The sequence below is a fragment of the Ambystoma mexicanum genome, chromosome 5q (assembly GCF_040938575.1).
Source record: "Ambystoma mexicanum isolate Mex_15411 chromosome 5q, UKY_AmexF1_1, whole genome shotgun sequence".
NCBI lineage: Eukaryota > Metazoa > Chordata > Amphibia > Caudata > Ambystomatidae > Ambystoma > Ambystoma mexicanum.
Window position 1 is genome coordinate 730,383,598 of NC_090933.1, and position 576,716 is coordinate 730,960,313.

General features: G+C 45.8%; 2 protein-coding genes across 3 annotated transcripts; one reads left to right on the forward strand and one right to left on the reverse strand.

Annotated features, from left to right (window-relative positions):
* Window positions 1-16,751: 16,751 nt before the first annotated feature.
* LOC138498309 (uncharacterized) lies at window positions 16,752-17,171 on the reverse strand. The gene has a single exon (XM_069622123.1). The coding sequence runs from the start codon at window positions 17,169-17,171 to the stop codon at window positions 16,752-16,754; it is 420 nt and encodes a 139-aa protein (XP_069478224.1).
* Window positions 17,172-44,008: 26,837 nt separating this feature from the next.
* Window positions 44,009-371,466, forward strand: LY96 (lymphocyte antigen 96). 2 transcript variants are annotated; one of them, XM_069621218.1, is made up of 5 exons: window positions 44,014-44,166; window positions 82,361-82,450; window positions 183,801-183,929; window positions 332,115-332,167; window positions 367,733-371,466. In XM_069621218.1, the coding sequence occupies exons 1-5, from the start codon at window positions 44,049-44,051 to the stop codon at window positions 367,826-367,828; spliced, it is 486 nt and encodes a 161-aa protein (XP_069477319.1). In that variant the 5' UTR covers window positions 44,014-44,048; the 3' UTR covers window positions 367,829-371,466. The 2 variants fall into 2 exon arrangements, with proteins under 2 accessions (XP_069477320.1, XP_069477319.1); XM_069621219.1 differs by lacking the exons at window positions 332,115-332,167; window positions 367,733-371,466 and adding an exon at window positions 199,485-199,596 and having other exon boundaries at window positions 44,009-44,166.
* The last annotated feature ends 205,250 nt before the right edge of the window (window positions 371,467-576,716 follow it).

The following is a 576,716-nucleotide window of genomic DNA, read 5'->3' on the forward strand; positions in this document are numbered from 1 at the left end:
ACCTTTGCCTTTTTCCATATGACCCTTACAAGGTCTGGTTAATGAAGATTCTGCAAGAACATTCTTGCACTTTGTTTTGCTGCTTTTGCTTTTTAGCCATTTTATTACTTCTTCTTAGACTTAACTAGCACCTGGTCATTCTATGTTGGATATGGAAGCAGTCGCTGAGAGGGCACCAGGTGCAGGGACGTCATTTAGGGGTCGCCAGAGGTCGCAAGAGCGACCGCTGCCGATTGGCCAGCGACCTCTGTCAATCTCTTGCGACCTCTGGCCATCAACCAATCAGAGGAGGAGGGGGCGTGGCCACAGCGTGCTGTGACGCTTGTGGTCCTCCATTTTGATTTCCACCATTTTGTAATGTAATGCGCACGTGTAAACGCATGCTGCTGCTGATCAGTTCCTGCTGCTCAGCTCTATCCAGTGACCAGTGACCACTGAAGAAGGCCAGGCTAGGCCAGCTGCAGTGTCGCAACTTGGTGAGTACTAACTGGCCATGGGTCGAGGGCAGCGGGTGTCGTCTGTGTGTGTGTGGGGGCGGGCCGCCGGTGCGCACTTCTGCCACCGTGACCATCGGCGCGGGTAGTGGTGGTTGTTTCGTTTCGATTGAAAGCCTGCCTGGCTCTGGCAGCCTGCCGCGCAGCCCGGGAGCCGGACCCCAGTACCCGGCGGCGACGCCGCAGGCGAGGGCACACGGCCACCGGCACGGCAGAGAAATGTCTCTGCCGTGCCGGCCCGGTGGCCATGTTGTGTGCCCCCGCTGGGCTGCGCAGCAGGAGGCAGCCAGGCTTTCAAATAAAAACAAAACGGCACAGCTCTATTGTCCGAAGTAGACTCGTTTCCTGGTGCGCGCGCTGGGAGCGGAACACTGCGCAGTTCGCGGCGGCCGGCGACCCTCCTGTCCGGTTGTGGAGCATGACCACATCGGTTCGCCCGGTTTTTAAGGACACAAGACACCCCGCTTGGGTAGAGGAGACAAAGGAAACTTCAGTGTTTTCTGCTAAGATAATTCCTCCGGGTTTCCTGACACCTTCTCAAAAGCCAAGAAGCCATAGGGAGGCAAATCTCCAGAACTGAAACTAAAGCGGAATCGTGGGTTGGGGGGCGGGCGGTGATCACATCCCTCTTCCACTTTCCCACAAGGGTGGGAAGCTAGGGGGAAGCTGGCTTTTGTGGTGCTATGACCTTTGAGAGGTGTTGCTGCCGAGGCTCGACGCTTCCTGCCTCTTTCTCATGTCTTCTTACACGGGCCTCTTCCTCCTGCACTTTACTGCTCATTCTAAGCACGGCTGGTACTTAAGATACACAGCGTGTGTATCCTCTCGGCCGGGTTTAGGGCCCGATATTAGGAAAATGAGCCTTGCCACACAAAGCGACCCTGCTAAGAGATGCTGGTTGCATTTTCTGCTCATTATAAAATGTTGCCGGCAGGTCGGGCTAAGATAAAAACAGGCCTGGGTACCAGATCAGAGGAGTGCCCTTAATCACAACCACTTCCGGGTACACTGAGTAATTCCACTGGCCCACATTGGCTAACAAAACCAGGCACACAGGCCTGCCCGGCCCCGGGCCACTCTTCCGGCATTGCCCTGTGACCCTTTTCACCAGTCCCAACCTAACTCTGGGGTATTGCCCTGGCTGTCGACCAGCCTCACCCTAACGCCGGGGATGTACCCTGTAGGCCAGCCTAAGCTTCATTTTGGGGTTCTGCCCAGCAGGCCAGTCCCAGCCTAATTCTTGGGTATCTGTTACTGTTACACTTTGGCCATTAGCAGCACGGGCAAAACTCGCACAGCTGCAAAAAAAAAGAGCGCGCAGGATCTGGTGACATGTGAGTTATAAGTGGGTGGCAGCGGCCCAACAAGAAATACACATTCCAATATAACTGCAATGCGTACCTTCATGCGCTCCGAATACGGGAATATGCGCTGTGCCTTCTTCTCAACACCTGATATGTCACTTTTCTCTTCCATTAAGTTTATAAAATGTCTGCGACAGAAGGGTTCAGGGGGTCCCCCTGTTCCGACAGAGCCCTCTACAAGGGAAAAGCGCAGTGGAGGCTCGAGAATGGATCTCTTGTGGAATTTGAAGTGGCACTAGAGCACAGAGGCAACCCCTGCATTGAGCAAGGCCTTCTGTGTAGGGGAGTGTGCGGGGCTGGAAATGGGGACACACGTTCTCTGGGAACCCACCAGTGTTCGGAAGAATGGTGTGAGCAGTAAGCACGTGGCAAGGGGAGTCAAGGGATTGTAGTAATAGGCAGTCCGGAAACGAGGCCCTTTGCTTCCCCATGAAGCGGGATGGGCGTTCACTTTGGGGGACAGCGCCCACCCTTCCTCCTCCGGGCCTCAGTTCGGGGAGGGCAATGTATGTGCAGATAGTGGTAAGCTTCAAGCTGGTGGTTATGAGAGAAGGCTCACAGGTGCTCCATGGAAAGGTCTTCTGGTTACACAGTAATAGCCTTCTCTGACTGCAGGGGATTGTGTGGAGAATTGGCTCAGGATAAGGATTTGCCCGTGGTTAAGCTATCTGGCAGTCCAGCAGATCGGAGGTGAGTTCCTCTTAGCAGATGACTGTCATCGGGGACTCCATGCAGGCCAATGTCCCGGGCTTTCATTTCTATAGGCGTCTTCTGGGAGTTGTAGTCGGGACAGCTGAATGCTTTGCAGTAACAACTAATGTTAAAGCAAACCCCCTGGGTTTAGTCGTCTCCTGATCTGATCAAAGTGCACTGGCCATCCCTTCTGCAAAACTACAATGTTCTTCTCTAACAGCTCTGCACCATTACATGGGTTATTTATGACGTTTTTTCAGGGGTTAGGTGGGTTTACTCTTGAAGTAAATACTGACTTACCTATGAGTAGGTCCAGGGGTGAGCTGGGAAACAAAAGAGGCCTTGGAAATAATTTTCAACATGGCCGCATGTTACACATTTTGAGCAAGCCCAACCCCTTTCCTATAAGGAAAGGTGGAAATAAAATAGGTAACCACACAAAAGAGGCCCAGGATGTAGAGGCCTACCGGGAAATCTCCAGAGTTCCCTGTAGGCTGGTCCAACCCTGAGTAAATTACTTGGGATTATGTTTTGGGGCCAGTTACTGACAACTGCAGAGTTGTGCATGTGTCATTGGAGTGTATGGATAAAATATGCAATCCCACAAAAGGGTAAATTCATTTGGGTTTACAAAATGTCAAAGTTGTCTTAGAATCTTTTGTGCACACAGCTAAGTTATGCCTGAATGTTTTAGTTTTAAAAGGTGGGTGTGAGGTGTGAAATTGATTGAACATGTGTCTAACAATGTGGGATGTGTGGTGTCCGAAGGCATATGTGGCATATTTTTGACTAAGAGAAACATGGTGTAATTTACTCCAGAGCATGTTAGACTACCCATCATGTTTTTGACAGAATTAATAGTTCTGTGTGATCTGGTCGAATTTATTTAATCAAGGGAGAATTGGTCGAATTACTTTTTTCTTTCAGAACATTTCACCACAAATGTATGCGCGGAGACCCCCGCAGCCTTCCCCCAAACACCCCTGCCTTTATTATTACCCTAAACCCCGTCCCCATAAACCTTTCGGTAATATGTGTCAGGAAAACTTCTACCAATTCTCCCTCGGCTGAACACCACAGGGCACTTGTACGCGAGGCTTTGATAGGTAATACAAGAAATGTGAACGTTTTAGGTGGGCCGGTGGAAACCCCTATTACAATGTTTTGGGCAAACCCCTGTTTGATGCCAGTACTGGGGCGGCCATCGGTCTGGTACATGTTCTGCGCTGTCCTGTCTTGCCAGTGTTTTTTGGTCTTGATTGTCACTGTCTTTTCTCTGCTCGGGCCTCTGCACAGAGTGGCATGGACCGGCAACAGGCACGTCCATGAGCTGGATTAATGGCATTCGCTGCAGTCGCGCAAAACAAAACCATCTCTGCCCTAAATAGAGAGGCAGCCCCTAGTTCTCCAAAAGGGTTGCCATTAAACCAGAGTTTGCTTTTCCCATGATGTAGTGACAGTGTAGCTGAGTGGCACCATGACACCTCTAATATAATATGTACCTTCAAGAATTGGGGCGGAGAACGGGGAATGTTGAAGTACATGGCAGCAGCGTGATGAAGTTAAAAGAAATGGCTCGCTGTGACGTTGTATGAGCATGCAAGTCCCCGGATGTCTAGAGATGGATGGATTAGGAGCCGAGTTAAGCGGAGCGTGAACATGACATTTTGGACAATTACAAGTACTTTTACTTTTGCCACTGCATTGCATGGGCAGAGAAGGCGGCATACAGCCGTTTTGCTTACTTTAGTTCTCAGAATTTCGAGTGGGAGTTGGGAGATCTACGATCTGGCTGGCTATGGACTGCATTTTAGTCCGTAGTGCATTTAAACAACAAATGCTTTATGTTTACTATGCTCTCTTACGCCATGCAACTGATTTTGTGAGCTGTGTGTGTGTGAATAGGGTTTGTGGTGCTGATAATGTGGGGTAAAATACTGAGTCTGGGGGGATCTGTTGATTTCTACAGCATGCACTCTGCACCATTCCATCAACATAGTGAAATATGTGAGTTCTAATAAAGGTTAATGCTGTTTGTGACAAACGCTGTGGCAAACCTACTACCTATAATCCCAAGTGCAGTGCATGCAGGGCGATGTGGACTGCCATCATACAGAGCTTTAAGAGCTGGAGTGACAAACCGTTATCTATTCCTGCAGGCAGCACCACATAACAGTGGAAAGTCATTCCAGCTATCTGAAACTGCACAGCCTCGCAGAACAAGCAGCTGTAAAGGCTGCAAGAGCTGTTGTGTGGCTCCCTGCCTTTCCAGCCTTGTGGCTCGTGCAGTTGCCAGGCGTTAATGGACCACAATCTCCTGGTAGCCCCGGCAGGAGCTGCACAGACCCTTGTTCTCTGCAGTGCTACATCGCGACTAACCGCTGCGTCACTTCACCTAGCCCACATCCTCTGTCTGTGCCTGGTTCTGAGACACGCTGCTGGGGGAGGAGGTCATACAATGCCGAGAGTAGCAATCCTGCCCTGGCCCCTACCCCAGAGTAGCAGGGTCCTCATCACCCCCATTGACAGAGTCATACATCTGACCTGGTTACATACCTCCAAGCTTTCCTTTTGGCCCTCTTCTTCCTTATCTGATTTCCCCTTCTAGGGGTATTGTGAAGAACAAATCCGGTGCCGGCGAGGATCAGGGCAGATGAGAGCTCCTGCAATGGTGGGGATCAGGTGAGCGGGGGACTGGCGAGGATGTAGGCGAGGTGAGAGGGGTGCGGGATCAGGTGAGAGGGGGGCTGGTGAGGACAGGGATCAGGGCAGCTGAGGGATGCCTGCGATGGTGGGGATCAGGTGAGAGGGTTGGGGGATCAGGTGAGAGGGGGGGCTGGCGAGGGTGGGGATCAGGTGAGAGGGGGGCCGGCGAGGATGTGGGTCAGGAAAGGTGCGGGCGAGGGTCGGGATCAGGTGAGACGGGTAGTGCCGATGGTTGGGATCTAATGATTTTTAGAAATGGAGGCACAGATGCAAAGCAAGTCTGTCCCTCAATTTCTAAAAATCTTTTTGGCGCCCCTCTTGCATTGCATCTGTTAAACAAGGTGGCAGGGAGAGGGCAAATGAGACTGTTTGATAGGATATGATAGGTTATTTATAACAAGCTTAATACCCAGAGGTTTCTAAGCGCAGACCCGGGGATCAAACCCGTGTTGCTCCGTGTCGTTTTGCTTCCAAGGCGAGCACGTTGCTGCTGAGCTATCCTCCCGAGACTGCATGTCTCTGAGTGTGTACGTGGTGAGGGTGAATGCTATGCTATGGGTGGGGAACGGAGGCGTTGAGGGAGGCAACTCCCTGAATTCTAAAGAAGGTAACAGGGTGGGAGTGTGGGGTGAGGTGGAATCACCTTCTTGGGGGGGGTTTAGCAGGGTGCGGGGGCAGTAGAATGTGATAATTCAGCCTTTTGAAGACCACACAAATCAGCTAAAATAAATCGGTCTTTTTGTATATGTTCTTCAAAATGCAGAATTATAACATAGAACCCAGTATGTACCTTGCCATACTGTTGACCTTGTTCAGTGTATTAGCATGCAATGGGATAGTACTGGCAGGGCCTAATGGTGCAGAGCTAATGGGCTTCTCTTTTTTTAAAGAGACAGTAACAACACTTCTCAGCAGGGCTGTGTAATCTATTTTCTACTAGAGCTGCCATATTTGAAATGGGGGCAATGCTGGTACTGCTCAGTTAACTCACTAAACAGGGCTTCTATAATTTTAATACTATGCTTTTGTTGAGGCAATGCTAGTTCATCTTAGTGGGGCTGCTATACTTTTGATGGAACTACATCAGCACTTCTCAGTTGAGCTGCTACACTCTTATTAACCAGGCCCCAGCACTTCTCAGCAGATTTATTTATTTTTATTTTAATTGGTTATTTATAATGCGCGTAATAATACCCAGAGGTTTCTAAGCGCGGACCGAGGGATCGAACCTGTGTTGCGTGGACTGAGGGATCGAACCTGTGTTGCTCCATGTCGTCTTGCTTCCAAGGCGTGCATGTTGCCCCTGAGCTATCCTCCCGAGACTCTGAAGATCTGAAGTACATTTAATGATACAGAACTATTGAGCAAGTCTAACATCATCATCAGAATACCTCAACACTGTTGTGGTTATACAAGAGCTAATAGATTTAAAGGGACTTTTGATTTTATGTGGGGTAGGCCCCAGCTGTATAACAATGAAAGACCAAGCAACAGCTTAAAGCACCACCAGGCGGGGCCTCTCTCCAGACTGCCCCAACAAGTAGCAGATGTTTTATGTGTGTGTGTGTGTGTGTCCTTTATTGTGTGGGGGAGGGGCTTGGCTTCTGTTCAGGTGGAAAACTACCCACTGGTCTGTACTGCAGGGCAGCAAATAATACAGTGATTGTCACTGAATAATACACGTCCCGATATTTGCACTTTCCCCCTCTACTGTCTCTGTGGGGTCACCACACTGCACCATTACAACATCCATTTTGTCCCCGCTTCACGAGACAAATCTGGACCCGGACCTGTGTGTGTTGTCAGGATAGAGAAAATGTGAATCCGGGCTTTGTGGGACGAAGGGAGTCTTTTATAATCAACTATCTTATTACATTTTATCTTAGATAGATCATGTGGGGGAGGGATTGAAGGCATTTTTACTTCCTGCTGTGAGATAAGTCATCGCCGGTTCCATGTGCCCCCGATCCCAGCCAGAGTGTCCATGTGCCCCTTGCCCCTCACCACTGTGTTCATGTGCCCTCCTGAGCCCAGTTTACAGCAACAGCTTATGCAAATTAAACTGCTTAAATTAACCACAGGCAGATGAAATCCAGGTCATTTGTGGCCTGCAGCCTATACATTTTGCAATGCATCTAACTAGGATTTTACATTGTGACATGACATTATGTAAACTGCTCCTTGCCCGAGCCACACACACAGCCTGCGCCTGCTGCGGCCTACAGAGCTAGTTCCTAGAGATCCTAGGGCAATGGCGCATAACATGCGTCTGTCCGAGTCACAGAAGGTTAATGATGAATCGTTGCTGGGCCGGAGACAGTCTCTAGGTCTGTCATGTGCAAAGCCTCTGTGGTCCAGTTTGTCTTTGCATGATGCGTACACCCCAGAACTCTAAAATTCGATTAAAAATTAATATGGTCTGGATCTTCGTGTGGGAGTTCCTTCCTTTCTGTGTTCTCAACGCCAGCAAACAGTACCACCATTGAGCAGCTGACATCCAGCCTTATCTGTGACCGCTGTGAGAGGTAAATGAACGTGAAGAAACATATTGAAAATGTACAGCATATGTTAATGATCTGATCTGTTAGTCCATATCTATTTATGCATTGCAGCTTTGTCCTAGTTGTTTCAACACTAAAGATGGCTGTTTCTCTTCCATTTAATCAGAGAACACCACAAAATTAACTTCAAACTGTATGACACTGAACGCATGCTTCACTTCAGTTTTGTGGGACCCACAAGTTTCCTTTTTTCTTAGGGGCAGAGTTTGAACAGGTTGCAACTGTTAATCTCTCAAATGTAAAGTATTACCCTGACAGATAAATACTTGAAATCACTGCTTAGGTATGTACTCAGTGCTCCAGATAAGATTTTGAAGTGGGACTATTGTATTCCCTATTTTGTAAACTTGGAAGTAAAATGATTTTTAGGGAGTAAACATGTAAATCTAGTTCCCCACGGCAGTATTTTGTAAGCAAGTAAAAACGCTTTAACTGAAAAACAGAAAGGTTTTTCTAATAATTATGTTGCACCTAGTTACTCTATACACATTAGAAGATCATGTGCATGTCTACCGATCGAGCAGTAATAATAGTACTTTCTTCCTTTGGAACTACGTGCGCTACCTCTCCAAACATCCATGGACCTGTGTGCGTGAAAGCAGGGCTCAGGGTCCAGGGTCCACAGTGTTTGTTTCCTATTTTTTGTTGGGAGTATTTGTAATCTGTTTTTCATTTTGGGGAGTACTCGCTTATTTTCAGGGAGTACAGTGATAAACTTGTAAGCCAAAGCAATACATTTCAGATTTGTCTCCTCTTTGGTATTCAGCAGAAGTGGTCCTCCAAAGAAGTGTAAAGCACGAAAGAAGTCGGGAGGACAGTGAGGAATCCATCATTTGCTTGAATAATAGCTTCTGATTTAGCAGTACTAAAAGAACGAACATGTCTACACCTACAGGAAAACCCAAGGATCCAAAACAGAGGTCAATCATTGATATGTTTTCTCCAAAAGCAAGATGAGCTGGCCCTACTCCAGGCTCTGATTCAAGCAAGTGCAAGAGATCTGATGATACCTCAAGTGGCAGCTTCAGATGTTGTCCAACCATCGGCCAGCACATCAACTCTTGCTGGCAGCGAAGCTGCTTCTTCAGGTGCAGACCGTGCATCTACATGTGCTGACATTGGTTCACTATCTTCACATGCTGACTCTTTGTCTACAGATCCACCTTCCTTGGCTGACATAGCATCTCCTTCATTTGTAGTGGCCACTGAAGGCTCTTGTTCACATGCAGACATTGCTGTGATGGATTCACGTGATGCTGATGATCTAAGCAAAACTTCAACTTTCCTGGATAGCGCTGAGTGCTCTTTCAACCCTGATGTTGAGGATTGTTCTTCCCGTATTGGCATGTTTGATGATCCCCCCACTGGTGCTTGCTCTGCCGACATTTCGCTCCTCAGGGAGAGCACAAGCAGATCTTGGTTGCAGAGCGATAACAGCATGCAGATGTGTCTAGCTGAGCAGGGCATTCCAAGAAGCTCTCCAGCTCCCAATTTAGATGACAGTGTGGTGACTGATCTGTCACCAAATCCATGCACTGACCCTGTACAGCCAAAACTTCCTACATACCCTGTAACTGGTTCCCGTACGTTTAACGGAGACTACATAACATATCCTTGGGTGGAGTATTCCGTTCTGAAAGATAAAGTATACTGCTTTGCATTCAGACATTTTGGTTCTAATTCTGGAGGAGGGGGGCATGCACGTGGCAATGTTCCATTTGTTGACATTGGCTTCGCTAAATGGGAAAAGACAAGTCATTCTTTAAAGATGCACTCAGATTCTGATAAGCATAAGTCTTTGGTTGTAGCTTAGGCAGACTTTAAGCGTGTACAACAGACTACAGGCCCTCACCATTCAATTGTTTCAATGCTAGAAAAGGTTGAGGACCAAGAGATTGAAGAGAATTGTCAACATGTGCTGCAGTTACTAAAGGTTGTATGTATTTTGTGTCGTCAAGGACTTGCTTTCCGAGCCACAGATGAATCGCAATAAGGGAAACTTCATAGCAATATTGCGTTTGCTGTCTGATAATAATGAACATCTTAAAGTAAAAATGGCTAGAAGATATGGGCACTACACACCTCCTGAGTATCAAAATGACATGATCTCAGTTGTGGCAAATCTTATACGTCAGAATATCGTTAGGAAAGTGACAAAGCACTTTGCAGTGTTGGTTGATGAAACCAAAGACATTTCGCATAAAGAACAGATGAGCTTTGTGATCCGGTTTGTAGATCAAGATGGGAACATTCAGGAAAAAGCCATGGGATGTTGCCACATGGAGAAGTCGGATGCCTCCAGTTTAGCTGCAGCCATTGACAAATCTGTGTGGCACAATGCTATGATGGGGCATCAGTTATGAGTGGCTGTTTCAATGGAGTGCAAGCAAAAATAAAAGATATTGCTCCACAGGCAGCTTACATTCACTGTCATGCACATCGTCTAAACCTTGCGTTAGTGCAAACTATCACTAACATACAAACAGTGAAGGATTTTTTCTCAACTTTGCAGGCTGTGTATGTGTTCCTTTCACAAAGTTCTCCTCGGCAGGAACTCTTTGTAAAAGCTCAAACAGAAAGCGGTCTGGCAGTACAAGAATTAGAAAGACTTTGTGGCACTAGATGGTTTTATTGGTACGCGTATGTTAAAAAAATACAGTCTCGATTTGAAACCATTATAGTTGTTCTCAGTGTAATAGAATCATCGCAACAACGTGACAAGCAGGCTTGTTCAGAAGCCAGAGGACTTCTCCCAAATATGCAGTGCTTTGGTTTTTGCTAACTTTGTCAAGTATGGAAGCAATTCTGAAAAAGATTTGTGTGTTATCTGATGAACTTCAGAGAAAGAATCTTGATTTGCCAGATGCCAGTCACCTAATTCAAGTGACAAGAACTGCCCTCGTCAACCTTCAACAAGAATGCCATTGGGTGAAATTCATAAATGACGCAACGGAATTGGCAGAAAAATGTGGTATTGAAACAGTTGAAGACCACGACCGCAGAGCTTTACCAGTAAGGCAGCACCAACTGAGCAGCAAGCTCAAAGAATACCTTGTTGGTACTACTGTAGGGAAGAGGCCTGGACATTATGAGCACCCTGAGGATCGAATGCCACAGACTGAACGGATAAAGCAAGAGGTGTTTTTCTCCACCTTGGATAGGTTTGTAAGAGAGTTGGATGCTCGTTTTATAGATAACATGGGGCTTCTCAAGGCTGCCGGCATGTTCAATCCAAGGGCTAAACATTTCTTGGAGGACTCATCTGCAGATTTTCTTGCTCGGCACTACCTAGGGCCCAAAGGAGATTATGCTGCATTACATTCAGGCCTTGACACTGCAAGGGGCTATTTATCTGACAAGACTTTAGCAGGTATTCACTCTGTCAGGTACTATCTCAATGAATCTCCAAGAGGATTTTCTGGTGTCCTAAACCTGTTGGATCTGGTTCTTGCATTGCCGATTACAACTGCAACAAATGAGAGGTTCTTCTCCCGTTTGAAAAGAGTTAAAAACTATTTGCGAAATAGATGTGGAGACAACAGACTTAGTGATTTGTTGGTAATGGCATGTGAACCTATGGAGGTTGACGAGGTAAATTTGAGTGATGCCATTGACCAATTTGCCGACATGCGACACAGGAGGTATCCTCTGAAAAGATGAACCATTAAATTCTTTGACACGGTTAGATTATAGCTCAATTTTCCAGTTAGGTCTTTCTTTTCAAGTCACGCAGACCTAATCAGCACCACATACAGTCTTCAAAACTATCTGCTACTCTCCTATACTACCAGCCTCTTCTCCTCATGAAGTCAGCCATGATACATCGCTCATGCACTACAACCAGTTTGTCTTATCTTCAAAACACTGCATGGTATGCTGTCGTTTTGTCAACATCCTATTTTTTACCAGTGAGCTAAGCAACAATGGATCATTACGTCAGAAACATCATGTGTGTCTTTAAAATGGCAGCATCTGCCACACTGCCGGCATCCTACAGATTTTCAGTCTAAGCAACAGCAAGACATTCAATTAGCATTTTCCTGTGAAGCCAGACAGGCACTACTAGTAGCACAGCCACAAACATCTGTCAACCGCCAGTCTCTTAGAATTTGAGTAGCCTCCATCAGTATCTTCTTGACAAGTCAGCCAGAAGCTGAAGCACAGCTGGAGTTTTGTGTCATGAAAACATTTGCTATCCGATTCCCGCCTGGCTCTTCTTCATTTCCAGTCATTGAAGCAATGATGAGCCATCTAAGCAGCAACTTCCTTTAAGCCAGTCACCAGCTGCCCCACAACTACAGTTCTGTCTTCACAATGCCAGCACCGTATCCTGGATTTGTAGTTAACCAAGCAATGATGAGACACACCCAGTCAGTGTCCTCTGTTAAAACCAGCCCGGCACCATCGGCATCACAGCCAGTATTCTGTGACCTCAAAACAGCACCTGCCATACATGTAGCCTCTTCTCTGCCAAATACCTGCAGCTCCACTACCAGAGTTCTGTCTTCTTGATCTGTTGCCATTGAACACTCACAGACCTCTCCTCTGGTTTCCGGTCACCTAAGCAACAACCTGCCTTCGAGTCAGAATCTTCACCTCACATGCCATTGAAACAGCAGTACCGGCATGTCTGTCAAGCCACTGTTTTGCTCAATCTGGTAAGAAACTACATTTTAAGTCTTATGATCAGAGTGAAAGAAGAGCAACTGTTGGGCATTATCCCAAAATCTATATAATAGTACTAATTGTTGGGATGTGTACCATTGTGGAGAGGTGCAGGGTGTGGAGGACAATGAACATGTAGGAACAGAAACCTAGGCATATAAAGAGTGTTGGTGAGTGTGGGAGTAATACAAAATGCAGCCATGATTTTTCCCCACATAAAATATGGGGACAGGACTGATGAGGCTTTTTGTACTGAAGTTTGTATCACTCAGTAATGCACTGTATGCCATGAACACCTTTTGAACTAATCTTTTGGCAGCCAAAATAACACAAGAAGAAGAATCATTAAAAACTGAGGATGCCATACATGTTTTCTGTTGAAATATTCTCCCTCTCCCCTTTTATCCTGGCTTTCCCCTATCCCCGTGCCCGCCTATTCGTCCCTGTCCCCCCAGAATGTGATTTCGCTCTGTAGTCCTGTTGAAATAACAGGACAGATCCACATAAAGAGGGGATTGGGGTTCATACACTTCACGTGGCAACATGGACCTTGACACTGCTACATATGATGATCCATTCTTGTATGAAATGTCACAATACACTGATATCGTAACCATTTTTTTTCTTAGTGCACTGAGGGATAATGCTTTATGAGGCCACTTCCTGTGATGTCATGGTGGGGGCGTGGTCAAATGACATCACTTCCTGTAGTGGTGTGGTCAAATGACATCACTTCCGGTGGGGTGTGGTCTAATGGCATCACTTCATGTGGGGGTGTGGTCAAATGACATCACTTCCTGTGATATCACTCTTGGGGGTGTGGCACTGTGATGTCACTTCCACTACCCCTGGCATTTTGGTGAAATGACGTCCCTGACCAGGTGCCATTGAATTTGGGCCAGCATCAGCGGGAGGCGGTGACTGTTTCTTCGTGTTGCTTAGGTCTCTCAAAGGGGCTAGCAGGCCCAGTGTTTGCACACCGAATCAGGTCCTCAATCGTGTCTCATTTCTCATTGATGTCACTAAATTGCATGGTGTGCGCAGCTAATTCAAGTATAATGTTGTTGTATAGATCAACAAACAAGCTGAGCACCATATTAAGGGCAGCTATCGATGGCGATGTTAGCTCAACCTCATTTTCCAGTGCCCTTAAGGTTTGATGGAGGCCCTGCTTTGTGGCAGGCGAGTCCGATAAATCAGCAAAGTTATAGATGTTTGGTGATCTGCCATGAAAGAAGGTAGATCGTAATTCGTCCAAATGCAGAGTTTTCGTCCAAGGGAATCTCGTTAGGAGGTGAGCCATCTTTCGAGCTACTGATGGAAAGAGACTCCGGCTGGGTATCTGGAGCTACCATTGCTAAAATACTTTTGTCACTGATATAGTTATTTTCTTCTTGTTGAGCCCGAACATCCTGTATAGCCCCCAGTGCTCGTGCCTCCACTCTACGCTTCGAGGATGGGCGGGATTCAGTACTAGTGGAAGCTGCCGGGTAGAAGTAATTTATTTTCTTTTGTGATAAACTATGATGAAATCACAAAACAAGCATATGAGTAGGAGAGCAAGAAAGAGTAAGCAAGGTAAGGGGCTCGAAACAGAAGCCACGAGGGCGTGCGGGAGAACTGAGAGGGAAAAGCAGCAGGGACAGGGCTGCATGTCTAACAAGGGGGCAAACCGAAGGTAAGGCGGGCTTAATGGAAGGGAGTGTTTGAGCAAGGGTATACTCGATTGGTAGGTGGGCTAGTGGGCGAGGGCAACAGGAAGTCTTCGGCATATGTGGGATTGCAGAATAAAGGTGCAAGGGAAGGGAACGGGGGAATGGGCAGAAGGGCAAGTAGAGTTGGGTGGGGTAGTAAGGCTGGCATGGAGGTAAGGGTTGGGTTGATGGCTGCCACGGCAGGGGAGGCACAATGGGTGATACTGGGGTGAGGGATTTGTATGGGGTATATTCTGGTGAACAACCTTGGCATCAGCCACAGGATTCTTGGGGGGGTGCAGCTTACTTACGAATGAGTTGGTTAGAATGAGGGGAACAATAAGACTGGGATGAAGTAATTTGGGGGAAGAGAGAGAGGAATGAAAGAAATGAATGAAAGAAAAGAAAAAAGAAAAATGAAAAAGAAAATGGCCATAGGTAGTGAGGGATGGTTAGACAGACTTGGAGGTTGTAGCAATCGGAACCTAAGGATCCAGTGAGTGAAGCGAGGAATGAGTAAGCCACACCGAGCACAGAATCCTGAGGCGTGGCAGGGAAACCGAACACCTTTTTACTCATGGCTTAATAAAGCACGCTGCGGCATATTCAACTTTCACACCTTTTCCACCTTTCCACATCCACCCTTTGACCCTACTTCTTTTCCCACTCCTGTTCTTACTATTGCTTGTACCTCCAACTACCCCTCTATCTCTGTTAGCATCTCCTCACTCCTTCATCTCACCCCACTTCCCTGCTTCCTACTATTCCTCTAGTTACAATCTCTGTTTCATTCTATGACAAACGCTACTCCTAATCTCCCACTCACTGTTGCTCTTCCCACTCTCCCTCTACTACTGTTCCTATTCAGCTGCTACCACAACCCCTTTACTACTTTTACTTCTTCAAGACACTCGGGGATATGGTTCCCTGGTCCCCCTTTTTCTATTCAAACAACCCAGGGATATGGTGCCCTGCTCACCACTATACTATCGACTACCACCCTACCACTTATTTCCCTCACTCTTTACCCCACGACCTACATACTTATTTCCAACTATTGCCACCACCACCCTGCTACCACTACACCGCTCTGCCACTGCTCATACTCTACCTCTAATACTCACAGTCTCCCCTCTCTCACACAAACACTACACAGACCCCCTCTTTAACAATGGCCTTCACTGGTCTCTCGGACATCCTCCATCGCCTCCTGTCCTCACCCAACTAACTCACACACACCTCCTTAAATACCCCACCCCCTCCCAGGATTGGATTCTCACCCTGTCCAATAACATATCCCCCCCCCTTGACAGGACCATAACGATGTCACTGTCACATACCTCCACCTTTGCTTTGTGGTTGGTTTCTGGGATCTCTTGCCCCTGCTTTTGATCTACCTTGCTGGATTTGGGATCTTTGAATAGGGTCTTAGGGCTGACATTTGGGGGTTGTACTTTTTTTTTTTGGACCACTGGTTTCCCTAGTGCAATTTGCTTTTTCTGGGTTTCCCAGTGGCACAAATTAAAGAAGATAGTCTTTTCCAAGGATGACTTCTTCCGGTAGGTGGGGTATAACCCACGTGATTACACGAAAACGATGTCCCAGAACCTTGATGTCTACCTTTGCCTGGCACTATGAGTGGGTAGCCGCAGATGTACTTGTATCCCAAGGCGGGTAGTATTGAGCAGGTCTTATTAGTTTGGATCGATGGGTGATATCTTACTGCCTGGGCTTAGCACAGCGTTGGTGGGGATTCCTTGGGATACCACTTCCAGCACGTTTTTCTGGTCTACCTTTCTTCTGGTTGGATCTAAACATTGGAGGGATTCCAGAGCCTCTTTGTCTGTTGTCAATTGGACTGCCGGTGCCAGAGTCCCAAGGAAGCCTCGTAGTGGGCAATTGGACCATCCTGCTGTTAGATGGGTGGTTGGACCTGGTATTTCCTCTTGTAACTCTGCCTTTGTGTCTCATCCTAGTACAGGGTTTGTAACTGTCTCCTGCTCTCCAGGATCCCCAAATCCTGACCAGTCCAGTTCTTTTTCTTCGTACTCCATTCCCTCATTGTTGACAGTCTGGGGTTCATCCACCCCCTCTTCTTCCGATTCTGATGTTGAGGTGTCCTCGTATTCTGAATATGTTATCGCAGGATCTGGTTCAAGAGATGGTGACTTGATCAGTTTGGTTTCACACCAGTTCTGGTCATCACTTTCTTTGGTTTGTTGATGAGGTCTCAGTGCATTCTGTACCTTAAAACTGGATTGAGCGATCAGGACTGGATCCCCAGCTTCAGTAATCGCACCATGTTCTATCGTATTTTGGGGGATTCGCTCCTCCTTGGCAACTGGGCCGAAACCTCTATGATGGTCTGAATCGTTAACCTCCACTGACTGTCTGGGCTTTTGTGACCAATAATTACCATTCAGAATAAGGGCAGAAGGTTCCACGGTCTGGGCCAAAACCTCACTTGTTTTTAGAACTGGTCTCTGCAGGTCTCGTTGTGGGTCCACTCTTCTCAGCAATTCCGAGAACATTGATCTTCTTTGGGCTTGGTACAACTTTAGGCATGATAAGAGTTCACATTGGGTTCCTGAAAACTTGAACGTCTTCAACCTTCAGGAACATGGCTCTTTCAAATGCTCGCTGGGCGATGGCTTGTCCTGCTCGGACGCAACAGGTGTAATCTCCCAAGTTGAAGAGAGTGACTTTGATTTCACTGATGTAAGTTTTCTCTATGATTCCGGTCCCCACATCTAAGGAATGCTTGTGTGCCAAACCAGATCTCGAATTAATCTTTCCGTAGATTCCTTCATGGAATTCTATCTTTAGGCCAGTCCTTACAAGCACCTTTCTCCCCGGAAAGACCACATCTTCATCTCTGTATAGGTCATATCCAATAGCTGACCTTGCTGTTCTGGTGGGTAGCCCTGTTGCCCAGGTAAGGCAAGTTACTTTCAGCATCTTCATGGCAGTGGATGGCCTGATGGGGATGCGCATAGGCGATCTCTGTTTCGGGATCTGGTCTTTCCCAGAGCTCACACCACATGTGACAGGGTGGCCCGCCACAAAGAACCACTCTGGTAGTAAGTCCAAGGGTGTTTATTAAAATACAAAGGGTAAGAATGTCTTCTGTTTTCAAGGTTCTTTAGGGCCCACCTCCCTATCCCAGGCCTCCCTAATGGTGATGTTTTTAGCTGTTGAACATTGACATTTGTAATCTTTTCTGACTGGGACTATGGATGTTTTCCCTAAGGCGATGGCTACCTGCTTCCTTAGGGATCTACTAGGCTTTTCCTAACCTAGCCCGCTTGGGAATCTGAGGGAGTTATGAATGGTGCCTTCTTTTGGCCACTGTCATGCTTACTCCTTTAACACCCTCGCGTACCAGACCCTTCGCTATACTGATCTCTCAGGCTGCTCTGCTTTCACAACGTCAATATCCTTCCAATCTCTCAATCCAAAAAGGAAAGTACTAGAAAACAAGTCTTCTCTGCCTATGACCCAGTAATATGGAACCTCCTCCCTGTCATACTCGCCCCCACAATCCTACAACTCAAGACCCACCTCTTCAAGGAATCTAAGGAATCTCTGCACTTCAACACCTAGGCCATTGCATCGGCCCTCGCAACACCTGACTCGCTAGATGCCGCCCACCCCTCTTCTCCCTGCCACCCGGTACAGCTGTACCCCTCCTCTGTGCCCCTCTGTATCCTACCACCTGCTGTATATCTGTTCTGTTATTAACTTTGAAAAGCGCTCAGTTATGCATCTGTACTATTGTATACCTCTATAAAGCACTCTGTTATGTATCTGTATTGTTGTATACCTCTGTTAAGTGCTCTGTTGCTTCTCGATGCTAGGTCCGTGCTCAATAAATACAATAATGATAATAATAATAACTCTACCTTTCCACTTCCATCCTTTGTTCTTACTTCTTTTCCAACTCCTGTTCTTACTATCGTGTTTACTCCAACTACCCCTCTATCTCCATTATCGTCTCATCCCTCCTTCCTCTCACTCCACTTCCTCGCTTCCTATTCCTCTAGTTATAATCTCTGTTTCACTCTAGGGAGGCTTGTCCCAGTATGGGCGCCAGCTGACATGGTCAGCAGGAGCCTTGCTTCATTGATGGGCATTGTTGTGGTTGCTCTGGCACCCCTTGCTTTTCTGCAATCCTTTCCATGTCCTCCTGTATTAGGTGGCCCGTCACAACCCGCACTTCAGAATGGTTAGGCATCTTCAAACCCCGGAAACCAGTAGATCTACTACAGAAAAGTGAAAGACATATTTATCACACATGGGAAAATTCAGGATGTTTACAGGTCCCTCTATACCAACCTTCCATTCGCCAGTGAACACAAATGTTTTTCCTCCAAAGAAGTGGGACATCCAACCCAACACTATCCTTGGAATTTCTTATCTCCTGCCAATTCACTGCAAACAAATCAATCCACAGGGATAGAGAAAGCTCACCTCTATTTTATATGCACAAAATGCATCCCCCGTTTTTAAGAAAGAACTCTAGAAATAAAAACCCCGGAACTGTGTTTGAGAGCTGGTGCGTTCTTGAAGCCATCTGTGACACTAGGCAGTGAGAGAGCAACAAGGTTCATGCCAAGCAATCAGTAAGTGAAAATATTCAGCTCCTAAAAAAGTTAGAAGATGGGAGAGATTAACTGGCGAGGGCCAGACACCAATGCTGTGTGAATGGGTATGCATGAAGCTGTTGTGGTCTGGGACTACTCTGGCATCCAGCCTCCCCATGGATCCACCATGGAATTGGGTATCAAAAGGAAGGGGGAGCCAGGGAAGCCCCATGACTGAGCAGATTTTTTCTGCCCCTTCTGCATCTTGTGATGAATCATGCAGAGTCCTCACAAAGACCCTACCTAAAGTCTCGTCCCAGGTGGCCAGGGAAAGGCAGACGCTTTACGATCCTGACTTGGGGGTGGTGTTTTGCGGGAGGATCACCTGGGAGAAGAAAGAGCCCTGGGGAGAAAGAGGACTCAGTTGGGGGAGACGTGGTATTTGTCTTCCTCTAGGGAAGACATCTGCTCAACACCAAAGTATGTAATGGCTTGTTTTCATAACAATCTTTTTGTTCCCAAAGTTGAACATCTTAATATGGGTAAAAACAATCATGAACCTTTAGGCATTGAGAGAAAGGAAATCCCTTCTAAAACCATGAAAGCTTACAGAGTGAGAAGCTCCCCTAACTCCCAAAGGTACTGTGAAAAAAAGTCTGTGAAGAATACCAATTCAAACTATAAAGATTATTTTATTTTTTTATAAACATTTTATATTGTATTTCAAGTAATAACAAACCATCAATGCAAACAATTCCCCCCAAAAAAAACACCACCTCCCACCCACCCACTCTCACCCCTGAGGAAATTCAGGAACCACTCAGTTCTGCTTCAGGAACACTCAAGTGTTGAATATGTCTGATATTTTAATGTTATGCGGACACCACTGCTCCATATAGTCCGACTTCAGATATTCCAGAACTGCCCCCCATTCTTCCGTGAATGAGGTCTTCTGGTCCTGTAGGCGATGTGTAATCTTTTCCATCGCCACCAGCGACCACACCTTCTGCAACCAGGTGAAAACTAGCGGAGGATTTCGTCTTTTCCAGCTTTGGGCGATCGTAGCCCAGGCCGCTATAATTAAGCCCATGAGGCTCCTCTGCTGCATTTGGTGTAGGCTCTTGAGCTGTGGGTCCTTGAGTCCGCAGAGCCATACCCGCGCCATCAATTGGCCTGCCTCAGGGAACATTTTTGTTACTTCTGATTGCACTTCCTTCCAAAAGCCCTTGACCCCTCAGCAGTCCCACCAAATATGTCTCCAGGTGCCGGATTCTGGGCATCCCCTCCAACAGCGATCTGATGTTTCCGGAAACATGGATTTAAGCCTCTCAGGTGTATAATGCCATTGTATGACGACTTTGAGCCACATTTCCCTAATTTGACTTGCTCGGGTAAGTCTTGGAATACCCGCCCACAAGTCCGCTGATTGTTGTCTAGATATCTGTTCCCCCAGCGTGCATTTCCATCTCCTCATGTATGTCCATTTGATTTCCTCTTCTTGTGTATTTATAAAGTAATAAAGCGTTGACACCAACTTCTTCTCTCCCGAGTTGGTGATTAAGAATCTTTCAAAGGTGGTCAGGTCCCTTGAGGCGCCCTGTAAGACTTCTGGTCTGCTGAGCCAGTGTTTGATTTGCTCATATCTGTATCTGTCTGCCTCCGCCAGACCCCATAGTTTTTTACATTCCGCGAATGTTCTTAGTTTCTTGTCTTGGGTCATTTCTCCTATCTTCCTGCAGCCCGCAGCCTCCCAAGTAGCAAATGCCCCTGCTTCAAGTCCCGGGGGAAACTGCGGGTTCCGGCATATCGGTGTGAACGGGGCCAGGGGGGTTGTCATAATCCCCCTCTTAGTTTGTGCATCCCAGGCAAGTGGTTTTCATAACCTCACTAATGCATAGATTTGGGTGTCGATGCTGTTTACTCTTCCACAGTAGATCCTCTAATGGGGTCCTGGCAACCGCCCTGTCCTGCGCCACCCAAACTGATCGTTGGTCATCCCCCAACCATTCCCTTAAGACCCATAGTTGTGTTGCCTGAAAGTATTTCCTGAAATGTGGGAGTGACATTCCACCCACCCTGGTAGGGGCCATAAGAACGGCTCCTGCTGCCCTAGGAGGCTTCCCACTCCATATATAGGTTGAGATGGCCTTTGATAACGCTTTAAAAAAGGAGTTTGGGACTGATATAGGCAGGGCATGGAAAAAATATAGCAACTGAGGAAGTATATTCATTTTGATCGCTTGGATTCTGCCGCGAGACCCGTAATGGGTACTATCTATCTAGGTCCTTCTTGACTCTGGCCAACAGCTGTGGGTAGTTGCTCTTGCATATATTGTTTACTTTGTGTGTGAGTATCACCCCTAGGTACTTAATACCCTCCTCTGCCATTTTAAGACCCAGCGAGCCCGCCTCCTCTTTCAGCGACCCCTTTTCCCCGGCTAAAACCAGAATCTCTGATTTGTTCCTGTTTATTTTGAGGCCAGATATCTCGCCGAATGCCTCTAACTCCTTCAGAGCTTGCGGCAGAGAGTTCCCAGGGTCCTCTAAGGCCAATAACATATCATCTGCATAAGCTATGACTTTATGTTGTCTGCCCGCCATCTCTATCCCCTTGACCCATACTGACTCCCTGATTTTGACTAGTACGGGCTCCAAGAATATAGCATATAGGAGTGGGGAAAGAGGGCATCCCTGTTTGGTTCCTCATGAAATCTCTAGCCTCTCTGTGACTTCCCCATTTATTGCTATTCTAATGGAAGGGGTATTGTAGTTGGCCTTAACCATGTTAATAAACTGTTCTCCAAACCCCATGTGCTTAAGTATTTTGAAGAGGAAGGGCCACTCTACGCGGTCAAAGGCCTTTTCGGCGTCCACCGTAAGGAGTATTGCAGGTGTATGGGTAATGCCAATTTTTTCAACCAGGTGGACTATTCTCCTTAGATTGTCGTGCGTTTGTCTACCCGGAATGAAACCCGATTGGTCTATGTTTATAAGGGTCGGGAGAAGAGTTGATAATCTGGAGGCCAACACTCTGGTATAGATTTTTGTGTCTAAATTTATCAAGGCAATAGGGCGATATGAGCCTGGAAGGGTGGGGTCCTTGCCCGGTTTATGGAAAACTAGTACTTTCGCTTCATTCATGGAAGGGGTTATATTTCCTCTATCTTTGAACGTGTTCATCAGTCTTGTTAAAACTGGAGTGAGGATATCTACATATTTTTTGTAAAAGGGGGCCGTAAACCCGTCGGGACCTGGGGCCTTCGCGTTTGGGAGGGCTGCTATTGCTTTCCAGACTTCTTCTTCAGTGATCCGGGATTCCAGCTTTGCTTTATTAACCTCCGATATTGTTGGAATGGGAAGAGACCGGAGGTACCCACTTTGCTTTTCTTCATCCGGGTGTTCTGATGCATAGAGCTCCTGATAGAAGGCCTGAAAGGTCTTCCCGATGTCCTTATTGTGGGTTTGTGACCTGCCCTGGGCATCTGTGATAGACAAGATCGTCAACGCTTTCTTTTTTTCTCAGAGCTGTCTTGCCAAATGTTTGTCTGCCTTATTGGCTTTGATGTAGTATCTTTGTTTGCATACAGGAGGGATTTCATTGCCTTTTTGTTATGGAGCATGTCCAGTTGTCCTTGTACATGCTTCAGAGCCATCTTGAGGCTTCTAGTGGGATGAGCCACCAGTTCGCCCTGAATGTCAGTTATTTTCTTCTCGAGAGTCCTCTCACAGTCTTGCATCTGCCTGTCCCGGGCGACTTTTAGGGCGATCATATGCCCCCTTATCACTGTCTTAAAGGATTCCCACACTATCTCAAGAGGGACCTCTCCGGTATCATTCAATTCGAAGTATTATTTGATTTTGTCCCCAATTGTTTCACCCACCACCTGGTCCATAAGGTTATCGAGTGGTAACCTCCACCTCCATAGTCCTCTGCCCCCTGTGGGGGTCTCAATGTCCAACCATAGATGAGCATGATCTGATAAGGCTATGAAGCCCACTTCTATTCCTTGTATCTTCCCAACTAGTCCCACCGACACCCAAAGGTATTCAATTCGAGACATGGAGTTATGCACGTGCGAAAAGTGCGTAAAGCCACTTGCTCGACCCCTCATCTCCCGCCATGCGTCGCACAGTGCTAGCTGCTCCATCTTATGCTTAAGTTGTTTGGACGGAGCCCCCTGTCCTTGGTTCCCTCCCCCACTCCTATCCAACCCCGGCTGCCAGGCCATGTTGAAATCTCCTCCCAGAATCACCTCCCCCTTGGCAAATCTCTCCAGTCTCTCCAGCACATTCCGGAGGAATCCGTCTTGCCCTGAGTTAGGTGCGTATATCGACACCAGGGTAAGTTGGAGGCCCTCCATTGTAACATTTGCGAGAGCAAATCTCCCTTCACCATCCACCTGCGTCTCCAAATTGACTGCCCCCAATTACCCTGTGGCAGCAATCATCACTCCCGCCCGTTTATCCCCAGCATTTGCTTGCGCCCAAACCGTATACCCTCTAAGATTCACCTTCTTTCTGTCTTGGGCTTTTATATGCGTCTCCTGAAGAAGCAGGATGTCCGCCCTCTCCCTTTTGAGCAAAGCCTCCATTTTCCTCCTCTTTACCTGCGAATTCAACCCCCTCACGTTCATTGAGGAAATTCTGAGCTTCCCCATCGCATCTAACCGAGCTTGACTGCTATCTGTCCTGCTTGTGGTGGTCTCTCCTCCCCTCCGGGGTGTCTCCCTCCACAACCCCGCACCTTCCCCCCAACAATCCCCAACTACTAACGTAACCCAAACATTGTTCCCGAGGAGGGCCTAGGCACCTATGGTTGCTAGGGCGTTTCGCCTATCGCTCCTTGCCCTTTCGTATCTCGAGATTAACTTTGCAGGGATTCCTAAACTCCACTTCATCCTATCACCTGGATGATACTATCCCTTCCTTAATCCCTGCCGGGCCGCCACATGTCTGTCAAGCCAAGTATTCCCGTCTATTCACGTCTCCCCACCGCTCTTATCTGAGGTCAATTGGTCGTATCCAGCCCAGGATTCCCTTCTACTTCCCTTCCGGTGGCCCTACGTTGCCCCTCCCATTCTGCCTCTTTTTTTTCCGCACTATTTCCCATCCTCTCGGCCTTTTAACTGGGTCTCCCCTGATCCTGCTAGCCCTCGGATCTGCCTCTTCCAATTGCAGGTCCATTATTTGTAATCCTTCCTCACTGGTGGTCACTCTGTGCTGTTTTCCTTCCCACTCGAACAACAGCCCGAAAGGAAATTCCATTTGTATTTTAACTCTTTTTCCACCAGCACCCTCACCAGTGGGGCCATTTGTCTCCTCTTTAAGAGTGTCGCTGGAGCCAAACCCTGATATAGCTGTATTTCTGCCCCATTCATCCTTATATGGTCCAGTTGCCGCGCTCTTCTGAGGATTTGCTCCTTCTGTGGATATGGCGCTAGGGCCGCCAGTACATCCCTTGGTCTTTCCCCCGGGGCACCTGTTCTTCTCGGGCCCACCCTGTGCACCCTGTCGATCCCAATGCATTCCGTTCCTTGTGCTTCTATAATGTCTCTAAAAACTTCTTGGACTGCTCTCTTGAGATCTTTATCTAAGACTGACTCAGGCATACCCTTGATACGGATATTCGATCTACGAGACCGATTTTCCAAGTCTTCACACTGAATTTCTAGATTATAGGTCAGCCTGATCAGGTGCTCTTGTGTTTCACTGTTTTGTCTCGCCTCATCTTCCACATTTTCTCCAGAGTGTCCGTTCTCTCCTCTAGCTTGGCCACCTCTGTTTTCACTTCCTGGACTGCCTGCTTGAGTTCGTTCTTCATTGCTACAAATTGATCTTGGACTGTGGACATGAACTTATCTTGTAATTCCACAAGCCAGGCGTGCATGTCGTCCTTTGTTGGGGGAAGGGCGCCCTGGTTCGTGGGGGTGGTTTCTGCTGAGGAATCTCCCATCCCCCTGCCCTTTGCCGATGCCGTGGTATCTGACGACCACATTTGAAGTAGATTTGTGTCCTGTTTGGAGGAATGCTGGCCCGGTTGAGATGCTCCGCCCTTCCCCTTTGCTTGTGACATCTCCCCCCAATACTATACATCCAACGCCATCTCTAGATGTTTCCAGGGGACCTAAAAGAGAGCGGTCCCGTCGGCGCCCCCAACCATGGGGCTGTAGTGGTCCTTCGCCCCCCTCCCCGAGGCGCGGCCTCTGCAGTACTGTATTGGTTGATTGTTCTGTTAACTTTCTATTAGTGGGGCGTATCCATTAGTATGAAGCTGTTCTTGTACGCCCATCCAATACACTGCGCTCCCTTTCCTTGTTTGAATGTAGTATGCAATAGGGGGAGGGGCGGATGTAGTGGGGTCTCCACACCCCTGTCCGCTGCTTATTGCCTGCTATGCAGGCTCCCCACCAGGCCCCTGCGTTGTAGTGGCAGGACAGGGGGCACCCCCGCCAGCTCGCCCACCTTTAACTGTTGCTCCTTCTGTCCAATGTGGGGTCCCCCCCAGGCCCCCTCATTGTGGGGGCAGGACGGGGGGCACCTCTACCGGCGCGCTCACCTGTAGTTGTTGCACCTTCTGTCCTTCGTGCCGGCGATGCCCCCCAGCCTCCCGTTCGATGATGGTGCCTCCTCCTCCGGCCTGTCCTCCGTCGTGTCCTCCAGCACCCGCACTCGTACGCCCGAATAACCCTTCCACTGGTGCCTGCACTGGTGTGCCTGGGGGAGCAGTCTCTCAGGCCCTTCCCGCCCCCCAGCCACGTCTCCCACACCTGCGTCAGTGTCTGTAGCGCACTGTAAGAGCCCCTTAGGGCCCGCTCTCCGAAACTGATGGCTTGTAGGCTGTAGTCCTGCCCAGATCGCCGGCCTGCACTCCCAGATGCTTGTTGGGCCTCCCTCGATGGGGGGGGGGCCCGTGGTTCACACCGGCTGCGGCCGCCCTGGGGGTCCTGCGGGAGAGATCCTGATGCGCTCCTGTGGCCGGCGCCGCTTTGATGGGCCGGGTGTGAAAGTAGATGAGTGAGCGGCTCCTATACTCCCGGGGCCCGTGCGCCGGGCCCGCCAATGACCGGTCAACGTTCACCTCTCCCGCCGGTGGGAGTCCGGAGGGCGAGCGCACTCTCTCCAGTCACGCGGTTCCAGATATTGACTTTCTGGGGCACGAGACTCAGCCCCCCAGCGTCAGTCCAGCTATCCCTTCTCCCACGGGTGGAAGTGCGAGGGGCGAGCGCTCTCTCCCGCCCCCCGGCGCGCTTTGAAAACCATCCCAAAACACCCGCAGGGCCTCCCGGATCACCCACGATGGGGGAGGGGGATCCGTAATCTGCGACGGCCGTGTCCGCCCAGGGGTTCTGCTGGGGAATTTTCGTTACGCTCCTGCACTCGGTGCTGCCCGGGAGTGGTGGGTGAGTTAGCAATTCCTTTATTCTCGGGATTAGCTCGATGAAGTTCTTCAGTTGTGGCGGCCCGGCGGGAGCGCGGTTCAGACGCGACTTCCACTGCCGGCGGCCATCTTGGGAGTAACTATAAAGATTTTTAGTCCTCTATACAATTCAGTCCTGTGATTGATCCTTATGATACTCCTTTAAAGAATATTATTGGGAACATAAATCAGTACGAGACCAAAAATGAAGTTAGAAAAACTTATTTTTGCATTAGGGACTTCAAGTCCAATAATCCCCGGAGTACTGGGACGAAGAAGAGGGCTAAAGAGGAACACAACTGCAAAGTGCAGCTTGTTAATAGGAATGACCCACACCCGGCGGAGACTGGGAGGCTTGAAAGGCCCTCTCAGGTGCAGGCCATTAGTGAGCAGGGGGAGCAGAGAAAATAAAAGGAGCAGTTCGCGCAGCAGAAGCAGAAACTGAAGGAGATAGAAGACGCTGGGACCACTGTCGAGAAGAGCACAGTAGCCGGTCCTGAGAGGGTCTTTGCCTCCAGACGCCTTAATTCCAGAGGTTGCGCGAAGCATGAGAGAAGGAAGCTTGCCTTCTGAAGACCTATTTTGCAGAGGCTGCACAGTGAGAAGCGAAAGCGAAAGCTTTCTTCCCCTCATGGCTCTCTTCAGTGGCAAGCGAGCACCAGAGAGCCTCCGTAGCAAAGAGAGCTCTGTGTACAAGTGGCGCGGGAGGAGGCAGAAGGTTGCCAGTTCACAAAAAACTGCTGAAGCAAAGTACATGTGAGCAGTGAGGGAATCGGACGTGCACACCTTACCTGGTGTGTTCACCAACTAATAATGACACTGGAGCGCTCTGTGACCGCTTGCATGCTCGATAGAAGTGTATTCACCTTAGAAAATGATTGCATATGTTTGAAATTGTCACTGAATGCTATTTTGAATACCAAACTATCACAAACCAGCGAAAACATTATTACACCATATTCCAAATGACTGTGGGCCTCATTACGACCCTGGCGGAGTGGGTTTACGCCAGCGTTATTCGCGGCGGACCCGTCCGCCCTACTACGAGATTCCGTAGCGCCATGGAGCGTTTTCCGCCTGGTTTTTCCGGGCGGAGAAATCCATGGCGCTACGGGACCTTGTCGTTAATTACGCCACCGTATTTTGAGGTGGCGTAATTAACGCCTTCCCCACTCCCATTATACCCTATGGGGCAAAAATGGGAATGGGGAAGGGTAAAATGGGGGATGGGGATTTACCACCCCGCCAAGGTCGGAATGGGGCGGAAAATCCGCCAACCCCCATGGCGCTATCGGCAGCTTTCCGCCGTGCTCCAAGGTGCATTTTGCACCGCGATTTCCGCCAGGGTCGTAATGAGGGCCTGTGTCTTTAAGCATGCAAGTTTATTTAGAACCCAGAACCAAGATGGGGCAATATTCCTAGAACCTAATGCCGACAACCGTTACCAGAGCCAAACGAAAGTAAAAGCAAGGTAATTAAAAACCCACAGATATTGCCAAAGTCAGTAGGGGACAAATGAAAGTTCAAAAGGTTGTAAGGATCATTACCCATATTTGAAGAAGTACATCACAAAAGCTGATATAAACCCACATTGCCAAACTCAGGGAAGAAGCAGAATAAAACCATATCCATGTCAGTGTTTGGTTAACAAAGCAGTGGGGAAACAAGAGTGGCAAGAAGGCTGCCCTTCTTGAAAAGGTTGTTCAGAAGGAGAGGAGCATAACTTGCAGAGGTTTTGGAAAGTGCAAAAAAATACTGAAGAGCACCAATGTGAATCTTGCCTTCCCTGAAGAATTGCTTAAAGCCTGATGTTGTAAAGTAAGCTGATCTTTAACCACAGAGGCACTTGTTGTTTGTAAATTACTGTTCAAGCAGTGGAGTATACCCGAACAACGAACTTTAAAATAGTAGACCTGGCATGGGTGTAAAACAGGTGTGATTGAAGTAGCAGACCTGGCCTGGGAGTAAACAAGGTAGAAGTTGAAGTGCTGTGAAGTGGTGCTAACCAATTATCCTGACAAACGTTCATTGCTGAAGCAAGAACTGTATAAAACAGCTGCAGAAATGTTGTATATCTTCAGAAATACGAGGTTGTTGGCAAAAGCATTCTGGCAAACACAATTTATGTTAATACTGATGAACTAAGGACATATACTTTGGTTATGTGAAGATTACTTTGAATCTCACTATTGCAAGAGGAAGACACATAACCTTTGTTGAACCACTGAAGTGTTGGAACTTTTTGTTGTCAAGTTGGATTCCCAAAGAACTGTGTTAGAACTTTGTTACAAATCAGGATTTCCTTATTTCTTTTTGGAACTTTGGAACATAATCCTGCTTGAGTCTGGGGAAGGGGAATTCACCCAGATTATAAGGAGAGCCTGCTGTCATATTATGAATTTAACTGATATAATTGTGTGGCCTTTGAACTGCCATGCATTACTTTGTTGAGTGACTGTATGTATAAGTGTGAGGGACAGAGATCCTTTGTTAGAGTGTTTCCTTTAGTTTATTTAATGCTGGGAATTCCTATTCAGGGTAGGGCTAGTGAGGCGTTTATCCAACCTTTTGAGTTAATAAAATGGCATCTTTTAAAAAACCTTCTCAAAGTTGTCCAACTCACATTTCTGACCCCTAACAATCTGCAGAAACCTTCATGTGTGAATGTTTCTTTTCTCCTCCAGGCCACTTAGAGTTTTTCCACAATGTTTTCTTCCAATTCTCCCCACAAAGGGCACAGGAATAGGGTGATGCCACCTAGGGTTACCTGTTCACTAAATATAACAGCAAACTATCTAGGTACTAGCAAGAATGGCATGCCTTGTCACAAGAGAATCAGCGTAACCAATTCCCTCTGGAGGGTACCTTTGATAAGTACAGACTATTACATTCAAAACAGACTCTTGAAACTAAAAAGGTACTTATTCTGAGTCGAATGAAGAGGCATCAAGGAGACAAAACACCTCAAAATCCATGGGATTGAAAGATTCAAATAAGAAAGTAGACCTGCACTGTTGTACCTTACATTATTAAAAGATAAGTGGATGAGGAGACAGCAGATGATATCTTTGATTGCTTAACCAATGTCTGATCTCATTTTCAACAATCTGATCAGTCTACTTGTACTAGCTACCCAACAGCCAGCCACTTCACAACAATTGAGCGAAGCTGTCCAGACTTCCCACTGGCAGGTCAAGCTAATGGCTGACATTCAACAGCCTGCTGCCCAGTACTTATATATGTCCATGTTAACACCCCCAAAATACCCAGTATTATGCTAACTAATACCCTTCAACAGGTCTGCCTGCCTATTCTGTTAATGAAGGTCCTGAGGAGTTGTCTGCCCCCTAAGCTTTTCTGGATTTCCACCACTTATCTTTTTGCCATACCCGTTACCCAGGGAGGTATTCATTACACAAGGGACACACCGATATTTCATGCTTCCCTAAGACACCTACCGGAACTCGAAGATACAGACAATTTGCTCACCCTGCTTGCCTCAGAGCCCCCGGGGATCTCAGAAACCTGATAAAACACTTTTCAAACATCAGGGAGGACTGGCAAAAGTATGCAGAAGAAGTAGAGGCTTATTCAGTGATACAATCTCTTGTGGGTTGATATGCATCTTCTTATGCGCATAATCATGCATGTGTAGGTCTGACAGTGGCCCACTTAACAAGGCGGTTGGGCAGTGACTGACCATGGGATAGGCATAGACTTGATACAGGCAAGAGAACGACTGTTAAAAGTCTTCCCCAAAGTATGCCCCTGAAAACTGATTGGGGCAGGTTTCCCAATTGCAAACTTAATAAGGGAGAATCTCCAATGGATTTTCCGGTCCTGGCATATTGAAATCAACAGACACTGCACAGGAAGCTGTGCATGCATTTCTGATGGGATTACAGCCAAAACTGCAACAGCAGCTCAACTAAATTGTAATGGATGGAAAACAACGCCTGTATCAGAATTGGTTACAGTGTCAAAAACTGACTTGCATTCCAAGAACAAAAGTCATAAACACTGAGAACAAGCTTATGGCCTTACATTTGCAAAATATCAAAAGGCCGATGTCTCAGACAGGAGGGAGACGGTTTCACAGGGGGAGCAGGAGGGACAGGGACGAGGAGCGGGTACAGCAATTAACTGAATTCCCAGTGTGTGGGAGTCCCACAGCCTGTGATTATTGCAAGCAGGAGGATAACTGGAAAAAAGAATGCCCTAATTTGCCCCGATGAAATATTCAGCCCCTGCTGCCAGATATGCCCCGCTCCCTAATGCAGGTGTGCCAGCCTTTATTCTGAAGAATGTTGCGCTGAGCACCCCACACAAAGATGAATATTAGGGCAGCCTGAGACAAAATTGCTTCATTAATCCCTGGATGCCTGTAGACCAGAAAGACTTTATTTTCTCTGTGTTGTGGGACAATCCATTTCATGTTTCACTGATCAAAGGCTAGCAAGTCAGCGATACGACTGGAGTGTTTCCAATCTGTACCTCTCTTTTCTACCACCATTAATGTGGCAGGCATCCCTAACAAAGCTGTGCTTCATCCTGTTACTGAGCCTCCCTCCATTACACTGGGTCTAATTAATAATAGTGATAGCAAATAATTAAGGACAAACATAAATATGTATCAAGCCTTTTTTGTCCATAAACCTATTAGGCTGAGACCTTCTATGTAAGCTAAACGGTGCAATATATTGTACATTGTACAGAGAATGTTTAGATATTCCTGATAGCAATTCTGAAGCTGTATTGGCTGCATTGCAGGAGGTTCTGTCTCTGGCCTCAGATCCAAAAGTTGCTCACTTGTCCCCTGAGCTCACTGGATTGCTGTCTCAGCTTCCTGAATGTCCATGGTTCTCACATAATAATGAAGTAGGGTATATTCGTAATGCTGAATCTGTCCAAATCATAGTTGACCAGTATAAATGAATATCAGGAATTCTGCATTATCAGTTACACCTTAAAGCAGCAGAAGAGATTGCCCCATCATTAAATCACTCTTGATGTAAGAAATTATAGTCCCAACAAATAGTCCATGTAATACTCACATTCTCCCTGTGGAAAAGGCCAGAAACGACTCATACTTATTTGTGCAGGGTCTCCATGCTGCCAGTGTTGTTATGTTGCCTTCTTTCCCAGCTGCCCCAAACCTAGCTAACATATTGTATAGCATCCTATCATCAGCTACTAATTTCCCAATTGTACATCTCTGTTGTGCCTTCTTTGCTATCCCACTATAATCAGACATACCATATCTCTTTGCCTTTTCATGCCATGGGGTCCAGTGCACATAGACCGTACTTCCATGGGGGTGCACATAGCCCCCCACTCTATTTTCCCAACTGTTGAAGAAGAATTTAGATGATATAAAACTAATGGGAAAGTCTGTTTTGGTTCAGTATGTGTATGGCCTTCTCATAGCATTACTGTCCCATGTGTGAGATTCCTGAAGGTGTCTCCCTGACTACTCCCCGGTGATCTGTCAATCAGGTAGCCAGGACACGTCCATCGATATTGGATCCAGTTCCTGGGGATGGACCAGTGTGGGAGGATCACCTGGATGGGGGTCCTCGGGGAGTGGAGGTGGGACACCAATGGGTGAGACGCAGTATCCCCCTTATAATAATAACTTTTCCCCATCCTACCAGATAGGATACTCAGATTACCCCCCCACCCTTCCGACACAAACACTTTCTTACACCACGAAAGACAACAGACTAATACGAGAGCCATTTACCTGACATGTCCCAACACAAGGGTCAGGCAAAGTCAGGCAATTGACTAGAACCACACACACCTGATAGCCCTTTCCCTTCCCCACAAGGATAACAGGTGGAGCATGGGAGCACACTATGAGCAAGGCAACCCGCACAATGAGACAGCTATCCCAGGGAGGCAATCCAAGAGGAGGAAATAAGCGGTGAGAACCGAAGGGGTGGCAAGGAGAGAAGCGGCCTTCCCCTTTTTGACCCAGACCTGCGAAGCCTCCATGAAAGGAATCCTAAGACTGCGAACAATAGCCAGCGTTTGTTGCGGCAGATGTAAACGGTACATGGAGCCCTCCTACACTGATAATCAGGGCAGGGAGATACGCTTCACTCCAGAGACAAGAAAAGCCAAGTGGTTCATCACAGCCTGTGAGTAGAAGGGAGAACAGATAAGAAACTGGACTGTGTTGAACGAAAGTTGTGAATGGCAAATTAAGGGGCGAGCCAGCTGCAGAGGGGTCCGGCACCACATGGGTGCTCACTCAATAGACTCTGGTTGATTCCTCATTGTTGAAACTACCAATACCAGAAGGTCCTACGAGACCCGCAAGGAAAAGGTCAAAGTGGTCATACAGGGGTCTAGCAAAACTCCCTGTACAGTCGAAAGTCTTTGACCGGCACGTAATTGGGAAGCTAAGGGAGACACATTCTGCATTGTGAGAAAGGAGAAGGAACTGTATGTTTGACAAGGGTGAACTCGACAGAGGGATGCCGACAAAAAGGGTGAAGCATGATGCCCCAATGAACATTGTGTTGACAAGAGTGAACCCGACGCAGGGATGGCCACAGTGGATTGTTTACAAAGACATTAAGACTTGTGAATGCAAAAGGAGAAATTGAATAAAGGCTGTAGTGAACCCGACGGATGGAGCATGGGCGTAATTTTAGGGGGGGACAGGGTTGTTGTGTTTGTCCCCCCCAACTTTCATGGCACACCAGTTTGTCCCCATTCATTTGGCTGGGGCACCTTTTCTTCAAATGTCATGTCCCCCCCAACTTTTTCTGCAAAGTTACTCCACTGGGATAGAGGCTAACATTCGAGAATGGTCTGAGCACGGAAGAGTGGGATCCAAGGGTGAAAAGCCATCACCCAACGATTTGTGAACGAAGCAGGGGAAATCTTATGAATAAAAGCCGTAGTAAAACTGACAGAGGGAGGCTGCTATTTGAGAGGAATCTGAGCCCGGAAGAGCGAGATCCAGGGGTGAAAAGCCATCACCCCCCGTACATACAGAAAGGAACTTTTTGTTTTCTTATTTTGAACCCATCAGATTCTCTTAGGCAAGAGACCTTTTTGTAGAAAAGGGAGTAACCACTGAAGACTGATACCTGAGAACGGAACTGTAGTCCATTGCTGGGAAAGCTTGAGAGTGTGCTACGCTGCCTTGTCCCATGCTCAAAACGTGGGGAAGGGAAACCCATGGCTATAACATCCTGACTTATCATTTGTGAACACTTCTTTCTTTCTTGTGAACACTATCCCACACTCTTTTTGTATTTAGTTGTAAGGATTGGCAATAGTTTTTTTTTAGTATAGGCCCTTTGATTTGACAAGATTTGACAAGATTTGACTGTCTAGCTACGCCTTATCTGCACTTGCACTTGACCTACCCTGCAGATTCGAAATGTCCACTATGCCTGTAACCTGTAACGTTAACTTATCTGTAACCTGTAAACGTTAACTAAGCTGTAAACCTCCTTGTTCTCTTGCGCCCTGCTACCCCAGGGTCTGGTGCGCACAATAAATAAATAAACAAACAAACAAACAAACAAACATCACTAGGACTGCGTTATTATTATTTGATGGTCGTAGCTTGCTCCTATCTTAGATTTAGGTTTAGATTAGGCGTTTTTCTGACCTACCTATACAGTTTAATAAACACCCTTGAACTGTGATCACTTCTGTCTGTCTTTACTGTTGCCACCATGAGTTCCTTACACATGACACTAGTACTCTTAATCACTCTACCTCAAAAGGGTCACAAGGTATCTAAAAAGAAGTTACAGTATTGAAGGGTAAGGGTGCATTATTTAGGACTTTATATTCTGGCAGGACACCAATTGTTAACTAGCACATGCACAGGTGCTATTCTCTGTTACCCAGACCCACAAAATGAACACAAAAGCACACGTTCCTATGGATGGCAGAATACTGTCGGAAATGGATTCTAGTTTATGCAGAAGTGGTCTATCTATTACAAAAATAAATGAGGCTAAACAACCCAGAACACTTACCATGGCCCAAAGAGGCTGGATAGGCTTTCACCGAAGTTAAACAAGCACTTTCAGACACACCAGCGTTGGGACTACAAACTGCAAAACAAAAGAAATGTACCCTGTATTGCCATGAAAGAAATGGGTCTGGATTAGCGGTCCAAACACAGAAAAATGGAGACACCATTCACTATTAGGAAAGCACTTAACCCAGTGGCTGTCGGATTTCATCCTTGTCTCAAATCTGTTGCTGCAGCCACATTGGAGGAGTAACAGTGCAAATGCATTGTCTTAGGTTCTCTGCTTAAGGTTTCAGTCTCCAATGACATCACTGCACTGTTAATTATAACTAAAACACAACATCTGTCATGCTCCCATTTGACTGAATATGAGATGTTGCCCCGGAACCTTCTGATATTATGCTAATATGTTGCCCTGCTTTAAATCCAGCCTCACAGTTACCTAGCCAACTTGATGATGAGCACCACAATTGTGCAGACATTACTGACAGCCTCTTACCAGCCCTCAAAAGATGTACCTTTACAAAATCCTAATTTAATCTATTTTGTGGATGGTTCCTATTTTCATGACAGAAAAAGGAAATTGGTTGCAAGATAGGCAGTTTGTTGCCACCAAATATTTGTAGACATTACCAAATTACCAAATGTGATTTGCACCGAGGTTGTAGAACTAATAACCCAGTCTAGCATATGTTTTTGGCCAACTGTTGAAGCATAGAGGCTGCTTTACATCATAAGGTTCGCCAATAAAACAATGCAAGTGTGCCTACACTCTTAGATGCTATAATGTTGCCCAAACATTTAGCGACTGTAAAATGTACTGCCCATCAACCTCTTCATGACAACAACTCTACCTCCAACTCCCTCAGGGTCAGTCGTTTTTCAAAGAAACGAGCTGGGGGTAGATCTCTGTCTTCGGCTGGGGCCTCCCTCTGGAACAGCCTCCCTGCCACTCTAAAACTTGAGGAGAACCATCTCTGGTTCCGGAAGCACCTCAAGACCTTCCTCTTTTCTTCTGCCTTCGCTCCCCCTCTCCCCTGTTGATCTGTTCTCTCTTGGAACCGTGCACCTGGCCACCCTCTGTCCTTCGGGCCCAGGTACCTGCTCACCCTGCCACCCTCCCGCACTGCCTCCGGGCCACCCCTTGCACTGGGGTCTGTATCTGTACCCATACAGCCCCCCTTTTTCTTCCTGCACTTATCAGACCTACCCTGTCTGCTGCCTTAAACCTAGCACTTGCAAATTGTTGCCTGCATTACCACTGTTTGTTGCCTTTATTATTTATTTATTGTTATTTATCTGTTTCTACTCTGCTTCACACTTTCCACTTCTCCCCCCTTCCATGCACTTCCCCCCCCTCTCCCATGCACTTGTGCGTTTTCAATGTCACTGGGCCTAGTAAGATCGCTATTTTGTTCTCTCCTGTTCCCCTCCCTTGCCTTGTTGCGCTCTGAAACACTTGTGTACGAGCGTGATAGAAATAAAATATCAAACAATCAATCAACATCTTGAGAGAAAATGTTTCAGCAGATGCTGTTGCTTAATACGCAGCCGCTTCGGGCTCCCAGGCTAAGTAGAGTTAAAAGTAAAGAAATGGACACAAATCCCTCTATTGTTCTAGTTGCTGGAGCCGTCAATTATACAAAGTGTAGCCCCTGAATAAGAAAAAGGGACCTGGTCTGGGGTGTGCTGTTGTCTGTACTATGATAACCTTTGGCAACCTGAACATTGTCACCTATTCTCACTAAAGGTACCGTTATTAAGGATTTCAATCAGGCACACACCCAGGTCTCACCTAGCATGTAATGTGCAATGAAATACTTATTTTATTTGTGTCTATAAGTTCAATATTCTGAATGATATACAACTCATATCACACCCTTCTCAAGATACCCCCCAGGTCACAGTGGATCAGCAACCAGGCTAGTTTGCAAAGGTAATTATTTATTTATTTATTTATTTAATATTCAAATCACACATACATTTTAATATATATATATATATATATATATATATATATATATATATATATATATATATGTAAACACATGGAGGATGGAAAAAACCTGCACTCCATGCACGAGGTCTTTGAGTCCCAGAAAAAAATGAAAACTCGAATCCAAGTAGGAAAAAACGAGTTTAATGGAAGGTAAAAAAATGTTTAAATACACGGCAAAAACACACAGCAGACAAAACAGGACGCCTAGGCAGTGTCCTTAACGACGCGTTTCGCGCTTCCCTGAGCGCTTGTTCACGTTAGGAGGACGTGTGGAAAATGAAAGAAGATATTTACAAGTTAGTCCTTTTTCCATGTTGCCAACAGGCTTAAGCTCATAACCTTGCACGCCACCATGGCGGCCATTTTAGAGTGTGGTCAAAAAGCTGCATGAGTCATAGAGAAAGCATGTTAGACCCAGCAGAAAAATGCAAAGCACATTGAAAACCAACATTTAAATATTCGAAATATAAATTGAATACATGTAGAAGGCAGGCAAAATAATGGATGGCAATAACATTTGCTGTACAGAAATAAATACACATAAGCAAGAGATGTAAATTCATACAAAGTCCACAGCTAGTCCGCAGCTGTGGCATAAAATGCAAGTAAGTACCTATAAAAGCTTAAAAGCTAGTCGTGCGAATAGCTAACAATTATAAATACAAGACTGTATATGTATAAAGTGCAAGTGCAAGTCTTGGCTAGCCATGGCAGTATATAATATACGACACATAATAAGAACACAGCTCGGACAGACCTGTATGCAGCCTTCAAGATAAAAACATATAGTAAACTGCAGTATAAAGTGCAAGTGCATGAAACTGTAAACATACGACTCAAACCAAGTGGCCTAGTCAATATGGTTCACGTAAGTGTATCATAGAGCATTAAAAAATTGATCTGTGAATACAGCCTCAGTAATAAGACTTGTAATAAGCTACAATGTAGAGAACACGTGTAATGGATCGTGAACCTGTCACTCAAGCAACATGGCCTAATTGGAAAGGTTGTGTAGTCATAAAGTGCAAGTGCATTATACATAAAGAGTTTACTGCTGGATAAAAGTGCAAAGGCATAAGGTCATGGACTAATCACTCTAGCAGCATAAACAAATTGAAAAAGGTCAGGTGATCATAAAGTGCAAATATATGGCACAATATAGGAGCTTAATATGGAAAAGGTACAGGCAATTGTACAATGGAGGAGCAATATCAACCACTAGACTTTCAAGGTACAGATACAATCATGTACTCGTAAACTTCAAACTTTAGACCCCCTAAACACAAAAGAGAGACTGGGACAAAACAGCCAAAGTTCACCAACTGAATAAAGAAAGTTGGAAGACATAAACAAAACAAAATAAGTGAGCAATTCCAGGCCAGATCAATAAATTTTTTTACAAATAAGTAAAAATGAAAAGGAAAACAAGAAACAGTATACAGATGATGGAAGGCCAAGATCAAATAACATGTAACAGGAGAGAAGCAAGAAGTATAAGGAGGTGCATAAAGAAACTAAATAATCAAAATGATTAAGTTCCCACAAAAGTATATAGCTCCTCGTCCACATTGTGCCCATTAGGGTATTTAGAGTCAAAGTCTAGGATAAACCTGGTTTCAAGCTGTCTCAGTTTTAAAGTGCGATCACCTCCCCTTGGGTCAATCGGTACATGAGCGACAGCAAAGAATGTGAGTAGAAGGACATCACTGTCATGTTCCTGTCTAAAATGTTTGGCCATGGGATACGTGGGGTCAAAGTTCTTAATAGCTCTGAGATGCTGTAAAATGCGGAGCTTAAGAACGCATGTCGTTGATCCCACGTACCATTTCCGGCAAGGACAGGCTAAAACATAAACAACAAACGGGGTCTCACAATTAATAAAATGTTTCAGTTTAAATTCCATACCCGTGACAGGATGTTCAAAAGATTTACAAATAATTGCATGAGGGCAGGCTTTGCATTTTTGGCACTTAGTAAAACCCCTAGATAAGGCAGGTAACCAACTGGTCCTGATGGAATTTTTCGGGACGGGGGCAAAAAACTGGAAACCAGTCTATCCTTTAAAGAGGGTGCCTGTTTGTAAGTTAACGTAGGGCATTTGGGAAGTAATGGACCAAGATCTTTATCTAGCCTAAGGATATGCCAGTGTTTTGCAACAATCTTACGGACATCACATGAGGCTTTATTAAATGTGATGATAAGGCGAAGTTCATCCTGATCCTTATTTTTACTCCTGCTGGCGGAACCATGTAGTAACATTTCTCTAGAGAGTGACCGTGCTTTTAGAAAGGCCATCTCAATGATCTTTTTTTGGTATCCCTGAAGCAAAAAATCGGCTGCAGCCACCCTGCAACAGTGATCAAATTCCTCAATATCTGTACAGTTGCGCCGAAAGCAAATAAATTCGCCATAGGGGATGCTGTTTTTACAAGAGAGCGGATGACAACTCGTTGCATGGAGTGGCAGTCCAGTGTTGGTTGGTTTTTTGTGACGGGAGGTATGGATGCCTAAATTGTCCAATCTTACATTAACATCCAAATACACAATATGGGTAAAACTGTGACATTCAGTGAATCTCAAATTCACAACATTGGTGTTAATACTGTTCACAAAACATGCCCACTCGTTCTCATTGCCCTTCCAAATGATAAAAATATCATCGATATACCGCCACCAACCAATAACTTGTGTAGGAAAACTAGCTAAGAGTAGCTCGGACAAGAAGGTAGCCTCCCACCACCCCATAGTCAGGTTAGCATATGATGGCGCAAAGGTACTGCCCATGGCAGTGCCCCTAACTTGGTGATAAAAAGAACCCTCAAAAAGAAATACATTGTTCGTTAAGCAAAACAAAAGCATATCCAAAATCATACCATTGTGCCCCAAGTAATTCAAAGAGCGAGTGTCCAAAAAGTATTTGCAGGCTGCCAATCCAATCGTGTGATCTATAGATGTATAAAGGGAGACAACATCCAAGGTTGCCAACATTAAACCCTCCTCCCAAGGTATATCAGCGCTATGACTCAGAAAGTCCTTGGTATCACGTAGATACGAAGGCAGGACTGACACCAACGGGAACAAGGTCTCATCAATAAATTGGGCCATATTTTCAAGGAGGGAACCACATAAGGTAACAATCGGCCTGCCAGGTGGATGGATCAAGGACTTATGAGTTTTTGGCAAAAAGTATATAGTCGGAATGGTATGACTCGTAGGCACAAGAAACTTGGCAAGCTCATCTTCAATAAGGCCGTTCTCGGCCCATTTAGTACATAAGGTAGTGAGCCCCAACTCTATTTCAACAAAAGGATTCTTAGGGAGCCTGGAATAACAGCATCGATCTTGTAGCTGACGATTAGCCTCAGCCACATAACATTCCCTGTCCTGAATAACTATATTGGAGCCCTTGTCGCAGGTTTTATCACAATATTAGACAGATTCTGCAATTCATTAAGAGCCAATTGTTGTGGGACAGTAAGATTCTGTTTTTTGTTGCAGGGTTTTTTACGAAGTTTACGAAAATCATTTACACACAAATCATGAAACGCCTCAATGCAACCACCTACTGAGAATTGTGGGTTAAACTTAGACTTATTTTTCAATTTGGTACGTACATCCCAGTTGGGATCGATATCAAAGTCAACTGGATCAAAAGTGGAGGGGTCAAACAATGCATTTTCGAGACAGGCCAAGTCCGTCAAAGTAGGAATATCAGAGATATGAAGGTCGGTGCGGCCAAGACGTGGTACAGATGGTTTGATTTGCGGAGGGTTGATAGAGAAGAATTTTTTTAGTCTGACTTTACGTAAGAATTTGTCAAAGTCCAAACGCGATTGAACATAGTCAAACTGAGTAGCAGGACAGAAATTCAAGCCCAAAGAAAGTAATGAAACTTGTGAGCCCGTGAGGGTGTGTGAAGGCATGTTTATAATACGATGAAGATTCATATTGTCTGTAGTTGCTATTTCGCCCCAGAGCGCATCAGCCTGCCCTGTTGTTGTACATCTGAGCCGTTTCCCACGACAGCCTTGACGGGTTTTTTTCCTTTTGACAATTTCTGATCGGTTCCTCTCCCTCTTCCTCTTCCCCTGTTCTTTCCTCGGCCTCTGCCCCTCTGTTGATTTTTGCCGTCTTGACATAAAAGTCTCATTTCGTCTAAAAAATTTAGTTTAACAGGTATTTCATCATTTTCTGATACAGAGACATCAGATTCTGAAGAGACAGTGTCTGTCTCCCCCAATTGTTTAGAAGATGATTGAATGGTGGAACTTTTACGTAGAGAGTCAAATCGCTTGGCAAAGGTAAAAATGCGACCTGATTCATAGTCAATTTTATCTCTGATAAACTTCCTGTGTTTGCGTTGCTTGATCTCCTCTTCATACGTAATAAGATCTTCCTCAATTTTACTACGTAATTTTTTGCCCTCTTCAGTACTGTGAATATCACATAAGTCAGATTCCAATTTATCGAGATGTAAAAGTACAGCCTTACGATCCGAATTGGCATATTTTACTAGAATTTTCAAAAACTGCGCAGAACAGTAACTGCTGGCACCACCCCATTCTTCCAGCATATTGGGATCCTGGTCCTCAAAGGACGGTGTGATCATAATTTGCAGTCCCCGGGGTACACGACCCACATCAAGATAGTTCTGTAGGGAGTGCTCCTCCCACCACTTCGATATCTCCCTTTTACGGGATTTTTCTATCTCACGAAGTAATGCAATTTCAGCAGAAGTACTGATGGTAATTTTTTTGGCCCCAGTGGTAGATGCCACTGAAGGTAAATCCTGCTTCTCGTTGAATAAATCCCTGGCCTGGAGAAGCCGGGCTGCCACCCTGGCATCCTGCATGCCTGCGTGCGTGATTGCCGGAAAACAAAGTTAGCCCGAAAAAACAAAAAATGTTCACGGCTAATGCCTTCCAAAAACATGTACTATATACTAGAGAGATGTACACAGGGAACGACCTCAGCAAAGCAAAAAACGTCCACAGTAAGTGTAATGTGGAACAGTATGCAGGAAAAATGAAAAAACCGGCGTGGAGTGAGTGTTAAAAGCACTAGACCCACATGTAAGCCATAGGAAGATAGAAAAAAACCAAAATAGACACCTACCTGCGAGCCATTGTTCGTGCGTCCTCCGGCACACAATACATCAGCTGGCAACCGAGGGCTATCAGTTTTAACTCCCTAGAGGGTGCCACACTCAAACTCCAGTAGCAGACAGTCAGCCGACGGCTGCAACGTTAGAGCCCACAGATGCGAGCGTGGAGAAATCGCGCATAATCCAAAACAGAGTAGTTCCTGGTGCTGGTTTGAAACATGGAACGCTCCATGTAAAAATAATGTAAACACATGGAGGATGGAAAAAACCTGCACTCCATGCACGAGGTCTTTGAGTCCCAGAAAAAAATGAAAACTCGAATCCAAGTAGGAAAAAACGAGTTTAATGGAAGGTAAAAAAATGTTTAAATATACGGCAAGACCAATGTTGCCGTGGAATCGGACAGAGGACTCTCCATCTTCTAATGTCCAGAGGAAAAATGATTGAGAAAGTGCTGTCAGCAGGAGGCACTTCACTTTGGTTGGGCTGAACCCAGGTAGAAGACTGTACCAGAGATCCAGAGGGGATAGAGTGGTTCTGAGTCCTACAGGCATGAGGGAAAGTCAGAAGAGCATCCCAGAGTCAGAATCACCCAAGGGGTAAAGGAAACTGAATCAACGCTACAGCCAGTTAATCTATGAGTAAAACCTTTTTGAAGAGTGCCCCCTGAGAATGAAATCACTCTTGTGGACTGACAATTGGGAAACATTTAGGACCTTGCAATGCTGTTATTTTAGGAAGGCTCTATGAGAATAAACTAGTTTCACAAGACCACACTCTTTGTGTAAGTGGTGAAGAAGTAATTTGAGCCTGTTTTGCATTATCAACACTTGACCCCATTGTTTCCCAGTTCTTGCTGTACAATAAGGTGCAAATATTTGTGAATGTGTGACTTTCAGGATTTAAGAAAATACTGTTTTCTAAGCCTCATTTGACAAGTACACAAATCGCATGCTAAACCATCATAACAATATTCTATAAAAACATTCTTATTGAAAAATAATGTTATCCAAAATTAGCATGATTGTAGCCTTATATTCTCCACCATAAACGAAAGTTTACCAATATGTGTACCTAAACGAACTTAATCTGTGTTTTACTACTGCATTTCAAAGATTTAAATATGCCCAACCAAAGAAACTGTGTGATAAAGTCACCTGCTAATAGACATTTTGGCACATAATTGCAGATAGTAATTTACGATGTGAAACACATTTGAAATTCTAGAAAAAAGCAAATCATTTTTTGTCAGCTAAGCAGATCTGAAAATAAGCTCATCAGAGGCCCAATACATTTTGTTGGTAATATTGTGTCTAGTGTCCCCTAATGCCACACATTAAAAGAAAAGCAGACAATAGCCCAACAAAGGCTCCGAGAATGTAAACAGGGAAACATTTTTATTGAAGCCAGCACAGCAGTATACAAAGAGTTAAGAAGATCTAGCCAGGAACACAGAAACGACTGGTGACAAAGCGGGAATGCGAGCGTCGACACTTTGGCTCCATTGTCTCCATACGTCTGTTTAACCAACTCTTCTGACCATAGCATTATGCCCTTCCTTGGGGGTGTCAGATACATTCCAAAGATGGACACTGCTGCCTAACATTGTAGCATAGTAGGTGTTCTCACCAAAGTATAGGCACTCAAGTAAGCGAGAGGAGAAGGTAAGTCAGCACTGCCAGGATTTAGTACTGTGATTTGGCATATGAAGACAGACAGCAAGTGCTAAAAACACTGAGCTATCTTCTTATGCCTCTCAAACTTAGCAAGGTGACTTTCAAGTTCAGTTATTGCAGGTGATTAATATATTACTAAAAGAAAGGTGTACACGCTACATACTTGCCAACATTCTGTGACCAAAAAGATGTAGAATTTTTCAAGTTTGAAAAATAATAATTCCCATAACAATGACGTCACAGGAAAATACAAAACATACAAACAGCACAACATGGAAAGATGTTGAAATGTTAAAAATGTATAATTCTGAATGCTAACATCAAATTGTCAGCAGATGCTGTGCGTTGGTGTTACACTCTGCCACTTGCTTTCACTGCTGGTTCACCTAAGGTTTGTACCGGCAAGAGTGCAGAACAGAGTCACGCAGCTGTCAGGCCAGTAGATTGGTCTGAGTGTAATCAAAGTAATCACAGACCAGTCCACTGCATAGACAGACTAATTAATGTGTTGCATGCTCTGTCCTGGAGCCTGCCTTAGAATCACATAAATTGCATGCCACTGTAAAAAGCAGTAGGATCTGTCACTGAAATCTGTAGGCGGTAGGACTGCTCAAAAAGCAGTAGCCTACTGCCTAAATCTGTAGGGATGGCAAGTATGACGCTATACAAGTTGTGTTATAGTGCCACCTCCTCCCTCCCCCCCAGACTGCATCTTATACCGTAAGTAAAGACAGAATGCATTATTGAATTAATTGGTCACATTGTGACTTAGTTGCCAACAGCAGCCAGACTGCATGAACGGGACCGAAGCAGTCCGGAGCGCATTATACAATATAGTGACGTGTTATTTATCTTTTATAAAAAATAAAAAATAAATCGTGCACGGACTTCTCTTCGTAGCAGGCAGCCACGTAGGGATCCCTCCCATGGTGGGTTCCTTGGCACGTGCCGCTTTTGTCCACCCAGTAATACGTCCCAACCCGTAAGAGTTCATGCGTCTTTATTAAAAAAAAGAAGCGTGGTGCCTCACGCAATCGTAACACGATGTAACCTGCTTCCTGTTTCTGTTTCACAAGTCACCAGAATGGCACTTATGGGCCGTTGCCTCTTCTTCAGTCTCTACATGTTTGCTCTCTCTGCCGTGCCACAGAAACACTTCCTGTGCAGAACTGCAACCATAGACATGTGGTACGTTTTCTGCGGTAAGTACAACCCAAAATCGGAATCGGTTTCTAGGCAATAATTTTGTAGTAGTGGGATCAAAATATACACAGAGCAGAGAGGCAGAGCCGGATGTGTTAACGCTCGTTCTTTCCTGGCTGTTGTATTTACACTCGCCATGATACTCGTTTCTGATATATGCACGTTGAGGCCATCCTTAGCATGTATAGAACAGTTTTGACCATGCCTTGCCATACTGGTTAGACCTATGTTGGTTAATAATAAATCACATAACGTAGTAATACTATGCAATAAGTGGCCTAACCCCCTGATCAATATAGGGCCAGCCACAGCTTGCATTTATTGTGTTTGTTCATGTTTTACTATGGGAGCCGGGGGCTTTCGTAATGAGGCCGCTTGTCTCTTCGCAAAGGACTCCATCAGCCCCACAGCACAGGCGAGAAAGGAAGTGGCCTCTCAAATTATGGGTTTAGGGGCCATGCAAAAACATATGCCAGCAGTGAATCCCCCCTCTTCTGGTTTGTCCAGCTTAGGCCTGTTCCAAGGCTTTGACACGCAGCCAACTGTATCATCTTTACAAGACGGTACTCCTGGGGTGGCATAAACTGGAAAAAAGCCAAACTGGATCATATCCACTTTTTCCCTCAAATTCTAGTAACATATCAGAGCTGAGATCTGACGAAATGCATGAGGTTTTCTTAGAGCAAAACTCCCCTTACAAACGTCTTCTAAAATAGATGTTTAGATCAGATAAAGAAGTGGTTTTGAACAGACAGAATGGGCCTCATTATAAGCTTGCCGGTACCGTAGTTACCGGACCGGCAGACTATGAGGTCTGCCCGCGGGTGCCTGTCAGCCCAGCAGGTCCGACCTGCCGCGTGGAATGGCACCCGCAAGCAGACCTACCCGTTATTGACGGTGCCGGCGCTACACAGAGCAGAGAGGCAGAGCCGGATGTGTTAACGCTCGTTCTTTCCTGGCTGTTGTATTTACACTCGCCATGATACTCGTTTCTGATATATGCACGTTGAGGCCATCCTTAGCATGTATAGAACAGTTTTGACCATGCCTTGCCATTCTGGTTAGACCTATGTTGGTTAATAATAAATCACACAACGTAGTAATACTATGCAATAGGTGGCCTATCCCCCTGATCAATATGGGGCCAGCCACAGCTTGCATTTATTGTGTTTGTTCATGTTTTACTATGGGAGCCGGGGGCTTTGGCGGCCTACCCATGGGCTTCCGGGCAGGCCGCACTGAGCGGCTGGGTCACCAGGCAGACACCCGCTCTGCGGGCATTCAGAGGGTGCACTGTAGGGGGAACCCTGTGGCCTCCGGATCACCGGAGCCACATACCATGGCTGGGGGCACCCAGCACACAGCAACCTCAGCAGTGGGGGCACCCAGGCCCAGGCTGAAACCCTGGCCATGACCACATAGCAGTACAAGTCCATTGTGATGATGTTGCCCAGCAGGGGCGCCGTCTGGATAGCAGGCCACGTGGACAGGGCCTCAGCAGGCTGCGCGGCACTAGCATGGTGCCAATAAACAAAAGACGCAGGAGTCAGCTCTTGATCGACTGACAAGCCGGAACTGGCTCGTCACTTTTATTAGATTGGTCACATGGTTACCACCATGTGACCAAGGCACAAGTCCTGGGAGCTACCATGCTCCCAGGAGAGGTGTCATGCAACACTCCTCCTTTTCCATAAAAACCAAACAACACTTAAACATGACATCACACCACAATACAAATACCAATACTAGAAATATATGTGCAACTACTTTTCACACACTTTAGGAGCCCAGGTTACCCCACCCCCTCAACCTTGGTCCCCACGGGGTTGACAGTCAGGGTTGGTGCGGTACTTGTGACACGTTGGAACCTCCACCTGCAAGCACACCCTTTATTAACCTGGGTGAATGGAACTTACACCTCTGACAAAATACCATCATACGCGCCTGGCACCCCTCATCACAAAACCCCCAAGTGCAGCAGCACAGCTTCACACAACATTTTGGCAGGGCCATTTTTAACATGTCCGAGATCTGCGGCGTCTTCGCCTTCTTGGGTGTGACAACTGAGTCCCCTTCAAGCACCTGCAGGTCCGCAGGAGCCCAGTCCGACTTCCATTGGCGTCAGTTCAGTGTTCAAGGGCCAGCAAAGCCGCACCATGGGGGCACCAGGGGCCACATCGACCTAGTCTTCAGTGCCAAGGACGAGTATGCTCGTCCTTTTTGCATAGACTTGCATAATAGCCTGGCACTTAAGGGGTCTGGTGGGAGCAAACTGTGGCAGGGTGCTGGTTTGCCAGGTTGACGGGCCAGCTCAAAGTTCAGGGCCCGCAAAGCCGCACCTGGGGGTGCCAGGGGCCACCTCAGCCTAGTTTCTAGATGGTGGGGCAGAACCGTGGCCACACCGTGGCAGGATGCTGGTTTTGGATGACAGGCCATTGACGTCACTCCCCTCTTCCCCGCCGGGACTGATGCAGAACACCACCAATGACGTAGGGTGCACAAGCACTCGTGAAAGCTGCAACCCTCCTCCACTCCTTCTTTTGTCTTTAAATGCAGATATCATCACCATTGGGACCGGGATGTTATGAGGCCATGTGCAGAAGAAGCCCGGGAAGTTGGGAGGGCCAACTGCATTTATTTTTCCTTCCCCCGTTTCACTGGGGTGACTGATGAGCCTTCACGGCATGTTATGTGCTCGTGATTGGTGGGCCTTCAGGGCAGATGACATATGCAGACCAGGATATGGGCAAATGGGGGATGCCGGCCCGCTCCTGTTCCTTCCTTTCCCCTACAACAGGGAACATAGTGTGTGCAGACACAGCAATTCAGTGACTCCCACCGGTTCGGTGCACTCCTTTTATTTCTTGTTATGGCCGCTAGGCAGGCTGCCGCACCCACACACGGCCTCAACGTACGGCTTGTGCACTTTGTTTTGTCTCTTCATGGGGCCACTGGGCGGGCCGTCGCACGCCTCAACGTGTGGCTTCCTTTGTCCCTCTTTCACCGCTGCAGGCCCTGGTGTTCTCAGACAATGCTCCATTCTTTTGCGGCCACCGCTGCCTTTGTCCTGATGTGCTGGGACTCTGGGCGCTGTGGCCCCCTTTTCCGCGAGGCTTCCTTTGTCGCTCACATAGCGGGGAGCGGGCTCGCGAGGATACCGCTGCTCCTCCTTGCCTCCTCCTCCTTCCGGGACAGCAGGGAGCCGCCAGCCAACCTCAGCGCTCCGCACATCCACTGCCATGGGCTGGGACACACCAGGCCCAGCCCAATCTCTTTGTGCGGCAGACGCTGCTTCTTCCTCCTCACATGGGAACCAAGAAGCCCGCACTGTACTCAGCACGGGGTCCTGGATCACATCCTTGTCACCAATGTGGCTGTCTACCCATGGGCTTCCGGGCAGGCCACACCGATCACCTGGGCTGCTAGACAGACACCCGCTTTGCAGGCATGCAGAGGGCAGACTGTAGGGGGCACCCTATGACACCCGGATCACCGCGGCCACATACCGTAGATGGCGGACCGCTGGGGGCACCCTGAGGCATCTGGATCACCGGACCACACACCTTGGCTGGGGGCACCCAGCACACAACGCCTCGGCGTTGGGGACAACCAGGCCGAGTCTGCAACCCTGGCCATGATCACATGGCAGTACAAGTCCATTGGGATGGTGTTGCCTAGCAGGGGCATCGTCTGGATGCAAGGCCACGCGGACACGGCCTCAGCAGGCTGTGCGGCAGCAGCATGGTGCCAATAAACAAAAGACACAGAAGTCAGCTCTTGATCGACCGATGAGCCGGAACTGGCTCGTCCCTTTTACTGGATCGATCACATGGTTACCACCATGTGACCAAGGCACACGTCCTGGGAGAAACCATGCTCCCAGGAGGGGTGACATGCAACAGGGGTCAGGTGCCAGAGGGTTAATTATTTTGACATCCTCCGACCTGGAATGTGAAATCACGATAGTTCCATTCATGCCTCTCAAACTTAGAAATATGACTTTTAAGTTCAGATATATATTGCCAAAAGAAAGGTGTAAACGCTACACAAGTTGTGTTATAGTGAACCCCCCAAACTGTATCTTATACAGTAAGTAAACACAGAACGCATTATTTAATTAATTGGTCACATTGTGACTTTGTTGCCAACAACAGCCAGACATCATGATCGGGGCTGAAGCAGTGCAGCGCATTATAAAATATAGTGACGTGTTATCTTTTCTAAAAAAGAAAAAAGAAATCGTGCAGACTTCTTCCTGGCAGGCAGCCACAGAGGTGTCCCTCCCACGGTGGGTTAGCCCCCGCTTTTCATGTCCACCCACTAATACGTCCGAACCCGTAAGAGTTCATACGTCTTTATAAAAAATGTTGGCTGAAGTGCCCTACTCATGTCAGAGGAGCAATAGGGTGCCCAGGGAATTGCATACAATGGAACGGTTCATGTTTGGGCGGCAGAAGTAAGAACCAGTGACAGGAAGGTAAGTGACAGATTCTATAGTTGTAACTTACAGGTCTCTCTGAGGAGAGTAGCTGACTAGAGCCAGTGAAGAGAAGTTGGGTTGTGGTAAGTGTCCACAGAATGTGCCACACGACTAGGGTGCTTTCTCGTGAAACGCTCCTGTCCCTCCACCACCAGGCGGGAAAGGTGTCTCTCAACATATAATATAGACATGGGCTGAATTGTATATCTTGCAGCCACTGAAGTATACTTCTCAGGAGGAAGAACATTTGGGAGTTAGCTGAAGTATAGCCCCTGCTTAGTAGTCTGGCACCAGTGAGCTGGAAGTGGGGACTCGACCAACTAACTGGAGACATGGCTGTGCAATAGTAAGGCAGAGAAAACACTGCCATATGGTGAAACACGCTCTCCCACTTTGAGTTCAGTCCCATTTCAAAATGATAACTGCGTCACAAAGTGCTGGCTGCATAGGCCAACTTGCCTGATTATACGTGCATTCACATTGTGGACTGGAACGTTTTAAAATGCCATGGGCAGCAGTAGGTACAAGCAGATCTTTCAATCGGTGCAGTTTTGAATCCTAAAGTGTACGATGACTCAAACAATTTATATGAGGAATAAAAAGAGAAGAACTTTATTATAATATGCTTTCTTGTGTTTCTCGTACTTTGTAGCACTTTTGGCAGTGCTTTAAATGGGCCGGAGCCGAGCCCCGACAGTATCCAGAAAAGGCTCCCGAGCTGGGGCCCTGCCGGGGCCCTCCCCCTACTTGCCCCAGCCATGCTGACACCTGAGGCAGTTTGTGTAGCGGCTGCATGGTTACAGGAGCTGCCTGCAGGTGTCAGCACTTCGGATTAGAAGAAGAGAAAAGGCATGGCTTTATTTGGTTTAAAATATATACAAACCTTTAGCCATATTTTAATCACATACAAAAACATTAGTCCCTGTAATCGTAGCCCAACTCGGCTAAATGTCTTGCTTCACTGTTCTGGCTCTATTAAAATTTCATTTAGTTTTTAAAAAATTATTACTAAAAGCTTCACCAAGGCCAAAGATAGTGAAATGCGGTTTCCTCTGTGAAGTCATCCATAAGGTTCCTTCTCTTGTCGTCGATTGCACTACATTTTAGCACAAGGTGCTTTAGAGAATCCACCATGCCTTGGTCCTTACACAATCTACAATGGTTCGGTAATTGATTGTTCTTTCTCTTGTTAAGTAATTCGCCTGTTGGAAGAAAGTTGAGTCTGAATCTCATCATGTAGTCTCTAAAGAACCAATTTGGGAATTGCACAAGGTATCTCAGTAGAGTGTTAAGCTTTCGGGCTTCAAAAAACGGTTTCCCGTAGCCCCTCAGGGATGGTCTCTCTTCTTGCGTCACAATCCAGTCTTGGATGGGGGACGCTGTTGCGCACAGAGAAAATGGCCGCTTAAGCCCGAAGCCCCCGCGTCACCTTTACATCCTGCGCTTATAGATCCGCACACAGGCTGGCTGGCTTGCTGTAATTTGATGTGCCGGTTGCAGTCGGGCTCATATTCGGATGGTGGAAATTTGAGTCCCCCACGTTGCTGCATTGCTGCGTTCTGCCCTTGAGAAGTTCCGCCGACACGGGCGGCGCTCCCGGGCCGACTCGCGGCTCCGGAGGAACTTACCCGACTGGCGTGGATGATGGTCGCTGAAGGCCGCTATTGGGCGGAGCTATCTCCTTGGCGCCCGACTCTGATATCCTGCGGAGAAGACGTCGCGGGTGACTCGTCGCTGCTCTGGATGGTCTGACCGTGCCCCGGTCCCTTCCTCGACCCGTCGCTACTGGGCTGTCCTCCCTCCCTCACTCTGGTGGTACGCGACTCCTGCCGGTGCTGGATCCGGACAACGCCGGACCCGACGAAACAAGTAAGCTGCTGCCGGGAGTGGGAGGAGAGGACACGGTGCCCTGGCGAGGCCGCGAGGGTTGCTCCCTCGTGGTTCTGAGTTCCTTCAGCAAACGTGTGCCCCTACTGCGCCGCTTGCTTCCCTTGAGCCCCTCTGCTTGGCCTGTTGGCAGGGGGCTGGCTATACCACACACATGGACCGATGAGCCCATGCTCTCACCTATTGAGTCGGTGTGCTTCGATTGATGTACGTTTGCCGTGACGCTGAATGCCGATAACCCTACGAGCAGCCGTTGTCAACTGGGCTGAACAACTGGGACTACTCCTGGATCCTCTCACTCATTTGGTGAGGCGGCATCCGGTGCTGGGTTGCAGAGTACCACTCGAGACCTCCTGATCTGGGGCTGCGGACCCCCTGATTTCTACCTGTCACTCTAGACCCGCAGTCGCTTTATATATTGGTCTGCAGTGCACCCTACGTGTTGCCGGTGTCAGATCCTGGCTGGCTGGGATGATTACTCACCCCCTCACTACAATTGCCACGTGGCCATTCTGATTCTGCCCTGACGGCTGGGGAAGACCCCTGGGAGCCACTGTACTGGTGGTTCTGCTGGACACCATATACGTGGGAGGACACAATCCATCCTGATCTTGCAATCCTGCGGTGGCGTACCGCCACACTTAGCTGAGGTTCCCTGTGCCTGCTCCCTGAAGTGGGGGCCTCGACCCTACGGAGTTCCTTCAACGGATCCAATATACGCACAGACTCGACATAAACATGGGCGAGCCGGGCAAGTCAAGTAGAGCCTCTAAGACCCCTGGTGGCCAGAAGAAGGGCCCTATGGACACATTCACCAATACTGCTAGCCACGCTGTGACAATTGGCACGCAGCTGGATGAGGGAGAACAGGGCGAACGGGATGTGTTGGACAGGGAGGATAAGCTGGCCACGCTAGTTCAGAACGGATTCCTGGCTGTGAATACAAAGCTGGATGAGATCGTTACTACCATAGGCTCCTTGAAGGTCAGAATCGATAAGGAGAGTGCGCGTGTCACCGAGGCTGAAGGCAGGATAAGTGCTAACGAAGATACTATTGGGCACCACAGTCGACACAATCCTCCGTTTAGCCAGAGAGACCGGCACATTGCACTATGAAGGCAACCGTATACATATCTATCCCGACTTCTCCGCCTCTGTCCAGGCTAGCAGACGCTCTTATGAACCGGTCAAGAAGCTCCTCAGAGAACGGCAGATCACATACGCCTTGATGTTTCCGGCCAAAATGAGAATTCAGCATGCTGGAAGATCGCACTTTTTTGAGAACCCCTCTGAAGCCCTATCATATATAGAGTCCTCCATACCCCTCCCTCCAAGAGGGGAGCGACCTGCCCAGAACAATAGACCTCGGCCGGCGGACTAAGTTTACATACTTTAGTATTTTGACATCCGGTGGTTGCTGGCCCTATCTTACGGGTCCCTTTGATCTGATATTACAGGCAGCCATCTTCTTTGAGTGGTGGCGCTGGAAGCCGGGGGTGGCGGTCATGTGAGGCAACATGGCTACCCCGGGAATATTCCACAAGTTTGGGGTCGGACACTCTCGAGTTGGGGGAGACGGTGAGGGTGGTGGGCGGGATTGGGGGTGGAAAATGGGGGATTGTTTTTTTCAAACCCCATGGTTTGTAATGGTAAGGTTCCCCCACTGCATGGGTCTCTGTTCTGAGAATGTTCAGGTGGGAAATGGTTATAAGTTACTGTTGAAACAAGTAGTCTGGAATGCTCTGACACGGACCATAACGGCTGATACTGCGTCTGAGAGGTTGCGTTACTATCCGTACATGTTTTTTTGTAAAGCTTTGCTCACGCTCTGAAGGTTAAACTTGCCTCTTGGAATGTAAGGGGACTGAATAATCGTTTGAAGGCCAAGAAGGTGGGAAATTACATTGTCAGGCACGGTGCCCAAATTGTTATGCTACAGGAAACTCATACTGTTGGCACCGATAACGAGTTCATGTTGCCTGGTTGGGGCTAGTCCAGGTTCTGTACCAACTACTCGTCCCAGTCCAGGGGTGTCGCTACGCTCATACACCCGAATCTTGGGCTCCAGCTTGATGGCCATAAACTAGACCCTCAGGGTAGATATGTCCTTGTTTGGGGCTCGATTGCAGGTCAGCGGATATTGCTGGTCAACACTTATGGTCCGAACATTGATGATCCTGCCTTTTATACAGATGCATACCAATTGATCGCTGCTATCGATATCCCTACTATAGTCTGGGGAGGAGATTTCAATATGGCTATGGACCAGGTACTTGATAGATCCAGCATGATTATTAGAGCACCGAGTAGAGCTGTTCTCAATATGCGAAGTGTCCTTTCCCAGCTCTCCCTTGAAGATGCCTGGTGAGTTCTCCACCCGACTGCGAGGGGTTACACGTACTATTCATCGGTGCATGATTCCGAGTCCAGAATCGATTACTGGTTTGTCTCCCCCTCTTTGATTGCTGGAACAAAGTCTTGTGAAATACTGTCCCGCACACTGTCTGACCATGTCCCTATAACACTTGAGGTCACACTTCACAATTGCCCTAGACCCCCTAGGAGATGGAGGATGCCCGAGGGTTTGCTGAGGGACCCCGGGGTGTTGGAGGGGTTGCACGCTGAAATCTCGGAGCTCCTTGAAATTAACATCGACTCAGTTGATAGGTGCTCCACGGTGTGGGAATCCTTCAAGGTCTAGATTAGAGGCACACTACTGTCCAAATCTGTGGGTCTGCTTAAAGGAGTCAGGGCTGAACTGACCCGGACTGAAGGTGAACTGAAATTACTGGAGGACACTTATGCACACACCCATGATAAGGCCATACTAGCGGACATACAACATCTCCAGGAATTTGGCAAACTAGCCTCTAGGGAAGTACAGTACATGGCGGCCCTGATCCGAGCCCGTAGGTATGGCGAGGGCAACAAGGTGGGTAGGACACTATCTAAATTACTCAAACAGAACAGACACCCTAATCGAATGACCAGCATACATACACCTAACGACGCGGTGCTACTAAATTAGAACGAGATAAATGCTGAGTTTGCTGGGTTTTACGAACAACTGTATAGAAATAGAGACACTAAATCGCCTACTGAGATAAGGGCATATCTTGAAGCACTGACGAATCCGAAACTCCATGAGGAGACCCGTCTTGCACTGGACCAACCTCTCACTACAGATGAGATTGCTGAGGCGATTAAAGATTTATCGTCCAATAAAGCTCCTGGGTTAGACGGCCTGGGTGCAGAGTTCTCCAAGGAGTACAGTGCTGAGCTTGTTCCATTGTTATTGCGGGTGTGGGAGGAATCCCTTCAATGTAACATATTGCCTCCATCCATGAGAGAGGCGTTAATAACTGTTCTCCCTAAACCTCGCCGTCCGCCTCAGGACATGTCGTCCTATAGGCCGCTATCTCTCATTAATACAGATGCCAAAATATTCGCCAAGGTAATGGCCAACAGGCTTTTACCGGCGATCCCTGCACTTGTTCACCCTGACCAGAATGGGTTTATCCCCGCTAGATCTACGGCACTTAACCTGCGTAGGCTCTTTGGCATAATGGCCCAAATTGACCCGGGCAGGAATGCTGTGGTCGTATCATTAGATGCTGAGAAGGCCTTCGACTCTGTGTCCTGGACCTACTTACTAGCAGTACTGGAGTCATTTGGGATAGGCCCTAATTTTATTAGGTACGTGAAATTGCTCTGTACGAAACCCGGTGCCAGGGTTCTGACTAATCAGTCGATCTCGGATATGTTCCAATTGAGGAGAGGCACTAGGCAGGGCTGCCCATTTTCGCCTATACTGTTTGCCCTAACAATAGAACCAATGGCAATAGCGGTTAGGTTTTAAGGTGTGTTTTATCAAAATCTTTGGTATGTCTTGCGCAGGCCAATCTTAATATGGGTATGAGAAGGTTGCGTGAAGTTACAAATCATAAAGATACAATGTAATCTTCTGAATTAACAATGCCAAATTTTAAGTTGCAAAAGAAACGGCTGATGATTTATCTGTCTGTCATCTGAAATTTTAATGAATAACTTATGAAATTTCGAAAGTTTTGTAAAAGTTTGCTTTTTGTAAAACTATAAACAAAACGTTAATAAAAAAAATAAAAATAAAAAAAAAATAGCGGTTAGGCTCCGGCATTCCAACAGGGGCATTAACCTGAAAGGGGCCACCCAGCTAATATCCCTCTACGCGGATGACACGCTCTTATATATCCGTGAACCGGAAAACAACCTAGCGCCCATATTGGCGGAGATTCAAGAATTTACTGCACACTCTGGCTACTCCATAAACAAGGATAAGTCAGAGGTTTTCCCTCTCACACTGGCAACAGGCTGCCCTGGCTCTTTGGGCGGGCTGAAGTGGTCCAATGAGTCCATCAGATATCTGGGAATAATTGTTTCGCACGGGAAAAATAGGTTATACACTGACGATCACGATGTCACATTACAGTCCTTGAAGACTAAACTGCTATTATGGGACCGCCTTCCGATATCACTCCATGGCAGGATAGCAGTTCTTAAAATGATAGTTCTACCTAAATTATTGTTCCTGTTTGTGAACATACCGATTTGGCCGGGAACACTCTTTCTCACTAAACTTAGGTCAATGGCTACAGCCTTCCTATGGCATGGGCAGACTCTTAGAATAGGGTGGGGTAAGATAATTGAACCATACTCCTCGGGTGGCCTAGCGGCACCCGACTTTGAACTGTATTATTATGTGTCCCAGGCCCAATTCTCTAAATATTGGTATTCCGGGGTTGGGGCCCCCCCGCATGTGGATATAGAAGAGCTCACCACCTCCCCCACGAACATACAGTCTGTAATTTTTGATACTCATTATGGGGATACATGCGATTTCAACCCAGTAAGTTGCACGATTGGTGCCTGGAGGGCAATATTTAAAAAACTGGGATTGTCGACCTTGTATAATCCGGAAGTCTCCCTCTGGAACTACCCTGGTATCCCTCCGACACAAGATGTCTGCCTACGTTCCGCCTGGGACCCCAATGACGAGATGCGCCTGGGAGATATGTTTATCGAGGGAAAGTTTGCTACCCTTCAACAGATAACTGGGGCGCTTGGCAGGGGCCCACTCAGGGTTCTGCAATACTATCGTATGAGATCGGCCTTCCAGAAACATTGGGCGTCTTTCCCTGATGAACCCCCCACACACCCCTGCGTGCAGATGATCACGGCCGTGGACCGCTTGAGGGTCTCCAGCCTATATGCCTTAGTACAAGCGCACACACCCACTTCTAATTTGAACAGGGATAAATGGGAAAAAGATCTCCAGTTCCCTATAGACGATAAGACTTGGGACAGGTACTGTTCTCTTACCAAGAAGGTTTCCCTGAATGCTGGACTACGTGTGATCCAGTTTAAAATTCTTAACAGATTGCACTATACCCCGGCCAAGATAGCCAAGATGGTCCAGGTCAATGCCCTAAATGCAAAGCGGATTATGCTGGCTCGCTTCACATGTATTGGAGCTGCCCGTTGGTGGCTGGGTTCTGGAGGGGGGTGGCGGACATACTTGAGGAAATCACGCAAATCCCCCCGGTATTGACTCCACAGAAATATTTATTCGGAGATATAGGAAAGTGCCCCGAAAAGATCAGAAGACTGTTCAATGTTACATGTGCAGTGGCCAAAAAATGTATTCTGCAACAATGGAAAAATCCGGCGCCACCCACTGTTAAGCAGTTCCTCCCGGAGCTGGTTTATGTAAACGAGGCTGAAGAACAGTTTGTCCTCACCCGCCCTTCGGTATGCAGACCTAAGGATATTTGGGGATCCCTCAGAATGTTTCTTTGTGACATGATCTCTGATGATGACGGCGATGTGTAGACGCGCCACCTCGGGAAGATGCATGATATATGTACTGTTTTCTTTTTTTTTCTTTTTTTTCTTTCTCTTACCTTGCAATGTTGACTCCAATTTACACAATGAAGCTGTAACTGTGTTTTGTGTTTTCTGGACCACTAATAAAAAAGAGTTTAAAAAAAAAAAACAATCCAGTCTTGGATATATAATTATTTTTTTATTTTGTCCGGGTTGTTTAGTAGGGTGGAGTCATCTTCTCCTAGCTGTTCCAAAATCTCCTGGCATACATTTTTCCATTCTGTTAATGTCGCCACACTATTTGCTATTATAGCCCTTTTCAGCATGGCAAAACCTCCTTTATCCAGTGCTCCTGATGTTTTTCGATACAGGGCTAGCGATTTCCAAACTACAACCATTTTAATTGCAGTCAGGCCCAGCTCCATTCTCAGGGCTTGTATTGGGGTGCTCTTTGGAATTCTTAGCACCCTCATCCAGAATAAACCTTCGATTGCATTGCAGTTTTCGGCACGAAATGAGAAGACACACCCGGTAGGTCAGAATTGGTATAGCTTCCGATCTGTAGAATGAAATAAGAGATCTTAAGGAGTATCCACAGTATTTCCTCATGAGCTCTCTACCTTGATTTGCAAGGTTTTGTGCCTTGGATTTTAGGTGTATTAATCTTGGCGTGTCAACTCTGCTCGTATTAAGGCATACTCCCAAGTAGATGAACGATGATGCTTGTGGAATCTTCTGTCCATTCAGTTTCCAACAATTTGGTCTTTTCTTTTTGCCACCTGCTTGTTCACCAAGGGTCATAATCCTGGATTTCAGTGGGTTGACTTTTAAGCCGTTCTCATCTACATACCATTGCAGAGCCTCTATTTGCCACTGCAGGCTTACTGGGGTTTGGTCCAGCAAACCAACGTCATCCGCATAAATAACACGGCTTATTTCTATTCCACCAATATTTGGTGGAAAACACCCGACGTTACTGAATACATCTGCCACGGTGAAGTGAATAAGTTAAAAAGGACTGGCACTAAGGGGCAGCCTTGTTTCAGCCCCTTGTTGGTCCTTATTTTTTTCGAAAGAAGGCCAGATCTGTCGAGTCTTATCTTAATGGCGCTGTCAGAATAAAGCTCCTGCATAATTTCTCGAGTGAATTTAGGGCATCCCCATTTCTGCATTTTTGACCACAGTCTGGCCCTGTTCACTGTGTTGAAAGCTTCACTCAGATCAATAAACGCCATGTACACTTTCTTCCCTTTTGATCTCTCTACATGAGCCTTGATGATGTTAATGATGAAGATGTTTAAGGTGTTTCCAACACCCTTAATGAAGCCACTTTGCCATTCGTCACAATGGTTGGTCTCAATACTCCATTTGCCCAATGTTTTCAAGGTGAAGAAAGCAAATACCTTCCCCACTACATCCAGCAGTGCAATGGGGTGGTAGTTGCTAGGATTAGTTCTCACCCCCTTTTTAAAAAAAATTGGGATGATAGTCGCGGTCTTCCAAGAGTCCAGCACTTTCTGTTTATTATGTGGTTGAATAGTATTTTTAGAATTTTTGCCCATTCAGTGGGATTCTCTTTTAACACGATGTTCGACAGCCCATCCGGGCCAGGGGCCCTTGATTTATTAAGTATATTTATTACTTCTTCAATTGCTTCAGTTGTTATATTTAATTGGCTCCATGTATCTTCGCTCTGGCTCTCTTCACGGGGTTCATACATTTCTGGGTCAAAAAATTTGGAGAAATGCGTGGTCCAACTAGCGGCCGAGATAGAGATTGTCGCTAGAGCTTCTTGCAGAGTCTTGGTGTAAGATGGTTTTTTTCCAGAACTTTCGCCAATTTCTATATTTCTGTTTTATTTTACTTATTTTTATGGCTTTTTGCATTGCCGACCCCTTCTTTGATAATCGAATTTGTGATTGCATAGACCACTTCTGATTCCTTTTCGCCTGATCGTAAGTGTGAACATGGGTAAAGCCTGGCTTTTTCATTCCATTGTTTTTTGTCTCGAATGTTGTTAGCAGTTCCGACAGTACTACTACACCATGAGACACGTGTCGATTGCTGTGGCTATTCTACTCATCAGCACGGGTAGTGGTGTCTGTCTAATTCTCAACTTATTGCGTCCCGACGTCACTTCTAGGTCCATTGAATATTTTATCATAATTCGTGGAGGATTGCAATTCCACTTCATACTTAGCAAGTTATGGTCGCTCTGTGATTTATTTTTGACAGACATAGTTGTTTGGTCGTTCAGGATGTTCTGTCACACGCTTATATAATCTATGGTGGCGTTACCTTTTTTACCTCTCCAAGTAGAATTATCTTTGGTCAAATCTTCGTTGTTACTAATCAAGATGTAGATATTTCTTAGCATTTCTCCACTGTGAACCTTGAGTTTTTAGGACAGTTGTTCTGATGGGATCTTCGTCTGTCCCATAACCGTCCTTATTTTCGCAGTGGGCATTCAGGTCTCCACACAAGATTAGGTGGTGATCATCCCACTTCATTCTCTGTTCATCCACCCAAACCTTGACCCGCTCTGGTAAGTTGTTCATTGACTTGACTGCTGAATTCCAATAAAGGTTTGCAATAGCAATCATTTTTAAGACTTTATTGGGCTCCATTAGCTTACCTACCACTGTTTGCATAAAGTGGGTTGGATTGCCATCTTCTGAAATTTCGAATTCCATACTGTTTTTAATTGTGGTTAATAGTCCCACCACCGGTCTTCCTTTTATACCTTTAAAGGCTGGGTTTAGGAGGACATGATAGCCTTCCATAATAGGCGGACTCATCAGCCAGGTCTCCTGGAGACAGATGATATTGTGCTTCCTAAATGAGTAGCCGTCATGTAGCAGAAGGTGAGACAACCCCTGTGTATTCTAGGAAGCTAATAGTAACGGGGCGTTCTCTCTCTTTACATCAGTCTAAGGCTGGTCGAGTTTTGTTGCTAATAATCCGACCAGCCATTTCCAGTGGTCATCTGATATGTCACCACTTGTGTTTACAGTGCTCGCCTTAGTTGTTAGAGTCACTTTGCCGTGTTGTGGGCCATCTTTCTTTGTTCCTAGATGAGTCTGGTCAGAATTCATGACCTTTCTTCTGCTTGGGTCGATATGTAATCCTGTCAGGGATTTAACCCCTTCCCTTGCACTTGTCTTTTGTCAAACTCCTGATGTCAAATCCCATTGGTCTCAGATGTCTAGCTTCATCCAGTATCAGATGTGTAAAATCAGTCGGCTTGACAGATGTAAGATCACCATGTCCGTTCTTTCATCATCCGAAAATTCTACAATGGCTAGGTAATCTGTTGTCAGTAGTCTGAGGGCCGGTATGTGGTGGAATAATCTAATTACATTCACCCTGTTGATAATCAGACCATCTTCCGAATCGACTACTCTCTCCAGCATAAGAAGCAGGGTCTGATTGTGTTGTTCCCCCGTTCCACTGTTGTGCCTCCGATCGTAATTTCCTCTCCCTGTGCTTTTGTCTTGGTTCTTATTGGGCTTTGCCTGGTCTTTACATTTGATGATCCTTAGTTGAGATATTATATATTCGTCATTCGTCATTATATATTCGTCATTCGTCATTCCTTCTTTCTGTGGTTTCTCTACTCATTTTCTTGCAATTAGCCAACACTTGATTGGTCGGTCGGTTAGAGGATAGCCCATCATCCCGTTCCTTCATCTTTGCAGATTTCACTCTATCCTCTTTTTTTAGGGGTTTTTAGGGGTTCCTTATTGCAGTTACTTGAGTGATTGTCTCTGTTGTAATTAACTGGCAGTTTGGTCGAGACCAACATGGGTTCCTGGACTACTTTTAGTGTTGGCAGATCTTCTAGTTGGCTGTGCACGGCCTCTCTCTCCTCTTCCGCTTGGGAGAATTTGGGGGAGTCAATTATTGATGTTCCCTCAGATCTCCTGTCAGTGGCTGCACTGTCTTTTTGTCTTTTCTTTAGTATTCTTGGGCCGACAGGCTTTTTTGACCACTTCACGGTCTCTACTTCATGATGATCCTCCTCGAATTCTGATGTTAGCGGGTCACACGTTGCCTCAACATCACTATCGTTGTTGTCCTCGTTGTCCCCGGACTCTGTGATTGTGTAGGTGGAATACGTTGACAAGTTCATTAGATCCGCCGTTTGTATATCATCATTTCCCCTGTCTTGTGTTTTGAGACCTTATCGGGGTGGTGGTCCAACCTTATCTTGATCCGAATCCACGGTTTTTACTTCCGTGGTTTTTATCTTTATCTGAAGTGGCATATGGCAATTTACCTTCGTTACAGTTATGTTCCTAATAAAGTTCTTAATGCTATTCAATTTTTGATTTGTCGATCTTGGTTGGTTTTGAGTTTTTTTAGTTAAGTTTGTGGGTCACTTGCTTGTTGTCTTTTTTAGCTATTTTCCCCACCCTTCCTATGATCAGGTGAGTCAGTTACCCTATGAGTCTGCATTTTATTTTCTAGAAATATCTTGCAAATAGTTTTTACTGGTTATTTTTGTATTACAGGCACTCAGGGTTCCTGAAGACCCAGATCTACCTGTAGCTCACCCTCGGATCTCCTTGTGGTGATGACTTTCATTTGAACTTGTGTATCCTTATTAACACATAAAGCTGTTCTACCTTTTTCCCTATCGTTGGGGGGGAGTTGGGACTTGATTACTTCGCAACTGTGTCTGGGCCCGAGGCATCCCTCCTCCCCGGTACTTTTTGTTTCCTCTAAAGTCTCACTAATAATAGCTAATTCTTGAAAGTTTGTTTGTAAAGCCACTGACTTTGTAGATCTAGAGGAGTTCGAGTTGGCTTGTTTTAATTCACTCACGTCAAATGTTCTCGGAATTCTGCACGCCTCTTTTTATTTTATCACTGGGTCTAAAATCGAATGGAGCAGATTAGCTACTTTAGACATGTTAGTATCGAGGTCATTTTGAATACCTGTCACAAAGCCTTCCAGCAAGATGGATTTAGTATGGAGCATAGCCAAGACCGTAGTCTGATCTTAACTGATCACTCATTTGTTCAATCAATTTCATGAAAGGGTTCATTATCGTCGGCAAGGTAGAGACTATTGGAAATTCAGCGGCTTTACTGAATTCACCCAGCGGATTATTATTCCAATTATCAGATGCGTAGCCAGACGTCTGGGTGGCTTTAGAGGTGATTGCTTTGTTAATATGTTGTTGTTGGAGTCTTATATCCCTGGCGATTTTTAATATATCATTCCCCCAGTTTCAGGGTCTGATAGCTGTTTGATAGAGTCGGAAATACCCAGCACTCTTTGATCCGGCTGGCTCGTCATAGGTGGCTGAAATCCTAATTCCGCCTTTAGGTGTTTTGATTCTGATAATTTAATACTGGAGTCTTTGTTCATGCTCCAGTCCCCGGTCTTGCTTCCCTGCTTAGCATCTTGTTCTAATTCAATAGTTGTCGAAGTTTCCAGCAGCAGGTGGTCTGGAATCTCACTATCAAAGACTTCGTCTGGATCTCCTAACTTTCGGGGTTTAGCTAGATTAATAGAATTCTTCCTTTTTTCATGGATAAACATCTGGTAGGAAAATGGGTTCCCCGTGTTATGGTCCAGTGGTGTTAAACCCATGGGCGGGCTTCCATATATTAGTGTTTGATGAAAGAGTCTTCATGTTAGTGCTACTTCCATAATTGTTGCATCATGTTTGGTATGTGCGTGACCGAGCAACTGTGCCTAGGGGCGTGAATATAGCTGGATTGGTAGGTGAATCAGTTACACAAGTCCAACTGGATTTTCTTCCGAACTGCCACTGTTTCTGAGGCACTATCTGGGATTTCGTTTGTAGAACCCTTGCCTCACTTATAGTCTCCATTTCTGGTGTGTGTATCATTTCAGTCGTCACACTTCTGTGTGTTATTGCGCACTCTACTGTGCTTTCCTCCAAAACCGATTTGGCCTCTAACATACAATGTCCTCTTTGGTTAGACCTAACCTCTGATGCTTTGATGTCCTCAAAACTCCACAGTTCCGTACTGATAGGGGCAGTCTCTCCTCCCATCACCAATGCCTCCCTCTCATTTGTGCCGTTGATGACATTGGGTGTCTCCGGGGCAGACTTGTGCCTTCCCATTTACAGAGTATTTATGGGAGATTCTGTACACAATGCCACAGCCACCTCCACCGGTGGCAGTGGCTGGTGTTTGGATGGTGGCCATGGCTAGTTCTCATCAGAGAACTGACGAGGGTGCTTCAGGTCTATGTTAGGTCTAGCAGGAGGGGCTGCAGTAATCCTAGTGATTTCGAAGTCTGTTCCAATTTCGACTTCAGTCGCTACTCCGCTATCCTGTTCATGTTCATAATCAACCTTCAGCTTTTCTCCGTCCAACGTATCACGCGCCCTGCTCACCTTAGAGCTCCGCTCTTGGACATCTCGGGCCTCATATGTGGTGGCTTCTTGTTCGCCAACCACTGTTTCCTAGGTTGTGGGGTCGATAGCCACCATCCTGTTCTTTCTGGCCCTGCTAGATATTAGATGCTAGATACTAGATGGCAGACCTATCGCGTCTGCAGCCACAGCTACAGGCCCGCCTGCGCCGCCTCCACCAGCACACACCATAAGCCACTAGCCAGGTAGTGTTAACTCATCAATTCACCGGCTTAACCAAGTGAGAGCCCGGAAAAGAAACAATACACAGCACTGTTTAGCGCTATAACACTGTGAAGTATGATAAAAGCAATAGCGACAGCAGTAATGGCAGTTTGCCAGGCCGGGCCGTGCCTCTCCGAAAACTCACCAATCTGGTTCTGAGTCTGGTCTCAATCTGCGAACAATTCTTTTGCCACTGACACCATGGTAGCCAAAAACGGCCCTTCAACCTCCTCTGCTCCTCTGCTCACTCTCAATAGGTTGCGAACAGACGCAAATGCTTTCCGAGGAAAGGACCTTCAATGACGGGCAAGAGTGTCAAGCCGCACCTCCAGGCACAGAAAGAGGAACGAGAGAGGCCGCTTCCAACACTTTTCTTTTTTTCTAAACCGAAGTGCGGACACCTGCAAGCAGCAGGTGCAACCGTACAGTGCGGGCTGCCGTAGGGCTCTGTACTCTGAACAGGAGGAGGGGGACTGCCTGCCCTCCTTTTGTTTCTGAGTAAATAGCCATCACCCGGCCTTCTCACACTGGCTGATGGCGATTTACTCGGAAACAAAAGGAAAGCTGGGCAGTCCAGCCCTCCTCTTGTTTTAGAGTACAGAGCCATCAGCAGCAGGCAGCACTTTCATTCAAGGAGCCCTTGGTTAAAATGTTGCACCACAGGGCTCCTTGAATGAAAAGGCTGCCTGCTGGGGCACACTGGTGTCACACCTTTGGTGCGCCCAGCCCCTTCTTTTGTTTAAAAGGAGGGGCTGGGTGTATCAAAGGTAATAATGCCAGTGTGCCCGAGCTCGGATTCTTTTAGCAGCCTCCACCCCTTAGATGGGGGAGGGGGGCTCGTACACGTTCTTAGGCCACACACGAGAGCCCCCCCCCTCAATTTCTAATCCCACTTAAAGCACTGACGTTTGGACACTGGTATTGCTGGAGTTCATGTCTCCTACATCAATATAATGCTGAGTATGTGGCAATCTGTTCACTTGCACAGGTGCAGGCGTGGCCCAAGCCCCACTGGGCCATGGGAATTATGTTTCCCTTTTATATCCGGACATGTGAATGGTCTCTTCTGTCCTAGTTTTAGGCACTTTTGGAACCTGTTAATCAATCCATTCTAACACGTGTTTTTGTGTATTTTCTATATTTAAAAACATGTTTTGTTAACCGAGAAACTAAAAATGCATTTCGGTATAAAAACGAAATTCACCCCCAGAAAAGGAGGAGGAGGGGGAGTGTGAGAGTGCTGGGTTTAGTATAGAAGGGAGGAGATGTGAAGGGGAAGTCCATAGGGGGCTGTCTTGGGGAACATCCCCTTGTGCCCATTAAAGCAAGGAGTCGTTTCGAACCAAATTCGTTATGTTTTGGGATTTGTGCATTTTGTACTAATCACACAAATCCCTCAAAGAAACAATGTGTTATTTCCGTATGCATTTCTGCTGGAAGCTATGCCGCTAATAATTCCGTTCGTATGGCTACACTTGCCAAGATTCTCAGATATAGGATGTGGCAGCGACCAATCATGCTCAGTGCTGGAGGCGGGCTTTCCTGTTTGTAAGCTGGTAACACAGGTACTTCCATCAGGCTAGTAATGGTCTGGTTAATTACATGTAATGCAACAAAGTTTCCAAAAATGTGTTGCATTATGTATATTAGGTCCATGTGCCAGGACCAATCTTTTCTCCCCGGTACCTTGAGTTCCATCTAATCATTGTTCTTGACGTTAAGACTAAATTGATCGACCTACTTTTACATTGGAAGTGCAGTGCGTTAGTATCGTACTTACTGCTAATGTTCATTATTCCTATCCCTAACCTTTCTATCTCAGTACTTGCTGTCAAGGCAGTCCACCTTGAAGCCAGAAATCCACTCCAAAATGCTTTTTTCAACCCACCACCCAATCTGGGGTTTAAACCCCCTACCTTTCCCAGAATCTTCATGCGACTACCAAAGGATCTGGGAAGAGCTGCTCCCGAGGGTGGGTGAGGATGGTGTAAGTACTATGAGACGGAAGAGCAGGGCTACGAGTAATGACGATTATCGGTAAGTAGTCTGCTTCAACCACGCATTCTTCTGCCACATCAAAGGCCTTACTTGTGAAGTATACCAAAGATAGCAGATGGGTAACTATGGAAGAATGATGACACATCACCCACTGTGAAACCCTGTGACGCATTTATTCCAATCAGAATGGAAGTAATAGTAGCCTGAAGAACAGCCCAACCGAAACAGTGATAGGACGGCTCTGGGAGGTGGAGCTGACAATGATGCACCAAAGTACTGGGGGTTAGCCCATGTAGCTGCTCTGCAAATCTCTTAAAGGGACAAACAGCTTGCCTCTGCCCAAGAGGCCATCATACCACCTTTCGATCCAGCCCACAGACCTCGTGAGTGGGGAACACTGAAATAGTGTATGCAAGAGAGATGGTGTTATTCAGCCGCCAACCAATGAGTACCAGAGACCCCTTTCCACCTTTTCCTGAAGCTCCAAAAGATACAAAAGGCTATTAGCCACCAGGTGTGGAAACATCCTGCAAATGAGAGGAGTGTGATTGTTACATGGGGAAGCAAAAAGGTTCATCCTGTACAGACCAATAGCAATACTCAACAACTTGAATGCCATTGAGTGTAGATTCATCTCTTGGCAGTTGAAACACACCTACCAAATGCATCTGCTTAAGTGAGTCCTTTCTGATGGTACCTAGAAACCAAATATCTGCAATTGAACCAGCCCACAGAGAGTATTGCCAGCATAGTTTGCCTACAACTGCACCATTGTCTGTAACAGAAGCCTAGTCAGGCCCTCTGCTGCTTTGCCGGGGATCTAGTTTCCTGGTGATGCTTGTGGGAGGAAGCAGACTTTTTAATGTATCCTACCCCTGGAGGATGAAAACCATGGCTTGTTCCTGAAAGCGGAAGCTCTATACTTGGCTGGTTAGAAATCAGCTCTCTTTTTTATTTATTTTTTAATTTGATTGTTTGCTTGTTAGGCGCTTATACAATAAGAAAATACTGTTTCAAAGCACCCGCAGGTCAGTGGAGGGAACAGCAGGAGTGGGAACTACATTAAAAACACAATATTTAAGAGCAGTGGGGGAAAAGGAAGAGGACAAACCTTCTATGCCTTGTGAGTATTCCTTTCGTGCAAGTGTAGTAAGGAAGAGGGCAGAGGGGTTAAGGGCTGCGGAGTCCGAGCTCATGGGTGAGCGACAGATAAAGCGCTAGGAATGTTGAGTGCTACACGGCCTGGAACCTCGAGAGGTGTAAGTGCGAGCCTCCAGGGTGGAGGGTGTAAGTGCAAGTGTAGTGGATAGACAGGAGCTGGGCCAAATGGGTGTGGGAGGTGAGGGCCCCGAGGATGCATAAGGGCCCAGGACACCAATTGCAGCAACTTTGGGATTAGTAGAGGAGAAAAAAAGGGAAGGACGAGGTGAAGAGGAATGTCTTAAGGAGCTTCCGGAATTTAAGAAGATCCTGCTCAAGGCACAGAGGGAGGAGGAGGCTGTTCCATAGGAGGGAGCAAGCTGAGGAAAGCGAACAACCACCAACCCTCTGTTTAGCAAAATGCTTTATACACAGAGAGTTGGTGCCAGAGGAACGTAATGGTCTAGAGGGAGTGTATGTTCTAAGATAAAGTTGAAGATAGCGTGGTCCCTGGGCCCAGACTGCCCTGTGGATGATGCAGAGGGATTTGAATTTAATCCGTGCAGCAACCAGGAGCCAGTGAAGACATATTAGTGCATGAGAGATGCAGTGCCTGGGCTTGAGGCCAAGGATAAATCTTGCTGCCCTATTCTGGATTAGCTGGAGTGGTCGTAGAGTGGAAGATGGTAGATTCAGGAGGATGCTATTACAATAGTCAAGCCTAGAGAGAACCAGGGCTTGGGTCACACTGAGCCTCTGGGGGAAAGTGTGAAAAGGGAGAATTCCTTTGAGAAGGAAGAGCTGAAAGTGGGACTTCTTGGCAATGTCCTGAGTGTGAGGGAGAAAGGAGAGAGGGAAGTCGAAGATGACTCCAAGGTTTCTGGCTTCAGAAGAGGACGTAGGGGGAGAGCCCAAAGAGGAAGGCCAGAGGGAGGGGAAGAAGGTGGGAGCAGGGGTCCCGATGGGATGGATCTCAGTTTTACAGGCTTTGAGGCAAAGATCATTGACGGTGCACCAGGACTGGATGGCAGATAGGAAGTCAGGGATGATGGAGGGTGTAAGAGGGTCGGCAGAAGTTTGAAAAAGAACTGTGTGTCATCTGAGTAACACTGGAAGTTGGAAGAGGAGGAAGAGATCAGGTGTGCAAGCAGAGAAAGGTATATGGTAAAGAGCTAGGGGGAGAGGATAGAACCCTGGGGGACACCACAGGTGGAGAGGGAAGTAGGAAAGGAGAAGGTGCCCAGGATGACTTGGGAAGAGCGGTCAGTAATGAAGGATGTCAGCCAGTCCCAGACTAATTCAGAGATACCAAGGGTATTGTGGAGCCTTTGAATGAGGATGGAATGAGAGATCGAGAAGAATAAGGACAGCTGGGGAATTGGAGTCCCGAGATGTGAGCAGTTCTTTACAGATGTTCAGAAGAGCAGTTTCCGTGCTTCTGGATGCTCAGATTCCAGACTGATGGTTGTGGAGACCACCAACAAGTTCAGTGTGTGAGTTGAGTTGGGGCAAAACCAACTTCTCCAGCACTTTCCCCAGGAAGGGGGTGATGGAAATAGTGGCAGTAGTTGGCAGGGCAGGTAGGATCTGATGAAGGTTTTTTTCAGGAGTGGGCGCACACAGGAGTGCTTAAAGGAGGAGGGGAAGATTGTGACAAAAGAGTGATTGCAGAAATCAGAAAGAGCAGGGGCAAGAGAGCCAATGTTATCCTTGATTTTCCTGGATGAGCAGGAGAAACCTGCTTAGAAGAGGCCTTCATGAAGCGGACAACTCTGATAACTTCTTCAGGTGTGACGGGGTGAAGGAGGAGAAGGAGGAAGGAGGAGGGATGGGGTGGAGGTGAGGGGGTGTGGGGTGTGTTATGAGGGTGAGTATCAAGGGAGATCAGGGTGTCCTGTGTTTTGGAAGGAAAGTGTGAGGCCAGTGCATTGCAGAGGTCCTGGGAGAGAGAAGGGGAGGAGGACACTGAGGAGGGGTTGGCTAGTTCCATGCAGATCTTGAAAAGTTCAGCCGTGTTATCGGATGCACCGTAAACCAGTGCCTGTATGTGGTCTCTTTTCTTGTCACATATGGAGAGTCCGTATTGCCTTTGGAGCAGGCGGCAGGCCAGTTTGTCAGAGGATGAGCCTGAGGTTTTGAGCTTCCGTTCTGCTGCCCTGCACTTAGTTTTCAGGGCCGCGAGTTCGGTGTCGTACCAGGTAGAGGCAGGTTTCAAGCGGATCCTCGTGACTGGGGAAAGAATGTCAAGAATGTTGGTGATGGAAAGGTAGAGGTTGCTGAGGGCAGAGTCCGAGGTAGAGTCAGAGGTGTGGGGTGTAATGGGGGATGAAGGTGGACACTAAGGCACTTGTTTCATCAGGCGGATGTTAACGAACGAGGTTGGTGGGACTTTCGGGGGGCAGTCATGGGGCCAAAGGGACTCAGGTGGGAGGCCTAAATCCTCTCCAACAATAGATGTTTGTCCTTAAAAGGAAAGTTGAGCACCCACATAATTCCTTTTCGTTGTGACATCCACTGTATTACTGGTCTGGTCCCTTACAACCACTTCCTCTGGGGTGATCAATGGGTGGTGTCCCAGGCTTGAAACCAGGTATTCTGCTGCGAATGGAGTGGGGAAGTGTGATTTTCTCACCCGTTCGAGTGAAGATCTTTGAAATAAATCTAGAAAGTGAGATCTTGTTGGGATCCATTGTTTCTCTCAAAATCTTTTAGCGCATGCCAGAATCAGTGGAAACATGTTCTTAAAAGCTTCTGTGAAATGGCTGATGGTGGGCTCTTTAGAAAGGCTGGGAACATCCAGATGCATGTATCCCATGTACTGGGAGACATGCACTAGGATCTTGGGGATGTAGAAGAGTAGGAAATGTGATAGATTACCTTTAGCGTGTCACCTTCTCCTCTTGTGTTGTTTAGCTCCTGATTCCTCCATCAATGTCCCCCATAAAGATGCTTCGTATTGTCACAAAACAGGGAAAACTGTTCTTCCCCTTCTTTCTCTGCCTGTCAAAAAAGGAGGAACGGGAGAGGCATCCGAAGAGGACGTTTCCACCACATGACTTCTCTTCTCAGCACGCTTGTTCTTCTAAATCACCAGTAACTGCTTGAAACTCGCAATAGCAACAAGATATCTTATTTGCACCCACATAGTCTAAACATAGACTGCACATAATCCCCAATAAATGGAATACACCCACATATCAAATTCCCAATCTGTGCACAATCTTGTCAATATTATGTTGGCACTCAATTCTCCTGTCCTACCAGAACAGGCAGAGGGGGGCATTTCACTTGAAACCACATGCCACCCAGCTGTATTTACAGTGGCACCCCATACCCACAAGGCTGTGCATGAAGGGAGGTGAGATGCTTCAGCCACAGTCCAAGACCTGCAGGGAATGAGGGAAGCCAGTCAACTATAATATCTTTGTGACCCTCCAGCACGTCAGTGGTGTACAGCTGGAAGTATAGTGGCAGCCTTACAGGTCTCCAGGATTTACTGTCCATATGAACATAAAAGAAACCAGGAGGATTCTGGGCATGGTAGGGGTTTCTTCATAGGGGGGTCATATGAGGGGGGGCAGGGAAAAGTATATTAGAACTTAGTAATACTAAACCGAGACTGAACCCATTTTCAATCACAGAAGGCATATTTATTCATCAATACAGAAACATAATCAGCATATAAATACACAGGGCCTCATTACGACCCTGGCGCTAAGGGATTACCAGTACCGGTAAGGGTACCCTTACCGGTAATCCGTTAGCGCCTGATTACGAGGTCCCTTTGCGGGTTGGAGACTTTAACCCTGCTTTTTGCAGGCGTTAAAAACCAACCCGCAAAGGGACCTTGGTGCTAATTACGGTGCCGCAATTTGCGGCACCGTACTTAGCGCCTTCCCCATTCCCATTGAGCCCTATGGGGCAAAAATGGGAATGGGGAAGGGCCATGGTGGCATGGGGAATTACCGCCCCGCCAACCTCGGAATGGGGCGGTAATTCCCCATTCCGCCATGGCGGAGTCGATAAGTTACCGGCATGGACCATGGTGCTTCTAGCACCATGGTCCAACGCCAGGGTCGTAATGAGGCCCACAGAGTGCTCGGGTGCACCTGGTAGCATTGAAGGCAGCCTTTGGACATTGCGAGTATGTGTTTCTCCTTGGACTGCTTCAGGTGCAAAACTCATTACTTTACACTCTGCAGCAGCACAGAGCTTGTTGCAGAGTGCTCAGGGTGCAGTTTACAGCAGTGGAGGCAGCAATTGGATATTGGGAGTGCGTGTTTCTCAATGGACCGCCTCAGGTGCAACACCTGTTTCTTTAAAAACTCTGCGGCAGCGCGAAGCGCAAATCAGAGTGCAGAGAGTGCAGTGAGCAGCAGTTAGCAGTGGAAGCAGTGCTGAGAGGTAAACAGACAGGATTAAAAGCAGTGGAGGTTAAAGAACCACCCACTAATTAAAACTTCTCCTTAACCCATGTTGCACACTATTGTGATTAAATGTACAACCTGCAAAGCATGAATGCCGAGGGTGGGGCTCTACGTTCCCCAGAAGTCCATTAACCCCGGGAATCACACATTCTGCTTACACAGCCTGTTACCCCCTGCTCCTCAACTAGATAGATGCCTTGACTCTAATCCCAACTTGTCACTCTTGAGCAAGACACCCAGTTCTCCTGTTTGCCTCTGTAACGTTGTCTAACCATCCGAATCACAGGGAATGACTATGTTAATGCTTCTGTAATCATCAGTAAAACCGTCCTTTGGACCAGCAATTACAAGACCAGCCTACCTTAGCAACACTCCACACTCCACAATCGCTAAACCACTTGGAGCAGGAGCACTGGCTTGAGCAGGTACTTAATTTGTCCAGCAAGCACTGTAACCAACTGGACCTTCCCTTTCTGTACCCTGTTAGGGTGAATAGGAAGCTAATGCACAAATAAGTGATCTGAATGCCCAACTGCCCTCCATTCACATCATGTGTTAGAAATATTTCATAATCCAATGGTAAGATCTTGTGGTTGTTTGATAATTGTTTTTTATACAGCGGAGTGTACACTTTGTAAAGGCATCTAGGCACAGTAAAAACCCCTCAAACTAGATACATTTTCAAAGAAAGTGTTTTGCTATTACAATTACAGTCTGGTTAGAGATATGGCAGATGTGAGTGGGTAGATCCTGCCACATGTTTGGTGCTTGTACTGAAAACGAGAGGGCACTCCATTTTATGTATCTGGCATTTGGTACAGTCAGCAAACCTTCTGCTGCTGAATAAAGTGCTCTAGTTGGGTAAAATAAGTGCCTCATATGTTCATGTTTGTGTCCAGAGGAGCAATTGTCTTATTCTGTTCCTATTAATAGTTAACATGCGGATCATTGACCAGCGTACCTGGCGGCTAAGCTGCATACATCTAGTGGCACATGCTCCTACCGCAGCAAAACCGAACAACCGGCTTGAATCACAACTTGTCCACAGAGAGAGGACCTGAAAACAATCTTCTCTTGTCAAGCACCCACCCTCTGGAACTCGATTCCAGTATCGGCTCGGAATGCCTGCGTGTGGGGTTTTACGCGGGTCCCCGAACCGCGTAATAAGTCACACGGGAGCCGGGGATTCGTGCGACTGCTTTATTCCCCATACACACAAGAACTGCCTTTTCCTGTCCCGCCCCCTCCCTAGCCCAACGTCACTTCCCTCCCCGGGAACTGAGACCGCAACGGCGGTCTGCCCACACAACGATGTGGGCGGGCTGCATAGCCCTGATTAACAATCCGACATCTCCCCCCTTTTTAAACAACCGCATGTCTCTTTGTACCTTACTCCATTTCTTCTATGAGTCTGTGGGGCTTGAAGCGACTTCTCTGAGGGCGACCTCTGCTGCCCGGTGTGTGCTCATCCTGACCCTGGGGTGGTGACCTGTCCTCACCTTCTGAGGACTCGCTCTCCTCCACGTAATACCTGTCAAGGGCGATGTCATCTTCGCTGTCAGCTTCTAGATCTGAGGTATTATCTGTGTAGCACCTCTTGGGTTTGAAATACGATATGTTTCTTGTAACGGAGGACTGGTCAGTCCTCTGGGCCGTGATCATTGTACCTTTCTTTTGCGTGACCGTCAGCGGCTCCGGTGCGAACGTGGCGTCCTCCTTGCGCTGTTTCGGTTGCCGTAGCCACACTTGGTCTCCCAGTTCCACGTTCGACTCCTGTGCTTTTCTTTTGTGATCCGCCGTGTCCTTCATTTTGGCTTTGGCGGTGTCATCCTTGTTTCTGGCCTCTGTTTCCAGGGGCGTGGCTTCGGCTGCGCGGGCATCTTCTGGCAGTCGTGTCTGTACTGGCCTGCGGAACATCAGGTCAGCGGGGCAGACGCCCGTTGTGCTGTGGGGAGTGTGGCGATAGTCCCTGAGAAACTGATACAGTGCTTGTTCAAAAGGTTTGTGGAGGATGGTCGCTATTTGCAGAGTTCTCTTGATGTTGGCCATGAACCTCTCAACCATTCCATTGGCCTGAGGCCATCGCGGGGTTATCTTCCTATGGTGGAAGCCCATATACTTCGCGAAGTTTTCGAAGTCTGTGCTCATGAATGGCGCTCCGTTATCAGATTTGATGATCCTGGGTATTCCATATGTGGACAGCATGCGGTCTAGTGCCGGAATGACGCTTGTTGCTGCTGTGCTATCTACGATCTGTGCGTCCGGGAATCGTGAGTGTTCATCTATTAGCACTAGCACATAAGTGCCATTTCTTAGGGGTCCAAAGAAGTCCACCGCCAGTTCTTCCCATACCTTTTTCGGTAGTGGCGACATGTGGAGTGGGTTTGGGTGCGGAGGTGGTGCTACCTGTGCGCACGTTGTGCATTGACCTATGATTTCCTCAACCATCGAGTCCAGTTTGGGGAACCACACTTTTTCCCTCAGTAGTCTCTTGGTGGCCACCACTCCCCGGTGGCTTTCGTGTGCTACTTGGATCGTTCTGGTGCGCAGCGATTTCGGGAGGAGCACCTTGCACCCTTTGAGTATTACTTGATCGTCGACGATGGAAAGTTCGTCCCGAACATGGTCTATTAGTTTGACGTCTGCTCGGACCTCTTCCGACTCGTGCTGCGCCTGTTGACGCATGTGCGCCCTTCTGTCTGCTTGTATGCAGTGTCGCGCGATGCGTAGAGCCGGATCTTGTTCCGAGTGTGCAATGATGTCTGCCCAACTGACTGGTAGTGGTTGTAGGTGATGCACTACGTAATTGAGATATTCGTCAGCGATGGATGGGTGTGGTGTGGCCGGGCCGGTCGGGTGACGTGATAGATAGTCCGCGGGATTGTCTTCTTTTCCCGGCCGGTGCTTGATAACGAATTTGTAATCCTGCAGTCTTAGGCCCCATCTGGCTATTCTGGGCGGCATCCGTGATTTGGGGTCTCCATATATTGTGATCAGTGCCTGGTGGTCGGTGACGATGGTGAACTCCTTGCCATACACGAACAGATGAAAATACTTGCATGCCCATACCACTGCTAGGCTCTCCTTTTCCGCTTGGGAGTAGGCTTGTTCTGTCGGGGTTAAGCTCCTGCTGGCGTATGCGACCACGAATATGTTTGTCGGTTCCAGCGGGTCAACTTGCGTTAGTATGGCGCCCAGACCCACGGGGCTGGCGTCCACTATCACTTCGGTGTGCCTTTTGGCGTCGTAGTACGCCATGTCCTCTGCTTTGGAGATGGCATCACGGATCGCCTCGAATGCCTTTTGACAGTCCGTGGACCAAGTGTATGGTTGATCCTTGCGCGTTAGGAGGCGCAGCGGGTTACTGATGGTTGCGTAGTCCTTTAGGTATCTGGAGCAGTAGCTGGCCAGTCCTAAGAAAGAGCGAAGTTCCGTCGTGTTCGTTGGGGGTGTAGCTGAGTTGAGTGCCACCACTTTTAGGCGCTCCTTCGTGGTTTTTCTTCTCTCCTGGGTCCCGGCTGGTCTTCCTCACCTCTGCCTGCTGGTGGGCTGTGTCGCGAGCTTCTCCTTCTCTCTAGATGTCTCGTTTTGCTGGGTCCCTGCCCCGGTGTATTTTTGCATACGGCTCTGTAGTGGTCCATTCCGCCACATGCGGCGCACTTTTGTCCAAGTGCCGGGCAGTCTCCCGCGTGCGGATACTCGAATCCGCATCTGTAGCACGTGGCGTCCGTTCCTTTCCCACTCTGTGAGGGGGCCGTGTATAGTTTATTGATGGTCTCAGCGGTCGGTGGCGGGTGTTGGATGGTGACTTTGCCTAGACTGTCGAGCTGCGACTCCACTGCTGCTTCCATCCTGGCAAGTGCAAGGATTTCCTCCAGGGACCTTTGTTTCTGGAGAAGCTGTTTCCTGAATGGCTGTGAGATGCAGCCTGCTATAACTTGAGATCTTAACGCCTCGTCATTAGAGTACTTATGGAACTCACAGTACTTTAGCTTGATGCGTAGGCGCATCACGAAATTGTCGAGGGATTCCCTTTTCTCCTGTCGCGTGGTGTGAAAGACGTGGCGCTCGTAGTCAACGTTTGTATGGGGCGTGAAGTATTCTGATAGCTTTCCATGTAGTTCCGCATAGGTGACGGTGTCTACGTTCATCAGTTCGCCTGCGATGTCCCTGACAGCGGGGCCTACTGTCATGAAGAGGGTGCTTTTCAGCATTGCGTTGTCTATCAGCCCTATTGCCCCCGTGTAGAATTTGAAATCCCTGAGCCATATGACCCATCTGGGTCCTAGGTTAGAAGTGTCTCTCACATCAAATGGGCCCGGTAGTGGTAGGTTATGGGCAGCCGTACCTGAAGTCGGTGCCTGTTGATTTCCATCGTTCGCTGCTCCCGAACCATCTGACGAGGAGGCTACGGGGCTTGCTGGGCCTGACATGGTCGCTGTGACGGTAGCGGCGTGTGGCAATGTGCCGCCTCTTTTCTGGCTCTAGCTTGCCCTTGTGACCCTCACGGGCTGGTGCGTGCCGGCGGTGCCGTGTGGCGATGCGCAGCCTCTTTGCCGGCTCTGGCGTGGCTGGAGCGTGTGCTGGCCTTGAGGATATTATGTTGTATTACTTTTATTTATTATTATTTTTTTTTCTTGGGGCCCACCTCAGGGCCTCCCGCCGATCGCGTGTTGAAGTGGGGGAGGGGGGGCGGGACCCTGGCAACTTGCCTCCGGGCCTGCGCATGCTTTTGCAGGCGCCTCCACACCCGCTCCCTCGCGCCTCCTAATGCTGCGGCCGCCCGTGACTGCGGCCTCTCAGCTGGTAATGGGAGGTGCGCCGACGCGCCACGCCGCTCGACTGCGGACCTCCGCGGTACTCCTGTGGCGTTGCGCCGATGCGCCTCACCCGCTCTCCTGCGGGTCTCCGAAGCACGAGTGGGTATGCGTACCCCTCGTCGCCAGTTGTGGGGTTTTACGCGGGTCCCCGAACCGCGTAATAAGTCACACGGGAGCCGGGGATTCGTGCGACTGCTTTATTCCCCATACACACAAGAACTGCCTTTTCCTGTCCCGCCCCCTCCCTAGCCCAACGTCACTTCCCTCCCCGGGAACTGAGACCGCAACGGCGGTCTGCCCACACAACGATGTGGGCGGGCTGCATAGCCCTGATTAACAATCCGACACTGCGCAATTCTCTGATTTTGCAAATCTCTCAAAACATGGCTTTTTGAATCACACCTGACATAGACTAATCCCAATGGACGCACACCGACGCACAGACTTCAACTCAAAGTACTGTGATACTGATAAAAGATGCCAGCCCAAACACTGACTACTCATACTCTGTTCAGCGCTTCGCTACTCTCAAGCTAAGTCTGCACTTTAATCTAAATAAATAAATAAATAAATAGGTGGCATGCACAGGAAACTTCCCCTCTTCAAATTATTTGCTTGTACAGGCAAGATTTGTGTTTGCTGAAATCACGTATATTTATAAAAATAAACATGCTCCATTGTCATTGCCAGTGTCACTGTGGACGGGGGTTGCCACATCAAGGATAAAGCAAACATAAAGTGTTATTATGTGGCTTGACTGGCTTACTTTGGTGTCGGTCTGCTTGTACTTTCTTACTGTGGTAAGGCATTTTTTACTGGGCATTAAGGGTAAAGGAAATATGATAACTGTTAATTGTCCAGGCTGCCCTTCATTGGTGATATCAGTCTGGTTATTTGTTCCTATTGTTGAATGGCATTGTTCACTATGTATCAAGAGCAAAGCAAACACAAGTTACTTTGTGGCTTGACCTACATTGGAGGTGCCAATCTGCATATACTTTTTCAGTGTGGCATGGCATTTTTATACTGGGCATCAATGGTAAAAGCAGCATAAATGTGAATATGTGGCTAGACTGGCCTATATTAGTACAGTCAGGGCCTCATCACGACTTGGGCGGTAACGGTAACGCTATTAGCGCGGGCGGTATTAGCCCTACCGCTGAACTCCCCGGCGCTAATAGCGCCGGATCACGAGTTCGGCGGTAATGTAAGTCCCCATTCCCCACTGAGCCCATTCGGGAATGCCCCATTCCCCATTGGGCTCAATGGGGAATCTTCGCGCTAATACTGCCGGCGGTAATAGCGCACAATTTCGGCGGATTTCCCCCTAGCTCAGAGCTGGGGCGAAATCCGCCAAAGCCCTAATTCGGCAGACCCTTAAATCCGGCGGTAATAGCGGTACTGCCGGATTTAAGGGTTACCGCCCAAGTCGTGATGAGGCCCTGAGGATATGCTTTATTTTTGTGTCATGTCATGTTTTACTGCCTGCAAATTCTTATATGGTAATACAAGCATATTTGTATTTTTATTTTGTATTTCTATTGCATTTCTATAGCTCTTGACACCTAAGCGCTGTACAAAAAAAACAATGGTGCAATCACATAAGCAAATCAAAACAAAAGGGAAACAACAGATTACTAAATCGAAAGATAGGTTTTAAGTTGAGTCTTGAAAAGTGAAAAACATGATATAGAACGCAAAGAAAGAGGAAGAGAATTCCAATTCTTAGTGGACAAAAGGGCAAAGGAACGGAACTAAGAAGAGCCCCAAGAAGCCAGAGGGACAGCAAGAAGAAAGAGGGATTCAGTAAGAAGAGGACGACCAGGAATGTAAAAGGAAATTAAGGAAGACAGATATGGAGGCGCAAGACCAAAAAGACACTTGAAAACAATACAAAGGAAATTAAAACGTAGACCAAGAATCCCCAACCTTTTATGGGCAATGAGCAACATTTGATTATGAAATGGTGAGCCCCAGCCGAACCAACGGAACATATTATCATTGGCAACATGATATGCAACCCAAATTATAATGGTACCAAATTGAATTTTACAAATAGAACATGTTAACATGTTAATACTGAAAATACTGTTGCTTAGCAGAGAGCAAAAGAGAATCATCAGTAGAATGAAGTGCAGATAAAGAAAATGAATCAGATACTGAGCCAGAATTACACCAATGCTGTTCAACCTGACGAAGGGAACAAGAAGCAGTTGGAAGAGAAGGTGACATCCAAGGCTGAGAAGGCCTGAGAGATGGAGTAAATGCAACCAAAGAGTAGAGAAGAGCTAAGGAGGCAGATCAATTGTCAGACAGAAGAGAAGAGGCAGAGTCAGCAGAAAGAGAAGAAAAGTTTGAACTAGAAGGAAGAGTTAAAGTAATAGCAGAAGTGAAAGAGCCAAGATCAAAGTATCTAAGATCACGATGACAGAAAGTAGTAGAAGATGGGGACAAGGGAAGAGGAGACGGGAGAGACAATGAAAAGGAAAGAAGAAAATTATCTGATGAATAAATAGGAAGAGCAGTGACTGAGGTAGAAGCAGGAATAGAGGAAAACATAAGATCAAGAGAGACTCTGAAATGTGAGAGGGAGGTGTAGTAATTTGTGATAGAGAATAAGAGTGAAGAAAATAAAAAAGCAGAACAGAGGCATGACTAGACGAGAGATGGAGATTCAAATATCCCAAAAGAAAGAAGGGAGCAGAAGAGCAGAGAGAACACTATCAAGATTATCACAGAATGAAGAAATAAGACCAGGTGGGCGATAAATATCAAAATGAAGAGAAGGACTAGAAAAATAGCAATAGTGATTTTCAAATGAAAACATAAGAAGAACATCCATCTGTGAACGGTATGAAATAGGAGGAATAGATGATAAAATACCACTACCACCACCGTGCCCAGAAGGGTGTGGGGTGTGGGAGAAAAACGACTGGTAAGAAGAAAGCAAAGCAGGTGTTACAATATTGAAGGAAGTCAGCCAAGTTTCAGTGAGACAGAGAAAATGAAGAAGACAAGAAAAAAGATCACAAACAGAATGAGCTTCCATAAATCAATATTAAACGTACGAGAGAGATCAGTCAGAGAGGGATAAATAACATTAGCAGGATTACGAGACGTTGAATTGTTGGTAAGGGTGCAGGAGGAAAAAGATGGCATAGTGAAACAAGAAACAAAAGAAAAATGGGAGAAAATGCAAAAGGAGGAGTTTGGTTACGCTAGTAATAGTATGATGGCAAGGTTTCCAGTCAGCAGCACTGGAAGTGTGCATGCAGAGATGTAAGTCCAGGTGGTCAGGCAATGCAGGCTGGCAGTAAGAGTAAGGAAGTAGAATAGAGGATAACAAAACGAGCAGGAAATGCTGAGCAACAGAAAGCTGCTACGAGCTCTGGACAAGCGGCTGATAGCACAGACTAGGCCAGAACTTCACCTGCGGCTTTTCCCCAGGCTCGATGTTTTAGCTTCCGGGGATGGTGGGGGGGTCAGTGGAGGGGGGAGTGTGGGGGCAACGGGGGGGGATCAACAGCAACGGGGCAGATTGTCCAGGAAGTCCACAGAAGCTGGGCCACATGGTGAAATTATTGGCAGCACAGTTCTTCGCGCTGCTTGAGGGAGACAGACAGCACTCCGAAGTAGGAGGCAGGAACCACTGCACGCAGTTCCCAGGTCAAACCACAGTCTGCGGGTGACAGTGCAGACTTGGCCAGGACTTGATGTAGCATGCATGGACATGTATGGTTACTGCCAGCATGACAATTGTTTTTATACTGGCATATATTGTGGGCAAAGGCATACTGCATTGGAAAATGCTCCTGTACACTGTTGGTGACTTGCATCTATTGATTCTTTAATGTGCTACCATACAGAACCAATTGCAAATTGTGTGGCATTTTACCCAATTTTACACTGGAAGGTGTACTGTAAAATGCACAATTTTATCCCTTTTATTTTAAACTTTTTGTGGAGGGGAAAGCCTCCCACCCCCATCTTGCTTGTTTGGTTTGGGCTCCCTCGCCCGGTTGCTCATACATTTGAGGCAAACATGTACACCCCTCCAATTTAAAATTCACCAGCTGACATAACACATTGCAGTGCATTTGATACTTTGCCCATCTGACATTTGAATAATGTTCAAATAATCAAGATGCTTACCAAATTGTCCATGATTGAAGAAACTGCATCTGCAACTGAACCTTTTGTTAACAATCTCTAATTAAAATGCCAATACATTCTGCCAAATATCAAAGATAGAACTAACAAGCCACTCTGTACAATGGTCTTTGAATTCTCCACTATGTGACCAATATAACTCGCCCAATGTGCTTACAAATACATAATTTGCGACTGTTTCCCAAAGATTCCTTGGACAATAATGCCTCACTTAAGTGCACTTTCAATCCTATGGACCTGATTTACAAAACCGTTTTACAGTGCTGCTATCCCATTGGAAAACACTTTGTAAATCAGGCCGTATATGTTTTGATGGGTGTTAATGGACTTGTGTGATATTCAAACTCCCCGTTTACCATTTACATCAACTTCATCTCATATGTATTCAAAACGATTACAAATTTGCTTTGCCTAGATTTTCACCTTAATTTACTCTTCATTTACTGCTTATTAACATGTTCTATTTGTAAAATTCAATTTTCTACCATTATAATTTGGGTTGCATATCATTTTGCCACCACCTGAAAGACAATATGTTCCTTTGAGGTTCAGCTGTTGCTCTTCATTTCATTCGATAAGCATATATTGCTCATTGCCCACAAAAGGTTGGGGATCCCTGTGCTAGTGCATCGGCAAAAATAGCTACTAAATGCCGGAATAAATCCCGAATTTCTTTAGTAGCAAAAACTAAAGTGGCACAGATCATGTATTGACTTCTGGGGGAACTGGTCCATCCGAATTTGCCAGTGCATACTACCCGAACTATAGCCACAAATGGAAGTGTGACTATCAGTGAATCAACAGAGGGGCAAGACGATACTGAGGCAGAGGAGGGACATATTGAACCAAAGACCTTGAAACATGCCGTATGCCTAGGATTCCTTTACCTTTCACCTAGAATCTTTGCACATCAATCCTCAGTCTCCTCGATTGACTTGTCCTTCTTGCCCTCCCCTTCATTTGTCGCTCAACCTGCGAGAGCAGTGGTGGGGACCATGGAGAAATTACCAATCTCAATCCTGCTTCCTTACCCGTATTAAATATGATGTTAACCTCAATGATTGATATGTATGACAACAGAAGGACAGACGTAAAACAACATACAGTGTTTCTTAATGCTATCAATCAGAGTCTTGATTCTTGGGTCCCCCAACCTGACTCTGGACCGTTGGTGGCAACTTAATCGTACTCTCCAAATATATATATATTTTTTATTTGTATTTGTTAAGGTGCATTTAGGAGGCACTTGGCGTCCTTTCGCACAAATCGTAGAAAATAGTACAAAATCATAAAAGACAACAAAAAATAAATCACAGTAAAATCACACAATACATTGTAATATACAATACTTACAGTTAAATCACATAACTAAACACCATTTAATTGTTAGTAACAATCATCAGAGGCACTAGTCTATTTGGAGAAGAATGAGTGCACAGAATCTACTTTGAGCCAACCATGGAATGCTGTGGCTGTGATAACATATGATTCTGCCGAAAACAGGGCACTCCAGAACTGTTCAGAGCTATAGTAACCAAATCTAGTACATACATCCCCTTAGATAGAGGTCATGGAGGGAAGAGCAATCAGTCAGCACATGCCCAGCTGTTTCCACTTGTGCGCTCCTCTCTTCTAATTCCTCGCCAGGACTCAGTATTTGCTAATACAGGAAGGTGGTCAAAACGTAGACAAAGGATAAAATGTATGAGTGCCGGGAAGTGAAACATAATTAAATATTTTCTCTGGGAATCCCCAAACAGCCCCTGATGTGTATACACTGCATGTTTACACTTCTCGGCCAGTCTATTCAAGGAAGCACAGTGATCAAGGATACACGTTTTGCCATTCATGCTACTAAAAAAATAAGGGTATATCTGAGATCCAAGTACAGGGTAAATTAATATCTTATTTGTCTTACCACCAAATGCTCCAGATCCCTGAACCAAGAACTGTTAAATAAACCATCACTATGTGCTTGGGTATTATAAAAGAAGGAGTCAATAGAGCTCCAATTAAATTTTATGTTGGCCCAGAATTTACAGGCAGCAATTTTCCAGAGTCGCTTTGCTCTGTTGATATGGTTTGTTTGAAGTCAAGTTGCTGCTCTCTGTGTGTGGTGCAGGTGGTGAGAGATGATAATGTTGGCCGCTAGAGGGGGGTAGAAGTGAATGGTCTAGCGAGATTGAGACTATTGGCTAAAGACTACAATTCTGTTGGAGGTAGAATGTTTAGCTGTCATATCTGATGAGGAAGGGTTCATGCCATTCTAATTTCAATTAAGGGGCACATGCTGACCCACTAAAATGATTCTGAGCTCTGTGTTCCTTGAATAATGCGCAAGTAATACAATTGTCTAACAAAAATCCAATTGAAGACATCTTTCAGGGAGTGCAGAAAGGCATTTTCCTGCAAATGCATCTATTGTGGAGTTCATTCAATTTCCCATTAAAATATTACCTAACATAATTATTACCAGGTACTTTTCCCATATGACTAACTTTAAATATGAGCTACACTTGCTGTTCAGTTTAAAAAAAAAATAAGATTAGATGTTCTACAGTTAATAAACAATCATTTATAGTCAAACCCTAGTGGCACACGTGCAACAAGAATCCTTAAAAGTTAATACATACGATGCATGTTACTAAGAAGGAAATGTAAAAAGCATTGCCTTAGCCAATGAAAAGGTTCATGCATCATTTCAGAGCGAAGGCTAATATAGTTAGGCACTTACATGGTACTTGCTCGAGAGGTTAATCAATATTAAACGTAATATTTGTCCTTTAGGCAATACAAGGTACGCACCAAGGATTACTATGAAGTCATGTGACGCCAATACAAAATTTGGATTGAATGGCATCATTTCATGGATTCCAAGTAAGTGTATTTCCTTTAAATTATTTGAAAAGATGTTTGACCATGCTCCACTTCTATTAACAGGGTCTCTTGGCGCTATGTAGTAAGAAAAAGAGGCAGGTTGGGTTTGGTTAGTTGGGACAATGGCAAAAAGCAAGATAGCTTTCCTGTTGTGTTGATGCGGGCAGATGAAAAGTACCAGGGTTTGGTTTGCAGGTGTGTTTTTAGGAGGATTGTGTCACTAGCACTTGAGGTATCTATATTCAGGGAGGAGCCTTGTGTGCCCACGCTGTGAGCATGAATTGGCTAGGACTGCGCCCTACAGGCTGGTGGTAGAGATGTAGAGTTCTAGGTTGGAGGTGGGGTGTTCATTTGCAGAGTGTGGCTCTGTTGGTATACGTAGATGAGGTGGAAAGTAGAATTTGAGCATGGCTAGTAAGGGACAGGCACGTCATTTCACCAAAATGCCAGGGTTAGCGGAAGTGGCATCACATAGCCCTTGACCTCTGATGACATCTCAGGAAGTTATGCCATTTGTCCCCACCCACAAGTGACATCACAGGAAGTGATGGCACACAAGCATTCACCCCTTGACAAAACAGGAGGTAGCATCACATAGCATTGTTCCTCAGTACACTAAGAAAAATATGGTTACGATATCACTGTAATATGATATAGGGGTCATATAAGAATGGATCACCATATGTAGCGTTAATATCAGTGTGTATAGGTCCATATTACCAAACGACTGTGAATGTAAGCAGACGTCCAACACAGCAACTTGGATTATTGCACATTATTCAGACTAAACTGTTAACAGATAGAGCATCTCGAAGAGGCATAACCCCAGAATGCGTACATCCAGTGCCTGCCAAGTGCCTGGCCACAGACTGGAAACAGCAACTGACCAACACAAGTCCAGCCCAAAAAACTATGGTCTAGAGGGTTGCCCAGAGCTGTGCCAGTAGTTATGAATGTTTTGAAACCTTCAATCCATCATCTTTCTGCTTTCCTTATTTGGTAAGAAACCCGCAGTTATTTTTGGTACATGGGAGATAGAGGCAGCAGCTCCATGACATCACCCATAGAAAAGGCCGTTTTATTTCTTTCTTTGGTCCTTTATTTGTTGCTTAATGGCTGCCTCCTCCAGCTTCTACGCACTGGAACAGGAACTGAACCTATCTTGCACTGCATCCTCTTGTTCCCAAAGCAAGTGTGTTGCCCCTGAGCTATGCTTTCAAATATATATTTTTTTCTTTGAGGAAGCAACAGATGGTTTACTTCAAAGGCAAAGGGCAACGTCATATAAATTAATTAGCTCACCTTGCGTCTATCTACAGTGTGTCTGTGATGCAGGTCTGGCAGATCTGGGTCAGGTCACACAGTGCACAGGCACGATTGGTGGCAGAAGCCACTGGAGCACGCCACACTCATCACAGGCCTAGTGTCTCGCTGGATGTGAAAAGCAGACAACGAGAAACACTGTTGAGATTTGCGTTCATTCTGTGTTGTCACTGAGTACTGCATGCTGCTCTTACCCATTCACAGCTAGCTAGACATAGCCCCCACAACTTCCCTGTTGCTACAGTACTTGGTATTAGCTGAACAGACAGACCCTCCTCTGAACCCAACCATTCAAGCATTCTTCACTGATGAACTGCCAACCTGTTAGCGATGGCCATTTCATGGTTTGTCCTGCATCCCTGTTATTTCTCCAGCTAACAAGATCTAGATTCCAGTTGAAGAAAGCTGTGGCACATTTAGCTGCATTTACAACTGCCTTTTTATGGTGCAACGCAGATATCTGCTTTTAGCACTGCCTCGTTGTCCAGTGGCCTGTGGGCCGCAAGGACAGGTCTGGTGGTAGCAGAGAGGGAGCCAGGGGTAGCAGCTGCTACCCCTGGAAACCCCCAAATGACATCCGTGGTAAGGGGGCTGGGATAGTAGGCATTTGATATATCTTATCCTCCGTAACTGTGCAGAGGTCCTGCCAGTGGTGCACCTTGGTGAAAGGTGACTGTGGGAGGAATCTTGGAGCATGTCATCGTGGGAATGATTTCCATGGCAGCAGAGAGCGTGCAACATGTCTCTTCTTTTCTTGTTCAAAACAGTTGTTTTGATATTGTGGTAAATAACATATCTATTACTCAGTTTGTCTTGTATTTTTCACCTCAGCAAACACCAAGAAGATGGCTACCATCACTGGTCCCTGCGCCTTTGGAAATTACCTTTGTATAATTTAGGGTGCATATTTCAATTACTGTGGTAGGTCAGAATCGCAAGACGGACAAGGATGATTCTCTCAAGTTTTTATTACTCTCTTAAAAAAAAGACCTACTCTGTCCCTAAGCTGGTGTTAATAATCCATTCTCTGTACAAAAGAAAGTCAAAAGAAGTGCTTGTCAGGATGTCAAGGTGTCTAAACAGAAATGTGATCCTCTATCCCAAATCCTATTCTAACCTTCTTTGATCCCTATTTCTTAAGAAAACATAAACTAACCAAGATATATAGGCTGAGAGACCCCCTGTGGCCCAGCCTATCCCACTAGGCTGTACTTCAGGTAAGTTTGCAAATGTTTTGTGTATCTTGGGGAGAAAATACATCGTCAGCATTGTGGCTTCTGATATATTGAGAAATAGTTTGTCTTCAACAGTCAAAACACCCTTCCTATGCCAATTGGTTATTAATACCAACATCTCATTTATTACTAAATTTGTAGGATTAGTTATTATCTTCTTATAACATCCTGGTGTCTCAAGATGCTTGTTGGCCATCAGTATGTAATCCTCCCTGCTGAGGACGACTGTATTGCCCGCCTAGTCCGCTTCCTTTATAACTATTGGATGGAATTCAGATAATGTCTCTAAAGCTTTGATTTCTTCAGTGCTAAGGTTCCTTCTAGAGTTAGTAGCTCTTTTACCTTTACTGTCAATGTTATGGTGTATTTCTCTTGTAACTGCTTTGTGAAAGATTTCAGTCACACTCTCGGTTGATAGTGTTATTGTTTTGGTGACGGCTGTGACATCAGAGGCACGTTGCATGTGACGTTGCTGCCATCACTTAAGCAACATCCAAGAAGGCGGCCGGCCGCGTAATATATATGGTTTGCTGTTAACGGGAATCCTTACTGGACATCCCACGAAGGAACAAATAAACAGTGGAATTACCCATAATCTAACAAGTGAGAGTTAGGAGATACACATTAGAACCAGTCAGATTGAGGTGAAGGGCTAATCAACTGATGATTATGCACATGTTTGTTACAGATAGAAACAGAAGCAGACAAACTATTGTTTTGCCAACACTAAAACTAGAAGGGAATCTAAATACATGAAAGACGTGGAAGCAGCCCATTCTCAAGGGGTGAGAGTCTTTCATATTTAACACAAGCGAGATGGCGCCATTCTCAACTATATATCAACAGCATTCTAATTAATGGTGTTTGGTCCCCATTTGGCCAGTAGTCTGTGGAATTCTCATTTGTAGCCCGAATTCCTTGGCCCAGGTGCAGCAGTCTGCACATCTGTAAAGAGCATAGATGTGAGACTTCTCCCCAGTGGGTCGTGAGAAGCTCAGATCTCAGCAGTGTGTAATGCAGGGCTTAGGAAACTTAAAATCCCAAGGAAGATACTGCCTCTTCTGCCCTTGGATAGCTGTACCATGCTGGTTACATCAATGATAATGGGGTCACTTGACTACTGCAACGGGATCTACTTGGGGCACCCCAAGTAGCAGATACAGCATATGTAGGTACTCCAGAACGCACCAGCAAGTTTGGTGCTAAATGTGCCGCGTCTGACTCCATCTGTTGCTCTCCTGCAGTGCTGCATCGGCTCACAGATAATGTTTAAGATACTTTGTGTCACTCACCCAACTCTGTATAATGTGGGCCCAGAGTATTTGAAAGATAAGATAGAGCGCTATCACCCAAGTAGGTAACTGGGCTCCTCTGCTCATGTTCTTCTTAAATGCCTAGATGTCAGCGTGTGCATTTAAGTGGCTGTTCCTTTTCGGTCATGGTCCCTACACTGTGGAATCTTCTCCCTCTGGCTCTAAGAGTTATAGAGGAGTACCTTCCCTTCCGAAGGGCACTTAAGTCATTTTTGTTTTAATCATTCAGCGTGCATTTTAGTTGATGAGTTTTTTTCTCCGTACTGCCAATAGCAATGCCTAGATGCTTTCAGGCCGTAGTTGCGCTTTATACATTTTTAATACATTTAAATAAATACATGGCATGCCTACAATGTCATGTGAATGGGTGAGCAGGTAATGTTGGTTTGAGTGCATTACTGAGTGCTATATGTTTGCCAGTAGCAGGGAAAGCTGGCAGGCAATGTATGGTCTTGTGAATGTTCCAAAAATATGCACTTATGAACATACCACATTACTACCCTCTAGGCAGTTAAAGAAATTAACCTAGAAGTGCAGTCATTGGAGGAGCGCAAATACACACTAGAAGATCCTATTCCATTTACGCAAGTGGGGAAAAGGTGGTCTGAGATTTAGATTGTGTTTGCCTATGGTAGATGGAGCAGCATTCACTTTTTGCTCCTTTTCAGGGAGAGTGTGTGGAATTCATAAGGATAGTGGTGCAAAATTTCAGCATTAAAAAGCTATTGTCTCTTGGACATGCGCTTGCCTTATTTCAAATAATGAACAGAGAAATTCTTTTTAGCCAAATAAAAGTAATTTAGTTGATAATCAAGTACATATAATTAAGATTATTATGTTTAACCAATCCAGTACAATTTCCAATTTGTGTGTTAGTATAAATGGTGACTAAATCATAAACGCATGCTGTCAAATGACAGGTACGTCTATGTTGTACCAACTGTATGTCCATATGTTTCACCCCTGTCAAGGCTTAAACGGATAGTACACTCTAAAATGTTATTGTCCCAAAAGATGGTTAATAATCATAATGTGAAACATATTTTTAAAGAAAGTTCCCATGTAAGGTCTTGAGCAAATGAGGCTCAAAGTATTTACATGGGAGCATCCATTTTGTGATTCCAAGCAGCCTCCTCTGTGCATGTTAAGCTCTGCTCTGGTGGCACTAATCAAGCAGCAAAACCCCACTATTGGGAGCTTTTGCTTACTGCAGCCAGAGCAGTAAGGACTGGGGGAGCCTGGGAGACTCAAAGCGAAAGCGGCTGCACACAGTTGTATTTATAATTGCTGTGGTTTTCTCTTTACGTTTCCTGGGCTCCTCAGCCCCGGAGGAGCCCGATAGAGGAGCCCGGTAAACATAGAAAGAAAACCACAGCAATCATAAATATAACTCAGTTGTATTTATAATTGCTGTGATCTAAGATAAAAAAATAATACGCACTTACCTGCATACAGCCTTCCCGCCTGCATTCTCTGCTCTCTGGCAATAATGAAGGAAAAGCCACCTGCTGGTAGCTTTTGTTTATTACAGCTGGCTGGCTTTTGCTTCATTAGTGCCGCAAGGGTAGAGTTTAACGCAAGCACAGGAGGCTCATCCATTTCACAAAATGGATGCCTCCTAGTGCTTGAAATTTTTGAGTTTGAGCCTCATTTGCTCAAAACTTTACATAGGAACTTTGTTTAAAATTACATTTTATATATATTTTTGTTTATGGGCCACCTTTTTAGCCAATAATATTTTAGAGTGAACTATTTCTTTAAGAATACCATAGTCTACCAAATCGAAGGCGGCAGATAAGTCCATTAGATTAGCTGTAGTATGTGGGACTGGAGATCTAAAAGTGTGGTTTCTGTACTGAAATTAGGTCTAAAGCCTGATTGCTTGGGGTGTCAAATGTTTTTGGTTTCGATGTATGTTTGATATTGTTTGTATGCTGCTTTATCAAGGATTTTTAGGAGGAAATTACAATTTGTAATGGGTCTGAGATTTTTGAGATCCTTGGGATCTAGGTTCATTGTTTTTTAATGGGGTTGATTTCAACGGTCTTGATGCCAATAGGCATTTTTCCATCCTGGAATAATGCATTAGTGGACCTGGTTAGAAAGGGTGCAACTAGTTCTCTGTGGGAGAGAATTATTTTGGAGGGAACATTGTTTTCAGAACAGGCTATGGCGTTCATAGTTCGGAGGATATTAATCATATCGCTAGTTTCAAGCTTGGTGAACGTGAAGGTTTGGATTGCCTCGTCAGTTGTTTGATATTTTTTTGGGTCTGGGCTGGTGTCTTTTGACTTATTATCTGACATTATCGCCTGAATTTTGGATCTAGCCTTGATGATTTTCTCATTTAAGGCAGCTTGGTCTATAATATATCTTCAATGGTTGGTGAACAAGGTATTTGAAGAGCGTTGGGTTTTTCTAGTTATTTGACGATCTCGAAGAGCTTTCTAGAGCTGTTCGGTGCTTTTTCTAGTTCCACCTTAAAGACATTTCTTTTGACGTGTATTACCTTAGTCTTATATTTGTTATCAGCTCGTTTGCAGGCATCTTTCTTGAGCACAGTTTGGTTTTTGATCCAATGAGATTCAAGTCTGCGTTTTTCCTTTTTTTCTATTTTAATTCCTCATTAAACCACTTCTGATGTGATGGGGTTTCTCGTACCCTTCTACTTTCCACGAGCCACCCGGTTCATCAGCATTGAGAAGTGTTCTTGGTATTTTATGAAGAGGACGTCTGCTGAATCATCGTATGTGGTGTCTTTCATGATGGTATTTAAGCAGGTTGGGAGCTCTGGGTGGTCTAATTTCTTATAATTTCTGCAATTGATGGATTTGGCAGGGTTCTTCAATTTTTTAGGTACATAAGGCAGCTGTAAGGTCCATTCTATAGATTGGTGGTCAGAACAAATACAGGATGGTAAGTTTGTTGATACAAATCCAGTGAAGGATGTGTTTTTTTATCATTGGTGGGGTTGTTGTTTTTGGCTGCATATTGAATATTATTAAGGTCCTTTTTGAGTTGGATGGCCCTTTATCAGTCTTGTTGCCTTTCCACCTGTTAAAGTCCTCTAGGAGGAGTGTGGCCCTGTAAGTACCTTTCAGTGTGCTCAAGATGTTATTGAAGTTGGGCATGGGATTGGGTGGTCTGTAGATGAGGACAATGTTAATGCTGCTGTTGGGGTTTGGTTTCCATTTGGCTAGGAGTAGCTTGCATTCGTGGCAGTCAATTGGGGCAGAGAAAAGGCGGAATTCAGTTCTAGCAATTATGCCCCTCCCCCAGCCCTGTGTCTCGATTCTTGCAAAGTACAGAGTATCCAGGTGGAACAGCAGCGCTAATGGCAGGTCCACTAGCATTAAGTAGCCAGGTTTCAGTCAAGCATAGTATGTCAAGCTTTTTCTCTATCATCATATCATAGATATTGATTGCGTGGTTGTAAAGAGACCTTGGGCCTGATTCATAGAAGTGTTTTATAATGGCGCAATCCCATAGGAAAATGCTCCGTGAATCAGGCCCTGTGAGTTTAGGAGGTCCATTTTTAACACTTCCCGTGCGTCATTGTTTGAGCTGATGGATGCTCGTTATTCTTTTGAGTATCGGGTCGGGGCCTTGAATTTGGAGTGTTTTCTGTTTGGAATGTCCTTTGAGCGCCCGAAAAGTGGTGTGGTTCTATTATGGGCTCTTCAATTGTAGTTGGGTGGGTGGTTTGGGTGTGCATGAACAGTGGCTATACCTGAAAAGTGCATTGAGAAAAGGAGAGATTTACCTGCATTACGAAAGGGACAGGTTGCCGAAACGCCGCTGATGGCGAGGACCGGCGAAGACCGGCTTGGCCCAGAAGCACCGGCGTTGATGCACCTGACATTTCTATCAGAGTTTTTATTCTTTGAGTTTAGGACCTGTAGAATTTTCTGGCAAACCATACTTTTAGTCGAGTGGCGCCACCAGCGCACCGACCCCTTGCATTTATTCGTAATTGTTTTGATAGCTATCAACACGGATTTCCCGCCTCATCTCCCTCTTCCTGTCTCTTATGGTTTTGTTATACAATAGGTGCCTACCCGAACCATATACTAGGCTTGCAGTTTTATGTACAGCTACATTATAAGAGAGTTGATGTAACCAGTCCTCAATCTCATTTATATTCATCTGCTCAATCTCAATGTACAGGCCAGTTCCAGCCTCTTTGATATGACAGGTCCCCACATTTTTCGCCGTCCAATTAATTTGGATACTGCCATGGTTCATTTCTAAGGATCCAAGCTTGTGCTGGGATTGGGCCTCATTCCGAGTACGGCGCTAACCAATGGCGCTATTAACGCCTTGGTTGACGCCGTACCCGGACCAGCAGCGCCTTGGTGGTTGGCGGAATTACCGCCCCATTCCAAGGTTGGCGGGGCGGTAATTCCCCAATCCCCATTTACCCTTCCCCATTCCCATTCTTGCCCCATAGGGCATAATGGGAGTGGGGAAGGCGTCAATTACGCCACCGTAAATTACGGTGGCGTAATTTACATCAAGGTCCCTTAGCGCCATGGTATTTAACGCCTGCTAAAAGCAGGTGTTAAAAGCACCATGGCGCTAAGGGAACTCGGAGTATGGCGGTAAGGGATTACCGCCACCGCTCTCGTTAGCGGTGGCCGCTATCCCTTACCGCCATACTCGGAATGAGGCCCATTGTGTTTTACCAAGTGATTCAATAAAAATGGAAACAGTAGCATAGTCACTTAAATCATTTAACTTTACATTCATACATTGGATGCATTGCATTAAAGGGGTATTTGCAAAGAAATAATCCAATGTGGCTCTCTTATTCTTTGAATGCCAGGTATTGTTTCCCGGAGAATCACCTAAGGTACGGCCATTAAGCATGTTTAGACCCCAATCCTCAAGAAATCCAGTCCATCTACGACCCAGCATCACCTCCCAACAAAATGCAATCACCATTATCCCCTCTAATCCATCCAGTTAACAGCAATGTTAGGCCATCAAAATTACCTCTGTACTTGCACACCTTGGGGGGGGTCATAAATGCAGATGATCAATACTCGATTATTTGTTCCAACTGACCAACCGACAAGCTCACCTGCAGGATGCGGTCTTCACAACCTGTGATTATCTTTCTAAGTACAAAGGGAGGATGTTTTATTTCTTTGATCAGACCACCATTCTGAATTAAAGGCTGGGGAATTGTTATTAATCTCCCTGATTACAGGCAGGAGGAACTGGGCCAAGGAAATACCATGCACCAAAAAAGCGGAAGGTCCAACCATAGGTTTTACTGCGTTTATTGAAAATTCAACAACAGGGATTGAGATATGAACAATGCAACATTCTCCATACACTCGCTTATCGGCCTTGAGCCTGTCGTCCATTTTTTAATGTATGAAGTCACAAAATGAAGTTACATCCTCAAAAACCTAACGTGGATCGGAATTGGTTAATAAGGTAAACTATATACACATTATATAGGGGGTTAGTGTGATAATTGGATACAACATATCTGGTGGCTTCTCCTGCGACCACCTTTAAATGTTGCAAATACAAACTTTACAGGTTAGTGTGCAGTGTCTGGACAGTGAAACAAAGTGTGAACTTAGCGTGGAAGGTGGATAGGGATTGGGCAAGGAGGGTCTTCTCAGCATTGGAATTTTTGAAAGTTACCAGGCCAAGTGCAACTATTCAAGGTGGTGAGAATGGCCCCGAAGGTGCTGCATGTTCTCAAAAGTTACCATCTTCAATCTCCTAGGCCGTGAGACAGAACATTTGGCTTTGAGCCTGGTATTGCTTTGTATCATTCTGCCTTCGGTTGGATGGACACTGCCACCTCAGTCTGGCTCAAATTAATATGTTTTGTCTTGCAGGTTCTGATCACATGTGTAGGCACCACAAAATGGATTTAACTTGCTTGCAATTATGAGGATTTCCAGCTTGTATTCCCTGCAGGTGATTCAATGAAGGCACAACCGCAGTGGAGCCACACAATTCATATCAAAATTGAAATGTATTGGGCGTGGCTTGGCGCCATGGTGAACGGTTTGGTCCGGTGAGAGCTCCCGGCCGCGACTTTGTGTTTACCGAAAATGCCCCAGTAAAATCAAGGTTCCAGCGAGCAAAATCAGCGTTCTGAAAAGCCGGGAGGCTGCTGTAGCTTATGCCTCAACCTCGATGCCCTAGTCTAGAGGGGGACCGAGTTCTGTCCGAGCCTCCCGGCGAGAAGACTCGGCGGTAGCGTGATCCTAAAATGGCGGACCGCTGAGCCGCGCAGTCCGACCTCCCCTTCGCCGATCAATCTGGGCGGGAGTTGCAGGAGTGCTCCCGGGTGCTGGCAACGAGTGATCCTGCCGGGCTGACAAGAAGCGGAGCAAGCCATCAACCCCCCGTGAGAGAGGCGCGAACCAGCGGGCGGCAGCCGTAGTACCTGACGACGAGGGCAGTGGGCCCTATCTCTGACGGGACCCATCAAACTGTCCCACGCCGGCAGTGGAGCAGCGGAATACCGGGTCCGAGGACGGCCAGCAACAGCGGGGGGAGCCCTGCCATAGAGAAGGGCAGCGCGGGGCTCCTCCACCCCCCTCCGAGTCCATCAGCTCTCCGCTGCCCGTGCCTTGGGGGGGCGGCCCCCTAGCGGCCTCCCGCGAGTGACCTGGGGCCGCCGGCGTCTCCTCTGGGGCCGGGGACGTGGCGAGCAGCCGCCCCTTCGCAGCTTGTCATCGACTGGGTCAGGAGTGTGGGAAGAAGGGGACATTCAGCGGTGCGAAGCCTAGTGATCGCTCTGGAGGAAGGTAGGGCGGCATCTGCCGCAGCTCATGAGATCTTCCACGGGCCCACGCGTCTGCTCCCTGGTTCCAGCTCTCAGGGGAGGGCACGGGGCGTCTGAGCGGCTGAGGATCGCCCCGGGAGTGGGGCCTATACCTGAGCTTGAAAATGAGGCTGTGGCCCTCCTCCCTTAACTCGCACCGCAGCTCTGGGGAGCCCAGCACATCTTCTCCTGGGAGCCCAGCAACCCCGTTCAGTCGCTGGAGAAGTGGGGCAGGCCGGGTGCAACTGGCGGCCCAGTCGCTCACCACCTGAGCTCTAAGAAAGTAATAGTGCAAGGCAGCCAATCATGCTAAGCACCCCACGGCAGAGCCACGAGGCAGGACAGACCAGCCCGGGGGTCTAAGTCAAGGGGGTCCCCGGTGAACTAAAACAGCCCACGCCGGGAGAGGGGTAGCCCAGTTCCCTGTTAAAAGTACAGGGAACAATGTCCAGGAATCCGAAAACGCCTAAACAAACCGACATAGCGACCCTGCTGTCTGCCACCATGGGGGAGAAGACGAAGAAAGGGGAGCATCATGACACTGTAGGAGCAGCCCTTGACCCCAATACTGAGATGCCAACCCAAGCTGTCACTAAAGCAGACCTCGAGGAGCTCCCTCCTGCCATAACTAAGGAATACCAAAAAGGTACAGAAGAATTAAAAGGCAAAATCTCGTCCCTAGATAGGAGAGTAGGGGAAGTCGAAACCAGGACAGAATAAATAGAAACAACCCCGTTTGAGCAAAACTTCGAGATTGGAGAGGGGGCGCACTGACTCGCCGCACTAGAGGCCAGATGCGAAGCCCTTGAAAACAAGCAAGGAGAAGCGGAAAATAGGTCTAGGCACAACAATATCCGACTGAGAGGAATCCTGAGTTCCGTCCCTGAGGAAGAACTCAACAACTATGTCAACGACTTATTCCGCTTCATCCTAATGCTCCCAGACAGAGCCCCCCTGGAATTGGACAGGGTTCATAGGGTTAGAGCCAAACAAAATGCAACCTCCCCGCCAGATGTCCTAGCAAGAGTTCACTTTTACAAAGTTAAGGAAGAAATCATGCGTGAAGCTACAAGCTCAGCCCAAATTGGCTTCAGAGATGTCGAAATATCCCTGTACCAAGACCTAGCAGCGGCCTCATTCGCCAAAAGAAAAGTCCTTAAACCACTTACCGAATGGCTACGGGAGAGAAAAACGACCTATCGATGGGGGTTCCCCACAGCTCTAATTTTCAACTGGGAGGGTAAGCCATGACTAATCCCCTCCCCCAGGGAAGCGGAGCAATTCATGAATCCAGATGTCGGGGCGATGGCCCCCGAGGGGGCCACGAAGCCCTGGGGAGACCCCACAGAAACCCCTCCAGGTCCTGGACCAAGGCGGCGGGCTGCCGCAGACCCCGAGGTCCGCCGAGCAAAACCAAAAGGGATAACAACCTTTGAGTAAGAAGCTCCCACCAGCCGCAGCCTTAAGGGGGGGGGGGGCTCTGTGCCCCTTCCCGGACTGATCACCGACCTGGCGGGAAGGGAAACTGAAATGGCTTAGGCTTATTCCATTAAATGGACTAGCTATCCCCCAGGTCCCTCAAGCCTTGTCGCCTAGGCTACCCATCTGCCTACCTAGTCCGGGATGAGACACTTGAACAAGGCCGGAAACGGATCTTAACCCCTCCAATGAACAAACGTCGAACATCTTCAACCTGTACTTTACTGGTCAGAAGAGGCACAGTTTGCCTCCATCAGAGCTGTTACACCGGTCCGGTCGATTGCCCCGTTGGTCGAAGGCTGGTCCGGAAACCTTGTTATTGTTGGGGGGGTGGAGGGAGGAGAGACTTCAGCAAATCCCTGGCCATGGTGGAATTCCTCCGGAAACCGAGACAATAGACATCTGGAGACTACACAACCAGGGAGAAAGGGACTATACCTTCTTCTCGCATGTCCACAGCGGATATTCGCGGATTGACCTCTCGTTAGCCACAAACACCATGGCCCCCTATGTGGAGGAAATCCAAATTGGGCATATAGCGATCTCAGACCACGCGCCAGTCACAATGACGCTGCTTCTACACGGAGCCCCAGAACCTATCCAACGGCAATGGAAAATGCAAGACTACATCCTGGCCGATGTAGCGGCCCGCTCCGACCTCGCTGAGGCAATCCAAAACGACTTCACTGAGAACACAACCCCAGACTCCTCAATGGCAACAGTGTGGGACGCCATGAAACCCGTGATCCGAGGGGTGGCCATGGATACTACAGCTAGACTCAGGCGTCAAAATCTGCTGATGCAACGAAAGCTGGAGGAACGACTAGTAGAACTGGAAAACAAGCTTAAACAACGCTACACGAAAACAACAAACCGAGAACTAAAAAGAGCAAAAAAGAGAGCTGGAGATGCACCTAGCAGATTGGGCCGCCAGAACATTAACCTATATTAAACAGTTTTACTACCTTAATAGCAACAAAGCGAACCGGCTCCTAGCACACAAATTGAAAAAGCTTCAAACCAGGAACCACATCCAAGCCCTGCTTGATAAAAATGGCTCCCTGCACCACCTGGACCCAGAAAAGCTTTAGCTAATGGTTCAGCATCACAAGGAAATCATGGCAGGACCTCCAACTCCAGGCCCGGCCATCGCTCAATTCTTGGCCCCAATCTCAAAGACACAGTCATCCCCCCTAATGTCTGACCTGGAAGGCTCAATCTCAGCGGAGGAAGTCAGTGAAACAATCTGCCATCTGGAAAATACTACGCCCGGGCCGGACGGTCTGACCTCAAAATTCTACAAGAAGTTTGCTCACCTGTTAGCACCCCATCTGGCAAACCTATACAACTCATTCCTTTCCACTGGCTCCACTACGGCGTCCATGAACGAATCTATAACGGTCCTGGAAAAGACCGAACGCAATGCGCATCGTATAGGCCCATAACTCTTCTAAATAAAGATGCAAAGATATTCGCCAAAATATTGGCAAACAGGCTTGCTCTGCTCCTCCCAGAGATCATCCACCCGGACCAAGCAGGCTTCATCCGGGGGCGGGGCACCCAGGACAATATCCGCAGAACCATCAACATTATAGACTCAGCAAATAGGATGGGCTCAAAGCTGACAGTCCTCTCCCTGGATGCGCAGAAGGCATTTGACATGCTTGACTGGGGCTATGTGAAGGAAACCCTATGACATTTTGGCTTTGGCCCAAATTTTGTAAAGTGGGTCCTAGCCATCTACCAAAGCCCCTACACGAGACTGTGCCTAAACGGGGCCAAATCCGGCAAAATCAACATAACCAGAGGCACGAGACAGGGATGTCCACTCTCCCCTCTTATCTTTGCCCTATCAATGGAGCCATTCACGGACAGGATCTGCCTGAACCCATCGATACATGGGCACACAATCAAAAGGGAATCCTATAAAATAGCCCTATGCGCAGACGATGTGCTGCTCACGCTCACTCAGATGACAGAATCCATAAGAGCCTCATGGCAAACCCTCGAGGAATTCCGAGCAGCTTCAGGGTTCACGGTAAATATCTCCAAATCCGTGGCAATGGGCATCAACATCCCAAGGAAGCTCAAGACCACACTGGAAGCTGAGCTTCAGATCCCTTGGGCAAAAAGTAGCATCAGCTACCTAGGAGTCCAGCTACCCAACAAAACAGAGAAGCTGTATAAGACAAACTTCCCGGCACTTTTCAGAGAATTGAAAAAAGACATTGGACGCTGGAGAAAACAGGAAATCTCATGGTTTGGCCGGATCACGGCGATAAAAATGAATCTAACCCCATGGCTGCTGTACTTTGCACAGGCCCTCCCAGTGGAGATCCGGGAAAAGGCCCTACGAAAGCTGCAAGGGGAAATACTGAACCTCGTCTGGGAAGGAAAGAAGTCACGGATCCCGAAATGCATCATGCTCCGGAGCGCTGCACTGGGTGGCCTAGGGGTCCCAGACGTAACGAGGTTCTGTCTGGCAGCTCAGCTAGCCCCAGCATTCGCCTGGAAGCTTCGAGTCAACCGCCCCCGGTGGCTGCAATTGGAAGAAGATTGGAGCAAGACCCCGATCGAATGGCTGCCCCACTGCAAAGAACCCAAGGGGACCCAAGACTGGGGCCCTCTACCATCAACAAGGAGTACAGTGGCTAGCTGGAAAAAGGCAGCCCACCTATGGAAATGTAGTAGTACAACAGGACCCCTTACACCAATCTGGGACAACCCAGACTTCTACCCGGGAATCGCACCAAATCAGTTTGCGGAGTGGAGAGCCGGGGGTTTAGAGACTATGGCAAACTTTTTTGAGAATGGCCGCCCACTAAACTTCGAGGAATGCAAAATAAAATTTAAGATCCCAGAAACTGAAAGGTTTCGCTGCACGCAACTGCGGCATTGGATGTCGAACGAGCAGGTCAGGAATTACGGCAGCAGAGAGCTAACGGCATTAGAGCATACCCTGTCAGCAAGCACCCCGAGAGTGAAAATCTCCATGCTGTACAAAATGCTGGACAGAACAGACCCCACTAAAAAAGAGCCATATATGCTAAAATGGGAAAACGATATCGGAAGACCAATTGAACCTGAGGAATGGCAACACATCTGGTCCCGCGCACAAAAAAGCTCAAAATGCGTGACAAACAAAGAAAGTGCTTTTAAAGTTTGCTACAGAAGGTACCGTACCCCCGAAAATCTAAACAAATGCAACTCAGCCATTCCCGCTCAGTGCTGGAGGGGATGTCCAGACCGAGGAACCCTGCTCCACCTTTTTTGGACTTGTCCGAAAGCCATCCAATTCTGGAAGAAGATCCTGGAACAGATCAAAGGAATTACTGGGCTCACCATACCCTGGGACCCAGGAATCGTGCTGCTGGGGGCGACAGGAGATGGCCAATTCCCCTTAACAGGCTGTCTGGCGGACCTCTGCTCCCATCTCCTCACAGCCGCCAAAATCGCCATTGCTAGACTTTGGAAAAATCCAGAGGGCCCGTCTACGCAAATGTGGTGGTCCAAATGCTGGGACATTGTTACAGCTGAGAAAGTTACTGCTATCAGACTAGGCAATAGGCACAAATTTGAACGTACCTGGGCCCCCTTCCTGGACTTCGCGCAGCAATTTCCTGGTTTGGCAAGACAGCCCCCGACACTGCGCTGGATGGAAACCCAGGACTGAAAAGAGCGAGACAGAATACAGGGTTGAGGTGCGGAAAGGCTCCTGCATACCTCTGAGTCGCTAAAAGCTAAACAGACTAGAGACACTAACCTAGCAGGGCCTCCACCGAAGGAACCCATCCTAAGCCCAGCTACAGAGTAATACCGAGACTTTGATGTTACGCCAACGTTGAAATAAGCAGTCTTCTGTCCATAATATACACATTGCTCCTTCTCCCCTTCCCTTTTCCCCCTCCCCTAGTTGTTATTAGGGACTTTATTTTTGATGAAATGTCATGATTCACGATGATCCTGTTATGCTCAGTGCTGTTTTTTTTTCTTTCTTTCTCTTAAATGCTATAACAAGTGTGAAATGTATGTAACATTTGAAGATTTGCATGGCTTGTTATGCCAAAAACAATAAAAACAATGTTGGAAAAGAAAATTTGAAATGTATTCTAAAGAAAAACAGCTGGCATGTGTTGTGACCTCACAGTGTTCCTCTAGGCTGTAACAGAGTTGGTATTACAAGATGCAACATATTGGTACAAAAACACCACAATTCATAACATACAATTGCATCATTCAGAATCAGAAAGGGCACAGACACCAGGTGCAAGTGGTTTAGAAAATTCAAAGACAAAAGAGAAAAATGATATTGATATTACAGAACATTCAGGCCAATTGCAAGGCAAATAAAAATCAATTGCAAAAAATTTCCAACAACCGTCCATAAGTGTCAAAAACCAAGAGAAAAAGAAAAAGAAGGGGGTGAAATTGGCTGAATGCCAATACATCAAATCAGGAGCCAAGATAGAAAGAAAACAGACAACGGAAAAGACAAAAATAAATTGAATTAATTAGGGTACTTCATCGAGAATAAGATAAAATCATTTGCCAGTAGTCCACAATTATTTCACAAATTTTAGGTGACATCTGAGCGATGTGTATGTAATTTGGGATGCTCATTCATGTATGTCAGTGAGTGCCCCCATATCCTCCATGCCATGATAATCAAAGGAATATTTTCCTTACTAAAGTAATAAATTACCCTGAATTAATAGTGGTGAGCAGTACAATTGTAAAGTGCATCGCGAATTGACGTATGTTAGGCAGAATTGCATGCAGTACCCTCTGGGACCACCACATACAATTAGGACTACATGTGTAAGCAAAACCAACCTTTGGTATAAGTCTGTACTACACTGTTTTTGTTAGCGAGCAGTGGAGGCAGGCTTATCTCAAGTGGGAATGTGAGCAGTAAAAGATGTTACACGTAGGTCTTACAATTACAGTGGTTCAAGAAGACACTCTCACGGTTTCTTGGTAAAACACTTATTAATTTATTACACAGTCATCCAGAAAACATTCACTAGAAGTAGGCAACTTAATATCATACACAAACACACTTCAGTACCAAATCAATACGTTTCTGAGTAAATTAGGCTCCCCTGAAATAGGAGCAAAATGGCATTTCAGTCACTTAAAATAGGAGTATAAAGGCACAAGTTAATAAAATAGATCACAAATACTTTATTAGGCAGTGCAAATAGTTCACTAGAGGACTCGATTCAGTTCAATAGGCCTAGGCCAAAGTCAATGGGCTAGTGTCTTGGATAGGAAAAAGCAGTTCTTGTAGTAAACGGTAAAGTCTTTGCCAAAGTTCTCAGAAGTAGTTTGTACAAAAAAGAATCATATGTTGGGTCACAAGCTGATTAGCCCTGCAAGTTGGGAAAGTTTCACGAACTTCCACCGCAAGAGGTAAGTTATCTCAGTCGGTTTGGCACAGTACCTTAATATGAAGAAAAGATGCAGCTGAAGACGTTGGTTCCTGGCAGTACCAGCAGATCTCACTGTTCCTGAGCCTCAGTCGTGGGGACAAGAGGGAAGACATTGGGGGACTCCTGCACTACACGGGGACTGGCCAAACAAGCTGGTAAAATGGAAGATCTTCGTTTTGAGTAGCTGTAGTCAAGCACACAGGCTGGTGTCCTTCCCCATGGTAAAACCTAACCAGCTTTGAGAATGGTATCCAGGTGGCTTAGGAGTTGATTGGTCCCACCAACTCAAAGGAAGAAGTTGTCCTTGAAGTGGCTTCTCTGTCGAGATGAGCCTGGCAATTCGGACCTGCAGCAGGGCTTCACTGGGCAAACCAACGGTCCAGGAGTTGCAGCAGCTGTCCTCTTCCAGCTCTTCTTCGGTTCTTTCCTTCCAGTCGTCGACTCTGCCTTCCAAGCCAAGAAACTCGCCACAGTTTTCTCCCTTTCATTCCAGCCTAGCTGTCACTCACCCAGCAGGGTGGCTGTCATTGCCGGACAGTCAGCCAGCCAATCACACCAGAGTGCATTTGGGTCTCCTAGGAGACTAAGCACATGGAGTGTCGGGCACCTCCCTCACTTCCTGCCCACCCCAGACACTCAGGCGCCAGAGGCAGTCTTCAGTCCAGAAGTCTGCCAAAGGCATAAGAACAAAGGGACCAAACCTGGTTTGTGCCACAGAGACAAACTCTAGCAGGACCTTTCCAAAAACAAATGGAAAAAAAAGAATACAGGCACTGGTTTAAACAAAGGTGCTTAAGGCGCCATCTTGAAAAACATGACTCCCTTGATTTTTAGCTACCGGTGTTCGCGGTCAGGAAAAATCATGGTAGTTTGTTGTAAAACCACTGCCACCAGCCATTTCGATAGGATAGGGTAGCATTTGACTGCTACATGAGTTTCTAGACACAGGGGATACTAGGTAACCCCTCCAGCACTCTATAAGAAGATAGTGTGTGCTGGGTCTAGGAATTTAAAAAGACTGGTAAAGTCAATTTAACTTTACTTTCTCTGGGAAACAGTAGTTTATCCCAGAGAAGGTATTTAAACCTTGGGAAGCCTGAAAAGGTTTCCCTGTGCCGCTGCACTGAGGGTGCGGTGTGACACAAATGAAAAGATGATGCCTATGGGGTTGTCTAAAACTCCATAACCAAAGAAAACACAAGAGTAAAACAAACAGAATTAAAAGTTTCAAAGACCACAGTTTAGCAAAAGAGCTGGAGGGCTCAAAGGTGAGAGGAATTGGCACATTTATGAGAATTCTTCCTAACAATGCATACCTTGATTAGAACCTCATGACTATGTGTGCATAAATAATTAACCACAGTGATCTTGCGCCCAATGATAAAGCAAATGCATACCTGAAACGATTTATATTGGTGTCACTCAAGTGTTGGGTGAGAAACAATTTGCTGGAACAAAGAATAGAGAACTAAGTACATTCTTGTGGTGCATACGCCCGTTCCCTAAAAATTAGTTGCAGTACAGTGAGCCACAACTAATTTTTGAAAGTGCATCCCCTAGGCGAATGCCATGGATGATAATTTTGCTCTGAGAACGATGTCCTAAGCTGGAAGTGAATAACTACACAAAGCTAGTCGCCATCTTGGTAAGATGTCAATTGCTTATAACGTTAGGCCTGAAAGAACCCCATGTTCACTAAACCAATTGGTCCAATCACACATAGGATTTGAATGACATAATCAATTGTACTAACACTCATATTTGTTTGGGTTTTGTTTAAAACTTATATTTAGCTGGATCAACTTAATTGAATCTGCTGGTCCCCGCTCCCTCCTCTCTTAATTCTGGACCATATGCCAAAGACCACGCTAGTAAGCTTCAGTAACAAATGTGATATTTTAATCAGGCAACACATGCATAAGTGTGCTTATTCACTCGGCAGCATGTCCCGGAAGAAAGAAAGGTTTGTGTTGTGCGCATGATGCCTGATGTGTCCCCACAGAGCGTCATGCTAATGAGTATGAGTTCACATTGAATATAAACATTTTATTGGGGTTGCTGGCACAAGTTCGCCTCACAATCTAAGTAAAGTGGACAAAGTTTTTACTTACACTTGCCATTAAATTGAGTTTACTAGGCTCAAATATCAAAAGTGCGGAAACCTGTACATCCTATTGGTCAGAGGTATAGAATATAAAAGACTGTTAAATATAACAAATGTATACATGTTAAGTAGTTCTGATAAGGAACACCTGACATGGCTCAGATGTTTCCTGCAGGATACATAGATCTACAGTCGATCTGACCCTGTGTACAGAACATTCATGTCACTCAAAAGTAATAAGAGACTCGGGTAATGCTCTCCAAAGTATTTAACTTGATGCAGTGAAAAACCAAAGCAGGCCCATAGTTAACAATCTCATTTTGTCAAAGATACAGGCACCACTTCAGTTCCGTGGCTACATGATCTGTTGTAACACACATCCCATAATATTGCAGCTTGACAGATAGGCCAGAATATAATAACCAATGTGTGTGCTATAATGCTAAGCCAAAAATTTGGAAAAGATGGCAAGAATATAACTCACAAATTAGATACAAGATTCAGTTACAACTTTACAGAAAGACAGCAAACCCATTGTCCTGTATTTGCAAATCAGTCGTGATTCCAACTGCCTCAATTTTAGTTCTTGAGTGCCTCCTCTTGCTGGAAGGGTCACTTGCATGAGACCAACAAAATGGAGCTTCTTGGTGTTACTAGTTGATGATACTTCGGCCAGTGGGTAGCAAGTGGATACTTGGCATCCTGGCCGGATATAGTACTCAGGTGGTTTCAGATCCTTACTTTGAGTACACACAATATTGCTGCCAATATAATAGGAACCACAAACACATATAATGCAATAAATTACATATTTAGTATTGCAGTGGATACACCTCTCAATCTTGTGTGTACCAAGTTTACCAAATTTGATATTTTCCATTTCCAAAGCAAATGTACACATGGAACAATAATCACATTTATGAAAACTATCTTTTTGTCTTTTGGTCAGCCTATCCTGCCCTTAGGTGTTTCTGACATATTTATGACTGTATTGTAGCGGGTAATGAATCTAAGTGGGTTGGAACCTAATGCCTGGTCTTTTTTTTTTAATATGTTTTTTTTATTGTATTTTCCGATTTAACATCATAAAACATACATTCTTCTTATAAACATACAACCTGTATGACCAGTGGAACAGTCCCTGGTCAGGTAAAAAGAAAACTAGAAAGAAAGGAAGAGAGAGAAGAAAGGAAAGAAAAGGAGAGAGAAAAAGAGAAAAAAAGAGAAAAGGGTCTTGCAGTGTCCGTTGTTTTTCACGCTACATGCCAGATTAGAGTACTTTTGCACATTGCACATTGTGCCCCACCATCCATTGCTCAGGTTGATGCAGTCACTGGGCTTCCTCCCACTTGTTCCATATCTTATCTGCTTTCCTCGGGCATCCCCTGGCTGCATATACTCTCCTTTCCATCGCAATGCATATGTTGATGTCTGTCACCCATTGTTCGTACTGCGGTGTAGTTTCCGAACCCCATAGTTGTGCAATGTTCCTTTTAATAATTGCTGAGGCCGTCGATAAAAGCAACTTCTCATATTTAGATGCCTCTCCCTCCTCCTCTATCCCGAGCAGGAGTAGCTTTGGGTCTCTGTGTATCGTTCTCCCCAGTACCCGTGAGAGTTCATCGCAACATTTTTGCCAGTATTGTCGTATATGGTTGCAGTCCCATAGTATGTGAAAGAAGGATCCCTCCTCCCTCTTGCATCGGAGACAGTGTGGGTCGGATGTTTTCCCCCAGCGATATAATGCCACCCTGAGGTAGTAAATCCGGTGCAGAATTTTTAGTTGGACAAGTCTAAGTCTGGCCGAAATGGCCACCTCCCGAGGGTACATGAGGGCCCCCACCCAGTCCTCTGGCTGTATGAGTCCTAAGTCTCCCTCCCATTTGCCCCTTAGGCTGGTTAGTTCAGTAGTGGCAAAGGAAGTGATGACATTATACATGGTGGACGTTACTCTGGCCTCTATGCTTGCCTCCACTATGTTTCTTTCGAGGGGAGTGCTTTCGGCCATGTCTTCAAGTGCCGGGAGGTGGGCTTGTAGGGCATGTTGCCTCTGCGCATATTGGAACCGTTCAGTGCCTGGGAGGTGAAATCTGGACTCTAGGGCTTCAAAGGACACCATTTTGCCCCCTTCTACGATATCGCCCACCGTACTGATATCACGTTGTGACCATGTACGCCATCTCGGCAGTTTGTTTACCTCGGGTAGATTCCTGTTGTTCCACAGAGGCTGTAGTGGAGTGATCTTCCCCTCCCATCCCAGGAACTTGTGTGCGTCTGTCCATACTCGGGCAATGTGTGATAACATAGATTGTGGGGCTGAGTTACGAATCGCTTTGTAGAGGAGTTCAGTTTGAGGTCTAGCGCGTTCTCTGGTACTCCCCAGTCTATTGTGTGGCAACGTGGTGTCCCCGTGCAGCAAGTCATTGACCACTGCCATTTGACTAGCCCAGTAGTAGGACTGTAGGCAGGGGAGCCCTATCCCACCTTCCCAAATGGAGCTTTGCAGAGTACCCAGCGCAATACATGGATGCCCATTATTCCAGAGGAGCTTCCTCAGTGTGTTGTCTCTTTTTAAATTCTTTCGCCGGGATGTGTAGTGGGGCATTTTGTAGAATGTATAGGAAGCGCGGAAGAGCCATCATTTTGAACAATGCTGCCCTTCCCAGTAGGGTCAATGGGAGGGAGACCCAGTGTCTAGCATCTTCTATGAATCTGGTTGCTATCGGGTGGAGATTGTTGGCCACGTACCTGCTCAGGTTGTTAGTGATTTCAATGCCAAGTTATTTAAACTGCTCGGAGCTGAGGTTTGAGCAGTCTGCGGCAGTTTTTCTACCATCTCGTTTGTGGGAGGACCCACTTATACTCAGCAGACACCGCAGAGCGGTGAGTGGAGCTTTGAGCTGAGGTTTGAGCAGTCTGCGGCAGTCTTTCTACCATCTCGTTTGTGGGAGGACCCACTTATACTCAGCAGACACCGCGGATCGGTGAGCGGAGCTTTGAGCTGAGGTTTGAGCAGTCTGCGGCAGTCTTTCTACCATCTCATTTGTGGGAGGACCCACTTATACTCAGCAGACACCGCGGAGCGGTGAGCAGAGCTTTGAGCAGTCTGCGGCAGTCTTTCTACCATCTCATTTGTGGGAGGACCCACTTATACTCAGCAGACACCGTGGAGCGGTGAGCGGAGCTTTGAGCTGAGGTTTGAGCAGTCTGCGGCAGTCTTTCTACCATCTCGTTTGTGGGAGGACCCACTTATACTCAGCAGACACCGCAGAGCGGTGAGCGGAGCTTTGAGCTGAGGTTTGAGCAGTCTGCGGCAGTCTTTCTACCATCTCGTTTGTGGGAGGACCCACTTATACTGAGCAGACACCGCGGAGCTGTGAGCGGAGCTTTGAGCTGAGGTTTGAGCAGTCTGCGGCTGCTCCCGGATGAAGCCCGCCATCGAAGCCTCGATTGGGGTGCCTACCCTTCCCCAAACACCATCGGAATCACCATCACCATCGGAATCGCTGTCACCGTCGGAATCAGCCTTGGAAGTGCGAAGGCTTAGAAGTAACTACAAGTCTCCAGAAGTTCATCTACAGAAGCCTCCAACCAAAAAAGTAAAGGAGACAAAGACTAGTGTAAACGCACCCTTTACCGCAACCAATTCTGCAAGCAAATCGTCAAAAACGCGGTTTGATTTTGAAAACCCGTTTGACATCTCTCGGAGCTCACCTTTTCTGTCCCTGACAAATCTACATGCGGAGCATGCGGAGACTAGGATCTCCTCAAACCACTTTAATTTCCAAGCTACCAACAAATCTGCATTCGCACCGCCATCGCTAACCAAGGACCGGACTATGCCTCCCAACTTGCCCGTCTCACCTGTGCCGCGGATTGATGAGCTGGAGGAATGCCTCTCCCCCACGGGTGCTTCTGCGCCTTGTTCGCCGGGACGGCATACTGCGGCGGCGATCCTCTCCACCTCCCCCTGCTCTGCGATTTCCATACAGCCTCACTGCCGTACCCCCGGGTCGGCGAGAGGAGCAGCGGCCGTGACTGTCGGAGGACGGCCGGCACCTGCCCCTGTGCTGTCCGAGCCAGCTGAGGCCCGAGGAGACACTCCTTTGGCAGGTGGATTCTCGCAGGTCGGCGGACTGGTTCCGACCCATGAACTAGCTGAGGGCTGTGGTGGGCGGGCTTCGCAGGGGAAGGAGGATCTCCCCCCCCTGACGGGACCGAACCCAACCCCTCACACCAGCTACAAGTAGCAGAGGACAAGAAAGCAAGCTCTCCGGATCACCGCAAAGGCGAGTCTGCCGTGAATGCAACAAACGTGACCCCAGCGATCACGTTGGTACTGGCACAAATCCACGCAGCAATGAGCCCTACCACGAACTCACCACAACAGAACAACGATGGTCGGCAGACCGCAAACAAAATAACGCACTCCAACCTACCAATAGGGAAGTCTCAAATCTTTGAGCTAGACCGCGCTGGAAACACTGAAACTAACGTTCCAAGTCTGCAATCCCCCATAGATCATTCCTCTGTTACCACAAACAATCCTTTTGCACCCTCTTCTAAACAATATGCGGGAAAAGACCTATTTGACTCTACAGTATCAGAGCTCTATATATTACAGAATACCCAAACACAGAAAAACCAAAAGTCAAAAAAACCGACTCCTCTTGATAAAGCCCTTAAACCTTTGCGCCAAAAATTGTTGAAGGAATCTAGGTCTTGTTTACAAAACTCTCAAACGTCAAAATACAAAAAAAAAAAGTGCAACAAAAAAACTCCTCCTGTATCCGCTTCTATCAGTCGCTCTTAAAGACTTTTAAAAAAAACAATGTAAAAGAAAGCTGGACCAGGACCAAGAACTATCGGACGCGGAAATTCTGGAGGCTATCCAAGACCTACCCCCAGTGCCCAAAGTAAGGAAAGTGACTGAAAACGCAAAAAAGATCCCCCGCCTACCAATTTATGGCAAATCTATACCGGAAAGAAGCGCTAACCCCAATAGCGCCTCACCCCCTACGGACGACCAAAATCCGCCCACGGCAAACCTGCCTGGTGAGACTATGGAAAATCAGTCCCCAGTTAAAATCACTGCACCAGGGCTGTCTAAAACAAACTCAAAACAAACAGAAACGCAAATACAAGATGAGATCATTAATAAACCCATTTCACCCACAGAACAAGAAATAAACGGCCGCGCACAACCACGAGCCACTGAGAGCACACCAAAAGAAAACTCACCTACCAAAACAAAGTCGGCACTGCCATCACTCTCTAGACAGTATAGCGTTCCTGGCCACCCATCGAAGAGTCAACTGGAATCTGCCCAACCTTCACTCCAACCAAAAAACTTGAACAGATCGATCTAGACAGACGAAAGTTCTGTATTTACAGCACCACCATCGCCATGTACAACAAGAGATCGATCACCACCTAAAAATAGGAGGTTAAGTGAAATATCTACACCAAGCACCAAGGAATCATTTTAAAAAAAACCCGACCTAACAACTATTATGTCGGCTATAACAATAGCATTAGCACCCTTTGGGAAACTCTATGAGAACATCAGTGACTCCTTAAAAAATCACATCACAATTACAGCAATGATGCATACCAAGCTGATTTTCGTCAAAGGCTTCATTACAGCCCTGGAACAAAGGAACAAGACAGACAGAGACACTTGGGACCAGAAATTTGCTTCACTCGACGAACAACTAAACTCCTTAAAATCTATTACTCCAGCCAAACCAACTATGGCTGACAAAGAAACCCAGTCAATGCCACCATCTCCACCTATAGAATTGGCTCCAGTGTTCTTAAAAACAACTGAAAAACATTCTCGCTCGCCGACCAAAACACCTAAACTTATGCCACCAAGTAACATTTCTCCAAAATCGGTGGCCGCCACGAGAAACCATCCTGTGCTGAAACTCGCTATAGGCGCCCAAGAAGATTCTTCCAACTCGGAAACAGTGTCAGCGCTCGATCTAGTGCTGGCTTCAAGGAAAACTACTAAAAAAAGAAAACAACAAAAAACGACGGATGAAAACCAAGATTTTAGATACCAGAGCGAAAATAACGACAACGCAGAGCCACACGATACCCCCTCTCCCAGGACCAGGGAGGACTTCCTGATTCAAAGCTCCATGATTGATCTAACACAGCACTGGGACATAATCGAAAGCTCAGAACCACAAGTTGAAAATACTACCAATTCCAAAATTGAAGCACCAAAGGTCCCTCCCAGTTCTAAGAACGTTAAAACCAAGGAAATATCCTTAAATCATAAAACTGAGAACAAGGATAGAATGACGACATCGCAGCTCTCGGGAACTATTCAACCACATCTGAAAGAGATACCAGGTCGCCTGGCAACTTCTCCCGAGCAGATCGACTCTAGGCAACGAAAATCGCCGCCAGCAAACCAGAAAGAGACTCTCTTAAGACCAAAAGTTCCTACAACAAGAGCTACCCGCCTATTCAAAATAGAACAAAAAATCACGGAGGAATATTACATGATTCTAAATAGAAGAACAGTGCTTAAGATTTTAAAACAAGTACCCACGCTACAGGTCTTAAATTCAAATGACTTCACCTTAATCGAGCCGTATCACAGGTCCAAGCAAGCAAAAGCGTATCTTCATATCAGGAGCTCGGCACCTCGTGAAATTCCTCAAGGCATCTACAAAGAGTTAGAACAGTTGGGCTTTATACTCAACGAGATCCCAATTCAGAACACAACTAGCAACCACGAAGAAAACCGTAAGACCTCAGACATCAAAAAATATAGATTCAAATCACGAACGGAGGACTTATATGGATCTTCGAGAAGGAGGAAAACTTCATCTCAGTCGAGAGAAAGCATCCAAAATTACACCAGATCAGCCTGGGAACGAACAAACACACCAGATAAATCGAAATACGGTCCTTCCAGAAATGGGAGAACCCTAACAAGAAGAGAGCATAGAAACCACAACGACAAAGGGAGACACCAAACTCCCCGACACCCTTCGAGAGTTCGATATCAAGATCATCGATCCTCCCCGGAACACGCTGTTGAAAGCAGAAAAAAACATTAGACCTGCCCACTACTACCTCAGACGTCGTGCCAAAAAAGGGCAGCTGGTCATGGATACGGGATGCCCTAACACTGGGTATCAAAAGATAGCAGCAAACAGGGGGTGCCAGTCCACCGACCCCCCCGACGCGTCCAAAACGAGAAGCACAGGAAAAATTGCTTCTCTCCATTGCCTCATGGAACACCAGAGGCCATATGCACCTAACTGAACTTGACAGCTACAACCTGGGAGTACACGACATCCTCTGCCTACAGGAAACCTGGCTGTTGGACAAACCGGCACTGGATGGTTACAGCATAGAGATCTCTCCGGCCTACAAAGGCCCACTGGGTCGCCCGTCATCTGGCCTATTAACAGCTACCCGCATAGGCTCAGGCATACATATCATCAAGAAAATAGAAGCAACCTATGGATTCTTGGCTGTCCTTGCCACATGGACAGACGAAATCGCAGTGGAAAGAAAACCTTCTCGAGAGCCCCTGGCTATCATCAATGCCTATTGGAACCCTAAAAAAAAAACACCAGAAAATTTCTGCGGTGAAGCCGCCAATATCATTGACGAAATCAGAATTAAACATCAAACCCCAAACATTTTTATATGTGGGGACTTAAATGCAAACTGTGTAGCCCAAACCGCGTCAAAGACAAAAGCTTCTCCCTACACTCTGGCGGAGTCAAGGGGAAAACTATGGCTAGCATTAATGACCTCCAGGAACTTCCACAACGCAGCCAACGTTATGAGCGACCAAATGCTGATACCTACGTGGGAACATGATAGTTCATCAGCTTCCCTCGATTACATCTTTGCCTCTGAAAAGGTCTACCAGCGCATAACCTCCTTCGAAATAATCAGAACAAAGGCTAGCGACCACAACTTACTGAACCTTAAATGTAACACCAGTGTGCGTGACCATCTATTTTACAAACCATCGATCAGGACAAATTCCCAGGCTACCCATTTGTGTATGTCCTCCAAAGACATCAAAACTCTGACTGATAACTACAAAAGCTTAACTTCTCATATTGAAGTGAAAGACGCATTATTCAGAGACAGCTACATTCCTCTGCTCCTTCCTTTTAAAAAAGCACAGAAGCTCACCAATGATCTAAGGTCTAACCATAACCATGTGTATAATGCTACCCTGGTAACCAAACGCAGACCCTTAAGGAAATTAAAGAAAAAAGCAGCTGCGTTGAACACAGCAACCTTGTGGGAATCTTACCATACTGAGAGGAGAAAATACCAACAATGGCTGAGAAAGGTAAGATGTGAACTCTACCAATCAGATGCAGAGAGTATGCTCAAGGCTTTAGCCACCAAAAAATCTCAGGACTTCTGGTCTATGGTCAACCAAACAAACTGTCATCCTAAAACCCAAATGATTAACTCTGTCACCGAAGAAAACTGGGTCAAACACTTCTCAGAACTCTTTGACTCACCTCTAACGTCTATCGACCCTCCAATGAGACCGCTAGAGGGAAAATGGGTGGACCTCTCAGACGAAGACGAGATAAAAAAAGTCATCAAAAGGCTGAAACTATCAAGAGCCCCTGGACCGGACGGGTTAGCAAACTCTGTTCTAAAAGAATATCCTGACGACTGGTCAGCGGTATTGAGTCTGATCTTTAAAGACTGCAAAAACCGAAGGACACTACCTGACTCCTGGACTCAGGCAGTTATCGTCCCCATTTTCAAGAAGGGCGTCAGAGAGGACCCTTCCAACTATCGACCTATAGCCCTGCTGGACGTCATAGGTAAGGTCTTCGCCACAATCCTCCTGAGCTACTTTCAGAAATGGGCACGGCTTTCTCCCTCTACTGACCCACTACAAACTGGATTCCAGAAAAACGCTAGCACTGCAGCCAATATAATGATCCTGAGTATCATTAAAGACAAAGTCTTGTCGGGCGCACCAAGAGTTTTCCTCGCATTCGTCAACCTATCTCAGGCGTTCGACAGAGTTGATAGGCCTAAACTATGGAATAAACTAAAGACATGGAACTGCCCTGATGAAATCCTGGCTCCCATAATCGCCCTCCACTCGAACACCAGCGTGTCTGTCCGTCTGAACAACCAAGGTCTACTATCGGATCATATACCTTCCAATCGTGGAGTGAAACAGGGCTGCCCGCTGGCGCCGGCTCTTTTCATATCGTTCCTAGGTGACTGTAAAGATTCTCAAAATACGATCAGGTAATTTCCTCCCAAAGTCGGCAACGTAAGGGTCAATCGACTTCTATATGCCGACGACCTGATAATACTTGACCACGCACAGGTCGGACTCCAGCGCCAACTGGACAACCTCGCACAGTATACCAAGGACAACAATTTGGAGATAAACGAATCAAAAACTAAAATCTTGATCATGCAGAAAAAGAGAAATAGGAAGAAAGAAAGCCTGCAGTGGTTCCTCTTCAAGTCAAAAATTGAAGTCGTCTCAGCGTTTAAATACCTTGGGGTCGGAATTGACAGCTCTAAGAACGCATCTAGTATGCAACAATCTTTATGGACAAAGACTAAACACCTAACAGCCCAGCTCCGAGCAGTTGATAGGAAATATGGCAAATTTAGCCTGTTACCTGCAATCCAGTTCTACAAGGCAAAAGTAATTCCGTCCCTGGTATACGGCATGGATGCAACACCTTCAATCCCATCCACTCTCTGGCCTAAATTGGAAGGCTTTATCTGGCGAACAGTACTTGGTCTTCCAAAATCCACATCGTCTGCTGCAATAAGGCGAGAACTTGGCCTGCTCGCCTTGACTGCAATAGTGGCCCAAAGCACAATGCAACTATTTAGAAAGATTCGACACCCGGAGAGCCTCCAAATATACCGCATGATTAACTAAGAAATTACTAAAGGAAACAACCAGATGCTAAAACACTGGGTTGAAATTCAACAACAAACATTGCAGGAGATTGCGTGTTCAGAAGAAGATCTACTCCAAAATCCTTTAAGAATCAAATCGAAAATGGAATGGCTAGATTGGATAAACACAAACGAAAAAGCAGTATCAAACAAACTGCTAAGCCATCAGCCACCTGCTCCTAACAAGCTTAGAGAGCCAATGGAGTACTGCACAAAGTATCCTAGTAAATTGTTAATGAAAACTCTACTAAAAGCTCGTCTCAATCTACTACCCACCCAGGAAATTTTAGCTATCAGAGCAGCATCTAAGGACAAAACTTGTCGACTCTGCAAAAATTCAGAAACAATATACAAGACACCTACTGATGGCCTGCCCGGCGATTGCACAAGAAAGGGATGCCTTCTTTGGCCCTCTGCGCATAAACTCTTTCGTAGACGATGAAGATACGTGGTGGAACCGTCTAATCACAGGAGCTCGTACTAGATGGTTAATTCCGATGGCTAAACTTCTAATCATCGCCATGGAAAAGACCAACCCTCATTGATGCCAACGCAAATTTGTATCCATTAGCTAGACAGCGACTCAGATCTCCCTGCATAGTCTAGACGATCAAAGAGTCCATCTACTTCGTAATGACGAAAAAACTGTTTTGTAAAAATCTAAAAAGATTATACACAAATAAAATAAAAAATAAAAAAAATAAAAAATAAACTGCTCGGTTTCTAAGCGGAAGGGACAGTTGGCTGGTGGTATAAAAGTTGTAGTGCCTATTGGGAACAGTATTGATTTGGGCCAGTTTACTCTTAGCCCGCTGAAAGTACTGTAGCTGTCCAGTATGGCTACAATCGTGGGGCAGGCGTGGTGTGGGTCTTTTAATTAAAGAAGCAGGTCATCCGCGTACAGGGAGACCCTATCCTCATGCCCGTCTTCCCACTGGATACCACACCAGGCCGGTGACGCTCTCAGTGCCTCAGCTAGCGGTTCCACAGCCAGGGCAAATATCATGGCGGATAATGGGCATCCCTGTCTAGTTCCCTTCCCAAGCTCAAAGGTGTGCGATGGCCACCCATTCACTCTCATTTGTGCCTCAGGGGATTCATATAGGAGTTGCACCCAGCTCAAAAACTGGGGACCAAACCTCATCCAGCCCATTATTTCCCAGATTGCCTCCCAGTACACCGAGTTGAAAGCCTTCTCGAAGTCAATCGCTAGTACAGCCAGGGGGCCTCGGGCGGAGTGTGCATTCTCTATTACGGTGTGTAGCCTATGAATGTTCATGCGGGTCGACCGTTTCGGCATAAATCCGCACTGGTCGGGATGAATTAGTGTTTTGATGACCTTTTGTAAGCGGTTGGCCAGTACTTTTGCTAGTATTTTGGTCTCACTATTGATAAGTGAGATTGGTCGATATGAGCTACAGAGGTCTGGCGGTTTGTCTGCTTTAGGAATCACTATTAACGTGGCTTTCCGGAGGTCCGCCGGTAGGCGTCCTCTCTCCTTGCACTGTAGGAACATTCGCAGTAGGTGGGGGGCAATTTCATTTGTACCGAGCCACGTCTCAATCGGAAAGCCATTTGGCCATGGTGTCTTTCCCGTCTGGAGTTCCGACATGGCCGCTATCAGTTCCTCCTCTGTGATATCTTTCTCAATTAGAGCCTGCTGTTCAGCGCTTAGAGTGGGGAGGGCTATGTCATCTAGTACCGATCTATCGATAGCCGATGTGGGCGGCCTGTAAAGCTCCGTATAGTAGGCTGCGAAGCCCTCAGCTATGTCGCGGTCGGTCAGTAAGGGTTCAGCTCCTTCTGATCTTAACGCCCTGACCTGGCCGCTGCCTGTTTCACGTTTCTCTAGCCATGCCAGCATTTTGTCGGCTTTATCACCGGTCTCATATATTCTAGCTCTCGTCGTCATATGTGCCTGCCTAGCGTTGTCTAACGCAACATTCTGTAAACGTTTTTGGGCAAGTGTTAGTGCTCGATTTGTTTCTGGTTGGTCTAGTGCTAGGGGGTTGAGTTCAGCCTGGGTCACTTGTGCTTCGGCTTCTACCAGTTTCAGTTGGTGTTTCTTTCGGTGTGCAGCGGACCATTCTAAGATATCGCCGCTCAGCACCGGTTTAAGTGCCTCCCACAGGGTCTGCGGATCATCTACTGATCCTGTGTTTAACTCAAAGTAAGTTTTTGTCATTTGTTGTATGTGCTCCAGAAAATCTGGGAGGCCTAAGTAATAGTTATTTAAGCGCCAGGAGGGGGGCGGACCTCGTCTAGCCATGTTAAGCTCGATTAGCAGGGGGGAGTGATCTGATATGCCGCGCGGCAGTAGAGTTGCTTTTGTGGCCCTGTGAGCCGTCGGCCCGGGCAGAAAGAAGTGGTCTACTTGCGATAAGGAGGCGGGTACCCCCGAGTGGAAAGAGTATTCCCTTGTGTCTGGGTGTAGGTCGTGCCACACGTCCTGCAGTCTCATAGCTGTGGTGAACGCTGCTAATTTGGTGCAAACAGTGGGGTTTCTTCCTCTCAAGTGTGAGCGGTCCATTCCCACCTCCATGACTTTGTTGATGTCACCCCCAATTATCAATAGGTCTGAGTTATCTCCCAAGATCAGAGGTGTAATGTCCTGTAGCAGGGTGGTGAGCAGTGTCGGTGGCGAGTAGACCCCGGGTAGGGCTATCGTCTGGTTCCATAGTGTTCCAGTAATAAGTGTGTATCTGCCGCCAGTGTCTTGGGTCACCCGTGTCATGGTCAGGGGTAATCGTTTGTGTATTAATATAAGCACCCCACGGGAGCCCGTGGTGAACCCAGCATGTATTGCAATTCTGTAGTTGGTTTGAATAGGGTACATGTGGTGCCTGCTAAATGGGTTTCAGTTAGGAAGGCTATGTCTGGTGTGTGGCGATTTAGGAGTTGTGTGATAAGTCGTCTCTTGATTCCACCTCCCATCCCATTAACATTCCAGGTTAGGAGTCGTAGGGTCCTGTTATCAGTGTTAGTGGAGGCCATTTGGTAAAGAGTGCGGGTTGATCACTGGCTGATAGCACCGTGTGCACATGCTGTTTGCTGATAGTGTTGTGGCATAGCGTTCTAGGTTTGAACTTTGGACCCTTTTCTGAACAAAACCGTTATTAAACAAACTTCCCATCCGCCACCCTATACTCCTTCTAACTCGAAGCATTTGTCGCCCGAACATTCAACGAAACAAACCTCAGCTAACCGTGGCTGAGTGCGCCCGCTAACAAATGAACAAGTAAGAGGTTGTGTCTCTATGTGTAGGCTCCGGTCGTGTCCCGGTGCGGTGTCACACCAGGGGAAGGGGGGGGCTTCCATCTGGGCTGGCCGCTTAGCTGTGTGCCTCTTCGCGGCTAGTCTGTATACATATTCAGTATAGGGTTGTTATAAAGTACCCTAAACCCCGCACGGTCGGGTCTTGAGTGTTTCTGTTCGCATCTTTTCCGGGAGTCGGTGCTGTTATCCCTGCAGTTGTGGTGCGATTCCCGGTGCAGGCGGTTGTTGATCTGGCGGTTCAGGACCCGGCCGGGCACGGGGTGTTCTGTTTCTGCTTCTGTTGCCCCTCGTTGCTGTCCAGTCTCCCTCGATGTGTTGTTCCGCCCATCTCCTCGCCTCTCCGGGGTCGGTGAAGTGGACTGTTGTGCCTCGATGGTAGATTTTAAGTTGGGCAGGGAACATCAGGCCATATTTCACTTTGAGGGATTGTAGTTGTTTTTTCAAATGTTTTGGAGGATTTGCCACTCGTAGCAGGCTGTTTATTCAGGCTGTTTGCTGCGGCCGTCGGAGCGCCAGGAACTCACGTCCTCATCGTCCTGTTGCTGGCCACGCCCCCTAATGCCTGGTCTTTTGGTGTTGGAACCAACAGAGTGGCTCTCTACATTTTGCTTACTTGTCTCTCTGCTTGATTAAGGAGGGGTGATGGGTAGCCTCTAGCCAAAAATCTAGATTGTATATTCTGCAAGATAATCTCGAATTTTGACTACAATTTATTTTCGCCCTTATGAATTCACCTTTCAGAATAATGGAAAAGACACTTTTCCTGTGACAACTCATTGCGTGGAGAACTGAGTTCACCGCTGTAGCTTTGCTAAAGGTGCTTGTTATGTACCCCGTAGGGGAAATGTGTATTTTCAAATCTAGAAAGTCAATACTTTACCTGCTATGCACACAGGTAAATGACAGCCCCTATTTTTGGCGTTCAGGTATGCAACAAAATCTGTCAGACCACATTTCTTTACCTTTGCAAATCAGTATGACATTGTCAATGTAACATTGCCACAAGTGTATATGTGTCAAAATAGGATGATTTACAAGTGCATATGATTGTTCAAATTGATGTATGGATATGGATATGTTAGCAAGAATAGGTGTACAGCTTAATCCCATCGCAATACCAACCTGCTGCTTGTAAATCCTGCCGTTGAACAAAAACATTGTTGTCAAGTGCGAAATCTAATCGTTTTTGAATCATCTCAATGTGATTGTGAAAAGAAGCTGACTTTTCTCTAAATATGAAACTGACGCTTGCAATGGCTAATTCATGCTGGATGGACGTATATGCAGACTTCACATCCAAGATAACTAACATATGCCCTGTTCCAATTTCTAACTCATTTAGTATCTGCAGTACATCCATAGTATGTCCATAGTATGTCTCAAATAAGTCGGCGTAAGCTCAATTGCCCCAAACCTTTTTCCCTGCAGGTGTCCTATCACTTCTGCTAACTTGAAACTTTATTTCTCTCTGTGTCCTTGGCAAGGCTGTGCACGGTGGCTGCACTGGAAGCCCGGTCTCATGAGCGTGAATTTTCGGCGGATTTCCCAACAGCTCAGAGCTGGGGCGAAATCCGCCGAAGTCCTGATTTGGCAGACCCTTAAATCCGGCGGTAATAGCGCTACCGCCGGATTTAAGGGTTACCGCCAAAGTCGTGATGAGGCCCATGCACTAGACCCATGCCAACGGATGACAACAAATTTAAATTCACGTTCTGTAAAATGGTGCATATCACCACAAACCCACTTTAGTTTGGCATACTGCTGCCACCCAGAGTCCAGCCATACACAGTCAAACTTTTTTTGACATTTAATGCAAACAAAGTAAAGTTTATTTAAATGTTTCCAACATCCCCTGCAAATGGTACCGGCCCTTCAAAATCTACTCGACTATGCAAGTGGGCAAAAATACTTTGCGAGCCCTGGATGAGTGTCTGTAAAAAGGTTAGCTGCATGAATGGACACAAATAAATAGATATGATAAAAGGCTCTGAAAACAGTTTGGCCAGCTCTCTCTACTGCAGGTGCAAATATATAATGCAATCATAATCATAGAGCAAAGTGAGTGCTGGAGGCCAACTACAGTGTATATAACAAAGGTCGTACCTCAAATTTTTGTTTTTACGAGGGGAAAAGTGGTGTATAAGGTACTTCTGATATGAAGAAAAAATGTGAACCACTCACTATCTCCTGCTCCTTAGTTTCCTTACAACATGTATTTGTCGGTATGCCACGTAGCTCTTTGTTGGTTACACATTAGTTTGAAACCCTTTAGACCAACTCATATAAAACATATTTTTATTCACAAAATAATCACTTCAATTTTTTGTCATTACATCATTTTCTTAACACATACTTAAAAAACATCTACATAACACATCAGCCGCTATGTACATAAATTAATTCACATTGGGTTAGTAGAGGCTTGACAAACCATATTATCAGTGCTCCTCCTAATACAAAAATGTTTTGTACAATTTTAAGAGCTTTCTCGATCAGAGCAGTGTCTTACCCTCAGTATCTCATAAAGAAAATAAGATAAATGAGTCTAATACTACCTATTTTGGAAAAAACTCTGATTTCTAGTATGGTCTAGTTGTTCCTTTTCTCTAGAAACACTCGGCACTGTCTCCGACAGGTGCTTTCTTGATTGTCACCTTTTTAAATGCATAGATAAACTAAGATGTCAACGCACTGCGTTTCGGCCTCTAAGGTGAGATAGTCCACATTCAAGGGGTGGTCTTCTCAAAAATAATTTACACTGGGCCTTCGTCAGGACAAAAGGAACTGATTGATGTAGAGAAAATCTTCTAACCCCTTATTTAACAGTCTAAATGGATGGACCACACCGGGCAGGTGATCGAAATTAGACAGCGTCCAAAGATTGGCCTACAATAATTGAGGCCCGCCTTTCTACATTGCAGTTACGCACCGTTCGTGATAATGGCTCCTTGTAGCAGGTAATTCTAAATGCCTTTGGAACAGGAATGTCTTCATGTATCCGTAGGAGGTCGGGGCTAATTAGCTACATGCCAACTACAGTGTACAGTTTTGCAGTGGGTCTATAGATGTACAGACTGATTGAAATATTGATCGCAACTTTAAGTAAATATCAAGTTAGCTTTGCGCATTCATTATGTAAAAGACTAAGCAGTGTGGATGGCATAGCAGGCAGAGAACTGGGCAAACTAGGCAGAATATTGTAGTTTGCAGCCATTTCACTTTCAGGGTAGCGGGTATGAAGCAATATGGTAAGATAGAATGTCAAGGAGTATGGGATGAGCTCATGGGATGAGCACCAGTTGCAAGTGGTATGTAACCAGCAGGCCACAGAACTAGGTTTGCCCTCAACGCATTTGGCTGTGTGGTCATGTACATTTTCAAAAGTATCAACTCGTCATATGATATGATAGTATATTTATATAGCGCCTTTACACAATGTGTTTCAAAGCGCTTGCATATGATGCATCTTCGCCACCAAAATGAAATCTAGTTGGCATTGATATTTAGATACACTTAACTGTAAAGCATGGAGACTATGCAGTGTTTTACAGTAGCAATCCTGTAATTATGCATTATGTAACCAATTACATTTTTAGAAAAGGAAATGAAAGCCTTTAAAAAAAAATAACTAACGCATACTGCTCTTTGGGAGACAGGATTCAGTTATCTTAATAACAGTATTATCCCAATTATTTCTGGTTTGCAATTATTTGAAAAAGAAAATGTGCGTAGCACTCCCACACAGGTCTTTTGGCACATGAGTGAAGGGGATGATTACTGCTGCACCCTCTCTCCGTTAGCCCCTTTTAAGTTGCAGTCAGAGAATCGAGGGTGGAGAGAACTCTGAAGGCAAGAGAGGAATCCTGGGTGAGCTATGCTTTCATTGAACAGGATACCTTAAATAGCTAGCTTTTCTACACAAGTGCCAATTTAATTAGCTAACCTACAGAATTGCATAACAAATTGCTCTGCGACACTGCTTATTTTATGCCGTGCATCATCAGCTTTCTTTGAGGTTACAGCCAGTTAACTTGCTCCATTGATTGCAGCTGTATCTCTTCAACACCATCATCAGGATAGGGTCTGAACGGTTGACTGAGTGTGTAGCGTTTCTCACACCTGCGATACATCGATGATGAGAAGGAAGGGTGCAGGAACGATGTACATCTCTCATTTCTCTGCCGCCGGGATAAGAGTGGGATAGGTGCAACAAGGGCCACGTTTAGGTCTCCCTCTTCAATATGGTCTCCCCATTACCTCATTTTTGGCCATAGTTGACTAATATGATAGCCGTTGATATAAAACCTAGCCATCATCCATGTTTCTTCTAACATAAAGACATGATTTAATGTCAACAGTTTCAGTGACTCCCAGGAGCCTAGGAGATGGTTGAACCCATGTGTGCTCCACAAAGTCACCCAAAATACTCAATTATACCCAGCCGAAATGCTGGGTGTTGCTGCAACTAACCATCTTAGAATCCTCTGAACGTCTTCCATTTTGGCTCCCCCCCACAACCTGCACTGTTTTCTGAACAAATGATAGGCCGAAAACCAAACAAAGTTCCCACAATAGGAGAACTCCCGTCCCCTGCACACAATCTGTAGCTAAAATAGCCAAATAATTAGCTGAATAGTAATAGCTTCACTAGATCTTGGATTATGTTAAATACATAAACAATTCAGCATAATTTCACACTGAGATTATATGTAACCCCTTTGATTTATTGTGATGTTTCACTGCTCCAAGTTAGACTTGAGATTTGCAATGTCAATTATGTGTCTTTATTGTCAAATTTCCCAACGCGTTTCTTTCAAGCAAAATAGCTCTTCATAAAGAGATCAAAATTGCTTCCGAAACATTGCTTCATTTATCTATAACATAGCACATAATGAGACTCATTCAGTAACAATCCATTTACCATGTCAAGAACAAATAATATACTTGCTAATACCAAATACAGAGGTCTGATTAATTACCTCCATGTCATCTCGGCAATCTGAACCTTATGAGTGCCTGCGCAATATCATACTTCTATCCACAGTATACCGGTAGATATAAAATGTGACAGTCACCTTCTTTTCATAACATGCACATAATGACACAAATGCTGTCAGCCCAGTTAAATGCTAACCTTTCTATGCAATCTGCTTTATAATTCTTTCCACAGTAATACGTCAATACAGCCTCACATATGCTCGAGGGCATCAATATCCAGCTTTCTGGATGAAAACATGAGAGCAACTGTAAGCGGATGTTACGCTCACCTGGTCTCTGCAGAGGCGTTGGGGCACAGTCGCAGCCCTCCCTGGAGTTAGATCACCCTCTTCTGGTTTCGTCCCTTGCGAATTAACTGTGGGAAGTGACAATCGGTGGCACTGCTCCTGGTAAGTGTGAACGAGGAGCTCTCCGTCCTGCTACTTCAGGCAGGGGTGCTTGTTGATGGAATCAAGTTCCTTCACTGATTCCTGGGTATAGCCCAGTCCTGCTGCGACTAAACTACTCTTTCTGCTTTCTCTCAATGTCTCTGCCTTTTCCCTCTTTCTGCTTTCTTTCAATGTCTCTTGTCCTTACTCTTCTTTCTGCTTTCTCTCAATGTCTTGAGGTTATTACTCTCAATGTTGTTGTTTTTCAATGGATAACGTTCCTCTCTGTTTCCTCCCGAATAGATAGAAATGCCGCGATGCCCAGATGATTCTGTCTGCATTGCGAGATGCTTGCAGGTGAGCCGCGGTGCCTGGAAGAAGATGGTTGCACCCCAAGATGTTTGCAGGTAAGCTGCGGTGCCAGGAAGAAGATGCCTGTGCTCCGAGATGTTTGCAGGTAAGCCACGGTGCCAGGAAGTAGATGTCTGCACTCCGAGATGCTTGCAGGTAAGCCGTGGTGCACGGAAGAGGAGTACAGGTGAGAGCAGGATCCTCTGGATGGTAAGTATGTATTTAGATGGCAGGATCTCTCCAGGTGAGTTGAGTCCCAGGCGACGGTGAGCGTTACGCTGCACGGAGGTGCAGAATAACACAAAGTGTGTGCCTTGGGGTCGGGATGGCTTTTATAGCTGAGCTCTTAAGGCCACGCCCCCTTAGCTTAGTCCTGTTTGCCACACCCTGCCACTACTAGATGTTGCATGTGCAGAATCAGATGGAGGCCACACCCGGACTAATTACACACAAGTGAGAAGTTCTTGAGGGTATTCCTGCCCATAATAAAAGAGTTCTGTTGCATTCCAAGCACTTCTGCCCATAATGAAAATGTCTTGTTTAAGTTCTTCCATGAGCCTGGCACCAAAGGCGCCAGGACTGTGTCCAACCAGGCCTCCCATGTATAAATGTCCCAAAAGGACGTGTGTGACCCATAAAGATCCCTGCTCCATCCACTTGATGGTGACACTCCTGTGATCCTGGGCAAGTGGCCATGACAGCACTCCCCGTCAAGGCCCCTCTCAAGGGTGATCCTCCTCCTGGCCCTGGTTTGGTGGGGTTATTACGATGGAATTGTCTAACCAATCGAGGGGCATGAACATATTCGCTGGGTTCCCAGGTTCGGTTTTGAGGTCCGTATCCTTTCCAGTCTATTAGGTAGTACAGTTTGGACCGAACCACCTTGGAATCCAAAATAGATTTAACTTCATATTCGGGTTCCCCATTTAGTAATTTGGGTTCTGGTGGAGAATCAATCCGTGTATCTGTTTTCATGGGCTTGAGGAGAGAGACATGAAATACCAGGTGAATTTTCATGTGCGATGGTAACTCCAACTTCATGGCGGCAGGGTTGATTATTGCCTTGATAGTATAGAGGCCCAGATATCTGGGGCGATCGGCCCGTGGTCCTTTTAAAGGTATGTGTCCAGGCGCTAACCAGACATTGGGCCTCATCACGACCTCAGCGGTAACGCCGGCGGTATTAGCGCGGGGGCTATTAGCGCGACCGCCATAGCCCCCGGCGCTAATAGCGCGGGATCACGAGTTGGGCGGACTTGGAAGTCCCCATTCCCCATTGAGCCCATTCGGGAATGCCCCATTCCCCATTGCGCTCAATGGGGAAATTTCGCGCTCATACCGCCGGCGGATTTCCCGCCAGCGGTATGAGCGCGAATTCTCGGCGGAATTCACACCAGCTAAGAGCTGGGTTGAAATCCGCCGAGGCCCTGATTCGGCGGACCCTTAAATCCGGCGGTAATAGCGCTACCGCCGGATTTAAGGGTTACCGCCAAGGTCGTGATGAGGCCCTTTATCTTTAATCTTGTAATCGGGAGCTTCTTTTCGGTGCCGGTCAGCAAACAGTTTTTGTCTTTCTTTGGCGTTGTTCAAGTGCTCTGTTGCTTCCTCAAGAACTTGAGTGATGGATTTATGCAAGGTCTTTTTTTTATTGCTGGTATTTCCAAAGTGTCGGATGGGTCAAACACTGATGTCCGTGGGTGTCTTCCATGTAGAGTGTAGAATGGAGTTTGTCCAGTGCTTGTATGAACCGAGTTGTTATATGCATACTCGGCTACCCAAAGTATGTTTTTCCATGAGTGTTGAAGCATACATCTTAAATACTGTTCTAGCGTCTGATTGGTTCGCTTGGTTTGCCCATCGGTTTGAGGGTGGTGGCTAGTGGACAACCAGAGGTCAATGTTGGCAGTTGCACAACACCGTCTCCAAAAGGCAGAAACAAATTGAGTTCCACGATCTAATATCAAGATTGATGGAAATCCATGTAACTGGACAATTTGTTCCAAGAACACAGTGGCAAGAGTCGATGCATTTGGAAGTCCTTTCAGAGGGATAAAATGGGTCACTTTGGAAAATAAATCCACAATGACTAAGATGGTGTTGTAACCATTGCATGGAGGAAGATCCGTGATAAAGTCCATCGATAGTGTATGCCAAGGTGCTGGTGGAACCATTAAAGAACGTATTAATCCAGCAGGGTTTTGCTTCTGAGATTTGTGCTGCGCACATACGCCACAGGTTGTAACAAATCAGCAATGTCTTTCCTCCAAGTGGGCCACCAATAGTTTTTTACTTTAGCCTGTGTCTTGGCTATTCCAGGATGTCCTTCCATTAATGAGTCATGGTAGTTCATGATGGTCTGAGTCTGCAGTTTCTTGTCCTGGATACATAACCGTCCTTGGAAATATGGTAGTTTGTTTTCAATGGTGTACCGGTCTCCCTTTAAAAGCCATTTGTGTTGTTCGACCGGATTCATTTGAGACTGTAAACTGGTTTTTAAGTCATCTAAACATGTGGTAGCAGCAATCGTGGTTTGAATTTGTTCTCCCGGAATGATGGCCACGGGATCGGATGCTGTAAAGGCTTCTGTTTCCTCACTCATGCGTGATAATGCATCTGCCTTTCCGTTCCGCACTCCAGGTCTATAGGTAATAATAAAGTAAAGTCATATTCTGCGAAAAAGAGCGGCCAATGAAGTTGGCGTGAGGGTTGCGCTTTGGCGGTCTTTATACACTGTAAGTTACGATGATCCATGATGATGGTGACCGTGTGTTGCACCCCAAGAAGATAGTGTCTCCATGCCTTGAACGCAGACTTGATTGCCAGTAGTTCCTTATCCGTGATTGTGTAATTCAGTTCGGGGACCGAGATTTTGCGGGACCAGAATGCGACGGGATGTAACTATCCAGTTTCTGGGTCTTGTTGGGATAACACCGCTCCCATGGCTATGTTTGTAGCGTCTGTTTCCACTATGTATGGCAGATCTGGATGGGGATGTCGAAGACCCGGTGCTGTAGTAAAGGCTAGTTTCAGTTTCCGGAAGGCTTCTTCAGCTTCCGTGGACCAATGACATTTTTTGTCCTTCCTCAGCAAAAAAGTGATTGGGTGAACAATTGGCAAGAACTCAGGAATGAATCGACAGTAGAAATTTGCTAAAACAGAGAAGGTTGGTGAGGTTCCACTGGAGGATCGTGTGAACTTTCCGTGTGTCCATATGTACTCCCTGCGGTGTGAGCATGAAACCGAGAAATTCGACTTCGGTCATATGGAAGAAACATTTTTCCAGCTTGGCATATAATTGGTGTTGTCGAAGTTTTTCCAAAACTGCTTGGACGTGACCGACATGTTCTTCCTTGGAATTAGAGTAGATGAGAATGTCATCTATGTAGACAATTGCACAAATGTCCAACAACTCACTGAGTACGTCATTCATAAAGAATTGAAACGCCGCAGGGGCGTTACATAACCCGAAAGGCATGATTTGATATTCGAAAAGGCCATACTTTGTGCGAAAGGCCGTCTTCCATTCGTCTCCTTTCTTTATTCTCACAAGGTGGTAGGCCCCTCGCAAATCCAACTTGGTGTAAATCTGAGAATGTTTCACTTGCTCCAGGAGCTCAGGTAAAAGTGGCAAAGGGTATCGGTTTTTCACGGTAATCTGGTTGATTGCTCTGTAATCAATACAGGTCCAGATACTGATCCAGTTAAGTTTTAAGGTGTTGGTTTTCTTGCTTCGTTAGGGTGTAGATCCGGCTGCTTGGAATTTGGGCTCCGGGCACAAGGTCTATTTGCCAGTTGTAGGGTCTATACGTTGGCTTGTTCTTTTTGGAAGACATCCTTGTAACAGTGATATTCAGGTGGTAAGGTGCCAGTGAGACCCAGCACAATCCTTATCTTGGGTTTTTGGTTGATGATGTCTTTGTTGTAACAGGTGTCGGTGCAGTCTTGAGGAAAAGTCAGAACTCGTTTTCGCTAGTCGATTTTAGGATTATGGGTCTCTAGCCAGGGCATTCCCAATATCATCTGGAACTGAGGAGCACCGATGAGATCAAAGGTGATGTCTTTTTGATGCCCATCCTGCAACAGAAGCTTGACTTTCTCGGTACATTGTGTCACCGGGCCGGATGATAACTGAGATCCATTCACTGCAGTGACATTTTCCGATTTCTGTTTTTGTTGAAGAGGAAGGCCTATTCTTGTTGCAGCTCTTGGCCAATGTAGTTTCCTACTGCCCCACTGTCAATGTATGCCTCGAAGGCATGTATCTTTGATGGTTGCTTATGATTTACCAAAAGTACCGGAAAGACTAGATGTGAGGTCTGTACGCATTCCTTTTTCTCGCTCAACAAGTGGACTCCTATGCTCGCCGGGCATTGGAGTTTCCCGAGTCCGGTGCTTCTTCTTCTTCTTCTTCGTTGTTTTTATCTGTTGCCCCAACCATTTTTTTGGGAGGTTTCACTGGGAAATCACAGAGGAAATGTCCTGCTTTCATGCTTTCCCACAATATAGACAGAGTTGTTGCCTTCTTTTTTCTCTTTCTGCCTTGGTCAGGGGACTCCATCACCCACCTATTTGCATTGGTTCCAAGTGTTCATGTGGCTTGTTGTGGGTCTCACGGGGTCACACAAAACCTGTCCTACCTTCTGTTCTGGCTTGATCCATTTTCCTATTTTGCAACCTATGGTCGAGTTGTACGGTGAGGTCTATGTAGTCGGCACAACCGTCAGGTGGGTTCACAACTTGAGCCAACACATCCTTAAGTTCCCCACGTAACCCTCGGTAGAAGACTGTAGTCCTTTTCTCTACTGGGGTGGTGTACTGCAGGAGGATCACATGGGAGGAGATAGGGCCCAAGGTCATGAGGAGATCCTGTGGGCTGAGACAATGTTTTTCCTTGGAAAGGAAGTACCTCTCTGGGTTGCCAAACCAGGTAATGGCATATTGCCATAATAATGTCCCTGATTCATATATAAGGCCTGTGACCCGGGGTACAAGTTCTTCTAAATCAGAGCAAACATTAAGAACAGAAGAATCATTCAAAGTATCCAAATTAAACAACCTTCTTACTCCCAAGGGTCCAATGTAAAAGAATCTGTAAATGTCTTAAATAAATCATCTTCCTCAGTAACAACTAATTCTAACAGCCCATCTTTTAATGAGTTTAAGGGAAATAAATCTACCCTTCAAATAAATTCAAATGTTAGAAAAAAAACTTTGCAGAAGGGCACTTCAAGTTCCAGAATCCCATCAGTACTGGGATGAGGAAGAAGGCTATAGAGGCATGCAGTTGCATTAGCTATGCACTTAAACCTAACAGCCCACACCTGAAGGAATCTGGAAGGCCCCCTCAGGTGCAGGCAATTGGAAGGAGAGGAGGGAGCTGGAACTTTGACTGGAATGCAAACCGTGGCAGTAGTAGTAGAAGGATGAAGGCACGATGCTGGCAAATCCAGCAGAAGTGGGAGAACAAGAGAGAGAAGCTGGAATGTGGAAACAGCAGATTTCGCCTGCGTGTTCTGAGACGGTCTTGTTCCCTCTACCTCTGAAGTGCAGAGGCTCTGCAGCAGAAGGCATGCAGGAGAGCTGTCTTTCCCTATGTGAGCATTAGTGCCATGGTTTCTGCATTCGGAATGTGCTGGAGACTGAGGCGAGGAGCAGTTACCAAACTGTGGGTCTCTGGAGTGAGAGGGGCTCCTGAAACATGTGGGCAGACCGGAGACACCTTCACAGAGAAAGGATGTGGATACTTAAGCCGCCAGAAACAGTAGAAGTCGCGGTAGAGGTTGTGGAAGCAGTGTGACCCACAGAGCAAGTGTTGAAGAAGCTGGTGAGTGAAGCTCGGTGTTCTAATACCTTGCGCGAGCATTGCTGGCAACAGTGCCTAGTTCCCTGTTCACTCGCATGTGAGTTAAAGCGGATGTAATTTGACTCTGAATAATGGGAAATGTAGCACTCACGTGTAAATGATAAGTCTTTTTACTTGCATACAAAGAGAAATACTGCTTACATCCATTGTTCACTATTTTAAGACTGTTACTATTCGAAGGAGTGGTCGGGTGTCACCAATTAAGGAGTGTGAATGTTGCAAAGGATATTACCAAATACCTAATCTTACTAAAAACATTGTTGAAGCATTTAACTTGTGAATATAACATCAAGGAGTGGTCGCCTGTGTATAACTGTGATTCCCAAAGGAGGACTGATTTTTACATGGAATTCAATTCAATACGAACTGTAAGATCTTTAACCTTTGAAAACAACATCAAGAAGTGGCTGCGTGTGCCTAATTTTGATTTTTGAAGACAAACTATATTCAATTCTCTATTTTAACAAGGCATACCTTTCATAAATACAAAGTTAAAGTGTATATATTCCTGAAGCAGAGAACAAGCATTGCCCAAGCCAAGAGTCTCCCCATATTAACAACAATACCATCCTTTCTCGAAATTGAAAGCAATCTGTGTTGTGAAGTTACTAACAGTTAATTGGCCTATGATACAAGTGTGCAATTATTACCTGAAGCTAAGAGAGTGGCACCAAGGCTTCCGAGTAATTACTTGGGCTCATAGCTGGCAGAAATGTATAAGTAAAGCTGGGGAAGGGAAACTGGCTGCTTGTAAAGACTATTTTGAAGTAGACACAACCTGTAGTGCCAAGGACTGTGCAAGACAGAGAGAAGAAGTGAGTCTTACAGGCAAACTCAGGTTATTATTGTTGCAGACAGACAAGAGAGAGAAAGAGGCTGCCCCTTTTGAAGAGAGATATTCCGAGGAAGAGTGGCTTGCCTACCAGATGGTGTTGGAGTGCTTTAAAGTATATCTTGTTGAATCCTGTCTAAAAGTTCAAATCACTGAAGCTGTGGCAGTGGTCCAAAGTGCTTAAGCTGTGGTGGTATATCTAAATGTCAGTAGATGCAATATTGCAGTAGTCTAAACCAGGTGGTTTACTGTACGACAAGAGGTAACTGTTCACATGGTAAAAGAAGTAGACATGAAGTTGTTTAAGTGGAAGCAGCAGCACTGAGAAGTCATCCTGACAAATATACCATTGTGAATGCTAAAACTTGGAACTTAAGAAATCCTAACTGTTGATCGAGAACTGTATATTACTGACTGTGTGCTATTGCATTTTCTTCTGAATTGTGACAAATCTTCTTAAAGAGGGACAAAGCATTGTGGCCATGATTACCATTGGTGCTACTGCATTTTGCTCTGAACTGTGGCAAATCTTCTTAAAGAGGTGACAAAGAATTGTTGGTAGGATTACCACTGGTGCTATTTTGGCTAGAAGTGGAAAGTGGATATTTCACCCTGGAGAAGAGATTTGTTGTCATTGGAACTTTGTTTACTGAACTTTTACTTTTACTTTGAAACATCAAGAACTGATTCAAGACATTTATTTCTTTGGTTGAACATTTGCAGAAGTGACTTTGAATCCTGGGAAAGGGAGATTACCCAGGACATTAGAAGGTCATTAAGGAAATGTGAATGTTATTCGCGTCATGTTGTTTTGGCATATATTTTCTTTGTGTGTTTGTTGCTTAGTTTGAGGGCCAGTTATCCTGTGTTAGAGTGTGTTCTATTAGCTTTGGTTAGACAGGGAATTTCTCAGCAGAGTAGGGACAGTGAGGCATTTTTTAATATTATTTTAAGAATGAAATTACATATGTTGATAAATTATCAAACTGTTGTTCGCCTCACATTACTGCCCCCTCACAGAGGGATGAGTCGTCATTCTGGGAGGCTACAGAATCCAACTGTGGAAAGAGGTTTGGGAATCTCTGATAGTAGCACCCATTATTTCGTGGTCAATTTCAGCTGATAGTACAATTTCAGTTGGTCGCTGAGGTTATTTAGCCTCTGCCACTGCAATGCTCCACTGGAGCGAGTAACAAAGTTCCAAGAGCAAATTATTATCATTATTGCCCAAATTGAAGCTCTCCTCCAACCCCATACTATTATTGGGGGGATGAGTGGGATTAGATATTACAACTGCCGCGTTCACAGTATTATTCACCTCAATAGAGAATTCAGGCAACACAGTCTGAAAAAATGAAGTTCTTTTTCCCTTAGAGGTCATATCTAGAGGTTGCATAATTTAACTTTGAGAGATACGTGTCGTTGGCTCCCCCTGGTACACAGAAGTCAAATGTGGCTTGTTTAAAGTTGCATAATAGCATTTTCCTCTTCAAAGGTTGTAATTATTTGTTTTACTTGTAGGTTTAGATTTAGGCGGCATACTAACACTGCCCAATGCAATGAAGCCTCTTCTTATAATACCTGTTCACCAGGCCTCAGACATGTAAGTCTTATATTAACAAATAAACAGAAAAGCCAATGGACATACAACTAACTTGTTAGAGCTCCCCCTGCGGCAGCGAGACAGCACACTCTCAGCACTGCTTCAATGCAAGTGTGCCAATGCGTGCGAGATGCTCTTGACATGAGATTTCCGAGTTGGCAGGCAGGTCTAATGGCAACCAACCAATGGAATGAACGAAAGTCGATCGTGATGCTTGTATTCCAGGAACTTGTAGATTTTAACCAATAGAATGAATAAGGTTTGTAGCGTGCCACCAGCAAAGCACGGAAGACTGGTGAAGACTGATAATTCAATGTAGCACACAAATACACAGAGAAAGTGTCCTATAGCGAGACAGCACTCTCTCAGCACTCCATCAATGCGGGCGTTCCAATGTGCACAAGACCCGGTGAAATGAGATTTCCAGCTTGGGAGGCGGGTCTGATGGCAACCAACCAATGGAATGAATGAAAGTCATTCCTGATGCTTGTCATTCGGGAACTTGTAGATTTGAACCAATAGAATGAATAAGGTTCGTAGCATGCCGTCAGCAAAGCACGGAAGACTAGTGAGGACTGGCAATTCAATGTAGCACACTAACACAAGGAGAGAATGTCCTGCAGCAAGACAGCAGTCTCTCAGCATGCCTTCAATGCGCGCACGCCAATGCACACAAGACCCAGGTTAAATGTGATTTCCAGCTCAGTTTCCTTAATGGCAGCATTTGCCGATGTAGAACTCTGAGACAATGTCAAATTGGAATATGTAGGGTTACTAATTCCATTTAAATGTAACAGTAGATGCCCTTTTACCCAGAATAGAAAACACGATCATGCCTACAACCTACAAATCGTCCAAATGAAAAAAACATTAGGAACAATATTAAGGAAGTGAGAATCCTGATGCCAAATCAACGAGCAACCGTGATTAAAGGACTCAAATCACAATATAGGAATTGGGTTAGAAATCAACAAGCCCAGATTGCTCAAAATGATACGGAGAAGATGCGGAATGCATTAAACCAACATAATACCAGAGAACTATGGAATTTAATTAATGATAATGAAGACCAAACAATACGATTTATTTCTGATGTGTGAGAAGATGCATGGGTGGTGCATTTTTCAAACTTATATAGCCGCCCACACGGGGCAAGCGAAGACGAGACTATATATCCCAAAAAACATCTGGGGACATAACCTGGGACTGGAACGAAATCCAAAATCATATCGAACATCTAAATAGTTCAAGGGACCCAGGCCCAGATGGCCTTAGTAATGCATACCAAAAGTAAATTAGGCAAAAAGTGGATCAGGACATTAAGCAAAAAATGTGTAACCAATGGTATCCACTATGCTAGAACAAATTTATAATGAATTTAAACTTTAGTAACGCAACCATTAAAAAACACACAACGCAATGGGCTGACATCTATTTGCGACTATTTAACATCATTAAAAACTGCGCTGTGATTCCGAAGACATGGAAGACAGCTACAATTATACCGTCCGATAGCATTGCTAGATCGCTTGGGTAAAATCTTTGCTGCATTCCTTCAAAATAAGCTTACCATCTGGGCCTCCACTAACGGCCACTTTGACACAAGACAGACTGGATTTACAAAGAATGTTGGAACAAACGTAAATCTACTATTGCTAAATTGCTTCAAACAGGAAGCTATAAAAAAAATATCTACCTATGCGATTTTCGTTGATCTCCAGCTTGCATTTGATAGAGTAAATCGACAGAAACTTTGGGAAAAACGAACAAACTGGAACTGCCCACTAAAAATCATAGAACCGATCAAAGCCTTATATACATAATTTTCAATCCAGATCCGCTTATCATTAGATGGAACGATGTCAGCAGTAATACCAACAAAGAATGGCTTGAAACAGGGCTGCCCTTTGGCGGCTACACTATTCATTCTGTATATCTCAGATCTGAAAGAAACTCAAGTAGCAAGCGTAGGAGATGTGCCAACTCGGAATTCCACCATAATTCCATACATACGTTTCGCGGATGACATTGTCCTACTCGATAAAACCCAAATGGGTCTGCAAAAGAGGTTGACAGCCCTAGTGCAATATACGTAATCAAACAACTTAAAAATCAACATAAAAAAACACAGGTGATGGCACTGACAGCCCGATCTAACCCAAAGAAGAAATCATTGAACATATTCATAAAAGGTGAAAAACTGATTCCAGTAGGAACAGTAAAGTACTTTGGTGTCTGGGTGACCCAATCCACAATAGATGCGGGATGGGTGGACCATTTAAAAATGATTTCAATCTCTTTAACAATAAAAGGTCTAGCCATTCATAAAAAGTACAGAAAATTCTCTCTAAGGCCGGTAATTCTTTCTATCGACAAAAAGTAATAGCCTTTTTGACATTGGAGAGCGAAGCTGCATTAAATATTCCTCGTCAAACTTGGACTAGACTAGACTAGAAGCTATATTTTGGAGGAAGATTTTGTCACTACCGGCTTCGTACCCTATGCCAAGAATTAGATATGAGCTTGCTCTTCAATCTCTGGACTCAATAGTTATTTGGAAACACCTAGATCTCTTCAGGAAAACACTGATAGACGACAATATTCCTCCAATTGACATCTTGAGAGACAAATCAGATCTGATAAATACGACAGTAATCAATACGTGGAAAATGTATTGCAGTCAATTAGTGATGAATATCGAAATAACCAGAGAGATGTTAAAGAACCGCCCTCAGAAAGTAAAACTGAAAATCCAATGCAGATATTGGAGTATGACTCAACAAGAAAAGCACAATACAAACTGTGCTGTGATTCCGAAGACATGGAAGACAGCTACAATTATACCGTCCAATAGCATTGCTAGATCCCTTGGGTAAAATCTTTGCTGCATTCCTTCAAAATAAGCTTACCATCTGGGCCTCCACTAACGGCCACCTTGACACAAGACAGAGTGGATTTACAAAGAATGTTGGAACAATCGTAAATCCACTATTGCTAAATTGCTTCAAACAGGAAGCTATAAAAAAAATATCTACCTATGCGATTTTCGTTGATCTCCAGCTTGCATTTGATAGAGTAAATCGACAGAAACTTTGGGAAAAACGAACAAACTGGAACTGCCCACTAAAAATCATAGAACCGATCAAAGCCTTATATACATAATTTTCAATCCAGATCCGCTTATCATTAGATGGAACGATGTCAGCAGTAATACCAACAAAGAATGGCTTGAAACAGGGCTGCCCTTTGGCGGCTACACTATTCATTCTGTATATCTCAGATCTGAAAGAAACTCAAGTAGCAAGCGTAGGAGATGTGCCAACTCGGAATTCCACCATAATTCCATACATACGTTTCGCGGATGACATTGTCCTACTCGATAAAACCCAAATGGGTCTGCAAAAGAGGTTGACAGCCCTAGTGCAATATACGTAATCAAACAACTTAAAAATCAACATAAAAAAACACAGGTGATGGCACTGACAGCCCGATCTAACCCAAAGAAGAAATCATTGAACATATTCATAAAAGGTGAAAAACTGATTCCAGTAGGAACAGTAAAGTACTTTGGTGTCTGGGTGACCCAATCCACAATAGATGCGGGATGGGTGGACCATTTAAAAATGATTTCAATCTCTTTAGCAAGAAAAGGTCTAGCCATTCATAAAAAGTACAGAAAATTCTCTCTAAGGTCGGTAATTCTTTCTATCGACAAAAAGTAATAGCCTTTTTGACATTGGAGAGCGAAGCTGCATTAAATATTCCTCGTCAAACTTGGACTAGACTAGAAGCTATATTTTGGAGGAAGATTTTGTCACTACCGGCTTCGTACCCTATGCCAAGAATTAGATATGAGCTTGCTCTTCAATCTCTGGACTCAATAGTTATTTGGAAACACCTAGATCTCTTCAGGAAAACACTGATAGACGACAATATTCCTCCAATTGACATCTTGAGAGACAAATCAGATCCGATAAATACGACAGTAATCAATACGTGGAAAATGTATTGCAGTCAATTAGTGATGAATATCGAAATAACCAGAGAGATGTTAAAGAACCGCCCTCAGAAAGTAAAACTGAAAATCCAATGCAGATATTGGAGTATGACTCAACAAGAAAAGCACAATACAAAATGGCCATACATTCAAGAGTGGAATCAAGAGGTCTCAACCAAATGCCACGATACTTGAATCTATTCCCAGATAAACACATGAGAGATACATTCTTAAAATTAAGACTGAACATTTTGCCGACGCGCGAATATCTCGTATACACTCATCAACTCCCAGTTGAAGATCGATTCTGCAGGTTCTGTAACTGTCGTAAACAGACGGAATCCTTGTTCCATCTTATCATGGAATGTTCCTCAGTAAAAGAGAAACGAGAAAGATACGTGAATATGCTACCTTGAGAGGCAATAGAAATGGACTGCAATGATCGGTGGGCACATATAATCCTTGGAAATGATAAACTTCTCACCTTTAGAGTAATTCAATTTTGGGACTCAATAATGTCGTCCAATTAATCCATAAAAGGATAACAGACTCTGGAATAACTGTAATGAACGGGACAGATCGAGTAGACGAAGACGGCATTTTAATATTTTGATAATTTACCGTGTTTCTTCTATGTAAATTATTGAATATATTCTCTTCTGTTTACTAAGAATTCTCTGAAAATTAATGTAAAGTTTGTGATGAAACTAAAACATTTTAATAATAATATAAAAAAGATACAGATTGAAGAACTTCCAGGTTTCCACTTGCTATGCTTGAGAGGGGGACCCAGTCCTCTTATTTCTTGGAATTCTGGGGCATGTAGGTTTCCTTAATTTAAAAAAGGAAAGAAAAAACTGCAAGTCCCAGAATTCAAATGGAAAGTAATGAGACTGGATGTCCTTCTCAAGCATGGCATGGGGAAACTTGAGAGCCTCTGGGAGTGGCATGTTCTTCTTAAGAAACTTTAATCAATTGGGTGAAAAACATATTTACGCTTTGTACTGAAATGGCTCTGTACTTCTGCTGTGTGTGTCATATACCTTGTTATAGCTTGAGGTAAATGCAATAAAGTGTGCTTTGGGTGCTCTTTGCAGAAGAGTGAGATAATGTGTCATTTAGTTGGCGATGCTGGTCAGGGTTGGATGCTTTGCAGTTGGTGCAGAAAAGTAATGGCCTGTTAGGTAAGACTTTCATGGCAATGATAAATCTTTCTGACCTGTTTTAACCCCAGAACAATTTGCTTTACTGGGGGAATAGTTTCCTTATATCTCAGTGAGTGGGAACCTTTTTCCACACTCTTAATAATTTACTATTTTTATGGGTATCAATTTTAAGAATCTGCATAGTGTCTTTTTAATTGTATCCTCTTTGACAAATCTTGACACAAACTGGGTATAAAGGATCTTTGGATCCCTTTTACATTGTATTGGGTGAAACCAGCACCCCGCACCTTATGTGGAGTGCTGGGGAGATACAACGTATCCCCTTTCTCCTTTTAACTGTAACATTTATGTTGCAAGTACAACCGTACATTTAATGGCTGGTGGCAGTGAATCCTTTTGTTAATTGGGTGCACCTTTACCTCAAGCTGTTTCCACAGACCCGGTAAAGGCACCCATGGGTGCACATTTTACAGAAATGGCCCCGGTCTTCTTTTTTTGCTTTTTTACTGTTTCATGTCCTTTCTTGTTCCTTCCCCTGACCTACAGGGTGGACAAATCGTCTGCGCCAATTTTGTCTTCCCGCCCGAGCACCAGGGTGTCTGTAAAGGCAGGAAACGAGGGAGGAGTCCAAAACTCTGCAGCCCTTTGTCTTCCAGCCTGACTGTGAGAATCCAGTTCAAACTGGAAGGCTGGCTGTACTGAAAGGACTGCCAAACCCCCAGGTTTGAATGTTGCATGGCTGTTTGATTGGCTGGGTTCCTGCATATAAGTCCAATCCTGGAATCTGAAGAGGTAGTCGACCACTGGAACTGAAATCAAAGTGGATGAAGAAAACACATCTCAGAGGATTTCCAGCAACCTGAGAGCCTGCTGTGTAACCGCAGCCCGCTGATACCCTTCCTTTCAATCGACCTGGGGATCCTGAAATGGATGACTCTGATCCAGAGCCTAGTGAGGCCCACTAGACTCTAGAAGACCTGCATTCTGAGCCAACCCATGTCATGCTGCGACCTTGCGTGCCTGCAAAACCCCAATACCCTGGACCTCAAGCCATTGTGCGGTGCAGAGGCTTCCAAATTCAAAATTTTGCTGAAACTTTGGGGGCATTCTGCTGGACCTCCAGAGACATGAATCAAGTCTGAAAAGTACCCTCAACAGAGTGCTGGACCTTGCAAATGATGAGAATCCGACCAGAGATATTCAGTCTTCTTCTGGCTCCCGAAAAAGGGCTCCAAAAACACAGAATCACATCCAGCTGTGAAGAAACTCTTGCTGTAGGCTTCTGCATCGATCCTTGTGGAAAAACCCATCCAGGGTCCTGTCTTCTGTCTTCATGATAAGGAACTCAGGATCTGCAGCCAAAAACCCAGACGCTGAATTCCTCTTGCTGTGAACTTTTCTTCTGTGCTGAGGTACTGTGCTGACTTTGATATTACTTACCTTAAGTATCTTGTGATTCCTGTGTAGCTTTGGGGTGTTTTCTGTGATTGGGAGTCCTCTCGCCCAGTTCACCCAGGCCCCTGTTGGAATTCTCCTAAGGTGTCTTCTCTGAAGTCCCTGGACCCTCAACTAACTTTTAAAGTAGAATTCATACTTGTTGGACCAACCCTCCTCAGAAACTCTGACTTTGCCTGCAAGTGAGCCCTATCTCCCCCTGCCTACAGCTGGCTCCTAGACCACTAGGGTCCCTCTTCTGCCTCTGAGAGAACACGTGTCAAAAAATTGGGAAGGGCTGGATACTTTAAGGGGTCTGCCTTGAAAATTAAAACAAGGGCTGAAAAGTTTACTTACTTGTAAAAGAGTTAGTTGTTAACTGTAACTCTGGGAGTGAACAGTTACAAAAGTTCTTTCTTACCTTGAAAGTGTTCTGTTACTTGTAAAAGTATATGTAAAGTTATTACTTACCTTAGATATGTTTTGCCATTGTGAAAAGTATATATAAGTTTTACAAGCCTGGAATAGCTGTGTGCCATTCTGAATACGTGTACTCAATGTCTTAGTTTCCTTAGAAACTGTCTCACCATTCTAAAAGAAAGCAGATAGTAGGTTAATGTACTCACCTGTGAACTGGGTCGTCCTCTTCCTAAAGGTAATGCTGTTGGTTCCGCTGTACTACTCCTGTTAGGATATACAGGTATGCGTGTCCCCAATTGGGTCTTGCTTCCTCTGACTTTCTGTTAGCCTGTCCAGAATAAGTCTGCCTTAGGTTATACTTACCTCTAAGTTGCTGGTAGCTCCTTTTGAAAAGTGTATAGATTTTACTTACCCTGTGTTAGCTGTGTGCCATCCCAAAAGAAGTTAATGACGTACTGCTTGCCTTAATCTTTGTTGAAGTGATCTAAAAAACTAACTGTAATAGTATATAACACCATTAGGTTTTACCTGCCTAGAATAGCTCTGTGCCATTCTTGAAAAGTGTTCATGATATAGCTAACCTTGGTCTGCCTTGAGCCATCCAAAAATAGTATAGTAAGTTCTTACTGATCTTAGACTGTGTTTCACTGAGCTGAAAAGTATGTGTAATTGTAAATCAACAGACAAGGTATTGGTTCAACCACTGCGCATAAACCATTGATCAATCCTCTCCTTAATATACAATGTTATCAATAGGTATCAGTTTTCTTTCAAATTTTTCGCAAATGAGAGTTTTCAACTAATTCTTCACGTTCAAATTTAATTTCAATTGGTGATTAATAGGCTCCTGCCAACACGTGTTTCAACCTTACAGAACATGTCTTCTTCAGGGCCAATGTATCACCTTACTCCTGTTTAAATGTTCTAACTAAATGATTGAACGATGTCCAGCAGCTTACATATAACCTTGCTGGCTGGACTAAGAGATCTAATCCCCTTTGTTTACTCAGAAAAACAATTATTTCTCTGTGGATTGGAATTGCACTTCTTAACCTTTACAATGCTTCCAATAGCGTGTTCATGCTGCCTGCAGTGGTCTGTATTTTACACCCCATGGTCCAACTCCCCTAGAATAATTGTGCTATCCTAAATCAGAGTTATAGGTTTTTACTGTTCCTGGAATAAGTGTTCCACTATTCTGAAAAATATATTGTCCAGTTGACTTACTGTGTGATTTCTTGCCGAGCATCACAGTACAACTGTTAGGGTCTGCTACCCTTGTATTGCTGTAAGTAATTGAACAGTTACTAATGGTTTTGACTTCCTTAGAACTCCTGTTAGGTGTTCCAAATAAGGTTATATGCTTTGATTTATGTACCTGCAAGCATAATGGTGTGTTTTATATGTTTATATGATCTGTGATAGTACTTATTTCCCCTAGGATTTATCCTGGGCTACTTGTATTTAAATAAACCATTTATTTTTACACTACATACTGTTTCAGTGTTTCTTTGGACCACGTGTGTATTACAATTTCTTTGTACTGATTCTACAGCCCTCTCTCCCTTCTAAGATAATCCTGGCTGTCATGTCTATGGTACTGTATACTCAGGTGGTACAGCCTTATACTAAGAGTGGAGTTTTGTACTGCCTCAGTTGAATGGTTTTACTAAGCCCTTAGTTGGACTTCAGAAAAACTGTCCTAACAGGGTCCGGTCCAGTGATCTAAATACATGGGTACAGTGTCCTGACAAGGGATGTTAGTCTCCAGAACAGCCGGTGGCACTATACCACTGCTCATCACAGTATTCACTTGTCTCGGTTGTCGCATTTGCCGGATATGGGAACAAGTAATTGTTTCCACTGTTAGATACATTGTGCATTCAATAGTTGCAAACACCTAGTCATTTTGCATATGACATTTTTTTCAATTCTGCCATTTGAAAACATAAATGAAGTATAGTTTATATTGTTTGAATGCAGTCTGCCAAACAGGGTGCAACATGTTTTAGCTACGCACTTTTGGTAGTTATTTTTGTGTGTTTATAAGCCCTTTTCGTGTCATTTTAGCAGAACCAAACCACATACGCAAAGTTTAATGCCATGCTCTTGTGATTAACAATCGTGGATAATAATCCAATAATTTCATATTAAATGTATGTGCATCTCTTGTGGTACTTTTTTGCAAAGCAGTCCCTGGCTTTAGGATTGCAAACGGCGTGAAACCTAGATGTTTTCTAATAAAAGACAACGTGTACTTTGCATTATTGTCCAATAATGGCATCTCAGGATGAGGGCCACTAATACAAACAGTACATCCTTTGCCCTCTTGGTTCTTCATGTCACGCAAACCGCTCAATGGCATTATAGTAACATAACTGCACAGTTACTTGTCGCTCAATGGCATTATAGTAACATAACTGCACAGTTACGTGTTGTATGTATATGCAAATATGTTGTTACATACTTGTAAACAATCAAACACTGTTGAAGAGGAAACAGCTAATGTGCACTCCACCGGAGGCACCACCCCTCTTGCTCCTTGCTCCCAACCTCCCCCCCACAACCCCACTAACCCTTCACATCTCAGCTACGTATGTGAATCCTGGCCAATATAAAAAAATCCTCTGGGCCCGACCCATGTATTAGGCGCGCCAGGGGAGTTGCTAGGTCTGGAAAAGACCCGGGTCTACACTGATGTCGGAACTGATGGGACTGGGTGCTAGCTAGTCTTTTGGCTGTAGCTCCTGAGATTCTATCCGGGGCTACAACCAAAAGATCAGGGGCTATAGCCCCCTTAGCCCCCCCCCCCCCCCCCCCCTAGCAACGCCCCTGAGGCGCGCCCTTGCTTCCTAGCCTGGGTTAAGCTTTACAAATACAAGGCATGCTTACAGCGATAGTGCTGATGTGGCCTCACTTATGTGCATTGACTGCCATCTTCTGGATGATAAAAAAATAACTCAGTTCACTTCAAAAGCGCTAAAAAGAAACAACTGATCAGATCTTTTGCAAAACATGTCTCAAGAATAATACCACGCTTGCAGGAAGCCTGATGAACACTGTTTTCTCTAATGACTGGCAGTATTAAACAGAAAGTGAGCACTTTAATACACATCTCGCTGCCCCTGAACATCAAAAGCCATTTCTCAGTCGTAAACTGAACACGAAACATCCAACTTCTTGAGGACAGCCTCAGAGTTACACCTATTTTTGCATTGAAATTCTCAGACTCGTGGAAGAGACATGTTGAAAGTAGGTCCTAAGTAGGTCCATGTGACGTCTTTATGTTTTTTGTAATGGCCATCATAACACCCAAGGCTACTTCAGAGTGCAAAAGAACAGGGTATATAGGAAATTAAGAAATTATTTGCTGTGGTAGGTGCGCATATAGGATCTTATTTTGCTCCTTAATGTAATTTGACGGGCAGAGATGCGCCAACGGTTTGTCATTTGCTTTACAGGGTGCAAATGTGCAGGGCAAAAGACAGCATGCATGCGTGTATGCTACCTTTTCCCCCGGGACTTTTGCACTCCACAGTGCAAGTGAGTAAACGCAGCGTTTACTTTAAATTGTGGGAGCCGCTTACCCTGCTTTCATGGTAGGCGGCGCTCACAATTGCAATTAAATGCTGTCTGACATGCTCACATGTCGGACAACGTTAAATTTCAATTTTGAGGACAACGTTTAATTTCAATTGTGAAGACTGCTTAACATGTGAGCATGTCAGACAGCATTACATTTCAATTGAAAACGCTGACTTCCATGCGTCTGCGTTTTTACAACGGATCCCTATAGGGTTCACCTGCTTTTTGCTGGGGCATTAAGCGGACAGACCCCAAAGGGATCTGCATAATTTCTGCGGCATGCTAGAGATTTTGTAGGGTGGAGAGGAAGGGAGGCAGCAGAAAGGAAAGGGGCATTCTACCCCTCTTCCCCACCATACAAATGCTTGAAAATGGGGTGTGATGTGAATGAAAGGTGTCAACGCTGTTGTGTTCCGCCTTGCGCCCCGTTACGCGGTGACGCAAGGCGTCTAATAAAAGCCCCGCCCCTGCGGAAGGGAGGCAGTTCCGGGGAGAGACCTCACGATGCGCGTCTGTGTTTCATTTCTGCTCCATCTTGGAGCTTCGTCGCAGAGGCCTACTCACACGGCCTCGCCTGCCCTGTCCCAGGCCGCCGCAGCGCTGGGACAGGATTCTACACTGGCGACGAGGACGCGAGAACCACAGCACGCGCACCCAGAGCCATTGGCGGAGTTGCCGTTCACAGCAAGAAAAACTATTTTTGGAAACCCGGTGGGGGGGCACACAAACCCCCACCCACCCAAAAAAAAAAAATATTTTTTTTTTTTCTCTGTCATCTTTATCAATCACAAGTCGGATCTGAAGTACAGAAAGTGCCCTTCCATAAACTGGGCCACAAGGACCATTCAAGTGTCCCCGGATAGCGTGGGGATCTGAGACACGCGGCGCAACGCTGGGAAGGCCCCAGCACGGAACACAACAGCAACGGGACTCAACAACCCTGCAATTCGACACCTGACAGGGGTGGCACATCCACGCACGCCCCACGAGGGAACGCACAAACAAGGGAGAGCGCGGACCTCGGCAGGAACCCACCCAGGTGAGCCAGAAGACCCCGCTAGTAGCTAAAATTGAGGCTCTGTCATGGCCACCGGCACATCTACCCCCAGGCCCGGCACGCCATCCAGACTCACTGCAAACCTATCGGTGTCCACACCGCAAGCCCGCCCACAAGGTGGCTCATCAACATTGATACATCCTTTTGACCCCTACACTGACCCGTCGTCGGTTGGCCACAGATGGCAACTATGGATCCAAAAGTTTGAAATGGCAATGGAATGCAAGGACATAACCACGGCCAGAAAAATGAGATCACACCTGCTGTTGAACGTGGGGTAGATGTTAACCATTGATGATGGCCAGGACATTTACCAGCAAGCAAAATATGCCCTAACGGCCCATTTTCTCCCACAACTGAACCCTGATTATGAGACATTCATATTCTGCACTACCATACAAGCGGAAGAGGAGACCTTAGATGCCTACCACACCCGTCTCCAAAAACTGGCAATATCCTGTGAATTCACTAACACTGAGAAAGAAATCCGGAGGCAGCTCATCAATGGCATCCAATCGGAAAAACTGAGAAGGATGATACTGAGTGAAAAAAGCATCTCACTAACAAGAATTCTTGAATTGGGTCACCAGAGGGAACTAGCACACACCAGGGCAGCCTACATGGGCACCACACTCCAAAAACTACAGCCAGCACTTACGGCAGCCACAGTAGCCCAGATCACCAATCGACAATAAACCAGGGAAGAAACTGGTGGAAGCAATACGCAGGCCAGATGGCAGCCCTGAGTCCCGGGGCCCACGGAGTGCGGATGGTGCGGAGGACCGAGACATGGACGGCGGGACTGCCCGGCGCAGGGGACCACATGGGGCGCATGTGGCAGGAAGGACCATTATGCCAAAGTGTGCCGGTCGTCTGGAGCCCAACAACATGCCCCGCAAGCAGCCCAAGAAACGGGTGGGGGCAAGAAGAAAAAACAGGCTAGTGCCCGACGAGTGGAGACTACAAATTCCTCGATGGAGGAGGAAGGTGATGACACAACCGGGGCCCAATTTGAGCCTTTAAATGACCGACAGAGGAAAGGAAGGAAAGTCTACCTTGTACCAGCCCTCAATCACAAGCAAGCCACACCAAGGAAAAGACTCAGGAGACGCAAATGCCAGGTCATGATCCAAAATCAGCAAGTTTTGATGACCATAGACACTGGGGCGTCCGTGAACATCATGCCCATGACCACCTTCCAGACACTACAGCCACAACCGAATCTGAAGGAAACGGACACACTGTTGTTCGCATACGGGTGCAAGAAACCATTACCCGTGGTTGGCAGGTTCCGCACCACCCTGAGGCACGGCGAATCTACATGGTAAACGCAGGGATCGAATGCCTCCTGAGTGGAGATGCTGCAGAAGATTTGGGGCTGGTGAGTTTCATCTGCGAAGTGAAGGACTCACAAGAAATCGAGAGGGTACTAGGAAATTACCCCAACCTGCTAAAAGGGATAGGATGCCTCAAGGGGAAGTCGATCAAACTCCACATTGACGAGTCGGTCCAACCAAGAGCTGTACGACACAGGAGAACCCTGTTCAACATGCACAAACCTGTAGAAAAAGAGCTCAGAGCATTGGAAAAGGCTGGCATTATAGAAGAGGTAACTGGACCCACGCCCTGGGTCTCCCTGATGGTGGTCACTAAAAAGCCAAAGCAACCTGGCAAAGTTCGAATCTGCATAGACATGCGCTTGCCAAACGCCACCATCAAGCGGGAGCGCCACATCACTCCAACACTGGACGAAATTGTGGCTGACCTCACAGGGTCCACGATATTTTCGAAAGTAGACCTGAAAGCTGGCTATCATCAGTTGAAGTTACACAGGGACTCCCGATATATTACCACCTTTTCTACACACATCGGTCTACGAAGGTACAAGCGTTTAAGTTTTGGGATCTCCTCAGCTGCCGAGGTGTTTCAACAGACAATACAAGAAGTCATTCGAGGCATACCAGGCGTCCTAAATGTCAGCGATGACATCCTGATCCATGCAAATAACAAGAAGGAACACATGAAAAGGCTCCAGATGCTCCTTAAAAGGCTAGAAGGGGCAGGACTAACAATCCATAAAGAAAAGTGTGAATTCCTGAAAACCGAGATATCTTTTTTTGGCTACACCTTCAGCAGTACAGGTATCTCGCCGGAACCCCATAAAGTTGCTGACATCCAGGCCGCCAGTCCTCCCACCACGCCAACCGAAGTGCGCAGTTTTTTGGGAATGGCAATGTACTGTGGGAGATTCATCCCCAATTTGGCCACACTGTCGGAAACCCTGCGGGAGCTTACGAAGACCAGCACAAAGTGGGAGTGGGGAAAGTTGTGCCAGGATGAATTTGAAAGCATAAAAGCGTTGCTATCAGCGGACACCACAATGGCGTACTACGACACCACGCTCCCAACTGAACTATATGTGGACGCCAGCCCCATGGGCCTAGGGGCAATCCTCATGCAGGTCACAAAAGCGGGTGAGCAGAGGCTGATCGCATACGCCTCCACGGCACTCACGCAAACAGAGCAAGGTTATTCCCACATTGAGAAGGAGGCAATAGCCGTACTATGGGGATGTAGCCATTTCCATCTTTATCTGTATGGCAGAAAGTTTACAACATATACAGATCATAAACCTTTGCTGCCAATATTCATGGGCGCATCCGCCCACCCACCAGCGAGGATTGCCAAGTGGTTACTACACCTCCAACAATACAATTTCGAACTGGCATACCAACCGGGAAGTGGAAACCCAGCAGACTTTCTGTTAAGTCAACCCGGAGAGGCAACGCAACAAGAAACTCAGATAGCGGAGGAGACAGAGGAGCACATCTGCCAGGTAGTACGAACCATGAGACCCAGGGCCGTCAGCCTGGAAGACATTGTGGATGAAACGCACAAAGACTTGTGCTGCAACCTGATCAAGGACACCATTATATCAGGAGAATGGAAATCATTCCTGAAGAACACCCACACCAGGACGGCAGAGGCAAAGGATTTCCTGACAGGAATGTTCACCATACGACAAGACCTCTCCATAACGGAACAGGGGCTCTTGCTCAGAGGAAATCGAATTATCATCCCACCAAGTCTCCAGGACCGGATAGTGACACTAGCACATGAAGGCCACCAAGGAATGGTGCGGTCCAAAGCTCGAGTCAGGCATTGAGTGTGGTTCCTGCAAATTGATGACAAAGTTGAAAGACTGATAAACACCTGCCTACCGTGCCAAATAACTGGAGCTCCACCAGACCCCGAACCGACACAATCGGCCGTACGTGGACTCAGCAGGTGGGACGTAATAAGCGTGGATTTTTGCACACTACAAGAAGGCCTCTACCACCTAGTTGCCATAGATGACCACTCACGCTACCCAGAGGTAGAGATTGTGAACTCCACGGCAGCGGAGGCAGTCATTCCCGCGATTGAAAAGATGTTTGCGACGCATGGGCTGCCCACAAGAATCAAGAGAGACAATGGCCTACCTTTCCAAGGGGAGGAGTTCAAGCAGTACCTGAAAGAACTCAACATACGCGACCACCACATCATGCCAAGGTGGCCCCAGGGTAATGGGGATGTGGAACGTTTCATGAGGACACTCAATAAGGTCCTATGGCTATCAAGGGCAAATGCCAGTCTGTGGCAAGTCGATCTCTATCGGTTCCTGAGAAACTACAGAGTCACCCGGCACAGCACGACTGGAGTCCCGCCGGCAGACCTGATGTTTGGTACTATTATAAAATCATCCATACCACATAACCCCAGCAGGAGCCCTGACAGGATTGGCCACGAGCGAACAGAGGAGAGAAGAACGGGAGCCAACGCACTAATGAGTGCCAAGAGAAGGGCGAAACAATCCGACCACCGTGTGGGTGACCAGGTAGTCATGCTACGAAATCCGTCGAGATCCAAGTTAGACTCTCGCTATGAAGCAGTCCAATGGACTGTCAGCAAGCGACACGGCACCATGATAACAGTGCAAAGAGGACACCGACAAGTGGCTCGGAATGTGTCGTGGTTCAAGGCCGTGCCGAAGAATTTGTGGACCGATGGGGACTGTCATCAGGAAGAAGACGACCGCCCGCCGAGTGATGTCGAAGCCGAACACATGCACGACAGAGTCGAAGCAGATGACCGAACCCTGGAGCTGTGGAGTGAACCCGAAATGGGTGAGCCAGACACTGAAGGTGAGACCCCCACAGAGACATTGGGGCCAGGTCCAGGGGTGGGGGATACGGGTTGAGAAATGCCACCCATCCGCCAGCCCGGCTCAAAGACTATGTGTGGCAGGTAGTCCCACAATGACTCTAAAGAAAATGGACACCCTGTTGGGTAGTTTAAGATTTGTAGTGAATGCCACATGTTCTGTTTTGGTTTTAAAGCTATGATAAAGAAGGAATGTTGTGTTCCGCCTTGTGTCCCGCTACGCGGTGACGCAAGGCGTCTAATAAAAGCCCCGCCCCCGCGGAAGGGAGGCAGTTCCGGGGCAGAGACCTCACGACGCGCATCTGTGTTTCATTTCGCTCCATCTCGGAGCTTTGTCACAGAGGCCTACTCACACGGCCTCGCCCACCCTGTCCCAGGCCGCCGCAGCGCTGGGACAGGATTCTACAAACGCCTTACTCAACGCTTTTATGCCTTTCATTCACATTACACCCCATGCAAAATGAGCACAGTAGTGTTTAATGGCCATAACTCGAATAAGGGCACCTGGCACGTCCCTGATCTATCCAGGTATTCTCTTTATTTGCTGTCAGAAGCAGCTGCGTGTGCGGACAGAGGCCCGAGCAAGTGAGGCTTGACGGTGAGGTGACAACGCTACATCCTTTCCTCTGACTTTCCAAACGAGGTGCAGCAACAGCAGAGTTGAGGAGTTGAGGAGTAGCAATGAATTGTTTGTGAAAAGCCTTGACAGACACTCAGCAGGCGGCTGGCATGGCAGACACGCAGCAGGGTGTCTCGGGGAAGTGAAAATGACCTGATGGTCTAACGGCCTCAACACTAAGGTACTGTGACCCTTGTCTTTGCCCCCGATTGAGGGCAAGCATTGTGCAGTGAGTGCACTCTGTACTCTGCTACCCTGCTGACTGCATTCTGCAGAGCAGCCAGCCAGGGGGTTTGGACGCTTGCAAGTGGCATTTTCCTTAGGATCTGGTGCTCCGCTTAAGGATCCTGGCCGAAATTGGGGTTAATCCTTAGTGTTATGGCACATACCTAATGAGTAGCATTCCTCCACATGACCCTGGCCTTAAATCCCCCATATATGTCCTCCTCATTTTCAGTTTTTTCCGCCTATAGTCTATGAACGCTACTGCTCCCGTATAAACAAGAGTGGAGTACTGATTTTATTCTATCGATAGCGGACTTTTGATGTCTGTTTTTACCAGCTGCGACGCTGAAGCACTGTGCCTCTAGCAGCACGCCAAGAGAAATGCGCTGCCGTCCCCCTAGACATACAAGCAAAAAAATACTAGACATTTCTGCCAGAGAACTGTTAATTTGGGGGGTCTTGCCAAGGGAACCGTGGCACATTAGAAAATGACTGATTTTTACCCTACCACTAAAGACTTGAATCACGGGAACCTTGCTGAACCGATTGATATTGATTTTAACAAAGACCTCACAGACAAGCTCTCACTATCTCTCACTATCTCTCGCGCTTGGGGTCTAAAACTATTGCATCAATAATTAAGGCTCTTACTAATACCACTCCTACAATTTCATATGTTGCTACCTGTGGCGACACAGGTAACTGTTGCTGTCTCTCTCACCTACTATCACTTGTACCCTCCTGTTGATTGGCTTACAACAAGAGGGACCTCGTTCTACAGAGGAAGTTAATTGAATTGAGTTCCATGAGAGGAGCAAGGCTAGTTCTACTCCTGTTGGTTTAGCTACTGGAATTGAGTTCAACGGGAGGAGCGAGGCTAGTTCTACTCCTGTTGGTTTAGCTACTGGAATTGAGTTCAACGCGAGGAGCGAGGCTAGTTCTACTCCTGTTGGTGTAGCCCCTGCCACTGCCCTGTTAGAAATACCACCGCTGTCATTGCAGTCTCAGTTTGATTACACCTCAGAGGCAGCTGAGATGACTAATTTGACCATAATACCTTTACTCATTAGGCGGACTCCTGCTATGATCTACCAACATCCTGTTTCACTGTTTGGTTCCAATGGCTTATTATCACTGTCCCCAGATCATTCTTTGGCGGTGTTCGGGCCAGGCTAATGACAGCAGTTCCTCTGCAGTTATGTTTAACATTCTCTGGACACTGTTAATGCAACTATCGATACAATGCGAGGCAATTATGGGCAAATTGGACCTACAAGGAAATCAACTCATAAAATCGATGGCCTCAGTTGATGCTGTCCATAGCTAGTTTAGTATGCAGATGACATCTTTGGCTGAAGTACGTTCCCTTATTTCCTCTTCTTCCTCAACTACTCGCCTATCTCATCAGTCATCTCTGAACACGGTCCTGCCCTGTTTATCGCTGGAAGGTAGCCTGGAGACTCCGGCCGAGGCCTCTGTGGGCCGCCCAACGTAGTTGGTGGGTGAAGTCGCTATCGAAAGCCCATAATTCAGGCCTCGATGTATGAGCCCCAGGCCACTAAAAGGAACAGAACGAGGTAGGTGCCTGAGGTTGTAAAGGACACTGTGGGTGATGCGCCTGTTACATTATATCCCATTTTGCAACCATGCCTCACCAATGATCCTACGCAAAATGTAATGTGTGGGCCCTTACCATCGTCTAATTGTGCGGTATACACTAGAGGGATTGAGAGTATTTGGACTTTGGGCTGGCTTGTGATGTCCCCTGTACTAACCCCCCCTTGGGCCTATCACCAAGAAGTACGGTTACCAGTTCAAGAAATAATCAGTTCACTCAGAAGTCTAGAACAGCATTGTCGGACCCGAATGGTAAAAAGGTCAATTTTATTCCAACCCATTTGGCAAGGCATACCTCTGGATCATCCATTGGGGAAACTGAAGAAGACATCGACATGGAATTTCTATTCGTAATCAATTGGACACTGTAATGACTATTGTGTACGCCTCTGCCCAGACTTCTGGGGACTTGAACCTGGTGGCATTGGGCCAGCTGCCATTATTTCCCAGCCTGTGGCCACTCCTCCAATGACCGTGAGATGTGGCCCCCAGGATCAAGTGCATTTGGAGCAGAGTACTGTACCATCAGTGGCTTCTTCTAAGCATAAAGTGAATACTAAGGCCCTTCAGATGCATAGCCTTTTTTTGTGATGGAAGTGGATTAATTCTAAATCGTGCCTGTCTTTTGGATTTATTCCATAGCATTATCCCACTACGCTATATTTAAAGAAGCAACATAAAAACTGTTGACATTCGTGAGAATGCATATAATGCTACATCAAACTCTCTGAACCTTCTAATGGGTAAAGTCACTTTGCCGGCTGTTTATTGTGAAGGAGGCGGTAATGAGATAATCATCGCCAGTGTATATGACCCACTCTATAGGCTCCCCCACGGTTTAGTACTCTTGGAAATAGAGGCTCTGATTGACAATCAAATAGGATCCCTTCCGTGTAGTTTCTGTGGAGATTTTAACTCCAAGATTCCAAGGAAACTTAATAACCTGGATCGGGATGTTACCTCGTCCTTTACTATGGTGCATGGGGACTTGCCCTCATGTTCCTGTAATAGGGGATTTGAGTGGGCGAGTCCCCTTTATACCTCTGTAATATCCTGGATAATGCCCCTTCTTTGGTTACTGATGTGGGCATAAGGCATAGACTAGAAAGTGATCATCTACCTCTTGTCTTGACATTGAATGTTCTAGTGCCACATTTCCCCCTAATTCCTAACAGGGAATTGAGAATTAGTCCTGATTTTAACCAAATTCCTTGGAATGACCGGCGGTTGGCAGAGGTCAGGACTAGCATGCAAGTTGCTCTGGTCTCTTATATCAAATGCAGTGAGGAAAGGGTTTCTGAAATTTCCCCCATTACATCGTTTGAGGCCATTTAGGACTTTGGGGATTCCATCGCTGCAATCATTTCTAGGACTTTTATTAAGAGAAATACCAGCGCCAGACCGTGACTAGTATGATTACCCATATAGAATTGTATGATGGGTTACTTGTTAACCGGAGGAGGGAATTGCTCATTATTATGCATGAGTTATCTAGATTGGTTCTGGACTAAGCCAAACTTGTTACATGGGTTAACCTAGTAAAAAGTAAATATCGTAGAATTCACATTAGTGAATGACGCAGAGAATTCGGTAGAGCCGTTGAGAGTAATTCCCTGGCAATCTGTGATATTGTAGACATCCCGGAACCTGTATGGGCGAATGCATCTCCAAAACCCTGGGGCATGGGGATTTAATTACATCAACGCCAAATCTTTCTGGGGACAATGGATCTACTCCAAGGGTCCTTCTGACATCTAAAAATTGATTGGGGGCAGTAAATCATCGAGAGCCCCGGGCTCTGATGGCTTCTGTAGTTCTTTGGTCAAATCAAATGCCACTCATTGGGCTATCACACTCCATTGGCTCTTCCATTGGATTAGAGAATATCAGATTGTTCCTCCATCGTGGCATGATAGCATCATAGTCCCTATCTGGAAAAAGGGTAATCACGCAGAGCCCGGTAACTACCGTCTGTTAGCGTTGTTAGAAGCCCCCTCAAAGATCTTTACCGCCTGTTGTTAAACGAACTATGGAACTGGATGGAAGGCCCTAAACATATACCGCTATATCAGACAAGTTTCCAGAAGGGACTCAACACGACCACTAATTGTTTTGCCCTGTTGACGGCTATCCAGCAAGCCTGGAGTGTTCGTCGGAGGCCAGCCTTTGTGGTATTTATTGACTAAAGTGTGTCCTTCGACTCCGTCAACAGGGGCAATCTTTGGAACTCTCTGATAGGAATATTCAAGCTGGCTTACTCTCTATGATTATGGCACTTTATGAGGGCACTAGAGTTAAGAATCGGCTTGACCAATCAGGTACGACATCTACTTGGATCCCCACTTACCAGGGACTGAAGCAGGGTTGTATTCTTGCTCCCCTCCTGTTTAATTTGTATTTGGCAGACATGGGAGTGGCACTGAGTAACCCAACTTCGATTGCCCCGAAACAGGGACATTCTCCACTGCAGTGTATGGGGTATTCAGACGAGATTGCATTGCTGGACCTCACCCAGGCTGGGCTTCAGGTGTCCCTAAATCAGCTTAAAAAATTATCTGACCTCAACTCGCTGGTTATTAACATGAATAAAACTAGGGTTATGGTTTTCACCCCCCCCCCCCATCGCACAACAAAACTCTTTAATTGGATCCTGGATGGGATTGCCTTAGAGGTAGTCAGAGAATATAAATACCTTGGTATTGTACTTGACCGCAGATTATCTGGCTCTCGACATCTGGAACACCTTACGCTGAAATGGTCTCAAGTTCTGGGAAGTCTGAATAAAATGGCACACAGAGGTGGGAGTTACTCTTTGGGGATACTGATAAAACTTTACTCCATGAAGCTCCTACCGATTCTCATGTATGGTGCAGAATTCTGGGCTTTCTGTAATATCATGGAGTTATCGAAACTGGAGTCTTCATTCATAAGAAGCTGTTACGACATCCGGTACGCACTCCTGTGGAAATGATTTACATTGAGTTTAGTATGGTCTCATGAGTGGTGAGACTACAGCTTTCCTGTCTTAACACTTATTGGAAATTGACCAATGCACCAATGGCAGCTTAAACTATCTCATTTTTTAGGCTGCTCAGACCAAGGTCCCTTTCATGCAAGATAGTATCTTGGCTAATATCACCTCTGCCTCAGACCGATGGTATGCTGGGACCCTGGGCCGTTCTTTGAATTTCCAATTCCAGTGACACAATGCTGTTAGGAGAACCAATGTTCTTCTAGCTTATAATGACCTGCATATCACGGCACTCACTACTAAGAGAAATAGTGCCTTATTCCTCGATTACATTCTGACTCGGGAGCGAGCCCCGCACTATAGTCAACAGTTTGCGGATAACCAAATGAATGCGGTCAAGACATTTGAAATCACTGATGCTTGGACTAATACGCCATATGCCCATCATCTATGCCGCGTGTGTGGAGATTGTCATCTTGAATCCGTTAAACATCTATGAACGAGTTGTGAAGCATTAGCTGCTTTGAGGTTGACTGCGGTCAAGGCTGCTGGAATTGATCCGGTCATTCAGGATGATGTGATGTGGTGTTTGATCATGAATGGTAGCAATGAACCGTGCATAATTGTTTGCACAATTATGTGGAAAAAGATAGTATTGATTTTGGAGGGCCTTAATATTTACTGAGGATTCAGGGGCAGTGGGAAGCGGGAGTGGTGGACGAAGGGTGGGGAAATGAGGGTTTTGTGGGGAGGTTGTTTTCTTTTATCTTGGATAATGTTGTGTTGTGTTGAAAAGTCATCATTTTTGTACAACTGATTAACACGTTAATGCATAAAAACCAAAGGTATAGATAATGAACAAATGATCGATCTATCTAGGTAGACACTGCTCCTTTTATTTATTTTTTTTTTTTGCTTCTGCGTCAGCTAGCGCAGACACGTCTCGCCTCCCGCTTCCCCTCCCCCACTGCCCATGCTTCCTTGTCCCCCATCTGCCCTCCCTCCCTCCCACTCCACGCTCCCTTGGAGGACGGGCCCGCTCCGACAGAGGGTCTACACCCTTCTGGCTCGCTTGGGGCCATTCTGGCATTTCCCTGACTGAAGGAAGTATCTTGCCTTGTGCGGCAACTGGGACCACCTCTTTGCTTAACTTTGTCTGCATTCTTGCGCCGCAGCACTTGCTCAGGCTCCATGCTCCTTATTCATTTTTCTTTCCTTCTGCACTACCCAGCACTGACCCGCCTGGTCTCCCGAACCCCCTCCCCCACTGTCCATGATTCCTTGTCGCCCAACTCTCCTCTCTCCCACCCTGTGCACCATTGGAGGACTGGGCCCTTATCCTATAGGCTTTCAGGAAGCCCCTTGCCTGGTAGTCCCCTTAGCCAAGGACCTGAGACTAAAGACAACTCCAGTGGTGTCTGCTGATTTCTGCATGGGAGCCATCTACCTGCTGCAACCTTCCAAGAAAGTTGAATCTGGGTGTTTTTCATTGTGCTGCGTTTAGAAACTGTGCCCTTTCCCCCCCCATTTAGGAAAGTTGAATCTGGGTGTTTGCATTCATCTCTGCCACTTTTCTGGGTCCCTTTAGGCTCCTTCCTACCCTAGATCCCCCCCACAAGGCTTGCTGTGTATTGCTTGTTTTCCCTCTGTGTCTCCCTTTGTTGTGATCCCGCCCCCCTTTACACATCCCGAGTGTATGCCACAGGACTGTGCGTCTCCCGCTCTTCCCTCAGACCCATCTCCTCCCTCCTACCTCCTTTGCACCCTCTGTCGTGCTCGCTGTTTCTCCCATCTTCTCCAACTGGCACTCTATCTCCTATCCTATCCCTCTCACCATGTCTGATAGGAAGAAGTTTAAAAGGGACATCCTGGTCTCCAGGCCTCCCTATCGCTGATACCTACACCAGCGCTTCCTCCAGACAGACCCTTACTGACATCCTCTTTGTTGTTCCCTCTCCAGGCCTATGGACCCCACATGTGGTCTCTCTTCTCACCCCTTTTTCCGCCTCCCATAAATTATGGCACTCACTGGGAGGTCCTACTGACCCCTTCCACTCCTCCAAGGCCATCATTAATTTCTATATGAATAGCACCGTTTTGCTCCCGGGCTCTCAGCCCAATCTCCTGCTTTTTGGTAGGCGTTTCCCTCATCTTATCAACGTACTTCCTTCTCCTGCTACTCCTACCTACACCCCTATGACTCATCCACCACCCCCCTTTTCTGCCACCGCTCTGGAACCCTCCTCATCTTCTCTGTCAACTCTGCCATCTCCTTCCTTCTCCTCTGCCCATTCTCGGCCCCCTCTACCACCTCCGCAGGGCTTACCTCTTGCCTGTACCCCTCGATGGAAGTCTTTTGAAATGTGGCAATCTGCTCCATGTCGCTACTCTCAACTCTCGCTCTGCTGTCAAACACTCCTCTGACATCTGATGACTCCTCGAAGAACTTGATTGGATGTCCCAAGTCTCACCGAGACATGGTTCCTGGTCAGCTCTGACACGAGCTTTGACACTCTCCTCGCCGATGGCTACAAGATCCTCTACAAACCCACAACCATCCGTCCAGGAGGTGGAGTAGCTCTGATCTTCACGGAGTGGATCCTGCAGGCCTACTCCTCCTTTGAATGCCTGGTCTGCAGGCTCTCTATCTCTCCTTGCCTCTCTCTTACTCCGGCCACTGTTTACAGGCCACCTGGCCAGGCTGTTCTCTTCCTGTCTGAACGGGCTGACCTCTCCTCTTCTCTCTTTGCCTCTACTTTTCAGCTTCACCACCTTGCAGACCTCACCATCCATCTGGATGTTTCTAACCCCTACTCGGGGTTTTTTCACAATCTCTGTGACTCTGTCTCTCTTTCCTTTCTACCCTCTGGCCTGACACACTCTGCCAGGCACACCCTGGATGTTCTCATCTCCACTGACATCCCCCTCTCAATCCCTCTCACCACTCCTCTCTCTTGAACAGAGGCATAGACAGGGTAGGGCCTGAGCAGGCAAGGCCACCCAAAATCTGGAAATGCTCACTCAGCAGCGCTGTGTGAGCATTTCCAGATGTTAACGGCACTGGGGTGGGCCCAACTATATTAGTTTCAGGCCCCACTTGTAAGTCAATTCTGGCTACGCCTCTGCTCTTGGACCAACCACTTTCTTCTCTCTTCCCACCTGATGCTTTCCGGCACCCAGGTGACTCCGACCTCAGTACTGCCACCCACCTTCTCGGCTATCCGGACCATAAATTGTATGTCAGTAGAGGCTTTTGCTGCTACTTTCTCGACTCCTCCTACACCTGCGGCTGACTCAAACTCTCACACAGCCCTCTCAAACCTGCATCTCGCTATCACTAACACTCTTGATGTCCTTGCCCCTATCATGAGGATTCGTCTGAAGCCTACCTCCAAGTGCAACTCTTGGTATGACTCCGACCTCGACACCTTTAAATGCAAGTGCAGGGTCACTGAGAGGAAGTATAGGGCTTCCGGCGCATCCTCTGTCAAACTGGCCTCTTGCCTACTCCAAAGGCAATAAAGACTCTCTCTCCTTTCCAAGAAGAGAGCCTACATCCAAGCCTGCATATCTGCAGCCTCTAACAACACAGCTAAACTCTTTATAATCTGCAAGGAGCTGACCACTTCTGCTGCAGTCTCCAGCTCTCCTGTTCACTCCCGGTACCTCTGGAGGGCACTGGCTTCTCACTTCACCACTAAAACTAAGGACATCCTGTCCCTTCTCTCCTCTTTCTCTCCCTCTACCTCTTTCGGCCCCTCTCTGGCTGCCTCCCCCTCTCCTCCTCTGTTGTCCTCCTTCCCCGTGTTCACTCCTGACGATGTTTCTAGACAAGTCCGATCTATGACAGTATCATCCAAGCAGGTGCTCCCCTGCTCCTCCAGAACCACCAAGGACCACATCGACAACCTTGCTCTATCCTTAGCTGATTTCTGCAATCCCTCTTTTGCCACTGGAACTTTCTTCTTCCCCCTAAAGCACTCCCTTGTGCACCCTCTCCTGAAGACGTCTTCTGCTGATCCTTCCTCTCTGGCAAACTACCACCCAATCCCTATCACTCCTTTCTTAGGCAAACTCCTGGAAAAGCTGCCCATCTCCCAGCTTATTCTCCATACCGAATCTGTTGGTTGTCTGCATGACCATCAGTCTGGCTTTACATCAGCCAGAAGCACGGAAACTGCTCTTCTGAACACCCGTGATGACCTGCTCTCAAATCAACTCTAGCCTTCCTTCTGTCTTCATGCTTCTTGGTCTTGCCTCTGCTTTTGATACGGTCAACCATGCCATCCTGATCAATAGTCTCCATGACAACCTGGGCATCACGGATCAGGCTCTAGCCTGGTTGACCTCCTTCCTCGCCGATTGTCCCTCCCAGGTCCAACGGGGGTCCTTTCTCTCCACCACCTCTCTCTCCACATGTGGTGTTCCCCAGGGTTCTAACCTCTCACCCTGGCCCTTCAGCCTTTACTTGGCACCTCTGGCCCATCTCATCTCTACTCTCTCTTCTAACTTTCAGTGTTATGCGGATGATGCTCAGCTCTCCTTCAGGCTCCCCTCAGCCTCCTCTCCTTTCTCGCTCATTCCTGATTGTCTATCCATGATTCAGGAATGGTGTGCTACTAACAATCTCTGCCCGAATGCAAGTAAGACTGGGATACTTCTCATTGAGACCCCTGCTCCCGCTTTCCCTCTCTCACTCTGGCTGCCCTCCTTGGGCCCTCTACCTGTGCAGCAAAACAACTTGGTGTCATCTTCAACTCCACCTTCTCCTTCTCTCCTCACATCACGGACACCTATAAGAAGTCCCACTACCAGCTGCACCTCCTCAGAGGTATTCCGCTTTTTCTCACTTTTCCCCAGAAGCTCACTGTCTCCAGAGCCCTGGTTCTCTTCACTCTTCGCTGTCTGCAACTAATCCAGAACAGGACTGCGTGACTTGTCCTTGGCCTCAAGCCTAGGGATCCTATTTCTCCATCCCTGAAATCTCCCCACTGGCTCCTGGTGGCTGCAAGGATCAAGTTCAAGACCCTCTGCATTGTAGACAAGGCTTTCTGGGGCCAGGGACCACACTACATCCAACTCTCTCTTCCTAAAGACTTTCCTTCTTGTGCCCTCCGCTCATCCACCTCCAACTCTCTGAGGGTCAGACGCTTCTCCAGGCTGAGAGGTGGGGGGGTTGATCTATCTCCTTGGCTGGTGTCTCCCTCTGGAGCATCCTTCCTGTCTCACTCAAACCTGAGCAGGACCACCTCGGGTTCCAGAAGCAACTCAAGACCTTACTTTTTACTTTTTAATTCGCTCTGTCTATCTCTCTCTCTCTCTCTCTCTCTCTCTCTCTCTCTCTCTCTCTCTCTCTCTCTCTCCCTTGCTGATGTTCTTGTCTGCTGCACTAACTGGTTACCTGGCCTTCTCCTGAACCTTATAGGGACCAGGCTCCTTCACGGCCAGTAGGCTCTTGCACTGCATCCGGGCCTACCGCGCACTAGGGACTGTATCCGCAATCCTATAGTCCCTTGTCTCCTAGCAATTACTTAGATCCAGCCACCCCGGTGACACTTACTTGAGCTTTGCTTATTGCACTCTCCCTTTCCCCTCCTCCCAGCACTTCCCTCTCCCTTTCCCCCTGCACTTGCACAATCTGAATGACTCAAGGCCTAGTAAGATCGTTGTTTTGTTCCGATGTCTTCCTCTTCATTGTCTTTCCACGCATAGAAACACTTCTGTACTGGCGTATTATAAATGACTTATATCATAAGATAGATAATAAACAAATGATCAGGGTGAGCCCGAATATACTCTGACTCAACATTTTTAATGAGTTTACCTAATTTGGGAACAGTAAACATGAAAATTTAACTCATGAATCTAGTGCAATACATTCAAATACAATTGTTAAGTAAAGTGTACCACAGGAAACAATATCAAAACACACAATACAAACATAGACAAGTTTTTATACAATCTGCAAAAAATGGTTTATACAAATGCAGGATAGTCCCTTTGCATTTCCTTGGAACCATATGACATTATTTTTGCTGAATAGATCCGCTTGGTGAGCAGTGTGACCAATGGACACTATATTGTGATTTAGTTGTCAACACAACTGTGTTTCGGCCATAGGGAGCAGTTGAAATATGCTCTGGATGGATCGGCCTTCATCAGGATGATCAATTGGGGTGTGTTTTCACTCTCAGGCCGATTCATGGAATTAATGTGCGCTGAAAATTTCGGCGCAAGCGTGCGAAAGCGTGCAAATCGCAGTGCCAGTGCGAAAATCACAGCGAAACCCGCGCACAGCGATTCATGGAAGCTCGTGCGCGTGTAAATCCCAGGATGTGTGCCAAAATTTTGCGTGGCACACGCTGGCCCACATGTCTCTAAACAGTGTGCGCTACGCACACAGCAAAATCGCACGTAGCGCGGCGCACACACCAAAAGTAGGAGGAACAGGGGGCGTGACACGCGGAATGGGGAACAACGCGTGAAAATGTGGGCGTCATTGGGGAAGTACAGGAGGCAAATGAGTGGAACGCCCACACACACGTTCAAAACATGTATTCATGGAATCGAACGGGGCTAACGCGTGCACCAATAAAGACGCGCTAATTGGGAAACACGTACGCCAGCAGGAAGCAGGCGTACGTGCACCCGCGCAGCATAAAAGTGCGCGCAAACAACAAACAAGCTCAGACGCCAGGATGAATATACCATTCCTAGCAGCAGTGGTCGTGGGATACCGCAGGAGGAGGAGGATAGTCAGGCCCAGAATTTTCACACCCAGAACCAGCCTTTTTGGGATGCCTGATGACCAGGTGTACGGGAGGTACAGGTTTCCACCTCACATAGTACTCGACCTGGTGAGTGAATGGGAGGATGACCTCACATCACCCACCTTGTCCTCCCAAGCACTCAGCCCCCTGGAGAAGGTCCTCAATGTACTGCACTTCTTGGCAACTGGATCATTTCAGCGGACAACTGCTATAGTGGGGGGGGGTGTCACAGGCCACGCAGTCATGCTGCCTACACCAGGTCTTGGCCATCATGACTGCATTCCCATCAGTCCGCAGGCACATATACCTGCCCAGAACACCTGCAGAAAGGCAGGCTGCTGTCCAGGATTTCTACGGGGTGGCACAATTCCCCAAAGTCCTAGGTGCCATTGATTGCACCCATGTGGCTCTACGTCCCCTCAGGGCATCAGAGCACGTCTATAGAAACCGCAAGCACTGGCATTCCATCAACGTGCAGGTAGTATGTGATGCCAAGGGAATCATCACCTCAGTATATGCCAACTATCCAGGGTCCACCCACAACAGTTTTATTTACAGAATGTCAACCCTAAACTGGGACCTAGAAGCTGGGCGGCATGGCGATACATGGCTGCTCGGTGAGTATAAATGCCACAGCACATGCATGCATGTAAGATACTGAGTAATGTCACAACCCCACTAATGGTACCCATCACCACCTCCCCAGGGGACAGTGCCTACCCTCTGAGCACCCACCTGATGACGCCAATTCGGAACCCCACCACACCACCCGAGGTAAGATACAACACAGCCCACATAGCAACCCGGGGCATAGTGGAGCGTACATTCGGAGTGCTCAAGTCACGCTTTCGCTCCCCTGACCGTTCTGGCAGGCAGTTGTTATACGCTCCCCCAGTAGTGTGCAGGATCATAGTGGCAGCATGTGTCCTGCACAACGTTCCAACACGCCGGGGCCTGCCAGTGGACATGGTGGTGCCCCCACATCCCCAACCACATGCACGGCTGCTGCGCATGGGAGGGGAAAGGGCACGGGGTGAGGCGCCCGTACGCAGCTGGTGGCTAATTACTTCACCTAAAATCACACCCCTGTGGAGTGCACACAGCCCTGGCACACACCAGCTGACAATCAATGATGATGACATAAGGGACAGTCAACTGTCACAACCATACCAGCCTGAGATTGGTCCCCTGGAAGTGTTACATTGTGTGCATCCCTACCTACACAAAAACCACCAATGCTGTGTCATCAAAAGACACACTTCTATGCTGCTAAATTCATTGCCCCCTTGCAAAACACAACATGACAACAGTGCCATATCACCCAACCCCTCCCCAGCACGCCACCCAACACACCGTGGCATGCTATGTGAGAGCAAACAAAGCAATCCCCAAAACCTGACACAAGTGTCACAAAGTGCAGTGTCCCTAATGGAAACTGGCCACACACAATATGCTCCCAGTAATGTAGAACTAACAACACACATGACCAAATACTTACCAACAATACAATGCAGCTACACAAACTCAAACCTAGCAAAAACATGACAGTACTAAGTTAAAGTAGTGGTAGTCTTACAACCTGATTATGCCAGCACATCGACCCCTTCCAACTGTACAGTGTTGCTGCCACGCAAATGTGTAAGTGCACTGCTTACAACATGAACTCCATCTCCAAAGTAGACGGCCTTGTGAAGACATGAGGAATGAACCTGCAAATCAGGAGGAAGACATGGATGCACAAGCACATATCAATACACCATGCAGTGTACAATACAACAATATCCACTAGGAATGTATACACAGTATTGACTACAGACTGCCCACACAGCTCATGGGAGTCCAACGTCACTGTGTAATTCACTGTCACTTGGGCACACCCTTTGCAAGCCCATGGAAACGGGAAGCAGGAGGGGTGTGTGTCTCACGAACCCAAGCATCTAACCCAAATTCAGGACAAGCCTGCATGTGCCCAGCCGGAATACAGTGGATGCCCACGGGAGCCACACAAGGCAACACACTGTAAAAAAAAATAAAAAATAAAAAATAAAAAAATAAAAATGGCCATGTGGGGGCCGGGGGAGGGGGGAGGCCACCCAGGAGGTCCGAGGACAGGGTGCGCACCAACAGCCACATGTGTGGATGTTGGGAAAAAAACATCTCTGTGGGCTCATGGCCTGCACGGCTATGCCATTGTGGGAGAACTGCTGCTGTTGCTCTCATCACCCTCTGCTGCTGTATCAGGAGTTGGTGGTGCTATGGGAGGCAGCCCACGCAAAGCCCTGGTATGGTCCTCCATGGCAGCAAGCATGCGGGTGTGGTAGGTCTCGTTCTGGAGGATTATAGTGCGGAGATCCCCATGCAGCACCTGAAGTGATGCCCGGATCTCCTCCCGAGTTGCCTGCATCTCAGCTGAAAGTGAACGAGTGAGCCGCTCCAGCTGCTGTTCTGTCCTCAAGTTAGTGGAAGCCTGAAGGTCAACAAGAGTCTCCCTGAGGTGATGGAGTTCTACCGTCAGGGCTTCCCTGTGGCCCTAGGACTCTATTGATATCGATTGGCGTAGAGTCTCCAGTGCCGCCCGTCGGTCCCTGTTGGACGCCAACATGTCTTCCCTGTGTGATTGGCAAATGGAGTCTGTTGCCTGCTGTAGTTGCTCCATCTGCCTTTCAGGGGGGACAATGGAAGTGGCCACCCTCTCCATTGCTTGAGCCATCATCTCAACTGATGCTGCCTGTTGGGTTGCCATACCGTACATGTATTGTTCCCATACGGTATTGCCTGGTGGCGTACGGCCACCGCGTCAGCGGGCACCACACCTGTTTGGGGCAAGGCGATCTGCGCCTTGCTGTGCCGGCACTGCCTGAGGCTGCAGGACTGCATTCCCCCTCTGATCTGCTGGCCCAGGAACAGGATCAGATGTTGTGGAGTGTGACCCTGCATCCGTAACCGCCAAAGGCGGACTTACCAACACTGACATCCCCATAGAGGGTTCTACCCCTGGTGCAGGTGGGTTGGACAGAACAGAATCCCTGCGAGAAACACTTACCTGCGACGGCACATAGGTCTCATCATCCGAATCAGCACCTGAATAGAGGTCTGGGGAGGTGCACCCAGAGACACCCCTGAACAGAATGGTCTGCAGCAAGACTGGGTTCTCACCCACCACCACACCACGTCCCCCACTGGTGCCCGGTCGTGCCTGAGATTCCTCCTGGGTCTGCACCATCTCCTCAACCTCAAAAGCATCAAGTGCGTCATCCCCTGCAAAAACATGAAAGACAAAACATGGAAACAGGCATTAGCACCATAGCTCACAAATAGGCCTGACAAGCTACAGAACCAGTACATGATTTACACATGTTCCACATGACTATAACCCTCCCATGCATGCACTGTCACTGAGTTGGAAGGGGAGGCAAAAGGCAGACACTGATGACACCAAGATGGAAGAGCAACACATTTGCTGCATGCTGGGTAGCACTGCCATCACACATTGGCCTGTGAGTGGCATGTCCAATATACATACATGACACAAGCCATTATACAGATGGCATGTACCATAGCCATGGTACATTCCACAAGTACATCCATATGTCAGTGAATGAGTACTGTCAGCCATCCATGTGAGATGGACCTGATGAGATGTAAAATGCTACATAGTGTGACAAAATATGCATGTGCCACACACTGCAACACATCCAGTGTACAAAAATACAGTGATTGCAGGTCGATGTACACATCAATGGTTGTGCACTTCAACATGACAGGAAACAACTATCATGTTCCACATTCAAACAGGCCCCAAAAATGTATGTGATCAGGCCAATACTCAATCAGACTGAATGGTCAAATCATTCTCCTAACAAGGTAACACATGTGGGCCAATGTGGGGTTCATCAATGACAGAAGCATGTCACAAATGTGACAATAGGGCTCAGGAATGCATAGCAAAAGTGGGAGAATTGAAACAATCAGCCTGAACGAACACTGAAAAATACAAACAATGTTGTTGCAAGATGCCAATTCAAGGGCAACTGCCGTAATGTTGCGCTAAATTACTACTGTGGGCAGAAGGGATACTGTCACACCCAAATCCAAGGCCGCTGAATGTTTTGGATGAAGCACATCGGTGACCCATACCACTCAGGCACACACACCCTCACCTGGCACTCAATCAGAACCTGTCACCCAAACAACATACACATCCATTACACACACATGCATGGGCACTCACCGGACAATGCATCATAATCAGGTAGTTCTCCCACACCTTGGATCTGTTCCTCTGTGACGAAGGCCCCAGCAACAGACTCATGTTCAGTGAGTTTGTTGTCCTCTTGTGGAGACCCACCGCCAGTCACCAGAGTAGCGGCATGATTTGAGGCCAGCTTGTTCTTTGCTCTGCGTTTCAGGTCATTCCACTGCTTGTAGCAATCATCAGCTGTGCGCCTCACAAATCCAAGGGCACTTATGCGGTCGGTGATGATCTGCCAGTGTGCCTTACGTTGACCAGTTGTGGTCTTGGACCCTGCAGTCACCAGCATTTCGTGGCTATGTGCTGACACATAGGACACAAGTGCATCAAGTTCTGCGTCACTAAAGCAAGGCTTACTTGACGTGCCGGAGTGTGTAGCCGTGTCTGGGGTCTCAGCCTGTCGTGCTAGAGCACCCTTCTTCCTCTTCTTTAAAGGTGGAGCGGAGCCAGAGTGGCTTACGCCGCTCTGGTCAGTAGGGGCAGAATCACCGGTGGACTGGGTAGTAGGAGTGTGGGAATGCACAATGACCATAGGTCTTGATGCAGGCATTGGTTGCAGGGTAATGTTGGCAGGGGGAGCGTCAGTTTGATGGACCTGGACTGAAACTGTCCTGGCTGGGAGAGTCAGAGCTGGGGCGGATGGAGCTGCAGCTGCCCCTGCAGCCTCCCCACCCTGCATACTTGGGGCAGCAGATGACATAGCTGCCACAGATCCACGTGGCTTGGTGACAACAACTTGTATCGCCACACGTGGCCTAGACTTGCTGACCTGGAAGTCAGCCTGGGAGTCATCCTGTGCCAGGTCAGGTGCCACAATGGGCTGGTCCAACAGGGGCTGAGCTGGGATGGTGTCAGCCACGTTTCCCTCAACCATGATGGGGGGGCATGGGTGTCCCTGATTGTTCCTCCACATATGGGGGTATAGGGGAACCCTGCAAATCCCGGCCACGTCCCCTACCGGGCCCACCACGCCCACCTTTTGAAGGTCGGCCACCTTTGCCTCCCTTACCGCTTGGTCGCCTCCCAACCATGGCACTGATGTTGTTGTGCATATGGGAGTTGCAGTAAACTTTTGTCCTGGGCAATTGGGGGTCAAAGGGGTAGGATACTAGAAGGAATTCGTACCCTAGTGCTCTAACAAGGCTGTCTGTGACCCCTGGGGGAAGATGACGGGTCACGCAACGCACAGGCAGCTCAAAATCAAAAATGAACGTGCACGCAACCCCTCGTAGACCACGTGCGTTAAAAAATGAACCCGCACTACGCTGTGGCACCCAGAAACACAAAAATAAGCATATGCGTAATACACGCAGCCTACAATGACCTCTGAAGGGGAACGCGACACACGGGGCAAGCACAGTTGCTAAGTACGTGCGGAACTCACCGTCTGCCTGGAAAAAGAACGTGAAAAATAGGCGTGTGTGCGCGTTGGCAACACCCCCGCCAAAAGAAGAATTGTATGCTGTCTGAGGAGATAGGACAAGAGGAGAAGTGAACTCTGTTTGAGGAAACAGGCCCAACAAAAAATCAGAAAAGAGCTGTCAGAGGTAACAACTACGAACTACAAACGCTGTGAAGTAATCGCGTGTGAACCGACAAGAAGCACAGATTTCACCCACTTGCTCACCACGAAAAGCACGTACAAGGAAATGGCGTCCTACACGTAGCTTTTAAACTGGCCCACACGTACACGTCAGATACACGTGTACGCGGGCCCTTTCCTCCAATCACACACGATGACACTCGGATGTGCAGTTTTTCCATGTGTGCTCTTTCATCACGTGCTATGAGGGAAACGTCTGCGCGCGTAATGTAACTTACGCGCTTACGCGCTAAGGGCCTTTGGTCCAATGAAAATGCTCACGTGTGCTGACGCGCTTACGCGCTAAGTCCCTTTCCTCGAATTACACGCTGACATGCAATTTTTTCACGTGCCAAATCAATCCGTATCAAGCTGGCCATGCAAAAACACACGGAAGACCACGCTCCTGCCCAGAAGGCCGAATTACTGCCCCCCAGAGCCCCGAGCACGCTCCCACCTGCCATCTGCTGCTGCCTGACTGCCTGCTTCCCACGTGCCCTGCCATTTGCTGCCTGCACGTCAGCCAGGGGTGTAGTTGCTGTGACCACCCCTGCTGGAACCGAACACTCCCGACTGGGATTCCATCGCTCCACAGCCAAGCCCCAGGACCCAGTTGCCCACCCACACCTGCCTCTGGGGTTGCCATGTCCAGCACAACACCATCTGGCAGCACTGGCAACCCCCAGCCAGAGAGGCAGAGGGCCACCAGCTTCACTGCCACCGAAGTTGGTGTCCTGGTGGAGCAAGTCCTGGGGCAGTATGATGCCCTCTTTGGAAGTTTGCGCGCCGACAATGAAGGACGGACCAGGATCTGGATGGACATTGTGACTGCCATCAATGCGGAGGGGGTGGCAGTCCGCGACTTACATCATGTCAAGAAGCACTGGGAGGACTTCAGGTCCAGGACCCTCAACAAGGCCCGGCGTCTCGCTAAGGCAGCGGATGCCAAGGGGCGCCGGGGCCAGCTGTCGAACCATCAAATGAGGGTCCTGGAACGCATATGCTCAGCTCTCTACGTCCAGATCCTTGAGAGGCAGACCCATCTGGAGTTGAGCGGTAAGTGTACATGCATGTTGATAGTACGATGTGCGTGTCGTGGTGTGCCAGTAGTGTGCAGGTTGCACATGTGTTTATGTAGGGCCATGTAGGGATGTGTATGAACATGGGCGTGAGGCTGCCACATGTGAGTCCTCTCAGTTGTGAGACACATTGATGGTGTATGTGTTGGTAAGCATGCTGGGCAAATGCAGGTGTGGGAGCACACATGTTTGAATTTCTGTGTATGTACATTGGCATGGTTGTGGCATGGATGGTGGTTCATAATGCATGTATCTGCACTGTGTACATGTGCATGTATGTGTATCTGACAAGTGTGCAACTGTGATGCAACATGGATGCACGTGACACTGATATGTAGAAGGATGAATGGCAGATGTGACATGTATGGCGATCTCATCACTGCAACAGTTGGAGGAGATGTAGACATGCATGTAAGTGTGTTGGCGTGTGTGCATGTCTAGTGCACTCCTTGTGTTTCATGTGATGTTAGGCTCACCTTTGGCTGTTCATGCTGTTGTATGTGTATGGATGGTGCTGCCTGGTGCAATATTGCTGTTGAAATGTTCATGTGTGTGAGTTAAAATGACATGTGTGTCGTGGAGTGTGATGCTGTGTCTGTAGTTAAACAATGCCACTCATGTGCAACTGTCATGTGTGTATCAGTCCATTGTCCTTGCCTTGATGCCTGTGTTTTATCTCTCCCTGTCTGCAGCGTCAACTGAAGAAGAGGGCGGAGAGGGTGCTGTGGAGCACAGCGGCAGGGATCACCCCGTCAGCCGGAGACGCAAGGCACGGCTCCCCTCCCAGGTTGTCATCTTGTCTGGGAGTGAGGAGTCTGGTGCCGCGTCCCAGGCCGCAGCTGCCGAGGGAAGGTTCAAGAGGCGGAGGTCGGAGTTGGACTCCTCGGCAGCAGAAGGGGCAGCTGAGACCCCACAGGGTCCAACGGAGGAAGATGGCACAGAGTCATCCAGATTGGTGGGGGGTTTGGAGAAGGAGAAGGCCATGCAAAGGATAGACACGGGGTCTGGAGGTGGGGATTCCACTGGTGCTAGTGGTGCAGTGCAGGGGCAGGGACAGGAGGCAGCACAGGCCACCGCGGAGGTGCCTGTGTGTAATCCTGTCCCCGATCCTGTGACTGCATCATCCCGCACCAGCAGGGATGCCTACGTCCAGACCCATTTTCAGGGAGGGGATCCGCTTACAACAACTTGCCTTCCTCTCCTTGTGGACGTGGCTATCCGGGACCGGGTTGAGCCTGTCCTGGGTGGGGTGGCGTTGCGTCAATGGGCCATGCGAGGTGACCTGCAGTCTTTTCATGAGGATACTACATGTCATCTCGAATGGCTCGTTGACCGCGTTGACCTACTGGAACAGCTCACCAGGGCCAGATTCCTCTGTTTGCTGGACCTTGTTCCGACCCCCTCCTCAACTGAACCCCCTATGTGCCAGTCATACTCCATGCCATCTTCCCACCCATGTATCACCTGGGTACCCTGTGGAGCTGCCTCTGACCCTGCGGCCAGGCTGGTGGAGGACACATCCCTGCCACAGTTGGGAGTAGGACATCCAGCAGGGGTGGCCACATCAACAACTGCACCCCAGCCAGAGGAGGATGTGCAGGCAGCAAGAGCCAGGGCACAGGCAGAGGTACAGCAGCAGCAGCAACAAGGTGGGAGCCATGATGGCTCGGGGCCTTTGTCATCGGAGGGGCAGGCATCGGCCAGAGGGCAGGAGGACCCAGGACTGGAAGTGTCTTCCATGTGGCAGCGGTTAGGCCATGCTATAGATGCGGAGCGGCAGCGGGCAGAAGAGGCACGGCTCACGATGGTCAGGGCGGAGAACTCCATGCGGAGGGCCCTGAGGCGGGCCGAGTGCCAGGAGGCAATTCGAAGGGAGTTGGAGGAGAACATGTCGTCATCCCTGCGAACCCTCTGGGCCATGGAAGAGGACCGCCTCCAGGACATTGAGCAGGAGTTCGATAATGCGCTGGCCCGGGACATCCAAAAGTGAGCCGTCGGACTAGCCCGCTGCCATTGTAAATAGTTTTTAGAGTTAGGTTTCCTTTTCGTTTTCCTTTTATTTGTGGTCAATGGACAATGCCACACCCATTTGTATATAGTTATATTTTTAGGTAGTTTCTTAGGTAGGTTTCATTTGTTTAGTTGGGCTCATGGACCCTTTACATCGTTGGACAATGGATTGATTTTTTTGGGGGATTTTTGCACATGGATTAATGGATTTTTATTTTGGACAATGGATTGTATATAGTTACATCATGGATTCATTTGGATTTTTTTTCATTATGGACATGGAGTAATGGTTTTTATTTTCAGGACAATGTACTGTAAATAGTTGGACTATGGATTGATTTCGCATTTTTATTTATCATTATGAACATGAAACAATGGATATCTTTTTTTTACCTTTTTTGGATTTGCGTTGGTGGAGGGAGAGTTTGGACTGTTTTTCTTTCAAATTCTTTTGCATTGCTTATCATTTTCATTCACTCATCTTTTTCAGATGCTTTCAATTTCATGTTTGATATTTTGTATGCTTTCATTTCATTTATTTAGTTATGTACATAATACATTTTCATATTTTAGTTCCATGCGTGGGATTTGCTCATTGGGTTGATGCATGTGAAATTGTGGGTTTACACAAGCAATGCCAACCCGTGTATGTGTGTGATGGACATGTGTTGATGTACATAGTTGAGTTTTGGTTTGTGTCTTGAGATAGGCATGTCAGTGTGGGGTGGATTGGGAAATCATTGTGTCTCAAGAATGGGGTGGCGTGATGTGGTATTTTTTGGTGTAGAAGTGGGCCATGACTGTGCATCTTTATTTCGTGTAGAGGGGACATGAGTGGGACATGAGTGTGGGCCTGCTGGCAGGTTCCCCGCACTGCTGGGGGGTGGGGGTGCAGGGGGACATGAGTGGGGGCCTGCTGGCAGGTGCCCCTGACTGCTGGGGGGTGGGGGTGCAGGGAGACATGGATGGGACATGGGTGGAGGCCTGATGGCAGGTGCCCTTGACTGCTGGGGATGTGGGGGTACAGGGGGACATGAGTGGGGGCCTGACTGCAGGTGCCCCGCACTGCTGGGGGGTGGGGGTGCAGGGGAACATGAGTGGGGGCCTGATGGCAGGTGCCCCTGACTGCTGGGGTGTGGGGGTGCAGGGGGACATGAGTGGGGCATGAGTGGGGGCCTGATGGCAGGTGCCCTGACTGCTGGGGGTGGGGGTGCAAAGGGACATGAGTGGGACATGAGTGGGGGCCTGATGGCAGGTGCCCCTGACTGCTGGGGGCTGGGGGTGCAAAGGGACATGAGTGGGGGCCTGCTGGCAGGTGCCTCTGACTGCTGGGGGTGCAGGGGGACATGAGTGGGGGCCCGATGGCAGGTGCCCCTGACTGCTGGGGGGTGGGGGTACAGGGGGACATGAGTGGGACATGAGTGGGGGCCTGCTGGCAGGTGCCCCTGACTGCTGGGAGGTGGGGGTGAGGGGGACATGAGTGGGGGCCTGATGGCAGGTGCCCCTGACTGCTGGGGGTTAGGGGTGCAGGGGGGCAAGAGTGGGACATGAGTGGGGGCCTGATTGCAGGTGCCCCTGACTGCTGTGGGGTGGGGGTGCAGGGGGACATAAGTGGGGGCCTGATGGCAGGTGCCCCGCACTGCTGGGGGCTGGGGGTGCAGGGGGACATGAGTGGGGGCCTGATGGCAGGTGCCCCTGACTGCTGGGGGGTGGTGGTGCAGGGGGTGGTGCAGGGGGACATGAGTGGGACATGAGTGGGGGCCTGATGGCAGGTACCCCTGACTGCTGGGGGGTGGGGGTGCAAAGGGACATGAGTGGGACATGAGTGGGGGCCTGCTAGCAGGTGCCCCTGACTGCCGGGGGGTGGGGGTGCAGGGGGACATGAGTGGGGGCCTGATGGCAGGTGCCCCTGACTGCTGGGGGGTGGGGGTGCAGGGGGACATGAGTGGGACATGAGTGGGGGCCTGATGGCAGGTGCCCCTGACTGCTGGGGGGTGGGGGTGCAAAGGGACATGAGTGGGACATGAGTGGGGGCCTGCTGGCAGGTGCCCCTGACTGCTGGGGTGTGGGGGTGCAGGGGGACATGAGTGGGGGCCTGCTGGCAGGTGCCCCTGACTGTTGGGGGTGGGGGTGCAAAGGGACATGAGTAGGACATGAGTGGGGGCCTGCTGGCAGGTGCCCCTGACTGCTGGGGGGTCGGGGTGCAGGGGGACATGAGTGGGGGCCTGCTGGCAGGTGCCCCTGAATGCTGGGGGGTGGGGGTGCAAAGGGACATGAGTGGGTGATCAATAGTGCAAGCTGACATGTGGCTTGGCTGGGGTGCATGCCCATGGTAGATGGGCTGCCTGCGGGACATGACCAGGGGTGCAGGGTAGTCCCCTGTGGTGTTGGCTGCCTGCAGGGGCGTGGGGGGTGTAGAGGGAACACCTGAGAGGACCCACACTGCCAATTCACGTGTAGGACTCCCCGCGCACCCCCGAAATTCAGTACACCACTCTGACAGCAAAATCGCGTGTTAAACTTCCCACGCACCCCAGGGATACACGTACCCCACTCGCACAGGGCCAATCGCGTGTGAAACTTCCTGCGCACCCCCGAAATACACGTACCCTGCTCAAGTCGCGTGTGAAACTTCCCACGCACCCCAGGAATACACGTACCCCACTCGCACAGGGCCAATCGCGTGTGAAACTCCCCATGCACACCCGAAATACTCGTACCCTGCTCAAATCGCGTGTGAGACTTCCCGCACACCCCAGTTATCCATGTACCCCACTCGCACAGGGCCAATCGTGTGTGAAGCTTCCCGCGCACCCCCGAAATACACGTACCCTGCCCAAATCGCGTGTGAGACTTCCCGCGCACCCCAGTTATCCACGTACCCCACTCGCACAGGGCCAATCGCGTGTGAAACTTCCCGCGCACCCCCGAAATACACGTGCCCTGCTCAAATCGCGTGTGAGACTTCCCGCGCACCCCAGTTATCCACGTACCCCACTTGTACAGGGCCAATCGCATGTGAAACTTCCCGCGCACCCCAGTAATACCCGTTCCCCACTTGGCGTTTGCTGTTTGGCAGCCCTGTAAACTGGTCCAGGGTTAGCGCAGCCCTTTGCGCTGGATTGGGGATTTTGATGGCTTTTCCTTGTGCTAGGGGCGTTCTTGGGGGCGTAACTGGTGCTGTTGCAGGGTCGGTTTGCCACTCTGCTCCACGGCTGGTTTGGGAGGCTAAAATCCATGAATACGCTGTGCGCGGAAATGGATTTTAGCCCACGCGGCTGGCGCAGACATTCACCCGCGCACACTGTGCGCCAGCCGCGTGTGCCACTTGTGCGCGAAATTCTATGAATTACCCTATAAATGTGTTCTGTGGAGATCTCCAATAAACAAATATGCATCTGTGAGTGAAGGAGGTTTATATCCGGTTAAATTTATAAAAAACATAAAGCTATTAATGATTGTTGAATTCGTCAAATGTCCCAGTAGAGACATAATGAGCTTACCGTGCTTGGAAGATTTTTGCATGACGGACATAGGTTCACGAGTGCTGTGTATCAGGTATCTGTAATTCACACAAATTGTCTCAATCCAACATGAAGAGCAAATAGGTATAGAATTTGCTGAAATGGGGTGACGGCTAGGTCACTGAATAGCTGGATGGATGTGTGGATCCTGGTGTTCAGCGAATGGTCGGGCTTGGGAGTAAGCCACTGCTCGAAGGTATCCTAACCTGGTGGTCAAAAGGACAGCCGAGTCTCAGTATAGCATAAAGATTGCTGCGAGCGCAAGGGGGAGTGGGTGGCGGGGGGTGGTAGAAGGCCCATCACCCGAAAACCTCTTCTGCCCATCTGCTTGGTGTACTAAATAGTTTGCCCTGTGTGTAGATGGCAATGTGGGCAAGCATTTAGAGTGAGTGCCATGAGGTGTGTCATCCCAAGTGGAGCTCTCGGTATTCTGCTCTATGTGTTGGTAGGCACGTATCAATATAGGCGCTTAGGGCCCCATATGTGGATTATAGAGGTATCCAAATGGTGCCACACGGTAAGTAACACAATCAAATAATACCTGTGTGCAGGTGGGAATCGGGGCAAACAAGAGCTAGTGCCATATAATCCCATGTGGAGTTATTGGGGACATACTCTATGCGCTAGAGGGCGTGTTTCAATATTCTGCCTGTTGACTATAGGAGCTTGTGTCCCCATGGATGGATAATCAAGGTGAATAGGTAATTAAAACTGGTGCCTCATGGTATGTGCCCAAATCTAATAAAATAGGGCAATACTGCTCGGCAGATCGTTTCTTAAATAAGAGAGTTAAATCACACGCACGTGGACAATGCGCATGAATGCGGCTGATAATGCTGCACCTGCAAAGCAAGCCTGGCAGACGGTAAAAACCACTAAATTTGCTCCTCTTATCTGGGCGTCGGAAGAATGGATTGACAGGTGCGGTACAGCACTCACAGGGACAGTGAGGTTGCCTCGCTGAGTCAATTGTTTATATGGTTGCTATGGCAACCCCAAGCCTATATAAAATGTCTGCACTCTTGGAGTGTCATTGAGTGCTGTGTGTCAAAGCCAGAATCTACAAATGGAGTTGTAACACCTGCTACAGGGAATCAAACAATGTTATTAGATGGGTGAACAAAAGTCAAATGAATAATGAATCCCAAGTGCTGGGCATCTCAGCATGCGCAAACTAATTTTGCCTCAAGCGAAAAAATGACTATTTATTTATTGGTCATTTATATAGCGCCTATACACTTAACAAGCATTTCAAAGTGCTCCAACGCAGGGAGAGTGAGAAGTTCAGCAGAGATTAACATTCTTAAAAGGCATTGGGATATTTAGAATAGGCAAGTGCTATGCGTGTAGTACAACAACAAAGGATAGGAGAAATACAAACTGCTACAGCATATGACAAAAGAATTCTGCACATGCTTGACAGTCGTTACAATAATGCAAGAGCTATACATGAAGAAGGGAGAAAGGGGAGGGCTGGTTGTAGGGTAAGACGAACAGAGCAAATATGTGCAAGAGGCACATAGAAGGAGAGGAAGGGGATGAGAGGGGGCAAGGGAGAGGCACAGTATGCACATCCAGATGAAAAAGTGGCTGCAGATGTAAAAACACCTAAATTCGATTTTTAAGCAAGGCACACTAGAACACATGAAGCAAAAGTGGCTGCAGATGTAAAGTCACGGTGAGACAAAATTAGGTGAGCTGCTTACTCACAAGTAAACCTGCATGTGTCCTCGAGTTTTGGTGCGCCAGGCGCGAAGGCTCACCATCGGCCCCCAAGTCCAAGTAACATCAACAGGATGTGCGAAGGTTGAGGATGAAGAAGGGGGTGGGGGGAACCAGTCCGGTCAGGACCGGACAGGGCCATACAGGTGCCTTTGTTCTTGGGCTTTGGTGTCGGGCCTGGCTATTTGCCTGCCGGTTCCCCATTGGTCTAGAAGTAGTGGAGAGCAACCAATCAGTGGAGGTTGGGGGCCGGCAGCAGGGCACTCCGGTGCTCAGGGGAGGCGGGTGGCCATCTTGGAAAGGTGCTGCCCAGAAAGCACCATGTGAGCAGTGTAAGGAACTCATTGTGGCAACAGAAAAGACAGGGAGACGGTAGGTATTTAAACCGTGGGAAGTCTGAAAGACAACCCTGTACCACTGCACTGAAGGTGCTCTGACACACAGAAAAAAGATGATGCCTATGGAGTTGTTTTAAAACTCCAAAACCAATGAACACAAAAGTAAAACACATTGAAAATGAAAAGTCCAAAGCCCCAAAATATAGCAAAAGAGCTGGAGGGCTCTAAGGTATGGGGAATTTAGCACTTGTGTGAGAAATCTCCCAAACACTCGTCCCCCCCAGACTAAGGGATCTAATCCCCACCAGGGTGGATCTCCTGTTGCAAGTCGCTTAAATGGCCTTCTGACTACACCAGCAACCTTTTGTAACCATTGCTATGAAACTTTCTATCAGTGGTTTTCATTTGTAAACTATATGACCTACAAAGTGGTACATCTCTCTTTTTTAATGTATAGGGGATGTATAGGGGATCTGGTCGAACAGTCCCTCAGAAGTTGTAACAACCTCTGAACCTACAATAGGCTTTTTCAAGGCGTCCTTAGAAAGAAATCCCTTAGATCTAGAGGGGCCTCCATGGTTCCTTACCAGCTCTCTTTCAAAAGCAGGATGGGTCTCAGGTATCTTGGTTGGAGGGGCTGTGGTCAAGCAAGGTACATGCTTCCACTTCCTCGGAGATCTGGTTTAACCTGGTTTAGAAGGTTCCCTCCTAACACTAGGATTTATACTGGAGTCTTCAGGAGAAGAACCAACAGTCTAAAGGTGTTTAGCGTTAGACCTATTTTTCCTGGTTTTCCACCAGCTTTGCAGTTCTCTTAGGCCTAGAGAGGGGTCCAATTTGTCTATCCTCCTCTTCCTCAGAAGCGGGGTGGGGGGGTTAAAGACTCTACAAATGGATGGGCAATGATGGAGCTTGGTTGGGGCTAACACTAGGGCTTGCAGTGGGGTTCTCTGTAGAGGTCCCCACAGGCTCAGAGTGGTCTCTTAAGGTTGCTTCTCTAGCCAATTTGGTTTGGTTCTGTTTTCTCTCACTGGGAGGCCTGGAGGTACTGGATACTACTCCGAGAGTTTTTAAATCATTCCCCAATAGGACTCTTCCTGGCACCTCATTCTGGACACTGACTGGAATCCTCACTGTCATATTATTACACTGAATGAGAGCTGGTAGAATTGGAACCAACTGGACAGGGCCTCCACAGAATTTAGTGGGATCTTCGGGTGCCTTAGCAATATCCTCAGGCTTGAAAAAGCTTTCATCTACTACTGTTCTGAAGGCCCCTGTGTCTCTCCTGGCAGGAGTATCCTGGCCATTGACGAGAACACTGCCCATATAATACTCTTTAGAGTTCTCTGGAATGGAGTTGTACACATCCATATTCTGTTTCTTACCCGGACCCATGGACTCTAAGGTCACAGTGGCCTGAAGACCCAAGGGTGCTTCAGCAAATAGTTGAAAGTGGGCACTAGCCATTTGTACTTCTTCCTCTGGGGAGAAGGCTAAGGAGGCAGTGCTGATCCCTGCAGGTTTACCCTTGCACCTGGGATCTCCTTTCACATGGTCAGTTGACCCACAGATATAGCATTTCCCAAATGCACTCTGGAATGGGGGTTTCTGCGGACCTCCCTCTGGTTGGGCACCAGAGGATTCACTAGTCCTGTTTGGTTTCCCCCGGTTATGTTTGGGGACCTCTTCTGGTTGGATGGATTTGGATTTATCTGTGTTCTCACCTTTGTGCTGCTTCCCCCCATCCTTTTTGGGAGTTGCCTCAGAATACTATGAGTGGCCCTATTGGCTACCCATGAGTCAGCTGCGCTAGCTAACTTTTTTGGATATAATTCCTTAGAGTCAGCCAAGTGCTGTCTCAGCTCAGGAGAGCAGGCACCAAAAATAGTTTCCAATAAAAACAGATTCCTTATTCCTTCAAAGGTATTAACTCTGTAACCCTTTACCCAACCATCTAAGTTTTTCAAATATTCACACACCCAGGTAGCCCAAGGGGTACCATCATGCTTTTTGAGGGTTCTAAACCTCTTACGATACTGAGAAAGGGTCTTCCCAAATCTAGCTAGGGGTCTTCCCAAATCTAGCTATCAAAGCTAGCTTCACAGTTTCATACTCCTTTCTGTCTATATCTCCCAACTCCATTACCACATAAGTTGCAACAGGGGGGTAGCCTAAAAAAAGTCAAGGAATCAACTGATTCCCTGTAATGTCTTGAATCCCATGGTTATATTCAAAAGCAGTCAACCAATCAAAAATATCAAGCTTAACCTCATGCATCCTTTCTCTATCTTTGGGCATGCAAGGCCTCTTAGGACTGGATGATTCAAGTGCATGATTCAATTCCATTTCTCTGAGTCTAGGTTCTTGATGCTTGCTTTCAGTTTGAGCTTGGATGGTTTTAAAATTCTAACTCAAGTCTCAATTTTTCTAAAGAGACAAATTCAGGACATGGATTTGGATCTGGTGCGGTCCCTGTGGTCAAAGGTTGAGGCCTATGAGCAGGTAGAGCTAAGACAGGGCCTATATTCTGAGACTCTTCTGCCCCATCTAACTCATCCACAATATTAGAGCTGGGCTCTGGCATAATATCATCCTCATCAACATTTTCCACATTTGCTACAGGTGTGGTGGTTTTAGACCCACTCCTCAGACTTTGGTATTCTAACTACTTTTCTATGAATTCAACCTTTTTTCCTTTTACAGCGAGATTCCTAGCTTTACACATATCTCTCAATTGATCAACAGTTAAAGTCACTAGGGTCTCCTGTCTGTAGCTTTCCATATCAGTCTTGATAAAACAATTGCTTTACTAGTGTTGCTTTGCCTTGGGAGGATTATTTGAACAAAAGTAAAAGTAGCACTCTAAATGTAAAAGTATACTTTATCCTCACCGCTGTACACCAGTGTGGGGCAGAATCACCTGCAGTACCCTTTGGGAACACTACAGGCAATTAGGACTACAAGTGTAAGCACAATTACACCTTTGGTACAAGCCTGTACTACACAGTAAAGTGGTAGTGATGGCTGAGCAGCCAGACTTATCTCAACAGTTTAAGTGAGCAGTAGAACAAGTTACACAAAGGACCAACCAATACAGTGATTCAAGTAAACACTTACTCAAGGTTTCTTGGTAAAAGAATATACATTTATTTACTCAGTCAGTAAACATTACACTACCACAAGCAGCTCAATATCACACACTAATAAACCACAAAAATACAACCGGTAAGTAAATGAACAAGTTTAGCTCCAAATGAAGTGGGAGCAAAATGGAAAAGACAAGGTTATAAGAATAGACAGTCCAAATACATTCATAGTCGGGGCAAAGGGTTTCAGTTACATACAACCAGCAATTCTTCTCAATAGGCCTGGCCCAAAGTCAATGGTTCAGAGTCTTTTGTATAGGATAGCACAGTTCTGGTATATAACGGTTAAGTCTTTGCCACAGAGATTAGAAGAATTTGGCTAGGCGAAAAGTTTAACGAATGTTAAGGGAAGGACAAGCCTTCGTAGTTGAGGAAAGTTTCACGCACTTTCTCGATGGCCGAAAAGATTTCCAGACCGCATTTGCACAGTACCTTGTTAATGAAGAAAGATGTAGCTGAGGCAGTTGTTCCTGGCAGTTCGAGCAGATCTTGCTGTTCCTGAGCTCCAGTCGTGGGGACAAGGAGGACGTCGGGAGGTTCCTGCACTGCCCAGGGATGAGGCCAAAAGCTTTAGCAAGACGTCGGTTTAAGGTGTGAGTGCCTTAAAGTCGACAAGCTGGTTTCGTTCCCTCTGGATAGCCGGTTTCCAACACCACTCTGATGAAAATTCAACCAGATGGGGACGGTGTCCAGGTGGCTTGCGAGTTTGTTGTTCCCACCAAACTCAAGGGAAGAAGTTAACCTTGAAGGGCTTCTCTTCCGATGGAGTTTCAGGCAATTCGGACCTGCAGCAGGGCTTCACCGGTCGTCCAGGAGTTGCAGCAGTCCTCTTCCTTCATCTCGTCTTCGGGTTCTTTCATTCAAGTGGTCGAGTCTGCTTTCCAAGTCCCAGCGACCTGCTTTTAAACAGTTTTCCCCCATTCATTCCAGCCTGGCTGTCACTCACACAGCAGGGTGGCTGTCATTACCGGACAGTCAGCCGGCCAATCACGCAAGAGTGCATTCAGGTCTCCTAGGAGACTAAGCACAGGGAGTTTCGGGCACCTTCTTCACATCCTGTTCACCCCAGACATCCTGGCGCCAGAGGAGGGCTTCAGCACTGAAGCCCGCCAAAGACCAACAAATAAAGGGACAAACCTGCTTTGGCGCGCAGAGACGCACACAAGTAGGACCTTTCCTAAAAGAAATGGCGAAAAAAGATGACCGGAGTCAGTTTTTACAGATAGGTCTTGGGCGCCACATTGAAAAACATGGCTGACACGATTTTTTGCTACCGTTGTTAGCGGTCGGGAAAAATCATGGTAGTTTGATCTAAACCACTGCCACCAGCCATTTAAAGTAGGAAAGGGTAACATCTTACTGTTACATAAGTGTTTTGACTCAGGGGAAGCTAGGCAACCCCTCCAGCACTCTATAGGAAGATAGTGTGTGCTGGGTCAGTAAATTTAAAGAGACTAGTAAAGTCAATTTAACTTTACATGCTCTGGGAGACGGTAGTCCGTCCCAGAGAAGGTATTTAAACCTTGGGAAGTCTGAAAGACAACCCTGTGCCACTGCACTGAAGGTGCTGTGTGACACACAGAAAAAGATGATCCCTATGGAGTTGTTTTAAAACTCCAAAAGTAAAACACATTGAAAATGAAAAGTTCTAAGCCCTAAAATATAGCAAAAGAGCTGGAGGGCTCTAAGGTAGAGGGAATTTAGCACTTGTGTGAGAAATCTCCCTAACAGCGTACACCTGGACTCTATCCACCAATCAACCATTATGGAGGCAGCTGGAAGAGGCCTGGTGCCCTGCTCCCCTATCAGGGCTACCCCACCTACACACTATCAGAGACCAGACTGACCAGGGCCCACTCACGACTACAATTGTCACAGTTTGCTGCTGGAAAGCTGCAGCAAGGAAATGGGGCATTAGAGGTTCAAGGAGCCTTCTCACTCCTTTCTGGTATAACTCTGATTTTACACCAGGGAATCCCCCGCACAGCTTCTTATCATGGAAGGAGGGTGGTCTGGAAGAGCTGTCAGACTTCTTAGAAAGGGGCTCTCCCATCACATTCGAGGGTTGTAAGGAGAGATTCGGGGGGGGGGAGGCGGAGCGGTTCCACTGTGTCCAACTCCTACATTGGGTTGCCCGTAAATCAGTTAGAGAGAGTGGGGCAGAGGCCTAACTGCATTGGAACTCTCCTTAACTGCAGCAGCACCCAGGGGAAGGATCTCGACTCTCTATCGTCTCCTAGATAGAGCCGACCCTGGGAAAAAAGATAAGTACATGCTTGAATGGGAGAGGGACTTGGGCCGGGAAATTAAGTTGGCTGATTGGGGAAAGATTTGGGGATGACTACACAAGAGCACGCAATATATTACAAACGGAGAAGGTGGAAGTAAACTATGTTACAGGTACTACATCACCCCGCCCAACTGAATATCTAATTCTGCAATATCCCGAAACTGCTGGTGAGGATGCTCATCCGAGGGCAATCTATTCCACTTGCTGTGGACCTGTCCGAAAGCAGACTCTGTCCCGGCATCATACTCTTGGGGGATAAAGGGCGAGCGGAATTCCCACTCTTGGGACAAGCTTCTCGGCTCCGCACACACCTCCTGCTAGTGGCAAAGGTGGCAATGGCTCGACTTTGGAAGCATGCGGAAGGCCCATCGATCCCACTGTGGTGGTCTAAATGCTAGGAAATCGCAGTGGCAGAAAACATCACAGCCATTCGCACAGGAAACCTGAACCATTTCCTGACTACCTGGGCCCCCTTTATGGACTACTCTGAACAATTCCCAGCTCTCACCAAAAGACCTCCATTAACCCGTTGGCTACAAGGCTGACCTATGTGAAAGGCTGAGGGGAGGGAGGAGGGTGTACCGACCGATTCCATGTGCTTTCTACGCTGGCAGAATTTCTGTACTCTATATGCTCTATCATGCTATGCTTATGTCAATGTGTTTTTGTTTCTGAAATACTTTAATAAAATGTTAAATTTTAAAAAAATTGCCCACTAAAATGTGCTTTCCTTATCTGAGCTAGATGAGCTAGGCTGACACACACCCAAACTATATCAAACAATATCCCTCTCCCTTATCCGGTCTTCTGTCTCTCCTAATACTTGATGTTTGTCTAAATCGGGATCAATTTTTCCCATTTCTCTACTCATTTCTCTACTCAAAACTCAAGACCCCATACTTCTAGACCAACCAGACCACAAGGACCTACGAATAGCTCGGATAGCAGTGATCCTACAAGTGGGGAAAGAGAAAACGTGGATAGAACCACAGTTGGGAGCCCAGGGAGACCAAGACCCACAGAAGGAATAACAACACCAACAACAGTGAGACCAAGACCTACAGAAGGAACAACAACACCAACAATACTAACACAACCAGGTCCCTCTACCACAAACCCACCTGAGGTTCCTTTTTTAGGAGGAGACAGACACGTAGAGGGAAAAAGAAAACAAAGACAGAAGCACAAGTAACCGGCTCTATAATTTTGAACATTTCTAAAAAGATACTCACGAAAAGTCAGATGGACACTTTGAATCTAGGCATTTCCTTCATACCCACAAACAATACGAGCAACTTTGAAGAAGAGGTTAACCTTTTCAAACTCATCAGAAAGATGGAACTTAAAGTATTCTTTGACGGGCTCACAGATATAATTGAACAGAGACCCAAAACAGACTTCCTAGAGATGAGAAACAAAAGCACATTTCACCCTCAGATTAACCATCCTGTCATAAATCTTTTCAATTTAAAAACTAAAAAAGATCTAAAAAGATTGAAATACAGTAACTACAAGAAAATGAACATCAGGAGCCATCAACTTAAACTAATTAAAGAACTATCCCAGGACATTACAGTAACACTCAAACCAGCGGACAAAGGGGGAGCTCTAGTCCTAATGGACACTGACTTCTACAATGAAGGATGTCTCAAACTACTTGAGGATCAACGAACATATCTAAAACTAGACAACGATCCCATTATGTCTATCAGTACCTTAATAAAGGATACAATTGAAAAAGCTTACGATTCAGACTGGATATCGGAACACACAAGAGACTTTCTAATAAAAAAATGTCCAATAACTCCGGTCTTCTACGCACTCCCAAAGGTCCACAAGAATCTCAGAAATCCACCAGTCTGACCAATAGTAGCAGGTACCAAAAGTATCTTTCACCCACTTGCCATCTACTTGGACAAGGCTCTACAACCTTTAGTACAAAAAACCTCCACGCACCTAAAGGATACAGCGCATTTTCTGCGACTATTAACTGAACTAAAAACCAATGACAGTGAACTGATACTATTTACACTTGACGTCAACAGCTTATACACATCGATACCGCACCAGAGTGGCATTGAGGTGTTGGAGTGGTTTCTTCTCAGACTAGATACCACACTTATCCATAAGGTCTTTCAAATTGAACTAATCAGGATTATCCTTTATAACAACTACCTCAGATTCAACAGCAAATATTACCTTCAAATATCAGGAACCTCTATGGGCTCTCCGGTAGCAGCATCCTACGCAAACATCTCCATGTTTCACTTTGAACACAATTTTGTATTGAATAAAGAACCATGGAAGAATAAGATAAAATTCTGGAAACGTTTCATCGACGACATTTTTGGAATATGGCAAGGATCCCCTGACGAATTACTAGAATTCCTGATATACCTTAACACTCGCCAGGAGGGCATCACATTTACGTTGGATATTGGCAACCCAGGTGTCCATTTCTTAGATGTACAAGTGGAAAGAAAGAACACAGAATTCAGTACAAACATCTACAGAAAACCCACTGATGTCAACAGTGTCTTACATTTTGGAAGCTTTCACCCTCTTCACTTGAAAGACAACCTACCATACAGCCAATTTCTTCAGTTAAAAAAGATCACGTCAGAGCCTCAACTCAAATATTACTAGCAGAACAAGGAAATATGAAAGGAAGGTTCAAAGCAAGGGGATTTCCAGATGAAACTATAGAGAAAGCCATATTGCGCTCCAACACAATAAGTAGAGAAAATCTACTTCAGGAGAGACCTAAGAAAGAAACAACAAGGCTAATACATACCCTCAAATATTCCAGCCTGAGTTATCAAGTCAAAAGAGTGATCAACAAGAATTGGGACTTGATCAGATCAATGCCCAAACTCAATAAATTGTTCCCAGAACTGCCGATGCTGGCCTATAAGAGGGGCAAAAATTTCAAAGATAGCATTATCAGGGCTGAGAGAACAAAAAAATCCACACAAACCGTTCTAAGGAAACAGAAGAAGGGCACCTTTGCCTGCCTCAATTGTCAACATTGTTCTAACCTCATCAAAGGTGACCACATAAGACACCCCAACAGTGGCAAGAAGATACTGTTGAATGACTTTGCAACCTGCGAAAGTAAAAATGTGGTCTACGCACTCAAATGCCCATGCAGCAAATTCTATGTGGGGAAAACCATAAGAAAAGCAAGCGCACGTTGGACCGAACATAAGTCCAATATAAGAACAGGCAATATCAAATCCCCAGTAGCCAGACATTTTAAAGAAAATGGCCATACCATAGCCCAATTACGGTTAGCGATACTGGAAGTGGTCAGGACATCCCCAAGAGGAGGAGACTTGGCCAAAAGATTGGCACAAAGAGAGCTCTATTGGATACATAAATTAGACTCAATGACACCCTTGGGCCTAAATTAGGACTTTTACCTGGGGCCATTTCTGTAGACATATGAGGTACCCATAATACGATTGGTTGACCTAAAGGTCAGTACAAACATATCATCTCCAACCACTTTTTCTTCCATTAGTGGAGGACCCGCAAAGATTGTAAGTCTTCCTAGGAGAGACAGAGACACAGAGGCCTTGACCTCCTACCCTTTGATTTTGACATATGAGGTGATTGTTAAACATGTCTGTTACTCACTGATCATGGTATATCATCGTACATTATTTTGACATATCCAGAATGAGCCTATTCACCTATTTCTGTCAGGTGTATCCACTTGTAGAAAAATGTAACGCACCAGCCTTATGCTGGCTGCATCATTTCGTGAATTTCACTGAATTGTTCTTACTTTTTCTTAATTTTACTTTAAGTGAACATTGGTGACGTCACCACATGCATTGGCGTGACGACACCAAACAATTACATGTGCCCCATGTACTCCTTAGGAGTGACAGAGGTACTGTGGCATTGACTTTCTATGTATTACACATGAGGTGACGGTCAAACATGGCAGTGGATTATTTGATCATAGTAACACGATTTGTACATATCTGAGTTTGACCTAGACTGTAAGTCTCCCCAACAGAGACAGACATTTCTTGTAAATTCCTTAATTCTTGAATGGTAACTGTTAAGAATGCTCAAGAAATCATTACCGCATCTTGTACAACGTTGCTCACTGTCACACTAACCCTTGTTCAGAGTGTTTATTGAGTGAATCCACATTTATGATTTAGACGTCATAGCAGCATCACGCTAATTACATCGAATCACTATTTTTCTCTAAAAAGTAAACATTGGTGATGTCAGCGCACACATTAGCGTGATGACGCCACACAAAAACATGAGCCCCAAGTGGTTACACACTCACGGGGGTTCATATACACAACTAGCCCCCATATCAAATACCTTTATGTACATTTAGCTACATTTCCATTTAATTTCTCATTTCATTCGGATGTGTTTCCAGTGACATCACGGCACGCTTCCGACATGATGACGTCACTAGTAGGCGCCACTTTAAATGACCGCCATTTTCTAAACCTCCACATCCACGGACTAGCGAGGAAGGAGCTCCACCACTAATCCACACATTTTGGGTAAGCGACCACTTGACCTAGGTCCCTCCTCTTCACTATAGAATTGCTCTATAACCTACTTGAGCCCTGTGGCATACATTTTAAGTACTTCATTCTTGTTCTTCAGATTTTGACTACCCCTTCTGAGATACCCGCTGTGAGGTATCAACCCTCCATAAGTGGATCCGTGCAGTTAGCCTGCATCAGCCCAAACAGAGAATGTGAACTTGTACTCACTCCACTTGGTAAGATTTCTCACCCTTGATATTCAACTCGTTATTGGCTCTTTAACACTTACCTGATTTACTTTAGATTTCAGTCCATCTTTATCTTACACGTCTATATTCTTTCTCTGACAATCATCAATCTGAGAGACTATAACTGGCACTGGTCAATATACTTACCTATATAGGGATAAAACTTCTTGTTCTTCTAAATGTACTCACTTGAGTACCTTATTTTAGTGAGTAGACAAATTACAATGCATACTTCGAAATTTCTTTTTGGTGTACAAATACAATAATGATTATTCATATCTGAAAAAGTGATATTTATATGTATCAGCTGGACAGAGGAATGAACACAGTGGATGTTTTAGGAGATTTAGGATTCGGTCCTCATGTGCACGAAAAAGTATCTACTTTGAATCCCCATTGAGTGGGATAATTCATATAAAGACAGTAACTTGATGTTTTCTGTAATTCTTTCTAAGATTGGATTGATATTTTGAATGTATATAGCCTGAAGAAGAGATGTTTTTCTCGAAACGCATTGGACCACTTTTGAAAAATAAAACAACTTATGAAGGAAACAAAGAAAATTGTACAGATGCTTGTCATTAAGAAATCCTAAATGTATTGTCTACCTTAATATTGGAATAACAGAGTATTGAACAGACACAATTCACCCACTGGGTGAATACAAGTTATATCCTGACTATTTGGCTCTATTAGAGGAGCCTGTGATAGTGTGCAGGGGGCGGGAGTTCCTTCATATAAGAACTTATTCTGTTTGTACACACTCCCCCTCAGACCATGGTCTGGATACTCCAGATGCAAGCAGAATACGGCGCTCTACACAAACCTTGGCTCTGAAAGGCCACTATGGCGGTGGGTTGTTGTAGTACAAACGCTATTTGTAACATAACATAGCTTAAACATGTATAGCTTTGCTTGGCATGGTGTGGATTACAGACCATGTCTCATCCAGAGGCCATTGTGGCATGGATAGGATCTAGCCGACCTACACTTTCACTGAATTAATGTTTACCAATTTTGTTTCCAGATGGTATATATGTGGGTTAGAGGTGCAAGTGGGTTTCCCCCCTCATTTTGCAGTAAAAGAATTGGAAAAGTCAGTAAAACAAAACGCCAAAAATCTAAGTCAGCAAAATAAAGTCGGCAATCTTTTATAGAACCTTGGATAGGGTTTAGTGCCACTGTGGAGTGCCTTCTTTCTTTATCATAACTTTTATAGTTTCAACTCCCTGGGCAGCTTGCTTGATGCCACCCAACTGGCAGCAAACCTCTGCAGACTTTTCTAGTCTCATCTCCTGGCCTCTTCTCCGCCTATCCATAAATAGAATTACTTCAACACTCCAGTGGCAAATAGAATTATGGTCTTATTTTGCATTAGTGCCATCCATTTCCACTCACCAAGACAACTGGGCGTGTCTATGATCTAGCAGGTAAATCCAACAGTCACAGCAAACAGGCAGTGCACGCTGGTCACAAACGCCAGAGAAATTACTCAAGTAACAACACAACACTGCATACTTCCACAGAGCTCTCATATAAACATATGAGTATTATCATATTACATCAGTACAGTTTCACCTTTAGGTGAAAGAGCAATATATTGTGAGAATGATAGTGACTCATATTTTTCTTTTTGTAGGTTTTGATGTAAATAACATGTACTGGACCGTGGCTATATGGTATAACACTTTGAAAGTGTCGGACCACACTTATGTTTTATGCACGGGAACCGATGATGAATTTGAATTCTGTGGAAGTCTGAAAGGAGGTAGGTGTCTCCATATTTTCATCACCGTTGCTGTTTTATCCATACCAACATAGCTAATTGGTGTTTTTGTATGATAACGATGTTTAAAGTGTTTGACTTGGCTTTGGATATGCTATAAAAACTATAAACGTGAGGAAACCAGAGAAATGTACAATTAATTCCACTATTTCCGAATTTAATTGGCTGCAGGTGGCTGTGAATAAGACAGTACCCTTACTGAGTTTTTCGATTCTAATCTAAAACCAGTTACACTTGGGTCATCGAATAGAACAGGATACAATCTGAAGGCCTACAACCTTACAGACACATGCAATCTGTCCAGTTGCCTGGCTAATGTCTATTAAATATATATGTATTGATATTTACAATGTATAAGAATACATATATAAGCTGATCAATTAGTAAATAGAAACAAAGCATAAACAATACCACTTATCAACTTGAGAATTATGAATAATACGTACACTTTACTGATACCATAGCCAATATCTAGAAAGGCCTAATAATGATAACTTAGTGGTAAACCTCAAACTCAAACTATAAATGATATAAACAAATACAATAAAACTATTTTACATAATAAGAACAATATTAAATATGTAAGGACAAAAGACACACAATCATTGCATATTATATGTAATGAATGGATACTATTGCCAACATGCACGTAGTACAAAGAAAAATAAATAATGTAAAAAAGGGTCTAAAAGTGGGGTATTGTACAATGAACAATTGTTACTATTCAAAGTAAAGCAGAGGTAAGAGACATCATTATTCAGAAAAATGAGAATAAGAAGAAATGTCCCATGCAATATCAAATTAAGAATATAAAGTAAAACAATGATTCAAATATAGCCAATCAAATATGACACAGCGTATGACAAGTAAACTAAAGTATTAGTACATGTATCTAATAATGTGTATTTATATGTAATACTCTTTATGGAGGTATTGGTACCTCAGCATTTTCTTTTCTTGGCTCATAGAAATAATCAATGATTTAGTGTAGATTGAACAATTATCAACATTTACCCTTTAATCTCATGAATGCACAAATCATATACAGATTTTGCATTCCATCTTTCAGTTCTTTGGGTTGCACAAATTGAATTATAACATGCCTTTAAAGTCATTTATCTGAACATTTCCAATGGCATGCAATCATTTGTATAGTAAGCACATCAACAAGATTTAACAGTTTGGGGACCCTAATTTAGATATGTATATGTCATATAGGGCAGAGCAGAAGCAGTCTTGGCAGTCTGTGCTACTCGCTTCCTGAATCGAACCTGACAGTCTGTCTACGGTGTTCAAGGCGAGTGCTGGGGGAGGAGCATTTACAAAAACCCCATTCAGCCGCGGAGCGGCCGCGGAGTAGGCGGCAGAGTAGACGCAGTCTTGGCAGTCCCTGCTACTCGCTTCCTGAATCCGAACCTGACAGTCTGTCTACTGTCTTCACTGCGAGTGCTGGGGAAGGAGCATTTACAAAAACCCCATTCAGCCGCAGAGCGGCCACGGAGTAGGTGGCAGAGTAGAAGCAGTCTTGGCAGTCTATGGCCGTCATGGACGCCATAGACGCAACCCCGCTGAGCCTGGCAGCTGAAGGTCGCCAACTCCGGAGTTTCAAACCCGAAGCGGACGTAAGGACAACAACATCTGCCAAGGGAAACGCCGTGCCAGAGGAAAAACAAGCGGAAACGCCGGCTGTAACACCCAACGTTTTGAATAGAAATGCGAAGGTAAATTCAAAGACCTTGCAAACTACAAAAAAAACCCAGGCTGAACATTGCCCTCCCGTCCTCAACTACTACCCCAAGCCACCACGACAAACGTGACGAAGTTCGTCTACATGCACAGCTGGACCGGGGCACGGGATCCCTGTTCCCGGAGCCGAGCTCTGAGCTAGGCTCCTTAGAGGACCCCATGAGGCCACCGGGAAGACAGCAGCCAGCAAACAAGTCAGAGAAAAAAGACTCCTTACCTCGTTCTCCCCCTTTCTTCGATTCCTGCGAGAGACGGTCTCCCATGACCAAAGGCTCCGCCCAGTCTGTCGGAGGACAGCGGGCGTCGAGCGTCAGGGGCGGGCCCGTGGCAACCATGCAAGCGGAGGAAGTGTGGGAAGAGACAAGAGGTTCCGGCGAAGATCGCCGGCCAGCCAGCACCCCCGAGGATGCGAGGGGGTTGCTGACGCGGGAGACCAAGAACTCGAAAATGGAATTGACGAGCGCAGTACGGAGGCTCAGCTTCTGAGTATCGTAGAGGATGCTAATCCCTCGAGTGCAACCACCACTGACAGTTCCCTGGACAAAAGAGAAGCGCACAACCCAACCGCACTCCCCCAACGAGTGACCCTCGATGTCCAAATCCAAGTCCATGCCCCCCCTCGGGACTGGACGATGCCAGCCCCGGCTTTCCAGGTCCCTAAACCAAGTAGAAGGACTACATCTGATCAAGAAAACGCTTGGCAGGGCCTTGACAACAATAGCAGCTGTTCGGATGTTGCATTTTCACCGAACACGAAAAAAAAAAAACATCAATGGAGGAGGGCTCAAATAAGAAAAAATGGAAAAGAGCACAACGCTCATCAAAAATTCGAACTGTGGGACACTCGGAGAAACCGAGTGTGGGAACAAAAAAGTGACAAACCCAGGGGCAGCATACAAAAAATCTAAACACATCGACCTCCTGTACAAAAAAGAAAATCACCCAACAAGAAAAGGGTATAAACATAGACTCCAGGAAATCAAGCTCTTTACATAGCTTAAAGGACTTTTTTTTTGGAAAGCAGCACAAACGCAAATTTGAAAGAATAAACAAAATTACAGACAGTGAAATGCTAGAGGTAGTATTTACTACCGAAGTCACGGAACCTCACCAAGACATTGACTCAGAGATTGCCGGCACACAACCGGTTTCTGACGCGGCTCAGCCAGAATATAGAGAGCCGCCAAATCCTCAATTGGCCTTACTGGAGGAGCGCCAAAGACTACAAAAGCCATGTACCATCAACTCCCCACAACTAGAATATAGTGGGTTGCAGAAGGAGCGATAAAACGAATTTACACCAACGACCACCGACCTAGAGTCCGGCGAACCCATCATTAACGCAGCTTCGCAACTGGAACCAGAGCGCACGACAGTCCCCGTGAGCGAGGTACCAGACCCAATCACTCTGGAGCCTGATACGTCGGAAAAAAACAAAAATGGAAGGAATGAAGCCACTAAAGAACTAGATACCTCACAAGTTGACCTGCAAAACAAATCCAATCGCAAAGTCCAAACACCTTTAAGGGAGCAAACACCATCCCACATGCGACCACCAAGAAGGGACTCACAATCGTCAACACCAGTCCCCCCATATCGATCCTAAAGGCTGAGCGACCCCCCATCTATCGCAAATACAGACTCCCCAAAAAAGAAACTGGACATATTTGCTATCATGTCTGCAGTGAGCATAGCACTGGCACCGTTCACAAAACTATACAAGTCCCTAAACGATACGCTAAAAGATCATAGCACCCTATCAGCTATTATGTTAACTAAACTCCAATACTTGGAGGGATACATCATGGTGACGGAAGTAAAGCCAAGAGTTCAAGCCAAAGAGATACCATCAGAACCACATTCCCATCGACAAGAAGATCTTCTGCACAACCAACTGACAAGGTCCACAACAACTAAGTCAGTAGCCTGTCAAACTCCAAAGGTCTTGGAAGAAAACCTTAAAGCTTTAGCACCCGAGACCAATGGTCAAACTGAGACGGCCACAGACCACATACCAAACACCCAGTCAATAGACCTCACGAAAAATACTGCCCCGATCAGTTGTCTGATTGACAAGAGGAAGCCTGAAGCTCAGAAAGCGCGGTCAATAAAAAACAACTGCGTCAGTGAAGAAGTACTGTTTCTATCTACAGCGGCCCTGGAAAAAACCACTGTACCAGAGACAGAGTCCACGGCCAACAGGGACTTTGTCATCTTCGACCAGCCAAAGAAAACAACCAAGGACCAACAAACAGGGAAAAAACAGCTGGTCTTCTGCTTGCCTCCTACAGAGAAGAAAGTTCAGCCCAAAACCGCTACTGCAAGTAAAATCACTGCAGAGAAAAAAACAAGGGAAAATAACCAATTAAACAAACCTAATGACTTGATTAGCCACACCTATGTCGACTTAACGACGACAGCAAGCTCCACCGGATCTCCGAAAACGACAGAGGAATTCCTGGAGGAAGAAGCACTTATAAACATAAGACAACACCTTGAAGATCTACCTTCAGATAATGGGGGCTCAGCCTTTCTCCCCTGTACCAACCCCGCCCTGGCGAGGACGAGTCAGCAGAACCTAAGCCCAACGAAAGAGGAAATCAAGGACCAACCTTTCCTCACGTTGGAAAACAGATGTAAGAAGACAACTAACAGCAAAGAGTGGGGACAAACAGTGCATACATCTAAACCACAGGAAGGTTCCTCTAGAGACTCTTCACGACACTACCGATCTAAGGCGGCTACCTCAATGTCCTACAAGCATCCGGACAGAACGGACTCCACGGAAACCAGACGGAGTACCCCCCCCCATGGAGGTACAGCAACTATGTACACTTGGAAGTGCGGCCGACCCCAGGTAACAGGCGGCCCAAAGAAGAAAGAAAACGAAACAGAGGCAAAGACGCCCTACAACAAAGGGTGGGTAAAACTCGACCGGCATTTAAAATAGAACAATTGGGGGACAGTCAAGAACACGTCATTTTAAACAGAAGAACAGTTTTAAAACTGTTCAACAGTGTATCCACCCTCTTTTCAATAAGAACAGAAGATCTAATACGAGTCGAACCAACTCATGAAGGAAAGCAAGCAACAACCCTTCTGCATATCACGTCTGGAAGAGTTATACAAAAGCTGCGAGATGCATCAGATAAATTACTCAAACTGGGATATAACCTAACGGAAATCAAGAGCTCCCAACAAACCCCGAAGTCCCCGCAGCGTTATATGAGGAGGACACCAAACAGAGAAGACAACACCACTGGTCGATCCACAAAGACCAGCTTCTACAGTTCGAAACCACACCCAAAGGGACATCTAGAAATCTCAAGTCCCGACCAGAAGCAATCAGGAAGGGAAAAGAGGGACAGAATCTCCAGCTCATACAACAGTACATCGATCGTAACTCAAAGGAGTGGGACAGATGAAGAAGCCTCATTGCCAATGGCCGAGGACAAATCAAAAAGACGGCCTTTGGGACCCTTAACCTCAATCAAAAGAACATTGGTGCAGGTCCCTGCCACAATAGAAAAAAACGCACAAGATCAAACCAACTCGACCTCCCTAAAACAACTGTGGGCATGGATCCCGAAAGCCCTGTCAGCAAACCGAAAATAGCAATCCCTGATTCCATCAACGGCCACTCGAACTACGCAACAAAAGCTAGAAGCGACAACATTTCGATTGGGCTCATGGAATACTTAGGGCTTTTCCCACCTGACAGTTCCTGGTGATGTAAACCTGGCCAACTTCGATATCCTGTGCTTCCAGGAAACATGGTTAATGGCAAAACCAACCCTAGATGGATACGAACTAGCACATGCACTGGCAAATAAAGGAATAAGAGGACGTCCGTTCTCTGGCATCATAACAGCTATTCGGCTGGGAAAAGGAATCTCAGTGAAAGAAATCCTCACAACATCATTATTCCTACTAACGGTGCTAGTTACATGGAACCAACAGAATACGGAAAACGGGAAGATCAGAACAGTATTAGCCACCATCATTAACACCTACTGGAACCCAGAAGCTATTTTGAATGAAAACTTCATCACATTGCTGGAAAACAAGATAGATCGGTCCTACATCAAGCACCAGGTCTCCTACCTAATTATATGTGGAGATCTTAATGCAGTCTGCACTAAGAAAAATCCCTCACCACAAATCACCTTGGCAGAGGACCGTGGCCGTGCGTGGCTTACCCTGATGGATTCAAGGGAACTGGTTAACCTGGACAGTGTTTACGCCAAAGAAAATCACCTGCCGACTTGGGAATTTGAAAAAACAACAGCTACAATTGACTATATCTTTGTCTCCCGCTCCCTAATTCCCACAATAACTTCCCTTGACGTAATACAAACTGCAGCCATCGATCACAACCTTCTGGCTGCAACATGGATTGGCCACAGGAAATTACCCCAATCAATAGACTTTGAGCTGGAAGTAACCAACAATCGAAAACGGCTGACGTTGAGTGCTAACAACATCTGCAAACTAGCAACTAACTTCCATCTGATGGGGCGCTCAAATCAAACCAACATCAAGCCGGATTATTGCTCACTCCTTATCACATTTAAAAACTCGACAGCAACCAATAGGCCAAGACCGGAAGCCTGTGCTCACAAATATAATACCATCCTGGTAGTCAAAAAACACTAGTGAGAGCAGCAAAAAGAGCGGCAGCACGAGACAATACTCCGGAAAAAAGAAAAGCTTTCTTGGTGGCATCCAAAAACTACAAAGCCTGGCTGAAAAATCACTGCCTTACTTTACATCAAAACGACTCGGAAGAGATGTTAAAACAGCTATGCGGGAAAAATTCCCGGAAATTTTGGGCATTAATCAGATCTATGGACCACCAAACAAACAACATACTAACCACCTCCATATCCGAAGAAACATGGATAGCCCACTACAAAAATCTATTTCTAGGTGCGAGTTAAGATCTTGACCTCCGGAATGAAGAAAACGACCATGAAAGCCACAGAGAGGAGCCACCATGGGTAAAACTCCACAACAAGTCAGACATTCTGGAAGTAATACGAAAACGCAAAAACTCCAGAGTTCCTGGACCTGATGGCCTTTCAAACATCAAATTGAAAAAACATCCGGAGGAATGGTCTGTCTTTATCAGCCTGGTCTTCGAACGCTGTGCAGAAACAAAGCTTCTCCCGGACTCTTGGACATCGTCCGTGGTGGTTCCTATATACAAAAAAGGAAGCAGGGAAAACCCTGCAAATTTTCGGCCCATCGCATTACTGGATGTGATTGGCAAGGTATACGGCTCTCTCTTACTTCGTCATTTTCAAAACTGATCACGAAAAGCAGAATGTGAAGATCCTTTCCAGTCAGGTTTAAGAAAAATATGGGCACTACAACAAACATCCTGATCCTTAGTGTCCTAAAGGGAAAGGTCATGACAAGAGGTACCCGACTCTACCTGGCATTTATAGATCTAAGCCAGGCCTTTGATCAAGTCAACAGGCATATCCTGTGGGAAAAACTACGAACGTGGAGATGCCCAGAAGAAATCCTGCAGCCGATAATATCGCTACATAAAAACCCCAGAATGCAGGTACGATTAAATAACCAAGGCTTATTTTCTGCAGCAATACCAACAAACCGCGGAGTCAAACAGGGATGCACCTTGGCTCCAGCCCTCTTCCTGTCTTACATGGGAGACTTCAAAGACTCGGAAAAAGAGGTGAGATCCTTCCCTCCACAGCTAGGCAAAAGTAAAATTTCAAAACTGCTTTATGCAGACGATATCATACTACTTGGTCAAACAGCTACTGGTCTCCAGAGACAGCTGTCAAATTTTGCCAAAAACATTGCCAATACCCATCTGGAAATCAACAAAAGTAAGACTAAAAATTCTAACCTTTGGCAAACGTTAAGGAAGCTCGAAAAAATTCAAATGGCAAATCGAAGGCGCTCCAATAGAGAGCGTAACTGAGTTTAAATACCTGGGAGTGATGTTGGACAATTCAAACCAGGAATAGGCAATGCAAACTGCACTACACACAAAAATCAGAGGCTTAACTACCCAGGCAAAGGCTGTGGACAAGAAATTTGGCCGCTTTTCTCTTGTCCCCCTCCTAAACTTCTACAAAGCAAAGGTCGTTCCCGCCATCTGTTACGGAGCAGAAGCAATGCCATCCTTGCCAACCCAGATCTGGACAGAATTGGAAAGCTACATTTGGAGAAAGGTTTTCTTCTTTCCCAAGTCAACTCCGATTGTGCTTATAAGACGAGAACTAAGCCAACTATCGCTGAAGGGAGTCATCGAACGTAACGCCCTGATGCTATATAGGAAAATTCTCCTTGACGACCGTCCAAAACTTCTGAACGCCATATTTGAAGAACATATAGGCGAGCAAAGTTTGCATCTACACAAATGGATAAAAATCCAGGACGAAAAATTGAGGGAGATACAAAGTACAAAAACGGAACTCTCTGAGAATCCAACAAAAACACAAAAAAGATTATACGAGAAAGACTGGATCACCACGTTAGGCTCAGCCGCAAAATACAAACTTGCGGCCCATCTTCCACCACAGGCAAGGAAGCTCCACGATTCACAAGCTTTCCTGGTAAAATATCCAAACAGGAAGCTCAGAAATCTATTTCTGAGAGCATGACTGAACCTTTTACCCAAGAATGAAATCTTAAAGATTAGAAACCAGTCAACATCTAACATATGCAGATTCTGCAACAACCAGGCTGCGGTGGAAACGATCCGACACCTTCTACTCGTGTGCCCAGCGGTCGAACCACATCAGAAAACCCTATCTGGAAATCATTCTTGCATCATCTTATGTACACAAAGAAGAACTATGGTGGTCTCGGCTGATTGGAGGAGAGAAGACCACTTTGGTGACGGCCGCGGCAAAACATTCTAGATCTCATTTTAAACTTTAACACAATGGCCCTCATTACAACCCAGGCGGTAAGTTACCGCCTGGGTCGTACCCTTACCACCATGGTGTAAACTACATTTACACCATGGTGGATGGCGGATTTACCGCCCCTTTCCAAGGTGAGTGGGGCGGTAAATCCCCATTTCCCATTTTACCCTTCCCCATTCCCATTTTTGCCCCATAGGGCATAATGGGAATGGGGAAAGGCGCTAATTACGCCACCGTAAATTACGGTGGCGTAATTAGCACCAAGGTCCCTTTGCGGCATGGGTTTTAACGCCTGCAAAAAGCAGGCGTTAAAATCACAATCCCGCAAAGGGACCTTGGAATCAGGCGTTAAGGGTCGGCGCCGTTTACGGCGCCGTAAACCCCTTGACGCCTGGGTCCTAATGAGGGCCAATGTCATCCACGACATAGTCCATGGATCTAAAATGCAAGGAAATGTTGTTAACGACATAGTTTCATGGAATATTCTTGTAAAAACCTTTTAGGTTAAAAATCAAGTCGTTAAAAAAAATAATAATAATATATATGTCAATTGATAACAAAACTGTTTCCCAAAAATGTATTACACATTCACAATAAAAGAGCATATGTTTGAGTAATACATTTACAGTTGTACATAACCAACAATCATCATTAGAATGTATGGGAAGTGTGGGTAGTCGTTTTTGGCAAAGGAAGATCTACGCATAGCAAAGAAAAATCATAGAACTTGGTTTACTTATGCATTTTCCCATAATTTACTAGACAAGTCAACTGCACAGTCTGATTCCCAAGCTATTTCACGTTTATCCTTAATGAATTCTTAATTTTAGTACATAAATACTTTGGGGAAGATTTCCAAAAATGTTTTGTCCTCTTGCGTGTCCCCTATGCACGCACAAGTTGGACAAAACACCCCCATGCTACATGTGTGCATGATTAAAAAAAGTGAATCTGCTCAGGCAACATGCCCTTGTCTGGGCAAATACACTTTTGTGAATAAGCCCAACTATTTTCTCACCTCCCCCTCCCTCTTTTGTCTGACACACCCTGACGCAGACCTTTCCATGCTCCACTCTGCTATATCTGATACTCTCTGTGTCCAAATGCAAGTGCAGGGGGGCTGAGTGGAAATGTTATGTTTCTGGTACATCCTCGACAAACTGGCCTGCCGCCTGCTCCATAGGCAATACCGGCTCTCTGCCCGCACCAAGACGAGAGCTCACATCCAAGCCCACGTCTCTGTGGCATCTAACAACTCGGCAGAACTCTTTAAAATCTGCTGGGAACTGACCAATCCAGCTGCAGTCTCTACCGCTCATGTCCCTTCCCAGGCCTTCTGCACAGCTCTGGCTTCTCATTTCATCTCTAAAACTCAGGACATCCTGTCATCTCTCTCTTCTTCTACCCATACCCCCTCTACTCCCTTCTCTTCCTCTGGCCCCTCTTCGGCCACCTCTCGTCCCTCCTTCTCTGCATTTCCCCTGTTCTCCCCAAATGAGGTTTCTAGACAAGTCCGATCTATGAAGTCTCACCAAAACAGGTTCATCCCTGTTCATCCAAAACCATCAAGGACCACATTGACTCCCTGGCTCCTACTCTGGTCGACTGCTGCAACCACTCCTTCACCACTGGACTCTTCCCTTCCCCCATGAAGCACTGCCTTGTGCACCTTCTTCTTAAGAAACCCTCTGCTGACCCGTCCTGCCCGGCTAACTATCGCCCTATCTGCATCGCTCCTTTCCTGGGCAAACTCCAGGAAAAGCTGGCCATCTCCAACTCAATCCTCACACTGAATCTGTTGGTTGTCTTCATGACCACCAGTCTGGCTTCAGAAACTGCTTTCCTGAACATCTGTGAAGACCTGCTCTCCAACCTTGATTCCAACAGCCCCTGTGTCCTCATCTTACTTGATCTCTCTTCTGCCTTTGACACGGTCAACCATGCCATCCTGCTCAACCGTCTCCGTGATAACCTGGGTATCCAGTCAGGCCCTGCCATGGCTGACTTCTTTCCTCTCTGATTGACCCTCCCAGGTCCAACATGGGTCCTTCGTCTCCTCTATCTTCATCTCTACCTGTGGTGTCCCGCAGGGGTCTAACCTCTCTCCCTGGTTGTTCAAATAATAGCTGGCACTTCTTGGCCACCACATTGCCACTCACTGCCCCAACTTTCGGTGCTATGTGGATGACACTCAGCTCATTTTCAGGCTACCTTCAGCCACCTCTTCCTAAATCTGCCTGCTTTTACTGTCCACCCTCTGCAACTCATCCAGAACAAGACTGCAACACTTGTCCTTGGCCGCAAGCCCAAAGATCGTATCTCTCCAGGACTTAAATCTCTACAGTGGCTCCCAGTGGCTGTGGGGATTAAGTTCAAAACCCTCTGCATTGTCCACAAAGCCTCAACTCTCTCCTAAATATCTTCCTTCTCGAGCTCTTCGCTCATCTGCCTCCAACTCCCTCCGGGTCAGTCGCTTCACTAAGCAACGAGTTGGTGGTAGATCTCTTTCTTCGGATGGGGCCTCCCTCTGGAGGGAGGCCCCATCCTGCCTCCTTGAAACTTGAGGAGAACCATCTCCGGTTCCGTAAGCACCTCAAAACCTTCCTCTTTGCTTCGGCTTTCTCTCCTCATCTGCGCTGCTGATCTCCTGGCTGAAACTGCACTGGATACCTCGCCACCCTCTGACTTCGGGCCCACGTCCCCCAGCTCACCAGTTGCACTCCAGCACTGCCTCCCTGGCAACCCGCGCACTTGGGGATTGTTTTCTGTATCCCTACAGTCCCCCACCAGCACATGACACCTGATGTCTACACTTACCCTTGCACTTGCCACCAGCTCGCCATACTTCTCTTACTGTTTATTTATTCTATTTATCCTATGTACTGCACTGTCCCCTACCCCTTCTCACCCTGCACTTTTCCCCTTCCCACCTTCCCTGCACTTGCACGATCTGAATGACACCTGGCCTAGTAGGATCGTTGTCTCTGTCTTCCCACTGTTCCCCCCCTTGCCGTGTCACGCCTTAAAACACTTGTGTATAGGCGTGTTATAAATGCCATATGATATCATAACCATCAAATGTAGGTAGGGGCAAGTGTGTCGCAGAGCTTGATGCACTTTGATGTGTGACGGATCTGTGTCTCTCTCCTCTGTGCCTTGGCTTCTCTGTCTCAGGCCAGTGGCAGGGGAAAGAACAATGCTGCCAGGCATTGGAGCCTAAACCTTGGCAGCACTGAATTTGCAAAAAAAAGAAATACTCATGCTTTCATAGTCCTCTCTCTTTGTTGGCTTGTTTTCCATTTCCACTTCCCAAAAGGAAGATGAAATGTTTTTGCACTTACAGGTCCTTCAGGATTGGCCACTCTGAATTAGGTCCCTAATGTGATGGGGCCAATGGATCTACCTTCAGATGAGGGGTTCAAGAGACCATGAGGTCATATAAAGACTACCAGCTCTGATGTGAAACTGGAGGTGGTATGGAGGATCTCGATGGGGCGTTGCCATCTTCCTAAAGCACCCCAATGTAAAAAATAGTGAGCCTCAGTAAAGTGGAGACATGCCCTTATTAGACCCTCTTGTTTGTGGGACCCTGTGAGCCATGGTTTGCTCCATAGAAAGAAAATAACACAAACTGATAACAGCAGCGTGAATGTGGTTCATTGATTGGATCGCAAAGCTCTAAGTCTTTGCAGTCTCCGTCAGGAAACCAGGACTGGGAAACACCTGGGCAGCAATCTCCCACATGGGTAATAAAATTGACAGCATCATGCTGAAGTGAGGCAGCTACCATGACGGGACCACCGGGCTCCCAAGATAGTGCACCACCACTTTGTGTCCTCAGTCCACAGAGTTGTGACCCACCCAAAAACACAAACACACACATATGGGAGAACAATAGTTTGATTGATTAGAACCAAACCAATCATCAAGGCCAATACATTTCCCTGCACAGAGTTTCCACTTCCCCAATTGAGACACCAATTGCAGAATGTGGAGGGATTTATCAATGGGGGAGAATGAGGGAAGTTGCAGATGCATGGAAGGTGTGAGAGAAGAGAGAGAGAGAGAGAGAAAAGCAGATAGAGGAACAAGAACAAGAGTGGAAAAGCAGGAGGAAGGAGTGGTGAAAGGAGGTGAAAGGAGAATGGAAGCAAGTGATTGTGGTCAAGGTTTCTGAGAGATGGGAATGGCCAAAAAGGGAGAATGGGGTGCCCACCTGGAGAGGGTAGAGGAGAAGAAAGTCAAAGAGAGGAACATCTGCAAGAGGAAGAAAGGATGTGAGACATAGAAGAAAAGGAGGAGCTGGAAGGAGGAAACAGAATAACTCAAAATGAGGAGGGGAGGAGGAAAGAAATCAGAGGGTGAGTAGGAGGAGGTGGAGAGAATTCAGGGAAGACCAGAATAAGCGGACAGACTCTAAGGATGGCTAACATAAAGGAAGCAGAGCATGGTAAATACAATTGGAGGTGGTAGGTGCAATCAGTGGCGTGAATAGTGGCAGAAGACCAAGGTGGCTGGACAAAGACTGTTGGAGGGCTTGGTAACCTCAGTCAAAAAACTAGTGGGGCTCCAGTCCAGAGGGCCTTAAAAAAGCCACTAAGAGCTAGGGTGGTCAGTAGCAACTACAATAATTGCATCTGGTGGAAGCAGCAAGACCACCAAATCTAATAATGAACCTTTGCCAACCCAGAGAAGGAAAAGAAACCAATCTGATAATTACCCATGAAGCTAGATGGTCACACCCAAACCAGCCCTGGTGGGATCCGCAAGCCTGCCAGTGATCCTAAACACATTTGCTCAGAGGTCTCTTCCTACGGTGTCTAAAACCAGGAAGTGTTGCATTAGGTTGAGCACAGGTGTGCACTACAGGAGGTTAGGGCAACACAGATCTGGCCTTGGTGAGGGTATAATGATGAGAACCTGAAAATGCATCTCTGACCAATAGGGAAGAAAATGATGGTCAACTCACACTCATATGCAACATGCTTCACAGTTAAGAGCTCTCAGGGGCAGAAAGTGAACTATTCATTGTAAGTGACTTTCTAGCTTTAGACTTAAAGTGTTTTCCAAACACCAGTTGGACTTTAGTGAACACTTGTTAAACTTGGCCTGCAGGCAAGATCCTAGCAGAGACTGGCCTAGAGCCTTGTCAACATTCCCTGCACATATCGCTTTCTTTGTCCTATCACCTTTATGGTGACATATTAAACCTCGGATCTCACGTTAGCTCCTCTTCATTTGTTTGAGAACAATAAACATTGATTTGTGTCTTGAGACTTTTGTTGACCCCCTACTTGGTTACACCACCTGTATAGATATTTAATCTGCCTCCATGTTAATATCAGAGACCCTAATTAGTTCAAAAAATGTATATATATTAGGGTGAGTGGGGAGTGAGTGGGATCGTTTATATAGCATCCATTGTCACAGTGGTAGCCTTTGGCACATATTCTGGGAAACTTGAGGTTTATGAAGCTCCTAATGAGTTAGTACACTTTTTCTTTATACATTTGTATTACTTTATTCCACATTTAAAAAGTTATTGAAACATACTGTTTCCTTATGCTAAATAAAAATATCATCTAGAGATGGTAATGAATCCAAAGCATTTTTTGGAAAATTCAATTAACGTAACATTATTTTGAGGTAGATTAATCAACTATCCTTAAATTAGAAAACAACCTGGCTTATCGTTTTTCAGTTTGTTGGAACGCTTGTACTATTTGCTTGAGGGCATTGTAGTAATCTTTAAATTCAAGGAAATGACTACCACCTTCATGCTTTGGTAATTTAAGCGTGTGAAATTCCCCAGTCACTACGGACAATACAGGGGATTTATACCAACAGTACCTCAACTGCAGCAGTACAATTTGTAGTTAGTCATTGGCATTAACCTTACCAAAGTAAATAAAAATTAAATAAAAAGAAATTAGTTAATATTAAAAGTTGGTAGGAATGTTTAGTAAGTCCACAAAACGTCCAAACATCTAAGAGGATCCTGAAACATCGGTGTGCTTTAAGAAGTGTACTCTCATATTGTGCCCCCTTCATCCACATCCATCCCCCCTCTGGTATCAATGGCGGTTCGCACCTGTGACTATGCGCTCGCAAGGGGGCTGAGCTGGCAGGAACAAACAAAGTGCTGAATAACATGTACACCTCAAAGGGTTGCACCTCTATCACACCATCTCAGTATGGCGGCCACATTTGCATAGAACATTAGGCTCGTTTTCCTCACCTAGCCGGCATTCTGGTTTCTATAGTTACCTCCCTGACTAAGTTAGTTTCGTTTTCTCACTCGCGAGCAGACAACGTTCTGCCGCTGCTTTGCGCTGCATGACTACACATCAGGTAATGACACGCTATAGACTTGGCTTCTGCCATTGCTTCTATTTATATCCTTTCTTTCCCTAATAGTTTATCTACCGTTGTACAGATTCTCTCTCAGGCACAGACAACCACGCAGCAATCGACCCCGTTACAACCAGCCATTTACATAATAGCAAGCACGCGAATAGCAGGTCAGTTACCTGCTTTCATTTTATTTTATTTTTTGAGTAACCTTAAAAACAATGAGCTTTCTGACTCAACTAACTTGAAACTATCCAACTATCCATAGACACAGTCTGACGTCAGCTTTTTTCTTTTGTCTTTATTTTTGTTTGTTTTTATGAATTCCCATAATCTGTTCAATACTGTGATGGAAATGGCTTGATCACGTATGACCACTTTTTGATGCCCAATGGTAACGTACCTTTTACCTTGTGATACACGTACACTTGAATGTTGTTTTACACTATATCTATGGATTGATGTTCTTCCTTTTTGCTGGGATTGTATTGTTGTATTATGCACTCGCTTATACATTGACTATTTAATAAATTAGACCATAAGGCAATTGAAAATCAGATGTTTACAGGCCCTGACAAAGGGTTTATTACCCGAAATGCATAGGCCATTAATGTGACATTATTTCAGCCTCAGAATTTGCAAACACCCTAGGAAGGTGTCAAGCTTATGAAGATAATAAGCTACGAATTAAACTATATTTAAACTCCAAGAAATTCATCGAGTAAAGTGAATTATTTTTACAAATTGAACCTAACCACTTTTTAGTGGTCAACGGGTGTGCAGCCCACACCGCTGGCCTCACGGCCAAGGTCTTCTTTTTCCACGTTTTTGCAGTGCCAATCACGGAGGCACCATTTACAGTGGGTTTGCACCCCAAGTTTTACTATTTACTGGTTACACGCAAAGTTTGAACAGACTTCAAGTATTTAAAGTAGTGCATAGCTTACCACCACTCCAGTCAACCCTTCTTTGCATCCGTGATACTTTTTTGAGCTATTTTTTGCACACTACTATGTCGTACGAAGATATTGAGTTCTTAACGGACAATAGAGCGACTACACTTGGCTTTTCAGCCGAAGAAGCAGGTGCCATATTAGGTCTAATCAAAGAAACAGTACACACTACAACTAATAAAGATCCCCAAAGCAAGATTAAACAACTCGAATACTCAATCAGGAAGTTAATCAATCATAAATTGAATGCTGTCACCCTCAGCCGATATTACAAAGCACAACGCATTCCCAGAGGACTTAGAATACCATTACGTCCTACTCTATGTAAAGAAAACAGAGAGTTTGTTGAAAAATGGGAGCAAATATTAAACAAATGCTCCCTTGTTTTGATCCTACTTACCATCAAAGAACTTTCAGGCAATATTGAATTGTTAGAAAAAGAAATAGAAACTTTATCCACAGATATAACTAATCTGACAGACGCAGAATCATTTGCTGAAATTCTGGTTGATATTAATACTAAATTGGATGGATATAAACAAGATTTGGAAGCCCGTAAAATAAGTAAATTTAAAAGAGACACCTACGACTACTTAAATAATGAGGTGTACACGTGGGCCGATAAATATCAGAATCACCCTCAAAGATCGAATAAACCTACGAGTGACCAAAGTAGCTCAGAATCAGATAAGCCACAGAAGAATCGACAACAGAGAATCCCACAGCAAGTGGATCAGGAATTAATCTACGACCGAGACAACCGACGAATCTACCAAGGAAAGATTTTTTAGGAGGACGAGGAAGAGGTCAAGGAGAGGAAAGAAGAAGAGGACAAGGAATGAAAACACGGCTTCAATCCAATCGGAATTAGTGGTTAATTTATCGACCAGGAATTTAACAACTAAAGAAATCAGAACATTAGAAAAAGGTCTCAAATTTGTACCTACTTACAGGAAACAACATAATCAGCACAAAAGAAGAGTTGTAAAAATGAGTTCGCAAACTCAAACTGAAAACATATTTTGCCGAAACTACCAACACAATGGACAACCAAGATGACAGCGAATATATTGAGTTCAAACCCAAAAGTACATTCAACCCACCAGTACGCATACCAACTATTGATATTTTCCATAATTTGGTATTGGATGATATTAAGAAGATACAATTTCATCAACCAAAAAGAAGAAATTTAAATCGAGGCGAATTATCGATTATCAAAAATCTTTTTACAGATGATTCTGTAACAATCAGATCGGCTGACAAACGAGGTGCCATATTTATACAAGATACCATACAATATGATTTAGAATGTTTGAGACAACTATCGGTTGCCGAAACATATTCAATCTTAACGCAAGATCCAACGAAAGATATCAAAAGCAAACTGAATAAAATATTGGATACTGCATTAGAAAATGATTGGATCAGCAGCAAAACCAAGACCTACCTATGGACTCAATATCCCAAAATGCCACATCTCTATATCCTCCCTAAGATCCACAAACAACTCATGAACCCTCCTGGGAGACCAATAGTGGCGGCTACTGAATGCATATTACAACCCTTGGGCACATACATTGACTACTTCCTTCAGCCCTTAATTCAGCAAACTTTGACGTATGTCAAAGACACCACACATTTCTTAAAAATTCTAGAAGGAATCGAATTAACAACAGAAGATATTCTTTTTACTATAGACGTTGCTAGTCTTTACACGAGTATACCATATGATTCAGGACAGAAAGCGGTTGAACAACTGTTACTAGACACAGGTAACATAGGAGCCAACAAAGAATTTCTCTTGATTTTGCTTAAATTCATCTGAGAAAATTCATGCTTTAAATTCAAAGAAACATACTATAAACAATTTACCGGAACAGCAATGGGAGCAATCATGGCACCATTTTATGCAAACACGTTCATGTATGACTTTGAAAGCAGATACATCATCAATCATCCACAATGGAGTATACATTTGAAAAAGTGGTATTGATACATCAATGATATATTTGGGATCTGGACAGGTGGCAGAGAAGAACTTAGTCATTTTTTACTGTATTTGAACAACATTGATAAAATAATACAGTTTACCATGGAAATAGGTGACCCGGATATCCACTACTTGGATGTACAAACAGCTATTAATGGTACCAGGATCTTAACCAAGTTGTATTCCAAACCCACCGACAGGAACAACTTATTACATAGAATGAGTTTTCATTTACCTACCATTCTTCGTAATCTACCATTTGGCCAAATGCTACGTATCAAAAGGATTGTGAGCGATCCAGCGGAATGTGATTTTGAACTCAACAAATTGCACACGAAATTGAAAGAAAGAGGCTATCCAAAGGACGATCTTCGAGCCGCTAGGGTTAAAACAGATGCACAGGATCGTGCACAATTGCTCTTAAAAAAACCAGAACGCAAAAGCCCAGATTTAGTTTTCGTCACAAAGTACTGCATCCAGAGTCGACAAATCAAAGAAAGCCTGCTCAAAAGATGGAGTATACTGCAAAACGACCAGAGGACTAAAGAACTGTTTGCACAGCCGCCGGTGTTTGCCTATCAAAAAAGCAATAATCTCCGTAACCTATTGGTTGATACACATGGCAAAAAATCTAAACAGCGGACCATTGATAAACACCCCGGGACATATCCATGCATGAGTTGTGGAAATTGCAATAATACCATCAAAGGGTCTTTCATATCACATCCCAGAACAGGAGAGAAAATTCAACTCAAAAACCATGCGACTTGTCTGTCTGAAAACATTGTTTATGCAATAAAATGCCCATGTGCCAAGTATTATGTCGGTGAGACAGCACGCAAGGTACGCTTACGTATCAACGAACATAAATCCTGCATTCGACTCAAAAATCAAGCATCAGCAGTGGCAAGACATTTCACTCAGAATGGCCACACAATAGCACAACTAAGATTTGTAGTGCTGGAGGTGATTCCTACCAAAGGACAGAGTGCTAACATGAATCAATTGAGAGCCCAAAAAGAAGCATTATGGATTGAAAGATTGGGGTCACTGAATCCCGATGGGATGAACGAAGAACTGGATTTGAGTTGTTTTCTATAAACTATTGATATGATTTGGGTTTATGTTGAACAAACCGTACACAATTTTTTAGTGTGATTTCCCTCTGATTCCATTTCGAAAGCGATCACAAATTAGTTTTTACGCAGTGCATTTTTTCCAATTTGCTATGCATTTTCTTCAACATACTGGTTCATTTACATATAATTCTTTAATGAACATACTTCCGATTTAACATCTATTTTCATAAATTACATTCGCTATTGTGATGGTTCTAATTTTCTCAATCAGCAACCTCTATTTCACTTGCATTCATTTACCGTTTTCTCTTTTTCTTATTCTTACAACGTTTACATTTCCCCCAGTTTACTGCTGTTTGGCGATCCTTCGCCATAGCACCTCTATCACACCATCTCAATATGGCGGCCACATTTGCTTAGAACATTAGGCTTGTTTTCCTCACCTAGCCGGCATTCTGGTTTCTATAGTTACCTCCTTGAATAAGTTAGTTTCGTTTTCTCACTCGCGAGCAGACAGCGTTCTGCCGCTGCTTCGCGCTGCATGACTACACATCAGGTAATGACACGCTTTAGACTCGGCTTCTGCCATTGCTTCTATTTATATCCTTTCTTTCCCTAATAGTTTATCTACCGTTGTACAGATTCGCTCTCAGGCACAGACAACCACGGAGCAATCGACCCCGTTACAACAAGCCATTTACATAATAGCAAGCACGCGAATAGCAGGTCAGTTACCTGCTTTCATTTTATTTTATTTTTTGAGTAACCTTAAAAGCAATGAGCTTTCTGACTCAACTAACTTGAAACTATCCATAGACACAGTCTGACGTCAGCTCATTTTTCTTTTGTCTTTATTTTTGTTTGTTTTTATGAATTCCCATAATCTGTTCAATACCGTGATGGAAATGGCTTGATCACGTATGACCACTTTTTGATGCCCAATGGTAACGTACATTTTACCTTGTGATACACGTACACTTCAATGTTGTTTTACACTATATCTATGGATTGATGTTCTTCCTCTTTGCCGGGATTTTATTATTGTTGTATTATGCACTCGCTTATACATTGACTATTTAAGTAAATTAGACCATAAGGCAATTGAAAATCAGATGTTTACATGCCCCGACGAAGGGTTTATTACCCGAAATGCATAGGCCCTTAATGTGACATTATTTCAGCCTCAGAATTTGCAAACACCCTAGGAAGGTGTCAAGCTTATAATAATAAGCTACGAATTAAACTATATGTAAACTCCAAAAAATTCATCGAGTAAAGTGAATTATTTTTACAAATTGAACCTAACCACTTTTTAGTGGTCAACGGGTGTGCAGCCCACACCGCTGGCCTCACGGCCAAGGTCTTCTTTTTCCACATTCTTTTGCATTGGGACCATTGGCCACATGTCCACCTCAGACCCGGTGTCTTCAGACTCCCCTTTTGAAGACCCCGTCCCTGCAATCATAATATGTTTATGTCCCTTGAACATTATTCTGGGCTTATTGCACTTCCCTCATCCACATCCATACCCCCTCCAGTATCAATGGCAGTTCACACCTTTGGCTGTGCGCTTGTGAGGGTGCTGGGTGGGTGGTTATGAACAAGGTGCTGAATACCATGTACATCTCAAAGGGTTCTTTAGCGTGGGACCATTGGCCATATGCCCACCCCAGACCCGGTGTCTCCAGACTACCATTTGAAGACCCTTGCACTGCAATCAAAATAAGTATGTGTCCCTTGTACATTGTTATGGGCCTGTTGTGCTCATCTCATCCACATCCATCCCCCCTCTGGTATCAATGGTAGTTTGCACATGTGACTGTGTGCTTGTGAGGGGGCTGTGCTGCAGTGAACAAACAAGGTGCTGTATACGATATACACCTCAAAGGGTTCTTTCCCAAAGGGACCATTGGCCACATATCCACCTCAGACCCGGTGTCTCCAGACTCCCCTTTGAAGACCCTGTCCCTGCAAACAACATATGTATGTGTCCCTTGAACATTGTTCTGGTCCTATTGCGCTCCCCTCATCAGCATCCATCCCCCCTCTGGTATCAATGGTGGTTCTCAACAGTGGCCGCGCACTCGCAAGGGGTCTGAGCTGGCAGGAACAAGGACGTCAAACATTTACATAGAGGCTGGGTGGGTGGGATAGAACACATCAGACACTCACAGATAGGGCCTACTTTCTTTCTTCCGGCGCCTGGATGCCTTCGGGCTTTGGCGCCTTACAAATGAAATAACATAACATAACATAACATACACACCCACTTTACTAAGCCTTTATAAACATCTTAAAAGTTACCAAGAAAACATCTCTGCAATCTACAAAGGATATCGTCATCGATCCACTTTCTACCTTGCTTGTTGAATCGGCTTGTTTGTTCTTCCAAGTAACTGTTAGTCAACTATTGGTTTCTGGAGTGTCCTTGTTTTCAGCTCAGCAACTTTCTATTGATTTATACTCAAAGTTCACTGTATTCTCATTTTAATGTATCTCAAATACTTAACAATTATCAACCTTTCTATGTATTTGTAGCCCTGGAATTAGCACATAATATTACAGTGTATTATTTCCAAATGTAATAATACATGTTTTCAATGCTTCTTTTCTTACGGTGGCTCATAGTTTGTTCAATGTATGAGTAATACATTTGTACTTGTGGCAGACCAATGATTTTTGGCAGACCAATGATTTTTGATCGCTGTGATGGTTAGACCCGGCATTTTTTTAAATCTAAAAAAGTTCACTATCAAATCTATGTAATGGTTGATTTACTCACTGTGAAACTTTATTAACTGTACTATTTATTTGTATTTATTTTATAGATCTTTTGGAAAATCAGACAATGCCTTCATGCATTGTTTTTGGTCGGCAGAATATCAACCATGTCAAAACCCATGGTACATTGATGAATGTATTTCCAAAGGATTTGAATTTAATAAGAAGATGGCTGTTGAACTGCGAATTTCCGGCGTTTGAGATTGAAAGCAGAGCCAAGGATGTCTTGGATGACACAAGGGGCCATTGATTCCACGTCTGAAGCATGCACTTCTCAGAGGAAATGTACGAACCATCAAGGTACACTAAAAAGCGTCGCCCAACACTCCTACGCAAATTACTTCCCAATGCAGTTCTAACTGAATTTCCGCACACGCTGACCGAAGTGAGTAGTGGACATTGCAATATTTATGTATGTTCCTATTCAATTGGTCTGTATACATATGTATTCTAAATGATCACCCAATATATTGAAATAGTGTGTCAAACGGTAACATGATAAAAGGTTTTGAGGTTTTTGGGAATATTTCCATCAATATTGTATTACACAAGTTTCCTTTGTGACATAATGTACATTAGTTTGTACATTTTTCACTTTAGACTACTTTGTGTATCCCTACTTTAGGGATACACAATAGATTCAGTGCAATGGGACCCTTTCAAAAACCTTCTCTAGCTACTCTGAAAATAGGTTATTTTTTTTGATGTGTTAATTACCATGTCTGTCTTTACATTTACGTAGACCACAATAATGGAAGTACAGACTGTTACCACAGAGGAATCGACAGACACGTCAAATATCCAAATGGTGAGGCCAAGCGACATGCATGTAAACTTATTTTAGAGCGTTTAATGTGGTATACATTATAACACTAATGTACATTTTCTGTTGAACGCTGTTTTGACTCTATACATCGAATAAAGGACCGAATTTCTACATCGACCACTGTTCAGGAGTCAACATCATCCGCAATCACCGATCAAGTAATTTTTGTATAATAATCCTTCAGATGCAATTACATAATATATTTATATGTTTAATTTCAACTTTAAACATGTTAATCATTGTTATGTATAATATTAGCTATTGATACAAAGTGGCATGTAGGATTGCATGTCAGAATCAACCATCTTTTCCATGTAATGTTTTTTTAATTTTGCTTTTACATCCTTATTATAACAATTACTTTGATATCGGGATGCTGGAACATCTACCACGTGCTATTTGTCTATTGCAACTGGTATGGAGGATGAGGTATGAGAATTAAGAATGTGTATTAATTTAGATGAACAATATTTTGTTTATAATTAAGACAAGTGATAATATTTTGACAATTTACAATAAAATCAGCAAATTTCAAAGCATTAGATCAACAACCTTGTTGTATTTATCACCCAAACACAGGCAACAATGAAAGTAAACCATTACAAAAATGTACTATTTAACTAAATGGCACGTAACCTTTTACTATATGAATGGTTTATGTTTTTGTTCATAAACTTCAGCTGCCTCCCCAAAGCTGAATAGGTTTAAAGAAGACATTACTATGCAGCATTCTTTAGGCGCCAACAATTAACTCCCTATATTTTGCAGGATAATCTCGCACCAACTCCCTGTGACATTTCAGAAGGTTATCAGGTACAATTTCAAATATGCCTTTTTAAATCGTTACATGTCGTGCCCAATTTTATCTTACTGAGAATGTAAAAATTGTATTACAGTGATTTACTGTATCCTTTTTCAATGTTTAACTGATATTGTAAGATCGACAATCATTAAATCAACTTTCTCAAGATGTACTTTGTGAGATCAAAGATTTGACCATTAAATAGTTTATCAATTAAAACATTTTTTTTGAGATTGTTATGTACAAGGAATGTACTACTGAAGTAGTAGGAATTGAAGAGACACGTGGACCAGAGGTATACATAAGATATTGTAAAATTTCAGCTATCATCCAGTTTTTCCTTTAATGTAATTCATAATATGTTTTAATGGTTTGCATATGCAAATTAGGTTCTATTTGTATATATGTACATTTGATTCTTGAAGTGGAAGAGTAAATTGCTTGGTTTATACATTTCAAATTTGTTGTTTTTCAGCTTGGTCTTGTGGTCGGCAAATCAACATTGACTGTTTCGAGGCAAATTAGGAAACCAAGGGTAAATAATGAAAAGGTTTTTTTTAAAGAAAGTGTTCAGAAGTGATTTTATTGATATTACATTTTGAGGTTGTAATTCATATATTCTGTATGTGTGCTATAAATTAAGCATGTTTTTTTAAAATCAATTAGAGGCCTAGAAAGAAGAGGAGCATAAAGACTCAGACAACGCAAACTAAGGATGCCACTTGCCAAACCAATGTAACTTTGGAGCAGCTACATTTTGAGTCTCAGCATGGCCCTCTCAAGATTCAGTGTCATGATGCAGCTGCCCAGTGGCTGGAATTTGAATGGAATGTCACCAGTTACCAATGGAAAGTAAACATGGAACCTATGCTTGGAAAAGTGCCTGCTGGAAATATACTTTGTTCATCTGCTTTGTTGTTTAGTGGATCAACATTTAGTAAAGTTTCACGTTTCTGTAAATTTGTGTTACTTGATAGCCTTGCTAAAACCCAATTCTACAAATATCAGAAAAATGTCTTGTTTCCGGCTATTAGCCAGGTGTGGAATATATCAATGGACAATGCTTTTGCTGCAAAAAGGGTCAGGTTTGCTGGTGATGGACAGAGTGACTGTCGCCATGCAGGTTTCTGAATGTACATCTTCTGTTGCCAAGGAGAAATATGGTTTCATTAAATCCATTGAACATCTGCAATCCAGAGGAATGCGAATAGACCTGATAGCCACTGACAGGCATGTTGGAATAGCAAAGGCCATGGGAGAGCTGTTCCCACAAATACAGCATCAATATGATATATGGCACGTAGCAAAATCAATTTCTAAAGAAATTACAGCTTCTGGTAAAAAAAGAGTACAGAAAATATTTTACTTGGTCACAGTCTATCAGCAACCATCTTTGGTGGAGCTAAAATACTTGTGATGGATCAGTAGATATTCTGCTTGAAAAATGGTGTTCAATGCTGCACCATTGCTCCAACATTCACTCTTGGGAAGAAAACGAACATTTCCACCAATGTGTACATGGGCCTTTGAGTAAAGAGCAGGAGCATAATAAAAGTTGAGGCTCCTGTGAGAAACCTGAAGGTGTCTTCCTGACTAGTCCCCGGGGGTCTGTCATCCAGGTGGCCAGGACACAGCCATCGCTATTGGATCCAGTTCCTGGGGGTGGACCAGTGAGGGAGGATCACCTGGATGGGGGGGTCCTCAAGGACTAGAAGTGGGACACTGACAGGTGAGATGCAGTATCACCCTTCTTCTGACACCTTTTCCCTATCCTACCACACAGGATACTCAGACACATTACCCCCCCCCCCTTTTCCGACACAAATACTTTTGCATACCACAACAGACAACGGACTAAAACCAGAGCCATTTACCTGACATGTCCCAACACAAGGGTCAGGCAAAGTCAGGCAATTTATCAGAATCACACACTCCTGACGGCCCTTTCCCTACCCCACAGGGATAAAAGGTGGAGCATGAGAGCACACTACGAGCAAGGCAGAACGCACAACGAGACAGCTATCCCAGTAAGACAATTCAAGAGAAGGAGAAAGGCAGCGAGATCGGAGGGGGCTACAAGGGGAGAAGTGAGCTGGCTAGTCCCCGGGGATCTGTCATCCAGGTGGCCAGGACACGGCCATCGCTATTGGATCTAGTTCCTGGGGGTGGACCAGTGAGGGAGGATCACCTGGAATGGGGGGGTCCTCGGGGAGTGGAAGTGGGACAGTGACAGGTGAGACACGGGTATTCCCCCTACTTCTGACACCTTTTCCCCATCCTACCATGTAGGATATTCAGAAACACTTACCCCCCTTTTCCGACACAAACACTTTTGCATGCCACAACAGACAACCAACTAACACCAGAGCCGTTTACCTGACATGCCCAGACACAAGGGTCAGACAAAGTCAGGCAATTGATCAGAATCACATACACCTGACAGCCCTTTCCCTTCCCCACAGGGATAAAAGGTGGAACACAAGAGCACACTACAAGCAAGGCAGACTGCACAAAAAGACACCTATCCCAGTATGGCAATTCAAGAGGAGGAGAAAGGCGGTGAGAACCGAGGGGACGACAAGGAGAGAAGCGACTGTGTCCTTTCCATCCCAGACCCACAAAGCCTCCCTGGAAGGAATCGTAAAACTGTGAACAATAGCTACCATATGTTGCAGCAGGTTTCCACAGTGTGCAGAGCTCTCCTACACTGATCACCTGGCCAGGGGGAGATGTCTGCTACAGTGGGACCGTCCTTGACTCCAGCTACAAAAAAGCCAAACGGTTCATCACAGCTGGTGAGTCAAGGGGAGAGCTGATAAGAAACTGATCTGTGTTGAATGAAAGTCGTAGATGGCAAAATAAGGAAAGTCTAAAGAACTGTTAACATTAAGTGAAAATCAGCTGCAGAGGGGCCGCCACCACACAGGTGCTCATTCGACTGGTTGATCCCACGTTTTTTTAAACTACCAATATGAAGAGGCCTAAGGAGAGCTGCAAGGAAAGGGTCAACGTGGTCATACAGGGGTCTTGCAAAATCCTCTGCACAGTCGAAAGTGTTTGACCAATATATTAATGGAAAGCTAAGGGAGATGAATCCCGCTTGGTGAGGAAGAAGGAACTGTGTGATTGGCAAGAGTGAACCCGACAGAGGGGTGACAACAGGAAGGAGCGAGAACACTGTGATGAGAAGAATGAACCTGACAGAGGGACGTGACAGTGCACTGTTTAAAAGGACATTAAAGCTTGTGAAATGCAACAGGTGAAGGTGTTTTGTGAAAAGCTGTAGTGAACCTGATAGAGGGAGGCAAACAATTGAGAAGGGTCTGAGCCCAGAAGAGGGGGACCCAGAGGTGAAGAATCATCACCCTAAATACAATCAGAAAGGAACTTTTTATGTATTATTTTGAAGACATCAGGTCCTTGAAGGCCAGAGACTTTTTATGAAAAGGGACTTAACCATCGAAGGTCCTGATAACTGGGAACGGAACTGTCATCTTGTGCTGGGAAAGCTCGAGAGTGTGCTGGCGGTCAGGAGTCTCGCCTTGTCCCGTGCTCAAAACATGGTGAAGGGAGACCCGGGGTACAACATCCTGACTTATGATTTCTGAACACTTCTTTCTTTGTTATGAACATTATCCCACCCTCTTTTTGTATCTAGTTGTAAGATTTGGCAATAGCTTTTTTTAAGTATAGGCCCTTTTTATTTTACACAACGTCACTAGAACTGTTTTGTTTTCATTTGATGGTCATAGCTTGCTCCCATCTTAGATTTAGGTTTAGATTACGCGTTTTTCCAAACTGCATATGCAGTTTAATAAACACCCTTGAACTGTGATCACTTTTGTCTGTCTTTACTGTTTCCACCATGAGTTCCTTACACTCCCCTCCTCACACAACATTCAAAAGGTTTTTGTACAGCAAAACGCTTTCAAGAGACATGAAGGGACTCACCAAATTCTGTCTGACTGGAGATTTGGAGTTGTTCCATAATATGTGCCTAAAATACAGGCCTAAAAGTTTGCATTTTGGCATAGACAGTATGAAGGTCAGAACAAGACTGGCTGTATTTGCAAACAACACGAACGTTGGTAGGGAACAAGCAAAAACTGCATGATCTTTCGTGATGCTTCGTTACAACATTGCATTTACAAAAAGAAGCAAACAGTGGGTGGCAAAGCCAATATTCCAGGAGGTGGATTTTGAATTTGATAAAGAACTGACATTGTCTGTGCTGGCCATGCATACGCATGGACTGGTTCCAGATTTTATTCACATGGCCAGTCTATGCCACAGAACATTGCAAAAGAGGTTTGTTTGTCCAAAAAATCTACTTGTTGAAAGGTTGACTTCAAGATTCAAATTATGTGTATCGGTGTTCACAATTTTTTACAAAGCAATTTTCAATATTTTGTCTAATGTTTGGAAACTGTATTGATTATAGAAAAAATGTAATAGTATGAAACTTACAATGTAATTGTTGAATATATTATATTATTTTAATTTAATTATTTTTTGCAGTGTAATTTTACTAGATATGCATTAATAGTTTTGTTTTGTTGTACTTTCTTTTATATTTCCCTCAATATCATTGATTTATATTACAGCAATACATTTCAATGTGATTATTCTAAGTATGTGCCTTTATTCCAAAATCATTGAAAAGTCACCCCATTGCAAGGATGTGAGTTAGCAGGATGTTTTTCTCAGAGAGCACAGCTCTCCGGAGCTTCTCAGACGATAATCTATTTATAATTTGGAGGCGGATCACAAATTCTTCATTAGACAACTCGCATCCCACAGCCATTTCTCTCAGTCTTGCGTGGAAGTTGTCAATGGTTTCTTTTTCGCATTGTCTGGCAATGCAGAAGTGGAACCTCTCGTAGACAGGGTTAAGGTCTGGTTTGAATTTTCTGGTTAGTGCTAGCTTGGCTGCATCATAGTCATTAGTGGTTCCATTGTTGGGGAGCATGTTAAATAGACACAGTCCTACTGCTCTGATTTTGAGTAGGAGGAGCGTGTGCCTTTTTCTATCTTCAGTGACCTCTCTGGCTTCTAGATGTAATTCAAACTACTGCAACCAAATGCACCAGCGCATCGCAGCTCCGGTGGCATTCGGGTCGAATGGCCTCATGAGCGTGGTTTGTGAGGGGTCTTGTCGATCAGGGCTGAGAATGTCACTTCTCCTGTCAGAGAGACTAGCCCCTGCCCTTGCTTGTGTTTGTGCTTGAAATGGTGTTGGTTGTAAGTGGGGCACGTTCACCTCACACTCCTGAAATGCTTTCCAAGGTACGTGCGCGCATGTGTTGCCCAGGAGTCACCTTTGGCAGTGGGCCTTGTTTTGCCCAGTAAAGTTTGTTGTGTAGCGTGCAAATGGAGTGCTCCCTGGATTCAGGATTTCCTTTTGATCGAAATTGGTTGTGCAGCGTGCAATTGGAGTGCCCCCTGGATTCGGATATCCTTTTTGACCAAGTGTGCATGAGGTTCAGGTCGTGAAAATGGGCTTTGCTTTCAGCCGCTTAGCCGCGTGTATTAGTAGAACGTTTGATTGCTTGTGGAATGTTCAGAACTTTCTAGCGCTTACTGGTGCATTCGTCTTATCCTATGAAATGTTTCAGTGCTCTGCCGGGGCGCGGCATTCGGCCGTGTATGCACGCCTTCCTTCGGCTGCGTAGTGGCACCTGCAATGAACGCGGAGGTCTTGATCGTGGCAGTGTTCAGTAAGCAGGCACATGTAGCGAACAGTTATCCTTGTCGCCAGTGTTCTGTATTGTTCTCTAATTCGGCCTCCTGTGACACTGGAGGCCAGGACAGCACACACAGGCCCGTGCAGGCCTTCAGCAGGAAGCACAGCAACATAAAACACGACACAGAGGTATGGTGCATAAACCCGGACTGTCTCTGCAGACGCAGTTCCGGTGGTTCCCTTATTTTAGACCCCTCCCCAGTCACGTGACCCCAGTCTCCCGTAGTACACGTGACATCACACCACTGAACACTTTCACCGAGATTGAAACCTGAGACCTGCAGGATAAAACATTGTTTCTTCGCAACATGTTCTTTTTTTACCAGTTTAGCTATATTCTCCAACAGGCCAATACTTCTGAAAGGCCAAAAGGACGGGGAAGCGTCAGTGAGATATGCAGCACACACACATAGCTATTCTAGTGCAGACAATGTGCTTCTTCACTGCTTGCATTGTCAACCAAGATTGCCAACAAGTTCTACTATGTTTCAAGTACCCCACATTAGAAAAGGTGTCTCACACTAATGCCTGTTTGTATTGATATTGATATTTTATTTCTATTGCGCTCTTACACAAGTGTTTCAGAGTGCGACAAAGCAAGGGAGTGGAACAGGGGAGAACAAAACATCGATTTTACTCGGCCCAGTGACATTGAGAACGCTCAAGTGCATGGGAGAGGGGGAGGGGAAAAGTGCATGAAAGGGGGGAGAAGTGGAAATTGCGGAGCAAACGAGAAACAGTTAAATAATAATAAATGAGTAAATAATAAAGGCAACAAACAGTGGAAGTGAAGCCAGCAATTGGCAAGTGCTGGGTTTAAGGCAGCAGACAGGGTACGTCTGATAAGTGCAGGAAGAAAAAAAGCAGGGAGACTGTATGGGTACAGATACAGACCCCAGTGCAAGGGGTGGCCCGGAGGCAGTGCGGGAGGGAGGCAGGGTGAGCAGGTACCTGGGCCGCAGGACATAGGGTGGCCAGGTGCACGGTGCCAAGAGAGAACAGATCAGCAGGGGAGAGGGAGAGCGAAGGCAGAAGCAAAGAGGAAGGTCTTAAGGTGCTTCCGGAACCGGAGATGGTTCTCCTCAAGTTTTAGAGTGGCAGGGAGGCTGTTCATGCAAAGGAGGGAGAGAGAAGAATTCAAACAATATACCCATTCAATCCGTGGATTCTTGGCTGAGACTGTTAACCAGTGCCAGTAATGTGCATGGAGTGAATAATAGCTTTTCTGAGAAAGGTGACTTCCTTTTCCTCAAGAGTGTAGCAATTCTCCAGAGACATGCGTTTGTTGCACCATTTAAAGTATTGCATCTACTGAGGTTTCAGAACTGTGCCAATTATTGAAGGGCAGTTCTGTTTGCACATGCAAATACAGTGCTTACAATTATTAGTAGCTCTTCTGTGAAGTGTAGGTGTGTCACAAAGAAAACGAGTATTGCCGCCCCACTGTGAAATTATTGTACCGTACAATTAAAGATTTACTAGTACTTCGGAGATATCAGTGCAGCCCTATTAAAAAAGGATAATAGCCTTTCAGATGGTGTAGCAGTGTACAGTGTATGTGGCTTTGTAAAAGCTAGAGGCCTTTTTGTGAAAAACCCTTTGACATAGCCCCATATCACCTTTTTCTGGGCTGGTTAAAGTGCCTCTAGGCTCAAGTTACTAAATGATGCAATGTTGAAGCTAGGAAAAAATAGACCTTGACTTGAATAACCAAAGAACGATCAGCATTTTCTTTTCCAGACTCTGCTTAATCAATAGTCACAATCAAGTCCTTCAGTGTACAAATATTGCGAGAAAAACATATTTCAAAAGGCATCACATTCCTTCACTTTCAGGCTGAACTGCCTTTCGGACGTGAGGGGGTGATACAGCACCCTTACTCTCAGCTCCACTCTGCTGCGGTCACCTTCTGCTGTCCCTATACCTACCCTAACTAATTACCTTTCCATTTCTACCCCTTTCCTATCTGCCATCCTGGGCTTATTGTAAATATTGCCAGATTAAGTCAGTTGTTTTGTGCAGGTTTTTGAATGAGGTTGATTTGTATATATAAGTATAATATTTGTGCTGTGATTTTAATGGATTTGCCACCCAAAGGACAGTCAAGTGTCTGGGTAAAGCCCCTGGCTTAGCTGGCACCAGTAGTTTGGTCTGCTCTAGCCTCTGGTAAGTTAAGCCTGAGACATTGCTCATTACCATACCCGGGGGAGATTCCATAGTGTACTATACTATTTGGGCCTCAGTCACCTGGAGAGGATTGCACTGTAGTCCACCATCCGTTGCAAGCGCTGTACCCAGTCTCGCCGCAGAGCCTAGTCTAGGTAATGTGATGAATTTAGGGAATTTGTGACTTCTTCTCTAAGGGGAGCCACCCCCTTTGTGGCTGCAGAGGTCAGCCCGCTAAGAAAAACCCTCCCTAATGGTTGGGGAAAGCGGAACCTGACTGGGAGTGACTCCCCTCGAGGGGACAAGGACCCCCATTCCTATTTGGAACCCCCTATAAGAAATTCTGTGTCTGCCTATATAGAAGTAGAAGAGACTGATGTTGTATCCGTTGATAGAAACTCAAAACATATTGACATTGCTTCCATACCTTTGACTCAAGGTGATGCTAAACTTCCCCAAAATACAAAAGCTGATGAGAAGTAACACTCCACATGGAAGTGCGGTGGCGAGAATAAAGGAACAACCAATCATGAATGGAGAGTGAGAAATACTACTCAGAGGCGGTCCTCTGACGACACATCCTGAAGTGGCGGAGCTGCGCTGTACTGTGGAGTTAGCAGTGGCATGCAGAGACCAAGATGTGGAAGAGGGACGCTGGGAGGCAGGCATCAAGAAGTGCAATATCGCAGGAGCAAAGACGGGAGAAACCCTGTAGTACCTGTAGGTGTGGCCACTCTGCAGCCAGGGTGTGCCTGGAGCCTGCAAACAAACGCCATGACCAGAGAGTGACAGTGGAACTAATCCTCTGTTCCTGGTGGGAGAACTGAAGAAAGCACCGAAGTGGGCGGAAGAAGGAAGCAGAATGCTTACTTGACAGAGAAGCTGATGAGAGCAAGGACTGGCAACATCCACCCCGCTGGAGCATACCGGAAGCAGTGAAGGTGCCAGGGTTGCCCAGGGAGAAGGGAGGCAAGCCACATGAAACCTAAAAGGGAAAGAATAGCCAGGGGAGTAAAATCACATATGGGTCAGTCCAACTCACAGAGACAGAATATCCTAGATGGGTACGGGAGCCCTCGAAACCTGAGTATTGGAGTATTGAAAATCAAGAGACAGCCCCAAGAGCTAAGAAAGTGAGAGGGCGAGAGGGGAACTGGGAGGCTGCATTTGTACACAATCAGAATAAGAAAGCGAATGACCCGGCTGGTGGAGATGGATTAAGCGAATCACCCCTCTATTTAGAAAACTTGAGACATTTGGTTTCTTTAAAGACTTAAAGTTTTCCTTGAAGAGTCCAGAGAAAGGCTGATGTGCTTTTCTTTGATGAGCTGTGAAAACGAAGATTGGGTTTGTGACACAGACTCGGGAAGAAATCCTGAGACTGGTATACAGAAGCCTGAGCAGAGGGTATAATACTCTGTTGTATATTTATGATTTTTTTCTTAAAGTGGTATGGCCAGATAGTTAATAGGTTTTTGATTGGATTTTTTTTATTTTTGGATAAAGACAAGCATCCTTAGTTTAGTTGATAAGAAAAGAAAATCCCTCATAGCAATAGGGACAGATAAGTTAAATAAAGACCCTTGAAATGATGTCATTAAGTATGACTCCTCCTTCTGGTTCATCAGAGTACCAATAAGGCTACAGCCACAAGCACCCCTAGTTTCCCTTTGTCTAGCAGGCGTGCCAGTTCTAGACCAGAGGATAGAGGCGCCAGGCTGCTCGTTTCCTCCATTGTGGATGCTTTCAATGTTGTGTTGTAGGAGAGTATTTCTACACCATCTGAGCATGTACCCTACATTTGCTTGAGACCATTCCTAGTGGAGAAGCCAGAGGCGTTGTTAGGGAGGGGCTTAGGGGGCTATAAACCCAGGCCTTTTGGCTGTAGCCCCGGATAGAAGCTCAGGTGCTACAACCAAAATGCTAGCTAGCCCTCAGTCCCGCCAGTCCCAACATTAGCTTAGCCCCTGATCTTTTTCAGATGTAGCAACACCCCTGGGAGAAGCCTACCCTGAGAGTTGAAGATGAATATCAAATCTAGGCAGACCAGACCAATTGAATGATCAACACTAGGAGAGCTCCTGATCGGGAGTAGAAGCAACACGTTTTCGAGAGTCTGTGAGGTCCTCTGCTGAGCGTGATCCATGTGCTCTGTGCCATGCAGCCAGACCCCACTGCAGAGGATATGAGCCAAACATCCTGAACCTGGTCAGGCTGCAACAAGTAATGTCAAAGCAATATCCGGCCACTGATGCTGATGCAGCTAAAACTCCAGGAACTGACGCAGAAACCACCTTTGTTTCATGAAGTGGTCTGGGAGGTGTTAACTCTGGAAGGAGAGATAGAACACTGTGCGTAGTCTACTTAGTCAGAAGATGTTTCCATAGACAGCCTCAGAGTATGATCAGAGACATCAAGTGGAGGAGTTACGCCAGACCAACCAGGCCATGCAGCTGTAGAGGGTATTAGCCAAGACACTGGGCCTCATCACGAGCTGGGCGGTAATGGCATTACCGCCGCATTTAAAGGTACGCCCAATTTCGGGCTGGCAGCATTTAAGTGCAGCTCCAAGCTGGGGTTAAATGCCCTGAAAAAATTCCAATTTTCGGGCGCCATTAACGCTGCGCTATTAGGGCACGCTAATTGCGCTGAAAATTCCCCATTGGGTCCAGTGGACCCAATGGGGAATGGGGAAATACAGTTACCGCCCAACCCATGATCCGGTGATAATGCCGCCAGAGGGTTGGGCAGTAACGCAAATACAATGAACCGGTATCCCAGTCGGGATACCGCCCAACTCGTGATGATGCCCACTGCCTTTAGTGGCATCCAGACCACAAGCGTGCGGAATAGGCTCTGCACCGCCATCCTGGGAGAGGGAACACCAGTTCTTCCAGCACACTCAAGAGCCATGGCAGCCCCAAATGTACCAACGGAATGGCGTTTCAGCACTGGATCCTCTACCACAGGTGTGAACAGGAAGGCCAGACCTTCCACATGTGCACAAACCCACCAGATTACTTCAAAGTCGAGGAGAGGTTCCAGGCATTGAACACCCCAGCACTGGTGGGAAATGACAGCAGAAACTAGGAAGCGATGCACCGGACTACTACGCTCTATCCAAGAAGAGACAAAGACCATAAAGTCTGCACCACCAGATGGGCCCAAGGCTGCAACAACAATACTGGTGGGCAAGTCATCTGGGAACTAGCATCCGCCCACACTGACTAGTCGCCCTGCGAGGAAGATCACCTGTAGTCTCACTACTAGCAAGGCTAGCACCAAAAAATCTTTGGACATGCCAGCCACCATTGCTGGATGGTCGGCACAAGTGATACTGGATAGAGGCTCACAGGTGACCATTATGTACAAGCTGTTTTACAGGAAACACCTGGCGCATATCCCATTGGATAACTTGGCTGCACTGAACATTCTCGGCATGGGAGACAACCCCATAAACTATCTGGGATATATCCAAGTAGTCAGACTGCAGTTTCCATGTGATGTAGCTAGAGACAATATAGCTAGAGTCAATCAGCACCCAGGCTCGGGTGTGCAACAGTTGGGATGACGATAGGAAACAACTTCTTGATTTTTGACTAACTGGCTGCACTATGTCGGGAAATAGCTGGGCCACTTTATGCCAACACTTTATCCATGCACCCCATGCGCTAGCAGGCGTACCTGCAGAGATAAATCCGATCCGGAGCTTCACCTGATTGACCAGTTAGAGATGTTGAGATAATTTGTGAATAATTAAACATGTAATCTTCAAAGGTTGCTTATGGCACATTTGTATATTGTTCAAAACATTGCAGTGACAGGCGTGTGCTCCGTGAAACCAGTTTCATTAATTTATGGGAATTTATATTAAAAACTTGTTTCTCTGTACAACCTTTTACCCACTTCTATGTTTAGTTTAACTTTTTTTTAAATTTATTTTTTGATTTTATTTGGTTGGCTGATAAAATCAACCTTTCAAATAAAATGGAGTCTCTAGGAAATGCACTACTGCGATTCGAACTGCTAGTTTGGTACTGGAAATGATGTTTTGCCATACCTCGTTAGAGTCTAATGGGCGGTATAAGCAGAATAGTTTGTTAAAAAACAGTTGACGCTTTGAGACTAGGGCAGGGCAGTCCACAATTAAATGCTGTAAAGTTTATTTTTGCAGAGTATTGGTGCAAAACCGGCAGATGTTTTGTTCTTTTGGTAATAGGCCCCTCCTGGCTAGAACATCATTAGTTTGCCACAAGTTCAACCTGAATCGTAAATATTGATTTCCGATGTACGCGAGGGACATTTGATGAAATAATCAGCCATGACCCAGAATTTCTTGGAGCCAAGAAAAAGCATATTCAAATCTTTGGAGGTGTTACATTTTGCTTGATTACATATCAAGGGGGTAATTCATGTATTATTTACGCCGAAAAAAAACGGATTTGTGCGCCATTCTGCCCGCAAATCCCCATTTGTTAAACAGGGATTTGCGGGCAGAATGGCGCACAAATCCCGTTTTTTTCGGTGCAAATATTCCATGAATTACCCCCAATATCGTATTGGAATAGTTTAGACTTAGCTCGGCTTGGATTTTCTAAAAGAAGATCCAGGTAGATAGTTGCATCTGACAGTGCATTTGTAACACAATTACGCCATTTTCGGGGAAAGGTATGTCCAGATGTTATTAAGTAATAGGCTACCTGTCATGCGTTGGAGTGCCAGGAGGCGGTGGAATAGATATAGGTGGGGCGGCCATTAAAGGTTCTGTCACGTTCTTCTTAATGGTGTGGTGACAGCCTAGTCTTTTTCTATCTCACTGCGGGCTGGGAGGTTCTTTAACTACTTCCTACCAGCATTCCTTGTGTTACAACCACAGAGTTACGCTCTTTGCCTTTTTCCTACGGTAACGCTCAATATTCTTACCTTTGGTGCGTTTTACTTTCCTTTTCGGTATCTCACGGGTACTTTTTCCCGTGGGTTGCTCTCCCTTTCTTTCTCTTTCCTTGCAGCGTTTCCCCCGCCGTCTTCTGCTTTCCTGATTCCTGTAGGTGGATCTTGCTCAGCCGCGCATCTCTGTACAACAGCTGTAGCTGCGGGCAGAACTGCCCTTCTTTCCGACAACCCGCAGGTCCACGCTGCACTTGGCTCGTTTCAATATACTGCAGCTTCCTTAAACCCACGCTGCTATCAGCTCACTCTGGAAAACTGCTGGCCTCAGTGAAGAGTTTCGCCTGCCTCAGTGGAGGAGCCACAGGGCTACAGCTCACCTGTGGCCACTGTGGCTTCCTATTGAGACAGGTCTCCACCACGGAAGAACAATGAGGTGCATCAATACAGACAGAGTCGGAACTACTACCGATCAGACTCCAGTAATTCAGCTGAGGGGACGGAGGAGGGCAGTGGGTCGGAAGAAGGTGAACAGGTGTATGACACTACCACACTCATGATGTTATTGGCGTCAAGAGCCAGCAAGCATTTTCTAAATAAACTGCACATTTTTCACAGGACTTGAACAAACAGCGACAGAGAACCCAATTCAAAGTGTATAATGGGTAATGGAGTGCATTTCGGTAGTTTTAAAACTTGCTTCGAAGCGGGCTTCAAGTATGTCCCAACATTTTTGGTCCCTGGGAAGCCTTGTCTCTGAGCCATAAAGGCCACTTTTTGCTGGTAAAACATCATAATGTGGCTGCAAGAGAATTTGCCATATTTGTGTACTGGAATATTTGCTTGGGGGATCAAGGTTGTTCATTTAAGATCTAAGCTATAAATATAAATGACATCAGTCAAGGAATTATGCATTAGCATACCCAGATATTTGTATTCTGATACAATCGTTAATTCTATGTTTTTTAGAGTCCACCTGTATTTAGATATTCTATTTTTAGCATTTTTATGGCAGACCACAACCTGGGTTTTTTCTGTATTAATCAGCAGATTATTTGTCTGTACATATGCATCTAGTTTGTCCAGCAGATTTTGTAGGCCTCTAGGGATTTGGGACAAAAGGACCAAGCAACCCGCTGAAAACCAAGTTTTGGAGCATCTCCCATTGTGGCCATAAATGATTCACTCATATCTAATATAAGAAAATTGAAAAGGGTGCAGGCCAAGATGCATCCCCGTTTTAAACCTCGCTCAGTAGAGAAAGGAGCGGAAAGTAAGCCTTCGAGCGTAATTCTCACCTGCATAGTTCTGTTCGTGTTTAGGTGTTTAATTAAGGTGATTAGCAAGATTGGACGTTCATATCGTGTCAGTTTTTGATAAAGCAATTGACAGTCAATAGAGTGAAAAGCCACCCAGAAATCTACAAATGTCAAATACAATGGTTGGTTCCGGGTGGCCCATTGTGATTTAATCATGTTTAATGTGATGATATTAGGCGAGTTGCCAAGTCCAGTTACAAACCCCGATTGAAATGTATCCCTCCAAAAGGGCAACTGGCCTGTAACAAGATGGATTATGCCGATCAGCCTTTTTATAAACTGGCAAAGTGATTGAATGTTTCCATGATTCGGGCAGAGTTTGAGTGTTAATTATGTAGGTGAATATGTTAAACAAAATTGCCGCCCAAGTCTCAGGATGTTGTTTAAGAATATAATTCGAGACACCATCCGGGCCAGAGGCTGTGGAGCGACTCACTTTATTTATGTAAAATAGTATGTCTTCATTATCAAACTCAAGATGAAATTTCTTTATATAGTCAGGGCAAATGGTACGCACAGAGTCTGTAGGAAGATAATATCACTGTGAGAAATGTGTGATACAATCATGTTCCGTAACATTGTTTGATTGTATTGCTACTTGACACCCAGTTGTTGTTTGATTTAGGGCTGCCCAAATTTCTGGGGTGTTCTTATTTTGCAAGACACTAAGTATCTTAGCCCCGTCGTTTTGATAGATACGTGATAGATTGCGATCTCTCAGTCAGTTTTTGTATCTGGTTTTAATTTGTGTTAGATTGGAACCTCTTCGATCAGCCGGAGGTTTCGATGCCTCACGTTTCTGTGAGCGAAACAGGGCTTTTCTCACTTTGATGTCTTGGTTAAATACATGTAACTTCAGTGAGTTTTTTTGGCTGTCTCTGCGAATCAGTTTGAAAGAGCTGCATCAAGTCGTGATACACAATTTCCTGGCTTGATGTACCCTTGAGGTCTGCGAATCAGTTTGAAAGAGCTGCATCAAGTCGTGATACACAATTTCCTGGCTTGATGTACCCTTGAGGGTTTTGTGTAACTCTGATGCAAAAAAGTCACTAAACAATTTCAAAGAGGTCTCAGATCATCGTAATCTATTACAACTAGAATTAACTGTCATAAAACTTTGTGCATGTTTGTTAGTGGCATCAACTGGAGCATTTTCGACAGACCACTGCATCAATAGCATATCATGATCACTTATGTCTGTCGGTATGATTTGAAATTGGATGACCTGAGATATAAGGGCGATGTCTACAAATATATTATCAATGGTGGCCACACTGTTTCCTCTATGCCAAGTTGGAAGTGGTGGTATATCATCTATGAAGGTTCCATTCAACATTTGTAAATTGCGTGTTTTTACAAAGTGGCTGCACTGTGCTAGTCTGCCCTTGTGTTGTGACGAGTTGTTGCACAAACAATTAAGGTTTAGGTCCCCAGCCATTATAACATCACAATGGTTTCTTCTCTCAATTTAGCCCTAAAACAGCCACTTTGCAGGTGATTGATTATGCTATGGTGCTTCTGGATGGTGCAGGAGCTAGTCTGCTAGCCGTCAATATCTGAGTGGGCCATGTGGCAACTGTGAGGGATCAGAAATGCTAGACGGACACAAAGGTATAGTTTTCTCAATGTTTGCCATTTTTTTAAAACCAAAAGTGTGAGATAAACGCCTATCTTTCTCTATCCTAACGAGAATGTCCCTACCTAGCAAACTAAAACTAAAGAAAGATGACCTATTGTCCAAAAATGATCTGACCCTCACACTAATACATATAATACAAATGTATCTAATCAAATAATATGATAAAAGGTCAGATGTATGTTTGTCCCTGTATGTTTGTCCGATGCAGTAGCTGCACCTGTTGTCACCGCTAGAGGTAGATGCTGCCTTAGGACATATAGAGACAATGTCAATTCACATAGCTTCAGCTGTTGTCACCGCTAGAGGGAGCTGTTAGTTTAGGATATATAGTGGTCCTACTGTGTCAATAAAAACCTGCACTTTGTCCCGTGTACATGGGCCTCTACAATAATAAGGAATATTTGGCTATCTTCAGTTCAACAAACCAGTGCAAAAGTTCAAACTTATAGTTTTTAGAAAGTACTCCTTGTGACCAGGGTTAGACTCCCTTCCCCCGGATCAATTCAGGAGATCCCTTTAGACAAGTTTTTATTTAACATGAATCTGTTCAATTCAACAAAAAACACTTTCCATCCTCTGCATCTTTCCACTTGGCCAAAGTAAGTGTCTTTTTCCATAAACACTTGCTTCAAACTAAAGCAGTAGTTTTCTGCGACAATATCCTTCTTAATAAGGCCAGTGTCTGTTTCATACTTACTAGTTCATAAACCAAGGCAATTGTTTTCCTTCACAAAAATGTATTTCTCAGGTTTCAAAGTAAATCTTGACTCATCACAAGTATTCTTCAAATGGAATGCTTTTCTCAGGATAACACAACCATTACTTTTGAGGATGCAGTACTTTGTAAAAATGATATAGTTATCAATATCTCTCCAGAACACTTTTTTACCACAACCACATTTCTTTCATTCAACTGTTTCTTTCCTGGTCTACTCACCTGCCAGGACTAACTGGAAATGGGCCCTTTCCCAATTCACTCTCCTTCCAGGAAGAAAACTACTACTACTACAGTTAATCTCTTGTTAGTGGCAATATGGGTTACAGATTTTCCCAAACTGGTGTCTCCAGAAAGGAGAATTGTACCCTTGTTGCCCTTTTACCTCTGGGCAGGGGCGTTGCTAGGGGGGCTAAGAAGGCTATAGCCCCTGATCTTTTGGTTATAGCCCCGGATAGAATCTCAGGAGCTACAGCCAAAAGACTAGCTAGCCCCCAGTCCCAACAGTTCCGACATCAGCGTAGCCCCGGGTCTTTTCCAGACCTAGCAACTCCCCTGCCTCTGGGTTATATTTTCTGAATTGCTGGCAAGGTAGTTTTCCCCAGGTTGACATCTCATAAATGGAGATTTGCAATCATTTTGCCTTCTTACTTCTTCTTTAGGTTTTTTTGGCTGTTGGCAATGTGGGTTACAGGTTCCCCCAAGTTGACTTCACATAAATGGAAAATTGTGTCCTTCTTGCACTTTTACCTCTTTTAGATCGCCTCCTAGCTGTTGGCAATGAGGGTTACAGGTTTCTCCAAGTTGACTTCTCTTGAATGGATAATTACGGCTTTCTTGCACTTTTACTTTTTTAAAATAACCTGTGGCTGTTGGCAATGTGGGTTGGAGGTTTGACTTCTTATAAATGAAGAATTGCGCCCTCTTGCCCTTTCAGATCTAACCAATTAAGGGGCTTAATTAGGCATTCCTCTAACTCTCTTTGCCACCCCCTCCTTATGCCACTTTGCTCTGGGAATCCCTGTAACTCAATTGCGGGAGACGAAAATGCTACAAAGGACCTGGTGCCCTGGGTCTGTTCTGAGGCTCACCGGTTACTGTTGGCAGCTTCAGCATCCTCTTCAGGTGCTGTGCAGCCCAGTGGTTCTTCTTTGTGGTGTTTCGACATCTCAGGAGCCTCTTTGGTTCTTTTGCTGTCTCTGTCTCTCTCTTTAGGAGCCTCTGCTGCTAAACTTTCGGAGACTACAGATCTCCTGACCTCCCGGGATCTGCTTTCTCACCTTTCTGCACACCTGCTGCTCTGCACGCGACCCAAACCGCAGCCTGGGAGAGTGGAGTCTCTCCTGCTCCTTCTTCCACCTCCACCACACAGCCGTCGTACAATTGCTGATTTAAATGTCATGCTCAGGTGCTTTGCCTTCCAACAACTAAACTGCACATATTCTTTAGTGGCACATTTGATCCTCATTACCTCTTGATCCTTCTTCCTTGTTCCAGTAACCAGTCAGCAGACAGAGCAGTTGCAAGGGAAAGCTAGCAGGTGAGAGCGAGGAAGAAGAGGAGAAAAGGAAGGTCTTGAGGAGCTTCCAGTTAAAACTCTTTATTGTTTTTTTTACAACATTCAATAACAGACAACAAATAACACAACATAGTCTAGCACTTCGTGCTGGGAGATCCTCACATCATTCTTGTTCTGGCACCTCATCCTGGCCGTCTGTGCATGGCTCATTGAGTTAGTCCGGCACAACCATACATTAAGCTTTCTGGGTCCGCTGGTACCCAGTAAATTCCTTCTCGACTAGTCCGGTGTCCTAGTGAGGGCGCTCTTCTTGCTCTTCTGTATTCCTGTCTGCGCTCGCCCCGCTAAGGTCGTCTGTATCGTTTCCATCCCTGGGATCAAACCGTTCCTGTATCTGTGCATTCCATGCTAGTACTTTGTTGCTACTCTCCTTCACCCCCCTTTGCAGTGCTCCGGTCCATACTGTTGTCTCGGCTAGCATCCATCTCTTGAGGTCGACCCACCGTGCCTCTATGTTCGGGCCTGTGTTAGATTTCCACGCTATCGCAATCTGACACTTTGCCAGAATGCTCATCAGGTTCTTTATTTTGGCTATGTGTGTTCTCTGCTTGCCACCTCTCGGAAACAGTACCAGCAGATAAGATTCCGGTGACCATGCCTGGATGTGGATTCCACCCCTTGCCGCTCTTTCTCTGATGTTATTCCAGAAATGTGTTATTACTGGTCAGGACCAGAACATGTGGAGCATGTCTGCATTTTCTGTGGCGCATCGGAGGCGGCTTTGGGTTTCCTTACTCCCCATGCTAGATATTCTTCTGGGGGTAAGGTATTCCCTATGCGTGACATAAAGCGGTGCCTGTCTGAATCTTGTGTTTCTGGAGACCTTCTTCATATATCTTAAGACTCTTGTCCATTCTTGATCCGTAAAGCTATTCTGGAGTTCTGCCTCCCACTTTGCTCATGCTTGCAGGTCCTTTGGTTATTGCTCTTCAGAAGATGTTCGTAAAGCATGGACACTGTGTGTCCTCCTTCTGACACATCATAGCACGCATCTAGGTCTCCCTGTATTTCAGCTTCCTCGACTAGACCAGGCCATCTCTTTTTTTATCCTTTGGACCAAACTGTTATGCAACATGAACTGACCATTGTGTACATCGTAATCTTCTGTCAGGGTACGAAATTCCACCCATTATCCCTTTTTCCACAAATCTCCGACCTGTGGTACGGCCTTTGGCTTCCCAGTGTTTCCAATACATTGCCAGAGCTTTGGGTCTGGTGCTGGCTAGTACCGCAAGGGGGATCTGGGAGGAGCATGGGTCTGGGGTTCCCTGGATTTTCCAGGCCTTCTTCCATAAGGTCAGCCCTAATCTAACCAGGGTGGGGACGGTGTCGGTCCAGGACTTCTTCATCCATATTATTTCTCACAGAAAACAGTGCCGTAGTGCCGGCTGGAACAATAATGAGTCTATGGATGTTTCATCCCCCAGCCACCGAACCACAAATTGCAGCTGTCCTGCTAGATAACAGTGTTCGAAATCTGGCAGTTTGATTCCTGCAGACTCGTCGTTTCTTTGTAACGTGCTTAGGTCCAACCTGTTTCTCCCTCCACTCCGTAGGAATCCCCGTACTATTGTGTTTAACCGTTTAAAGAATGTCCCGGGTATGTTATGGGGTATGTTCATGAAGTAGTATAATAGGCGGGGTAAAACCGTCATTTTCAGTAGTGCTGCTCTCTCTATCATTCCTAGTGGTAATGTCTTCCAAAAGTCCATGGCCTTCACTGTTTTCTCTAGGGCAGCTAGTGTGTTAATCTTGTGTGTGTCCGTGAGGTCATGGTGTATGTCTATCCCCAAATAGCAGAAGGTGCGTGGTGCCTACATAAGGCTCAAATCTGGCAATTGGTCTATGGGGACCCATCTAAATTCTTCAAGGGGGTACAGGGAGGATTTGTCTTTATTGATGGAAATACCGATAGTTTAGCAAATGTATCTATCCCCTTCAGCACCTCTGGTAAATTAACTCATAGATTGGCGATAAACAACAGTATATCGTCTGCAAATAAAGAGACTAGGTGTAAATTGTTAGCTATTTCGAACCCTGTGTCCTTGTGTTCTGCTCTTAGGAAGGCTGCCAATGGCTCTACGGCTAGTATACAAAGCATCGGGGACAGCGGGCAGCCCTGCTTAGTCCTACCATGTATTCTCCAAGCCTCCGAAATGTGTCTGGGGGTCTTTACCCTTGCCCTGGGATCCTTCTATAGTAACTTAATCCATCTGAGGAAGCCCTCCCCTATTCCGAAGTGGGCGAGTGCGTTCAACAGCCAGTTCCAATTAACGGAGTCAAAGGCTTTGACAGCGTCCAAGGACGCTATTGCGCATTCCCACGGTCTGTCATTCGTCTGGTCCACCACATGATGCAGCCTCCACAAGTTCCAGGTGGTGTTGCGCCCTGGGACATAACCCGTTTGGTCCAGGTGCACCAACGTGGGTATGACCCGTTTGAGCCTGCCTGCCAGGGCCGCTGTCAGGTTTTTGCAATCCTGATTGATCATCGAGATTGGCCTGTACGAGCTACAGTCTAGCAGTGATTTCCCCGGCTTCAGGATGGGTATTATCAGTGATTCCACTCTTGCTATCTGGGAATTGGCCCATCTCGTACGCTTCTTCATATACTTCTATAATTTAGGTGCTCAAGTGTGTTTGTACTTTTTATAGAATTCTCTGGGTAACCCGACGGGAACCGGACTTTTGGCTGTCGGGAGACTGTTACCACCTCTATTTCCTCTGCTGTTAGGGGGCCTCAAGTATCAGTGACTGTTCTTCGGTTAATTTCGGGAGTTCAGTTTGGGCCAGGGCATCAGCTGTGTCAGAGTCATCAGCCTCCTGACTCCTACTGTACAGTATTTCATAGAATTACGTGATTAATTCCCTCCTGGGTCCTCACCTCCCTCCCGGGCCCATCTTTAATTGTATTAATTGGATCTTTCTTTTTTTTCTTGCTTAGTCAACCAGGCCAGAAGCCTGCCCCGCTTGTCGCCCTCCGCATGTAGTTTCTGTAAGTATTTCCCGTAGTTTAAGTTCCCCAATTTTTCCCATACGTTGTTGCACTGCAATCTTTGTGCTACTAGTTCGTCTGATTCCTCGCCTGTTCTCCCCGCTCGCACTTCCTCCCATTCTATTGCCCGTTCTGTTTTCCCAAGTTCTGCCAGGATGCTCCCTCTAAGTCCCGCTGTCTTCCTGATCGCTGCTCCGCTGCCCACCACCTTCAAGGCATCCCATACCGTCCTGAATCTGTCTACACCACCTGTATTCATTTGGAAGTATTGTTCTATTATGTTGTGCAGGTGTTCCTGAAATTACCCTTCCATCAATGTTTCTGCCCTTAGTCTCCATGTCGGTATGGGGGCCTTCCTATGTGTGTTGCCCATGTCACTACTAGTGGGGCATGGTCTGAGAGTGTTCTGGCTCTGAGATGTGCACTTTTGAATTCTCCTAGTGCTTCGTTACCTGTGAATGGGTAGTCAATAGGTGTTAACGTTCCATGCGAGGCGCTGTAATGTGAGTACCCTCTGTCTTCTGCATAGTCTTCTTCAGGCATCTTCTAGTTTCAGCTGGCTTAGGATCCTCTGCAGTGCTTTAGCACGTGGTGCTGGTTTTTTATATTTATTGTCCGACCTGTCAAGCAATGGATTGAGTATGCAGTTGAAGTCCCCTGCCGAGATAAAGATCGCCTCCCTGTATGGTGCAAGTCAGGGTGCAAGTTTCTTGAAGAACGTGGTTGCGTCGTTGGTCGGGGCGTAGGTATTTATCAGACACACTTCTTTATTTTCCAGCATTCTGTGCTCTATCACCATTCTGCCTTCCGAGTTCCGTTCTTGGGTTATCAGTTGGAATGGGACATTGGGGACTACCCAGGTCAGCACTTCTCTTGCGTAGTTGGAATAGGTTGAACCAAACATTTGTCCGCCCCATTTATTAGCTATTTTGGACTGCTTTTCCTTCATCAAGTGGGTTTCCTGCAACATTACTGTTTTTGCTTTTGATATGTTGAGCCACGCGTATACTCTCAACCTCTTAACATAGTAATTCAGCCCTCAGACATTCCAAGTGGCTACGGTTATTTCTTCTGGGCTAATTTTACCAGCTTCTGCTATGCCCCGTCCAACCCATGAGCCTGTTTGTATTCCTGTGCCTGTCTTCTGTCCGCTTGGCATCTTGTTGTACAGTTTGTGTTCTCTTTTGGTGTGCTGCTCCCAATTGTTCATTCGGGTTGTTCCCAGCTCAGGTTCTGCCAGGGCCCTTTGTTTTAAGGATATGTCTTGAAGTTCCTTCTTTTCTTGTGCTGCAGCCTCTATGCCTTTTGTGCCTTCATAATGTCCTTGGCGTGTAAGGGGTTCTCCCCTTCTCATGCTACCTTCCTACCGACAAACATAAACAATGAACTAACGTCCAGTCACCCTCCCCCTGTTCGGGCTCTGCCGCTTCCCTAGCTCTGCTCCCGTTACTTGGGGCAGGATCGCCGCAGCGTGATGCCTTAAAACTGGTATCGTCAACTGGTTTGAACTTGAATATGTGGGGTTCTTGATCGTGGCGTCCACCGGGGCAGCCCTCTGGTTTCCTTGGCTCCTGTTTGTACTTCATCTGGTCTGTGCCACATCAGTGTCGTCGTCTTTTTTTTATTGTCCATTTAGTGCTCTCTTGATGTATCACTGAGGTGCATTTCCATCAATTTTCCCATTCCTGGCTCTCAATTGGGGAATTCCATGGTCTAGACATGCATGGGCCTCTTCCATGGTTTCAAAGAGGTATGATCTGCCATTGTGCAGCACCTTCAGCTTGGCAGGGTACAGTAACATGTACCTCACATTTTCTGTTATAAGGCGTTCTTTGGTTGTTCCGAACCGTGCCCTTTGTATTTGTATTTATTGGTTTATAAAGCGCTTTACACCAAAGCGCTGTACAATTGAACAACTTAATACATAAAACATAAACAATATAACGGTAGAAGCAAATTACAATATGAATCAGTCAACAAAACAGTAAGAAGAGCAATTAACTGAAGGGAATAGGGAGAATAGTGGAGTAGGACTGGGTGGGGGGAGGAGTAGGAGGAGGGAAGGGGAAAGGTGAGAGTGGGGAGGTATGGGAGGGGTGGGAGATAGTCAAGGGGAAAGATAAAGGAGGGAGGGGAGGCAGGAAGGGGAAGGGGTTTCAAGGAGGAGAGTGGAGAAGGAGAGATTTAAGGGAGGTGTGGTATGAGGAGAAGGTGGGGGTAGAGCAGATTACAAGAGGTAGGGAGTTCCAGTGCAGGGGGGCTAGGAGTTGGAAGGAGCGGAAACGGGAGGGGGCACAGGGGGGCGGAGGTACAGAGAGAAGGAAATGGTCAGCAGACCGAAGGGAATGGGAGGGAGAGTAGAAAGAGAGGAGGGAGGAGAGATAAGGGGGAGCAAGACCATGGAGAGATTTGAAGACAAGGCAGAGAAAGTGAAATTTAAGTTGGGAGTGAAATGGAAGCCATCCAAGGGAAGAGAGGGAAGTAGAGATGGAGTCACGGCAGGCAAGGATACAGAGGGTACGAACAGGAGAATGGTAGATTTGAGGGGGGCAAGATGAGAAGTAGGTAGTCCAAAGAATAAGGAAGAACAGTAGACGAGGCGGGAGAAGATAAGGGTGGAGATTAAGAGTTTGGTAGCATGGAAGGTGAGAGAGGGACAGACTTTGCGAATATTGAAGAGGTGGTAGCGACAAGTGCGAGAAGTGAGAGCGATATGGTGGGAGAAGGAGAGGGAGGAGTCAAAGTGAATGCCTAAATTACGAGCATGGAGAGAGATAGGGAGATTAGAGGGAGGAAAGTGAATGAAAGGCGGAGGATAGGGACGGGGAAGAGAGTTAGAGGGAAAGAATATGACTTCAGTCTTGTCAGTGTTAAGGGAGAGAATGCGGGAAGACATCCAGTTCTTCATGGCAGTAAGGCAGGAAGAAAGTTTTAGATGGAGGTCAGTTGAGAAAGAGGAGAAAGAAAGGAAGATTTGAGTGTCGTCAGCATAGAAATGGTGGGAGATGCCTAACGAGGAGATAACAGGCTAGGAGGGAGGTGTAAAGAGAGAAGAGGAAAGGTCCAAGCACCAAACCTTGAGGTACGCCGTATTCTAGAGGTTGGGTTGGAGGGGACCGGCCACCCCAGGAAATAGTAAAAGAGCGGGAAGAAAGGTAAGAGGACAACCAGTTGAGAACAGAGCCTTTGAACCCAAAGACTGTGGAGAAGAAGGGGATGATTGACAGTGTCGAAGGCAGCAGAGAGGTTGAGGAGAATAAGGATAGAGGATTGCCGAGCAGAGAGGAGGGAGTTAAGGATATAGGGGAGAGCAGTTTCAGGAGAGTGTTTAGGACGGAAGCCCGATTGGGAGGGGGTAGGAGAGAGGGATTGGTGACAAAGGATGAGAGCTGAGAGTAGGTGAGGCGCTCGAGAAGCTTGGAGAGGAATGGAAGAAGAGAGATAGGTCGGAAGCTAAAGGTGAGAAGGGGATCAGCAGAAGGTTTCTTCAGAGTGCCGTATAGTCCAGGTAAATTGCTATCTTGGAGGAGTTTCTGGTGATCACCTCCACCCCATTCTCTTGAAAATGTTAGTATCTTCTGGCGGTCCTTAAAGTTCATAATCTTAGCAATCATGAGCCTCAGGGGCGCCCCAGTTGGGGGCATCCTGATCAGGGTTCTGTGGGCTCTTTCCACGGCGACGCACTGGGAGAGCACCCGAGCCCCCGCCTCTTGGAGCGGTAGGTTTTCCACATAATTCGTGGGGTCTCTGCCTTCTTCTCCCTCTGCCAGTCTGACGATCCGCAAGCTATTTCGTCAGGCCCTCCATTCTGCATCTTCCGCTCGATGTTCCAGGGTTAGTATTCATTCAAGCGCTTCTGACATTTGGGATTGGGAGGTCATGATGCTGGAAGTATTGCTTTGTACCTGTTGCTCTGCAGTGTTCACACGGTCCGCTAGGGACCTTACATCTTGTCTCAGGAGGCCCACATCCACGATGACCACATCCAGTTTGTCCTCCAATGATGCTTTCAGTGCTGCTATGGCCTCGAGTATGGGGCCTTCTTCCCGCCTCTTCTCCTGTTGCTTGAGACTTGTCGTGCTTGTGCTGGCCTCTGTTGGGGTGGGCTGATCCGTGTCATTCTTGCAGGAAAACTTGTCCATGCTGATCTGCTTGCCCGTGCCTCCTTTTTGTTTGTCAGGCATATCTCTGCCACCAGCCTATGGTGTGTTTAGTTCCTGTCCGTCTCCCAGTGCTGGGTGTGCTTTTATTGTTCTTATTGCTTTAGGCGTTGGAGGGAGTCACTCCTGCTTTGAGGCTCTTATGTTATGTCTTACTAAGGGTTGACTGTGCTGTCCCGTTTACCAGTTCAGGGTGTAGCCCCCTCCCCTGCCAGAGTGCGCCGTTGTGCAATCTCTGTACTTCTTTTTAGTTTTGGCCTCTTCTGCTGCTGCATACGCTTACTGCTTAGTGAGTTAGTGTATTATCTTGCAGGTCACTCCCGCTGGGTCTGGTGGCGCCTCTTCCTACTGTTCCGTGTGGCTTCCAGGAGTTAATCTTCCGTCCTATTCAGAGCTGCTGGGTCGTGTTTCTTTATGCCGTGGATGCGCCCATGGGGGGGTTCACCCCGCTGTAGGCAATGTCAAAGTGATGTGGGCCGTGACGGTCCGCTTCGTTACCTCGGTGGCCCTTGGCCGACTTCTGCTTGTGTCGTGCCGTTGCTGACAGGCCGGCTCTATAGATTTTGCTCTCCCACGTTGTTTGATTTATCGTGGTTGTCATCTGGGTCCACCTCCCCTCTGTGCGCGTGCGTTCGCTGGAGGCCCGTCAGTGGATTCCTCCTTCTCTCTGAGCTTGTGGAGCTCCTCTAGAGGTGGTTTCTCTGTTCTGGCTTGCTTTAATTTAATTTAATTTATTTGTTTATATAGCGTCGCAGCCCGCGGGCATCAGAACGCATTACATGTAGACGGGGCCAGATTTAATCAGGACGACATGGATACATTTGGTGTCAGTCAAGTGTAGGATGTCAGTATGTGCTAAATGAGTGTAGGTAGATTGTGTGCGTGGAGGAATCTTATTTGAACAGTAGTGTTTTGAGTTCTTTCATGAAGCAGAGACAGTTTGTTTCTAATCTCAGTGTTGGGGGCTATTCGTTCCATTTTAGAACTGCTTTTGTCGTGAACGCTCTACTTAGTTCTTTTGCTTTTTTTGTTGGTATGGCTTGGAGAAGGCCTTGTTTTTTTTTGTTTTTTAAATAAACATTTTATTGTTTTTACAACAACATTATACAAACACGCCCACACATATGATTACATTCTACAACAGTGTCAAATAAACTTGATTCCCACATCACATCCCTAGATGCCAACTCGATTTTTTAATACAAACATCCCCTTAGTGGGCGTCTTCCCATCTCTGCCATATTCTCTGGGCTTTCTTAGGGCAGCCTCTAGAAGTGTAAACTCTTTTTTCCATTGCAACACAAATATCCACATCTGTGACCCATTGCACATAGTTCGGCGTCACCTCAGATCCCCAAAGCTGCGCTATGTTCCTTTTAGTCAGTGCAGTGGTGGTGGATATAAACAATTTTTCGTATTGTGACAGTTAGTTCACCATCGTCTTCCATCTCTAACAGCAGTTCTTTCGGGTTTCTGTGGATCACTTTTCCCAATATCCTTGACAGTTAATCGCAGCACTTCTGCCAGTATTGCTGAATATGGGTGCACTCCCAGAGGACATGGAAGAAAATGCCTTCCTCACTTTTGCATCGCAAACAAGATGGGTTAGTGATTGTTCCCCATTTGAATAATGCTACCCTTGGATAGTATATCCTATGCAGTATTTTCAATTGGATTAGTCTAAGTCTGGATGAGATGGCCGATTCCCTGGGAAACATCAGTGCAGCTACCCATTCCTCCGGAAGCATAGCACCCACATCCCTCTACCATTTGGTTTTCAGACCCACCAGTTCAGTGGTGGCAAAAGAAGTTATGGCACTGTACATAGTTGACGTGACTTTGTGTTTGATCATTTCTGGAAATAAGTTGCGTTCTAGTGGGGTATGTTCGGGCATGTCAATCATGTCAGGGAGGTGGGCTTATAGTGCATGCTTAAGTTGTGTGAAGTGGTATTGTTCATTCAGGGGGAGTTTAAAGCTAGAGACAAGATCTGCAAACAGTATTATCGTGTTCTCCTTCACGACAATATGCCAAGTTTTGACCAAGAGGGCCATTTGGGTAGTTTATTCACTTCTGGGAGGTGTCTATTGCCCCATAGTGGTTGGACCGGGGTTAGCTTTTTGTCCCAGCCTAAGTATTTGTGTATCCGTCCATATTTGTTTTATTTATTTATTTATTTATTTATTTATTTATTTACATTTTATTTTCAATTTTAACAATACAATAATACATTAAAAACATCAAGGTGATACAAAAATAAACTATATACAAGATTACAAATCACTGTGTTGTGTGTGCTAGCATGGACGGGGTGGCTGATCGGTCCTTCTCACGGTAAAGGTATTTCATGATGGGTCTCTCCTGTACATTTGTGTCTGATATTCTATTATGCAGTAGTGTGGTATCCCTGTGAAGTTTGTCGTTCACTACTGCCATTTGGCTGGCCCAATAGTAGGTTTGTAGACAGGGGAGTCCAATCCCGCCCTCCCATATGGATCTTTGAAGTGTAGTGAGTGCTAAACGTGGGTGACCTCCGCTCAATAGTAGTTTCGTAAGTTTTTGGTCTATTTTATGAAATTCACTTGGCACTATAGGTAGCAGAGCGTTTTGTAGTATATAGAGAAAGCGGGGAAGGGCCATTATCTTGAAAAGCGCTGCTCGTCCTAACAGTGTCAGTGGTAGGGACATCTAATGTCGGACATCTTCTTTGAATCTCACTGTCACTGGGTGTAGGTTTTTAGGCACATAGTCTGTTAGATTGTTTGTGATCTGTATGCGCAAGTACCTAAATTGCTCTTTTTCTACGCGGTAGGGGCAGTCAGCTGGCACTATGTTTTCTGCTTGCCCTAATGGAAACAATATGGACTTAGATCAGTTGACACGGAGACCACTGAAAGTACTATATCTGTTCAATAAACATGTCACAGTGGGGCAAGATTTTCGTGGGTCTTTTTAAATATATCAGCAGGTCATCCGCATACAAGGACACCTTGTCTTCCCAGCCATCCGATCAGTTAAAGCCACTCCATGTCTGTTTAGTTCTTAATAGCACTGCCAGGGGTTCGATTGCTAACTCTGAGATTAAGGCCGACGGGGGACAGCCTTGTCTTGTTCCTTTGCCTAGTCTAAAGGGATTCGATACATGTCCATTCACCTTTGTCACTGCCTCTGGGGAGTTATATAGCAGTTTAACCCAGCTTATAAATTGCGGGCCGATGCCCATACGATGCATAATTTCCCAGATTGCCTCCCAATAGACCGAGTCAAAGGCCTTTTCAAAGTCAATTGCAAGCAAGGCTAAGGGACCTTGAAGCTTGGGTCGTTTTTCTAGCGCTGTATGTAGTCTGTGTATATTCTGTCTGGTGGATCTCTGCGGCATAAATCCGCTCTGATCCGGATGTATCAATGAGTTTATAACCTGTTGCAGCCGATCGCCAGCACTTTTGCTGGTAGTTTAGCTTCGCTGTTTATAAGGGAAATGGGTCTGTAGGAGCTGCATTTATCAGGTGGTTTGTCTGCTTTCGGCAGTACTATTATAGTAGCTCTCCTTAGATCTGGGGGCAAGCATCCCTGTGAGTGTGAGTCCTGGAACAATCGTAATAAGTGTGGGGTCGTCACATTTGCCCCTATCTTCCTCCAAACTTCGATGGTGAAGCGTTTGGACCTGGGGTTTTACCAGATTGGAGCTCTGACATGGCTAAGGTTATTTCCTCCTCTTTGATTTCCTTTTCTAGTAGATTGAACTGTTGCTCGTTTAGGGTGGGGAGGGTAACTTCCGCCAGAATGTCAGTTTCAAGCGGTGAGGATGGTGCTCTATACAACTCGGCGTAGTACGCTGCAAAGCCTTCTGCTATATCTCGGTTTGCCACCAATGACTGTGAGTCTGCCGTGTCAGCTTTCTCACTTGGGCAGAGCCCTCATCTCTGTGTTCTAGTCATGCCAGCAACTTTCCTGCCTTATCTCCGGTTTCGTACACCTTTGCCTGCATCGCGGTGTGTGCCTGTTTGGCATTATCTAAAGCTATGTGTTGTAACTGCTTCTGTGCTAGTTGTAATGCCCAATGTGTTTCTGGTTGGCTATGGATCAGGTGGGCAGCCTCAGCGCTTTTTACTTTTGCGTCGGCTTCTTGTAGTGCTTTTAGATGCTTTTTATTTGTGGACTGTGATCCAGGATACGATTTCGCCTCTGCGCACCGTCTTGAATGCTTCCCATAGCGTCCCTGGGCTGTCTACACAGCCAGTGTTTATCTCAAAGTACGATTTTGTAACATTTTTAATGTGTTCTACCAGTTCTGGGAATCCTAAGTAGTAGTTGTTTAGTCGCCAACTGGGCGATGGGACCGGTCTATTGGTTTTGATCCCTGTTATAAGGGGAGAGTGATCTGATATGCCTCTGGGGAGCAGTTGTGCCTCGCATGCTATGTGTGTGTTTACTGATGGTACGAAGAAATAATCTAGCCTTGACAGCGAGGCATGTGCTCTTGAGTGGTATGAGTATTCCCTCGTGTCGGGATGCAATTTTCTCCACACATCTTGTAACCCTAAAGCATCAGTGAATGTAGCAAGTTTGGTGCGTATGTCTGGATTCCAAGTTCGTACATGCGTTCGGTCAAGGTCTACATTCATCACTTCATTGAAGTCTCCTCCAATTATCATGAGATCTGTGGAGTCTCTGGCGATCAGCGGCTTGATGTCGTTGGTCAGGGGGGCTAATCGATTTGGTGGTGCGTAAACTGCGAACATAGCTTTGGTGCGTTCCCAGAGAGTCCCCATTAAGTATATAAATCTACCTCCCGTATCCTTTAACAGTAGAAAGGGTAAAGGAGAGTCTTTTGTGTATTAGAATTAGTACCCCCCGGAAACCCATGGTGAACCCAGCATGTATCGCTAGTCGGTAATTAGTGCGTTTAAATAATGTGCAGTTTGTACTGGCTAGGTGTGCTTCGGTAAGGAACACCACATCTGGAGAGTCGCGATTTAGCAATTGTAGGACTAAGCGCCTCTTGACGCTATTGCCAAGTCCATTCACATTCCATGTCATAACTCCAAGGGTCCTATTTTTATTCTCATTGGGAACTCCTGCCATCTGGAATATACATAAACTGTATCAATGTATATTGAATACCTAAGGTTATGGTGTACTCTGACAGCATGACTAGGGACCTGTCACGTCCACATGAGGAGTGGCCCACTGAAGGGACATGTTTACTTGTTGGTATGATGTGTCTTGTTAGTAGAGAGATTAGTGTGCCATACGTGTTAGAGCTGGTGTGAACCAAAACAATAAAACTTTGTTCCCCACTCCCCATACTCCACCCAACTTGAAGCATCTGTCGCCCAATAGAAAAAAAAAACACTGTCAGAATCAGACAGTCAACTTGTTAAACATTAACTAACTCTTTTTTTTCTCCCCAGGTACCTGATATTCACGTCAGAAGAGAGTGAGCTATCGTTCGCCCCGTTAGGGGGGAGGGGGAATGAAAGGCTTTAAGGGGGCCTCCCTCGTAGCTATCCATGGCTGCCCAGTGTAGGGGACTCTTTGTTGGTCTGGACCAGCGGTATGTCGTACTGGCTATGGTGTTCGTTTAACAAGGCAGTCCTGCATAGATTATTCGTCTGTGCCTGTGCGGACACTGCAGACTCTATTCTTTTTCTGCTTCCAGGCATCCCGGATCCGGCGGTTGTGGTCATATTGGGGACATTCTCCTGTCCAATTGGGGCCGGGGTTCTCTGTTTCTGTTGTTCCGGGGAATTGTCCAGTCGCCGTCGATATGTTGCTCGGCCCATCGCCATGCTTCTTTGGGGTCGCTGAAGTGGACCGTAGTGCACTTGAGATATATTTTGAGTTGAGCAGGGAATAGCAACCCATATTTGACATCCAGCATTTGCAATTGCTTCTTTAGTTGGTCAAATGACTGCCTGGCGTTTTTGCACCTCTCTTGTGTAATCAGGGAAGAAGGCAATTTTGGAGCCACTGTGCATTATCGTGCCCTCGGCACGTGCTTGTTGGAGCAGTGTACCCCGATCCCTGGAATTCAGGAGATTGGTTATTATTGTGCGTGGAAGGGCACCTGGCACTGGTTTGCCGGTTGGCACTCGATAGGCTCTTTCAATAGAAAATAATTTAGAAAAGGTTTCTGGTTCAAATAAATCTGTGAGCCATTGTTCTAGAAAGAGCTCCATGCTAGGGCCCTCTGCCTTTTCCGGAAACCCGATTATTTGAACTTTGTTTCTGCTTGACCTCCCTTCTCCTTCATCAACCATCTCTTCCATTAGCTTCAGTCTGGAGCTGACACCGGATAGCTGTTGTTGCATGCTGCGCATTGCATCCTCTGTGTCAGAGATTCGTTGTTCTGCTTCTCGGGTGCATGAGGTCAGTTTTTGTTGGTCGTGTCGGAGTAGGGATACATCTGTGCTTATGCCATCAATTTTCTGTTCCATGGATGCTCGAGAGTCTGCAATTGCCGCCATGTCATCCTTAAGAGAAAGCGTGTTTTTTCGACTCCGTCCATTGTTACCGGTAGGTCATGACCCTCTTGTGTTTGTATCATTGATGTTGTGTACTGGTCGGTTCTGTTTTGTACAGGTTGTTTCTTCAGCTTGTCTTTGCCCATGCTTGACTCCGGGTCCGTACAGGTGTGTGTGGCTTGGGTCGTGGGTAGCACCGGTGCGCGTAGCTTTGTGGCTTCTGCTCTCCGGTACAACAGACTAAGCACAGCAGATCTCGAGTGTTGTTTGGTGTTGTTTCAGTCGTGTTCTGTACCAACCAGTTTAGTTTATTCACCTACACCAGTGTTGTGGTTTTTCTTTAATCTGTGGTGGATAGGACGGTGTGATAGGGTGGTGCATACTCACACTCCCGGTCACTTATGTCTGTTGCCTCTGAGCAGTATGAGGAGTGTTTGCAGCTCAGTGTTGTTCCTCCATTGATATTTGTACACGTTTGCAATCTGTGGGGAGTAACCGGGAGTGTTTAATAGGTACAGTATGCTTGCCTGCAGTGATCCAGGGGCGCTGCTGCTAGCAAGGTAGATAGCGTATTGTTTCCCTGAGTGTTAGGCCGGTAGTGCGGTAGTGCCAGGAGTATCACCCCCTCTGGTGACAGGGAGTGGCGTGTCCTACCGCAACCCCTATGGTAGGAGAAACCGGTGGTCCCTCACCCACGCAGCAGCCGGTTCCCGGCAACCCGACAGGGCACTTGGTTTCTTTCCGTTCACCTCCTCCAACCGATGGTCTTTGGGGAGGGGGGCAAATCCAGGGTTTGTGTGCCACAGGGTACTGCTTTTTTTCGTCGAGGCACTTCTGGACTATGGTGTCGGCCAGTGCAGCAGTGATCGGATTGTGAGGGCGCCCAAGGATATGCACAACTGTGATGCGTTTTGCGCCAACACCATGCTTTGGTGTCCGTTTGTTGTGGTGAGCCAGGAGGGCTCGAAGAAGCAGTGTCCCATTCAGGGCCAGGCAGGTGCTGTCGGAATTGTGGCGGTGTCCACAATTTGAGTAGGGATTCCCCTTCCCCGCGCTCTGGTAGTCTGTGACTGCTTGTATGGGGTGTCGGGGGTCCCCACCGGGCGCCCGGCGGGCAGATCAAGGCGCGGCTGCCACAATCGGGCTGTAGCGCCGACGGACAGGGGTGTAAGTCACTGCCTCTCCGTGCCTGCACCCAACGTGGCTCCGAGACCCTCCGAACACTCCAGCGGCCCTCCTCCGTTACTCGCCTCACCCACTATCTATTCCAGGCGTTCGGCGGTCGTGTGCGGGTGAGTTGTGCATGGTCCGTGTGGCTCCACAGGATCGAGGGTGTGATTCAGGTTGCCGCCTGCACTGCACGGGTGCTGCAGGCTCATATGCAAGTCTCTCCAGTTGGCTCCTGACCTGCCTCTGGGTCTCCGCTGTGCACTGCGTAGTTGTTCGGTGGACTGCAATCAATGAGCTCTCCTAGCGGCCATTTTGTCTCGCCTTTCCTGGGCGTTTAAGTGGGCTGCGGCAGTCGTTTTCTCCCGTAGAACACAAACAAATCCTCTAATTATTGCAGCTGTTGATGCCACAGGGTGTTCGGTGCTCCCGGTGCGCATTTGGGAATCAGTATTGAGTCTTTTTCAGGCTGAAAGGCAGGATGTTTGCGGGCAGCCACGGGAGCAAAGAAGGCTCACATCTGCATTGCTTCGCTGCTGGCCACGCCCACCCCCCCGGAGAAGGCCTTTGTTAGTCGATCTGAGATTGCGGCTTGAGTCATACCATTTGAATTGTTTCTTCAGGTATGTGGGAGCATTTCCGAATAGACAGCGGTGCACCAGAGTGAGTGATTAAAAAGTGATACGGTCCTCTATGGTAAGCCAATGTAGGTCTCTTCTGTCACTTGTGATATGCTCTCTTTTTGGTCTGCCGGTAATGGTTCTTATTGCATTGTTTTAAGCATTTGCTGTTTGCGCCTAGAAGTAGAGAGTTACCATAATCCAGTCGGGAAAGAATTGTGGCCCTGGCTATAGTTGTACTATTTTGCTGGTTTAGCAGAGGTCGGATTTTTTTCAGTAGTTTTTGGTGATATTGACAGTTTCTTTTGCTTCTGCTCCCAATGTTGCCTGTAAATAGATGCCTAGTGCGTTAACTTTTTCTGATATTGTGATTTGTGTCTCTTTGATGATAAACAAGGAGTAAGCTGGGCACAGTTTTTTTCTAGCGCAGGATGATCCAAAGATCATTAGCTCAGTTTTGGTACTGTTAAGGCACACCCAAGTTGCCTTCATCCAGGATTCGATGGTGTTATATATTGATGTAAGTTTGTCACTGTCTTGCTTGTAATCCCCACTTAGTTCGAAGACCAGTTAGGTGTCATCGGTAAAGTTAGTAAAACAAATGCCGAGCTGGATCAACAGTGTACATAGGAAGCGCAGATATAGATTGAACAATAATGGGGAGAAATTAGCTCCCTGTGGGACTCTGCAGTCGACTGGTTTGATCGACGAGGCGTACTTGCCCCAGATGTTCTTGGATCGTCTCTCCTGTAGGAAAGATGACACCCAGTCTACAGCCTCTTGTGAGCAGTTTCCGGATAGGTACAGAGCCTCACGGAGTCTTCGGTGATCCAGCAGATCGGAGGTTGCCAAGAGGTCTAATAGGATCATCAAACCTGTTTTGCCTTTATCAAGGATGCCCAGCATTTCTGTCTGCAAGTCAAGTAGCGCAGATTCTGTGCTATGGGCTGTCCTAAAATCCGATTGCTATGGGTGAAGGAGATTGTTTTTATCCACATAGTCTTGGAGCTGTTCTGTGGCGATCTTATCTAATATTTTCAGTAGAAAATTACAATTGGTAATGGGTCTAAGCTTTGCAGGGTCTTGTTGATCAAGTTCTGTTTTTTTTGGCAATGGTGTTACCGTTACTGTTTTAATTGTAGCAGGGACAATACAGTCCCTGAGGAGGCATGTACTATTCTTCTGAGGAATGGAATAAAGATGGCAGCGTTGTCTAGAATTAGTTTGGGTGGTAGCACGTTTTCCATACAGGAAGTGCCTCTAATATTGGAAAGTGTTTTCCTCATGTCTTCCAATGTTATTGGTGTGAATTGAAATTTGGGACTTTGTGGTTTAGAAGTTGCTTCATGTGGTTGATCGGAAGAAGGGAAACTGGTAGTCTTACAGTTTATGATTGTTTCTCTTGCTTTGATAATTTTGATGTGTAAAGCTATTTGGACTTTTTCACAGTCATTTTCTGTCGGTTGAAATGGCGGAGAGAGAGCTTTTGGTTTTTCTATGGCTTTATCTATCTGAAAGAGTTTTCCAGTAGAGTTAGATGCGGTGGAAATCTGTTCATTATAGTGCTTTTTTTTAGTTCCGTTAGTTTTGTCCTATACCTAATTTCTGCATTTTTCCAGTTTGTTTTGTTATTTTCTGTGGGGCCTTTTGACCATTTTCTTCCAAGTTGTCGTTTCTCTTTTTTGAGTTCAGTGGATTCAGCATTGAACCATTTTTGGTGGTTTACATTGGGCCTGACTTGTTTATTTCTCATAGAAGCGTGAAGGTCGAGCAGTTCGTTTGTGGTTATTGTATGCAGATACAATTTTCTCACATGAGTCCTCTTCTGGGGTGTTAAGCATGATATGGTTGATTCCTTGAGATTGTATGATAGGTGTGATTTATTTTAGATTTCTGGCTAACACCTTTTTAGGAATGTTGTTTAATTTCACAGTTTTTTGATTTAGAACTAGCCTGGATTCGATTTTATAATGATCTGACCAGATACATGGATAGGTTTCCAGGACTGCCTTATCAACATTGTTGTTGATTATCCAGTCAAGCTGATTTCCAGAGACGGCAGTGGGATCATTATTTATTAGTGTATAGGAACAGTTTTGTATTTCCTCTTCTAGTTTGATAGCTTCAGGGTCTTTAACATTTCCCTCCACCTGTTAATGTCACTGAGGAGTATTGTTCCAGTATGTGGTGCTTTGAGATTGTTCAAGATTTGAGTCAATTCATCGTTGAAGTCAGATACCAGCGAGGGAAGCCTGTATATTGATGCAGTCATTATGGGTAGGTGTCATTTTAAGTAGTGTAAATCCGCACCCAGTACATTATATGGGTGAGGAGTATAGCTTTAGACTTTGTTTGACAATTATTGGCACTCTTCCACCTTTCCCAGTTTCTCTATTTTTAAAATAGATGGTGTAGTTAGTTGGCACTGCAATATCGATGGTAGGACCCACTGGTTCCTGTAGCCATGTCTCCGTAAGACAGAAGATGTCAAGTTTGTCAACCAGAATATATTAGTGAATTTCCTGAGCATGCCTATTTAGGGATCTCGCGTTGAGTAGTGTTATTTTTTGTTGAGGTGGATTTATTTCCTTATTTATGCACTCTTCATTTGGGGTTTCTACGTTTAGCTCTGAAGGTTGTTGTGTACCGTCATTTCCTGTGGGTGTCAAAGTAGGGGGCTCCGTCCTGGAGTTAATATAAGCTTGGACTCGTCCTTGGTTCTGTAAAACTGTTGTTTGAGCTAGTAGCTGACATATTTTTAGATAGCCCATACCTGTAAAATGTTTTCTGGCTTGGTGAGAGAAATGAGCAGAGTTGTTCGCCGATCGCCGTCGGACGCCGTGGACCGGCGTAGACCGGTTTTGTCGCAGAAACGCCAGCACTGAAGCGCCTGATGTTTCCTTTAGTGCAACGTTATAGACTCTGGGAACTGTAGTTCCCAAGTGGCAGCAATGTTCAAGCCTGAACGAGCTGTTGTAATTCTTAAGTAGCACAAGATAAGTAAGAACAAAATAAGTGCACAGATTACTAGACTTTAAATCTCCTCTGGCATTCCCTGGTGCAGGTCAATTAATGCATGCAAGTCAAGTCAAGTACGAGAAAACAAAAGATATTTCAGGTTTTCCTCCGTTCAAAATCATATGCTTTCACAGTTAAAATGGCAATTCAAATAGCAGTCCTGAACAGATTAGGTTAGGATTTACAAGTATTTTCTAAGATCTCCAGTTCGTATAGTATTTAGCAGAATTCACTAGCAGAAGTAGCGGTTTGCAAAATAACTACAATATGGCACGCTGACTATCAGCTATGCCTTCAAGCTAACAGCAACCTAACCATGTATTGTGGTTCACTCTGGGTGCATATATGTAGTCCGCCGGGACCGGCGTAGACTGGCTTCGTCACGGAAGCGCCGGCCCTGAAGCGCCTGAAGTTTCCTTTAGTGCGACGTTAGGGACTCTGGGAACTGTGGGCCTTACCTTCTCCGCACTCAACCTCCTGAATTGTGCCCCCCCAGGCACGGCTTCCTGCATATGCTATCCTCCAGGGTCTGGTGCTGTTGCACCACCTCGTGATTTCTCTGCGTCTCCAGTGCTTAATATGTTCAACCGCCTGGCTGTTGCTTTCTTTGGGGCACCTCAGGCTTCTTCCCCCTGCTCCCTGCTACTTGATAGTAGCAGTGTGTTGTACCCCCGCCTTTGTGTGGGCAGTCATGTGGTCGTGGGTGGCCCGTAGTATTACCCGCCTGCTGTCCTGCCAGGGCTCACTCTTTTCCAGTCCCGGGGCCTTAATGTGGCTGCTGTACAGTTCCTCTTCTCCCTTTCTTGATCCCTCTTTTGGGTTGTCTGGTCCGTTGTGCACCAGTGCCGAATGTCTCCCCTTTACTGTTGCAGATTATACGGGGTGTTGCCAACCTCCGGCCTGCCCATGTTGGCTGATCACTGTGTCCCCGATCACTCCGCACGGGCTGATTCTCTGTGTGTTAAAGAGTGCGCAGTGTGCGTTTATAGTGGGTCATGCTGGTCCCCAGCTTGCTTGCCTCGTCTATTTGCTATGTTGCAGGTTGCGTGGGTGGGCTCTCCATATGTATTTAGGGGCCTGGGCTGGGAGGCCTTACCTCCCCTCCCCTCCCTTCCCCTCACTGGTTGCCCGCCCTCTTCTTGCTACACCTTCGCCTCTGTGTGCGACTCCCGCTCACCTGGTATCCTTCTCCCCTTTGCCTTCGAGCAGTCTGCCTTGCCGCAATCTGCATTCTCTGGATTCGGTTGACTTGCTGCTTACCCAGGGTTTGCATGTCGGACTCCACTCTTGTTGCCCTCTCAAGCCCCTCTTCCGCACTGAAGGCTGCCCCTCTTGCTCTCGCTGCCCTCTTCCGTGCTCTCTCTCACCTGCTGTCTTTCACTTTACCTGGTGATGTGCATCTGCCCTTTTGCTTGCAGGCATTCAGCTTTCTCTCTGCTCCTTTCGGCAGAGAGAGGCATGCAGGCCATTCCAGAGGGAGGCACCTGCATTGGAGAGAGATCTACCCCCCTTCTCTGCTTGGAGAAGCGACTCACTCGCAGAATATTAGAAGTAGATGAGCGGAGGGCTCTAGGAGGAAGGTACTTAAGAAGAGAGAGTTGAAGGTAGTGAGAGCCACAGCCCCAGAAACCCTTGTGGACGATGCAGAGGGTCTTAATTTGATCCTTGCAGCACCAAGAGCCAGTGGGGGGGTTTGAGGACAAGGACAAGTCTCACGGTCGAGAGTTGGTGAGTGGAAGAGTGAAAAGAGTAGAGTTAGGCAGATTGATAAAGAGGCTGTTGCAGTAATCCAGCCTAAATGGATCCTGGTGGAACACCACATGTGGAGAGGGTCTTGTAGAGATGAGTAATCAGGAGGTTGTGGTTGACTGTGTCAAATGCAGAGGAAAGGTCGAGGAGAATGAGGACAGTGGGGAAGCTAGAGTCAAGATTAGAGAGCAGATCTTCACAGGTGTTCACAAGTTCAGTATCCATGCCTCTGACTGCTCTGAAGCCAGACTGATGGTCATGGAGACAACCAACAGAAGGAGGGTAAACAGGAAGATAGCCAACTTCTGCAGCATTTTGCCCAGGAAAGGAGATATAGAGATCAGGCGATAGTTTGCCAGAATGGAGAGGTTGACAGAAGGCTTTTTTAGTAGGGGGTGCGCAAGGGAGTGCTTGAGAAGTGAGGGGAAAGATCCAGTGGTGAAGGAGTGATTGCAGAAATCTGACAAGGCTGGAGCGAGAGAACCAATGTTGTCCTTAAGGGTTCTGGAGGGGCAGAGGGTCACTTATTTGGATGAGACCTTCATGGACCAGACGTGTCTGGAAACATCATCAGGTGTTACAGGAGAGAGGAGGGAGAGGAGAGGAGGGGGCGCCAGGGAGGGCCTGAGAGAGGTAGAGGGAGAGAGATGAGGAGGAAAGTTCAGACACAATGTCCTGGGTTTTAGTAGTGAAATGAGAAGTCAGAGCCGTGCAGAGGGCTTGGGTAGGTGCAAAGGAGGTAGATGCTACAGTAGGATTGGCCTGCTCCTTGCAGATTATGAAAAGTTTGGCCGTGTTGTTAGACGCTGCAGAGATGCAGGCCTGAACATGCACCCTCTTCTTAGAGAAGATGGAGAGTCTGTATTGCATTTGGAGCAGGTGGCAGGCCAGTTTGTCACAGGGTGCACCCAGAGCTCCCCACTTCCATTCAGCTACTCTGCACTTGCGTTTCAAAGTGGCCAGATCGGATTCATACCAAGAGTTGCACTTGGTGGCAGGCTTCAGGCGGATCCTCGTGACAGTGGCAAGGCTATCCAGAGTGTTAGAAATAGAAAGGTGAAGTCCGGAAAGGGCTGTTTCAGGATGGGAGTCAGAGGCAGGAGTAGGTAAAGGAGAGAAAGTGGAGGCAAAGGCGGCCACTGACACTCGCTTCATAGGTCGAATGACAATGGAGGAAGGTGGCAGTGCTGGGTGGGCCTTTGCCAAGGGGACAGAAATCTTCAAGTGAGAAGAAAGAAGAGAGGAGTAGTGAGAGGATTAGAGGGGGGCTGTCTGAAGAGATGAGAGCATCCAAGGTGTGTCCGGCAGAGTGAGTCAGACCAGAGGGTAAAATGTAGAGGGAAAGAGAGTCGCACAGGTTGCAGGAAAAGACAGAGGACTCTGGGGAGTCATGTGAGGAGATCCTAGACTGGGTTCAGTGATGACTCTGCAGGATTCATCACATACCTTTCCCCTAAAGACCCAGCCTCCAGATCTAGGTTCTTTCTCTTGACCTGACTCAGTAGCCCCCTCCATATTAAAAGGAAGATTTTGGGTCTCTCAGTCCCAAACGGGGTCTCCTGAGAAAAGTTCTTGTTTTTCCCAAGAATTGACTGTGGAATAAGAAAAAGAGACTTTCTGCTTCTCTTCTCTGGGGTGGTTAGCTGTTCTAAATTTTACTTGGGCCACTCAAAGAACCCACTGATCAATATGGGGAACTTCACTAACCAAAACCGATTGAGTCGGAAGATTTAGTATTACTGTCACCAACAATGACCACTCCTTTCCAAATATGGTAACAAGAAGCTGGGTTAATGGGTCTGACCATGATCTGACCATGAACACAAACTACAGTTCTCTGTCCTGTGGGTATCTTACCGGAAGGAAGAAGATTGGCTTTTATAGCACATCCTCTAATTTCTGTATCTAAATGGGCCCAAACCATTTTCCCCTGTATTATTAATTCAATACTGACTCTTCTCCCCTACAGAGAGCATAACATCAGGGTTTTCAAAAGACATTGCTTTCCTGGGATGAAGAGACATAGTGCCTCATTACAAGTATGGAGGTAGCCATGCCACTTTTAGCGGCATGGCTACCCCCATACCGGGTACCGGGTCCGGGTTCCTTGAATGAGGAAATACCGTGCCATTCCGACCTTGGAGGGCCCGGTATTTCCCCATTCAAGGAACCCGGACCCGGTACATCCCATTCCCATTTGAGCCCCCATAGGGCTCAATGGGAATGGGGAGGATGCTAACAAAGGGCCCGTTAATGACGGGCTCGTTGTTAGCATCCTGGTCTGCTCGCTGGTGCCGCTAAGGACCCCTGGTTTTACCTTAGCGGGTCCTGCGAGCAGACCTCGTAATGAGGCGGTAGAGGGTTAACGGGGCCGGCAGCTCTACCGGCGCTGTTAACCCTCTACCGCCTAACGTGTAATGAGGCGCTAGTGTTTCAACAAGAAAGCCTGACATCTACCTTTTTTCTCATTTCTGATTTCTTAACGATCTTTTGACAATGTAATGGGCACTGATGGGGAAAATGTTTGTAACTCCCACAAATAAAACATCCCATTTCTATGGCAGGAAGATTCCCAAAGGATCTAGGACCCACCCAAGAAGTATCTAATTCCTCAAGATATGAGGCTACAGAGTTTTGGTCTTTTGAGTTTAGGGATTTTTGGGGTGCTCCCTCTAACTAATGTACTATGTCAAGACGGTTATCCCCTTGTCTCAGAAGATGTCCCTGGTGTGCGTGGTAATCAGTTTCTTCAGCCTTCCCAAAGTGAAATTATATTTTCCTGAGATATTATTCAGTCAAAAGTGGTTTTAAAAATCCATCAACACCAAAAATAGATGAGCATTGCTTTGAATTACTACTTTATGCAAAATGGCGACAAGTAAAACACAATGGTTGATGGTACTGTTTTTCCTATATGCATATGTAATGTTATGTTGGTATTAAGTGAAAATGTCGTTTTGACTCGTGTGACTGCATAGAGCGGTCTTTCTAAATCTGTCACTCCCCTGTCGCACACAAGTGCGCGTAGGGGCTGACAGGCACGGTTGAGGCGAGCAAGGGAAGAGGGAAGGTGGAGGCGAGGTAAGTGTGTGTCTGTTTTCATGTCTGTTGTGGGGTGGTGTTTGGGGTGTGTGGGGAGGGGTACTGGGGGTAAGGGGTGTGCATGTTTGTGTTCGTTAGTAGGCGCGAAGGTGCAGGATGAAAGGGGTGGTGTGGGGGGTGAATCCCCTTCTCCCTATTAGAGGTGAGGATGGGCGAGGGGAAAGTTTACAAAATATTTGGTGAATATTAAAGGCTGCGCCAAATCGGCCGAACATAATTGGGTCTTTATTGTGTGCGGCCTTTAATATTTGACAATATCACATAGAACCGTTATGTTATGTTCATAGGAATTAACTACCATCAGGTGACATTTTCTTGGCATTCATGCATAGTTGCACCTGTGCTGTTTGGTTGGCTAGCTCTGAATTAAAGGGATCTCCACTCTCCTGGGGGCCACCTGTCCTTTGGAAGTTTGAATTCTATGGCAGGACCGACGTAAAGTTAATAAACCTGGTCATTTGGGGTAATAATTGTTTGTGGTAATACTACCCTTTATTGCCTTTCATCCTTTCGAGGTTGATAAATTGAGTACCATAAAATGGGGTAATAATACCGGTTTTTACAGTACTTTGAAGAATTTGCCATTAAGCACTACATAACCACACAATTTAAATTATCATACCATGTCCTGGGGCATTAACTGGAATTGGATGGTATTAATGAGGTATTTAAAGCTGCACTTGCCATATGTCTGCAGCAAATAAACATGTGAGGGCTGCATGATTAATTTGGTGACTATGCTTAAGACATTAACTGGTATCACAGTTGTATTTGAGGTGGCACTTGCCATATGATGGCAGCAACTAAACATTTAAGGGCTGCATGTCACATTTCCTGAATATCACATGCGTACCATATTAACTGGTATTGCCGTACCATTTTAGGCTGTGCATCACATGTGGTGGCAGCAACTAGACATATGAGAATGCACATTACATTTGATGACTAAACAGGTTATGTGAGACATTAAGAAGCATTAGATGGCATCACTGGGGCCCTTGAAGCTGGATTGCATATGATAACATCACATGCACATGTAATGCAGCGACTTTAGAATGAAAAGTCCTACATAGGTGCAGAAACCAAAATATATTCAATTCAAAAGCCAATTCTCTTCCTCTCTCATGCAATATATTTATGTACATTTTCTCAGCTGCTCCCACTTACCACCTGTGACTGTGGCAGACTGATGTTATGATGTAAGTGTAAGTTAAAACAAGTTCATAAAAATGTATTACCAGATCCTAGTTAAACATTGAGCTGCACTATGAGCTCATTAAGTTGTAAGAATGTTATTCTAAGAATGTGGATGAGAGACAGTAGAGACTGCAGGGAGAGAGCCATGTTGGCACTCGGCTCTCATAGGCCGCTGTCGCTGTAATGAAATAAATTACTGTTTCTTCATCACTGCTGCCTGGAGCCCTTATTTCCTCAACTGACTTCTGCATTGACAGTGAAGTTGAAGTTGTGGGTAAAATAACCATTCAAAGGCTTAGCAGAGAAGCTCTAAGCTCATCAAGCAGCCTCCTTATTAGCTTCAACACCACAGCGCCTGCCTTTGATGTAAAGCAAAGGTGGGACCTGGGGATGCGGAGGGGCACATTACATTGCCTGAAGGCCAGCTGAGAGGCCATCCATGGAGGGGATTACCGAGGGGACTAGAAGAAATCAAGAGACCATTGAGAAGTCTAGGGAATGATCGTGGAGAGGTGAACATTTTGAGTAGTTCCTGGAGAGGATTATCTAGGGAACCAGAAGAAACCAGGAAACCGTTTAGTGACATAGAGAGAATTCTGGAGTGGTCAAACCTGTGAATACTCCCTAAATGGGATTGCCAAGGAGTGGTATTTTGGCTGTCGTTGGAGAAAGACCTTTTCTGACACAAGTTGAAGAGGAGAGGGATCTGAGGTGGTCCTCGGCCCATCTTGAAGGGGCAAGTATATCCCTGATTGTGGTAAAGAAAGTCTCTGCCTCATCCCCAAAGAACTCAACATATACTCAACAAAAATATTAGCCCTAGATAGGAAATCCCAGTTACCATCAATGATGGAAAAGAGACCCTAGCCCTGTTAGATTGAGGTAGTCATCAGCCCGCCATTTGCCCCAATCTAGTGTGACCATAGGATCTCTCTCCGAGGGAGCATATTATGATCGCCTCTCTATCTCTGTGTTGATGTGGAAACTACCATTGTACACCAGCTGCGATGGATGATTCCAAGCCTCTCGGAAGATATGCTTCTGGTCACAGATCTTCCCCAATTATTTCACTGGATGGAAATGATTCAACCAAACCCAGAGGCTCCAGGTAACTCTTTTCAGAAGGACCACTGGTATCAATAGACCAGACAGGCTGAAGTCAGTAGATGTCAAGGGTGTTATTCAGTTCAATACACCTTTAGGGGCCCTTGGTCTCAGGGATACAAATAATGCTTTCAGTTCTGAATCATACACACTCCGAATAACAAGTGATAAGAATATAGATGAGTTGTCATAGATATTTCCTGTACAGTTCTTGGTTGTGGGTTGGTTGGGAGATCCTGTATCCCATGTAAAGCCCTTTTTTATAGTGTGCACACAACATGGGCCGAACAACACGTTTCCAGGGTAGCCCAAATGTCAAGGTGCAGTTCCTTTTAGATCCTTATCTTGAGGATAGGGATTGTGCCCGCCTCCCCAGTTGGGTGAGGTTTAAGTATTGCAGAATGTGGAAAGCTGGATAGAAGGCCGGGACACAGGTCCCCTTCGGCATTAAGGTTCCTTATGCCTGAACTGGCTGTGACGCCCTGGCTGCCTTCCCTGGGCTCATGTCTCCTCCCTCCTGGGATCCTCCCCCTTCCATAGAGGATTTTACCTTCTAGCCATTTCTCTCTTCCACCTTCAACCGTTCCCTCCACTTTGAGTGTTCACCTACATCCTTCTACTGAGCTGAAATGCTGCTCTCCTTAATTACCCCCATATACCAGTAAATACTTCACCTCCTATTTCCTTCTATAGATGTGCTGCTGCCTCTTCCCTGAAATTGCTAACACAGTCCACCCACTGCCAGGCTTTTATCCTCATTCTCCCAAACTCTACTGACAGTGCTTTCACCTCTGAACAATCTCCTCTGATAATCTGCCTACTTCCAATACTATACCCCCTTCTCCACCACTAAGATAGCCACCTCCTCCAACACTCTCCTCCTCCTCTTCTTCCTTACTGTTCTACTTTCCTCTGATATCCTTTCACCAGACTCCTTTCTTTCTTTCTTTCTTTCTTTCTTTCTTTCTTTCTTTCTTTCTTTCTTTCTTTCTTTCTTTCTTTCTTTCTTTCACAGCAGGGCATTGACGCAGAGACAGGAGACAAAAAAGGTGACACGGGGCACACAGAGATGAAGATATGACAACAGTCTATACTAGTAATTACTTAAAAAGAACAGTTTTCAATGCACAGCGGGACTTCTGGTTATTTCGTTCCAGTCTTAGAGCAGTTGGAAGTGTGTTCCAGATCCTGGCGGCTCTAACAAGGAAGGATCTACCCAGTCCGTTGGTCTGTTTGTGGGTAACGCTGTTGAACTGACTCTGATTTCCTGAATGCAGCGGTCTACTAGGGACATATGGACAGATCAGTGATTTCAGATAGAGGGGCGCTGTGCTGGATTTAAAAGCAATCCGATCTTCCACCTTCAGCCAGTATAGGTCCCTTCTACTGGCTGAGATGTGTTTGCCTCTTGGTAAATTTTTGATAATGCGCACAGCACTATTTTGAATTGTCTGACATTTAGTCAGACAAGCATTGGTTGCCCCTATTAGTAGTGCGTTGCCATAGTCCAGCCTTGAAAGTATGGTGGCTCAGGCAATAGTGGCGCAATTCTCTTAATTAATTAGAGGCTTGATGTGTCTAAGCAAGCATAGATGATACTGACAGTTTTTATTTATTTGGTTGACATGGGCTTCAGCGCTCATTGAGGATTTGAGAGTGATACCTTAGGTTTTTAGTTTGCCTAAAACCGGGATAGCATTATTCTTAATTTAACAGTGGTAAAGTCTGTGCTCAACTTGGCACAAGCCTGTCAGGAGCCGCAAAGGAGGAGTTTGGTTTTACTACCGTTTAGACACATCCAGTTCATAGTCATCCATACCTCAACAATGTCGTAGATGCCTGAGATTTTAATAGAGTCCTTAGAGTAATTGCTGCTTAGCTCTAGGACCAGCTGAGTGTCATCAGCGTAGTTAGTGAAGACAGTACCAGTGTCTTCCAACAGGGTGCAAAGATGTCGAAGGTATAGGTTGAAAAGCACGGGTGACAAACTGGCGCCCTGCGCTACTCCGCAGCTAATGGGGGCCAAAACGACGCTGTGTGCATTGTCAATAAATTGTCTAAACGCGAACATATCACCCAGCATAGGAAAAACTTACACAGGCTAGCCGTTCAAGACAGAATCCTCTTTAAAACTGGATCAATTGTCCACAAATGCGTGGATGGCACTACCCCTCCTTATCTAAAAAAAAAATGAATTTCCCAATACTTACCAACCAGAGCTTTGCATTCAGCTGGCAGAAAACTGATCTGCTGTCCGAGATATAAGCGAAAAAAAGGCCTAGGGAAATCCTTCATTATCAAGACTGCTAAGCTATGGAATATTTTGCCTACCTCACTGACAGAAGTCAGTAATATGAAAACTTTTCTGAAAGCACTAAAAACTCACCTATTTAGGTAACTCCCTTCTTTGCACCAACTAAGTACTGTTCTCCTTTCTGAATCTCTTGATTCTTTTTTCTGGGTATCGTGTAAAATGGACCGTCTTCTGTGTCTTTGTTACAGTGCCCCGATACCTGCAGGTTTTCTTTGATTTATAAATAAATAAAGATGAAAAAGCATCCCCCAGTGGATTTTGGACATTTGGTTGGCAAAGAAGGATTGGATCCAATCGACTGCCCCATTTGAGTAATTTCCTGCCTGTTCGCGAGCTTGCAGTAGCTTGTCTTTTTTTTAAAAAAATTTTTAATTTATTTTATTTTCAAAACCAAAGAAAACACCACACAATACAACTGTTTCAGTACATAAAAAGCATCATTAAACCATCACATTTTGTGGTGTAATTCCCCGACCTCTCCCCTGCCCCCCTCAAACTAGAGCCGGCTCACTAGTGTCATCTACAGGAGCATTATCGGGTAGAGTAGTACCTATGCGCTCATCATCCGAAACCTCTGATTCGTTATTACCCTGGTGAGGGTTTGCCATGGAGGTCACCAATTGCCGCCAGGCCAGCAGGGGCCCTTCTTCCTCCTCACCCCCCCTAGTGACAGCTTCAAACCAAACTACGGATTCCGCTTCCGCCCATCTTAGGAGGTCCGCCCACCATAGCTCCACCCTGGGTCTGTGGGCCGCCTTCCAGCCCATAGCAATCCTGCGCTTGGCCAGGACATAAGCTAAATCCTTCATTTTTCTTATGTGCTTTAAGTCCCGGGGTTTGGGAAAAATCCCGAGCATGCATGACCAAGCTGATCCCACGTCCAACACCACTGCCCCGCAGGCCAGTTTCATTTTAACCTCATCCCAAAATCTGTGCACCTCCGGGCAAGCCCAGAACATGTGTAGCAGCCCCGCTTCCACCTCCCCACACCTGGGGCATTCCTGCGTAACCGAGCCTCCAAACCTTGCAATTTTCTCGGGAGTCAAATAAGCCCTATGGTTAACATACAGTTGGAGTTGTTGGAGTCTCGCGTTCCGGGACACCTTTTTATGGTACCTCTGGGCTCTCTCCCATTGCCCGTCGGTCATGGGTCCTCCTACATCTTCTTCCCAATCCTGTCTCAATTGGAGCAGCTCCTTCCCTGCCTTTGCTCTCAGGAGCTCATATATCCTCAATATTTCGTGCCCACCCTCCGAAACATCATACATAGTTTTCCAGGGAGGCATCAGGGTCTTCAGCTAGCACTGTCTCCGCCCATCTCTCTCTCCAACCCGTTTCATAAGCTTAGCATAGGTTATATATTGGCCTCTATGCACCCCTGTCTCTTCTTGCAACCTTTGAAAGTCCAATGCCTCCCCTTCCTGCCATATGTCCCCAAGGGTGGCCAAGCCTACAGGTTCCCATTATCTACGGACCGACTCAAATAGTTGAGTCGTTCCCGCACAGCGCCACCAGTGGGGCCTGCTGGGAGAGCGGCTCCGAATCCCCCATCATTCTCCATGTTCTGCGCCAGACCTCCCAGCCCAGCCTCAGTAGCCGCCCCCTTCCCACCAGTTTGTCTTTTCGTAACCACACCACTTCCCTCAAAAAGTATGGGGCCGAGTCTCCCCGCAAAAGCCTGGCTTCCGCCGAATCTTCAGCCGACAGCCACTTGGCCACATATAGCAGCTGCCCCGCCAGATAATAGAGTTCAAAATTTGGCAGGCCTATACCCCCCTTATCACACGGGTTCTGGAGTTTCCACAGGGCCACCCTGTTTTTGGAGTTACCCCACACGAAACCCCTACACACCCTATGAAGTCTCACAAATAGGCTCCTGGGAATCAAAAACTTGACATTCACAAAAAAATGCAAGAGTCTAGGCAGGACCACCATCTTGAGCAGGGCCGCTCTCCCCATCATAGTTAGGGGCAATCTAGACCAAAACACCATGCTGTTCTTGACCCCCTCTATTGCTTACTCTATATTATGTTGGTGCTCCGCCTCGATCCTGTGGTAAATATTTACTCCCAAATACCTAAATGTCTCAATCTGCCATGGTATTGGCAGGATAGGCAACCTCTGTAACGGGGCATTCCTATATCTGCCCAAGGGAAACAGACTAGACTTTCTAGGGTTCACCGATATGCCCGAGAGGGTGGCGTAACGGTCCATCACCTCCAGCACATACTGCAGGTTCTCTTCCGGATAACACAGATAAAGGAGCATGTCATCCGTGTACGGTGATACCAGGTGTCTACCACTTACTGTGCTAATACCCACCTCCCCATATTGTTGCCGCAGGCATACTGCCAGCGGCTCTAGTGCTAGTATGTATAACATGGGTGACCAGGGGCATCCCTGTCTGGTGCCCCTGCTGAGTTGCCAAATATCTGAGACTATGGGCCCTGTTTTGACTCTTGCCATCGGGGTGCTGTACAACAACTGGACCCACCTGATGTATCCAGGTCCCATTCCGTATCCCCTCAGGGCCGCTTTCAGCCAAGGCCACCGTACCAAATCAAAGGCTTTGACCGCGTCTAGTGACACGATAGCCAGCTCGTCCGTGTCTTCCTCAGTTTGGTCGATAATGTGGTGCAGCCTCCTATGGTTATCAGTGATGTTCCTGCCTGGGATGATCTGGGTGTATCCGCTTACCGATCACCCTCTTCAGCCTATTAGCCAGCACTGCTGTGAGTATTTTGCTGTCCTGGTTGAGCATGGACAAAGGTCTGTAGGACCCGCACTCCACGACCGGCTTGCCTGGTTTCAGGAGTGGGATGATCACAGCCTCGCGAAGGGACAATGGAAGTTCCCCCTGCTCATAGGCCTTGTTGGACATGGCAAGCAGTGGCTGGAGCAGCTCCCGCTTGTATGTCTTGTAAAACTCATTAGGCAACCCATCCGACCCGGGAGCCCTGCACGTGGGCAGATTCTGAATCACCACCTCCAGCTCATCCGGGGTGACAGGAGCGTCTAACTCCGTGCGTTTCAGGTCGTCCAGGGTGGGAAGCTCTATGTCCTCTAATGTGTCCAGTGTGTCCTGACACATATCCTCCCCTGTGTCCTCATACAAATGTCTACAAAACTTGAGGAACTCCTCGTTTACCCCCTCTTGAGTGTTGCAGATGCGACCTCCCTCATCCCTAATCTCACTGATCACTGAGCGGGGGGTCTCACTCTTATACAGCCAGGCCAGCAATCTGCCCGGCTTGTCGCCCCCTGCATGTAGCCTCGCCGTGTACTTCTTGTAATTTAGTCTACAGAGCCTATCCCAGAGTGCACTGCAGGTTAACTGTAGATCCTTTATCTTGGTTCTATTATCACGAGCGGTATCCTCATGTCGTGTGAGGCCCTCCAGCTCCCTTTCCGTTTCCTGAAGTTCCTTTTCGATACCCCCCTGGAGCCCTTTAGATTTGGAAATGGCTACTCCATGCACCACCACCTTAAACGCTTCCCACAACGTTCCCACAGAGCGTACGCTGCCCGTGTTTATATCAAAATATTCCTCGATGGCATCCCTCAGTTCCTCCCGGAACCCCTCATCTTGCAATGGCTCTGTCCTAAGTCTCCATGTTGGGATCCGCGATCTGGGGGGTTGGTGTCGCCACTCTACCACCAAAGGCGAGTGGTCAGATAATACCCGGGCCTTATATTCCGCTCCTACCATTTCTCCCGCTATCTCAGCCGCTACAAACGCATAATCTAGCCTTGTGTACAAGTCATGTGGCGCTGCGTAGTGCGAATATTGCCTATCCATAGGATGCAGCCTTCTCCACACGTCCACTAGGCCTAGGTCTTCCAACAATGTCCCCAGCGCTCTGGCCGCCGGCGCCATTTTCCCCACCTTGTCAACTGACCTATCCATTTTGGGATTCAGGGTGCAATTAAAGTCCCCTCCCCACACCACCGCGCCCCCAGCCAGGGGGCCAAGTTTGCTGTAAAGGGACCTAAAATAAGCTGCTGTGTCGTGGTTGGGGGCGTACAGATTTATGATACGCACTTCCCTGTTTTCCAGGAGCCCTGTTAACGCCACCATTCTGCCCTCCGCTTGTACCGTTGAGCTAAGCACCTGTAACGGCACATGCACCGCCACCCAAGTGATAACCCCTCTAGCGTACGCTGAGTACGTAGCCCCCACAACATTACCCCTCCATTTTCTCCTGACCACCTCCAGCTTCTCCCTAGTGAGATGAGGCTCCTGCAGCAGGGCTATGTCAATGCGCATCCTCTTTAAGTACAGCATCACTTTATTTCGTTTCAGGTAGCTATTGAGGCCCCGTACATTCCAGGTCACAATTCGGAGATTACCCGATGCCATCTACTCGGTCTGTTCCCAACCCACCGCTCCCTATAATGCTCCCATTAATGGTTCGTTTTCCGACTCTCCCCCTTTCCTCATTCAACCATTCCCCCCCTCCCTGTCCCCCAACTCCACTCCACAGCACACAACCCAACCCCTACCCCAACAAATGCCCAGCTCCATCCCTGGATCTCGGGCCCACCCGCGTCTGGTCCTGTCTCGTGTCTGAGGACTAGGACCCCGCAGGGCGTCACCAATCTAACAGTGACCTAACTAAATATACCTAAATGGGGGTATGCAGACTGGCTCTGCAAGGCTCCTTAATAAAGCCTCAGTTACAGTGCTCATGTGTCATTTTCTGTTTAAAGCTAGTTTTACCAGCCAGCGGGCCAAATTACTGACTATAGTCAAGTCCCATAGTCTCAAACCGCACCCCCTCAAGGTGCCCCCCTGCGCATTACTTATCTCCTCCACCTCTTCCATTCGTCTGAATGTCCGGCTCCTGTGAGCAACCTTGCGTATCGAGCCATCCCATGGCCTCCTCCAGAGTTTCAAAGAATAAGGTTCTATTCTTATGAAAGACGTTCAATTTCGCCAGGTAAAGCAACATGTATTTATGGTCCGATTCTCTCAATCTCCTCTTGACCGCCCCAAAGTTCATTCGGCTCCGCTGCACCATCAGGGTATAGTCTGGGTAGGCTGTTACGTTTGCCGCCCCTCTTTGAATTGTTCCCCCTTTGCGGAAGTGCTCCAGTATCCTTTCTCGATCCCGGTAATTAAGGATGTTGGCAATCACTGGCCTGGGCGGGTTACCCGGTGGCGGCTTTCTCGTCAGAGCCCTATGCGCCCTTTCCACCGCCAACCCCTGAGACAGGACCCCTCCTGGTATCTCTTGCAGCAACATGGATTCAATAAATTCCGTGGGGTTGTGGCCCTCTTCTCCCTCCGGCAAGCCCACTATGCGGATGTTATTTCTCTGGGCGCGTCGTTCCGCCTCCTCCGCCCTGTTCTCCAGATTACCCACCCGCTGCACCAGGGCTTGTTGTTCCGACTTGTGTGAGGCACAGTCCGCTGTGTTCGGGCCCACCTCTTTCTCGAGGTTCTCAGTGTGCTCCGCCAATGACCTGACATCCTGCCGGTGGAGATTCACCTCTTCCTGCACCTCTCCTATCTTGCGGTCCAGCGCTGTTTTCAGTTCGGTTACTGCCAATTCAAGCTTGGTTTCCCATGCTGCCTTCAGGTCTGCAATTGCGGCTAGGACCTCTTGGTTCGTGCCCGTGACGGCCATGCCACCCCCAGGAGGCCTGTCCTTACTCCTGGCACCTTCCGGGCCGGGCGGTGTCTTGGCGTATTCGTCCAACGTGGGTTGCTTCTCCTTAAGTCTAGGAGGTTTGTTGGACATAGCACTGTTGTTATGGGTCGTGGGTCTGTCCCACCACTTGTGGTCTGCACTCCCAGTGGGGGCAACTCACTACAGTCTATTGCTTTCAGGGAGGCCACCTCAGGAGTGTGCCATGCCCCGCTCTTATGTGCCTCAATGGGTTGTGTTCTTCCACGTAATTGTATGAGTCTTTCCTCCAATACCTCTATGTGTCCGCAGGGACGCCCTATGATTCGTGTCCGGGTCACCCGCAGGTAACTGCTACAAGCGGCAGCCCCAGTGTCAGTTATCAAGCCACACACATGGGCCTCAATGCCACCATTCACGTCCTGTGTACACCCTTCACCGGGCTTGCTGGCCGTCTAGCGTGTGTCCTCTTGGTCTTGGGCCTTTTGTCTTTTGTCATTTCCTAGGGCCACGCGCTGTTCGGAAACATTGTGTCCTTGATGGCCAGCCTGTGCACTCTCTTCTTCTGTGCTGTTGGGCCGGTGTCAGGATGGCGGCAATGGTCAGGTAACCGTCCTTATGATTTGCACCATCCAGTGTGTAGTGGCTGTGCCAGGGAGTGTCCTGCGGTGCAGGTTGTTATAGCCAGTTCACAGGCTCAATATAGGCTTCCTGAGTGTTGCTACTTTCGTTTTTAATGATCACGCATGCGTCCACTCCATGCGGTGCATATGAGATATTGTGCTCCCATTCGCCTCCACAGCTCTCTCCAGCTGGATCTCTACACCTTGTCACTCACTCTATGGAGCGCTGTGACTGCTCCGGTGTTTTCCGCACGCTGACGTTCTGTCTCGTATCCAGCCCACAGGCCCCGCACCATCCGGCCGGGCCGATGCCCGTCACAGCCCCTGTCCAGTTCGGACCGCTGTGCGCAGGTTGGAGAGAGCCCGCGGGCGGGCGTCTCAGTCCCTGATCTGCCATCCTGGCCCACAGCTGTTCACTCGGGGCCAGGGCCCGTCTCTTCCCCTGCCCGCTAGATGCCTTGGGGTGCTAATTTCACTCGGGCCGCAGGGTCCGCTTTGTTTCTTGCGGCTCCGGCACGGTGCTAGCGCCGGCATCCCCTCCGACTCGCGCTGCCTGCAGAGATTCTTCGCCCGTTTCAAGGCCACACAGAGTAATTGTGCATACCGGTGGCACTCCTCAGGGTGCATGCTCCTGCTGCTTCGCTTGTCTCAGTGTCCATCCCCCAGCCAGCGCCTACATCGATCCGCTCATCCCGTTTTCCTTGTCTCGGAGGGTCGCCATTTTTATTTTCGGGTCTTCATCACCACCGGACTTCACGCACCTCTAGCAGCTGTTCCAAGGATCATGCGGGCTCTAGATCAGTACCGGGTGCACACCGTATATTCATAGGAAGGTGCTTATCTTTCCATGCTCGCCAGGCCAGTGCAACTGCACTTTTTCAACGGATGTTTGCAGGATCGCCTGGAGCCTCACGGCAAGCACGTCCACTTATATGGCCTTGTAGCCACGCCTCCCTTGCAGTAGCTTGTCATGGTCCAGCAAATCAAAAGCAGCAGACAAGTCAAGCAACATCAACTCTCCAGCTTTCCCTTCGTCCATTATCGTCAACATGTGGGTCTGCAGGTTGATGAGTGCTGTCCCCGTGCTATGAGCTTGCCGAAAGACTGATTGTTTGTGCAGGATATTCTTACCCTCCACTGTTAAAATGGATTTCTGAACTCGGACCTGGAGGGGCAGAGGTTCAGAAGGCCAGCCTAGTTTCCTGGAACAGGGTAACTGGACAAGCCAGACCAATCAGGGTAGCGATGGCGGCAGTCAAGACTAAGGGCCTCATCACGACTTCGGCGGTAACCCTTAAAATCGGCGGTAACGCTATCTGCGCCAATTTTAAGGGTCCGTCAGATCACGAGTCCAAATACCGCCGGCGCCATTACAGACGGCGCAAGTACACTGGCTGTACAAGCGTCGGCTGTAAAAGCGCCAGTAACCATTTGCGCTAAAACATCAGCAATCACGAGTCCGGCGTAGGCGCAATTAGCGCCAGAAAAGCGGCGGCTAATCTGCCGAAAATACCTCCAGCAAAAAGCTGGAGGTAACAGAACACAGGCCACAGCAATAAGGGCTCAGGTGAAACGAATGAAAATCAGAGGCCTACAAAGGACCCACCCATGCACAACACACCCTCCCCAACACCATTACACCAGCAGGAGCAGGGAGGAGACAGCAATAAGGGCCAAGGGGAAACCAATGCAAATCAGAGGCCTACAAAGGACGCACCCATGCACAACACACCCTCCCCAACACCATTACACCAGCAGGAGCAGGGAGGAGACAGCAATAAGGGCCCAGGTGAAACCAATGCAAATCAGAGGCCTACAAAGGACCCACCCATGCACAACACACCCTCACCAACAACATGCTGCCATTTGAAGTCGGGAGCCTTGATGTTGACTTCTACCTGCTGCTCCTGGAGCTACAGAGGCCAGCCAACCAGGCCAGGGCCCTGGGAGTGCAGGGGGTAGTGGGGATGAGGAGGAGGAGAGGAGCACCAGCAAGGTGGCCAGCCATCCCCAGGGTCAGGCTAACACCCTGGGCCCTGACTGATAGCCAGTTGGTGACAGAATATCGGCTGGACAGGGCAACCATCACCCAGTTGCTGGACACAATCCAGGGCGACATTGGCAGCTGCATAGCCACCAGCACAGCAGTACCTCCCCTAGTGAAGCGCGTGTCTGTGCTTCAATTCCTTGGGACTGGCAGCTACCAACATACCGTTGCCATGATGCATGGAACGGCCCAGTCCACATTCAGTGCCATGCTGGGACAGGTGCTCGATGCACTGGTGAATCATGTGAACGAGCACATTGCATTGCCAGCCACACAGGCACAGGTGTAGCAGCTGAAGGGTCAATCCTATGCCATTGCCCAAGTCCCGAATATAATAGCAGCCCTGGACTGCACACATGTGGCACTCGTATCACCCCAGGCACATGAGGCAGCCTACAGAAACCGGAAACAGTACCATTCCCTCAATGTGCAGATGACATGTGGTCCTGGCCTAACCTTCAGCCACTGCTGTGCCCGCTACCCAGGATCCATCCACGACTCCATGGTCCTGCGCAACAGTACCCTGCCGGCGTACATGGAAAGGCACCGAGGCCAAAACACATGGCTGCTGGATGAGTACAAATGCATACCATAATGCATGTCAATCACAACTGATGGTGCTTGTCACGAAATCCATGATTCCCAATAGGCAGCACCATTACTGCAGCATTCACATTCAAGCAGCTTGCACGACAAACCTTGGACATGTCCAACACAGCAGAACACATCCATTCAGGATGTAAAAGACATGTGGCAGCACAGTGACATATGGAAACCCCACCACCATAAAGCCTCCTGTGTGAGTAGCACCATGGCTCCCAACACTGACACAGTACAGAAATCCCACACTGCCCACCCGACAGTAATGAAATTCTAATCCATAAACTGGCACATCCACAAACGCACCACGCATAAGTAGCTTGAGTAATGGCAATGTACATCCCACGAACACTGTCCCCAGAATGGCCAAGCAAATGCATGGAGAACAGTACAGAATAGTGACAACCAGCAAATGCAACTGCAGCCAAATGGAATTGCAATGACACATGAGGCAGCCACTTCTGTCATGCAGAAGTAGATGGAAGGGCCCCCTTACCCAGCGACAAGTGAATGAATACTGTTACATCCAGAAACATAGGCGTACCAAGTTGAGAGTACCTCATTGATTCAATTGTGCCTGTAGAACAGCACACTCCACAATGTTGTAGACCTAATGACAATTATGGCAAAATGACACTGATGACAGATCTCTGTACACCCACTGGACTTACCTTGTCCCCATACCGGCTTTCTCTCCCCTGCAGGTGATTCTGGAAATCCCCAGTGCACGTGGCCCATGACCCCTGTGCGTCATCCACACACGGCAGCGGAGCGGGCATACAACCTTGCCCATGCTCGTACACGGATATGCGTGGAGAGGGCATTTGGACTGCTGAAGGCACGCTTCCGGTGCCTCGACCGCACGGGAAGGGCAATGATGTATGCACCAGAAAAAGTTAGAAAAATTGTACTGACATGTGCCATGCTGCACAACATCTGCTGTCGCAGAAACGTGCCACTGCCCCCTGATGCTCAAGTGCAGCCACCTGAGGATGGGAGTGAGGGTGATGACGTGCCAGAAGGTGTTGCACATGCACAAAGGTTTGGCCTGAGGGAGGGGAGGTTGGCCAGACAGGGATTGATTGATGCATTTTTCTAAGGAGATGGGTAAATTGAACAGATGTCACTTCAATATTAAATTGGATTTGTCTACAATCACTACTGTCCATGTCCTGTGATTTTCAATCGTGATTTATTTTCAGTCCAACAAACTCCCCTCCCCCCAGTGAACACCCAGCACACAATCCCCCCTCCCCCAGTGAACACCCAGCACACAATCCCCCCTCCCCCCAGTGAACTACCCTCAACTGTGCAGATAGGTGCATGTGTCTTATCAGGGCACCAACAACGATGCCATGCACCACTAGGATGGTCGTGGGCGCTTTCCTTTTCCGGGCCCCTCTGGTGTGCGTGCCCTCAGGTGGTGCATAGACCAGCGCCTAGAAGATGGTTCGAGGGAACCCTCCGTGGGTGTGGTTGATGTTGAAGGGACTGAAGCGGCGACATGCATGTGCTGTTGCATGAGGTTATTTCCCTCCCTTGTTTGCTCAGCAAGTGCGGACACTGCCTCGCTCAACTCCCTCACTCGTCCAAACCCTGTCAGGGCAGCGGTACATTGTTCTACGACTCTGCGTGTGTGCGCATTATCACACGCTATGTATTTGCATCCATGCCGTATAGATGCACTGACAGCCTTGATGTGCCGGCTCTACACCTTGGCCATTGATTCCACCCTGGCCTGTTTGGCCTCAATAACGTCGAGTCGGCCCATCACTGCTGCCCCTCTGACGAAGGGCACCCCTGGTGTGTTATGTGCTGGCCTGCGACTTGTGCGCTGTCGGGGGGGGGGGGGCTGCATGGGGACATGGCGCCGGCTTGGATTGGGCTGCCAGGCTCTGAGTGCCGGTCTTCTGGGCTGCCATATGATGGCGTGGCCTCGTCCGGCTGTGGTGTGCGGACACGACACACAGGCACATGTGGGCTTTGTGCTTGCTGTGTGCCAGGCCTGGGGGTTCCCTGTGGTGTGACCATCCCTTCTGCGTTACTGCTTCTGGGTGAATGCTGTCCTCCTGCATGATGAGCACGTGGAGGTGTAACTCCCACGTCGGCCTCCGATCCACAGCTCAGTCCCTCTGCATCGGGGCTGTGTCTGGTGGCTTGGGGTGAGCTGGCGGTGCTGCTGCCATCTGGTAGGACTGCGTTGGGGTGAAGTGGGGGGTGGCATGGGTCGTCTCCCTTCCGTGCGGCCTCTGTCGGGTGGTGGTGCTGGTGGAGGCTTGCTGTCGTGGGCGCTGTGTTGGTGTGGCCTCCTCCCCATCATCCTCGTCCTGTTGGGTTTGACGTGTGCCTGTGGGGAACATAGGGTGTGGTTTGAGTTCAATGCTACCTACATTTGTGTGATGCAGTTCATGCCAACAAGTGGGATTGTAGACAGTATCAATCACGCATTCAACTTGCATTCTGTTCAGTCACCATGTGGTGCTTGTTGTGAATGGGTATGGAGGTACACTGCATGGGAATGTCGGAGTGATAAAATTGCATGCGTGGATGGGGTGCACTGCGCTCAGGGTTTTGGGGGTGTATTCATGCACACTCAAACTCTATGTAGCTGTCCCATGACTATGGATGTCTATCCCCTGCCCCTGTCATTCATGCACTGCACGTGCAGGGTCGTCTATGCAGCACTACGGTTGAATGGATGTAGGCCTCACTTATGGGTGTATGCAGTTCCTCACACACATTTCTTTGCATTCATTCAATCAGGGTCTGCATGTGTGGTACTTGCAGCTGCATGCATTCGGGGGTGGGACTCACCTGCAGTTGGATCGATGCCAGTGCCTGCTTCCGCTCCACCAATTCCCTCGATGGTGCCAACATCTATCAGGGCACTCATTTTCTCCTCCCAAAGTGTGGGTTCAGGTGGGGGTGGTGGTGGCCCTCCTCCAGTGCCCCTGCTTGCACTCCTGTGCTGTGACAGGATGCGTGGGCTCGCATGCGCAGGTCGTTCAGGCGCTTGCGGCAGTCCTCCCCATACCGGGGCACACGCCCCACAGCAGTGACCCTTTGGCTGATGGTGCGCCAAATTTGTGCTCTGCGCTGCCCACTGGTTTTGCGCTGCTGCAGCTCCTCATGATGGGTCTCAGCCTCCTCCACCAGTACAGCTAGCTCCTGGTCGCTGCATTTGGGCTTTCTCAGCCTGTCCAGGGCAGTCTTGCCCCTAGTGCACTCCTGTGACATGTTTTGGTGTCAGATGGCATGGATGGCTTCCAGGGGCTGTGATATCCGACGGATTGTGATTTACAAGATGGCCGCTGCTTTGTTTCCCGTTCCGGCGGTGACGCCTTTCCAGCTCGCTCATAGCACGCTATTAGCGCGATATGGCTGTAGCGAACGGTCTGTCAGATTTAAGGGTTCACGCTATTTGCGATAACTCCATGGACCGGGGCGCGTGCAAGATAACTCGTGATTTGGCGGATTATCCGCCGGGGCCTTGGTGTTAGCGCTATTTACGTCCGACGGGAAAACCGCCGCGTTACCGCCGAATTTGTGATGAGGCCCTAAATCTCAAGAGGGATGAGGGTGACTGAAAGACCTCAATGAGTACACAAAGCAAGGACACTTACAAATTACTCCAGACAGGTGTTATATTAAAAATATAGACACATTTATTACAAGGCCTTTGTAACATCGACCATAGCAAAGAATCACAATAATACTAAAGTAAACCAACACATCACAATCAATACAATATATATGCAAGACCGAGGGGTCTAAGGAGTTATGAGCACATACTATGTAGACCACCTAGATGGGGAGGAAAACAGGTAGTGCAAGTAATCATTAGACCCAGTTCGACATCAGAAATACACCTAACTAGGAGGAAGTCCAAGCCCTACGAAGAGAGGAGCCTTATGCTCAAAAGCACCTGCCAATGGATAAAGTAGGGTCTCTTCAAGGGTCTCAGGCAGTTCCGGAAGGTGAATGAATCAATGCAGAACAAGTCCCCACTACTCAAGCAAGGCCTCCACTTGTGGGCAGAGGCAGGGTGAGAGTGCGGGATAGAGTCGCTATTTCACAACAGTGGTAGAAAAGAAACGGGCTCCTGTGCGAGGGGCCACCGGTTGGGGTATGGACTACTCACCAGTCCCCGACGCAGGCAGACCCAGACTTCTCCAATTCAGTTCACGTTGCTGGCAGGTTCAGATGATCAGGATGTCTCAACACCGTGTAGATTCTGTGTAGCAGGATGCAGGGTCGAGGGTGTCCCAAATGCAGCGGGCGTGCACAGGTTGTTACCGCAGCAGGGCAACACGGAAACCGCGTTTACTCTGGTCCGGGCACACTCGTCTCACTTCAGACCTGGGCATGCCAAGTGTACTAAATTCGGTGTGAGGGTGCCGTGGATGCAGAGCAAGCAGTAGACCAAGTTTCGAGTGCTTCCCCGAAACGGTTGCGGCGACAGAGCAAAGAGTCCTGTGTAAGCTAGTCAGCCCACTGGTTGGCCCAGGGACACTTCCCAAGAGGCTTACTTGCAGGGTTTGATGAAGGTGCCGGGAATAGTTGATCCCACTATTCCAATGAGTCAAAGAGCCTTCGCAGACCTTCTAGGACGATCAGATGCAGAGGGGTCTCGCAGGACGATTGCGGCTCAGGGTGCCAAACCTTCAGTGGGTCACCAGCGGTTCCTCGACTCAGCTTCTTGTTGTAGGATACTTGGCTCCTTATCCCTTGTTTGGTGTGAACTCAGGAGATCGACATGGTAGTGGTGTTTTCGGCCTCCTCTTATCCAAAATTCCCTTCGTGCCAAAACGGAGAGGACCCAATGGGAGATCTGCTCACAAACACTCACACCATATGTGGACCTATCACAGACCACGGTGGTCCCAGGCATTCAGGACACTCCAGACTCTCTGGCACACAGGATGTGTATTGGGACCAGACATCCCAGGCCATATCCTGGAGACACACACAAGGCATGCAGAAGCTTGCGAAAGCGTTGGGTTTCGCGGGAAAGTGCATGACCAAATAAGGACAGACACGGGTTGGCTCGACCTGGGGAAGATGAAGGGGCAAGACGGTCAGAGGACAGGACAAAGAACCTCGTGGCATGGCCATTTTGGTGCCAGGCCACTCATTTGTGCCAAACGCGGTAAGCGCGGATAACATGGCGAAAAAGGGTTCAAAACACAAGAGGAACGATAGCTGCCACCAGTCCTGTCCGTGACACACTTGCACAGTTCATAATAAGTCCAGCGAGAGTTTCTAGGGCCTTTGGAATGACTAGAGACCCAAGAGCGTGGTAAAGTAAGTTACAATGCACGCTTGTTTCATGTTGCACAAAAGCTGCAACATGAGGAAAGGACAAAGGGAAACAAAGTCTCCCAATACTGACTGTCTCAAGGGCATGTCAGTTTCCCCATAAGAATTGAGTGAAAGCCCAGAGGAGTGCGGCCGAAGGCTGCGCTTCTCTCTCAAAGTCTAGATCAGGGTGTAAAACAGCAGCAAAAAGTTTGGGGGTTGACATGGAGGGAAAATTACATACAATTATGAAATCTTTCCTAACACTCGCCCTTCCCAGACTAAGGACAAGGGGAACTAATCCACCCCTGGAGGAGTTTCTTGTTCAGGTTGGTTAAACATTCTGGACAACCCATCAGCATTGCTATGTTGGACACCTGCCCTATGCTCAATAGTGAAGTCAAAGCCTTGTAGACTTGTGGACCACCTAAACAACTTTGGATTCTCTCCCTTCATGTTCATTAGCCACTGTAAGGGTTTATGGTCAGTTTGCACAGTGAAGTGGGTCCCATAGAGGTAGGGCCTCAGCTTCCATAGGGCCCACACAACAGAGAAACATTCTTTCTCTACTGTGGACCATCTGAGCTCTCTGTCCTTAAGCTGGCGACTAATGAAACCAATAGGGTGTTCCTTACCCTTCTCATCTACTTGTGATAGTACAGCTCCTATCCCAGTGTCAGAGACCTCTGTCTGCACAATAAAAGGTCTTTGATAATCAGGGGTCCTGAGAACAGGGGCCTGGCACAAGGAGTCTTTTAAGCCATTGAAGGCCTTCTCACACTCTTCAGTCCAAGTTCCTTCTTGGGTTTCTTCGGAGTGGTGAGAGCAGTCAGAGGGGCAGCTATGGTACCATTGTCTGCCATGAAATTTCGGTAATACCCCGTGAGTCCTAAGAAGGCTCTCACTTGGGTCTGTGTAGTGGGGGCAGGCCAGTCTTGTACTGCTTGTACTTTACTGGGTAGAGGCTGTATCCTCCCTCCACCTACTTCATGTCCAAGGTAAACCACAGCCTTGTCCAATCTAGCATTTACTGGCCTTTATGGTCAAGTGTGCTTTCTGAAGAGCCTGTAACACAATCCCAAGGTTTTTCACCTGGTCTTCCCAGGTGGCACTGAAAACTGCTATATCATCCAGATATGCAAGACAGAATTCATCCAACCCATTCAACACATGATTCACAAGCCTCTGGAAAGTGGCAGTTGCGTTCTTCAACCCAAAAGGCATTACCCTGAACTGGTACAGACCTTCTGGAGTTGACAATGCTGTCTTCTCTTTGGCATGTTCTGCAAGGGCTATTTGCCAATAGCCTGCAGTGAGGTAAAACGTGCTGAGGTACTTGGAGGCACCCAAGGTATCCACCAGCTCACCTGTTCGAGGCAAGGGGTGTGCATCTGTCTTGGTGACAGCATTCAGAGCCCTGTAATCCACACAGAACCTCAATTCAGAAGTACCTGCTTTTGGAACCAAAACCACAGGGCTGGACCAAGGACTACTAGAGGGTTCAATCACCTCAAGATCTAACATTTTGTTGACCTCCGTCTTAATGTAAGACCGTACTTTGTCTGACATCCTGTATCCCCTACTTTTGGTAGGTACACTGTCTCCTGTGTCTATATTATGTTTGCACCAAGGTGTCAAACCAGGGGACTGTGAAAACAGGGGGGAGAATTGCTTAAGCAAACTTTGCACCTCAGCCTGCTGATCAGAAGTCAGGTGAGGGGCCACTTGGACACCCTCAAAGGAGCTATCTGAAGGACTGCATTGAAACAGGTCAGGGAGAGGTTCAGACTCCTCTTCCTCAACATCTGAAGCCAATAGCAGTGCTGCAATTTCATTTCTTGCGATGAAAGCCTTCAGCCTATTTACATGCAACACTTTTGGAGCCTGTCCAGGCCTTCCATGGTCCACTAAATAGTTGACCTCACCCAGGGGCTCCACCACTGTGTACAGGCCTGACCATTTATCCTGTAAAGCTCTAGGCCTTATGGGATTCATGATCAGGACTTGCTGACCAGGTGTGAAGTTGATGAGGGAAGCTTTCTGGTCATACAAATGTTTCCCCAGGGCTTGTCCTGCCTTCAACTTATCACTAGCCAGACCCATCAGGAGTACCATCCTTTTTCTGAGCCCTAACACATTGTCTACTACGTTGGTAGTAATAGGGGGAGTGGGCATCTCCCACCCCTCCTTGACTAGGGCTAAGGGTCCCTGCACAGGGTGACCAAACAGAAGTTCGAAGGGGTTGAAACCAACACCCTCCTGTGGTACCTCTCTGTAGGCAAACAGTAAGCATGGTAAAAGAAGATCCCATTTTCTTCTCTGAGGCTCCTCCAGAGCCCGAATCATACTTTTTAAGGTCCTGTTAAACCGTTCCACCAGACCATTGGTCTGGGGTTGTTATGCGGAAGAAAACTTGTAGGTGACCCCACATTCTTTCCACATAGCCTGCATATACTTCGACATAAAGTTGCTGCTTCTGTCAGACACAGCTTCTTTAGGGAAGCCAACCCTAGTAAAGATGCCTAGTAAAGCTTTTGTGACTGACTTGGCAGTCACAGTTTTCAATGGGATGGCCTCAGGATATCTGGTGGCATGGTGGACCAATACCAGGATAAACCTATTGCCTGAGGATGTTTGGGGGTCAAGGGGACCAACTATGTCGATCCCTACCCTCTCGAATGGTACTCCCACAACTGGGAGTGGTACCAATGGAGCTTGGATTGTTGACCCACTCTTACCAGATAACTGGCAGGAGGCACAACTCCTGCAGTGACTTTCTACTTGCACCCCCATCTTGGCCCAGTAGAAGTGCATGGATAACCTTTGCTTGGTCCTCTTAATACTAAGGTGACCAGTAAGGGGAACTTTATGCGCCAGCTGCAGGAGGAAGGGTCTTACAGCAAGGGGAACCACCAACCTCCTATGGTGTCCTTCTGTAGACTCTGTGGGCTCACTATACAGGAGTCCACTCTCCCAATAAATCCGATGCTTCCCAGGAAGTTCACCCTCAAGCTAGGAGCAGGCCTGTCTCCTTAGGCCTTCCAGAGATGGGCACTCACGTTGGCCTTTACTGAAGTCTTCCCTGTCAGGACCACCTTCTACTAACAAATCGTTTAGTTCAGGATGGTCATTGGGGTCAAATACTCCAGGCATCACCACCTCCTCGTCAGGTCCGGGTGATTGACGAACTACCTCCAGCGCAGTGGTAGGTGAGTTAGGGGGAATATTTTCTTTCCCTCTTTTTGGTTTTCTGATTCCTTTAGCCTTGGGTTTCCCCTTTGGCTGGGGCAGGGCATTGGTCTTGGCCAATGCTGCCCTCGTTTGAGACCTTGTGCAGGGTCTGTCAGCAGTATCTCCCACAAACCCTAAAGCTCTGAGATCATTGCCCAACAAGACCTTTCCTGGGACACTCCTCTGAATGCTCACTGGAATCCTGACCGCTGTACCATTGATAGTAAGATTTACAGGTATTACTGGGAACGTGAGAGGTGGGCCGTAAGCCAACTTAGTGGGCATCAGAGTAGCTCTGGCAACCTCCTCTGGGTCTACCAAGGTGGAATCCACTACAGTTCGACTGCACCCACTATCCCTAAGAGCTGGCGTATCTACTCCATTGATCAGCACACTATATTTAAAGTAGTGCTTGGTGTTATCTGGAATCCTAGCATAAGCCTCTGTGACTTTAGGCTCCAAGGAACCCAGGGAAACTAAAACTACCTCAGCTTCTATCCCACTGGGGAAGGAGTCTGAGGAGAAGGATGCTCCGGTAATCTCTTCTTCCTTGTAGGAGGAGAAGGCCAGATTAGCAGAGTGGACCCCCAAGGTTTTGACCTTACATCTGGGATCCCCCTTCACATGGTCAGTTGCACCACAAGCAAAACAAGATCCATTGGGTCTGTTTACATAAGGAGGCTTATTATAACCAGTGTTCGGTTTCGGAAGCTGACCTCCACTACCCTGTGAGTTCTCTTGTGTCTTACCCTTATGTTTCTTTTTGTGGCCCTTTTGGGAAGAAGATTTATCAGTTTCCCCACCCTCCTTATCTTTGGACTTTTTCCCTTCCTCCTGCGTACCAGGATGAGTCTTGTCCTTATGGGACACTCAATGTGACACCCATAAATCAGCTGCAATGGCAAGCTTCTTATGATCTTTCTCCTTTGAATCTGCCAAATGCTGCTTCAGCTCAGGGGAAGAAGATAGAAAAATATGTTCCAGCATGACAAGACTTATCATACCTTCAAAGGTAGAAACCTTATAACCTTCGACCCAGCCAGTCAAGTTTTTTAAGGATTAAGTTACATAAGATACCCAAGTAACACCTTCTTTTTTCTTATACTCTCTGAATCTTTTAAAGTATTGGGCAGGAGTCTTTCCAAACTTTAAAATGAGAGTCTGCTTCAACATTGCAAAATCTGTTCTATCAGCTTTTGACATTTCCATAATGGCACTGCAGCCAGAATGGGGCAGTCTGCTAAGTAACCAGGCAATTTTATCAGCATTGTCAACTTGTTGAACTTCACATGCATACTCAAATGTATTCAGCCAGTCCATAATGTCATTCTTTTCGTCATACACACTGAGCAGATCTTTTGGAAACCTTGGATGAGAGGAGGGCCCAGACCCATGTCCAGGACCCTTGGATCCATTGGTAACTTGAAGCTTGGCCAGTTCCAACTGGTGATCCCTGTCTTTTTGTTTTTCTGCCTGTTCGATTTTTAGTTTGGCCATGTTGAAATCAAGCTCCTTCTGCCTAAACAGCAGCTCTTGCTTCTTGAATTGAAGTATGGCCTCCCCAACAGCACTGCTAGAGGAAACATTGGACATTTCATCCTCCTTGTCCTCATGGTCGCTGTGGACCAGTGCAGCGGCAGAACTGTCAGTTCTACCAGTGAGAGCAGCCCCACCTCCTTCTGCACTGTCCTCTGAAGCTATTGCACTAAGCTGAGCTTCTTGCCAGGCCATGATTCTTTGGATCATTTCCATGTTGGTGCCTTGAGAGGAGACCCCTCACTCAGCACACATATTTTTCAATGTTTCGGATTTAGAAGCATGTAAAGTTAACACAGTACTTGTTTCCATACTGTTAGATAGGACTATGGCCTTTAACAAGTTATACTACGACAATTCACTATGTGTCCTGGTAGGAATAACTTGAAATGCCTTTGCTTGTGCACAATACTGGATACCTTCAGTCCTATCCCACCGCTGCCACCAATTTGTTAAGATGGATTTCTGAACTTGGACCTGGAGGGACAGAGGTTCAGAAGGCCAGCCTAGTTTCTTGGAACAGGGTAACCTCTGGACAAGCCAGACCAATCAGGGTAGCGATGGCGGTGGTCAAGACTAAGTCTCAAGAGGGGTGAGGGTGACTGAAAGACCTCAATGAACACACAAAGCAAGGACACCTACAAATTACTCCAGACAGGTGTTATATTAACAATATAGACAGATTTATTACAAGGCCTTTGTAACATCGACCATAGCAAAGAATCACAATAATACTAAAGTAAACCAACACATCACAATCAATACAATATATATACAAGACCGAGGGGTCTAAGGAGTTATGAGCACGTAATATGTAGACCACCTAGATGGGGAGGAAAACAGGCAGTGCAAGTAATCATTAGACCCTGTTGGACATCAGAAATACACCTAACTAGGAGGAAGTCCGAGCCCTATGAAGAGAGGAGCCTTATGCTCAAAAGTACCTGCATGCGCTGGTGCCAATGGATAAAGTAGGGTCTCTTCAAGGGTCTCAGGCAGTTCAGGAAGGTGAATGAATCGATGCAGAACAAGTCCCCACTACTCAAGCAAGGCCTCTACTTGTGGGCAGAGGCAGGGTGAGAGTGCGGGATAGAGTCGGTATTTCGCAACAGCGGTAGAAAAGAAACGGGATCCTGCGCGAGGGCCACCGGCTGGGGTATGGACTACTCACCGGTCCCCGACGCAGGCAGACCCAGACTTCTCCAGTTCAGTTCACGTTGCTGGCAGGTTCAGCTGCGATGATCAGGACGTCTTGACACCGTATAGATTCTGTGTAGCAGGATGCAGGGATGAGGGTGTCCCAAATGCAGCGGACGTGCACAGGTTGTTACCGCAGCAGGGCAACACAGCAACCACGTTTACCCTGGTCCGGGGGGCACTCGTCTCACTTCAGACCTGGGAATGCCAAGTGTACGAAATTCGGTGTGAGGGGGCCGTGGACGCAGAGCAAGCAGTAGACCAAGTTTCGAGGGCTTCCCCGAAACAGCGGCGGTGACAGAGCAAAGCGTCCTGCGTAAGCTGGTCAGCCCACTGGTTGGCCCAGGGACACTTCCGAAGAGGCTTACTTGCAGGGTTTGATGAAGGTGCCGGGAATAGTTGATCCCACTATTCCAATGAGTCGAAGCGCCTTCGCAGACCTTCTAAGACGATCAGATGCAGAGGGGTCTCACAGGACGACAGCGGCTCAGGGTGCCAAACCTTCAGCGGGTCACCAGCGGTTCCTCGACTCAGCTTCTTGTTTCAGGATACTTGGCTCCTTATCCCTTGTTCGGTGTGAACTCAGGAGATCGACATTGTAGTGGTCTTTTCAGCCTCCTCTTATCCAAAGTTCCCTTCGTGCCAAAACGGAGAGGACCTAATGGGAGATCTGCTCACAAACACTCACACCATACGTGGACCTTTCACAGACCAAAGTGGTCCCAGGCATTCAGGACACTCCAGACTCTCTGGCACCCAGGATGTGTATTGGGACCAGACATCCCAGCCCACATCCTGGAGGCACACACAAGGCATGCAGAAGCCCGCAAAAGCGTTGGGTTTCGTGGGAAATTGCATGACCAAATAAGGACAGACCCGGGTCGGCTCGACCTGGGGAAGGTGAAGGGGCAAGACAGTCAGCGGATAGGACAAAGAACCTCGTGGCATGGCCATTTTGGTGCCAGGCCACTCATTTGTGCCAAACGCGGTAAGCGCGGATAACATGGCGAAAAAGGGTTCAAAACACAAGAGAAACAATAGCTGCCACCAGTCCCGTCCGTGACACACTTGCACAGTTCATAATAAGTCCAGCGAGAGTTTCTAGGGCCTTTGGAATGACTAGAGACCCAAGAGCGTGGTAAAGTAAGTTACAGTGCACTCTTGTTTCATGTTGCACAAAAGCTGCAACATGAGGAAACGACTAAGGGAAACAAAGTCTCCCAGTACTGACTGTCTTAAGGGCATGTCAGTTTCCCCATAAGAATTGAGCGAACGCCCAGAGGAGTGCGGCCGAAAGGCTGCGCTTCTCTGGCAAAGTCTAGATCAGGGTGTAAATCAGCAGCAAAAAGTTTGGGGGTTGACACATGGAGGGAAAATTACATACATTTATGAAATCTTTCCTAACACACAAAGCGTTGGAGTTGCCTTGTAGCACACTTATCAAACATTTTCAAGAGAAAGTGGCAGCTTGTAACTGGTCTAAGGTTGCTTTGATCTTTGGGGTCGATGCCGGGTTTTTTAGAAATGGGGTGACCGTCACAATTTTAATAGTTGCAGGGATGTAGCTGTCTCTAAAAGTGGCGTTGGCCTTGCGGGTAAAAAACTGAACAAACAGTTCTTGATGTTCCAATATGATCCTCAGTGGGATGATGTTTTCGGCGCATGAGGTCAGTCACATTGTGGTCAGCAAGGCTCTCATATCAGAATTGTGAATTGGTAACTGGAATGAATGCCAATCTTTCCTGCTCTGGTACCTCGGCATGGTTTGTTCGAGGTCCCGACATTGGATCCAAATGGGGCAGTGTCTGGCTAATGTTTTCTCTGACTTTGAGCATTTTAGCTTCAAATGCATTTTGCATTTCTACAGTCGGCTGCTGTGGGCTGGACGGTAGTGGCCAAGTCCTTTGGCTTCTCAAGTGATCTAAGCATTTCAAAGAGTTTCCCTGTGGAGTTTTGTGCACTGTTTATTTGATTCTTATAGAAATCTTTCTTGTCATTTAAGATGTTTAGCTTGTAAATTCTTTCGCCTTCCAGTTATTTTTATCTTCTATTGCGGCAGATTTTAGCCAAATGTCCTTCAGCTACTTTTTGTCCTTCTTAAGGAGTTTAAGTGATGGTGTGGACCATTTCTGGTGACGTGAGTTCCCTTTGACCAATTTTGAATGAATAGGGGCTAGTCTGTCCACCAATTCCTAAAAGGTAGATGAAAAAGCAGTCACAAAGGAATCGCACGGATCATTGTCCGGAGTCATGGCCATAAGACTCTGTGTACTGATGCTGATATTGGCGGGAAGGATCTTGTTATAATTCATACTCGGTACTTTTTGAGGGTTTTAGGAGTCCATGATAGTCGGCCATGTAGAGCAGCTTGGAAGTCAATGCGGTAGTGGTCTGACCAGGAACAGGGCACAGTGTTATCAATGACAGTTTCCAAATTTTGGGACACCACCCCATCGAGTATGTTATTTTTGTCCAAAGTGGGTTAGTTCTTAAGGACGGCGTAGTTGAGGTTATTGAGGTACCTCTCTAGCTCCAAAGCTTCCTTGTCTGTGGAGTTACCTTTCCATCATTCTACCAATCTATTTCCTGGTTCCACTAACTCCTTGGTGTAACTCAACCTCTTACTCCTTCCCACCTCCAACCTCCTCAAATTGTCAGCTACCAACCTTTGATGATTTTCCACCCCCCCCTTCCTATTGTGAAAACAAAATCAAAATATCGAGGCGGAGTACCCCAAAAGGAAATACACCGAACACCGGTTACAAAGGAACATACAAAGATCTTTAATTTATACTGAACAGTTACAAAGAAAAAGGTAACAGATAGCTATCGGCCTTCAGTACAACACAACGAACTCCAGCGTGGTTCAGTGTGCTTAGTGAGAGACGCTGTACATTAGAATTCGTTGCTCTTTTATACCATTTGCGGACATGATGTCCAACCCTACTTCGGGTTAATATTCCTCTAATACATTACTGATCTAGGGTTCATGATGAGTTTGCACATCTACATGCAACAAGTTTGCCTTTAATACATTCGCCGACAAGTCTACATGGTAACAGTGTATTTTAGGATTTCTCATAAAGGTCTTTTCAAACATTAATACAATGTAGTTAAACAAGTGTTCTTAGTTCAGTATTTGGATACATTGCTCTTAACATATGCTCGTGAATTAGTATCATTGCACGAGTAATCCTTTACACACAGGTCAGCGAAGGACAAGGGCCCTCATTACAAGTCAGGCGGTGGACCATGGTGCATGCCGGATTCCGCCATGGTGGATGGCGGAATTACCGCCCCATTCCAAGGTGAGTGGGGCGGTAATTAGCACCAAGGTCGCTTAGTGCCTTGGACTTTAACGCCTGCAAAAAGCAGGCGTTAAAGTATGAATCAGGCGTTAAGGGTTTAACGGCGCCAACGCTCTTTACGGCGCCGTTAACCCCTTAACGCCTGACTTGTAATGAGGGCCAAGGTCTGAGTTCACGACCCCAACAAGTGGCCTGCAGGCAAGTTACATACTAATTACACACAGAGGTCAAGATGGCCATGTTGTATTTTGGAATGACATCGTCCACCATTTTAACTCACAGGGTGACTTTACAGAGAGAACCTAAAATGGTGGATTGACCTAAAATGGTGGCTTACATTGATTCTAAGGTCCGGAACATGCAACACGGATTCCTTCTCAAGCGGCTTATAAGCAGCTTGGCGTAGGCCAATATACATATATTCGTTGCAATAGGAGGTACGATATAATTTCCCGTTTGACAAACCCTCCTTTTGGCCTATGCCAAGTGCTAAACTACTTCGAATCTCCTTGCAAATAACTCCATGCATCATCGTCCATGCACCCTGAATCGCTGTCAGAAATATCTATTGCCATCAGGTAATTCGCAAAAATTTCCTTCAACACGTATTCCTTGGAGGTTTTATCCAGGGCATACACTTTATGTCCTATCATACCTATCGCTTGTGCGCAACATCCCCCTAGCATCGAACATATACTAGGTAGACACTGAATACAATAACAAAGGAACAACAGAATTCCCAAAATGATCAGTAAGACCGAAAGTGCCTTCCAACCCCAAGATCGCAAGAAGTCCCAGAACCAAGCGCTAAGATCCCAGTTTCCCTCGGGAACATGCACTTCTGAACTAAGGACGTGCAGATTCTGTATTGCCTTGAAGATAGTTGGGGAGGAATCTGGCACGAAAACACAGCAAGCGGACCCCACTAATTTACACACTCTACCACATTCAGCTAGAATGACATCTAATGCCATCCGGTTCTGAAGCGCTACTAGTCTTATCGCTTTCTGTTCTAATGTCATATTATAGAGTATGTTTGTGGTCCGGTTGATGGTTTCCTCCAGTACTCTCGCTAGTCTTCTGATATCTTCGGAATTCGCTATCTGCCCCCAAAATGACACAAATGATTTTGCTACATCTCCCAAGACCTGTGCTGGAGTGTCACCATTCTCGTCCCGCCATGGACGAGCCTTTGAAACCTCTACTGTACTAGCTATAAATAGCCCAGGTAACAGGATCCCTAATAACAGGTTCCCTGCCAATCCCTGGGCAACCATGGAAATGCTACATTACAGCAAACAAAGTAGACAGGTTCGCCTACATACAAAGGTCTGTCTTCCCCAGTCAAATTTGCAACGTTGGCACAACCTCTAAAATCTCCCATTGACTGAGTACCATTCCTCTCTATGCAGAAAGAAACTGAATTGGGGCTATGGTTAACAGTGTAAGAAGGAGGCATGGCATCCTTATTGCCTATCGGAGCCATCTTGGAAAGGACGAGACAGTCTATCAGAAGGCCTAATAGAAGCAACGTTGAGCTTACTTCTATTTGCGAAAAGCGAGCATCCCAGGGGAGTCAGAACACGTTTCTCAAAGCTATTCAAGTTAGTGCCATCAAAGTTCCCCGAGATCCTATCGTTCCAACGGCCAAAGAACAGTGCTCTAAGAGAAGCATAACAAGCAGTTGTCAAAGGTAAAGGATGACTATACCAACCTAGCCCCTTATCCCCATGTTGCGTTAAATGTGAGCAGACCCAACAGTTGGACTTATTAAAAATGGCATGTGTGGCATTCATGATAAGTAGCATAGTATTATTGTGGTACCTTTGTCTATGCTGGGAGTCCCTAGGGGACAGAGTATGCAAATGTACAAAAGGAGTAGGAACAGTAGGTACATTTTCAGTCGGTAACAAGGACTCTAAAGGATGAGTTTCCTCTAGGTACCATAAGCCTAAGACAGTGACTATTATAAACCAAATATTATTATAAAAATACAGCAATACATTTTCGGGGCTCAAGTACTTTGTCCATTATCCCGGTTGGTCACTCAATCATTTACAAGTCCCATACGAGCGGTAGCGGTGGCAGGCATTGTAGTCTTCAAACAGAAACCCCCAATGTTCATTGCTGGCGACCACCCGGCTGCGCGACTTCTTAGTCCTTCCACAACCCTAGTCTACATAATCTCCTTTCTCTAATTTGGGCAAAAACAAGCCCTCGATGATCCTTTCCTTCTCCGAATGCACAGCCAAACCGTGCCGTAAGTCTATCAGATGCACAGCAAAACCGTGCCGTAAGTCTATTTTCTTGGACGCAGATTATACGTTGCTTTTCCCGGTACTGATTGCTCCGGAAACAATGCGTTGTCACTTCCCGTTGGAAGCAACGTATCAAGAACAACTGAAGATGGCGGATTTGAAACAACAGTTTCCGGAAACAAAACTTTTGGAGAGTGTGGAGACAAAATGGCAGGTTTCCCAAGCCTTGCGGGCTCAGAAAGATTCTCCGATACACTCTCAACGCTATCTACTGCTTTGGGATCATTGGTTGCATCGTTAGCGAGGGGTTCTGTTTCTTCTGTATCGTGTGGCACTGGGTGAGGAAGTTTCTTGACGTGCGACGCGTGGATCCAGTTCTTTCTGCCAGAGACCCGCAAAACCGTCTGTGTGACCAACAGGACCTGGAATGGGCCCCGCCAGCGAGGTGCAAGGCAGGAAGAACGCTCAAATGCCTTGATGAGCACCCAGTTCCCAGGCCGTATGCTGTGGCCTGGGCCCTCGTATCGCACAGGTAAAGCCTCTCGCACCTGGTGATAAATCAAATACAGGTTTTTAGTCAACTGGCTGCAATAATCTGAAAGTAATGCATTTTCAACATTTCTCAAAGATCTACATTTAGGAAGGTTCCAGATATTGGCAGGTCTCCCCATTACCACCTCAAATGGAGAGAGCCCAGTCTTAGTTTGAGGGGTTGTACGCATGGCTAATAACACAATCGGTAAGGCATCCGGCCATTTTAATTTAGTGCCGGTACACGTCTTAGCGAGCTTGTTCTTGATGATACCATTTTGTCTTTCTACTAGTCCGGCACTCTGAGCGTGTCTGGCTGAATGGAACCGTTTGTCGATTTGTAATGCCGCACATATCTGCAGAATTACAGCAGCGACAAAATGTGGACCGTTGTCCGATCAGATGACTCTTGGCCCGAACCGCGGGAAGTATTCTTTTAACATGGTTTTCGCAGTAGTCATGGCTGTAGCATCTTTGACAGAGAAAGCCTCAACCCATTTACTAAAAGCACAGATGACCACTAATACATACTTCATATTATTGCACCGTTCCATTTCAATAAAGTCGAAATGGATGATTTCGAAGGGGACAGAGGGTGGCCCAAAACTTCCCCTTGGAGTTGCTGTCCACTTTCCTACATTGTGTTGTAGGCAAATCATGCAGTCCTGAACGTTGCACTGGGCAATTTTCGAAATGTTGTCATTTGCCCAAACTTTCTCAAACATTTTCGTGACTTTCTGGGCACATATATGCATAGGACCATGGGCCATGATGACCATCATCATTAGATAAGAGTCAGGGAGTAGCCATTTGCCTTCAACTATGTCCACCCAACACCCATCATCATCGAGTTTCCCCAAGCCTTCAGCCCACCTCTTGGATTCCTCTAATGTGGCATCGGCTTGGATATCCCGTACAGACCCAACACCCTCGTCCATTGCATAGGCATTTACAGTCTCCCTTGAAACATACATCTCCGTAAAGAAATCGGTAACAGTTTGTCTAGATATCTGATCAGCGAAAGCATTCCCTTTTCCTATTTCATCTGTAATCTTTCGATGTGCTGCACATTTTATGACAGCTAACTGAATAGGGAGCGCAAGCGCTGAGAGTAGTTGTACTATTAGGGAGCCATGCTGGATTTTTGTACCAAGTGAAGTTAAGAACCCTCTCTCTGACCAAAGTCTCCCAAAGTTGTGAACCACCCCAAAGGCATACTGACTATCAGTATATATGTTTACTGTAAGCCCTTCGGAAAGTTCACAAGCTCGGGTCAATGCTATAATCTCTGCGGCCTGCGCGGAGTTATGCGTGATTCTCTTGGTTTTCACAACCGTGCTTAATGTGGTGATTGCATAAGCAGGTGTGGATGTACCATCCGGGAGTTTGAAGCAGGAGCCATCACAAAACAGCTCTCCTTGCGGATTATTCAAAGGAGTGCCTTTCAAATCAATTCTACCCTTTGTCTCTTGTTCGGTAGTATGCAGACAGCTATGTGACTCTTCATCGCCGCAAGCAGTACCTTGCGGGAAATGTAGGAATTCAGCCGGATTAAGAACACAACACCTCCTAATTTGGATGTGAGGAGCAAACAAGATCAATTCATATCTCGTCAACCGTGCGGAAGTGAGGTGTTGCGTTTGGGTTCGGTTCAGTAGAACATCTACAGAGTGAGGCACCATCAGGGTTAGATCATGTCCTAGGACCATTCCCTCACTCTGTTTTACAGACGCAGCAGCGACAGCTCGCAAACATCTTGGCAAAGCACATGCTACAGGATCAAGGGCGGAAGAAAAGTAACCGCACGGCCTCTTCTTCCCTCCACGTTCCTGCGTTAATACAGCCAAAGCACCTCATCACATTCATGAACAAACAACACAAAGGCCTTTTCATAGTTTGGTGTGCCCAAAACTGGTGTCGGCATAATGCAGTCTTGAGCAAGTCAAACGATTGCTGGTGCTCTGTGTTCCATGGCAATGGCAAAGAAATGCCCTTCTTTGTCAAAGACAACATCGGTTTGATCACTAGTGAGAAATTCGGGATCCACAACCTACATTAAGAAGCCATACCTATCAAGGCTCTAACTTCCTTCTGTGTATTTGGGACAGACATGCCAGAAATGTGTTTAATTCTTTCAGGTGTCAATCTTCTTACTCCTTTGACAGGAGATAGCCTAAATAGGCGACCTCCTGACAACAATATTGAAACTTTTTAAGCAAAGCTTTGTGATGATGTTGTCGGGGAGTTTCTCCCGGGGTCGGCTGGGCCTTCCGCGGACCTCCAGGCTGGGAGGCCCCAACTCCTCCCGGGTATCCCAAAAATGAGTATGAGACACACACAAGAAGCAAGGTGGTTCTGCTGTTTATTGAATAACGGCAGGGATGGGTCTAGGATCGTACGCGTCCGTCCAGACTCTTAAAATTCGTGGGGCTCGCAGGCCCCTTTTTGCCTCAGTATGACGCGCTACTTGCGTCACCTGGGAAAGTTAGCAAAAAACCTATCGCCACTCTGGATTGGTTCCTCGAGTGGTAGGGTTAGTATAGCATACGTATAGAGAACGCTGTTAGTGGTTGAGGGTCAGTCAGGTGGTATACTTGGGTTTTCCCTTCTATTAGATACTTGAAAATTGTTACACGAAGACCCCTAATGATTGGCTAATGTTAGTGGCGTCAGTGATGAGTGCCCCATGTTCTGATTGGTCCACTCGCGAGCCCCCCAGCCTGGGACCATCCTTGTTCCCAGCTCGCGGTGTACCTGTCATTTGCAACAATATGTAACTATGTGTTCGTGCAGACAATGCGTGGATTTGCTCATATGCCTGAGAGCAGACCATTCCAATCACTGTAGGTGTCCATTGGGTCATTTCATTGTTGCAGCCTGTGTCTCAGACGTGGGACCTCTCCCTCGTGGGTCTGGCACCCTGTCAGGTTTGGCTTGGTCACGTGAGGAGAGACCGTGGCTGAGTCAGAATTCTGCACATTATAAGTTGTATTTGCCTCTGCGTGTCTGGCTTTGCTTACAGGTGTGACCTTGGCGTTGGCTGGTAGCATACGAGTTGCAACATCGCTCCCTTAGCTATCAGTTCTCGCTGGGCTCGTTCTGCAGGGTCAGCAATTGTACTCTTGCTCGCCCAGTGTTCATGGAGGCTCTTGCTTGCGGCCTATTAGGGCCTGGTGCATAGGTGGGGATGTTTAATGCACGGCACTTAAGTTGCGGTGTCACATTGCTTCACAGGCTGTATCATGCCTTTGTTGTATTGTCATCACAATGCAAGGGTCGGGAGAAGCGTCAGCAAGCATGTAAACGAGTGCTTTGTGCGTCTTGCGTTTCTGCATTTCGGAGAACCTATGTGAAAAATAATAAAGATGCGCGTCAGTGGGTGTGTCCGTCACCTACGTCATAGCACTGAGTATGTTCTTCATGTGGATTGGTGTGGGGGTGTCCAGTGTGCATGGTGGCACGGGTGGTCTTGACAGTTGGCTAGGTCGTCATGGCATCTCTAACAATTTATTTCCTTATTGTTGAAGGGCTTAGTCGAGTTCATCCATGCCGCAGGTGTCGGCTTGAGCAGGGCAGGCTGGCGGGCAGGCTGGTGGGCACATCCGTATGTTCCTGTACCAAGGTATTTGGTCGTCTGGTAGATAGGCAAATTCATCTCGTGGTGGGTGTCTGGGTCGCGATCCTCTAGGCCAGGGGCGTGAGGAGATTGGGGGGAGTCTTTTCTCCCATTCTCCCACTTCAGTCCCCCCTCTGGTCGACTTGTTGACCACAAACATATCCTTTTCTTTATCTCCTCTTACTCTCCATATTTTAGTTACTCCTCCCAGGTGTCCATAGTGGTTGACATGGTCCTCAAATGACCAATACACAACTACACAACTTCCTCCCGGTGTGCAGTATACCCATCTCCCGATGTAGCTCCTCGGGTTTCTTGGGTTTTCGAGCTTTACGGATGGCGGGTCCAGGTAGTTGGTGATGATCTGTTTGCGCAGTTTCTCTCTTTCCTTTATTATGGTGTCTGTGTGCTGGTCATCATCAGTTGGCATCAAGGGGTGCATACCAACCATTTCGATCATTTCATCTGTACCTGTATCCGGGCCTTCCAGAACCTTATTATGATCAATGCAGCCCCAGCCAGTATTATACATCCAACTATAATCTTCAGCGTGTCCGACAGCCATGTTGACATCCATGACCATAACAATGAAAAGCAGCTGTCATCCTTCTTCACTCCTTTACTTTCTTCCATCATTTTGGAGTGCATCTGGGCCAGTTGTGATACTGCTTGTGTGAATGTACCACTGTTGGCATCTTTAGCAGGGATAAATGTGCAGCATGATTGTCCTATCTTTGCGCAAACTCCTCCCTCCATCGCTGTAAGGAGATCCAATACATATCTGTTCTTTAGTGCTACCATCCTCACCGCTCGTAGTTCCTCTTTTATTGCGTTGAATCCGTTTACTGTTGAATTAATGGTCATCATCAGTTCCCATCGGGTTATCTGGAGCCATTTAGCGTTTGCATAAGCTTGTAGTCCAGGGTGTATTATTGACGAGAAGAACATTGCGGCTCTGCTAAATAATCTGTGTTCTGGTGGGATAGAAGTGAGTACTGTTTTCCGACCTTCCCCACAGGTAGTTTCCTGTCAGAGGTTCTCCTTGTCTCTTTTTCCTGTTTAGGACATTGTTGTTGTCGTTGTCCGAACCCCTCTGTGGTTGTACCGATCTCTTCTTCCTCTTGTTCCCTTCATCCATTTTGGGGAAGTTGGCCATGTTCACATGTTTTTGGGGCACCACTAGTGATGGTACATTAATGTGTACCATTGTGCATATACCATTCCACAACGGGGGCAGGGTGTGATATGCCTTATTTCTGCAGGCCCAGTAGTGATCCATTAACACTGTTGTTCCTGCACCCCCCTCTGGTAACTCTAACACACTTGCACAGTTGGTGTTGTATCCCACCTCCACATCTCCTCTGTGTTGGTAGCATAACTTGGGCGCGGTCAGCGGTAGTATGCTCATTGGGTCTTCATCCTTCTCCATCCATGTCAGCATGGGTACGTACTTGCCCCATATCGTCCAACATCTGACATTGTGTTCCTTTATGGTGGTAATATTTTCTCTTGTTACCATGTTGCTACCGACCACACCTATGTCCCATTCATTGTTCATGTATACCTTCCCTGTTATTGTTACCAGTGGTCTTTCCCAACAGCCTTGTGTACCAGGAACTTCAGTGGCGTACCAATCAGATGGTAGGTATTGCAGTGTTACTTTCTTCGTTTCTCCCTTTTCAGGGCCACTTGTCATGTACCTGAACGCTTCAGCATGCAAACTGCTCTTGTGGTAACTCAAATATGACTTGAGGAAATTGTTTTCGTATGGATATGTGTCTCGCGTTTTCCACACCATTCTCACCACTGTTCCTTGAAATCGCCCTCTCGTTTGGAATAGTTCCAGATATATTATACTTCGTGCCGTCTTCTCTTCTATTTCTGTGGCGACGAATGTTCGAGAAGCGCTCATAGTGTATGGGATCAATGAGCAGACATAACAGCTGTCTTCTGTTGTCTGCTTACCTATTGGTGTCATGTGCTGGTACCACATGTTGTTCGAGACCTGTGCTGGATCCGTTATGTAATTATCAATACCTTTATTATCTGAGTATGTGCTGCGTTTAACTCTACTTCCCTTATGCGGAGGGTTGCTAGTACCACCTGACGTAACACCTGTTACAGCCGTGGGAGGGGGTACGTTCGGTTTGGGTGCAGCCATAATATTGATAGCATAACTTTTCTGCCATACAGAGGCAGCCAATAGACCAGTGATGACCAGTACTCCTATCATTTTTATTACAAAAGCTAGTCTCACCGGCATTTGCTCTTACCTTCCTGCAGTCCGGCAGCTTATTCTTGCAACGTTAAAGTTGCCCGTCTGAAAATTCTCAATATGCTTGTAAATATGGTTAGTTGTCGTTATCAAGCCCTCCCTATCAAGTAGTCGTTCAGTGCCCAGGCGAAGAGCTGTTCCCACGCCAACCTTAGTGATCTATCTCTTAGAGCAGGTAAGTGCTGGTGAAGATGGGGCATTGATTATTCTATGGCCAAAATAAATGTGGTGTAATAGATGCGTACCCTCCTTCTTTTTAGGTACTGTGGCCTTCTTATATGATATACAAATTGGTGTCATAGGGCCTCAGGGTAGTTATCGTCCGCGGGTAGCATCTACTCTTGGGCAATGTACGCTGTTAGTTACTTATTTTCTTGACAATACAATTACACACGGAACCTGCATGTGCGAGAGAAGAAAAAGAGAAAACATACAAGTGTATGTGTGCAAAACAATGTCCTTCAACTGGGGTGACTTTAGTGGGCAGGGTGGCTGGGGCTCAAAAGCAGAAGTCTGTTTACTTTTCGATCTCGTGACCATGGGTTGGGCTATGGGCAAGTGTCCAGTGTTTATTTCAGTACTTGTCTCTGGGGACTCTGGGGGGTGATAGGGTGTAGTGACACTAACGTCGTCAGCTGTGGTCGACTTCTCCTCTGTAGGTGATGCTGTTGTCGTTCTTCCAATGGCCCTGTCGGTAACGCTAGGGCGGGTCTGGAGTTTGTAGATCTTCACGTCGTGTAGGTGATTCCAAGTACTCTTATCCTGCAACTTCACCGCTCTCGTAGATACCTCCTCTACCAAGTGAGGACCAGTAAAGCGTGGGCTGTTCCACTTTCTATTGAAGTTGCGGAGTAGCACGTGGTCACCTTTAGCAATTTTGCTGAGTCCTTCCTTTTCCAATTCTTTGTCGGCGTCTTCTTGTTGATAACTCTTAGACCCGCCCCGCGTGCGCTCGAGCTGTTGAGATACAAACGCTACACTAGTAATCAAAGAAGACACATATTGGTACATTTCATCACCAAGAACAGTGACAGTGTTTTCATAATCTGTGAATGCTCTTGATGTAGGCGTTAGAGGAAGGCGCATTTGACGTCCGGTCACCACCTCGTGAGGAGTGAGGTGGTGGTCAGACCCTGGCCTATTTCTTAGCTCAAATAGAGCTAGCAGAAGACAATACAACCAGCTCTTCTTTGTTGTTTGCTGTATCTTTGCTATTTCCTCCTTCAATAGGCCGTTCAGGCGTTCACATACACCGTTGGCCTGCGGGTGATATGCACACGCAAATTTATGCTTAATGCCCAGTAAGGGCGTGATGTGCTGAAACATTTCATTAGCGAAGTGCGGGCTGTTATCTGACCGCAGTACTTCACACACTCCACACCTGGGGAAAACCACGCTCACTAGAAATTTAGCTGCTCTGAAAGCATCTGCATGTGAGCAGGGTCCTGCCTCAATCCACTAGGAGAATGGGCATACCACTACAATCATATACCTATTTCCTTGACATATATTGATCATATCAACGTAATCAATATGAATGTGCAGGAAGGGTCCCTGTGGCTGGGGTATAGTACCTTTTATCACTTGCAGCGTGTGACCGGCCGTAAACTGTTGGCATGTAAGGCAATTGCTGATAAAATTTGTTACATGAGAATTTAACTTGGGGCAGAACCAGTCTTCCCTGATTCATGCTGCAATAACTTCCTTCCCTGTATGAGCTGGGTGATGGAGCTGGCCCAGGGTGGTGTTCAATAGTGCCAATGGCATGACCATCTTTCCAGTGTTACCCTGACGCCATAGTGCGTCAGTTGGCGACATTGTACATCCTCTTTTTACCCATAGTTCCTTTTCAGCCATTGGTGCTGCCGCCTGTAATTCCATTATCTGTGTGGCTGGGAGATGGGTGTACCCTTCTTTTAACAACATCTGTTTAGCTATCCCCTCTCCCTCTCCCTCTCTCTGACTCTAGGGGGTTCCATAGTTCACCAAAATACGCTGCATATTTGGCATGTGCGTCTGCTGTTTCATTCCCTTTTAAAATATGATCTTCTCCATTAGTGTGTGCGGGACATTTGACCAAAGCTATTTCTTGGGGATTATTGATTACTTCAATAAATTCAGCTAACAAGAGAGCATGTTGCACTGGAGTGCCGTCAGCTCTCCTAAACCCCCTTCTCCGCCATTTTGTCAACCCCGAGTGGACAGTTGACGTGACATATGCGCTATCAGAATATATAGTAACTCTTTTGTCAAAGCTTTCCTTCAACGCCAAGATCAGTGCAACCAATTCCGCTGCTTGAGCCGAATAATGCTGTGGTAACTGTACACATTTCACCGGGACACACGCCAATTCCTCTGTCATTTTTACAACTGCTGCCCCAGTTCTCCTTATCCCATCACTCTGGTCTATTGTTGATGACCCATCAATGAACAAGAGCTCTCCTCCATTGAGCGCATCCTCTTCAATTTTTCTAGTACATGAGTACATTTCGGTAGTCTGCGTATAGTCGTGAGCATAATCACCTTCCTCAATAACTTCCGCTATAAACCTTGCAGGGTTAACTGTACTGCATCTAACAATAGATAATTCTGGTCTAGATAAGATGATCTCATAACCTGATGCCCTCTGCGTGGTTAGTGTGTACTTAGGCTTGTTCAATATTGCAAATAGTGCATGCTCCACGAATAGTGTGGTCGGGCACCCCATTGTAATAGATGAGGATTTCTCTACCGCGAAGGCAGCTGCGGCAAGACCTTGTTCACAAGGGAAATGACCTAACATAACAGGGTCCAAGTGACCGCTGTAGAACGCTATTGGCTTGTATCCCATGCTTGTTTTCTGAGCCAACACTGCTTTCATTACTGCTGAATCGCAATGTGAAAAGATAAGGAACTGTCGTTCATAATCTGGGGTGGCCAGTACCGGAGCAGTTGATATCGCGTTTTTCAACTCGTCAAATGCTTCCTTCATTTCCCTTGTCCACCCCAATTTTTTCTCCCCTTTGTTTGCTTCTCTCAATGCTTCAAGTAGGGGTCCTATGTATGAGCTGTATATCAAAAACCCATGCTCTACAGTAGCTGCACAATCCCAGGAACTGCTGCAGCTCCCTCACTGTTTGTGGCAATGGCGTGTTTGATATAGCCTGTGCTCTTTGTGGAGCAATCTTTCTTCCGTGTTGGGATATTAGTTGACCAGTGTATAATACCTGTTCCTGACAATACTGTAACTTATCTTTGTCTACCTTGTATCCTTTTTCAGCCAATATTGTCAGCATTTTCAATGAGTCCTTCCTGCACCTTTTTTCGCCTGTGCTGCAAATTATTATATCATCAACATATTGCAGCACCGTACTTTTCAATTCAACGTTTCCCAAGTCCATCTGTATTACTCTGTTGAAAATTGAGGGTGACTCGCAGTACCCTTGTGGTAACCTGGTGTGTTTCCATTTTGTGTTTCTGTATGTGAAGCTGGTCAGGTCTTGTGAATCTGGGTGCAGGGGTATCGAGAAAAAGGCATTTTTGAGGTCAATTACTGTAAACTGTGAGGCCTCTGCTGAAATTCCACATAATATTGTGGCCGGGTTTGCTGCTATGGGGTATTCTGCTTCCACAATGTTGTTCAAGGGCCTGAGGTCCTGGATGAAACGCCAAGACCCTCCTTTAGCTTTGCGCACTGGGTACACGGCTGTGTTACATGGTGATTCTGATGGTACCAGTATGCCGTTATTTATTAGGGCCGTTATTGTTTCGTATATGCCCTCATCTGCCTCTTTTGATAGTGGGTATTGCTTCACTCTTGGGAGTATTGCACCCTTTTTCAGTTTTATTCTTACTCCCCCGATACTCTTTATACATCCCACATCATAGGGACTAGTGGTCCACAGTGATGTTGGAAGTTTTGCCATATCTTCCTCGTAAAAGGGAACTGGGGTAGATGCGGGTGTTTCAAGTGCCATGGCAATTTTCTGTGCTACTTGTTTGTATGTCACTCTTAGCCATATATCTACACTCATCATAAATACCATTTCACCCTCTTCCTTGTCTTCTGAAAAGAGCTCCTCATCTGACACCTGGGTGAGCCTGCATCCCTCAGCCAGCGCTATCACTGCCCTCCATGCTCTTCCTTCCCGGTCTTGGGCATGTACTGCGATATAATCAGTAGTCGCTATAATGCTCTCGATGCTCACTGAAATCACCTTTCCTTCTGGTTCATTGGCTGGTGTCTCAGGTCTGAACAAATAGGCTGCTGGCCTCCTCCAGATCTTCCCTTCTATTCCTGGCATCCATGCGAATGCCATGTCTGTTCCGTACTGGAACAGTTCGCCATCTACTGCTCAGCCCGAGTCACTGTCTGCCCACAGTATGCTTGCATAATTTGCCGTGCAGTGAGCATGTTTATTCCTGGGGTGGAACAAATTATGCCGTCCTCTGTGAAGGAGATTGTCATATTCAACCTGCTCATTATGTCTCTCCCAAGTATGTTTACTGGCGCCTCCCTTGAATACAGGAGCGGGACGGACATGTCATAATCCCCTATTGATAAGGAGATGTTATCAGTAAAGGGAACCAACCCACTAGCCCCAGAGAATCCTTGGGTGTTCATGGCCTCACCTGACATCTTAAATTTACCTTCCCTTATGCAAGACCGGGTTGCCCCAGTATCAACAAGGAATGATAATTTTTTGTCACCTATCGTTACCTCAATGCGTGGTTCCTCCGCACTATTAGGTGTTACCGACAGGATGGGACACACCAAGGACGTCTGTGGGCTGTCCTATTGTGGGTATAATGACTGACCACTTCCTGTGTAAGGGTTGTGTCCCAGGACAGTCACCCTTCCCAGTTGCGTTTGCTGTAGCTGTGTATTGGTGGAGGTTACCTTATGGTCCTGTATTTGAGTGGGCTGCTGTACTTGCTGCACTTGGTGTTGTGATATCGCTACCTGTTGTTGCGGTAGTGAATATGTCTGTGGCTGTTGTTGTGTTACTAACTGTTACTGCATTCTGCCCTGTGTCATTCCCTGCTGTTGTTGGTAACCCTGCTGTTCCCTTGTAGGCCCTTGTCCCTGTTCCCCCCACGCTGGTGTGGAGGGTCTCATTCTACATGTGCGTGACATGTGTCCTAACAATCCACAAATCCAACATACAGGTGGTTCCCTGGTCTGTCATGGGAAACTCCCTGAATTGTCCTGATATACTGGTTGCCCAGTGGGGTAGAAGCTTCTGAATCCTCCCCCTTGCTGTTGTGCGTTATAGCCATATCCCCTCCCTCTCATCATTCCTCCACTTCCCCTGTTGTAATTATAATATCCCGCTCCTGAGGTCGAGTATCCTCCTCCCATATTAGCCGTGTATGGTGGGGGTGGTGGCAGCTGTTGTGCTATAATTTGTGGTGATTGTATTTGGGAGGGATCTTGTGCGGCCACTACTTGCGTGGGGTTTGGTGTCATTGTTGTAGGTGTAGTTATTAGTGCACCTTCCATCGTGTACTTAGTCAGTTTTTTCTGCACTAATTTAGCCTCTTCCGCTTTCCTATCTTCTTCCTTTTGCTTCATCGTTTCTTGCCACGTCCTACAATGATGTACTATCGTCAGTTGTATTTCCGGCCAATCCTTTGCTTCCATCCCCACTACTTTCTTCAACTGTTTCTGCACTGCCTCCGGGAGCCCTTGTATTAGTATATGATAAAATATTGCTGGTGTCTTGTCCCACTGCTCTCTAGTTTCCATACGCCACTTCTCTTGAATTTCCTGGATATAATCAACAGGATCTTCGTTCTCACGCATCTTGTGCGATGTAATTGCTCCTATATCTGAGGTATCTGGGTATTGTACCCTTAGTGCTTGCCATAATGCATGTCTGCAGTTTGCAAATGGCGCCCCGTCGTGTGATGTGTTTGTTATTGTGACCCCGGGGAAGCCCGCTCTCTTCCAGATGTCATCTGCTGCATCCCCAATATTGATATTAGTAGGCCCTTTACATCTCCTACTGCCAGTTTCTGTCCTGCAGTGTGTTTTTCCATCTCATATATCCATTTCCCCGCTCCTCCACTTAGTGATGGGAGCCTACACTTTATATTTTCCTTGGCTGCATGCTTCCAAGGGACGTATTGTGATCTAACCCCTCCTCTCTCCAAAAGTGGCATTAGGTTGTGTCCTATCTGACCCCCCCCGGGTGTCGCGGTGTTGAGTCCGTATACCCCTCCTCTTCTTCCGTGTCGTCTACATCGTCTGTTATGTCCATATTTCCCCCGCTCATAGCTTTTCCCCTCCATCTCTTCCCCTCCATTTATCATTTCCTTTTTTTGATGTGGGCGTGTGTGTTCGTTCTTCCTGCCTGCATCCAGGGAGATCTCTAAGCCTGCCACCGTAGGGTGTGTTTCCATGAGGGGCGGGTGCGGGTGTAGGCGGACATATTGGACGGGATGAGTGCGGGGTGGTGGAACATGTTGGACGGGATGATGAGGGTGTAGCTGCATGTGTGTGCCTTCCCGCCATTCCTTGCTCTTCTTCCTCACTTCCCCCCAGTTCTTCCTTCCTTCTGCAGGCCCATGGTGATTCCCTGTTGGTCCGGGTGATGTACAATTTATCTAAGCTTTCCCTTTCCCGGTTTCTTTCTTCTCTCCCCATTCCTTCTTCTTCCTCGCTACAAAAATCATCCAGGAGCGACAACCCCCAATCTGTCTTTTTCCCCCGAATCGTCACTGTTTTTAAATCTATTAAATCCGTTCCTCCCATTTCTTCTTTACCAATTGCTCCCCTTTGCGCTGATGTTGTTGCTACTTCTGTGTCCCTGCGTACATATTTCCTTATTCCACTCTCCCCTCTCCTATCTCCTCTTTCCTCTTCTTTTTTCTCTACTATTTCTCCACCTATTTCCTCTTTTCTTTTTTAATTCCTCCATTACTTCACTACTCCTCTTTTCCAATAGCCTTTCTTCCTCTCTCCTCCTTTCCCATCTCTCTCTTTCCCGTTCTAATATGCTTTCTATCACCCTCTCTTCTTCGTATTTCTTTGTGGTTTCTGATAGTATTTTCCTCTTCCATATTTCCATTTCCTTTTCTTTCTCTTCTTCCTCCCTTTTCTTGTCGCGCTGTGCTCCTCGAGATACCCTTTCTGCTGCTGCCTTCACCCTTTCAGCTTCCCTCCTTCGTTCTTCAGTTCGTTCCCTCATTTTTTCCAACTCATTCCTACTTTCTTTCCTTTCTCTTCTTCTCTCTCTTTCCTCCTTCTCAAGCTGTTTGATCAGGGCGTTTTGCTCATTCCTTAACTCCGCTAATCGTTCCTCCAAAATCTTCTCCTCCTTCTCGTAACAGCTCCCCTTCCTTCCTTTTCCCCCTTCCCCTTTTATCTCGCTCTTACTCTCATTGTCCTCGTTCATTTTTCTTACTACCTCCTTCTCTTCTCCTGTTAATGAACCTCGCAATTTTAATAACACCTGCGCAGCCACCCACTCATCGTGTCCTATGGCTGCAATTTGTTCTTTGCTAGTCTTCCCTTCCCCTGCTGGCATCTTCGTATAAGTTGACCCTACCGTACTTGTCACCTCCCCCCCGTGTAGCCACCTGTAGCAGTATATGGTGGTGGGCTGTATGCTGGGTTTGAATACCCCTCAGCCGCCCTTAATTGTTGTCTCACTACTTCTCGTAGTTCTGTTATGGGATATAACCCCCCTTCCTCCTTTTTCACTACTTTCGCTAAGGGCATGTTGTCGCCCTGTTCCTTTTTTATTTGTTTCATTTATTTTGCTAGGCTTTTCTCCTGCCTCTTGTCCTTTCTCCGTGGACTGTGTGCTTTCACTCTCTTTTTCCCCATTCTCTTCTTCCTCCTTAACCTTCTTCTCCTCCTTTGTTTCCCCCACAGCGAACATTCCGGTCGGTCCTGGTCGGGACCCTTGGAACATCCTCCATAAGTTAAACACCTCCACATGGTGCGTCAACTTCTTCCCCTTGTATGTGTTATGTAGATGGGTCAATGGTGAGTGCTGGACATATGGGTCGAAACTGACGTTAGGCGGCCAGGGTGTCGTCATTTTATTGTCCGTCCCCTGTGTCCATTCTATGCTGTATTTAATCAGTTTCTCCCTATGGGGTAACAGTGTTTTACATATATGCTGTAGCGGGGTAGTGAGGGTGTTCCCCCACCCTCCCGATCCTATCCCGTATGACATGGTAGCACTGTGTTGTTAGCCTCCCTTGATATAGTAGTGGTTACCTGGCTAATAATGAACTCTATACAATTTCAGATGTTTTACCTGGCCCCGTATCGTGGGGACTTGAGATCGTCCGCTAAAAGAAAGTAATCAAATATAACATTTACAATTATGTATTCTTTTCTGTCTTTGTTTCTCTCACCAAACACCGTTACGGCCCCCTACGGCCAAGGCGCACGCAGCCCCCTGCGGCTGCGTGCCCTGTGTGACGTGCTTATACAGCCGTCCCACTTTCTTCACCCCTCCTCCTCTTTCCCCACTCGTCGTGGCCAGCGTTCTCGGTCACGTCCCCCTCTCCACCTTGCCCAGATATAATCGTTGCCGTTGACCTCTGTCCCCACTCCCTTACCACTATTCGCTTCCCCACCACTTCTTCAACAATGCTGTGTGCTCGAGGTATCCTATGAAAGCCCTACAGGTGACGTCACCGACCTCTTCCAAAACTACCGGTAAGCTCTTTTCACATTTCAGAAAGTTCGAAATAAGTTTTGCTATTTATCCCCGTTAACCCCACAGCTGTCCTCTTGTCACGCCTGGAACAAGGTAACCAGTAATATAATCAGACTGCGCACGCTGCGTTGCCTCGCGTGTGATACGCCCCTCAAAAGGAGGGCTTAACCAGCCAATTATCTTCCGTATTAGGCAACCAGTTAGCTACCGCCTACAGGGAAACGTCATCTATCTATCGAGTTTCTCTGCTCGATCAATAGGGATTCTCATCTACTCATTGATCAATAATCGCCAATTCGTAGGAAACCGCGCACACACACACCCTTACAGGTGGTCGCGACCTAGGCCAATCAGTGTCTACGAGCATGTGATATTTTCGTGCTCCGCCCACTCTTCTTCGTAGCGTAGCGGACTGCTCTTGCACTTGTCCAGCTACCATTCACTTCACTGTCAACACTAATTTATCAAATCTTCGCCGCGCACCTTGGTAACACCTCCTACCTCCCTTATTCCATTCCTCCCCCCTCCCTCACAATTTCACATTGCTTGTTGGGTGTGGTGTACTCACCAAGATCTCTTGATGTGGGGCCGCTCGACCGCGTGCACCCCTCCAAGCGGCTCGCCACCTCCCCTCGTCTGGACCACGTCTGGACACTCGCCAACCGCGGGCGGGATACTTCTCAACCGGCTCCCGAGGGGCAATATCTGGATTGCGCTGTCCGGACTTCTCGCAGTTCCGTGATGGTCCTGTAGTCCTCAAAAAGGGGGCAGCGGCAGAGGGGGCCGCGCTGCCGGGCCTCCTCGCAACAAGAGTACTCGGAAAAATAAAATAAAAGGTAGATCTTAACAGATCTCAGCAGTGCCTCCAACTTGTCGGGGAGTTTCTCCCGGGGTCGGCTGGGCCTTCCGCGGACCTCCGGGCTGGGAGGCCCCAACTCCTCCCGCGTATCCCAAAAATGAGTATGAGACACACACAAGAAGCAAGGTGGTTCTGCTGTTTATTGAATAACGGCAGGGATGGGTCTAGGATCGTACGCGCCCGTCCAGACTCTCAAAATTCGTGGGGCTCGCAGGCCCCTTTTTGCCTCAGTATGACGCGCTACTTGCGTCACCTGGGAAAGTTAGCAAAAAACCTATTGCCACTCTGGATTGGTTCCTCGAGTGGTAGGGTTAGTATAGCATACGTATAGAGAACGCTGTTAGTGGTTGAGGGTCAGTCAGGTGGTATACTTGGGTTGTCCCTTCTATTAGATACTTGAAAATTGTTACACGAAGACCCCTAATGATTGGCTAATGTTAGTGGCGTCAGTGATGAGTGCCCCATGTTCTGATTGGTCCACTCGCGAGCCCCCCAGCCTGGGACCATCTTTGTTCCCAGCTCGCGGTGTACCTGTCATTTGCAACAATATGTAACTATGTGTTCGTGCAGACAATGCGTGGATTTGCTCATATGCCTGAGAGCAGACCATTCCCATCGCTGTAGGTGTCCATTGGGTCATTTCATTGTTGCAGCCTTTGTCTCAGACGTGGGACCCAGGCGACTTCTCCCTCGTGGGTCTGGCACCCTGTCAGGTTTGGCTTGGTCACGTGAGGAGAGACCGTGGCTGAGGCAGAATTCTGCACATTTAAAGTTGTATTTGCCTCTGCGTGTCTGGATTTGCTTACAGGTGTGACCTTGGCGTCGGCTGGTAGCATACGAGTTGCAACATCGCTCCCTTGGCTATCAGTTCTCGCTGGGCTCGTTCTGCAGGGTCAGCAATTGTACTCTTGCTCACCCAGTGTTCATGGAGGCTCTTGCTTGCGGCTTACTAGGGCCTGGTGCATAGGTGGGGATGTTTAATGCACGGCACTTAAATTGCGGTGTCACATTGCTTCACAGGCATTATCATGTCTTTGTTGTATTTTCATCACAATGCAAGGGTCGGGAGAAGCGTCAGCAAGCATGTAAACGAGTGCTTTGTGCGTCTTGCGTTTCTGCATTTCGGAGAACCTATGTGAAAAATAATAAAGATGCGCGTCAGTAGGTGTGTCCGTCACCTACGTCATAGCACTGAGTATGTTCTTCGTGTGGATTGGTGTGGGGGTGTCCAGTGTGCATGGTGGGACGGGTGGTCTTGACAGTTGGCTAGGTCGTCATGGCATCTCTAACGATGTATTTCCTTATTGTTGAAGGGCTTAGTCTAGTTCATCCATGCCACAGGTGTCGGCTTGAGCAGGGCAGGCTGGCAGGCAGGCTGGTGGGCACATCCGTATGTTCCTGTACCAAGGTATTTGGTCGTCTGGTAGATAGGCAAATTCATCTCGTGGCGGGTGTCTGGGTCGCAATCCTCTAGGCCAGGGGTGCGAGGAGATTGGGGGGAGTCTTTTCTCCCATTCTCCCACTTCAATGTTTAGCTAGATGAATAAGCAACAACAGGCGCTCTCAGAATCAGCAGCTAAAAGCAAATCACCAACATACTGAAGCAATGTACAAGTAGAGGGCAATTCAAGGGTATCAAGCTGTTCTTTCAAAGCCCTACTGTAGATACTAGGACTCTCTGTGTAACTTTGAGGTGCACGAGTAAATGTGAACGAGCGTCCCCCTAAGGTGAACGTGAAGAAGTATCTACTATCCTTGTGTATAGGAATACTAAAGAAAGCATTCTTCAGGTCCACAACACTAAAGTAAGTAGCTGTAGCTGGAATCATGGTCAATATTGTCATCACATCAAGCACAATTGGAAATTGCGGAGCGACGACTTTATTAATGGCACGTAAATCAATTATGAAACGGAATGGAATTGCATTTTTGCCTTTCTTGTCCACGAGTAAAATCGGACTATTGAACAAACTTCCTGAGATTTCCTCAATCACTCCGCGATGCACAAAATCGGAAACAATGCATTTCAAAGCTCGCTCGCCCTCAACTGAAATCTTATACTGGAGAATGCGTGGCAGCTCAATCCCATGTTTCAAGACTATCTTAACAGGCTCAATCTGTAAAACACTGACATCATTGTCGTCAACAGCCCATAAGAACTCTGGTACGTCTGGCGGCAAAGGTCTGGTTAAGAATTGAGAGACAGAAAGTTGCTGTGGTGAAATCGTCAAGCGCACTCCATCAGAAGAACAATACATTATTGCATTTAATTCTTTCAATAGATTCAACCCCAGCAAATTCACTCCACAATTTGAAGTCAAAAGGAATGGACAGTGGTCTGTAAAGGGACCCAAAGAAATAGGTACCGGCGAAGAAACTGGACAAACAACTGGTGTGCCAGAAAACCCTACAGAAACATTGGTTTGCCCTGACAGTGGAATGTTTGGAACCCGTAAATGATCAATGGAAAACTTCTGTGCTCCAGTATCTATCAAAAACCGATGTTTCCTATTTCCCACCACCATTTCAACGTAGGGACCTTTCTGATTGATGGGAATAGATGTAGGCTCCAAACCCTGCTTCGGGCAATCCTAATGAAACAGAATATCATCAAAAGGAAGCTCTTCATAAAGATATGCAGCAGAAGGATGATCAAATATGTTCCTAGTATCCACACTCGGAGTCTGATTATCCTGTGAAAAAGGTTGCTGAGGATCCTATGCAAACTGACCTCTACAAGGGCCCCCTACACCCAGGCGACCTCTGGATCCTCTACCCATATTCCAAAATGTGTTATTTGACCTCTGTCAAAGGACGGGGCATTGTGCACGCCAATGACCCTCTTGTCGACAATAGGCACACTGGTTAATGTTCACAAGACCCAAGGGCACATTCCCTTGTGGAACATACTGACCTCTAATCTGCGAACTACCCCCTCTGGGGCCTCTAACAATTTGCTGTAATAGTACTTTAGACTTTAGATCACCTTTTCGCTTTTCAACTCTTTTTCATTGTTGACACGATTCTCATAGTACTGAGCCATGTGCAGTACTTCTGATTGGGACTTCGCCTGCCGAGCGCTCTCAGAAGACATAATTTGTGACTGGATGTTAGGCAGCAATCCACGCACAAATTTGTCCACAAATAATCTTTTCCCAGACTATGTGCCTAAGTCTTGTCCGCTGAAATCCGAGAATACCTGTTCGAACCGATTAAAGAACTCGGTACCACCCTCAGAATTCCCTTGGACACAGGCCGTAAGTTTGTCCCAAATAATTCTTTTCTCAGGAATTATGGTTTTCAATTTTGTAATAATTCTATCAGGCAAAGTTAGTATCACCTGGGGCGGTCTTTCACCAGCTGGCCTTTCTCCATCGAATCTAGTTATGTTCGCCCATGTATCTCCCAACCCTGCTACGTCGTCTATAGTCCTAACTTGTTTCCACAAATCTGCGGGCAGGATTACAGGAAATAACAAATCAATATCACCTAGGGTGAATACTGAGGACTGCAAGATGGACTCTATTTCTTTATAGAATCCTGTCGGATTTTTCCTAATATCAGGGATAGATTGTCTAATAGTATTCACTTCCTGTATTGAGAACAGGACATGAACAAACTGCGATACATAATGTGCAGGAATGTCCACAGCGACTATACCCGCCGCAGCATCGACCGCAATCTCAACCTTCGGGACAAATGTCGGAGGAACCTCTCTCATAGGCAACTGAGAAGTAGGCAACTCCGAACGCTTACCAAGCAACAAAGCTAAGTCGAGCGCTAAAGCAGTCGAAGAAGTGTCAAGTGAAAAAGCTCTCTTATAAATACTAATAACTCTGTGGGACAACTAATTTTTCTCTTTACACAATCATCCTGTAGGTACTCTATCATTACCTGTATCACTTTCCTCTGCAGTTCTGGCGTATACTGACTGTATGTGTCATATACCTCAACTGGAGTTATCAACCTATCTGAAATCCCTCTAAGCGCTTCTTTCGTACAAATTCGTGCTTCCTCAGATATCGATTTTCGACAAGGAAGGAACCGTTTGTGTACATGCATACTTCCCCCTCGTCATCCACATTCTGTAACCTTTCCAACTCCTTTCTGTACTCAAATAACCTCTCGACATGCTAATTAACTTTCTCCACAGTGTCTCTTGAAAACGCAAAAGTGTTTAGATCCCTTAACCCTTGCGGGAGATCTGTATTATTTAATTTGCCCCACATTACACATAAATGAATCCCTAAACCTGTTACGCTCACCTGACTCCCACGGAGGCGCTGGCCTGGTTCGCGCTGCTGTGACCTCTTCTAAGTTGATGTGCAGGGTTCGGAAGACGGACTGGACCGGGCCCCCAAATCTGGCTTGCCTGGCTCGCAGAAGTATCCTTCTGTAGGCGAAAATAGGGGATTAACTGTCTGCGGGGTAATGCAATCGGCCTCCCACTTTCCCCTCTCACCCTCCTCAAAACCCTTCTGTGATTTCTCGTAGCGTCTCACCTTAGGGTCTGGAAGGACGAGCTCTCCATCCTGCTTCTGATGCAGGGGCGCGTTGGTATCCAGTTACTTCACTGGATTTTCGGATTGGTGAGAACCAAACGTGCTTGGCTTCCAGGTAAGTTTATTGATAAGAGGTTCCCCTTGTGTCCATGCATTAATGTACTAATGCTAGTGTCTTTTTCCCCATAGGGGCCGGGTTACGGAATGCCGAGGATCAGGCACCGACCCGAGATGAGAGTTGAAATCCTTGTAGAAATCAGGTAAGTCTTTAATGAGCGTTTTTTGGTAATGTCTTTTCATTCGCTCATTAACGCTGATGTCTTTTTCCCCTTAGGGGCCGGGGTCCGGAAATGCCAGGATGCGGCGCGGACCCGAAATGAATAGGGAATGAATCAACAGGTAAGTCTTAACATGGAGATTTAGCTATCCTTATTCCCTTCTCTCTCTCACCTTTTGCTCTGGTCTTTTTCTTCCTAGGCGCGGTGGCGTGACTGCGCATCCGGATGATCGCTGCTGAACATGGAGGCGCCCTGTAAAGGTGAGTGGAATGCGGCGCTGCAGCGATCGACGCGATGAGCTTTTAAATTAAAGTCTTCCTTTTCAGGATTGTCGGCGAGATGTCTCCGGGATGCGGTTTTAGCAGGTAAGGACCTTTCCTTCTTCTGTTCTCTTCTTCTCTTCCTTTGCAGGTGATCCAGGATGCTGGCAGGCGTGGCAGAAGTCAGGATGCAGGAGCAGACACGGTGAGCGTCCAGCTGCTAAATGCAGAACAACGCGAAGCACGTGTGGCTGTTCGGGTGGGGTTTAAATAGCCTTGGAAGAAGTTCCAGGTATGTATCCTTCCTCCAATCAGGTATGTATCCTTCCCCGACCACGCCTGGATGGTAAATTAGTCCCACAGGTAAAGTAGTTCCTTTAGGCCTCAAGGAGGCCGGGATCCTGCAGCATGGTCTGCATTAGATAAGTGCACCCAAGCACTCCCATAATGAGCCTGGCACCTATGGCGCTCGGACTGATGTCTTTTATGAGCCTGGCGCCATAGGCGCCAGGACACTGTCCAAAGGGCCCCTATATGGGGTTGCTGGGTCCTTCCTTGGGGACTGGATGTCCGCTTTCGGGGACGCAGGGCTTGAACCGGCTCCCCGGGAGAGGGCATCATGACAGCACCCCCCCCCCGCCCCCCAGGCCCCTCCCAAGGTTGTTCCCTCCGGGGGTTTTGGTTTGTCTGGGAAGAGATGGTAGAATTTCCTGACTAATCCAGGTGCATGCACATGGTCGCTGGGTTCCCACGACCTCTCCTGAGGTCTGTACCCCTTCCAATCAATTAGGTAGAACAGTTTTGACCTAAACATTTTTGAGTCTAAAATGTTCTTCACTTCGAATTCAGGCTCCCCATCTATTAGAATAGGTTCTGGAGGTTTGAGTAGTCGGGTTCCGGGTACCACTGGTTTCAGAAGTGACACATGAAAAACAGGGTGAATTTGCATACTAGCTGGTAAATCAAGTTTAACAGCCACTGGGTTAATTATTGCCGTAATAGAATAAGGTCCCAGATATTTTGGGTTAAAAGTTCGAGGCCCTTTGAGTGGTAAATGTCTGGTAGCTAACCACACTTGATCCCCAATCTGATACGGAGGTGCTTCACTCCGATGTAGATCAGCATTCTCCTTGTATTTTCTCTTGGCTTGTTGTAAATGCGTAGTTGCCTCTTTGAAGGCTTGGGTAATTGTAGAATGCAGATGTTCTACTGCAGGCATTCCGAGGTTCTGAGGTGAGTCAAGGTTTGAGGTTCGAGGGTGATGCCCAAACAAAGTATAAAGAGGACTGTGGCCAGTTCCAGAGTGTACCGAATTATTATATGCGTATTCGGCTATCCAAAGAATGTTTTTCCAGTTACTTTCAGATTGCTGTAACATACACCGTAAGTACTGTTCAAGGGTCTGATTTGTCCTCTCGGTTTCACCATCGGTCTGGGGATGGTGACTGGTCGATAATCTTATGTCGATCTGCGCCATTTGACAACATTTGCGCCAGAAGTGGGAAATGAATTGGCTTCCCCGGTCAGAGATTAGTATAGATGGGAATCCATGTAGCCGAACAATATTTTCGAGGAATTCTTTGGCTAGGACAGAAGCTGAAGGTAAACCTTTCAAAGAAATAAAGTGGCCATTTTGGAAAACAAATCCACAATTACCAGAATAGTATTGTACCCCGAACAAGGAGGCAGGTCCGTAATAAAATCCATTGATAGGGTGTGCCAGGGTGCTGGTGGTATGTCTAGAGGTTGAAGGAGACCGGCTAGTCTTTTCTTTTGACTTTTATTTTGGGCGCAAACACCACAGGACATCACAAAGGATTTAACATCTTTTCGCCAAGAGGGCCACCAAAATTGTCGTTTCACCTTTTCCTCTGTCTTGGCAATACCGGGGTGTCCCTCTATTAATGTATCATGATAACTGGAAATAACTAGTTCGTGTAATTCCTTATGTGGCAGGAATAAGCGTCCTTGGAAATAAGGTAAACCATTATCTATGGTAAAGTCTGATCCCTTTTGTATCCATTCCTGTAAGGTTGTAGGGTCCAGGAGTTGTTTCACTCTGGCTTGAATGTCTTCAAGCGTCTGTAACGAAGTCATGCCTAGAATCCTCTGTTCGGGAATTATTGGTACTGGTTCTGAGTTTGTATCAGATTCTCCCATTCCAATTCGGGATAAGGCGTCTGCTTTGCCATTCTTGCAGCCAGGTCGATAGGTAATCACGAAATCAAATTCAGCGAAAAACAAAGCCCATCGGAGCTGCCGTGATGACTGAGCCTTGGCGGTTTTCAAATACTGTAAATTCCGGTGATCAGTGATCACTGTGATGGTATGTCGAGCGCCAAGCAGATAATGCCGCCAGGCTTTAAAAGCGGACTTAATGGCTAACAGTTCTTTGTCCGTGATTGCATAATTAACCTCGGGTGCCGAGAATTTTCTGGACCAAAATGCTACGGGATGCAGTTGGTTGGTTTCGGGATCTCTTTGGGACAGGACAGCTCCCATGGCTAGCTGGATGCGTCAGTCTCGACGACATAAGGGAGATCTGGACGCGGCTGTTTCAATATAGGTGCGGAGGTAAACTTAGCTTTTAAATCCTGAAAGGCCTGCTCGGCTTCTTCAGACCATTCAAAACGTTTATTTTTCCTCAAGAGTGCAGTAATGGGTTGTACCACGCGTGAAAATTCCGGGATAAACCTGCGATAGAAATTGGCAAAGCTGAGCATGCTTTGAACCCCCTTTACAGAGCTTAGGTGATGGCCATTTGAGGATGGCATCCACTTTTCTTGAGTCATTTCGGACTCCTTTGGGTGTCGGGATGAAACCTAGAAACACGACTTCTGTGGTATGGAAAACACATTTCTCCAATTTAGCAAATAGTTTGTGTTGGGGCAGTTTTTCAAGTACTGCCTTGACGTGTTTTCTGTGATCAGATTCCGAAGAGGAGTACACCAGAATGTCATCGATATATACGACAACACAAACATCGATGAGTTCCCGAAGGACATCATTCATGAAGTATTGGAAGGCAGCCGGCGCGTTACACAATCCGAAAGGCATCACCTGGTACTCGAATAATCCGTATTTAGTACGGAAGGCAGTTTTCCATTCGTCGCCTTCTTTAACTCGTACCAGATGATAAGCCCCCCCGGAGATCTAACTTGGTGTATATGCAAGCGTCCTTCACCTGGTCAAGGAGTTCAGGGATCAGAGGCAGAGGATAACGTTTTTTAACCGTTATCTGGTTCAATGCGCGGTAATCGATACAAGTTCTAAGGTCGCCTTCTTTTTTGGGCACGAAGAACAAAGCCGAGAGTGCCGGGGACTTTGACGGGCGAATAAAACCATTAGCTAGGTATTGATCCAAATATTGTCTCAAATGCAGATTCTCAGGTTCGGTAAGGGCATAAATCCTGCTACAAGAGGTTTGTGCACCGGGCACCAGATCGATTTGGCAATCGTACGATCTGTGAGGAGGTAACGTGTTGGCCTGTTCCTTTTGGAAGATGTCCTGAAAGTCTTGGTATTCCGGAGGTAGTTGCATGGACACAGAGGTTACAGATGCTAGATTAATCTTCAGGTTTTCTGGGTAGCCGGTTTGTGTACAATCCGGGAAGGTTATTCTCTTAGCTCGCCAATCAATTCGAGGATTATGTGTCTCTAAGCAAGGGATTCCAAGAATAACCTGAAACTGTGGAGCCTTGATTACATCAAACACAACACCCTCCCGATGGCCGTCGGGACCAATAAGAGTCACCTCAGTAGTGGAATGTGTTACCGGTCCAGAGGCAATTTCAGTCCATCGACTGTGGTGATGACATCTTTGCTGGTTTTAGGACGGAGAGGGAGATTAATCCTAGAGACCAATTCACGATCCACATAGTTTCCAATAGCCCCACTATCGATGTACGCCTTTTATTGCATGCAACCGATTAGGCTGTTCTGCATCTACGAGATTCATTGGCACAATGAAATGCAAGGTCTCAGAGTTAGTTTTCAAGCTCGGCAAGCGGACCCCTACACTTGTCGGGCGGAGTAGTTTCCCGAAACAGTGTCTTCATGGTTTTTATCAGCGGCTCCTACCACCTTTCGGGGAGGTTTTGACGGGCAATCTCGTAGAAAGTGTCCAGAATTCCCACAATAAAGACATAATTTTAACTGCCGCCTCCTTTCACGTTCCTTTTGAGTTAAGGGTCCTTTAACCCCTCCAATTTGCATAGGCTCAGAGACATCAACTCCCTTGGGATTAGCATGGGTCTTGACCAACTCCCGGGTCTCAAACCTGGACCGATCTGCTTTTCTGTTTTGAAGTCTGTGATCCAATTGGACCACTAAGTCTATATACTCTGTGCATCCTTGGCGCAGATTTACAACTTGGGCCAAGACATCTTTAAGTTCTCCGCGAAGGCCTCGATAAAACAACGTGACTCTTTTATCCTCTGGCCTTCCCGTTTCCACAATTAGTCTATTAAAGGTTGCAATATAGGATAGGAGGTCCTGATTGCCCTGCTGCAGGGATAGAAGTTCGTCATCCAGAGCCTGCCCTGAGAGTGTCAAGCAAATAACCTTTCCATGCTTGCTTGAAACCTTTGAAAATCACGGAGAATCGGGTCATCTTGAGTAACCAGTGGAACCGACCAATCGGCAGCGCAGCCGCTGAGATATGACAATACAAAGGCTACCTTGGTCTGATCATTAGGGAAGGCCCCAGGTCTGCATAGAAAGTGCAAACAACACTGATTCATGAATACGGCGAATCGTTTGGGGTCCCCAGCAAATTGTTCGGGATGGGCCAGCGGCATTTTCCAGGTAGATTAATCTGCACAGGGTTACTGGAAACCACAGGAGCGGGGTTCCCTCCGGAACCGGGTAGAGGAGTTTGCCCAGCTTGACCTTGCAAAAGCTGTCTGGCCAGGTCATCAGTTCTTTCCTTTGATATTATTAATTCCCTCCTGAGGGCATTAGTCTCTTGACGAGCGGCATGTACTTCGGCCCGTAATTCCCCCAGTAATTGGGCCAACTGATCAGTCTCAGAACTTTCCATAGCGCCTGGGTGGGAATTTGTAGGAAGGCTTTGCGTTCTGTTACGCTCACCTGACTCCCACGGAGGCGCTGGCCTGGTTCGCGCTGCTGTGACCTCTTCTAAGGTGATGCGCAGGGTTCGGAAGACGGACTGGACCGGGCCCCCAAATCTGGCTTGCCTGGCTCGCAGAAGTATCCTTCTGTAGGCGAAAATAGGGGATTAACTGTCTGCGGGGTAATGCAATCGGCCTCCCACTTTCCCCTCTCACCCTCCTCGAAACCCTTCTGTGATTTCTCGTAGCGTCTCACCTTAGGGTCTGGAAGGACAAGCTCTTCATCCTGCTTCTGATGCAGGGGAGCGTTGGTATCCAGTTACTTCACTGGATTTTCGGATTGGTGAGAACCAAACTTGCTTGGCTTCCAGGTAAGGTTTTTGATAAGAGGTTCCCCTTGTGTCCATGCATTAATGTACTAATGCTGGTGTCTTTTTCCCCATAGGGGCCGGGGTACGGAATGCCGGGGAACAGGCACCGACCCGAGATGAGAGGTGAAATCCTTGTAGAAATCAGGTAAGTCTTTAATGAGCGTTTTTTGGTAATGTCTTTTCATTCGCTCATTAATGCTGATGTCTCTTTTTCCCCTTAGGGGCCGGGGTCCGGAAATGCTAGGATGCGGCGCGGACCCGAAATGAAGAGGGAATGAATCAACAGGTAAGTCTTAACATGGAGATTTAGCTTTCCTTATTCCCTTCTCTCTCTCACCTTCTGTTCTGGTCTTTTTCTTCCTAGGCGCGGGGGCGTGACTGCGAATCCGGATGATCGCTGCTGAACATGGAGGCACCCTGTAAAGGTGAGTGGAATGCGGCGCTGCAGCGATCGAAGCGATGAGCTTTTAAATTAAAGTCTTCCTTTTCAGGATTGTCGGCGAGATGTCTCCGGGATGCGGGTTTAGCAGGTAAGGACTTTTCCTTCTTCTGTTCTCTTCTTCTCTTCCTTTGCAGGTGATCCAGGATGCTGGCAGGCGTGGCAGAAGTCAGGATGCAGGAGCAGACACGGTGAGCGTCCAGCTGCTAGATGCAGAACAACGCGAAGCACGTGTGGCTGTTCGGGTGGGGTTTAAATAGCCTTGGAAGAAGTTCCAGGTATGTATCCTTCCTCCAATCAGGTATGTATCCTTCCCCGACCACGCCCGGATGGTAAATTAGTCCCACAGGTAAAGTAGTTCCTTTAGGCCTCAAGGAGGCCGGGATCCTGCAGCATGGTCTGCATTAGATAAGTGCACCCAAGCACTCCCATAATGAGCCTGGCGCCTATGGCGCCAGGACTGATGTCTTTTATGAGCCTGGCGCCATAGGCGCCAGGACACTGTCCAAAGGGCCCCTATATGGGGTTGCTGGGTCCTTCCTTGGGGACTGGATGTCCGCTTTCGGGGACGCAGGGCTTGAACTGGCTCCCCGGGAGAGGGCATCATGACAAAACCTTCAATAAAAACATTTTTCTCAGGAAAATTATCCATATTAAAAAGTGTGGCAAAAACATTAGCTTGATCATCTCTCTCCATACAATGCTTAGCCCATGCAATCAAATCCTGTTTCTTCTCTGGCGGTACAGTATTGTGGGTGACAACCCTTGACCCCGCACCCTGATCGGCTACAAGCGGCACAAGACCACTTGGAAGAGGGGGAGCAGGCATATCAATGGAGGTACTGTTACTAGTGCAATAGGAAGGGGTGGAGGCATTGGTGGAGGAACAGTAACTGGAGGAAGAGAAACATTAGGAGGAGCAGGAACAACAGCAAGAGGCAAAGCAGCAGGAAGAGGAACATACGGAGGTGGCGCAGAGGCACCAGGCCTTCATTCATTTAACAATTTTTCAATGAATTCGTCGGAAACATGAAGGTCTTTAGAAGGATACATTTTCTGAATTCCAAGTGAGAAAGCACTATCCATAGTCCAAGTCGACTCATAATGTTTAACTTGGTCATACAATAATGCTTTTTCGGCGTTCGTTTTATGACGGCGCGCATGTTTTTCTCTACTCTTAAGTTGCTGCAACGCTTCTTTTTTCCAATTCTGCAAAACATCGAATGCTGCAGGTCTAGCCTTTTTCTTTAATAGAATTGACTCTAAATACTCAATACGAGGGATTTAAAAACTACCATTGGTTGGCCACTGAAGTTCAGAGGCATGTCTGGTTTGTCTGTGCCAAATATCATTAAACACTATACTTCCAATGCCATGCTTACAGTACATAGTACACGCCGGCGACCCCTCCTGTGGTGCTGGACGGCTAAATTCCAAAGATTTTCTATCACTGCAGAACAACGCCCTGAAGCAGGTAGACCATTTCCCAGGCATATCAAATTATTGGTGTTACCTGGTCAATAATTGTGTCTGCAGATACAATACGCCAAAATCAAATTATCAGGATATTTTAAGAATCGGGTCACGACTCACCTGATCAATCCTAAGGAGGTCCGATCGGATTACAAAGAATCTTACCTAACTAATCTTACCTCGTGTTTGGTGATTTTGGCAAATCTGCCCGCTTCGATAAGTGGACCCTCGTCAAGATGCCGTCTCGGACCACAAGCTAATCGTCCAGGGATCGGGTCATGCAGCGCTGCTGAGGTGTCGCGTCTCGTTCAGAAGGGGTCCCTTATTTTGTCACACTGTCCGATCCCGGTCCGATAGCGTGTGTCAACCTTCGACAATCCGGCATCAATCTTGAGGGCCCTTATTCTGGCGCCAACTGTGAAAACAAAATCAAAATATCGAGGCTCAGTACTCCAAAAGGAAATACACCGAACACGGGTTACAAAGGAACATAAAGATCTTTAATTTATACTGAACAGTTACACAGAGAAAAGGTAACAGATAGCTATCAGCCCTCAGTACAACACAACGAACTCCAGCGTGGTTCAGTGTGCTTAGTGAGAGACGCTGTACATTAGAATTCGTTGCTCTTTTATACCATTTGCGAACATGATGTCCAACCCTACTTGGGGTTAATATTCCTCTAATACATTACTGATCTAGGGTTCATGCCGAGTTCGCACATCTACATACAACAAGTTTGCCTTTAATACATTTGCCGACAAGTCTACATGGTAACAGTGTATTTTAGGATTTCTCATAAAGGTCTTCTGAAAACTTTAATACAATGTAGTTAAACAAGTATTCTTAGTTCAGTATTTGGATACATTGTTCTTAACATATGCTCGTGGATTAATTTCATTGCACGAGTAATCCTTTACATACAGGTCAGCGAAGGACAAGTTCTCAGTTCACGACCCCAACAAGTAGCCTGCAGGCAAGTTACATATTAATTACACACAGAGGTCAAGATGGCCATGTTGTATTTCGGAATGATATTGTCCACCATTTTAAGTCACAGGGTGACTTTACAGAGAGAACCTTAAATGGCGGATTGACCTAAAATGGCGGCTTTCATTGATTTTAAGGTCAGGACCTTGCAACACTTATAAGCAGCTTGCCGTAGGCCAATATACATATATGCGTTGCAATAGGAGGTACAACATAATTTCCCGTTTGACACTATCACTTCCAATCTCCAGTCTTGTCCTGCAACAGTAGTTCTTCTAGCAAACATGCTCCAGTTTACTCCACTCTCCTACCATCCTTTACTACAACACTCACACACTGCGAGAGTGGTAATCTCCTTTTATAGTTCCTTAATCCTTTCCCTCGGGAGGATGCTCCTGCAACCTGTTGCAGCTGTGTGGGAAGGGGTGGGCTTGCATATGATTGGTTGATCCCTTTTTCTTCCTGTGCCTGGTCAGGGCTGAAGCTTATTTGGATAACAGTTACAACAAGTGGGGAATCCATCTTGGATGTTAGTTGTGTGTATGGCTTTGTATCCTACTCTTCTGAATTGGGGTGGCTTGTGTATCATTTCCCACCTCTGTGGCACAGTCTGATCCTGGTAGCGTGTAGTCAGATTTATGGTCTCAGTCATGTGGCTCATCCCTGCAAAGCTACAGGACCAGAGCACGGTGTCTCAAAGAACCCGTCATATAATTGTACAGGGCCACCATCCAAATGTGTAGGCAAATCCCTGGCCCCTTACTAACATTGGGCAATCAAACTGTGGGGGATGTTACAAGAGCTGGAGAAAAGACAAGAGCCCTGCAAACCTTGCACTGCAAGGACTAACACCCATGACCTCAAAGATGACATCACAAATGTCATTGATGACATCACTGATGACATCACATGTGAAATAAATGTTGATGAAAAGTCCCTATAAGGGTTGTGTTTATAATGTTGTTAACAAGATGTTAGGTGTGATTGTGTATGTTAAACATGTAATAACTAGCTAACAACTCAAAAGACTTCCAACACACTTCTGCTAGTACAAACAATACATACGAAGACCCACAATGCATACACTTCAGAGGCACATACAGGGAAACTAAAGTAAGGAAGAAAGAAACAGCATCATCAGAAAATGTCAATAGCAATGAAAGTTTATCTTAAAATAATTGTGTGTTTGAGGCCTGCCTTTGCCCCATGTATGTGCACTATGAGCTGAGACCAAACCCTAAGGAAAGTACTTTAAGAACATATGACAAGGTTAACATCTAGATATACAGCACCTTTTTCATTTTAATATTCTGTCAGTGAACAAAACCACCTGGCCTAGATATGTCAGTGAACAAAAACAAGTGGGCCAGATATGTGATGTCATCAGTGATGTCATGAATGACATTTGTGATGTAATCTTTGAGGTCATGGGTGTTAGTCATTGCAGTGCACTTTGGTAGCATGAGTTATGGTTGTATACCTTACCCATCTTGCAAATTTGTTTTTTTTTGTTTTACCTGTAACCATAACGTCCCTGTAGGAATGTTTTTCCAATGCATTTCATAGGTTTTTTAGTACTGCAACTTAACCATAACGTCCCTTTAACAACGTTTTTTGTTAGTTAATTTCATAGGTTTTTAGTAGGACACTTTAACCTTAACGTTGCTTTAGGCTAGTAGTTTCAATAAAGGGGAATATTTGGAGTAGCGCAACCTAGCCATAATATCCCTTTAATAACGTTTTCCTATTGAATTTCATAGGTTTTTTGGTAGTGCAACTTAACCATAATGTCAGTTTAACTAAGTTTTTCCAGTGATATTGATAGGTGTTTAGTAGGGCACGGTGAGCAGAACCTTCCTGCAGCATTGTTTTTTCAGTAAAGGGGATAAGTTTTTAGTAGCGCAACTTAACCATAACGTCCCTTTAACAATGTTTTTTGTTAGTGAATTTCATAGGGTTTCAGCAGGGTACTGTAAAGGAAACGTTGCTGAAGCATAGTGTTTTCAGTAAAAGTGATATGTTTGTAGTACCTCACCTTCACCTTCACCATAACATCCCTTTAGCAATATTTTTTGTTAGTTAGTAGCATATGTTTTTAGTAGGACATTATAACCGGAACGTTGCTTTAGCATGCTGTTCTCTGTAAAGGTAATATGTATTTGGTACCGCAATTGAACCATAACGTCCCGTTAAAAACATTTTGTCACTGATAGCTGGGCTGCCCTCCTTGCAAACTTTTGAAAAGGCCAATTTGCCCTGTGTATCTATCCATTTGTGCTAGCCCTTCCCTTGCCTATTAGTGTCAGTCTATTTTACAGATGAAAGGTGTGCATGTTAAATGTTGGTGAAACTGAGAGTGGCGTTTCTTTTTGTGTTAACATAGCATGGTGAATGTGTGCCGGACATTACTAGCGAGATAGCTGCAGGTAAATAATGTGGAGGTTTCTTATGCACACTGCAAGTGGCCGGCGTATGTGCAATCACAATGCAGGTATCTGTAGATCTGCAGTACTAGCCACATGGCCGGCATGTTTTAAAGCTCTTTTAATTACTTGTGGCAGCGCACGTCTATCCGTTTTAGAACTATGTTCGTTCTGAGGGCATCTTCTGAGTGCCGGTAAGATCTCCTCTGTCGCCAGCCCTTCAGATTGATATGGTAGGCTACCAAATTGCAACTACTGGTCACGAGGCCCACTGGAAAACAAGGAACAGCAACTTTGAGTGTACAGTGGGCGTGCTAAATGTCACAATAGTTTGATGAATGTGCTGTTGGCCTTTTCATAACCCGTAAAACAGACACACTGTCTCTGCACTGAGCACTATGACGGAAAGTGTCAAGGGTTCCCCTGCGGGTCGTAAAGTTGGAGATAACATTTAACTGCAGGCGTGACATTGTGTAGTGAGTCTTTGAAATGGCAAAGCTGGTGCGGCTTTGTCACTAGCATAGTAGTGCATGTTAAGAAAAGTAAGCAAACAGCAGAATCTTTGGAGAGTAAATAATGGCACTGGTGGTTACAACAGTACTAGAACCGCATGGGTCGCGCTTAATAAATATCTTCCTCCTGCACGTACCGAAGCTGTGTTTCTCCTTGCTGTAAGCATTGTTGTATTTCACAATTCATTCATCTCCGTGCATGCTAGTCCTACGGCTAATGGCGTACCATGAACTGTCTGTACCACATGTGAAGAGAACAGCAATGCAAGCATAAGGGATCAGTTGGCATGGTACTACCCTGCCAAAAATGCAGTAGGGTAATTTCATGTACAGCATTCTCTCGATAGACTGCGACCTACAACAGGAGCACTCCTGTATGGCACCGGAGCATTAAAAGAACCTTGTACACCATATGCTACGCAAATGATCTTTACCTGTCAAAGGGCATTGTAGTGCGCATGTACGTACTCTACAGAGGGAAGCTGCTTTGAAGTGCTTGGCAAGAGTCCGTCCGGGAGCATGACAATCAGTGGCAGCTATTCAAGTGAGGGCCACCCAACTTTACCCTCTCTGTGCATGTCTCCTACCATATCCCTGTAGGTGGTGGCCCTTCCGTACCAGCCCTTGCCTTTCGCTCCTTCGGTGGTGTATGTTACAAGACCAAAAGAAATAGTAGTGAACTGGAAAAGGAGAAAAGGCAAGTAAAGAAATCTCCTTTAAAAGTGCAACAATGTAAGTGCCAATGAAGGGAGGCAGGGCGCCGCACATCGTATACCCTCCACAGATTATGTGCTAAATAGAAGGAACTGTGGTACTGTGGAAAACACTGCAGTCGAAATGGGTAGAAATGGGTGGCTGTTTAAAGAGATGGTTTTACATGTTGCGGTGCGTTTTCAAGAGCGCAAGTGGCCAACACCTACCACAAACATTTTCATTGTACTTCCAAAAAGGGCAACAAAGCAATTTCTGTAGGCCGTGCAGAAAACGGAAATGCAGTAATGTTAAGTGGAACGCTATTTGTGGGGGAAACTCTGTGCTGTTAACCATCACATTCCCATTTGTAAAGTACGACATTGGCACAAGTCGTAAAAAGGCACAAATACACTTCTTCACAATGTGCCACGCTTTCTCCATTTCTGGACCAAATGAAAAATAACGCGCCGACATGGGTGTCTGCGTAATGGGATAAAAAATTATGCCAAGTGCCTCCTTCAGCGCAAACGGCACTGAAAATCGTGTTACATGTTGTGCAATTTTCTCTCCACAATGAACAACAATGATATCGTTGTGATCGCGCGTCACCAAAGTCTCACACAGACAAACCAAAATCAATCACTTCTTTGGAGGTACTCCATACGCATACAAATCCACATGATACAATCCACAATGACCTCCCACTGGACTCTGTTTTCCATTCACTGTGAAGTAATTTATGTAGAACTCCCCCACAAAGCATACGCTGTGGCTTGTGCAACACACAGCCATAAGCGCACCCTTTGCATTTTGCTCAACAAATATACTGTGTACTACAGTCTGTGCGTGCACTCCACAGCCAGAAACATTATTGACCAATCCCGTGTCCTCCACAGGCCCAAATGTCTGGTGGCTATGTGCAAAAGGGGTGTATGTCACACGTGCAATCCTGCAACTTTTGCGATGTCCGCGGACCTTTCCAAGTGTGCGCGCTCGGGAGTAGGGGAATAAATGTCAACCATGGTAGGGGATGTCGTCTGTAGTGGTGGCTCTCAAAAGAGCTGTTTTGTAGGTGCTTCCATAGAAACACATTTTTGTTTGGGATTTTTGTAAGTGTTTTTGTTTGTTGTACTTCGCCTCACATCCTTACAATAGCGTTTTCAGTGCAGCCTGTAGATTGGAAATCGAAATGTCATTGCCACTGTGCGACAATGAATTGCCATTTCCAATGATAAGGTGCACATATCGATAACCAATGTTGTCATTCTCACAGGAGTGCATCCCAGCAGCACGCAAGAAGTTACACATGCTTCTGTTGATAAAACGCCTTCCGACCTCTGGCTGCCGACAACATTCATTGGAATAGTTGTATAATGGACTTGGTGGTATACATAAGAAAAGCACCTTTGCAGTGGGAAAAATGCGCTTCACTGCTTTCATCATCTTTTTCAGTTGACGGTACACACTTGAACAACCTATGGAACCCAAACGCAATGCTTCATAGTGAAGGACCACAACATGTACAGTAGCGAAAGTGGCCACTCGTCGACATTCTGCAGGCAAATGGTCGAAAGTACGGACAGTGACACTGCACCACAAAGCGGCCACTCCCTCCAAATTCAAATTGCCATTAAAGCCTCTTTCCACGGCATACTGGAGCAGATCTAGCACAAAGGGATAACCCACTATGAAAACTGTGCATCTCGCCATCCCTGCCAGCCTCACTACACAGAGTAATGAAACAAAATATGGCCGCCCTTTCCTGTGATGCACACTCTCACCACCTCAATGGACAATTTGCAGTGTCACATTTCAATTGGCCAGCATGGTGAGAAATGCCGATTGTGGCACGTGCGCTCTCCATGTAACACTAGCAGTTCTGTACAACAGTCCCCTGCGTACACACCACACCCAGAAACGTTGCGCAATCCCTCAGCCTGCACAGTCCGATTTCCATGGCCACCGGCCTGAAAATCCCCAGATGAGGCTTTTGTGCTGCGTGCGTGTGTGGGGGAAGAAAGGTCAAGCATGGTACGGGCTTTCGTTTGTTGGGGTGGCTCTGAAAAGAGCTGTTGTGGGTTTTTTTTTGTTTGTTATTATCTGCTTTCACACAAAGAGCACATTTTCGGTTTCATACAGTTGTGTGTTTTCTTTTCATCCTCAGAATCTGACAGGAACCTTTTGAGTGCATCTTGGAGATGAGTGAACAAAGCAACATTAACAATGGACGACAACGAAATCCATTTCATTGGAAGAACTCTGCATTTGCAGAACTAATGATGTAGCAGAACTGACCAGTTCTCTGCAAAGTGCATGCATATCGGCTAAACTGAGGTCATCGACAGCGCACCACAATGCGTCCACTACTTCCAAACCAAAATTGCCATGAAAGTTTCTTCCCTGAGCATACTTGTGCAGATCTATCACAAAGGCATCACCCAAAGTCAACACAATGCGTTTCTCATTGTCAGCCAGCCTCACTACGCAGAGTAATGAATACCAGTGTTATTGCCCTTTCCTGTGACCCACACCCTCAGTACCTGATTGGATAATCCCCACAGTGCCATTTCCATTGCCCAGCATGGTGAGAAGCACAGATTGTGGCATGTGCCCTTCCCAAAATATCATGAGAGCCGCACCCCAGTACAGCACAAACACTCCTTCTTCCCTTTCCAGTATCCTGTTTCCACCATGCCCTTATTGGGTATTGTTAAGTAGTAACGCACGCATCCACCAATGCCATCCAAGATGTCAGCATCTAACACTGTCAGTTCTACACAAGACATCATATGTACCGTTACAAAATCAGCCTGGAATTTTGCTGTTATTGGAAAGCATGTCCAGTGGAAAGTTCAGTCAAGCATTGCACAATTTGTGCATGCACATTCATCCACATGAGCACCAATCACCACAAAAGAAAGGTATGAATATTGTTTTGGCAGTATGTTTTCAATGCTGTTATAGGTGCCTCTGTGCACAATATCTGCCTCTAAGCGTCCATTACGTGTTTGCAAACCATACTGCATATACTCCCATCTCCTACCATGAAGTGGCAATTTAATGGTATTTGCTTGCAACGTTTTCATTTACCCATATCGTACACTGTATTAGCGAAACAGTAACTCTTTTTTCCTCTCGAAAATGCTCCAAAATGTGTTCCCCACTAACCCAACTCCTATATAAATCGTAAAAAGCTGGCACCACAACCACCACTGAATGTATTTTACCAACCTAAAGTCAGTTCCCAAAAGGTCAGAGTGTGCACGGCTGTAGTTCTTTGGACGCTACACCATGGCCACAGCCTCTTTTTAAATCTGCCAGCTTCCACTCTGCGCCCCCCAGCAACTCATCCATAAGAGGACAGCGCAACTTTTCCTTGGCCTGAACTCCAGGGATCGTATCTCTGCTGGACTAAAATGTCTGCAAAAGCTCCCAGTGGCTGCGAAGAATAAAATGAAAGCCCTGTGCATTATGCAGAAGTCCTTCTGGTCCATGGGACCTCAATACCTTGCACTCTCACTTCCTAAATATCTGCTTGCTCCAGCTCTTCCCTCATCCGCCTCCAACTCCCTCAGGGTCAGTTGCTTTTGCACGCAACCAGTTGGTGGTAGATGTCTTTCTTCTGCTGGGGCCGCCCTCTGGAACAGGCTCTCTGCCTCCCTGGAACTTGAGGAGAACCATCTTAGGGTCTGGAGGCACCTCAAAGCCTTTCCATGTGCTTCTTCTTTTTCTCCTCCTCTCCTCTGCTCACTTCCTGCCTAAAAATGATTGTGCACTGGTTTCCTACCCACTCTGTTTTCTGCAACCTTAACAGTCCAGCCAACACTTGATGTCTACACTTATCCTTCCACTTGCCAACACCTGCCGTAGTTGCACGTATTCCTATTTTTTGTTTTTCCCATGTACTCCACTTTGCCCTCCCCCTTCCCATTCACTTGCACGCTCAGTGTCACCTGGCCTAGTGGGATCAATGTCTTTGTGTGGCCTCTGTTCTGCCTCCCTTTCCACGTCGCGCCTTCACACACTTGCTTATAGGCGCCGTACAAATGCCACAGAATACCATATCACGTCATATCATATGATACACACACTGCATTCATTGCAAAAGGATGCCTACCACGTACCTTATACACTTCACAAAATGGTCTTTGCAATGCAATGCATATACTAAAAATGTCAGAAAAGTGATCCCACAAAAGCAGCACAGGAATGTATGTTAGCAATGTTAAGCAAGTGTGTGCAGTGCATGCATGCAAACAGGCTGCCTGTCCCTTACCTTGCACACTTTGACCATAGCCTCCTACATTTCTCTGTACAAACATACCTTCTGCCACAGTGTTTGTGTACACACCACGACCAGCAACCACATTGCACAATGGCTTACCCTCCACAGTTCCAATGCCATAGCTGTCATCCTGAAAAGAGCTGGATGTGGCATGTCTAATCTGCAAAGTACAGTGGAATCCGCAGAGTTACCGTGCTCGGAGGGGAAGAGGGTCGGGGAGAATGTAAAACAGGGTAGGGGATTGTGTCTTTAGTACCGTCTCTAAAAACACATATTTTTTTGGGTGGTAGGTGGGTTTGTCATGTTTTTGTTATGTACGTGTGTGCATACATTTTTTTTTGTGTTCTCTCTTTTGCTGATTGTCTGTTTGCTTCTCCTCCTGACATTTCTCTCGACTGAAGATGAACGCTTCTCTTACATTTCTACAGGATTTTCTGCAACACTTCGTGCAGAGTGGCAAACAAAACACCATTGCCAATGGAGGTAAAAAAATACCATTTATTTGGAACCACTGGAAATCTTGCTGGTTATTAATGCTTTCATAGTCGGTGCAGAACATCCCAGCACTACACATAAGTCACACATGCTTCTGTTTATCCAACATCTCCCGACCTCTGGCTGCGGACAAATTACACCGGCATGGTCCCATGCTCCTCTTGGTGTTATCCATGAGAAAATCTCCTTGGCAGTAGGAAACATCTGCATCACTGCTGTCATCAACTTCTTTAGTTGCACAAGCAAAAGTGAGCACGACACGTACCCCAAATGTAGTGCCCCAAAATGCACAACCACCACATCAACAGCACCGACGGGGGCCACACATGCGCAAAGGAAATCCATGCACCCAAAACCCACTCGTACACTGTGCCCCAAAAAGCCTGTACTCCTTCCAACTGAAAGTCAGTATCAAAGCCTCTTTCCAAGGCATACCTGTGCAGATCGCGCACAAAGGTATCACCCACTATCAGCACTCAGCGTCTATCCATCACTGCCAACCTCACTGCATTGAATTTTGGGTTAATAGATCACCGCCCCTTCCTGTGAACCACACCCTCGACACCTCATTGGAGAATCCTCTCAGTTCCATTTGCGAAGGCTCCATGCTCAGAAGGGCAGGATGTGGCATGTGCGCTTTCCCACCTACAGTGAGGGCCACGCCCCAGTAAAGCAGACACAATACTTTTTCCCTTTGCACTGGCATTTTTCCAACACTCCCTCATTGGCTGCTGTGAAAGTTTCAAACACGCATGCACCAATCACATACTGAACCTCTGCATTGCACACTATTATTTCTGTACACCACTCCATATTTACCGTTAAACACTCTCAGTGCTTCCAAAGCCACTCCACCAGAAACATCTGCTAAAGGATGCACTATTTCAGCGTCCACAAACACCCTGAGGCACACCAAGCACACCTTTGGCCATGCACACACCAGTCCACCCTTGCCCACACCCAGCACAACACTATGGATCCATGCATGCAACCATGTGGGCAGCTAACATTATGCACAAACGTAACACATAAGTAGCGGCACTTCACCCCAACTCCCCCACACCATAAAACACCCAAACAGGTTGCAAATTAGCAAAATCCACAAACATACCACTGCCTCCACCCCCCCCACAGCGATTCACAAAGTAGTGTGTCACTGCCAACCTACCACAACATTTTCACAACATTGAGCCTACTTCAACAAATCTGCACACAGCATAGTAACCAAGCACATACAAGCTGTACTTCAATCATACCCTCTTCCATACTGACAGTATGCAAACACTACATGACTTTTCACTGCACCATCTCCAACCACACATCACACCTTTACCGCACTTCAACCATACCCTATTCCATACTGACAGTATGCAAACAGTGCACCCTGTGCCCACACTGCATGACCTTTCACTGCACCATCTCCAACTACAGAGCAAAACATTTACCATGTTGTAACAGTGACCTCACCTGTGAAACCATTCCTTACAGGTCACCACCCTCTAACTGATGTAAAGTCAAAAATGCATTACTGCCGTGGGTGTCCTCAAGTCCTAGGCTCTTGAGTGGAGGGCCTACGGCCTACGGCCTTCGGCCATGCACCCAATAGTCTAGGCCTTGAACACGCCCACTGCAACGTAATGCCACCCTGCATGTCACCATGTAAGCAACTACGACAATCCACATACACACCACTGCTACCAGCACTCCTACCCAACCTGTGCACCGCAATGGAGCTATGCAGCAACAAATTCCAACAGTTACCATAATGTAGAAAGTAAACACTCTCTCCTGCACCCCTGTGCAATTTCATTCACATACAATGGGCGTGCCCATTTCCATTCACAAAGTATTGTGTCACTGCCAACCTACCCACATTCTGTTCTCAACACTTGCCCTACTCCAACCAATCTGCACACACCACACTATGCAAGCACCACCCTCTACTGGATGCAGAGTCAGACATGCTTTGCTACGGCGGGTATGCTGAAGCCCTACGCTCTTGAGTGAATGCCCTACGACCTACGGCCTTCAGCCATGCACCCAATAGTCTAATCCTTCCAAAGACCCACCTCTACTTCATTCACCCATGCATGCCACCATGTGCCCAACTAGCGCATTCCATTCGCAGAGAACAGCCACCCGCGCTCCCACCCAACCTATGTCATGTGCAATTCACTCGCCTTCTAAAATTCACCTGCCGCCCCTCGCCATGTAAAGAGGTTGCCGCAAACAGGTTGCGGCAGAAGCTATCAGTCCGTTACGACAGCTGCCCCCAATCACCACACAAAGTACTTGCCTGTCTAGGTACCCGTGAATTGGCGCAATACACATGAATACTGCAGGCACTCCTCTGTCTTCTTCCACCATTGTACATATGTCGCATTAACCACTTCTCACTCCCCCACCCGTTCCCTCCCTTCTTGCCGCCAACACATGGCGTACGTTCATTTTCCAGACCCTTCCGCTGCCGCACTTTCCTCCGATACACCATGGCGGCATTTCTCAACAAATGTTGATGCACAGCACGCTTCCCTCCAGCCAACCACCAGCCGTGTCCACTGTTTGCCAACAGCACTGCGTACCGCAGGCCAATGACACTTCGGTCCGCGGAGAGAACAGGGAAATGGTTCCGCGGAGAGGACCCAGATATCACTAATTTTTTGGGATGTGCTTTTCAGTCCTTTCCAACATAAGTGCTGGTCAGATTTCCACCAAACACACAAAAGCACGCTTTCTGACCCAAGCCCCCACTCCTGCCGCAAATTTAGTGAAAATCCGTCCGGTTGTTCGGCCTGTAGCCGTGCGCAAAGTTTTTCCCCATTCAGTCTATAGGAAAAAAATATGGGGGACCCCTCTATAACTTCGCCCCCCCTGCACAAAACCTCACCCAACTTGGCACAAAAATTCAGAGCCGGCCATATACTTTTTTTCCAAAGTTTGGTGACGATTCATCCAGGTGTAGTGAAGTTATAAGCTGCCGAAAACGTGCTCTTCCTTTGAGTTTAGCAACTTAACCATTACTACACGGCTGCTACCGCTGGCCGTGTAATATATATATATATATATATATATATATATATATATATATATATGTATATACATATATATATATATATATATATATGTATATATATATATATATATTGTGGGAAAGAAGTCACTGAATTTAATCAGCTCGCTGCGGAACTCCTCCTTCAATACCAAAACACACACCAGATTCCAAACAGGGTCTTTGTTAGACGTCCTTTATTATTGACATTGTGGACATCGGGTAACAGAGAAAAGCACAACAACGCTTTTCACCCGAAGGGCTTCATCAGATTGTAACAAAGTGAAAGTTACCATTGTATTAAAAGGTTCCACCCACTCATTCAATTCCTACCACTTCAGAACACTGGGACTGAGAGTCACTTGTGAAGTGCTGCCCAGTGTAGCCACCATATTGAATGTGTATGGCTATGTGCCAATATGGTGAAATGCAACTGAAATGCCGCATAGATGACAAAAGATTTACAGAGAAATATACAGTTCTCACCTAGATGAGATGATATTGATTGAAACATTCTATCAAGTTAGATATACTGGAAACATGTATATGGATCATAAGTGACCTAGATGCTATATTCAGAATTGTCAAAAACAACAAGGTATGCAGCACAGCCATTCACAGCAATAATCTACGGTGAACAAGAGAAAGCAATATCATACGGCATTACACCCCTGCACGTTATACTGCTTTAATTTGCACATGACGTGCAGGATGATATACTCGGCATGTTGCTCGGCACAGCAGTTTGATAGCCGTTAACTCCATTAACATTGTAAAGTGTTTGGTGCTTTTGTAGCCTAGTTCGAGGCATTTCTACATGAGGCGCAAGGTGCTGTTGTGATTTACTCTCTAATATATGTGCAAATCAAGCAATATAAAGTGCAAATTATCATATTCAGTATTGCACATAAGGCTGCGCGATGAGGTCCACTTGTTTCCATCAGCTCTAGAAAGTGCATAGTGCTGTAAACGTGTTGCAAATATTTGTCTAAAACAACTTAGAGAGGACGCGCTGTCTTAAGTATATATGTATTTACATTTCTTATTTCTCTCTGATATAGGTGTAAATCAAGCAATGTAAAGTGCAAAATGTCGCATTTACTATTGCACATAGAGCTACAGGGTGATACTGGCTTGCTCTATGGGCTCTGAAAAGTGCACAGTGCTGTAAACTTGCTCCAAATGTTTATCTAAAGCATCCTGGAGAGAACGTGATGCCTCTTATGGGTACATATGCCTGGCCCTTCATTGTTTTTAGAACATAGTGGAAATGTAGTCATGCACTAAACCACCATCCCTAGTGCACTGTATAGCAGTAGTGTTATACTGGTGGTGTTTTCCATAATTTGATGGTTAACTGACTCCCTTGGGCCTCCTAGTCTTTTCCTGACCAATCCGGAGGAGTGTTCTAAGGGAATCGTTAGGGATTGTGCCTTCTTTCACCCAGTGTCACTGTTTTCCGCTTCTCACACACAGTCTTACCTGACCCTTCACTGCACTGGCGTTAAGATGTTCTCCTCTCGCCGTACTACTGTCCCCCGCCCCTGGTCTCTCACTTTGCCTTATTACTGTCACTACCTCCTGCTTACTCGATTGTTTCCTTTCCTCCTTTCTCCTACTTTATTTCTTTGTCTGTTGATGTTCTTCTGTTATAAGCTCTATCTATCTACTCCTACCACAACTCCTATTCTCCCACTCCCTGTTGCTTCTTATTACTCTCCTTCTACTGCTGTTCCTACTCTGTTGTTAACATTATCTCTTTATTACCTTTCCCTCTCATATTTCTATCAGTCTTCAGATGCTTCTAGTCACTAATTCTTACTATCGCCCTCTACTACCAACTACCGCTCTCCTGCCTGGTCTACCTCCAAACGTATCCTTCATGCCCACCACCACTGTCCCTCACTCGCCACTCCACTACTCCCACTATCTCCCCTTCCAACTACTACTATCTCTGCCACTACCACCATTCTACTACTCCTACACAACCTCTGTCTGCTTACTCTCTCCCCACTCACACACAAACACTCCACAGACCCCTACTCCCAATAGCCACTGCATTCCTTTCGCTCTCGTCTCCTCTGGTCTCTCGGAAATCCTCGACCAGCTCCTCTCCTCACCCAACTAACCCACACTCAAGCATTCACACTCCTCCTTGAGTACTCCACCCCCACCCACGATTGGATGCATACCCTGACAATTTGCTTACCTGTCTCCAGTGGGTGTGACAATGGAAGGGCTTTTGAGGCTTCATATGGGCGCCCCGCCTCCTTCCTGCTGCATTTTTAGCATGGAGCCTGCGGTGGCTCTTACGGACATGGTGCTTTCCCAAGCTTCCTTTGAGGCCTTTAGCCACAATAAGTCTCCCTGGTGGTTTAGTGAGACTGTCATCTGTCCCATTCCTCAATTCCTAGCGGATTCACATTATGCTAATTGTAACGTTGGTTCCCCCTTTATGGTAAGAGTTTACTTTATCTACAACTGCATCTAGTTTTTACTTTAGGATATTAGGCTCCCTATTGTAAATCCATGCTTCATGTAAGATAGTGTTCCGGTGCCATCTTAAATTGTCCTTCTCATCCCAGCGCAACAAAGTCTGTGACCCTAATGCTATGTCTCTGTATTTTACAGTAAGCTGGGACTTCTCTTATTTGCATTTCTGATTGCTACTGACCTGGCTCCGAGTTCCTCACTTACCATTTAGGTTTTGCGCGGCTAGGAGGATCGGATTTGACAATTTCTCATTGAGAGATAATGGAATTTCGGGATGGTTAAAAAATAAGGTAGCTGAAATGCTTATCTTGTTAACCTTTCTTCTTCATGTTAGTTTGTTCATTTTAAAGTAGAGTAGGAACTTTTAGTTTGGATACAAAATCTAAGTTGTTTCTGCGTCTTAAATCATTATCATCATTTAATATCAAATAGCACATGATTACATTTTAATGCTTGAACCACAAACAGAGCATGTCTTCGTATCGGTACGACATTGCATCAGTTTTTCGACTGGTGTTTTGCCGAATAATTATTCGTGAAAAAACACATCGAAATTTCTTGTAGGAGGGGATATAAAGGGTTGAGGGGGCCAGGAACAGCAAAACATAGGTGGAGGAGGGGTGAATGGGCGAACCCCCCCAAAATTATATTCGTTGTTTTGGCAAACATTTTTGGGAAAAATCCCAGTTGAAAAAACAGTTGCCGATGATATGTCATAGAACCTTTATATCATCCTGGAAAGAGCACCAAGATTTTTTTCTAAACAAACCAAAGTTCAAAAGGTAGAATCGGTACTCACCATGTTGGTTGCAGGTAAGAACAACAAACTTCTTTTTAACCACTTTCTCAGACACTCTTGGCTGCAGCGGTTTGGTCTAACATGGCGACATCAGCTTTGTTGAGATTAGGTGTTTTTCCAAACGTGACTCGTTTAGTTTAGTTTATTCATTTATATTGCGCACCAGACCCGAGGGTATGAGGGCACATGAGCAGCATGGTTATTCAAAGCTTGGTTACAGGTTGCTTATACATTGCATTACATAATTACAAGTGTGACAATGAAAGACATGTGTACAGTTTGGCAAGAAGGAGAATGCAGTACATATATTTAACGATTTACATATATTTTATAAATTTACATATAAACATACATTGCGGAAAGCAGCAGTGTAGTGTTAAAGGTGTTAGTGGTTCGTGTTCTTTATCCAATGGATGTAGTTGCGTCTAAAGTGTGAGTAAGATTGGTGTGTTCTGAGAGATGGTGGTAAGGAGTTCCAGTGTTGAGGTGCTTTCACCTGGAAGCTGTTGCCGCCCATTTTGGTGCGTTTAAACCTGGGGACAATGAGCAGGTTAGCGTTGGAGGTTCTGGTGGGTCTGTTGGAGGTGTGTTTGCATATTCTGTCTGCCAGGTAGTGTGGGGCAGCGTTGTTCAGGCATTTGTGGGTGAGCGATGCTACTTTAAGCAGGATTTTGTCTGATGTGCTGAGCCAGTAATGGGATTTCCTGATGTTGGAAATGTGTTCCCTCCTGGGAATGTTGAGCGCTGCCCTAAGAGCGTTGTTTTGTAGCGTTTGAATTTTGTTGGGGATTTGCTAGCTGGCTCCTATGTAGAGGGCATTACAATAGTCTAGTTTGGATAGTACCAGGGATCTGGCTAGTGTAATGCAACTCTGGGTGGATAAGAAGGGTTTGGCTGCTCTTATAAGCTTACATGTGTAGGCCGTGGAGGATGCCATCGAGCTAACCTGTTTGTGGAAGGTTAGGGAGGAGTCGAGGTATATTCCTAAAGTTTTCACTTCTTTGGAAACCTTGATTAGGTTCCCGTCTATGATGAAGTTGGTGTAGTTGTGGTCGAGTTTGGTTAGGTTGGTCGTTAAATGCAAATGGTCGCGTCTCACCGGATTGTGGGTTTAGCCAAGGAAAAACCCCCTTGAACATAAGTATAAAGTATGAATAACCCGGAAGAAGACTGCGCCCAATTATCAAAGAGGTTTCTTTATTTTTAATTTTTAAAGTGCCCTTAAGTGATGACACGTGTTTCGGTCTCCCTGAGACCTTTTTCAAATCAGGGCTATTAGTCTTGGATTCCTCTAGTGCCCCTATTACATTTGGAATTAATCTTCCACAATAAGCGGGTTAGATTCCTCTCGTACCGATACAGCATTTGATCGCGTGTTGCACAGAATCTCGAGGGGGCACTTATTGTGGAGGATTAATTCCAAATGTAATAGGGGCACTAGAGGAATCCAAGACTAATAGCCCTGATTTGAAAAAGGTCTCAGGGAGACCGAAACACGTGTCATCACTTTATTCTTTTTAACCACATTTTTCTTACCATGAACTGGTAGATGGGGTTTGGGGTTAGGTATATGGAAAGAAGGGTTGGTGTAGTTTAGGTTCTGGACACGGGGAGTCTCCACCCATATTTTGCACTTAACCAACCCAGTAAAATGTATTTAACCGCGATCAATAATATGCGTTGTTCTAAAATAGAACCAGATAATCGACCTTGAAAACGTGGCTCTTGTATCACAGCAAAAAATCCTCTTTTGGCTTTTTTATATTGCTGCAGTCTCTGAGTTTACCCTAGACACCAATGAACTCTTTACATGGCTTCTAACCATTTGTCTAAATGTAACTCAACTTTATGAAAGTACCAGCTCCTCTCGCCTGAGTATGTGGTATTAGCAATCTATCAGTTTGCACTTTACTCTTTGTAACCGCTTCTTGATGACTGTGGAATGATGAACCCTGTGAATACTCACTGGAGTGGACTGCCAATGAGTTATCTGTTGGAGAAAGACATTTTCTGATGCAGATTGAAGAGAAGTGGGATCTGAGGTGTTCCAAGTCCGTTCTCGGAAGGATGAGTGGATACTTGGTGTAAGGAAAGTATCTATTCCATCACCTTATACAGAGGAAGAAACATATAACCTGACCCACAAGCAAGTAGAGGAAAACCAAGGAGATGTCTGGAGACCATAGAGAGAACTGGAGAAGGAATTGAAAGACTTTGGAAAGGTCTGAAAATCTAGAAGAACCAAGAGACTGCGGCAAGGTCAGAACAGTGATTATTCCCTAGAGAGAATTGTCCAACGAATCATGATGTGTGTTTTGTTTATAGATTAGGGCCAGACTTTGATAGACTTGGTTTATAAATACTTTTGTTGGCCAAGAATTGAAGAGCATTTCTTTTGGAAGCATAGGTTTAGGCATGAGGCTAAAGAACATATTAAGTTTAGGTTTGGACTTTTGTGTTGGCCACCAATGATAGAATAGGATGTCCCTGAAGGCAATGGATACTCTTTAGATGGGGTTTGGTGCTTTTAGGTTTGTAGAAATTAACATCCTACGGTGCAGGGAACACCTAGATAACCCCGCTTTGGGTCATGCCGACCTTGACACTACTACAGATTGACTCCCTGTTAGTTCTAGGTTAGCCTCCCAACTCATGTAGGTGTTTTTCAAACATAAAACTGAAACACGTACTACTTAATAAAGACAAGTTGAACTTTACTCTTGTCACAGTGCCTTAAGTGGCACTACAAATCGAGCCGGGGCTCATCGAGGGGGCGTGGCCTAACAGCGGGGGTCTTGATGGCCCGTTAGGCCACGCCCCCTTGACGAGCCCGGGCTCAATGGGCTACTGCCACCCCTGCCAGGCAGCCTTTCGTAGAGATTAGCACCCTTTCCCCTCTGGGGGAGAGGGTTCTGCATTTATTTTGTGTAGGCTTGCCTGGCAGGGGACAGTGCCTGCCTATTCAGCCTTAATGGTGGTGCTGCCCCTCGCCAGTTGGGGAGGGGCAGCACCACCATTAAGGCTGAAAGGGTGAGGCCACTGGAAGCAGAGGCCTTTTTCCTAAATACTGAAACTCCCGCGAATGCGCGGCAGCTCCAGTATTTAGAAAGCAAGGCCTCTGCTTTCAGCGGCCTCACGTTTTTTCCATAATGGTGGTGCCGGCCGACGGGAATCTCTTGATTAAAGGGATGCCTCGCAGGTGCGGCGCCAACATTATGGCTGAAAGGCATTTTTTTTCTGTAGCCTGAAGCTCTCGCAAACGAGCGAGCGTTTCAGGCTGTAGAAAAAAATGCCATTTCGTGTAGTGGCCGGGGCTGCCAGGGGAGATTAATGGGCCCCGGCAGGGCCCCGCCTCAAAACGAAATTTCGGAGCCTGCCGGGGCCCAGCCCCGGCAGGCCCCGGCCCACTTAAAGCCCTGCCCTTGGACTCTCTTGTTCTCAATTCACAATATCTCCACACCTGTCCCAATGGGCATCTTTGTTATTGATCACCCAGGCCTCCTCTTTGTTAGTGCAAACTGAGGGCATGGTCATAATCCACCAGAGACCTACCGAAGAAAGTGACGGTCAGGATTCAGTCCTTCTTGAGCCAGTATAGCTACTCTGCAAGTCATAGTACTACATCTGGACTAATGATGGAGTCCTAAAATAAAATAAAACCAGTGTGTGTATGCTTACTAAGGTCAGTTCAATCTAGAGCTTCACCCGACACTGAATGCATATGTGCCTAAAAGGTCTAACCCTTAAGGCGTTTCTGCTATTACCCGCACCCCACATCTGCCAAGGATCCAAATATGGCAGAACCTAAAAGACTTTACTGAAGGCCACTTAGCACAGATACTTCATGTAACTAACTGCATCTGACACTACCCCATATGCCACCAGTCTGTGAGGTCTCCCAGGGAGGTTGGGCAATGTGGCTGGATTTTCCCGCCTAACCTGAACATTTACAAGGACTTAAGTTAAGAAATAATATTAAGGTTGGAACCCTCTGCTTCTTGTTTGGGTCCCGAATTGCAGCTCTCCAACAAAGATTGTTTCTGAAGTTTAACAGCCTTTACCTTATGTAATAGTTACATTGCACACCTTTCTTCATTTATGGTGTCGTTGGTTTATCCTTATAATTCTCATATATATGTATATATATATCAATGTATATACCTGTATATCCGGTCCATAATTCCTCCCAACCGAACTAGCCCACTCATGATCTAGCCGAAAGCATCTGTGTTCACAAAGCATACTTTACAAAGAAGGAACTGAGGGGGGAAACAACACCCCGGATCACACTCACGCACACAATAAAATCTTACTCACACATATAAAATGAGTACTTAGCATCTTGACTATCCCTTTCCTCTCACTACCACCAGCCCTACCCTCTCTTATAGCATGTAATGTACAACACCCAAGGATTTTAAATTACATATGACGAAAGATCCTGCACATGCATACTTTTGCATACGGTGGCTATATCAGGCATATGATGTTATTGCGTCATCTGATGCCACGTTTCATAATACAGCCCAGACCTATGGGCTGTACCACTGCTTGTTTGCGTATGTGTCCGAATGAGAAATTCATCATTCTGACACCTAACCCTCGGTGGAACCGTCTTAGAAGGAAGAGAACAGCAGTTCCGCCTCCCAGCATCACAGCTAGGTGCCATGACTTATATTTACAGAACAGGGCCACTGTTTTCACTAGTAGAAATATTAAAATTGCTTCAGAATTCTGTAAACAATTAAGTCAATTAGGGGTGAAGCCAGGATTTCTTTCCAGGGTGGGACGGCACATAATTCATATGAGTCCACCCACTACCCCCTAACGAAAGGAGATTTATTTATTTTTTGGGGGTGTTTTATTTCACATGCGTCCGCGGACTAGGTCAAACTTTAAACTACAGGAAGCCACTAAAAACCTTTAGCTAGTTAGAAGACACAATTCATCCAAATGCCCACTTGCATTGTCATATCATAGAACATAAAGTCATGTGAGCCCAACATATATCCTCCTCTGAGTTTTACTACTGTACTTTTGAAGACACACAACAAAAGAAACTGTGATACGTGTACATGCTCGTAGTCATTGTTTGACAATGGCATGCATATCTTGTTGTGTGTGATGTGATGAAAAATGTGAAGTGCTACAAAAGAGGTGTTTACTTTATGATTCAATTTCGTGTTTTGGAAGGTTTGATTGCTAAATGTGGTGCGTGGTGGTCTTTGATATCAGGTGAACCTATTTAATTGCGAATGTCTCAAACATTTACACTTAACAGAAAGATTTGTCATAGGGAAATGAGTAAAAATCAATAGTATTCATTTTATTAACTGCCTACATTTAATAGAAACAGTTGGCCGTATCAGAATTCAAGCATATGCATGTTTCCTCTTCTGGCACAGAGCAGTAAAATGCATGCAGAGTAACTGTTAGGAGACACACATGAATATGCTAAAACAGTGCTCTCACTTAAATTAGGTCGTATAAGTCCTCGCATTTTCATTGCATTTCATCTTGTATTCCTCTTCATATTATAAATGTAGGAATGCATGCATCAGAACGAAATATGATGTCAACCTAAAATCCTGAAATGGTTTACTATTTCACATCTGACATGGATAAACGTGAGATCTCTTCAAACTACTCCACCTATGGATGTACTTCTTTCAGACTTGCACACAACCCAGAAGAGTCTGTGTGGTGGTCACCTGCTTGTAGTCAGTGTTTGACACAGCCAACTGACTTAGTGTAATGATATATGATATGGTATTTGTAACGCTCCTGTACACAAGTGTTTCAAGGCGCGACGAGTCAAGGAAGGGAGAACAGAGGGATAGTGTAATGCATAATATGTGTAAATCCACAATTTAAGGTGTTACATCTTATACAACAGATGGTGATTCAAAGCCTCCTGCTTGGTTCAGAGCTGGGAATATTACAGGTATTGACAGGTTGTATTTATATTTGCTTTAGCAGAGGCGTCCCGTGCTTTTCTTGATGGTTTGATTACTCCTTGTGGGAAAGAGGTCTTAATATGGATGAGCAGCACCTCTACACACTTGTACATTGTATCATGAACGTCCAGCATCCTGCAGTCCGAGAAGGAAAAGCTTCTCAGCATGATGCGATGTTATTCCTGAGGCCCAGACTCCATTTGCATCCATTGGATTATGTATTTTCTAAAGGAGGTCAGCTAAACAAATTGCAGACAGAGTCCTGGTCTTGATGGGGCTGGTTTGCCTCCTGTGCTGTCTTCTGTTCCAGGTGAGACTGTGTCTGTCCATTTTAGGTCAGGACCATCGCAACGAGTAAAGACAACTTTGGGGACCACTGAACCAAAAAGATGAATGGACCCCAAAATGATCTCTGTGCACCATCCCAATTCGCCATTGCCGTCACATCCAATAGTTTGATACCTTGCTATAGGACCTATTAAAAAAAAAGCATGGGGTCTCCATTAAAGTCCCTTTCATCTGTGCTAGAATGAGAATAATAAGCAACTGCAACGACAAGGCAGGTGTATACAGGCTGCAGTAAAGAGGCAGAACACAGGTCAGTAGACCTACGAAAAGAAGGCACACATACCGTAAAGGTTCAGAACTCAGATTAGCAGCCTCACAGAATGTACCGTCTGTGCATCCTGGATGAAGGAGGCTGATCGGAAGCAATGAGTAAAGTGCACCTATTTATTTATTAGAATAGATAATGGACACAGATTAGAGGTTACCAGGAAGATGAACCTACCCAAACAGACTAAGATTCGAAGAGGCCATGTTTTTTTAAAGTGGCGTGGCAATGAGCGTGCCAAGAAAGAAACCGTGGTGTGAAATATAGAAATGGTCATTTCACATTTGTTATATATGCAGCAAAACTATAGCCACTTAAACCATGTGTGGCTTTTCTGAAAAGTGCACACTGATAAAAACATTACTTTTAGTTGCTAATAATTTTAAAATGTTCGGGACTGGACATGTTAACATGTTGGGCACTATGTTAGTAAACAAGCTGCCCAGGATCACACACATTAGCACTTGACTACCTTATTTCACAATTCATCTCTTACAGCAAGGTGCAATTATTTGTGAATGTTTGACTTTCATGAACTAAACCTAATATTCTATGTTGTAGCTCTGACTTCGAAAATACACAAATCAAATGATAAATCAACATGATAAGATTTATTAAAGCTTGTCATGCAAAAGGTGAATTATTGTAGCTTTACTTTCTCCATCTTAAATGGAAGTCTGCAAGTATCAGAATACTAATTCATGCTAACCTAAAAGATCTCATCTAGGTTATCCACTTACTGTATTTTAAAGATGTGTATACACACTCTGCAAAATAAAGTTTGTGATACGTTCACCTGATTATAGTCATTGTTTTGCACAGACTTTCAGATTGTTATTCTTGATATGAAGAACACCATTTGAAATAGTAGGAAAAAGGCAATCCGTTTTTGTGTCAAATAAGCAGACCTTATTTGGTCAGCACTCAAATGACCTACTTTAAAAAACAGCAGGCAATGGGTTAAACTATGCAATCACAATGTAGGAAGCCATACCCTTCTACCAAAGTCAGCATAGTTCTATGCAGGTAGATAAGACAATGTGTCTGATTTACAAAGCATTTTCCAATTCGATTTTTCCATTGAGAGGTGCTTTTGTAAATCGGGCCCAATATGTCCAGGATCACGGTATCACCTGGGAAAATCTGGGAAAGGGGCCTTAACAATTTGCTTCACTAAATCTAATGTGGCTACCAAATCCCCTCTCCTGACTATTGCATAAAGCTTTTCGTCAGAGGCATTGCTAAGGGAGGGCTGAGGGGGCTATAGTCACGGGTCTTTTGGTTGTAGCCCCGGATAGAAGCCCAGGGGCTACAGCCAAAAGGCTAGCTAGCCCCGAATCCCGCCAGTCCAGATATTAGCTTAGCCCCTGATCTTTTCCAGACATAGCAACACCCCTGCTTTTCGTTGGGGCTTTCTGAAAAGTCTTTACAAACCTCGTTTGATTGGACCAAGCTCTAGACTTGCACCATACCTATGCTTTGTCCATTTGTATAGCTTTTCTGGTGCAGGTACATTGTTTTTTTTTTTTAGCACAGTAGCTATTGCTACTTTGAGTCTAAAATAATTTTCCCCAAGACTATCTCACTGGTGGTTGCCTATGAATATCTTCGGAAATAAAGAAGTAAAAAGACAAGTATTACTCGTATTTCTGTGGCCACCTGCTATCAATAAGTGCCCAAACCTGAAAAGAGAGGGAAAGATTCTTTTAAATAAATCCTAACCACTGATATTGCTCTGTGCAATGCTCCAAACCATTGTGTTGTAGTCTGCCATGCCATTCCATAAGGGGTACATGTATGCATAGCCTTGGCCCCATCCCAAAAGGTGCAGTCCAGCCCAAACTACTATGTCACATCCCTTCTGCATGAAGCCACGAGGAGCTCCAGCCAAGTTTCGGCCTCATTGCTAACATAGTGGCAAGAGAGAGGAACACAGAATTCTTTTTTGCCATGTCCCCATTGAATTCCAGTGGGGTCAAATGCGTAGACACAGTATTTTTTAAACCCCTTATAGTGTACAAGTACCTATTTATAGTCCAATTGTGTAATTAAGATGAGTGAATTGTGAAGGCAGTGTTGCTTGGACTTGTTGAGGGAATGTAAGTTAGTGAGGTCCAAAAAAGATTTGGCTACTGCATTGTTTTGACAAATCAGGGATACCTTCCCGTCAAGGGTGACACCCACGTTTTTTAAACTCTGAGAATGAACTGGTGCATGTTCTTGGGGCCAGTTAAGACTGTATTTAATAGTTGTTAGTACAGACAGGTGTTTAGTTTTGATGGGGTTAAACTGAAATCGAAAAGACACTTGGGGCAAACTAATATTAGTTTTAGACCTGATCAGTAATCATATGCGCAAGTTGTATTTTACTGGTTCTTCTAAGCTATAAACAGTCAATAATTAATCTTTATTTTACAGAGACAATACTGATGAACATTGAAAGGCGACTGGTCCTACCACGTCTAAAAAAGGTATTGTATTTGTTTATTTTTTATCTTGTGCCTTGGTTTATTTAGTGTCCTGTTTTACACCAGTAGACGCACACAGGAAGGATATATTGCAATATTATTTATTGTAAATAAAGTTTGGACATCAGGATGCCGGTAAGGAGCCCTGCTTTCTCCATCCTCCCTTCCAACGGTCCTCCCGTTCCACCGTCCTCAGTTTTGGAATCCTCCTTGTGCTCGATACTGATGGCACAATACCACACATCCCATTTCTTTCATCAGGACTTTCTGCTGGCCTCTTACGGTTGAGTGTAGTCTCCCAGATATCTCAGCCTTCGATAGCCTTTTTTGGACCTTGAAGTTGACCTCAACATATCTGTTTCATTTGGCAAGGAACATTCATCACCATGCCTATTACTCACACTTACATCATTCCTACCAGATATCACTTCACCAATCCTTTTCCTCACAACCATCACCCTCTCTAAATTCCATACTCTTCCATCCTCAGTTCTCACCACATATTTGATCGACTCACCCTATTGGCTTTGACCACTGACATGGTCACCTCTCAAAACAGCAGGCAGTCGGATCCTAACCCAGTTATCCACCTGCAGAGATAGGAATTTCCTGAAGCATCTCTTATCCTGCAACTCTTTGTTTTTCAACTACCTCTCCCTGATGTTCTCCCTTACATAATCCAATGCCACCACCATTCTGGTCACATCACCTATCCATCCTGGAACCCGTTTTGTACTGACCTTCCTCCCCCTGCTGTGCTCAAAAGGAGAAACCCCAGTGATTTAATGAGGTGTGAATTGGTGAGCCACCATTGTCTTCTTCACAGCATTCTTCCAGTCTTTCCCATTAGGCTACGCCCATCTGATGGCCTCTTTGATCACCCTATTAAATCTATCGACAACCCTGTTAGTTTGGAGATGATAAATGGCACTGGTCTTATCCGTAATAGCCTTCTCCTTAAAATACTCCCCCATTTCTCTTGACTTGAATTGGGTAAAATGATCTGTAAGAGTCACATCGGGATAACACTTCCGACCACATATCTCTTCAAAAAATTCAATCACTTTCCCAGCTGTAAAAAATGCAACATCATCAACAGCTCCGTCTATCTGGTCAACACATCTATTACCACAACACAATATGTCTGACAACCACCACTCCATATTGGCCCAATCAGACCAATCGCCAGTTTCTCCCACAATCTCCCTGGTATGTCCAAGAGAGCCATTGAACGTTTCTCACTCACTCAAAACTATTAGTTCCTGACGATCTTTCTCAATTTGAGTGTCACACGCAGACCACCAATCGCTGTTTCCAATCCTGCACTTAGTCTTGATGACCTTCATGCCCATTATCTATCCATTCCAAACTTTACATGGTCATTTTACACAACCCTCCTTCCATTAATTCCTTGATGACTACCCCTAAAAATGTATCCTTTAGCATTTGCTCATTTCATTCTTGCCTCGGAATTTATGGCTCAGATACTCCAAAAACTACTTCCTGATCCTCACTATCACCATAGATTTCAACATTCATTTTCATCCGGGACAAAAAATCTGCTGCATAATAATTTACTCCAGGTATGTATGTAACAGTAAAGTCAAACTCTTGTAATCTGGACACCCATCTCCTTATCCTACTGGACCCATTGTCCAGACATTTTGTAGTAAACCCCTCAACCAAAGGCTTGTGGTCAGTGTGCAATTCAAATCTTGTCCCCCAGACAAAACATCTGAATTTGTCTGCGGCCCATCTGATAGCCAAAGCTTCCTTTTCTATGGTTGCATACTTTATCTCTGGTCCCTTAAGTAAGCGTGAGGCAAATGCTATCACATGCTCCTTCCCTTCTTCATCTGTGTTAGAATGGCCCCTAGTCCAAAATTGCTTGTATCTGTTGTGATCACTGTCCGCCTTGCTCTCTTGTAGTTTTGCAATGCCAGCGCTCTTGCCAACGTTCCCTTTATGTATTGAAACTCTGCCAGTTGTCATCTACTGCAAATGTTATACCCATCGTCATTGCTCCCCTCAGAGCAACCGTGTGGTCCACAAATTCTCAAATGAACTTTGAGTAATACTCTGCCATACCTAAAAATTTCCTGACCTGATCTTTGTAACTTGGTTTGGCCATGTGTTTTATCGTTCCAATCAAATTCTTCTTTGGTGAAATTCCATTTCTTTACTCAGTCATTCCGACATCACACAGTTTTCTGAATACTCGTTCCAACCTCCTGTCATATTCCTCCTTGTTTTCTGCATAAACCAAAATGCCATCTTTGAAGAAACACGTTCCTCACCATCAAATATCCTGTACATAATCTTTTGAAATACTGATGCTGCAGAGATTACACCAAACGGCATCTTGCAATATTTAAATAATCTTTCTGGCATTATAAATGCAGTAAGATGCCTGGATTCTTTATGTAATTCAACCTGGTGGTACAGCAAAGTGGGGTCTAATGTCGAAAACACATTTGCTGGTCCCATCGCTGAAATCAATTCCTAAATATTAGGCAAAGGACGTCTTTCTGGGATCACACATTTATTGATTACTCTCGTGAATACAAATTCTGATCTTCCCCAAACTTTTCTATGATCCCTTGCTCCTTCAGTTTTTTAAATTCCAATTTTACTTCATCCCTCATGGATAGCGGAATATTGTCCAGCTTTTGACCACCGGCCTGGAACTCTGTTTAAGCATTAACCTCAGCCTTGAATACATCACATGTATCTATTGTGCATTCTCTTCTGAGGTCTCTATGGCAAACAGCGATTTATATGCATTTGGATCCAGTCTGACCCTCAGCATTTTCTATTGCGCCCAACTCAGAAGTGGAGAGGCTCCCTTTTTCGCCACATATATCCATTTCATAGCCTCTCTTTCCTTGAAACCTAAGGATGCGCTGAACCAGCCGATAAGGTATAGCCTCGCCCAACCATAAACTCTTAGATTGATGTCTACTTCACCTAGATACTTTGGTCCAAATCTCTTCCATTCCACCTCCGGAATGAGAGTATATTTAGCTCACAAGCCAACCATCATCACCGCTGGCACACCGTTGACATTGACTATAGTCTTTGGACTGTCCACATCTTCCTCTGAATTCCCTACCACTGAAATACACTCTTCACCATCTTCATAATTTTCTTTGTTTCCAATCCAGTTTGTGGAGGCATTCCTACTCGTACAGGATCAAGACAGATGCCCTCTTACATTGCAGATTCTGCAAATAATTCTCAGCACTGGGAAAACCTGTAACATGTTCTCGAAGTAGCCTGCCCCCTTTGAGGTTGTCTGCCTCATCCGCTCTGTTAGTCTGTGCAGAGGCCTCTTCTGCTGACCCTGTTGTTGCTGTTCCACCTGTTGTCTCTGCTATCACTGTTCCATCTCCTCTTCACACTTTGATTGCTCACAGCAGTAATCGGTTCAGTATTAAACTGCTGAGGAGGGGCAGCATCTGGGGCAGCCTTAACTATGACCTCTTTCACCCTGCTTTCCAAAGCTTTCACACATTTTTGTGTTCAACCACCTTGGCCATACATAGAACAGTCTTTAGAGGTGGGTCGCCATCCACCCAAAGCCTCTCTCTAACCTACTGCTTATACACTCCAACATTAATCAATCCCTTAATCTCTCCTCAAATTGTTGGATGAATTTGCAAGTCCTCGCCAGCTTTCGCAGAGCAGTAATATACTGCTCTACACTCTCCCCTTCTTCTTGTGTCCTCTTTCCAGACGTATACTTTACCAGCATAGTGCTGATCCTTTTTTCATGTTTGTTCATTTTCTTTATAGACTTTTCATATTCATTCACATTGCCGCTCTTTTCTGCTGTTAAATGAGGCAGGTCCTCAAATATATCTTCTGACCTGCTGGTCCCAGACAATATAGGAATAGAGATTTCTTTCTTTCAGCGTTGTAATTTGTACCACACATTACATTTGCATAATGCTGAAAGGCCTTTAGCCACCACTTCCATGGTAGTGTGGGCTCCCCAACCTATGGTAGAAACATAGCTGGTGGGGGTACAGTGTGCATGGCCATGTCTCCTGCACCCCTTTGAACTACTGTGGCAAGCGAGGCCAGATCGCTTTTTTTAAATATGTACAACTTTCTCACTTCCACTCTTCCTTCTGTTTTATTTTCCTAGTTGTCCTGAGCACAAGGTCTATGAAATCCAAATCCACTTAGCTTTGTTTTTTAAAGTACTGGGGAGAGGATGAGGCCCTATGTAGTACATATGCTGTTCACTTGGTGCCTGACTTCCTAAAATGGCCGCACGTAATCTATGTTGCCGGGCCCTTTCCTCTAACTGTTTGAAACAGGCATCTGGCACAACCAGCTTCTGTGAATCTTTTCAGACTTCACACCAGCACACTCTTCCCCGCAGCGCCCTTACCTTCAATAGATCGCCACCCCAGATGGCGCTGCTCAGCCTCCGCGTTCAATATCAGACGGGCTGGCACAGCAGGGCTCGCCGATACTGCAAGACTGCAGAAGGATCCTCTTAAAACACTGGTAAGTCGTGCCCCTTCGTCGCCACTATGTAGTGTCCTGTTGTACAGCAGTACACAGACAAGGGAAGAATAACTTGTAATATTATTTATTGTAAATGAAATATGGACATCCGGATGCTGGTAACACGCCCTGCTCTCTGCATCCTCCCTTCCAGCAGTCCTCCTATTCCACCGTCCTCCGTTCTGCAATCCTCCTCATGCCCGATGCTGATTGCACAATACTACAGTTTGTTATAACATCTCTCGACAAACATGCATCATAAACAACGTCAAGTAACAAAGACAGTAATAAAACTAACCATCAAGAAAGTATTTGAGGTTTGCCAGCTAAAAATTGCTAATTGCTACAAAACAACTTAGCTACACTTCTATAATAAATACTAATCCTCTAATAAACACAATGTGTGTTTTCCCATGCCACGTTGTAGCAATAATCAATTAAATCTGTGTTGTATTGCATTGTATTGCAAGGCATCTCTTATCCTTTCTAACATATGCCTATTTCATTTGTATAGTTTCACATGGCCGTGCAAAATTATCCTTTATTCATGAAAGAACGGTTTCAGCATGAATATAAAAAACAACTTTTTTTCAGTGACTATATATTTTCAATAAAACTACTTTGTTAAAATGACCTTATGGTTACAATGAAAAATCTAAATACCATAGAAATGTGCCAGTTATCGTAAGCTATGCAACCGTAATTCCCGACACATATTGATGTCAACAGATTGGTAATGTGACATGTGATGCTATCGATGATTGTGATGTATAGTATTATCGATGGTGCCCTTTGTGGTGTCATCTGTGATGTCGTGTGCGTCTTTATGGTCAGTGTATGCTGGGCTGCCGAGTTACTCTTTTCGAACCATGCTGCCACTCCAAAAATCTGAGTGATTCAGGCTGTAGGCATGACAGAAATTGTTTTCAACGCAATTCAATCGGGATTACAGAAAGCTTGGGGCCTCCCGGTGACTTTCCCCCCCTTGACGAAACCGCACACAACTTTTTCTTTGGATATTATTGTTCAGAATCGTCAAATGGTGCCAAAGTTATAAGCTGCTCTTCCATTGAGGAGAGCAACCAACCCTGTAATATATACATACATTACACATATAACGCTTACTTGCCATCACTTCCTTCCTCGCAGTGCAATTTCCTCGCTGTTCCTTCCTCGCTGAATGGGTTCCTGGTCCTGTTCCTCGCCGGTCATCTTCCTAGCCAAATGCAACGCAAAGGATTGCTCTGTGTCCAGCGCTCTGCGGTGGATCTGGTTTAAGGCGACAGTTGGCGTGTGTAGGAGCAGGACTTGGAGTGCCGTGCTATGATCTGTTATGCATTGCGCGGCAGGGAGGTGAAGAAATGAACTGCCATCACAGGATGGACTGAGGGGAGATTGCCAGACAATAGACATTCCAGACGGAAATAGGGTACGTTTTACGGGGAATTCAATGGAGGGGTGGGCATAACTTTAAGTCTCTAAGAAGTGGGTGGGTGGAGGGGGGCGTAAAGGGTGGGGATTTGGTGGGATAAGAACATTTCAGCTGTTAACTTTGTAACTTCTGTTTGTAACAAATTTTTGTCTGAAACTCCCAGCGAGGAAAAAGCAAACGTGCCTTCTGTCATGATGAAAGTGGCCGCGTTCAAAATAGATTCGTCGAAAGCACATAGAACCGCATAACAGAGCTATTGATAGTGACTCTGTAGTCATGGTTAATCTAGTGTTTCAGTAGAGAAGGCATTTATGAGATGCTTATACCCTTGATGGCATTTGACCAATCCGACAAAAATGATACCCATGCCCTTCTGGATTTGTCTGGACAGATTTGTGAAGTTCTAGTCAGGTGGGCCAAAGGTATAGGAGGGTCTCAACAGTTGCATTTCCAATTCAGACCTCCATAGGAAACTTTTGTTTTCACCTATAGAAAAATCAGCTTGATGGATTTGCACCAAACCTTTGAGAGGAGCTGGCATCTTGGAAAACATGTGTTTTGCTTGGTTTGGTGAAAATCCATTCAGCGTTGGAGCTTTTTGACTGTTGGATATTTTGGCAGTTAAATCTGCAGATCCACAATTTGAATTAAGAAGCATTTATTGAATTGTATGAAGAGAAAATAATTGGATTTTATTGGCAGGTTATTGTAAGGGCAGACAGTCAATTTTCTGACTCAGAGTAGACTTACATTTATTTTTTCCTATTTCTTAAACTAGTTTTGGGCATTCTAATCGACTTTACCAGACTTTTCACCAGGTAGGGGTAAGGCTGGAGACCCAATTGGGCCACTGCTGTTGTTTTCCTTTGTGTAGCCCTAACTATTTTTCATCTACAATGAGACTTAATCCATTATCTCACTGGGGACCACAACGCTCGCGCATTTTCTTTAATGTGTTCATTTTCTAATGGCCACCCTTGGGAGGCCCATAACATACCAACGGGTGAGTGCACATCAAGGTGCCCCCTACATGTCCCGGGGCGACCGTCTTCACACAGATAGTTGAAAGTAAAAGGGATGATGGCAGATCGCTTCTTTTAACCCACTGAGTAAAATGGCTGCCCGGTCATCTTACCACGTGGATGTTTACTAACACCATGAAGGGGCCAAAATGGTGTTTTGTCTGCTTCCTGTTTCTTCTAAAATTCCCAAAGGAATTCCAGCTCATCCTTGCAGTCTTTGTACTGAAGAGAGGATATGGCCATTTTTGGGCATGCACTATGTGCATTCCAGCTTGGGAGAGCATAATACACCATGACCAGAAAATACTGATGTATACCAGGTATGTGTAGTCATGGCTGAAAACACATTCTGCCTGTCTGGTAGGTGGTTTTCCCATAAATGTTTGAATATGGGATGCTTTCCACTGATTGGAAAGCAATCCAAAACTCAATAGGTGCACAGGGTATGACTGGAGAACGGGGCGAGCCCTCCCTGATTCTTTGTGGGTCGGAATTTGTATAACAATTCGGACCCCACGGCCACGCCATTACATAGTCATCAGTCTAGATCTCGGCCTGCTTCTACTGTTGCTGAGAGGAGGAATCCCCAGGAATTCCTGGAAGCTCTACATATCAAAGGCATATCCTGTTCCAGGTCCCTGCTTCTTCTTCTTCGACCAGACTGAACCTGCAAAGGTGCCCCCTTCCGGGCAGGGACAGCTAGGAACCTCCTCCTCTTCAATTCAAAGCATCCCTGCAGGTGGTGCTGGTAGATGACAAAGGATCTGCCCCACTGAGGCTGTGGATCCTCCATCTTGATGGGCGAGATGTCTCTGGAAGTTGGTTGCCATCAGCTGCTGCTGTTCTTTCTGTAGGGACAATCACACGGAGCCCATGGCCTGAATGTCTCCTGACTTGGTGGCATCTCTTGCTGCTGGGCAGACAAAAAGTCTTCCTTCAGGTACCCCGCTTATGTTTCGCTGGGATGAGCATGGCAGGTTCTGCTTGTGGAGTAGAGGCACCCTTCTAGTCTTCAGACTAGGAGTATTGGGAAATCCCCCCAATGTTGCCTCTCGTGTGCCACCCTTGCTGCTGCTCCTCGTCTGGACGTCCTACCCACCAGCCTTCATATCGTTTATCTCACTTGGGCCTCTTCAAAGGTTCTATGTGATGTTACCAAATTGATTTATAATGAATGAAATGATACCAAAAAAATATCGGTTTATTTTTTAAATTGGGGAATCGTTGGGGGGGCGGTCCCCCAAATTCCTAATTTCCCCATGCTTGTAACCCCAACCTGAACCACCCCCACACCTTTTAACCCTTTGCCCCCACCCCTATATATTTATATTTCTATATTTTTTTCGGTAACATTTCAATTGTTATTTTATTTTCATAACATCACTGGGTACCCTCTTCAAAAGGCTGTAAGCTGCCTTTGTCTATGGACCTCAGGTCTGTGGAATCTGACACTTACTTGGGGCACTGTGTGCTCTGCTGAGGCTTAGCTCTGGCATTTCTCCTTGTGTTAGTCATCTGAGGATCCACAGGGCTCGTCCATCCCTTTGTTCTGGGTTGCTGCAGCTCCTGCACGTCTTGTGCATGTCTTCACTTTGGGGCCTTTTCACGGTAAAACAGGGCAGACATGGACTAGCCTGCTCTCCTTTGCTGGAACTCTTCACAAGGCTTCACTGCATCACAGGGACAAAGTATCTTCCTCTGGACCGACCAAACCCTAAAAATCCTTAGCAGGAGCCTGCATGTTAGCTTATGGCGTATTGACTAACATTGCGACCCTCTAACCCGTAACTTCAATTTTAGGAGGGTCGGTTAGGTTTACTTACCTGTACTGGTAGTAACTTTATAAGTGGTGTCTTCCTAATTTATTTTAAATGCTTTTCTTTTTTTTTTTGGATCTATTTTTGTTGGGTATCTACAATGCTATTTATTCTGAGGCATCTCCGTGTCATAGGACTGTTCTATACTGCTGCAAGGTCTGGTATTTCTAAGATAAAGGTGATTTACCTGTTGGTGAATTTTCTATGCAACTGCTGTCTCAAACTCCTTCACTTCCCTCTTTCGTAACCTGTTTACAGGTTCCAGTATAACTAGCAGAATTATTTACCTCTCCCAGGATAGTGGAAACAGTGTTAGAATGACTTAGCTGTGACTTACCTGTAATTTTGCCACAAAGCCAATTCCCACTGCTGCAAGAAAAGTGGGCACTCGCCTGCCACGGTTGGCTGGTAAGATACAGATGAATAACCTGGAAACTTTTCCCCCTAATCACTTGTGATAAATTGAAACATAGTAACAAGTGAACCAACCATGTATTTAATATGCCCCATTTAACTTTTTCTTAAATATTAACGGACCTAGTGCCCTCTAATATTCTATTTTGGTATTACCCTTAAAGGTATGTTCTACATGCTGATTACTTGCTCATAAATGTATATATATATATTTTAGTTATCAGAACTTGTGTTGTAGGCACTCATGTTAACACACTTCCTTAACAAAAGATGCCTTATGTTTGCTTTTCAATGCAATATGTAATTGTCAAACAAACGTTAATACAAATTGCGAGTTTAAATATTCAAGACTGATCGGTCTCTGAAACTGCTCAATTGTGCTCTGTTGATTTGTTTTCTTTCTGATCCAATGACCCACCTCCTTCTAAACCAGAATGCATATTTGAAAGAATATGTTCCTCATTAACTGTCAGCACAGACTGCGTCCTATTTGAACTAACAACCGCCTTCACAATGGGCCAGCCACAAAAGCACAAACATTACTCTACTGGCTAACTAATTGGACAAAAGGGTAAAAAAGATAGGAAGGGCAATCGCTGTAGCTGTAAAGACAAGAAGACAAAAATCAGTGCCAGGACAATAAATGCTCCCCAAACACCTTCCCCAAGAAATAATCATACCTTTAGTTCCAGATATATGAGGGACAAGAGTAGGGCAGGGACAGAGGACCTATGCAGGGGGCACAAGGTAGAAGGGGAGGAGAGAAAAAATCCAGGTCCAATCCTTAGAAGTCCAAAGTCCTGATTCCTTTAATAGAAGCAGAAAAACAAATTCAAGAGGGCACCAAATCCAAAATTGACAATCTATAAGCATATATGCTGATCACAATACAAGATCACATAGTCCAGATCCTCACCAAAACCAAACCGAAGGGAAATCCAAAAGAACAAGATGCAAGTAGAGTTGCTAAAGTCTGGAACGCCAAGGATGTCCAAAAGATGCAGGACAACGCCACTCACAGGTAATCAGCTGATAAGTGCTGGAGCCGGGAAGACACTGAGTTTTTAGTTTTTCCAGCATCATGGCGCGTGCCACATGCATGTGCGGCAGCATGTCAGGTGACTGTATGCGCAAATGCATAACGACAGGTAGTATATTTCCTTCCTGCTCAGCCTGTCCAGAAGACGTCATGGAAGCTGCCAAGGATGCGTCTTAATGTTGCGTTGTCTGTGCGGAGGCACAGAACTGCTGACTCTGGGGGAGTGTGACATTAACCCCATCTTCCAGTACGTCCAAAAGCACTTTGGTGTAGACTTTATCGAGGCTGCCCAACAGAGCAATAGGTCCATCATTTCTAGGTTTACTGTATGAAACATTTTCGAATATGGTAATATGTCTGTCAAACGCCAAGAGGTGTGCAACTTAAAATCTATGTTAAATCCATTAACATTAAAACGTTTCGTCAGAACAGAAACTCAAGCTTTAGGTTCTTATTTAAATAGGTCAGTTGATAAACTATAAACAATTGGGACCCAGTGCCTTCCCAGATCTTTGGATTGCAAGTGCTAAGCCACTTCAGACTTCGCAAAAATCAGATGGTTCGAAACTTGATTCAATTAATAGGATAAGGATTCAACAGGTAAAAGTGCCTCAGCAGGAGTAGTACTATAAACCTTCCGGAAGTTCTCATACCAAAATGGCTCAGAAATAGTTGATTCAAAATCAAATTGGTTGTAATCGAAACCATGTATCACAATTCTCCAGAAGCCAGCTTGATTAAAGAAAACTGCGATAGTTCCCAGTTTCAGCTCTCCTCTTCTCTCTTCTTAGATCTTACCAATGACTTACAAGCCAAACTCAGCCTAATAATCTGGATTCATCTTTAATCTTCAGGAGTTTTCAAGGCCAAAAGAAAAGTGTGCTTAGCTCATCTCCATTCACTGTCCCACCACGTATGTCTTTTGATATATTCTTTCCTAATAAAAGTAGAAGAGCATGTAATTATCAAAATTGCTAGAAGGGATTCCATTACTAAGAATATTGGTTAAGATGGAACAAAATTCACTATAAAGAAGTGGTCATATTCTATCTATAGCAAGAGCCCCCCAGTGCCATGTCCACTGGCTGCTACACCTTGTGATGGCAATATATTTGGTTGTAGGATTGGGAGTGGGACAATGAAACGTCCCTAGAGCCAGGTCCAGGATCACCAGTAAATAGTCCCTCTTGAAAGGGGAAAACCAATAAGATCATGGACAACTTTCCACCAAGTTAAATTGATTAAAATGTAATCCAAATAACTAACTGAATTCCCAGTTCTAAAAGTTGTATGTGCGGGATAGTGACTGGGTAAACAGCCATCATATGCCCTAAACCCTAGTTTAGTGAAAAATAACGCCAACACAGTGGCCATTGGCTGTCAACGCCAGGGAATTTTAGAGGTTAGCTTGGGGAATCTACCATACCTCCTCCTGGGTTGAGAATCTTACAAATTCCAATTATTTTCCTCTTGTCTTTACTTATTTTCAAGCATGAGAATAGCATTTGGCTGTTTTGCCACATTAGTATGAATTGGGTTAGTACCTATATAAACCCAAGAGCACCTGCCTTTCTCCTCTGTATGCATGTCTCTGGTGTCCCATGGCAAGCTGTGCAGGATTGCCTTGATCCATGGGCAATTTCAGCCACTTGGGCATCAGTGCTGCATCAGGAGTAAGAGCAGGTGGCTGGGTCAGGCTGTGCGTGATCCCCCTTAAACAATCTTCCAGTGCTGCTTCACCCATATTTTGGCTTAAACTGTCACCTCTGATCAGATGTGGAACCTGCTGAATTTAATCGTATTGCAAAGTGGAAGTAAACAAGCTAACCAGTATTTCCTTATGAATGGTGAGTGAATAAGTAAGAATTTAGCACTGAGTCGGTATCCTGCAGTGGGCTCCGAAAATATGGAATACAGAAGACTGACTCCTGGCATTGCTCAGATGTCAGTCCTCCTCATTGAGGCTCACGCTTTTCAAGGGTGTTAGGTTAGTAGTGGGCCATAATGTAGGGTTTCGTCCTTCTTAATGGCAGGTTACTTGGGAATGCATCCCACAGATGGTGGTAAACTTCATCCTAAGGCTAAATAGAGGTGCAAGACAAATAGCCAGCAAGCACCATGAAAGAATTGTATGCAGAAGTTTGAAGAGAGAGTTCAGATGGTATAAATCCATGGAGCTGTAAATGAGTGGGATACATGCTGTCCACCAGGAGCAGTGAACACAGCAGGTAGGTTGAAAGCCTTGGAGACAGCCAGGTTACACCTGTACTCCACAGAGTAAATTTTTTCTATGGTGGAACACCTCAAATGGTGGCAGGTGATCTTGAAAGGCCCTTGGAACATGATGGCTTTTTTATCCTGCAGAAAGTGTTGAAGTCCCCTGGTAGTGTTGCCTTGCCCATGGGCAAAGAGGGACTTGGACACATCATATACCCTCCTCTAGCTGGCGACCTGGACCCTGGTAAACGAGAAAGTGTAGAACCCCTTCCTGGTGGTTCAACTTGTCAGTAGGGTGGTAAATCCGCAACAAACCCTGGGCCCTATTGTGACACCAGGTCTAAGGCCCATGTAGGGCACCTTGGGTCTGCACTGAGGTTGATTGCCCACCAAGCACCTCTTAAAACACAGACCAATTAGTTTAACAGGTGCATGAATTGAAGGGTCAAGTGCAACTCTCTGTTGCAATAAGGTGAGGGCAAGCACATTGCCTGCGGTGGCATTCTATTGGGGCAGACTCATCACGTCCTTTTGCCTGCCCTCTCGTGGAGGTAGGACATGTGTGTGTATGACGGGGCTTGAAAGATACTGACCTATGCCTTGACAAGACAAGGCTGAGGAAACTGGTGGACGTCCCTACCAATCATGGCATACAAATGACTTATCCTACCTGGGGACCGGGGCGAAAGACCAATCAAACTATCAAGAAGCTTATTCCCTCCAAAGCATTCCTCTGTGGAACTGGTAATCAGAAACCCCTCTGAAGTAAATGATTAGAAGCCATGGGTTAAAAGCAATCTCAAACTATTCCCAAAAGTTAAAGGTCATAGATTTGTCTCACTGGTGTGGAGCTATGCATGGAATGGAAGCGCCTAATGGGCCTGTTTGGGTACACAACTGAAAGGTCACCTTTTTAAAAAGGCATTCTCCCTAGGAGGTTGATTCTTCCTTTATCTGGTGACACCTGATCGCTCCTTCCTGCTTTAGTCTCTGCTATGCAGCCACACTGCATTCTTGCTATCCGCTGCTGGACTGTGTTTTGGCTCCTGCAGTTATACTGTGTCAGCGCTCCTATCCTGCACCTTGTCCTTTCTTATTTACTGTGCTCTTGTTCTCATAACCCACTTCTTGTACTCTCTCATTCACACTTACCTTGTCTTAAGCATGGTTTATGCTGCACTTACCAACTGCTCTACTCCTGGATGTATATGGTCCAAATGCTGCCAAAGCTAGGGAAAGATCAGTTTCCCTTTTTCCTTTCCCTTTTCTTTGGGGATGCTACACAGTAATTTGCTCGCTCTTGGCACCTGACAAATCACCACCAAATAAATAAATAAGCAGGTTTAACTGAATGCCAGGTTAAGGTGCCTGATGACAAGCTCATCAGACTGAAGAAAAGGTGTAGGCTGATAAAGACAGCAGGACGGTGGCCTTGGAAGTTGTACTCCCCCCTCAAGAGCAAATAACAATTCCCCTACCAAATCCACTAGATCCAACAATTGATGTTGCTGAAGCCTTTGCCCAATACCCAGCCATTTTAGGCATTGAAACCCATGGTTGCTAAGCCATGATAAGCAGGATGGCTGCTGTAGGGTACACCTGGAATAAGACACTGGTTGATAGGATCAAAACATAAAAATTACAACTTTGAATGGAAATGTGCCGAAAGTTTACAAGTGAGCAGGAATTGAACATGGGTCGGTCAGCCCTAAGAAATGGGCGAGCACTGTTCAGAACCGTTTTATGATCTCCTCCAATGCTCTCAGCTGATTGAAAGGGAGACTGGTTTATCTCCCTCAACTTAGAGTCAGGGAAGGTGGGAAGAGTCATGCACCCATGCAGAATTAGTTTGATAGTGGAAATGATTGCGCAGAAGCCGCAGGATTCTCTTTTTTGTGAAGCGTTGACTTCCATGGAATGGATTGGATTGCCACCAAGAGAGTGGCCAAAGCCTGTATAATTTTAGTTTGTGTCCTAGAGCAAGCTCAGGTATGGTTGAAACTTTCCTTCGAGGAGAACAACAAAAACATACTTGATCTTGATTTTCAGTATTAAAACAGACCATGAATGGAGGCCAGAGGATACCTCAGACATTTTGGGTGTCAAGCCGGAGATATCAGAAACGTTACCAAAGGGATTATTGGCTTGAGATGTCAAGCATTCATAACAACCTCGTTTTCTGATCCTTCAATGTTGGCTTTTCCTATCGTTCTGCATCAGAATTCACTAAGGATTGGATTGGCTACCCACTAAGAGAGAGCGTGATCTGGGTGTACATCATCTTGCCACACGTAAATTTTACCCTAATGATGATTTATTGTTGTAATAGCAATCCCACTGAGTACCTTAGGAACTGCAGATTTAGACATTTGGTATATGTGCTTGTCTGACGAACCAGTGGTGTGAAAACACAATCTGTGGATTTAGGAATGAAGGTTCCTAATTCAAAATCCTCCGTAAACCGTAACAATGCAAAAACATGGTGGAGTCTAGTTTGCCCTGGGATAGCCACCATCCGGGATGATGCTTAGAGACCCACCCATTGGATACACCATTAGGGGTAAAGCCATGTCTTTCCCTTTCTGCCTTCCAGGTGTCCAAATATCTGGCCAATCACCCATCAAGCTGTGGACCAGAGGACAAAGGCAATCATGGGGGACGGTACCCTGGGCTGTTGGGTAGGGCACTCCAGTGATGTCTGGTCCAGAATATTAGGCCTTAAGGACAGCTGGTTGCTCGTGCCATGATATCTGGCAAGGTAGGATTCAGGGGCCCAGGCCATCTTGTTTTAGCTGTAGGGGAAAATAGACATAGTTGCAGCTGGGACCACTATCTTCAGCATTTGATTTCAGACAGATTTCATACGACTTCATTACATGGGGGCTAAATGGTCAATGGAAAGCTCTTCCTCAGCAGTGCTAGGTGGTCCATGTAGCTTACATTCTTCTCTCTTGGATCAGGGCACCAGGGAGGTGACAGGCACCACCAAGGTGTCGGAGCTGAAAAGCGAGTCCAATTCCAAGTAAGGCACTATATGGCTGTGTATCGTATTTCAAATTCCCACGTGAACTTATACCTATGTCGCGCCTTGAAACACTTGTGTATAGGCACATAATAAATGCTATATCATATCATATCATGTCCCTGGGTACCGGCCAGAGAGATATAATCTGTACTCTCTAGCTAGTCATTGGAATCACAGGTGGGACAGGAAACTGCTGCACCAGGCCCTCGGTAGCTAAAAGGAAAGGAACAGATGTTAATCCATTCTACAACTCAAATAACTTATAAGCAAGTTACTAGGGACAGACAGGAAAATGCCACCTACCTAGTGAAGGGAATAGCAGCATACCGTAGGAAATGACCCAGTACCCAGGGAGATGGAAAGAGCCTGCCCCGAACGGCACAGGGGGGCATCTAATGGTGTGTATTGCAGTTCCAGTGTTGAAGTAATCCTACCAAGGACGAGGAAGAGCACAGTGTCCAGAAAGTCAATGTTTCAAAAGGATAACAAATCCAACCAAACAGTTCCTGGAGCCAAATCCAGAAGACACCAACCAAATCCAGTCACAGAAATCTAAATAAATGTTCCAAAAATGGCAAAACACAGAGATAATCCAAAAGAAGTTCAAAAGGTACAGGCCGGAGGTCAAAAAATGCCAAAAGGTCAATCCAGGTCAGCAGAAGCATAGGTAAAACGAATTGCCACTAGCAGGAACCCTGAGAAGCGCTGGTGTTCGATTGCCAAGTCTATTTCTACCCTTAGCTTCCTGATTCCTGTTATCACATGACATGTGCTAGTCACGTGAGGACACGGCTGAAGTGCTGAGGTCGACGTGTGTGTTTTTGCGGTGCAGCATCCTTGAGGCACCATGGCAACCTCCATCCGCGTTGTGGGAAGTGTCATGCGGGCGGGCCTTTGGAAGGGAGAGAAGGACATCTCCGGACCGGTAGTGGCAGTGAGTGTATGACACCGGCAGACACTCTGGGGTTTCTAGCACTGGAGGAGGTGGCCAACACCGACCACCTCAAAGTGCGTAAGTCAAGACGAAGGCAAGACAAACCAAGCCCCATAGCAGGTAGATACCAAGGCAACTCTGTGGTTGGAAGGTGAGTCTCAGGCCAAGTATGGTCTCCTTGAGGCAGACAGGGACTTCTGGGTTTGCACTCCTGGGTGAGCCGATCAACACTGCCAAACTCAAAGTTCCTATGACAAGTAGCGGAAAGGGCTGCAGAAATCCCACAGCTAACACCCAGATGTGTCTGTGGCATGAATGCGAAAGCAGGCCAAGTCAGAGCTCTGTTAGCCCCCATGGATTGATGCATGTGAAAGTGTCCACCAATGGCTTACCAAAAATGCCTCTGCCAAGCAGTGGCCATTTATCCAATGACATTGATACATGAACTCCTTTGAACTTTGCTTCAGAGACAGCACTGACCTAACAAAGCCAGCCTCATACAAGGGTGCTCATCACTGAAGCTCCTTTGAAGCTAGCATGCATGGTAAAGGGGCAGTGTAGAGTAGCCAGAGAGGGAAGGGAAGGTAAGCCCGGAGAAGGGTCCATACATCTTGCTTCTTGTAAAGGGTTCTCTTTCTTTTTCAGTCACCTCCATTTCCTGCAAGGACGGTACTCGGGGGGGGGGGGGGGGGGTGTCATTGGGCAAAGGGCATTTGTTACAACAACAGGGAATGGACCCTTTACTGCAGGGTTGCTTTCAACCAACCCCCTGTGGCAATTTGCATTGAAAGGGAGAAAGGCACCTTGTTCTTTGATTTATCTTTGGACCATCAGGAGAAGTAGAGGAATGTTTAGCCCTTTGAACCTCTGTTGGTAGTTCAATCCATTCCAAATCCCTCTGTCATAGGAGTGAAAACATAAGGTATCCAAGGCAGTGTACAGCTATGTCCCCGACCCATCTTCAGGGAACAGTGGGTGTGACTACTGCTGGAACAAGGTCTCTCTCTGCTGGCTGCACTGGAAACAGGCTCCTGCTGACTACAGGTGAAGGATCCCAGAAGAGGGAGTGCAACCAATGGGTTTGTTATATTGTTAGGTACTTTTGCATGTCAGTGGAGGAGCTGTTCAAGTGTCCAGTGTGTGCATCAGGCTTAAGGCAAGCTGGTGTGTTCTGTGTGACCATTCTGGCAGGTGAGAGGGTTGTAGATTGTGGAAATATGCCCCTGTGGGCCTGTTACCATGCTTCTGCTAATGTGCTGTTTTAATAATAAAAGCCACTGGACTCGTGCCCAAGCATCAGCCTCCTCCTTGAACCTGTTCTGTCCAAGGTGAACTGCAATAGTGGTGACAAACATCTACATGTAAAGACCCTCAGGAAGAGTGAATGTGGTGAATGCCTCTTGAAATATATTGAGGTTAAATGTATTTGCAGCAAGCAGAGCAGAGCAAGGGATGAGCAGACCAGATGGGGTCGAACATTTGTTAAGTTAGCCCTGATGGCAGGACATAGAAACTATAAATGGGCCAAAAAAAGACGGTTATCATTATGTGTTGTTTTAAAAGGAAAATAATGTGGCCATCTTATTGAGCTACCACACATGCTAAATGAGAACTGTGAAACTAAAGGAAGGGAAGGGTGATGGCAATAACCCCTGTGCCATGATAATGTAGTCTGTGAAGAACATAGGGCATATTATTGACTCCAAGACCAAAATTAAGGAAGAGGAGCAGTTTGCCACCCCAGTTTTGCCCACTTCAGGGGAGACTCAAATGCTGTAGCATATGTGGTAGGAAGACTTTCAGGACTACCTTCTGTCAATACTTGGACCATGTATCAGTGACAGACCTTACCTGCAGAGCCTTGCAAGAAGGAGGTTGGAAGTGATAAGGTCAGTCTCCCCCAGAAGCTACTCTGCTGCCTGAATGTGGTAACAGGTACTTAATAGGCTACCTTGGGAGCACATGACCCAAACAGGAGGAAAACCCAATTTGGGGAAAAAAACTCCAGAAAAGAGCCAGGAGCTCTGGCAGCAAAAGTCTTCAGAGGGGTCTTCTGAACGTAGGACAGGAGTAAAGTTGAACCGGATGAACACCTTTAACTCCACAATCATGAACAGCAGGTGACAATTGAAATCAGTCAAAGGAGCGGGACGAGGAGTATCAGAAAGATTGAAGAGCTCTTGGGAGCAGGGTGGAGAGAACAGAGCAAGACAATAGACCGGGAGCATTAGCGGGACCAAGAAGGAAGAGAGAGTATACCTGGAGAAGGTTCAATAAAGTAAAAAACAGCTTCAGTGCAACGGGAGGTCCTAGTTGCGTGGAATCACTTACCTGGCGCGGTGCTCTTTTGAGGAACCAGCGTTCAGGTAAGGGTAGGCACAGACGCATCCCGAACATCATGATGTCAGAACGCTGATGTGTGGCCGACATCTTAGAATGGGCTCAAATGCCCTCCAACATTGTTACAATGATGTAAATGCTGTGAAGGATCGAGCTCTGGAGTGGCGGTGAGCAACTCTAACCATCATACAGCATCCAGGGGAACAGGCCCCTGCTCATGCACTGCATAGGATTTGAGGGGAGGAGAATACATAAAAGTCTTCCAGACCATAACCAAGTTCCCTGTGGGGATGGACAGGTTGCTGGAGGGGGAGTCCCTCAATGCCTACGAGACTTTGCGAAGGAGGTGAGACATGCACATTAAGGAGATGAACCTTATACTGGAACACTATTATTTTGGGATGAGGGAGCAAGTCGAAGGGGGAGATTGTGGAAGACCTTGTAAGTGAGTTGGCCAGCAAATGCAATTTTGTGAACTTTTACAGTGAGCATAGCTGAGATCCCCAGTCTGGATGAAGTGATAGAAATTGCTAAGAAAATGGAACACATGATGCAGTGCGTGAAAGCATTGGACACAATGGATTCGAAATGTACCAGCAGAGCGTGTGCTGATTGCAAAGTTTGTAAGAAGCGTAAGAGGAAGGGGTCCGGAGCAAGAAAAAGTAGTGTGACCCAAAAGGAGAATTATAGTGAGAACCGGTAGAAGGCAGGGCCAGGGACCAACAGGTTGCATGAAAGAAGAAATGAGGAGAGAAACATCAAAAGATGCTTCCAATGCGGCAGCACTACTCACTTTACCAACTCGGGAAGCTGTCCAGTTGCAATGTGCGATGCAGGAAATGTGGGAAGAAAGGTAATTTTGCCTGCTGTTAAGCACATTTTTCTAAAGGGGGGGTCAGAGAAGTTTTAGGGGGAGTGTGGTTGGGAATACTGAAAGAACATTAGCAATGATGGCAAAAGCATTGCATTCTCAGTTAGTGAGATAGGTACCATAGTGCGGAAGGAAGGTCAACCGCACGCAGAAATCAAAATCAAAGGCAAAACCATTCGCCTGTTCATAGACTCGGGCTCTAACTATACCATCATAGACTCAAAGTCTTGGGAGAGGAATTTGAAGGCCATTGCTATCAAGCTAGACAGACTAGATATTCAGGCCAATGCCTTTGTAAGCTCACACATTAACATAGTTGAGGGGTTTCTCGTTACGCTTGAGTGCAAGAAGTGCTCTGCTGTGGCCAGAGTTTATGGGCTTCATTACAAGTTTGCGGGTATCCCTCCGGTAATTCCGGCAGGATACTGGCACACACTAATACCATTATCGGCACTTGTCTGCCGGTATTGCCGGCAGATTACAAGTGCTGGTTTAATTGAAAAATCCCCATTTCATAGGGGGTTTGCCAGTGCTACTGGCAACAGTACTACCGTGCCCATCATACCAATGGTTTTTTGCCAGCAGAGGCCACCTCCAGCTATTAGCTGGGGGTAAATCCTCCATCCCTACCGGCAAAGTTGCAGTTGGCTGGTCTGGTAAAAGTGCCTGTAAACATTATTACCAGCACTTTTACTGTGTACCGGCCAACTTATAATGAGGCCCATAGTGTCTAAAAAGGGAAGGTGTCTCCTCATGTGGTATGAACAAAGTGAAATGGGAATGTTTTGTGGGACATATGCCTGTCCTGGGAGAGAATACAGCAGAGAGGGTAGAAGACAATTACGAAGATGTATTTGCAGAACAATTAGGCTGCAGAGGAGGATCCCAACACTGTATCTGACTCAAATCAGACTCATTGCTAGTTGGTGAACACTTGAGAAAGGTTCTGATAAGTCTCCATGAGGAGCTGGCCCATGAATTGAGGAGATCGGAGGAGCGTACGTGATAGAAGCTGCTTTTGAGTGGGTCCCACCCATTTTCATGGTACAGAGGCCCAACGGCTAATCCAATTGTTTATGGACCTACGGCCTTTTATCAAAGCATTATTGTGGATAGGCTTGCCCTCCGTAATAGAGAGAGATGGTAAGTATATATAGAGATGGTAAATTTGGTAGGTAATGCCAAGGTGTTTAACACATTAGAGCTGGCATCAGCGTATCATGAAACTATACCCTGCATCCTGCAAATACACTACCTTCATAACATCCAAATGTTCTTATTAGTTCAAAAGTATTCTGTTTGTGCTGATCCATGCGGCAGCAATATTCCCGCAAATTATGCACATGATGTTCAGGGATATTGAAGGGGTAATTTGTTTCCAAGACAATATATTTTGATTTCTGGCAGGACAGAAAAAAAGGTATGATCTGGGGCTTGAGAAGGTGCTCAGAATAGTTTGAGAGGGATGTTTGGCAGGTCAGAGAGAAACGAAAATGTTGGGTTGGAGCAATTTAATATTTGGCTCACAAACAGTGAGGAAGAGGTAGAGCCCAAGGAGAACGTGGTCACTGCCATAGTGAATTAAATGGTACCCAAGGACTGGCCAAAAAGTGATGTCTTTCTCGGGGCTAGCAGAGTTTTATTCCAAATTGTTCTGTCACTTTGCAGGCAGGTGAAAAAACATACACCACCAATTGAACACAGAGTGTGAGACATTGGTGATGACAAATGCCAGCAAAACGGGCTGAACCAAAAGGGGTGGTGAGCCCTTTGTAGACACTTTCACAAGCATCAATCCAGCAATCCATGGGGGCCAACAGAGCTGTGATTTGGCCTGCGATTGCGCTCATGCCCGGGACACATCTTTTTCCAGGAATGAAAAAGAGGTGCTGACTGTGGTGTGGGTGGTGAACACATTCTCAAAATATTTGTGGTGTGTTACGCTTGTAATGTGTCCCAACCACAAGCCCTTTGTGGTGATTTTTACAGAAAAGGGGTTAGACGTTCCCTCTTGCAGGATTTTGCAGTGGGTAATGTTTTGTGCAAGGACTTGACTTTTTGGTCAAACATAAACCTGCAAGGGTTAATGTTATTGTGGATTATCTGTTCTGTGCCGCAGTGATAGGCATAGTGGAGGTGGAGGAAAAGGAGAGTTGGACAGATGATGAAAAGGTGTTTCAGGTATGTGGTGGAGTGGTTAGTAGTGATGAATGGGAGATGCCTTTAGAATAGGATGAGGTGTTGTGGTTGGGGTGTCCTTGAAACAATTCTATAAGGTGAGGGAAGAATTATGCAATGATGGGCGTTTTCTCTGTGAAGGAGGGAAGGTAATGCCTCCTTCGGGAGTAAGAGAGAAAATGTTTAGAGGCAAGTCATAAAGGTCACTTGGTTATGACAAAGACCAAGGTGAGGTTGTGAGGGTACTACTGGTAGCCAAATGTAGACATGGATGTGGAGAACATGATAAAAGGTTGTAAGTTGTATGGGAATACGTTGCTAAGGACCCTGATCTAACCAATGAGACTGCTTGAACTGCCGAGTTTGTGGCATTGAATGTACTGGGTGAACTGGATAGAGAAAGCGGACAGAGAAAGTACATCCTTCTGCTGATAGATTTGTACTCCAAGTGGGTGGAAGTGAAAATAGTTCAAGAAGCAGACTCAAAAGCGGCTGTGAATTTTGTGGATGAGGTGTTTCATATCAAGGGTTATCCAGGAAAGGTACACAAGTCAATGCAGTGCAATTGACATGCTGCATTGTATGATCCTTCCTACGATGAGTAGGGGCAGTCCACAATAAAACATCTTTGTACCACCCCAAAACCAATGGGGTGCTGAAACAATTCAACCGTGCACTGATGCCTACAGCCTAGCCCCTCATGCTACAGTGGGGTTGGTGCCATTTGAAGTGCTCAGACGAATTAAGGCTCATACATTAGTATTCTCACCCTGGCTAGGATGTGCATGATTTGTGGAACAGGATGAGGAGTATTTGAAAGGCGTAGTGAGAAGGAAGGCCAAGGGAATTTAGAAGAGGTTTGTTTGCCTCATGTGTTGTAAAGAAAAGGCAACCCTTGCACCCAGGGGCTGTTTCTGTATTCCTACAGCCCCCTACCAGCACTTGACACCTGATGTCTGCACTTACCCTTGCACTTGTCACCAGCTGGCTGGACTTCTTATTTACTTTTTATTTATTTGACTGTTTATCCTATGTACTGCACTGCCCCTCCCCCTTTCCCCGCCCCCCCCCCTACACTTGTGCAATCTCAATGTCACCTGGCCTAGTAAGATCGCTGTGTCTATCTTCCCTCTCTTCCCCCTCCCTTGCCTCGTTGCGCCTTTAATCACTTGTCCATAGGCGCGTTATAAATGCTATATTCCTATATCATATCATATATCGTATCACATGGGTGACGAAATGTGTGTGAGGATTCCAGGTTTGAAGCCAAGGTCCCAGAGGGTCCCAGAGGGTGTTGTGAGTGTACCAGGATGTGCTGTTCACAGAGTATGGAAAAACCTGCAACAAGGGTAGATTGGCCTCCAAGACATAGATACAGGTCAGTCATTTCAAAGGGGAGGAGGTGGTCCTATATTGTTACATACTTTAGGTACATTTGTAAGTCAGTAGATCTGTTGATGTGTCCAGTGTGTGCATCAGGCTCAGTGCGAGATTGAGTGTTCTGTGCGAGTTCTTCTAGAAGGAAGGGGGCTCCAAAGAGTGGCTATTAAGAGAGTGGTGAGGTGTGGAGAGGTGCCACTGGGGGACCGTTCCCACACTCCTGTTTTGTGCTTTTTTTTAGATAATAGTAGCCACTGGAACCATACCCGAATGTCTGCTGCATCGTTATTTATTTTATTTTTCAGTTATTTATATTTATTTATTGTATTTGTGGGTAGCGCCCAAACCCAGAGGTATCATGGAGGTATCACGGCGCATCCTTGAACCTATTCCTCTTGAGGCAGCACACAATAGCTTGCCTAGTTCTGGAGCCCTGCAGAACCAAGGATGTGAGCCCTGGTTCTCCCTGCATCTCCGAACCACCTCTACACCACTTTGGACACCTTTGACAGAGTCCAAGCTGGTACACGGCAATCACAGGAGTCATCCTTTACCTGAACACTCAACTGTCTCCACATCTCCAAGTTCACCTGATGCAGAAGCTTAATTTCTGCCATCTATGCACCTGAAACCCACTAAGTCTTCTAGAGTTCCCTATTTGATACCACCGCCTGGTCCCCAGATTCTTCAAGCTTCTAGCTAATGCCACTGGAGTACCCCAACACCATGTCAAGCCAGCCGAGCATGCTCGCAGCCGAGGGTCAGTCTCTGCTTCTTTGCACCAGAGGCCGCAGAGTCTTCCAGTGCAAGTGGCCATACTCCTGGTTCGACACTGAAAAGCTTGGCTTGACGCTGTTGAGCCCCAAAAATAGGATTATGCTACTATGAAGAGGCTCTGTCTCCCTGTGTCCACTTTTGAGACCCTAGTGATTTATAAGCCCTTCTTCTCTACCTTTTGTTTGAAAAGATATCATCTTGAACATTGCCATTGTGCCATTTAAGAGCCTGAACACTCCTGCTCATCTACCCGGAGTGCCCTTTCACAACATTCTTAATTCACTGTTTCTTTTTACAGGGGTGGATTCAGCTAGTGTTTTCTAATTAGTTGGATTAAAGCGGAATCCTGCAATACCAGCAAAGATGACCCACCACTAAATACATCTGGATGGTATACTTCCAGGTTTATTACAGCTTCTAAATAGGTGAAAAATCCCCACCAATCTCTATCTTAAAGTGATTTGTCTCTATCTCCCACCTTAGGCCTACTGTGTACACATCGCAGATGCAAGGTTACAAACCAACCATTGCTACATCTAGGCCATACATTCTAAGTATGCTACTTGTTTAAAAACGTAGAATATAAGGCTATATATCTAATCAATATAGGAAACGTTTTACTTACCACCAAAAGGACTTGGCATTACTATAACATTTTCATCATGATTACTTACAATTCAATAACCCTCCTTGAATGGTTTCTCTGCTGGGGGAACATTGTGCTTAAGCAACTCTGATGTGCTGGACGTTACTGTTGAAACGGTATCTCCATGTAAACTAGAGAAAAATGTTTCACTTCTAATTTCACATAAATAACATTTATAAAATAGGATAAATAAAAATATTTTTTGTATGGTAAGGTGAGATCCATGGTCTTTCATCCTGCCGTTCTGCCAATAATGTTGGCCTCTCTGCACTTGGATCTCTAAGAAAAAGCTAGTGCATGGGTGGTAGTGGGATAGTAGAGAGGGCAGGAGCGAAAAGCTGCAGGGTAGAGGAGTGCAGGGCGGAAGCACTCATTACTTATTTGCCGGTAGAGGTTCTAATGTATTCCGGTGCAGGGATGTGCTGGTTTGACTTAGCCATAAGGGGCGTCCCCAGGTTAAGAGAGTATTAATGGGTGCGTAGGATCGGGGCTAGTGATATCAAGGGGCTCGGGTAGGAGCCTGTGTTTGCCTGGTTAGATCTTGTGGGTCATTTGATGGGGAATGACCGTGGTGTGACACTGAGCGCTTTAGCAGTGAGCAGTTAGTGAGGGAGGAGCCGGGTGGGAAGGAGGAGAGAGACATTACTCAGGAAATTTCTTCTGGTGTGGTGTTTGTGTCCGTCCCTTGTTTCTAGATGTTCTGCTCTTATGGTCAGTGTCTTATGTGAGTAGATGGACATCCAGACGAGGTACCCCTAGTTGATCCCGTGCTTCCCTGAGCAGGCAGGGGTGCAGGCCACTCTTCATTGTAGGGTGTTTAATGTTTGGTGATCTACACGTGTAGTCCCAGTTGAACCGAGAAAAAGGCAATTCAGGTGTATTAGTTGTGTTAATCTTGATTTGTTGATGTTTCTCCAATTCAGCTAATGGACGAGCTAAGTCTTGAGTTGTTGACTTCTATGTACAGATGCTTGGGTAGGGAGTCCCAAAGTTGGGTAGCCAGCCGAGAGAAAGAAGATACTTGTTGTCTTTTCTTGTTGAAGTTGGAAACTAGCACTAGGCCGGCATTACCAAAGCTTAGTGCCCTAGATGGTGTGTAGTGCTGGAATTTCATTGTGACAGTGCCTGGGCCGTCTTCAGGGTAAAAGTGGTGGACAATATAGTGTTTTGAAGTGTGTAGGCACAAGAGGGGTGGTAGGGCCACAACTCTGGGCCCCAGCTGCAGTCAGCTCACAGTCCAGTGATGCTCTTCTACAAGCGTGCTTTCAGGCCTCAGCAATCGTCATGGAGGCAGATCCGATTCAGGTGTGCAAGGTTGAATACTACTGGTAAGTACAGCATGGAATTCTGGTTCCTGTAGTTTAGAGACAGCCGGGATCCAACTCTCCCCCATTTTTCAATGTTTGCCCTAATCAGGGAAGGGGAGGAATTAGCAACAGTGTGGCACTCCAAAGTCAGGCATAGGTATCCTGGGTGCAGCCACTCTGGAGCCCCAGACTACAGTAGTATGTGTAGACAGAAGAGGTGTTGTACAGGTGCAATTCTGGGTCCCAGCTGCAATCTGCTCACAGTCCAGCGATATTTTCCTCCAAGCCCGCTTTCAGGCCACAGCAAATATCAGGGATGCAGATCTGAAACAGGTGTGCAAGGCTGAATACTACCAGTAAGTACCAGTATTTTACAGCATGGAATTCTGGTTCCTGTAGTTCAGAGCCAGCCGGGATCCAACTCCCACATTTTTCAATTGTTTGCTGTCAGTGGAGAGGGGAGGACATACCAACAGTGCAGCACTCCAAAGCCTGGCATAGGTAGCCTGGGTGCATCCCCTCTGGGGCCACAGTCTCCAGTATTATGTGTAGAGAGAAGAGTGGCGGTAGGAGGGAAATTCTGGGCCCCAGCTGAAATCAGCTCACAGTCCAGAGATGTTATCCTCCAAGCACGCTTTCAGGTCTCAGCAATCATCAGGGAGGCCGATCTGATTCAGGTGTGCAAGGTTGAATCCTACTGTTAACTACCAGGATGCTACAGCATGGAATTCTAGTTCTTGTAGTTCAGAGCCAGCTGGGATCCAACTTCCCCCATTTGTCAATGTTTGCCCTCAGTGTTTTGAGATGTATTAATCTTATTATTTTCTTACCGGGAGCCGGTGAAGCACGCAAAGTGGAGGAGTTTGGCGCCAGTTCATCCTGGGGGGTAATCTGGCTGACGCATTTTATACTCCTAGATTTTCCATCAGGTATCTTGGGAGTTCTAGATATAGGCTGCTTGCACAGTTCAGACTTGTTAGTCTTGTTCGTGATATTATGCCAATGGTCCTGTGGGTAAAGGAGAAGTAACATATATGGGGGTCATTTTACAATAAACTGAAGCGTAAAAGTAAAGAGAAAAATGCGTTCATGCGTAAATTTAACTTTTACGCTCCAGTACATTGTGCTGCTTTTCCAAGGTATAGGAGGGCTGCAAAGCAAATAGGATCTGCGCTTTGCTTACCCCTCTGACTCAGAGAAGCATTGGTTTTTAGCCTGCAAGAGATTTTCATGCAGGCTTAAAACCAAAGATTAAAATGGAATAGGTCTCTCATTAGCAGCTGCAGTTTTTTATATCTCTCAAAGCGAATAGTAAAAGTGAAGAGCAAAGCGATTTCCCTTTCATTTACTCTTTACATTTACACTCCGTTTTGAGAGCGTTTTCAATTGCATACAGAGGACCAGCAGTATTGGGGGTACCCTGCATGCAGTTAGCATTTTTTTACAAAATTACCCCTGTAAGGATTTGTAGAGCTATAGTAGCCAACAAAAAAATCGAGATCGTCTGACAATTACTGTAACCTGTGGGTCAGGAGTCTGGGTACTGTACATTGCAGTTCTGAGGTTTGCTAGCATGGAAGATTGAACTGGGCATGGGCCCATCTCATCAGGAAAGGGAATTGTGGTTATGTTTGAGAGATCTTTGCCGCAAAATCTGTTTGGAAAGGTTGAGCTTTATACTGTTTTACATCATCCATACACCCAAGTCTGCAAGGCATGTTTTTTGGTCTGGTAACTTCGATTGCTCTTCAGTTTGCAGATCATTTGTGTGCCATCTGCATAGCTGTAACAGAGGGGCTGATTAGGCGGTCATGTAAATGTTGAAAAGCAGAATGTGGAGTTGCTCTCCCACTGGGTTTGTTGGTGGGTTCAGTGTAATAATTGGTTTCTAACAGGTCGTTGATTCATAAACCTTCCAAGGTCTGGTCAGCATTGTGGGTCCTATGAAAGGTTCTGCAGGTGCTGGTCCCTTTGTGAAGACTGTGAATGCAATGGATAGTTGGTCTGCCGTGAGAAGGTGAATTGGAGACCCGGCTGTGATAATGAATTGTTGCATAAAATGTCATCTAGCATGTGACCATCTTCGGCATTAGATCGTATAACCATTTGTTTGAGGTGTAATGCTCCAGGATCAGCTGTGAGGGATCATCTGGTCTGATGAGATTGTCTTCTTTCTCAAGCCAGATGCTGAGTATTGCCAGACATTAGCACCCCATGGAGTGGTTTGCGGCTGCATCACTGCTGAGTGATGAGGTTTGAGCAGATGAGTGTAAGCGATTCAGAGTTCAGGATGCTGTTGATGGAGGGCATTGGGACTGATGGAATCTCTGTGGCCTAGCGCTGTCCCTCGTTTGTTGACACTGTTTGCACATTTGGTCTTCGAAGCCTGATGGAAAAAGCTTGTGGATGATTGTTGATTCATCCATCATCGGAGAGGCAGATTTACGTGATGAGAATTAGACCTATTTGGTCTGTCTGCAGTTTTTTTGGCAATTGAGCATGTGTTCATCAGGAGGCATGTGGTGCCCACCCTTCCATAGTGGGGTTTGGTATAGGAGGGTTGTCTGTGGCTGGTTCATTGTTGTATTCAATTGCTTTCCAGGCCTTCAAGTTAAGGCTTTGCAACGCTAAAAGTTTGAGTAGGTTCTTCCTGGAGTCAGGGTCATTATTCAAACATGCTTGTGGGTTCGTGTTGGCTGTTTTAGGTTGTCTTGTGATGAAGGGCGTGGTGTGAGAATGTCCCTGCAGTTATGTTTTTTTTTTAGTAAATGTGTTGCTTGGTGTAGTGTGTGAAGGCAAGGTTTTTTTGTCCTGTTTCTCTGTTCATCATTTTTGTCTGTATCGTTGTGGGTTGTTTATAGTAGCAGGGTTTAAGTGGATGCTTCAAGAGATATCCAGACATGAAGGTTTTTAAGGGTCTTCTGAGATGTTGCTGTGGGATTCCTCTAGTGTCTCTAGTTGACTGGTCTGCAGGCATTTCTATGAAGGCTTCCATCTCTTTCCATTGACTTCCTTCTACTGTGATTCTACTATCTTTGCGCTTTCTTGGCCTTTTTGTTGTCTTTATTGGATTGTGATGAGATTGTGGGGAGGTGGTGGAGTGGATAGGGTGAGGCTTCCATTATTGATTATTTTTTGTAACAACCCAGCGTTGTGAATGGTTAAATGGCACTTCGCTTTGAGATTGGCACTAGCTAATTAGAGATGTCCCGTGTTCTAACTATGCAATGTTTTCAGCCCAGTGAATTAATGTAACTATGCAACAGGCTCACTTGTATTCCAAAGAATGCGATAGTGAGACATTCTAACTATGCAGTGTATTCTCTGGTGAGACAAAGAGGCTAATCTTGTTCTGTAGTGGTAAAAAACGTGTATGATACTGGATGGAACAATGAGATGAGTCTAAATATATAAGGTATCTAAACTGGGAGCACAATGAATCCAAATAAAACAGTTGAGCCCCTTTTATCATAAATAATGGAACCAATAAATATTCTAACTATGCAGTGCATTTGTTGTTAACACAGCCATGTTAATCTAGTTTTGCAGTGGTTCCATTGTTATCACACAGAATGGAACCATGAAATACTCTATGTAATGTTTTCAAATGGTATTTATGATGAATTAATCCAACTATACAGAGTAGTCACCTGGGCCATAAAGAAAGGAACACAGTGAAACTATTCTCCGTATGCAGTCTATTCACTAGTAGAGTGGCATAATTAGGCTAGGCTAGCTCTGCTGTGGTTTCCCTTGTGTCATAGTGAAAGCAGCAATAGAATGTTCTAGTGCATTTGCTGGCGACATGGTGAGGCCAGTCTCACTAAGCAATTCATTCACTTGTGTCACAGTGACCGCAGAAGAGACCTGCAGTACCTATGCAGTGGACTTTAACTGATGTGATGGTGAGCTTAGACCAATTATGCAGTGGATTTATTCATATTCCAGTGGAGGGAAAAGTAAGTTAATCACACTATGCAACTGATATCATGGTGAGATTAGTTTAATTAGGCAATGGATTTATTTATGCCAGAATTATATGAAAGCAAACAGTGCGATGATAATCAACTGGTATGGTAGGATTCAACGAGCACTACCATGAAATTAAACTAGGGAAGAACATGTAATTCAGCTGGCAGTGCAGCCAATTAATCCAGCTATGCAATGGATTCACTTGTACCAGATTGATAGTAAAGTAAACTGTGAAATCTATTTCAGGTGTTATCACAATGAAATTAGTCTACACATGCAATGGATTCATGTTGCCAGAATAATATTAAAGTAGACTGTGCAATGTAATTCACCTGAAATAACAAAGATAGGTTTTCTAATTACACAATGCATTCACTAGTACCAGAATGATATGAAAGCAAACAGTGCAATGAAATTCAACTGATATCGCAATTAAGTAAGTCTAGAATATGCAGAGGGTTCCACTAGTAGCACCATAAAGTTCAATGCCATTCAGCTGGAATCACAGAAAGTCGATCTAACTGTAATGGGTTCACCTGTACCACAATGGCGATACAGTAAAACTGCAATGTAATTCAGCTTAGTTGGAAATCAAATTAGTCCACTTATGCAATAGATTCACTTATACCAGACTGTACAATGTAATTCAACTCAGAAATTCGTTTATGCAATGGGTTCAGTTGCAGAAGAATGAAAACAAAATAGACCATGCAATGTCATTCAACTGATATCACAGCGAAATGAGTCTAACCTTGCAATGGCTTCACTTATACCAGAATGATATTTAAGTAGGTTGCGCAACGTAATTCTAATAGTCTAACTATGCAATGTGTGAACTTGTGTGACAGTGATATGAAAGTAAACAGTGCAATTTGATAACCACTAATAACAATGAAAAATATCTACAAATGCATTAGGTTCACTTTTATGAGAATGATATTAAAGAGGGCAATGTATTTCAACTGACATCACAATGAATGATATTAAAGTAAACTTTGCAATATATTTCAACTAATCTCATACTGACATTGGACTCCCTATGCAATGGATTCACTTGCACCAAAATGATATTTATGCAATAAACCCCTATGGGTGGGGACATTACCAGATCCGGTAATTCCCGGGACTAAGTTATCTTAACGTTAGACCCCGGGCATTACCAGACACGGTAATGCACTGTTCGGAGGAGTTTGTTACTATTTGTATCCCAGAATGCTTTTTCCGGGGTGCTAATAGTTGTGCTTTTTCAGTTTAAAAAATGGCATGTTTGTATTTCAGTACTTACGAAAAACTACAGAACAAGATTGACAAGGGAGAAGGGAACTACATGTAGCCCTTTCTCCCTTTCAATGGTGGCCATTACCGTGACAGGGAAGTGCTGGGAACACTGAGTGTTCCCAGCACCAGCGAGGGACAAGCATGCTCCAAGTAAGTGGGCTGGGCCGGAGTGGGTTGTGGTCGAGAGATGTGGGACTTTGGGGAGGGCGTGTGAAAGTGGAGGTAGGCAGTGTAAGGGAGCACTTATGTGCTGTCCCGCCGGGAAGATGGTGGCCTCCCACTTCTGAGGAGAGTCATAACGCTGGCTTTGCCATGAGGTAAAGTCCCAATTTAGAGCTTGCTGATTGTCTGGGAGGCTGCCTGGTCCCTCCCCACCTCGGCGGGACGCTAATACAGTTAACAGTGTAATCTAGTACAACTGATATCAGAAGGGAATCAGTCTAAGTTGGTAATAAAGATACACTAATTAGAACTGGGCTGTGAAATGTGTATGAACTGATATCACAATGAAATCAGTCCTGTTTTGCACTAAGTTCACTTGTACCAGAGTAAACTTTGCAATGTAAATAAGTTGATGTCACAATGAAAATGAGTGCAGCTGTGCAGTGGATTCACTTGTGCCAAAGTGATTTAGGAAGATGAAACTGGTCTAATAATGCAATTTAATTCCCTGGCAGTACAGTGGAAATTAAGTTAAATTATGTAATGTATTCAACTGGTGGCAAATGCAACAGTCCAGCTAGGTAGCTAATTATGCAACATGTAACTCGTCTAATAAGGAGATTGTTCTAGTTAAGAAGAGGATTAAAAAATGTAAAGCACATTGAGATTATGCATATTAGACTATGGGAGATTTTGAAATTATAACATGCAGATGTTTCTGCAATTTTATCATGTTTAATCATTTTAAAATTGTATTTTATTGTTTTAAGCACTGACCTAGCTCAATAGCAGCAGAGCGCTGTACAGAATGTGGGTAGCCAACATTTGGGTTGGTATCTTTTAGCAGTAACATACTACTGTTAGTTGAGGTCTGTGCGTCAGTGTGTGTGTTTAATGGAATTAGTCTTTGTCAGGTGGTGTTGAAAAAGCCATGTTTTGAGATATTTGGGAAATTGGAAATTTGTGGGGCCTTTCGAGCTGACACCGGGCATCGGCATTCCGAGCATAACTTGAGTAGCTTGAGGCCGGTGGGAGAGCTTTGGTGTGGTTGGTGCTGGCCTCTTAGAAATAGAGTAGTTCTCCTGTCATGTGGGGCCTGTATGTTTGGGTGAGTGGCATACCTTAAAGATAGGTCGCTCCATGTTTAGGTGAGTTTAGGATTAATGGTTAGGTATGTGCTATTGCTTATGTTGGTGTCATAAGAACATATTGGGCCTCATTAGGAGTGTGGCGGCCACGGAATGAACGGTGCTAGTAAGTGGAATGCGCTTCAGGCAAAATAATATCTGTCACACCAGCAAGTTCACTTTTTAAGTAACATTTATTTTTTGCATTTGTAGCATGCAATATCCTTTTTTCCAAACATTGATTCACAAACTATCAGTTTTTTGCCTCTCAACACGTGTTTCCCCACATCTTATGCTCGTGGTTCATCAGGAGAGATGCTAAATAAAGAAAGAATATGAAAGAAAGTAAGAAAAGAATGAATGAGTTATGTTTATATTTATTTTAATAATTAAGTAGTGGTGGTGGTGTGTTGGGTGAGCAACTCTGATTACATTAGCCTATTAGATGTACTCACCTTAGTTCCTTATTGAGTAAACATATCTCTGATTAATAATTCCTCTTTCGTTTTGTCTCTCTCATTTTTATGAGTTCTTTTATTAGTAAATTTCTGTAAACAATGAGAGAGGGTAACATCAGTTTAACCTGACTCTTTGTATCATTTTTCAAACTTCATTCAAATGCCCTCTTTAGAGCAGTCACATTTATTGTAAAGGTAGAGCTACTGTGAAGCTCTCCCCCAAAGTTCCAGAATACTAAAGTTTAAAATGCTGTTCACACCCAAAATTATCTGAAAGAAATTAGATTAAATTGAATTACCTTTTATTTTTACTTGGTACGATTGCCTTCAGTCCACCATAGTCCGCGCTATCTTTCTGTGCTATTTTCTATCCTTTATAAAGGCCGTGATCGCGTTACGTATGAGGTCACCGCGTCATGTTACGCGATGACGTCACACGTCACACCTTTACGTTCGGCGGCCGTTTTGATTCTCTATTTCTGCCATGAAACCATAGTGATTCCTTTTTATAACATTTGCCTAGTTCGAATGTATCCTTCCTATGGATCCTTTCAGACGGGTCCATTATTTTCAAATCAAAGTAAAAAACAAAGGAAAGCCTAGAAAGAAAAGAATTAATAGAGCAAATTTGAGAAGAGACTTATTTCAAATTATAACCATAAGGTAAAACACAATTTTTAGGAAAAAAATAAAAAACTGCAATTCAACACATATTTTCATAAAACATGATAAAAAGAAGATATATTAAGACATGATAGTGCTTATAACTTTTTGGATACTATTTAGACAGCCTTGCATTCTATTTTCATAGTTCAGCTTTCTATAGCCAATAGGCCATCTTATGTTCCGAATTCAGGCCAGAGTGACACGTGTCCAGAATACAAGCTGGGGGTCGCGTAACTAGTTAGCATGGAGGGGATCTGTGTTACCCCTGCAGCTCCTGTTGAGTGTGGTCAGTCAAGACTGGTGGTCTATGCTGAGCCAAGTTTGGTATGTTGATTTGGAAAACTGTGTTTCCGTTCATAGACAAGATGGGGTTGTTTGAACTTCGGCAGCTTTGCCTAGAAAGGCTCTAACATTTGTGGCAACAACTTTCTGCAGTCAAGTGCCTGGGTGCAGGCTCACCATATTTTAGTCATTGGTGCGTAGCTCACTGGAAGAACAAGGTGTGCATTTGTCTTGTGATTTTGACATTAGTGTTGACATGGGTGCTTTGTATTTGTGTGTTCTGTTTATCTGACAATATGGGGTTAGTGCAACCACTGTGGCAGTGTTTGCTGGCTGCCTGATGCAAGGAGGACACGTGTGCTAGCTGCAGGTATATGTTCTGGATTGTGTATTTTCCAGAAAGGAGATGCTTGGAATTTTACCTGCTTCCCTCTCTATGCTTGCTCATATGGTGTGCTGAGTGTTGGTTATGTGACATCAGAATGGAATGTACAGAATGTTGGATGAGTTCCTCACTGAAAGATTCTATGAATACCGGTTTGACCTGACAACCTGGGTGGAGTGATACCGCAGGGTTTCTCTGCTCTACTACTGCCTGCTGATATCTACCTTTGAGTCCTACATCAGTTCAGATGTCTTCATTGCAATCTCTTGATCTGACCTAGCAATTACACAATAAGCCCCGAGCTGGGGGGCCATTACCGCTTCTGGGAATCCCCTGGCAGTCATAGGTACAACTCAGGCCCCAGGGCATTACCGGAAGCGGCAATGGCGCCCCAGTGAGGGGTTTATTGCTATCAGTACTCTGCCCCGTTGGACCAGGGCACTAATAGCTTCTTTTTTCAGTTGTCAGAGGCTCAGTGTGGCTTCCATGATACAGGATACGTAGTCGGTTCTCTCTTTCCACTGCGGCCATTCAAAAGAGTAAAAAACAAGTAAACAAAGAAGATGGCCAACATGGAAAGGGAGAAGGGGCTACATTGAGTCCCTTCTCCCTTTCCATGGCGGCCATTAAAAAGCAGAAAGAAAAAGTGAACAAAGAAGATCGCCGTCCCTTGTCCTTTTCCATGGTGGCCATTCAAACATTGAAAGTGCCAGAGGGAAGGGCTTTGTCTGGCTTGTAACAACTTGGCGAGGGCCAATGAGCTTGCTTGTTACAAGCTCATTGTCCCTCACCAGGTACTAATGCCACTTATCTGCCAGTACATTTGCTTACCCGTATATTGATCTATCTGTCTGATAGCACTGCCCTGTATGTATCTATACCTCTCTTAACTTTTAGTTGGCCAAGGAGTTGATTTATTTATTTCAACGAACCCTAAGTGGCACACACATTTCCCTCATTAGACTACCCAACAAGCTCATACTTCCTACAGCTCAATGTTGCATTTTGCACTAATAGCAGCATTGGCATTGTGTGATGGAGCACAAGCATGTCTGTGAGAAGAAAAACCTGGTAAAAGCATTCAGAAGTTCAGTTATCATTACTATGTTGAACAGTTATATATAAATAACTTTGGAAATTGTAAACTATGGGTGCATCATCACAATTTACGAATACAAGGTCAAAAGGCACGTGTTTCAAATGAAAGCTCCAAATAAGACAATCTAATGCTGACCTGAAACGTTTCTGAATTTCCCGCTGATTGTGTGTGGGCTGATGCATTGTGCATATATGTCACTGAGTCGATTTCTTTCACCCACAGGGAGTTTACAAATTTGCCTTCCAAGGATTTGTCGATGGTCAGAAGAAGGAAGAGCTGTGTATTAATGGCACTGCCACGTCAAAGATAGACATTTGACTCACCAAGAAGAAGGACATTCTAAAAAACGGATTTTCAAAATCGAACCAATTTTTCTGACGAAGTCTGCTCCAGTGGCACAGGGTGTTTAAGACATGTTTGTGCATTACCCTTTAGCCTATGGAACTGCAGTTTCATCAATAGATTATATAAATTTTTAGAAGTGAGTTCAGTGTAGCAGAGCGTTCAACCAATGCCTGACTTGCATTTTTATGTAGCTTAGAAAGGGAGGTTGAGGCCTCGAATCGGACTGTTAATCTTCATAAGTCCAAGTTCTAGCCTTCGCCACAGTTCTTACAAAATGAGGAGCATCTGCTCCCACCACAGACATTTACTGCCACCCGGTGAATGAAAAAAGAAGGGGGGTAGGACGTACTTGTAATCCCTCTTCTTTTACATCTTGAAACGGCTCCTTTTCTGGTATAAAAACCTTTCTTTCCCATTCATGGTCCTGATTAGACACAAATCATACATTCTACAAGAAGCGTAGAGGGGGAAATCAATGACTGTGACAAAGAAGACTAGGAATCAGAGTAATGAAGATTAGCTGTAAGTAATTTTGGTATTACCACTTCACCCGACTTTGTCGCCACAGTCCTTATGAAATGGAGATGTACTAAGCAATTTCTCACAATATAACAACAGTGTACCATCAGCATGATCCCGCAAAAATAATGTATTATATTGTTCACATCGTAAATTCAAACTGACAATGTTGATCATACAGTTGTAGTCAAATCAGAGGTAGCACATATTTGGCAACAGTAAAAACGACTTTAGACCAGCAAAGTCTATGGCAAATCATTGCCCGATCCGATGGGGGATGGTAAAGAACAATGTATTTGATGTTTTTTATTGTCTTCGTTTCCTTATGCATTATTTAATGTTGGTTTTTAAGAGTTGTAGATGTTTATAGTGTGGAATGGGCTGTATTGTGTAAAACTTCATTTTATTTTAATGAATGGTATTTTTTCCATGCAATTGCTCTGGACTTTAATGTTTTTTCCCCATTGTCGTAATCCAATTGTCTGTAAAACATTTTTACAGAAAACATATAGTACATTGTTAATTATGACAGGACAATAAATGGGCATGTGAGATGTTTCTACCTGTAAGAGGAGGAGTTTAATGTTTTAGAAATAGAAGAGGGACATCACCTTTCCCTCTGGTTAGCAGTAAAGGTCTGTGCTGGCAACAGACATGCAACTGTGGCGAGGAATGTGGTCGAGAGGGGATATGGAGACTAGGGGAAAGAACAGGTGGCTTGAAGCTGCAAAGGAAAGCTAGGCTCCCAGTGAAAGAGACACTCCCAGGAGGCATGTGATAGCAGAGTTGTTTTATGGTTAAGAATCTGAAGTTTTGTTGAGGGTGAGAAGGTACAGCCGGTAGGCTACTGCCGCAAATGTAGTTGTGAATGGAAACAGCATTTTGACTAATTCATGATCTTCTATTTCATGAAATGACCTGGTTTGAATCGTGCTGTACTGAAATCACTTCAATATAGCTGTTTTAGTGTAGAATAATTTCTCACAAAACTGTCAGTTGTAGTTTTATTCTATCCAAGTCAGATGCCGTGGAATAAGAGTCAGCAAAGTGCACTTTGTGCCATGAATCATTCAAAGAACTGTATACATGCTGGAACGATTAGTATGAATTATTAATATAACATTTATTATGGAAAAAAACTAAAGAACTATTGATTTTTTTCCCCACAAAATTTCCAACGTGAAAGCTTAGTGAAGGAAAAAGAAGTAGACAGTTACTAGGTTTTGGTGTTCGCCATTCCAGCGGCACCGTGTGCACTGAAAGAACTCATTAAATGCTACATTTTTCTTCAAATGATTCTTTAACTTTTCCAAAAAAAAATGGAAATAGAGATAAGCTGCTTTTTGCGGTACGGCCGCAAGAATGCTGATGGTGCCTCAAATGTCTAAACAATAAGCCAATTTTTGCCTCCAGCTAAACAAATACAAATGCAGAAACCTATTAGGTTATGGTTTTGCACTCCATCCATACAATCGAGGGAAATCTCCTATTTCAAAAATTCTCTTTCCTTCTTCCATTGGTCTGTTTCTGTAAGCCTACAAATTAAAGCAACAAATCATAAATTAGTACTTGTTGTATGATTAACCCAAGCATATAAAACAATATTAGATAAAAAGGCTAGACAATGGAAATGGAACACAAATGCATTTGTTTGTCGAGTTTTCTAATTTTGCACTGTGTATGTTGTATACTTTTCTCTTTTTTGAAATATTTGTTACAAATGGATTTCTGTGAACTATAATTGACTTGTCTGTATTAAGATATTCTCTCCGTATTTTTTATCTCTTCGTGATCAAGCCAATCACTAGAACATTTTATAATCAAAACATCTCTGTTTTGAGACCAAATCTTCACCTTGACCATTCAGTACTGAACACTTTAGAAGTCATAATTCAGTGAGATTTTGAATATTATTTGTAACAAAATTATTTTTATATGGTTAAAGATAAATCAACAGTACGTTCTCGTTAAATGACCTTAAATATTTCTTTAATGTTTGCATCCTAATTAATAAGCTTTACTGTTTAGAAATAATTGTGAAGTTTGCATCTAAAATGGGTAATTTGGTTCCATTACCTAATCACATACAAGCATAAACCTTTTACCTTGCATTGTTGGTTTCCTAATGATGAGCTGAAAATGCATGCATCTAGTTAACTTTGGACAGCTTGCGTATTCTTCTGTATAAATGCTTTTTCTCTTTGCAATCCATTATTTAGTGCACTATGTTTAAACCTTATACCCTAAGGAATGTTAAATGTATATCTCATTTTTTTGTTTTTTTGTTTATTGTGTTTTAGCCATATTAGAAAACAAAGAAACAAAGTTATGACTTTTAACACATCAAAAACTAAAAGAACTCATAGATCAGAGAAGAGACCCAAAGCACTCCCAACATATGCAAACATAAAAACGACTTAATACAGGAGATCGATAACAATTAGAAGAGAATATTACATTTTAAAAAACATTCATTATTGCATCAGCCATAAATATATATGTATACTTAAGTGAAAACAACATTAATAACAACAAATGAGTTACTCTAAAAACACAAAAAGAATAGCATCTTTAACAGATAAGAGAAAAAGGAAAAAGAAAAAGAAAGGAAGAAAACGCTCAAAGGAAAAGAAGAAGAGAATATGGAGAGCAAGAGTTAGATATAGTTCATTCTCAATCCCATTTTACCTTAGTCTAATAAATCCTGCCGGTCTTCTATTCAACGCTGCAGGCTGTGTGTTTGCAAGAGTTTTGCTGCCATTTTTAATTCATGATATATTCTTTAACCATAAAGGTAGGATTTACATACACACGTCTTATCTTTGACCTTTTCTCTTGTTATCTACTATTATTCTTAAATGAACCTCCATATTATATTTACTGAATCACTTCAATTAATTAAACTTATATTGATTTAATCACAATACTTTGTACCAACTTTCCTGCTTTGGATGCTTGCTTCAGAGTTTATACTATGCAGTTTTGATACTTAAGAGAATCGTATTAGCATTCACAAATTATAAATTGTTATATTTGAACCAATTCTCAATATTTTTCGAAAGTATGTATATTAAATACTACTTTAAAATCTAGATGTTTGTGTACTTGTCAGGCATCCTTTTCTCAATTGCATGTTTGAATGCTAGATCTACATAGGCTTTTTAGCCCATATATCGCCACCCTGCAAATATGCAAGACCTTTTTATGATTATTAACATCTTGTTTTCCGACTTAATTGACAGCATCCTATTTTTTCTTAATAACATCAAGCTCTCAACATTCCTCTTACTGCCATAGCCACCTTTATTTTACATGAATCGAATGCTTGAGTCATTCCATGTTAATATTACATTAAAGGATAGTTCCGGGACTTTTTTTTTATTGTCCCTACGGTTCGGCCATGTGTTTTTAAGCATAAATCGGTAGATCGTAGAAAACTTTCCTATGGACCTTACCCGACTTTTCGTCCATTAAAGCACTCGAAATCAGCCGCCATTTTCTGATAATCCTATCATTTCCCCCCATCGACCTGGCTCACCTGCTTTTGCGGCACTAAATCAAATCCTCTGCCCCTGAAACAGACTTTATCAAAACATTCATATTCCCCGCCTCTATCCGTGACGTGACTGTGCTGCGTAGGCAAACGCGCCCAGGCGTCTTCTACGCGACTCCACACAGAACCCGGAAATCAACACAGATCAGCTCACAACACAGCGCGCCACAATTGGGAATATGAAACTGTACTTTTAAATCAAACCGCAAGATTGTAAATTTGGTAAAGTACATTTATTTGACATCAAATGTTTTGAGAATATTCAGCGATTTTCATTTTATTTGCTCACGTTCCAAAAAGTTCGTTTTGAGGCATGCGATGTTCCTTTGCTGTACACAGGGTCTTAGATCATCTCACAATACAGCGCCACAATTCGGAATATGAAACTGTGGTTTAAAAGCAAACGGCAAGATTGTACATTTGGCAAAGTACATTTATTGGACATCAAATGTTTAGAGAATATTCAGCGATTTGCATTTTTCTTTGCTCTCGATCCAAAATAGTTCGTCTTGAGGCAAGCGATGTTCGTGTTCAGTACACCGGGTGTTGGTTTACGATAAAATAAGCTCTTCGGTCGCACTGATAATCGCATGGCTGTTCCAACAACGAGGCACTAGTCCACCACAACGGTCTGTATGTTGCATCTAGCCGTTAGTACCGCGTAAGGGCATACTTGTACTTGGCGATCGTCCCATAAAATGGTCAGGGTGGTAACGTTGTTCACGCGGAGAAGCAACTGGCGGTTATAAAAGCCATCCGCCGGTGTCTGGTACGCGTGACACATACAATAATGAAGGATGTACCTGTTTTAAAAACATAAAAAATTAAATTAGTCTCACCATCAGATCTTTATTAAAATTATTCATTTTATATATTAGGTCGGGAAATTATTTCATAGCTAGGACAGTGCAACTGGGTATTATACGTCATTTGCAGTAACCCACCCCCTCTCCTCCGCCTTTTTCAGAGCCGCCTGAGCGCCAGTGGACCACTTCGTCACTGATATGATATAATATGGCATTTGCAACGGGTTGACAGGGAGGCAGTGCAGGTGGAGAGTGGAAGGGCCCAGGACCGAGGTCGCAGACAGTGGACCAGTTATAGCAGGAGAGAGGGAGACAGAAAGCAGAAGCAAAGAGGAAGGTTTTGAGGTGCTTCCGTAAAAGGAGATGGTTCTCCTCAAGATAGTGCGCGGTACAAAACAATATGCCACATAGAACGTACAAGTACAACTTAACCCGTCTTTAAAGCTACTGTATAGTAATTAAATTGCGGTATAAACTCATCTAAAGAGTTACTTACATTATATTTGCATTTTCCATTGTGTCTGTGCGTAGGGCAGCCCCGAAATACCACTCCTTCTATGCCGACGTTATTTCTTCTAATGAACGAACATTAAATGGCTATCGTTTCTGAAATTTTATTCATTATCGTTTCTTACGTTATTGCACCACACCCCCAAAAAGAAGTCTTTCGGGATGGTCACGGCCTGTCAAGGTCAAATAACAATAGAACCTTATACTGAGTCGTGGGCCATTCCGGCACCCGAGCAAAAAATCAAAGCAGCTGACCTTCACTTTGAACGAGCACACATTCCTAGTTAGCTACATTCAGTGTAAGGCCATCTCACAGGACTTGAAATGTACACTCCATCTTTGCATTTTGTCTGCGTGCTTTGCAGCCCCAGAGAACCATAAATACGGAGACATTCTATATTTTTTGAAAAATGATTTATATTACTGTTTGGTTTAATTTAATGTGCAAATGAACAAGGTTGGATAGACACATTGCATGTACACTGAGCAATCACTTTTATTTACACAATACATAGCTACACATATTCAATGGGCCTGCGACATGAGGAGACTCGAGAGCAGAGTCACAGGTGACACCCGGGTGGTTCGGACTACTGCACGGTGAAGGGAGGGGCAAGGGTGGAGAGACACATTGCATGTACACTGAGCAATCACTTTTATTTACACATTACATAGATACACATATTCAATGGGCCTGCGACATGAGGAGACTCGAGAGCAGAGTCACAGGTGACACCCGGGTGGTTCGGACTACTGCACGGTGAAGGGAGGGGCAAGGGTGGAGAGACACATTGCATGTACACTGAGCAATCACTTTTATTTACACATTACATAGATACACATATTCAATGGGCCTGCAACATGAGGAGACTCGAGAGAACAGACAATCAAATTACAATCATTTAAACCGTGATGTGTATTTCTCAATGAGCTCTGCTTTAGGTGGACATGGAACAGAGGCAATGTTGGGGGCAATGCAGTTGTCCCCTGCACAGGTTCGTTCACAACTCCATGTATGTGCCTATCTAGGACATCAACAATAAGTCTCTCAATAAACTCATATTGCATATCCTCAAACACTGGTTTGATCACCCATTGTTTACTTCTTTTAGTGAAGGCCTTATTGTAGCGAAGCGTCCCTAAAGTTCCGGTCGTCCTACTTTGTTGACGGCCAACATTATGGTTATGTGCCAAGACCGCTAGAAGAGTCCGATTTATCATGCCCTCCATGCCAAAATGCAATCGTTTTGGCCTGTACTTTAGGCAATATTGTGGAACACCTCCAAATCTCCTGTGTGGCAGAATTCCGTGAGTCCCCTCAAATCTCTATTTATAGTTTTATCAAATACAATCTTTTCAATGGCTTTGTGAGTGGGTGATGAAGGAATCAACCACTTCTTCTTCCGTGCCTCTTCTGTGGACAAATGGCCATGTTCACAATTGTGGAAATGTTGGTTTGTGGTCCAGCGGTGAACGTTGCTACAGTGTAGCATTACTGACCGCCATTTTTCCAGTAGAATTTCCAACGACCCTCCACATGTTTTTGAGCTCCACCAAAGATGTTTGCTGATTGACTTGGACCACTGTGAAATACCTTGCATATCTTTTTTTTTTACCTGCAGCCGACATTTTTTTATTGATTGTTTTTGCAAGATGCCAAACGTCAAATTGGTGATTTATATTTTTGTACTCTTCTCTCATTGTCTTGGCAATTGAAACGTGTCTGTCCGTGGCTATCAGGTCGATCACCATTCCCCGCGATTGTAGTTCTTGCAATGATGCTACAAAGCCAACTTTCTCCATGGCCACTGAGGATGTACTTTGTGACACCTGCACGACCACCGAACTCACAATTTTCTTACTTTCCATGTCCTGAAAGTGGTAGGTGCAGTACTTGGCTGAAAATCCTGGGCTGTCGCACTGTCCATCACCGGCTAGCCTGAACCGTTTGCCCGCGAATGTACTATCAATAGACATTTTTTCCATTCTCCAAGCTTCGCTAATGGCTGGAAATAGATAATCGGTTTGGTATTTGTAGAACTGAGTTTTCGCAATGAAATGGATTCCCACAAACTGAAAGAAAGACTCTAACTTTTTAAAACTTGAACCACTAAAAAGTGCAGCCGCTGCACAAAGTAGATTGCCTGCTGGCAGTTGCCCCAGCATGGGTTGTGCAGACCATGAGAAAGGATGATATTTTGTACAGGTGGCATGTATTTTAAGGTTAGTGCCTCGAATTGCACGAGTCACATTAATCAATGGCTCCCCACATACTTCCCCACCAACCGAATGCCCACATTTCATCCGAATAATAATATCAATCAAACAACTATCGAATACAATGAATTTGGCCTCTTTCCTTATACTGTCACTCTGCATCCCAGCTGGTTCGGCCTGTAACGTTGAGGACATGTCACTCACATGAAAGGTAGAATCTCTGATATCGTCTTCCGCTATGTTCAGTGATATTGATGGTGTTTCATTGTCGTCCACTTCATTCTCTTCCATTGCAACATCTGTTACTTCTCCGGCGATGGGTGAATAAAACAATTTCTTCAACTTTCTCGCGGTCTTAGTTTTTGCGGGTGTGGATTCTGTAAATTGATCTCCGACTGCATCCGAACTACCAGGAGGACATTCACTATCAATGGCTAGTGGTGGTATAGCTCCGTTGTCAATCACTTCATATTCTTCCCATTGGCACGATGCATCTCCAGTCTCAAGTCCCTGCCAAAAGGTTTGACAAGCAACATCTCTCGTTCGCTTCACTGTCTGTGTAGATCTAGTTCGTACACCCACTCGCAACTAGAGGACAGATTGGAAAAGGGATGTTCAGTTTAAACACAACTTACAGTATTGAACTATTAACAGTGAAAAACAACATAATATAGTGACCAGGACACTAACCTTCTTTTGCTTTCTTTTCTTTGAAACTTTCTTGCCTCGAACTTCAACATCAGGACGCTGTTGCTCCGACTCGTGTGTGCATGTCTCCACTTCCTCTTGCGCTGCAACGACTATATTTTCATGATAAGCACATCCATCACGCATTGACGCTCCATCGACTCCCTGAAACATAGAACTTTCATTAGTATGTATAATAATATTGAAAACACAAAATGTACTTGGGGACCAATACCCACGTACATCTCAATAGCAAAACACGAATGAACGCTTTGTGTAGAACATTCAAACGACAATTATTCACGCATAGTTGATCTAGTTAGATGGAACTGTCAAGATCCATACCTCGGGCTCCTCATAGACTTCCATTGATGATATTATTGAAGATGATGCTTCAGTAACTCCCTGAAACACATTAATTGCATTAGTATGGTTTTCTATTTTGTTAAAAAGAACATAAACTTTGTGCAGGCGTCAACGGCTCATCTAAATAGACCTGCACAAATGATCAGTTGTCTAAAATAAATAATGGATATGTAAATATGATTCGATTTGCTCGATCGTTGGAAGTGTCACCACCCAGAGATCTGCATCAACTACTAGGGGTGATGTTCTTGTAGAAGAAGCTCCGTCATCTCCCTGAAACATAGTACTTGCGTTAATAAAGAAGGAAGTATAGCGGATGTAATCACGTCATATGATTTCGCTTGATCGAACTGTCAGTATCCATACCTCGAAATGCATAAGAACATCAAGGGACGATGTAACTGCGGTGCACACTTCTGCAAGCTGTTGCGCCGACCCGTAACTGCATGCTCCCCCTTCTTCTTGGACTAATGCTCCATCGACTCCCTGAAACATAGGACTTTCATTAGTAATGAACACAATATTGAAAAAAGAAGACACATAGGAGGGCGACGACAGAAGGACATATCAATGGCTAAAAACGAATGAAACATTGTGTGTAACAATCACGCTACAAGAATGCAAGATCTGATGATCTCCATCGATGGAACTGTCCGGAAACGTACCTCGAGCATCTGAGTGACATCAACGGTTGTCGTCAATACGTTGGACTCCTCAGCATCTCCCTGAAAGACAGTACTTGCATTATTTTGGATAACAATAATTATAACTGAAAACAAAGACTAGAGGACGAGTACAAGGGTGTACCATTAGGTAAAATAATTACACGATAAATTAAAACTATTAATTTACATGCCTAAAACAAGTCAGTGGCAGAATAGCCAAGTAAGATTACCCGATAGGTGCTTGAAGTGGCTGATGACTGCAATAACGACACGGATGGAGAATCTTCCGCCTTCATATTGAGTGGATACATAAATGGGGAAATTATTGTTAGCTAATGCTACACACTACCGCAAGGCCGAGAGATAAATACGTAAACTTGACTCACCAGTGGAGGGATGTGGACGAATAGAGTGGGAATAGCGGTTGAGAGCAATTTTCGCCTCGCTCGCGGTGTGTTCTTCTTTATTAGCAATGATGTGGAGTACATGTCTGAGCTAAAGTGCCTGCTGCAGATGCGGTATCGATCACCCCTCTTGTCCGCAAAGACTTCTAGGACTCTACTTTCAAGCTCAGACGGTGGATATCCGCAATATCGGACCCATTCTCTTATCTGATCTATTGTCTTAGGGAAAACATGCATTATAGTACCTTCAGATTTTTTATGGGTCTTCGAAGGGCAACCGCCAATGGAACAGGCAGGCATTGTGGAAAGTTCTGAAAAGTAAAGATCAACAATTCTCTATGAATACCAATGTGTTAAAAAATTAAATGACACATAAAAGGTTCAATGCAAGGTTCGTTTTGGTTCTTGGAACTATACACGTTATTCACATGCGGATAAGTATTTGAATAACTTTAAAAAAATAGAAAAATAATTTGACTAAACTCGGAACATGTGACTAGTTCCTTGCATGTACTGTCTTGAACGAAAAGAAAACATGGATGCAATTTGATGACTACTAGCAAATAGATATAAATTAAAATATTGGACGCAAAATGATTATGGCACATGGCCTTACCTTGACGAACAAACAGTTAGATGCAGGGATCAGAGTAGTTTCTTGTCGTAGAACAGGGAGCAGTTCACAGGTTGCAAACTGACGAGTTTGCTCGAAGTGGTCACGGAAGTTCACAGAGACGAAGAGCAGATAACCAGCACCTTCACGGGTTGACTAGCAAAGCGCAAAGAAGTTCTCATTAGAAATATGAAGTGGGTTATAAAGAATTCGAAACAGGGGTGTGTTTGTGAATGAATGACGTGTATATGTCGTGGCATTATGCGGTTTGCAGGGGGACGACCAGCGTGAGGGGTGGATGCTTGGCAGGAGACACGGGGTCTGGAGGTAGACATGGGAACAACAACCCATGCTCTATAGACCACTTTGAAGTGTACATGGTCTTTGGCACCTCTTGGCCTTTATCGCTCCCTGACAGCTCCACTTGCCAGCACAAGTACCCCGGTGCGAACTGCCTTTGATAGGGCGGGGGGTGGATTGGGGCGGTGGTCGTGCAGACAAGATACAGGAAGACTCGTGAATGGAGACACACTTATGTGGATTGCAGGGGGACGACCAGCGTGAGGGGGGATGCTTGGCAGGAGACACGGGGTCTGGAGGTAGACATGGGAACAACAACCCATGCTCTATAGACCACTTTGAAGTGTACATGGTCTTTGGCACCTCTTGGCCTTTATCGCTCCCTGACAGCTCCACTTGCCAGCACAAGTACCCCGGTGCGAACTGCCTTTGATAGGGCGGGGGGGGTGGATTGGGGCGGTGGTCGTGCAGACAAGACTCGTTTGCCGCAGGGCCTCACCAAGGAGAGGCCATCTAACTGCATGTAAGAGGCAGGCTGCAGGATCTAGTACATGGAAGGCAGGGGGGTGAGTTTATAAATACCTCACCCTCCCAGGAGAATATATGGGTGCAGTTCACCCTGGAGACCCTGGATGCCTAGGCAGTTAATCAGCAGCAGGCTGGCCTGTGGTGGCAAGGCGGCACGGGCCAGAGGGGGTCATCTCTGTACCCGGTGCCCAAAAGGATGATTTATTATGATCAACCATATTGATTATTTACCTATAACCATGTTTTGTATCAATAAAATCCAACGGCCTTTTATTTCCAACGCTTGAACAAAGTGGTGTGGTAAGTAGTTTTGGGGGAGGAGGCAAGGCCGGGAGGCTTGATGCCAACCCGCAAAATAACATATGTATGTCTGCTGCATATGGGTTCAACGGTTATGTGGATTGAAGGTGGGCGGCCAGCGTGAGGGAGGATGCTGGCCGGAGACATGTGGTGTGACAAGACAAGGCACAGGAAGACTATTCAATGGAGACACACTAGATTCATTTAAAAAATCAAAACAACCATTGTTAAAATATATGTTGGGTTTTATTTTAGATCTTAATTTCAATTGAACATAAATAATAAACATTACACATTGTAAAGTTCCGGTTGCAGCACATCCAGGGAAAATCCGCGGTATTGTCCACTGTCGCTGGGGAAATGTTGTCTAATGGCAAGTACCGCACAGGCAGGTATTACTCTCCGAACGCGGTGTCCGAGCCTCCCGTGAAGCCACCAAGTGAAGCAACGATAGGCCACCAGCCTGTACCACCTGTGAAAATGATAGATGCAAACTGTATTAAAATGACAAAACTTTCTTATCACTGTCGATTCAGGTAAAAAATGTCATTCTGCTTTGAAAAAAAATCGATCTAGAAAATGCACAATATGGAACCAATTTACATGCATTCGAATGATATGTAGATGTAATTTTATATGTGGGAGACGACCATGAAATAGTAGTGGCATCACTGACATCACAACCAGAGTATACTTACTCGTTACTCGGATTACGCGGACGAACAGTGCCGCGAAGTTCGTGCATAAGCACCATCATCATCCTCAACACGGTCCGTGAGAGGCAGGCTTCCCTGAACTCTGGCAGCTCGGTGATGCATTGCGGACTTGGCTCGCCTTCCGAAATGTAGGCCAAGTACCCGGAATTTTCACGGCAGCAGCAGTTCTCCTCCTCAGTTGGCATTAGCTCGCACCGATTGCACGTGCACCAGGTGGAGACGCCGTCCATGCGACATGGTCCAGGCTCTTCATCCGTTGACTGGTCCTCCCAACTGCCGTCCGAATCCCCATCGTTTTCGCGTGCTTGCCTTTCCAGTAGTTCTTCCTCGGTGTACTCGGGCTCGTACATATACGGCATTATTGTAGCCATTGTGTGGTAAAGAAAATAAAATAATTTACAGAGATGGTACAGGTGTTCACAAGGCCTAGAAGCGGCGAAGGTAGCTGACCAGAGCACAGAAATGAGTCACAGAATACTCAAAGTAACACAGACAGAGTAATAGAATCGAAAATCTGCTGCTGTGTGTTGTGAAACGGTGTGTTTATACTTATTGAGGAAAGAGGCGTCCTGCCATTTCCATGGCGACACTTCATTAGCTGAGGCGCAGCGATTGTTGACACGAAACGTGCTTTGGAGTTGGGAAATGGGCGGTACGCGTCTGCTGATGTCAGGCTCAGGGGCGGGGGATTTGATTTAGTGCCGCAAAAGCAGGTGAGCCAGGTCGATGGGGGGAAATGATAGGATTATCAGAAAATGGCGGCTGATTTCGAGTGCGTTAATGGACGAAAAGTCGGGTAAGGTCCATAGGAAAGTTTTCTACGATCTACCGATTTATGCTTAAAAACACATGGCTGAACCGTAGGGACAATAAAAAAAAAGTCCCGAAACTATCCTTTAAACTTGCAAAGCACTTTCCTAGATCTTTTTCATGGTCATTGGGATGTTATGATTAATTATCAGCATATCATGACATTTTCAAAATATTTGTGCATATACAACTCTCTAATCCCAATTGTTAAATCAGGTCTTGGGTTTTTCATATTCTTTTGTGGACCTAAACAACACTGTTTATCACATGTTTACTTTAAAGTCTTTTCAACTGGGTTTGTCTCAACTAAAATTTCAAATGTTTAATCTCCTATAAAGCCATTTTATTCTGGACCCTTATTAAGGCCGTCTTTAATCGCATGTAGTTCAAAGATAGTCTTGCTTCTTTTCTCCACATTGCATTTTCTCTTGCATCTTCTCTTGCATTTTATGATTTTTTTTTTTGCAACCTAAAAATCGAATCTGATTGAAGTCATAACTTGGGTGTTCTTGCATCCAATGTTGAACTTTGGGCTATTCGAACATTTTGTTGTACGAGTCACATACAAATGCTCCCTTATTCTGTGATGCAGTTCTCTATTTGTGCTCCCCCCATTAAACATTTTGCAGATACATAGTAATAAATAGCCACCACAAGAAATATTTCAATTAATGCACTCCTTGCTGATCATCTCCTTGTGTGCCACATTCACACATGAAACCCATTACTGCTATTATATTTCTCTGTTTTAATAAGTGTTCCTGTCAGGAAAAGAGGATTGTACACTGCTGTACATGCTGCTATATGGTTTCCTTGAAATCCATTGATCTTCTTGTTTGACCCAAGTGATAATGCAATGGCCTTACAAGAAAAGAGCAATTTAACATTGTCTATATGTACTCAGGCTAAAGTTATCCATGTTGTATTTTCTAAGTGGCAATAAATAGCCCTTTCAACAAGAGAAGCCTTAAAAGCATTTATTCAGGCGCAGCAGTATAATCTCTTGTCTCTTCCCTTGTCCACATATTTTTTAGGAAAACACTCTGAGGCAGCATAAACATGCACTGGGAAAACTTTGCTGTCATGTTCTCTTTCCGTGATTCATTTCAATGTAAGATGAAGAATTACCATTACAGTATTATTTTTGCAGCTGCAGCACACAAAATCACAATGTGTGCACTGTCTGATGCATGCAATTCTCAGCCGCAGGTGACTGAACCAACAATATCAGACCTGAATTCCACAGACATACCGAAACAGTCACAATATTGCCATGGAACCCACCCTATTTTCAGTGTGAGCCTGTGACTTAGAAAATCCACCACCAATACTACCACGCAGGGGCAATCCTTCTGCATTGCAAGACCTCTATCGAAGCTTCTACTCTTGAACACAGCTGTGCATTGGGTTTGGCTGTAGAAAGTTAAACCCAAAGCATTCCATTCCAGGCCTAACTTCATAACTGCCATCGAGTATAAAAAACAGTTCCACTGGATCAAGTCCATCGAGTTTCAATAATCAGCGCATCACTGTATCCAGAGGTGGTTCAATAGAGCTTTGAGGGTGGTCCGCCAATGGGTAAACCCAGCTTTGATATCCATGGGAGCTTGAGTTGGCAGTGCATGTGGTACCAAAAGGTACATGAGCAGAGGCACATATTAAAGTGTTCCAGTTCCTTCTTGGCAAATCCTGTCAGTGCTACTTTAAGAAAGCATTACTGGGATTATATGAGTCTGGAAACTTGACTTAAGGGCCAGAGGGACGAAAGATCACATAAAGAGGGTTGAGAGATCATAAGAGCCCATACTGTCAGCAGCTGTGGATAATAATGCTATTGCCACCCAGCCGTGGGGCTGGGTGCTAAGAGCAGTGCACTTTTGGGCAAGAAAAGACCACGCAAACAATACATAGAGGCCTTCATGCAACGGGTGCTTGGCAACCTGCAGGTATTAAACCTTTTTCTGTTTTGCTGGAATGGGGTGGCAACATTCAGGAAGGAAGAGGAACATATCCTATGGAGCAGCACCTTGACGGGTGAAAGGAGGGCATGGAGTAGACAAACCAGAGCGGGCTATGGGGAGTGGCATGGAGGGAAGATGAGGCAGATACAGGTAGCCGGAGTGGGAGAGGGTACGAAGACTGACCAGCGAGCTAACAGGGGCAGTGGCAGCACACAGAATCCTGAGAGTCGTCAGAATACTTGGCTTCACTGGCACATATTGCTTGGAAGCCCTGTATCCTGATTGGCTCACCATGAGTGCTAATATGAATAATGGCATGACATAAAGTGCATTTCGTATTGTTCAGAAAGCCGTCAGAGGATATAGGGCCTCTTCCGTTTTTGGCAGTAAAACGGCAAAAATACCAGCATGCCAGCATTACTGATACTGGTGGGGAGATCGCCAGAATTACTAGTGCAGTACGAGTCCACGGGCAGGCGCGGCGCACATACCCCCTGCCACAAATGGTAATAACAACAACAGTGCCAGAATTACCAGCAGACAAGTACCAGTAGTATCGATACCGGCACCCGAACTGCCGATAATACCGATGCTGGTAATACCGGCGTGGGAAATGCCATCGCCGCCAGATCGGGATGGTCCCTGAATCCTCCCTGAATTCCCCAGTTTCTGCTGCCATCCAGGCCACAGACGTTCATCAGAACCATGTCACAGGAGAAAAGGTCCCAGGCCCCATATCCGTGGCTCTGCAAGCCCACTTTCTCCGAGGTAGAGCTCACTGCATTGGTGGATGCAGTGGATCATCATGCTGATGAACTTTTTGGGAGAAGGCACAGGAGGACCAGCATCCAGACAAAGAGTGCCATATGGGCTGAAGTCGTGGCAAGGGTGATGGCTGTTGGAACTGTCCCCTGCACCAGCAGGGACTGCAGGAAAAGGTGGGATGACCTTAAGGCAATGGCCCATGGCATTAAGTCCAACTGCATGTACATGTGTATGTGCCCCCCAATTGCATGCATTCACCAGCATAACTGCACAGAATGGGCATGGGAAACGGTTTGACACATGCCAGGCACAGCAAATGGGCAGTGAGCGCACACACATGTGCCAAGGATTGTGGGTGAACGTACCAATGCACATGCAATGCAGCTGAAACGTGCATGCATGCACATTGACACATGGCAAGCTCCCATGTTTGCCAACATCATCCACTTCTGAAAGTGATACCTGACCACACCCATGACAAAACCCCACCTTAGCAGGCCAACAGTCAAAGTGCACATGTATGCCCAGTGGACACACTCAGCAGGCACCACCACCACATACATGCATGGGCAGCCATCAGAGCAATACCACCCAAGCGACCGACCCTGCGTGAAATGTTGAACACTAGGGCACACATATTGTGGCATGAGTGTAATCCAAGCTCACAGACAGGTCCGCTAAATGACTAACAAGTCATTAAATTTCCACCAGATACACTGTCCATGAACAGCTAAGATGCCGGACCCTCAATGGCAGCCATTTCAACTGCCCCCACCCGTGGACAGGCCAACCCACCCACCAGCAGGCGCAAGCACCAAGGCAGGGCTGCCAGCCCACCATCGCCACCAGCACCACCTCCTATTCGACCTCTCACCACTGTGGAGATGTCATTGAGCCCTGAGGGGGACACAACACCCATGTCAGCAGACAGTGTCCTCCCCCGGTACCACCTGCCAGTGTCCCCATCAAATGGAGTGTGGCCAATGGCAATTGTTGGCATGGCCCATGTCGTTTCCACTGAAGTGCAAGAGAAGGAGAAAGAGGAATAGTATGAGGGTGGCATGACAACACCCTGCTTCAGCCCAGCCCACAAAGCCTATCTCCACTGCCTGAGTCCAACTTGCAGGTAATACGGGCAAGGCTGGACAACATCAAGAGGCAGCAGGCAGACATACACACTCTTGCAGGCCAGCAGCTGCAGGAAAGGGAGGACTGCCTGCAGGGATGCACCTGGTGTATTGCATGCTCACCGGCCCATGCCACCTCCGCCAGGGTGACACTGGGCCAAAGGGTGCATGAGCACACCGGTGCGACATCTACCTCACCAGAGTCACTCAACCAGGCCATTCAATTGACTCTGCAATGTATCTGTGTCCAGGGGTCTGAGCCGTCCACTACCACAACACCCACTGAGGGCTCGCTCCCAAGCAGGAGCAGGCCCCCAACTGCAAGAGGCCACAGAAATGACACTTTGCCACTGCAAGGGTGCTTTTGAGGGTGGGTGTTCGCGGAGGGTGTTCTAGGGTGGGTTTAGTGGAGGGTGGGCTGACGGTCATTGTTTGGGGAGTGTGTGCTGATGGTGGCTGTTTGGGGAGGGTATGCTCAGGGTGGGTGTTTAGGGCGGGGCAATGCTGTTGTGGGGATGTTGGTTTCATGCAGCACGTTATTAGATAAAAAGCAATTAATTGGAAGCAATGAGGGGACATTCCTTTTTAAGTGAATGGGTTTAATGTGCACAGTCAAAATTCACTTCACGAACATGCAAGTTTAGTTAAATTTGGTGTCCTCATCCAAAGAACTTGTTAATGAGATCCTGGTGAGCCAGTTCTCCAAGCCTGGCCTCTACGCGCTCAGTGTGTGCCTGTGTGCCACCCACAGCCACCACGTCATCCTCCTTAGGGGGTGGTATGTCCACATCTGGGTGAATAGAAATGTTGCTCCAGATGCATATGATGTGCAACATAGCACATGCCAGCACTATCTGGCCTACCTTGTAAGGCCTGTACATGAGCACACCCCCAGTCCGGTGTAGATATCGGAAGCAGGCCTTCCACAGACGGAAGGTGCGCTCAATTGACACCCTGGTTTTGACCCGGTTGTATGCCACCTCCTGTGGCATCAGGGGATACCTCAGAGGAGTTATCAGCCACGGAACTGCAGGTATCCTGAGTCACCTGCAAGAGGAGGGGCATAGGAGTCAGTCATGGTGATCTGTGGATGAGTTTCCTGTAACTGCAGCATCTTAATGGACAGTCTGCGAATGCATGTCCCATGTGTCATCCCACTACACTATTTCACATTCCGGCCTTTGCAAGTGGTATCCACTACTCAAGGGGGGTGTTCGGTCTGTCATGGCACATCTTGTACACAGCTGACACCCTAGATACCCTATGGTGACCGTGCGCTTTATAAATGGGATTAACATAAAATAACTGACACTGATAGCTTCCATGGCCGGTGTTTGACAGGTTAGGTCAGGTCAGCATGCCATGTTGGGGGTTTGGGCCTGTGCATTGCTCTCATGCATGGTTCCTGATGGGGGTCGGGGTTACACGTGCAGGTCGTCTGTGTGGATCAGTTAAGGGATTCAAATACATAGTGCCCTGGTTACATGCCATGCCAAATGCCAGTGTCATGTCCCTTAGTTGCAGGCTCTTCAGGCCTTGACATGATGGACACCCCATGGGCTCCATTGGTGTTGGTGGGCCATACCCTGATCATTCCCTGAACCCCTCAGCTTGTACCAAGAGTGTCTGGGTCTGGGCAGGAAGGTCAAACTTCCAGGGTGCCATAGAGGCAACTACTCTACTTGTGTGTAAATTGCCCCATCCAAGACCCACAGACCACATGAACACAGCCTCTCATGTTGATCAGTGCTCACTCAGCATTCACTCACACTGCAGAGTTCGTTGACCTCATCTCGTACAACAACCTTGATGCCCTATTCATCACTGAAACATGGTTTACCCCATCCTGTGCCCAAACCATAGGATTCTGATTACCAAGGCCAAATCTGCTTACTACTCCACCACCATTGTGTCAACCTCTAACGGGAGCAAAGCCTTCTTTGAAGTAGTAAAGCATTGTACCAAACCCTCACCCGACTCCAAGTTAACAGCAACTCTGGAAGAATACAACAGAATCAACACATGTTTTATTGAAAAAATAGACAAAATCCGAGAGATCATTGAATCAACCACACAGCATTAGGATCCACTGCAACCCGGCATGTACACTGGCCCTCTGGACCAAATTCTCACCTCTCTTTCCCCCGGATCTCCTAAAAATGATTGCCTCCCTCAAACCCACTTCTTACTCTGACAACATAACTCCAGCCTCCATCATAAAAAAATTGACAGGCCCGGCTCTGCGTTCAATGCACTCCACAGCATCAAAAATGCCTCCCTCGCAGAAGGATAATTCCTGGACACACTCAAGACTGTTCTCATACAACCTCTTTTGAACAAAACAACCCTAGATCCAGACGACATGGCCACCTACAGGCCCATTACAGACCTCCTGTTTATTGGCAAAATCTTGGAAAAAGTAGTTGCTACACAATTACTCACTAGAATCGAACAACTCCACCTCCTAAATGAATATCAGTCAGGGTTCCACCCAAAGTGTAGCATCGAGGCAGCCACCATCCAGGTGGTGGGTGATGCTCTCCAAATCTATATATATAAAACAAGTCATATTTGTTTGGGGGTTTGTATGTAGCGTTCTTGGGGACGTACCTCCTCATGAACGGTGAGGTCTGATGTCATGACTTTTGCATGGCATAATCTTTATTTCCGTGCTGAATTAATGCAACTATTTCTGGATCAATAGATCATCCCGTTCCCAAGATAATTAATCTTTTTGGTTTTTTCAGCTTTGTTTTTCGGCATTATGTTTTGTGGTGTTACACCACCATCTACAGGTCATTTGTAGAAAGTGCTCATCATCGCGCATCGAAGCTGAAACAAATTTCTATTGCAAAATTTTGTAAAGGACAGGTACTTCACCCTCATGCTATAAAATTGAATTTTGCTACAATTTGAAGATGACATAGTTGAATCAGTTGATTTGAATCAGGTTCCATGTTTCACAAAAAGACTTCTTTCTTCTGTATTCTCCCCTTTCATTAATTCTGTAATCCCACAAATATATTTTTACAGAAAGCCATGAAAAAAGAGCAGTATTTAATCCCATCCGAATCAAAACAAAACATCAAAGCTGAAACATGATCAACATTCTGAAGAATGTAGATCTCAAAACCATGAAGCTGATAGAATCCAGATACTTTCAGACAGAACAATGAAAGTGCTCAAGAACCTGAAGCAAGACTTACTAATCGGAGAATTTGTGCTGCTAAAAAACGAAGCAATGAAACTGCTGAAGAAACTGAAACACGACTTGCTGTTAAGAGAATTAGTGCTGCTGAACAACAAAGGATGCTGAAGATAATCAAGTGAAACTTACTAATCTGAGAATTCATGCTGCTAAAAAATGAAGCAATGAAACTGCTGAAGAAACTGAAGTCTGACTTATCGATCAGAGAATCTGAGAATTGAAATTCCGGGTGAAGCTCAGTAGTTAAGCTAGTCATGGATAAGGGTGACTCATGCATGGTGGCTTTTGGGGGCAGAAGCACTATGTCACTCTGAGTTAATAATTTTAGGTGAGTTAAACATTTGGTGTAATGAGTCTGAAGATGTTGACTGCAGATATTTGAATGATATTCTTGAATCGCACTATCTTTGTCATCTTTCTGATCTATCAACACACAGAAGTGGGCACTGCTTGGACCCTTTATTGTTTAGAGGTCTACATTTACACCATCTGGACAATGAACCAGTCAGTTGGTTAAACCACTATATGGTACATTTTACCATGGCCGCCAACAATATTTTAGGTATAATGAAGATAACTCCCAGTCTAGAACCTCGTCGCTGCAAAAAGGACCTTTATCATATTTCAGACAATGACATTTTGTGCAATTTACCTGTAGCACAATCTGAATCTACCTGTGCAGCCGTATATACGAATCTGATGTAACAGCTGCAAGCCAACTGCAATATCATTGCCCCGCTAAAAAAGGTTAAAGCAGCAAATAAAACAAATAATCAATGGTATAGTGGAATACTGAATACCCTTAAGGGTCTTTATCGCAAAATTGAAAAAAAGGGGTTAGGACGAGAACGGAAGCTGACTACAATGAGGTTAAAGAATTACAAGGAAGTGATTTTATTGGCCAAATCTCTGTCTTCAAAAACTGATCAACCTTGCAGAAAATAGACCAAAAGCCCTGTTTATGGCCATAAGAAATTTCTCTAATCCTACCTGTATAAACGCTAGCATATCAAACTCTCAAGAGATGGTAAATAATTTTAATGCATTTTTTTAGGAAAAGTAGTTCAGATCAGATCTAATATTGATGCTCAAGTCGTGATCCCTTGCCCTGAGGTCGTCACTGTTCCCATGGCTGACAATCCAGGGACTATAATTAAGTTTACTTTTTCATTGGTTACAGATGAATACATGGTGAAATTGCTTGCAACCTCAAACTGATCAACCATAGCTATGATCCCACCCTGGCCTATCTGGCCAAAATACATGCATGCGCCCTCAGTAAAACCTTACAAACCCTGGTGAATACTTCCCTAACCCAAGGCAGTGTACCAGTAGAATTGAAAAAATTATATCTTACCCAACTGTTAAAAAAAATCCACACTGGACCATAACATAATATCCAATTATCGTCCCATTGCAGGCCTTTTGTGGTCAGCCAAAATCATGGAGAAATTGTGACCTCACAGTTGCAAGGTTTCCAGGAAAAATATAATGTTTTGGACCCTATCCAGTCAGGATTTAGGCCAGGTCATGGCACTGAGAGAGCCCTAGCGGCTGTCTGGGAGGACCTTCTCGAGACTGCCGATTGGAGGACATCAGCATGCTTGTCATGCTTGACTTGCCAGCAGCCTTCGATACTATTGATTTTGACATACTTGCATGTGGACAGGTATCACTAGCCCATGTATCTGAAGAGGTCATTCAATGATTTACTTCATTCATTGATCGATCACTCCCAGCAGGTTAAGGCATGTCCTTATTTCTCTGAAGCACTGCCTTTAACCTGTGGAGTACCACACGGTTCATCTTTGTCACCCATTTTGTTCAATGTATATGTCCAATCGCTGTTTAATAAGTTTGCTCAATTTGATCTGTGGTACCATTCATATGCAGATGATACGAAAATCTATGTTCGGTTAAAGCAACCGTTGGAGGCTGAGGAGAGCCTTTTAAAATGCGCAGACAAAATTCAATCTTGGGTCCTGGAAATAAACTCTGGTTAAATCCTTCCAACACAGAGATTATTGTCTTCGGTCCTATAAAGAAACTGGCCATGCTACCTTTGTTTCCTTGTCCAACTTAGTCACAACTAAATACAATCAGTCAGTAAAAAATATGGGGTGCTTTTGGCAGTCAAGTATGAGTTGTAATTCGCAAATTAACCATATGTTTTCAACTGAAACTCCTGAAACCGCTTCTTTCATTTATTTCTGAGAAGGATCATTCCATTGTGGTAGAAACCCCTACAAATAGCAAATTGGACTATTAAAATGCCCTGCTAACCGGCATACAAAATATCAACTCCATCGGCTTCAGGTGGCCCAAAATGCAGCCGTGCAAATTATTTTTTCCTTACAATGGAAAACACTGATCTCTGATTTTGGTAGATGTCTTCATTGGCTGCCACTACAGCAGCCGATTCAGTTTAAGATACTGGGCCTTGTTATAAGTTTGCTGGTAGCCTTGTCAGTAAAAGTCCAACAATGGCTCAATGATATGCACCTTGAATGATTTGATCCGCAACTCTCTGACTCAGCAAAATCCTTAAGCATCACCATTGACAGCAATCTGTCCTTCCAGAAACACATAGCCAAGAAGGCCCAAATAACCTGGCTCAGAATTTCTACCATTTGAAAAATCAAACCCTTCATCCCACCACAGGCTCTCCGGACCATAGTGCATAGCTTGGTGGTCTTGCACATCGATGGGGGAAATGCTCTCCTGACAGGGCTCCCAGCTGCTCACTTGGGTTCCCTAAAAGCAGTCCACTGTGCTTCAGCACATCCTTTTATGGTAGCATGGAAATTTACCTGATTTGCCCCCATCGTACGCGAACTACATTACCATCCACTCCAAGCCAGGATACTGTTCAAGACTGCATGTATCATCTACAAAGCTGTCACGAGTAGCACACCAGCGTACCTGCCGGCTAAACTACACATATCTGGTGGCACACACTCCTTGTGCAGCAAATTCACCAACAAACTTGAATCACAATCAGCAGAGAACCCACAAACAATCCTTCTCTTGTCATGCACCCACCCTCTGGAACTCAATCCTGGTGTCGGATCGGAATGCCCCCACAATTCCCTAATTTCCAATTTAGCAAATCCTTCAAAACATGGCTCTTTCAACAACACCTAACCAAGAACTAATTCCAATGGGTGCACAGATCTCACAGTACTCTGCCAATGTTAAAGCAGCCCAAATGCCGGCTACCCACACTCTGTACAGCTATACGCTGCTCTCGAGCTAGGTCCAATGCTTTAAACAATAAAATAAAGAATATAATAAAAATGCATGAAATAGCATAGAAGCTTGGCTTTGTGGAGTTCACCTGTGCCAGGGTCGTAGGGAGTGCAATGTGCTGTACCACATGCCACAGGAGTTCGTCCTGCACCAGACCCAGCAGTTTGGAGAATGATGTCTGCAAATTACCATGCAGCTGGCTCACAGTGTGCTGGAATGTGCCTGTGACAAGGATGTGCAGGACCGACACCAGCTTTACCAGTGGTGGTATGGTTGTCCTGATGCCGATCCTGCCCCCAATGTCTTCCTGCATCAGGTTGAGATATGCAATGCTGTTCCTGTCGAGGCGCTACAGGGTGATGATTTGCATGTCAGTGAGTATCCATGGTGTGGCTCTTACAGAGGGTATAGGTGAACGCCTTGCATGGCGGATTTTCCTCACAAACCCCCTCCTCCTCTCCACTGCCTCTTGTTCCCTGTGGTGGTCCTCCAGCCCTTGCAGCTTTATGTTGGCCTGCAGAAGCTGCATGTCGATGCTGACTGCAATCAGTGGCAGCATGGTGGTGTACGGAAGTGTGTTTGGGGAAGGTGTAGCCTTTTAATCCTCTTCCAGGGTGAATTGGGTGCCCTTGGGTGCATTGGGTGAACCTGAGGCCTAATTTCCCACACCTGAATACACTTAGCTCCTCTCCACATAGCCTTTGCCGGTAATGCTGGCAAATATTGCAAGTATTACCAGCAATTCTAGGCTTGGGATATGCCAGTGATACCATTGTGCCAGTATTACCGACGCAGGTTTCAGGCCATACAGTATTTTCACTTCTGGTAATACTGGTGCCGGTAATTCTGGATACGTTGATATCCATGCCGCTAATTCGTGCAACTGAGTCCAGGCACATCCGTACTTGGCCGGTCCGGTAAAAGTGCCGGCAAAGGTTATTACCAGCACTTTTACCATATTCCATCCAACTCGGAATGAGCCCCAATGTGCCTGTTTTCGTCTATCATGGTAAACCCATGGTAGAGTAACTTCAGCGACTACTGTAACAGGAAGAAGAGGAAACCGAAATGGTAGGTCAGTCTCCAACAAAGAAAAAGCCACAATGAAGACACCGGAAAAAAAGAAAACTCTGTAGGTTTTCTACATAATAAAGGCAGGAAATCCATGTCAACAAAACATGTTATAAAGGCAGGAAACAAGAGGGGCCAGAAACTTGGCTACGGTACGACAATTGTTGAGGCACACAGTGAAAATGAGCTCACTCTATTTCATAGTACTGAAAGCCCTAGCTAACAAGGAAGGCCATTTTGGTCTTGTATAGCACAGTGGCATTGCCTGGGGATGGAGCCATGTTTGAATGGTGATCAGTAGGGAAGACATACTTTATTACTTAAAGTATTTATTACGCTCACTGGCTACCAGTTAATGACCGAATCTCCTTCAAGATTCTCTCCACCGCACACAAATGCATCAACCTAACCGCACCCTCTTACTTATCGGACACTCTAGTCAGAACACAATCCACTAGACCCACTAGACTGGAGTACACCAACCAACTTACTGTGCCACGAATCACCAGGGCCAAGGCAGGAGGACTAGGATTCCCCTACCTGGCACCTAAACTCTGGAACACGCTACCCACAGCCCTCTGAGCTGAAACCTCTCTCCAGGCCTTCCGAAAAAATCTAAAAACGACACTCTTCAACTAGCTGCTAGCTCACTGTATATACCTGCGCACTGCTATGCTGCCTGCACCTATGTGCTACAAGCGCCACAATGCCACTTCATGCTGTATGTATTTACAAGACTACTGTAACTAAGATATGAACTTCTACTGTAACCAGCGCCACAATGCCCACGGGCTGCTGTGCGCTTAACAAATGTGAATAAATAAATAAATACATCATAGGGACTAGAAGTGTCACAACCCTGAGTGTGGGTGTATTGGAATGCATGGCAGTAGGAGCTGAAGTGACTTGATCTGGAACCTGAGCTATGAAAGAAAAGTAATAGCAGAGTCCAGGGAGCATGCAGGAGGAGGATCAGAAGCAAGATGGTACAGTGCTTATTGCTTCACAGCACATTTCTCGCATTATAAAATCTATACATACACCAATGTAGGGATCAGTGTGTACAATATGCAGCATCTGCTGCCCCCCACAGTAGCCTGAGGGGATGACGGCAGCAGGAGCATGATGGCAGCATGCAGAATGAGAGCCACTGCAGTGAAAATTGGGAGTGCCTGGGCTGAATAGAGAGAAAGAGCCACAGCTGTAATAATCAGCAGTGATTTGGGGATCTGCAAAGATCTAGGGACGCCCTGGTAGGAAGCAGAACCACAACCTTGGCATACAGAAGAATTGCAGTCACAGTGCTAGGAGACTCAATCCTGCCTGTGCCTAATGGGGCTCACAGGAAAACTGTGGATTCTGTGCCAGTTCTTACCTCGGTACATGTTACAATACCCCCCTGGAAGCCAGGGTTTAGAGGGGTGAAGAGGAATAAGCCATGGACCAAGGCAGAAACAAGTACCTGAGCATGTACCTAATTATCAGAATCGATTAGAGGGAGGCTGCCGCTTCCAGGAGACATGAAACTGAAGCGGTTGTCCAAAGAACCTTGAGTTATATATGTCTTGAACGTGAAATGTCTCCTGGCTGTTAACAAGAAGTGGAGGAGGAAGAGGAAATTAGGTCATAACATAACTGGAGATAACTGGTTTCAGCACGCAAGTGTAGAAAATAGAATGCATCTTCCAAGTAGCAGGGAGCTGGGAATGGACTTCTATTGAATTGTACTGGATTGATGATGGGAGAGATTGTTAAAGGACCTCAAAATCTGCGACCTAATTTGGAGTACTTTAAAGTACGTAGGGAATTCAAAAGACGCCATCCAGACTCACTCTCCTATTTGATAGAAAAATGCTGGTCAGTGATGTTTACCCACCTGTGACTTGTTACTCTGCTGAGCTTCTGAAGATATTGTTTGGCCACATTGCAAGATGTTCTAGTATGTTTAGAGACTGATAAAGCTGGAACTTGTGTCTTCCTGCACAGTCCTTACGTCAGAAATCCGGCAAAGGAAACCACAGGTGCAGTAAAATAGGCTCTACTCAGTGGATATTTGCAAGGTGTTATCATTGGGCAAACCCTGCAGTATGTAAAAGGGATTCACAGGAAGTCACCAGGTGTTAGGGAAGAAATCATTTTGGTTTTCCCATTGGAGTGAGGATGTGGAGTGAGGATGAAGCTTTCAGTAATGAGGGTTTCTAATGCCTAATTCACGTTAAAGAGCAGTCTAAAATGTGATACGTACTGAGGTCCTTTCTCAGGCATAACTTTGCTAGGAAGTATGTGTAAGTGTAAAATGTCTCAGAAAGGCAGGGCTAGTTCATTGACTGTTGGTATTTTCGGCAAACGAGGGCCCTTAGCCATTTTGTTAAAAGGGTTAGTAGTAACAATAGTAACTGTGTACCCTTCTGATGGAGCCAATAACAGTATAGATTCTGTTGTGATAAATTACTACAGTCAAGAAGGAGTTTTTAGAGGTTATAGCAAATTTTGTTTTGGCATTTTGCTGCCTTTAGCTTGAGGAGAAATCGAACAAGAAGTGACGTAATCTTGCACATCTTGGCCAAGAGAAGACCCCCAAGAATAGCATTCAAGTAGTTCCTTGGTATTTTTACTGCCTCTATAATTAGCAGGCAAATAATTGTGATGTAGGTATAACAGATCTGGCTGCAAAGTTTAAGACAAACAACATTGTTTGAATAAAGCAATAAGGCACGGCTGCTGCCGGTATCCATTTTTTTCTGGCACCCGCGAATGGGCAATTACTGGGTCATGCCGAGTTTGGTGGACCCGGTAATTGCACAGTCGCGGGTGCCGATAATAAGGGACTCCCCATCCACATTCAGCCCCATAGGGCTCAATGGGAATACGGAGGGTGGTAGAACCAGTACCGTTAATAACGGTACCGCTATTACCATGAAGTTCTGCTTGCAGGTGCTGGTATGGCCACCTGGTCAGAAGAGGTGGCTGCAAGGGCACCCTCAAGCAGAACTCGTAGTATGGTGGTATGGTAACAATGGTGCCGGTAGTGATATCAGCGCTGTTGTTGCCTTCCCACCATACTCGTAATGAGGCCCAATGTATCTTCTACTGCATTTTTAATTCCTGGCATGTGGGTCATGGAGAAGTCAAACTGGGAAATGAAACATTTGCCTAACATCCTTGCTTACTATTCTGATTGTTCTTGGAATTCAAGGTTTTTATGAGCTGCATTCATTGTCACTGTCATGCTAGCGGTAAATGATGTTGTCATTATGGTCGGCCTCCTTGATGGCCAACATTTAATTTTGATAATTGAGTTCTTGCTTTTGCAGTCAGTGCGTTTTCAGGGTAAAAAGGATATGGGATGTTCTTCCCTATCATCTTTAGTGACATTCAGTAGAACAGTGGGTTTTTGCAGAACAGGGAGTTGGGTAAAGGCTTCCAAAGAGGACAAAAAGCTGGGTCTGCATGAATAGTCTAACAGAGCCCCTTTCTGTCCTCTTTGAATTTTAGGGGATACCAAGTCTGAGTGGTGTTCTGATGACCTTCCTTAAGAATTGGCAGGACTCAAGGAAACACTGTTTTTCTTTCATGGTTTTAGGGAGAGGCCAAGCATTCCATCATGAAACAGATATTCTTCTTCAGCCCTCACACATCTACAAAACAAGAGTGATTTGAATCATAAAGTTGAAACGGGCACCGTCAAGAGATATACCTCCTTCATCTTGTGTGGTAATGTTGACCAAGGGCAGGCTATTATCTTAACAGGGGTGTGAATGTGAAACAGTAGCACCCACACAGGAAAGTACAACAGTCAAAAATAAAGGAATGTCTAATCAAGGTTCTTGATAAACACACTGTGTGCAAAAATAAATAGAAAAACACTACACAAAACCCACCACTGCAGAAAATGTAAGAGATAGATAGATACACTCTGGGTAATGAAACAGCGGTGAAAGGTGACGAATAACCAAAAAAGCTTGTAAAAGGATCTGTCCTGTGCGAGAAAAAGGGATCAAAGATTAACTACCCTGTCTCTAGGGCTCTAGACCAGCGGGGCAGTTAGGAGTCAATAATACCTTTTCGCTGTTCTTGGCAATTCAACAGCATTGAACCGGACTTCTTGGAGCAGCACTTGTGGGTCTTGGCGGTCTGAATGTGTCGAATGGTATAGAAATGCATCTCAGAGCAGTTTGATGGCAAAAAATAAGGCTCTTGGCTGATCTGGCTCTCAGGCTGTTTGAGTCCCAGTCCAGGTGCTCAGGCCAAAATAATTCCTTGTTCTCATTCTCCCATAAATGTGGAAGGTTGGCAAACACCTGCAGGGATCCCTCACCTCCAGTAAGGTCCTTGGTACTGGTGTAGCTAGCAGAGAGTCAGGTCCTGCTCCAGCAGCATGTTACAGCAATCTGCCCATGGACATTTAGGGAGCAGATCTTGCCTCTGCCGTGGTACACCTGCCTTCACCGCTCAAGTGGGGGACTATGGAAATAACTGCTCTTCCAGCAGGGTCCAAAGAAATTCTTCTTAAAGTGTTAAAGTCCACAGATACATTAAAATAGGAGTTTGAGTCCAATCCCTGGCCTTGAGACAAGACAAGTGATCTTTTCCTCCTTGCATCATACACAAAGTGTGTTGTGATAAAAGAAGTGAAGGAGACAGGAAGGAAGTAGAGGTACAGAAAGAAACAATATAAGGAAACCATTACCCACGTGAGCTGAGCTCTCCCTGACTACACTTACCCCACCTTCCCCCCTTCTCAGACCCACAGCATCAATGGCCCTCTGGTATGTAACACTCTTGTGTCAGGCTAGTCCTTTTGTGTAGAGTGTGCCCTTTGATTCTATTTTTCTAGGACAGCTCCCGCTGTGAGGTTGTCTTGCTAGAGAGAAGCATCACAAAGAATCAAAGGAGAGTCACAGCCCTTCAATCTCTTGCCCTCTGGGCTGCAGGGCCGGGCAGTCTGACCAGAATTGTCATGGGTACAGGTCTGAGTTCCACATCCAGGCCTTTTTCCTTCTTGATTCATGGGAACAAGGAAGACAGGCAGGCAGGGACAAGGTGGACGAGGGTCTGGCAAGCCAGCCATAATTTATCATCCTTTCATCTCATAGGCACCTCGATGCCAGTAAAGTAGAATAGCACTTCCTGTTTCCCTTCAACATGGTTCTGTATAGGCCAGTCAGAACTGATCTGCACGCTCTAGTCTCTGGGCGTGGCTGCTTATATAAGCCACGCCCAGAGAACAATCTATCCTTCGTGTGCATTCTATATGCCTTTGGCACATGCTTACCTGTCCTGAACTCCTGTGTCTTCAGTGAGTATTTTCCACAGCCTGACGAAGCGCTCGCTCGCATTCCAAACTCCTGCATCTAAAGAAGAAAGAAGAAGTACCTGCGTCTCCATACTCACTTCTCCGGCAGCCGCCTGCGGAATTTACATCTTCAAGGACTCCAGCTGTCTCCAACCTGATGCACGGACCCTTGAGTCTTCTCCGCTCCGCCTTTTCTTAGGCGCTTGCAGCAATCCTGCTCCACAGCAACTCCGGATACCTGCAGAGGAGAAAAAGAACAAAGGTTAGAATTTGGTCGTGCAATTCTTGCCCCAACCCGTTATCTCTTGCTAACCTCATCTGAACTATCTTATGCTAGACCCAGTGAGGTAACTGGGAACCTCAACTTACCAAACTTACCAAACTTACCTGACATACCGGACACTGAATCCAGTGAGTCAACTGTTTTCAACCAGTGCAGTAACTGGTCTCCGGGGACATTTACCTGAAAGTGGCAATCTAGGAATACAGACCTAATCCAGTTTAGTCCCATTCGTCCACAGCAGTCTTCTCGCCGCAACCCGACAGCAGCACGGCAGTAACAGCAAACAGACCCTCCACTGAGTGAAGTAACCAGCCACAGGGTTTCGGACCATAGCGTGGTGAATAAAGACAAAACTGACGAGATCGCCCGTCAATTATTGCAAACCCAAGCGGGTATGGCCCCGTTGCCAGGTGGGGCCACGTCTACACAAACTGTGCAATCTCAGCCTGTCACACCAGTACAAGTGGTAATTCCAGGGAATGTACCATTAGCACCACCGGAGAGGTTCACAGGAGACCTGAAGAAGTTTGGAACATTCATAAACCAATGTCGCTTGCACTTTCTGTGCAAGCCGGGGCTGTTCCCAACAGATCAATCAAAAGTGGCCTTTGTATTGTTGTATCTGGGAGGCCATGCAGCGGACTGGTCGGTACCTTTGGTAAACAGGGAAGACCCCTTGCTCCGAAACTATGGGGGGTTCCAGCGTGAGCCTGAGAAACTCTTTGCTTGCCGTACACAAGAACAGGCCTTGGATGACAAGCTTTTGTCCCTTCGGCAGGGCAGTCAAGACCTCTTGGCTTACGTGGAGACATTTAACCTGCTGGTTGACGAAGCAAATTGGCCAGAGAAAAAACGAACAACCTTGTTCTACTGGGGCCTGCGAGGGGAACTGGAGGACGTTCTGGCACAAGGGGACAAAAAACCAACCGAGGCAGAAAACTCCAACGCCCGACAGACATAGAGGTCGGTTTTCCAAGCACAGCCAAGAACCACCTGACCTCACATTTTGCCATCTCGGTAATCATCATAGACCAACAATCTCCCTCCAAACTACAGGCTTTTGAAGCATTCATAGATAGTGGAGCCATCGGAAACTACATGGACTTGGAAACAGCAGGCAGGACCGGATTACCAGTTCGCACAAAAGGCACCATAGACAATGTAACCACAGTAGATGGTACGCAGCTACTTTCCGGCCCAGTTACCCAATGCACAACAACGGTCACTCTGCTCTGTCAACACGGGCATAAAGAGGAAATTTAATTTGACCTTATCTCAGCCCCATAATTCCAGTTGATCCTTGGCATACCTTGGCTCGAGAAGCACAACCCGCTAAAAGATTGGCGTGACAGGACGCTAACTTTTCCAGCCACTGTTATGGGATTGGCAGACGTCTAAACATCCACTACTCGGATATCCTAAGACAATACCAGTATTGGGGTTACTTGGAACCCTGCCCACCGAGTTCCAAGTTGTGTTTGCCAAGGAGCAAGCTAACACACTGCCCCCGCATCGTTCCTATGACTGCCAAATTGACCTGGTACATGGGGCAAAGCTCCCTTGCAGCCGAATCTATGCTCTGGCGGAAGGCGAGAACGCTCATCTGAAGAACTATTTGGGCCAATACCTCGCGAATGGCTTCATCCGTCCCTCGAAATCCCCCGCTGGCTCTCCCCTCTTCTTTGTCCCCAAGAAGGAGGGGGACCTAAGAACGTGCATAGATTATTGGGCGCTAAACCAGGTCACAGTGAAGAATAGATACCTGTTACCTCTAATCCCTGTGTTGCTCGATCAAGTCAGGCAAGCACAAGTACTCACAAAACTGGACTTCTGAGGGGTCTTTCACCTGGTGCCAGTAAAGGAGGGCAACGAATGGAAGACCGCATTTCGCACCAGGTATGGTCTCTACGAATATCAAGTGATGCCGTTCGGGCTATGTAATGCGCCGGCGGCATTCCAACACTTCATGAACGATGTTCTACGAGAATTACTAGATGTGTGCACCGTAGTATACATCGACAACATCCTCATCTACTCGGCCACCCTACAGGAACACGTGTCGCATGTACGAGCAGTCCTCTGCAAATTACGTGAAAATCACTTATATGCCAAGCTTGAAAAATGCTCATTCCATGTCACCGAAGTGGAGTTTTTAGGATTTGTATTGTCACCGCAGGGCATCAGAATGGACAATAGAAAAGTGGAGGCTATTCTTACTTGGCTGTCACCCACATCCCTCAAAGGAGTGCAGAGTTTTCTCGGCTTTGCAAACTTTTAATGCCGCTTTATACCTGGCTTTTCACACAAGGTGCACCCAATCACTTCTCTACTATGCAAGCATCGGAAATTTCAATGGACCCCTGCAGCAGAAGAGGCTTCTCATGCCCTCAAGAACAAATTTACGTCTGCCCCTGTCTTAGAGCATCCACAACCAGAGCTCCCTTACATCGTAGAGACCGATGCTTCAAGCATTGTGATGGGGGCGGCCCTGTCCCAGCGGAATCCCGAGACCGGCCAACTCCACCCCGTAGCTTTTTGGTCGAAGAAGTTTTCCCCAGCAGAATTGAATTATGCAGTCACAGATAAGGAGCTGCTAGCGATCAAAGAAGCCCTCAAGGAATGGAGGCATTACTTGCTCGGAGCCAGACACACGATCACAATCATAACTGACCATCTGAATCCTCAGCAGTTGCGCTCAGCTAAAGCGCAGTTGTCCCGACTACTTCGCTGGGCTTTGTTTTTTATCAGTCATGCTTCATCACGTATTGGCAAAGGGGAACAAGCTTACAATGTTTCTGATCCAGTAGACATCATTCCTGGAAACAAGATCTTGAGTCTTTGCGCAGGTGAAACCCCTTCCTGGGAGGCATTCAAGGAGAAAGTAAAAAACAGCATGCCCGCAAAGGAACTACTGACGTGGAGCAAAAAAGGAACCCGCTTTTCCATCAAGGACGGCCTGCCCTATCACCAAGACCGCCTCTATCTCCCAACTTGTGCTCTGCAGGAAGAAATCCTTGCCAATTACCACAATTCACCCATTGAAAGGCACCCAGGAGTTGCAAAGGCCGCAGAAAAGATTGAAAGATCCTACTGGTGGCCCAATTGACGTCAAGACATTACTGAGTTTGTCAACTCATGCAGAACTTGTGCCCAGAACAATGCCTCAAGTCAAAGACGAGCAGGAAACCACTGGCAACACCGCCAGCACCCTGGCACACCACATTGATGTATCTAATCACGGACCTGCCTCCCAGCTCCAGGTTTAACACCATCCTTGTGGTGGTCGATTTATTCACCAAAATGGCCCATTTCATAGCCTTAAAGGGTATTCCATCCACCCAGGCCCTAGCACAAATTTTCCTCCACAACTTTGTTAAGTTACATGGATTTCCATCTGTAATAATTTCTGACAGTGGGAGCCAATTTGTGTCGCAGTTCTGGAGGAAATGCTGCAAATTAGCTGGAGTTGAGATCAGGTTGTCCACTAGTCACCATCCACAAACTGATGGACAAACGTAGCACACAAACCAATTTCTTGAGCAGTACCTCCATTGTCTTTTGCACCAATCAGAACACTCTGTGGATGGCCGAATATGCATTTAATAATTTAACGCACGCCTCCACATGCTTGACACCTTTCTACACACTGTATGGGCGTAACCCATGGACCTCTGCATATGACCCACCTGAAGTCATCGAAATGCCAGCCATCAAGACCCTACATGAACGCATCTCTCAGGCAACCAAGGATGCAATGGTGCATTTAGAGACAGCAAAGGCAACACAGAAAAAGTATGATGACTGTCATTGGAAGGAAGCCCCGAACTACCAAGCCGGGGATTCGGTATGGTTACCATCAAAGTACATCATGTTAAAAGGGTCCTTTCACGATAAAAGCCGTAATCACCCCAGTGGCCATGAAATTAACCTTAACACCACAGATGCGCATACATCCAGTAATCCACGTTTCTCTACTAAAACCTGTACACCCCGGAACCAGAATGCTAACACCACCAGGTCCCATAGTAATTGAGGGTGACAAACCAGAGTATAAAGTTAAGCAGATACTAGACTCCAAGGTAGTGAAGAAAACTCTGTATGACCTAGTGGATTGAAAGGGATATGGGCCTCAGGATAGATCTTGGTAACCAAGTGAAAACATCCATGTCCCCCGGTTATTACGCATGTTCCATGAAAACAGCCCCAGTAAACCAGGTCCAGGAAACTCACCATTGGGTGGGGCCTTGAGAGTGAGGACTGTCATGGGTACAGGTCTGAGTCCCACATCCAGGCCTTTTTCCTTCTTCATTCATGGGAACAAGGAAGACAGGCAGGCAGAGACAAGGTGGACGAGGGCCTGGCAAGCCAGACATAATTTATCATCCTTTCATCTCATAGGCACCTCGATGCCAGTAAAGTAGAATAGCACTTCCTGTTTCCCTTCAAGATGGTTCTGTATAGGCCAGTCAGAACTGATCTGCACGCTCTAGTCTCTGGGCGTGGCTGCCTATATAAGCCATGCCCAGAGAACAATCCGTGCTTCGTGTGAATTCTGTATGCCTTTGGCACACGCTTACCTGTCCTGAACTCCTGTGTCTTCAGTGAGTTATTTCCACGGCCCGACGAAGCGCTAGCTCGCATTCTGAACTCCTGCATCTAAAGAAGAAGGAAGAAGTACCCACGTCTCCATACTCACTTCTCCGGCGGCTGCCTGCGCAATTTACATCTTCGGGGACTCCAGCTGTCTCCACCTTGATGTACAGACCCTCAAGACTTCTCCGCTCTGCCTTTTCCTAGATGCTTGCAGCGATCCTGCTCCACAGCAACTCTGGATACCTGCAGAGGAGAAAAAGAACAAATGTTAGAATTTGGTCGCTCAATTCTTGCCAACCTCATCTGAACTATCTTACACTAGACCCATTGAGGTAAGTGGGAACCTCAATTTACCGAACTTACCTGGCATACTGGACACTGAATCCAGTGAGTCAACTGTTTTCAACCAGTGCAGTAAGTGGTCTCCGGGGACACATACCTGAAAGCGGCAATCCTCCCACAGCTGGCATAGGCTCACAGTGTTGACACATGTATGACAAAAATCAGATGTGGCTGGTCAGATAGTTATGTCAGTACTATCCCCATACACTAAACTTGGGTATGGCTTTATGTTTAAAGATTAAACTGCCACCAGCATAGTAATTCCTCATGCCTACGTGGTTTTGGAACATGGGTGCAGACTTTAAATGCAGTCTTCGTGCTGGAGTGATTTAGCTGTCACAACAGATTTCACAGGGGCACCTGTGCCCTCTGAACTTGCTCTGTGCTACTGGAGAGCAGGTCCTGCAGATTAGGATTCTGATCCAGCAGGGCACATTTGTCACTGTGCCTTTGGCATGGAACCTATGAAAGGGGGATCTGCTTAATTGAAAAACGCCAATGCATCTACAGGCTTGCCTGATGGCAATTCCCCTCACATAGGACAACACAAAAACTACTGACATCCTACGGTCTAAACACTTCTCTGGTTTGGCCAATAAATTGTTATGCTGTAATCTGCAGTGTGTTTTCCAGGACATGTTGATTTTTATCATACAGTGAATACATCAAGATGTCACAGAGGTAGGGATAATACTGGTAATGGATAAAAGTACTTAGCTAGCTAATAACTATGACCCATATCTAACACTCATTGAGGGTAAACTGAGCACTTGGAGTAAATTGCCATGTTCCATGTGCGGCCGCATATCCCTCCTAAAAATGGTGGTGGTGCCCAAACTATTATAATTATTTAGCAACATACCAATATGGCCTGGGCAAAAATTCTAGCCACTAGTTTCGTGTGGGGTGGGGCACGGTTAGGATGAGTTGGCCAAAACTGTGTGAAAACTATGACACGGGTGGTCTTGCCGCTCCAGACTTTCTTTTCTACTACTACGCAGGGCAGGCATATTTTGCTAACTTCTGGTCCAACTCGACAGAACAATATGTTCGTATACAAGCTGAAAAAGTCGTTGCGGCCCCCCGTGATCTGCAAAATATGATATTTGCTCACGCTGGAAGGGAGCAGGAAACGGCAGATCCGCTGACATCCACGGTCCGTGCCTGGTCAAAGATATTTTGCAAGGTGAAATGTGAGAACCTGTACTTGCCCCACTCCCCTCTTTGGCATTACCCGGGTATTGAACCCACACTAGACAATGCACTACAGAGAAGATGGGACCCAGGTAAAGAGATGAAACTTGGTGACCTGTACCCTAGTGGGAGATTCGCAACCCTAGAGGAGGTCCAGAATAAGGTGGGGACAGGCCTCAGTGTGACGATGCAATACCACCGACTAAAGGCAGCGTGTAGGGCTAAATGGTAGACATTCCCGAATGAACCACCAATTCACCAATTCCTCACAAAGGTATTAACACAAGAGGGATTTGAAGGGAATATATCCGCACTGTACAAAGCGGTACAAGCTCACACCCCTTCGAATAACAAGATTAAGGATAAATGGGAAAGGGACTTAGGCGTAACAATTACGGAGCAGCATGGGCAAAATACTGCTCTTTTACCAAAACCATATCCTAATGTGCCAATTCTAGACTGCTCCAATTTAAAATGCTGAACCACTTGCATATTACCCCCAGTAAGGTGGCCAAGTTTGACCCCTCCATGCAGATACGACGGCCAGAAAGTGATGCCTCAACAGCAAACTCAATACACATGTACTAGAAGTGCCCACTTATAAAACAATACTGGGAAGACATTGCCTCCACCCTTAGCGATATACTAAATGTACGAATACCAGCCACGCTGTTGAAATATCTGCTGGGAGATATTGGCAAAGTGCCAATGAAAATTTGCAGGCTCTTTGCAGTGGCAGGTGCTGTGGCCAAAAGAAACATATTGAGGAGCTGGAAAGAGAAATCCCCACCCACAAAGCAAGCATGGCTAAGAGACTTGGGGCCTCATTACGAGTTTGGAGGCAGCCGTGCCCTTAATAAGGGCACGGCTGCCTCCAAACTCGGGTCCGGGTTCCGTGAAAGGGGAAACACCAGGCCTTTCCAACCTTGGAGGGCTGGTATTACCCCTTCAGGGAACCCGGACCATCCCCATAGGGCTCAATGGGAATGGGGAGCATGCTAGCAGCGGGCCCGTTAATGACGGGCCTGTTAGCATGCTGGGCCGCTCGCGGGATCCGCTAAGGACGTCTGGTAAAACCAGGCGTCCAGAGCGGGTCCCGCAAGCGGACCTCGTAATAGGGAGGTAAGGGGTTAATGGCTCCGGCACCTTTACCAGCGCCGTTAACCCCTTACCACCCACCTCGTAATGAGGCCCATGTTCTTTACAATGTAATGTAAGTGAAGTATGTATGTAGGAAATCAGAAGAATAGCTATACTGTATTGTGTTCGTCAATTGAAAAATAAAGTTTAAAAAAAAGATGTCACAGAGATAAATGCTGACAGATTGGTTTAGCAAATCACAAACATATTATTCATGAATCCTTTTCAGACTGCAGGGGCATTAAAGCTTCAAAAGGGAATGACCCTGTATTCCTAGTGTTATAAAGGTGTGGGAATCTGTCTTCCACTCAGACCCTTTGGGGAGGTACAACAGGGGATCTGAAACTTGGACATTACATTTGTTAAATACCCTTGCAGCCTTTAATGATTCAAAATAATGCGACATAAGAGGGAGTGTTTGCCTGTCTTTAATAGTCAGGTGGTTCAGCCCTCTGTAGTGGATGGATAATATAAATTCAGTAGTATCATTATTGGGCAAGAACTCCAGAAGGCAAGTGAACCAGTGAACTGACCACACCATTTCATAAATCAAGGCTTCAGATATTACTTCAGGGTTTCCTTTTCAGATTCAGACAGGGAATAGATGTGTCCTAAAGATACAATGGCTTGAAGCACCAAGTTGCTGCAACAATTGAAAACCCTGTGTGGTGGTAGAAGACAGTATGTAGGAGTCAAAAAGACACCCTCGAAGCCCTTGTATACCATAGGGACCAGAGCCAAGTACCCAATAATGGCTTTTTTTCTGAAGAACTCCAGGATCAGCCTTAGAAGAATACTGGTGTACACAGTACTCTGACCCCAGAAGCAGCGTTCCATTAGTTGTGAATGAGTCAAGACAAGCCCAATATTAGCGCAGGTCAAAGACAGCATGTTTTCAGTGTTGAGTGATCTGTAACTGTAAAGGAATCATCGGCTAAATGATTGGCCCAGGGACCACTATGGTTCCATCCAAAATCTGCACTAATTGTGTTTTTTTCTTTTGTTCCATGGGAATAACATATTGGTGTGCCCACTGTATGCTTCTGAAGAGACCAGATGCCCATTAGATGACTAAGGTTGGTACCTCAATGGTTTCGTGTTCAAAATGAGGAAGGCATATACAAATAACCAATATTGAAGAGTGTTTATTGGAACAAGGAGATATTGTAGAACAGGAATAAGATTGCTGAAGGTGAGCAGGGATGTCATTTCACCAAAATGCCTGGGGTAGTGATGTCATTTGATCCCACCCTGAAGTGACATCACAGGAAGCGATGGAACACGACCTTTCACCCCTTGTCAAAACAGGAAGTGGCATCACATAGCATTGTTCCTAAGTACACTACGAAAAATATGGTTAGGAGATCACTGTAATGTGATATACATTTCATACAAGAATGGATCACCATATGTATAGTTAATATCAGTGTGTGTAGGCCCATATGACCAAATGACAGTGAATGCAAGCGCTTTATATAGAAGAAATATACATACAATATCACCCAACCTGTGTTGGTACTCATTAATCAACCTCAGAAGGATGAAAGGCTGAGTTGGCCTTGCCCAGATTCGAACCTGCAGTTCACACACACATCGCAGAACAAAGCGCTCAACCCACTGAGCTATTTTACCGGCTTGGGCTATCTTACTGGCTATAGTAAAATGAGCAATTACATGTCTGAATGTTCTCAAAGACTAAAAGCAAATTACACTCTGTAGTGGATACCATTAAACTGGTCAATGAGATTTAACAGCAGACCAGTTAATTTGCAGGTCTGGTGCAAAGTTGGCCACATGTCAAGCCTGTGTGGATCTGCATGGATCTGTGTGGATCTACTTTTCAGGCTTCAGAGGTCGGCAAAATACATACCACTGGGATGGTTCATAACTGTGTATTAAAGAATTTAGAGAAGTGCCCTGGCTGTAATCCGCCTGTTTCTTTCGAAAACAGGCGGATTGCAGAATCTCGGCAGCACAATCATGAAATTACGAGGGATTAGTAATTTTACAAAAGTGCTGCCGAGATCATAACAAGATGCACATGCGCAGCACAGGGCACCAAGAGGCACAGGAAGTTGTGAAGTCCTCGCTCTTTGGTCGGATTGCAGGAATATAAGGGGTGGAAATGTTTGTAATAGTGACACTGCCAAGCCATTTCTATTGTGCAAGCAGCATAAGCACAGCAGTGCACAGGAGTGTGCACTCTATAATTAAGGTGTGAGGCATTAGAGCACAGGGGGCTTGCAAAATCTGCGAGGAAGGTGCCCAAACACTACAAGGAGAGAGACAGCAGTGTACCATGACAAATGCAAAAGATATGGATGGCAAAGTGGAGGCCGTTAATGAAAGGCGAAGTTCAGTGAAGTGGCGCTGGATGGGTATCCTTGTGGACAAGATGATAGCACATGAAGCAGTGTTATTTGGTGCTGTGCCCCACCACACCCATCTGTAATAAACAACCTGTGGGACACCATTGCTGTGAAAGTGAATGCAGTATCAAACACCTTGCACACAGTGGACGAAATGAAGAAAAGGTGGTACGATGTTCGGCGCAGGGTCAGAGAGAAATATCTGGAGAGCAAGTAGCACAGTCAGGGCACCGGTGGTGGTTCACCATACGACCCAAATTACTCAGCTTCCGAATTAAAGGTGCTTGTTGTCATGGACTGTGGGAGCCTTGATGGTGTTGGAGGCATGGATACACTCAGCACTGGAAAGTGAAATACCATCTGCCACTTTCATTACTTTCTATACAGAGTACTTTGTTGCATGGCAGTTGGTTAAAGTTCATACTTGCAAACCCCACTGATGGGGGTCCGTCATTTGCTTTGGGGTACACAGAGGTGTGAATATACATTTGTCTTGCCACACCAGTTCCTCCCCTGTAAGCACTGACACGAAGTATTTGTAGCTGCTTACAATTGTTAATAATGTCCCTTTGGGATGGCAATGGTGCAGTGAGGCCTGACTCTAAGATCTGTCTTCTGGTCTTCATTTGTGTAGGTGCCTCATTTGTGGTCCGTGCAGCACAGTCAGTGAAAATAATCCCTCTAGAAGAGAAACATGTGACTTTGTCACAAGAGCAGGAGGATAGAGAGATTGTACTGTATGAGTACTATGAAGATGTCAACAAAGCACAGAATATGGTGGATTATATTGAGGAAGCACTCATGGAGCACTCAATGCACAAAGACATCCTCCCCAACCATACACCATTGGAGGAGTTAAGTGGTACAACAAGTGTCCAGTGCCCACACAATGGTGTGCGTTTACTTGCCTGCACTTAAAAGCAGATCTCTGCACTGCAGCGAATTCGTGGTTACTTGAAAAGTGAACTTGTTACTATCAGGTCAGGGAATTCGGTGGCACATGCTGACATGATAACTGTGGCGGGGGCCTTCAATGACATAATGGGTGATATGGGTAGTCTCTGTTTATCTATTGATCGTGTAGCAACTGCAGTTGCCAAGAGTTCAGAAATGCAATGTGAATTTTTAAAGGGAAATGCCCAAATCATGAATGCATTAAAGGAGGCCCTACAAATGTGCTCAGCCACTGCAAAGGCAAATGCATTGTTCCTACAAACACTCACTGACTTGTTACATGTCCAGAAAAAGGAGTACACACTACTGACAGTCAGCATGAATCTCCCTGTTTCTGAAGATGAGAGTGCTCTAGGATTATCATGTGATGCACCCACTGCCTCTAAAGACGCTGCGGAGGAAGTTACAATGCCTAGCAGACCGCAGCAAGTGTGCAGGAGAAAACAGCTTAAAAAGGGACAGTAACTAGGCACCCATTGTGACAACGGATATACGTCCTGTTGGTCAGTTAGTACACTATGATAGTTTGTTATTGTTTTGAATGGCTGTATTCAGTGCATTTTCATGGAGGTCGAGGGGTGTTTGGTGAACACCTACCTTTTTTGTACATACATATTGTGTTAAGTGCAGGAGTTTGCACCTACACATATTAAGAGGTATATCAACTCCACTTGTTTTTTCCAGTTTAACTCATTATTTAGTCATGTAGTAAAAATGATGCCATGTTGTAAACTAGTTATGGACACCAATGTGCATGGAAATTCATGGTTCGAAGATTACTCGCTGTGTGCACACCGGTCAATAAACATTGTTCTAGGATGCAAACGTTACATACATTTGTTAGCCTTTTATTGCAGACGTTGTATGTTGTATGACTTCACAGCAACATTTCACACAATAGTCAACAAGCACATTACCAATGACATGCCATCATGAATGGGTATTGCATGAAAACATTTGCAATGACATTACTACGAACATATTGCCCTTCTAACGTGTGTTCCTCTTTAAGTATGGGGTCCTCCACCTCCTCCTCCAATATTCCATCCTGTGGTTCGGGTAATCTGCAGCAAATTGCTAAATTGTGTAGCATGCAGCACAACAATAATGCTACATACTTTCTCTGGAGCATACATAAGGTCCCCTCCAGACACATGCAAACATCTAAAACGAGTTTTCAAAAGACCAAAAGTACTTTAAATTGCGTTCCTTGTTTTGATATGTGCCGCATTACATTTCTGTTCTGCTGCACTGCGTGGATTCAAAATTGGGGTCATGAGCCTTGGCTTCAATGGTTATGCTCCATCCCCAAGAAGCCAAATTATGTCTGGAGACATACTACACATCACCACAGGCAGGTTGCTGCTGCGTAAAATATATGCATCATGTGCAGAACCAGGAAAATTGATATAGCAATGGGTAATTTGCAGGTCCGCACTGCAGGTCATCTGAATGTGAAGAGAGCAGTGCCTTTTCCTGTTTCTGAACATTTGTTCCCTCATACAGGGTGGTACTATGTGGACATGTTTGCAATCAATTGCCCCGACAACGTTTGAAAAGCCGGCTATTGAAAAGAACCCACCCTTCACAGTGGCCAACTCTGCTGCATTATGTCGGAAAGTAATGAATTTGGACATGTGTTGCAATAGTGTAGGTAGGACCACTTTCAAAATTTTACAAAAAGATGGTTACGACAGCCCTGCTGATGGCTACAGTACCATGGTACGACCCACTTGCACAAAAATGAAGAACTGCAAGTAACTTCATAAAAGGTGGGATGGCTGTAGTCTTATTAGAGGCAGCTTCCAAGCCCCCTTTATCAGCTCTACCAAGTATTAAATTGCATCAGCGTCGAGCCTTTACAGGCAAATAATGTGTTCGGGTGAAATGTTAAACAAATTCACCCAGGTTTGATACATACATTCCTTATTTCGTCGTCTCCTTCCTTGTCTGCCCTGTTGCACGTCTGCTCGTATGTTGTCCACAGATGGATTTACTGCTCGCTGTCCTTCGTTGTTCAAATGCCTACATCAAACTGAAAAATAGGCAGCCAGAGCACGTGCCTTCGGTACCACCTACTACACTGTGATCACTGCAATGCTGCACACTGTAGGGTATATTCACACTGGCAGCCGATGTTGTCTTTGCACCTACACATAAGACATAAGACATAACGCTCGTGTAAAGCTGCACTTCTGGTGGGGTTACCCTCATTTTTAGAAACACAACACAATCATCAGAAGTGCCGGCTGGCACCAAGGCGGCTTTCCATTCGGTCTATCCCTTTGTGCAAAGCCTTGGCAGGTTACAAAAGGAGTGCAGCCCAATAGTGGCTTGGTTGGAAGGCAAACGTCTGGAAGCAGCTACATACAACTGCAAGTATGCACTGTACAGCAATAAAAAAGAAACATGGGCTGTGCTTGCGGCATGTGGAAATTAGGTTTCAATAGAACTTCTGCAGATTACCACCCACTGACAAGAATTACACATTCCTACAAACCTATAATATAGCTGTCCTACCATGTCATTGCCATGTAGCAAGCCTATTCATGAAGGCTACTTGGCACTGCACATTATTGAACACAGCTACTGTACCCAATGTTTCTAAATATGAAAAAGAAAAGCACACTGCTTTCAAATACAGGGCAGGCAGCCCAAGCAGAAGCAACAGGTCGCTGAGGAAAGAAGAGATCCTGTGGCTTCGGAGGGCGATAGAACAGTGGGAAGGTTGTTGGAGGTGATCCAGGAGTCCAGGTCCTCTCTGAAGAATAAAGTGGAGACAATGTCCGTCGAACTCTCATTGGTCATGATGGACTTGAAGAAGGTTGGTGAGAGGGTGACCGATGTGGAAAGGAGAGTTGGGGATGTGGAGGACACTGTGATGGTGCTGCAGCCAAAGCTCTCACAGCAGCTACAAGATCATTGTAGGAAAGGGCAGAGGGCCACTCCAAGTGGAGTAATGTCAGAATTCTTGGAGTGGCTGAAGGGGAGGAAGGACTGAGTATGAAACTGTTTTTGGAGACGCTCTTTGTGACACTTTAAAAATGAAATGCCTAACAATGTGGTTCTCAATTGAAAGGGTGCACAGGGTTGGTGGCAAGAGGTCGCCTGTGGGGGTGCCTCTGCGGGCCATTGTGGCCAGGTTACTGCATTTTTGGGACAGGGATGCTATTTTCCAAGATGCTAGACGAAGCATAGTCTATACTGTGGGTAGTGTAAAGATTATGGTTTTCCGGATTTCACTTAGGAGGTGCAACGGCAGCATAGGTCATATGACGCATTGAGGAGGAGACTGAGGGAGTTTGGCCACAAAGAAAAGATGTTTATCTTGCCAAACTGAAAGTGTTGGCTGATGGTTGCTCTTTCTTTATTCACAAACCGGGGTAGGTCTGGGACTGGCTTGACACCAGACCATCAGATGTAGATGAAGCCGGAAGTGGGGTCACGTTCAGGTCTGGACTGTCCCGTTGGGCAACCTCCCAACCTGCTGTGACTGCCATTTCTGAGTTGTCGACCAGGTGGATTTGTCTGGGTGAGTATGGCATACTGGCCCTGAGGGAGAGGTCGCACCTCGAGGGGAGTGATCATGACCGGGAAGGTGGCCCGGCAGTTCTTCCAGCCCATAGTCTGATGGGTACATGAGGAGATTGGTTGGTGTATGAGAGGGACGGGGGGCATTTTGGGAATGCTCCTTGGTTGTGGATGGGAACGCCATGGGAAGGAGGTTAGCGTGTGATGCAATGTCAATAGGACTGTGGGACAGCTCTGAAACCCTGGTGGGCGGCAACTGAGGGTTGTTGGGAAATTGTGAGGATGCTAGGCCAGAGAGGGAATTGTAGTGTTTTAATCTGTATGGTAGAAGAGGGGGGAGTGGTATTGATGAGGAGGGTCTTTGGGTGCCAGTGGGTAGTGGTTTAGCCTTGTGTTCTGCCTCTTGGCTGTGCAGTTGGCCTTGGTGAGGCCAGGCTTGGGTACTCAAGGCGGAATCTCTGTTTGAAGTTTATTTCAGGGTAGGTATGCTGCAGCATTTGGGATGAGGGCATGGGGTGCGTCCACAGTTTGGGGTTTTGGCCATGGGGTGGAGGGTGGGAAGGGGGAGACATTATTGAGTTTGTGTTGGTTCCTGGTTATTTTTTCATACATATGGTGGCCTCAATAATGTTCACATCAGTGTGTGAGTGTTGAAGGAAGGGGGATATATTTATGGAGGTACTAAATGTTATTAGTTGGAATGTACAGGGACTTAACGAAGTGGTGAAGAATAGCAATTTGGTATTCGTATTTGGTTAGACATAAAGTGGATGTGGCTGTAATGCAAGAAACTCCCCTCGATGTTCATAGGTTGGAGACGTTGGGTGCAAAATGGAATGGGCAGGGTGATTGGTACCACCTTTTCATTCTTTTCCAGGGCGGTCCTTCTCTAGGAGGCTGCAGGGCTGAGAATGATGCAGTCTATGTAGATACAGAGAGGAGGTAAGTGTCTGTAGTTGGGGAACTGTTGGGGCGCTCTGTACTCCTGCTGGGGCCCTATGCTATGAATGTTGAACAGGCTGAGTTTTTTCAGCAAATGCAGGACTTGATTGTCCTGCTTCGTTTGTCAGCATTGTAACTGCTGCAGGACACTGCATCGATGCAAATGCAGTATTAACAGCAAATAAGACGCTACCTGCAAGAGTCCTGAACTGACTTTACCCACATTTCTGAAAAAGAGGTTCCCATTGATCACATTTATACAGATGATCTCAAGGAAAGCAAGCCTGGGGTGACCAGAGTGCATCCCTGTCTCGCTCATATTCAAGTGGAGTGGGGATACTTGCAAGACTGGCCACATAAAGGATCCACCAACACATGATCTGTCCATTCAAACTACTGCTCCATTGTCCTGATAAGGCCGACTATACTGGGAGCACATAAACTGCTTTTTTTTAGGACAAAACACAGCGTGTCGACTATAAAGTTTGGTTCTGAAGAAATGCACAAAATGTATTAGATGCATTGTGACAAAAAATAATAAACAAATAGTACTAACCCATAACTGATGTTTTGGGTTGCAAAACGATCACAAAGTACAGTGTATGATTTTATGTTACTGATATGTGTGGGGTTATGTTTGTTCCTGTGTGTACACTTTCTTGTTTGTCTTAATTGTACAACAACATTTATGTTCTGTGGCATCCAGTTTCCCAGGGTGTGAGACTATATATGATACACATTTGGTTATGTTTTAGTGATTGTATTTTCTGGTAATTGTGAGTATGGGTGGTATATTATTTCAGTACAGCACCCAAGTATAGAATAAATGTCAGGCTCACATCCTGCGCCAGCACATACAAATCTTTGCGTGGGTTGTGTGGCTAATGTTTTGAAGAGAAACCTCTGATAGCAATTTGTTTTGTTGCTTTCAAATTTATTGTAAAATGACAAGTTGACAATTTCCTTAAGTTTGTCTGAATTAACTTAATTCAGACTTGATTTTCTCCAGATGATTTCTTAGTACTGTTGTTAGGTGTCCTTAGAGTGATTGTCCTTGTGTTGGCTTAAGGTTTTCCCTGTTAGGTGTTATCCTTCCCCAATGAGTTCAGATAATTGTCCACACCAAAAAAATGTTTGTCCGTAATGCATTTGCTTTTGTTATTGATAAAAGCGCTTTGTCCTCTTTGGTCTTTTAAATGGTTACCTCTTGCCCCCTACACCTGTTTCACCAGTCCCATTTAGTGGCTCATCAGGAGGGATTGTGTAGTGATTTGGAGTTATGGTGGTTTACATTTTCATTTGTAATACAAAGTTCTGGTCATTCATATTTTCAATGTCTGTTGAAAAGTGTACATAATGCATATGTGAGGCTCTTGTGGGTGTATAGAGTAGAATCAACGAGTACATATTAGTGATAATGAAAAGAAGAAAAGTAAAGATAGGTTGGCCAAACTCACCGACCGGAGTTCTTGAAAGGTAAGGTAATGATAATAGTTAGGATTCCCCTTGTAAGGTGGTGTTTCCTAAAACAAAAAACTAATAATTACATATATTAAGGTCTGAATTTGGAGTTCAAAAGGTCCAAGTTTCAAGGTATCAATCCTGGTGGATGCAGCGTTCTAAGGTTACCCACAGATATGTTTTGCCACGTCGGAATTCACTGCGTATGCGCCACAGCGCCGATGACATTACTAGTGTTGCGCGGATGTTTGCCTTTTTGGTATGGTGCCATTCCGAGTGCAGGAATGGCAGCGAGCTACTGGAAATATAATTTTGAGTGTTGCGTTAGTGAGATCCTTACAGATATCCATCTGAAGTGGCAAACTTCTAGAGAAGAGTTATTAACACTGTAGCTGGTGTTAAGTGTCACTGTGACATTATCCTATGCACTAATAGTGCACACGATTAGCGGCCATTGTGGAATTGTTTCAAATTGAACAGAAAAAGAATGGCAAAGAAAAGGTGTAAATAAAGTGTTCATGGAAAAAATAAGGAATGAAGCCTATTGCAATGTTATTGTAGTGAGAAGCAGGTACATTTTTGGACATTTATACAAAGTTGTATAATTAATTGTCCTGATTTAAACCAAAGAAGCACATATCCATAGAATGTATCCATTGTGCTTCTCTCTGGCGTAGGAGTTGTCCTTTGTTTCCTCCTCTTGGTGGGTTGTTTATCCTCTTTCTGGACCCTGATCAATTGTTTATAGTTTACTTTACTTACCGCCTGGGTGATCAGGGCCACTACCAGGTACCCTTTCTAATTGAATGTACTTGATTATCAGACACTGGGCTGATAAGGGATTTTGATTGTGCGCTTGACTGTGTCTTGGATGTCGAGAGCACAAAGGTGCAGCCCATGGGGATGGCAACTAAGCCCTTGTCAAGAATTGTTGCAGATTTGTGCCTGTGTAATGTATGAGTGCGCAGCACGGCAAGGAGCGCAGCTACTCCTATTATTCGGCAGTGAATGGGTCTTTCTCACGAATAGACCATACCTTTGACCTGGATGGTCTCCAGCCAGCCCTCTGACTGGGAATATCCAAACAGCCCTTTAAGATGACTAGCAGTACCCTCGAGATAGATGAGGAGGCAGATTCGTGCTCATGCATCAAATAACTATGACAACTCAATAGTTTGCCAAAGGGAGTCTGTTTAATGACAAGTACATAAAACGGGGAGTACAATGAACATCAGCAACCGCTCGATCTTCTCTCTCTCTTCCAACTTCAACTCAATTTCAGAAAAAACACAGTATTTATAGCAAAAACTCGTCATCACTGACACGCAATCTTAAAAACCTAACATGCAACGTGATTGGTTATAGGAAGGTAACTTTATCATAGGTACTATATCTGTATGTGGTAATGAGGAGAGGGGATTGGACGATCAATGTCAGGTGGGGCAACTAAGCCCTTCCTTCAAAATGGCCACTATGAACGTCACTAAAAGTACAGCATCCCATTGGCTCTATTCTCTATAGGACCCTAGATTACACAGTCCACTATGATTGGGTTGGCATCAACCCGATTCATACTTTTCCACTTATGTCTAGCAGCATGCAGAAAGACCAGCCAGGTGCAGGGAGTTAGTCTGCACCCCAGCTTTCTTCCAATTATGTTACAATCAATCATCACCTCAGTGGTGATGTGTCAATTACTGCTTTGTAATTTGGCCTCGAGTCTGCTTCTTGGTCTGAGAATTTTTAAGGAGTATGGGCATGGCAGAGATCCATGCTTAGGTTTGAAAGTCTCACTCTTCCCTGCCTGCCTTGTCACGTGGCTAGGACACCGTGAAATCAGCCTCTTCTTGCATTTTCGTGTATTTGATTTAATTCTGTCAGTCTTCTACCATCTGTGGCTTATCTTGACCTTTCTGAACAGGCTACTCTGTTCTAGTCTCCTTAATTGTATCCACTGTCGGCCTTTTCCAGCCAGATACAACCTTGGCTTCTTGGCATGGTTACCTTCAGCTGAGTTTCGCACCGTCTTAATTCTCAATTTGTTTGCTGCAACACTCTCCTCTTGAGACCTTTAGTAACCTTTGTTCAATTCTGCTCATGTGCGTACTGGAGTTACACACATGTATAAAGTGCGTTTGAGGTATATATATGTATGTATATGTTGGCGCTTGCTGCAATCCATTCTACTACTAAGCATAAGCAAGCTTCACGATTTCTTTGCTCCTTGGGGTATCTTGAATCTGTCCACGTTTAAACTAAATGAATATCTTCATCGTGCATATGGCATATGTTTCTGCATCTTGACATCAACTTCTTATGCTCAAGATGTCCCTTATCCATGATATTTTGTCTCTTTGTCAGTATTTTTAGGTCATTATATCTTCTATAGGTGTGTCAGTCCGATTTCTTATGACGTCACCATTCGTCTTCCTTTATTATCTTCTTGGCTTCTTCAAGTATTTCATTCTGACAACCGTCATTCTATCTTGACTATAGATATGGTTTTCTCAATGGGTACCTTACTGTCCAGGTTTTCTTAGGTGTCAGTACTTCAATAGGTGCTGTTACTCTGATTGGCACTGGGCAGAGCCCATCTGCTGCTCTCTGCTGGTTTATCTGTTCATCATACGTCACATACTTTGGCATGAAAGTACCAGGTATTACGAAGGGGATGGCTGGAGTGTGGATGACACTTGGCACTTCCTCTTCACTCCCCCCTCTGGGCGATTCATGGACCACTCTCACTTTCTTCTTTGTGTCCACTTTAATTTCATCCTCTGGATCTAGACATCTAGGTCTGAAGAAATGCTTCCTTGGGGTCCATATCTTTATTACTCCCTTCAAGCATCCTGCTGTTCTCACATGCTCATCTTTGTTCCATGTCATTAGTTGACATTCTCCACTTGGATTGCAATAGATCCATCTTCCCAAATATTTTCTATGTTTTATAGGATACAGGAACTTTGTTCCTTCTGGTGCATAAATGCTGGCCTTCACAAAATCTCTTATTTCTTCGTCCGTCAGGTTCTTGGGCTTCCATCCTGACTCAACATCAATCATGGTTTTCATCCCTATGGCCTTTATTTGTAGTTTTCTGGCACTGAGAGATTATTAGCTTGATTACACAGAATACAAGCAATATCATCACCAACAGGGCTCCTAGGAACTTGAATGCATCTGCCATCCTTTGGGGAACCCCTGAAAACAGTGTTCCAAACCAACTGTCATCATCAACTTCGTCAACTTCATCTATCATCTGAGTCTGTAGTTGTGTCAGCATACCTATAGCTTCTGTTAAAGTTCCATTTTCGTTATCGTCTGAATGTATAAATGTGCAACATGATTCTCTGATTTTTGCACAAACACCTCCATCCATGGCTGTGATCATGTCTAGGACATATCTGTTCTGGAGCGTCATTAGTCGAATTGCTCTTAACTCTTCTTTGAATTAAATCCCTTTATGGTTGTGTTGATGGTCTGCAGTAACTCCCATCTCGTTATCTGCAACCATTTAGTATTTTCTCCAGCCTGAATTCTTGGCATCAGGATTGTCGTGAACACTGATGAGGTTAAGCTGAACAATATATGTTCATACGGGATTGCTTCAAAGGCTTCTATCGATTTGGCAGAGAAGTAGTTTTGTCTCTTCATTCGGCTTATCAGTTACACAGATCTCTTCTTCCTCAGGTGAGCATGTGCTTTTGGGAAACTGTCAATATTTAGATCACTTCTTGGAATCACCAATGCTGGAACATGGACATTCACCAATGTACATATACATCCCCAATTCTTCGGCAATCAGATATATGCTTTGGAGCCACATGCCCAATAATGATCCATGATCACTGCAGTTCCATGCATCATTCCTGTAGCATCGAAGATTCGTCCACAGTTCTGGTTCTCTCCCATTTTTCTTGTACTGTTGTTTCTAAAGCACAGTTTGGCACTATCCAAGGGCACTATCTGCAAGGGTCCTCCTCTGTCTTCGACCCATGGCAGCAGACTTGCAAGCCTCGACCATAATGGTTTGCAAATCATTTGTGCATTTTCAATTGTTTCTTTATAGTAGCCAATGACCATCCATGCTCTGCAGATCACCACTCCTTTCTCCCACCCTTCTGGAGAAAGCACTGTTCCCCAAATTTGCATTTGACTTCTGTCCTTCCATCTACGAGCATCTTCTGTAGATTTTCCTTTGATGTTACATTTTTTGTTTGTTTCTCTTCTGATCTCTACTCCTTTCACTCCAGGTTTCTCATATCCGATCACTATGTTCTTGGTTTTGCCATTATCTCTGTCTTTATGTCTTGAACATAATCATCTTCATCTAGATCAGTTGCTTCCGTCCCCCATTTAAGCGAAGCATCACTTCCCATGAACTGGGATAGGCAGTGTGCTGTTGAAGGCAAGCGTCCCCAACCAGCACGATCCTCCCCGCAATGAGAGACAATGAAGGACTCTCCCAAGTCGGGAATAAAGCCAAGACAGAGTGCGGGTGAGCTTAAATGGGAGTTTATCAATCAGAATAGGGCATGCAAAGAACTCTGCAAACTCCGAGAGCGCTCTGTCTGACAATAGCAAAGACAGGCGTATATATTTACAAAATACGTCATAAGAACCTACATACTATAGGGGGCACAAGTTCGATGGGATTGGGTGGCGATGACTAACTATAGGCGCTGATGCGGTTGGCTTTGGCTGGAAGACGTCACTGGTCAGCCTCGTGGGTTGGGCTGGGCCTGGCAGGTTGGCTGAGTTCATCCGGGCGGTGTTGTTGTGCCATCGCGGCCAGTGTCAGAGATGAATGTCTTTTCCTGACATATTTGCCCTAGGCCATGCACACCACAGTCATTCAGTCATTGCAATATTATCTCCTTTAGTAAATCTTCCAATAGGTTATTCTACAGGTTAATGCAACACAGGAGGAATGCACCTTGTGAGGGGTCTGATGGTAATACGTCAGGACATGGTTACCAGTGTCCTGTTGACCGGGGCCACAGGTCGAGGTGCTGAGCTTCAGGGCCTGGGACGGGCGGTACGGGTCTTTCTGCCTTGTTAGAAGTTGTTATGGATGTGCCGCTGTGTGTTGTCAAAGTATTGGGTGTCCTGATTGCACAGAGCCATAAGTCTAAGATGATCCGGTGGGTTGCAGGGTTTACGAGGGGGCGCCTTTGGAAGTGTGTGTTCAGGCAGAGATTTACTGCTGTGCTGTAAATAATGCAGGTGGCGGGCCGTGGCCTTGGGTGCTGCAGAGGGGGCTACAAATCTTTGAAGCGGCTCCAGTCTGGTTGGGGGGAGGTGGAGCAGTGCGGCGCGGGCCTCGGCTCCCTTGTTTGGCAGTCTTCGCAGGGCGGGAGGGGGAATGGCCTTGCACATATTCACAAAAGGTATCTTCCTCGTATGTTGCCGACTTTAGGTAAAAACATCACAAACATTTGAACACTCTATAATACTTATTCAAATCACTTTAAAACATGCATTTCAACTTTGCTGGATGTGTCTCGATTATATCCAGTCTGAGCACCTTATTCGTACACTATGTTTTAACAACTACAGTATTTAGTTATATGCATATACATTTGCAGTAAGTGAGGTAGTAGTAAGGTTGGTGGAGTACATATAAAATGACCCGCCGCTGTACGTGACGGTGGTGGCACATAAGGGGCTTAGACATACCGACATGACAAGTGCATTCTCGCGCATCCTTCACATGAGCCCTCTGTATGGTTACATTCGTCTTCTCGTGTACTCTAGCAGCATTAGTTCGGTTATGGCGCAAGACCATGGAGTGTAAGTTTCCCAGTGATACACGTAACAAATAGATCCCTGGAACGCTCCTTCATTATTAGTACCCAACTGCAGTGGTGTGGGCTCGCCATTGCTTATATCATGGAAGCATGCTTTCTATGTTTATACATTTTACAGGTTTTTGTAATATAAGAGATTTTGTGAAGAAAAGCATACTTTGCAAGTGGTCTTGGTATTAATATGTAGAGACTTTCTGCCATCTGATGACCATTTTACCGTTCTTTTCATCGCCCAGGCCTGCTGGCCGGGTCATGCTGGGAGCGATGATACACTGCGGAAGGTGAACTGTTACAATGTTAGTATCTTATGCTAGCTCATGTCCGTCTTGTTCGTGGGAACGGGCTCACAGCGGATCTGCCAGGGTGCTGCTGCGACAGGGATAACTGAAACTTCTCTGAGGGTGGGGGCCGCGCTACAGTGTAGACAAAATGGTTTCTAAGGCCTAGCTAAATTCAATACGTGCGGGCAATGTCTTCAGCAGGTGAGCCATCCACCACCTGGGCCCTGGTGGTAAGGAGGGGACGCCCGATGAGCCATGGCCCTCACCTGGGGTGGAGGTGGAGGTGTAGGCAAGGGGGGTCTTTTGGACCACTCCTCCCCTACATTTCCCCCCTTTCGTAACTTAAGTAACGAATACTTTAAGTCCTCCAGCCTTCTACATTTTGCTTCGTCCATCACTGCCTCGTCCCATGCAGGTGTGCCTTTTATGGGCATCCATGCTCTGCACACCCCCCGTAAGCTTTCCCCTCTTCTGGCATATTCATCTGGGGTACAAGTCAGGTATATACATCCGCCATCTCCCGCCAAATCTACCCACACCTCCTGGTACCATTCTAGTACACGGGGCTCTCTAATGGTGGTGTGCCATGCTTTATCTATGATATCTTTGTCGTGATAGATAGGCACTAGCTGATATCTTGGTGTGTCATCTGTTCCTGTTTGTACCTGCACTTCCTGCATGTTTTGCATTGTCCCACGGGTGTTGCCCATTGTCACCATCATCATTGCACCATTTGGTACTGCGTTAGCACAAACTCGAAGACCCACCTGGCACAGGCAAAAAATTAAAAGGAGGAACACCACAGCTGGCATCAAAAATTTCACAGTTGTTCCAAGCCATGAGGGGACCCAGGAGAAGATGTTATCGAACCACGTACTGTCTTCTGCTCCACCTTCCATTTTCATTTTTTCTCCTAGGTTGTGGACTGCTTCGATCACATGGGACAGGGAGCCGTTCTCTGCGTCTTCAGAAGGTACGAAAGTGCAGCAGGCACTTCCTATTTTTCGGCAAACACCTCCATCCATCGCCGTCAACAGGTCCAAGACATACCTGTTTTGCATTGCCATCAGCCGTAAAGCCCTTAGTTCCACTTTTATTACGTTGAACCCTTCTTCAGTGTCATTGGCCAGCTGAATCAATTCCCAACGTGTTATCTGGAGCCATTTTGCATTTGCCCTTGCTTGGACACTTGAGATGAGTGAGGCAAAGAATGTTTCTGCTGAGCTGAATAATCGATATCTGTCTGGTATCTGAGCCAACAGCTCTGATGATTCCTTTGATATGTAGTTTGATGCACGTCTGTTACGGGTCAGCACCTCTCCCTTGTTTCCGGAAGACAGGACATACATTTGTGACTCTGCAGTCGGCTGGGCTGCACTCTGTTGTATGCGTTCCTGTGTCTTTTTGCTTCCATCGATGTGGCTTTCTGGTATTACCATTAGGGCTGAGTGCAGAGTGGCCATCGAGCAGCTGCCACTCCATGACGGGGGAAGGTGCAGGTATGCCTGGTTGCCGCATACCCAGTACGTGTCCATCAGGGCCGCTGTCCCTTTTCTCAGATCTGGGATGGTGAGGGTCTTGTTACAGTTCTTGTTTGTCCCCATGGAGGTTTTCCCCTCTCCTTTAAAACATAATTCATAGTCTATTTCGTTCTGCAGTTTGAAGGGTTTTTCAATGCCGGTTACCCAAGTTAGTTTTGAAATGTGTTCCTTCCACACTGGTGTGCATGTTTCTTCTATCCACTGCAATTTCTCTGGTGCCACACCTCTCAGTGCTTCAGCTTTACACATTACTTCTTCATCCTTCCACTTGTTGTCCGAAAAAAGTGTCCCTTGTATTACAAAAAATGGTTCCTCCAGACATACCACCCCTGCCGCTTTTGGGTAGCAAGTTTTCTCGTTCTGCAGCATTTGAAAAGTAACTTCATGTGCCTGGAAGGTGTTCTTAATCCTGCATAACGTGAGATGAAGGAGACATTGGGCATCTATAATTGGCAACTCTTTGGGTAGCAATACTTTGGGTGTACCTGAAGCGTGAGGAATGAGGGAGCAGACATAACAGCTCTCGTTTGTCGTTTGTTTAGCTGTGGCACTCATATCCGCATACCATTTATTTGTCTGGTGGGGGTGTCGTGGGTCTTCCATTTTATCTAGTCCTAACCCATAGTACTCATCATATTTCCTCCTCCCTACTTCCCTCTTTCGTCTGTTATTCTTGTTCCTCATGTACTTCCCAACTTCCTGGGCGAGGGATAAAATAGACCCCCCTTTCTCATTCCCGCCCCCCTTGGCCCATGCATCATATAATATTTTGTGTATTGCTAGCAGCTTTTCCTTTTCGTCCCTGACGTTATCTTGCAGGTTGTTTTCTAGTGTGGGGGCAGGATGGCTGGTGGGGGTGTTATACAACCATGATATGGCAGATGGGTTTCGGTCATTTAAACTGCGGGCATTGTAATTAGATATCCCTGGTGGAGACACTGTGTTGTTTTGCATTCCACCCTGTGGCTCTTTCTTTTGTAAGATGACAGCATTGGACGGTGTGGTATGATAACCCCATGCAAGTTTAGTTCCGTCCCATACCAAAAAATCACCTTCCCTAGTATTGACACTTGCAGTTGCATTGGTCCCAGTAGTGCTGTTAATCCCTCCCCCCTCGTTCATCTCGATAGAGATGAACGCTACAAACCAATATGTAACCAGGCCAAACATTAGTATAAAAAACAACGTAATGCACACAGATAATCCACACTCATACGAATATCTGCATCTCTCATGTAATAATTCTCTCATTCTACTAATTCTATCCGTTGCAGGCTGCCCGTTAGATGCCATGGTAGCTCCTGTTTGAGATATAAAAGTGCATTAAGTGCATGCATGTAAACATTTTGTTGGCACTATTAGTGCCAATATATATTGACAGGGAACGGAAGCGGGTAGGGTTTGTAGGGACGGAGATGCACAGACAAGGGTGTAAATACTTCATAATTTGATCACTTCATTAATTACATATAAGTTCACAAGATAAAAAGAAAAGACGTTTTTTTTTTGTTTTTTTTCCGTAACATCTTAAAAAAAGAATGCCAGTATACTTATCAGCCATTTTCCCATTCAGGTCCATTTCTGTCACACATACACAAATTCATATTCAGACATCCTGCTCAGTTGCATTGTTTGCTGTTGTCTGTGCCTCCTCATCTATCTCCTCTTGCACATTGCTATATGCTTTTCGTACATCTGTCAAGTGTACCCAGTATCTCAAGCCCTTTACTTTCACTGCCGTGGGCGTGCAGAACACTACCTCGTATGGGCCATGGAACCGTGGTGCATTCCATCGACGCACAAAACTTCTGACATAAATTGAGTCGCCCGGGATCAGCTGTAGCTGTTGTTCAGGCTCCGTGACAGACCCTGTTATGTTTCCCTCCTCTCTAGTGAAGGGTGGAGAGAGCTGCTTTGATATCGCGCGCGCTGCCCTTATCAATTTCTTCAAATAGTCTGTGAACTCATCTCCCAATATCACGGCACTTCTGTGTGCATCTGAGTGTTCACGCAGTGGAGAGTGTGCTGTGTACATTCGTCTCCCAGTCACGATCTCGTGCAGGGACAAATGGTGGTCTTTGCTTGGCTGATTTCTCAGCTCAAATAGCGCAAGGGGCAGACAGTAAATCCAATTCTTTTTCAATGAAAAGCATAGTTTTGATAATCTGCCTTTTAACAGTCCGTTCATCTTTTCCACTACGCCATTACTTTGAGGATGATAAATTGAACATAATTTATGTTTTATTCCCAATAATGTAGTAACTTCCTTGAAAAGCTCATTTACAAAGTGAGTGCCATTGTCTGAGCGAATCACGTCACAAATTCCCCAGCGCAGAAACACTTCCCTAACTAGGAACTTTGCAGCGCTTTTGGCATCAGGTCGTGCACACAGGCCTGCTTCTACCCACCTTGAGAATGGGAATACAACCACGATCATGTAACGTGCTCCACTACACCTTTCCCCCATGTCCGCGTAATCAATATGTAGCTCTCTGAATGGGCCAATTGGTTTTGGAATTGTTCCCCAGAGCGTGCGTAATGTCATTCCTGAATTGTATATCTGACATGTTGTGCATTCCATCGCTAATCGAGATACGTGCTCCTGGAGATAGGGCACGAACCATTCTTCCTGTATTTCTGCTGCGATGTGCTGTCTGGTATTGTGTGCAGGGAAGTGTAGTTGTTGAAACGCAATTTCTAATAACTTGATTGGCATGACCACTTTCCCTGAGTTGTTTTGTCGCCACAGTAAGTCTGTTGCCGACTTGCTGCACCCTCGTTTTGTCCACATCAATTTTTCGTCTGCACTAGCTCCTTCCTGCAATTCTAGTATTTGTGATATAGGCATCATGCTGTAGCCTTCTGGGAGCTCTTCGTTTGTCTTGTGCTGCAACATGTACTCACCTGCTTCATATTTCTCAAAATAGGAAGCTTCCTTGGCGCAGCGTCCGCCGCCGCGTTTCCCAAAAGACACAACGTCTGTGTTGGATGTATGTGCTTGGCACTTCACTATTGCTACCGCAGTAGGGTTTTGTAGGGCCTCAATTAACTCTTTCAACAATTCTGCATGCTGTACTGGTGTTCCGTCTGCCCGTCGGAATCCCCTCCGCCCCCATCTTGCTAGACCTCCATGTACTGTCGTCGTCATGTAAGCTGAGTCTGTATATATTGTCACTGCGCAACCCTTTGCTGCATGTAGTGCTTCTATGAGCGCAATCAGTTCTGCTGCTTGTGCGGAGTAATGTGATGGGAGGTGGTACTGTACTAGTGTTTCATACTCACCGTCTTCTAGCCTCACCACTGCCATACCAACATGTTTTTCTACCGTGTCCACGTCAATCGATGCAGACCCATCCACGAAGTACACTTCCCCCTCGCTCAGAGCGTTCTCACACACCACTGTGTCCTCCCCTCTTTCTCCTGTGTAAGTAGCACAATTGTGGTCCTGCATGTCCTCTAGTGTGCACGCTTTTGTAATGAATGTGGTGGGGTTCACTGTCTTGCATCTCACCACATGGATGTTGGCGCTAGACAATATGATCTCATAGGCTGTTGCCCGCTGCGTTGTCAGTGTGCTCTTTGACCTCTCAAGTATTGCAAATAATGAATGCTCCACAAACAATGTCACAGGGCAACCCATTACTATTGTGGCACTTTTCTCAATTGCGAACGCGGCTGCAGCGAGTGATTGCTCGCATGCGAAATGGCCTTGCATCACGGCATCTAAAGTACCACTATAGTAAGCCAGAGGCTTGTGTCCTAGGGACGTCTTCTGTGTCAGAACAGCTGTCATGAGTGTTCCCTTGCAGTGTGAGAATAGGTAAAATTCGCGTCCATAATCAGGATTTGCTAGCACTGGAGCGCTTGAAATTAACTCTTTTAGTGATTTGAATGACGCGCTCATTTCTTCTGACCATTCTATTTTTTTGTTCTCCTGTTGTGCTTCCTTGAGTGCTTGTAGGAGGGCCCTCGTGTATGCTGCATAGTCTAATATCCATGCTCGGCAATAGTTGCACATTCCCAAGAATTTCTGCATGTCTTTCACTGTTGTGGGTTCTCCTACTGATCTTATCGCTTCTACCCTGTTGGGGATTATTCTTTTTCCATCTTTTGATATCAGTTGTCCCAAGTATAAGACCTCTGTCATGCAGTACTGTAGCTTTCCCTTGTCTACCTTGTACCCTTTGTTGGCCAATAGCGTTAGGAGTGTTGTTGAATCTTTTCTGCATGTTTCCTTGTCTTGTGCACACACTAATAAATCATCTACGTACTGAATGATTGTACTCTCAACTCCCAAGTCTTCATGCAATATGCGGTTGAATATGCTTGGGCTCTCAAAGTATCCCTGCGGTAATCTGCAGTGTTCATATCTCTTTCCCCCCAGTGTAAATGCTGTCAGGTATCTACTCTCTTCAGCCAGAGGGATTGAGAAAAATGCGTTTTTCAAGTCTACCACTGTGAAGTGTGATGGGATGCTGCATAATATTGATGCAGGGTTCGGGACCAAAGGGAACTCTTTCTGAATTACATCATTTAGGGGGCGTAAATCCTGTATCATCCTCCAAGACCCTCCCTTTGCTTTTTTGATTGGATAAATACATGTGTTACATGGGGAGTTTGAAGGCACTATTATCCCTTGTGCTAGTAGTGCATTTATCCATCTGAGCCCATGGGATATAATTCGGCCTGCCTCCTCCCCTATGTATCAACGGGAGCTGTAGCTTTCCTTTTGTCGTTGCATCTGCACCCGTTTTGGCTGCTGATGTTCCCAGTGATGCCATTTTCCCCACCCTGTTCCTTAATCGTCCCGTCCACTCATCATCCAGTGTTCTCATTGAACATGTGCCATCCACCCCTTCACTTCCCCCTCCCATTGCCAGGCTCAACCTGTCGCTTTCTTCCAAATCGTCCCTTATATCACATACTAGTTCCTCTCTGTCCCCTATAGGCCTTTCTTCATTATCGATACTTCCCTCTCGTGTCCCTACTTCAATTATTCGTGTCGGTTCTTCCTCAATTCTGAACAGGATCTCACCTTTTTTCCACCCGTCTTCGAGTGTTCTATTCTCACTTGGCGCTCTAGACGTGCGCCCTGATCTTGCTGCATTAAGTGCTGTTTGTTCACATATGTCTTTAATCCTTGAGAGCTCATCTTTCGCTATTGAGAGCCTTGATTGTAAATCATCGGTTAGCTTTTCTATGTCCACCCTTTGTGTACTTGCCTGGGCTCGCTCCCTTGTACTTTCATATGGCGGGGCTGCCGTTGGCCGGTGGGGTGTAGTAGTTGTCGGGGGAGGCACATAAGTGGGGTCACTGTACCCTTCTGCGGGCACAGGCTTGTTTAATATCGGGTACAAGCTTATTACCTCTATTGGTGACTCTACATTTGACAATTCTTTAGCATCTTTCTGTATCATCAGTGGATTGTCTGTGGTGGATGGTAGGTCAGGATTTATTGCTGGTGCTTTAGGCGGTGGTATCTCTTCAAATAACCTCCAGAGATCCAATATCTCCCTCCTATTGTGCAACTGCTTCCCCTTGTATTTCAAACAAATGCATGTGGCCACCATATCCAGAATGCTTTTATCAAATGACCCTCCCTCGGGCCATATCTGGGGTAACCCCTCTCCCTTCAGCTCTGTTATCCATTGGTCATGATATTTCTTAATCCGCTCCGCGTACCCTGGTAGGTTCTTACAAATATGTGATAAGGGTGTTTCGGCCCCCATCTTTGTGGCCTCCTAGTACTTGTGTGTCTCTGTGTGTCCGCAACTATAATGTAGATGTATTACCAATATTATTTTTCGTTTTCTACTTCACATTCAATAATGGGCTCCTTTGTGCTCTTCCGCCTATCTGCACAATACAAAACTGGCTGTACACAGTTTCTATTCTATCCTCTTTGGGGGGGGCACATACAAGAGCAAACCATCAGTGATTTTGACAATATCAACCCGGAAATCAAAAAGGTACACACTCACTTCATCTTGTCATTTTTGTCTTCAAGAAGCTTTATCCGGCCACACTTACCATGACCATTCAATTACTATGCTTTTATAGCCATTTTACACACTCACAGTACCAAATTGTCTTCTGACGCATACGAGGTGCACACACCTCTCTGTAACACTCTATTCACAATTTAGGCTGCCCTCCCTTTCCTCCCTAGCCGGCTGTCCCTGTCCCTCTTATTCAGATATATTGATGCGCATATATATATATATTGATCTACTCTTTCCTCTTCTAGTAGAATTCTCTCTCCCTTACTTTCCCCCTAACGTTTTGTACTGATCTCACCTTTATTTTCCCCCCAACCTTAAAGAAAAGAATAGAAAAAAGAAATAGCAGTCACTAATATATTCTCCGTGTCCCCCTTTGCCAGACACTTTTAACTTATTATCCACTTCTTCATATATTCCCAGTACTAGTCAAGATAGCACTATGCGGCGCCGCCTTCCACCCCCTTTCGGAGCTAGGTTCCCGTCACTTTTATCTCTTATTCACCTCTTAATCCTAATGGCCATATGCAAAGAAAAAGCAAAGAAAGTTTAGGATGATCCTTAGTGGATCTGCGTACCCCCTTTTCTACCCCTCTTCGTCCTCTGTCCTAGATTTCCTCCTCCACTCTCTTTATGATCGCTCGCACTCAATACTCACGTGCCCGTCTTGAACCGATAGTCTCCGAAACTGGGTCCGTCCAGGCAGTGTTGCCGTCCGCTCAACAGTCAGCCCCGGCTCCGGCGAGCGGTACTCAAAGGGGATTTTTCAACCGGGATCCCGTACCCTCTCTCTATTGAGTGCGCACTTCTTAGTGTACCGGTCGCCGTTGGCGGGCAGCCTCCCGGAGCCGGCTCACCGTGCGTATCCCTTTTCGACCGCAGATTCTCGTGCCAAAAGGGGACGGTAATGTTAGGTCGGGAAAAAATAATTATAATAATCACGCTTTCGGGGTCACCACTGAAGGCAAGCGTCCCCAACCAGCACGATCCTCCCCGCAATGAGAGACAATGAAGGACTCTCCCAAGTCGGGAATAAAGCCAAGACAGAGTGCGGGTGAGCTTAAATGGGAGTTTATCAATCAGAATAGGGCATGCAAAGAACTCTGCAAACTCCGAGAGCGCTCTGTCTGACAATAGCAAAGACAGGCGTATATATTTACAAAATACGTCATAAGAACCTACATACTATAGGGGGCACAAGTTCGATGGGATTGGGTGGCGATGACTAACTATAGGCGCTGCTGCGGTTGGTTTGGCTGGAAGACGTCACTGGTCAGCCTCGTGGCTTGGGCTGGGCCTGGCAGGTTGGCTGAGTTCTTCCGGGCGGTGTTGTTGTGCCATCGCGGCCAGTGTCAGAGATGAATGTCTTTTCCTGACTTATTTGCCCTAGGCCATGCACACCGCAGTCATTCAGTCATTGCAATATTATCTCCTTTAGTAAATCTTCCAATAGGTTATTCTACAGGTTAATGCAACACAGGAGGAATGCACCTTGTGAGGGGTCTGATGGTAATACGTCAGGACATGGTTACCAGTGTCCTGTTGACCGGGGCCACAGGTCGAGGTGCTGAGCTTCAGGGCCTGGGACGGGCGGTACGGGTCTTTCTGCCTTGTTAGAAGTTGTTATGGATGTGCCGCTGTGTGTTGTCAAAGTATTGGGTGTCCTGATTGCACAGGGCCATAAGTCTAAGATGATCCGGTGGGTTGCGGGGTTTACGAGGGGGCGCCTTTGGAAGTGTGTGTTCAGGCAGAGGTTTACTGCTGTGCTGTAAATAATGCAGGTGGCGGGCCGTGGCCTTGGGTGCTTCAGAGGGGGCTACAAATCTTTGAAGCGGCTCCAGTCTGGTTGGGGGGAGGTGGAGCAGTGCGGCGCGGGCCTCGGCTCCCTTGTTTGGCAGTCTTCGCAGGGCGGGAGGGGGAATGGCCTTGCACATATTCACAAAAGGTATCTTCCTCGTATGTTGCCGACTTTAGGTAAAAACATCACAAACATTTGAACACTCTATAATACTTATTCAAATCACTTTAAAACATGCATTTCAACTTTGCTGGATGTGTCTCGATTATATCCAGTCTGAGCACCTTATTCGTACACTATGTTTTAACAACTACAGTATTTAGTTATATGCATATACATTTGCAGTAAGTGAGGTAGTAGTAAGGTTGGTGGAGTACATATAAAATGACCCGCCGCTGTACGTGACGGTGGTGGCACATAAGGGGCTTAGACATACACACATGACAAGTGCATTCTCGCGCATCCTTCACATGAGCCCTCTGTATGGTTACATTCGTCTTCTCGTGTACTCTAGCAGCATTAGTTCGGTTATGGCGCAAGACCATGGAGTGTAAGTTTCCCAGTGATACACGTAACAAATAGATCCCTGGAACGCTCCTTCATTATTAGTACCCAACTGCAGTGGTGTGGGCTCGCCATTGCTTATATCATGGAAGCATGCTTTCTATGTTTATACATTTTACAGGTTTTTGTAATATAAGAGATTTTGTGAAGAAAAGCATCTGATGACCATTTCACCGTTCTTTTCATCGCCCAGGCCTGCTGGCCGGGTCATGCTGGGAGCGATGATACACTGCGGAAGGTGAACTGTTACAATGTTAGTATCTTATGCTAGCTCATGTCCGTCTTGTTCGTGGGAACGGGCTCACAGCGGATCTGCCAGGGTGCTACTGCGACAGGGATAACTGAAACTTCTCCGAGGGTGGGGGCCGCGCTACAGTGCGCTGAGCTCACACCATCTTTAGTAGACAAAATGGTTTCTAAGGCCTAGCTAAATTCAATACGTGCGGGCAATGTCTTCAGCAGGTGAGCCATCCACCACCTGGGCCCTGGTGGTAAGGAGGGGACGCCCGATGAGCCATGGCCCTCACCTGGGGTGGAGGTGTAGGCAAGGGGGGTCTTTTGGACCACTCCCCCCCTACACTGTTTTGGCATCTATCTCAACTGCTACGAAGATTTTTGACTTCACCATGCTGTACGGTAGGAGTGCACAAACAAAGCATTCTTTATCTGAAGTTCGCCTTCCAACTACCTTCATATGTTGGTGCCATATGTTGTTTCCCAAGTGTGCTGTACAGGTAATCATTCAATTTGTTATTGTCTTCTTGTGTGCTTCTTCTGGCTCTTATTCTTTTGATATGAGATTTCAAAAGCATGTCATGCAGTAGATCTATATAGCTCCTTCTTGCTGGAGGACTCTCAGGTATCTCCATCAATGATCCGGGCGTTTCCACTTGTATTATTCGTGTAGGAGAAAGTGCAATATGCTTCATACTTTCAACATACCAACTGAGCATGAAAATGTCTCTCAGGATTTCTGTCTGTGTCTTTCTTCCAAGCACTGTCCTGATAACATGTCTCGTTGGATTAGGTGTGCTTGCTGGTGTTGTCTCTATTTGCTTATTCTCTAAAGCTTTTTGTCCCTTTAAAAGTTCAGCTTTCTCCATTTGTCTCAACTTCTTTTGGCGTAGAGCTTCTCGTCGTTGTTTGGCCAAACTTTCCCCATTCTCTAGAATGTGATTCTGATGCCATTGACACTAGACCCGGTGTGTATGTGCCCTTTATCTGTGAAAGTGTACCTTTCATCAATACCTTATCTGATTTACCTTGCTGACCCTGTCTCCGGCGTTCCAATTCATTTGTTAACTCAAGTGCTTTGTGTGTGTCATTGTTTATCACATCCATCTCAAGTTCAGTCACTCTATCACTCTTCCTAGGAACTGGAATGACTATGTAAGGTCTGGGCACCGTTGTAGGTTTCATGCGTACATCATTAGGTGGGTGCACAGGAATCTGAATGTTTTGTGGACCTACAAAAAACGCAGTTCTAAATGTTAATGACAACAGTATGATAATGAACACAATAAATGTGTAAATTATACACTTGTAGGTAATCTTGCATCATTTGTTCCTGGGCCAATATGAATGTCTCTCCTCATGGGGGAGGATTACGCTGCTGTTCTGGCTTCCCATCTCAATCATCTAAGGAAGCAAAACTCATATTTTTAAGGCATGCTAAACAGTGTCACTATATCTGGATTCTGTTGTCTCTGATTGTAGGTCACAAATGTTGGACCGATTATCCTCTTGGTCCGAATGATAGACTGTCTCTTGTCTCTGGAAACAGTTCTCTTTCCACTAACGAAAGTTCCAAATGAGGCAATAAGTTCAGTAAGTCTTAATCTGCATGTTCCATATAGACCAATTCCCAGTCTATGCCTCTAATCTGTTTTACTCCAGACGACATGTTGTTTTCTTGTCAATATAAACAAAAATGAAGTCCTTCACGATCTGTCTCTCGAAGGAAAGATTCTACACACTTCTGCGATTTCGATTATGACTAGAAAGTACGACCTGAATTACAATGCTATGCAGGAGCATACTCAGATGTGTAGTGTTTGCTGGATCTCTGATGGAAGCGAGGACGTCAACATTGGCATGTCTCCCCACAAGTTCTGCAAACTCTTCAATTAAGCGAAAAAATACAGCATTGGCTAGTCTGTTATTCTCTTGTGATAGGGACATTTGTCTTGTCCTCGCTGTACTTCGGAAGTAAAAGAAACTGTTCTGCAATCACTGTGAGCAGCCTCTTTATTGTCTTTTCGTTTTCAGGAGCTTGAAGAAGCTCTGTTATGTTTGTGAGTCTTCCCACCAGCGTTGGGTAGGACCTCAATACTAACTCGAAATAGATCAGAATGTTTTTGCTGAGGTCTCTATTGCGTGACACCATAAGTGAGTCCAAACAAGGATTCTGTGGCAAAGGACTCAGGATACTGTATTTGCATCCAGTTTATATGTCCTCAGAATTTGGCATAGCTCTTCTTATCCAGGCTTCAGTGTACCTCAGTCCAAAGTTCAAAATCAACAAGCTATTTTGTGGCTTGTAAATACAATTTCTTTTCCTTCACCCTGCAACTAGGATGCACAGAGCGTTCGTGTTTTGTGTCCTTCTTCCCTTATTATGCTTAAAGGTAATGTCCAGTACTAAGCCACAACTTTGCACAAAAGTTTCTTGTCTTTTGCTTGACTGGTCATGCATCCTTCTTCCTTGTCATGGATCTTGTCTGCACGTGCTGTGGTTCTTCCCTGTCGTCTGTGGTCTCTTTGCGCCTGGATGCAGGCAGAGGGATTTCTCCGATGTATGGCTTGACGTCACCCAGGAAGATCCAAGCTCTTCTTCCCTGTAACTTGACTGCAGAGGGTGTGATGTCCTCTACGATGAATGGGTCATGGAACCTTGGCTTGTCCCACTTTTTTCTTGTGTGATTTCTTACTAAGACAGTGACCCCAGGTAATAATTGAGGTACAGGTAATTCTGAAACTTTATCTGTTGTAGCATTTCCTTCTGTGTTCTTTGCTGCCCTACACCCTTCTTGTCATTGTTGCAGCTGTCCTGAAATTACAGAAAAACAAGATGTCATGCAATTCAAGTAGTTTTGCATTTCCAATCCTAACACTTCTCCTGTTGGCTGAGCATCACATCTAGTTCTAGCTCGAGGTGTTAACGGCATACGCATCCTTCTGCCCGTCACGATTTTGTGCGGCATGAGATGGTGATCAGAAAAAGGTTGGTTTCTGAGTGCATACAGTGCCAGTGGAAGACAGTGTAACCATCCCTTCTTCAGAGTAAGCTTCAACTTGGCTATCCTTTCCTTTAACAAGCCGTTGAGCTTCTCGCATAACCCATTTCCTTGAGGATGATACACCGATGAAAACGTGTGCTTTATACCAAGCAACAAGCTGATCTGTTCAAATACTGCATTAACAAAATGAGGACCATTATCTGACCTCATAACTTTGCACACTCCCCATCTGGGAAACACCTCCCTCACAAGGAATTTGGCCACAGAGGTAGAGTCTGGGTGTGAACATGGACCTGCTTCTATCCATCTAGAGAATGGACACATCACAACAATTAAATACCTGTACCCGTTACATGCTTGAATCATATCGACATGCAAGTGCTGAAAAGGCCCATTGGGATGACTCCTCTAATCACACGTAGTGCATGCCCAGCTGTGAACTTCTGGCAGATTATGCAGTTTACCATTAAAAAATGCAACATGTTCTGCCAGGTTTGGTATAAACCAGTCTTCGGCAATTGTTACTGCTAGATTCTCTTTTGTTATGTGCGCTGGATAGTGTAACTGTTCCAGTGTTATCTTCAATAAGGCTATAGGCATCACTGGTTTACCAGTGCTGTCTTGTCACCACAAGCTCTCGGAGGGGTTTAAAGAACACCCTATTCGCTTCCATAGGTTCTTCTCTTCCTGTGATGCTTCTCCTTGGAGCCCAATTGACTGAGTTTTTGGCATATTGCTATAGCCTTCCGGCTCACTTCATGCAACAATCATTTTCTCATGCACATGAGACATTTCCACATTCATTATTATTTCATCTTCAATTGCCACACGCTTGGCTTCATTGTCTGCTGCTTGATTTTCACATGAGATAAAATCTGTCCCTTTAGTGTGGGCTGCGCATTTTATGACCGCTATGCCCACTGTGAGCTGTAGTGCCTTAATGAGCCTGTCCAATAAGGTGGCGTACTAGACTGGTATGCCGTCCGCTCAAAGGTAGCCTCTTATTTTTCAGCACACTAAGCCTGCATGCATTGTCGACGTCACATAGGCAGAGTCACTGTACACTGCTACTTCCTGGTCTGCGTGATTCTTGAGTGCGAGTATCAACGCCAATAATTCTGCAGCCTGTGCTGAATAATGTGAGGGTAACCATGCACTAATAAGAACTTGAAATTCCCCATTTGCCGTGTGCTTCACCACACCGGCACCTGTATATCTTTGTCCATTATTCTCGAAGAACCGTCAACGAAGACGATTTCTCCTACATTTCCTTTCACTCTGGGAATCTCATCATAAAATACTTCATAGTTCGCTCAATCATGTATTGGCTCTCGTTCAGTGACTGGCTCTGCTATGAAAATAGCTGGGTTCACTATTTTGAATCAAACTATTTTAATCGCTGGATTTGATATGACCACTTCATAAGCAGAAGCTCTCTGAGAAGTCGCAATGTGCCTTTCGGTTTCTCCAAAATGACAAATAATGCTCGACGAATAACGTCATTGGGCACCCCATCGCAATGGTTGTAGCTTTTTCTATGGCGAATGCTGTGTCAGCCAAACTTTGTTCACATGGGAAATGACCTCTCATCACTGGGTCCAAATTCCCACTGTAGTATGCCAGGTGCTTGTACCCCAACATGGTTTTCTGTGTAAGGACTGCTGTCATAACACTGCCATTCGTGTGTGAAAACAGGTAGAATTCCTCTGCATAATTGGGAATCCCTAAAACTGGTGCCGTGCAAAGGGCCTTTTTTTGTTGACCAAACCCTTCCTCCATTGTTTTAGTTCAGGCAATTTTTCCTTTTGTTGCCTGTGCTTTCTTTAAGGCTTGTAATAAGGACTTAGTATACGAACTGTAATTAAAGACCCATGCCCTGGCGTAATTGCATAACCCTAGAAAACTCTGCATTTGTTTTATCATGTGTTGCTTGACTGTTTTTGAAATGGTTTTAGCTTTTTCAGGGATAAGCCTTTTCCCTTCTTGTGAGATCAGCTGGCCTATGTACAACACTTCTTGTTGACAATATTGTAACTTCTCTTTGTCAACTTTATATCCTTTCTCAGCAAGTATAGTCAATAGCTGAATGGAATCGCATCTGCACTTTTCCTCTGTTGTGCTGCAAATTAGAATGTCATCCACATATTGCAAGACAACACTCTCTAATGCAATATTGCTTAAGTCCATCTGCAGGACCCTATTAAAAATTGAAGGAGACTCACAATAACATTGAGGCAGCCTTGTGCTTTTCAGACGAACTTGTCTGAACGTAAATGATGTAAAATATTGTGAGTATTTGTGCAATGGGATTTAGAAAAATGCATTTTTCAAGTCAATCACTGTGAAATACCGTGCTTCAACAGATATGTTACATAGATTCGTGGACGGGTTCGGGATTAAAGGGAACTCAGCCTTGACTATCTAGTTTATCGGGCGCAGATCTTGGATTAAATGCCAAGAACCCCCTTTCCTTTTTTCACAGGTTAAATCAAAGTATTGCATGACAACTCTGACGTCACTAAGATGCCCTGATCCATCATGGCAGAAATTGTCTTAAAAATCCCTTCATCTGCCTAGACATGGGATACTGTTGTGCTCTTGGTAAAATTGCTCCAGGTTTCAATTTAATCTTCACTGCTCCGACTCCTTTTAGCAAGCCTACATCAAAAGGGCCTGTAGTCCATACTGAGACAGGCACTTTTGCCATGTCGTCATCAAATTATTCAGGACGTTTTTGTGCCAAAATCATTTTCTGAGGCACCTCTCTTTTGATCATTTCTACCCAATAAATGAGATTTACTTCAAATGTCATCTCATCTTCACCTATTTGTTTTTCAAATAAATCGTCATCAGTGACATCAGTCAATCTGTAACCTTCTGCAATGGCGATTACTGCACACCACTGTCTTCCCTCATCATCACAACCATCAAGCACAGCCATCTCTCATCGCACTAAGGCTGCTTGTATTTTTAAGGGAAACACTCGTCCCTTTTCCTCACGCATAGGTATTCTTGGTCTGAAAAGAAACTCATCTGGAGTTCTCATTGTTTTGTCTGCAAAGCCTGGCAGCCATGCCATTAATATGCGCACTCCATGTGCGAATATCTCTGGTTCCAATGCTCTCATAGCCATTTGTCCTGCGTATGCTCTAACCATTTTGCACACGTTCAAATAATGCATTCCTGGAGTTGAACATATTATGCTCTTCGCTGTGAACGAGATTGTCATGTTTGACTTTGTCATTAAGTCTTGTCCCAATACATGTACAACATGTTGGCGGTGGTCTGATTACTTGCCCATTTTGCATATCCTGGTTTCCATTTTGCATATTTTGAAAACCTTGCTGATTACTCTGAAAACCTCAATGATTAATCTGCCATCCTCTTCCTCGAAAGCCTCTTCCTCTTGGGTAAAACCTGTTATTGCTTTGATCAAACTGCCTTTCGTTAGTCACCTGCTGCATGTTTGATCCATCTGTATTAGTTATCATTGCCCCCTCAATGGCATATTTTGATAATTTTTTCTGCACTTACATAGCATCTACACCCTTTCGTGCAGCATCCTTTTTGCGATTTTTTTTCTTATAGCAACCTGCAATAATGCGTGATGGTCAGCTGTATTTCAGACCATGGCTCAGCCTCAATCCCTACCAATTTCTTGAGCTGCTTCTGTACCTGTTCTGGCAGCCCATGGCATAATATAACACGGGTATAGATTTCCCCCAAGATTCACGAGTTTCCAGCACCCATGCGTCTTGGAAATTCTGAATGTAAAGCAACGGATCATCTCCCTCTTTCATCTTACCTGTCATTATAGCTCCTGTGTCAGAAGTGTCTGGATATAGCACTTGAATCGCTTTCCATACTGCGGTTCTGCAATTGTTAAATGGCACTCCGTCATGCACAGTATTAGCTGTAGTCACCCCACTGTAACTTGCATGTGTCCACACATCATCAGCTCTATCACCAAGTATGGCGATTAAAAGACCCTTTATATCCCCTATCGCTAATGGGTTCCCTCCCCTCATTTTTTTGAACTCATGTATCCATTTTCCGGCTCCAGATGTCAACATTGGGAGCTTATTTTTCAGGTTTTCTCAATCCATCTGCGGCCAGGGTATATATTGTGGTCTCGTTCCTCCTTTTTCCAACAAGGGGAACTGCGACACATTAAACTCCTTTTCCTCTCTCATCATTTTTCTGTCTATCGCAGAGGTAATATTACAGCATCGCTGTCTACCTGGCAATGTTCTTAACCTGCTCACATAGGGTGGTGGAGACACCCCCCTCTGACCGTGTAACACGCCTTCATGCTGATCTGATTGTATGGTTAACTCTGGTGTTTTAGGTGCAGATCCATTAGAATCCAACCATCTTTTTCCTTTCCCCTAGAGAAGCGTCTTTCGTGACTTCTCTCGTCTTCTCTTTCTTCACATTCTTCTCTTTCTGCGTCCTATATTGTTTGTGCCCAACTCGTGCAACTTCTCTCATCCTCCTCATTTCTATTCAGTGTCAGCCTATCTAAGGACAGCTCTCTATGTCTGCTGCTTCGGGAGGTGTCCTCAGTATCGTACAACTGAGTGCTCTCAAGACGCTCATCCTCTTTTTTCCCAGGGGGTATCTTTTCTAGCCCCATCTCATCATATATTTTATAGATTGTCTCTCCAATACTTATGGTGTCAAAGTCCTATTCTGGATTTACTCTAGACGTGCCTGGTACTGAATCGTACTCAGGAAAGAATTATTCTATATCTTCCCAGTCTACTACTGGATCGAGTTTTTTAACCTCTCTTTCCAGATACATGAGATCCCGTGCTCTCTGTCTTCGCCTACTTTCTATGTTGTCATCAAATTCTCTACGCTTCCTTGCTTCCTGTCTGATCCTATCTTTCTCTTGTTTTCTCACATCTCTTCGTTCATGTGCCCTTCATATTTCCTCATCTCTTTCTCTTTTTATTCTCTTCTCCTGTATTTTTTGTTCTTCTTCTTCTATTCTCCTTTGTTCTATTCTTTCCTGATCATCAGCTGTTCTCTGCTTATGATTGCGTTTTCTTTATTCTTCCTCCATTTCCTGGTTTGTAACCTGCTAGTTATGATATAACTGCTCTCATTTCTGCCTATCTTTTTTCCTAACCCCTTTGTCTCTTAACTGTTTTTCCTTTTCCTTCTAAGTCGTCATGTTCTCGATTTCAACAAAATCTGACCTTCCATCCATTCGTTCTGTGTGAATGCTATCTCATCAGTCCTATCCTCATCTCCTTTCCATCTCTTTACCTCTCTTCCCGTACCTAGAGATGTACTTGCTTGTGCTTGATCACCTTTTTCCTTTTTGCGTCTCTCCTTGTCCTTCGGGACTTCGGAGGTAATATCTCTTTCTCTGTCCTTTCCTGGGCTTTCGTCACTACTTTGCGTAGGCGACTCATATGACGGGTTGCTACATCCCGTGGCTGCTTTAAGTTCCCTCAATGGGTACAATCCTTCGTCTTTACTAGCATTGCTTTTTGTTTCACCTGGGGCGGGTGGCTCAGAAGGCACTTCACCCCCCTCTGTGCATATATTCAGTATCCAATCTAACGGTGGCTCCTCCTCCTTTTTCTTCATGGTACATGTTCTAAACTATGTAAACCGAGGGTGGGTTCCCAACATGTATCAGTAGGATTTAAGTTACACGCCTACTTCAAAACAAATCTGGGGGGCGCTGTTGCGCACGTTCGGACATGGCTGCCTGATCAGAACGCTCCGGCCCGAGAATCATCCGTTGACTAAATTGATCCTGTTTCGGAGCCCGCAATGGGGAGCTGAGCACACCGGAACGTGTGTCAAGGGTAGCAGCATCTGCACTGAAAATCCTGGAACGAGCAAGGCCTTGGCTGCGGAGATACATGGCTCGGCGGTTCCAGCGGGGCGGAACTGTGGCAGACGCCGACCCCGGGAACCAGAGGAATACCGCTGGGAGCCGCTGACACTCTAGCCAAAGGGCCATAGAGAGCGAAGCCCGCGAAAAAAAACGACCGAAGCTGCGGTGGAGCAACCCAACTTGAGCGGCCAGCTCCCTTCTCCCTCTCATACCTACACCAGACCCAGCCACGGAGAAACGGTCTGACGTCGCGACCACCCGATGAGCGGCGCCTCCCACACCGCGCTGCTGGAAACCTGCGGCTAGAGCCGAGTCAGACCCTGCCCTCACGGCACACAACTCAGGCAAGGCCGGCCCCCTACGCGGGCACTCCGCACAGCCCCCTAATGCCCCCGCCTGCTGGAGCTGTACGGCGAGCCGAGTGACGGCTGGGCGGCTTGACTCCCTGCAGGAGTGAGACAAGGTAGCAGGGGGGCAGATATCCCTACAAACTTTACACATAGCGCTGGCCTGTGAGGTGGACACATTGAGGGGACAAGGTGAGGCGGATATATCCCTGACTAACTCCTCCAGCGACCCCGGTGTATGGGTCATTGAGCCTTGGCTGCGATTTGGCTGCATTTGAAGCTACACGTGTGGACCTCGAAATACCGGGGCTGCCTGAACACCCGAAACCACAGGTCAGTGAAGTCTGGGATACCCGGTGCCGCTCATATTGTAAGCTTCCACTATCCGTTGAGGCAAGCAGTGGGTTGACTGGCCGGCTGACACCCTTGGCGGCCACTGTAGTGGCTGAATAAAGCGAATAAGCCTTGACACCCGGAATTCTGGACATGTGGGATAGCGCATTCCACTTGCAAGCTGGGTGAGCTGTGCACTTCTTCTTCGCCAGGTATCGCCTGCACAACATTTGGTGGGACAGCAGCTAACCAGGCGCAGGGGCCTGGTGATACCCTGGGGTTCCAGACACCCTAGCTTCCCAATAACCCAGGTGGATGCAAGGCAACAGTCGCTGATCCCCTGAACGGCCTGGGGCTAACTACCTGACTACAGGGGCATGGGGAACACGAGGAAGCAAGACAAGATGGCCGAGGGAGTAGGCGCTAAGAAGAAAGGGCCAATGGATTCATATACCAGCGGACAGGCGGGGGGCAGCGAGATGGAACCGCCACCGACAACTAATCCTGTGACGAGTGTGGAGAACGGAGACAGGGTTGAATACCTGACCAATATAGTCCAACGTGGCTTTTTATCCCTGAATGTGAAACTGGATGACATCGTAACGAATCCAATACGGAGGAAGGGCACACTTCTTCGAGACGCCTGCTGCAGCCCAGGCCTATGTGGAGGCCACCATTCCGCTGCCTCCTAAAGGTCGCGGACCAGACCAGAACGGGAGACACCCACCTGCAGATGCAGACTGAAACCTAGCTACGTAACCCAACACATGCAAGTATCCTTCTAGTTTTGGAACTGCTTGGCCCCCATGAAGGCTCCAAGTAATGAGAAGCGGGCCGTGAGCCGGTCGGGTAGCCTCGTGATGCAACGTAGTACCCTCAGGAATGTTCCTAACAGTTGTCAGGGTCCATCGTCAAGTTGGGGCAGATGATGTGGGTGGAGGGAGGGGCAGGGAGGGTGGTGATGTTTTGTACAATTGCAACCTACCAGACGAGTTTAAGTCTCGGGGAATAGCAAGTATGTTTGAAAGTTGTGCATTAACTGAAACATGGTCTCGCAGGCGCCAACGCCACTCAGATGTTAATAATTTGTATAATCAGGGTCGCTACAGTAAGCTACAATATGTTCGCATGGAAAATGGGTGATGGGTTAAAGATAAGACTAATGTCACGGAATGTCCGAGGCCTAAACAATCCAATGAAAGCCAGGAAGGTAGGCAACTATGTCACCAGGCATGGGCCACACATACTGATGGTGCAAGAAACGCATGCACAGAAATTGGTTAATGAGAACTTACTGGCTAAATTCGGGCAAACTGCGATACTATACCAATTACTCCTCACAGTGCAGAGGCGTGTGCACCCTCATACACCACTCGCTGGGCTTTCTTGCAAAGGGCCACTTAGTGGACCCAATGGGAAGATATGAGCTGGTCTGGGGGGAAATCGCAGGGAAACAAATAACCTTGGTGAAAACCTATGGCCACAACTTAGACGACCCTGATTTTTACCTACAAATGCTTGAGATCCTTACTAATCATGATGCGACCACTGTTATATGGGGGGAGACTTCAATGCTGCGATACACCAAGCCCTGGATAGATCTTCCAAAATGGAACAGGCCACCTCCCAGGGTAGCATTGACCTTGAAACAGATCCTCTCGCAATTGTCCCTGATTGATGCCTGGAGGGTACTTCATCCAACCAGCAAACGGTATACATTCTACTCCTCTGTGCATGACAGTGAGTCACGTATATATTATTGGTTCGTGTCCTCAGCCATGGCACCAGCGCTGCAAAATTGTGATATCTTGCCCCGTACGCTATCGGATCACTCCCCGGTTATGTTGGAGATTATACTGAAAGAGGCCCCTAGACCGGCGCGAAGATGGAGGATGCCTAGAGGTATACTTAGGGACCCAAATGTTGTCAAAACCTTACATGAGGAAATCGCTAACTTCTTTACAGACAATGTTGGGTCGATAGCCCAAATATCAACAGTATGGGAAGCCTGGGCGAGAGAGGCCTTGATATCCAAAACCTGTGGTCTATTGAAAGGCATACGCACGGAACTGGAAGGGGTGGAGAGGGAATTGAACGAACTGGAAGAAACTTAGAGCCACACACAAAGTGGTGACACACTGGCCAAAATACATAAACTCCTGAGAGATTTAGACAAGTTAGCAATGCAGGAAATACAATACATGGCAGCCCCGACCCGTGCGCGCAGATATGATGAGGGTAATAAAGCAGGGAGAATGTTGGCCAACTTGGTCAAACAAGAGAAACAAGCAATCCCGATCGCCGCAATCCAAATGGCGCAGAATGAAATAATCACGAGTGAACAAGGAATTAATGACGAATTTGTTAAATATTACAAAAATCTCTATACGAACAGAGATAGGAAATCCCCTTCTGAGATTAGGCCCTACCTCGCTGCGCTAGACCTCCCCAAGATCCCAGAGGAGAGCAAATTGATACTAGAGCAGCCCGTTACAGCAGAAGAGCTTACCGAGGCAATCAAGGAGCTCACATCTGGTAAAGCGCTGGGCTCAGATGGACTGAGCGCTGAATTTTATAAAGAGTTTCGGGAGGAGCTGGTCCCGGTAATGTTGGAACTATGGGAGGAGGCCCTGGGTAAGCTAATACTGCCCCCCACAATGCGAGAGGCTATAATTACGGTATTGCCTAAATCGAGACGCCCGCCACAAGAAATGGCATTGTATAGACCCTTATCCCTGATAAATGTGGACGCTAAGATCTTTGCGAAGGTACTGGCGAACCGCATGCTACCCTTTACACCCATGCTGGTACATGCAGACCAAAGTGGTTTTATTCCCCGAAGGTCCACTGCCTTAAACCTGCGTAGGTTATTCGGCATAATGGCACAAATAAACCCAAACAAGCAAGCTATGGCGGTGTCTCTTGATGCCGAGAAAGCGTTTGACTCAGTCTCCTGGGAATACCTCTTCTTGGTGCTTGAGGCGTTCGGAGTGGGCCCCCACTTTATCAAGTATGTCAAACTGCTATATACTGCCCCTGGGGTGAAAGTATGCACAAATAGAACCATATCTGAGCTGTTCGAACTGGGCCGAGGAACCATACAGGGGTGTCCCTTCTCCCCCATTCTTTTTGCTTTAACAATAGAACCCATGGCAGCTGCAGTTCGGTTGAGACATAACAACAGGGGCTTAACACTGAAAGGAGCCACCCAAATAATATCATTGTACTCAGATGACACGCTGCTTTATGTCCGTGAACCGGAAAAAAACATTGACCCCCATCATGGCAGACATTAACGAATTTGCACAGTATTCCGGCTACACGATAAACAACTCCAAGTCAGAAATATTTCCGCTCACCCCTTCCACGGAAAGCCCTGCTCTGACATGCGGCCTCAAGTGGGCAGACCGAAACATTAGATACTTTGGGGTGTTGGTTTCAGGTAATAAGCAAACCCTTTATACGGATAATCATGATCTGGCACTGCAAACAATCAATACCAAACTACAGGTCTGGAGACAACTTCCAATTTCATTGCACGACAGAATCGCAATCCTTAAAATGATAGTGCTCCCGAAACTGCTATACATATTTGTAAATATCCCCATATGGCCGGGAAAGGAATTCTTCTCCAGGCTTACGTCCATGGCGGTGTCGTTTCTCTGGAACGGGGGGGGGGGGTGGCCAGGATCAGCTGGGCTTATCTTGACCTTTCTGAACAGGATACTCTGTTCTTGTTTCCTTAATTGTATCCACTGTCGGCCTTTTCCAACCAGATACAACCTTTGCTTCTGGGCATGGTTACCTTCAGCTGAGTTTCGCTCCGTCTTAATTCTCGATTTATTTGCTGCAACACTCTCCTCTTGAGACATTGGGCCTCATTACAAGTACTCCGGTCCGGAATTAACACTGCCGGCAAAACCATACCGGCACCGTTTCCATGTCCGCCCAATCATGACCCGCGGCCCCGGTAATAGCACCACCCTAAACCGCCACCGCGGAAATAGGGGTCCCGTTAAGTCCGTCTGCACGGAAACCCCTCCGTTACCGTCAACACGAAACACTGTGAGCATCACAACTAGCGCGGACACGGAAATACCGGCAAAAAAATGGCATAAATACCGTGATCACGGTGGCGGAACCGCCGCCACCGCGAACATGGCGTTATATACTGCCTGCTGAACTGAATCAGGGCACAGGTGCACCAAATCAGCCCAGCTGGACCTAGCAGGCCACTGGGAGCCTACAAAAGGGCCACACCCAGCCCAACACAACACAGAACCATGCAGGCAGCAGGTCTAGTAGCACTGGGACTGGGACTGGGCCTACGCAACCAACAGGCAGCACTGCACATGGTGGCAGTAATGGCGCAGAGGAGGAGGCGAAGGCAGAGCAGGCGCAGGCGGCAACCAGCCAACCCTGCAGCTATGGCAAACCCCATTGCCCAGCCAGCCCGACCCTGCCGCCAGCCAGCAATACCACGCATCAGGGCCTCACCCTGGAACCTCACCCCAGGACAGATCCACACACTATACCGGCTGGACCGTGCAACAATCCTGCACATCACCGCCATGATTGAGGACAACATCAGCAGCCTAATTGACACCCCCACCGCCACCCTCCCCCTTGAAGGTTGTCTCAGTACTGCATTTCCTTGGCACTGGCACCTATCAACACACGGTTGGTGAGCTGCACGGCATATCACAACCCTGTTTCTCCAAAATCCTGGTACAGGTACTGGATGCCCTGTTGCGCCATGTGTCGGAACACATAGCCTACCCCGCACCCTCCCCGAGGTCATTGCCACCAAGTTGGCCTTCCATGCCATAGCAGGCATGCCAAATTGCATAGGCGCAGTTGGCTGCACCCACGTTGAGCTGACAGTACCACGTGCAATTGAGGCGGTGTTCCGCAATAGGAAACAGTATCACTCTTTGAATGTCCAGATGGTTTGTGATGCCATGCAACTGATTACACACTGCTGCGCACGTTTCCCAGGCTCATCACATGACTCAATGGTACTGCGGAATTCCACGTTGCCATGGTACATGGAACGTTATGCCGGACAAAGCACATGGCTATTGGGTGAGTACAGCTGACGATGCTACAACCCTGTCGAAGTGGTGTGTGTGTGTCCAGGCCAATGAGCATTGTGAGTGTGCCGCTGTGACCGCACATGCATCACCCCCCTTCCATCTAGCAAATACACAGCGGATGCCAAACATCATGAAGGAAGACATGACAGGGCACCACAATGTGCCCGTGCACACGCTGGCACAGCCAATCCCGTCACTGTCCCATGAACCTTGTGCCACTGCAGACACCCACCCTCAATTGAAACACTGCCTCAAAAGGCACGAGAGGCGTGTAAATGAGACGACGTGTATTTACTACTTCCGTACAGTGGAGTCACTCTGCCATGTGTGGACAGCACTTCACCGTGACATGCACACAATCAAATGTCACCCGCAGGGCACAGTAAACATGCAAGTTAATGTGTAGGCCCATATCCAGTTAGCGACATACATCGTGATGCCCAAAACATACCTCCATACACTGCATGGTACATATGCATGAATGAATGATGATACAAGAATGCACAGCAGCAGATGAGGACATGATGCCACAAACACTGACATGTTCCCCCATCTACATCCCATGTAGGTGATGCAGGATATGCACTCACGCCATGGATGATGACACCTGTACGGAGACCAAGGAACAGGCATGAAGAGGCATACAATAGGGCACATATCCGCACACGTGGAATGATTGAGAGGACATTTGGACTGCTGAAGGCCGTTTCCGCTGTCTGAGCAGATCTGGCGGATCACTACTGTACAGCCCAGTGAAGACGGGTAAAATCACGCTCGTATGTGCCATGCTGCACAATATATGCCTGCGCAGGAACATCCCAATGCCACCAGACGCAGATGAGGAAGATGGGGATGGGAATGGGGATGGGGATGGAGATGGGGATGGGGATGGAGATGGGGATGGGGATGGAGATGGGGATGGGATGGCACCGCCTCTCCCTGGGGGTCCACATGATGGCCAGAGAGCACGGGATGCCCTGATTCGCATTTACTTTTAAGTCACAGCACATTCACAGAAATGCACGAACATGGTGACGACAATGAATTAATAGTTGCACTGCAAAATAAATGACCAATGTCCACACATGTATGTCTTGATTCGAAATGGTGATGTATTGATGTAATAACAACAGGGAAGGAGGTGCATTGGTTAGGGAAGCTGTACACCTGGGGCCACCCACCACCCAAACGTGCCCACCCCACCCAGACCCCATTGTTCAAACCCCCAAAACTACCTACCCCACCACCCAAACGTGCCCACCCCCACCCAGACCCCATTGTTCAAACCCCCAAAACTACCTACCCCACCACCCAAACGTGCCCACCCCTCTCACACCCGTGTAGTCCACATGTGTCCTGCACTGCCCCGCACACATGCCATCACTTCCGTGTGCGCTTCTGTGCCTGTGCAACCTTGCCCGAGGGACCCGTTAGCCTACTCGAGCGCCTCCTTGGACTGGCAGTAGTGGAGCTGGATGGGGTGGTTGTGTTTGATTGGGCAGAATCTGGGATTGAGGGCATCCGTGCCAGATTTGCCTGTTGGCCAACCAACATGGCCTCTACAAGCCTGGAGGTGTGGTCGTTGCCCTCCCGCACATGGCGTGCAAGGGTCACTATAGTGCTCGCAAAGCGTGCGATGGACCTCGACAGGCGACGCACTGAGGCGCTGTAGCTCTCCCTCTGCAGCCTGGATTCCTCTAGCTGCCTCTCCACCAGCTGGGTGAGGGTAGCCTGCTGGTCCTCCATCCGCTGCATGCGGGCATTCAGTTCGGCCATGGATGGGGTGGGCGACCTCATGGGACTCCCCAGTGATGTGGGGCTGAACTCCAGCTCATGGAAGGAGCCCAGGTCTTCCAATGTGGGCATCTCCCCCTGTGGCCCCGTTTCCGAGTGCTCTTGTGGGGCACTGTTATCACTGCAGGCCACCCCCTCTGCAGTGCTGCTGCCTTCGGTGTTGTGTTGGGTGGCCATGATAGGTTCCCGTGGCACCTGTCTAGACTCAGGCAGTGTGGAGACGGTGGGAATGTCGGTGGTGGTGGTGGGCCGCACATCTGTAGTGGCTGGTAATGTGGCCAGAGGTGCAGAACTGCCGGCAGCATCCTCCTGTGTGGTGGCGGTGGCTTGTGTACTTGCCGGTGCAGATTGGCTGGCCTGTTGTGCAGTATCACGGTCACTTGAAACGGCTGTGGGGACACAAAGGGCATGCAATTAGTGTTGTTGTGGTGGCAGATGGGTGCATCACATGCGTCATTAAGATTGTACATTGAATAGTGTTAGTCACATGCATCTGATTGCTGGTGTATGCATTCTGTGATATTGGTTGCCATACGGATCATGATGGGTCCTTTGGCCCACACATGCACTGCCTGGGGGGGTGGGGGGGGTTGTTAATGGGTCCTTTGGCCCACACATGCACTGCCTGGGGGGGGGGTTGTTAATGGGTCCTTTGGCCCACACATGCACTGCCTGGGGGGGGGTTGTTAATGGGTCCTTTGGCCCACACATGCACTGCCTGGGGGGGGGGGGGTTGTTAATGGGTCCTTTGGCCCAGTACTCACAACTGCATATTTTCATGTGGCATTCATGTTTGGGCACTTACCGGCACCTGCAGGTGGGCTCACTCCTGCCTCAGCCTCCCCGATCCCATGGATTCCCTCTAGGTGGAGGACGCTGCTGCAACGCTCCTCCCATGCTTGCAGCCACAGTGGGGAAGGGGGTCCTCCGCCTGTCCCACTGCTGCGTTGGCGGTGCGTGGAAATGAGGTTGCGTACCCTCAGCCTCAGGTCGTCCCACCGCTTGTGGCAGTCCTTCACGCTCCTCGCTGTCACGCCCACAGCGGGGCACTTGCATGCAGCTTCGGCCCACACCTCCTTCCTCCGCTGCTGTGTGGCACGCCGTTGGTCGGCACTGAACAGCATCTCCGCATTGTCCACAATGTGCTCCACCAAGACGGTTAGCTCCGCCTCGCTGAAGCGCTGTTTGTGCTGCCTCTGAGCAGGAATCCTGGCAGACATGCTGGTGGTCCCTTTTGGCTTCTCAGAGTTAGGATTGTGCTTGTGCTGGCTCTGGATGGCAATGGATTGTGCTTTTATATGATGGCCGCCTCTCTGTTTCCTGTTTTGGCGATCATGGTATTTCCGGTTCCGTGTCCGTGGCGGCGGAGGCGGACACGGGTTTTGCACCACTTGTGGCTGCGTTATTTCCATTTCCGTGGGGTTTTCCGTGACGGCGGTAACAACGTTTCCGAGTCCGTGTGGTGCGCGCGACCGACAGCGTGTAATCGGACGGTTTTTCCGCAACCTTGCGGACACGGAAACGTTTTTACCGCCGTCACGGATTTTGCACGGTCCCGGACTGGCAGGTTGTAATGAGGCCCATTTAGTAACCTTTGTTCTGCTCATGTGCGTAGTGGAGTTATTACACTCATGTATAAAGTGCTTTTGAGGTATATATATGTATATGTTGACGCTTGCCGCAATCTATTCTACTACTAAGCATAAGCAAGCTTCACGATTCCTTTGCTTCTTGCGGTTTCTTCCATCTGTAACGTTTAAACTAATTGAATATGTTCATCGTGCATATGGCATACGTTTCTGCATCTTGACAGCAACTTCTTCACCTTAGGCTCAAGATATCACTTATCTATGGTATTTTGTCTCTTTTTCACTATTTTCAGGTCATTATATCTTCTATAGGTGTGTCAGTCCGATTTATTATGACGTCACCATTCGTCTTCCTTTATTATCTTGTTGGCTTCTTCGGGTATTCCATTCTGACAACCGTCATTCTGTCTTGACTGTAGATATGGTTTTCTCAATGGGTACCTTACTGTCCAGGTTTTCTTAGGTGTCGGTACTTCAATAGGTGCTGTAACTCTGATTGGCACTGGGCAGAGCCCATGTGCTGTTCTCTGCTGGTTTATCTGTTCATCATATGTCACATACTTTGGCGTGAAAGTACCAGGTACTATGAAGGGGGTGGCTGGAGTGTGGATGACACTTGGCACTTCCTCTTCACCTGGTTGCGACAGTGGAGGTTCTGGATAGGACTCTCACAGACCATGTACCACTGTTCATGGGACTTGCACATAGGGGTGCTAGGTCCCCAATTCCCAGGTGGAGATTCCATAATAGAATGTTGACCAGTTGTGCTTTTAGGGCCTCTCTGAGGGACGGGACTCATCAGTTTCTGGATCATACATGGGGCTCTACTTCAAGTAGGTCCAATGATTTGGAGCCAAGAAGGAGTTCATTGTGGGGGTCTGCATCTCAGTGAATGTTGGGTACGTGTAGTCCTGATGGCTGAAGTTCTGGGTCTTGAACGAAAGCTGGCCTATTTGTGACAAGATTTGGCATGGGGTAGATCTCGCAGGATGTACTTGCCAAAGCTACGAGTGACCTGCAAGGGAGAGATTGGACGACCATGTATATGGTGGGTATGTTTCAAAGCAGCACTCGGAGAGGGATAAGGCAGGCAGGCTGTTGGCCTGGGTGGTTAGGAGGGAGTGTTGGCAGCGCATGTGCATGGGAGCAAGGGACAGGGAGGGCGAGTTGGTCACAGAGCATGACAGTCTTTGTGATGTGCTTTGGGAGCCTATTGAAAGCCTGTATGCAGAGAAGATTGGGTTTGATGTGGATGGGTGGTCTTGTGGCTGGACACACATGATGTTGAGTGGGCTGTCGAGGAACTGAGCTCCAGTAAGAGATGCCCGGGGTATGGAGCTTTAAATCCCTAAGCTGTTGGAAGTCTTCCTGCAGGGCAAGGTGCATGGTAGGCTCTCAGGGTCCATGCTGGAAGGCCTGGTGATATTCTTGCCTAACAAGGTCTGGTATGATAGGAAGTGCGCCTCATACTGACCCCTGTCCATGATGAATGTGGATGTTAAAATTCAGTATATCCAGTTATGCAGGGTTTGCCCATCCGGACCAGACTGGATTTATTCCAGGCAGGTCCACTATGCGGAATCCAAGAAGGTTATTCCTGATCCTGTATAAATATAGCATCTCTGCTGAGAAGTAGGCAGTAGTCAACTTGGATTCTTATAACCCCTTTGACTCTGTTAACTGGGACTTAAAATGGATGGTACTGGGCAAAATGGGACTGGGGGCAGTTAATTGACTGGGTGAAGCCTCCACTTCCAGAGTGCAGGTCAAAAGGGCCATCTCAAGTCTGTGGCAAGTGTAGCAAGTGCAGCAAGGCATGCAAAAAGGCTGCCCACTGTCTCTGCTGGTTTTCATACTGCCCATTGAACCACTGTGCATGTCTATCCAAAGTGGCATGAAGCGGTTTCGATTTTGGATGGGTGGAGTGAGGCACTGCGTCTCGTTATATGCCAATGATGTGCTTTTATATGTTTGTGATCCAGCTGCAAACCTGGGGCAGACTATGGGTGCTGTGGAGGCATGTGGGAGTCTCTTAGGCTGGTGATAAATAATTCCAAGTCTGCGATCTACACCCCTGCCCAGAGCCTGTGCACCTGGGAATTTTGAGAAACCTGAAGGGGCCTCCCTAGCTAGTCCCCGGGGATCGTTCATCCAGGAGGCCAGGACATGGCCATTGCTATTGGATCCAGTTCATGGGGATGGACCAGTGAGGGAGGATCATCTGGATGGGGTTCCTCTGGGAGTGGAAGTGGGGCACAAGCGGATGAGATGCAGTATCCCCCTTCTTTCAACACCTTTTACCCATCCTAGCACGAAGGACATTTAAAACCACTGCCCCCCCTTTTTCGAAATGAATACTTTCGTATGGCACGACAGAGAATGGACTAACACCAGAGCCGTTAACCTGGCATGTCCAAATACAAGGGTCATGCAAAGTCAGGCAATTGATCAGAATCACACACACTTGACAGCCCTTTCCCTTCCCCACAGGGATAAAAAGTGGAGCAAGAGAGCACAGTACGAGCAATGCAGACCACACAATGAGACAGCTATCCAGGTCTGGCAGTGCAAGAAGAGGAGAAGGCAGCAAATATCGAGAGGCTGACCAAGAGAGGCACAACCTTGCCCTTTCCGACGCAGACCTTTGAAACCTCTGCAGAGGGAATCGTAAGACTGAGGATAATAGCCTAAGTGTGCTGCAGCAGATGCCAATGGTACATGGAGCGTGTTGACGCTGATAAGCAGGAGCGAGGGAAACTCTTGCTACCGTGGAACCGGCCTTGACTCCATCTACAAGGAAAGCCAAGCATTTTATCACAGCCGGTGAGTCGAGGGGGGAGCAAAATGGCAAGTTCAACTAAGTTCAAAGAACTGTAAAAGTGTTAAGGGGAGACCAGCTGCAGAGGGAACCAGCACCACATGGGTGATAACTCGAGAGACTCTGGTCGATCCCTGTCTGAGTGAAACTACAGAAACCAGAAGGTCGTAAGAGAGACGCCAAGATAGGTCAAAGTGGTCATACATGAAGTCAAGCAAAATCCCCGTACAGTCGAAAGCCTTTGACCAAAAAACTGTGAGAAAGCAAGGGAATTGAATCCCATAAACATTTGTGAAAGAGGGATTCTGACGAGAAGGGGGCAAGTGTAAAGTCCCAAGAAACAGTGTGTTGACAATGGTGAACACGGCCGAGGCATGTCCACTGGAACTGTTTAAAAAGACATTAAGGAAGGAAGGAAAAGCCATAGTGAACCCGGTGGAGGAAGGCTGAGAGTAAAGAAGGGCCAGCGCCCAAAAGAGGGGGATCCAGGGGTGAAGAATCCTCACCCTAAGTGAAACCATGAAACAAACTTTCATTTGTTGAAGAAACTTTTGTTTTGTTGCTTGAATACATCAGGCCCTCGAAGGCTCAAAACGTGGAGAAGGGAGAACCAAGCTACCGCATACTGACATATTATTGAGAACACTTTTTCCTTTTCTTGAAAACCATCCCACACCCTTTTTGTATTAGTTGTAAGGTTTGGCAATAGGTTTCTTAGTCTTTTTATTTGACAAAACACCACTAGCACTAGGACTGCCTTATTTTCATTTGATGGCTGACACATGCGCCCATCTTAGATTTAGATTTAGAATAGGCATTTTTCCAGCCTACATACAGTTTAATAAACACCCTTGAACTGTGATCACTTGTGTCTGTCTTTACTGTTGCACCATGATTTCCTTACAGAATGGAGATCTCAGAAGGTAGGTTCAGGCACCTTGGTATCATGGTGAGTGAAAATTGAAAATGGGTATATCAGGGGATTGTGGAGCGGGCAGTGGCTGCTTTTGGCAAGCTGGCTGAATTTTGAGAAAGATTCCCTATCTCATTGATGGGGTGAGCAGCATTGGTAAAGATGATTGTGTGGCCAAAGTTGCTGTATTTATTTTATCACCTCTTGCTGCAAGATGCTACTCTGAAAGGGGGGGTTCGCCAAGGATAGCGTTGGCTACTTTGCAGTTACCAGTGGGTCAGGGGGCATTGGTTGTGAGATCATTGATTTAGGTCCTATTATTGGGGTTCTGTGCTCCAGCATATGGGGGACTGGTTCGTCCTTACACATACGGACCATTTCACTGATTGGATCAGGGTGGAATCTGCTACAAGGAACCTACTAGAGCTGCTGACTCCATTGAGCATTATTATATGGATTTGGTGGCAGGCTACCAAACTCCTGGGTCAGATATCCTTTATGCCGGAGATTTTACTCACTTGTGGTAGGTTGGGGTATGTATTCAGGCCAAAGGGGGAGTGGTATAGGGTGAGTGGGAAATTGGGGATTGTTGGGTGGCACCTATAGACAGGACAATGGCCATCACGTTTGCGCAGTTTGGGGTTGCACACCCCTTGGTTCACCTTAACCTTCTAGAGTTTGCTACTTTAATAGCAAGGATTACGGTGGCAAGAGACGGCTTTCCAGAGATACCTCAGATCCACGGGATCAATGTGATATTTAACTGGCTGCCTGTGGTAGGAATGTCTCAGAACTATATGCAGCGGACAGGGAGGAGCACAATGTGGAGGTTTGGGCCCTGAGGCTGAAGTGGGAAGGAGATATAGGGGAACAGTTTTCTGAAGGGGAATGGTGCAGAGTGTTGCTACCCATGAAACAAGTGTCCAGGAATGTCAGGTTCCAGTGAATCCACTACAAAATAGTGAGATGCTCATATATCACTCTGGTGATGGGGGCTAAAATGAGTCCAGGAGCCGACCCAAATTGTTGGAGGTGTAAGAGGGATCTGGGATTGTATTTACACATGTGGTGTGGGTGTGAACTGGTTACAGGTTTTGGGACGCAGTTCTGGCAGAAATGTTTGTGTTGATAAAGGTGAGGATTCAGCCTATGGTGAAGCAGTGTCTTTTTGGGTTATGGCCTTGCAGGAAAGGGAGGTGCAGTAAAGCACTAAACAAAGTTGTAGCGTTAAGTCGCATACTGGCAAAGCGTGTGATAGCAGTGGCGTGGAAGGCGCAGTCGGGACCGAGGATAAGTTAATGGCAGAGTGCGATGCAAAAGTGAATCAGGGCATAGAGAGATGTGGCCTCATCTCTGAATCCTTCTGGGGATGATGGTTATCAGTACAGTGTCTGGTACCAACCTTGGGACTCCCTCAAGGCCAATTTGGACCTCCGGCTGCTGTAGATTCATTTTGAGGGCATGCAATTCTGGTGTTCGAGGGGTCTGCTAGGTTGAGTGGAGATATATGGAGGGTGTAGTGCTGTGTAGGGGGTGCCTGGTTATGTTGTACCTACCAGTATAAGAGCTGTTGGGGGGATTGGAGAGATGGGAGGATCATATGGGTTGGGCCTTGTCTGGATAGAGAAGAGTATGGATTTTCGATATGAGGATAGTTTTTTCCGGAGAATGTGGACAGATATTTGTTCTAATGTTACCATATACTGTATATTGTATTTGGTTAAATAAATAAAAGTGTTAAAGAAAATGGGAACCTGCCTTTTGCTTACGACAACGGATAAAAACCTCTGATCAGTGATTGATGTGACAAGGCCAGTAAGCTGGCCTTGTCAAGATGGGGCGGAAACCCATCTCAGGTGGGGTTGAGGGAAATTCCAGGGAGAAATCCAGTCAGTCCTTTCTCTGAGGTACACAGTGGCAACCTTAGTCTTGAATTCTATTCTGAGACATTTGCGCATAGAGGAAAACCATCTAGCATGTAGGGAGGGAATCCCTGAAAACTCAGCTATTAAACTGACTACAGCATAACATCAGTCAAAACTGAACATAAGTACCTCAGACCTACCTACAGATGCCCACTCTCCGTAACATTGACCAATTGGAACCTCCTCTGCCTAGTTACGTCAACATTCTATGTAACTGCACACAAGCAATCATCCAAGTATTATGAAAGATCAGACTGATTTCACTCAGTTTCCTCTCAATCCTTAATTCTATTGGGCCATTACACCTGTGAACGTGCAAAGTATCTGCACTTAAAATGTTGACCAAAGAGTATGGGAGATCCGACTCATTTGGGCCAGTTTCCTTGCACTTTATAAATTAAACTGTAACAGTAAGAACCCTTCATCAAAAGAGATAAGAATAATAAACTCCAAAAACACGACAACTGCAATCTTGAACAAAAGGTTCTCTATCCCTTAACTCTTCCCTTTTTGCGCCCCAAAGATTCATACCTTATCCACATTACTTTACTCAACTATCAGTCCTCACACATGGTAGCAAGCTGCCAATAAACATATCACATTAACATTGCAATATCATTGCTCACTTCTCTAGGCATATGACCCCTCCACACAGTGACAAACGTGGCCCTCGCAGCGTTGACTTCAACAGATGGTTCTGGGGCTCTCCCTTCTGAATGAAACACACACTGAAATGCCTCCACCAATGTGACCTAGAATTATTTTGACTAGTAGGACACCAGACTTTTCTGGCTTAAAAACCTGAGCTACCAAAATGCCAGAAGTACACTACACAAGACCACTTTACATCACATCACATCAGTGGTCATGATTAAATGTTTTTCTCTTTTGTCCTTTAATGGGGGTCATTCTTGCTGGGGAGTATCATTATGTATGGTTTGCATAATGTTTGTTTGTTTGTTTTTGTTTATTGATTTGTATAGCGCACCAAACCCAAAGGTAACTGGGCGCAACAGGGAACAGAATACATGGATACTTAAGCTTAGTTACAAAAGAAAGACACAAGGTACATGAGGAAGAAGAAAACATTTGCAAATAAATAGTAGAGCAAATCTGGTGAGTCAATATACATGTGTACAATCATAGAGGTCAGTGTCCGGGCAAGGTTCAGGGGCTAAAGCTAGGTTGCAGTGAATCTTAGGAGTCATTGGAATGTAGCCATCTGAGAATATTCCGTCTGAGGTTGTAATAGGATTGGTCTATTCTGATGCCAAGTGGGAGAGAGTTCCAATACTGGGCTGCCTTAACCGGGAAGCTACTGCCGCCTGTTTTTTATAGCCTGAATCTTGGTGCCAGTAGGCAGTAGGAATTGGAGGCTCTGGTAGGACGGTCGGATGTTCTTCTCACTATTCTCTCTGCAAGGTAGGGGGAAGCTGCATTATTAAGGCATTTATATGTCAGTGAGGCTGTTATTAGAGAAATCCTGCCGCTAATTTTTAGCCACTGTTATTCTCTTCTAACCTTAGAGGTGGGTTCTCTAGTAGGTAGATTGAGGGCAGTTCTCAAGGCGTTGTTTTGCAAAGTTTGCAGTTTGTCAATGATGTATTTGTTGGCTACTGAATACAATGCATTGCGGTAGTCAAGTTTAGAGAGTATTAAGGCGTTAGCCAGAATGATGCAGCTTGCTTGAGTGAGGAAAGCTTGGCATGCCCTGATGAGCTTGTAGGTGTAGGAGGTAGAGGATGCTAGGGAATGTAACTGTTTTTTCAGCGTAAGGGTAGAGTCAAGGTGAAAACCTAATGTTTTCACTAGTTTAGCAACTGTGATTATGTTGCCGTCAATGTTGAATGAAGAGTAGTTGGGGCTGAGTTTCTTAAGGTTAGTAGCAGAACCGAGGAGTAAGATTTCAGTTGTGTCATCATTCAGGCAGAGCCCATGATTGGCTATCCAAGCCTGAATGATGAGGTATATTTCATTTACCAAGGCCGTATCAGAGACAAAATTGCCCGAAAGGGGAATGAGGATCTGGGTGTCATCTGCATAGTTAGTGTAGGTGACTCCCAGTCTGTCCAATTTGTCAAACAGGGGCTTGGTAAATATATTGTACATAGTCGGCAAGACGCAAGAGCCTTGGGGTACACCACAGGCTATTTTAATGGGATCTGCTGATGCTGATGCCGATGTGGAAAAGACTCTCATGGTTCGGTTGTCCAAAAAAGATTGGACCCAAGCTATAGCCTCACTTGAGAAATGGGCCGTCGATGCCAGGTGTTTGCACAATACTGTGTGGTCCACCAGGTCAAAGACCGCCGATAGGTCAAGGAGGAGTAGCATGGCAGTGCTTCCCTTGTCGTTAAGCTCATCAATTTGGGTCTTGAGGTCAAGCAATGCTGTTTCCATGCCATGTTGTGGCCTAAACCCAGAATGGCGGACACCAAGGTGTTGGTTAGATTTGAGATAGCACTGGATTTGCAGGTAGGCTACTCTGTCTATTATCTTGAGAAGGAACGGTACCGTGGTGATGGGCCAATAGTTAGTTGGGATGGAGGGGTCTAGAGTTTGTTTTTTAAGGAGAGGTAAGACCCATGACTCTTTTAGGTTTCTTGGTATAGTGTTAGAGATGGAGGCTATGATCAATTTAGTTATGAAGTGGGCTAAGTCTCTTGCTGCATCCTTAATTAGTTGGGCTGGGCAGTTGTCACCTTTACAATTTGAAGGCTTAAGGGATGCAATAATTTTTTCTGTTTCCTGGATGAAAACTTTGGTGAATATAAAAGGAGCTAAACTGGTGGTGTTAGTGGTGGGGCTGGTAGATGGTGTCTCGTTATGAGGCAGGTCAGCTTTTTTTTGGGAAATTTTAGTTTGGAGTGTTGAAATTTTATTAGCTAGTGCGTGTTGGATGCTGGTGAACCATTGTTTATCGTTAGGTGTATTGTCAGGCGAGGGTACAGGGGTTTCCAGTTCCCTTAAAATAGCAAATAGTTCCTTGGTGTTGGAGCTTGCGTTAGATATTCTTAAGTTGAACAGGTTCTTTTTGGTGAGTAGGATTTCTTTTTTGTAGTTGTTAGCGAAGTGTTTGAGTAGCAATTTGTTTTCTTCAGAAGGGGTATGTTGCCATTGGGATTCTAATTTCCTTTTTTGTAATCTTAGTTCTTTTAGATGAGGGGTGAACCAGGCATTAAGGTGGACTTGTTTTTGCTTGTGCATGACTTCAATGGTGCAGTGGCATCTAGGGCTTTATTCATAGCGTTATTGGAACTCTCCACAACGTGTTCGGGATCCAGGTTATCAGGAAGAGCATTGATGGTAGGGAGTACGAGTGGCAGGAAGTTCTCAGGTGTGATGTTTTTTTTGGATCTGGTAGGAAGTGGGGGAGCCATGGCTTTGGTGATTTGTTTATCAAGGGTTAAGGAAAAGTCAATAAGGTAGTGATCTGTCCACCGTTGAGGGGTAACTTTATTAATGGAGTTTTTGGCAGTTCAAGGTGGTAACCCAGTCAAGGGACCTTCCTTTGTTATGCGTTGGGGTAAGAACTTTCTGGGTTAGGCATGTTCACCTAGCATGGTGGCTACAGATTGTGCTGGTTTGTCTTCAGGGTCATTAAATCCTAGGTTAAAATCTCCTAGTAGTAGGAGTTGGGAGGAATCTTTAGTATTATTCGCAATGACGCTAGACAGGTCCTCTTCGAATGTGCCGATGGGGCCAGGTGGCCTTATATTAGGTAAATAGTTAAGGTATGACAGTTAAAAATGGGCAGTTTGGCTGAGAGTAGTTCGAATGATTAACTAATTAACTGGTAGTTTTCTGGAATAGCTAGAGATAGTGCTGGGCCTGCTGCTTCGCGCAGCGAGGATTCCGTGACTGCCAGGAGGTCAAGGTTGTCTGAAGAAAGGATGTCTGCTATTTCGGTGGCATGTGCCACTAAGGATCTGGCGTTGATCAGGGCTCCGGTGTCATGATGCCTGCCCCCGGAAGACCAGACCAGGCCCAGCAGCCCCAGAAACAGGCATCATGCCACTTGGAGCATGCCCAAAAGCCCCAGTTAGGGGCTGTTTGGGTGCAGTCCTGGCGCCTATGGCGCCAGGCTCATAAAGATAAAGTCAGTCCTGGCGCCATGGGCGCCAGGCTCATTATTGATAACTTACCTGAAGCAGACCATGCTGCATACTCACCTGAGACAGACCATGCTGCATGAAGACTCAAGCCAAATGAGTCTTAGGAGGGACTATTTTACTGAAGGGACTATTTTGTTACTTGGGTGGGGCTGTGGAAGAATACTTACCTGGAACCTCTTCCAATGCTATTTAAACCACGCCCGGACAGCCACACGTGCTTCGCGTTATTCTGCTTGCTGCAGCGTAACGCTCACCGTGTTTTCAGCAGCTCCAGTCTTCAGCCACGCCCGCTTCAGTCCTGGGACTCCTGAAACAAGAAGAAAAGAAGGATAAAGGTTAGAACAGGAGTTTTAACTTTAATCCTTACCTGAATCCTGATCCATCTCGCCACGGAGCTGAAAGACAGAAGTCTTTGAAGCATCGCTTCACATTCCTACGGCGCCACGCTGAACTCACCTGCTTGGCGGTACTTCAGCATTCCATCACGCTCTCTCCATCTCGCGGCCGCCCTCCGACACCTAAGGAGACAAAGACAGCAAGGTGAGCAAGCAAAGACAATACAAGTTACCCCCCACAAAACTTACCTGATTTACCACGGGGGTCTCACCTCATCTGGGGTCGGCGCAGTCAACTCTGCTTCATCGCCGTACCCCGGCCCCTAAGGGGAAAACCACAATAGACTTACCTGAATCTTACCAATTGCCATTTGGAAATTTTCGAGTGGATTAATCGGCAACCTGCAAGGAATTGGACAGAGTGAAGATCAGACATTTGAACTCTTATGAACATTTGGACTTTAGAGTCAATACTGGAACTCACCAATTCCTCTACGCCAGTGAAGTAACTGGTCATCATCGCGCCCCTGCGGTCGACGCAGGATGGAGAGCTCATCCTTCCAAACCATCAGGTGAGACTAAGGAGGCTACATCAAGAGTGATCTGTGGGAAGACAACGGGAGTGGGGAAGGTGGGTTGACACTCAATTCCACGGGTGGTTAATTCCCCTTCTCCTTTGCAGAAGAATATTCCTGCGAGCCAGACGAACTAGGCTGAGCGGGCCAGTCCAGTCAGTCATCTCGGCGCTACACGTCACGCTGGTGGAAACAACAGCGGCCCAGTTCCGGTCGACGCCCCCGTGGGAACCAGGTGAGCGTAACATCCGGATATTATAGTTGGATTAGGTGTATACTGGAGTTTTAGAGGAATGAGTTTAGGGCTGGGGGCTAGCTCAGTGTGTGCCAAGTTGGTTTTGTGATAGGCATTGGGGACCTTGTTACTGTAGGCTGCAGGCTCGTAAATGCAAGGTAATCTAGCTCGGAGTCTAGCGTTTCTGTCCACGGTGGGGCATGCTACATGTTTAGTGAGGGACATGATTAAGCAGATTAGAGGTAAGGTAAGGCAGAACAGGTGGGTCGCTTGGGTTTTTCTAAAGGTACATAGTTGTAGTTTCAACTCAGAGCAGGACACAAATAGGCAGTTTCAACTCAGAGCAGATCACAATGGGCAGTTTCAACTCAGAGCAGGGCAAAATAGGCAGTTTCAACTCAGAGCAGGGCACAATGGGCAGTTTCAACTCAGAGCAGGGCACAAATCGGCAGTTTCAACTTAGAGCAGGGCGCAAATAGGCAGTTTCAACTCAGAGCAGGGCACAATGGGCAGTTTCAACTCAGAGCAGAGCAAAATAGGCAGTTTCAACTCAGAGCAGGGCACAATGGGCACTTTCAACTCAGAGCAGGTTACGCTGTGATGGCCATTGGGCAAGGGCCCAGGCCTTCCTCACCCTCAGGGTCCAAATGGACCCAGCCCTAGCGTCTCTGGTGCCAGGCTCATAGAAAAGTGTGCTTTGCACACTTTGTGCCTAAGGCACGTGCATCAGGGCCAGGCGTGGCCATAGAACATCATTGGGAGGCATGTGCAAGAATCCCTGAGAGGGGCAAGGTGGAGCCCCTCTCGAGCTCGATCATCTTACAACTCCATCGCGGAAGGTGCAGCTTACCAGATTTCAGCCGCTCCATCGCTGAAGGCGCATCTTACATTATTCCAGCCTCTCCATCGCTGAAGGCGCACCTTACCTGATTTCAGCCGCTCATCGCGGAAGGCGCATCTTACCTTTTCCCAGCCTCTCCATCGCTTAAGGCTCACCTTACCTGATTCCAGCCGCTCCATCACTGTGCGCGCACCCTACCTGCTTTCCATCACCATCGGAGTCGGAGCCTTTCCTCACCCAATCCGGACGTCCAGCGACGTGGGAGCTATTATTTTCTTCATCTTCGCAGTACCTTCATCCGGGGACGGGGAACGGCCTTCGAGCATCCAGAATCTGCTCCACGCTTCCAGACTGCTCCTGCCAGGGAAAAAGAACACAACATGTTAGAAATCTTATAAATAACGAACACTTGGCTGCTCCATACCTGAGTGTTGAACTCCATTATAACGGCCAATTTACCTGCTGATTTGAGAGCTCCATCATCCTCAAGGAAATCCCCGGAACCACTCCACGATTCCGATCTACCATCTTCACACCTATTAGGAAGAGAAGAGACATTGCAAGAATTATTATTTTACAATCAAGGCAAAAGACTCAGTGCCAAAGACATTATAATAAACAAACAATGATCATAACAAAAGACTTAGCTTCCAAGTGGATTGGTCGCAGCCGGTCTGGATCACCACTTCCTCGGGCCAGTGAAGCAACTAGGTCCACTCTACACACCCCTGCTGAAGGAAGCAGGACCGAGAGCTCAGCATTACAAAACAACAGGTGAGCTTGCATGGGAACACTCTTGCGCACTACATTTTGGCATGAAAGGGTCGAGGGAATTCGCGACATGCCCACGCCATTCTCATTGCCTCTCATCTTCTCCTAGGGGCAATACCAGCATCCAGAACAGCATACTCTGCAGCAGCTGGCGAAGATAGCCGATAAAGGGGAGCCAAGTCGAGGGAGGGCTCCAACCGTGCCTCAACACCCCCGCAGAGAGAAGGTGAGCGTAACACACACATAGGCAGTTTCAACTCAGAGAAGGGCACAATAGGCAGTTTCAACTCAGAGCAGGGTACAATGAGCAGTTTCAACTCAGAACAGGGCACAAATAGGCAGTTTCAACTCAGAGCAGGGCACAATAGGCAGTTTCAACTCAGAGCAGGGTACAATAGGCAGTTTCAACTCAGAGCAGGGTACAATAGGAAGTTTCAACTTAGGGCAGGGCACAGTAAGCAGTTTTAACTCAGAGCAGGGCACAAATAAAATAGGCAATAATAATGGCCTGAGAATTGGTTATAAGTTGCATTATATTCAAACAGTTCAAACCAAATAGGTTGTGATTGTACGTCCTAGATGCAATGCACAAGCATGATATCAGTGCATGAGTAGCAATCTTAGGAGACTAAGTAATGACATTATACAGTGCAGCTAACAGGAGTGGTTATAGGTAGGTAGAAAGCATTTTGTTGGGCATGTTTAACACTACACAATACTCGTTTGCATAGGTAGGCGGATTCAGGTTACTGGGGGGTCTGCTTACCAGATTTGCAGGATTAACATGGGTTCATTGATAAGCACATAGACTTGTTGAGGAGCAGGGTGCAAAAGTCAGTGGCTAGGTTCTGGATGAATGGTGTGGGCACGGTCCACGGCCCTCCTGCGTCCGACAGGCTCGGGACAGAAAAGAGCCTTTGTGTTGTGGGCCAGCTTAGAGCCTGTCGGCTCACAATTGGTGCAGAAAAATCACCGGTCAGCCAATCATGTAGCTGGCAGGAAGGAGTCAGGAAGGAGGTGCAGCTCGGATCACTGGAGCGTCCATCTCAGAAGTTGTTTGCCTTGTGTTGCACAATGGAGGATTAGTGCAGGCTGTGCAGACAAGTGTGAGCCCAGCTGATATGGGACTTTGGCAAGTAGATTATGGGCCCGGGCAGTTAAATGCATTGCAATTGTAGTGCTTTCCGCTGTGCTATTTAAAATAATTCAGGAGTTGGCGGCAATTCGAAAAATTAAGCCCATAGGCTTACCTTGCAACGGCTGTTTAATTAAATCCATGAGTGAATCCCGATGAGCCACATGGGCTCCCAAGTCATTCTTTAGACCTATTTGGAATAGGGTAAGATGCATGCTTTTTAGTCAGCCAGATTCCTTGACAAGGCGTCATCAAACCTGGGAATCATGGTACTCGAAAAAATCCTCTTGGTGGAATACATCTGATAATGTCTCAAAAACATCACTTCGAATGCTTTAGCAAAGGTGGGTTCTAGATTCAGTGACCAACTACATTGCCCTGGAAAAGCCGTTGCCAGATATGTGTTATCAGTTATCCTACTTCAGCTTTTCCAGAGGAGAGTAACTGAGGTTAAAGGTAAAATACACTCAACAGGTGTTTAGGAAGTCTTTAATATTTTTAGGTTTTCGGTCAAATTTGTATGCTAGTAACCCAGATGAGTGTGATCCAGTGACACATGATCACGGACAGTGAATGCCAGATATAAATCTGCATTTTGGTTGATTAGCTTTCGTACTTCAGTGGTACGAACGGCAACCGCATTCAATATTTGTTCTAGCTGCTCCATTTCTTGTATCCTTTTGCATCTCAACTTCACGAGGGAGGGTCTTATCCAAGTCTTGGTGTCCTTATTGATCTTGGAAGAGGTGCTGAAGAAAAAACAGTCATTAACTTCCAACAGGATATGCAAACTAGTAGACGTCCTTCTCAATCCAGGAAGCAGTGAGAAGATAAGGTGGCCATTTCTCTATGCCAAGCCCCAGAGCAATGGGTAGATGTAGAACCTGGTTTGGCAGGCTAGTCTGCAAAAGAGGAAACACCAGTAGTGAAAACCGCTGTAGATGTTCAACTGCAGAAGGTAAGAAATTCAGGTCAACAACAATTTAGGGAAGACAAGAGATAAGAGTTGCACGCAACATGGCTAAGGAACCAGCAATGTTGAAATGCAAATGAGAAATGAACATACTCAATTTCATAATGCTGGCAACTCCCTAACCGAGGAGTGGTGCGTGACCATTTTTGTTTGTGATTGGACAATGTCATTACATAGGAAAGAAGCCAAATTAAAATGGGAATCAATAGGGACAAAATACTTTAATAATTTGGAAAAACGTAGGGAGAAGAGCCCCAACCCTGAGAGAAGGAGTAATGTCAGGCATGCCCGTAGTAGCTGAAGAAGGAGTCAGACCTTCAAAGAAAGGTATTGAGAGAGTAACAATGCATGAGGGGCATAGAAGCAGGAATGAGTTTGCAGAAGCTATGGTGTTCACGACCACATCGCAGGATGAGGGCAATCTAGCATAAGGAGCATTGATACAGCATGCAGCAAGAGAGCCGCCATGGTGAAAATCTGGAGTGCCATGGTGTTGTGCCGAGAGATAGCCTTCCAGTAAGAAGCAGAACTGACGGGACTGACCATGCCCCTCAGAGAACCCACTTGTGTGCCAACCCGAGCACACAAGAAAGACACATAGGGCTTCATTACACGGATGGCGGTAGGGATTTACCGCGACCGGTAAAATACCGGTACCGGTAAATCCTTACCGCCTTACTACGAGGTCCCTTTGCGGGTTGGGGGATTTAACGCCTGCTTTTTGCAGGCGTTGAAATCCAACCCGCTAAGGGACCTCGGAGCTAATTACGGCACCGCAAAATTGCGGTGCCGTAATTAGCGCCTTCCCCATTCCCATAGAGCCCTATGGGGCAGGAATGGGAATGGGGAAGGGCAATGGTGGAAGGGGGATTTACCGCCCCTCCAACCTTGGAATGGGGCGGTAAATCCCCTTTCCGCCAAGGCGGTGCCGGTATTTTACCGGCATGAGCCATGGTGCTAATAGCGCCATGGCTCACCGCCTACCGTGTAATGAGGCCCATAATCTACAACCTGCGTTATCCTAGCCGCATGGCAGTTGCAGTGCCTGTAATAGTATGGCATGCATCAGGTTACATTTATATCCTCCAAAAGCAGAAATTGAACTCTTAAGTTCACTGACTAATCCGAAGATTGGGAAAGGGATTTGTTAAACTCGCAGACATTGAGAATAAACAGATATAATAACATGGCCGCAACAGGGTTCTACTACAATGGGACACTGTCACTTGTGCTTTGCCTTGTTGGTCTCGAATTAAAGATTACCCTCAGTACGTGCGGCCTAGGGACACTCTGCCAAACTGGCAACAGAACCCCTGGCAAAATAAATGCAAAATAATTTTGAGACCCAGGAGTGCATTACCATATATATGGTGCAGACATTATGCTTTAAAATCAATTCATTTTATTTATTTTCTAATTCTAATATCGGTACATTGGTTCAACAAAATATGAATATTTTAATGCTATGCACAATTAGATAGGACTTTATCATGTGCTAATTATACTGTCCATGCATCTACATAACTAGTCAATAGAAGATACCATATTTGTTCCTGAGCTAGTCACAGTATATTGTTACTCATTAGAATGAACACCACTAGATTCATTATTTCTAAATCCACTACCGTCCTTTTCTAAAGGCATGATACTCCAATATTGCCAGACATGCTCACAAACCTCACCTTCTTCCTGGACAAAGAACAGTGTGTAACACCAAAAAATAGGCTTACCTCGAAATTGCTCATCATTTGTCATTAACTAGCACCCTGGTCATCTCCATCTTTGATCACTGAAACTCTATTTACTTACTTTGATTATTTACTGATGTATTACTTGGATCTGAAAAAATCCAAAATCACAAACTAAAGCTCACTCATAATCATGTAGCCAGGAAGATTTTCGTTTTTGACCCTTGCCCCCAAGTTTTTCATTGGATGACATTCGAATTTAGAGTTTGTTTCTGAGTCCTCTGTATGACAAAACTAAGGGCCTCATTACGACTTTGGAGGTAGCCATGGTGCAATTAGCGCCTTGGCTGCCTCCAAAATCGTGTCCGGGTCCGACCTGGTGGAGTGGGGACTTACTGGGACATTCCGCCCTTGGCGTACTCGGTAAGTCCCCATTCCAAATGCCATTCCCCATTCCCATTGAGCCCCCATAGGGCTCAATGGGAATGGGGAAGTCGCTAATTACGGGCCTGCTAATGGCAGGCCCGTAATTAGCGCCCTGGTCCCCTAACGGGACCCGTAAGGGACGTGTGGTCCAACCACACGTCCCTTGCGGTTCCCGCTAAGGGACCTCGGAATTGGGCGGTAAGGGATTACCGGCACCTGTCTCCTTACCGGTGCCCGGTATCCCTTACCGCCCACCTCGTAATGAGGCCCTAAGTCTATAAAACAAGGATCCAAATTACCTCAGAGCCCTTCTTTCAGCATACAGACAGGCCATGAATTTGTGGTCCTTAGGTAAGAACTCCCGAGGGGTACCAAATTAAAAACAACACCAGAGATAAGGAGGTGGGTCTCTCATGGCCCAGACCCCTAAGCTCTGGACTGACCTATCTAAAGCTCTCAGAATGGTAACAAACTTAAATAGATTCAAAAGGAGTCTGAAAAATACAGTTTTTGACTGGGTTTTCCTGATGATTTGAAACCAGCTACGGGGACCCCAGAAGCCCAGCCCTCTTTCCATGTACCATCCCCTCACATAAGCACTTCTTCCTCTCTTTTCTGTCTGCTGTTTTTGAGTTTTTTCCTCATGACTATCAGTTTGCTGCTGTGTCTTACTCATGCACCAAATACAAAAACATACATGCACATTAATACAAATACAAATACATAAGCAATTCATGAATCTCAATATAGTGGGCTTTTCACAAATGAATGAAAACATGGTAGCCGAGGGCTGTTTTGCAAAGTGAACTTTGAAACTGGTTCTGTGAAGTTTTAAGAGGATAGGTGAATAAGTAACTTCACAGACCTTCACCGTCAGCACAGCTGTAGAAAATAGCCATGAGTTTTTATGGTCTCATGAGTTTTGTTATTTATTTTGGTCAGCAGTAAAACGCAGGGTAAGCCAGGGCCCAAGGCTACCCAGAAGTTTCAATTATGTGATAAAGTGACAGTGTTGTAAATTGAAAAGTTTCAATGGCACCGTGACCTGGGGAATGAGATACTATCGCTAACTCAAAGAGAAATTATTTATTTATCTTTCTTCATATTGCTTGAAATATTTACATGAACCATGTGCAAATTAAAAGTTGGGTTAGTTTGGTCCTGCAACACCCTCAAACGCCTACCCAGATAATTGTACAATAAACCTGCTTTATGTACAACCATGTACTCACTTCTTAAATGGTGGGCCTGTTTGGGATAACGTGATTAAAGGCCCATCTGCACATTTGGCATCCCTGGGTGGGCCCTAAACATTCCGAGAGGTTGGGGGTCTCCTGTCTGCACCAGTGGGTGACTTGACGGAGCACCACATCGGAGCGCTTCCGGTTCACGTAAGTGCATGTTTGTGGTGTAAAGCAAGGGGGAAATAGGGAGAAAAAGGGGTTGTACTTTGATTCAAGGGGTTTGGTAAGGGTAGACGTGGAGTGTGGGTGTGAAATTAGTTGAAGTTGCAGAGATTGGAAAAGTGGATGTTTGTAATGGAATGATTGAATTGTTCTGTGTTGTAATTCCCTAGTACATATTTTTTACCTCGTTTGTTATTTTAGAGGTGTGAAGGGTATCTTTCCCGGCATGCTCAGTGTGAGGCTTTGTCCTGAGTTTGCTTTTCTGGTTGGCTGGAGCCCTCACTGAAGGTGGGGAGGTATCTTGGGGGTAGGTACAACCATAGATAGCTTTCTGAATTAGCCCTTGATATTCTTTTGTCGTAGCTGTGCGGGCGGCGCCACTCACCTTGATTTTCTTGGTTAGTCGAAGTAGTAAAGGGGAAACTTCTTGTAGTCAGGAAAAGACGGTTTTGTAGTAAAGAAGGCCATACTAGTGATAAAGAGAGTGAGAGCAGCGGTGCTGTAGTAGAAAGCACTGTGCTCCTCCTATTCTCAAGTGGTGGGGATATCTCGGAAATATTGGCCAGCGAGTGTTTTTGGTAAGATGCTGTCTTTTGTCTATGAATGAAAAATAGAATTGAAGTAAATAGTAATGTGAGGCAATTGTGGTATAAACGAGTATGGTGAGTGAGTGTAAAGCTTGACTAAGGAATTGGGTAAGGGTGAAAAGGCGAACATTTTAAAGTATCATAGAGAATGGTTATGGAAAAATAAGGGAAAGATGATGCATTCTTGGTCTTTTAGAGATTACATATGACATGGGGATACTGGAGAATTTGAATACCTTCATGACTGTGAAGCATAAGGGCTTGAAAATAGAGACAGAGATAAATGTTTTAGAGCTCTGGCGCATTTAAGTATGAAAAATGGGGGGTGCAGGAGTTCCTTCTGCACTGCCCCGATATGGGTGTTATCCTTTATCGCCCGCAGAGAGGTATATAGACCCTGAGTTCGTATCCATTCTACCTAACAGCTACTCCAGTGGCTACGAGACAGACACGGGTAGCGCCTCCATTGGCTGTCACTCCTAGAATTTGGGATCTCAAAGGAAGTTGAAAGGGGACTCCTTCAATTGTTAGGGCTGCAGAGAGGTTACGAATGAATACCAGGAAGGGAGCCACTCTCTTGACTGCTAAATTAGCAGATAGCTTACAAAAATAGAAGAGCAAGAGCGAGACTGAAAGCTAGAATCACATATAGAGGATTGAGAATGAGGGAGAAGGAGGAGGTTAGGCCTTTTACTGCTGGGATAGAGGAAAGGCTGTGCAAAGTGATGTAGATACAGGAGCAGGAAAAATGAAAGAAGCACTGAGGCTAGCCGTGGAAGAGATAGTGTTGCTACAGCAACAGAGAAATGAAGAGCGGGAAAAGGAGGAAAGACAGACAATGGATAAAGAAGAGGGAAGGGGGAGGCATGGGCAGGTACTTGTGAGGGTCAATAAATCAGTCATCACAAAGGGCGAGCTAGTCATGGAGGACGAGGACACTGCCACTGCCACAGGTACAGGGGCTGAGCAGGGAGGACAGGAAATGACACCCTATGGTAGTGGTGAATAAGCTTCTGTGCCTGCAGAAGAGTCAGGAGATGTGGTAGCTGAAGTAGATGATGAAGGGGACGAGGAGTGGGATATCGAGCAAGGAGAGCAGGGTGTTGTCATCCTACCTCCCACTCCAGTATCAGCCTTTTGCTAATACACCATGGAATCATAGGATGCGCCAGGGTACTCGCATGGCCGTAGTAAGTAGTCAGGGAGAGATGGGAAAAGCTCCAATTATACAGTTGTAACTCAGTTTGCGTTGCGCCAGAAGGGCCTGGGAAGGGCGTATTATGTCCTGTGGTCACACATGGACTGGATTAACTTGATGAAGACATTCCCTTTGCTCATTGCAGGGGCGGGGAAGTGGATTTATGCATTAGAGAAACACGCTGCCGGTGTCATGTTGGCCATAGGGGACATGAAGAGCTTATTCACAGGCCTAATGGGGGAGCGGTCAGATGAGCTTTGGAAGATATTGGGGTATATAGGAGTTCAGTTGGATACAAATGCCCATGATGAAGCATCTTTTAATAATCTAAGGGCACATGTGTGGGGAGGCATTGCATATAATGTATCCCAATACGCCTGATAGCAATTCAATTTTAGCGAAAACAATCATATTGGATGATGATCCTACTGAACACATCCAGTTAATTCAGGAGATGTGGAGGGCTGAAACAGGGGAAGCCTGGGACAAGAATGTGGCAATTTCTTACCACATGCTGAAAAAGGGACTTTCCAAAGAATTCCAGCATGATTTAGATAAAGTGGTAGGGATGGAGGCCAAGGCTTTGCTGGAGATTCAAGCACATATTGTGCATTTTTGCAAAAGAAGACAACTGAAAGAGATGGAGGGTGTAGAGCAAGCACAAAAAGCAGAGGCTAAGCTCGTTCAAGAGAAACTGGCAAAGATTTGTCTAGAAGGGGCAGTAATTAAGAATTCTATGGTGGGACAGCAGTGGCAATCGGGACAACATGGACACAGTGAACGGGGTATGACACAGGGGTGGATGGACGGGTATATCCCCAGTCAAAGGCTGATGAGAGTGTTTCCGAGGGGCAGGTGATATGATATGATAAAATAGGTTATTTACAACGAGCTTAATACTCAGAGGTTTCTAAGTACGGACCCAGGGATCAAACCTGTGGTGCTCCGTGACGTCTTGCTTCCAAGGCAAGCATGTTGCACCTGAGCTATCCTCCCGAGAATAGCGAAGGATTTCCACTGGGAAGTGGGTCATTTGGCAGGTTCGGGGGAATGGGTCCTCGGTTTAATGGGCCGAAGGGAAACAGCTATGTAGGATTCTATGGGATTCAGTGTTGGTCATGTGGAAGGTTAGGCCACGTGTCACAGGATTGTCATGAATGGCCACAGTACTTTAACATGGGGGCTCAACAGATGCAGGCCCTGACCCTGCCATATGTCCCGGGCTTTGTACAATTGCAGCAGGCACGGGTTGAACATAACACAGCGACTGGGACTGCACAGACCATCAGGATCCCACTGACCATGCCAGTACAAGCATTGGTGCAGACATGGGACCAGAATCCTTCACTCTAAGGAACAGTTACACACTACACTGGAGCAAGTGTTTTCAAGGGGGAACCCTTTTTCTCCCCCCAGTGCTAAAATGTATCAGGAGTAGGACAGCGCACAGGAGACTCTGATGTGTCCAGTCTTGTCTGTTACCACTGATCCAGAAACGGATCCCCGGATAGGTATGCAGGGAGGTGACTTAACATTCTCATTCATGGTTGACACAGGGGCAACAACATTTTGCACTAAGGAAGGTGAGTTCTCCTTGTCAGGCAAAACAATGGACACACAGGGATTCTCTGGAGCTACCCTACCGGTTCCTTATACTGAAGATCTTCGTATCAAGGTGGGTAATCAAAATGTATCAGCCCTTTTGTTGTATTATTACAGGCAAAACTAGCAAATCATTTTGAAAGGGACATCCTGAGCAATTTGCAGATAACGATTGCCTTCATAGAGGAAGGTACTGTATGCTCGAGCCCAGGGTTGTATCCGATAAGGGAAGCAGGGCATTTTCAGACCTATTGTAGCGACAGCACGATTAGGGGAATTCCCGTGCATGCAGCATTGTTTCTTTATGGGGTGATGGTTATGCTGAGTTGGGTCCCGGGGATCAGAAATCAGGTTTGAGGGGTACCATTTCAGTTCTTGTTTTTGCCTGATGTGCCACAGGAAGTAACGGCAGGCGCCATTGTTGCGGTTCTCTTAGAGGCTGTAGTGATCAAGAAGAACAGGGTGGTTCTCTCAGGCACAGATGAGGAAGGCAGAAAATAGAGCACAGATCTGTGCATCGATCCGACCTTGTCGTTGAGGGACATGTCCAACGATCAATTGTTCTAAGACACCGAAGACACAGGAGAGATGGTGCTTGAAATTGGGGTGCCTTATCAGGTAGCAATAGAGCAAAGGGAAGTACCACAGACCATACTCATCATTAGAAATACATCATCATTTTGAAAGGAGGATTTGGTAAAAGTGCCAGACCATCTGTGGACCAGCAATCCTCATGATGTGGGGCTACTAAAGAATATTGGAGCAGTGAGAATAAAGTTGAAACCCAGTGCTATATCACCTCGGGTTAAGCAGTACCCCATGTCTAGGGACGCGGATGGTGGGATTTACGAGACCATTATGGTGTTGTTGGAGCAAGGCATAATACAACCTTCTGTGTCCCCATGCAAAATGGCTATCTACCCTGTGAAGAAAGCGAAGGGGTCCATTTGGAGGATGGTCCAGGATGTGTGCCCCCTCAACAGTATTGTTTATGTGGAATTTCCAGTGGTACCGAACCCTGCCACCATTCTCTGTAACATCCCTACTAGATCAACTAACTTCATGGTAATTGAGTTAAAAAATTCATTTTTCTCTGTTCTCTTTCTCCCCGATTCTCAGTACCTCACAGCGTTTATGCAGCGTGATCAGAGATTTGAGCACACAAGGTTGCCCCAGCTGTACGGCAAATCTCTGAGTGTTTTTAACAGGGTAGTTCAGATGGATTTGGGGAATTTACATGTGTCCAGTACTGTAATTCAGTACGTGGACAATCTATTTGTTTGTAGCGTTTCAGAGGAGAAGTGTCGAGGAGACTCAATAAAGGCCCTCACTCTGCTTGCAGAAAAGGGGTAGAATGTGGACAAAGAAGAATTACAGTACTGCCAGACACAGGTAGTATATTTGGGGCAAGTAAGTTCCTAGTCCAAAGGAATGACTCCCTTCTCCTGGACAAAAAGGCAGTTCTTGGTTTTGCAGTTCTCAAAGTACAGTCTCAAGTGCTGGGGGAATGTCTCCTTCCCCAGTCTTCCTCAGGCTTCTGCTACAGTTTATCAACTGCTGGAGGATGCCTCCCTTCCTAAGCCTTCCTCAGGCCTATAAAATAGTTCACCAATTTATAGGGGAATGTCTCCCTTCCCCAACCAGCCTTTCTCAGGTGTCTTCTCTGTCTCTGGGGACCCCACGGCCTGGATGGCAGACTTGGTTCCCTTCTCCCAGGTACTGTGATGAGGAGGAGTGGTTTGGATGATTCTCCAAACTGTGGTGGGTCCCTTATCCTGGTTGGAAGACCTGGTCCCCTTCTACCAGGCACTGAGTCTCAAACACAGACTTGGTTTACTCGCCTGCCAAGTTCTGTGTTCATATGTATTACTCTCACAGTCATCTTCACGGTCTATTAATCTCACATGCAGACTTGGTTTACTCTCCTGCCAAGTACTGACTTCATATATATTATTCTCACAGTTCTCTTCATGGTTTCTTAACATTTCTTAATATTTGATTGACTTTAATTAATGTTGTGTACGTACACCCAGGAGGTTCTTCCCGGACACATAGGTCTGGGACGTGAGGTTCCGCTGTACGTGTTACCTTCCGTCACTCCTGGTTGGCAATTTATGCTGAATTCCTAGTGAATAACTGAACAATTGAATCCACAATGCGAATGCACCCAGGAGGCATGTCCCAGACTTTTCATAGGTCTGGGGCTGGAGGTGTCACTTGTTTTTGACACCGGTTGTCACTCCTGGTGTCTAATTTCTACTGTATATTAGTCATTATTGTCTCTATGTCCATTGAGATTATCAAGGTAAGGTTACCTTTTCTTTATCTTATTAGTATGTTTGTTTACATTTGTGGCATTACCTTTATGCTAGTCTATTTTCAGAGTAGTCCATTCCTTATCATCATTATTATCTTTCCACTTATTATTATTTTTATTTTTTACTTTCATTTTAGTAGCACGTCTATGTTTTAGTATTTCTTCTGTTTTTAGCATTACACGTAGCACCTACCAGATCAGTTTACATTTAGACAATCGGCACGCTTAGACATCCTGCTATTTTCTATATTGCACTCATCAATCTACACTCCATTAGTGTCAACAGAACAGATTACATTTCCAACAATAACATATTTGAATAGAAGCCTGTGCCGTGTTCACCCGAGCACGACGCGGCTATGTGCATTCGAAGTAGTTCCGTTGACATGACAATGGAACTACATAAGAAAGCTACGCAATCACAGAGCTCGCATTGAGCACAGACAGGAAAGGACAGAGGAAGCCATCCCCGCCGCAAGGTGGGTTTACTTACATACATACTTAATAACAGGTCAATACTGTTTTCTATACAGAGCACTAACACGTAACTTCTCTGTAACAGAGACTACTAATTGTTGTGGCGCATCCTGCCGCCTCAACAAGTCCTATATGGCGATCTCACTGTTTTGAGAATACAAAAACACGTTTTTCAGCACACAGCAGAACTGGAGCCTGCATTTTACTCCGGTCAACATTTACACAGGTAACCCGCTTAATGAAGTGTTTTTTACCTTCACTTCATACTCCTACCAGACTTATTTAACTAAATTGTTTATTATATTTTTTTCATTTTTTCATTATGGACTCTGTGTGTTGGTGACATTTGACAACATTGTGAACATGGTATGTTTTGCAATATTTATTATATTTTCTGTTATTTACCTTGCGCTTTTGGTACACCAATAATCTAATTGTGTTATACAAGATTCACCCTGATGAAGGAGGAAACTCCGAAATGCATTGGCAATTGAATCTAATATGGTGGATATGTTGATTGCTTCCTCACTAAGAAATTATTAGTGAATTTAATTTGAAGACTAATCTTATGGATAAATATTTTCATGATGAAAAAACTATGGCTCTGATTTTTGAATTTTTGTCTACACAGAATGTAAAAGTTTCATTTGCTTTTTACAAATTGTGAACTTATACATCCCGTGTTGGGTGCAAACAGAGAGCGACTGTGTGGCTTGGTACGATTACCTAGCCTCTTGCTCCACAGATTTGTTTGAGTCAGAGCGCCTCATTACAACTGAGGCGGAACGGGTTAACAGGCTCCGCTAAAGGAGGCGGACCCGTTAAACCTGTTCCGCCTCATTGCAAGCTCCCCTCGCGGGACCGGTAAGGAACGCTTGGTCAAACCAGGTGTCCTTAGCGGGTCCCGTGAGGGGAAGAGGGAGCAAACAACAGGCCGCTCGTAATCGGCCCGCTGTTTGCTCCCTCTTTCATTCCCATTTAGCCCTATGGGGGCTCAAATGGGAATGGGGAAGGTTCAGGCCCGGGTTCCTGGAGGGAGGAATTACCGGGCCCGCCGAACTCAGAAAGGCCCAGTAATTCGCCATTCAGGGAACCCAGACCCGATTTCGGTGGCAGCCAAAGTAGTAATGAGGCTCTTCACAGTCAGCTCCTGAATACTTTAAATGAAAATAACTATTTTTTTAAAAGACATTAACAGTGTGGTGCCCACTTTTTTTTCTTTGCTACTTTTTCTCACCTCCCAGGCCTCATGGGAAGGGGCTCCCCCTAAAGAGGCAGTGACGACATCCTGACAACATCATGGGATTCTCCACAGTATGAATTATAAATAGTTTTAAATATGAACTTTTAAATGTCAACTTGTATCATGTTATTTGGGAACATAATTTAAAGCCAAATTTACTATGAATTGATTCCATTATGTTTTGTATGAATTGTTATGAATCTGTTGTTGAGGCCTCAAACACCCTCCCCCAACCATGAAGATGACAGATGCCACTCGCTGAAGCAGCCTCACAGACCCTAACCGGATGACATCACCAAAGTAATCATGAAGAGGTGACATGGCTGAACAAAAATACGTAGATGCATTAGACATGAAGCACACTCATTCCTGCACGAAGCTACACAAGCGCTTAGCCCACATTACTCTTAGGCACGAAGAACATGCTTGTAACTCACTTAGCTAGTTGTACAAGAGCGCACATGAACTGATTGTTGATGCTTAAAAGCAACTTAGATGAACAGCCATGAAAATAAAGATGGAAGACACAACTGCATTGAAATGAATGGAAGCCACTGTAAAGGCTCAAAACACAGGACAAGGCCATATTCATTTCCCCGAGAAACGCAGACAGAGCTGGCAGTGCAGTTATTGTGTCCAACCCTGCCAATGATGCAGAGAGAGTGTTTCGAGTCAACAGAAAAAATAGAACACCTGCAATGGTAGTAAGCTGAAATTCTTCATAAATGCAAGGAGAGAGACTCAAATTCACGGTCTCTCATCTGAACATGAGGAACAAGGCCCATTCATCCGAGGCAGGCAGACACTGTTGGTCACACCAAACTGAAGACAGAAGATCCAAAAAGGCAACACAGCATGACGTTGGAAATGAGAATGTCCTTGCTCAAGGCCAGAGGAGTTGGAGAAGTTTTAACTTTATTGGAAAAAGGTGGTACTCTGAAGCCATTCTCCCCACCCTTCATTTTGCTCAAGTGCTGGTAATTTTTCCATGTTGAGAAAGCTCATGCTGGCCTCTTGTAGGTGGTCCCATGCTACTCGATATGTGTATGTCTGCCCATACTGTTCACTCAATCCCATCTCATCCAAGGTCCAGGAATGTAACTTTTGTTTGTGATGTAACTGTGTAATAAAACCCTGTTACCAGCCTGTAATGAGTTGAACGCACATTTAATTCTGCAGAAGTCTGTGTGCCTATCCCTGCTTTTGAAATTTATTATTTAAATCAGTGATTTGGCACATTTCTGGACTCCACCGTTTCTTGGCCATGGGGGAATTCCTGTGAGCTGACCTCTGGCTTTTCGACTTCGCTTCAAATCCCATCATGAACTTTTTTTATACTGTAAATGTATTTTCTTGTTTTTTCTGTTCTCCCTTTCTCTTTACCCTTATCTATAATATGTTCAATTATGTAGTTTGTGTAAGGTTTATTTTTGAAATCAAAACACAAATAAGCAAACAAAAAGTGAAGTATTGATTCTGTTACATTTTACTAGTGAATCTGTCACTTTGGGGTCAAGTGTAGTGCTTGATGCAATGCTTAACTACTTTGAATAAGGCTTTGCTATTGTGAATGCTGACTAAATGGTGGAGGTGTATGTTGTAATAAGCAGTCTTAGCCTTGGAGATCATGTGTATGCGTTGGGTGTACGGGTATGTGACGGATGTGAGATCATCGGAGCTGCAGTTTTTTGCATCACTGCTTTTACAAGGATCTGATAGAGCATTTATTGGAGGTGAGCTCAGGTTTGTACCATGGTGAGGATGGTTTGGCTTTGGCATGGCCAGGCTGTAGGGATGCGTGGGCATCAACCTCCTCCTTGCTGCAGTGACAGAATGATTCCAGACGAGCTGTGGTATCCCATTTGAGGGGGAATGTTGCCAAGTTTGCCTCTAGGGTGTCTAGTGGGAAGTTCTTGAAAGAGCAGAGGTCAAGCCCTGGGTGTTTAGTGTAGCTTTTATGTGTCAATGATGTGTTTGGTAAGAGTAGTGGAGTTGCAGCATAGTCAGTCCAATTGGAGGAAGGAAATGAGCAGGGATGAGGTGAAGATGTGGTTGAGCATGTGGCCTTTTGCCATGTGTGGGGGAGCGTAGGATTTGTTGGAGGTGTATGAAGTTGGCCTGGGAGAGTAGTGAGTCACGCAGGTGTTTTACTGGTTTGGACTCAGGGACATTGCAGTCTATGTGGAAGATGTCATTAGATAAGGAAAAAGTTACTGAGGCAAGAAGGTTGTAAAAGTAATTGTTGAAGTTGCCACTTCCCAGTTGTGGCCTGTAGATGAGATGGAAGGTGACCGAATCATTGTGCATTAAGGGGAAGCAGCACAAGAGGGATTTGAAAGATCTGATTGCAGGTGTAGGATTACCATAAACGAATTCAATAAGGAAGCTGATAGTATGGAAAACAGGTTTCCCTCACGTGGTTATCCTAAACATATTTTGAGCCAAACGAGGAAGAGAGCTAGACACTTTAATAGCGGAAGCCTTCTGGAAAAATCAGACAGGCTGCAACCCGCAGCGAAAGATGCAAAACTGGTATGTGTAAGCACGTGTTGCTCTTTGAGCAATACCATCAAAAACTAATTGCAAAAAATTGGCCCATAATTCAACTGTCCCAACCGAGCCTGCAGCTCCCTTTATTCGCCTTTAAAAGAGGCAAACATTTCAAACAAATGCTGGTCAAGGCAGACAGACAGACACCACCTATTACGAGGAATGTGCGCTCTATGAGGGACATTCCACTGATTCTGGGACACCACCCATGTGGTGGCTGTTCAGTCTGAAGATTTACCATTACAAAGTATAGCATAGTAGTCAATAATAAGGAATGGAAATTAAATTTCGATTGCATAGCAATTGCAGAAGTCATAATGTTATTTGTGTCATTAAGTGCCCGTGTGCAAAGTTATACGTGGGCAAAACAACCAGACAAATTTGTACACAAATTACGGAGCACAGATCTAAGGTAAGGACACATAACCCCACGGCCCCACTATCGAACATTATCAACAAATGGAGCTTAGTCCAGATGAGATTATGTGGTGGGTCGTAGAAAAGCCACAAGCTGCGGATGTACAGTCCTTAGAAAGGGTATTGATACGACCACTTTGGGGGTCATTCAATATCTCCTTCCCTAGTAGTTTATGAAGAGAAGGTAATTTCAGGCACACTATAAAAGCTGTGTTTTGAGGATTTAGTCGTTGCCCTCAACTCCAGCGATTCAAGCATGCTTTTTTAAAATTGTTGGCTGATATCCCTCAGTCTATTTATTTATTTGCATTTTTAAAGCGTTCACACAGCCCGGGGGCATCGAGGCGCTGTTACTTTATATCTCAGTTGCATATTTATAACGCGCTTAATAGCCAGAGAATTCTAAGCACAGACCCGGGAATCAAACCTGTGTTGCTTCGTGTCGTCTTGTTTCCAAGGCGAGCACGTTGCCACTGAGCTATCCTCCCAGGACTCTATGACATCAGTTTTAACCCAAAAGGAACTAGGAGTTACGTATTCTTCATTCTTACTCTCTATTCTCTCTTCCTTCGTATCCATCCCATGTCTTAGGGTCTACCGTAGATCATTTTTTTACTACTATTCCAACTAATTCCTCAGTTTGCCCCCACCCTATCTATTCATCTGATCACCTCATTCTATCCTTCTCTCCTTGTCCACTCAGCCCTCCACCCTCCCCTACCTCTTCTTTTCATTGCCACTTGAGCCAGTTCTCTGCCTATGCATTTTCTTCTGCTATTTCCTCTACTCTTCCTCCTATTGAACCCTTCTCTACTCTCTCCCGGGACGTAGCCATCTCCACTCTGCACACCAACCTGTCCTCTACCATGCACTGTCTTCACCCACCAACATCTTTTCTCCCATCTTGAAATCCTCCCCAGCCTTGGCCTCTTCTGTCATGTTTCAGGCTTTTTCTGCGGTAGAAATAAGCTTTGAAATAACAACATTCAACATTCTGACCAGAAGTAGGGGTATATCATGACAACTGGGTGATTAGAGATGTGTACAGCATACATGTGACAACTGGTTTGCATACTCTCATGTATAGATTGGCAAAAGACAACTTCAAACAGTAGGGATTTGTGAGACAGGCATAGTATCAAGAGATGACACAGACAGATAGATTTGGAAAACCTTTATTTGTAATCGTCAGGATGGAAACATACCGATCTTGCCCTAACTCTAAGGTGGGAATGGTCCCTAATGAAAAGAAAACGAAGGAAAGTCTGAGTCTGTCAGTCAAAAGTAAACTACTGTCTGTGTCAAAACATATGCTTGTCCTCACTTCTACAAAGTAATAGGATGTGTGGGATTTTGCCAACTTAATAGAGTTCAAAGCAAAGTAAATTTGAACATTGAGCTCTTCCGTGGCTCCCTTCCCCAAGTTCAAGACACTCAGGGTAAGAAAGTTTCACAAGATCTCAGTATTCACTTGGCAAAACTCACAGCACCTTTTCTTATCTGGATATACTTTTTCACAGGGTCTCTCAGGCTCCCCTTGTCTTGGGCTTAGACCCTCCTAGTTATCCTTTAATGTACCAATGTTCAAAGTCCAAAGTAAATTTCACTACAGTTCCATCCAAAAATATCACTATTCATTTGTTGCTTGCGGGGCTCCCTGCCCCATGCAAAATCAAGTTCTTCTGACTTTCAACTTCAATATGTGAAATTGTTCCTTCTTATACTTAGGCTCCCCCTTGTCATGGCGCAGTTTGCAGACCACACGGTCCACCCATTACAGGTCGCGCAACCAAGGGCCTAACTTTGCTTGAGTCTCTCGTTTGGTCTTTAAGGTGGGGTATCTTAGGCCCTCCTGTATCAACCTCTTGCATGGGGGCCACCCCAATGATTCTCAACACTCTTAGTTCAGTAACAATAATATCTCTTTATTAAATTTAGCAGCTTTGCTCTTACTTTAAGTTTCGTGTAACTCCCCTACTGCCGTGGAGCTTTCAAAAGGATTTCTATTTTGCTCACATTTCGCTCGCACACAGCGATGCTTCTTTTCCTTCAAATAGACTTTCGAATGCGTATACAATTATCGTTGACCAGTCTGCTACTTAATATCCTTCTATACGTCCTTTCTCATTGTTCCTATCTCAACGGTTTCCTGGTGGCTTTCGGGAACGAGTGCTCTCTCACTCGCGATCACACCGCTGCAAAGTATGAATGGTCTCACTCATCAAAAGTCTGGCGGTAAACCTGCACAATTACAGCTGGGCGCTAATAGTATTAAGATGGGTTGATGCGTTGGAAACAGGTGTGAACGCGCCCCTGACTCCGGCGTAAACGCTATTAGCGGCCAGCGATGACTGCTCTGGAATAAGGGCTACTTCTGAGAAAGCGGGACTGATAGCAGTATTTTATTTGGAAATTGCATCACCGCCAGAATGGGAAGCATCAAGGTGGCCATATTGAAAAACACAATCCATTAAATATCTCCACTTCCTTCAGCCATCCAGTCCTGGAAAGCAGCAAAAATGTCCCAGGAGAGGACAAGAGGCAAGAGGGCCGAACATCGCCTGCGAAAACCAAAACATTGGGAGGGGGAGCTGGTGGTCCTTACAGATGAGGTAATTGCCCACTGTGAGGAACTCTATGGAAGCCACCAACGGAAGACCAGTGGGCAGCTCTGGATCGCCATATGGAACACCATCTCCCAGAAGGTGACAGCAGTCTCAAGTGTATCCCGTGATGGAGAGGACTGCTGCAAGCGGTGGAATGACCTGAGGGTCAGGATGCAGGGCCTGCTGTCCCAACACCACCGGGAGTCCCTGACGACAGGAGGAGGCACTGTTGTGCTACTGTCCTCACCGCCGTAAGGAGAAAGGCAGCACAGTGCTAGATCTCGAGGGGATAGAGGGAGTCGGCAGTGCGAAGGCGGGTGCCAGCAGCCAGGAGGTGAGTCAACCGGTCAACAAATGCATGCACAAATGATAGCCCAGTATAAGATGCCCCAGTGGACAGAGACACAAGTCAGCAGACCCAGAACTGGACCTGCCAACACGGGAGAGTGACGGGGTGGCACATAAGCCACCCTCCACAGCAGCCATGGTGCAGGGCACCAAGGGCACCCCAGAGCGTCACAACAGCGGCAAAGGCAGTCAAGTGAACCAAACAAATGCCATGCACACCACACCACTACTGGCACACCGTATGCTAGCAGGATTGAGGTGGGTGAGTGACCACAACACTGTGTAACAGTCACACCAGTATGTTGCAGGCCCAGTAGGCCCCATGATGGCATGGCAGATGAGCCACAGGGAAGTACACGTCCCACACACCTACATGTGCCCAGCCTGCCAATCACCGTACACCACAGCACAGCAATTCCCCACAGAGTCACATGGAAAAAGTCACCCCCGCCCACCATGTGAGTGATACAGGAAGAGGCCATGGGGCCATGAAGGACCACAAGCATGCATGTCAGACATAAGTTGCCCCAGCATGGACACCCTGCCCTACCCAAACACAGGCCAATGATTAACAGGCCATGGGTCACACAGCCATCGCTACAAGCAAACCCATCATGCTGGGCCCACATGCATCCTCCCATGACCAACCATGCCCATTTGCCCATATGTGTGGGGTCACACTCTGTACCATAGCAATTCTGTCTTGCATGCCAACACACATGGGGGAACCATACCTGACAACATTTCTTATTGTCCCCTACAGGCACTCAGGCATTGCTAGAGGCTTCAGAGGAGGAGGGGAATGATGCAGGCCCATCAAGGAGTGGCACATCTAGGCTCTCAAGGTCTGACAACACCGCCAACACCACCTCGCAATGGCTAACACAGGCCACACCAAGGCAGATGTGCCAGCACATAACGCCGCAGCAGAGCAGGGCCAATGCAACACCCATGCCACAGGCCACCAGGAGCATCGCTGGGCACACTGCACCAACACCTGCAGCCGTACGCTGGCAGGGCAACTAAGGAGCCACAGGGGGACACCAGCCCAGTGTCACCACCTGCCAGTGGGCTACACTCCCCAGTGAGCCCCTCACACCACCAGTGCACACGGACGCCAGAGCCGGATGTTGACACTCCAACGCACAGCATGCTGTTGTGGAGGCTCGAGGACATGGAGCACAGACAGGAGGAGATGGAGAAGATTGGCCACATTCACTCTGCACACCTGCAGGCCATTCCGGACAATGTCCATGGGGCTACCCACAGGGTTGTGCATGCCATTGCATGGAACCGAGCCGAGATAACAGCCAGCACATCCACCCTGACACTGTATGCACAACAGGTCAGGGAAATGACAAAAGGTGTCTCTGCACTAGCAGATGCCATCCAGCAGAGCACAGAGGTGCAACGGCAGCAGAACCTGGAGAGAGGCTCTGTCCCATCTACCTCCACTACACCCACAGAGGGGTCACAGCAGGGCATGCAGTGGAGACAGTCACTGTGGTTTCTGTGCCCAAAATCACCAGGGCCAGTGGGGGGTGGGGGTTTGGGGGGTGTAAGAGGCCATGGTTGTGAAGGACTCTGGGACACGGATTGCCATGAGAGGCCATGCTGGGGAGTTGGTGATGGGAAGGGGGATTGTGTGATGGGGATTTGGTGGTAGGATCAATCCCATCTCATCCAAGGTCCAGGAATGTAACTTTTGTTTGTGATGTAACTGTGTAATAAAACCCTGTTACCAGCCTGTAATGAGTTGAACGCACATTTAATTCTGCAGAAGTCTGTGTGCCTATCCCTGCTTTTGAAATTTATTATTTAAATCAGTGATTTGGCACATTTCTGGACTCCACCGTTTCTTGGCCATGGGGGAATTCCTGTGAGCTGACCTCTGGCTTTTCGACTTCGCTTCAAATCCCATCATGAACTTTTTTTATACTGTAAATGTATTTTCTTGTTTTTTCTGTTCTCCCTTTCTCTTTACCCTTATCTATAATATGTTCAATTATGTAGTTTGTGTAAGGTTTATTTTTGAAATCAAAACACAAATAAGCAAACAAAAAGTGAAGTATTGATTCTGTTACATTTTACTAGTGAATCTGTCACTTTGGGGTCAAGTGTAGTGCTTGATGCAATGCTTAACTACTTTGAATAAGGCTTTGCTATTGTGAATGCTGACTAAATGGTGGAGGTGTATGTTGTAATAAGCAGTCTTAGCCTTGGAGATCATGTGTATGCGTTGGGTGTACGGGTATGTGACGGATGTGAGATCATCGGAGCTGCAGTTTTTTGCATCACTGCTTTTACAAGGATCTGATAGAGCATTAATTGGAGGTGAGCTCAGGTTTGTACCATGGTGAGGATGGTTTGGCTTTGGCATGGCCAGGCTGTAGGGATGCATGGGCATCAACCTCCTCCTTGCTGCAGTGACAGAATGATTCCAGACGAGCTGTGGTATCCCATTTGAGGGGGAATGTTGCCAAGTTTGCCTCTAGGGTGTCTAGTGGGAAGTTCTTGAAAGAGCAGAGGTCAAGCCCTGGGTGTTTAGTGTAGCTTTTATGTGTCAATGATGTGTTTGGTAAGAGTAGTGGAGTTGCAGCATAGTCAGTCCAATTGGAGGAAGGAAATGAGCAGGGATGAGGCGAAGATGTGGTTGAGCATGTGGCCTTTTGCCATGTGTGGGGGAGCGTAGGATTTGTTGGAGGTGTATGAAGTTGGCCTGGGAGAGTAGTGAGTCACGCAGGTGTTTTACTGGTTTGGACTCAGGGACATTGCAGTCTATGTGGAAGATGTCATTAGATAAGGAAAAAGTTACTGAGGCAAGAAGGTTGTAAAAGTAATTGTTGAAGTCGCCACTTCCCAGAGGTGGCCTGTAGATGAGATGGAAGGTGACCGAATCATTGTGCATTAAGGGGAAGCAGTACAAGAGGGATTTGAAAGATCTGATTGCAGGTGTAGGATTACCATAAACGAATTCAATAAGGAAGCTGATAGTATGGAAAACAGGTTTCCCTCACGTGGTTATCCTAAACATATTTTGAGCCAAACGAGGAAGAGAGCTAGACACTTTAATAGCGGAAGCCTTCTGGAAAAATCAGACAGGCTGCAACCCGCAGCGAAAGATGCAAAACTGGTATGTGTAAGCACGTGTTGCTCTTTGAGCAATACCATCAAAAACTAATTGCAAAAAATTGGCACATAATTCAACTGTCCCAACCGAGCCTGCAGCTCCCTTTATTCGCCTTTAAAAGAGGCAAACATTTCAAACAAATGCTGGTCAAGGCAGACAGACAGACACCACCTATTACGAGGAATGTGCGCTCTATGAGGGACATGCCACTGATTCTGGGACACCACCCATGTGGTGGCTGTTCAGTCTGAAGATTTACCATTACAAAGTATAGCATAGTAGTCAATAATAAGGAATGGAAATTAAATTTCGATTGCATAGCAATTGCAGAAGTCATAATGTTATTTGTGTCATTAAGTGCCCGTGTGCAAAGTTATACGTGGGCAAAACAACCAGACAAATTTGTACACAAATTACGGAGCACAGATCTAAGGTAAGGACACATAACCCCACGGCCCCACTATCGAACATTATCAACAAATGGAGCTTAGTCCAGATGAGATTATGTGGTGGGTCGTAGAAAAGCCACAAGCTGCGGATGTACAGTCCTTAGAAAGGGTATTGATACGACCACTTTGGGGGTCATTCAATATCTCCTTCCCTAGTAGTTTATGAAGAGAAGGTAATTTCAGGCACACTATAAAAGCTGTGTTTTGAGGATTTAGTCGTTGCCCTCAACTCCAGCGATTCAAGCATGCTTTTTTAAAATTGTTGGCTGATATCCCTCAGTCTATTTATTTATTTGCATTTTTAAAGCGTTCACACAGCCCGGGGGCATCGAGGCGCTGTTACTTGAATATGTCTCAGTTGCATATTTATAACGCGCTTAATAGCCAGAGAATTCTAAGCACAGACCCGGGAATCAAACCTGTGTTGCTTCGTGTCGTCTTGTTTCCAAGGCGAGCACGTTGCCACTGAGCTATCCTCCCAGGACTCTATGACATCAGTTTTAACCCAAAAGGAACTAGGAGTTACGTATTCTTCATTCTTACTCTCTATTCTCTCTTCCTTCGTATCCATCCCATGTCTTAGGGTCTACCGTAGATCATTTTTTTACTACTATTCCAACTAATTCCTCAGTTTGCCCCCACCCTATCTATTCATCTGATCACCTCATTCTATCCTTCTCTCCTTGTCCACTCAGCCCTCCACCCTCCCCTACCTCTTCTTTTCATTGCCACTTGAGCCAGTTCTCTGCCTATGCATTTTCTTCTGCTATTTCCTCTACTCTTCCTCCTATTGAACCCTTCTCTACTCTCTCCCGGGACGTAGCCATCTCCACTCTGCACACCAACCTGTCCTCTACCATGCACTGTCTTCACCCACCAACATCTTTTCTCCCATCTTGAAATCCTCCCCAGCCTTGGCCTCTTCTGTCATGTTTCAGGCTTTTTCTGCGGTAGAAATAAGCTTTGAAATAACAACATTCAACATTCTGACCAGAAGTAGGGGTATATCATAACAACTGGGTGATTAGAGATGTGTACAGCATACATGTGACAACTGGTTTGCATACTCTCATGTATAGATTGGCAAAAGACAACTTCAAACAGTAGGGATTTGTGAGACAGGCATAGTATCAAGAGATGACACAGACAGATAGATTTGGAAAACCTTTATTTGTAATCGTCAGGATGGAAACATACCGATCTTGCCCTAACTCTAAGGTGGGAATGGTCCCTAATGAAAAGAAAACGAAGGAAAGTCTGAGTCTGTCAGTCAAAAGTAAACTACTGTCTGTGTCAAAACATATGCTTGTCCTCACTTCTACAAAGTAATAGGATGTGTGGGATTTTGCCAACTTAATAGAGTTCAAAGCAAAGTAAATTTGAACATTGAGCTCTTCCATGGCTCCCTTCCCCAAGTTCAAGACACTCAGGGTAAGAAAGTTTCACAAGTTCTCAGTATTCACTTGGCAAAACTCACAGCACCTTTTCTTATCTGGATATACTTTTTCACAGGGTCTCTCAGGCTCCCCTTGTCTTGGGCTTAGACCCTCCTAGTTATCCTTTAATGTACCAATGTTCAAAGTCCAAAGTAAATTTCACTACAGTTCCATCCAAAAATATCACTATTCATTTGTTGCTTGCGGGACTCCCTGCCCCATGCAAAATCAAGTTCTTCTGACTTTCAACTTCAATATGTGAAATTGTTCCTTCTTATACTTAGGCTCCCCCTTGTCATGGCGCAGTTTGCAGACCACACGGTCCACCCATTACAGGTCGCGCAACCAAGGGCCTAACTTTGCTTGAGTCTCTCGTTTGGTCTTTAAGGTGGGGTATCTTAGGCCCTCCTGTATCAACTTCTTGCATGGGGGCCACCCCAATGATTCTCAACACTCTTAGTTCAGTAACAATAATATCTCTTTATTAAATTTAGCAGCTTTGCTCTTACTTTAAGTTTCGTGTAACTCCCCTACTGCCGTGGAGCTTTCAAAAGGATTTCTATTTTGCTCACATTTCGCTCGCACACAGCGATGCTTCTTTTCCTTCAAATAGACTTTCGAATGCGTATACAATTATCGTTGACCAGTCTGCTACTTAATATCCTTCTATACGTCCTTTCTCATTGTTCCTATCTCAACGGTTTCCTGGTGGCTTTCGGGAACGAGTGCTCTCTCACTCGCGATCACACCGCTACAAAGTATGAAGGGTCTCACTCATCAAAAGTCTGGCGGTAAACCTGCACAATTACAGCTGGGCGCTAATAGTATTAAGATGGGTTGATGCGTTGGAAACAGGTGTGAACGCGCCCCTGACTCCGGCGTAAACGCTATTAGCGGCCAGCGATGACTGCTCTGGAATAAGGGCTACTTCTGAGAAAGCGGGACTGATAGCAGTATTTTATTTGGAAATTGCATCACCGCCAGAATGGGAAGCATCAAGGTGGCCATATTGAAAAACACAATCCATTAAATATCTCCACTTCCTTCAGCCATCCAGTCCTGGAAAGCAGCAAAAATGTCCCAGGAGAGGACAAGAGGCAAGAGGGCCGAACATCGCCTGCGAAAACCAAAACATTGGGAGGGGGAGCTGGTGGTCCTTACAGATGAGGTAATTGCCCACTGTGAGGAACTCTATGGAAGCCACCAAAGGAAGACCAGTGGGCAGCTCTGGATCGCCATATGGAACACCATCTCCCAGAAGGTGACAGCAGTCTCAAGTGTATCCCGTGATGGAGAGGACTGCTGCAAGCGGTGGAATGACCTGAGGGTCAGGATGCAGGGCCTGCTGTCCCAACACCACCGGGAGTCCCTGACGACAGGAGGAGGCACTGTTGTGCTACTGTCCTCACCGCCGTAAGGAGAAAGGCAGCACAGTGCTAGATCTCGAGGGGATAGAGGGAGTCGGCAGTGCGAAGGCGGGTGCCAGCAGCCAGGAGGTGAGTCAACCGGTCAACAAATGCATGCACAAATGATAGCCCAGTATAAGATGCCCCAGTGGACAGAGACACAAGTCAGCAGACCCAGAACTGGACCTGCCAACACGGGAGAGTGACGGGGTGGCACATAAGCCACCCTCCACAGCAGCCATGGTGCAGGGCACCAAGGGCACCCCAGAGCGTCACAACAGCGGCAAAGGCAGTCAAGTGAACCAAACAAATGCCATGCACACCACACCACTACTGGCACACGGTATGCTAGCAGGATTGAGGTGGGTGAGTGACCACAACACTGTGTAACAGTCACACCAGTATGTTGCAGGCCCAGTAGGCCCCATGATGGCATGGCAGATGAGCCACAGGGAAGTACACGTCCCACACACCTACATGTGCCCAACCTGCCAATCACCGTACACCACAGCACAGCAATTCCCCATAGAGTCACAATTTAAAAAGTCACCCCCGCCCACCATGTGAGTGATACAGGAAGAGGCCATGGGGCCATGAAGGACCACAAGCATGCATGTCAGACATAAGTTGCCCCAGCATGGACACCCTGCCCTACCCAAACACAGGCCAATGATTAACAGGCCATGGGTCACACAGCCATCGCTACAAGCAAACCCATCATGCTGGGCCCACATGCATCCTCCCATGACCAACCATGCCCATTTGCCCATATGTGTGGGGTCACACTCTGTACCATAGCAATTCTGTCTTGCATGCCAACACACATGGGGGAACCATACCTGACAACATTTCTTATTGTCCCCTACAGGCACTCAGGCATTGCTAGAGGCTTCAGAGGAGGAGGGGTATGATGCAGGCCCATCAAGGAGTGGCACATCTAGGCTCTCAAGGTCTGACAACACCGCCAACACCACCTCGCAATGGCTAACACAGGCCACACCAAGGCAGATGTGCCAGCACATAACGCCGCAGCAGAGCAGGGCCAATGCAACACCCATGCCACAGGCCACCAGGAGCATCGCTGGGCACACTGCACCCACACCTGCAGCCGTACGCTGGCAGGGCAACTAAGGAGCCACAGGGGGACACCAGCCCAGTGTCACCACCTGCCAGTGGGCTACACTCCCCAGTGAGCCCCTCACACCACCAGTGCACACGGACGCCAGAGCCGGATGTTGACACTCCAACGCACAGCATGCTGTTGTGGAGGCTCGAGGACATGGAGCACAGACAGGAGGAGATGGAGAAGATTGGCCACATTCACTCTGCACACCTGCAGGCCATTCCGGACAGTGTCCATGGGGCTACCCACAGGGTTGTGCATGCCATTGCATGGAACCGAGCCGAGATAACAGCCAGCACATCCACCCTGACACTGTATGCACAACAGGTCAGGGAAATGACAAAAGGTGTCTCTGCACTAGCAGATGCCATCCAGCAGAGCACAGAGGTGCAACGGCAGCAGAACCTGGAGACAGGCTCTGTCCCATCTACCTCCACTACACCCACAGAGGGGTCACAGCAGGGCATGCAGTGGAGACAGTCACTGTGGTTTCTGTGCCCAAAATCACCAGGGCCAGTGGGGGGTGGGAGTTTGGGGGGTGTAAGAGGCCATGGTTGTGAAGGACTCTGGGACACGGATTGCCATGAGAGGCCATGCTGGGGAGTTGGTGATGGGAAGGGGGATTGTGTGATGGGGATTTGGTGGTAGGAGGGGAGGGGGGATTGTGTGATAGGGAGTTGGTGGGGGTAGGGGGATTGCATAATGGGGAGTTGGTGGTGGGGGAGGGGGGATTGTATTATGGGGAGTTGGTGGTGTGAGGGGTAGAGGGGTTTGTGTGATGGGGAGTTGGTGGTGGGATGGGAAGGGGGATTGTGTGATGGGGGAGTTGGTGGTGGGAGCAGGGAGGTGCACATGGGTGTATGGCTGTGGTACTGACAGGTTGTGTTGTGGGGCTATGTGGCCATTTGTCAACATTGAGTTGGTAGGTGTTTTCGTACCTGTAGTCATGCTGGTGTATTTGGTTGATACTGTATGTGTACGGATGCTTCAGCATACAGGTGTATCTGACATGTGTATGCTCCCTGGCATGTACTGTGACGATGGTGCGGGAGGAGGTGTCGTACAGATTGCCCATTCACTTGTCATGCCAACTTTTATGTAGTCATTTGCACCCCCCACCCCCATTTGGGCATGTGCTTTGCGGTGCATATGTGCTGGCTTCTCTACTCACCCACTATCCAGGCCCGTTGTCCTATGTGCCTCTCCATGTATTGTGGCAGTGTGCTGTTCCGTAGGACCATGGCATCGTGGGATGAACCAGGTAGCAGGCACAGCAGTGGGTGATGTACAGGTTGGGGTCACCTGCACATTCAGGGAGTGGTAGTGCTTGCGGTTTTCATACACTGCATCATGGGCATGGGGGGCCACCAGCACACCATGGGTTCAGTCCAGGGTAGCGATCGCATTTGGCATTTAGGCAATGGCATAGAACTGTGCCTTCATGGCATTGAGCTGGGCTGGGGTGGTAGGCAGTGAGATGTGGCGTTGCACTTGCCGCAGGAGGGCTTCAACACCTGGCCCAGCACTGTGCAGAATGTGGGCTTTGCCATGCCATGCATACTGGCCACAGAGTGCTGGAAGGTGCCAGTTCAAAGGAATTGTAGGACAGAGTCTAGCTTCAGCAGTGGGGGCACAGCTGTCCAGATGTTGATCCTGCTTCCTATGTCGTCCTGTATTGTGGTGAGCAGCTCTGTCATGGTCTCCCTCTTGAGGCGGTACAGGGTGAACAATTGGCTGCCGGCGAGGGTCCAGGGTGAGGGCCTAACCCTGAGGATCTGTGCATGCCTTGCCTGGGCTCTCCTCCTCCCCCCAAATCCCCTTGTACTCCATGTGCCCTGGCCTGGTTGCCCTGCCTCTCTACTTCCAGCCACAGCATGAGCAGCTGCCTGTCCCAGCTCACAGTGGCTTGTGGCAGCATGGTGTTGGAACAATGTTTGGGGTAGGGGTGTGCCTTATGTTGCACTCTGGGTTGGATTGGGATCATCAGTGGCTTCATGTCAGGCACCTGTGTTCATTTACCTCCAGCTGGATGTACACGTTGTGAGGCTCCACATTGTGTACATGCTGACTGACAAGAGAGGCCTCCTGTTACGAAAGATTTCTCTTCGTAGCCAATTTCCCTCCATTTCTATGAACCACCAAAACATTTGCTTTTATTTAAAAAAAAAGTTTTTATTTATTGTGTTTTAGCCATACATAAAAACAGAACAAACATAATTATGACTTTTAACACATTAAAACACAGATTTCTCCAAAAATAAGAAAGAAAAACCCCCAAAACACTTGACATACCTGGACGTGAAGTTTTTACAATGCAGTGAAGCCTTCAGCTTCACTGCACTGGCGTTTGCTCATTTGTCCTGGGGAAACGGACATGTCCTTCGGGCTGTCAGTACTAGGAAACATTGTTTCCTTTAGTCTAGTTACTTAGTTGCCACTTTTGATAACTTTTTATCAGTGTACAGTGCATCTTACAACGCAGTACAATGGGATATGCTTTTTCCTTTGCCCTATACTAACACTCAGAGGGTTTTTGGTTAATTTAGGTCTGCCTAAAGAGCAAGCTGGTGGCAGTAGTTACTTTTTGCAATTTTTTAGTGTATTTTGGTTTAGCCTTACTGCATTTACCGTGTTTCGCTACCTACTCTGGCTAGTGTCCAAACATGGTGTGCCACGAAGTTTTACGTTTGTCATTTGGCCATCTTGTTGCTTAGGGCAGGAAAATCCTTATATCGACTTCCAGTCCCCGGGAAAGCTGAGACTTTTCACGTGATACTGCTGGTCCATGTATGTTTGCTGCCAGGAAGTGGGTTAGGTCAGTCTGGTCCCAATTTGCAAACTGGTTTCAGTGGGTCTTAATGGTATGCATGAGCTTTGGTACCAGAGGTCCTGATTGGAGCACTGCAGGGGTTTGTGTTTGGGCCAGATCTTAGATTGGCTAGTGGGAGTTTTGACTCTTTCCTGCCTTTGGGATAAGAAGAGGACCCCTGAATCTGTTCCAGAGAGATTCTGGAAGAAACCTGAAGGAGCAAAGTATCCTGTCCAGCTGCAAGACATGTAAGGAGACCGGGGACCCATTGGAAGAAGGCCTGGCAACCAACTTCTGCTGCTTTCCTGGAAGAGTGCTGTCTTGTAGGTGATCTTCAGAAGTCCTGCAAGTGATGTTCGACCCTTGGAGGGGAGGGACCATCCATTCCCGATGTCTGCCGGTGTTATGTGAAGAAGAGCCTTCGGAAGGGTCGCTGAGGCAATTTGGAGCTGACCATCTCAGACTTTGGGCTACCATGTTGCAGTGGTTGCTGTTCTGTATTGAGGGATGGAACTTTGAGGATCCACATCTTGTGCCACTGGAGTCGTCCCTGCCAAATTTTGTGGTTCCAGCATCAAGGGGACCCGCGATAGGAGGTCGAAGTCCAACCGCGACAGTTGTGTTCCCCTGCGTCACTGTGCATTGGTGGCCATCATCCAAAACAGCCTTCCTGCATCCAGTGTTGTGCTGAGAGGGGGGCCCTGCATTGAGTTCTTCTGAATTCTCCATCCTGAACACCTTGCACCAGCATTTGTCACCGACCAGAGAAGTGTTCCAACCTTCACCCCCTAGGCAGCAAGGACCGGAACTGATGGCGGGTAAAGCAACCTTGGACCCCCTTCTGAAGACCTGCTCAGTCCTAAGAAGAATCAGAGTATGGGGATGAGTTGTAACAGTACTTACCTGAATGCCCCTATGTCCCCTTTAAAGGTTTGGTAACTTTTAGAAACTTTAATAGCAGTTTGGCTTTGCCATTGCTTGCTCGAGCAAGCATTCCGAAAGTGGCAGACACTTTTGTTGACTTCTCTATCCCTTGGAACTCTTCATTGATCGTTAGAAGCTTTACACTAACTTTTTCCCGTCTCACAAAACTGTGTGGAACTTTGGTGAACTTTTGAGCACAAGGCCCGTAAGGTTTATAGTGACTTTTTCGAATGTCACATTTTCGAATGCCTTTTTCTCGACACAAATATGCCACAAAAAAAAAATGTGAATGTTTTTTTTTTATTTTATTTTTGGGGGGGTTCCCCCCAAACCCCTGTTTTTTTTATTTACACTTTTTTTTACTAACTAAACCGACACAAAACATAAAATTAAAAAAAACACATTCAGAATTTTTTTTTTCAGCAACTTTGTTTTTGACAAAAAGGCCTTCGAAAATAAGCATTCGACAATTTAACTCGATACCGACCCGTACGTCTTAAATATGGACTTTTAAAGTTAGTGTTGTATCTCTGTTGACCTGTAGTGCTGCATACTAATACTTACCTTCCTTTGCAATGTTTGTTATGTATTTTGCCCTACTCCAGAGATTGAATATATGCATCATGTATTAGTCTTATGTGATAATATTACATGCTATTAGTCAATTTTCATAGTGTTATATGGCCATAAATAAATACTTTAAAAAATAAATGTTTGTCTAAGTGTGTTCCTTGACTTTGCAATGTGTGTACTCATTGAGGACCCCTTACCAAGCTCACCCCTCCTGAGACTTCACTTTGACCACTCGCCTTGCTACCTTGAACTGGTATGGCTACAGCTCCCAGAGTTGTCCCTGTCACTAAACTAGGCTGGTCTCCTATGCATCTGTCCACTAGGCCAGAGTATAGAAATCCAGTCCTAACACCGCCTCTTCTTTTAGGCAGCATGTCTACGCTGCAGCCTTAGTAATGAGAGCCATCAAGCCAGTCTTCCAATGCCCCGTAGGATCCAATGTTTCACTGCTAAATTTGTTCTGGAGCCCAAGGACTCTGCAACAAACAAAACAAAAAATAGTGTAGTGCTGGACCGTCCCGGCAGAGAGGCAGACAGCACAGTCCCCCGTTTAAATAAAGGTCATGGGTGACTGTGCTGCCTGTCACTCAGGCGAAGGTGGTGACCTGCTGCCCAAGGGGGGGTGCACTGCCCCCTCGCCTATAGTGGTGGGCTGCCACTGCTACAGATATATATATCATTTCTATGGTGCCAACACAAGTCCCCAACTAGCTATGCATTCAATACACACATGTACACCTTTCGAAAAGGGATGCTTATTGAGAATATTAGTTAGCTACTGTGAAGGCATTAAGAAGGACACAGACAACAGATTCAGAATTCAAAACAAATAGATTTATTAACGTAAATGTCAGGATTGAAAAAGGCCTAACTTGCCCTATGCTAAGGTTGGATTTCTCTACCTAAACAAAACTAAGGAAAGTCTGAGTCAAAGAGTTCAACTGTAGAATCTGCCTGCGTCCAAAACCTATTCTTGCACTCACAACTAATCTATACAATTATTAGCAAGGCCCACGAGACCAAGGCCATCACCTGTTCGGTGCCTGCGGTCCTCTCTCATCAGCTGGCACTGGAGCTGGAGCTCCTTTCGCTCCCCCCGCCCGTGCCGAGCCGAACTGCAGGAGCAGTAGGCGCCCAGCTGATCCTGCATGCTGCAGCCTGAAAGCGGTAAGCATTGCGCTCGATAGCGAATACTCCCAAAGCTTTATTATTGTTACCTAATCCTTCTGCTACTTCACAGATGTCCCAATATTCCTGCAAACCAGCACAGTGTGATTTTACTGTTGCGGACCATCACGCTCGCCATTAAGGTACATGAGGTACCTAGGCTTCCAAAGATGGCTGCCCGCCTGATCCCTGAAACCTACATTGCCTAGTCAGGCACCTGCAGCCTCTACCTACTCCTGATTGGCTGCTGCGACCTTCATCCAGGGATTGGATGCCGGCAGACTTAGCCGGCCCACTCCCAGCAAGGCCCACGAGAACAAGGCCATCACCTGTTCTGTGCCTGTTATCTGCCGACTCTGCCGTCTGCAAGAACCCCTGGTCTTCTTACACACGACAGTCAAGGTAACTTTGCACCCGCAGCTTACTGTACCATACTGGCCTTATCCGATCAGTCTTTGTTACAAACTTATCTGAACCCTGCTGCAACTGACTTCTGCCCCAATATATCTTCAAACTGCTCAACCTTGTCTGCCTTGGGCATCGATCTTTTATAAATACAAATGCCAATACCCTGCAACCTGTTGCTTACGCCCATTGCGCACTGATACCACGTGTGCATGCTAGCACTGCTATCCCTTGCACTCCTCGAAGACCTACCGTATCTTGATGCTGCCTAAGTGTATTTTAAACCTATTTGTGCATTCCTGCTTTTCTGGTGCGACATCTGTATACTTTAGCCTACCTTTGATGCCCAAATCTAGATGCTGCCATGTGTATCTTAGCTTAACTGTGATGCCTTGTGATGCCCTATGATGCCTCTAATCTAGATGCTGCCATGTGTATTGTAGCCTACCTTTGATGCCCAAATCTAGATGCTGTCCTGTGTATCTTAGCTTAACTGTGATGCCTTGTGATGCCCTGTGATGCCCTATGATGCCTCTAATCATGTGTATTGTAGCCTACCTTTGATGCCCAAATCTAGATGCTATCCTGTGCATTTTAGCTTAACTGTGATGCCTGTGATGCCCCATTGAAGTATATAGGCACGCTAGCCCTGATTAAGACTGTCAAACTTTGGTGCTAAAATATCAGCATAATTGTATCTTAATCCCAATTGGGTCAGCCTAACATACCTGCCACTGTGCCATCTTCGGCCAACATGCGCACTTTCCAGACCTGCCTCCTATATACATTCTGGTCCCTAGCCTGGACCATTCTAACAATCACCACAATAATGGCCCTCATCAACCTTACCCCCTGCAATCTGCAAGAGAGAAACTTGTGACTTAGAGCTAGGTTGCCACGACTTTGACATCAAAAACAAAAGAACCAGTCCACCAGTCCCCACACTCACTTCCACTGCCACTAATCCTAACCTCCTAGCCTCAGCGATGGTAAATCACCCTGTACCACAAGGTGACCCATATCACAAACCGAGAAGACCCAACCACCCTAGTCCCAGATTTGTCAAAGATACCACTACAACTCCTACATTATCAGGAGCCCTTATTAATGCTAGGTCCCTTATAGCACACAATGGGCCTCATTACAACTCAGGCGGTAAGGGGTTTACGGCGCCGTAAACAGCGCCGACCCTTACCGCCTGAGTACGAGGTCCCTTAGCGCCATGGCGGATTTAACACCTGCTTTTAGCAGGTGTTATAATCCATGGCGCTAAGGGACCATGGAGTTAATTACGCCACCGTAATTTACGGTGGCGTAATTAACGCCTTCCCCACTCCCATTATGCCCTATGGGGCAAAAATGGGAATGGGGAAGGGTAAATGGGGATTGGGGACTTACCGCCCCGCCAAACTCGGAATGGGGCGGTAAGTCCGCCAACCACCATGGCGTAAACGTAGTTTACGCCATGGTGGTAAAGTCACGGCCCAGGCGGTAACTTACCGCCTGGGTCGTAATGAGGCCCAATACTGAAATAGCTGATATACTGGCTATGGACAACTTAGATATCCTTGCTGTTTCTGAATCCTGGCTCCATGATGCAGCTGGCCCTGCCCTCATGATTGCCATACCGGACAATTACAATATCCCAAGAGTCGACCGGCCTAACACTAGAGGAGGCGGCCTGGCTGGCCATCATAACCAAAACGCAGCTAGCTGCTAGACTTACCCCACTCCCAGCAATCACATCGTGCGAACTTCTCTCAGCTAAAATACTGATCTTCAACAATAGCACACTAACGATACTTCTAGTGTACAGACCACCAGGCCCAGTAGGCAAGTTTGAGGAAGACCTATCCAGTCTCCTCACTAATAGCATTAAAGACTCCACCCAGCTCCTTTTACTAGGTGACTTTAACCTGGGCTTTAATGACGTTGAGGACAAACAAGCCCAATCTATCCAATCCATTTTAGTTAATCATGACATTACTCAAAAAGTCTTAGCTCCTACACATATAAAAGGACGCACACTAGACTGGATAGCTAACCATAACTGTGACATCACCATCTCTAGTATTCTACCTCAAACATGGACGGAACACTATCTTATATGCTTTAAGCCAGCATAGAGCCTCCCAAACCTAACAAGAATAAAATAGTACCCCCCGTGCCAACGAGAAGCAAAAAAGCAATCACGGCTGAAAAACTACTCCCACTACTCCTACCAGCTCTCACTGCCAGCTCCAATGAATCTAACCCTAGCAAGTTAGTTGAGTCATTTAACAACTCCATGGCCAAAGCTCTGGACTTGATTGCCCCTATGAAATTCCATAAAAGTAAACGTGAAGCTCACCTTAATTCATGGTTCACTCCCCAACTCAAAGAAATGCGCATCCAAAAACGCAAACTCCAAGCTATCTGGAGGCACACTCCTTCTGCTGACAATAAAACCACACTTGCCAACTTTGCCAAAAGATACAAGAAGGAAATAATTCAAACTAAAAGAGACACATTCAATGAAAGAATTAGTAAAGCCAACTCGAACTCCAAAGAACTCTTCACTATTCTCTGGGAATTGGAAAACCCAATTGCCCCTACAGACAATGTCCCCAAGGACAAATCTTGGTGCACCAGCATCCAAAATGCCCTAGCAAATAAAATCACAAAGAGCTGGCAAATAATCACAGCAAAAATATTAGAGTTCATTGTGAATGACCTATTCAAAGTCAACAACGATTCAACAAACTGACTATGGCCGAAGCAAAAAAAGCCCAGATGATATGAACGAATATACGGATGTCAAGACATAGACATTAAATGCAATGCGACAGATATATTGTAAAAATCTTATTTTTGATTAAACAATAAAAAAAAAAAATAAAAAAAAAAATCACAACCCCTCAATCTAAAATTGCTAAGAAAAAAGCCTCCTTGAGCCCTAGTGGAACTCATACCACCCCACTGAAAGCGATACCCAGCACATCCACTCAAAGCAACTGTAAACACTTCAGATTTACTAACATCTTTATACTGGAAACTGAAAAGGTTATTCTATCCCTTAAACTATCGAAATGCCAAGGCGACAGTTGCCCTGCGCAAATCATCAAGGATGCAGCCAGAGATTTAGCACCCTTCATCTCGAAACTAATTAACGCCTCTTTCAATACGAGTACTGTACCCACAAACCTTAAAGAATCTTGGGTACTGCCCCTACTCAAAAAACAGACACTTGACCCAGCAATCCCCACTAACTACAGGCCCATTACTACGGTCCTATTTTTCCTTAAAATCATTGATAGAGTAGCCTACCTCCAGATCCAAAACTATCTGGAGTCACACCAACTATTAGGTTCACTGCAATCTGGCTTCAGACACTTCACGGTACTGAAACGGCCCTAATCGACCTCAAGACACAAATCGACAAGTTGAAGGATAAAGGTAGTAAAGCTATGCTCCTCCTCCTTGACCTATCAGCGGCCTTTGACCTGGTGGACCATGCAGTATTATGCAACCATTTAGCGTCTGCCGTGAATTTCTCAAGTGAAGCTATAGCATGGGTACAATCCTTCCTAGCTAACCGTACGATGAGAGTGCTCTTCCCTGTAGCTGCAGCGGACCCAATCCTATCACTTGTGGTGTCCCACAAGGCTCATGTGTCTCCCCGACAATGTATAATATCTTTACTAAGCCACTCCTCGACAAACTTGACAGATTAGGGGTAACCTATACTAATTATGCGGACGCTACGCAGATTCTCATACCACTATCAGGCAACTTTGTCGAAGACACAGCTCTAGTAAACAAAATGTATCTCCTCATTCAGGCATGGATGGCCTCCCACGGCCTCTGCCTAAATGACGACAAAACAGAGCTACTGATCTTGGGCTCCGACTCCAACCTAAAAAAACTTAGTCCCAACTATCGCAATTTCAACATAGATGGTAACACAATCAAGGTGGCAACCGAGGTAAAAACATTAGGCTTTTACCTTGACTCCACTCTATCTCTCAAAAAACAAGTTAATACATTGGCATCCTCTACAGCGTACACCTGTAAATTAATCAGGACCTGAAGAACTTACCTCTCCAAAACAATCTCATCACGCTAGCTAACGCATAAGTAATGTCGAAGCTGGACTATTGTAATGCTCTCTATGAAGGAGCTAATAAAACTATCATAAATAAAATGCAAATCCTTCAAAATAACGCTCTTAGAGCAGCCCTTCACATACCCCGTAGAGCACATATTTCCAACATTAGGAAAGACCACCATTGGTTAAAAATCAGCGACAGAGTCCTTCTCAAGACACTATCTCTCACCCACAAAGGGCTCAACAACACAGCACCCCCCTACATCTCGGCCAGACTGACCAGAAAATCGTCCAGCCACCACACCAGGGCTACTAACCACTTCCTGCTAGAAACCCCCAGATTTAGACGATCCAAAGCAGGCGGAGTAAACTTCCCTGTTAGAGCTGCCCAGGCTTGGAATGCATTGCCCACTGCACTGAGAGCTAACCTACCCTACTCCAGTGTTAGATGTAAGGTAAAAAACTGGCTCTGATCCAACAACAACTAATTTCGCTGTACCTAACTGCCGTGATACTCCTGAAACCCGGTACTAAGACTATTTTGCTTTCACCCTTTTACCTCTTTGTATATATGTAGTCTCAACACTGTAACATGTTAGTTCTCATCTCAACTGCTTGTATTGACATGTATTGCACTGTATTGACATGTTTCTTATCCTTTGTATGCAACCTAAGCTTAAGTATCCTTGTACCTGCTGCGCCCGGCTACCCCTGGGTTTTGTGCGCATTATCAAATAATAAACAAAACAAAAATAAACAAAACAAACAATGTATAGGTCACAACTAATCTATACAATGTGTAGGGACGTCAGCAACCAAACGCCACAGTGTCCAACACAAAGTTCTGAGCCTCTTCCGGCCCGCAACTTCCTTTCAGCTCCCTTCCACAAGTATGAAATAGTTTTTGTAAAAGTCTTAAAATTACCTCTCTTGAATTTAGAACAATGTAGTTTTCATCAGTGCTCGGGGTTGTAATTGTAATTGTTTATTTATACAGCGCATATACACAGGTGGAGTGCTTCAAAGCACTTCAAGGTCCGAGGGACCAAGGGAATACAGTAATCATTCTTAGGCTTTGAGTTTCCGAATCATCTAACAGGAAAAAACTAGCATACTAGGCCTGACAGCATTTCTCCTAGTGCAAGTGCATGAAGTGTTACGGTCGCGACCAAGCTAGGCAGGGGGGAACGAAAAAGGGGGTGGGGGGACAGGACAAATGATCTTACTAGTCCTAGTACATTCAGGTCATGCATACGTACAAACGGAGGTGGGGGATCGAGGGGAGAACATTGCGTCCAGTCCAGCAGGGCCCTGGGTTAAGTGCAGACAGGTTGCCCCGATCCTTGAACTTGATCCTTGCAGTCACAGAGAGCCAGTGTAGGGATTTCAGCACCAGAGAGATGTGGTCCCTGGCCTGAGGCCAAGGATAAGTCTTTCGGTTCTGTTCTTGATGAGTTGTAGAGGACGGAGAGTAGAAGAAGGAAGATTAAGAAAAGGACTGTTGCAGTAGTCCAGCCTAGAGTGAACCAGGACTCTCAAGATGGTCAACCTCTGACGGAAAGTGAGAAAAGGTAGAACACCTCTGAGGAGGCCCAGTTGATAGTGGGACTTTTTAGAGATGTCCAAGATGTGAGAAGAGAAGGAGAGGGTGGAGTCGAAAATGACCCCTAGATATTTTGCCTCATTGGTAGGTGAGAGCGCAGGGCCCAGGGAGGCCGACCAGTGTGAAAGTGGGAAAGCGGGCACAGGGGTCCCAATGAGGACGGTCTTTGTCTTACTGGCATTCAGGCAGAGATCGTTAGCAGCACACCAAGACTGAATGGTTCCATGTAATAATGTCCCCGCAACAATGTCCCCTGACAAAAAAGTCTGTTTTTTGCAGAGACATTATTACATTGAACATGCGGGGGGCACCCCTGCAGCCCCTGTTTTTTTTTTAAATGGGAGCAAGGGACATCCCTGCATCCCACCCCAATACATAATGTCACCAACTATAATGTTGTCAATGGCTTTTCCCAGTGACATTTTGTATGGGGACATTATTACCTGATACCGACTGATTTGGGGACAGTCAGGGATGAGCGAGGAGTAGGAGGAGGCCGAGGGTAGTCTGAAAGAGAGCTGCGTGTCATCCGCATAACACTGAAAGTTAGAGCTAAAGGTAGAGATCCTGTGGGCCAAGGGGGCCATGTAGATATTGAAGAACCAGGGGATAGGGTAGATCCATGGGGGACACCACAAGTAGAGAGAGTGATTGAGGAGAGAAAGGACCCAAGTTCCACCTGGGAAGGCCGGTCACAGAGAAAGGGCCGGATTGGTGATGCCCAGGGTATCACGGAGACGGCAGATCAGGTTGTTATGGTTTACTGTATCAAAAGCAGAAGAGAGGTTGAGAAGTATGAGGACAGAAGGAGAGTTAGAGTCAAGATTTCAGAGCACGTCTTCACGGGTGTTCAGTAGAGCAGCTTCCGTGCCTCTGGATGCTCTAAAGCCAGACATGGTCATGGAGACAACCAACCGATTCAGTGTGGAGGGTAAGTTGAGTGATAGCCAACTTCTCCAGGAGTTTTCCCAGGAAAGGGGTGATGGAGATCGGGCGATAGTTTGATGGAATAGACAAGTCGGCTGAGGGTTTCTTGAGCAAGGAGTGCACAAGAAAGTGCTTGAGGGGAGAGGGGAAAACTCTGGTGGTGAAAGAGAGGTTGCAGAGGTTGGCCAAGGCTGGAGAAAGAGTGTGAATGTTGTCCTTGATGGTTTTGGAGGGGCAGGGGTCCACCTGTTTGGAAGAGGCTTTCATAGATCGACTTGTCTAGAGACATCATCAGGTGTGACAGGGGAGAGGGAGGAAAGAAGAGGTGGAGGGGTGGGTTCACCCAGGGGGGCCCAAGAGATGTTGGTGCAGGAGGGGGTGCAGAAGAGATAGAGGACAGGATGTCCTGTATTTTGGTGGTGAAATGTGGGGCCAGGGCCGAGCAAAGGGCCTGGGTGTGTGCAGTACAGGATGCAGCTGCAGTAGGGTTGGCCAGTTCCTTGAAGGCTTTGAAAGGTTTGGCCGTGTTATTAGATGCCGCAGAGATATGGGCTTGAATATAGACTCTCTTCTTGGAGCGCATGCAGAGTCTATACTTCCTTTGAAGAAGGCGGCAGGCCAGTTTGTGAGAGGGTGCAGCTGAAGATCCCCATTTCCGTTCTGCTTCTCTGCACTTGCGTTTATGGGCAGCCAGATCGGAGTCGTACCAAGAGTTGCACTTTTTGGCAGGCTACAGTCAGACCCTCATGACAGGGGCAAGAATGCCAAGAGTGTTGTAGATGGAACGGTGAAAGTTAGAGAGGGCTGTATCACGGTGGGAGTCAGCCGCAGGAGTAGAAGGAGGAGAGTAGGTGGAGACAAAGGCAGCCACTGACACTCTTTTCATGGGTTGGATGACATTGAAGGCAGGAGGTGGTGTGGGGTGTGCCAATGCTAAAGGAGAAGAGAGCTTCAAGTGAGAAGAGAGAAGAGAATGATCAGTCCATTAGAGTCAGGTATTGAGATTAATAGAGAGTGGGATGTCTGTGGAGATGAGAGTATCCAATGTGTGGCCAGCAGTGTGTGTCAGACCAGAGGGTAGAATGGAAAGAGAAAGGGAGTCACACAGGTTGCGTAAAGGTCCTGAAGAGTCAGGAGAGTCAAGATAGATGTTAAGATCCCCCAGCAGGAGGAGTTGGGAGGAGGAAGAGAGGAGAGAAGAGGCCAGGTCAGCCCATTCCGAGAGGAAGAGGGTGGACTGGCCCGGCAGCTGATAGAAGGTGGCCAGAGTAAAAGAGGTGACAGGCGAGAAAGAGAGCCTGCAGACGAGGACTTCAAAGGAAGAGTAGACCTGAGTGGGAGATGGAAACAGGGATCCACTCAGGAAAGATCATGGCTACTCCACCTCCAGGCCTGTTGGGCCTGGGCACAGAGAGGATCTTGTAGCCTTCAGGGAGAAGTCTGTAAAAACTTGTGACAGAGCTCTCCTTGAAGCATGTCTCAGTAGGAGCAAGAACATCAAGGTCCAGCAGTTCAAGGAGGTGGCAGATGTCAGAGGAGTGCTTGACAGCAGAGCAAGGCTTTAGAGTGGCCACATGGTGCAGATTGCCACTTTTGAAGGACTTATGAGGGGGATGCAGGGGACAGAGGTCCTCCCCATAAGCGGCAAGAGTGCCGGAGAGATAGAGGTAGGAGGAGGCAGAGGAGGCAAATATGACAAGGTTGTCAATGAGGAGGGTTCAGGCAAGGGAGCCAAGATAGTGGTAGAAGTCAAGGGAGCCAGTGTGGCAGGGACCACAGGAGGCAAGTGAGTGCCAGATGCAGCAGTAGTGGGTGGCCATGGCAGCAGGGTGGAAGAGGCTGCAGGGGTTGTCAGTGTAATGCGAGTAGGCAAGGGAGCCTGTACAGTTGAAAGCGACAAGGGGGAAGTTGTGAGAGAGGTAGTGAGGTTGGTAGGAGGCAAGGTAGCCAATGTGGGCATAGTAGCCTGGACGGCTGTAGAAGCAGGTGGCAAGGGAGGCAGTGAGGAGGAAATAGGAAAGGTGATAAGGCGAGGAAGACGCCTATCAAAAAGTAAGAGGTTGGGTTGAGGCCCTTGTACTAGGATGGTACCATTTCGATAGACATTTATGATGAACCTGGAGGTGGAAAAGGAGGCAAGAAGGACCTCCCAGCGGGTGCCACCATTTATGTCTGAGTAAGAGTAAGGAGAGAGCAGAGTGGCCATATGGAGAGTCCATAGGTCGGGAGAAGGAACGGCAAAGAGAATGTCGGTGAGAGTTCCTCTGCCAGAAGCACTGACGTAGGTAGGCGTCAGCGATCGGAAGGCCTTGTTTGGAAACCAGTATGTCCCTCTTGAGTTTCTTCTTTCCAGACTTAGTGAGATGTGAAGGATAGGAGATGGAGAAGCAGTTACAGAAGATAGGGGAGATAGAAAGCGCCATAGTGAGGGGCAAAAGGTGTGGTACACTTAACCAGGCAGAGCAGTTGAGGCACATGGGAGGAAGTAGGCAAGGAGGGAGTAGACGCACAGGGAGACACAAACAGGATAGGGCAGAAACCATGAGAGCTGAATAGGGTGAGGGAATAGATAACAGACCAGAACAGGGAGGAGGGGGGGGGGTAACCAGCCAGTACATTCCAATGAAAGCAAGATTTTTGAAACAAAACAAAACGAGTGCAGGATGTGCACATAGCTAAATTCGATTTTTAAAACACAACAAAAACAGTGCAGAATGTGCACACAGCTAAATTCGATTTTTTGAAAAATAACAAAAACAATGCAGGATGTGCATTGTGCACACACCTAATTTTGATTTTTGAAACACAACAAAAACAGTGCAGGATGTGCATACAGTTACATTCGATTGTTGTGGTCACCAGATATAGCAGCACAACAGTACAAGGGTGTAGGCAGTGGAAGTGGAAGCACAGGGAGGGAGAAAAGTGTTATGGCCTGGTGCTTGGCAAGAGGTGGCATCTGAGATAGAGTAAAGAGATTTACAGGTGTGGCACAGGCACGGAGTCCAGAAGATGCTGCAGGAAAATAGAGCAACAGTCCACACTTACATGATAGGTGAGGGGGGATCCCAAGGGCGTCTGGAATAGGTGCCCAGCCTCCGATGCATATTGATGGTTGGAGGATGTAAAGGGCCCCCAACGCGCTGCCAGGGGCAGACAAGGGTAAAGTTGTGGGCCTTGAGTGGGGGCCAGCTTCCTCGCCAGCCGGCGTCCGTGATTGGCTCTATACGGTGTTGTTGGCCAATCAGACCGATGGCAGAAGGAGAAAGTAGGCACTTAGAGGATGCCTCGGATGTCAGCCATGCTGGAGGGGGGAACACAGTCACCAAGCCCAAGGAGCATTTCAGGTCATGAAGTCAGAGAAAAAAGGTGCAAATAAGATGTGGATTGGAGCACAGCCTCAGTGGATGGCAAGATTAGCAGGCATATATTTTTTAGATGCAAAAAATGCAATTTCTACAAAATGAACACTCTTCTTGTGATGCAAAATAATTTCACCTCATGAAGCCCATCTGGGCTTGTGAACTTGCTGCGATGCAAGCTATGCTCCAGCAGCCTCGTGGCAAGGTCTGGAGTCCTCAGGTGCGTGCCGAGTGAGAGAAGCAGATGAAAAGAGGGATGAACAGCTGATCAGGACCTGGAGTGGGGGGGCGCTTCCTCGTCAGCCGTCTTCCCTGATTGGCCCTATCCGGTGTTGTCACATCCGTGAGCCCGCCCCACCGGCAGGCGTAAGCCAGCGGCGGAACAAGGCCAGGATAAAGGCCATCACCCCCTGTTTGCCCCAGTGAGCCCATCTCCCTCGTGTGCCCAGCGGACCCCTCCTGCAGCACGAGAGACGACTGCAGCCACGATGGCTACAGCCACACAGATCCATTTGGATGTACATTTACAGCCCCAGCAGCCCGTGCCTACTATCTGCCCATGCAGATTTGCATGTTTTTCGTGCCTAAATCGCCCCTAGGCACCCAATCCCACACCGCGTTGCTGCCTGCCTGACCTTCCAAAATGGCCGGCGCAACGCGGCATGAGAGCAAGGCTCTCGGTTGCTAGGCAACCCAACTCAACATCTGTGAGCCCGCCCCACTGGCAGGCGGAAGCCAGCGGCGGAACAAGGCCAGGATAAAGGCCATCATCCCCTGTTTGCCCCAGTGAGCCATTGTGAGCCTCCCACCTCAGACGCTACTGTACTCTGCCAAAGACTCTCACCTCTGGAAAGATCAACAATATCATATCACCACGCCAAACCACAGAGGACTCGCATTACAACTTCCCCAATTGACTCATGACTCTGCCCTACTGTTACACTAGCGTGTGCTCCCAAGTGTCATACCACAAATACTATGTACCCAGCATCTGCTCAACATTTACAACCTACCCCAGGCACACCTTAATGCCAAAATGTCAATTGCTGAACACATTGCCTGATTTGATTTTTGCCTGCAATTCCGCACACTATGCTACCACTCGTATTACAAATGCCTAACTGATATGTTTATCGACTTGAACTCTAAAGCTGAAACTCCCCATCAATTGACCTCTCACCTGGCTGCCCGTGATGTTTGGTATGCCCCCTACCCCTGAAGCTGTGCTATTATCACACCCTCGCATCTGCATGCCTGCCTCCTTGCGACGTGCGTAGGCACCATGCACTCTCCCACTGTGGGAATTACTTCAACAGTCGTCTGTGAGAATGTAGCCATCCTCTCTCAGGATCACCCCCCCTCTTTTTCCTACATGTACACAGCCTTCAGGTAATGCTGCTGCCGCCTTGCAAACTACTAATATTCTTGTAATGTAACCAAGATTCTTGTCGTATAACTAAAAAAGTGCTACTATGATGTAACTAAGTAAGCTGTCCTATGGTGTAACTAAGAAGGTATGCCTGCCGTGCAATTATAAAACTATTCTTGTGATGTAACAAACTAAGTATTATCGTAACGTAAAAGAAAAAGTATTCCTGTGATATAAATTAAGAAAGTATCCTATGTAAGAAAGTATCCTATGTAACTAAAAGAATATGCCTGTCTTGTAACTAAGAAAGTATTCATTTATGTGATGTAACTAAGAAAGTATCACTGTCATGTATCTCTCCAACCTCTCCCTGTAACTAAGATCCCCACAAGTAACAGCACCGCGATGCCTGAGGGCTGCCTGTGCGCTATACAAATGTAATAAATAAATAATAAATAAATCAGACCGATGGCAGGAGGAGAAAACAGGCACTTAGAGGATGCCTTGGGTGGCGGCCATGCTGGAGAGGGGCACACAATCACCAAGCCCAAGTAGCATTTCAGGCCATGAAGTCAGATAAAAAAGGTGCAAATAATATGTGGATTCGAGCGCAACCTCAGTGGAGGGCAAGATTAGCAGGTAGATATTTTTTAAATGCAAAAAATGCAATTTCTCCAAAATTAACACTTTTTCTAATGTGAATTAATTTCCCCCCCTGAACCCCATCTGGGCTTGTGGTCATGCCGTGATGCGAGTGCTGCTCCAGCAGACTCGTGGTGAAGTCACGAGTCCTCAGGTGTGTGTCAAGCGAGAGCAGCAAATGAAAAGAGGAACGGAAAAGAGGTTCTCTTCTCCAAGGTTCCCTTCCCCAAAAGAGGCTCCCTTCATCAAGTTCGAAGTAACGCAAATCCAAGTACCAATTAATCTTTAGACTTCACCCTCAAGTCAAATAAAGGGTTCAAGTCTTAGGGCTCCCTTCCCAAGACTTAAGTTCAGCACAAAAAGTACAAATAGTTCCAGCCTCAGGGTTTCCTTCCGCAAGACTTAAGTTCAGCAACACCAAAATTGTCTTTGTCGCTCGTGAGCCTTCTCTTCATAGTTAACAGATCGAATATAAGTTGTGATTATACTAAAAAGAAACTTCAAAGTCTTAATTAGTTCTGTTCCTGAATTTAATATTTAATAGATGCTGCACTTTGGCAGAGATTTCAATCATTTCTGTATTCAATAAATGTTAAATTGTACTTGTTAAGGTTTCGTTCAGTTTAGGGTTAATTGGACACGGGTTGCATTTAGCACACACCTTCCCTTTTGACCCGTGATGTAAGATCGGTGTTCAATAGGCTAGGGTTGCACATTTTGCTATTCAGTCCGCTGTGTAATACGCCTTTAATAATGTTCAATAAGTGCAAGTTGCACTCACAACACACTTGTTCCTCAGCCCGCGGTATAATACTTCTTTATTCACTTCAAAATTAAATATCCAATGCTTGTAGACTTTCGAGAACGTGTTATCTCTCACACACGGCCACTCTGATACAATATATTCCTCTCGGAAAGTTAATACTTTTTATTCACTTCAAAAGGAAATGTTCAAACACGTGCATACTGGGTTTCTCCTTTGGCAAAAACTCACCATTTGTGTTTAGGGGCCTCCCAGCAGCGCGGATCGCTCGGCCCATAGCTTTCCACATCAGGGTTCCAATTCCTGCCTCTAAGGTGCTCCTGTGTCACTTCACTTCCAATTCTGTGACAAGGGACGGCCTCTCCGTACGGCTCCCTTTCCAGCGCTGGATCTGCTACACGGGGCTTCAGCTCTCATGCCGCGCTTCCATAGGTCATCTCCTTCAGCAGACGTAAGCGTCTCAGCATGCCTCTTTGCCACGGTGCCCTGCTGGTTCTCTTGGCCACTCTGCTGCTGCTGCTTCAACTTGGCCTCTGCTCCCACATTCCTTTTCACACCTTCAATTGGGCTCCTTTTATACACCTGCAGCCCTTTCACAGGCTGCACGTGCACATTTTCAATTAGCCATGCCTGACCACAATCAAAGGGACATGCCTGACCCTTACAACTTTCAGCAGTTATCTTCTTCGCCCCAGTACCAGAGTGGTAAAAGAGCTTAGTCTCCATTGCACTTAGCTGCTTCTTTTACGTCCCAGTACTGTCAATTTTCATGTGTGAAGGCATAAGGGGAACTGACTCACAATAACCCTTGAAGGTTGGGTTGGTTGCCATTAGGGTACGGTGCATAGCATTTCTCGCCCAATGGCACCCCACTCCCTGTTTCCAAGGATCCTCCACCCAGGTTATCCTCCCTCGCTTCTCTGCCCCCAGGGTCGGGATCAAATAGCAATGACCTTTCCTTGGCCACCTGAACAAAGGATCCAATGGGTTTAGGAGTGAGAATTCCTTCATGTTTCTCACACTACATATAGCAAGGTTAGTTTTATGGTGAAAGGCCTAGGAAGTCAAATAAAAGGCTAGCATTTAACTTTCAGGAATTGGAATGCCCAAATGGTTATTTTGCAATTTGCTGTCACAGTCAGGACGTACCCAGTTTGGAAAATGTTCCATCTCTAATCACATGGACCAATTAGGCCAAGAAGGTGGAACATATGACAGGAATCTAGATGGGTAAGGGTAGGACAAGGATCCAATTATGTAGGGACTTTTTTAAATCAAATAATATAACCAACAGCAAACAGGACACTGGAATAACGCAAGGTTCTGATGAGGTAATATAAGACCCAATTAGGACCCAGTTATGTAGGGACATTTTTAACAAATAAAATAACCAACAAATAAACAAAATACTCCAAACACGTCAATGTCCATTGAAGACTCAGCATTTGGCACTCATGATTACATTTAATTGGCCCTTACGAATATGAGATGTAAAGCTCATCAATTGGCACTTCAGATTACATTTCATCAGCCCCCCAAACAGTATATAATGGGGGCATAGGATTGTTATTGTGATAACGTCGAACACCCTAAGAAGAAGGAGGATGAGGTGATGACCCACAGCCAGGCTGGCAGGCAGACGAGGGGAATACACCCAGAAGATATGAAGAGAGAAGAAATCCAGAAGGTCTGAAGATCGGAGAAGCATAGCTGAAACATCCCAAAAAAGATGCCAGCTGCTAAAATGGGTATGATCAAGCCATGTCAAAATAGAAACTAATTATTTTGAATTACATTTTTAGAAGCACACATGTGCTATTTTAATTAAATGAATAATTAACATTATTCAAAGTGGTGCATGGAAAGGAATGTAAGAAAGGCATTTTGAAAGTTTCTAGTGAGATACAATGGAGCAATTGAGAAGTTCTATTTAGATCTTTCTATTGTTAATTGCATAGTAAACTAAGTATAGTGATAGAAGGAGCAATTTCAAGCATGTTAGTTGAAGTCCCAAAACCTACGTTATAGGCAAACCAAGAGAGGCCTTCGTTTCATTTTTGTGCAGCACCACATTTTTAAGTATTCCAAACACAAATGGGGAGAAATGTTTTAGAAGAGTAAAATTCAATCGCAACCATTGTACAGTATTTTATTGTGACAAAGGAATTCATGAAGAGTGGATATCATAAGAAAGGGAATCACCCTAAAATGTGTTTTGTTTTATGTCTGTTTAGATTGCTAACAGAACCTGGACGATAGATTGTTTTAAATAAATATATTTATAATATTATACCAACTAGGTATTCTTGCAGCTCATTCAAAATTAAGACCAGTGTCTGAGCTGCAAAGCTATATTTGTTGTCAATAATATGCACATGTAAATATCCTGAGACAGCCATTTCCTCCCAGCATTAGAGGGAAAGCCTGAAGAGACTCATGGTATAAAATGTATAGTAGAGACTCACAACAGACTCACAGTTCCAGATGATGGTTCCCAGTCTATCACGGGTACAACAGGCAGTCTCTCAACCCAGTGTAAACCAATCTATCAGGAAACAATGGGAGCCTGCCCGACTAGGTGCTAGAAAGGATGTCTACTTCGCACTCAGTCTCTTCTTCCTCACAGTGTGTCTGTGTGTGCTGTGGCCAGGGCATGAAGGTGCAGCAGCTGTGACCACCAGTAGATGACAAGGAACCCCCTAGTGGGGACACGATTGACACCATTTTGGAAGGTTTTGTCTAGCATGTCTTTGGGATACACTGGGTCGAAAAGAGTGGCAAGATATGTTGATGAGATTCTTGATTCAGCAGAAAAAAGTGTGAAATATACAAATGTCATTCTCAAGTACAGTATAAGCAGTGCCAGATCCAAGCTTGTCTGCTTTCCCGCATGTTACTGCTGCATTAGTGTCAACCTGCTGAATTGCACGCTTTGCCAAATGAGCACGGCCAATTAGGCTCAGAACACACTACAGAATCTACTGGCCATGGATCACTGCTGATGTAGATACGTATTGTAAATCCTACATTGAGTGTATCACTCTCAAAACCACCAGTTGACCTGAAGGTTATTTAAAGCACCAACAGAATGTGAGACCAGGGACGTTGTGAGTATTGATTTGAATATGGAGGAAGTGCACAGTAAGGGAATGCTGTGGTGATTACTGATCATTTCACAGGGTACAAACAAGTCTATCCCAGTAAAGCTCAGTAAATTGTTACTGTGGGTAAAGTGCTTTGGCAGAAGTTCTTTGTGCACTATGGTAGGGCTCCATAAGGGATTATAAATCTCTTTGGAGTGAAGAAGATTTACAGATCCCCTCATTATTCACCAAGGAATGCACAAGCAAAAAGATTCAAAAATGCTTTACTGGATATGCTAGGGCCATTGCCAATTGAAGACAGGATCCACTGACGTCATTATGTGGCTTTCTTGACCCACACCTTCAAATGCACTGAAAAAAAAATGTTTCTGATTTTCTCCCCATACTTCCAGACTGGGCATTTTGGGAAAGGTTCGTTAAAAAATGAAAAAGTTATTAAGAAAGCAAAAAAACGATGTTTTCAACCTACTCCCATTAATTTCTTCCCATCCAAAAATTCAACATTTCTACACAGTGCACAGAAAAAGCTGCTTGATGGAATTGGACCAGGTACGAAACAACTTGGGCACAAAGCGTTGACTTGATTTCCCGGGAGGGGTCTGGGTTTGTTCAGTCCAGTAGTTGTTAAAATATTTGATCCCCTTCTCCCAAAATTATAGTTATATCTCCCATGGTGCTTTGCAGCAGAGAGGTTTTTCACAAATGAAAAATCGGACATTTTTTTTTTGCTCGATGCAAGAAATAACCAGGGTTATTACGGGATTAATCAGGGTTGGCCGAAAACGAAAAGTGGAAAAAGGTCATTTGCAGGAAGAAAAAGGATGAAATGGCATCAGGCTAGAGGTGTGGAGCGGGAAAGGGGACACCATGGGCAGTTGTGAGGGGTGCGGAGGCTGGGGACCAAGTTGAGAGCGCTAATGTTTTTGCATAAACGGTCTTATTTTCACATAATCGTGGTTAAAGTAGAAAAGTGGATTGTGAATGAAAGTGTGCCACACAAATAACCTGGGTTATTTTACAGATACTACATTACTATTATCGTGGTTATACTAACCGCGGTTATGGGGAAAAAGCTTTTTTTAAGAACAGAAAGTTAAAACAATGAGATTTGTACAAATAAAAGTGGACTGCTACAGTTACAATGAGGTGGAAGGTAATGGATGTGGCCGAAGACTATGGCTTCTGGATTACTTTAAGGAACCAAATGGTGCCATATGGAAAGTGGACACGGCTGACGGCCATGGCTAGTGGCCCATTTCCGAAACCTATTGGAGCAATATGTAACCAAATGCCATGGCTAGTGGCACGGGAAAAAAGCTATTAGGGCAACATGTAAAGGGGCCACGGGCGGAGGCCGGGGCCAATGACTAGTGAGCAGGAAAGAATGGTAGTGTTTTTCGGATGTGCTCACTGGCCCGGGCTGAAGGTCCTGTGGGTTCAAAAGAAGCATATTGGGGGAACATATGCAGTGGACACGGTTATGGCTAGTGGCCCATAAAAAACGATGGTATAACAAAACCCTTGAAATTCACTGAAAAAAATAATTCCCGTTGCAAAGCCCACGAGCACATACATATTATAAGAGAAGGGATTCACAATGATATATAAAATGGCAAAATGGGGGACAAGCCATTATGGGGGACATACACTGGAATGCGCCGAGGTAAGCTGGTCATGACTTACTGCATCTGCTGAATGTCAAGGGCTTTGTTGCATTAAATCTGTACAACTTAACTGCACATTAACTAAGCATTTTTCAGTGAAAATACATATATTTATATGTTCAGTGTGTAGGGAGAATTCTCATCTATGGCTAATTTCCATCACCTAGTCAGTCCCCCAGCAGCTTTGATGGACTTCTGGAGTTTATTTTTTCCCCACTCTTACCTGTGTTTTTCTATGTGTTTCTACCTGTTTTTGTGATTGTGGACTCTGAAGTACACCACTTCAGTAGCCCCCTTCTTTTTGTGTGTCACACAGCACCTTCAGTGCCGTGGCACCGGGTTGTCTTTGAGACTTCCCTCGACTCCATTTCTGAGGCGACTACCGTCCCCCAGAAAAGGGCAAAGTTACCAATAACTTTACTTAGTCAATCTACCAGAGATCCAGTACACCCCATCTTCCATGGAGTACTGGAAAGGGTCAACTCGTACCCCTTTTTATCTGTACATCCTAGAGCATTGTTTCGCTCTTTTAACATTTAGACTTGGCTGGTGGCAGTGGTATCTACCCTAACTTTTCTACCGCGATTATATTAGATAAACGTGGTACTGTTCTTGGCTATTATATTAGCCTCGAACATAAACCCGCATGACCAAATCGTCTTTCTTTTGGCTCCGGTTGGGTTTATTTGCCATTTCTTTTTGTTAAAGTCCTTCTCGTGTCTTACTTTACGCTGCAAACAAGGTTCGCCTTCTTTGTTCACTGTCTTTTGGCGGGCTTCTGCCCAGAAGCCCTCCTCAAGGCGCCTGGGTGTCTAGGTGGGCTGAATATGAGGGAGGGGTGTAGTCACCCCCTGCACAGGGTATCCTAGGAAACCCAAGTCGTACTTTGTCATGATTGGCCAGGGTAGTTGTCCGGGCTGGACAACACCCCTGCTGGGTAATTGACAGCCAGGCTGTGTGAATGGAGGTTTTTTGCATAAAAGGCAGGTCTCTCGAGCTAGAAGTCAGAGAGTCGCCACTGGAACTACAAGGAACCGAAGAGAAGCGGAGAGAACAACGGCTGCTGTAACTACCCCGTCCCGGTGAAGCCCTGCTGCAGTCCTGAGCTATCTTCCCTTCAACGACTCAGAGAAGATCCAGTCCGGAGTCTTCTTCCCTTGAGCTTGGTGGGGATAACCAGCTCATCTTCCACAGCCAGAGGATCCTTTTCCTTGGTCGAAATCGCTGCACACTGCTGTAGTGGTCCGGATAGCCACCTGAAGAGCCTCTCCTGTTTTTAAGGAGCGTACCTTTTATTCCTCGTCGCTGCTGCCGGCTTCATCCCTGTGTGGTGCAGACCCCCTTCAGACGTCCTCCTTCACAACGAAGCTCCAGGAATCGTGGGTCTGCGGGAAACCAACAGGAACAACTGCCAGGGCACCAGCTGCACCCTTGGAACAAGGTACTGTGTTCTAATTGAGGAAACTGGGTGAATCCCTTTTCTTCATTTCTAAGGCTTGCCCTTGTCTTCCCTCCTACTTATAATGTTTGCTTGCGAACATTGAGAATATCGAAGTACTTTTGGCTACGTTGAATCGTGAACTGTCTGACTGTGTGATCTTCGGCAACAGGCCCCGGTGTCTTTCAACCCTGGCTCCGGCCCTTTGACTTTTAAATTCCTGTCTTTCAGCGTTTCTTGATTCTGCCTGCCTAACCAAAATATTGCCTGTGATTTTTGCCTCCAACTCCCTCTGGGTATCTCAGGTGCTAAGTGTGTTTTTGCCCCGGTAGCATTCCATGTCACGGATACGCTTTTATTTAGTAGACCGAACTGTCAAAAAGTGTCGCACTCGTATTCACGGTACTGTGTTTTGTTCATAACACCGGTTCATTCAAACACAGGGTACTTACCTTGAGACTTACTGTACAAAGTGAATTGGTTAGTTGTAGTATATTTAACATGTGGTTTTTTTTGAGTTTAATAGAAGTGTTGTGTTTATAACGAATGGTTAAAAAAATAAATGTACTTATATTTTTTTACCTGAAACCTTGAGTCAGTGTTTGCTTGAGTCACAGTGATTGTGGTCCCTTTGTGTAATCTCTGCTACTGCTCATATACTTTTGAGATAAGCCTGGCTGCTCCGCCACTGCTACCAGATCCAATTTATCGCAACAAAACCCATGATATTTGGCAGATTAGAGAAGAGATGGCATCAGAGTCACTTCTGTTGATGTCACACAAGATGTTATTTTGATCTTATTGTTGATCCCTGCTGGGATCTCATTCATGTGCTCATGGGCTAAGCAATGGGAGTGTCTCTTCATTAAGACTGTCATCACTTCCCTCATCCACTGAATTTCATGGGTTTTGTTGCAATGAATTGAATCAGCTTAACTCTGTCTTAACTAAAGTATTTACACATATTATTATGCTATATCTTCTCCAGCACCCACTGGCCTTAGCCTTTGCCCATATACACCGTACACTCTGCAACAATTACCAAAGGAAACGGTGGCCCATATCCCCCTCACTAGTAAATAACCAGATATCTCTTCCGAGGCCACTGTCCACATTGTAACAATTAGTATAAAACAATCCATGGCCTCTTTGGGCCATTGGCCCTTGCCACTACCCATACCACCCTTTGTTACCCCTTCGTTCATTTCCGTAGAAGTCTCCAATGTACAATTTCAGTGGAAACAAAACCACCATCACGGTTGCATTGCCATGGTAATCACTCCCAGTGTAATACTGTGGTTGCCTAGTAGGGCGGTAATGGGAACATGCTCAAGTATTAAACATTCTTCCTTATCTCTGCTGACACTCTGATTGTGCAGCCCTCATTCCTTTAGGTCCCTTAACCTCCTTCCCACTGTGTATATCCCTCCTGACCATATCCTGTTATTAATTTCCCCCACTCTTTCCAGTTTTCTTCTGACCACATCTTTCAATGCAATTTCTTTCTGAGCATGTCTTTGAATGTTCCCACAAGAATCCCTCAGGAATCCAGTGGCATTCATACAGTATAATAAAAAATGATCTGACACAAAACGGGCTCCCGGGTCCTTCCCAAAATGCCCATCAAACGCCCCTTCCTTGATGTGGAACCACCATTTTCTTTCCTCCAAATATCATTTGAGCCCTTTTCATTTTAACTTTCCTGCAGGACTACGGTAGGAAGAGCTCACATCAAGAAGATAAAATGGCAGATTTAATTCATGAAAAGTTTCAATGCAATGCACCATGGGAAATATAAAGATTTTTTTTAAACTGGGGGCAGCCTCTTCTCTGTCAAATTGGATGGAATTACACCAAACCAAAAAATAAATATCCGCAATGCTTTGTGCCCAAATTCTTGGTTGCAGTTCTATCTAGTAGTTTTGGTGTGATCGTGTTCCATCAAAGAACCTTTTTCTCTATAGGAAAATCAATAGGAATAGCCCAAAAACAGCGTATTGCCTTTGCTTAAGAACTTTTGAACTGTTTAAAGAATTTTCCCCCAAAATTCCAGTTTGGGGAAGCCCATGGCAGATATTTTTTGGGCCAATTTCAGCCAAATAAGTCCAGCAAGTCAAATGTTTTAGCAATAGAATTTTGAGAATAGTTAATTGAAATCGCATTGCTGCTCTGTTTATGAGATTTTTACACAGCCGTTAAACCAATGAATTCCTATAGAATGCACCTGTTTTAAGCACCCAATGCAACCATTCAGATTACATAGGGGTTCCTTGTAAAAGCATTCTGCAAAGTATAGCTTGCCAGTGGCATTTACTTTTTTTTCAAAACGGAGAGTACGAATGAGGACATTTATACATATATTACAGGGCCCGCGGTAGTGGCCCTGTAGTTATGGTTAAGTTGCTCAACCTACAGGAAAAGCACACTGGACAAATCGTTACCAAACTTTTCAAAAAAAGTATATGGTCCCATCAGAATTATTCTGGGGAGTTTGGTGAGGTTTCGTCAAGGGGGTGCAAAGTTGAAGGGGGTCCCAAAGAAAAAGTTGCTCATGTCTACAGCCCAAACCGTTGGATGGATTTTCACCAAATATGCAGCAGGAGCGGCGGTTTGGTCCCGATAGCGTGCTTTTGTAAATTTAGTTTAAATCCGTCCAGTCGTTTTCTGTAAAATGGCCCAAAAGTAGGTAAAAAAATAATTGTGATATCTGGGTTCAGTCCACGGACTCACTTCCGTGTTTGCTCCACGGATGGGCCTCCGATTGGCACCGGTGCCGACAATATGTCTGCGGACATCAGGCCCGCATGCTGATTGGATTCTGAAAAGCATGAGGTGCGTCATATTTTCCGAAACGCCTGCCATTTTGGATCCACGGACAGCGCAGTGAGGAAAAAGACTGGAAAACACATTTTGGGTCATTTGGTGTTGGAAAGAGGGGCTGGGAATGGTGGGGGAGCGGAAAAAAGATTATATGGGGCTCTTTGTTTAGGTGGATGAAGAGCATACGGGTGACGTGGTCGACCACGTACACCATGGTAGTCCACAGGCAGAGTCTTGGCCAAACAGCTTGAGACACACATTTGGGGTCATCTGGTGACTGAAAGAGGGTTTCGGCAGACAGCTTGGGTTATTTGGTGACTGAAAGAGGGCTTGGGCGGACAGCTTCAGACACACATTATGCTGTGGTGGTTGTGGCCAGTGCCTAGATTCTTGGGTGCATAGCCTATGGCCTACGGCCCAATTCAGATGACGTCTGCAGACATCGAAATGGACCGCCAACCCTATTTTTCACCTCTGAAAATGTCCCCTTATCATCTAGATTTTGTGACTGCAAGAGAGCTTGGTCTGGTTAGGGGAGTGGAATCTAGATGATAAGGGGACATTTTCAGAGGTGAAAAATAGGGTTGGCGGTCCATTTCGATGTCTGCAGACGTCATCTGAATTGGGCCGTAGGCCATAGGCTATGCACCCAAGATTCTAGGCACTGGCCACAACCACCACAGCATAATACGGCCATGCACCCAAGAATCTGGCCGCTGGCCACAACCATTACAATAATATGTCTACAGAAATGGAATCCGGTCATTGGATAAAATCATTATAATAATATGTGTACAGTAATTATAGATAGTGTGTGGGCAGAATATAATATTTGTAACATGGTGACATAAAACAATTGAAGTGCAATGATTGCTGTACCATTGGGGATACAGGTTGAGTTTGTTGTACATGGTATTGAAGGAGAAATCTTTGCTTCTTTTTCTGTGAAAGAAACACAGTACAATATGGTAGGTGGGATAGTTTGCAATGTCACATTGCATACAATCTCACATATTCGTGTACTTCTTAGACCATCATAATCAGTACATTCTGAGTACTATATTTAAAACAACATTACTGTGTGTTTTGCACAGTTGCTTCTTCTGTTTGCATAATCATTGGGTCATTAGGAAAAAAAATCCATACAGAATTTTAAAAATCCTACTACATTTATTTGATGTTAAATGTCACAATGTGTTTGTTTGAAGTGTGCAGTACTTAAGGGAATGTTTAAGGTGCACAAATAAGTGTATTTGTTGTTACAAGCAGTGTTGCAGTAGGAAGAATTGTAATGGTGTATTTGCAATGAAGTGCAATAAAGGGCATTTTTGAAGTAGTTAGATACCTGTTGATGTATTGTAACTGTTTTGCTTTTCAAAAGTGATGTTGTACTATTTTTTTAAAGGTATGTTTGAAGTACTTAGATACCTGTTGGCATATTGAAACTGTTATGCATTTCAAAAGCAGCATTGCAGTACTATAGATGTAGTTAGATGCCAGTTGGCATATTCCAACTGTTGATAGTTTTATAGTTCTGAAGGGTATTTTTTGAAGCGGTTAGATACCTGTTGGTGTATTCTAACTATTTTTCTATTCAAAAGTAACATTGCAGTATTATGGATGCAGTTAGATACCAGTTGGTGTACTCTAACTATTGGTAGTTTTAAAGTTCTGAAGGGTATTTTTCGAAGCAGTTCGATACCTGATGGTGTATTCTAACTGTTGATAGTTCTACAGGTTAGTAACTTAAACTTTGTAGACCCTCATAATCAGTACATTCTAAGTACTATGTTTGAAACAACATTACTGTGTGTTCTGCACAGTTGTTGTTTCTGTTTGAACAATCATTGGGTAATTGGGAAAATAATTTATACAGCATTAAAAAAAAAGACTACATTTATGTGAGTGTAACTTTTACAGTATGTTTGTTTTAAGTGTGGAGTACTTAAGGGAATGTTTAAAGTGCACTAACTGTTGTTAGTTTCACAGGTCAGTGACAAAATTTAGGTTTAAGGAATTTTAAGTAGGCATTTGTTAGATTTGCTGGTAATCTCTGTTTTAGAGTAATGGTAGTGTTGTTGCATTCAAAACAACCATATCTTTTTTTATTTTATGCAGTATAGTGACTTGCAGTGGTTGTGGCACCGGTGTGATAGATTATGCCTACTTTTGGGAATGATTTCTTGCCAAGAGATACTTGCCGTCTGTGAAGCTAGTAAGCTTGCAGTTGTTTTTGGTACCACTTCCATTGTACCGTAGTATTACATAATGGCTATGTGAGTTTATGTGAAAGGTGGAACGATTGTCTGATTTGCAAAAAGTGCATAATATGGCATGATTTGCATTTTGCACTAACTAGTGAAATGGAATGGATTCACAATTTCGTATATATACATACACAAATCGTTCATTAGGGATGTATTTGTATGTTGTATTTTGTATTTGTTTTATATATAACACGCAAACCATCAGGCCCAGAGGCATCAGGGCGCAATTTGTACAGAGTTACAATAATGCATATATACAGACATAAAAATTGCATTAACAGAATATTAACAGTGTTTCTATCTACATACATTACAGTGATTACAGTGCCGCTAGGCTTAACAGTGGATATACCCATAGGGTGTACAGAAAATAATAACAGAGGTGCTCGTGTGCAACATGGTTGCAGAGACTGCATGTATGTTTCCACATAGGTATCTTTTTGGTTTCCAGTACTTACAGTACTTGCAGTAAGTACATTAGAAATTCTTGTGATCTTCCTGTGTGTTATGAAGAATTTTACCATTCCTGTACATTAGTAGAATTCTTGCCATATTCCTGAGACACTGTAAGTGTTGTCAGGATTATTTGTGGCATTTCTATGAAAGACGAGCATTGTTCAAGTAAATATTTTGAACAATTGGTGGCAATTGGAACAGTAGATTGTTTGCTAGATTTGCATAGCAATTTACACCAGTTGTGTTGAAAAATTTAAATGGACCATATAGTTCTGTCTCTGTGTCATTTGCTGGACTGCCACTTGCTGATGGATGGGCAGTTGTGTTTGCATTAGATAGTTTTGTATTGTACTACTTGATGGAGTAGTAGAGACACTGTAAGTGTTGTCAGGATTATTTGTGGCATTTCTATGAAGGACGAGCATTGTTCAAGTAAATGTTTTGAACAATAGGTGGCAATTGGAACAGAAGATTGATTGCTACATTTGTATAGCAATTTACCCCAGTTGTGTTGAAAAATTTAAATGGACCATAGAGTTCTGTCTCTGTGTCATTTTCTGGACTGCCACTTGCTGATTGATGGGCAGTTGTGTTTGCATTAGATAGTTTTGTATTGTACTACTTGATGGAGTAGTAGTTACTTTTAGTTTCTTTGGTGGTATTGTTGGGAGATCTCTTATAAGTTCTGTTTGCATTAATTTTGTTTTCAAAACATTATCTTTTTCAGGAACATGGTATATATCGAAATGGGGTGTGTAGAGTGCATGTATTATGTTGTACTCTGGGATGCAAGGCATGTCAGCCTTGACTTTGTTTGCATCAAAACTGACTAGAATTAGTCCTTTGAGTGTACATAGATGTGAAAGTGCTGCATAACCCATACCTTCTTTAAATACTGTGCTGCCAATGTCAATCAATGCCTGATCTAGGGCTAGACCTTGCGATTTGCGTATAGTGACTGCATATGCAAGAGACAGAGAGAATTGTTCTCTACGTACATACCTGTCTTAGAAAAGAAGGAATCATGCTGTTGAGCGTCCTATCCTTTAAACTTCTGAAAATGTGTGAAAGTGAATGCTGACAAACTGAATGTTGTTGTCATGGGGATACGTTTCAGAATTACTCTGCAGTTTAAACACAACATTAACATTTTTTCCAAACCAACTGTGTTGGAGATGCATTTTTCTAAACTATTTAGTCCTGCTGTTGCTTGTTGACACATAGGGAGTGTCCTGCCATGCACTTCCAGTTTGTCTGTGGAGGTAATATACACTATTGGTTGCATTTCCTTTTTTTAACATTGTCTCATTGAATTGAGTACAGCTTGCTAGGGTTGGCATTAAGGACATACATTTTACATTTCTTTGTGCTAATTGTTCCATGGCATCAGGATGGATGAGTCTACTAATTAGGATGGATTTTGTATCTTTAAAAAGTAGACCAGTTCTAATGCTTTTTAAAATGTTAGCATAGGTGAGGTCTGCAGACTGACGCATGTTTTAGTTAGTTCTCTATATTGGAAATGTTGCAAGAGATTTATCTATGCTGCCAAGTGTGTTGCGGCACTGTTTGTGTCCTAAGGTTTTAAAAATAGGTTCACCTTTCACTAGTGTTAATTGTAGTAGATCTCCGAAAACAATAACGTGTTTTCCTATAAAGAGTTATTCGTAGTCCGTTTTAAGGACTTTTTGCAATCTGAGGTGAATTAAACCCAACTTTATGTTGGAAACCATGCTTGCCTCATCTATTAAGAGCATTTTCATTTGTTTCAGAATTCTGCGTACTTTAGCAGCAGCTTCTGTTGATAGTTTGTGGTACTCTAATTTGTTTTGGTGTTCTACTGGAAGCAGCAGTAGTCGGTGTAAAGGAACACCTCCTATGCTGTAGGCAGCTAAACCTGTGGGGGCTGTTACAACAGCTGAAAGGTTATTGTTTGTTATTTTTTGTAGGAAATTGCTGATGATTTTAATTAAGAATGTTTTTCTGGAACCAACTTCACAACTTACATACAGGAGTTGAGGTTTATAATTCTGACAGCTACAAGTTTTACTTTCATGTTTCAAACCATGTTCAATTTCTTTAGTCACGTCTAGGTAAATGCTAAGTTTCTCATCATTTAGCTGTGATTTCAGCACTGACAGGTTTTCTTCCGATTGTTCATATTGATACATGGTATTTTCTACTTCAGTCATGGCTATTTCTGCTTCATTTACAATGAGTGACTCTCCAAGAGGTTCTTGGCTTCCCGTAACAGAAGGTTGACTGCCCTCAGGAGTGTCTTCATTTAGTTGTGCTTGAACTTTTTCCTCTTGTTGGCGTTCATCGTCCAACATGTTTTTGTATTGCTTGAAATTGACATATGTTATACTCCATTGTTTAAAAAGTTGCAGTAGAGCCGTGTAGTAAAGCTGTCTATGTTGAGGAGTTTTAAATGATAATTTTATATGATTGATTAGGCTGGGTTTGGTAAGTTCGACAAGGCTTCCTTCACAAGCTGAGACCACATATTTTCCACATTTTTCATCTGGTTTCACATTATTTTTGTAGAAGAAATTTTGGGATATGTAGTATAGGCACATGTTTTCCAAAGCAGTACTTCTGTTTGGGTAGTATGTGTCTAATACATTGTTTTTTAAAATTTCCTGGCTGTTACGATCATTTTTGGCTATTGTATCTAAGTCTTGGTAGGATTTCAGCACTCTTTTTCTGGATGCAGCTGGACCAAGGCTTAGCCAAACTATGTGTTTAGATTTGCCATATAAGGCTGTGTCTGTTAAACGGTCTGCAGCTTGGCAGCATTCACATACTCTATGGGACAGCATTTTTATGCCAAAGCTGTACAGTTTTTGTGACAGTGTTTCATCAGATGATATCTCATCCCAGAGGTCTTTCAGGTCTGTTTTCCCAGCTTTGGTTAGGTAGGCTGTGACATATCTTGCAACAACAGTGGAATTGTGTACAATATATTGTATATCTATGTTTGCATTCCACAAGAAGGCAATGATTAGATTGTAATAATTGATGTCCTTTGAAGCTTCAATTCTTCTAATGTTGTATGTGTTTTTAGGTGATTTGCCTTTCACACTGTGTCTAACAGAAGACATGAAGCTGTTTACTTGTCCTTTTGCTGAAACTGATCATGGGAAACCAAAGCAGCATTTGGTGTAGTATTTGCCTTTGTTTTTATATCTGCGTCAGCAGTATTTGCCACAGTTATGTTTTTGGAAGCGTAAAACGTGTGTACGTAGCTCAGTATGTGTGGTTTCTGAAGGGATGTCTCCGGATATGTATTTGTGAATAAACTGCAAAACAGTGGCATCACTGTGATGACCAAATTTAGGAGCATCTTTTATCCACAAAAGCATGTGGATGTCTGGTGCTCCTCTGGATTGATATTCTTTTCTCCAAAAGAAGTGTTCCACTTCTCTGAGGGGAGGGATAATTGTATTACAGATGAAGTGCAGCATGGCAATAAGGCCATGGTGACATTATCTTGATACATTTACAGGGTCAAGAGAACAGAGTTCTCCTGGTGGTTTTATGTCTATTCCTTCTTTGTTTTGGTTTGCTATGTGTAAGACGTTATGCAAGTCATCCCATGCATATTCTGCACAATTTAAAGTAACAAACCATGTGGGTGGGCTGAGGTTCCTTAGCATACATCGTACATCAGAGTGACGTCAGAACCAGTATTCTTTTTCACTACGCATGTTTGCCAAGAGATTTGTGATACTTGACTGCAAAACTTCATCTTTGTCTTTTATCTTTTGAAGTAGTTGTGTAGCAGACATGTTTAAACAATTGGAGCTTGTTTTCAATGTGTGTGCAACTCCGTAACATAGATTTGCTAGTTCATTTTCGAACAGGAGGTGGAATATGTATTCTACATTTTGTCTGGTTCTGGGGTCTTCAGAATACATTCGTAAAGAGCAATTTTCTGATGCTGTTATTTGTGTGGATCTTTCATCATATCTTCCGCCTTTTACTTTAGGAAAGAGTAGAGGAAAGGCACATGCTTCTACACTTTTCTCCCATATGCAGATTTGAGATCCTTTGGCTTGACGCATTTTATATGTTTCTAATGCATCATCTGGGTGAATTGTATACTGGTCTAAAATATAGGATGCAGTAATAGGATCTACAAGTTCAAATTTGCCAGTTGGTGATGAATCCTGAATTATTGGGTGGTTTCTGTTAAATGTTTTTATCTTTGTAGTACTCATTGTGTTCTCTTAGATATTGTAGGGCTTTTCTAACTTTGTTTAAGTCTACTAGTTGTTGCCAAATGTTTTTGTATTTTGTTGACACACCGTTAACTAGGATAAAAAAAGATGATAGAGTTTCTACATTTTTGTTAAGATTTAATGGCAAATATATTACTTTGGTACAAATGCCTTTTAATAATTCACAAGGAGGCAATTTGGCTGTTTTGGGTTGAAGGCGTATTATAGCTTGAAATGGGTGTACTGTTTGGATTGGATTGCTCTCATACAAATGAAGCTGTTGGAGAGGTTTTGAAAGTGGGAATACTTCCAAGTTATTAGTGATAGCACGTGATGACATTTGGTTCTTATAAAGCTTTGTATTGCAGTATGTGCAAAGTATTGAGGGGTCACTTATTTTGTATTTATTTTATGTTATAAGATATAAAGCTAATTGGAACCATTGGGATTCCTCATTGTCCTCTATTTTGGAAGTTATATCTACAATTTTTGTGCTCTTTTTTATAAAAAGTTCTACGACATACTTGGTTTGGTACTTCAGCAGATGTGCTTTTAAACTTTGCTATTTCTTTTTTGTATGTGTTTATTAGAAGATTGGTGTTTGTAAGGTTTTTGCTAATGTTCTCTAAAGTTACAAAATGTTCTAAGTCATCTTCACTTCCAAAATATTTACTTTGGATGTGTTCTATTTGTTGAAGGAGTTTTTTGGATGTTCCATTTAGGAGAATGTTATTAAAATGTTGGAGTTGTAAAGCAGGACTTTTTGCATAGTACAGTCTCTGTAGAACATTCCTTATAGTGCAATGGTGTGTTCCTAAGATTTTGATGTGGTGGAAGGTGCCTTTGCAAGTAGGTCCCGAAATGCAGACTAATGAATGTCCTTGCAATCCAGTGTATTTGCGCACTGGACAGGAGTCCATGGTTTGTAAAGTTTTTATTCTGATTTTGTCTTTTACTTTCACATAGTAATTGAGGAATTGTCATAAATATTTCAATGATTGTTGCTGTAAATTACACATTGAGCTGGATGGCCATTTGTAGACTGAACGGATTGGTTAGGTGAAAGGAACAGTTAATGGAAAGTTTGTTGGGGATGTTTTTTCGATTATGGTTTCTTGTGCCATAATGGTGTTTTCTAGCATTTCATACCCTCGGCCATTACTATGTATGGCAATTGGGGTTTTCTGTGCTTGTTTATAAGTTTCTTCATTGAAATATGGTTCTGTGTTGCTTGTGGATATCCATTCACCTTCACAGAAGTTCGAAAAGGTATCTATGTTGACATTGCGCATGTTCCGAAGTACTTTTAGTAATTTACTCATTAATTCTGTTAGTGATTTCATTCTGTTTAAAATGAATATAAACAATTTTCTTTTGAGTAGAATTGTGCTGTCAATTAGAGCTTCCAGGATTAGTCTTCTGTGGTAATGTTTAAGGGTAGAGCATGACTTTTCAACTGTTTTATAAGATTGTGTAGTACTCTACGGTGGAACATTTTCTGTAAAATTCATTTTTTGGAATGCTTGACTGTGGCTACGTTAACATTGGTAGATATAGTGGTAGGGTCATTAGCACATTTTTCTTATTTTTAGTTTTTGGAAGAGGGGCCCTAGTTTTTTTAGTGGTTGTTGGTTTAGTTTTGTTGACTGACTGTATTCACAGTTTTGGTTGAATATTTGCTCTAAATTTTGCTAGAGGTGGATGAGTATTTGGCATACTTTTATTTTTATCTGCTCTATATTTTCCGGGTTTTCTATGGAGTTGCTTTTAGTAGTCATTGTGTGCTGTATGTTGGAGAAAAAAGGAAAGTGTGGGGTTGAAAGTTGTGGAATATATTTGCGTGTATTGTGAATGAGTGTGTGAATATGATGGCAGGCATAAATAAAGGGCTGTGTTAATGTGATAGTTGTGGTTGGGAAGGTTGTAAGAGTAGCTGTGTGTGTAGATATGTGAAGGGCTTGGGTTAGTGCTTAACAGAGTGGTAGTGTCAATTAATAAGTAAGGACATTACAATGTTTTCAGGATAATAGTGGGTGTTATAATAATGGTGTTTAGATGAGGATGCAAAGAGTGTACATGTTGAGGTGTAATGAATAAGGGTGAAATAAATGTTGATCTGAAAGGGATTCTGTAGGTTGCTATGCAGCTAAACAATAATGTACAAGTAACAGAAAGAATACAACTACACTACTGCACTTACTTTTTAGGATGTGAAGAGTATTTTTCTTCAGGTTGTTGTCTTCCAGGAGGTTGTTGTTCACTGCAATTGCGAAAGAAGAACATTAGTGGGATGTATGGTAACAGTGAAGTTATTTTAGCACAAGAAAACATTATGGGCCTCATTATAAGTTTGCCGGTCTGGGAACTACGTACGGGTAAGCTTGCCGGTACCGTAGATCCTGGACCGGCAAACTACTAGGTGTGCTCGCAGGTGTCTTTCTGCCTGCCAGGCCTGCCAGAGCAGCACCCGTGAGCACAGCATGTCGGATACACCGGCACCGTTTATAACGGTGCCGATGCATCCGACCTGCCCATTACCATTGAGCCCTGTGTGGCTCAAATGGGAATGGGGAGCATTCCATTCCGGTGTCCGCGAATGGGCAATTACCGGGTCTGGCAGGGCCATAATGACCCGATTATTGTCCATTCGCTGGTGTCGGAAATATTTGGAAGTTTGGTGGCAGCCTGCCGGTTTTACCAGCAAAGCTACCACCAAACCTCTAGTGAGGCCCAATGTATGAATGTAGGAGGAGTTGTTGGGAAGAAGAGTTAATAATATTGGGACTCATTACGAGTATGGTGGTAACCCTGCTGGTACTGCAGATGAGTTGCTGCCAGATTCCTAATACTTTTTTGGCACATAGATTCCCAATGCCAGCATGCCAGCATGACATTATAAGTCCTGTTGGCATGGAAAGTCAGGTGTCAGAAAATGTTAGTCCCTATTCCCGTGGAGTTGCATAGGACTCTACGGAATGGTGGCACGGGAGCACTGTCACCATTGCTAATGGGGCCGGTGATCCCGTTATAAATATGCCTAACGAGCCGCAGCAAGAAAGTGTGACATTTTTATACAATGGAAAATGCTGAGCATTTAAAAAGCTGTCCTTTTTGGGAGGCTGTACATGAAAGTAAAAAAATGGTTTTGTAGATTTATAGCAGCACTGTGCGTAACCTTTTTATAAAAAAAAAAATAGAGATGGAAAATATTTGTAGAACACTTTTAAGTGGCAGTTGTGTGAAGGTTTATTATGGTTTCAGTGCATGCATACTTGCTAATGTGATGCATTGTAATGTGTAGTTGCTTATTAATTGATGGTTCTTTTGTTTGTATTGTGGGAGTTGTGGTTGCACTATGTGCATTAGAAAAGGTGCAGTACAATTCCCAGAATGCAGAGAAAATTGAGGAGCCAATAAGCACGTACAGATTAGAAAGGGGAATGTTAGCAAGTATGCATGTGCGTGAAAGTTAATAAAATGGCACACAATGAGCCTCATTACGAGGCTGGCAATAGCTATGCCTGATTTTACTGGCACCCGCGAATGGGCAATTACCGGGTCATGCCGAGTTTGGCAGAGCCGTTAATTGCCCATTCACGGGTGGCGGTAATGAGGGACTTCCCATCCCCATTCGGCCCCATAGGGCTGAATGAGAATGGGGAGCTCGGATACACCGGCACCATTCATAACAGTGCCGGTGCATCCACAAGTTTTGCTCGCGGGTGCCGCACTGCCCGCCAGGTCCGACCGGCCTTACTGCCATACTTATAATTAGGCCCACAAAATGTTGCAGAAATTGTTTTCATTTTCTTTTATTTAATTTTTAAAAAATTACACACACTACTGTTGTACATGTATACATGCATTTATTTGTTTCACTTGAAATGGTGCTGAAATAAATATTTATAAACAAATTGCATTTTGCCATTTTTCATTTCATGTACATGCCATGCTTTAGTAACATACATGCAGTTTTTGTTTTGACTTTGCATTGTGGGAGCTTTAGTGTAACTTTGTTAGTGGGAGAAGTGGTATTAAAAGTGACAGAACGAAAGAAAAAAAATACTTGGTAGATTATATTGGGTCATATTGGCAAGTATACATGTACCTTTAATATATTGAACTTTCACACAGGATCTGTCACGTAAACATGCTGTGGAAATGTTTTAAATGTGGGTTTCTTTTCTTTCACAAAAAGACACAGACAGTGCTGCTGAAATTGCAAATATGTATTTTTAAACTGTTATGAAAATGCTCATTAAAAGAAATCTCTGCAACCACACAGCGTTGTAAGTAACTGCCACTTAATGTCAGGAGGTGGGACAAACGAGAGTATGATAAGTGAGTCGGTTAATGCAGGGAAAGGATTGTAAAAGAGTTGAAAATATAATTTTAAAAATATAAGCATACCTGTACTTTGTTTTGATAGATGCAGATGTGGTTGAATCTGCAAATAGAAATCTTGGAGATTTGTATATTAGTTTTTGATGCAGCTGCTTCTGAGCAACAGGAGACATGTACTCTGAGTTCAACAGTACATCTGAATTGTTGAACTCAGATGCCAGAGTTAGATGTAGAGTTTTTGGATGTGATTGGAGGATGGGTGTGTGACTGCTTGAAAGTAGCCAATGAGGGAGTGCTACAAACATTAAAGTGGAAAGGGAATAAGGGCTGCTCTGTGTTAGGGGGTCCACACACAGCGCGGCAGTCCACGGACATGGCGTGCCACATCCAGGTCTTTTAAGAATGCCTGCCATGGAAAGGGGACTGTGAGGATTAGCCAATGAGGTTTTCTGGTTGTGGTTTATTGGAAGAGAGGATAGCAGTTCTTTTTATTGCTGTGTGTAGGGAAAATGGCTGGGGTTGTTGAGATGAGCAGGCTTACCGTGTGGATGGTGGGAGATTCTTGGATGGTGAATCTGAAAAAGTATACAGAAATGTGTGGCATTTCTGCTAACATTGGATTGGAGGGAGTGGAGGTTTCATGGTATGGGTAGCCTGGCCAAAACTGGGAGACTTTATTTGCACATTGCAAAAACATGTCATATTTCCAATGTCCAGATATCATTGTGGTCCATTGTGGAGGACATAGTTTGGGCTACATCAGTGCAATATGTTTGCAGATTGCATTGAAACATCTGCTTAAAGCACTAATGGAACTATTTCCACGTGGAAAGATAATATTTTCACACATACCTCCTAGGGCACTATGTAGATGCACCAATGTGTTTTGTCCTCAACAAGACGCAGGAAGGCGCCTTGTGAATAAAGGGGTATGTTCATTTTGAATGGTGTCAGGATGACATCCTTCAAAATGAGAACATTCTGCTGGGTGGTGGACATAATCGTTCAGTTTGGCATGACTTTTACTGATTGAGGTATTACAATCTTTTCTTGACAACATTCAAAATACACTCAGAAAGTTTGTGCGAAAATGATGTAGAGTGCATGTGAGTAGTTGTAGGAAAAAAAATCTTAAAAGCCCCCCACAAAAAATAAAAACTGAAAAAAACATTTTCAGAGGCACCACTAAAGAGTAAATAAATTACATTGCGTTTCATTTCTCTCCCCACCCCCTTGAATTGGATGACCTGTCCGTGGACACCGTGGTATTCCGCAGACGGCATGTGCCACATACCCTTGTCTTTTGAGGATGCCAGGCATAGAAATTAGACTGTGGAGCCCAGGGGATTAGCCAATCTGGCAGAAGGTATGTTTGCTGAGAGGAGTGCAGTTGGCTATGGCCATGGCTATGTCTTTCAGGAGACGGAGTGTGTGAATTTTGGGGGTCTCATGAATCCATTGGCTGAAGATGTATGCAGAGCACTGTGGAGTGGTTGAAAATCTTGGATTTCATGATGTTCATGTATGGAGTGCGCGGCATGAAGTAGATGGACTTGCTGCCATTTTGTGTAAATATGGTCACACGTCAACATCCGGACATTATCATTGTTAATTGTGGAGGGAACAGTTTAGGGTATGTCACTGGAATTTCACTGCAGCTTCCAATGAAGGAGACATTTGGCAAATTGAAGGAAATATTCCCAAATTCTAGACTGATTTTTTTCTCGCATTGCCCAGAGACAGATGTGAATGCGCTCATGTTCATTTGTTCCACAAATGGAGAAAGCGAGTCGCAATGTCCACAAGGCTGTGTGTGCATTTTTGGGAGATGTTGGCATGACGTCTTTCCATAATGAAAATATTAAATTTGATATTGCCAATATTTTACGCAGAGATGGAATACATCTTACTGATGCTGGTAATCAGCTTTTTCTGCAAAACATTCAAAATGCTTTGAAGCACTTTTTGTAAATATAGAAAGCATTTTCCAGTAGGTGTAGTCCTTACAAGGGTTTCTGTTTATAATGTTGGTAACAAGGTGTTAGGGGTGATCAGGAGATCTATGAGAAACTATTTAATTGATGAACGAATGTACTTATGTAAACAAAACATTATATTACAGTGTTGTTAATACAGGAAGCTAATCATACATACACATAAGAAATAGCTGCAGCATACACTGTAGAAGTAGAATATTTTTATTCTGGTTATTTTGCTTTGTAAAATAATGAAAGATATCCTTGGAGAGTTTTCAGTAATGTGAAGCATGGAATACATAGGTAATAAGTGAAGAATAACTACATACGTGTGTTAGTACAAACAACACATATAAAGACGCACAAAGCATACAAATTAGAGGCACATACGGGCAAACTATAGCATAGACGACAGAAATAACATCAATATAAAATATCAATAACATTACAGTTCATCATCAAGTACTCAAATGGATTGTGTATGTACAACCTGCTTATTGGCCCATATCTGTGCACCATGAGCTGACACCAAACCCTAAGGAAAGTACTTCTACAATATACAAGAAGGTTAACGTCTTCTTCATGGATAGCAACTTTTGCATTTAAAAATTCTTACTGTCAGTGAAGAAAACCGGTCTGCTTTCATATGTCAGTGAACAAAACTAAGTGGCCCAGATTTCTGATGTCATCAGTGATGTAATCAATGAAAATTGTGATGTCATCTTTGATGTCCCGGGTGTTAGTTTTAGCAGTGCACAGTGGTGATGCTAGTTATGGTTGCTTACCTTACCATAACTGGCGAATTACTGGGGTTTTTCGATTTTACTATACTATCCATTTAAGAAGGTTTTTCAACTGAATTTGATAGGTTTTTATTAGTGCAACTTAGCCATAACATTCCTTTAACAAACTTTTTTCACTGAATTACAGGGCCTGCGGTAGCGACCCTGTAGTTATGGTTAAGTTGCTTAACTCATGCGATGAGATCTTTTTAGGTGGATTATAACTCCCCCCCCCCCAGACGAATCCTTACCAAACTTTGCAGAAACAAAGTATATGGCCCCATCTGAATTTCTTCAGCAAGTTTGGTGAGGTTTCATCAGGGGGGGAAAAGTTACAAGGGGGTCCCAAATTGTCTTTTTTCTCCATAGATGGAATAGAAAATGTTTTTGCTTACGCCTACAGCCCAAACTGCTGGATGGATTTTCACCAAATGTGCGGCAGGATCAGTGGATTGGTGCCAAAAGTGTGCTTTTGTAAATTTGGTATAAATCTGCCAGTAGTTTTCATTAAAACAGGCTAAAAGCAGGTAAAACAAAATTAGTGATTTCTGGGTTCGGTCTGCGGACTCACTTCCCTGTTCGGCCCGTAGACGGGCCTCCAATTGGCCAAGAGGGCAATGTGATGTCTGCGGACATCAGACGCGCCCACTGATTGGACGGTGAAAAGCATGACTTGCGTCAGATTTTTGGAAACGCCGCCATGTTGGATTCACGAACAGGTGCCTCTGTCCGCGAACATCACAGTAAAAACCTATTAAAAAAAACAACATTGCACTTATCGAACTAATCAGACAATCTCTGGGGAGGTGAGTGGTGATGGGGATGGGATGGGATATGGCAGTAAGAAGTCGAAAAACAAAACAGGCGTTTTCCATCCCCAAAGTCCGCAAACTCTTCAGATGTTTGGGGCGTCTATATCTATTTCTGCATTGAAGGGTTGGTGAAAAGCTGTTTTTGGATGACTCATAACTTTGGCACCACTCAATGAAACTGCATGAAATTTGGGAATTTTATTCTAGACCTGATTCTGATTAGTGCTGTTTTGTCAAGAGGGAACAAAATTAGAGAGGGGGTCCCACAATATTGTAAAGGCTTATAAATGCGGTACCATTTGACGTATCTGTATAAAAAACATTGTTAAATGTACGCTATGGTCAAATCACAAATATTTATATATTCAAGGAAAAAACTTTTGTTACATGGACCTTAAGGTGAGAACGTAACACAACAAAAATCCTGAAATTCAGCTACAGGTACCGTTACTTCGCACCCCATGTTGTGTAGCCTATGGTCACTATGATGACATCACAGATCATATCACTGATGACATCATGATTTACATTACAACAATAACTGGCATTAACCATGGCCTTCAGCCATGGTCAGTGTGCATGACCAAATATATTTTAACACATGGATGGGTACTAGTCATGGCCTTCAATTTTGGACAGTGGTGACAACCTTCCCCCATGTGCACTGAATAGTTTAAAACACTAAAAGGTTACCAACCATAGATGTTGGCCTTTACCAGTGGATACAGCTTTCATGCATGTCCACTGTATATTATATACACTAATCAGGCACTATCCATGGACTTTAGCACAATACTGGCCAGTGGCCACAATCTTTGGCTGTGCCCACTTTAAGGAAGGCATGGTATCAACAGTAGAGACAGACAAAATAGATGCACGTTTTGAAAACCGTTATTTGTAGTTTACTGGGGTTGGTGAAACTCCTAACTGGCCCTAACTCTAAAATGGGAGTAATCTCGACCATTAAATGAACAGCAAAACGAGTCCAAGTCAGTCTAGTCAAAATTAAAAGGCCTACACTAAGAAAACCTAGCCTTGCCGTCCGTCTCAAATGACAAATGTGTAAAGGGAATTAAAAAAAGGAAAAATAGTGTCTTAAAAGAAATGTCAGAATGGCTTAGGTAACAACTCCCTTCCCCACATTCAGAAGCACAGAGTCTCGAGAGTTTCTTAAAAGGATAGGCCGATGGCACAGTTCTATCAATCTTGCACACTCCGGCTTGCTGGTACAATTCAACAGTTCAGGCTTGGGCTTCAAGCTTTTGACAGCCTTATCAATTCTTTCGGCATCGTCCACCTTACTAAAATACACAGTTCTGGTCTTGGCTTTCATTTTGCCACTATTCAACACAGGATTCCCTCTGCTGGGCACAAGCCTGTCTCTCTTTCCCCATTCAACTCTTTACTTCATTGCAGTTCAGCACAGGCTTCCCTCTGCCGGGCTCACGCCTGTCTTTCTCTTTGTGGGGGTTCCCTTCCCCACGTTCTGTCATTCACACTTAACTTTCACTCTATCACAGTTCAGCACAGGCTTCCCTCCACCAGGCTCGAGCCTGTCTTTCTGTTTGTGGGGGTCCCCTTCCCCACATTCTATCCTTATCTCTTTTTTACTGTTGAAGACTTTCGAAACTGCAAGGATTTTACATAGACCTCTGCATGACCTCTTCAACCTCCTTTTGAACAATTTGACAATCAACAATTTTCACAACACCACTGCTCCCTGGTACTTGTAGTTTTAATTCTGACCTCTTTGCATCTTTCAAATTTCATTTCCTCTTTACTTTTGCCCTCTTGGCAGTTTTCAAAAGTTCATATAAATGGCTTTCCATTCAATCAACTCTTGTTCGGGATCGCGGGTTCATTTCTTGCCTTTGTTTTCCGCTTTTCATAACTCAGAACATTTCACAGAGACATTTTGAATGTGCTATTCCATTTTGCAGAACCACTCTTTTACCTTGTATCATTTTCTCAGTCATCCAACCATTGTTCTCTTCATTATGCTTCTTATCGGCATACACGCAACCTTCAGCTCCTGTTAGATGCCTCTTTTGCTCTTAACTCAAACCAGGCTTTTGTTTGCCTCTGATAACGCACTGGTCGTGTCAAATGGGCTTCTGTCTTCCATGCTTTTGTCGTAGCAGTCAAGGCTGTTACCAATGCCTCCTCTCCTCCTCCTCAACTCCGTTGTTCACCTGGAAGGGTAGTGGGCTGTCTGTAAGCACTTTGGAGTTTTCTCTTTTCCGCTCACTTGCTTTTTAGTCGTGGAACGCTTTCGGCTTCCCGAAAGGGTGGAATTCTCGCCTGGTTTGCTCTCATTCCCCGCTGCAGCCGATCAGCCACTTGGCCTTCCAAATTCCCTAGCCTGGTTTGCATTAGCCCCCAAAAAGCTGTTCCTTCTTGCACCCAGCCTCGCTCAGAGTGTGCCTGTGCACACCACCTTTTATCCTGACATGAAGTGTTAGCAAGTGGCAGGTGTATGTAATTTGGATTACATCCCTGACTCTGCCTGATCTCATTAGTGGGACAGAGACATTGCAAGTCAGTAGAGGTAATCCTCCTGGCCTCATTCCTCATCTTCCTCGGCTCAGTAGTGTTGTAAATGTCAAGTGGGGAGGAATTTGAGGAGTTGTCGTTTCCCATAAAATAAGAAGGGATAGGCGTGAAAAGGTTAGGAAAAAGGGGGATATCATGTCTCACCATTAGGTGCCTCACCCCCACTCCCCGGGTACCCCCTACCCTGGTGACACTCCCCCCTCTTGTCCATCCCAAGGGTCGGGGTCCAAAAGTGATGGCCTTTCCCTGGCCACCTGAATACGGGATCACCGGAGACTAGGCTGTGAAACACCCTCTAGTATTTCACACCACTATATATTCTAATATATAAATGGGCCACTAACCATGGCCTTTGACCTTGAGCAGTTTGTACATCTTTTGGCCGTGCCCACTGTATATTATATACACTAACCAGCCACTAGCCATGGTCTTCAACACAATACTAGCCAGTGGCTATGGCCTTTGGCTGAGCCGACAGTATATTCTAACATTATTAATGGGCACTAGCTATGGCCTTTAGCCATAAGCACTGATTACAGCTTTCAAGGTTGTATATTTTAAAACAGTGATGGACTACTAGGTATGGCTTTTAACCATGCACATTGACATTTTCTAACACTAACCGGTGACTAGCTTTGGCCTTTGGTGCTGTCCACTGACCCCACCCTTTGTCATGGCCAAGTCCACGTCCTAAATTGTTATTAGGGTAGTTCAAGTTTTCATGAGCTAACTTACAAATGATGTCATGTCTAATTCCATTATTGATGTAATCAGTTATGTACAATGTAATTAGTGTTGTCAGCAGTGATGGCTTCAGTGATGTGATTTGTAATGTCATCAGTGTTCTCATACAACATATAATTAGTGATGTCATCAGTGATGTGATCTGTGGGCACAGGCTGCACAAGAGGGGGGTGTGAACTTAAGAACTTAAGGTGGCTTTAGCTGAATTTCAGGGGTTTTGTTGTGATAAGCTCTCACCTTAACGTCCATGCAACTAATAGTTTTTCCTTGAATTTCAAGGGTTTTGTTATTCCATACATAATTCACATTAATAATACAGACAATTGGGCTAATGAAAAGATTTATTATGTGTGGAAAGTAAAATAAAAATAAATTGTACAACCACATTCGCCCCAAATAAACCTGTTGTTAAAAACCTTTTTTGCATTTGTACTTAACTTTTTAAAGTGTTTACATTTATATGAACTGTTGATGAATCGAAAGTTATTAAAGTGTTACAATAACTGTGTCCAAAGACTACACTCAAGATATCTTAAAATAAATCTTTACAAGACTACTACCCATATGTATATGTAGAGATGTTTCTTTTTTAAATTGGTGTTATAGCCTTGGCTATCAAACTGCCTGTGTGGCTAAATGCAGCAACGACTGGAGGGTCTACTCGCGGCTCCCACATGGATTATGGATCCCATAAGGATATGTATTTTTTTAACACACACTGTATTGAAAGCATCAATTAAAGGTCTTTGATCCATATTTACAGTATGTGTTTTTATTGTCTATTTTTATAACTGAAAAGTTGGCCCTGAAAAGGACCGTTTTGTGGGATAAGGAAAAAAGAGGTAGGAACTGGGAAGGGAAAAACACAAGGATTGATACATATAAAAAAAGGTACCAAAAAAATTAATGTTTTATTTTTTCACATTTGATATTTTGTAAAATCTTTTGTGTTTTAATTTCTAAACAATGGGGGAAAATAAATGGACACTTAAAAATATACATAGCGTTGTCAATTGGCCATATGTTCTGAAAGAGCCTTGCCCCAAGCGTCTAGGTGCCACCTCCCATCTCGATCAAGCTGTGACAGGTTTTGCACATCACAATAAAATTAGAAAGATCGGATGCAGGCAGGATGGTCTGAGGTTGCGTGTTAGTTGGTGGAAAATAGCTGTTAATCGAATTGGGTGTCTGTGGCACAGATGACAAATACAGCTGTGCTGATCTTGCTCCATGTGCTTTGACCCTATTTTTCACATGAGCCTTCCTATAGGATTCATCCACTTCATTCCAATGAACATGGACAAGATGTTGAATTAACGTGGATGTCACCAAGCTTTGGGATGGCTTGTGTGAAGGTCCCCTGCGCAAAGCCTTACTGCAGAAATTACACATGACCTCCTTGATATACTTTTGCTGTGTTGGTCCTTTCTGCTGAACTATTGCCAACTATCAGCTATGTTTTTTTTATGCACATTGCTTCTTCTGTGGCGGTAAAGCTGAAGCCACCGACACCACCTCATCATCACTGCTGGTCGTAGTCAATTTGAAATGCAGGACTGCAGAAGAAAAATAAAAACTGTAAAAATACACAACACAAAAAGGACTCTGCCACTTAATATCAAAAACGTTCAAAAAATTATTAACAAGCTAAAATCACCAAACCGGACAAACTACAAAACACAAGACAAAGGACAAAGGTATTTGAAGAAGAAAAGTTGAAAAAGAAATGGATACATCAAGGTACTGCTTTTTAAAGTTCCTAAAGGCTCACAATGAAGTTCACTCACCAAGAGACAAAAAGCAATGACAGAAAACATGAAAAAGGTGTTTGGGAGAGGGGTATAATCGTGGTTATGCGATATTGCCAATGGGAATGTGTTTCCGTACGCGCAAGTATGCCCAACTGCAATGACGTGTTTGTGCTTAAGTTATTGACCAATAGCATGGCCTAATGAGGAGCTGCACCTGACATGGCAGTAGCCGCGTCAATAGAAGGCCCAATCACTTTGAATGCTATGTTGATGTGCCTACACAGCTTTATGTCTGTTTTTTAACAGCCAATCAGATCATAGGCTGTGGTACCCTTCTAGCCGCATCAACGAATGACCCAATAACACACTGCGGTGCATTGACGCGACTACGGCCATGCCATTTGATGAAATCTTCAGTGGATGAATGAGCCAATAGGACATTGAGCTCCTTCAACGCGGCTACACATCTTTGCGCCTAATGCACCAGTCAATCACATCTCGTGCTGCGGCCGCACGCCTACTCGTGAATTCTATCCCGGCCAACGAATGGTCCAATCACATGTTATGATTGATTGATCACACTGAGCATTTCCTTAGTAATACCTGACATACTGTAGCGATAACTTCAGAGTACAATTTCCAAACCAATTCTCAAGAGAAAAAACGTTGACTGGAAACCTTCCAGTTCAAATTAACTTTCCCTGCAAGATGGCAGAATCCTCGAATTACCTAAAATACGAAAAATAACATTTGCCAACAATCTAACTAAGTTTGCATTGATCAGCTGCTCTCCATCATAAAAACGTTTCATATTTAAGGACACATTCAGACACTTTGTTTTGTCTACCACACAGTTCAGACTCATGTGCATGCACTGGTACTCAACATTATGGAACCCACACTGTTCTACATACAATTCAGTGTTGGAATCTACTTTCAAATCTGTGACCAAAATGTTAGAATCAATTTCACATATATTGTTGGTGAGGAAACTCTACATAGCTGAGGAATACGACAATTACATTAGAGCGGAAGTGCTGCAGTATACAAAAATGCCCCATGTAGAGCACTGCTCTTAGTGCTTGAGTAATGTGGAATGCTATTTAGCAGCTCATATAGTGTATAAAAGATGAGCAAAGTAAAGTTTCACTTGGTGGGCACTGAGATTGTCGGATTGTAACATATCTGTGGCTGGCACAGTACATTTTTTGGATGATAAGCCTGAATGAAAAGTGAGCCACATTTGAAGCCACATTCCACAACCCTGACACAGTAGAAAGTCACTAATATAGGGTCCCAGAAAACAGCTTGATATCCAACTACAAAACACATACACAGCTGCAATATTTGTCAAAGGTATGTTATGCTGCTTGGTTGACGCTGGAGTTTGCTATGCATCCCCATTCGTTACACATCTTCCAATGTCTGTGCATTACGTAACAGTATATCATCACATAGTATACTATCAAAGTGGATCCCTGCCTTCACAAAATACACCATTTACAAGCAAATTGTCAAAATACCAAATATGGTTACTGTTAATTGTTTATGAAGTACTACGAACGTTTTATTCTGACTAGTAAATACATTGAGCTCATCTGCATGCAATGCTGCTGTAAACTATGGTAGCAAGAGTGTTCTGGATCCAATGCAGTGATGCAATGTACTTTAAAATCTGTCACAGAAATGTTACACTCAGTTTCACATATATTCTGAGTGAGAAAACTGTAGATACCTAAGATAGATAATGCAACAATACTCAGAAAGAATAACTTATTTTTTCAAACTAAAATGCATTTTCTTCCCTTACAAATAACTTCTAAGACTTCTAATCACATATTTCTTACATACAGACATACAACAGATTAAATGTAACAAATAAAAAGATAAAACAAAAAGTTCCCAATGCCACAATATCAGCAAATTATTAAATAAATCCTAAACAAAACAGTGAGAAACAACCTTTACTGGGAAATATATTTTCCTTACACATAACCATAGCATAACATGTACTACTGCTTGAACACACTTCAGAAAACACTGAAATAAAATATGGAAAACCCTACTTTCCAAGTAACACCTGTAAACTGTACTAAATTTCAAACTTAAACATACTTAATACATTTTATATAAACAAGAATTCATATTATACATTAAAAATATTGAAAAAACACAATCACTTACCTTTAGGTGCTCCAAAAATAAATAGACCTTAATAATAGCCAAACATAGACCAGCTGCACACTCTGAGTTCTGGAATAAGAATGTAATGATGGCTCGCCAAAGCTTTCAGCAGAACCACACTGGTTTACAGATTAATGAAAACAGACCGCTTATTTTGAAACTAGAACACAAGAGTATTGGAAGGAATTCTTTGGGGCTCGTGCTGTACGAATAGTGACATGGGTTCCAGTTCTACCTCATTGGATTTGCCTGAGTGGAGCACCAATAGCATTTCCACATACACACAGCCCTGGACCCTTATCAGGTATACATATATATTTCCTGGCATCTCCTGTGTTGTACTGGAGGAGGAGGAGCTTTGCTACAAAATATCCATCTCGTTGCGGAGTGGGCACAGAGTTGGTTGCAGAGTTTCCTGCAGACTGCGCAGTCTTTCTTTCCTGGCGTCTCCTGTATTTTGCTGGAAGAGGAAGAGCTTTGCTACAAAACATCCATCTCACTGCAGATAGGCCGCAGTGTTGGTTAAATAGCTTCCTGCATTCTGCGCAGTCCGTGAAGGCCAAGTAGACACAAGATGAAGGAAACCCGGAACCTCTGCAGCTCAAAGCAGCATAGAGATAGTGACTCATTGCCTCCTCAAGCAGCAGCAACAACGGCCCAGCCCTCCAACGGGTAATAGAAACAGTAAAATTACCCCAATAACATCTCCTTAACTTCAGCTCCTACCTCAATCCACCGTCCTTCGAATTTCATAAGTAGTCAAATCTCACCCCTGACATCCTTGAAGGTCCCTGCTACAGTCATGAACCCTTCCCCCCACCCCAACCCGGGCTACAAAAGTGGCCTGGATTGATATGGAGCCCTCAGAGCTAGTGGAACTGTTTGTATTTGGCAAAGAAAGTGGCCAGAGCACGAACTGGTCATGGCAGAGGCCAGTAACAGGGGGCCTGGAAATACAGCTTGGGAAGAACAAACTTAGCTGCTTCTACGCACGCGGTTGAATGGGATGATTTGGGGCCCACCAGGGTGGAAGGGTTGGAGGCAGGTCACTGGAGGATGGGGACGAAAAACAGCCAATCGAGGAAAATGGTGAAACTAGGACCACCCCATTGAGCCCACCAACACTGCCAATAAGCCTGAAAGTTTTACCACCAACCGCTCCTCCATGTCCTCAGAATCCAAACCCCATGCCCCAACTGAATTCCCAGACCATGGTCCACGTCCAGGCCCAGGTTCACAATCACCACCTACCCGTCCTGGATACAGAGCTGGAAGCCTATCCTGTTGATGAACAAAGACTGATCATTGAAGCCGGATACCGTCGACAAATCCCACGAGTGACATCCTGAGGGACCTATGATCGTTGTACACAGAGCTGACACTGGGGAGGATGCATCATATGTAGACCCCACCAATCGAAAAGAAAATGGAGCGATAAATCCAAGGTTCTGCAGGAAATACACTAACATCAGCAGAGCCAGCAGCTAATCAATGCCAAATGGACCCGCGGAGGACATCTACGATCTCTGCTTTGCCCCAGTCTTCCCGTTATAAACCTTGACTTGGAAATGGGTGAAAGCCAACACATTTTACATGAGCCTACTGCAAGGCAATCCCAAAGGGAAATTGACCAGGCTAAAAAATTACAGCTTTTTTCCAACCGCCCACGACCGCTCAGGCGGACTCTCTGATGGTGAAATGCTGGAGGGAAGAGGGGATAGTGTTTCAGCATCAATGGGCAACTCATATGATCTTTGGAAGAAGGAACCATTGTCCCTGAACAAAAGCCCCCTGCCACACATAACTGCCACAACCACAAAAACTGCCACCACCACGCGCAACTCCGGGGAAACCTAACACAGCGAGCACTTCAAAACACAACAAACTGCCCGCTCTCAACTATGGATGAATTACAGGAGAACAGCAGGGGAAACGAATGTCACTCGGTGACTCCCCAGCAGAAAGTAATTTGTTATAAACCAACATTCTTGAGAAATCTACAGCCGGAATGTGTTACAGGATTAGTGATTAAGGAAAAGGGAGCTGAGCCCCAGACAAAAAATTAAACGGGGTGCCTAGTGCCAAGCCATTAGCAGAGATAAATAAAGCACTTGGGAAGTTGCCCGAATCCACCAACTACCAGAGCCCGTTCATGGCTATGGTAGCTAAAAGCTGCACACCTGACCATGACCGACATCCTCCACAATTTTAGGCACCCCAGGACTTCAGAGTTCTACTTGCCTATTTAACTCCTTGCTGGACTTCTTCACCTCATGTATACAGGAAACTAGCAAACGGCAGGAGCAAATGAAACCATCTCCCAGGAAAAGAAAACCAGACCTCCTAACAATCATGTCATCTTTAACTTTTGCTCTAGTCCCATTCACCAAACATTACGAGGCTATCAACAAGACCTTAAAGGACCATACCACATTAATGGCAATGGTACACTCGAAACTTCTATTTGTGGAAGGCTACATTACCGCTAACGAGCAGAGGAATATCAATACAGGAGAAATGCATCCCCATCCATCAAATTCAATATCAACAGAAAACTGTGGTCCCCCTTAATGTGCTCCTAATTTACACAAACTAAACCATGGGCCTACAACCAAATCAACCTAACTGGCAAATCCCAGAACGAAAACTCCAAACCCAATGGTTCTACCAATCAAGACTTCTCAATCTTTGCCCAGAAGCTAAAGAAGAAAGACAAGGTAATGGAACATACACTGGAGCTGGTCAATTCGCCAAGTAAACCTCATAGGTCTACTATTGAGGTAAATCAATCAAACATAGCTCTGAACCCAACTCCCAAACCTGCCCCATGAAATGGTTCAAATACCAAAGCCCTGCAAATCCCAAAACCACCAATAGTAACCCTGCAACCTAGAGACACAGAGAACATCGAAATATCAGTAAATGACAAAGAAGAAACACAAATGTTACAAGAACTGGTGAATTAATCACTATATTCAATCGAGGACTCAGAGTCTGAACTGATCTCGGTGGATATAAAATCTAAGGGTACAAAGCGTCTGACCGAAAGTGGTCCCAACATATCTACATCAGCTCTAATCGTTGTGGGGCCTGGTTCCCCAGACTTCATGACCATGTCTGAGAAAAGAAAGAGAGTGATGGGGAAACTAAATAATGTAGATCCCTGTGAGCTTAAAACATCTTATCCAGCCATAAACATGAGCATGGAAAACCTGGGACAAACCCAGTTAGAGAAAGGGCAAAAAAGGGCCCTGGAAGCGCCCCCTCGAGGTTTGACCTCTAGATGGAAAAACTCAAACAAAGAAGAAAACACCAACATCATTAATGTCTTCCGTTTAACACGTGTAAGAACTCACGCCACAAAAAGAATAACAGACCAGAGGTCAACCGGAGTGGACTTTTCTCAATATCCCAGGTCCAAACCCCTGAATCCCAAACACAACACTTCACGCGCATTAAAACTGGAGAGAATTTTAGACAAGGAGGACGACCTAATATTTAACAGGAAAACTGTTATGGAACTGCTCCATTGTATCCCAAATCTGCAACAAGTGATGTGAAACGATTTGAGGATTATTGAATTTGGCTGTGAGAAATGCATGGACAGCATATACCTCCACATACCGTCACCAGTGGCAAAGGGGATGTTGTTAGATGCTGCAGAAAGCCTGCCAATGTTAGGTTTTGATCTAACACAGGCAAAGGCTCTTTCAGATGTACCAACCCAACCTTTGGAACAAGAGGTTGAAATGAGGGAGGACAAAGGAAGAGACGAAAGAGTCAGCAAGACAGCGGGACTAAGGAAATCAAAGGATACGCAAGCACTTCAAGACCCACAGGGGACAACTCATGTCCCGGAGGGCCCAGGATACAATCTTAAAGTCACAATCCTACCGCAAACCTCACTTGCCAAGACAGAGAGATCAGAATACACCCAAAGGATTCTGAACAGAGAAGGGAGTCATCAAACTGGTCTTGGCTTCCTGGTGCCTTGGCTCATCGTGAACATGCACAGCCAACCGAGATGCTCCCCACCCCTTGGCAAAAATCCAACAGTCAGACTTTTGATGAGACTTCATCTGAAGGCCTAAAGATGGCCTCGTGGAACACCAGGGGCTTCAACCATCTAACTTTAAAGAATGATCTGGGGGACTTCAGTTTACTATTCTTCCAGGAGACCTGGCTGAGCGAAAAACCCAAACTCAATGGGTCTTTAACCATCTTAAGCCCAGCAGCAAAAAGGCAAAAGGGGAGACCCACTTTTGGGTTACTAACAGCGTTAAAATCTCGCAGTAACCTTACTTTTACAAAAACAATCTTCTCAACCCTACTTGCTCAAGAACCTTTTGTGGGTTGGCAGCAGCCAGTGAAAATCCAGGTCCGAAACAAGCCATCTAACATGGTAATAATACATCTATATTAGAACCCACAAGCCTCCTCCAATGAGGCTTTCTTGGACTTGACTGCCAGTTTGATAGATGATGCATGTACAATCCAGCAAACCCCATACATCAACTTATGTGATGACTTAAATGCTAGATGTCTAAAGGACGAAAAACAAAAGGTGGCAGCCAAGGTGGATGCCTATCAGTGGCTAGAGGTATTTCTTGGATGTCACTCACGGTTTCGAGAGCCATGCATATATTAAACGGCCAAACCAAAGGGGATGTACCCCCAGAGGCAACATGGGGGAGACAAGACCAACTATCAGTAATTGACTACATCTTTGTATCCAGGAGCCTTTTGCCCTTTGCTAAATCTTTTAAGGTGGTGAACACGGCAAAAAGCTACCACAATTTTCTATACATAAGTTTGTCTGCTTCAGCGGAATGTGATAGGCAAAGAGGGGCCCCCTCAGTGATAGAATGCAATGGAGGAACCCCACTGAAAATGGACAAGTCAGCAACAGACAACCTAACAACAGATTTTGTAACAGAGGATACAAAGGTGGAATACACCTCTCTTTTGGAATGTTGTCGAATAGAAAAAAAAGGGAACACAGATCGAAAAAAAAACAGAACTCATGTAGATGATGCTATTCTTGTTGAGAAAAGAAGAACCATAAGAAAAGTCAGACGAGCCGTGGCTGAAACAAACCTCGCAGATGACAGAGAAAAATAAATCATGGCAGTCAAGTTCTATAAAAACTGGCTGCACACATACAGAGCAAAAATGTTTCAACACAACGCTGAAACAATGTTAAACATGATTTGCGGAAGAAAGGTCAAAGATTTCTGGACTTTAGTTAAGTCCGCCGCAGGCCCTTATATCGAATTGCAGTTGCACAGTGTCCGAGAACAAGACTGGGTAACTCAAACATTTTCAGTGACAAGAACAACTTTGCCTCTTCACCCCAATCTAACATGACAGACCCATGGCACATCCCCATGAGGTAGCAGATCTACTGGTGAAAATACAGAAACTAAATGTCTCATCGGCCCCCAGCCCTGATGGATTAACCAACGCAATGCTGAAAGAACATCCGGAAGCATGGGAAAATTTCATCCACAAACTTTTCGAGCAAATCATCCAAACTCACCAGGTCCCAAGCTCTTAGAAAAAGGCAATTGTGGTTCCAATTTTTAAGAGGGAAGAGAGAGAAAACACAAAGAATTATCGCCATATTGCCCTTCTTAATGTAATTGGAAAGGTGTTCAGCTCTCTGCTCCTACAACAGTTGCAAGAATGGATCAAGGAAGCTGAATGTAATGATCCCTTGTAAACTGGCTTTTTTAAGGGTATTGGTACAGCGATAAACACCTTGCTACTCAGTATTTTGAAGTAGAAAGTGAGAGAGGGAAAACCAAGGATTTTTGCGGCTTTCGTCAATCTAGTCCAAACATACGACCAAGTAAAGCGACAGCAACTGTGGGAAAAGCTAGTGTCAAAAGACTGCCCAAAATCCATTTTGGACCACTTGATAGCATTACATTCACAGACCAGTATGGCGGTATGGCTGAACCAGTCTGGGCTTCTATCGACTGAAATTCCTACAGCTAGAGGTTGAAACAAGGATGCCCAATTGCCCCATCCTTGTTCAACTTCTTTCTGGCAGATATTGAGCACCCACAGGCTTCGATCAGATCTTTTCGGCCAACTATAGGAGGTGTCCATCTAAGTCGTCTGACGATCTGATCATTATAGATCAAACTCTAGTGGACCTTCAGCGGCAATTGAACAATCTCCAAAATTATATTGACAAGAATGACTTTGAGATAAACATAGAGAAAATGAAAATAATGTGCTTAGAAAGAACAAAAAGGCACAAAGAAAATCTGAAATGGTTCCTGGGCCATATTCCAATTGAACAATTTACATCTTTCAAATATTTGGAAGTCTGGTTTAACAACAGTGCAGTGGAAACCCTGATAATGGACCTCCTCCGAGAGAAAACCAAGACCATGGCTAGCCAAGCCATAGCAACGAATAGGAAATTTTGCCATTTCTCAATGCTGCCTGTGATAAATTAGTACAAAGCAAAAATGATCCCCTCACTGACCTATGGTGCAGAGGCAATGCTAAACATCCTGGATAAAGTATGGCCTCTGCTAGAAGGACTGTTTTGGAAAAGAGTCTTAAGGGTTCTGACGTCAAATGCCCATTCAGACCATAAGCAGGGAGCTTGGTCTTCTCTATTTAAAGGCCGTGGTGGACTGGAACAGCCTAGCAATGTTTCGAAAGTGCCTCTTGCCTTCCCGTCCTCTGATCATGGACATCATTAATAAAGAACTAATAGAAGAGTCCAATGTAACTGCACAAACGTGGGCAAGAAATAACAGAGAGAAATTGAGTGAAATCGAATGTACTGAAGACGCTTTAAATCTGAACCCAACAAGAGTAAAAAAGAAACTAGGAGAGACTGATTGGATACTCACCCTTGCCTGTGCCTCTCGTTACCAAGCAATGGCACATTTAGGAGCTAAAACATAAAAACGAAATGCTCCTCCAGGATACTTGACAAAGTTCCTGAACACGTTCTACAGCGATCATTTCTGCAGAACACGTTTGAACCTTTTACCAACAAACTAAATCATTGCAACACAAGACAAATCCAAATCGAACTAGTGTCGATTCTGTAGAGGGCAACCCACTGTTGAAACCACAAAACATCTTTTGCTCTACTACTCTGTCCTTACTGGGCAGAGAATAAAACTACTTGGCCAGCTGATGCAGCAGTTTCCCTCACTTGATGCAGAGGACTGGTGGGCTGCTTTAATGAGTGGAGAAAGGACATCACTTGTGTTAGCAGTCGTCTCGTTTATGGACAAAATACTCCCAAAAAAAACAGGGGAACAGATGCTTGTTTCCATGCAACATTCAATTGTGGTTTTATGCACCTTGTATTCTCAGCATTTTATTGAAGGTGGAAAAGAAACTTTAACTTTATTCTTTTGCAAAAATCGTAAATCAATTAAAGCAATAAAAAAAAGTTTTTTTTTAAAAGTCAAATGTTCCTAAAAAGGTCACTATTATAGCTTTCAGAAATCAATAGCCCAAAAAGAGGACTTTACAAAGCAAACAACTAAAATGGCCAACACATTTTATTACAACCTATAACAGACAATAAACCCCAAAACAATAATTCTAAAGACTACTTTATAGCATATGTATAAAGACAATTAAATAAAACCTATATGTCACGCTGACCTGATTCCCACGGAGGCGCAGGTCTGGCTTCGAGTGCTGATGCTTCTTCAATGGTGAAGCGCAGGACTCTGATGATGGACAGGAAGGGCCCCTCTACTCTGGCTTTTCTGGCTCGCAGGAATATTCCCCTGTGCGTGAAAAGGGAGTATTACCTACTGACGGAATAATGCTCAAGCCTCCCACTCCCTTCCAACCCTCCTCGATACCCTTCCACGATTCCCCGTGAAGTCTCACCTTAGGGTCTGGAAGGATGAGTTCTCCATCCTGCTTCTGATGCAGGGGCGCGTTGAAACCCAGTTACTTCACTGGATTGAGGTTTGATGGGAGTTCAAAATAAGCTTGACTATTCAGGTGAGGCGCTGTAAGAGTTCTGTTGCAAGTTCAAAAGTTCAAGCTTAATAATAATGTGCATTGTCTTATTGCAGCAAGCGCTAATGCTTATGTCTTTTTCCCCTTAGGGGCTGGGGTTCGGAATGCCGGAGATATGGCGCCGACCCGAAGTGTAAGTTCTGGATGAGCGTTCAGGTAATGTCTTTGCATTCGCTCATTCAATGTCTTTGTCTTTTTTCCCCATTGGGGCCGGGGTCCGGAATGCCAGGAAGTGGCAGGACCCGAAATGAAATGGGAATGACCCAACAGGTAAGGCTTAGAAGGAAACTGAGCTTTTCCTATTTCCCTTCCTTCTCTCACCTTGTTTTCTTGTCTTTTCTCTCTAGGCTCTGGGAAATGGGTGCGGATCCGGATGATCGCTGCTGAAGATGGAGGCGCCCAGGAAAGGTGAGTGAAATGCAGCGCTGCAGCGATCGAAGCGAAATGCTTTTAAAATGATGTCTTCCCTTTCAGGATCGTCGGTGTGATGTCCCCGTGATGCAGCCTTAGCAGGTAAGGTCTTCTTTCTCTCCAATTCTCTCTTATCTCCCTTTGCAGGCAACCCAGGATGCTGACAGGCGTGGCTGAAGTCCAGATGCAGGAGCTGACACGGTGAGCGTCCAGCTGCGAGGAGCAGAACAACGCGAAGCGTGAGTTGCTGGTCCGGCGTGGTTTAAATAGCTTTGGAAGAAGTTCAAGGCATGTATCCTTCCACCGATCAGGTATGTATCCTTCCCCGACCACACCCAGGTGGAAAGTAGTCCCACAGGTAAAGTAGTTCCATTCAGGCCTCAAGAGGGCCTGGATGTAGCAGCATGGTCTGCATCAGGTAAGTGCACATTAAAACACTTGAACACATGTCTAGCTTTATGAGCCTGGCGCCTAAGGCGCCAGGACAGGGGTCCAACATGAGCCTGGCGCCTAAGGCGCCAGGACTGTGTCCAAAGGGCCCCAGCTTGCACCCGCTGGCACTTCCCTGGAGGACCTGGCTCCTTGGAGGTAGGCATCATGACACTATATTTCTTTTTAATTATAAAAATTCTATAGCTGCGGCTGTAACCCCAGTTACACAGAAATGACAATGCTATAGCCGTGGACACACGCACATTTTTTCATACATTTAAAAGCACATTTTGCAAAGGTTTCAGATTGAAATCATACATGCCTTGAGGTGAGAACATCCAAACAGAAAGACATGTCAAATTCTGTGGTAAAACATCCATAAAATATTATGATCACTACACCAAAATACAATCAGCTGTAGCAGCAGGTAGGGCGAACGAGCCCATACTCACGGCTACTGCAGCCCGACAACATGTTTGACATCCAATTGGAGCACTGATAGCCGTGGGTGCGGACAACCGCTGGTTGCCATGGCTACCTGTAACATTTTTACAGATTTGAAAACACAAAATGACAAGTTGTTCAAATGCAAACAACACAGGGGTAAACATGAGGGCATAGAATCAGAAACACATGTTAACTTGTGTAGTATAAAATCCATGAAATAGCATGACCAGTGCACAGAAAATGTGAATTGTATACCCACGGCTAATGCATCATTTGTAGCCAAAGCTGCACCTGCCAAAAAATACACAACGGTCCAATGGGTGGTTGGTACCCACAGCTATAAACCCCTCTGACAGAGCACAACGATGCATTGGCTCCTGTTCTAGCCACAGCTATTTTAAAAATAAAGGCATCAAAGGTATTTTCCTTTTCCAATATACTTAAAAACTTCTCTGGGTGGCTCTTAAAAGAGCCTCTGTGTTCTTTTACCAATATATAAGCGAAAAATATATTTTCAATCAGAGAAATACTCTTCACTTCTATTACAAATCAAAACATCTTGGAAAATGTCCCTGTGCTCCTTCTTTAGACGATTAATTAATTTTCTTTTCCCGAAAAGAAAAAAACCTGTGCTCCCTGTCAAAAATATTTCTCCACAATTACAGCATAACCCTCTCATTTCAACACTCTATCTAAAATAATATTATAGTACCAAAACAACTTTGTAAGCCAGTGCGTTGACAACACATCACCCACCTATGTCCTCAACATCGCTATTAAATCCATTCTCAAAATTCTCAAATTCTCCACAGTCTTCTGAACAATGAAATTCCTCTCCTTTTGAAATTGGCTCAAATATCCAATGAAACAATAAATATAGCCCCAAAATAGCCCCATCTCCTAAAACTACATCTCACTTACAAGCAATACAAATGTACTATACAGAAAAACTCTTTATGTAATGATACAATACAACATACAGTTTTATTGGCACACATAAACATCACACAAAAAAGTACATTTTCTGATAGGTTCAACAGTTGAACAACATCTGAAGTACTTGACATCCTATTGGCAGCTACCCACCACACAAACAATAAACAACCATTCAGAAAGTAAACACAAGAACATCCACCTTCTCTCCTCATGTAATCTTCCTCCATTTCTAATTTTAATATTTGAGGTGACAAGCAAAATGTGTGTCTATCACAGGACAATGGAACACTACACGGAATGGCTGGAGGAACATTATCCCACAGAGGAAGAAATTAAAAAAGAAGATACTCAAGAAAAGGAACCGCAAGAAAATACATCACATCCAAGAGTCCATTATGTATATTTATGTAAAATTATACTAGCTATAATATGTTATTGAACAAATATCAGTCACCAACCAGATATAGTTTATCTAACTACTTTTAAATGTCTAGGCAATCAACACAAATATTTTTCGTCATATCTACAATTGTTTAAAAATATTTCAAATATTTTCAAACAAATGAAGAAGTCATTCAAGTATCTCGAAGAATTAAACAAGAAGCGCCACAAGAACTACCCACAAAACTAATCATGGATTCATTAAGATAATTAAAACAACTATTAATTAATGTTCAAAAGGAAGTACAATCAATTAACAAGAACATTGAAAGTTTAAGACAAATCATGGACAGTAAGAATCCAGATAATTGGGCTAAAGAAGATGTATCATGCGTTCAAACTAAAAGAAAAAGAAAACCCACAACCAACCCCCTAAATAAACCTGATTTTAACAAACTTTGTTTGCAAATGTATGTACCTTTTTAAAGTATATACACTTATATATATTATTAATGAATACAAAGTATTACAAATGCTACAGTAACTGTTTACAAATACTACACTCAATACATCTCAAAAAAACCTTCCAAGATGACTACCCAAACACGTAAAAAAAATCAATACATTTGTAGAGGCGAGGCTACACAACGCACTACGAACCAGTGGCTTTTTCCTTCCCGCAGCTGCACGGTATACCCACGGGTAACAACACAGCGCACAGGGTGGGTATGGGATAGCTGCAGGTAAACATCCAAAGCCGTTGCTACTCCTAGATGCGATCATGAATACACCAATGATGCCCCATTTTGTGTATCCGCGGCTATAGGATTCTGTTTTTTAGAAACTTATTATGGAATATGAATGACAAAAGAGATAGTAATGATACAATGGTAGTTAAAAAGAGCTATGTAAGGTACAGGATAATAAAGGGAGCACACCAAATCTGCTAAAATACTACACTCAGTGTACTCCAAAAGAGTGCTTTTAAGGATTACCTATCACATATAAACATACAAATACAATAAAAAATCCACCTATCACATATAAATACAATGAAATAACATCCAAAAACTTTTTCTACAATAACTCATCACTCATAAACGCAGCTAGAGTTCATTGAATATTTTTCTAGCCGTGGTTACAATATGAGGGGGTAAGTCACATAGACTTTTATACACATATAAATATATTATCTTGTTCATGTGACCTCTGGTATGTGGGAAGTACCATAGGTAAATTGAAGTCAAGAATTCTGCAACACATGCAAGCCCTAAAGAATGTAGATGCTTCCTACCCTATGGCAGTCCATTTTAGAGATGTCCACCAAAGTAAACTGGAAGGTTTTAGGTTTTTTGGAATAGACCATGTGAAAGAGAATCCACGTGGGGGCAATCAAGAATTAGAGCTCCGTCAGATGGAAACTAGGCTTATTTTGGATCTTGCAACCAAAAAGCCCAAGGGGCATAATTTAGATGAAGAGTAATGTGCAGCGAGGCTCAAATGCATAGTGCATTGTGCAAACAAAAATGCATAATTTTTGTTCCTTGGAACATAAATTGCTTAAATTCTGTGAACTCTAAAAATGTATTTTTATTACAAAGTTACATTTGGACTTTAAGAAAGTAGAAAAATATTTAAAAATAATATTTTACGAAAAGTCTTTTTTATTTGTTAAAAATATTGTATGTAAATTTTAATTGCCAAAAATACATTCTTCATGCAAAGTCTGAAATGTAAAGATTGAGAATGAACTATTTGTAAATCTTTCTCCCCATATAACTGAGTCTTGGGCCAAATCGTGATAGAGAAGCACTAAAAACTGTGGCAGCTATGCATTTTTGTTTGCACTATGCATTTTAGCCTCTCTGCACATTGCTTAAATAAGGTTTTAACTGATTTATTTTATTGTTCAATCATTTTTGTGTATATTAGTTGCTCTAAATCAGGTAACCTTGATGTTTTGCTATCTGTCTAATTTTAACTATATGTCAGCATTTTGCAGCTAAAAATCTTTTTTCGGCAATGTATTTTATTAGATAATAATTTGCACAAGCACTACGCACTTTTTACATTGACCGAATATGATTTCTATACAAACTTAAAAAATTAAACGAGTTTGGTATTAGCTTAATAATCAATGTATTGCTAACATTGAAAAATTGTAGAAATATTGTATTTTATAAATATCCCAGGCAGTTGCAAGCCACAAAAGGGTTTACTTATTCTTCTATATAAAACAAAATATGCAAGAAATGTAACCACAATACACATTTTTTCTTTTATGCACTAAGCACTTTATAAACCAGTGTTGTAATGTACACAAAACCTATTCCTAAATGGCCGAATGCATTCAAAAGGAAAGTCATAGAACCTTAGTAGGGTAGAAAGTGAAAATGGACAAAACGCACAAAAAAATCAATGGAACCATAGAGTTTTACATGTACTTGTATTTACTTACTTTGTGCAACTGTTTTTGTGTACGTGATCAAGCAGCAGGAGCGCTGCGAAACACGTTGTACCATGACAAATCTGTCTCTTCTTGATGCCTAATAAAACTTGATAAGTGAACGAACTTGCTGTTGTTTGATGGGCTGATTTCTTGAACTGGCGTACGACCGCAACTTGAGAGTGCCGTCCTCCTTTGGAAGAAGTGAAACCACTTCCTATTTTTCGATTTTATATATATATATATATATATATATATATATATATATATATATATATCATGGAGTTATGGTTAAGTTGCTGTTTCCATAGGAAGAGCACTTTTTGGGCGGCTTATAACTTCGCTCTCCCTGGACGAATCCTCACCAAATTTGCAAAAAAAGTATATGGCCCACTCTGAATTTCTTTGCAAAGTTTGCTTAGGAGTCGTCCAGGGGGGGCAAAGTTACAGGGGGGGGGTCCCAAAACTTTTTTGACTGAATGGGGAAAATTTTTTGCTCGCGCCTACAGCCCAAACTGCTGGACCGATTTTCACCAGCAGTAGCGGCATGGTCCCGAAAGCGTGCTTTTGCAGATTTGGTGAAAATCCGTATAGTAGTTTTTTCAAAAATGACCAAAAAGCAGGTCATAAAAAATTAGTGATATCTGTGTTCGGTCCGTGGACACATTTCCCTGTTCGCTCCGTGGACAGTGTCCTTATTGGCCAATCGGCTTGCATGATGTCAGCGGACATGCGACGTGTGCGCTGATTGGACGGCATGGAGCGTGAAGCGCGTTAGATTTTCGATAGCACCTGCCATCTTGGATTTGCAGACGTCCGCGGACAGCGCAGTGAAACTTGGTTTAAAATTTGTATTTAATAGAGTGTGTTGGAGTGTTTGGGGAGGGTGGGAGAGTATGAGATAGGTTAAATGTTGTGTTTTTTATGTGGTGGACACTCTTGTTGTGTTCGATTTGTCTGCGGACAACACAGCTGTTCTGAAATGTTCTAAATAAACTAAATGGGGGTGTTCTGAGGACGCAATATGTGCCCGTTTTGTTCGCAAGCAAGCTGAAACTGTTCTAAGAACAGTCGCGGTGTCCTGAAATGTTCGTAAATAAACAAAATGGGGGTGTCCTGAGGACGCTGTCCGTATTGTTCTCTGGTAAATTGAATGTCTTCTAAGAACACTTGTGGTGTCCTGAAATGTTCGTAAAAATAACAAAATGGGGGTGTTCTGAGGACGCTGTCCGTATTGTTCGTTGTGAAGTTTAAAGTGTTCTAAGAACACTCACGGTGTCCTGAAATGTTCGTAGGGGGTGTCCTGAAGACGCTGTCCATATTGTTCTCTGGTAAGTTGAATGTGTTCTAAGAACACTCGTGGTGTCCTGAAATGTTCGTAAATAAACAAAATGGGGGTGTCCTGAGGGCTCTGTCCGTATTGTTCGTTGGGAAGTTGAATGTGTTCTAAGAACAGTCGTGGTGTCCTGAAATGTTCGGAAATAAACAAAATGGGGGTGTCCTGAGGACGCTGTCCGTATTGTTCGATGGGAAGTTGAATGTGTTCCAAGAACACTCGCGGTGTTCTGAAATGTTCGTAAATAAACAAAATGGGGGTGTCCTGAGGACGCTGTCCGTATTGTTTTCTGGCAAGTTGAATGTGTCCTAAGAACACTTGTGGTGTCCTGAAATGTTCGTAAATAAACAAAATGGGGGTGTCCTGAGGACTCTGTCCGTATTGTTCGATGGCAAGTTGAATGTGTTCTAAGAACACTCATGGTGTCCTGAAATGTTCGTAAATAAACAAGATGGGGGTGTCCTGAGGACGCTGTCCGTATTGTTCTCTGGCAAGTTGAATGTGTTCTAAGAACACTCGTGGTGTCCTGAAATGTTCGTAAATAAACAAAATAGGGGTGTCCTGAGGACGCTGTCTGTATTGTTCAATGGCAAGTTGAATGTGTTCTAAGAACACTCGCGGTGTCCTGAAATGTTCGCAAATAAACAAAATGGGGGTGTCCTGAGGACGCTGTCCGTATTGTTCATTGTCAAGTTGAAAGTGTTCTAAGAACACTCGCAGTGTCCTGAAATGTTCGCAGGGGGTGTCCTGAAGACGCTGTCCGTATTGTCCGCCGGCAAGTTGAATGTGTTCTAAGAACACTTGCGGTGTCCTAAAATGTTTGCAAATAAAAAAATGGGGGTGTCCTGAGGATGCTGTCTGTATTGTTCTCTTGCAAGTTGAATGTGTTCTAAGAACACTTGTGGTGTCCTGAAATCTTCGTAAATAAACAAAATGGGGGTGTTCTGAGGACGCTGTCCGTTTTGTTCATTGTCAAGTTTAAAGTGTTCTAAGGACACTTGCGGTGTCCTGAAATGTTCATAGGGGGTGTCCTGAAGACGCTGTCTGTATTGTTCTCTGGCAAGTTGAATGTGTTCTAAGAACACTCGTGGTGTCCTGAAACGTTCGTAAATAAACAAAATGGGGGTGTCCCGAGGACGCTGTCTGTATTGTTCGATGGGAAGTTGAACATGTTCTAAGAACAGTTGCGGTGTTCTGAAATGTTTGTAAATAAACAAAATGGGGGTGTCCTGAGGACGCTGTCCACATTGTTCTCTGGCAAGTTCAATGTGTTCTAAGAACACTTGTGGTGTCCTGAAATGTTTCTAAAAAAAACAAAATGGGGGTGTCCTGAGGACGCTGTGCGTATTGTTCGATGGCAAGTTGAATGTGTTCTAAGAACACTTGCGGTGTCCTGAAAAATGTTCGTAGGGGGTGTCCTGAAGACGCTGTCCGTATTGTTCTCTGGTAAGTTCAATGTGTTCTAAGAACACTCGTGGTGTCCTGAAATGTTCGTAAAAAAAACAAAATGGGGGTGTCCTGAGGGCGCTGTCTGTATTGTTCGATGGGAAGTTGAGTGTGTTCTAAGAACACTCGTGGTGTCCTGAAATGTTCGTAAATAAACAAAATGGGGGTATCCTGAGGACGCTGTCCGTATTGTTTGTTGGGAAGTTGAATGTGTTCTAAGAACAGTCGTGGTGTCCTGAAATGTTCGTAAATAAACAAAATGGGGGTGTCTTGTGGACGCTGTCCTTATTGTTCGATGGGAAGTTGAATGTGTTCTAACAACACTCGCCTTGTTCTGAAATGTTCGTAAATAAACAAAATGGGGGTATCCTGAGGACGCTGTCCATATTGTTCTCTGGCAAGTTGAATGTGTTCTAAGAACACTCGTGGTGTCCTGATATGTTCGTAAATAAACAAAATGGGGGTGTCCTGAGGACGCTGTCCGTATTGTTCGATGGCAAGTTGAATGTGTTCTAAGAACACTCGCAGTGTCCTGAAATGTTCGCAAATAAACAAAATGGGGGTGTCCTGAGGACGCTGTCTGTATTGTTCTCTGGCAAGTTGAATGTGTTCTAAGAACACTCGTGGTGTCCTGAAATGTTTGTAAATAAACAAAATGGGGGTGTCCTGAGGACGCTGTCCGTATTGTTCGATGGCAAGTTGAATGTGTTCTAAGAACACTCGTGGTGTCCTGAAATGTTCGTAAATAAACAAAATGGGGGTGTCCTGAGGACGCTGTCCGTATTGTTCGATGGCAAGTTGAATGTGTTCTAAGAACACTCGCGGTGTCCTGAAATGTTGGCAAATAAACAAAATGGGGGTGTCCTGAGGATGCTGTCCTTATTGTTCATTGTCAAGTTGAAAGTGTTCTAGGAACACTCGCGGTGTCCTGAAATGTTTGCAAATAAAAAAATGGGGGTGTTCTGAGGACGCTGTCCGTATTGTTTTCTTGTAAGTTGAATGTGTTCTAAGAACACTCGTGGTGTCCTGAAATGTTCGTAAATAAACAAAATGGGGGGTGTTCTGAGGACTGGAGTACATGTATTTCTTGTTCATTTCTGTGATAAAAGAAAATAGCATGTTAGCATTAGTATTTTGTAATGACTTATTACATTGTATAATCAACAATTCTTTTTTTTTTTGACCCTCATATTTAGTAGATTACAAACCAGAGTACTGTGCAATTTGCTCAGTTTCTGTGTTTGTTGCTAAAATCATTGGGTCTGTGGGAGAAAAAAAATCCATGTTGGATTAAAAAAAAACTTTTTCTGTTATGCTACAGTTTATTTGTTTGTTTGTTTTCAGTGTTCGCTTGTTGTTTCTGGCTAATGCTTTATACATTGGCTTGTTGCAGTTTTTTGGAGCAGTAACATATTATTTATTTGTTTGGATATTGTAAAATTTTGGAGCAGTTAGATACCAGTAGGCGTATTCTAACTGTCTATTTTTTTATATATTTTAGTGGTATTGATTTATCTATTTGGATATTGTTAAATTTTGGGACAGTTAGATACCAATTGGCGTATTCTAACTGTCTATTTTTTGCTTTAATTTAGTGGTATTCATTTATCTGATTAGTTGTTGTAGAATCTTTGGGCAGTTAGATAGCTTTTGGAATATTCTAACAGTTTAGATTTTTTACTATAAGTTTACTTAAGGTTTAAGTACAGTTTAGTTATCAAATTTTGGTTTTAAGAACATTAAATAAGCGTTTGTTATATTTGCTGGTAATCTCTGCTTTAGAGTAATGGTACTATCATTACATTCAAACCATCCACAATTTTTTTTTTTATATGCAGTGTAGTGCCCTGAATTGGTTGTGGCTCCTGCATGGTAGATTATACCTATTGTTGTGAAGGTTTTCTTACCAAGTGATATTTGACCATGTGTGAATCCAGTCGGCTTGTAGTTGTTTTTGGTACCATCTGCATTGTAACGTAGATGCATTAGTATTACGTATTTACTATGTGTTTGTATTACTAACGTGGAGCGATTATCTGAATTGCAGGTAGTACATAATCTACCATGGTTTGCATTTTGTACAAGTTGCTGAAATGGAATGGATTCACAATTAGGTATTGATATATATGTATGAAGCGTTCATTGGGGATTTCTTCTTGTGTCACATTCTTGCATCTACGTTTCCACATGTATGAAATCTGGAAGATTTCATTTATAGGTATGTTTTTATTTTCCAGTACTTGTAGTAAGTACATTAGAAATTCTTGTGGATCTTCCTGTGAGTTTATAGTGAATTTAACCATTCCAGCACAGTAGTCCAATTGTTGTCTTATTCCCTAAACACTATACGTGTTATCAGGATTGTTTGTTGCATTTCTGTGAAGTACTAACATTTGCAAACACAATTGGTCTGTACTGTGTAAGTAAATGTTGTCAACAATTGGTGGCAATTGAAATAGAATATTCATTGCTACATTTGTGTAGCAACTTACTATATTTGAGAGTTTAAATGGACCAGGTAGTTCTGTATCTGATAGATTTTTTTTTAGTTTGTCTTCCTTCTTTGGTGACGTACCTGGTTTACTTTCCCTAATGGGTTCTTTTATGTTTGTGGTACTTGATGAAGTTTTAGTTTCTTTTACTCTCTTTGGAGGACTTGCAGTGACATCCTGTTGCATTTCTGTTTGATTTAGTTTTCTTTTACAACGTTTTACTTTTTGTGGTACAGAATATGTGTTTAGATGGGGGGTGTATAGTGAGCGAAGTCTATTGTATTCTAAAATGCAAGGAATATCAGCCTTTACTTTACATGCATCAAAGTTGATTAGAAATAGACCGTCAAGTGTACGTAAGCGTGATAGTGCTACATAGCTCATGCCTTCTTTAAAGACTGTGTTACCAATATCTATCATTGCTTTGTCTAGGGTAAGACCTTGTGATTTATGAATGGTGACTGCGTATGCAAGAGTTAGAGAAAATTGTTCTCTGCGTACATACATGTCTTTGAAGAGGAGGAATCGAGCTGTTGAGAGTCCTATCCTTTTTACTTCTGAAAGTTTGTCAAAGAGAATATTGACAAACTGAATGTTGTTGTCACGTGGGTATGTTTGAAAGCCAACAACTGTACCCAGTGCTCCATTAACTAGTCGTTGGTCCACGTCAAGGTTACGTTTAAGCTTTACTCTGCAATTTAAGGATAATTTTAATATCTTTTCCAATCCTGCTGTGTTTGAGATTGATTTTTCTAAACTATTTACAAACTATTTCTAAACTCGCCTACAACACGTATTCATGGAATCGAATAGGGCAAACCAGCGCCCAGGCCTATACACGTCCGCCACACGAAGGCAGGAGGTAGAGTCCCTGCACATGAAAAAAATGTGCGCCAAAATGTGCGCTAACAAAAAGCACATATATACAGCTCTGATGATTGTCCCATACTGTGGCCCTCTAGGACAAATGACGTGCAAAGGGGTACGCGACAAACACAGACACCCGCTGTGTCAAAAATAGCGTGTGCGTGTATTTCGGGGGTGGGCGGGAAGTTTCACACGCGATTGGCCTTGGGCGAGCGGGGTGCGTGTAAATCTGGGGTTCGCAGGAAGTTTCACACGTGATAGGCCCTGTGCGAGGGGTGCGTGTATACCTAGGGTTCGCGTGAAGTTGCACATGCGATTTCAGCAGGGTACGTGTATTTCTGGGGTTCGTGGGAAGTTTCACACGCAATAGGCCCTGTGCGAGAGGGGTACGTGTATTTCGGGGGTGCACGGGAAGTTTCACACGCGACAGGCCCTGTGCGAGTGGGGTACGTGTATATCTGGGGTGCAGGGGAGTCCTACACGTGAATTGGCAGTGTGGGTCCTCCCAGGTGTTCCCTCTACACCCTCGACGGCCCCTGCAGGCAGCCCACTTAACAGGGGACTACCCTCCACCCCTGGTCATGTCCCGCAGGCAGCCCATCCACCATGGGCATGCCCCCCAGGCAAGCCACATGTCAGCTTGCACTACTGATCACCAACGCATGACCCCCTCCACCCCCACCCCCAGCACTGAGGGGCACCTGCCAGCAGGCCCCCACTCATGTCCCCTTGCACCCCCACCCCCCAGCAGTGCAGGGCACCTGCCAGCAGGCCCCCACTCATGTCCCACTCATGTCCCCTTGCACCCCCACCCCCCAGCAGTGCAGGGCACCTGCCAGCAGGCCCCTACTCATGTCCCACTCATGTCCCCTTGCACCCCCGCCCCCCAGCAGTCAGGGGCACCCCCTAGCAGTCAGGGGCACCTGCCAGCAGGCCCCCACTCAATTCCCACTCAGGTCCCTTGCACCCCACCCCCCAGCAGTGCAGGGCACCTGCCAGCAGGCCCCCACTCATGTCCCCCAGCACCCCCACCACCCAGCACTGAGGGGCACCTGCCAGCAGGCCCCCACTCATCTCCCCAAGCACCCCCACCCCCAGCACTGATGGGCACCTGCCAGCAGGCCCCACTCATGTTCCCCAGCACCCCCACCCCCCAGCACTGAGGGGCACCTTCCAGCAGGCCCCCACTCATGTCCCACTCATGTCCCCTTGCACCCCCACCCCCCAGCAGTGCAGGGCACCTGCCAGCAGGCCCCCACTCATGTCTCACACATGTCCCCTTGCACACCCACCCCCCAGCAGTGCAGGGCACCTGCCAGCAGGCCCCCACTCATGTCCCCTTGCACCCCCACCCCCCAGCAGTGCATTGCACCTGTCAACAGGCCCCCACTCATGTCCCCTTGCACCCCCACCCCCCAGCACTGAGGGGCACCTGCCAGCAGGCCCCCACTGATGTCCCCCAGCACCCCCACCCCCCAGCAGTCAGGGGCACCTGCCAGCAGGCCCCCACTCATGTCCCACTCATGTCCCCTTGCACACCCACCCCCCAGCAGTGCAGGGCACCTGCCAGCAGGCCCCCACTCATGTCCCCTTGCACACCCACCCCCCAGCAGTGCAGGGCACCTGCCAGCAGGCCCCCACTCATGTCCCACTCATGTCCCCTTGCACCCCTCCCCTCAGCAGTACAGGGCACCTGCCAGCAGGCCCCCACTCATGTCCCCCAGCACCCCCACCCCCAGCACTGAGGGGTACCTGCCAGCAGGCCCCCACTCATGTCCCCCAGCACCCCCACCCCCAGCACTGAGGGGCACCTGCCAGCAGGCCCCCACTCATGTCCCCTTGCAGTCCCACCCCCCAGCAGTGCAGGGCACCTGCCAGCAGGCCCCCACTCATGTCCCCTTGCACCCCCACCCCCTAGCAGTGCAGGGCACCTATCAGCAGGCCCCCAATCATGTCCCTCAGCACCCCCACCCCCCAGCACTGAGGGGCACCTGCCAGCAGGCCCCCACTCATGTCCCCCAGCACCCCCACCCCCCAGCACTGAGGGGCACCAGCCAGCAGGCTTCCACTCATGTCCCCTTGCACACCCACCCCCCAGCAGTGCAGGGCACCTGCCAGCAGGCCCCCACTCATGTCCCCTTGCACCCCCACCCTCCAGCAGTGAAATGGCGATCTCATGACACAAACCAAAAGTCAACTATGTACATCAACACATGTCCGCCACACGAAGGCAGGCGGTAGCATCCCTGCGCATTATAAAAATGTGCGCTAACAAAAAGCACGTATATACAGCTCTGATGAATGTCCCATACTGTGGCCCTCTAGGACAAATGACGTGCAAAGGGGTACCCGACAAACACGGACACCCGCTGTGTCAAAAATAACATGTATTTCAGGGGTGCGCGGGAAGTTTCACACGCGATTGTGCCTGGGCAAGCGGGGTACGTGTACTTCAGGGGCTCGCGGCAAGTTTTACATGGGAGGGGAAAGAGCACGGGGTGAGGCAGCCCGAACACAGCTGGTGGTTAATTACTTCACTTAGAATCACACCCCTGTGGAGTGCACACAGCCCTGCCACATACCAGCTGACAATCAATGATGATGACATAAGGGACAGTCAACTGTCACAACCATACCAGCCTGAGATTGGTCAACTGGAAGTGTCACAATGTGTGCATCCCTACCGACAGAAACACCACCAATGCTGTGTCATCAAAAGACACATATGCTGCTAAATGCATTACCCCCTTGCAAAATACAACATGAGAACAGTGCCATGTCACCCAACCCCTCCCCGGCACCGCCACCCAACACACCATGGCATGTCATGCTATGTGAGAGCAAACAAAGCAATCCCGAAAACCTGACACAAGTGTCACAAAGTACAGTGTCCCTAATGGAAACTGGCTACACACAATATGCTCCTAGTAATGTTGAACTTACAACACACATGACCAAATACTTACCAACAATACAATGCAGCTACACAAGCACAAACACAACTAAAACATGACAGTACTAAGTTAAAGTAGTCGTAGTCTTACAACCTGAATATGCCACCACACCGCCCCCTTCCAACTGTAGTCTTGCAGTCTTCAAAACTTGTCTGTGTACTGCATACAACATGAACTCCATCTCCAAACTAGACAGGCTTGGGAAGACATGAGGAATGAACCTGCAAATTTAGAGGGAGACATGGAAGCAGAAGCATACATAATTACAACATGCAGTTTGCAATACAACAACAATATACACAAGGAATGTCTACACAGTATTGACACAGCTCATGGGAGCCCAACATCACTGTGTACATCACTGTCACTTGGTCACACCCTTTGCAAGCCAATGGAAATGGGAAGCAGGAGGGGTGTGTGTCTCACAAACCCAAGCATCGAACCCAAACTCAGGACAAGCCTGCATGTGCCCAGCCAGAATACAGTGGATGCCCACGGGAGCCACACAAGGCAACACACTGTTAAAAAAATAATCAAAAATCAAAAAATCAAAAATCAAAAATGGCCATGTGGGGATCGGGGGGGAGGCCACCCAGGAGGTCCGAGGACAGGGTGCGCACCAACAGCCACCTGTGTGGATGTTGGGAAAAAAAACACCTCCATGGGCTCATGGCCTGCACGGCTATGCCAATGTGGGAGAACTGCTGCCGTCGCTCTCTCATGACCCTCTGCTGCTGCATGAGGAGGTGGTGGTGCTATCAGAGGCAGCCCACGCAAAGCCCTGGTATGGTCCTCCATGGCAGCAAGAATGCGGGTGTGGAAGGTCTCGTTCTGGAGGATTATAGTGCGGAGATCCCCATGCAGCACCTGACGTGATGCCCGGATCTCCTCCCGAGTTGCCTGCATCTCAGCTGAGACCGAACGTGTGAGCCGCTCCAGCTGCTGTTCTGTCCTCAAGTTAGTGGAAGTCTCAAGGTCAACAAGAGTCTCCCTGAGGTGATGGAGTTCTACCCTCAGGGCTTCCCTGTGGCCCTGGGACTCTATTGATATCGATTGGCGTAGAGTCTCCAGTTCCGCCCATCTGTCCCTGTTGGACGCCAACATGTCCTCCCTGTGTGATTGGCAAATGGAGTCTGTTGCCTGCTGTAGTTGCTCCATCTGCCTTTCAGGGGGGACAATGGAAGTGGCCACCCTCTCCATTGCTTGAGCCATCATCTCAACTGATGCTGCCTGTTGGGTTGCCATACCGTACATGGATTGTTCCCATGCGGTATTGCCTGGTGGCGTATGGCCACCACGTCGGCGGGCACCACACCTGTTTGGGGCAAGGCGATCTGCGCCTTGCTGTGCCGGCACTGCCTGAGGCTGCAGGACTGCATTCCCCCTCTGATCTGCTGGCCCAGGAACAGGATCAGATGTTGTGGAGTGTGACCCTGCACCCGTAACCGCCAAAGGCTGACTAACCAACACTGACATCCCCATAGAGGGTTCTACCCCTGGTGCATGTGGATTGGACAGAACAGAACCCCTTCCAGAAACACTTACCTGCGACGCCACATAGGTCTCATCATCTGAATCAGTACCTGAATAGAGGTCTGGGGAGGTGCACCCAGAGACACCCCTTTACAGAATCGTCTGCAGCAAGAGTGGGTTCTCACCCACCACCACACCACGTCCCCCACTGGTGGCCGGTTGTGTCTCAGGTTCATCCTGGGTCTGCACCATCTCCTCAACCTCAACAGCATCAAGTGCGTCATCCCCTGCAAAAACATGAAAGACAAAAAATGGAAACAGGCATTAGCACCATAGCACACAAATAGGCCTGACAAGCTACAGAACCAGTACATGATTTACACATGTCCCACATTACTATAACCCTCCCATGCATGCACTGTCACAGAGTTGGAAGAGGAGGCAAAAGTCAGACACTGATGACACCAAGATGGAAGAGCAACACATTTGCTGCATGCTGGGTAGCACTGCCATCACACATTGGCCTGTGAGTGGCATGTCCTATACACATAAATGACACATGCCATCACACAGATGGCATGTACCATAGCCATGGTACATTCCACAAGTACATCCATATGTCAGTGAATAAGTACTGTCACCCATCCATGTGAGATGGACATGAAGAGATGAAAAATGCCACATAGTGTGAAAAGATACGCCATGTGCCACACACTGCAACACATCCAGAGTACAAAAATACAGTGATTGCAGGGCCATGTACACATCAATGGCTGTGCACTTCAACATGACAGGAAACAACTAGCATGTTCCATATTCAAACAGGCCCAAAAACATCATGTGATCAGGGCAATACTCATTCAGCCTGAATGGTCAAATCATTCAACTACAAAGGTGACACATGTGGGCCAATGTGGGGTTCTTCAATGACAGAAGCATGTCACATATGTCACAATAGGGCTGTGGAATGTGTTGCAAAAGTGGGAGAATTGAAACAATCAGCCTGAAAGAACACTGAAAAATACAAACAATGTTGTTGCATGATGCCACCTCAAGGGCAACTGCCGTAATGTTGCGCTAAATTACTACTGTGGGCAGAAGGGATAGTGTCACACCCAAATTCAAGGCCACAGAATGTTTTGGATGAAGCACATGGGTGACCTATACTACTCAGTCACACACACCCTCACCTGCCACTCAATCAGAACCCGTCACCCAAACAACATACACATGCATTACACACACACGCATGGGCACTCACCGGACAATGTGTCATAATCGGGTAGTTCTCCCACACCTCAGATCTGTTCCTCTGTGACGAAGGTCCCAGCAACAGACTCATGATCAGTGAGTTTGTTGTCCTCTTGTGGAGACCCACCGCCAGTCACCAGAGTAGCGGCATGACTTGAGGCCAGCTTGTTCTTTGCTCTGCGTTTCAGGTCGTTCCACCGCTTGTAGCAATCATCAGCTGAGCGCCTCACAAATCCAAGGGCACTTATGTGGTCGGCGATGGTCTGCCAGTGTGCCTTACGTTGACCAGGTGTGATCTTGGACCCTGCAGTCACCACCATTTTGTGGCTATGTGCCAACACATAGCTCACAAGTGCATCAAGTTCCGAATCATTGAAGCAAGGCTTCCTTGAGGTACCGGAGTGTGTAGCCGTGCCTGGGGTCTCAGCCTGTCATGCCAGAGCAACCTTCTTCCTCTTTTTAGAAGGTGGAGTGGAGCCAGAGTGGCTAACGCCGCTCTGGTCAGTAGGGGCAGAATCACCAGTGGACTGGGTTGTTGGAGTGTGCGAATGCACATTGACCATAGGACATGGTAGAAGCATTGTCTGAATTGTGATGTTGGCAGGGGGAACATCAATATGATGGACCAGGACCGACACTGTCCTGGCTGGGAGAGTCAGAGCTGGGGCGGATGGAGCTGCAGCTGCCCCTGCAGCCTCACCACCCTGCATACTTGGGGCAGCAGATGACATAGCTTGCACCGCCACATATGGCTTAGACCTGCTGACCTGGAAGTCAGCCAGGGAGTCATCCTGTGCCAGGTCAGGTGCCACAATGGGCTGGTCCAACAAGGGCTGAGCTGGGATGGTCTCAGCTACATTTCCCTCAACCATGGGGGGGCATGGGTGTCCCTGATTGGTCCTCCACACATGGGGGTATAGGGGAACCCTGCAAACCCTGGCCACGTCCCCTACCGCGCCCACCACGTCCACCTTTTGAAGGTCGGCCACCTTTGCCTCCCTTACCACTTGGTTGTCTCCCAACCATGGCACTGATGTTGTTGTGCGTATGGGAGGGGCAGTAAACTATTGTCCTGGGCAATTGGGGGTCAAAGGGGTAGGGTACTAGATGGAATTCGTACCCTAGTGCTCTAACAACGCTGTCTGTGACCCCTGGGGGAAGATGATGGGTCACGCAACGCACAGGCAGCCCAAAAACAAAAATAAACGTGCACGCAACCCCTCATAGACCACGTGCGTGGAAAAATGAACCCACACTACGCTGTGGCACCCAGAAACACAAAAATAAGCGTACGCGTGATACACACAGCCTACAATGACCTCTGAAGGGGTACGCGACACATGGGGCAAGCACAGTTGCTAAGTACGTGCGGAACTCACCGTCTGCCTGGAAAAAGAACGTGAAAAATATGCGCGTGTGTGGCGCGTTGGCAACACCCCCGCCAAAAGAAGAATTGTACGCTGTCTGAGGAGACAGGACAAAAGGAGAAGTGAACACTGTTTGAGGAAACTGGCCCAAAAAAAGTAGAAAAATGAAAGCTGTCAGAGGTAACAGGGAGTACGAACTTGAAACGCTGTGAAGTAATCGCGTGTGAACCGACAAGAAGTACAGAATCCACCCACTCACTCTCCACAAAAAGCACGTAAAAGGAAATGGCGTCCTACACGTACCTTTTAAACTGGCCCACACGTACACGTCAGTTATGCGTTCACGCACCCTTTCCTCCAATTACACGTGCTGAAACTCGGACGTGCAGCTTTTCCACGTGTGCTCTGTCATCACGTGCTATGAGGGAAACACCCGCGCGCGTCACGTCACAGACGCGCTTACGCGCTAAGGGCCTTTGGTCCAATGAAATCGCATACGTTCGCTGACACGCTTACGCGCTAAGGGCCTTTCCTCGAATTACACGCTGACGTGCAAGATTTTCACGTGCCAAATCACTCCGTATCAAGCTGGCCACGTGTTCACACATGGAAGACCACGCTCCTGCCCAGAAAGCCGAATTACTGCCCCCCAGAGCCCCGAGCACGCTCCCACCTGCCATCTGCTGCTGCCTGATTGCCTGCTGCCCACGTGCCCTGCCATTTGCTGCCTGCACGTCAGCCAGGGGTGCTGTTGCTGTGACCACCCCTGCTGGAACCGAAGACTCGCGACTGGGATTCCATCGCTCCACAGCCCAGCCCCAGGACCCAGTTGCCCACCCACTCCTGCCTCTGGGGTTGCCATGTCCAGCACTACACCATCTGGCGGCACTGGCAACCCCCAACCATAGAGGCAGAGGGCCACAAGCTTCACTGCCACCGAAGTTGGTGTCCTGGTGGAGCAAGTCCTGGGGCAGTATGATGCCCTCTTCGGAAGGTCGCGCGCCGACAAGGAAGGACAGACCAGGATCTGGACAGACATCGTGACTGCCATCAACGCAGAGGGGGTGGCAGTCCGCGAATTCCATCATGTCAAGAAGCGCTGGGAGGACTTCAGGTCCAGGACCCTCAACAAGGCCCGCCGCCTCTTGAAGGCAGCGGATGCTAAAGGGCGCTGGGGCCACCTGTCGGAAGACCAAATGAGGGTCCTGGAACGCGTATGCCCAGCGCTCCACGTCCAGGTCCTTGAGAGGCACACCCGTCTGAAGTCGAGCGGTAAGTGTACATGCATACTGATTGGAAGCTGTGCGTGTGGTGGTGTGCCAGTAGTGTGCAGGTTGCACATGTGGTTTTGTAGGGCCATGTATGGATGTGTATGTACAGGGCCGTGAGGCTGACACATGCGAGTCCTTTCATGTGTGAGACACATGGATGGTGTATTTGTGGGTAAGCATGCAGGCAAAATGCAGATGTGTGAGCACACATGTTTGAATGACTGTGTATGTCAGTTGTCAAGGTTGCAGTGTCATACATGAATGTTGGTTCCAGCTGCATTTATCTGCGCTGTGTACATGTGCATGTATGTGTATCTGACAAGTGTGCAACTGTCATGCAACATGGATGCATGTGAGACTGATATGTAGAAGACTGATTGCCAGATGTGACATGGATGCCGATCTCATCACTGCAACACTTGGTGGAGTTGTACACATGCATGTAAGTGTGGTGGCGTGTGTGCATGTCTAGTGCACTCCCTGTGTCTCATGTGATGTCTGGCTCACCTTTGCCTGCTCAAGCTGTTGTATGTGTATGGATGGTGCTGGCTGTTGCGATATGGCTGTGGAATAGCTCATGTGTGTGATTTGAAATGACATGTGTGTTGGGGATTGTGATGCCATGTCTGAAGTTTGACAATGACACTCGTGTACAACTGTCATGTGTGTATGAGTCCATTGTACAGTGCCCTGATGCCTGTGTCCTATCTCTCCCTGTCTGCAGCGTCGGCTGATGAAGAGGGCGGAGAGGGTGCTGTGGAGCACAGCGGCAGGGATCGCACCGCCAGCTGGAGACGCAAGGCCCGGCTCCCCTCCCAGGTTGTCATCTCGTCGGGGAGTGAGGAGTCCGGTGCCACATCACAGGTCGCAGCTGCCGAGGGGAGATCCAAGAGGCGGAGGTCGGAGTTGGACTTCTCGGCAGCAGAAGGGGCAGCTGAGACCCCACAGGGCCCGATGGAGGAAGATGGCATGGAGTCATCCAGGTTGGTGGGGGGTTTGGTGGAGGAGGAGGCTGTGCAAGGGACAGAGACGGAGTCTGGAGGTGGGGATTCCACTGGTGCTAGTGGTGCAGTGCAGTGGCAGGGACAGGAGGCCGCACAGGCCGCCGCGGAAGTGCCTGTGTGTAATCCTGTCCCCGATCCTGTGACTGCATCATCCTGCACCAGCAGGGATACCTACGTCCAGACCCGTTTCAGGCAGGGGATGAGCTTATGACAACTGGCCTTCCTCTGCCTGCGGACATGGCTATCCGGGACCGGGTTGAGCCTGTCCTGGGTGGTGTTGCGTTGTGTCAATGGGCCATGCGAGGCAAAATGCAGTCTTTTCATGGGGAGACTGCATGTCGTCTCGAATGGCTCGTTGACCACATCGACCTACTGGGACAGGTCACCAGGGCCGGATTTCTCCGTTTGCTGGGCCTTGTTCCGACCCCCTCCTCTACTGAACCCCCTATGCACCAGTCGTACTCTGTGCCATCTTCCCACCCATGTGTGACCTGGGTGCCCTATGGAGCTGCCTCTGACCCTGCGGCCAGGCTGGTGGAGGACACATCCCTGCCACAGTCGGGAGTCGGACGTCCAGCAGGGGTGGCCACCTCAACAACTGCACCCCAGCCAGAGGAGGATGTGCAGGCAGCAAGAGCGAGGGCATGGGCATAGGCACAGCAGCAGCAACAAGGTGGGAGCCATGATGGCTCGTGCCATCGTCATCGGAGGGGCAGGCATCAGCCAGAGGGCAGGAGGACCCAGGACGGGAAGTGTCTTCGGTGTGGCAGCGGTTAGGCCATGCCATAGATGCGGAGTGGCAGCGGGCAGAAGAGGCACGGCTCACAATGGTCAGGGCGGAGGATTCCATGCGGAGGGCCCTGAGGTGGGCCGAGTGCTTCGAGGCAATTCGCAGGGAGTTGGAGGAGAACATGTCATCGTCCCTGCAAACCCTTAGGGCCATGGAAGAGGAACGACTCCGGGACATTGAGCAGGAGTTCGATGATGCCCTGTCCCGGACATCCAAAAGTGAGACGTCGGACTAGCCCGCTGCCCTTGTAAATAGTTAGATAGTGCTAGGTTTCCTTTGGTTTTTTCTTTATTTTGGTTGCGCTTGGACAATGCACCACGTTTCTGTATATAGTTTTTCATTAGGTAATATTTTTGATAGGTTTCATTTCTTCAATTGGGATTATGGACCCTGGATTGTTCATCTGTATATAGTTCACTATTGGATTCATCTCTTTTTTTTGGATTTACCCATGGAGCAATGGTTTTCACTTTTGTTTTTCCCTTGGATTTGCTTTGTTGGACTGTGACTTTGGACACCTTTCCTTTGGATTATGATTTCTTGTTTTTCATTATTTTAATGACATGCAGCTTTTCTTTTTTTATTCCCATTGTTGTTTGTTTGATTTTAATTCCATTCATGTTGCGTTTAATACATTTTTTTCTTCATACTTCGATGTGTGGTATTATCTCATTGGTTTCATGCATGTCATGATATGGGTTTTCACATTCACTTGCAACCATTGTGTGTGTGTGACGGACATGTGTTCATTTACATACTTGCCATTGGGTTTGTATCATGTAATTGCCTTTTCTATGTGGGTGGATGCAATACTTGGTTGGTCTTTGGGCTGGGGAGGCTGGCCATAAGGGCCATGATTGAGGATCGTCATGACCTGGGGGAAGGGGGACATGAGTGGGACATGAGTGGGGGCCTGCTGGCAGGTGCCCCACACTGTTGGGGGTTTGGGGGTGCAAGGGGCTTGAGTGGGGGCCTGCTGGCAGGTGCCCCACACTGCTGGGGGGTGGGTGTGCAAGGGGACATGAGTGGGACATGAGTGGGGGCCTGCTGGCAGGTGCACTGCACTGCTGGGGGTGCAAGGGGACATGAGTGGGACATGAGTGGGGGCCTGCTGGCAGGTGCCCCACACTGCTGGGGGGTGGGTGTGCAAGGGGACATGAGTGGGGGCCTGCTGGCAGGTGCACTGCACTGCTGGGGGTGCAAGGGGACATGAGTGGGACATGAGTGGGGGTGCTGGAAGGTGCCCCTGACTGCTGGGGGGTGGGGGTGCTGGGGACATGTGTGGGGGCCTGCTGGCAGGTGCCCCTGACTGCTGGGGGGTAGGGGTGCTGGGGGACATGTGTGGGACATGAGTGGGGGCCTGCTGGCAGGTGCCCTGCACTGCTGGGGGGTAGGGGTGCAGAGGGACATGTGTGGGACATGAGTGGGGGCCTGCTGGCAGGTGCCCTGCACTGCTGGGGGGTGGGAGTGCAAGGGGACATGTGTGGGGGCCTGCTGGCAGGTGCCCTGCACTGCTGGGGGGTGGGTGTGCAAGGGGACATGAGTGGCGGCCTGCTGGCAGGTGCCCTGCACTGTTGGGGGGTGGGTGTGCAAGGGGACATGAGTGGGACATGAGTGGGGGCCTGCTGACAGGTGCCCTGCACTGCTGGGGGGTGGGGGTGGGGGTGCAAGGGGACATGAGTGGGACATGAGTGGGGGCCTGCTGGCAGGTGCCCCTGACTGCTGGGAGGTGGGGGTGCTGGGGGAAATGTGTGGGGGCCTGCTGGCAGGTGCCCCGCACTGCTGGGGGTGGGGGTGCAAGGGGACATCAGTGGGACATGTGTGGGGATCTGCTGGCAGGTGCCCCTGACTGCTGGGGGGTGGGGGTTGCTGGGGGAAATGTGTGGGGACCTGCTGGCAGGTGCCCCGTACTATTGGGGGGTGGGGGTGCAAGGTGTCATGAGTGGGGGCCTGCTGGCAGGCGCCCCTGACTGCTGGGGGGTGGGGGTGCTGGGGGACATGTGTGGGACATGAGTGGGGGCCTGCTGGCAGGTGCCCTGCACTGCTGGGGGGTAGGGGTGCAGAGGGACATGTGTGGGACATGAGTGGGGGCCTGCTGGCAGGTGCCCTGCACTGCTGGGGGGTGGGAGTGCAAGGGGACATGTGTGGGGGCCTGCTGGCAGGTGCCCTGCACTGCTGGGGGGTGGGTGTGCAAGGGGACATGAGTGGCGGCCTGCTGGCAGGTGCCCTGCACTGTTGGGGGGTGGGTGTGCAAGGGGACATGAGTGGGACATGAGTGGGGGCCTGCTGACAGGTGCCCTGCACTGCTGGGGGGTGGGGGTGGGGGTGCAAGGGGACATGAGTGGGACATGAGTGGGGGCCTGCTGGCAGGTGCCCCTGACTGCTGGGAGGTGGGGGTGCTGGGGGAAATGTGTGGGGGCCTGCTGGCAGGTGCCCCGCACTCCTGGGGGTGGGGGTGCAAGGGGACATCAGTGGGACATGTGTGGGGATCTGCTGGCAGGTGCCCCTGACTGCTGGGGGGTGGGGGTTGCTGGGGGAAATGTGTGGGGACCTGCTGGCAGGTGCCCCGTACTATTGGGGGGTGGGGGTGCAAGGTGTCATGAGTGGGGGCCTGCTGGCAGGCGCCCCTGACTGCTGGGGGGTGGGGGTGCTGGGGGACATGTGTGGGACATGAGTGGGGGCCTGCTGGCAGGTGCCCCACACTGCTGGGGGGTGGGGGTGAAAGGGGACATGAGTGGGACATGAGTGGGGGCCTGCTGGCACGTGCCCCACACTGCTGGGGGGTGGGGGTGCAAGGGGACATGAGTGGGACATGAGTGGGGGCCTGCTGGCAGGTGCCCCACACTGCTGGAGGGTGGGGGTGCTGGGGGACATGTGTGGGGGCTTGCTGGCAGGTGGCCCTGACTGCTAATGGTTGGGGGTGCTGGGGGACATGTGTGGGGGCCTGCTGGCAGGTGCCCCTGACTGCTGGGGGGTGGGGGTGCTGGGGCACATGTGTGGGACATGAGTGGGGGCCTGCTGGCAGGTGCCCTGCACTGCTGGGGGGTGGGGGTGCAGGGGGACATGTGGGGGACATGGGTGGGGGCCTGCTGGCAGGTGCCCCTAATTGCTGGGGGGTGGGGGTGCCGGGGGACATGTGTGGGGGCCTGCTGGCAGGTGCCCCGCACTGCTGGGGGGTGGGGGTGCAAGGGGACATGAGTGGGGGCCTGCTGGCAGGTGCCCATGACTGCTGGGGGGTAGGGGTGCTGGGGGACATGTGTGGGACATGAGTGGGGGCCTGCTGGCAGGTGCCCCACACTGCTGGGGGGTGGGTGTGCAAGGGGACATGAGTGGGGGCCTGCTGGCAGGTGCCCTGCACTGCTGGGGGGTGGGGGTGCAAGGGGACATTAGTGGGACATGAGTGGGGGCCTGCTGGCAGGTGCCCCTGACTGCTGGGGGGTGGGGGTGCTGGTGGACAAGTGTGGGGGCCAGCTGGCAGGTGCCCCTGTCAGCTGGTGGTTGGGGTTGCAAGGGGACATGAGTGGGACATGTGTGGGGGCCTGCTGGCAGGTGCCCCTGACTGCTAGGGGTTGGGGGTGCTGGGGGACAAATGTGGGGGCCTGCTGGCAGGTGCCCCACACTGCTGGGGGGTCAAGGGGACATGAGTGGGGGCCTGCTGGCAGGTGCCCCTAACTGCTGGGGGCTGGGGGTGCTGGGGGACATGTGTGGGACATGAGTGGGGGCCTGCTGGCAGGTGCCCCACACTGCTGTGGGGTGGGGGTGCAAGGGGACATGAATGGGACATGAGTGGGGGCCTGCTGGCACGTGCCCCACACTGCTGGGGGGTGGGGGTGCTGGGGGACATGTGTGGGACATGAGTGGGGGCCTGCTGGCAGGTGCCCCACACTGCTGGGGGTGGGGGTTCAAGGGGACATGAGTGGGACATGAGTGGGGGCCTGCTGGCACGTGCCCCACACTGCTGGGGGGTGGGGGTGCTGTGGACATGACATGTGTGGGGGCTTGCTGGCAGGTGGCCCTGACTGCTGGTGGTTGGGGGTGCTGGGGGACATGTGTGGGGGCCTGCTGGCAGGTGCCCCTGACTGCTGGGGGGTGGGGGTGCTGGGGGACATGTGTGAGACATGAGTGGGGGCCTGCTGGCAGGTGCCCCACACTGCTGGGGGGTGGGGGTGCTGGGGGACATGTGTGGGGGCTTGCTGGCAGGTGGCCCTGACTGCTGGTGGTTGGGGGTCCTGGGGGACATATGTGGGGGCCTGCTGACTTGGGTACATGTGTGGGTGCCCCTGACTGCTGGGGGTTGGGGGTGCTGGGGGACAAATATGGGGGCCTGCTGGCAGGTGCCCCGCAATGCTGGGGGGTGGGGGTGCAAGGGGACATGAGTGGGGGCCTGCTGGCAGGTGCCCTTGACTGCTGGGGAGTGGGGGTGCAAGGGGACATGAGTGGGACATGTGTGGGGGCCTGCTGGCAGGTGCCCCTGACTGCTGGGGGGTGGGGGTGCTGGGGGACATGTGTGGTGGCCTGCTGGCAGGTGCCCCGCACTGCTGGGGGTGGGGGTGCAAGGGGACATGAGTGGGGGCCTGCTGGCAGGTGCCCCTGACTGCTGGGGGTGGGGGTGCTGGGGGACATGAGTGGGACATGAGTGGGGGCCTGCTGGCAGGTGCCTACACTGCTGGGGGGTGGGGGTGCAAGGGGACATGAGTGGGACATGAGTGGGGGCCTGCTGGCAGGTGCCCCAGACTGCTGGGGGGTGGGAGTGCTGGGGGACATGTGTGGGACATGAGTGGGGGCCTGCTGACAGGTGCCCCACACTGCTGTGGGGTAGGGGTGCAAGGGGACATGTGTGGGGGCCTGCTGACAGGTGCCCCTGACTGCTGGGGGGTGGGGGTGCTGGGGGACCTGTGTGGGGGCCTGCTGGCAGGTGCCCCTGACTGCTGGGGGGTGGGGGTGCTGGGGGACATGAGTGGGACATGAGTGGGGGCCTGCTGGCAGGTGCCATGCACTGCTGGGGGGTGGGGGTGCTGGGAGACATGAGTTGGTGATCATATTGCAACGTGACATGTGGTTTGGCTGGGTGCATGCCCATGGTGGAGGGGCTGCCTGTGGGACATGACCAGGGGTGCAGGGTAGTCCCCTGTGGTGTGGGCTGCCTGCAGGGGGCGTGGAGGGTGTAGAGGGGACACCTGGGAGGACCCACACTGCCAATTCACGTGTAGGACTCCCCGTGCACCCCTGAAATACACGTACCCAGGCCAATCGCATGTGAAACTTACCGCGCATCCCTGAAATGCACGTACCCATGCCAATCGCGTGTGAAACTACCCACGCACCCCTGATATACACGTACTCAGGCCAATCGCGTGTGAAACTTCCTGCGCACCCCTGAAATACACGTACCCAGGCCAATCGCGTGTGAAACTTCCCGCACACCCCTGGAATACACGTACCCAGGCCAATCGTGTGTGAAACTTCCCGCGCACCCCTGAAATACACGTACCCAGGCCAATCGCGTGTGAAACTTCCCGCGCACCCCTGAAATACACGTACCCAGGCCAATCGCGTGTGAAACTTCCTGCGCACCCCTGAAATACACGTACCCAGGCCAATCGTGTGTGAAACTTCCCGCGTACCCCTGAAATACACGTACCCAGGCCAATCGCGTGTGAAACTTCCCGCGCACCCCCGTAATACACGTACCCCACTCGCACAGGCCCTTTCACGTGTGAAACTTCCCACAAACCCCGTAATACACGTACCCTGCTGAAATTGCGTGTGAAACTTCCCGCGAACCCCAGTAATACACGTACCCCACTCGCACAGGCCCTTTCGCGTGGAAAACTTCACGCGCACACCAGTAATACATGTTCCCCGCTTGGCTTTGCTGTTTGGCAGCCCTGTAAACTGGTCCAGGGTTAGCGCAGCCCTTTGCGCTGAATTCGGAATTTTGATGGCTTTTCCTTGTGCGAGGGCGTTCTTGGGGGCGTAACTGGAGCTGCTGCAGGGTCGCTGCGCCACTCTACGCCACGGCTGGTTTTAGAGGCTAAAATCCATGAATACGCTGTGCGCGGAAATCGATTTTAGCACACGTGGCTGGCGCAGACATTCGCATGCGCACACTGTGCACCAGCCGTGTGCGCCACTTTTGTGCGAAATTCTATGAATTACACTGTTAGTCTTGTTGTGGTTTAGTCACACATAGGTAGTGTCATAGTTTCTCTGTGGCGCTAATTTCCATTATTGGTTGCATTTCTTTACTTAACATTATTTCATTGAATTTGAAACAGCTTGCAAGAGTTGGCATTAAGGCCATACAATTGATATTTTTGTGGGCTAATTGTTCCATAACATCTGTAGCACATGCATTATCACCATAAAATGCATGAATGTGCCAGGTTTTCAATATTGCTTCTGCTTCTTTAGAAAGTATACCAACTCTGATACTTTTTAAGATGTTGGCATAAGTGAGATCTGCAGATTGCCGCATGTTTTCTGTTAATTCTCTGTATTGGAAATGTTGCCAAAGGTTGACATTTCCAATGCTGCCAACAGTTTTATGGCAGAGTTTGTGTCCCAATGTTTTAAAAATAGGCTCACCTTTTACTGGTGTCAATTGAAGAAGATCTCCGAAAACAATATTGTGTTTTCCTGCAAATAGCTCTTCATAGTTTGTTTTGAGTACTTCTTGTAATCTGAGGTGAATCAAAGGCAACATTAGGTTGGACACCATGCTCACTTCATCTATTAGAAGCATTTTCATTTGTTTCAATACTCTGCGTAGTTCCATTGCAGCTTCTGTAGAAAGTTTGTAATAGTCTAATTTGTTTTGGTGTTCTACTGGCAGGAGTAGTACTCGGTGTAAAGTGACACCACCTATGTTGTAGGCAGCTAAACCTGTGGGGGTAGTGACAACAGCTGACAGTTTGTTATTTGCCAGTTGTTGAAGGAACTTACCTATGATTTTGATTAGGAATGTTTTGCCAGAACCAGCTTCACCACTGACATACAATAGTATAGGTTTGTAATTTTGGCAGGTGCATTCTTTGTTTTCATGTTGTACACCATGTGCAATTTCTTTTGTTATTTCTTGAAAAATGCTACTTTGCTCATTGTTTAGTTTTGATTGTAGTATAGTTAAGTCTTCTTTATCTTCATACTGACTCATGGTGTTTTCTACTTCTACCATAGCTAATTCAACCTCATTTGTTATTAGTGGCTCTCCCAGTAGTTCTTGGCTTCCTGTTACAGAAGGTGTCCTTATCTAGTTGGGCCTGGAGTTCTTCTTCGTGTTGCTGTTCATTGTGCAACATTGTTTTGTACTGTGCAAAGTTTACATCAGTTATAGTGCTTTCATTTGCTTTGAAAGCGTCTTCATATGAGTCATAGTTATCTAGTATTTTTTCTTCTTTTCACCATGGTTTAAAGAGTTATAGCAGGGACATGTAATATACGTCTTTATGTTGAGGAGTCTTTAATGACAATTTGATATGATTAATTAAATTTGGTTTGGTGAATTTTACTAAGCTGCCTTCACAGTTTGTCACTCTGTATTTACTGGTTTTTCATCAGGTTTTATATTATTTTTGTATGTGTAGTTTTGGGCTATGTGGTATAGACACATGGTTTCCAAAGTGGTACTCCTGTTTGGGTAGTATGTGTCCAATAAATTGTTTTTTAAAATGTCTTGGTTGTTGGGATCATATTTGGCTATTGTTTCTATATCTTTGTATGATTTTAGAACTCTTTCTCTAGATTTAGCTGGACCAAGACTTAGCCATACTATATTTTCATATTTACCATACAGTGCAGTACCAGTTAAACGATCAGCTGCTTCATATGATCCACATTCTCTATGGGACACCATTTATATGCCCAAGCTTTATCATTTTTGAGACACTGTTTTATCTGATGACAGGTCATTCCAGAGGTCTTGCAGCTCTGTATTTTCTGCTTTGGTTAAGTATGCTGTGACATATCGTGCAACTGCAGTAGAATTGTCTGCAATGTACTGCACATCTATGTTTGCATTCCATAAGTGGGCAATGATTGCATTGTAATCATTGATATATTTTTCTTCTTCTTTTATTTTTATGTAATATGTATTTTTAGGTGACTTACCTTTAACACTATATCTAACTGAAGACATGAGGTTGTTCACTTGACCTGTATTTGTAACTGGTCTAGGGAAACCAAATCGGCATTTGGTGTAGTATTTCCCTTTGTTTTTGTATTTGCGATGGCAATATTTGCACATTTGTGTTTTTGAAATTGTAAAATTTGTGCATGAAGATCACTATTTTTGGATTCCGATGGAATTTCACAAGTGACATATTTTTCAATAAACTGTAAAACAGTGGCATCACTGTCTTGACCAAATTTAGGAGCATCTTTCATCCATAAAAGCATGTGGATATGTGGTGCTCCTCTGGCTTGCTATTCTTTTCTCCAAAAGAAGTGTTGCACTTCTCCAAGGGGAGGAACAGTTTTATTACAAATAAAATGTAGCATAGCAATGAAGCGATGGTGAAAATATCTTGAAACATTAACAGGATCCAGAGAACAAAGTTCTTCAGGTGTTAGTATATCTATGTTTGTACTCTAAGTACTCTTTAGTACCACGCATATCTGCTAATAGATTTGTAATATTTGATTGTAAAACCTCATCTTTTTGTTGCACTTTTTGTAATAATTGTGTAGCTGTCATATTTTGAAAGTGTGATCCTGATTTTAATATGTGTGCAACTCCGTAACATAAAGTTGCTAGCTCACTTTCAAAGAGTAGGTGGAATATGTATTCTACATTTTGTCTAAATCTGGGATCTTCAGAATACATCCATAATGAGCGGTATTCTGATGCTGATATTTGAATAGGTCTATCATCGTACCTTCCTCCTTTGCCAGTAGGAAAGAGTAGAGGAAAAGCATGTGCTTCTATACTTTTTTCCCATATGCTGATTGGTGATCATTTTGTGTGACGCATTTGGTACGTTTCCAGTGTATTTTCTATGGTGTCATTAGAGTGCAATGGATGAATTGTATAATGGTCTAAAGTGTTTGATATTGTAGCAGGATCTAGGAGCTCAAATTGACCAGCTTCTTGTGTCTCTTGAATTATTTCAGTTGTATCCTTCAAGTTTTCTTCAATATTAATTTCTTTGTAATATTCATTATTCACTTTAAGATATTGCAAGGCTTCTCTAACTTTATGTAAATCTACCAGCTGTTGCCAAATATTTTTGTCTTTTGTAGGTACTCCATTTACCAAGATAATTAAAGATTGTTGCATTGGACATTGCACTCCTAGAGTGTGCACATTTTCTTTTAGATCTAATGGTAAATAGACTACTTTTCCACGAATACCTTTCACTAATTCTGTTGAAAAAAATAAAGAAGGTATGGTTTGGGTGTTCTGCAATGCATGTAATGGTGTGTGATTGTGCATTGGGAACTACAACTAGTAGGGATGGGTATTCATGAATTAATGTGTTACTAAACTGGGGTTCAGATGACAGAAAAAAGTAAGCTAATGGTGTGGAGAAGTATAAATAGTATATCTAATGCTACACAATTAAAACAGTTGTTTGTTCTATAACATCTAAATTCTAGCGGTTGAGTTGGGTAATTTGTGTGTCAGAAAATAGGAATTTGTGGGCCATTCTGGCTGTAAATCGCTGTTTAAGACATGGGAATTCTTGGACAGAATGGTGCAGAATCTCTTTTTTTAGGCACAGAAATAGCATGAATTAACCTTACAGTGTGTTTGAGTAATAATACAAATATTATGGTGATATTCTACTTACTTTTTTTCTAAAATGAACAGGTTACTTCTTAGTTGTTCTTTGTACTTCAAATTTGGTTGCTTCTTTTCAGGAGAATGGTCTTCACTGCAATTGTAAAAGAAACAAATTAGTAATTTGGTTTGTATATAGCCCTGTTATTAATTTAGACATTGATTTTTTAAATTGAAATCCTCAGCGCCTTCCTCAAAACCATTAAAACTATCTTATTAACATAAGATACGTTGCACCAGT

Bases quoted from the DNA above. Each gene is read 5' to 3' on its own strand.
- LOC138498309 (XM_069622123.1), bottom strand. From the start codon at position 17,171: ATGCGCATCCCCATCAGGCCATCCACTGCCATGAAGATGCTGAAAGTA.
- LY96 (XM_069621218.1), top strand. From the start codon at position 44,049: ATGGCACTTATGGGCCGTTGCCTCTTCTTCAGTCTCTACATGTTTGCT. The intron at 82,451-183,800 runs GTAAGTGTATTT...TTCTTTTTGTAG, and splicing joins CATCATTTCATGGATTCCAA to GTTTTGATGTAAATAACATG. The intron at 183,930-332,114 runs GTAGGTGTCTCC...TTTATTTTACAG, and splicing joins CTGTGGAAGTCTGAAAGGAG to AGACAATACTGATGAACATT.